The sequence below is a fragment of the Vanrija pseudolonga genome, chromosome 5 (genome assembly GCF_020906515.1).
Source record: "Vanrija pseudolonga chromosome 5, complete sequence".
Lineage (NCBI taxonomy): Eukaryota > Fungi > Basidiomycota > Tremellomycetes > Trichosporonales > Trichosporonaceae > Vanrija > Vanrija pseudolonga.
In genome coordinates this window covers 87-412,665 of record NC_085853.1, presented here as the reverse complement: position 1 = coordinate 412,665, position 412,579 = coordinate 87, and the positions used below count along the sequence as shown (strand labels likewise).

General features: G+C 62.8%; 161 protein-coding genes and 13 non-coding genes across 179 annotated transcripts; 83 read left to right on the top strand and 91 right to left on the bottom strand.

Annotated features, from left to right (window-relative positions):
- Window positions 1-2,660: 2,660 nt before the first annotated feature.
- malA (NADP-dependent malic enzyme) lies at window positions 2,661-5,644 on the top strand. Its single transcript, XM_062773369.1, has 9 exons — window positions 2,661-2,944; window positions 3,071-3,178; window positions 3,241-3,421; window positions 3,502-3,601; window positions 3,683-3,882; window positions 3,942-4,097; window positions 4,290-4,364; window positions 4,421-4,540; window positions 4,626-5,644. The coding sequence occupies exons 1-9, from the start codon at window positions 2,830-2,832 to the stop codon at window positions 5,413-5,415; spliced, it is 1,845 nt and encodes a 614-aa protein (XP_062629353.1). The 5' UTR covers window positions 2,661-2,829; the 3' UTR covers window positions 5,416-5,644.
- A 185-nt stretch (window positions 5,645-5,829) lies between these two features.
- On the top strand, window positions 5,830-7,143 carry nhm1 (m7GpppX diphosphatase). Its single transcript, XM_062773368.1, has 5 exons — window positions 5,830-5,962; window positions 6,015-6,166; window positions 6,214-6,709; window positions 6,749-6,843; window positions 6,880-7,143. Exons 1-5 carry the CDS (start codon window positions 5,881-5,883, stop codon window positions 6,997-6,999), a joined length of 945 nt encoding a protein of 314 aa, XP_062629352.1. The 5' UTR covers window positions 5,830-5,880; the 3' UTR covers window positions 7,000-7,143.
- A 4,272-nt stretch (window positions 7,144-11,415) lies between these two features.
- LOC62_05G006853 (uncharacterized protein) lies at window positions 11,416-14,151 on the top strand. Its single transcript, XM_062773367.1, has 2 exons — window positions 11,416-12,370; window positions 12,433-14,151. The coding sequence occupies exons 1-2, from the start codon at window positions 12,139-12,141 to the stop codon at window positions 13,923-13,925; spliced, it is 1,725 nt and encodes a 574-aa protein (XP_062629351.1). The 5' UTR covers window positions 11,416-12,138; the 3' UTR covers window positions 13,926-14,151.
- A 1,271-nt stretch (window positions 14,152-15,422) lies between these two features.
- LOC62_05G006852 (uncharacterized protein) lies at window positions 15,423-17,199 on the bottom strand (the record flags this gene model as incomplete). Its single annotated transcript, XM_062773366.1, has 5 exons — window positions 15,423-16,561; window positions 16,611-16,754; window positions 16,812-16,950; window positions 16,991-17,129; window positions 17,180-17,199. 5 exons carry the CDS (start codon window positions 17,197-17,199, stop codon window positions 15,423-15,425), a joined length of 1,581 nt encoding a protein of 526 aa, XP_062629350.1.
- Window positions 17,200-18,506: 1,307 nt separating this feature from the next.
- spc19 (DASH complex subunit spc19) lies at window positions 18,507-19,245 on the top strand. Its single transcript, XM_062773365.1, has 3 exons — window positions 18,507-18,672; window positions 18,711-18,788; window positions 18,840-19,245. Exons 1-3 carry the CDS (start codon window positions 18,514-18,516, stop codon window positions 19,212-19,214), a joined length of 612 nt encoding a protein of 203 aa, XP_062629349.1. The 5' UTR covers window positions 18,507-18,513; the 3' UTR covers window positions 19,215-19,245.
- A 99-nt stretch (window positions 19,246-19,344) lies between these two features.
- CPS1_2 (Carboxypeptidase S) lies at window positions 19,345-21,346 on the bottom strand (the record flags this gene model as incomplete). The annotated part of the gene is made up of 4 exons (XM_062773364.1): window positions 20,947-21,346; window positions 20,363-20,905; window positions 19,986-20,323; window positions 19,345-19,947 (listed from the first exon to the last, which is right to left on the bottom strand). The coding sequence occupies exons 1-4, from the start codon at window positions 21,332-21,334 to the stop codon at window positions 19,345-19,347; spliced, it is 1,872 nt and encodes a 623-aa protein (XP_062629348.1). The 5' UTR covers window positions 21,335-21,346.
- A 1,858-nt stretch (window positions 21,347-23,204) lies between these two features.
- SPCC553.12c (putative protein) lies at window positions 23,205-27,089 on the bottom strand. The gene is made up of 12 exons (XM_062773362.1): window positions 26,886-27,089; window positions 26,543-26,814; window positions 26,250-26,497; window positions 26,145-26,212; window positions 25,949-26,107; window positions 25,692-25,913; window positions 25,576-25,653; window positions 25,420-25,541; window positions 25,165-25,384; window positions 24,839-24,960; window positions 24,680-24,800; window positions 23,205-24,630 (listed from the first exon to the last, which is right to left on the bottom strand). The coding sequence occupies exons 1-12, from the start codon at window positions 26,935-26,937 to the stop codon at window positions 24,566-24,568; spliced, it is 1,749 nt and encodes a 582-aa protein (XP_062629346.1). The 5' UTR covers window positions 26,938-27,089; the 3' UTR covers window positions 23,205-24,565.
- LOC62_05G006849 (uncharacterized protein) lies at window positions 23,779-24,267 on the top strand (the record flags this gene model as incomplete). The annotated part of the gene is made up of 1 exon (XM_062773363.1): window positions 23,779-24,267. The coding sequence occupies one exon, from the start codon at window positions 23,779-23,781 to the stop codon at window positions 24,265-24,267; it is 489 nt and encodes a 162-aa protein (XP_062629347.1).
- A 653-nt stretch (window positions 27,090-27,742) lies between the features above and the next one.
- Window positions 27,743-28,745, top strand: LOC62_05G006847 (uncharacterized protein; the record flags this gene model as incomplete). The annotated part of the gene is made up of 3 exons (XM_062773361.1): window positions 27,743-27,923; window positions 28,154-28,425; window positions 28,491-28,745. 3 exons carry the CDS (start codon window positions 27,743-27,745, stop codon window positions 28,743-28,745), a joined length of 708 nt encoding a protein of 235 aa, XP_062629345.1.
- A 758-nt stretch (window positions 28,746-29,503) lies between these two features.
- On the top strand, window positions 29,504-33,199 carry galE_1 (UDP-glucose 4-epimerase). Its single transcript, XM_062773360.1, has 7 exons — window positions 29,504-29,666; window positions 29,709-29,877; window positions 29,945-30,270; window positions 30,312-30,599; window positions 30,640-32,205; window positions 32,241-32,821; window positions 32,872-33,199. Exons 1-7 carry the CDS (start codon window positions 29,574-29,576, stop codon window positions 33,170-33,172), a joined length of 3,324 nt encoding a protein of 1,107 aa, XP_062629344.1. The 5' UTR covers window positions 29,504-29,573; the 3' UTR covers window positions 33,173-33,199.
- Window positions 33,200-33,669: 470 nt separating this feature from the next.
- On the top strand, window positions 33,670-34,149 carry LOC62_05G006845 (uncharacterized protein; the record flags this gene model as incomplete). Its single annotated transcript, XM_062773359.1, has 1 exon — window positions 33,670-34,149. The coding sequence occupies one exon, from the start codon at window positions 33,670-33,672 to the stop codon at window positions 34,147-34,149; it is 480 nt and encodes a 159-aa protein (XP_062629343.1).
- Window positions 34,150-34,199: 50 nt separating this feature from the next.
- On the bottom strand, window positions 34,200-36,272 carry pnbA_2 (Para-nitrobenzyl esterase; the record flags this gene model as incomplete). The annotated part of the gene is made up of 9 exons (XM_062773358.1): window positions 34,200-34,204; window positions 34,371-34,596; window positions 34,637-34,696; window positions 34,741-35,201; window positions 35,250-35,442; window positions 35,476-35,540; window positions 35,574-35,854; window positions 35,896-36,054; window positions 36,100-36,272. 9 exons carry the CDS (start codon window positions 36,270-36,272, stop codon window positions 34,200-34,202), a joined length of 1,623 nt encoding a protein of 540 aa, XP_062629342.1.
- Window positions 36,273-36,726: 454 nt separating this feature from the next.
- On the bottom strand, window positions 36,727-38,555 carry plcA_1 (1-phosphatidylinositol phosphodiesterase). Its single transcript, XM_062773357.1, has 3 exons — window positions 38,105-38,555; window positions 37,719-37,820; window positions 36,727-37,584 (listed from the first exon to the last, which is right to left on the bottom strand). The coding sequence occupies exons 1-3, from the start codon at window positions 38,475-38,477 to the stop codon at window positions 36,785-36,787; spliced, it is 1,275 nt and encodes a 424-aa protein (XP_062629341.1). The 5' UTR covers window positions 38,478-38,555; the 3' UTR covers window positions 36,727-36,784.
- A 1,113-nt stretch (window positions 38,556-39,668) lies between these two features.
- On the bottom strand, window positions 39,669-40,584 carry PIG8 (putative NADP-dependent mannitol dehydrogenase; the record flags this gene model as incomplete). Its single annotated transcript, XM_062773356.1, has 2 exons — window positions 39,669-39,929; window positions 39,991-40,584. 2 exons carry the CDS (start codon window positions 40,582-40,584, stop codon window positions 39,669-39,671), a joined length of 855 nt encoding a protein of 284 aa, XP_062629340.1.
- Window positions 40,585-40,751: 167 nt separating this feature from the next.
- On the top strand, window positions 40,752-43,342 carry GAL4_2 (Regulatory protein GAL4). Its single transcript, XM_062773355.1, has 6 exons — window positions 40,752-40,896; window positions 40,939-41,024; window positions 41,075-41,712; window positions 41,761-42,359; window positions 42,409-42,956; window positions 42,990-43,342. Exons 1-6 carry the CDS (start codon window positions 40,789-40,791, stop codon window positions 43,315-43,317), a joined length of 2,307 nt encoding a protein of 768 aa, XP_062629339.1. The 5' UTR covers window positions 40,752-40,788; the 3' UTR covers window positions 43,318-43,342.
- A 44-nt stretch (window positions 43,343-43,386) lies between these two features.
- On the bottom strand, window positions 43,387-43,954 carry LOC62_05G006840 (uncharacterized protein). The gene is made up of 2 exons (XM_062773354.1): window positions 43,722-43,954; window positions 43,387-43,684 (listed from the first exon to the last, which is right to left on the bottom strand). The coding sequence occupies exons 1-2, from the start codon at window positions 43,868-43,870 to the stop codon at window positions 43,432-43,434; spliced, it is 402 nt and encodes a 133-aa protein (XP_062629338.1). The 5' UTR covers window positions 43,871-43,954; the 3' UTR covers window positions 43,387-43,431.
- Window positions 43,955-44,107: 153 nt separating this feature from the next.
- Window positions 44,108-44,670, top strand: LOC62_05G006839 (uncharacterized protein; the record flags this gene model as incomplete). The annotated part of the gene is made up of 5 exons (XM_062773353.1): window positions 44,108-44,117; window positions 44,157-44,307; window positions 44,367-44,377; window positions 44,411-44,534; window positions 44,571-44,670. The coding sequence occupies 5 exons, from the start codon at window positions 44,108-44,110 to the stop codon at window positions 44,668-44,670; spliced, it is 396 nt and encodes a 131-aa protein (XP_062629337.1).
- A 175-nt stretch (window positions 44,671-44,845) lies between these two features.
- On the top strand, window positions 44,846-45,530 carry LOC62_05G006838 (uncharacterized protein). Of its 2 annotated transcripts, XM_062773351.1 has the most exons (5): window positions 44,846-44,865; window positions 44,903-45,053; window positions 45,092-45,129; window positions 45,184-45,313; window positions 45,372-45,530. In XM_062773351.1, exons 1-5 carry the CDS (start codon window positions 44,856-44,858, stop codon window positions 45,475-45,477), a joined length of 435 nt encoding a protein of 144 aa, XP_062629335.1. In that variant the 5' UTR covers window positions 44,846-44,855; the 3' UTR covers window positions 45,478-45,530. The 2 variants fall into 2 exon arrangements, with proteins under 2 accessions (XP_062629335.1, XP_062629336.1); XM_062773352.1 differs by having other exon boundaries at window positions 45,092-45,313.
- Window positions 45,531-45,802: 272 nt separating this feature from the next.
- On the top strand, window positions 45,803-46,369 carry LOC62_05G006837 (uncharacterized protein; the record flags this gene model as incomplete). The annotated part of the gene is made up of 4 exons (XM_062773350.1): window positions 45,803-45,960; window positions 45,999-46,036; window positions 46,075-46,204; window positions 46,266-46,369. 4 exons carry the CDS (start codon window positions 45,803-45,805, stop codon window positions 46,360-46,362), a joined length of 423 nt encoding a protein of 140 aa, XP_062629334.1. The 3' UTR covers window positions 46,363-46,369.
- Window positions 46,370-46,745: 376 nt separating this feature from the next.
- LOC62_05G006836 (uncharacterized protein) lies at window positions 46,746-47,296 on the top strand (the record flags this gene model as incomplete). Its single annotated transcript, XM_062773349.1, has 4 exons — window positions 46,746-46,903; window positions 46,938-46,975; window positions 47,023-47,152; window positions 47,200-47,296. 4 exons carry the CDS (start codon window positions 46,746-46,748, stop codon window positions 47,294-47,296), a joined length of 423 nt encoding a protein of 140 aa, XP_062629333.1.
- Window positions 47,297-48,072: 776 nt separating this feature from the next.
- On the top strand, window positions 48,073-48,848 carry LOC62_05G006835 (uncharacterized protein; the record flags this gene model as incomplete). The annotated part of the gene is made up of 5 exons (XM_062773348.1): window positions 48,073-48,082; window positions 48,182-48,332; window positions 48,407-48,450; window positions 48,509-48,632; window positions 48,713-48,848. 5 exons carry the CDS (start codon window positions 48,073-48,075, stop codon window positions 48,846-48,848), a joined length of 465 nt encoding a protein of 154 aa, XP_062629332.1.
- Window positions 48,849-49,464: 616 nt separating this feature from the next.
- Window positions 49,465-50,989, top strand: B0272.3 (putative 3-hydroxyacyl-CoA dehydrogenase). The gene is made up of 7 exons (XM_062773347.1): window positions 49,465-49,726; window positions 49,801-49,917; window positions 50,046-50,254; window positions 50,361-50,522; window positions 50,558-50,646; window positions 50,687-50,863; window positions 50,923-50,989. The coding sequence occupies exons 1-7, from the start codon at window positions 49,506-49,508 to the stop codon at window positions 50,941-50,943; spliced, it is 996 nt and encodes a 331-aa protein (XP_062629331.1). The 5' UTR covers window positions 49,465-49,505; the 3' UTR covers window positions 50,944-50,989.
- Window positions 50,990-53,767: 2,778 nt separating this feature from the next.
- On the top strand, window positions 53,768-55,782 carry LOC62_05G006833 (uncharacterized protein). Its single transcript, XM_062773346.1, has 6 exons — window positions 53,768-54,145; window positions 54,344-54,378; window positions 54,740-54,829; window positions 55,099-55,217; window positions 55,272-55,402; window positions 55,501-55,782. Exons 1-6 carry the CDS (start codon window positions 54,052-54,054, stop codon window positions 55,665-55,667), a joined length of 636 nt encoding a protein of 211 aa, XP_062629330.1. The 5' UTR covers window positions 53,768-54,051; the 3' UTR covers window positions 55,668-55,782.
- Window positions 55,727-56,558, bottom strand: LOC62_05G006832 (uncharacterized protein; the record flags this gene model as incomplete). The annotated part of the gene is made up of 2 exons (XM_062773345.1): window positions 55,727-56,446; window positions 56,502-56,558. 2 exons carry the CDS (start codon window positions 56,556-56,558, stop codon window positions 55,727-55,729), a joined length of 777 nt encoding a protein of 258 aa, XP_062629329.1.
- Window positions 56,559-57,057: 499 nt separating this feature from the next.
- On the bottom strand, window positions 57,058-59,332 carry sidI (Acyl-CoA ligase sidI; the record flags this gene model as incomplete). The annotated part of the gene is made up of 9 exons (XM_062773344.1): window positions 59,288-59,332; window positions 58,944-59,246; window positions 58,820-58,885; window positions 58,480-58,773; window positions 58,371-58,444; window positions 58,081-58,318; window positions 57,827-57,967; window positions 57,573-57,787; window positions 57,058-57,518 (listed from the first exon to the last, which is right to left on the bottom strand). The coding sequence occupies exons 1-9, from the start codon at window positions 59,314-59,316 to the stop codon at window positions 57,058-57,060; spliced, it is 1,821 nt and encodes a 606-aa protein (XP_062629328.1). The 5' UTR covers window positions 59,317-59,332.
- A 647-nt stretch (window positions 59,333-59,979) lies between these two features.
- Window positions 59,980-60,672, top strand: PET18 (the record flags this gene model as incomplete). The annotated part of the gene is made up of 1 exon (XM_062773343.1): window positions 59,980-60,672. The coding sequence occupies one exon, from the start codon at window positions 59,980-59,982 to the stop codon at window positions 60,670-60,672; it is 693 nt and encodes a 230-aa protein (XP_062629327.1).
- Window positions 60,673-60,772: 100 nt separating this feature from the next.
- LOC62_05G006829 (uncharacterized protein) lies at window positions 60,773-61,498 on the bottom strand (the record flags this gene model as incomplete). The annotated part of the gene is made up of 1 exon (XM_062773342.1): window positions 60,773-61,498. The coding sequence occupies one exon, from the start codon at window positions 61,496-61,498 to the stop codon at window positions 60,773-60,775; it is 726 nt and encodes a 241-aa protein (XP_062629326.1).
- A 793-nt stretch (window positions 61,499-62,291) lies between these two features.
- On the top strand, window positions 62,292-64,193 carry FUM15_5 (Cytochrome P450 monooxygenase FUM15; the record flags this gene model as incomplete). Its single annotated transcript, XM_062773341.1, has 6 exons — window positions 62,292-63,035; window positions 63,089-63,316; window positions 63,363-63,490; window positions 63,546-63,736; window positions 63,792-63,939; window positions 64,001-64,193. The coding sequence occupies 6 exons, from the start codon at window positions 62,292-62,294 to the stop codon at window positions 64,191-64,193; spliced, it is 1,632 nt and encodes a 543-aa protein (XP_062629325.1).
- Window positions 64,194-64,399: 206 nt separating this feature from the next.
- On the bottom strand, window positions 64,400-65,994 carry STL1_4 (Sugar transporter STL1; the record flags this gene model as incomplete). Its single annotated transcript, XM_062773340.1, has 4 exons — window positions 64,400-64,699; window positions 64,752-65,531; window positions 65,567-65,904; window positions 65,943-65,994. The coding sequence occupies 4 exons, from the start codon at window positions 65,992-65,994 to the stop codon at window positions 64,400-64,402; spliced, it is 1,470 nt and encodes a 489-aa protein (XP_062629324.1).
- A 697-nt stretch (window positions 65,995-66,691) lies between these two features.
- On the bottom strand, window positions 66,692-67,693 carry LOC62_05G006826 (uncharacterized protein; the record flags this gene model as incomplete). Its single annotated transcript, XM_062773339.1, has 1 exon — window positions 66,692-67,693. One exon carries the CDS (start codon window positions 67,691-67,693, stop codon window positions 66,692-66,694), a length of 1,002 nt encoding a protein of 333 aa, XP_062629323.1.
- A 345-nt stretch (window positions 67,694-68,038) lies between these two features.
- On the bottom strand, window positions 68,039-68,895 carry LOC62_05G006825 (uncharacterized protein; the record flags this gene model as incomplete). Its single annotated transcript, XM_062773338.1, has 2 exons — window positions 68,039-68,657; window positions 68,729-68,895. 2 exons carry the CDS (start codon window positions 68,893-68,895, stop codon window positions 68,039-68,041), a joined length of 786 nt encoding a protein of 261 aa, XP_062629322.1.
- Window positions 68,896-69,183: 288 nt separating this feature from the next.
- On the bottom strand, window positions 69,184-70,207 carry LOC62_05G006824 (uncharacterized protein; the record flags this gene model as incomplete). The annotated part of the gene is made up of 1 exon (XM_062773337.1): window positions 69,184-70,207. Exon 1 carries the CDS (start codon window positions 70,198-70,200, stop codon window positions 69,184-69,186), a length of 1,017 nt encoding a protein of 338 aa, XP_062629321.1. The 5' UTR covers window positions 70,201-70,207.
- A 196-nt stretch (window positions 70,208-70,403) lies between these two features.
- On the bottom strand, window positions 70,404-71,324 carry LOC62_05G006823 (uncharacterized protein; the record flags this gene model as incomplete). Its single annotated transcript, XM_062773336.1, has 1 exon — window positions 70,404-71,324. The coding sequence occupies one exon, from the start codon at window positions 71,322-71,324 to the stop codon at window positions 70,404-70,406; it is 921 nt and encodes a 306-aa protein (XP_062629320.1).
- A 607-nt stretch (window positions 71,325-71,931) lies between these two features.
- LOC62_05G006822 (uncharacterized protein) lies at window positions 71,932-72,911 on the bottom strand (the record flags this gene model as incomplete). The annotated part of the gene is given in 2 exon segments (XM_062773335.1): window positions 71,932-72,535; window positions 72,547-72,911. The coding sequence occupies 2 exon segments, from the start codon at window positions 72,909-72,911 to the stop codon at window positions 71,932-71,934; spliced, it is 969 nt and encodes a 322-aa protein (XP_062629319.1).
- A 349-nt stretch (window positions 72,912-73,260) lies between these two features.
- LOC62_05G006821 lies at window positions 73,261-73,345 on the bottom strand. The gene is given in 2 exon segments: window positions 73,261-73,298; window positions 73,309-73,345. It is a non-coding gene; the product is annotated as a tRNA-Lys (tRNA).
- Window positions 73,346-73,352: 7 nt separating this feature from the next.
- LOC62_05G006820 lies at window positions 73,353-73,439 on the bottom strand. Its single transcript is given in 2 exon segments — window positions 73,353-73,387; window positions 73,403-73,439. It is a non-coding gene; the product is annotated as a tRNA-Glu (tRNA).
- Window positions 73,440-73,453: 14 nt separating this feature from the next.
- On the bottom strand, window positions 73,454-73,539 carry LOC62_05G006819. Its single transcript is given in 2 exon segments — window positions 73,454-73,489; window positions 73,502-73,539. It is a non-coding gene; the product is annotated as a tRNA-Val (tRNA).
- Window positions 73,540-73,879: 340 nt separating this feature from the next.
- On the bottom strand, window positions 73,880-74,954 carry LOC62_05G006818 (uncharacterized protein; the record flags this gene model as incomplete). The annotated part of the gene is made up of 2 exons (XM_062773334.1): window positions 73,880-74,668; window positions 74,721-74,954. 2 exons carry the CDS (start codon window positions 74,952-74,954, stop codon window positions 73,880-73,882), a joined length of 1,023 nt encoding a protein of 340 aa, XP_062629318.1.
- A 1,071-nt stretch (window positions 74,955-76,025) lies between these two features.
- On the bottom strand, window positions 76,026-77,471 carry LOC62_05G006817 (uncharacterized protein; the record flags this gene model as incomplete). The annotated part of the gene is made up of 1 exon (XM_062773333.1): window positions 76,026-77,471. The coding sequence occupies one exon, from the start codon at window positions 77,469-77,471 to the stop codon at window positions 76,026-76,028; it is 1,446 nt and encodes a 481-aa protein (XP_062629317.1).
- A 1,720-nt stretch (window positions 77,472-79,191) lies between these two features.
- On the bottom strand, window positions 79,192-80,451 carry LOC62_05G006816 (uncharacterized protein; the record flags this gene model as incomplete). Its single annotated transcript, XM_062773332.1, has 1 exon — window positions 79,192-80,451. One exon carries the CDS (start codon window positions 80,449-80,451, stop codon window positions 79,192-79,194), a length of 1,260 nt encoding a protein of 419 aa, XP_062629316.1.
- A 1,083-nt stretch (window positions 80,452-81,534) lies between these two features.
- azaE_4 (Ketoreductase azaE) lies at window positions 81,535-82,632 on the bottom strand (the record flags this gene model as incomplete). The annotated part of the gene is made up of 2 exons (XM_062773331.1): window positions 81,535-82,525; window positions 82,574-82,632. The coding sequence occupies 2 exons, from the start codon at window positions 82,630-82,632 to the stop codon at window positions 81,535-81,537; spliced, it is 1,050 nt and encodes a 349-aa protein (XP_062629315.1).
- Window positions 82,633-83,727: 1,095 nt separating this feature from the next.
- Window positions 83,728-86,523, top strand: AGP3_3 (General amino acid permease AGP3). Of its 2 annotated transcripts, XM_062773329.1 has the most exons (8): window positions 83,728-84,170; window positions 84,214-84,809; window positions 84,857-85,411; window positions 85,452-85,558; window positions 85,594-85,722; window positions 85,772-86,022; window positions 86,075-86,232; window positions 86,280-86,523. In XM_062773329.1, the coding sequence occupies exons 2-8, from the start codon at window positions 84,542-84,544 to the stop codon at window positions 86,486-86,488; spliced, it is 1,677 nt and encodes a 558-aa protein (XP_062629313.1). In that variant the 5' UTR covers window positions 83,728-84,170; window positions 84,214-84,541; the 3' UTR covers window positions 86,489-86,523. The 2 variants fall into 2 exon arrangements, with proteins under 2 accessions (XP_062629313.1, XP_062629314.1); XM_062773330.1 differs by having other exon boundaries at window positions 83,728-84,809.
- On the bottom strand, window positions 86,523-87,934 carry LOC62_05G006813 (uncharacterized protein; the record flags this gene model as incomplete). Its single annotated transcript, XM_062773328.1, has 2 exons — window positions 86,523-87,783; window positions 87,825-87,934. 2 exons carry the CDS (start codon window positions 87,932-87,934, stop codon window positions 86,523-86,525), a joined length of 1,371 nt encoding a protein of 456 aa, XP_062629312.1.
- A 454-nt stretch (window positions 87,935-88,388) lies between these two features.
- LOC62_05G006812 (uncharacterized protein) lies at window positions 88,389-91,927 on the bottom strand (the record flags this gene model as incomplete). The annotated part of the gene is made up of 3 exons (XM_062773327.1): window positions 91,255-91,927; window positions 91,087-91,218; window positions 88,389-91,046 (listed from the first exon to the last, which is right to left on the bottom strand). The coding sequence occupies exons 1-3, from the start codon at window positions 91,903-91,905 to the stop codon at window positions 88,389-88,391; spliced, it is 3,441 nt and encodes a 1,146-aa protein (XP_062629311.1). The 5' UTR covers window positions 91,906-91,927.
- An 894-nt stretch (window positions 91,928-92,821) lies between these two features.
- On the bottom strand, window positions 92,822-95,206 carry prtT_1 (Transcriptional activator of proteases prtT; the record flags this gene model as incomplete). The annotated part of the gene is made up of 9 exons (XM_062773326.1): window positions 92,822-93,147; window positions 93,195-93,314; window positions 93,352-93,388; window positions 93,448-93,614; window positions 93,663-93,824; window positions 93,863-94,022; window positions 94,082-94,841; window positions 94,885-95,021; window positions 95,093-95,206. 9 exons carry the CDS (start codon window positions 95,204-95,206, stop codon window positions 92,822-92,824), a joined length of 1,983 nt encoding a protein of 660 aa, XP_062629310.1.
- Window positions 95,207-95,390: 184 nt separating this feature from the next.
- SPCC970.08 (putative inositol polyphosphate kinase) lies at window positions 95,391-99,514 on the bottom strand. Its single transcript, XM_062773325.1, has 3 exons — window positions 99,093-99,514; window positions 96,353-99,020; window positions 95,391-96,311 (listed from the first exon to the last, which is right to left on the bottom strand). The coding sequence occupies exons 2-3, from the start codon at window positions 98,966-98,968 to the stop codon at window positions 95,523-95,525; spliced, it is 3,405 nt and encodes a 1,134-aa protein (XP_062629309.1). The 5' UTR covers window positions 98,969-99,020; window positions 99,093-99,514; the 3' UTR covers window positions 95,391-95,522.
- A 693-nt stretch (window positions 99,515-100,207) lies between these two features.
- Window positions 100,208-102,451, top strand: bsd1 (putative metal homeostasis protein bsd1). The gene is made up of 3 exons (XM_062773324.1): window positions 100,208-100,356; window positions 100,641-100,945; window positions 101,061-102,451. The coding sequence occupies exons 2-3, from the start codon at window positions 100,703-100,705 to the stop codon at window positions 102,396-102,398; spliced, it is 1,581 nt and encodes a 526-aa protein (XP_062629308.1). The 5' UTR covers window positions 100,208-100,356; window positions 100,641-100,702; the 3' UTR covers window positions 102,399-102,451.
- Window positions 102,452-102,895: 444 nt separating this feature from the next.
- dak2 (Dihydroxyacetone kinase 2) lies at window positions 102,896-105,238 on the top strand. The gene is made up of 4 exons (XM_062773323.1): window positions 102,896-103,031; window positions 103,108-103,182; window positions 103,276-103,390; window positions 103,723-105,238. Exons 1-4 carry the CDS (start codon window positions 102,929-102,931, stop codon window positions 105,137-105,139), a joined length of 1,710 nt encoding a protein of 569 aa, XP_062629307.1. The 5' UTR covers window positions 102,896-102,928; the 3' UTR covers window positions 105,140-105,238.
- A 451-nt stretch (window positions 105,239-105,689) lies between these two features.
- On the top strand, window positions 105,690-106,791 carry gar1_0 (D-galacturonate reductase; the record flags this gene model as incomplete). The annotated part of the gene is made up of 3 exons (XM_062773322.1): window positions 105,690-105,765; window positions 105,861-106,111; window positions 106,153-106,791. The coding sequence occupies 3 exons, from the start codon at window positions 105,690-105,692 to the stop codon at window positions 106,789-106,791; spliced, it is 966 nt and encodes a 321-aa protein (XP_062629306.1).
- A 261-nt stretch (window positions 106,792-107,052) lies between these two features.
- Window positions 107,053-108,841, bottom strand: AGP3_1 (General amino acid permease AGP3; the record flags this gene model as incomplete). Its single annotated transcript, XM_062773321.1, has 5 exons — window positions 107,053-107,138; window positions 107,184-107,309; window positions 107,346-107,885; window positions 107,935-108,471; window positions 108,508-108,841. The coding sequence occupies 5 exons, from the start codon at window positions 108,839-108,841 to the stop codon at window positions 107,053-107,055; spliced, it is 1,623 nt and encodes a 540-aa protein (XP_062629305.1).
- A 3,175-nt stretch (window positions 108,842-112,016) lies between these two features.
- Window positions 112,017-113,600, top strand: prlL_7 (MFS transporter prlL; the record flags this gene model as incomplete). Its single annotated transcript, XM_062773320.1, has 2 exons — window positions 112,017-112,406; window positions 112,458-113,600. 2 exons carry the CDS (start codon window positions 112,017-112,019, stop codon window positions 113,598-113,600), a joined length of 1,533 nt encoding a protein of 510 aa, XP_062629304.1.
- Window positions 113,601-114,018: 418 nt separating this feature from the next.
- On the top strand, window positions 114,019-116,374 carry dotC_1 (Efflux pump dotC). The gene is made up of 6 exons (XM_062773319.1): window positions 114,019-114,323; window positions 114,361-114,369; window positions 114,674-115,044; window positions 115,095-115,677; window positions 115,715-115,887; window positions 115,935-116,374. The coding sequence occupies exons 1-6, from the start codon at window positions 114,127-114,129 to the stop codon at window positions 116,321-116,323; spliced, it is 1,722 nt and encodes a 573-aa protein (XP_062629303.1). The 5' UTR covers window positions 114,019-114,126; the 3' UTR covers window positions 116,324-116,374.
- A 406-nt stretch (window positions 116,375-116,780) lies between these two features.
- On the bottom strand, window positions 116,781-117,501 carry LOC62_05G006803 (uncharacterized protein). Its single transcript, XM_062773318.1, has 3 exons — window positions 117,182-117,501; window positions 117,016-117,122; window positions 116,781-116,962 (listed from the first exon to the last, which is right to left on the bottom strand). Exons 1-3 carry the CDS (start codon window positions 117,329-117,331, stop codon window positions 116,836-116,838), a joined length of 384 nt encoding a protein of 127 aa, XP_062629302.1. The 5' UTR covers window positions 117,332-117,501; the 3' UTR covers window positions 116,781-116,835.
- A 692-nt stretch (window positions 117,502-118,193) lies between these two features.
- hcs1 (Hydroxymethylglutaryl-CoA synthase) lies at window positions 118,194-120,386 on the top strand. Its single transcript, XM_062773317.1, has 4 exons — window positions 118,194-118,489; window positions 118,807-119,192; window positions 119,282-119,346; window positions 119,513-120,386. Exons 1-4 carry the CDS (start codon window positions 118,314-118,316, stop codon window positions 120,293-120,295), a joined length of 1,410 nt encoding a protein of 469 aa, XP_062629301.1. The 5' UTR covers window positions 118,194-118,313; the 3' UTR covers window positions 120,296-120,386.
- A 271-nt stretch (window positions 120,387-120,657) lies between these two features.
- LOC62_05G006801 (uncharacterized protein) lies at window positions 120,658-121,557 on the bottom strand (the record flags this gene model as incomplete). Its single annotated transcript, XM_062773316.1, has 2 exons — window positions 121,168-121,557; window positions 120,658-121,112 (listed from the first exon to the last, which is right to left on the bottom strand). The coding sequence occupies exons 1-2, from the start codon at window positions 121,550-121,552 to the stop codon at window positions 120,658-120,660; spliced, it is 840 nt and encodes a 279-aa protein (XP_062629300.1). The 5' UTR covers window positions 121,553-121,557.
- A 160-nt stretch (window positions 121,558-121,717) lies between these two features.
- On the top strand, window positions 121,718-122,953 carry CWC21 (Pre-mRNA-splicing factor CWC21). The gene is made up of 3 exons (XM_062773315.1): window positions 121,718-121,782; window positions 121,818-122,039; window positions 122,114-122,953. The coding sequence occupies exons 1-3, from the start codon at window positions 121,742-121,744 to the stop codon at window positions 122,871-122,873; spliced, it is 1,023 nt and encodes a 340-aa protein (XP_062629299.1). The 5' UTR covers window positions 121,718-121,741; the 3' UTR covers window positions 122,874-122,953.
- A 113-nt stretch (window positions 122,954-123,066) lies between these two features.
- LOC62_05G006799 (uncharacterized protein) lies at window positions 123,067-123,897 on the bottom strand (the record flags this gene model as incomplete). The annotated part of the gene is made up of 1 exon (XM_062773314.1): window positions 123,067-123,897. The coding sequence occupies one exon, from the start codon at window positions 123,895-123,897 to the stop codon at window positions 123,067-123,069; it is 831 nt and encodes a 276-aa protein (XP_062629298.1).
- A 2,943-nt stretch (window positions 123,898-126,840) lies between these two features.
- Window positions 126,841-128,478, top strand: YOR378W_0 (Drug resistance protein; the record flags this gene model as incomplete). The annotated part of the gene is made up of 1 exon (XM_062773313.1): window positions 126,841-128,478. The coding sequence occupies one exon, from the start codon at window positions 126,841-126,843 to the stop codon at window positions 128,476-128,478; it is 1,638 nt and encodes a 545-aa protein (XP_062629297.1).
- A 77-nt stretch (window positions 128,479-128,555) lies between these two features.
- Window positions 128,556-130,392, bottom strand: mtr_21 (N amino acid transport system protein). Its single transcript, XM_062773312.1, has 5 exons — window positions 130,203-130,392; window positions 130,002-130,140; window positions 129,463-129,901; window positions 128,956-129,401; window positions 128,556-128,899 (listed from the first exon to the last, which is right to left on the bottom strand). Exons 1-5 carry the CDS (start codon window positions 130,365-130,367, stop codon window positions 128,667-128,669), a joined length of 1,422 nt encoding a protein of 473 aa, XP_062629296.1. The 5' UTR covers window positions 130,368-130,392; the 3' UTR covers window positions 128,556-128,666.
- Window positions 130,393-131,618: 1,226 nt separating this feature from the next.
- LOC62_05G006796 (uncharacterized protein) lies at window positions 131,619-133,127 on the bottom strand (the record flags this gene model as incomplete). The annotated part of the gene is made up of 3 exons (XM_062773311.1): window positions 131,619-132,464; window positions 132,513-132,744; window positions 132,850-133,127. 3 exons carry the CDS (start codon window positions 133,125-133,127, stop codon window positions 131,619-131,621), a joined length of 1,356 nt encoding a protein of 451 aa, XP_062629295.1.
- Window positions 133,128-135,455: 2,328 nt separating this feature from the next.
- Window positions 135,456-136,958, top strand: LOC62_05G006795 (uncharacterized protein; the record flags this gene model as incomplete). The annotated part of the gene is made up of 3 exons (XM_062773310.1): window positions 135,456-135,986; window positions 136,020-136,234; window positions 136,577-136,958. The coding sequence occupies 3 exons, from the start codon at window positions 135,456-135,458 to the stop codon at window positions 136,956-136,958; spliced, it is 1,128 nt and encodes a 375-aa protein (XP_062629294.1).
- Window positions 136,959-137,629: 671 nt separating this feature from the next.
- Window positions 137,630-140,387, top strand: LOC62_05G006794 (uncharacterized protein; the record flags this gene model as incomplete). The annotated part of the gene is made up of 4 exons (XM_062773309.1): window positions 137,630-137,757; window positions 137,818-138,016; window positions 138,198-138,327; window positions 139,876-140,387. The coding sequence occupies 4 exons, from the start codon at window positions 137,630-137,632 to the stop codon at window positions 140,385-140,387; spliced, it is 969 nt and encodes a 322-aa protein (XP_062629293.1).
- A 422-nt stretch (window positions 140,388-140,809) lies between these two features.
- ybfG lies at window positions 140,810-141,448 on the top strand (the record flags this gene model as incomplete). Its single annotated transcript, XM_062773308.1, has 1 exon — window positions 140,810-141,448. One exon carries the CDS (start codon window positions 140,810-140,812, stop codon window positions 141,446-141,448), a length of 639 nt encoding a protein of 212 aa, XP_062629292.1.
- A 288-nt stretch (window positions 141,449-141,736) lies between these two features.
- LOC62_05G006792 (uncharacterized protein) lies at window positions 141,737-145,098 on the top strand (the record flags this gene model as incomplete). Its single annotated transcript, XM_062773307.1, has 5 exons — window positions 141,737-141,891; window positions 141,946-142,180; window positions 142,222-142,704; window positions 144,035-144,506; window positions 144,590-145,098. The coding sequence occupies 5 exons, from the start codon at window positions 141,737-141,739 to the stop codon at window positions 145,096-145,098; spliced, it is 1,854 nt and encodes a 617-aa protein (XP_062629291.1).
- A 541-nt stretch (window positions 145,099-145,639) lies between these two features.
- On the top strand, window positions 145,640-151,649 carry LOC62_05G006791 (uncharacterized protein; the record flags this gene model as incomplete). The annotated part of the gene is made up of 12 exons (XM_062773306.1): window positions 145,640-145,836; window positions 145,877-146,123; window positions 146,164-146,570; window positions 146,610-147,031; window positions 147,369-147,564; window positions 147,602-147,621; window positions 147,658-147,836; window positions 147,870-148,080; window positions 148,410-149,292; window positions 149,665-150,508; window positions 150,591-150,596; window positions 150,894-151,649. The coding sequence occupies 12 exons, from the start codon at window positions 145,640-145,642 to the stop codon at window positions 151,647-151,649; spliced, it is 4,368 nt and encodes a 1,455-aa protein (XP_062629290.1).
- Window positions 151,650-152,189: 540 nt separating this feature from the next.
- LOC62_05G006790 (uncharacterized protein) lies at window positions 152,190-154,877 on the top strand (the record flags this gene model as incomplete). The annotated part of the gene is made up of 6 exons (XM_062773305.1): window positions 152,190-152,359; window positions 152,436-152,667; window positions 152,735-153,453; window positions 154,005-154,242; window positions 154,297-154,362; window positions 154,482-154,877. 6 exons carry the CDS (start codon window positions 152,190-152,192, stop codon window positions 154,875-154,877), a joined length of 1,821 nt encoding a protein of 606 aa, XP_062629289.1.
- A 524-nt stretch (window positions 154,878-155,401) lies between these two features.
- LOC62_05G006789 (uncharacterized protein) lies at window positions 155,402-156,660 on the top strand (the record flags this gene model as incomplete). Its single annotated transcript, XM_062773304.1, has 3 exons — window positions 155,402-155,547; window positions 155,750-155,834; window positions 155,878-156,660. The coding sequence occupies 3 exons, from the start codon at window positions 155,402-155,404 to the stop codon at window positions 156,658-156,660; spliced, it is 1,014 nt and encodes a 337-aa protein (XP_062629288.1).
- A 487-nt stretch (window positions 156,661-157,147) lies between these two features.
- Window positions 157,148-158,303, top strand: LOC62_05G006788 (uncharacterized protein; the record flags this gene model as incomplete). Its single annotated transcript, XM_062773303.1, has 3 exons — window positions 157,148-157,350; window positions 157,401-157,638; window positions 157,686-158,303. 3 exons carry the CDS (start codon window positions 157,148-157,150, stop codon window positions 158,301-158,303), a joined length of 1,059 nt encoding a protein of 352 aa, XP_062629287.1.
- A 191-nt stretch (window positions 158,304-158,494) lies between these two features.
- Dnajc9 (DnaJ subfamily C member 9) lies at window positions 158,495-159,577 on the bottom strand (the record flags this gene model as incomplete). The annotated part of the gene is made up of 3 exons (XM_062773302.1): window positions 159,301-159,577; window positions 159,119-159,252; window positions 158,495-159,081 (listed from the first exon to the last, which is right to left on the bottom strand). Exons 1-3 carry the CDS (start codon window positions 159,555-159,557, stop codon window positions 158,495-158,497), a joined length of 978 nt encoding a protein of 325 aa, XP_062629286.1. The 5' UTR covers window positions 159,558-159,577.
- Window positions 159,578-159,794: 217 nt separating this feature from the next.
- CPR2 (Peptidyl-prolyl cis-trans isomerase B) lies at window positions 159,795-160,691 on the top strand (the record flags this gene model as incomplete). Its single annotated transcript, XM_062773301.1, has 6 exons — window positions 159,795-159,913; window positions 159,957-160,021; window positions 160,066-160,298; window positions 160,349-160,395; window positions 160,434-160,592; window positions 160,629-160,691. The coding sequence occupies exons 1-6, from the start codon at window positions 159,806-159,808 to the stop codon at window positions 160,689-160,691; spliced, it is 675 nt and encodes a 224-aa protein (XP_062629285.1). The 5' UTR covers window positions 159,795-159,805.
- Window positions 160,692-160,721: 30 nt separating this feature from the next.
- Window positions 160,722-161,093, top strand: LOC62_05G006785 (uncharacterized protein; the record flags this gene model as incomplete). Its single annotated transcript, XM_062773300.1, has 1 exon — window positions 160,722-161,093. One exon carries the CDS (start codon window positions 160,722-160,724, stop codon window positions 161,091-161,093), a length of 372 nt encoding a protein of 123 aa, XP_062629284.1.
- A 250-nt stretch (window positions 161,094-161,343) lies between these two features.
- On the bottom strand, window positions 161,344-162,270 carry LOC62_05G006784 (uncharacterized protein; the record flags this gene model as incomplete). Its single annotated transcript, XM_062773299.1, has 2 exons — window positions 161,344-162,050; window positions 162,132-162,270. 2 exons carry the CDS (start codon window positions 162,268-162,270, stop codon window positions 161,344-161,346), a joined length of 846 nt encoding a protein of 281 aa, XP_062629283.1.
- Window positions 162,271-163,958: 1,688 nt separating this feature from the next.
- SPBC18A7.01 (putative peptidase) lies at window positions 163,959-169,274 on the bottom strand. Its single transcript, XM_062773298.1, has 14 exons — window positions 169,219-169,274; window positions 169,053-169,177; window positions 168,195-168,853; window positions 167,880-168,125; window positions 167,709-167,837; window positions 167,536-167,673; window positions 167,209-167,500; window positions 166,782-167,080; window positions 166,574-166,657; window positions 166,397-166,538; window positions 165,718-165,965; window positions 164,753-165,677; window positions 164,604-164,716; window positions 163,959-164,545 (listed from the first exon to the last, which is right to left on the bottom strand). The coding sequence occupies exons 2-14, from the start codon at window positions 169,114-169,116 to the stop codon at window positions 164,066-164,068; spliced, it is 3,819 nt and encodes a 1,272-aa protein (XP_062629282.1). The 5' UTR covers window positions 169,117-169,177; window positions 169,219-169,274; the 3' UTR covers window positions 163,959-164,065.
- A 357-nt stretch (window positions 169,275-169,631) lies between these two features.
- Window positions 169,632-171,142, top strand: DAO1_2 (D-amino-acid oxidase; the record flags this gene model as incomplete). Its single annotated transcript, XM_062773297.1, has 7 exons — window positions 169,632-169,701; window positions 169,840-169,952; window positions 170,003-170,064; window positions 170,161-170,275; window positions 170,315-170,519; window positions 170,567-170,760; window positions 170,816-171,142. 7 exons carry the CDS (start codon window positions 169,632-169,634, stop codon window positions 171,140-171,142), a joined length of 1,086 nt encoding a protein of 361 aa, XP_062629281.1.
- A 309-nt stretch (window positions 171,143-171,451) lies between these two features.
- On the top strand, window positions 171,452-171,539 carry LOC62_05G006780. The gene is given in 2 exon segments: window positions 171,452-171,488; window positions 171,504-171,539. It is a non-coding gene; the product is annotated as a tRNA-Tyr (tRNA).
- A 73-nt stretch (window positions 171,540-171,612) lies between these two features.
- LOC62_05G006779 lies at window positions 171,613-171,698 on the top strand. The gene is given in 2 exon segments: window positions 171,613-171,649; window positions 171,663-171,698. It is a non-coding gene; the product is annotated as a tRNA-Tyr (tRNA).
- Window positions 171,699-174,216: 2,518 nt separating this feature from the next.
- LOC62_05G006778 (uncharacterized protein) lies at window positions 174,217-176,644 on the top strand. Its single transcript, XM_062773296.1, has 3 exons — window positions 174,217-174,543; window positions 174,670-174,931; window positions 174,981-176,644. The coding sequence occupies exons 1-3, from the start codon at window positions 174,258-174,260 to the stop codon at window positions 176,290-176,292; spliced, it is 1,860 nt and encodes a 619-aa protein (XP_062629280.1). The 5' UTR covers window positions 174,217-174,257; the 3' UTR covers window positions 176,293-176,644.
- Window positions 176,645-177,405: 761 nt separating this feature from the next.
- LOC62_05G006777 lies at window positions 177,406-177,493 on the top strand. Its single transcript is given in 2 exon segments — window positions 177,406-177,442; window positions 177,458-177,493. It is a non-coding gene; the product is annotated as a tRNA-Tyr (tRNA).
- A 999-nt stretch (window positions 177,494-178,492) lies between these two features.
- Prdx2 (Peroxiredoxin-2) lies at window positions 178,493-180,255 on the top strand. Its single transcript, XM_062773295.1, has 3 exons — window positions 178,493-178,538; window positions 178,650-178,756; window positions 179,291-180,255. Exons 1-3 carry the CDS (start codon window positions 178,510-178,512, stop codon window positions 179,734-179,736), a joined length of 582 nt encoding a protein of 193 aa, XP_062629279.1. The 5' UTR covers window positions 178,493-178,509; the 3' UTR covers window positions 179,737-180,255.
- A 28-nt stretch (window positions 180,256-180,283) lies between these two features.
- Window positions 180,284-181,210, bottom strand: GET1. Its single transcript, XM_062773294.1, has 4 exons — window positions 180,885-181,210; window positions 180,615-180,800; window positions 180,481-180,570; window positions 180,284-180,436 (listed from the first exon to the last, which is right to left on the bottom strand). Exons 1-4 carry the CDS (start codon window positions 181,156-181,158, stop codon window positions 180,345-180,347), a joined length of 642 nt encoding a protein of 213 aa, XP_062629278.1. The 5' UTR covers window positions 181,159-181,210; the 3' UTR covers window positions 180,284-180,344.
- Window positions 181,211-181,676: 466 nt separating this feature from the next.
- On the top strand, window positions 181,677-186,316 carry mis13 (Kinetochore protein mis13; the record flags this gene model as incomplete). The annotated part of the gene is made up of 9 exons (XM_062773293.1): window positions 181,677-181,751; window positions 181,799-181,805; window positions 182,022-182,393; window positions 182,772-183,123; window positions 183,172-183,403; window positions 183,443-183,665; window positions 184,228-184,389; window positions 184,448-184,692; window positions 184,736-186,316. 9 exons carry the CDS (start codon window positions 181,677-181,679, stop codon window positions 186,314-186,316), a joined length of 3,249 nt encoding a protein of 1,082 aa, XP_062629277.1.
- Window positions 186,317-186,369: 53 nt separating this feature from the next.
- LOC62_05G006773 (uncharacterized protein) lies at window positions 186,370-186,971 on the bottom strand (the record flags this gene model as incomplete). Its single annotated transcript, XM_062773292.1, has 3 exons — window positions 186,370-186,568; window positions 186,607-186,730; window positions 186,884-186,971. 3 exons carry the CDS (start codon window positions 186,969-186,971, stop codon window positions 186,370-186,372), a joined length of 411 nt encoding a protein of 136 aa, XP_062629276.1.
- Window positions 186,972-187,127: 156 nt separating this feature from the next.
- On the bottom strand, window positions 187,128-189,040 carry LOC62_05G006772 (uncharacterized protein). Its single transcript, XM_062773291.1, has 2 exons — window positions 188,360-189,040; window positions 187,128-188,308 (listed from the first exon to the last, which is right to left on the bottom strand). Exons 1-2 carry the CDS (start codon window positions 188,688-188,690, stop codon window positions 187,275-187,277), a joined length of 1,365 nt encoding a protein of 454 aa, XP_062629275.1. The 5' UTR covers window positions 188,691-189,040; the 3' UTR covers window positions 187,128-187,274.
- Window positions 189,041-189,240: 200 nt separating this feature from the next.
- TPO3 (Polyamine transporter 3) lies at window positions 189,241-191,793 on the bottom strand. The gene is made up of 3 exons (XM_062773290.1): window positions 190,896-191,793; window positions 190,146-190,785; window positions 189,241-190,093 (listed from the first exon to the last, which is right to left on the bottom strand). The coding sequence occupies exons 1-3, from the start codon at window positions 191,319-191,321 to the stop codon at window positions 189,378-189,380; spliced, it is 1,782 nt and encodes a 593-aa protein (XP_062629274.1). The 5' UTR covers window positions 191,322-191,793; the 3' UTR covers window positions 189,241-189,377.
- Window positions 191,794-192,764: 971 nt separating this feature from the next.
- LOC62_05G006770 (uncharacterized protein) lies at window positions 192,765-194,464 on the bottom strand (the record flags this gene model as incomplete). Its single annotated transcript, XM_062773289.1, has 4 exons — window positions 192,765-193,088; window positions 193,148-193,310; window positions 193,352-193,798; window positions 193,836-194,464. The coding sequence occupies 4 exons, from the start codon at window positions 194,462-194,464 to the stop codon at window positions 192,765-192,767; spliced, it is 1,563 nt and encodes a 520-aa protein (XP_062629273.1).
- A 1,005-nt stretch (window positions 194,465-195,469) lies between these two features.
- LOC62_05G006769 (uncharacterized protein) lies at window positions 195,470-197,388 on the bottom strand. The gene is made up of 2 exons (XM_062773288.1): window positions 197,182-197,388; window positions 195,470-197,134 (listed from the first exon to the last, which is right to left on the bottom strand). The coding sequence occupies exons 1-2, from the start codon at window positions 197,313-197,315 to the stop codon at window positions 195,595-195,597; spliced, it is 1,674 nt and encodes a 557-aa protein (XP_062629272.1). The 5' UTR covers window positions 197,316-197,388; the 3' UTR covers window positions 195,470-195,594.
- Window positions 197,389-198,805: 1,417 nt separating this feature from the next.
- Window positions 198,806-199,839, bottom strand: CFIS2 (Pre-mRNA cleavage factor Im subunit 2; the record flags this gene model as incomplete). Its single annotated transcript, XM_062773287.1, has 7 exons — window positions 198,806-198,957; window positions 199,003-199,117; window positions 199,155-199,230; window positions 199,271-199,433; window positions 199,475-199,530; window positions 199,571-199,688; window positions 199,775-199,839. The coding sequence occupies 7 exons, from the start codon at window positions 199,837-199,839 to the stop codon at window positions 198,933-198,935; spliced, it is 618 nt and encodes a 205-aa protein (XP_062629271.1). The 3' UTR covers window positions 198,806-198,932.
- A 422-nt stretch (window positions 199,840-200,261) lies between these two features.
- On the top strand, window positions 200,262-202,919 carry AMPP_2 (putative Xaa-Pro aminopeptidase P). Of its 2 annotated transcripts, XM_062773285.1 has the most exons (12): window positions 200,262-200,502; window positions 200,546-200,620; window positions 200,666-200,864; window positions 200,903-200,954; window positions 200,996-201,537; window positions 201,577-201,797; window positions 201,840-201,883; window positions 201,925-201,991; window positions 202,030-202,224; window positions 202,266-202,330; window positions 202,370-202,497; window positions 202,538-202,919. In XM_062773285.1, the coding sequence occupies exons 1-12, from the start codon at window positions 200,315-200,317 to the stop codon at window positions 202,772-202,774; spliced, it is 2,013 nt and encodes a 670-aa protein (XP_062629269.1). In that variant the 5' UTR covers window positions 200,262-200,314; the 3' UTR covers window positions 202,775-202,919. The 2 variants fall into 2 exon arrangements, with proteins under 2 accessions (XP_062629269.1, XP_062629270.1); XM_062773286.1 differs by having other exon boundaries at window positions 200,996-201,797.
- Window positions 202,920-203,326: 407 nt separating this feature from the next.
- LOC62_05G006766 (uncharacterized protein) lies at window positions 203,327-204,385 on the bottom strand (the record flags this gene model as incomplete). Its single annotated transcript, XM_062773284.1, has 1 exon — window positions 203,327-204,385. The coding sequence occupies one exon, from the start codon at window positions 204,383-204,385 to the stop codon at window positions 203,327-203,329; it is 1,059 nt and encodes a 352-aa protein (XP_062629268.1).
- A 1,783-nt stretch (window positions 204,386-206,168) lies between these two features.
- LOC62_05G006765 lies at window positions 206,169-206,240 on the bottom strand. The gene has a single exon. It is a non-coding gene; the product is annotated as a tRNA-Asp (tRNA).
- Window positions 206,241-206,339: 99 nt separating this feature from the next.
- Window positions 206,340-207,491, bottom strand: lipB (Octanoyltransferase). Its single transcript, XM_062773283.1, has 3 exons — window positions 207,194-207,491; window positions 206,820-207,136; window positions 206,340-206,771 (listed from the first exon to the last, which is right to left on the bottom strand). Exons 1-3 carry the CDS (start codon window positions 207,459-207,461, stop codon window positions 206,394-206,396), a joined length of 963 nt encoding a protein of 320 aa, XP_062629267.1. The 5' UTR covers window positions 207,462-207,491; the 3' UTR covers window positions 206,340-206,393.
- Window positions 207,492-207,754: 263 nt separating this feature from the next.
- AP2A2 (AP-2 complex subunit alpha-2) lies at window positions 207,755-211,351 on the top strand. The gene is made up of 6 exons (XM_062773282.1): window positions 207,755-207,989; window positions 208,113-208,343; window positions 208,381-208,806; window positions 208,843-209,022; window positions 209,058-211,087; window positions 211,131-211,351. Exons 1-6 carry the CDS (start codon window positions 207,960-207,962, stop codon window positions 211,270-211,272), a joined length of 3,039 nt encoding a protein of 1,012 aa, XP_062629266.1. The 5' UTR covers window positions 207,755-207,959; the 3' UTR covers window positions 211,273-211,351.
- Window positions 211,352-211,476: 125 nt separating this feature from the next.
- fic1 (Ingression protein fic1) lies at window positions 211,477-215,011 on the bottom strand (the record flags this gene model as incomplete). Its single annotated transcript, XM_062773281.1, has 5 exons — window positions 214,576-215,011; window positions 214,444-214,538; window positions 214,014-214,345; window positions 213,900-213,970; window positions 211,477-213,861 (listed from the first exon to the last, which is right to left on the bottom strand). The coding sequence occupies exons 1-5, from the start codon at window positions 214,624-214,626 to the stop codon at window positions 211,477-211,479; spliced, it is 2,934 nt and encodes a 977-aa protein (XP_062629265.1). The 5' UTR covers window positions 214,627-215,011.
- Window positions 215,012-215,334: 323 nt separating this feature from the next.
- xpo1 (Exportin-1) lies at window positions 215,335-219,357 on the bottom strand. Its single transcript, XM_062773280.1, has 6 exons — window positions 219,220-219,357; window positions 219,061-219,130; window positions 218,927-218,961; window positions 218,661-218,874; window positions 218,421-218,600; window positions 215,335-218,376 (listed from the first exon to the last, which is right to left on the bottom strand). The coding sequence occupies exons 2-6, from the start codon at window positions 219,064-219,066 to the stop codon at window positions 215,506-215,508; spliced, it is 3,306 nt and encodes a 1,101-aa protein (XP_062629264.1). The 5' UTR covers window positions 219,067-219,130; window positions 219,220-219,357; the 3' UTR covers window positions 215,335-215,505.
- Window positions 219,358-219,584: 227 nt separating this feature from the next.
- Window positions 219,585-221,683, top strand: RH35 (DEAD-box ATP-dependent RNA helicase 35; the record flags this gene model as incomplete). Its single annotated transcript, XM_062773279.1, has 5 exons — window positions 219,585-219,876; window positions 219,916-220,172; window positions 220,219-220,310; window positions 220,350-221,381; window positions 221,424-221,683. 5 exons carry the CDS (start codon window positions 219,585-219,587, stop codon window positions 221,596-221,598), a joined length of 1,848 nt encoding a protein of 615 aa, XP_062629263.1. The 3' UTR covers window positions 221,599-221,683.
- Window positions 221,684-221,846: 163 nt separating this feature from the next.
- Window positions 221,847-224,676, top strand: SPAC17A2.14_1 (Putative metal ion transporter). Its single transcript, XM_062773278.1, has 2 exons — window positions 221,847-222,353; window positions 222,412-224,676. Exons 1-2 carry the CDS (start codon window positions 222,137-222,139, stop codon window positions 224,559-224,561), a joined length of 2,367 nt encoding a protein of 788 aa, XP_062629262.1. The 5' UTR covers window positions 221,847-222,136; the 3' UTR covers window positions 224,562-224,676.
- Window positions 224,677-225,060: 384 nt separating this feature from the next.
- On the top strand, window positions 225,061-226,524 carry imqG (O-methyltransferase imqG). The gene is made up of 4 exons (XM_062773277.1): window positions 225,061-225,428; window positions 225,530-225,740; window positions 225,902-226,231; window positions 226,310-226,524. The coding sequence occupies exons 1-4, from the start codon at window positions 225,176-225,178 to the stop codon at window positions 226,470-226,472; spliced, it is 957 nt and encodes a 318-aa protein (XP_062629261.1). The 5' UTR covers window positions 225,061-225,175; the 3' UTR covers window positions 226,473-226,524.
- Window positions 226,525-226,596: 72 nt separating this feature from the next.
- On the bottom strand, window positions 226,597-227,439 carry LOC62_05G006757 (uncharacterized protein; the record flags this gene model as incomplete). Its single annotated transcript, XM_062773276.1, has 1 exon — window positions 226,597-227,439. One exon carries the CDS (start codon window positions 227,437-227,439, stop codon window positions 226,597-226,599), a length of 843 nt encoding a protein of 280 aa, XP_062629260.1.
- A 1,473-nt stretch (window positions 227,440-228,912) lies between these two features.
- CHS2 (Chitin synthase 2) lies at window positions 228,913-232,221 on the top strand (the record flags this gene model as incomplete). The annotated part of the gene is made up of 6 exons (XM_062773275.1): window positions 228,913-230,010; window positions 230,048-230,442; window positions 230,480-231,512; window positions 231,550-231,917; window positions 231,956-232,085; window positions 232,132-232,221. 6 exons carry the CDS (start codon window positions 228,913-228,915, stop codon window positions 232,219-232,221), a joined length of 3,114 nt encoding a protein of 1,037 aa, XP_062629259.1.
- A 214-nt stretch (window positions 232,222-232,435) lies between these two features.
- On the bottom strand, window positions 232,436-234,277 carry chiB (Endochitinase B). Its single transcript, XM_062773274.1, has 8 exons — window positions 233,932-234,277; window positions 233,664-233,893; window positions 233,572-233,617; window positions 233,449-233,534; window positions 233,404-233,410; window positions 233,132-233,353; window positions 232,789-233,093; window positions 232,436-232,748 (listed from the first exon to the last, which is right to left on the bottom strand). The coding sequence occupies exons 1-8, from the start codon at window positions 234,268-234,270 to the stop codon at window positions 232,508-232,510; spliced, it is 1,476 nt and encodes a 491-aa protein (XP_062629258.1). The 5' UTR covers window positions 234,271-234,277; the 3' UTR covers window positions 232,436-232,507.
- A 519-nt stretch (window positions 234,278-234,796) lies between these two features.
- LOC62_05G006754 lies at window positions 234,797-234,881 on the bottom strand. The gene is given in 2 exon segments: window positions 234,797-234,832; window positions 234,845-234,881. It is a non-coding gene; the product is annotated as a tRNA-Ala (tRNA).
- A 665-nt stretch (window positions 234,882-235,546) lies between these two features.
- LOC62_05G006753 (uncharacterized protein) lies at window positions 235,547-241,332 on the top strand (the record flags this gene model as incomplete). The annotated part of the gene is made up of 5 exons (XM_062773273.1): window positions 235,547-236,749; window positions 236,795-237,198; window positions 237,233-240,453; window positions 240,492-241,054; window positions 241,091-241,332. 5 exons carry the CDS (start codon window positions 235,547-235,549, stop codon window positions 241,265-241,267), a joined length of 5,568 nt encoding a protein of 1,855 aa, XP_062629257.1. The 3' UTR covers window positions 241,268-241,332.
- A 38-nt stretch (window positions 241,333-241,370) lies between these two features.
- Window positions 241,371-244,733, bottom strand: dma1_1 (putative E3 ubiquitin-protein ligase dma1). Of its 2 annotated transcripts, XM_062773271.1 has the most exons (6): window positions 244,362-244,733; window positions 242,741-243,812; window positions 242,484-242,698; window positions 242,278-242,442; window positions 242,159-242,240; window positions 241,371-242,114 (listed from the first exon to the last, which is right to left on the bottom strand). In XM_062773271.1, exons 2-6 carry the CDS (start codon window positions 243,581-243,583, stop codon window positions 241,437-241,439), a joined length of 1,983 nt encoding a protein of 660 aa, XP_062629255.1. In that variant the 5' UTR covers window positions 243,584-243,812; window positions 244,362-244,733; the 3' UTR covers window positions 241,371-241,436. The 2 variants fall into 2 exon arrangements, with proteins under 2 accessions (XP_062629255.1, XP_062629256.1); XM_062773272.1 differs by lacking the exon at window positions 244,362-244,733 and having other exon boundaries at window positions 242,741-243,862.
- Window positions 244,734-245,628: 895 nt separating this feature from the next.
- Window positions 245,629-246,521, bottom strand: LOC62_05G006751 (uncharacterized protein; the record flags this gene model as incomplete). The annotated part of the gene is made up of 3 exons (XM_062773270.1): window positions 245,629-245,904; window positions 245,957-246,197; window positions 246,247-246,521. The coding sequence occupies 3 exons, from the start codon at window positions 246,519-246,521 to the stop codon at window positions 245,647-245,649; spliced, it is 774 nt and encodes a 257-aa protein (XP_062629254.1). The 3' UTR covers window positions 245,629-245,646.
- Window positions 246,522-246,775: 254 nt separating this feature from the next.
- bet3 (Transport protein particle subunit bet3) lies at window positions 246,776-247,624 on the top strand. The gene is made up of 5 exons (XM_062773269.1): window positions 246,776-246,820; window positions 246,855-246,938; window positions 246,972-247,015; window positions 247,063-247,369; window positions 247,423-247,624. Exons 1-5 carry the CDS (start codon window positions 246,788-246,790, stop codon window positions 247,540-247,542), a joined length of 588 nt encoding a protein of 195 aa, XP_062629253.1. The 5' UTR covers window positions 246,776-246,787; the 3' UTR covers window positions 247,543-247,624.
- A 362-nt stretch (window positions 247,625-247,986) lies between these two features.
- bit61 (Target of rapamycin complex 2 subunit bit61) lies at window positions 247,987-250,036 on the bottom strand (the record flags this gene model as incomplete). Its single annotated transcript, XM_062773268.1, has 4 exons — window positions 247,987-249,009; window positions 249,065-249,266; window positions 249,325-249,689; window positions 249,743-250,036. 4 exons carry the CDS (start codon window positions 250,034-250,036, stop codon window positions 247,987-247,989), a joined length of 1,884 nt encoding a protein of 627 aa, XP_062629252.1.
- A 160-nt stretch (window positions 250,037-250,196) lies between these two features.
- TTN (Titin) lies at window positions 250,197-251,910 on the top strand (the record flags this gene model as incomplete). The annotated part of the gene is made up of 2 exons (XM_062773267.1): window positions 250,197-250,309; window positions 250,348-251,910. Exons 1-2 carry the CDS (start codon window positions 250,217-250,219, stop codon window positions 251,908-251,910), a joined length of 1,656 nt encoding a protein of 551 aa, XP_062629251.1. The 5' UTR covers window positions 250,197-250,216.
- Window positions 251,911-251,946: 36 nt separating this feature from the next.
- On the bottom strand, window positions 251,947-253,976 carry paf-2 (Platelet-activating factor acetylhydrolase 2). Its single transcript, XM_062773266.1, has 5 exons — window positions 253,301-253,976; window positions 253,219-253,253; window positions 252,928-253,172; window positions 252,394-252,890; window positions 251,947-252,356 (listed from the first exon to the last, which is right to left on the bottom strand). Exons 1-5 carry the CDS (start codon window positions 253,602-253,604, stop codon window positions 252,043-252,045), a joined length of 1,395 nt encoding a protein of 464 aa, XP_062629250.1. The 5' UTR covers window positions 253,605-253,976; the 3' UTR covers window positions 251,947-252,042.
- Window positions 253,977-254,731: 755 nt separating this feature from the next.
- Window positions 254,732-257,043, top strand: NDB1 (External alternative NAD(P)H-ubiquinone oxidoreductase B1, mitochondrial; the record flags this gene model as incomplete). The annotated part of the gene is made up of 6 exons (XM_062773265.1): window positions 254,732-255,307; window positions 255,373-255,906; window positions 255,947-256,199; window positions 256,237-256,373; window positions 256,412-256,999; window positions 257,038-257,043. 6 exons carry the CDS (start codon window positions 254,732-254,734, stop codon window positions 257,041-257,043), a joined length of 2,094 nt encoding a protein of 697 aa, XP_062629249.1.
- Window positions 257,044-257,188: 145 nt separating this feature from the next.
- Window positions 257,189-258,331, bottom strand: LOC62_05G006745 (uncharacterized protein; the record flags this gene model as incomplete). The annotated part of the gene is made up of 3 exons (XM_062773264.1): window positions 257,189-257,562; window positions 257,650-257,962; window positions 258,014-258,331. 3 exons carry the CDS (start codon window positions 258,329-258,331, stop codon window positions 257,189-257,191), a joined length of 1,005 nt encoding a protein of 334 aa, XP_062629248.1.
- A 257-nt stretch (window positions 258,332-258,588) lies between these two features.
- On the top strand, window positions 258,589-261,977 carry BRO1 (Vacuolar protein-sorting protein BRO1). Its single transcript, XM_062773263.1, has 3 exons — window positions 258,589-258,793; window positions 258,844-258,925; window positions 258,986-261,977. Exons 1-3 carry the CDS (start codon window positions 258,607-258,609, stop codon window positions 261,873-261,875), a joined length of 3,159 nt encoding a protein of 1,052 aa, XP_062629247.1. The 5' UTR covers window positions 258,589-258,606; the 3' UTR covers window positions 261,876-261,977.
- A 176-nt stretch (window positions 261,978-262,153) lies between these two features.
- LOC62_05G006743 (uncharacterized protein) lies at window positions 262,154-263,047 on the bottom strand (the record flags this gene model as incomplete). Its single annotated transcript, XM_062773262.1, has 1 exon — window positions 262,154-263,047. One exon carries the CDS (start codon window positions 263,045-263,047, stop codon window positions 262,154-262,156), a length of 894 nt encoding a protein of 297 aa, XP_062629246.1.
- A 4,214-nt stretch (window positions 263,048-267,261) lies between these two features.
- On the top strand, window positions 267,262-271,876 carry LOC62_05G006742 (uncharacterized protein; the record flags this gene model as incomplete). The annotated part of the gene is made up of 2 exons (XM_062773261.1): window positions 267,262-269,260; window positions 269,306-271,876. Exons 1-2 carry the CDS (start codon window positions 268,271-268,273, stop codon window positions 271,874-271,876), a joined length of 3,561 nt encoding a protein of 1,186 aa, XP_062629245.1. The 5' UTR covers window positions 267,262-268,270.
- Window positions 271,877-272,273: 397 nt separating this feature from the next.
- SCSa (Succinate--CoA ligase [ADP-forming] subunit alpha) lies at window positions 272,274-273,814 on the bottom strand. Its single transcript, XM_062773260.1, has 5 exons — window positions 273,704-273,814; window positions 273,551-273,622; window positions 273,452-273,495; window positions 272,860-273,221; window positions 272,274-272,807 (listed from the first exon to the last, which is right to left on the bottom strand). The coding sequence occupies exons 1-5, from the start codon at window positions 273,732-273,734 to the stop codon at window positions 272,399-272,401; spliced, it is 918 nt and encodes a 305-aa protein (XP_062629244.1). The 5' UTR covers window positions 273,735-273,814; the 3' UTR covers window positions 272,274-272,398.
- Window positions 273,815-274,381: 567 nt separating this feature from the next.
- Window positions 274,382-275,032, top strand: PSF1 (DNA replication complex GINS protein PSF1; the record flags this gene model as incomplete). The annotated part of the gene is made up of 1 exon (XM_062773259.1): window positions 274,382-275,032. The coding sequence occupies one exon, from the start codon at window positions 274,382-274,384 to the stop codon at window positions 275,030-275,032; it is 651 nt and encodes a 216-aa protein (XP_062629243.1).
- Window positions 275,033-275,211: 179 nt separating this feature from the next.
- Window positions 275,212-275,759, bottom strand: LOC62_05G006739 (uncharacterized protein). Its single transcript, XM_062773258.1, has 4 exons — window positions 275,669-275,759; window positions 275,608-275,635; window positions 275,427-275,563; window positions 275,212-275,377 (listed from the first exon to the last, which is right to left on the bottom strand). Exons 1-4 carry the CDS (start codon window positions 275,714-275,716, stop codon window positions 275,273-275,275), a joined length of 318 nt encoding a protein of 105 aa, XP_062629242.1. The 5' UTR covers window positions 275,717-275,759; the 3' UTR covers window positions 275,212-275,272.
- A 442-nt stretch (window positions 275,760-276,201) lies between these two features.
- Window positions 276,202-279,208, top strand: SPCC1223.01 (E3 ubiquitin-protein ligase hel2). The gene is made up of 5 exons (XM_062773257.1): window positions 276,202-276,684; window positions 276,734-276,766; window positions 276,817-277,075; window positions 277,118-277,554; window positions 277,592-279,208. The coding sequence occupies exons 1-5, from the start codon at window positions 276,413-276,415 to the stop codon at window positions 279,069-279,071; spliced, it is 2,481 nt and encodes an 826-aa protein (XP_062629241.1). The 5' UTR covers window positions 276,202-276,412; the 3' UTR covers window positions 279,072-279,208.
- An 84-nt stretch (window positions 279,209-279,292) lies between these two features.
- On the bottom strand, window positions 279,293-280,243 carry YNL010W (putative phosphatase). The gene is made up of 3 exons (XM_062773256.1): window positions 280,102-280,243; window positions 279,929-280,044; window positions 279,293-279,876 (listed from the first exon to the last, which is right to left on the bottom strand). Exons 1-3 carry the CDS (start codon window positions 280,233-280,235, stop codon window positions 279,341-279,343), a joined length of 786 nt encoding a protein of 261 aa, XP_062629240.1. The 5' UTR covers window positions 280,236-280,243; the 3' UTR covers window positions 279,293-279,340.
- Window positions 280,244-280,673: 430 nt separating this feature from the next.
- LOC62_05G006736 (uncharacterized protein) lies at window positions 280,674-281,519 on the top strand (the record flags this gene model as incomplete). The annotated part of the gene is made up of 3 exons (XM_062773255.1): window positions 280,674-280,850; window positions 280,919-281,442; window positions 281,480-281,519. 3 exons carry the CDS (start codon window positions 280,674-280,676, stop codon window positions 281,517-281,519), a joined length of 741 nt encoding a protein of 246 aa, XP_062629239.1.
- A 127-nt stretch (window positions 281,520-281,646) lies between these two features.
- GPI18 (GPI mannosyltransferase 2) lies at window positions 281,647-283,048 on the bottom strand (the record flags this gene model as incomplete). The annotated part of the gene is made up of 3 exons (XM_062773254.1): window positions 281,647-282,207; window positions 282,259-282,550; window positions 282,588-283,048. The coding sequence occupies 3 exons, from the start codon at window positions 283,046-283,048 to the stop codon at window positions 281,647-281,649; spliced, it is 1,314 nt and encodes a 437-aa protein (XP_062629238.1).
- Window positions 283,049-283,283: 235 nt separating this feature from the next.
- Window positions 283,284-288,730, top strand: YBT1_3 (ATP-dependent bile acid permease). The gene is made up of 15 exons (XM_062773253.1): window positions 283,284-283,702; window positions 283,741-284,217; window positions 284,256-284,454; window positions 284,495-284,902; window positions 284,941-285,054; window positions 285,094-285,176; window positions 285,215-285,443; window positions 285,482-285,762; window positions 285,802-287,059; window positions 287,100-287,161; window positions 287,203-287,258; window positions 287,299-287,403; window positions 287,446-288,230; window positions 288,268-288,379; window positions 288,423-288,730. Exons 1-15 carry the CDS (start codon window positions 283,421-283,423, stop codon window positions 288,673-288,675), a joined length of 4,704 nt encoding a protein of 1,567 aa, XP_062629237.1. The 5' UTR covers window positions 283,284-283,420; the 3' UTR covers window positions 288,676-288,730.
- A 176-nt stretch (window positions 288,731-288,906) lies between these two features.
- LOC62_05G006733 (uncharacterized protein) lies at window positions 288,907-290,948 on the bottom strand (the record flags this gene model as incomplete). The annotated part of the gene is made up of 8 exons (XM_062773252.1): window positions 290,697-290,948; window positions 290,320-290,635; window positions 290,208-290,267; window positions 289,969-290,111; window positions 289,833-289,921; window positions 289,695-289,795; window positions 289,190-289,612; window positions 288,907-289,107 (listed from the first exon to the last, which is right to left on the bottom strand). Exons 2-8 carry the CDS (start codon window positions 290,578-290,580, stop codon window positions 288,907-288,909), a joined length of 1,278 nt encoding a protein of 425 aa, XP_062629236.1. The 5' UTR covers window positions 290,581-290,635; window positions 290,697-290,948.
- A 245-nt stretch (window positions 290,949-291,193) lies between these two features.
- LOC62_05G006732 (uncharacterized protein) lies at window positions 291,194-293,051 on the bottom strand (the record flags this gene model as incomplete). Its single annotated transcript, XM_062773251.1, has 3 exons — window positions 292,842-293,051; window positions 291,454-292,800; window positions 291,194-291,270 (listed from the first exon to the last, which is right to left on the bottom strand). Exons 1-3 carry the CDS (start codon window positions 292,894-292,896, stop codon window positions 291,194-291,196), a joined length of 1,479 nt encoding a protein of 492 aa, XP_062629235.1. The 5' UTR covers window positions 292,897-293,051.
- Window positions 293,052-293,707: 656 nt separating this feature from the next.
- On the top strand, window positions 293,708-295,139 carry PDX1_1 (Pyruvate dehydrogenase complex protein X component, mitochondrial). The gene is made up of 6 exons (XM_062773250.1): window positions 293,708-293,812; window positions 293,866-294,000; window positions 294,025-294,367; window positions 294,409-294,586; window positions 294,634-294,775; window positions 294,834-295,139. Exons 1-6 carry the CDS (start codon window positions 293,752-293,754, stop codon window positions 294,986-294,988), a joined length of 1,014 nt encoding a protein of 337 aa, XP_062629234.1. The 5' UTR covers window positions 293,708-293,751; the 3' UTR covers window positions 294,989-295,139.
- On the bottom strand, window positions 295,112-296,154 carry yipf5. Its single transcript, XM_062773249.1, has 3 exons — window positions 295,835-296,154; window positions 295,588-295,733; window positions 295,112-295,550 (listed from the first exon to the last, which is right to left on the bottom strand). Exons 1-3 carry the CDS (start codon window positions 296,109-296,111, stop codon window positions 295,191-295,193), a joined length of 783 nt encoding a protein of 260 aa, XP_062629233.1. The 5' UTR covers window positions 296,112-296,154; the 3' UTR covers window positions 295,112-295,190.
- A 243-nt stretch (window positions 296,155-296,397) lies between these two features.
- Window positions 296,398-298,633, top strand: mppB (Mitochondrial-processing peptidase subunit beta). Its single transcript, XM_062773248.1, has 5 exons — window positions 296,398-296,532; window positions 296,666-296,857; window positions 297,211-298,275; window positions 298,325-298,385; window positions 298,421-298,633. Exons 1-5 carry the CDS (start codon window positions 296,473-296,475, stop codon window positions 298,462-298,464), a joined length of 1,422 nt encoding a protein of 473 aa, XP_062629232.1. The 5' UTR covers window positions 296,398-296,472; the 3' UTR covers window positions 298,465-298,633.
- Window positions 298,634-299,645: 1,012 nt separating this feature from the next.
- LOC62_05G006728 (uncharacterized protein) lies at window positions 299,646-301,198 on the top strand (the record flags this gene model as incomplete). Its single annotated transcript, XM_062773247.1, has 8 exons — window positions 299,646-299,788; window positions 299,886-300,113; window positions 300,156-300,179; window positions 300,242-300,377; window positions 300,437-300,613; window positions 300,654-300,715; window positions 300,793-300,958; window positions 300,998-301,198. The coding sequence occupies 8 exons, from the start codon at window positions 299,646-299,648 to the stop codon at window positions 301,196-301,198; spliced, it is 1,137 nt and encodes a 378-aa protein (XP_062629231.1).
- An 839-nt stretch (window positions 301,199-302,037) lies between these two features.
- LOC62_05G006727 (uncharacterized protein) lies at window positions 302,038-302,970 on the bottom strand (the record flags this gene model as incomplete). The annotated part of the gene is made up of 2 exons (XM_062773246.1): window positions 302,038-302,681; window positions 302,949-302,970. 2 exons carry the CDS (start codon window positions 302,968-302,970, stop codon window positions 302,038-302,040), a joined length of 666 nt encoding a protein of 221 aa, XP_062629230.1.
- A 37-nt stretch (window positions 302,971-303,007) lies between these two features.
- freB_0 (Ferric/cupric reductase transmembrane component B) lies at window positions 303,008-305,398 on the bottom strand (the record flags this gene model as incomplete). The annotated part of the gene is made up of 3 exons (XM_062773245.1): window positions 304,944-305,398; window positions 304,354-304,864; window positions 303,008-304,317 (listed from the first exon to the last, which is right to left on the bottom strand). Exons 1-3 carry the CDS (start codon window positions 305,388-305,390, stop codon window positions 303,008-303,010), a joined length of 2,268 nt encoding a protein of 755 aa, XP_062629229.1. The 5' UTR covers window positions 305,391-305,398.
- Window positions 305,399-306,770: 1,372 nt separating this feature from the next.
- On the bottom strand, window positions 306,771-308,570 carry SPCC18.02_0 (putative MFS-type transporter2; the record flags this gene model as incomplete). Its single annotated transcript, XM_062773244.1, has 4 exons — window positions 306,771-307,120; window positions 307,175-307,924; window positions 307,963-308,245; window positions 308,283-308,570. The coding sequence occupies 4 exons, from the start codon at window positions 308,568-308,570 to the stop codon at window positions 306,771-306,773; spliced, it is 1,671 nt and encodes a 556-aa protein (XP_062629228.1).
- Window positions 308,571-309,400: 830 nt separating this feature from the next.
- On the top strand, window positions 309,401-310,750 carry SPAC19G12.09_2 (NAD/NADP-dependent indole-3-acetaldehyde reductase). The gene is made up of 4 exons (XM_062773243.1): window positions 309,401-309,661; window positions 309,933-310,208; window positions 310,257-310,606; window positions 310,663-310,750. Exons 1-4 carry the CDS (start codon window positions 309,427-309,429, stop codon window positions 310,714-310,716), a joined length of 915 nt encoding a protein of 304 aa, XP_062629227.1. The 5' UTR covers window positions 309,401-309,426; the 3' UTR covers window positions 310,717-310,750.
- A 148-nt stretch (window positions 310,751-310,898) lies between these two features.
- Window positions 310,899-312,749, bottom strand: LOC62_05G006723 (uncharacterized protein; the record flags this gene model as incomplete). Its single annotated transcript, XM_062773242.1, has 1 exon — window positions 310,899-312,749. The coding sequence occupies one exon, from the start codon at window positions 312,747-312,749 to the stop codon at window positions 310,899-310,901; it is 1,851 nt and encodes a 616-aa protein (XP_062629226.1).
- A 1,149-nt stretch (window positions 312,750-313,898) lies between these two features.
- Window positions 313,899-315,536, top strand: vdh_1 (Vanillin dehydrogenase; the record flags this gene model as incomplete). The annotated part of the gene is made up of 3 exons (XM_062773241.1): window positions 313,899-314,295; window positions 314,333-314,609; window positions 314,678-315,536. The coding sequence occupies 3 exons, from the start codon at window positions 313,899-313,901 to the stop codon at window positions 315,495-315,497; spliced, it is 1,494 nt and encodes a 497-aa protein (XP_062629225.1). The 3' UTR covers window positions 315,498-315,536.
- Window positions 315,537-315,883: 347 nt separating this feature from the next.
- LOC62_05G006721 (uncharacterized protein) lies at window positions 315,884-316,830 on the top strand. The gene is made up of 2 exons (XM_062773240.1): window positions 315,884-316,275; window positions 316,455-316,830. Exons 1-2 carry the CDS (start codon window positions 315,928-315,930, stop codon window positions 316,779-316,781), a joined length of 675 nt encoding a protein of 224 aa, XP_062629224.1. The 5' UTR covers window positions 315,884-315,927; the 3' UTR covers window positions 316,782-316,830.
- Window positions 316,831-316,895: 65 nt separating this feature from the next.
- LOC62_05G006720 (uncharacterized protein) lies at window positions 316,896-317,729 on the bottom strand (the record flags this gene model as incomplete). The annotated part of the gene is made up of 1 exon (XM_062773239.1): window positions 316,896-317,729. One exon carries the CDS (start codon window positions 317,727-317,729, stop codon window positions 316,896-316,898), a length of 834 nt encoding a protein of 277 aa, XP_062629223.1.
- Window positions 317,730-317,751: 22 nt separating this feature from the next.
- ARO80_2 (Transcriptional activator ARO80) lies at window positions 317,752-320,912 on the bottom strand. The gene is made up of 4 exons (XM_062773238.1): window positions 320,749-320,912; window positions 319,925-320,682; window positions 319,352-319,863; window positions 317,752-319,304 (listed from the first exon to the last, which is right to left on the bottom strand). Exons 1-4 carry the CDS (start codon window positions 320,818-320,820, stop codon window positions 317,992-317,994), a joined length of 2,655 nt encoding a protein of 884 aa, XP_062629222.1. The 5' UTR covers window positions 320,821-320,912; the 3' UTR covers window positions 317,752-317,991.
- Window positions 320,913-321,368: 456 nt separating this feature from the next.
- Window positions 321,369-322,883, bottom strand: mtr_20 (N amino acid transport system protein; the record flags this gene model as incomplete). The annotated part of the gene is made up of 3 exons (XM_062773237.1): window positions 321,369-322,483; window positions 322,530-322,668; window positions 322,719-322,883. 3 exons carry the CDS (start codon window positions 322,881-322,883, stop codon window positions 321,369-321,371), a joined length of 1,419 nt encoding a protein of 472 aa, XP_062629221.1.
- A 1,328-nt stretch (window positions 322,884-324,211) lies between these two features.
- On the bottom strand, window positions 324,212-328,753 carry radE_1 (Efflux pump radE; the record flags this gene model as incomplete). Its single annotated transcript, XM_062773236.1, has 14 exons — window positions 324,212-324,696; window positions 324,743-324,969; window positions 325,019-325,515; window positions 325,567-325,680; window positions 325,728-326,144; window positions 326,723-326,827; window positions 326,880-326,969; window positions 327,062-327,363; window positions 327,403-327,717; window positions 327,765-327,990; window positions 328,027-328,155; window positions 328,206-328,235; window positions 328,273-328,538; window positions 328,586-328,753. The coding sequence occupies 14 exons, from the start codon at window positions 328,751-328,753 to the stop codon at window positions 324,310-324,312; spliced, it is 3,273 nt and encodes a 1,090-aa protein (XP_062629220.1). The 3' UTR covers window positions 324,212-324,309.
- A 471-nt stretch (window positions 328,754-329,224) lies between these two features.
- On the bottom strand, window positions 329,225-330,266 carry novR (Decarboxylase NovR; the record flags this gene model as incomplete). The annotated part of the gene is made up of 3 exons (XM_062773235.1): window positions 329,225-329,426; window positions 329,486-329,948; window positions 329,996-330,266. 3 exons carry the CDS (start codon window positions 330,264-330,266, stop codon window positions 329,225-329,227), a joined length of 936 nt encoding a protein of 311 aa, XP_062629219.1.
- A 448-nt stretch (window positions 330,267-330,714) lies between these two features.
- ygeX (Diaminopropionate ammonia-lyase) lies at window positions 330,715-331,858 on the top strand (the record flags this gene model as incomplete). Its single annotated transcript, XM_062773234.1, has 3 exons — window positions 330,715-331,018; window positions 331,067-331,305; window positions 331,343-331,858. The coding sequence occupies 3 exons, from the start codon at window positions 330,715-330,717 to the stop codon at window positions 331,856-331,858; spliced, it is 1,059 nt and encodes a 352-aa protein (XP_062629218.1).
- A 64-nt stretch (window positions 331,859-331,922) lies between these two features.
- RTL1 (Retrotransposon-like protein 1) lies at window positions 331,923-332,904 on the bottom strand (the record flags this gene model as incomplete). The annotated part of the gene is made up of 2 exons (XM_062773233.1): window positions 331,923-332,286; window positions 332,315-332,904. The coding sequence occupies 2 exons, from the start codon at window positions 332,902-332,904 to the stop codon at window positions 331,923-331,925; spliced, it is 954 nt and encodes a 317-aa protein (XP_062629217.1).
- Window positions 332,905-333,718: 814 nt separating this feature from the next.
- sidH_1 (Mevalonyl-coenzyme A hydratase sidH) lies at window positions 333,719-334,695 on the bottom strand (the record flags this gene model as incomplete). Its single annotated transcript, XM_062773232.1, has 4 exons — window positions 333,719-333,879; window positions 333,957-334,303; window positions 334,345-334,409; window positions 334,462-334,695. The coding sequence occupies 4 exons, from the start codon at window positions 334,693-334,695 to the stop codon at window positions 333,719-333,721; spliced, it is 807 nt and encodes a 268-aa protein (XP_062629216.1).
- A 255-nt stretch (window positions 334,696-334,950) lies between these two features.
- araC_0 (L-arabonate dehydratase) lies at window positions 334,951-337,564 on the bottom strand. Its single transcript, XM_062773231.1, has 2 exons — window positions 337,247-337,564; window positions 334,951-336,797 (listed from the first exon to the last, which is right to left on the bottom strand). Exons 1-2 carry the CDS (start codon window positions 337,560-337,562, stop codon window positions 335,068-335,070), a joined length of 2,046 nt encoding a protein of 681 aa, XP_062629215.1. The 5' UTR covers window positions 337,563-337,564; the 3' UTR covers window positions 334,951-335,067.
- Window positions 337,565-338,740: 1,176 nt separating this feature from the next.
- cysD (Homocysteine synthase) lies at window positions 338,741-341,484 on the bottom strand. Its single transcript, XM_062773230.1, has 5 exons — window positions 341,000-341,484; window positions 340,363-340,936; window positions 340,245-340,299; window positions 340,003-340,086; window positions 338,741-339,955 (listed from the first exon to the last, which is right to left on the bottom strand). Exons 2-5 carry the CDS (start codon window positions 340,404-340,406, stop codon window positions 338,840-338,842), a joined length of 1,299 nt encoding a protein of 432 aa, XP_062629214.1. The 5' UTR covers window positions 340,407-340,936; window positions 341,000-341,484; the 3' UTR covers window positions 338,741-338,839.
- Window positions 341,485-343,213: 1,729 nt separating this feature from the next.
- LOC62_05G006710 (uncharacterized protein) lies at window positions 343,214-344,966 on the top strand. The gene is made up of 6 exons (XM_062773229.1): window positions 343,214-343,265; window positions 343,349-343,482; window positions 343,524-343,627; window positions 343,666-343,852; window positions 343,892-343,998; window positions 344,040-344,966. The coding sequence occupies exons 1-6, from the start codon at window positions 343,222-343,224 to the stop codon at window positions 344,676-344,678; spliced, it is 1,215 nt and encodes a 404-aa protein (XP_062629213.1). The 5' UTR covers window positions 343,214-343,221; the 3' UTR covers window positions 344,679-344,966.
- LOC62_05G006709 lies at window positions 344,648-344,747 on the bottom strand. The gene is made up of 2 exons: window positions 344,710-344,747; window positions 344,648-344,682 (listed from the first exon to the last, which is right to left on the bottom strand). It is a non-coding gene; the product is annotated as a tRNA-Met (tRNA).
- A 66-nt stretch (window positions 344,967-345,032) lies between the features above and the next one.
- On the bottom strand, window positions 345,033-346,789 carry prlL_5 (MFS transporter prlL; the record flags this gene model as incomplete). The annotated part of the gene is made up of 4 exons (XM_062773228.1): window positions 346,494-346,789; window positions 345,746-346,445; window positions 345,408-345,690; window positions 345,033-345,349 (listed from the first exon to the last, which is right to left on the bottom strand). The coding sequence occupies exons 1-4, from the start codon at window positions 346,769-346,771 to the stop codon at window positions 345,033-345,035; spliced, it is 1,578 nt and encodes a 525-aa protein (XP_062629212.1). The 5' UTR covers window positions 346,772-346,789.
- A 1,756-nt stretch (window positions 346,790-348,545) lies between these two features.
- On the top strand, window positions 348,546-349,339 carry PEG10 (Retrotransposon-derived protein PEG10). The gene is made up of 2 exons (XM_062773227.1): window positions 348,546-349,158; window positions 349,199-349,339. Exon 1 carries the CDS (start codon window positions 348,616-348,618, stop codon window positions 349,156-349,158), a length of 543 nt encoding a protein of 180 aa, XP_062629211.1. The 5' UTR covers window positions 348,546-348,615; the 3' UTR covers window positions 349,199-349,339.
- An 815-nt stretch (window positions 349,340-350,154) lies between these two features.
- Window positions 350,155-352,846, top strand: amdR_1 (Acetamidase regulatory protein; the record flags this gene model as incomplete). Its single annotated transcript, XM_062773226.1, has 8 exons — window positions 350,155-350,543; window positions 350,598-350,899; window positions 350,939-351,213; window positions 351,258-351,696; window positions 351,733-351,893; window positions 351,942-352,126; window positions 352,174-352,348; window positions 352,386-352,846. Exons 1-8 carry the CDS (start codon window positions 350,271-350,273, stop codon window positions 352,844-352,846), a joined length of 2,271 nt encoding a protein of 756 aa, XP_062629210.1. The 5' UTR covers window positions 350,155-350,270.
- Window positions 352,847-353,071: 225 nt separating this feature from the next.
- ITP1_2 (Itaconate transport protein) lies at window positions 353,072-354,921 on the top strand (the record flags this gene model as incomplete). Its single annotated transcript, XM_062773225.1, has 8 exons — window positions 353,072-353,281; window positions 353,313-353,368; window positions 353,404-353,692; window positions 353,731-353,818; window positions 353,851-353,885; window positions 353,923-354,363; window positions 354,403-354,669; window positions 354,710-354,921. The coding sequence occupies 8 exons, from the start codon at window positions 353,072-353,074 to the stop codon at window positions 354,830-354,832; spliced, it is 1,509 nt and encodes a 502-aa protein (XP_062629209.1). The 3' UTR covers window positions 354,833-354,921.
- Window positions 354,922-355,159: 238 nt separating this feature from the next.
- priA_11 (Protein priA) lies at window positions 355,160-357,055 on the bottom strand (the record flags this gene model as incomplete). The annotated part of the gene is made up of 1 exon (XM_062773224.1): window positions 355,160-357,055. One exon carries the CDS (start codon window positions 357,053-357,055, stop codon window positions 355,160-355,162), a length of 1,896 nt encoding a protein of 631 aa, XP_062629208.1.
- Window positions 357,056-359,100: 2,045 nt separating this feature from the next.
- Window positions 359,101-359,187, top strand: LOC62_05G006703. Its single transcript is given in 2 exon segments — window positions 359,101-359,136; window positions 359,151-359,187. It is a non-coding gene; the product is annotated as a tRNA-Arg (tRNA).
- Window positions 359,188-359,209: 22 nt separating this feature from the next.
- LOC62_05G006702 lies at window positions 359,210-359,311 on the top strand. The gene is made up of 2 exons: window positions 359,210-359,246; window positions 359,276-359,311. It is a non-coding gene; the product is annotated as a tRNA-Ala (tRNA).
- Window positions 359,312-360,448: 1,137 nt separating this feature from the next.
- LOC62_05G006701 (uncharacterized protein) lies at window positions 360,449-361,640 on the top strand. The gene is made up of 2 exons (XM_062773223.1): window positions 360,449-360,811; window positions 360,859-361,640. Exons 1-2 carry the CDS (start codon window positions 360,601-360,603, stop codon window positions 361,530-361,532), a joined length of 885 nt encoding a protein of 294 aa, XP_062629207.1. The 5' UTR covers window positions 360,449-360,600; the 3' UTR covers window positions 361,533-361,640.
- An 852-nt stretch (window positions 361,641-362,492) lies between these two features.
- Window positions 362,493-367,136, top strand: SPAC32A11.02c_0 (putative protein; the record flags this gene model as incomplete). The annotated part of the gene is made up of 5 exons (XM_062773222.1): window positions 362,493-362,533; window positions 362,572-362,594; window positions 362,740-362,872; window positions 362,911-366,268; window positions 366,305-367,136. The coding sequence occupies 4 exons, from the start codon at window positions 362,493-362,495 to the stop codon at window positions 365,435-365,437; spliced, it is 2,724 nt and encodes a 907-aa protein (XP_062629206.1). The 3' UTR covers window positions 365,438-366,268; window positions 366,305-367,136.
- apdF_4 (Aspyridones efflux protein apdF) lies at window positions 365,655-367,116 on the bottom strand (the record flags this gene model as incomplete). The annotated part of the gene is made up of 2 exons (XM_062773221.1): window positions 365,655-366,264; window positions 366,302-367,116. 2 exons carry the CDS (start codon window positions 367,114-367,116, stop codon window positions 365,655-365,657), a joined length of 1,425 nt encoding a protein of 474 aa, XP_062629205.1.
- Window positions 367,137-367,484: 348 nt separating the features above from the next.
- Window positions 367,485-368,748, bottom strand: DIC1_2 (Mitochondrial dicarboxylate transporter). The gene is made up of 5 exons (XM_062773220.1): window positions 368,570-368,748; window positions 368,203-368,517; window positions 367,983-368,163; window positions 367,766-367,928; window positions 367,485-367,714 (listed from the first exon to the last, which is right to left on the bottom strand). The coding sequence occupies exons 1-5, from the start codon at window positions 368,622-368,624 to the stop codon at window positions 367,571-367,573; spliced, it is 858 nt and encodes a 285-aa protein (XP_062629204.1). The 5' UTR covers window positions 368,625-368,748; the 3' UTR covers window positions 367,485-367,570.
- A 190-nt stretch (window positions 368,749-368,938) lies between these two features.
- On the bottom strand, window positions 368,939-371,323 carry nahA_1 (Beta-hexosaminidase; the record flags this gene model as incomplete). The annotated part of the gene is made up of 2 exons (XM_062773219.1): window positions 368,939-371,008; window positions 371,042-371,323. 2 exons carry the CDS (start codon window positions 371,321-371,323, stop codon window positions 368,945-368,947), a joined length of 2,346 nt encoding a protein of 781 aa, XP_062629203.1. The 3' UTR covers window positions 368,939-368,944.
- Window positions 371,324-371,744: 421 nt separating this feature from the next.
- On the bottom strand, window positions 371,745-371,847 carry LOC62_05G006696. The gene is made up of 2 exons: window positions 371,811-371,847; window positions 371,745-371,780 (listed from the first exon to the last, which is right to left on the bottom strand). It is a non-coding gene; the product is annotated as a tRNA-Ala (tRNA).
- A 42-nt stretch (window positions 371,848-371,889) lies between these two features.
- LOC62_05G006695 lies at window positions 371,890-371,978 on the bottom strand. Its single transcript is given in 2 exon segments — window positions 371,890-371,926; window positions 371,943-371,978. It is a non-coding gene; the product is annotated as a tRNA-Arg (tRNA).
- Window positions 371,979-372,161: 183 nt separating this feature from the next.
- Window positions 372,162-374,922, bottom strand: MIMI_R665 (putative protein; the record flags this gene model as incomplete). Its single annotated transcript, XM_062773218.1, has 2 exons — window positions 372,162-373,446; window positions 374,027-374,922. 2 exons carry the CDS (start codon window positions 374,920-374,922, stop codon window positions 372,162-372,164), a joined length of 2,181 nt encoding a protein of 726 aa, XP_062629202.1.
- A 1,203-nt stretch (window positions 374,923-376,125) lies between these two features.
- On the top strand, window positions 376,126-377,579 carry pepB_1 (Penicillopepsin-3; the record flags this gene model as incomplete). Its single annotated transcript, XM_062773217.1, has 3 exons — window positions 376,126-376,527; window positions 376,563-377,414; window positions 377,454-377,579. The coding sequence occupies 3 exons, from the start codon at window positions 376,126-376,128 to the stop codon at window positions 377,577-377,579; spliced, it is 1,380 nt and encodes a 459-aa protein (XP_062629201.1).
- Window positions 377,580-378,505: 926 nt separating this feature from the next.
- On the top strand, window positions 378,506-386,505 carry ywrD_1 (Glutathione hydrolase-like YwrD proenzyme; the record flags this gene model as incomplete). The annotated part of the gene is made up of 18 exons (XM_062773216.1): window positions 378,506-378,594; window positions 378,714-378,860; window positions 378,941-379,059; window positions 379,107-379,797; window positions 379,836-380,074; window positions 380,114-380,651; window positions 380,695-380,870; window positions 380,911-381,030; window positions 381,069-381,428; window positions 381,495-381,620; window positions 384,238-384,398; window positions 384,443-384,757; window positions 384,793-385,320; window positions 385,362-385,494; window positions 385,533-385,682; window positions 385,722-385,812; window positions 385,852-386,151; window positions 386,496-386,505. The coding sequence occupies 18 exons, from the start codon at window positions 378,506-378,508 to the stop codon at window positions 386,503-386,505; spliced, it is 4,293 nt and encodes a 1,430-aa protein (XP_062629199.1).
- Window positions 381,669-383,010, bottom strand: SPAC513.07_2 (Putative uncharacterized oxidoreductase). The gene is made up of 2 exons (XM_062773215.1): window positions 382,770-383,010; window positions 381,669-382,724 (listed from the first exon to the last, which is right to left on the bottom strand). Exons 1-2 carry the CDS (start codon window positions 382,826-382,828, stop codon window positions 381,731-381,733), a joined length of 1,053 nt encoding a protein of 350 aa, XP_062629200.1. The 5' UTR covers window positions 382,829-383,010; the 3' UTR covers window positions 381,669-381,730.
- Window positions 386,506-386,698: 193 nt separating the features above from the next.
- priB_10 (Protein priB) lies at window positions 386,699-390,240 on the top strand (the record flags this gene model as incomplete). Its single annotated transcript, XM_062773214.1, has 20 exons — window positions 386,699-386,788; window positions 386,888-387,036; window positions 387,079-387,768; window positions 387,803-387,865; window positions 387,905-388,026; window positions 388,065-388,118; window positions 388,168-388,209; window positions 388,251-388,269; window positions 388,310-388,433; window positions 388,472-388,491; window positions 388,527-388,672; window positions 388,712-388,831; window positions 388,870-388,911; window positions 388,959-388,983; window positions 389,033-389,193; window positions 389,232-389,252; window positions 389,297-389,416; window positions 389,462-389,721; window positions 389,775-389,802; window positions 389,849-390,240. 20 exons carry the CDS (start codon window positions 386,699-386,701, stop codon window positions 389,947-389,949), a joined length of 2,397 nt encoding a protein of 798 aa, XP_062629198.1. The 3' UTR covers window positions 389,950-390,240.
- Window positions 390,241-390,529: 289 nt separating this feature from the next.
- Window positions 390,530-391,898, top strand: ARI1_1 (the record flags this gene model as incomplete). Of its 2 annotated transcripts, none has more annotated exons than XM_062773212.1 (7): window positions 390,530-390,741; window positions 390,777-391,127; window positions 391,173-391,261; window positions 391,309-391,366; window positions 391,407-391,490; window positions 391,527-391,624; window positions 391,663-391,898. In XM_062773212.1, the coding sequence occupies exons 1-2, from the start codon at window positions 390,544-390,546 to the stop codon at window positions 391,035-391,037; spliced, it is 459 nt and encodes a 152-aa protein (XP_062629197.1). In that variant the 5' UTR covers window positions 390,530-390,543. The 2 variants fall into 2 exon arrangements, with proteins under 2 accessions (XP_062629197.1, XP_062629196.1); XM_062773213.1 differs by having other exon boundaries at window positions 391,527-391,602; window positions 391,686-391,842.
- A 778-nt stretch (window positions 391,899-392,676) lies between these two features.
- LOC62_05G006688 (uncharacterized protein) lies at window positions 392,677-393,100 on the top strand (the record flags this gene model as incomplete). The annotated part of the gene is made up of 2 exons (XM_062773211.1): window positions 392,677-392,829; window positions 392,870-393,100. 2 exons carry the CDS (start codon window positions 392,677-392,679, stop codon window positions 393,098-393,100), a joined length of 384 nt encoding a protein of 127 aa, XP_062629195.1.
- Window positions 393,101-394,314: 1,214 nt separating this feature from the next.
- glpK_0 (Glycerol kinase) lies at window positions 394,315-396,099 on the bottom strand (the record flags this gene model as incomplete). The annotated part of the gene is made up of 4 exons (XM_062773210.1): window positions 394,315-394,646; window positions 394,750-395,618; window positions 395,657-395,750; window positions 395,790-396,099. The coding sequence occupies 4 exons, from the start codon at window positions 396,097-396,099 to the stop codon at window positions 394,315-394,317; spliced, it is 1,605 nt and encodes a 534-aa protein (XP_062629194.1).
- Window positions 396,100-397,964: 1,865 nt separating this feature from the next.
- On the top strand, window positions 397,965-399,240 carry YFL054C (uncharacterized protein; the record flags this gene model as incomplete). Its single annotated transcript, XM_062773209.1, has 3 exons — window positions 397,965-398,142; window positions 398,197-398,512; window positions 398,550-399,240. The coding sequence occupies 3 exons, from the start codon at window positions 397,965-397,967 to the stop codon at window positions 399,238-399,240; spliced, it is 1,185 nt and encodes a 394-aa protein (XP_062629193.1).
- A 976-nt stretch (window positions 399,241-400,216) lies between these two features.
- Window positions 400,217-402,016, top strand: prlL_6 (MFS transporter prlL; the record flags this gene model as incomplete). Its single annotated transcript, XM_062773208.1, has 6 exons — window positions 400,217-400,443; window positions 400,474-400,673; window positions 400,718-400,956; window positions 400,998-401,193; window positions 401,232-401,507; window positions 401,547-402,016. 6 exons carry the CDS (start codon window positions 400,217-400,219, stop codon window positions 402,014-402,016), a joined length of 1,608 nt encoding a protein of 535 aa, XP_062629192.1.
- Window positions 402,017-402,990: 974 nt separating this feature from the next.
- Hsd17b10 (3-hydroxyacyl-CoA dehydrogenase type-2) lies at window positions 402,991-404,181 on the bottom strand. Its single transcript, XM_062773207.1, has 3 exons — window positions 403,931-404,181; window positions 403,271-403,896; window positions 402,991-403,233 (listed from the first exon to the last, which is right to left on the bottom strand). The coding sequence occupies exons 1-3, from the start codon at window positions 403,947-403,949 to the stop codon at window positions 403,030-403,032; spliced, it is 849 nt and encodes a 282-aa protein (XP_062629191.1). The 5' UTR covers window positions 403,950-404,181; the 3' UTR covers window positions 402,991-403,029.
- Window positions 404,182-404,423: 242 nt separating this feature from the next.
- On the top strand, window positions 404,424-406,440 carry YUC8_0 (putative indole-3-pyruvate monooxygenase YUCCA8; the record flags this gene model as incomplete). Its single annotated transcript, XM_062773206.1, has 2 exons — window positions 404,424-404,784; window positions 404,819-406,440. Exons 1-2 carry the CDS (start codon window positions 404,466-404,468, stop codon window positions 406,438-406,440), a joined length of 1,941 nt encoding a protein of 646 aa, XP_062629190.1. The 5' UTR covers window positions 404,424-404,465.
- A 202-nt stretch (window positions 406,441-406,642) lies between these two features.
- Window positions 406,643-409,291, bottom strand: OPT3 (Oligopeptide transporter 3; the record flags this gene model as incomplete). The annotated part of the gene is made up of 7 exons (XM_062773205.1): window positions 406,643-406,987; window positions 407,032-407,321; window positions 407,362-407,539; window positions 407,577-407,837; window positions 407,876-408,570; window positions 408,679-408,943; window positions 408,977-409,291. 7 exons carry the CDS (start codon window positions 409,289-409,291, stop codon window positions 406,643-406,645), a joined length of 2,349 nt encoding a protein of 782 aa, XP_062629189.1.
- A 1,317-nt stretch (window positions 409,292-410,608) lies between these two features.
- Window positions 410,609-411,498, bottom strand: hpcH_1 (4-hydroxy-2-oxo-heptane-1,7-dioate aldolase; the record flags this gene model as incomplete). The annotated part of the gene is made up of 3 exons (XM_062773204.1): window positions 410,609-411,073; window positions 411,123-411,251; window positions 411,292-411,498. The coding sequence occupies 3 exons, from the start codon at window positions 411,496-411,498 to the stop codon at window positions 410,609-410,611; spliced, it is 801 nt and encodes a 266-aa protein (XP_062629188.1).
- Window positions 411,499-412,579: the final 1,081 nt, after the last annotated feature.

Here is a 412,579-nt window from a genome sequence, read left to right as displayed (position 1 = left end):
ACACGCCCAATCGAGAAGTCAGCTGGCAGAGCAGAAGAAGCGCAAGCGTGACCTCCTCCACGACGCCGCGACGCCGCGAAGGCCGCGAAGCGCACCGCTGCGAGCGAGCCACAATACCCGGCGCCGTGTCATGCGGGCGCCGACGAGGCGGCGTCGCGGCGACGTTAGGTTGGGCAACCGGTTAGCGCGTAGCTCCCGGCGAGCTGTGTGAGCATGTCGACTGACCGACCGACCGGCGAGTGAGAGCGCGCCTCTCCTTCGGAGAAGAGTAGCCGCGAAGCTCGCCACGAGACGACGGGAGGGTAGGAGATGTGCCGGGGTTGGCGGCATTGCGGCGTCGTCGATGCCATTCCGCACTCGCTCGCGTTCGGGCCCGGATACGATACGCTGCATGCTTGCCGGTGACGCATAGCGTATCTGTTTGTTGGTTGTTGTTGACGTTTCCCACTCCACGACGACAGCGACGACGATGACGGCGCATTCGACGACCGACGGGCCAGAATCGACGACGATTGACGACACAGCCACGGGCGACTCACGACTCACGCACACACACACACACACACACACACACACACACACACACACACACACACACACACACACACACACACACACACACACACACACACACACACACACACACACACACACACACACACACACACACACACACACACTGACGCGCAGCGCAGTCGTCTCCCACGCCCGCCTGCCTGCTCACTCACCGCTCACCGCGCTCACCGCACACACAGCTCACCCACGCCCGTCGCTGACACTCAGCCCCACCGAGCGTGACCGTCGTCTCACCCCCACCCTCCCACCCCAGCAGCCCCAGCCCCAACGAACGCACCGTACGACACCACGCGCGTCGGAACAGCCCGCATACCGCTCCCCAGCAGCGCGACTAGCGCCGCACGAGCGCGACGCCAGAATTCGACACCGAGGCCGCGAATTCGACACGCAGCATTGTTGTTCGAAATGAGCCCTCCAGCCACCTGCGTCGCCGGCACGCCGCAGCGTGCGGGGGGCGGCTTGAAGACCGACACGCCGACGAAAAAGCAGCCGACCCCGCAAAAGCGGACGGCGTGTCCGCTTTCGCCGTCGCGAGTGAGCGAGCGTTTGTCGGCCTCCCCTCCGAACTGCAAACACCAGCGCGGTGATAGGGCGCACCTGCGCCGCCAGGCAGCTGTAGCTGCAGCCAGCCTGCATGCATGCTCCCGCTCGGGTTCTGGGCGGAGCGCGTTCGCCGCGGCGCGCGGCTTCAGCCCTGCGGGTTGCGGGGTTGACCGCGCTCGCTATCGGACTTCTCCTGCTGTTCGAAAATAATCTCGTCCGTCTGTGATATTATGCAACAGTCACCAGTGTCCCTATCGCGGGCGTGTCGCGCGAGCACTTCCCTGGGTCGCCTTGTGTCAGACGGCGTGAGATCGTTGACAACGCATGCGGCGGCTAGAGCGAGCAGGTGCATGAGCACGCGTAACGAGGTGCTGGTGCTGCAGCTGCAGCCCCACGGCCTTTGAGTAGTAGTTGTAGTGCATGCATGCATCGTCGTACCACAGTGAGGAGGCTGCAGGCTGCCGCGAGACGCGCGCATTCGGCAACCCATGGAAGGGGCGCGCGCCCCTTGCCTATCATGCTGATTGTTTGTGGGGTCAGTGGGGACGGACAAGTCCGGATAGGGCATCGTGGCGGTGGAGCAGTGACGCTGTGACTGTGTCTCTGGCTGTCTGTCTCTCTGCTTCTGCAGCCTCCACGTCTCGACCCTCGCCTCACTCCCTGTCCGCCCTGCCGCTGTCGCGCTGCTGCTGTACGCGCCAAGCGTTGCAAGCGTTCCTTTCGCTCACTCGCTCGTTGCAAGCGCCCGCTCGCCGCTCTCCGCCATCGCGCGATCTCGACGTGGTATCGAATACTCGGGAGAACACGGATGCGGCGCCTGGCCAATTTCGAATTTATCCTATCCTATCCTTTTGTTGCGATGTCATGTCACCGAGAGAGCCAGAGCGCCTGGGGCCTGGGACTGCAGGTGTGTGGGGATGCTGGTGCATACCGATGACAATCCTTTGCGAGACAGTCTGTCCGCTTGGGGGAGCCTGGGAGCGAGCGAGGTGCTGCTAGCGAGCGTCTAAAAAAAAGAGGCGAGGGATTTGCCCCTGCACAAGGAGAGCTTGATGGACATGGCCGTGCCAGTGATTGTGATGTGTCGCTCACATGATTGTATGCATCATCAGCCAGTCTGGCTGTCTGGACTTGACGGATTGTTTGTTGCGAGTCGATGCTCTAGTTTGCTCGGCTAGTTTCTCAGCCGTGACTGCTGCTGCCAAAAGATCGACCCCCGAGGTGCCGGGTGTAGGGTGGCTGATTGATCCGGCGTGCCAGTCGCCACCGCCAAATCCAACGACGCCCGGGCCAGAAATTGTAATGAGTGTCGTCTGCGCGTTCCTTCCCTCTGTCCTGACGCGCGCATCTGCATGGTTTGATTGGGGTAATGCGCGCCCCCCCGCCCCGCGCCCGCTGCCCTTCCCTCGCTCGCTCTAACCGCCCTGCCGCTGCGCTGCTCTGCTCTGCGCGGCATGACAGACTAAGGCCTCTGGTCGAGATATCGACTCGGCCCCAGGCGTGACACCTGCGTCGGCCACTCCCCCCCCCCTTCCCCTCCACCTCATTCAACTTTGGCACAGGTCCCAACATCTGCCGAGGCCCACCTTCCCCCACCGCCTAACCCACGACATCGCACAACACCTACTAGGCCCCAACCCGAGAGACCACCACCCAGCCCCCCTTTGTATATAACCCAGAGCACACTCCCCCCCAAGAGGTCTCGCACTAATGATCATTGCCAGAGCTCAGTCTGCTCGTACACTCCTGCGCACCCACACTTCTTGCCCCCTACCCACCACCACCACAGCCACGCTCATCGTATCCCGTCAATACCACTCACCAGGTTAGCTCTCCCTCCTCTCCACCTCACCACCACCACCACCCCTCCCCCGTCTCCTTCCCCACTCCCCGGCCATCGTGCCAACCTAAATCCCTCCCCAGCACTGCAGACAGCTAACCGTCTGCCCAGTCAAGACCACCGCCATGACGACCTCGCACAAGCTCTCCGCCCACCTCCCAAATGGTGCCAACGGCGCTGGACCCTCGCCTCCCCTCACCCCCAAGTCAAATTCCATTCGTGAGTTGCTGCTGCCCACACAGACAGAGACATTGCGAGCGCCAAACTGACGCAGAAATCAGCTCTTGGCCGCGGTGTCGCCCTCGCTCGCCCCAAGATCACCCGCGAGCAGTCGCTCCTCCGTCTCCAGCAGCAGCTCCGCGACACCCCATCTCCTCTTAACAAGCACGGTCTCCTCTCGCGTGTCCGCCAGCAGGACCCCGAGCTCTTCTTCTCCGCCATTCAGGCCGATCTCGTCAACCTGTGAGTAGTAAGATCAGTGCAGCCGGGTAACTACCGAGCCGATCGCTTCCTGAGAGAGCGCCACTAACGACCCCTCCTAGTGCCCCTATCGTCTACACCCCCACCGTTGGTGAGGCATGCCAGAAGTATTCTCATGTGTATGGTGGACCTGAGGGTCTCTATCTCTCTATCGAGGACCAGGTGAGTCTGAGCACTGCAGGTGGAGGCGGCTACTACCTCGCACCGGCCTGTTCACAAGGTCATTGCTGACATTGCCGCCAGAACCAACTCCCTACTATCCTCGCCGAGTACGCTGCCACCCTGAAGCACCAGCCTCAGATCATTGTTGTGACCGACGGCTCGCGCATTCTGGGTCTTGGCGACCTTGGTCTCGGCGGCATGGGCATCTCGGTCGGCAAGCTCAACCTCTACGTTGCCGGCGGTGGTCTTGACCCCGCCGGAACCCTCCCCGTCGTCCTCGAGTGAGTCACCCCTACGTCGTCGTGTGACCGAAGTGTGCTATTGGCTGACGCTTTGGCAGCATGGGCACCAACACCGAGTCCATCAGGAATGACCCCCTCTACCTTGGTCTCAAGAAGCCCCGTGTTGGCCTCGACGAGGCCTCGGTCTTCATGGAGAAGTTCATGGAGGCCGCCGCCAACGCCTTCCCCAACACTGTCATCCAGCACGAGGACTTGTGAGTTTGTGCCCCCCACCCCATCCTTTAGTAGCCCCTGCGCAATGGTCTCCCCAACGGCCCGCGATTGCCGCCGGTACCGCCGGCTCGGTTGCGAACAGGTGCCCCAGGCCCCAACGCTGCCGCACCCCTTCGCCCCCCACCCCACGAATTGCAGCAATCAAAGGAGGCCAGTGCTGACAACTGCCTTAGCTACTCTGAGGCCGCCTTTGCGTTCCTCGACAAGTACCAGAACACGCACCGCATGTTCAACGACGACATCCAGGGGTGAGTCCATGCCTCGACCCACGCAGCAATGACCCAATGCTGACGTAGGTCCTTAGTACGGGTTCGGTTATCCTCGGTGGCTTCATCAAGGCTGCCAGGCAGGCCTCCAAGGCCTCCGGTAGGCCCCTCACCGACCACAAGGTCGTGTTCCTGGGTGGTGGCTCTGCCGCCGTCGGGTGAGTGATTACTTACCGGCGGCTCGACGCTCGAGCCGCACGGCCAAGTCTCACGGCTGAGCAAGATAACTGACGCTCGCACCAGTGTCGCCAAGGAGATGATGAACTTCTTCAAGATGCAGGGTCTCTCCGAGGACGAGGCCCGTGACCGCTTCTGGCTCATCGACACCAAGGGTCTCATCACCTCGACCCGTTACGACGTTGTCGCTGGCAAGCTCGCTGCCCACAAGGAGTACTTCATCCGCAAGGACACTGAGGGCAAGGAGTACAAGACCCTCCAGGAGGTCGTCGACTACGTCCAGCCTACCGCCCTTGTTGGTCTCTCGACCACCTTTGGTGCCTTCGAGGAGCCCGTTGTCCGTCAGCTCGCTGCCACCAACGAGGCCCCCATCATCTTCCCCCTCTCCAACCCCACCTCCAAGTGCGAGCTTTCCTTCGAGGACGCCCTGAACTGGACCGACGGCCGTGTGCTCTTCGCCTCGGGCTCGCCATATGACCCCATCACCTACCACGGCCAGCTCCGTGAGCCTGGACAGGGCAACAACTTCCTCGTGTTCCCCGGCATTGGTCTTGGTGCTCTTGCTTCGGGTGCCAAGCACATCACCGACGAGATGATCACCGCCTCGGCCATCGCCCTCTCAGAAGCCCTCACCCCCGAGGAGACCGAGGCTGGCCTTCTGTACCCCCGCCTCAACCGTATCCGCGAGGTTTCGGCCAAGGTTGCCGCTGGTGTTGTCATCGCTGCCCAGAAGGCTGGCGAGGACACTGCTATCGAGCTCCGCGGCCTCACCGAGGAGCAGCTCATCGACGAGCTGAAGAAGAAGCAGTGGAGCCCATATGTCGACAACTCTCCCTCGACCACCCCCCGCCTCTAAGCGGGTGTGGGTTCCAACAAATCGCATTACCGCCTCATTGTCAAATGGCGCGCGTCGACCACGGCGCCGCGCACATATTCATCGTGTGAAAAAAGCGCCTGCGTGGCAGGCACAGACAGCATTGGACATTCATCGCGAAAGAGGAAGGAAGGAGAAGACGCACCAGTGTACGCTGTTCGGTGTATAGTTGCTTTATCAGTATCAGAATGTCATCAGAATTATCGCGTGACGTTACGGGAAGCAGATGAGGTAGATAAGTGACGTCGAAGTGGACCGGGTCAAAAGGGTCGAGGGTCACGAGGTGGTGTGCTGCCACATTGATAAGATTGGTGGATTTGGGTCCGTCGGTCGGTCAGCCAGCGGTCCATCGGTTCCGACGGTCATGCTGCGATAACTCTCAACGTTACACTTCTCGTCATTGGCGTTTGCTCAGCACCCCACCCCCACCACCACCACCGAGGCAAAATGAGCGACACCGACGCCGACCTCAAGCCATGCGACCTGGCCACGCTCGCAACGTTCGAGTTTGAGCGAGTGCTCATGGAGAGTGGGTGCTGATGGAGTCTGTGGGCCGAAGAACAGCACTCACGGCGCCGCAGGCACGACGACCGGCTCGGTCTACCTCCTCGGCAAGCTGCACGGCGAGCAGGCGATAATCCACGTGCAGCGCACGGCGATCGCGTCCGACTCGGCGCCGGTGCTCGTCAAGACGGGCTTGGAGAACGTCAACGTGTTCCTCGAGAACCGGCCTGTGCGTGGCGTGACTCCTCCGGTCATCGGCCGAGCTAACTCGCGCAGTACTTCTCCGCCAACGCGCTGCTCACACGCACGGCCGACTCGCTCCCCGACCTAGCGCTCAAGGTCATCTGGCCCGCGACCGAGGTACATGTGAAGAAGTACACTGCGCAGGCGCGGCGCGTGCTGCGCGAAACGCCGGCAGCGTACGCGTCCGTCGTCGCGCCGTACATTGCCAGCTTTCCGCCCGATAGGCTGGAATGGGTGTACGCCATCCTCGAGGGCCGCAAGGAGGCCGACCGCGTGCTCTTCCGCGACGAGGACGCCGCGACGGGATTCGTGCTCACGCCAGACTTGAAGTGGGACGGCGTGACGCTTAACGCATTGTACCTCACTGCACTGGTGCAGACGCGCGAGATCCGGAGTATTCGCGATCTTAAGCGCGAGCACATCCCGCTCCTCCAGCGCATCGAGACACAGGCGTACGCTACCGCTGCGGAGAAGTACGGCGTGGAAAGGGGCCAGCTCAGGCTGTTCGTGCACTACCAGCCAAGCTACTGTACGTGGTGTCGCAGCAACGTCGCTCACCACGCCCCAGACCACTTCCACGTCCACATCGTCCACGTCCAGCACGAGATCATGGCCGGCATGGCCGTCGGCCAGGCGCACATGCTCGCGGACGTCATCAACTGGGTGGGTGCGCGGTCCAGGGAATAGCTAACCCGCCAGCTCGAGCTCTCGCCGCCGTCGCCGGCGCCAAGCCTCCTCGCGCAGATGACGTTCAACTACGCCCTTGGGACAGAGCACGGGCTGTATGCCGGCCTCAGCGCGGTACAGGACGATGCGTAGGCGAGGGAAGAGCGCTCACTCGTCGAACCCAACCATCCTCAACCCTCGCTGGAGGGTTGCACGCCAAACTAACGCCACCTCGCGCCTCCGCGAGCGAGATCACATGGCATATAGCCATCTAGACATATCAGTGGAATATGCGCTGCGGGCTCGGTGCCTGCCTGGGGTACGCGCGTGTCGTGCCATGCACAGTGTACCCGCCCTGTCGGGGGTGCCATTGGCCGACGGCTGACGAGACATACGCCACTGACTGTGCTCGATGGTAACGGCCGGTTCTGGCACAGCGGCAACGACGGTCTCAACCTCGGCGGGGACGGCCGAGTCCCCGCCAATCAAGCTGAGACCGGCACAAGTGAATCTAACACGGGACCCCGCTACCCCGCTGCCTGAACCGCCCACTGTGTCGGGAGACTGATGTGCCGGCGCGCCGCGGCAAACGGGCAACTGAGCCTCGGTGTCGTCGGCGTCGAAGCGGACTCGACTCGATTGCTCGCTGGCCGCTGGTGTCAAGGATAGCAGCGGCCACGCTTGGAGATCGCTGGGCCTCGGCGAGCGGGAGAGGGACAATGTGAGGCGCCGTCAGTCGTCATTGACAAAAGGGTGTACATGAGACCTCACGGGCTTAGCCGATCGTGTTGATGCCCCAAATGGGTATGTTGGCAGCACTCTCAATTACTTCGTGTGGGTTCTGAACACTGAAGGAACCCGACGTGACGAGTGCCTTCTCATGGCCCATTCCGGGTGACACACAGCCACGAACCTTGGCCAACGAGTTGTCGATCCTGGCTCGGTGGCATGTCACGTCTCCTCTGCACCGCAACGTCATGGCTGACCGACAGGCTTGGGCTGCGGCTGCCGGCCGTGATGTGGCTGTGGTCGGTCGGCATGGCTGGCTGTTGGAGGACTCTGGATAGCAAGTTCCAAGCAAGGCCTTCCGCACACTCCGCTACATGCAAGTGCAAGCGCCAACGAGGTGTCGATCCTTGGCGGAATGTCACGCCCAACACACAGCGGCCCGGAACGAGCGTCATGCTGACACTGACAGACTCTGGGCGGCCGGAGAGAGACCGTGACGCCGGCTGCTCTATGGGAGCCGAGCCGGCGCACCAGCCCCTTGCTGGCGTGAGTGGCACTGTGGGGACCGCCTTCCAAACAAAGAGAGGCCAAGGCAAGCTTCCGAACAAGCGACCAGCTAGCTGCTGCAAGCTGCCTTTGAAGCTGCCGCACTTCGGAACCTCGCTGCGCGGTGCGGCGCGGCGCCCGTAATGGGGCAGGCATCCCTATTGTCGTGTCGTGGGGATGTGAACGCCGTGAGCGGGCCCGCTGGCAGGCAGCTCCTTTGTGCTCATCATTGTGGGGCGGGCTCGAGCCGAGTGCGGGGGGCGCCAAAGGGAGGCAGGCCGTCGCCTTGTCCTGTCCTTCCTTTCACTGCCGCCTCCTCGGTTGACGGCGACAGGCGGGCGACAACGGCCGCCAAGCCCAGATCCCAACCTTCCACCCGGCTGGGGCATGGAGAGTTGGCCCTGGGGGGTGGGCTGTGGGCGTTGCGTGGAAAGTACAGCGAGCGAGCGAGCGTTACTTGGCTGCTGCTGCTGCATATTGCGTCGCCGTGCAGTTGTGCACGGACTGCCGGCCGGCACGCACACGCCAGCAGGATCTCGACCGCGCGCCATGATGCCTAATAATGAGCAGCACACCGCTGCGTGACAGGCCCGGCCCCGCCTCGCGGCCCCTTAACCTTCATCAGAAATCACACCGGGTTAGAGTTTCTGGGTCGGTCGGTCGGGGTTGGGACACGAGGGGGGTGGGTGGATACATTACAATCAATCGAAATGAAGCTGCGCACGTCGTTGCGGGTGGGTGATCAGACGTACGGGGTGGGAACGAGCACTGGTGTGGCCTGGTCTGGAACGGAGTACTCTGGAACGCGAACCAACTACCGGGACGGACGTGCGGTTGCGTGCTTTGTATCTGGGAATAGCTTGTGCTTTGGTGGTTTGAGCGACGGTTGAGGGCGAGCCGGGCGGGCGTCATGGATCTTACTGGCACCTGGCTGCTGGCCGTGCATGCTCACTGACGGCCTGCACCGGCACCGGCCGAGGCCGTCAAAGCGAGCACGGGCATGGCAGACTCCGCCGCGGTAGAGTGAGTGCCCCCCCTTCCATGTTCCCGCCGTGCATGTTCCCCCGCCCTGCGCATCCACTTTAGTCATTACCGCGTACAGTACGCCGCGTTCGTACAGCACTGCGAGCACAACGCGACGCGAGGGGCCAACGAGGGGGCGAAGGGGGACGGACAGGGGGTCGCGTCGCGCCTCTGTCGGTCGGCGCTTCCGCTGGAGAACCGACATGAGATACCAGGGGCCGGCAGGCCGTGCGTCGTGCCGCTCCGAGAAGCAAGCAGCCTGGAAGAGGAAGGTGCGGGAGCGGGGGGTTGAGCGCGCGTCAGTCAGCAGGTCGGTGTGCTCTTCGCTGCTCCCTCTTGCTGCTGCATGCTGCGCAGTGCTCGGTGAACCCCTCGCTCTGCTCGCCCCCTCGCCCCAGTGTAGGTTCATTAGCCCCTCTATCGCCTCCTCGGAAAAAACGCCATGCCGGGTGCCACAGTGCCATCCGACGGCTCGTCGGCCAGCCTAACGGCATGACGCGCTCTGCGGCGTCCACGCGCGCAGCGTTGTCAGTAATCACCCAATGAACGGGGCCACGCGTTGCAACGACAGCTTTGTCAGGTGCATCGTTGCTCGGAACAACGGAGATAATGAGCAGCCCGCCTCGGGTCCCGGGCGTGCCTAGGTCGTGTCCTCGCCTAACAACTGCAATGTCTTGCGCTAAACCCCCAGCTGCCGCGCAGCGAGCCGCGGCTACCTACCCGGTGCTTGGTGCTTGGCCCTCGTCGCTACGTATGTACGTAGGGTGAGTAGCGAGTCTTAATGTGGTATGAGATCGTGCCGTGGCACGGGCTGCAGGCAACAAGCAACAACAGGTGCATGGGCCCCCGTTTTGGTCCCCGCCGGCAAGCAGGCAACGCCGCCTTGTTTGTATCTCGTCGTGCTATCGCGGTCGCCCGGACATTGGGCCTGCGCCATGGCCAGGCCGCCAGCCCTCGTCGTCATGTTGTCAACAGACAAGCGAAGCGAGGTCGACGCGTGTGTTTTGCGACTCGCGACTCTGCAACGTCGCGACACGTCGTCGCCACGTTGCAATTGCTGCTGCTGCTCCAAACAACAGCGATGCAACGTCGCACCGCACCGCCTCCCTCGCAACTCATGCTGCTGCGACCATCACTATCCCCACCCCACCCCCTTCCTCCGCCCTTTCAGGATCTCATGTTCGAGGGCTGTAACAGTACATGTAACGCTGCTTCAGTTCGTGACTCCTTTTTTGATTTTCTGAAAGATTGCGGAAGTGGTTGGCGTGTTGCGGGTCAGCTGTCTGGGCTGGCCTGAGCTGGGCTACCTTGCCTAGCTGCTATTGATAGTGTGGTCTAGCGGCGTCTCTACGTCTGGGTCGCCTCGATAGGATCTCTCTAGGGCCCAAGAAAGTCACAGTCAGGAACCTTTGAGCGTCCAAAAGGCAGAGGCAGAGGCGGCTGCAGGAAGCGACTGACTGGTCCGACAGGGTGTGGAGGCTGTGGAGAACCCCCAGTCATGGGCACACTGGACAGGGACGCGTCGTGGCCATCCCTTTGCGTCCACAATAGCCGGGAGCAAATAGAAGTGAGTTGTCGCTGCTCGTTGTCAATTGCTTCATCGACGACTCCGGCAACTGCATGTAAATGTATTCCGGTATGTGCCCAGAGCAGATGCCATGTCGCGTTGCATTTTGCATTGGATTGGGCCAGGTTGTAGTGCGACTGCGGGAGACGCCTCCTTTGCTATCGGGGACAGTTTTCTGATAGCGTGCGTGCGTAGTAGGGGCTTCGAGCCGCAGGCAGCGTAGGCGCTAGTCAAAAGAGACCCAACACAACCACCTTTGGGAGGGCGTACGACGCCTGGCAGAATAGCAGGGAATGAGGGACAAATTCCGGCCCTGAGAGGGTCTAACTAGTTCCCTGAAACTGGCTTGGGCTATTGTGCCCTGTCACCCTGAGCCATGCCGTACGACGCGTTTCAAGGGGAGCGCGGGGGGGGGCGCACTGGCGTAGGGGTCCACTCAGGGTTTAAAGAGCGCACTGGGTGGTTGTTTTCGGCACACTGCGCACGGACCCTGTTCCCAAGTTGCCAGGTGAGCGTGCTGGGTGCTGGGGGGGCATTAGAGCCACCAGAGCCGAGACACGGTCCCACCCAGCATGACTGACTGCTTGCAGCCAGGCGACGCCGCGACGCCTCGACGCCTCGTTTGACGCCTCGTCTCCCCTTCATGTACATGATCCTTGCTTGCTCTATTGCATCCATCCATCCAACCCCCCCTCTCCCCCCCTTGCTTCTTGTTGTTTATACTCACTCTCCCCCCATTCACGAGCATATACATCAACAAGGACAAGGTCCCACTCATCACCACCCCCCTCGCCCCCCCTTTCATTCATCTACCGCCCCCCATCATCCTTTGGTGTTGGTCGTCCGTCACCCATCACTCCACTTCACTCGGCGTCACCCATCACACACATTGCTCGCCCCACGCGTCTTGGATCTGCGCACCGACCTCGTCGCATCGACTTTGACTTTTCGCGCGCACTTGCTCGCCATCGTCATTGACGCCCCCCGCCCCGCCTGCCCCCAAACGCACACTCTTGCCTGTGCGCCCGCCCGTCCCGTCGCCAGCGCCGCCGCCGCCGCCTCCGCCGACGCCAATCCATCTGCCGCACCCACACCTACACCCCCACTCTTCTTCCTTCCCTCCCCTTCTCGATCTTCGGATCCTTCTTCTCCCCCAACAACCCACACACAAAAAGCCCACACACCACTCGAGTCATCCTAGATGCGCATCTAGAACGGCCATTCACTCATACACGGTCGACCCGGTCCTCTTCACTGTCATCTTTACTTTCATCCCCTCCCCCATCTTCTTGGACTACTCTACACTAGACACAACACCCTACTCGTAGCTTCTCTGGCAAGAGGCCACACTTGTGCCAAACCCAAACCAAAACACTCTTCGACTTGGCACGCGACTTGGCGGCGACAACCCATCACTCGCCCTCAAAATGCCCGCCTCGTACGTCTCTTCCGACCAACGCCTCACCGCGGCTACTCTGAAGGCTATCCCTCTCCAGCCTGCCGGGCCGGCTTGGCATGCCGCCGAGGCTTCTTCATCCATGGTCTTCTGCCCAAAGACGCCAATCAACCATGACGCGTCGACATATAGCCCTCCTCGCGCATACCAGTGCTACTGTGGTAAGCGCGTCGAGACTGGCAAGGGGATTTATTGTTCAATCGGTGAGTAAGGAGAAGAGTGATCGCGATCGCGCGGTGAGAAGCGTTTGCTGACCGCATATTAGACTGCGCTCGCGGCGATGCCTTCTCTTCTCTGACTCACACTCGGGGAGAGTCAATGTACTCGTCTGTAGCCGACACCGATACTGATCCCTCGCGCGCTCCCTCTGCTGCTTCCATTGCCAGCAATGGCGACGACTGGGACGCATCACACTACCGCCGCATGAACCGCGCCGACCAGCGCCGCGGTGAAAGACGCGCCCGCCGTCGCGCAGAGGACAGCGCATCCCCCATCTCGACCGACTCGAACCGCGCTCCATCAGTCGCGTCCGTCTTGTCGCCCTCTCGCGTTCCCGAGCTCGTCTCTTCCCACTCGCGCAACACGTCCAACGCGTCGTCCATCTTCTCGCTGTCGACTGCCAGCAGCCTGAGCCGCAACCCTTCTACTTCGAGCTCTAGGTACGGTGGCAACACGGCCAGCGTCGCGATCGATGATGCCATTCTCGAGGACGAGTGCGAAGAGCTCCACGCCAACGCGTTCGAGGCACCCTCGGCCCGCTCCACCCTCAAGGCTGGAGGTCGCCCACGGATGGTCCCCCGCTCCAGCGCCATGACCATCGGTCGCGACATGCACGACGTCCTCGACGAGATCCTGTCAATGGAGCAGTCGTTCCAGGTTGACGAGCTTGAGGAGAAGCGGCCTTCTACTCCCGTCAACGAGCCCTTCATCCCCGTCAACTCTCGCCCTGCTCGCACTCCCTCGCCCGTCCCTCGTGGGCGTGGCAGTGTCATTCCACCTGGAGCGCCCAACGCTCCCGACCGCCGCTCGTCGCTTGTCCAGGGCCGCCCACCCAACGTGTACGCCCACCAGTCTTCGCTCTCCGAGTCGCACACTGCATTGTACCTCGCCACTGCATCGCCCATGCCCGCCCCCAAGTCGGGTCGCCACCGTCGCTCGGCCTCGCCCAACCTTAGCCAGCGTCGCAGCATTTCGTTCACGCCTCAGAACGCCGGCCCTGCCCTTCCCAGGCCTCTTCGCAACCGCTTTGATTCACCTGGTGTCACGCCTGTTCGCCTCAAGCACCTCACTCCCAATGCACATCACCCTGCCATGGACGGCTGGCGCTTCCCGACGCATGCGATGGACGACGACACGCCAACCCGCCAGGGCTTTTCTTCTGGCGTGACGGTCGTCCCTGATCTCCCGCTGACGACGGAGCGTCGCATGCTGTGGGAGCATGGCGCTGATCTCGCACCTACGCTTGGCCCATCTTCATCGGCGCCAGGATCGCCGACGTTTGCACCTCGCTCTCGCAGAGCAGTGTACATTCCCGACGATTTCTCGCCCTCGCCTGCCCCTTCAGAGAGGGGCGGCGCGTTTTCACCCCCGGACTCTGCCCTTCGCCTCGGTGCGCTGCTTGGGTCTGGCGACGACAGTGACGACGAGTCTGGACTCATGGACGTTGACGGCAGCGAGCGCCGCTCGATTGGCGCGTCAACGATCCGCGAGTACGGCCTCGCCGCACCCGTGCCACCCTTTACGCAGCGCGGCTGGTAAACCCAGCTTTCTCTTGGTTTTCTTTTGTCTCCCCTCTTTGCTTAGCGAGAGAGCTGGTGCTCCTCGCGCGTTGTTTTGCGGTTCCGTTTGTATCAAAACTCCCCATCAGTGCATCACACACACTCATAGTCATGGAGGAGCGGGTGCGTCGAACGCGGCTCACTCCTTCGCCATCACGTCCAACCATGTCCCGCACGAATGTCACATCATAGTCAATCCAAAATGCACCGTGTAAACAGTACCAAAGCAGCAAAGCAGCCGCGTGCTCGTCAAGACCCCAAATAAACAACGCGGCGTACAAGTTTGCTTGCCGCGGTACCCCAGATAACATGGCGTCGTGTTCCGCGACGACGTATTGAATACAAACACGCCCAAAGCGTCTAGACGAGACAGTCTGACGTGCACAGGCGGTGCAGGGAAAGGATAGGAAAGCGCAGCTGCTGACGCCAGCAGCAAGGGACTGGGCTCGGTGTATCCGTGGCCAAGTTTCCTGTGGCGTGCGCCAAGGGGCAACGCGGCCCAGGCAGTGTTTGGGGGTGTTAACAGCCTGACATGACGTGGTGGTGGTGTGGCCCCGCGCGACCAAACACGCGTCGCATGGCTCGCAGAGCAGCGCAGATTCGCTTCGGCCGCGTCCCTGTGTTTATGTTTACCGCGTCTGGGCGTGCGTCGTGGCCCCCGCGGTGGGTTTCTGGGCCGAGCTACGTTAGGTGTTTGCGCGGCGTTTACGCGGGGTGCAGCAGGGGTGCGTCGCGTCCTTGTTGCGACGCGTCGACGAGGCGAGGCAGGTCGTCAAGCTGTAACCAGCTCGACTCGACTATCAATGCGGAGAGGGCAAGGCGACATACAGGACAGCGCCTGCCTCCCTGTCTGTCCCCACTGGCGCCCCCACCGAACGCACGTTCCGAGCCCAACATAAACCAGTCGCGCCCATGCCGTCCTGCTGAATTGATCCATCCAGCACACCTGATCCGGAACGCACCAGCTTGCTCGTTCCGCGCGCAGCATTCCAGCGCCACCGCTCTGGCAGGAAAGCTTGTTTCGCAGCGCGATCTTGCGCCTGGCGAGGCGCACACTATACCCAGTGCGGATAAGGCGTCGTCGGGGGCGACAATACAACAGAATACGTACGTACGCTGCCGTGATGGCTCGGTCGGCGTATTTGGTGTGTGTTTGTTTGGGCGCGCGTGTCGTAATGGATTTAGAAATTCTCCTGGATACCTGTATCCTGTTTACTCGTTCTGGACCCGCCGGATCTGGTAGAGGTTGTCGCGCTGTTTGATCGCCGAGGAGAGAAGGAGGACAGGGGTGTGGTCGCGCGCAAGGGTTGTCGCCGACGCGTCTGTCGCGTTGGTGACGCGTGGAGACGGCGACGAGGAGGGCCCCTCACGGCCCCTGGTCCCCCCAGGTATCACAACACAATGCATCTCCTGCTGCTCCAGGCAGCCCCATCTACACTTTTATCTCTGCTTCTACGCGCGCTCGGCGCGTCTGCCTCTACTCCCCCTCGGCGCTCTCGCTCAGCAGCCGCTTGGCGAGGTGCACGTCGCGCGCCCGCACGAGGATGTTGGCCGTGTGCGTCGTCGAGTTGTACAGCATGCGCACCTGGCCCGACTCGAGGACGTTTGAAAACTGCAACACGAGGCCGGAGCGGTCTATCGAGGCCGCGCAAAGGTCAGCGGCTGAGTGCAGCGACATGAGACACCTACCCATGTGGACCGAGCCTCCGGCGACGCCGCGCAGGTCGAGCTGGAGGCAGCGCTTGCGCTTGCCCACGCCGAGCTCGGACGAGAGGGACGCGCCCGAGTCTGATGGCGGGGGCCGGGGCAGCACGGCGTCCGTGTTGCGCCGCCGGCGCGCGTCGTCGGCGAGCCCGCCGCCGCCGGCCGCCGACACGCCCTCGCTGAGCGTGCGAGTGTGCTGCGGCATCGGCTGCATAGGTGTGAAGCCCTTCAGGGCGGGGTGGTCAAACTTGTATCGCGGTGTCGTTGTGCCACTTTCAGATGTCGGTGTCGTGGGCGACGTGGGCGAGTTGCGGAACGTGGCCCGCGTCGGCGTCGCAGCCGAGCTGCGGTCCGGCACGGCGCCCGCTGTAGAGGGAAAGAAGCCGAGGATCGGTGACGTTGGCTCGACTGCCAACGGCGCCCGCACGGGGCTACTGACGAAGACGTCCTCATCGAGCTCGTCCTCGCCGTCCGTCTCGCACTCGAGCTCGGACCGGAAGCCTGTCGCATCAAACGGGTCGTCCTTGTCGATCAGGAGCGCACGGAGAATGCGCACCTCGGAGATGATGCTCACGCCGTCGTCTTCTGTCCGCGTATAGCTGATGAAGGGGCGGTGGCGATGGGGCGATGGTTTGGAGCTGTACTCGACCCCCTCCGTCTCAATCTCGTCGATCACTCGCTCCGGCCACACCATTAGCGTGCGGAGCTTCTCAGCGATGCGCGAGTCGATCTCTTTGAGACCGACGCACGCTAATGCGGCGTTCAGGACGGTGATTTCATGTTCTGGAGACGGCGAGTCGGCTGCGTGTTCGGGAGCATCGAGGGAAAGGTTGAGCAATGGCTGTGAGAGGCGGTGCGACGACAGCCGGCGCGGTATTGGGGACGCCGTTGCCGTCTCTGCCGATACATGCCCTGGGAACGGTCAGCGACGGCCGCACAACGCCCCCCTCCTCCCACGCACATCCGCAGCGGTTAAAGATCGACGACGCGCGGTCAAAGTCGCTGTTCTTGACTAGCAGAAAGTCGCCCGTGTAGGTGCTCTGGTACAGGATAGAGATACCAGCCGCGGCGAGCGGAGCAGACACATGGCGAATGTTCGGAGAGTCTGGTGGTGTCGGCTGTCAGCTCCCGAAACACCGACACCGCCAAGCCGCTCGCTCACCATAGTTTGACGACGCTAGTAACTCTGTCTCTCCAGAGCCGAGGTGGAACACACGCCACTTGGAGTGAACGCGGACGGGGCCTGTTTCTGGGGACCCCCACTCGGACTCGATCAGGTCCACCGCGGCAAACACCGCAATCTGGGGGTTAGCTTGCCCGGCTGTCCGGCTGCGCACGCACCTCTATCCTGTTTGAGGTGAGGTTGAAAAAAGCTGCAGAGTCGACCGGGGCCCTATTGATGGTCCAGTAGAGCTGGGTCGCATACGCCTGCGCGACGTCGACGGGGATGTGGACGATGGACACGGGTTCGGCGATGGCGCTGGCGATCAGCTCGTGCGTTGCCGTTGTGTTGTTGTCACTGTCACCCACCTGATGCTGATTTGGGCCATTGCTGCTGCGATGGGCGAAAAGGGACTCGACAGCGGCAAAGGGCTATATTTGTAGTAGCCAGACCCCACCAGCCAGACGTGAGCAGGTTAGTGGGTCTGACTGTGGTCGTGTCGTCGAGGTGACAGTGTCCGTCGTCCGAGAGAGGGGATGAGTGTAGTATTGCAGAAGAATTCCGAGCATTGTGTCGCTGTGGAACCCCGGTCGACCCAGCAGCCGGGATGGATGGATGCTTCTGTCTGCTGTTGATTCCGTCATCCGTTAGCGTCAAAGCAACGCCAAGGGCGCAGTTTCAAGCAGCCCCTGCAGCGTACAGCGAGGCGAACGAGCGAGTGAGTGAGCAATGTGCGCACAGAGCGTCAAGGGGAGCAAGTAGCAATAAGACGGCCGGCACGACGGCACGCGGTAACGGCACATGGCAGCTTGACGTGATGTGACTCGCTGTTGGCACGAGAGTACGAGTTTCGCCTCTGCGCTCAAGCCGCCACGCGACGCCTCGCCTCGGTCGGCACGACGCTGTCCCTGGCCGCTGGTGGCCCGAGCGGAAGGGAGTGGAGGAAGGTCATCGGTCGTCGTCGGGAATGGCCACACGGCGTGCGGTTTGTGGCATGGATCCGCGGGGGGCGATCATGGCGAAGAGCGCTGAGCCGAACAGATGCAGATGAGCATGGTATGAGGCGGATTCCGCGCCACATTGGCACGAAGAATCAAGCGACCGCTTGATCGAGCCACGCTGCAGCAGCTCGAGGCAATAGGCTTTCGGTCGTCGTCGTCGCCGTCTTCGGGTTCGGGCGAGAGGGGAGGGCGCTGGCTGGTTACGACGACGAAGCCATCGCTCCAAACTACCAGCACACCATTGTTCAATCGCCGTGTGGCGACCCGTGGCGGCTGTCGTAACGTGCAGCGGGGTCGACTCACTGGGGAACTACATCCCCACCACGATGCTAGCCGCGTTCCGGCATGCCGTTAGCGGCGTGACGGCGCTGCGGCGAGGGTTAGTCGACTGGCTCGCTGGACTGGCTTGGGAAGCGGCGGTGCAGGGCGGTGCGACGCACGAGGCGGACTGAACCTTGTCCATGTCTTGGGGTCTTATCGTCGGAATGCGAGCGAGTGGGCGTGTCGTGGGATGTCGTTGGAGTGGGGTGGTGCTTGTTGACGACGTTTGGTGGCAAGTGATGGAGCTCTTGGCCCCCATGACTGATGTCACGATGCGGGGTAGAGTGCGGGGTAAAATGCCCCCGCGACAACAACAACGAAGTCGACCAGAACTAGCACAACGTCCGCCTCTCGACATTTCTCCACCCACCACCACCACCATGGCCGCACGGAGATCACAAGCAGCCTCGCTCGCCTCGCGCCAGTCGTACGCGCCCGCAGGTTTCCGCGCCCGCGACTCGCTCTACCCCGTCCCGCAGGGCGACTTTCTCAAAAGCCTCGAAGACTGCGTCGGTGCGACTGAGGCTTGTGTCGGCAGCGTGCGTCGTGCTTACCGTTCCTCACTGACACCCGCCAGATATCCAATGCCATCGACGCCCTCGCGCCTGGAGTGGAGGACCTGCCACGCCTGTCGGCCATCTACCGCAACATGCACGTGAGTGGCTCTCACTGAGGTACCCTGAGTTTCGCTAACACCCCCGCCTAGTACTACGTCGTCGTACCCGAGCCCAAACTCGACCAGCACAAGGCATCATACGCCGCCTCGCTTTCACCACAAATCGACCAGCTCATCGAGCGTGCCGAGCAGCTCGTCGCGGCGGAAGGTGCCGGCGTAGGCAGGCTAGAGGAGCGGCTGGCGATGCTCGAGACGGCGCGCCTCCCTGCCTTCCCCGCTGCCCCGGCCCGGCCGAGCGCGTTTGCCGACCTCGACGACAAGAACGAAGGGGATACTCGCTGCCGCCTGGACGGCGTGGACACCAAGGGCGCGTCCATGGCCCAGGCGCGCAAGATTGGCCTGTTGAAGAAGAAGCGCGAGAAGCTCGAGCTTGAGATGGCGCGGTTGCAGGAGCAGGGAGCGTGAGAGTATAGAGCCTTGTGTGTATAGTACGACTGGATTCATTCTTCATTTCTAGGTGCTGGATAGTCCACTAACATGGCTAACTAGTAGATGGTGGGTCGACGATTGCAGCTACGCTGGACATTTGGCCTTCTCAAATCTCGCGACTCTCGTCGACGTTGACGATAAAGTTGGCAAACCAGCGCACCTGCTCGACGAACCCGTTGGCGTCGTTCCACTCGTCGACGGTGTGGATGTTGTTGAGGCCGTTACCACCAATGAACATGTAGGCGAAGCGGTAGATGTTGCCCGTCAGGCCCCAGTAGTGCTTGGTGTCGGTGTTGCCGGTGGAGAGGAAGGGCGCGAACTGGAGCTCCTGGGCGGCCTCCTCGTCGGAGCGGTACGACTCGGGGCGGGTGGCGAACACGCCGCGCGACGTGCCGGCGAGGAGGCGCCAGGCCGACGACTCGACAGTGAAGGGCGAGAGGGGGGCGGGCTCGAGCGACGAGTTGAACGCCTCGCCAATGGTCAGCTTGCCGGCGTGCGGCGCGGGCTTCTTGCCCTTGTGGCCCTTGAAGCCGTGGCAGCCCTGCTCGTCGGCAAACACGCTCGTGTCGACGCCCTCGCCGAACGCCTCAAAGTCGAGGCCGTACTGCGCGGCGACGGGGCCAAGCGTGTGGATCAGGCGCTTCTGGAGCGCCTCGACCGACGACGAGATGTCGATGCGGTGGTTGACGAACGCAGTCACGACCTCGGGCTGCGGGTCAGCCACGCTCCAAGCTCGGTAGCACTGACCAGCGCGTTGACCTTGACACCGCCGTTGATAATGTCCACCGCCTGCGTGGTCGACACGAGCGCCTTGCCGACGCCAGGGGGGAGCACACCCTGCTCGGCCGAGCCGGAGACCCACCAGTCGCGGAGACGCTTGAGGATGTCCTTGTCGGGGTGGCCCTTCTCAATCGACTTGTTGAGCTTGTCGATGAGCTTGCGGAGGTCCGAGGGCGCAGAGGGAGCGTTGGCAGCGCACGACACGAGGGACACGAGCGGCGACTCGGCCTTGAGGACCGGCTTGTGCGGGTTACGCTCGATCTCGGCGAGCAGGAGCGAGATGAGGCCGATGCCGGTGTGTGCGGCTGGGGAGGTTAGTTGACGCAGCTGGGGACTCCACTCACGCGGGACCGACGAGTGACCGCCAAGCGTCTCGACCTTGACCTCGACATCGAGGTATCCCTTCTCGCCGACGGCGGGCAGGCCGAACCAGCCGCCGTACAGGGGCGAGATACCCGAGCCCTCGTCGACGATCATGGCCATCGAGTCGGGGCCGTACTTCTCGAGGATCCACTTGGCGAGGTTCTTGGCGCCGACCTTGCCGCCAGTCTCCTCGTCGCTGCCGAACGCGAGGATGAGGGTACGCGTGGGCTTGAACTGGCCGGATTTCAGCAACAGCTCGACCGAGGCCAGCGCGCCAATCGTGCCCGACTTGTCGTCGGTCGAGCCGCGCCCCCAGATCTTCTCGCCGTCAAACTCGCCGCCGAACGGGTCGTGCGTCCACAGCCCGCGCGTAGCCGGAAGCACTGGGACAACGTCCGAGTGGCCCATCAGCAGCAGCGGCTTGAGGGACGCGTCCGAGCCCGGCCACTCGAAGATGAGCGCGTGCTCCTGCACCCGCGTGCGGGTGAGGTGCTGGTGCACGAGCGGGAACGCCTTCTCGAGGTCTGCGCCGGTGTCAGCGCTACAGCAAGTAAAGCCAACGCACAGTCGGACCACTGGTAGAACACGTCCCAGCGCGGGTCCTCGCCCACAGGGCCCATGACGTCGAACATCTCAGTGGGGATCTTGACGGCGTCCGAGAGCCAAGCAACGATCTGGTCCTTCTCGCCGTTGATGACGGCCGACGCGTTGAACGCTTGCGGGAGGATGGCGTCCGCCTGCTCGCATGCCGCGGCCTTGAGCGCGGCGTCGATCTGCGTGCGCGTGAGGGTCGGCTTGGGGGCCGCCGAGAGCAGGCCAAAGTCGGGCCCGCCAGACAGCAGGAACGGGGCAGCGCCGAGCGCGAGCACGAGTGCGCCGAGCCGCGCCCAGCGGTTCGAGCGCGCCTTTGGCGGCGCAGTGGTCGTCGGCAGAGTCTCTGGAGCGGCACCCATCGTGAGTTGTGGTGAGGAGAAGGAGCAGTTAGTCAATCAATCAATCGCCGCGACTCGAGTGGTGCGCCGGCTCAAAGTGGTGCGCGGGATGATGTAACTGCGCAATTTCGGTGACCACATGAGGCTGTCGGCCATCTCCGGGGTGGGCCGGGGCGACCGGCCACCGGCCGAGGGTGAAGTAAGTTCGTTCACGGCGGCGTGGGTTGGGTTGGGCGAAGCAACGGCGCCAGGTGAGTGCATGGCAGCGTGCGTGGCAGGCTTCATGGCGATGTGGAAGGAAGTAGACATGGAGGACCTGCGAAGTGTCGAGGCAGCCTCGTTGTAAAGCTTTGTCACCCGGCTGAGGAAGTGCCGGCTCCCTTCCTCCCCAACCTCTGTCCCCAACTCTTGCATCGGCCACCCCGCGGCCCCACCGAGCACTGCCGCGGCATGGATGATCATGTACATGCAGGCATGGCGCTCGACGTTGCCCGGGCGAGGTTGCCGCTGCTGCCAGCTACAGCCACACACAGCCAGCTACATGTGAGGCGCTCGCGGCCGCTGGGGGACGCCAATCCGATACGACGACGATGCGACGCTGAGCCGATGCGGCACAAGCCGTCATGCCGTGCCGTGCCGGTCCGGCTCTACCAAACTAAACCAATCTGCTGCGTCCAAATACGAAGCCGCAGCATCGTTTCGCGCTACGCCCAGGCGGAGAAACACGACGACCAGCTTGCCCGCGGGCGTCCTTTTGTTCTGGAAGAAAGAGCAGCTAGCCACGCAGCAGCAGCGCAGCACGGAGCGCCTACAATTTGTCGAAAGAATTTGTCGTGTGAGTGTGTCTGTTGTTTCACCTATTCATTGAGCAGCCAGGGCACGAGCGCTGGTCGTTCAATGACGTGACGGCAAATGACGTCGACGGCAAAGTAAGCATTCACGCTTCCTCCAGGGAATGTGGGGTGGGGTTCAGGTCCTGACACAGCGCTAGTTGCCGCCGACACCGGCACGCGCTCTTGACCAACCAGCTCTGTCTGTCGTGGTCGCGCGTCTAGACTCGGGGCTGGAGACGCCTGGCAGCGCCACCCCCCTGCAGCCTGTTCGGTGCGCTTGCTGCTGGGGAAGTAGGAAGCAGACCGACGGCGACGTCGTGCTCGGATAGACGTTGGCCGGCTCGTGCTCGTGTCGGCTGGCCCTCAGCCTCAGCCTCAGCCTGCTCGGATGCATTGCTTGCTTCCTGGCCGCTCGCTTCTGCCCAAGCAAGCAAGCTTCACACACCTACCTCTGCCCCCACAACACCCAGCCAGCCAGCCGCCACGCACCTGGCGGTGCTTCCCGCACACGGGTGGCCGCATTACGCCCCCCCGCCGCCCAGATCTTCATGCAGAGGGAATAAGCGCTGCGCCAGAAGAGCCAGAACATGGCCACCAAATGTTCCCTTGCGTGGCGGCGACTGCTCGTCTGCAGGCTGCAGGCTGCTGCAGGGTGGCCAGCCAGCAGCTTAATGGCTCCTGAGGAAATGGCTTGAATTAATCTCCTGTCGCTGGGCACATTGCCCCGCCCGTTCGGTCGGTCAGTTCAACTGACCTCGCAGTCACCGCGCACGCATCGAGTCGCAGCGACGGCGCGCCAGGCAGGCGCCGCGTCACCGCCATAGGCACCGACGCCTCCCCAACGCCGGCGGGCGGGCAGGGAGGCGTCACCCCTTCTTCTCTTTGCGTGTGTGCTCGCGCGCCCAGTGCCAGTGTTGTGTGTGTGAGTCATGGTGCTGGGTGGGCGGTACCTTGCCCCGGAGCGTTGGGCCATTTGGCCCTTGAGCGTCCGTCCGCTTGGCACCTTACCCACATCAACGTCGTCTGACCCCGTAATAGTTTAATATCTCCTTCTCCTTCCTTCTCGTCACTTCTGCCTTTGCCGTCGTCGTCGTCGTCGCCGCTGTTGCCGCTGCTGCCTTCGTCGCCGCCCATCTCCTCCCCCAACACTGCGTGCGCGCTTCGCCCCGGCCGCAGCCTGCTCGTGCGCTCCGCTCCGCTCCCCGAACGCCGATCACACATCCTGCGTCATTGTGTCTGTATCTGTCGGCTTGCACGCGCACACACACACACTTCTCGCCGTTGCTTTGTGTGCCCCGATACAATAATAAAAAGCGATACACACCAAACCCACGTCTCGACCCACCGCCCCGCCCACGAGAAGCACCACCACCAACACCTGAAACTCTCCATTTGGCCGTGACCACCGACGTCACTGAACAGCTTCGTCAATCTTCGCACTCCAAATCCCCGTCGCGCTCCGTCAGACTCGACCGAACCACCCACAATCACCGACACAACAACGGTATACAAGAAGCTCGAAGGCATCGAGCAGCTGCTGCTACACCCCACCCACCCAAGCCACCTCGCGCCTCTCATCACGCACAACAACAGCTACCCACCACCACCCACCCAAACTCCCCGCCCATCACAATGCTCCACGCCACCTCGCCACCCGGCGCTCGCAACCTCTACCGCCCCATGCTCTCCACCCAAAAGTCGAGCTCGTCGACCGACATGCTGAGCAGCGCCGACCTCACGGCCCACTTTCGCGAGTACATCCGCGTGCTCAACACTGGCGGCTGGGCCTCGCTCAGATACTATGTCGCCCCGCGCCTCCTGCACAACCAGCGTCCGTTCACCCTCGCCGGTTTCGCAAAGTTGCTCAGGCCCGGCTCGACCTTCACCACCGACATGATTGTCGCCGACATTGGCAAGCGCACACTCGCGGCCCGCATGGAGATCGAGGTGCCGAACGGGGACGGCACGATCAACGTCTTCAAGGAGCACGTCTTCTACCACTTTGACACCAACTGGAAGATTGACGAGATCTGGAGCGTCTTCAACATGCCAGACGACCGGCGCGGCGGCAGCCGACCCTCCAAGGTCATCTCTCGCGAAGACGACCGTGCAGCGTTCTAAACAAAGCGTTGCAGCGACCAACACGGTCCCCTCATCGCCGTTGCGTCGGCACTGTCAAATCCGGGCCATCGCACTCCCACTCCCAAAGTCTCGGCCATTCGGCTCCACAACAACAACACACACACACACCAAGGACTCTTTCACCGCATTTGTCACCGTCATCGCCACCACCACATCCCTTGTTTCCATCTCCCTATACCCCCAGGTCACCCAGAGTAAAATAGCATGTATATCACTGCATAGACAACAAAGATTAGCCGCGTCACAACCATGTAGAACGCGAATGGATAGCATCTATTCAACGGAAGTTGAGCTTGATGAGGAACAGGAGAATGTTCATTGATACGTGAACAGACGCCCAGCCTGGAGCGTCAGTGGGATGGCCTCGGGCGGAGGAGGGGCGTTCGCTTACCACACGCTGGCACCAGCTCGGGGTATTCGCGCATCTCGTCGAGGCCAATCTGCGACACGTCGACCTTGAACGCCCGGAGCATGACCTGTCGTGCGGCAAACGAGCTGACAAGCTCCGATGCCTGCGGTGTGAGCGGGGCGTGGGGCTCCCAGGACTTACCCAAACAGCACACGAGGCGAAGAAGGTCATTGCAAAGGTATATGGGTCCTCGGCCGTCTGAGAGAACTTGAAGAATGGGTATATCTGTGAGTTGGGTCCGAAATGCAAGATGCTGAGCCAGCCTGGGTGTGTGAGCGACAAAGATCAGACCCATCACACCGTAGGATGGAAAGCTTCGGCGACAGTGACCAGTGCTGCGTCTCCCAGCCCGACTCGAGCTCATCCTCCTCCAGGTCGAGGGCTGAGATACTTTCGCGCTCGCCATCACAGGTCCTTCCGCCGGACCCCAGCACACCGTCACCAGTCCAGGCCCAAGCGCCACTCACCAAGGAATCCAACCATGGTGACGTTTTGTGCCAGACTGCGGCAGTAGAAGCTGACCGCCACATTCTCGGCATGGTCTGCCCAGCTATGCGGGTACCCGACGACGATCTGGAGCGTCCGGTGCCAGAGCTGGGTCATTTGCAAGGGGAAGAAGACGGCAACCGATATCGATGATAAGAGCTGGACCGTCGCGAACTGGGCCGGCGAGCGGAGGCGCGCGAACTGGCGTCAGGGCTTGCGGCCTGCTATACACTCACGAGGTTGCGGTAGAAGACGTGGTAGACGAGCTGGAAGAAGAGCTTGTAGAGGAACAGGAGCGCACGCGAGCGGACCTTGGACGAGATGATGTAGAATGAGATGAGCGCGAGGAGCTGGGTGGCTGGGTGTCAGCGGGGTCGACGCGCCTCACTTACTGATGATCCACGACCACACCCAGGTACCCGCGTCCAGCGACGTATGTGGCAGCGTCGACAGGAAGAGACTGGCATAGGCTGATGGGTTAGGCCAGAATGACATGCTCAGTACCCACCCTGGCCGGCAATGAGCGAGAACGAGGCGATGGCGAGGCAGGACATGAACCAGAGGAACCTCAGCCACGACGATGGGATGCGCCGCAATTCCTGGCCAAAGAACATGTACTGGACCACTGGCTGGGCATGCCTGTACACGTGCCGCTTGTCCCGCTTGAGCTTTGAGAAGCATGCCAGCGCGGGCATGTGCATTGCCGCGAATGACAGGACGACCCAGAATGCTGGATATTAGTCAAGGCTCTGGCACCCTACTCACTCTTCCGCTCCCAGTCAAAGCCATCCACGGGGTCTTTCTCTCGCCACCGCTTGTGCAGGTTGAACCAGTCCATCTGGTGCGCAACGAGTCCAACGGAGAGCGTGGCCACCCACATGATCGTGTAGGTGGTCTTGGCTCCGAGCGACGCTGGCCACCAGTCTGAAGCTGTCAGCAACACACCCACACCTCGACCCACTCAGCCGGTACAAGTTGAACAGCATGGTGATGAAGAAGAGCGCGACGGCGAGATACATCCCAAAATACCTGTCGTTGTCAGCTCTGGCCACACACGCGCACCCACCAGAACAGGAAGAAGTAAAAGTTGACGTCGAGCGGCAGGTCGTCCTCGTCGCCAGGCCCTTGGACGCTCCATATTCTAGGCCACTTGGGCCACGAGGGGATATCGGGGATCGGCGAGTCCTTGTATGGGTCGTTGACGGGGAAGGGCATCGCGACCCATACCCAGACCACGACGCACGGCAGGAGGGTGAGGACAAAGTGCCGCTTCCAGAAACTGCTGAGCCAGCCGTCGACCCTCTTGCGCGAGGGCTGGGCGCGTCAGCTACATAGCTCGCACGACCTCGCTCGACTCACTCGGAACAGCACCTGGCCCCATGACTGCGGGGCATCGTCCGCCGCCGCGTTGCTGACCGTCCGTCTCCGCGCTTGCGTGAGCACGGGGCTCGAGGGCGCCGACGAGACCGCCGCGATGCGCGCCGAGAACGGCGACGCGAACGGTCTGCTCGGCCCAGCAACACCGTTCAGCACGCCAGCGACGCTGCTGTTGACGCTGCGCGGCCCGCGGCCCGGAGTGATGACGCTCGGCCGCACACGTGCTTTGCGCGCAGAGGCCGTGCGGTCGCGGTCTGCGGGGGGGGGGGGAAGGGTGAGTAGTTGCCCCGGCCTCGAGGAAGGAGCAGCGAAAGAGAAGACATACCCCAGAGCTTGTCCTGCGCTCGCTCAGACCCGGCCGATAGCGGCGTGAACATGTTGCAGTGCGGCCGTTCACGAAGAGAGGTCGTCGGGGTGAGCGCGGTGGGTCGACTGCAAGCATGCGTCCTGGCCAGGACGAGCTCTGGTGCGTGCGAGCGTTTGTGTGTGTGTGCGTGTGCGTGCGTGGAGGAGTGCAAGTCTGTGTAAGTGGTCGTTTTAGTTTGCGCTTGAGGCTCTAGCTGTACGGCGCATTGTCCTCGCAGCAGCAGCCCTCGGTCCCTCCCCCTGTTGTTGCGGCCTTGGCTTGCAAGAACGAGGACAGTCACGGTCACGCTCTCGTTTGTGCCTAGATTCGCCGCTCAGCCCAGCCCAGCCGGCCAGCCTGTCACAACAAAAGCACGGTCAGGGTCGATTGGGTGTTGAAAAGACAGCCGCGGGGTCAAATCTCCTTAAGAGGCGATTACGGTTTGTAACGTGATTAGACCAACCCATTCCTAATAAAACATACGGCACGCCGAGTGGCGACCGAGACAATGGCCGGGCGGCCCGGTGGAGGTGGTCCACTGTCCGTTGGCAGCGACTGGTCATCCCGTCAGCCGCGTCTTCCTCGCCTTCCTCGTCTTCCCTTGTCTTCCTCGTCGCCCCCATTTGTCAACCTCAACATCCTTCTCATTCTCACCATCCTTCTCATCCTCATCAACTGCATCCTCACCATCCCTCGTCATCCCAATCACCGTCTCACGCACCTTGCCCCAATCATAAGCTCATCCTCCACCTCCATCCTCCTCTCACCTGCCCCATCGTCGTCATTGACTCACCTCCAACTCCCCAACCGTCACAGTCTACCACCTTCCCTTCCCCATGTGGAAACCCAGCCGTCCCCCCATGAGGCGCCAGCCCAGTCCTACCCCACCACCCCCCGGCCCCGATAGTGTCGAGAACAAGCATCCCCTGGCAGGTCCCGCTGGCTCAAGTTGGCTTGACAGCCGCAACGACAACAATCAGCTCGACACCTCGCCTAAGGCCCCGCCCCTTGCGGATAGTGAGGTAGTGGCTCCGAGTACCCCACTCACGAATGCCCGTCTCTCGTTAACTCCACGCCTGAGCATGAAGCGTCCGCGCAGCCCGTCTGTGAGTTTCGATAGCGAGGGTGAGCCAATCGTCGTCCCCATCACCGAGGGGAAGCGGGCTCGTACAGCTGAAGCGAGCCATCTCCTCCGCTTGATTCAGACCAGGCCCCTCGGCACCTCAGTTCCCGCCACCCGAACACAGCCCGCCGCTTCTCTGCACAAGGGTATACCTCGGACGACCGCCTCGACCTATACCTCGAGCAGATGTGGGAGGCATATGAGGAGGAAATGCTATCCGAGGAAGAGGCAAAGTATGAAGCACAGAGGCAGATGGAGGAAGAATTGGAATTTGGATTTGACGAGGAAGAGGATCCTGATCACTCCATGAGGTCTGATCTGGACGCGGACTCTGACAACCTCTCGGACCGGCTCGATGACGATACCAGCGACGATTCTTCGAGCAACGATTCCCCTGTATGTTGTCATCTTCCTCGCAGCATTGGCTGACGTCCAAGGCCCCTCCATCAGGCCGAACCCAGTCAAATCTACCTCCGATTGGCTTACAGCAGAAGCAAGAGGTTATCCAAGCCCTCAGCGGCCTCAAGTCCGGATACGGGTCGTTCAGGTCGTCGTTTACCCCCTCCGATCTCACCCGCGCCGTCGAAAGTCAATCATGGGAATACGTTGATCACGTCTCTGGTGGAGCACGTATCGGAGCCTTACTGGACCGTCTCAAGCAGAGCATCATCCTCGAGGACTCGGACACAGAGATCGAGCGGCTACATGACCCATGACCCAGGTCGATGTGTCCAGGGATATGGTAAGCCCCCCTGAGCCACCCAGGACAGCCATAAATGGGGGCTCTCGCCTAAACTCTACTCGAACGACGCGTCCAGCGTCGTAACTTACGCACTCGCGCCGTCGCTATTTGCAGTGCGGCGGCGATGCTGCATGAGATGACTGTGTGCTTGCTCGCTCACGTCGGCTCTCGGCGCTCGGACATGTCTCACTGCTGTCAGCCGTGCGTGCAGCGAGTGTCTCGGAGCCCTCGGCCGTGTTCCCGAGCTGGCTAGCTGCATGACAGTCTAACCGTGCACGCCCGCACCCACGCACGCACCGAGGCTGGACGCCGCCCAAGCCCACCGAGCGCCATCAAGCCCCATTCCAGGATCTGGACTTGCTGATTCCTGTAAGCAGCAGTGAGTTGTCAGTGAGCCGCGATGCCGTAAGTCAGAATAGGAATGAATGAAAGAGTGGCGTTTGTCAAAAATAATATCCTGATGGCGTCGAGGATCAAAAAAGCCACCAGCCAGCTCTGGACGTGCACATCGACAAGCAGCAAGCAGCAGCAAGGGATGCATGCTCGACGCCATGTCTCGGCGCGCTCTTCTCATTCAGGTGCTGCTGGACAGCGAGCAGCTTTGCGCGACGACACGCCCATGGAAGGGGGGCGGCGTCGGCGAGTGTTTTGCCCACACTGGCTGGCTGGCTGCTGGCGCCCGCCCTCGTCCTCGTCCTCGTCGTCCCTCCACCGACCGCACCACTTTGCTGATCTACATCGCGCAGTCGCCGTTGTCGTCGTTGCACACAATCTAGCCCCCATCACTACTATCACCCTCGCCATGCGCTTCGCGACCCCCAGGCCGCGACAATGGCGGTGGGCGGTCATCGGCGTCGTCGTCTTGTCGCTCGTCCTCGTCGCCCTACAGAACCAGGTGGGCTATCTCCCCCATCACCCAGCTAGCTAACGCGCGCAGGACCTTGTCACGACATCACGCGGCAGCTACGACGACAGCGACGCGAGCTACTCCGTCCACCATGACATCGAGCTCTCAGACTACGACACGCAGTTCATGGAGGACCACCGGCCCGTCCTCCCGAGCGCGCAGGGACGCGTTCTTATCACTGGCGGTGGGGGCATGATTGGTGAGTGGACTCGGTCGAGCTCGGGATACAGCTTGTAGCAACGCTGCTCTGCCGCTCACACCCCCAGGCAAGCAGGTCATCCGCCGTCTCCTCTCCGCCGGCACCCCAGTCACAGTCTACGACCTCATCTTCCACCCGGACGAGTTCAAGGCTATCCGACGCGACTTCCCCAAGGTGGACCTGCGGCACGTCAAGGGCGATATCCGCGACCGCACCAAGCTGCGCACGGCCATGACCAAGGACGTGGTCGGCGTGATCCACTTGGCAGCCGTCAGCCGTGTGCTCTGGTGTCTCGAGAACGAGCGCGACTGCACCGACGTCAATGTGCGGGGAACGCAGATCGTGCTCGAGGAGTTTACCGGTAGCTGGTTTATCCAGGCGAGCTCGCGCGAGGTGAGTGCGGCGCGGGGGTGCAGCATAGCTTACGCGTCTAGGTGTATGGCAAGGCGGACAACTACCCCGTGCCAGAGGACACGCCGCACCAGGCCGCCAACGTGTACGGCCAGTCCAAGGCCGACGCCGAGGTCACCATCACGCGCTTCCTCGCCGGCATTGCGGAGCGCTCGCCGACCCTCTCGCCCCAGAAGCCGCTCGACGTGATCATGCTCCGCCTGTCCAACGTCTACGGCAGCAACTTTGACCACCGTGAACGGCTCATCCCGGCCATCATGACGCAGGCGCTCGCGCACCGTACCATCCAGATTGTGGGCGGCGACCAGGACGTGGGTATGAGCTGTGGGAGGCAGCGCTGACTCTCTCCAGCTCGACATGGTCAACATCCAGGACGTCGTCAACGCGTTCGGCCTCGCAGTCAACCGCCTCGAGGAGCGTCGCAAGGCCAAGGACCACACAGCGTCTCAGGCCGAAGTGTTCAACATCGGCACCAACAACTCGACGTCGGCGATCAAGCTCATCCGCAAGATCCTGCACCTGACAAACTCGAGCTCCCCTATCCAGACGCTGCCCGGCGACAACCGCTTCCCGGACAAGTACGTGGGTAGCACTCTGCGCGCGCGAGAAGTGCTGGGCTACGAAGCCCAGGTGAGCATTGACCAGGGCCTGCACCGGCTCGCGATCGCCTACCTCACCGACACGACCGACTACCTGTACCACAAGATTGGGCGCGACTGCAAGCGCCCGCGGAGCTTCACGCTCAAGGACCTGATCAGCCTCAACGGGTGCACGGGCACCGTCGCGGGCGACTTTGGCGGCGAGCCGCGGTACGCCTTCCTCCGCGAGGCGAACCGCTTCGACCCCAACCAGCACGACAAGCTCGCCGACCCGCCCGCGTACGAGTGGGTCGACTCGGACATGCCCACAGCGTGGGAGTTTGAGATCAAGAAGTTTGGCAAGAAGCAGGCGAGCGTCATGCTCAAGGGGACCGCGAGGAACACCAACAAGGAGTGGTACTTTGAGGCGCCGGATGGGTACACCACCACGCGCGAGTTCCTCGCCGAAGTCGACGAGGAGACGGGGCATGTGTCGCTCACGACCGCCTCCGGCGCGCCAGTCATCACCCACGATAACGGGTTTGACCAGCGCCGGCGTAGCCTCGACCCCAAGTCGACCAACACCTTCCGGTTCACGCCGTTCTGCTGCCCGAACAGGGAGCCCGGATGGCCTGGGTTCAGGCAGGACCCGCTCGCGGCGGCAATTCTCGACGAGAGCACGTCGACCAAGCGCGCCTTCGACGCGTCCCAGCCCAAGCGCATGTGCCAGCGCCTGAGACAGGCGCAGGCGGTGGTCCGCTCGCGCCTCGACCTGCTCATGGCGTACCCCAAGCCGATCGACATTGCCGAGGCGCCCATGCCGGCCGGCGAGCCGCACGACTGGCGCATGCGCGGCCGCGACGTCTGCACCAACCTGTGCGACCACCCGACCGTGTGCTTGGACACGGGCGACTGCGCGTGCGGCCAGGCGTCGTGTGTGCCGCGGCTGCGCTTCCCGTTCGCGCCGTTTGCGAACACGCCGGATCTGAGCTACCAGCCCCACCTGACAGTCGACTGGGAGAAGATTGAGACCAAGAACCCCGGCGCACTGGTGGCGCAGGTCGAGCGCAGCTCGTGGCAGAATGTGCTTCGGCCCGGTGCCCGCCGCTGGCTCAGCCGTAACCCCGACTGGTGGCCCATCAACGTCACAAGACTCCCCGACGAGGCGCAGGAAGACCGCGACAACAACCCCGACCACTATGACCGCTTGCAGACCGAGTCGCATGGCTGCTACTCTGCCGACAGTGTCATGGAGCGGGGTGCCAAGGAGCTGAGCCAGCCCGTCGAGCTCGACGGCAGGACGCTCGTCTTCCTCCCCCACTGGGAGTACACACTTAGGGTGGGTTGAGAGTATCTTGCCTGACTAACCCACAGTTCCCTCCAGTCGTCGAGTGGGCACAAAACGCCCTCACACACAACATCCCCAAGCCGTTCGACACCTCGCGCATGATTGTGCCGTTCACGTTCGACTGGGGACGGTGCAACACGATCCTGCACCATCTCTACCACATCCGGCAGCACAGCTCGCCAAACGAGGCGCTCATTCGCGCGTCGTCGTGGCAGCCGATGGGCGACCTCAACAGCCCGTGCTACTTTATGGACCAGGACGTGGTGATCCCTGCAAGGACATGTCTGCAGGACAAGCTGCGCGAGCGGTTCGGCAAGATCTCGGACGTGACGCCGAGTCGTCTGCGGTCCATCCTGACGACGTTCAAGGGCTCGCCGAATGGCGCAGGCACGAGCGTGCGCCAGAAACTCCAGTGCGACCGGCCGTACCGGACAATCCGGGGCAACCTCGAGGGCGGCAACGACCTCGACGTGTTCTGGGGACGCATGAAGCTGTACCCTGATGGCGCCGAGGCCGACTACATGGACACGATTGGGGACACCGTGTTTTGTCCTCTGCCGAGGGGTACGACGGGGTGGGCGACGCGTACCATTGATGTTATCTACGCGTAAGTGGCGTGTGACGGTCGTCAAGTCTGGCCCAGCTAACCATGCCCAGCGGCTGCATCCCAGTGCTTATCGGCGACCAGACCCAGCACCCCTTCTGGGACATGCTCGACTGGGCCAAGTTCTCGATCCAGGTCAACGACATTGACATTGACCACTTTGAGACCATCCTGCTCTCCTACACGTGGGAGGACATTCAGCGGATGCAGGCCAACCTGATGCTGGTGCGCGACGCGTTCCTGTACCCGGCCGAGGGCAAGCTGCACGAGAACCTCGACCAGAACCTGCGCGGGCCGTTCTACTACGCCATGCACAACGCCGCGCTGCTGCAACAGACAAAGTATCCTGTATAGACGGGCGTGGGTAGGGGGGGGGGGGGGTCGTAAACTGTAACTCTAGGCAATGTATTGGGTGTCGTGTTGGCAAGTCGCCGAGGGAGAGGCCGAAGCCGTCGGCCATGGCGAGGCGATGGTGCTATCGCCGCGGGCAGAGCTTGGGCTCGGTTCAGATTGTTCGTCGAAACCTCATTCGCCAAAGACGGTCGTCGGAGTCAGTGGTCCGCGAGCCGCTCTTGAGCGCTGCCCAGCTGCCCGACGGCGCCGAGGATAAGGATCGCGCTGCGAGACCGACGGCGGAAGAGTGGCATGTGTATGACGTCAAGGGTTGGAGCTGCCGACGGGCAACCCGTGTGGGAGGGATCTTGGAATTCTGACGTCGTCGGCTCGCTTGCGGCGATGAATGGGCGAGTATAAAGAGGGCTGCGAGAGTGACAGCGAGCTGCACGACAACACAGCCGCCCCAAGAGCGACACGAGCAGCCCAGCCACCACCACAAGCCCCCACCCCACGCCATGGTCAACCGCACCCCGCGCACCCCCATCACCCCGCAAGAGACGGCCGACCGCCTCGCGATCCGCGAGTTGTTCGACGCGTACGCGCACTGCGCGGACCGGCGCGACGCCAAGGGGCAGCAGAGCCTCTTCACGACCAACACCAAGTTCTCAGTCTTCATGGCGGGACCGGGCAGCGAGCCGTCGTACGTGCTCACTGGGGCCGAGAGCCTCGCGCCTGTCTTTGCGGACTTGAACAAGTACGACGCGACGACGCACTTCAACGGGCAGCAGACGGTCACTTTTACGGCCGAGGGCAAGGCCACGGGCGAGAGCTATACCATCGCGCACCACCTGTACAAGGAGGGCGGGAAGCGCAAGATCATGGTCGCGAGCCTTAGGTATCTTGATGTCTTTGAGAAGGTTGGCGACCTGTGGTTCTTTGCCGAGCGGGAACTCGTGCTCGACTGGGCAGAGGTGCGCGACTGTGCCGCCGAGTAAGAGATGCATCGTTGCCCCGGAGTCATCATCACTCGTTCCGTCCGAGTCTATTAACCTTTACTATATAGTATGTATCCTGTCCACGTCCCTGCAGTCGGTCCTTCAGACAACGAGGAGGCACCCAACAGCCCACAAGGCCACCACCAGCGGCTCGACCCCCACCGCACCCAAAGCCGCGCCAGGCTTCTTCCCAGGCGTTGACGACGCCGACCCGTTCTTACCCCGCGCAGGGAGGATCCCCGTGTCGTTGCTGCTGTACATCTGGAAGTCGAACTTGACCTTACTCCCCCAAAAGTCGGCGGGGCACAGCGGCATGTCGGTCGCCTTGCCGAGGTTGGTCACCTCGCCGTCGGTCGAGTTGGGCGTCCACTGCGGCCAGGAATGAGAGTCTGCGCTCGGCGAGCCCGTCTTGATGAACGTGGACCAGTAGGTGCGGATTGTGGTTTCCTGCGCGTTGTGTTGGCACTGCCCCCGTGGGACCACTCACATATGTCGCGTTGTCTGCCGTCGGGTTGGGCTGGGACGAGAACACCGGGTAGATGTCGTCCTGGAGCTTTGTCAGTCATCCTCGCCTTGCGTCGCCCTACTCACACCATGGCACACCACCCCTGGCATGCGGCAGTAGTCATTGAACGCGTTGTAGAGGTAGATAAGCCCACGCGTAAACGTGCCCAGATACACGCGCCCCCCGGCGCCAGCCCAGCGGCGGAACATGGCGCGCGTGACGCAGTGCCACGCGCCGTCCGTGATGACATGGTCGATTGTCCCGCGGAGCCCGTCGAGCCCCTCTTGGAGGGGGTACAGCCCCGACGTGAGGATCACGTCGGCGCGCTCCGGGCCAACGACCTTGCGCAGCGTGAAGTTTGCGAGCTGTGCACTGGCCGGGATGGGCACGGGGATGAGCACGCCGACGAGATACCCCGCCTCGTTCTTCACCGTCGTCGCGAGCACGGGGATCGCGGGGTCAAGCGACAGGCGGGACGCGTTGCCGCTCCACAGCGCGTTCGTCGGGTCGTGGGGGATTGTCTGGGTGCCGTACTGCGGCCGGAAGACTGCGTCGTGCGTCAGCTAGCGGCCGCACGACTCGACCCGCGACTCACCGAGGCCAAACGCCACCCCGGGGATCATGAACGGCGCCGTGTTGTTCACGTACGCCTGCCACGCGATGAGCGTGTCGAGCGGCACCTTGGCGTAGCAGCCCATGTCGGCGCAGTGGGGGAACGAGCCGTTCGGGCTGTTGTAGAAGTAGTTTTGCATGTCTAGCTGGTTCTGGCGCGACTGGAGGCCGTAGTTCTGCCGTCAGCGCTGCGGCATCAGCCCACGCACGAGGGGGTCAGACTGGAGGACGACGCCGTGGAACAGGCCTTGGGCCGACGGCGTGCCGAACAGGCCTTGCGTCAGCGAGCTCTCTTGCGGCTACTCACTCCGTATCAGCGTCGCGCCGGCGCTCTGCCCGCCGACCGTCACGCGCCCCGGGTCCCCACCCGCCGCGCGGATATTGTCCCGCACCACGCGGAGCGCGAGCACGACGTCCATGACGGCCAGGTTGGGGTCGTTGCTGCTCTCCGCGATCGGGGGCGGGAGGAAGCCGAGCGCGCCGAGGCGGTACTGCACGAACACGGACACGATGCCGTCTGCCGCGAACGCCGCGCCGTTCATGCCCGCCGACGACGCCGAGCCCGAGACGAACGCGCCGCCGTGTGCCCTGCCGTCGTTAGCTGTGCGTGCGCTGGGCCGCGCACGTACCAGAAGAAAACGGGCAGCGACGACGTGCTCGTCGCGTTCGGCGGCGCCCAGACCACGAGCATAAGGCAGTCCTCCTGCCGCTTCTCCGAGAGGATCTGAACGTCGTCGCTGTCGGCCGCCTGGGGACAGATGGGCGGCCACGACCCCGCACTGAGCCCGCTACGACCGGTCAGCGGTGTGCGAGACGACGAGACGACGGCTTACTCCTGCGAGGTTGCTGCTTCGGGGGGCGCCCAGCGGCCAGCAGTGCCATAGCGCACCGAGTAGCGGCACGCGCCGGCCTCGAGCGTGCCTTGGAGCTCGGTGCCGTTCCATGTCGTCCTGCACTGCGCAAGGACCCCAGTGAGCGACGCGGCGAGCAGCAGCAACGCGCGCATTGTGGTGGTGGCGGTGGGTGGGCTGTGAGGTGAGTGGTGCTCGGGAGAAAGAAGCCAGCGAGCGTCCTGCACCTCCAGACTGTCTGTGCCTTATAGGTCCTATCAAATCATTGCGTGGCCGAGAATGTCGGGCAGTGAGTGAGAGCAGGTCAACTGACGCTGCTGCTGACTCTCTGTCTGGATGCCGCGCGATCAACTGACGAGATGATGACCTCGGAGGATTGTCGAAGGGCTTGGCATTCGTGGCGGCATTCGATGGCGCTGGCACTGGCGCCGGCGTGTGAACGACCGAACAACAGCGGGGACTGCACCGCGGCGGCCATGTACGACTGACTGGAGCAGCTGGGCGGCGCAGGACACGGCGAGGAATGTGCGCAGTATGCAGCGAAGGCCCAGCCCTCACGACCGCGGCAACTACTATAATCACGAATCGGGACATGGGCACAAGAAAGGTCCATACACAAAGTTTACTTCTTCAGATCTGCTATCACCACGCAACCACGTGTCTACTCCTACTCGTTCGTGTTGATGTAGTTGAGCGCGGCGATCAGCTCAGAGATACCGGCATCGCCGCCGCCCGTCTCGCGGTAAAAGTCGAGCATGATGGTCGCGCGGGGGCGCTTGCCCTCGGCCGCGCGCTGGAGGAGCCAGTACGCGAGGCGCGAGTTGACGCCGCCCTGGGGGCCGGCATTGCCGCCGCCGTTGTCACCACCACCGCCACCGCCGCCGCCGAACAGGCTGGTCAGGTTACCAAGCACCTTGCTCACGCCCATGCCCGAGCCCGAGCCGCTCGCCATCCACTGGGGCGGGCTCTGGGGGAACTTGGCGGCGGTCGCAAACGACAGCGTGAAGGGGTGGTTGTTGCCGAGGCCGTTGCCGCGGGGGTCGGTCGTCGACTCGATGTGGCGGATGAGAATGTTGGTCTTGGTGCCAATGTCGCCCGTGTCGTACACGTCCTGCGTGCGGAACGGCGTGCCGTTGCAGTCCCAGTCGAAGCCCTCATTGTTGTCGGGCCACGTGGTCGGGTGGATGCCCATGCCGTTCGGGTACTGGCTGTCCTCGTTCTTGTGGTAGCGCGAGAAGAGGATGGCCTTGCCGCGCGCCTCGCCGAGCGTGGGCAGGGTCTCGTCCCAGCGCGTCAGGCCGCCCTCCTTGAAGGCCTCCTCGACGAGGCGGCCAAAGTCCGGGTTGTCGTCGTTCTCCTGCTTGATCGAGACGAAGACGGCCTCGCGGTTGTGGCCGCGGAGGAAGTCGTTGACCCAGCCAATCTGCTCGCGGAGGTTCGAGTTCTGAGGCTGGATGCCGTGGTAGGCTGCAAGGGGGTGTCAGCGGGAACGCGATGCCGGCGGCAGGGGCCTGCCAGTTAGGGAGGCGGGGAAGAAAGGCAGGCGCGACCCAGCCCGTACCTCCCTCCCCCTCACACCTCCCCCTCCTCACCCCACTCACTCTGAAGCTCTCCGTTGACAACCTTGAGACGGATGTCGAGGAAGCGGATGCCCTGCTGGAGCTGGGTGCGGACGTCCTCGGTGTGGCAGATGGAGATGAAGCCTGGCGGGGTGTTAGTTTAGTCCGACGGAAGTGAGGCGGGGTGGGCAGGGCAGGGCAACAGTGCTGGTGGAGCAAGCAAACTCGGTAGCTCGCTTGCTCGTTCGCTCTCGGCGCTGCTCCGCTTGCTCGGCGTCGTCGTGGCCGTGTCGATGCTCGCTTGAGCATCCGCCAGCGCATCACACTGGCCGTCGCCACCACCGCCCCGCCACTGACGTCAAGCGGCGCATCTCGACGCCGCATCACACCCTACCCGCTCCTCCCCAATCAACTCATCGCACACTCACCACCGCTGAGCGACGCGCTCTCGTGGGTACCCGGGGTCGAGAGGTCGGCGAGGGCGCGGTCGTCGGGGAGGTGGCTCTGCCAGTTCTCGAGGTCAGGGCGGGGAAGCAGCACGACGTTGTCGTCGACGCGGTAGGCGATCACGCTGCCGTTGCCCTGCGTGTCGAGGCGGGCCCAGCCGCGCTGGCGCTCGGCGTCGGACGGCTGGAGGACGTCGAACTGGCCCTCGCCGCCGCGGTCGAAGCGGACAGTCACCGTCTGGCCCTGGTCGTCGACGACACGTGCGTTGCCGTCGTTCTGGAGCTGGGCGTCGCCGCCGTTGATGGACGCGCCGCGGACCTCGATGCCGCCGGTGGGGATGATGCGGATTGGCATGGTGCGTAGGGGTGTGTTTTGGGGTAGTAGTAGTCTAGTAGAGGCGTTGCGAGTGTGGATGCAGCTGCACAGGCAAGGTTGTGGGCGATGGACACCGAGATGGAGCTTGCTCTGGTCTATTTAAACGTGTCGTGACGCCGCTGGCAGCGATGGCCGCACCTTGCCCAGCTGCCCACTTGGTCTTGGCAGGATCATCACGACGAGCAGAGGGTGAGGGTGTCATGGGTGGGTGTCAGGTTCGATGGCTCCAGGGCCGGGCGGGGGCTGAGAGAGGTGAGTAGCACGGCCGGCCAGCACGGCGGCAGTAGCACCCCGAAACGGTAAACGCTGAAACAAGTGCGACTGTTAGTAAAGTAAAGTCAGAGTGCAGGCAAGGCAGGTGAGCAGAGGCTGTGGATGTTAATGGAATGGAATCGACCTGAAGCATGCCGGCATGAAATGACAATGACGAATGCACATTGTGACACTACCGGGCCCGCATGACGTTGAGAGCAACAGCGACAGCAATCCATGCCTCCCGGCAGGCTTCATCCTCAAACGAGGCAAGCAAGCATTCAGCAGCAGCATTCACTCAATCAGGATCAATGCAGCCAGCCTCGCTGCTTCATGCCTCGTCTAGAGATACACACTATGCACGCACCTCGGCGCCTCCCCTGATCATGGCGTGTTTCTCGGCCCGCGGCTGCCTTTGTCGGCGGGCGTCGGCAACCACCCAGGCGCTGATCTAACACCTACAGCTCGTGCTTTCAACCTCCATTGCAGCAGCAGTCATCGCGGTCAGAGGCACCCAGTGCGGTCAATCATCCTCGAGCACCGTACTGATGTCTGGGCCCTCCCTACTCACTGCCCGATCACTGAAACGTCGGGTTCCAAGAATGTGCCTGGCCTCGCTGACGTGTCAACAAGCACTTGGCAGCGCGCTCGCTCGCTTGTAAACTGACACCTCCTTCATTCCACTCGCAATGATCACAGCGCGTGGCATTGCCACCCCAAGACACCCAGTCATGAGGGCAACGCCGCCCGTGTGGCCGCCCCGCCGAGTTCCACGCGACGTAAAAAGAAATCACGCCCGAGGCGGCCGGCTACACGGCTGTACGGTGGCAGTGGCGGCAGGCTTGGCTTTCTCTCCCAGCTCACCGCACGAAGCGTGCTGGCACGCAACACCCGACGACCCAAACATACATCAACTAGTTAGTACGTAGTGTACCCCCCGTCCACGACGATATCATGCCCCGTCATGAAGCTCGACGCGCGCGCAGAGCCGAGGAGCACGACAAGGTCGCCGATCTCGCTGGGCTCGGCGAACCGGTCGACGGGGGTCATGTCGCGCCACTTCTTGACCCACGCCGCGCCGTCCCCGGGGGGCGGGTGCATCGTCATGTCCGTCTTGACGTATCCGGGGGAGATGGCGTTGATCGTGATGCCGTACTGGGCCCACTCGCCGGCGAGTGACTGGAGCAGAGTCAGCACCCCCCTCCGGCCACTCCACCCCCTCCTCCCCTGCCGTACCCACCTTGACGGCGCTCGTCACGCCCGCCTTGGACGCATTGTACGCCATCTGTACCTGCGGCGTCATGTTCACCAAGGCCGAGATGCTCGAGATGCACAGGATCTTCTTGTTGAGGTTCTGCTTTGCCGGCCGCTCGGCACGCACCGCCGGGTCGACAGCGGCAGGCAGGCCTAGCCAGTGCCGCGCGAACGCGCGCACGAGGTATATCGGGCCGAAGAGGTTGGTGTCCATGATCCAGCGCAGCTCATCGTCGCTCATGTCGATCGTGTCGCGCCACAGGCACACGCCAGCGTTGGCGACGACGAGGTCCACCTGCCCCACCTCGGCGGCGACGCGCTCGACCAGCGCGTCGACCTGCGCGCTGTCCTCCGCTGCGCAGCGGTACGCGTGCACTGCCGCCCCAGTATCCGCGGTGATCTGCTTCGCTTCCGCTGATGGGTCGCGCGACGTCCAGGTGATCACGACGGTCGCGCCGACGCTGGCCAGCGCGCGCGTGATGGCCAGCCCGATGCCGCGGCCGCCGCCGCTCACAAAGGCGATTTTACCCTTGTAGTCGAGCGAGGTGTCGCTGGCACGGGGTGAGGTATCGATGGCCATGCTGATTCGAACGGGGGCTATGCCTGCATGCATGCAGTCGTACGTACCCTCTTATACTTGTACAGAGCTGGCAGACGCCGAGCGGGCCGCCAGCCGCAACCGCCAACCAGTGCAAGCGGCCGCCCGCCCGCTCCCCTCCGCTCGAGTATCCATCATCTCGGTACCCCCGCCCGCTCTCAATCGCCCACTACACACACACAACAAATGCCAGCGACCCGCCGCCGCCGCGACGCGACGCCGGCGTCGACCCCGCGGAGCTCCAGCGGGCCACTGAAGCAGTCATGCGTCGAGTGCTACCGTCTCAAGCGCAAGGTGGGCTGAGCGGGGCGTGGGGCGCGGACTGACAACCGTAAGTGTGACCGCCGGCAGCCGTGCGGTATCTGCACGCGGTACGCCAAGGAGTGCACGTACTCGCTGCTGCCTGTGCGGCCGACCAAGGAGTGAGTTGAGCAGAGACGGGGCAAGGCTACGGCTGATGCGGCGGCGACAGGTTCGTCTCCGAGCTCCAGGCCCAGGTCGATACGCTTCGATACATGCTCAGTGTGCACGCACCGGGGGTGAACATCGACGCCGAAGCAGTGCAGATGAAGAGTGGCGAGCCGAGCTCGTCGCCGCCGTCCATGTCGCCTATGGTCGATGTCGCAGCCGAGCCCAAGGAGCTTCAGCCGCCTCCTCCTCGGGATGTGACACCACCAGGCGACAACGACATCAGCAGCATCCCAGATACCTTCCCGCTCGAGTTCACGCTCGAGCCCGTCGCGAGCATCAGTGCCGCCCCACCTCTGCTAACACCGCCGGTGACGGCGGACCGCCCGTCCCCCCTTGGACAGTTCACGGCCACCTCGTCGTCACCCCTGGCGACGGCCTCCAACGGCGGCTTGGCCGGCCCGCCGCGACTTGGAACTGCCCGCCGGGCGGTGGCATCCAGCAGCACAGGCCTGTCCCCGGGGTTCAGCCTCGCCGGCTCAGAACCCCACCTGCCGGTCGACAGCGTCGGGCCGTACGACGTGCTCGAGCGCAACCCCGTCGGAGCGCACGGGTACGAGTGGAACGAGCGGTACCAGCCCAGCCTGCAGATGGACGGGACGGCGTCGCTGAGCACCGATCCGGAGGGGGAGGGGTATCTCGGTGGGTGGTCGAGGATCAAGCATCCAGCTTCGCTGACACCGGCGGCAGGCTTCGCGTCGTCAGCGACACTGCTGCACATCCTGCGGATATGTGCTGGCGGCGTGCGCATCCCGCAAGGCGCGCGCGGCGACGGGCCAATCGAGGGATGGACCCCGGCTCCCCCGCAACTCGAGAGCTTCATCGATGCCTACTTTGCTCAGTACCACCAGCAGTACCCGATCGTGCACCAGGCGACGTTCCGCGCCCAGTGGAGCCAGCTGATCCCGCACCCGCCGCGCGCGCAGTGGCAGCTGCTGCTGAATGTCGTGCTGGCGCACGGCGCGCTGTGCGCCAGCCAGCCCGACAGCGTCATCCGGTACTTTATGGAGCATGCGCTGCGCGCCATGTCCGTCGAGCAGGTCGAGTCGGGCAGCTTGACCCTCGTGCAAGGGTTCACGCTCCTCGCCGCCCTTGCGCAGAGGCTCAACAAGCCAAACACGAGCTACGGATACCTCGGTCTCGCGGGCCGCATGGCCATCGGGCTTGGCCTGCACCGCGAGCTGCCGTTCTGGAACATCTCGCCGTTTGAGCGCGAGCAGCGCCGCCGCGTGTGGTGGATGCTGTGGGTCGTCGACGCGGGGACGAGCATCACGTACGGGCGGCCGGTTGTAAGCGCGCGCGAACGCATGGTTGACGGGCTGCTGACGCCACGCCCAGATGATGTCGGTCGCCGAAGCCGATGTCAACATGCTCAACAACGTCCACGACGCGAGCTTCCTCTCCAGCGCGACGGCCCCGCCAGCGCCAGTGGAAGAACCGACAATCTACACAAACCTGCGGCTGCAGTCCGACTTCCTCCTCGTCGGCACGCCAATCTACTCCAAGACGATCGCGTCCCCGCCGCCGACGCCGAACGAGGCGCTGTTTCTCGACTCGCAGCTCGAGCAGTGGTGGCAGGGGCTTGGGGACTGCATCAAGTTGTCGTCGAAGCCCGATACGACACCCCGCTTCTTCAACCTGGCGCGCCACAAGCTCTTCTGGCGCTACTCCAACCTCCGCATCATTATCCACCGGCGCGCCTTCCTGCAGCGCGCGCTGACGGCCAAGCCGCTCGCCACGCTCGCGGCCGCTGACGACAACGATAACCCAGCAGAGCTTCAGTCGGCGCAGCTGTGCCTCCAGAACGCACAGGACACGATCGGCAGCATACACGACTTCTTCGTGGCCGGCGACACTAGCTCTCGCTTCGAGAACTGGTACGCGATGTGAGTGTCGCGTCTGAACTGTTCTAACCCCAGGCACTACATCTTCCCCGCGTCATTCCTACCGCTGATAGCGCTCCACACGGACCCGACGAGCGCAGAGGCAGATACTTGGCGTGCAGCGGTGGCCAAGGCGCGCCAAGTCCTCGAGCGCATCCGCACCGCCGAGCCCCTTGCGGTGCGGTACCTCCAGATCGTGGACATTCTCCAGCCAGACGCGCACGTCGGCGCCCACTGGGCCGACTTGATCCACATCCCCACGTGGTCGGGCGAGGTGGACGCCGCGGGGATCACGCCGTCCATGCTGCCCATGGCTGATCTGGACACGCTCGCGATGATGTGGAATGGTGGGGGAGGGTTCTAGGGGAAGTAGGGTTGGCCAACGCGATGTAGCTTGTGAGAGAACACAATGTAGCAATGGGACTGAGCACGGCATAGACTGCATCATCAAACACATTCAACACATGACACCTCTGCACTACTGAAACTCGACCTCAAACGACATGGGAATCCCTTCAGTCTGCCCAAACGTAACCCGCGAGGACCCGCTCCCGCGAATACCAGCCAGCTCGCCCGTCCCGCTGCCCTCATAGATGACCATGTTGGTATCCACCACGCCGTCGACGATGACCCCGCGGGCGGTGGACGCGAAGGTGCCCTTACGGCCGAGGAGGACGCCGTCAAACACTTGGACGCCTTCGAAGAGGGATTTGTGCGTGTCCTGCGGGAGGCTGGCGTCAGTGGTGAAGCAAAAGAAAGGAAGCGTACAGCGTGAAGTGCGACACCCCATAGCCGTCCATGTCGCCTGAGAAGGTCTGCTCCATCTGTCCTGCAGCCAAGGCGGCTTGGCCGTGCGTGAGCTGTAGGGGGGTGTTGGTGAACCCGTGGGACTTGTATGTGGCTGTGACTTTGGGCATGGTGGGTTGCGGGGTGAGTCTACCGGGGTTGTGTCGGTGGTTATTTATGTCTGTGCCACGACGCTTGAGTTGACTGGACCACCCTCATCTATAATCTACACCGTAGACCACGTTGAGCTGCTAGTTCTGCACGTGCGACCTCCATATCTCGGTCTTGCGATCTTGCAGCTCTGCACTGACCGAGGAGTTGACGAAGAGCTGTCCCGTCTGATCCGATCTACTCTCCACTTCCTCGCAATGCCCCGCAGTGAGCGGCCTGCTCGAGGCCGGCCAACTCACGCCCCAGCCCTCCACGCCACCCTGGCCGTGCTCTACTCCGCCACGGCCGAAGTACACACGCCCCGCGCGACGCGCGGCAGTATCCCCGGCGCGTCGAGCGCCGAGTTCCAGCTTGCCGGCGACCAAGTGGCCGGGACATGTGTGAACCACTATGCGAAGTGTGTTCCTTCGGTCGCTGAGCTGACGGAAGCGCGTACCATGCCGACGGGAGCGGCAGCACGGAGTTTGGTGCGTCGGGCGTTAGGCCGGACTAACATCCAGCTGGCATAGGCGTTTTCAGCGGCGCGATCGCGGATCGCACCGGCGAGATCAGCTACGCCGTCACCGGCAACTGCGCGCACGACGTCGTGACGGCCGACTGGCGCTTCCTGCCGGCCACAGCGAGGTGGGTCTGGGCGGGCGAGCATGCTGACCCCAGCAGCGGCGGGCTGGTAGGCATGAACGGGTCGGCGCGGTATGTTGCCCGCTTGAAGGGCGGCACTGGGGGGATCACGCTCGTGCCTGATGTCGACGGTGTGTGAGAGTCGGCGGTCGACATCGGGGCCGAGAGGGCGGAATGTGGATCTGGGATTGTTGTTGTGCCACCACGCCGTGACGAGTGACGTCAACCTGATTCGATTCGATTCGGCTCGCCGAGCTCGCCGTTTCATCTATATAAACGCGTCGCGTCGACACTTGACCCACCAACAACCCTCACAACTCTACAATGCCCCGCAGTGAGCACCCCCACCCACTATGCCCCTAACGCACCAGCCATCAAGACCACCCTCAAGGCCCTGTCCGGCGTCGGCGTCGAGGTGTCAACGGACAAGCTCACCCCCGGCCCCGTCCCGTCCGCCGCGACGTCCGAGTTCGAGTTCATCGGCGACGAGTTTAACGGCACGGCCGTGGGCCACTTCACCAAGTAGGCCTGCCTCGTTGACTCATGCTGACCCACTGCAGCGCGATGCACGGCGATGGCTCGGGCGACCTCAGTTACGGTACGTTGGCCCGCGCGCTCCCTGGCTCGCTTCGCTTGCTCACGCTCCACGCAGAGGGCATCGCTATCTTCACCGGCGCGATCCTGGGCCACAAGGGAACCATCGCGTACGCCGCCCGCGGGACGTGTACCCACAAGGACATGCTCGTGAGCGCCAAGCTCGAGTTTATTACGTCGACGGGGACGTGAGTGGGGGCCGAGGCCGCCGCGAGATGGAACGAGGCTTGGCTGACCACACCGCAGCGGCGAGCTCAGCGCGATTGCCGGTACCGGCAGCTACAGCATGAAGATTGGCGCCGAGACCACCGAGGTTACGCTTGCGATTGGCTGCGCGGACGAGGGCAAGTAGGGTGTGGTTGTAGCGCGTAGCTGGTGGATGAATGTGGCAGCTGCCACGGCTGTGCTCGCTTCTGGGTGCGCTTTGCATTCCGCGTGACGCTGCTTCGCACTTCGCATTTTGGGGGAAGGGACGGCTCCGAGGCGTGGTGTGGGCGATGCAACGCCGAGGCCGAGGTGAGGTGTTGTTGAGATGGTTGACGGTGCAGGCGTCGCGTCGCGACGCCTGCACCGTCAACCACCGCCCGTCAATTGCACCAGCGTCCACAACGCCTACTCGACCTTGCCTCCTGCCATTCCTTTCTTCACTCTCCCAATACCAACACAACTCCGCGACCATGCCCAACGAGATAAAGACCACCGTCGACCTCGTGCGCATCGCGCAGCTCGAGCTCACGAGCGAGCACGACAACAAGGCGCTCCCCGGCGCGATCACCACCGAGGGGGGGTACAAGGGCGAGCAGATGTCGGGCAAGGCAGTCACGCACTTCACTACGTGCGTCTTCCTTCCCCCAGTCTCCCCACTGACGCCAGTTTCAATCACGGCGTCGACGACGCGGACCAGAGCTTCAGTGCGTGAGCACAAGAGGCAAGCTGACGCCACCCCCAGACGGCATCTCCGTGTTCACCGGCTCCATCCTCGGGCGTGCCGGCACCGTCGCGTTCACCATTGCCGGCGGGTACGACAAGGCGTCGGACGTCGTCGAGGCGGAGTATGTTATCCTGGGCGCGTCTGCGTCGTGAGTGTCGCAAAGGGGGCAGGGGGAGGGGTGAAGTGTGGTTGGTTGGCTGATGCGCCAGTGGCGAGCTCAAGGGGATCAAGGGCGCCGGCCACTCGGCGTGCTCGCCGGGCAAGAGTACTGGTATCCCCGCGACCTTCAACGTCGAGTTTGCGTAGAGCACGCGTGATAGTAGGGGAGTAAAGCGTACCATGGCCGGAACGAGAGGAAATGAGATTCGGTACCTGTGTCTGTTGTCGTTGAGGCCAGATGTCGCTCACACCTTGCCTCGGGTTTGCGTCGTGGATATCGTCGGCAGCAAGTTGCGTCGCCGAGGCCGAGCCACCGCCGTCCGTGCAGGTCGATCAACGCACACCGGCGGCCAGCTCGGCCTCCCCGCCGACGGCGAGCTGATCCCTCCAGTCAGGCCGCAGGCTGCATCCTAACACCGCCTTCGACGCAGGCTATAAAGGCCTCCTCTGGCCACTACCGTCTTCTTCGTTGTCCCTCACTCAGTCACTCACTTCTCACAACTCTCACAGCACCACCAACCCCTCACACCATGCCCACCCACATCACCACCACGTTCGACTTTGACCGTATCGCCTTCCACACCATCACGAGCGAGCACGGCAGCACGCGCCTCCCGGGCGCGATGACCACCGAGGCCGAGTTCAAGGGGGCCGAGATGGCGGGCAAGGCCGTCACGCACTTCGCGACGTATGTCCTCTTCACCGCTACCTGCTGACACTAGCATCGCATACGGCCCCGACGACGGCGACAAGGCCTTCCGTACGTTTCCTCCCCGTCGTCGAGCCCCGCGCTGACCCCACCCCTAGACGGCATCTCCGTCTTCACGGGCAGCATCCTCGGCAAGGCCGGCTCGGTGGCCTTCACGATCGCTGGGCAGGTGCCGAACGGCACTGAGCTCGTGGAGACTGACTACGTCCTCCTTCCCTCGTCGGCTTCGTGAGTCGGCGCAGCAGGCAGAGGACGGTGCCGCGCTGACGACACAGCGGCGAGCTCAAGGGTATCAAGGGGACCGGGCGCGCGGTCGGCGCGCCGGGCCAGCAGGAGGGCATTGTCGTTACGTTTGACGTCGAGTTTGCGTAGCTGCAGCAGTCGTTGGTTCAGAGCGAGGGAGATGCATTTCCTAGTCGCTCGCTCGTCGTGGTCGTCGCTTCCCTTGTCGCTCGCATGCTCGCAGAGGTATGACAGCATTCCGCCGCGGGGTGTCGGAGCCGACGCGCGGCGGCATGCCAGTCACGAAGACGTACAGCTTGCTCGCACGCTCCCACTCGGCGTCATCATCGCCGTCGCCACGTCGCCATCTAGCAAGCGTCAGTGTCGCACGTTGTCGCGAGGGCGTCGCAACGGCGCCGGGTGACGGTACCGCCTTGTCGCCTCGCCCGCCCGCCTCGGCGACTCGCGCCCGAACCAGCCAGCCACGGGATATCCGCCACACACAGATCTGTATCAGTTGTTTCACCCCCACATTCCTCCACTCAAAAGATGACGCGACCACACGTCAACCCCTCGGTTTGTGACTGATAATACAGCGCCAAGACCGAGAAGGCGTCGAGGGCGCACGGCGTCGGCGTGCCGAGGGGGTCGTTGGGCGTCGCTCGCACTCACCGTCACCGTCACCCTCGGCCATCCGGCCCCGGCCCCGGCCACGGCCACGACGACACGACGCGGCGTGCAGATCGCGCTGCTGTGCACCGTCTCTTCGCTCGCACCGTCTCGTCGTCGTCGTCGCGCTCGTCGTCGTCTACTTAAACCCCCCTTCTCTGTCGCTACTTGTCCATCTTCTCATCACCTCTCACGACTTCAACTTCTGCACTTTGCGCAACTCTACAACCACCAACCAAACAACAAGAACAACAACAATGACCGAGCGTGAGTCTCTTCCTCTGCCTCCACCCCCTCGTCCGCGCCGCCTTCCCCGCCTTCCTCGCCTTCCCTCCCCACTGTAGCCCCACTCACACACACCCCCAGACGTCAAGACCACCATCAAGGTCCTCGACTACGTCCACCTCGCCGTCGCGACGGGCAAGAAGACGCCCGGCCCCATCCCGCACTCGGCGCACACCGAGTCCGAGTATGCCGGCGGCGGTGTCGAGGGCACGGCCGTTAGCAGCTTCAGCATGTGAGTAGGAGCGGGCGGGCGAGCGCAGCGAGCCCAGCGAGTCGCGAGTGAGTAGTGTCACTGACAGGCCCCAGGGCGCAGCAGGCTGCCGGCGCCAAGCCCGAGGACGGCCACTTTGGTGAGTCGCGCCGTCGCGCCGCCCCATCCTCCCCCCCACGCCCCACTGACCCACGCAGCCGGCATCGCCCTCTTCGAGGGCACCATCCTCGGCAAGAAGGGCACGGTCGCCTGGACCGTCACGGGCACGTACATCGGCCACACTGTCGACGCCCACCTCCACCTTCTTTCCGACACCGCGACGTAAGTGGCCTTGGCTTGGGCTTGGGCTTGGACTTTGTGACACGCCACCGCACGGATGATGACACCACTCACACACCCAGCGGCGAGCTCAAGGGCATTCACGGCAAGGGCCACTACAAGCTCCCCCCTCCCCCCGAGGGCTGCGACGGTACCATCCCGACCGACAAGACCAAGATCCCCGCCCTCGAGGCGACGTTTGACGTCGGCTTCGCCTAAGCCCAACGGCTACCGAGGCGACACGGGATAACGCACCAAGTGAGGGAGGGGCCAAGGAAGATGGTATGTGGGCGTGATTGATGAGATGAATTCAGTGTGTATTCATGTTGCGGGCGTGCAGTCTGGTGGAGTCGGTGGCCCATGGCCAGGCAAAAACTGACCCAACTCAACATAGTCCATACCACGCTCGCCTCTGCCGAACACTTCGCATCTCGCGATTAGGTGACGAGGAGAGTGTCAACAGCGACCCCAACCACCCCGGGGAGCTACTCCACTGTACCCCGTTTTCATCGTTGCCGCTGTCGCGCTGTCCACCGTCGATCTTCTCGCCGCGGTCGAGGCGAGGTTATCCGCCGGCCATGATGTCACCGCAGTGACAAAGTGTCTCGCGGTCGTCAGCGCTGCAGCGGTGAGTTGTCGTCAGCGTCAGCATCGGCGTCAGTGAAGCTGTACGTGCATGCCTAATGCGCATAGCAGCGTCCGTGAAGAGAGAGAATGGACGAAAACAAGTGGACGGCTCGCTCACTTTGGCCACTGTACGACGTGGACTTTTGCTCCACCTGCCGGTAAAGTTAACCGGCCCACCCAACCACGCCAATAACCGCGCCCTCGTCACCACAACTCACACTCAACTTTCCTCTCCACCATCAATCGACAATGCCCTCCAACGCAGACATTACCGCTGCCTCCCGCCTCTCCACCGTGGCGGGGCACATCAGCGCGGCGCCCAGCGCCGGCGGCGGCGGCAGCAGCACGGCGCGGCAGATCAACCACATCACCGTGTTTGGCGCGGGGCTGATGGGCGGCGGGATCGCGCAGGTTGCCGCGCAGGCCGGGATCAAGGTCACGCTGACTGATGTGAACGAGGCGGCTCTGAAGTAGGTGCCACCGGTCGGGGGAAGAGGAAGAGGAGGTGGAGGAGTGGGAGATGTGCTGGTGCTGACACTCCCAGGCGCGGCCTCGACGCCATCGCCGCCTCCGTCGCGCGCGTCGGCAAGAAGAAGGCGCCGGACAACGTCGAGGGATTTGTACAGAAGGTCCTGGGGAACATTAACACGACGGTCGACCCGTGAGTGGCTTCGAGCGAGCGAGGCTGGAGGCCGAGCGAGCGTGTGGCTTGTCAGGCCGACCGGCGCTCGCGGGCCATCGATCAACCACGTTTCGCTGGCCCCCGCACGCCGCCGCTGACCAACTCAGCGCCGCCGCCGTCAAGGACGCCGACCTGGTCATCGAGGCCGTCATTGAGAACCTCAAGCTCAAGCAGGACCTGTTCGCCAAGCTCGACAAGGTGGCCAAGCCGTCGGCCATCTTCGCTACCAACACGTCGAGCCTGCTCGTCGGCGACGTGGGGGCTAGCTTGCCCGAGGCTAGGCAGAAGCTCTTTGCGGGGCTGCACTTCTTCTCGCGTGAGTGGGGCGCGGCGCGTCCGCGAGTGCAAGACATCGCAGCGCGTTGTGGTACCAGCCGATGATCGGCGCAATCCTCCCATGGTCGCAGCACTGACTCCCCCAGCCGTCCCCGTCATGAAGCTCGTCGAGGTCATCCGCGGCCCCAAGACGGAAGACTCGGTGATCGACGCGCTGCTTGCCCTCTCCAAGCGTATCGGCAAGGTGGCCGTCCGCGCGCCCGACAAGCCGGGATTCATCGTCAACCGCCTGCTTATCCCCTACAAGCGTGCGTGTGTCCTGCGCGTGCTCGCTGACCCCCAGTCGAGGCCGCGCGCATGCTCGAGCGCGGCGACGCCACCGTCGAGGACATTGACATTGCGATGAAGCTCGGCGCGGGCTACCCCATGGGCGTGGGTGTCACCGGGGCGAGAACAGCGCTGACCTTTGCAGCCCTTCGAGCTCTTCGATATGGTCGGCCTCGACATTACAAAGTTCGTGTCCGAGGGCTGGAGGGAGTACGCGGACCGCGGCCTCATCCCCAAGGACCTGGTCGCGCCGAGCCCGCTCATCGAAAAGATGGTCGCCGAGGGCAGGATCGGCCGCAAGGCCGGCAAGGGCTTCTACGATGTGAGTGGGGTGGGGTGTGGGGGGTATCTTCCGCGGGGCGATAAGCTGACGCGCCGCAGTACACCAAGGGAAAGAAGTAAGCGTTCAGCTCATCTCGCATGTCATGTATCGTCTTGTTGTCGGACCTGTGGGGCGGGGAAGGGAGCACTGCACTAGTGTCGCCACGGCGACGGGGGTGGCTCGGGGCCGTGCTGCTGCGATGCGACGGAAACGACGGCTGTCGCAGATCTGAGCTCGGTGCTGGACATGACCGACCGACGAGGGGAGCGGGATCACCTCGCAGCAGCGCGTCGACCAAAGACGACGCGTTGCGACGCATTGCCTGCGAATGACGCGTTGGGAGCAAACGCGCGCTAGTGAACTGGGTGGGCTGGGCGCTAGTGGCGCCGTGAGTGAATGTGGCATAGACCTCCCCGACGAGTGTCACAACATCGCCGAGCAGTTCTGTCCGACGGATAGCAAGTCGAGCGGCGCGAACTACACTGCGCGCCATCGCCGCTGGCGTCGGCGCCAGTGTGAGCGAGAAGCGCTGGTTCGCGCTGGCGCCGTCGTCGTCTGCACCAGCCTCGTCGCGACGACGTCGCCCGCCCAACCCACAGGCGTGCCAAGACACCAAGACACCAAGCGCACCAACATAACCACGGCGTCGAGGCCTCTGACATGATCACCGAGGCGTGCACAACTGACGGGCGGGGTGTGAGGTGCAGTGCGGCAATGTGGGAGGTGGGTGCAATGTGCACAACGCAGGCGAGGAGCAAGAGCCCACAGGCACGCAGGTGACACCCCCCCTCCTCGCGTGATGATGTGTGCTGTGGGGCCAAGACGAGCCCACCCACGTCAAAGCCGACGACGCCGCGGGGTCCCAACGACGATGCACAGACGTGGGCAACACAGAACGCAGGCGTCACCGGGCGCCGCGGCTTGCTTGCGCGCGCGATACCCCGCAGCAGCAGTGTGGAGGCTACTGCCGATGATGCCGACGGCGGGGCGAGCAGCCCAAGCCAAGCCAAGCCCACACGCCCACGCCCACGGCAGATCCATGCACATGCACATGGCCCATGCATGCACGCAGACGAAGATCAGCGCCGCCGCGGCATGCTCCGGGCGGGCGGCGTGGCGGAGGCGGCGGCGGCGCGGAGGCGGCGGCGCGGCGTGAATTGCGGCGTGAGAAGAACGATGATACCTGCCAAGACACTTCGGGATCGCGGAGCGGAGAGGGGGTCATTGATTGAGCGGCGGGCGGGTGCGGACGGCGATACCATCTCGCCTCGCCTCGTTGCCCGCCTGACTCGACGGAAGCGAACAACGATACAACAGTTTCGTGATCGTCGCAGCAGCAGATGAGGCCATGTTGATGACTTGAAGTCAAAGTGGACGCACATTTGGAGATGATGTGCAGCTTGCGGCGAGCAACCCCGCCAACCCCGTCACTCTTGCGGCAGACGTAGCCGGGGTGCGCGGGGCTGCGGGGCTCTCTGCCCACTGCCGCTTGTCACTTGTTAGCGAGCCAACCAACGGTGTCTGCTGTGATCTTGTTTCGCGGGCACACTGCGCCGGCGCCGCCGCGTCGCGATCGATCGGACGATGAGGGGAGCCCCCGGTTACTCGCTCCTCCAGAGCCCGGGGGAGGGATGTGGGCGGCTCCTCCCTCGAGCACAACCACCACCACTACCACCACCACCACCATGACTGACTGACTGTGCCAGTGAGCCAGATCCAGCTCACGCGTTGCTGTTTTCGTCGCGTGAAACGCGCGCTAGAGGCCTCATTGATTCTCACGCAGCAGCTATAGCATGTATGGCGCCGACGAGCGTGCTATTCGCTGCCTGCTGCTGCGATGTGATGGGTAGTGTGCCCGCTTAGCAAAGGCTAATAGTGCGTTGGCCGCGTTAGGACAGTGGCCAGTAGCCTGCCTCCCTGCAGCAGCCGGAATAGCGGCATGCAGCGCCGCCTCGGGGCCCAGTGCACCTCGCCGGCGGCCATAGGCCAAGACAATGTCCAGCGTGTAGCAAAGCAAGATCAGGCAGAGCTCGCTGACAGCCCAGGGCCCTGCCTGCTGCCCCGACTTATCCGGGGGTCCGGGGTGGCGTCTGGGGCTCACTGCTGCAGCAAGTGATCGCGCGGTGGTCAGGGTGACTTGTGCCTGTTTGCCTGCATGCCGGCCTTGGCCAATGTCGCGGCGTGCGTTGTTTGCATGCGATGCGAAGATTTTTTGGTCACCAGTGCTTGGCGAGAGGTGCAGACGAGGTCTGGTGGACGTCGTTGTGGGAGTGAGCGAGTGCATGGTGCTTGCTGGTGCTGGTGCGAGCTCGTTCTCGCTCTCCCACCAGTCCCCGCCCCAAAGAAAGCGACGCGCCAATGATGCACCAGTGCGCGCTGTCTGTTGCTACTGGCCGAAGTGTACATGTCGCATTGAGTGAGAGCGACTCGCGCTGGCTGGCTCGCGCTGGCCGAACAGGGCCTTGGTGAGGGAGGGGAAGCTACAGGGCACGAGGGGAGCGACATGGCGTCGTGTGTCTCAGCCGGCAGAGCTGCTGCTGCTTGCCCTCCTCGGCAGTTTCCCTTGCAGTCCACTGCATCCACCACCGACCGAGCCGCTGTGCAACCAACTAGGCTCACTCGCGTGCATCATGACGGCAAGGCACTAAATGGGTTAAGAGGCGAGTGGCGGAAGGGCCAAGGGAGGACACCAACTCATCCCTGGACACTGGCCGAGTGCCTACGTGACATGTGACGAGGACCACGCGGGAGGCAGGCAGGTAAGCAGGATCTCGACGAGGACAGCAAGCATGCATGCAGCAATGCTAGCAGCTGGTGGCCAGTGGCCAAGACGTCCCTCGGCGGTCCTGCTGATCGGGTACAGGTCAGGTCTTACCCGTAAAAAAGGCCTTTCCAGGAGCAGCAGAGCAGAGGAGCTGGACGTGCAGCACGCCGAGACACTGCGGCCCACCCGTCGAGCGAGCGACCCAGCCAGACCACGACAACAACCCGCTCCCTCCCAACCCCGACTGCTTAAGAGGCCCACGACGTCGCATCCCTCGCCCTCGTCTCTCTTGTTCTCGCTTGCTCTTGCTCCTGCTCCGTCGCATCGCCTGCCTGTCCTTGCCACCGACCACCGACCCATCACACACTCGGCGCACCAGCACATCACTCCTTCCTTCACTTCGACCAGCCACCCACACATCACCATGGGCTACCTCCGCAGCCTCCTCTTCGCGCGCACCCTCTTCATCCTCACGGCCGGCGCGCTCGCCGTCGCCGTCGCCGGCCTCTCCGGCTCGGGTGAGTAGTTGTCTGTGCGGTCGCGTGTGGGGTGGGTACAGTCTGTGCGTGGGTGTTGCTGCGGGGCATCTACTACGTCCCGAGTGTGCACCACCCACGCACAAGACATCATGGCATCACACGCTGCTGCCCGCTCCACACGCCGCCGCCGCCGACACCACATGTTGCCCCGCGGCCCATGCTGACCCCGTCTCTCAGCGCTCGTGCAGCTCCAGCAGAAGAGGAAGCTCGCTGTAAGTAATGCTTCTTTGCCGCTCCTTGTTGTCTTGGCCGCCGCCGCAAATTGCGCGGCGTTGGCTTGGCCCGCCTCGTTCGGGATGAGCAGCGGGTCGTGCCTCCCAGCCAGCGGGCAGAGGGCCACCATTGTTCTGCGTCCCCGTGACTGCTGCTGCATACCGTCTGCATGCGACCCGATGCCCTCGCGTCGCTGGATGATGCTCGTCTGGGCACACGCTACGGCGCGTGGGTGCACAACTCGGCCAGTGGCCATGCCAGGGCCGCTAGTTTGTCGGCCATGATGTGATGTTTGCCATGGCTCCACCACCTCCCTCCCTCCCTCGCCATTGCTGTACTCGTCGCTAACACCCCCCGCAGAAGAGCCTTTCGGCCAAGCTCGTCGCGACCGATGTCATCGGCGTCACTGGCACATTCGCCGGCGCCGCTGGCTTTGCCGTCCTTGTTGCCGTGAGTGTTTTTTGGAAGGCTGCTTCCCGCAAGCGTCCCGCCAGCCAGCCATCGTCCACCCAAAGCGTCACGTCAAACCATGTGTTGTGGCATTAACCACCACCACGGTGCATGCGTTGGTCGTCGACAGCATGGTCTGCCGCCACGCCTCCGCTTCCGGAAGGATCTCGGCGGGCCTGGCTGGCTGGCTGGCTACGGCTACATGACGCTCGCTGTTCCTCTCGTCCCTCTAGGCACACCGACACCGTCGCTGACCACCCCCCGCCCAGTTCTTCTCCGAGTTCATCCTCTGGCGCGAGAAGCGCAAGCGCCAGTCCAACGCCATTCGTTTCTTCAACGAGTTCCTCCTCGCCTTCTCGGCCCTCGCCCTCCTCGGCGGCTGCATTGCGTGAGTATTGCGCAGAGTCGAGCGTGCACCACCCCACCCGCTAACACACCACAGCGGCACCATCATCATTCTCCACCACCAGGGCAAGGTGACCATGGCCGGTATCCCCGAGTCGGTCGTCCAGGGCATTGTCAAGAACCTCGGCTACTCGCTTGCCTACAAGGACTACCGCTGCTTCCCTGCTCGTGAGTGTGGCTACTGGCTATGGAGGCGGCTGTCGTGTGCATGCCGCCGCGTCCCGTCCCTCGCCCGCCCACCTTGCTTTCACTAACCCCCACCCCAGTCATCTGCGCCTGGATCTGCTTCGGCTTCGTCTTTATCAACCTCATCCTCGTCATCCTCACCGGCCTCCACTACCGCAAGCTCGAGCGCCAGGGCGTGTTGGAGGGCGACGGCACCGACCGCGTCGTCACTGAGAAGCCTCAGAACGGCAACCACCTCGAGCACTAGGCGGTGTAGTGTAGTCTTTGGGTAGTATCCTACCACGTTGGCAGACAACGAGGCTCTGCTCATTCGTGTACGATAGCTATCGTAGTGTCATAATGCAGCCAGAATATGGTTTTGAGGGTGTGCGAGTGCGGAGCGCGGAGCGCGAGCACGAGCACGAGCACGAGCACGAGCACGAGCACGAGCACGAGCACGAGCACGAGCACGAGCACGAGCACGAGCACGAGCACGAGCACGAGCACGAGCACGAGCACGAGCACGAGCACGAGCACGAGCACGAGCACGAGCACGAGCACGAGCACGAGCACGAGCACGAGCACGAGCACGAGCACGAGCACGAGCACGAGCACGAGCACGAGCACGAGCACGAGCACGAGCACGAGCACGAGCACGAGCACGAGCACGAGCACGAGCACGAGCACGAGCACGAGCACGAGCACGAGCACGAGCACGAGCACGAGCACGAGCACGAGCACGAGCACGAGCACGAGCACGAGCACGAGCACGAGCACGAGCACGAGCACGAGCACGAGCACGAGCACGAGCACGAGCACGAGCACGAGCACGAGCACGAGCACGAGCACGAGCACGAGCACGAGCACGAGCACGAGCACGAGCACGAGCACGAGCACGAGCACGAGCACGAGCACGAGCACGAGCACAAGCAGCAGCACGAGCAGCAGCACATGAGCAATCTCGCAAGCGAACAAGCCCCGAACGAAAGCCGCCACGACGACGCCACCGACTCCTCGATAGCGATAATGATATGATAACCAGTCTGTCTGATCGCCGCCGCGGCGCGCCGGTGCCAAGCTACTCTGCTTCCCTGCAGATAACACTGCCGCCGGAGATCGTGCGGGGCGCGTAGGGAGCAGAGGAGCGCCTGGGGCCCATGGGGGGAGTGCGAAGACGGCGACGACGTCGACGAGCAGCGCAAGTGATGACGGACATGGGCGCCGGGGGTGCAGCTTACGTGTCGGCGCCCGCTAGCCAGGCAGAGATACTCCGCCACCCTTGTTCGCACGCAACTTTCGGGCCCGACGACGCGCGCGACGACGACGGCCACGACGCGTCTCGCCACACCGGTATGCTTACCTGCATGCATGCATGTGCGTCGCGCCCTTTCGAGATCTGCGGCCCGCGGCGTGGTTGTCAAAAGAGTGAGTTGCGCCACGCGGTGTCGAATCGCCGTGTGGCCGCGGGCGGGCGGGGCGAGGTCGCCGCGGCGTCGCGTCGGTGCCCCGGTGCTCCTGCCCCTCGCTGGCAGTGGGCGTCTTGGCGCAGACACAGAAGACACGGTCAGCCTCGTCAGCTCAGCCCAGTCATGCCCAGCCCAGCCCAGTCCCGCACACAAGACTTCTTCTTTCCATGCCACGCTGCCCACAGCCCCACACTACAACCTCGCCTTGGGGTCGACCATGGGCTTGCGGCCCTGGCGCTCCCACTGGTCAAGCACCATCTTCTTAACGTCGGCCTTGACGACCTTCTGGCTCGCGTTCCACGGCAGGTTGCCCTCAACCACCACCACGACGTCGGGGCGCGCGGGGTATCGCAGGCGCGGCCAAGCTGCCTCGGCGACGCTGAGCGGGGTGGCGCGTGCGCCGGGCGCCAAGGACACCGCGACGCCGATACGCTCGCCCAGCACGTCGTCCGGCACGGCGACGGCACACGCCTCGTGCACCCTGTCGTCGAGCGCCAGCGCACGTTCTACTTCAGCGGCAGGCACGTTCTCCCCGCCCCGGATGATGATGTCCTTTGCCCTGTCGGTGATGTGCAGGTCGCCAAAGGCGTCGACATAGGCTATGTCGCCCGTGTCGAGCCATCCGTCGGCGGTAAGCGCTTCAGCGGTCGCCTCTGGCGCGGGGTGTCAGCCAGTGGCTCTGGCCCCCACGGCCCACGCCAACTCACTCGCATTGTTCACATACTCCTTCATCACGTTCTGCCCCTTGGCGAGCAGCAGCCCCGCCGTGCCGACCGGCAGCTCGCGCTTGCTCTCCGGATCGACAATCTTGATCTCAGTCACCGGCATGACCTGCCCGCACGCGAGCGGCTTGTCAATGTACTCCTGGCCGACGAACGCGACGTGGCCAGAGTTGGTCTCGGTCATGCCCCAGCCGGTGGCCCTGGGGCGTTAGCAGCGTACCAATGGGGGGGTTACGCACGGGATCATGCCGGGGAAGCGGTTGGCCAGGTCGCGCGGGAGACGGGTGGGCGGCTGCGCGCCGCCGTACGACGTCGCGGTGAGCGTGAAGTCTTTCGGGAGGAGTGGCGACTGCAGGACGGCAGTGCAGATGGCAGGCACGCTGGTCAGGCGTGTCAGCGACGCTCGTGTCAAGAATGTTGGCAGCTTGGGGATCCAGCTTGGGAATACGCCTCGCACGCCGCACACCTTCGCTCCGCTCGGCTGCGTACTCACCCCCCAATCTTGGTCACCTTCTCCTGCACCATGATGCCAATGGCATACGCCACGCTCCAGCGGCGCAAGAAGACGAGCTTGGTGCCGGTATCGATCGCGCCGACGAGCCACGTCAGGCAGCCCTGCACGTGGAAGAGCGGGATGGAGAGGAGCGAGACCGTGTCGGGGCGCGGGGCGGTCGCCATCGCGATCGCCTCGTCGGCCGGCAGGCCGAGGCGGAGGGCCATGCGCGCGAGGGCTACGTGAGCTGTCAGATATGTAGTTCCAATTCCGGCTGCGCCAACACCCACGGTACACGCCTGACTGGATCACATGCAGCGCTTGGCGGTTGGTAACGAGCACGCCCTTTGGCATGGACGTCGTGCTGGACGTTAGCTGCCGTTCACGCTCGACGCCTACCCCGAGGTGAAGAAGATGATGCCGTCCGACTCGGGCCCGACGGCATCGAGCCCGATGTTGGTGCCAGCGCGTACGGCGGCAAGGTTGCCCTGCGACGGCGTGAAGGATGCGAGCTCGGGAACGGCGGCGCGCACCTCGGGGAGGTGGGCCAGAGTCCCCCACGCCCAGACGTTGCGCACGCCCTTGCTCGCGATCTCGGGGAGCACGGGGGCGAGCTGCGCGGCGACCTGGTCGTCGACGAGCGTGATGAGCGGTTGCGTGAGGGTAAGGCAGTGGATCTGGGCCGCGATGTGGCTTTGAGTGGGTTAGGACTGTGCTGCGTGGCGAGGACTCCACTCACAGCCCGTTGTTGAGCAGGACGGGCACGGCGCCGATGAGGTGCACCGCGACGAAGGCGACTACCCAACTGGTAGCGGCGGGGTCAGCTCCGCACTCTCTTGCGCTTAGGCGCAGCCTCAACCCACCCGGTACAGTTGGTCCCTCCGATAGCGACGCGCGAGCCCACGCCGGCCCCCTTGCCAACCAACACAGCGCCAAGGCGCACCGCCGCATCGTACACCTCGCGAAAGGTGAGCACCTCGCGCGCCTCGTACGGCTCGGGCGCCGCGATGGGCGAGGACACGAAGACGTTGTTCGCGTACGCGGCAAACTTGGCGCGCACGAACGCCGGGAACGACGACGGCGTGTGCTTCCATACCCGCAGGTCACGGCCGTCGATCGTCGCGTGGGTCGTCTCGAAGACGGAGCCGGGGCGCGTGAGCGCGTCGTCGCCCGGGTGGGTGGTTAGCGGGGCCGCGGCGGGGGGTACTCACATTCCTGTACGCTGAGAAGGGGCATCGTGGTAGGGTGAGTGGAGAGAGATCAGTGACTGAGATGGGGATGTTGGGTATAAGTGGGTGTCGGTCCTGGCCGTGTCGGTCGAGCCGGCTGGCCGGGCGCCGCGTGGAATAATAACCGGACCGGGCCGAACGATGCAAGTCAGCGAGCTTATCCCGCCCCACAAAGACTTGTTTATCAATGACAAGGGCCACGGAATAACGGGCGAGTGGGGGTGAGGAGGTGAGGGAGGGTCGAGGACAGAGGCATGGCGAGGCTAGCCACTCGTCATCAGCTCGGTCGAGCGGCATGATGGTGGAGACGCCGCGGCGGCTCGGGCTCGGACCAGCCGAGGTGGTGCGATGACATCCTCAGCTACTGTGAACATCTTAGTCGTCTCCGCCTGCTGCTGCTGCTGCCATCACCGCTGTTCTATTGCTGCTGACTCTGAGAGCTCTGACTGACTGCCCTCACCCCCCCCCCCCCGCCGTGGCGTCCCCGCGGGGCCATGCGGAGTGGTCATGGCATGACGCACGCCGGCACCGGCAACGGCGGCGGCGTCGGCTCTCCGTCATCCGCTAGCACGGCTTGGCTCGCAGCGGCGTCTCACACTGTCGCCCCAAAGCCATAAGCACGACGTCGCTCTCACTCTCTCTCTCACCCACGCACCAACTCCCACACGCAATGTCCTTCACAACCACCCTCCGCCAGCGCGCCGACGCCCCCTGGACCGCGGCCGTCAGCTCGCGCTTCGTGCGCGAGCTGTGGGCCGGCACCCTCCCAGACACCGTACTCGCAACCTACCTGGCCCAGGACTCGCTCTTTGTCGACACGTTCGTCGCGCTCATCGGGACGGCGATCGCGACTGCCGACCTGCCGCGGGTCCGTATCCGGCACGCGCGCCAGCTCGGGCTCGTCGCGAACGACGAGGACGGATACTTTGATCGCGCTTTGCGGCGCTTGCGCACGCGCGGCGCGGGCGGGCTAGGCGACGCAGCGGCCTCGGACGTTGATCCGTCGCCTTTGGCCCCGACGGAGGGCTTCCTGCGGCTCATGGCCGAGGCGCGCGATTCCCAGAGCTACGCGCTCGCCCTCACGGTGCTTCTCGTCGCCGAGTGGCTCTACCTCGACTGGGGCAACCTCGCCCTGCCGACCCCGCCAGACTGGCTTCACGCCGACTGGATCGACCTGCACCGCGGCCCTGGCTTTGAGACCTGGGTCCAGCTGCTCAAGGACGAGACCGACCGCGTTGCAGAACTTGTCGACGCGGGGACGCGCGCGCGCATGGAGGAGATGTTCGAGCGCGCTGTTGGGCTTGAGAGGGACTTCTTTGACGTCACGTATGCGGCGGGCGCGGGCGCGGCGAGCGTCGCATAGACAGATATGATGACATTGTGTTGGTCCTGTACATGCTACGGTTGTTGCTACTGCTCCTAATGCTGCTACTGTTACCCCTGCTGCTCCTGCTGCCGCCGTCCTACTCATACTGCTTGGTCGCCTCGAGTCCGCCGAGCAGCATCTTCCGCACGTTATGCTTGTCCCTGTCGGCGCGGTAGCTCTCCCCCTCGGTGCCCTCGAGCAGCTCTGCGCCAAACTCGCCCACAAAGTTGTCGTACGTCGTCGCCGGCTTGTCGCGGCACAGGCCACACATGACGCGGGGCAGCTCTTCGCGGAAGTCGAGGCGCGGGAACGCGCCCACGACCTCCTTGTACTCGGCGACGGTGAGCAGGCCGGACGGGTGGTGCGGGCCGGTAAAGTCGGCGAGGATGCCCATCGCGGTGGCCGCGACGACGGGCTGCTTGTGCAGTGCGATGCTGGGCGTGGTGTGGAGCGCGATCGCGTCCCACACCTCTTGCAAGCGCACCTCGTCATAGTCGCTGTGCGTGCGCGTAAACTCGCGCGCGAGGTCCGCGCCGTCGACCTCGAAGCGCTTGTCGCTCGACAGCAGCGCCTTGGAGTCGCCGATCGCCCAGCCCAGGTCGTGCAGGATGCAGCTGAGCACGATCGCCTCGGCGTCCGCCGCGGCGTACGGCGGGATCTTGGACGCGAAGATGAGCGCAAAGGCCGCGCTGCGCAGGCAGTGGTTCACCGTCGACGCCGAGGTGTGCTCGCGCGAGTAGGACAGCGCGGCGGTCGTGAGCGCCGTCGTGGGGATCGTGATTCCCGACACTGGTAGCTGCGGGAAGGGCGAGTCGGTGGGCATGGTGTGGTCTGTGGGGATGAGTTTGCTGCTTCGACGGAATGCGATCTTATATACTGTGCACTGCAATGTCTTACTTCTCGGCTGTATCGCCAGTGCGTCGATATCACCTGGATACATATCAGGCAACGCCGAGTCACAACCGCTGACATTGCCAAGAGCTCGCCGATGCCGCGCCGCCGCCGCCGCCGCCGCGACGCGCACCCATCTCGGCAGGTCGCCGATGCACGTCGATTGGCCTGAGCTTCGGAGCGGCGCGGCGCGGCGCCGCTGGTCAGACCGACTAGCCGACTAGCCGACCAGCCAGTCCGAGGCTACGAGACCGAGGGCCGAGGGACGGGCGCGGGGGGGCATGGGGGCCCCGAGGGCGAGTTGGCAGCGATGACGGCCTCGTCGAGGTGTCTGTTGAGGCGTTCGCACCGCCTCGCATGGGCGACATGAAGACACACCAAGCTGGTTGCTCTCGCACGGTGAGTACTGCCCGTCTACACGGCGGCGCTCAATGATATGCAACGTGTTGAACTACAGCACCATTGTTAGCTCGACGCGGTGTTCGGTATCCCGCGCCTGCAGCCAGTGGGCATTAGCATCTCGGCGAGGTCAATTGGCTCGGCACGACGAGGCATGTGACCTCGATCTTGTCTTGTTACGTCCATGCCGCTGATGTCAACAGCACACCCAAGCGCGCGCTATTCCACGGAGCAGCAGCATTGTCTCATGCTAACGGGCCAGATCTAAACTCTACTTAAGCAGCAGGTCCTCCCGGTTGCTTCTGCTTCTCCCACTCACCCACACCATGTTCACAACGCTGACCGCGCCCCTCCCAGCGCCCAGCACGGTGCTGTACGCCCTGCTCGGCGTGCTTGCCCTCGGGCTGGCCACCGTGCTCTACCTGTACCCCTACACCGCGCGCACCATCCCGTTCCGCAATCTGCCTGGCCCGGAGCCGGCGTCCGCGCTCTTCGGCTCGCTCCTCACGCAGCAGCGCGCCGAGCCGGGGACGACATACAGCAAGTGGGCGGCGGCGTACGGCCCGACCCTCCGCTTCCGCTCCATCCTCGGCTCGTGGCGTATCGTATCCACCGACCTGCGCGCCGCCGCATGGGTCCTCCAGCACACGGGCCAGTTCCACCGCCAGACAGGCTTCAACGCCATGCTCGACCGCATGTTCGGCCGCGGCGTGCTCATGGTCGAGGACGCCGCGCACCGCCGCCAGCGGCGCGTGCTCGCCCCTGCGTTCTCCGCTGTCAACGTGGCCAACATGATGCCCGTGTTCTGGGACAAGGCGTACGAGCTCGACAAGAAGCTCGCCCAGGTCGTCAGCGACGGCGAGAAGGGCGGCGCACAGGTCGACATCCACCTGTACTTTATGCGCACGGCGCTCGACATCATCGGGCTAGCGGGGTTCAACTATGACTTTGGTGCCGCGGACGAGGCGGACAACCCGCTCAGCAAGTCCATGTTCGCGGCGACCAACGGCATCCAGAAGCCGAGCATCGTGCGCGTGCTCCAGATCTTCTACCCGGCGTTGTTGCCCCTCGTACGTGCACATGTGCATTAGAGCCAGAGCTATGGGCTGACAGACGCGCCCAGCCGACCCGCTTCACCCGCACTCTCGACTCGAACCGCCGTATCCAGGACAAGGTGGCCCGCGAGATTGTCGCCGCGCGCAAGGCCGAGTTGCACGACGTCAAGGTCGAGAAGAAGGCGGATATCGGCAAGGACGCGATTTCGCTGCTCATCAAGGCGAACATGTCCCCGGATCTGGAGGAGAGGCAGCGGTTGACCGATGAGGAGGTGCTGGGGCAGATCGGGTCATTGGTGAGTGGCGAGCGGCCCCCCGAAGCATCTCCGCTGACCCCGCCAGGTCCTCGCCGGCAACGAAACCTCGGCCACGGCACTGGCCTGGACGTGCCTCCACCTCACACAGCACCCCGAAGTGCAGGTCCGCCTGCGCGACGAGCTCGACGGCGTGCCCGAGGACCGGCCGAGCATGTGCGTCTCTCTCTTCTCTCGCTGCACTCTGCTTTTGCGCTGACACCCGGCCCAGGGAGGAACTCCACGCGCTCAGCTACCTCGACAGCGTGGTACACGAGGTGCTCCGCTACGACCCGCCCCTGCCGCAGGTCGTGCGAATGTGCGTGCAGGACACGATCGTGCCGCTCTCGCAGCCCGTCAAGGGGGTGGACGGGAAGCTCATGAGCGAGATCGCCGTGAGCAAGGGGACCGAGTTTGTGATCCGTACGTTGTTGCGGCTCGGACCACACCGCTCCAACAACACTGACCGACGCCCCAGCAATCAACGAGATCAACAGGTCCAAGGAGGTCTGGGGTCCCGACGCGGACAAGTTCAACCCGGACCGCTTTGAGCGTGCGCCCGGCGCGACCGTGCCAGGCGTATGGGGAAACCTCGTGACCTTCAACGCCGGGCCGCACAACTGCATGTGAGTGTGGTAGGGGGTGGAGGGGGAGGGGGAGGAGGGAGGTGGCTGACGCCCACGGCAGGGGGTACCGCTTCGCGCTGGCCGAGATCAAGGTCATGCTCTTTGTCCTCCTGCGTAACTATACGCTCGAGGCGCTGCCGTCCAACCCGCGCATCGAGCGCCGCGGGCAGGGATTCGTTCAGCGCCCGTTTGTCGTGGGGGAGGAGGACAAGGGGATCCAGCTACCCGTCATCCTGCGCCGGCGTGAGGTGTAGGAGTGGGTCATGAGGTGTGGGAGCGTGTGAGCAGTCTGAAGAAATGAATCAAGTTGTACCCCGGTGTCTGGTGTCAATGGCAGAGTAAAGCGCACGGCCGACTCGGCACACCACACCACCAGCTTCACTCAGATTGCATCTTTGCTCAAGACTCTCTCCACTTCCTTGGCTTCTCCTCCTCGTCTTGACTCTGAGGCTCCTCACGTCTATTTGAATTCAGCGTGCACGACATAAGAGCCACTGTCTCCCTTCTTCTCCACATCGGGTTGAGGCGAGGTCGTGCTCACCACAGGCTCCGGGACACGCAGCTCCTCGGGCAGGTGCATGAGCACCTTGGGCCCAGTAAAGAGCAGATCGACGTTCTCGAGCGAGAGCTGCCGGGTCTCGGGATAGAAGAAGTAGATGAGCGGCACGAAGAGCGCGTTGAAGATGGCAAAGTAGATGTACGTCTTGTACCCGATCGAATGGAGCGAAATGGGCGTGATCTCGACCACGACAAAGTTCCACTGGAAAGAGATGTGATAAGCTAAGCACGACGCTGTGGGTCGGACGACTTACAATCCAGTTGGATGCCGAACCAAGCGCCGCAGAGCAGGTTCGGATAGGAAGCGGCGCAATCTCGGTCGGGTAGAGCCAGGGGACGGAGAGCAGGCCCGAGGCAAAGAAGAAGGAGAAGAAGAAGATGCCCGTCGTCGCCACGATGCCGGGGCCATGCGCGGTCCTGCTCGTCCCGCCCGCCATGAGGGCCATGCACACTGCCTGTCCCGCCACCGACCAGATCATGAGCTTGCGCCGTCCGATGCGGTCAATGATGAAGATGGGCGGGATCGACGCGAGATGGTTGACGATGCCGTTGCCGCCGGCCAGCAGCAGCGACGTGTTGCGCGCTAGCCCGACCGACTGCTCAAAGATGACGGCCGAGTAGTACGCGATCGCATTGATGCCGCACAGCTGCTGCATGAACTGCGAGCCCATGCCGAGCACCAGGCGGTGGAAGTACCGGTCCTTGCCGTTCGTGAAGCACGCGCGGAACTGCGAGATTGGCTTTCCGTCGCGCACGAGTGCTGCCTTCTCCTCGGCGATCCACTCGGTGATCTGCTTAAACTCGGCGTCGACCACTGCATCGCGGTACGCGAGTGGCTCGACCGACAGCTGCCTCAGCACCGCCTGCGCATCGGCATCCCGCCCGCGCGAGAGCAGCCATCGCGGCGACTCGGGACACCACTGGATCAGGACGAGCGTCACGATCGCAAAGGCCATCTGGAACCCGAGCGGCGCGCGGAACTGCGACTGGTTCTTGACGAACGAGAAGCCGTAGTCGATCCAGTAAGATGACATCTGCGGGTTAGCGCTAACGCGAGTAGGATACTCACCGTGCCGAACGTGTTGATGGCCAGCTCGGTCGCCACCGCCCTGCCGCGATTATGCGCGCGCGTCGTCTCGCTATGCCACAGAGGCACAGTGGACGTGTTGATACCGTTACCGATGCCTGCTACGATGCGGCCGACAATGAACTGTGGGATGCCGTACGCGGCAGTCTGGAGCGCAGCCCCAATGATGAGGATCACGCTGCCGAGCATGATCATTCGTCGCCGGCCGAGATAGTCGCCGATTGCGAACGCGATCAGCGAGCCGAAGAGACACCCAATCTCGTAGATGGCCACGACTGTACCCTGGAGCGAGGAAGACCCATTCGCGCCCTTGTTCGTGTCTGGTGTCATGTCAGTGGAGGCGACAGTGGAGACGTACTGATCTCGGGGAACTGCGCGACCCACGCGTCGCCAGTCAAGAGACCACCCATCACGCCCTGGTCGTACCCGAACAGTCTGGCGTCAGCCGGACTCGAAGACTTGCTGCCTTACAAGAAGGACGACCCGGCGCTGCGTGTCAACTCATGTCGCCCCGACCCCGGGGACTCACCAGGCCGTGATGAACCAGTTGGCCCATTTACCCTGGAGCTTGTCGGTGAACATGGCTGTGTGGCTTGTGGGGCCTCTCAACCCCAGATCGGAGCCCTCTAATAAGCATTGCGAGGTGTCAGTAGAGGAGGTGACGCGCGAGCATGAGATGCTTGGTGCTGCAATCACCGGCGGACAACAGCGCCGCGTTTGGGGGCGGCTGGAGTCCCCGCAAGCCAGCCCACTTGGGTGGTGAGCGGTTGGCCGGCCGCTCGCCCGCTTGTCGCGTTTGGCCGGGCACAACTCGATGGCCACAAAGCGGTGCTCGGCATGAAGAGGGAGCGATAATGGGCTCAGACGGCTGCCCAAGCCCGAGAGGTGCTTGGAGTCGTGCTCGTTGTTGGGGCCGCGGCGATATCTGGAGTTCACGCGGCCGGTGGCCCGCTGAGTTTCCACTGTAAGGCCACTTCCAACCATCTTCATCGCGCAACCATCCCTGTGTCGCCGTAGTCCCAACACAGTCAGCAATCAACTTCCAGATCAAGGTCGTCATCATCAGTCCAGCACACTTGAAAGGCGGTGCATGCCACGGTTGCCAGCCTACTTCCGCGTAATGTCCGTGTCGACCTTGAACTGCAGTGGCCCAACTTGCGCCTCGTACTCCTCGAGAGTGAGGAAGGTGATGAGCGAGTCCATGTGGCGCTTCTCGTCCTCGGAACAGACGACAGTCGAGAGGTCGTCGTGCTCGATGCCGTGGCAGATACGCTGCCGGACGCGGGTGAGGAGGTCGTCGTCAAACACCTCGTGCTCGAAGCCGAGCCAGCGCCAGTCGGCCGACTCCATCCCAACGACGGTAAACTTGCGCTCGAGGTTGGCGTTGCACCAGATGAGTGCGAGGACGAGTGTAAGTGCGGCCGTCGCGCCCGGCGGGACGGGGTCGGGGCGAGTTTCGCCGCTTGCGAGCGCCTTGAGGGCGATGACCACATTCCCCGCTTGGCCTGGGGAGAAACGGGGCACCATAGCACGGTTACGATTGTGGTCAAGGCAAGGGTCAAGGGCAGGGTCGTATGACACGTGGACCACCACAGTCTTTGTGGTCTCTCGGACGTTGAAGTTGAGCCAGAGACGGTAGATGTAACCCGTAGCCGTGAGGTTGCGAAAAAAGACCTCCTTGTGGGCTGAGAGTGGGGGCCACGACAAGGGCCAGTATCCCTTCGGGCTATGCCTAATACACCTCAGGGTTTGCATTGTGGGCCATTGGGCCAAGTGGAAGGCCGCCGATAGCGTGAGTGTCGGTTCGAGGAAGAACACGGTCGAGGTCTGAAGGAAAGATGTCTGGGCGGGAGTGATAGCTGCTCCTGACGAAGAAGCAGACTCGTGCGCCCACTGTGCGGTGATGCCCGGAGCACCGTGGACACTACTGACGTAGCAGTGAGTATCCGAGCCGGAGATCTTGACGTGGTAGAGAAGGTAAGGCGTGAGCGTGCCGTGCAGGCTCTTGCAGGTCGCCCGGAGGGCCATGAGTGTCGCGCGGTCGTTGGTCGCTTTGAGGTGGTCGGTTATCCCGTCAAGGATGTGCAGGAAGGAGAAGATGGTGATCATGGTTGTTGGGGGTTGCTTGAGAGTGGGATAGAGGGGTGTTGTGTGGCGAACAAAGTGGGTCGATGTGAGTTGAAGAGAAGAGAAAGAGATGTTGATCAAAGCCGTTGAATGGATCGGCGCATTTATATGGGCGGCGCTTGTCGACACACACACACCAATACGGGCCTGCACCCGCCGTCTTGACTGACAAGCGACTGAGCTGCATGCTACTTGGAATGCCCTCTCCTACATGTACATGGGCATATACACCAAGCGCCGCCTCGTCTCCGTCACCCCCGCGGCCTCACGCCACCGTGTTGATCCAAAACGCCTCCTCGCCCACCTCGTCCTCGTACTCCTCGAGCGTCATGAACTTGAGCAGCTCCTTGCCCTTGCGCTTCTCGTCGTCGGGCATCGCGTGTCCGTGACGTTCGAGGTACGCCCTGATCGCGACGCCCTGATCGCGACGCCCTCGATCTCGGCGGTGGTGCGGCTCAGCAGTGCGGCGGGGGATAGACCGTGCGAGTGGCCCATCCAGTTTGACGGGACCTTCTCGAGGCCGACGACCGTTATCTTGCGCCTGCCGTTCATATTGAGGCCGAGGAGCCTCGGGATGTGCTCAAACACGGTACTCGGCATGCCGAGAGTAGACATGGTCTGCAAACTGCGCTTGGGCTTCTCGCCACCCACGGCGGGACGGAAGACGACGGCCAGCTCCTGCACCGCGTCGTCGAGAATCGCGTTCTTCAGGTTCACGGCAGGACTGCGGGAGCCGAGACGACGGTCGTACGCGATCACAACTACGAGTGACGTCGTCCCTGGACGCGGTGGCCGGAGGCAGCCCCTCCTGATGGCCCTGCGCTTGACGAGGCGAAAGAACTGCACGTTTGTGGGAGCGAGAGGATCCAGGCAGACCGCTGGGGATCGGCCCATGGAGTAGAAGTCGCGAACTACCTTGAGAGGCGTTTGGCGGTTCGATTGAGCTCTTCAATGACCCAAGGCGGCGGCACGCCCTTAATGTCGACCACAGAGCTGATCTTCAGTGCGGAAACGAACGACGTATGGCGGGCCGCCGTCTCGGGGTCGCTGGTCGGCTCGACTGCGACCGAGTCGAGCGTAGTCGTGATGACGGGCGCGCCAATGTAAGATCGCACGGTCACCGATGTGGTCGACGTCGTGATGACCGCGTGATTGAACAGAGCGGTGTCGGCTAGGTACCGCATGCGGTTGCAGGTCACGCGGAGTGCAAGCAGCGTGTCGTGGTCACCCTCGAGGACGACGTACGAGACAATGTCGTCAAATATGTGCGGTTACCATGTGGGACTGAGCATGGCGAGTGGTGAGCGAGAGAGAGAGAGAAGTGAAGTAAGGGTGGCAAAAGAGTCAAACTTGTAAGCCATGTTGTTATGAGACAAACCTACCGCGTTTAGAAAACTCGAGTCCCATGTCTCATGTCTCTCAATCTCATGCACTCACACTACATAGGAAGTACAAGGCATCAAACGACCACCTCACTCGACACAGTTGATCCGAAACTCCTCGTCACCAACCTCCTCCCTGTACTCCTCGAGCGTGAGGGACCTAAGCAGCTCGCTGCTCCTCTGCAGCTCTGTAATAGGTTTTGGGCGTCCATGACGCTCAAAGTACGCCTTGATTGCCACACCGTGAATCTCGGCAGCCACTCGACTGCGGAGAGCAGCAGGCGCGAGCTTGGGACCGGGGATCATCCAGCGCGAGTCGAGGGTTTCGAGACCGACGACCGTGATACGGCGCGTGCTGGTCATGTTGAGTCCCAGCAGTCTCGGGATGTGCTCCAATGCAGGGCGGTCTTCATCCACTGACAGGGACGCCCGGAGCAAGAAGATTCTCGTCCGAAGGGTCTCAGTGTTGGCGACCTTGTTGAACACCATAACCAGCTCGTCCACCCCAGACTCGGGAAGCGGGGTGATGGGTGGCGGGGCTGGACTCGTCATCGGCTCGACTTGTGGGTGAAGTCCGATGTTAATGACGAGCGAGGTAGCACCAGGCCGGGCCGCGAGGTCAAGGCAGGCCGTCGCGCTGGCCAAGTTACTGACCCGGGCATGCTGGATGAAGCGGACGTTCTTGCGGGCACGCAAGGTCAAGGCCGGTGACGGCGGCACGGTGAGGTCTCGGACGGTGTCGAGCTGCCCGCCGCCCACCCCGCTCGCGTGGATCCAGCCCGGCAGGGCCGAGCCTTTGATGTCCAGTATCTGCCCGTGTCCGAGTGCCGACAGGAAGGCGGGGTGGTTCCCATCGGGAAGGATGCGGGATGTGTCCTGGTCCTCGATCCACTTGACCAGGATGGCTGGGGGACCGAGGTAGGGGCGCAGCGATGCTATGTTGGAGGTCGAGGTGAGGGCAGCGTGCTTGAACAGGACAGGGTCGACCAGTTCTTTCATGCCCTTGCAGGTCGCCCGGAGAGCGAGCAAGGTGTCATGGTCCCTCGCGGTGATCACATAGTGCACTATGCTTTCTGTGATATGGGGGAATGAAGTCGGTGTGAACATGTTTTCGTGGAAGAGAAGTTGCTGAACAAGACGGCGATTGCGATGCTGCTATTTATTGTTCAACCCCTAGATGGTGGCGGTGGCGGCGGTGGGGGGACCGAGAGCGAGCTCTGATCACCACAGAGACAATGCCCACTGACACTTTTTACATCGCGACAGTCATACCTTGCTTTGATACTGAAACAGAATGGACAGGAGCAAGGTCACCTCTCAGCTTTGGGCTCGGCGCCGCCTCGCTCGACAGTGGCCATTCGGAACATGATCTCGCCGACCTCTTGTCTGTACTCGGCGAGCGTCCGAAACCTGAGCAACTGCTCGACCTTCTCCTCCTTTAACGCTTGGTCTCCTTTAAGCTTGGACCAGGAATGCATGAGGATCTCGGCCATAAGATGGTGGCGAAGCGCCGTCTCGGGAAGTTGGCGGAGCCCGAACCAGTATGGGTCGATGTCGTCGACGCCGACCACCGTGATGCCGCGCACGCCGTCCATGCAGAGTCCGAGCCACCTTGCGATGCCGGCGAAGACTGTGCTTGGGGAGTCGGCTCCTCTGACACCCATGGACGTCATGTGAGACTGTAGAGCTTTGCTGGTCCGCCTGCTGGGGCGATTCTTGACCGCCTTGAAGACGACAACGAGCTCTGTCACGCTGCTGTCAAGGCGGACCCTGGCCCAAGGGATCGGATCAAGCAGCAGGTTGGTGATACCGTCATGTGAGAGGTTTACGACGAGTGTATTCGTCCCCGGACGAGGTCCACGGTCGAGGAAGCTAGTGCTGAGGCCCTTCTTCTCCAGCAGGCTGATGAACCACACATTCATGGGTGCGCGCAGATCCCGACCGACCGTGTGCGCGCCAGAGGTGGTCACGATGTCGCGGATGACGCGGAGCGGTTGGCGGTTCAGTTTGAACTGGTCGATGAACCACGACGGTGGGAGGCCTTTGATGTCCAGGGCATACACGTTACGCGGTGCCCTTGCGGGCAACGGCGCTATGAGTAGACGGCTGATGTCCGATCGGGGAAGGAGGGCAAGTAGGATCTTGTAGAGTATGCGATACTCGAGGTCAGGGAGGACATCGTCCTTCCCCCAGTTGACCACGACACCAGGGGAACCGTAGCGTGGCTTCATGGTTGTGGACTCGTCCTTTTCTACCACCACCGCATGCTGGAAAAGGACGTTGTCTGCCAGCTCTCTCATCCCTTTGCTGGTCCGCCGGAGAGCGAGCAACGTGCGCCTGTCTCTGGGGATCCTCAGCCAGTTGACGATGTTGTCGAAGATGTGGGGATACGCGCTCGGCGTGAGCATGGCGGTACTGTCAGTTTGGAGGGATGAGTTAGAGAGAAGAGTCGAAAGGAGGTCTGTCATGCGTCATGGCATTTATAGTCGTCGTTACCCAGATCTGGGGCAGCGCGATCATGGCGGCGTGGCGCAAACTGCCCCCAGTTTGACTGCGATCAGGCTATTCCTTGCAACGAAACACTCCATCACTACTCATGCGCTGTCACTCGTATCAACAGTATGGACACCTCACTCGACCGTGTGGAGCCCAAACTCGTCCTCGCCCACCTCTGCCCTGTACTCCTCAAGGCTTATAAGCCGCACGCGCCGCCACATTGCCAATGGCCACGGACCTCGGTCCGCGGCCCGGTATCGGTATCATTAGATAACGGTGAATCACGAAGTAGGACTACTGAAGACATGCGTGGCATGTGGGCTGCAGAGCCGGTGCTACCACTCAGGCAACAGTGTTGACAGCAAACTCGTCCTCACCAACGGCGGCGCGATACTCGTTCAGAGTCATGAACGTGAGAAGCGAGTTGAACTGAAAAGCTTCCATGGGCAACATGGGAAAGCCCTTCTCCTTTTCGAAGTAGTGGTTGGCGAGATTGTTGATGATCTTGCGGGCACTCTGGACGATCTCGGCGCTGTCGAGGGGGCTGGAGCTGCCAAGCCAGCGACAGTCGATGCTCTCCATGCCGACGATGGTGCTCTTGAGCGAGTGGTCGGTGTACTGCGCCACGAGGTGGTAGATGTTGAAGAAGGCGCCGTACTCGGTTGGCTTGGCGCGAGGAAAGGGGCAGCGGCGGCCCTGCGGCGCCAGCACGACGACAAGCTCATCGATGTCACCGAGGTTGGGGACTTCGCCGCCAGCGGCGAGCAGGATGCGGGGGTCGAGTTGCTGCTCGAATATGATGTTGACGACAAGCGTGCGCAGGCTGGGACCAAGCGCCATATGGAGCCATCGGGGGCGGACATCGTCCTGCGACGAGAGGTGACGGAAGACGACGAGCTTGCGACCGGTGTAGTGTGCCGTGTAGGGCTCCCAGAGGGAGCCGAAACTGCGCAGCACTGCCTCCTTGGGTTGATGGATGCAAACCAGTGGCGGAAAGCCGGCGGCATGTGGCCATAAACGTCGAGTATCTTCGTTGGGGCGAGGAGGGCGAGCACAGCTGCCGTGTCGGCATCGTCGTACGGGTCGGTCCAGTCCTCGTCGGACGCAATGCGGCACAGGGGTAGGCCAGCCCTGATGTAACGGGCACTGACGGCGAAGCCTTGGTCGGTAGGCGAACGGATCATGGCATGCTTGAACAGCTCACGGTCGACCACCCCGCGGATGCGGCGGCACGTCTGGCGCAGGGTGCGCTGCGTGTCTGGGTCGGCGTGCCCAGTGATGGTGTCGAGGATGAATGGGAACCAGGGGCCGTCGAGCCACATGTTGGTTGAGATGATTTGGCGGTGAAAAGGATGGCGAAGCAGGATTGGCTCGGTTTATGTATGTTTCGGGGGTGGGTGTTGGGCGCGAAGTGCGGCGGTGGGCGTGCCAATGCGTGGCGAGTGATGCAGACCTCCCAGTCAGCCAACCTCGCCATCTGTGCACCATGCGCCGTGCCGGGCAGCAAGGCAGAGTGTGGCGAGCACTACCCCGCCCTCGTGGACTGGGGGTGTGGAGCGCCACATCCCCCCGCCTCCACCAACGCCACCTAAAAATTTCACCCCTCGCACGTCCTCACCATCTCCCTCCTCCCTCATCAACCTCGACGTTCCTCGCCCGTATGCAAAAGAGTAAGCCTAGTATGGGGCTCGAACCCATGACATTTTGATGTCTTAGTAGTAAGAGTCAAACTATCTACCGACTGATATAACCAGGCTTCCACGTTCTCCGCCAGGGAGTCGAACCCTGCTCTACCGCGATCTTGTCTCTCGAGTGAGAGGCGGTTATACTAACCGATATACTAGCGAAGATGTACGTGTACGTGTGACCTCTGGCGGGATCGAACCGCCGACCTCATGCGTAACGCGTCAAGTGTTAAGCATGCGCTCTAACCAGCTGAGCTAAGTGGCCTTGGGTGCTGACTAGGGGTTCGAGCGGTGATGGGGCGAGGAGAGTGCGAGCGGTGGCGTCGGTGCGAAGTCAAGCAGTGGGGTTACCCTGGCGCTTCAATGAGTGAATACTCACTGACGGGTTCGATCCAGCCAGCGCTGACACTTGTCCCAGATGAGTGGTGGACGACGAAGGCAAGGCATAAGTAATGACGCTGACCTGCTACACTGCGCATCCGTCGCATAACATCCCCAAGGCTATTCGAATCGCCCACATTTGAGATACCTTGGCCGCTCTCAACTTGACAGTAACCTTCAATGCCCTCGCCGCTTGTGGCTGTAGAGTGAGCCTCTGTGCATCCCTACTTGACAGTTTCGAGGCTAAACACCTGGGTGCCGACCTCTGCCATGTATTCCTCGCCCGTGAGGAAGCGCACCACCCCATCCATGCGGCTCTGGAATTCGCCAGGCCAAAATGGAGTCTGCAAGTGATTGGTCGGAAACCCGAATCCCTTGAGGAGCATCGGCATCACATCATCCCCGAGCTGCATGAGGTCGCCGAGCATGCTGTCGGGATTGGCTTGCCACATCGCCTTGTGGAGGTCGACGAATGTGAAGAGGGGCGACTGGTTGGTGGAGTTACGAGAATGAGCGTCGATATAGGATCCGATCGATTCGAAGAGCTTGTTGAGAGCGAAGAGCAATGCCTTCGCTCGAGTGTCCGATACCTTGTGAAGAGGTGGAGCAACGTCGAAAACGACCACGATCTTCGCAAGGTCGTGTCCGGCGAAGGGCATTAAGATCCCACCGTGGAATGGAAGGTTGATATCGACGCGGATGTTGACGACAGCGGTAGTCGCGTCGCGGACAAGAGTGAGAGGCTTGAAGTTGGTGGCAATCAAAGCGAAGCGGGTATGGCTAAGGTTGACGAACGAGACAACCTTGGGATAGTCTCCGCCGACAAGGCGACGTGCAGAATTGTGGGGTGCAAGAATGCGAGCAGTGCGAGAGGGGGCGCCCGGGGTGAAGAGAAGTTCATGGAGGTCGCGAGTCTTGGTGGGGGAGTAGTCTTGGTTGTGGAAATCGACAGTCTCGATATTGCGGAGAATGCGCATGGTGGGTTCGTGGGTTTGAGCACGAGCGAGCTGATGCTGGGTAGGGTTCAGTGGATGTGTGGGCGGGGACAGCACTAGGCTGGCGTACCTCGTTGCGCGACTGGATGAGAACTGCCCCGCCGTCATGAGAGCGCAGCACGATGTGCGTGTCGGTCAGGCTGAAGACGACGTGGCGCTGCAGCAGAGGGTTGAGCGCGGCGGCCAGGTCCTTGCAAGTCCCGCGTAACGCGCGCATTGTGGCGAGGTCATTGGCAGTCGTCACGTGCTCGAGGATGCGGCTGAAGATGTGGGGGTAGGTGCGGTGGTCGATCTGGGCCGTCATACTGGATGCTTGGGTGGGCAGGTGTAGTGGAAGAAGCGAGAGAGAGAGAACAAGAGAGAGAGTGGAGAAAGAGGGCGAGGGCAGAGCGGTGTGTGGGTCGCGGGTCGAGTCGAGTGGGTGACAGGGACCGGCCGGCCCATCCCACTCCCCACAGATTGGGGCGGGGGTACCGGCGGCGCTGGACGAGTCGGCACACACAACCTCTGAGCACAGCCCTTTCTTGCTGCCTTTGGCTTGTGCAGACTTGCTGGCCAGATGCGGCGTCAGCGTGGTGCATGCCGGCTAGACCTCCCCGAACTGCCGACGTGGCACACAGAAACCGGGGCGGAGACGTGGAGCGGCAACACGGCACCGCCAGTGTGGTATTCCAAACCACATGTGAGTGGTGCTGTATGTGACGGCGTTGGTGTACAGCGGGTAGCAACAGCTGCGCGACTGGTGCTGACAAGGGGAGTGTCGTGGCGTGTCGCCCCTCCTTTGGGGTCATCACGCTATCGCCCTCCTGCAAAGCAGAACACAGCGCATGTTGTGACTGGTGCAAGTGGCGACGAGCAAGCAGACAAGGCAACACCACGTGACGTGCTTGGCGAGGGTGACGCGCCAGAAGGAGGGGGAAATAAATCAAAATAAATCAGCCAAGCGTCCAGAGCCTCGCCCGAGCGCCGCGCCTGATCGCGACGTGCCCGCCGAGCCACGCTTCAAGGTCAGTGGTGTTGTCCTTTTGGGTTATAGTGTATACATTCGTTACCACGACTACTAACTCATACTTCGAGACGTGCGACTATGTACAAAAAGAGCAAAAGGCACTATTGGTGAACGACGATCCTGCTCCCCATCATCTTTTCTCGCCTCGCCCCTCGTCGCACCCCTCCTTCTCCAGTCACATCTGCGCTCTCTTCTCTCTTGTTATGAATGGTGCTATGTATAACACAAGTGACTGATGGACTTACTCTCGACACGACTCGACACCACGGACACTCTCGACCGTGATCCCGCACCTTCGACACCTCCCTTAACCTTAGTGCACCTCCTCGTTCCCCTCCCTCGACCATCCTACCCTCGTCACCCACTTCAATCAAATCCTTGCTGGAGGTCAAGAAGAGTGCGCATGTTGGGCGTGATAGCGGCGACGAAGTCGTTGAACTCCACCGTCTGATAAGCGGAGACGACGTTGTTCACGCGCGCGTAAAGACGAGACTCGAACCAACCAGCTGGACCACCGAACTCGTGGAAGGCGTACATCCAAGTGCCGTTGGCCTCCTGGGGCGCAGTACCCGGGATGCGCTCCTGCTGAAGGAAGTTGAGAATCTCGTTCTGGTTGACGAGGTTGAGGAGCTCGCACGCAACGTTTGCAAAGACCGTGCAGAGACGCTCCACGCCGACAAAGGTGTAGCTCCCAACGTGGTTGTTGACGACTGTGTAGGTGGCGATGTTGTCCGACACCTGGAGCAGCGCCTCAATGAGCTGCGCGAGGTTGCCGAGGGTGGGGACAGTGGGGGTGACGATGTCGCCCTTGAGAATAATGGCGACGTTCTGAACGCCGTCTCCAAGGGGGTAGGCCGCGCCCATCTGGGAGTGGTTGTGGACAAAGAAGGGGGAGGACAGGTCGAGCACGATGGTGTAGTTGTCGGCGGTGGGCTGGGGGTGGCTCGCAATGAAGCACTCCTCGTTGGGCTCGACGTACGCAGGGCTGAGGACGATGCAGCGGTGGAGGCCAATCTCAGAGACGTTGACCAGGATGGCGCCGTCCTCGAGCTGATCCTCCTCCTCCTCACCGTCCTCGTGCTGGTCGTCCTCGTCCTCACCGTCCTCGTCCTCACCGTCCTCTTCCTGGTCGGCCTCGTCCTCGTCGAGGTCGATCATCTCGAAAGTCTTGGTGAGGCGGACAGTCGGCGCCCGGAAGCCGGCGCCGAGGATGAGGTCGTAGTGCTTCTGGGTGACGCCTCCGGCCAGGGAAACAACATCGGCATTCGCGGCGATCAGAACGAGGAAGGTGATGAGTGCCGTAAGGTAGGTGGTGCTGCGGGTGTGGGGTGACACGGTGGGCGGCGGGGGTGGAAGTGGGAAGAGAGCCAGGGCGAAGCGGAACTCGATGAACACCTCGTCAAGGCCCTTGCAGTCGAGAGTGACGTGGCCAAACGCCTTCTTCTTGTCGGCATCGCTCATCCCCTGGATGGCCTGCATGAAGCACCAGAAGCTGGAGGAGTGCACAGGGGGGACAACAAGGGGATTGCGGCCAGCATACTGAGCGACTTGGGGGAAATAGCGTGAGTTGATGTGCATGGGGATGAAGCCGTCGAGTGGAGCGGGAGCAATGTAAAGGGGATGGGCGGGGTTGGCGGTCTGGACCGAGACGGCGCCGGTGGCGGCGTCAGCGGTAGGGCTGACGACCTGAGCGTTGGGACTGGAAGCCTCAGCAGAGGGAGCGTTGTTGTTCTGGGTGGGGACGAGACCAGAGGTGTTCGAAACCGAGTCACGAACGGGGTGGTTGCCGTTGGGGGTGGAGACGCCGGCCATTGTGGAACACGAGCACGCGGATGGCGTAGTCTAAGGCGACATTGTCAGTGCTGAGGCATTGGGGTGCGCTCTTTGTTACTCACTTGGAGAGCGAAGAGCTGTAAGTGACTGAGGAGAGCCTGCTGCTGGCTGTGAGAGGGGATGACTTGACCGGCGGTGGCCAGTGGCGTCGTCTGAGGTGACAGTGTCAGCGTCGGCGTGTGGGGTGTGTGCTTCTTTGTGACTCACGTGGGGTGCGAAGAGCTTTGAGTGACTAGGCAGAGCTTGTCTTCACCACGAGCGCGCGGGTGGCGCGGTCTGAGGAGACATGGTCAGCGGGCGAGCTGGGGAGGTTTTGCGCGTGACGCGCTGTTGGTCACTCACTCGAGGTGCGAGTAGCTGTAAGTAACTTGAGAAGAGCTTGTTGTTTGGTGTGAAGCGAGAGGGGGTGAGTTTGGTGGGTGAAGGTGAAGAGTGAAAGGAGTTGGGGTGCAACAGACAATGCGAGCGCGCGCGCGCGTTAAATGGGGACAGTGTGTCCACCGCCCCGGCAGGCCATTCACGACTCGAGTCGTCCAGACACGCTCTGCAACCCACACCACGACGTCACTCGGCGTCACCCCATCCACCGCAGGCCAAGAGGAGGCTGTGTCAGCAGAGGGCGTCATTGCGCGCGCGCGCGGTCAGATCGGATCTGCGACCCTCCCCAACCAATCCGAGCGCGCGACGAGCTGCACGCACGCCCACACAACGACTCACACACCCGAAATAGGCAGGTGGCCAGGTGGTTGGGGCGGTGTTGAGTGTGGTGGGTGCGTTTATGCATACTGTGGCTTGGCGCGAGTCGGGTGGGGCGGGGGTGGTTTGAGCGAGCGCCCTCCTCGCCTTGCTCAGTTGTCAAACGCTCCTCGCCGTCGCATCCATCCTCAGCGAGCTTTCGAAACTACCATTCTATAGATGTGAGCTGTGGCATTCTATTGGTATTATTTGTGTTGACCGAGGAGGCTTGCTGCAAGAGTGGCGAGTGCATGACTGGTGGCTCGGGTGGGGACTGCCTGTGGGCTGTTTTGCCGCGCGTTACGCCCGGATCCGACATGGCCGAGGCCGAGGCCCTCTTAGATCTGTCAAAGATGGACGGTGTGGCCGCACACAACCAATCCCTCGTCAAAGAAGCATTGTGCGTGCGACAGACACGCACGACGCCCGCCGGCCGGCACTCGCCCCCATCCCCACAAGCTGCGCCGGCTTCGGGTGGTCTCGCCACCACACAATGCCCCCTTTCAACTTCTCTGCCCACTGAAAACACGCACCGCTATCCCATGTGCCTTGCGCCCGAGAAGATTGCGACTCGACGTGCAACGGCGCCCGGGATGACGCGACGCGAGAGTGGAGGGAGTGTGTGTGGCAAATCATTTTTGGCCATTTTTGGCTCCGTCACCAGTGCGAGTGGCTGAACAACCAAGCTGCCTGCACTATGCACAAGGTGACAAGGGGAGACGAGGGCAAGGATGAGGTAGACGCGCGTGATATCTTCACATTGTGCTGGTCAAGATCGGCGCTCTCCATGTGCCGCAGTTCGCGTCAGTGACATTGTAGCTCAGGCCACTGCGGAAAATCTGCATAATTATGTACAACAACTACCGCAGCAACGTCCTTGCTCTTCTGAAACTACTCATCTCCAGCACATCCACACTCTTGAACGAGGTCACTTCCCTTGGAGCAACCTCCAGCGGTGACCATCTTACTCGAGCGTAAGGAACTTGAAGGCCTTCTCGCCGATCTCCTTCTTCCACTCCTTCGCCGTGCCGAGCTGCCAAGCCTCCACGGCCTCGTAGAAAGGGAGCTGCTGGAGATAAAGGCGCGAAAGACGCTCCTCAGCCGTGAGGTTGGCGTTCTCACGGCCCTCACCGAAGAGAGTGGTGTGGCGCATGGCCGCCGTCGTCAGGCGCGAGTGGGTAGTCGGCAGAAAGTCGGTCACATGGGGACCTCCAGCCTGGTGGCCCGATTCCTTCTGCTTCCAGCGGTCTACCTTGACCAAGACCTCATCGAGCTTCTCGAGTCCGAGGATCCTAATCTGGCGAGTGAGGGACGTCTCGAGCTCGACAAGGCGGACAGTGTCGTCGCGCACCTTGTAAACGGCGCCAGGGGCATGCTCGCGCGGACGCGCCCTGTTCTTGAGCCTCAGGACGCGAATGTTGATCGTCACGAGTTCGGTCGAAGGGTGAAGAATAGTCGGAGCGCAGGCATGAATAGTGGCCTTCTCGTTGAAGAGCGCCCCACCAAAAGGGAGGTTGATGACGACGTGGCGTGCAGCAGGCATGGGACCTTGGTGCCAGCTGCGGCTGTGGTCCTTGGGGTCGTCCTTGGGGTTCTCAAAGCTGCGGTACGCACTGCTGAAGACGACGCAGGTGTCAGAGCCCATCTGCGAAGTCTCTAGGAGTGCCTTGAGGAGATGGTGGCTGTGGTTCATCCGGAACGAGGAGAGAAAGCGTACAGTCGGGGCGCGGATGCGCAGGTCACCAAGAACTTTGAGGTGCCAGGGCGTGAACTCGCCTCCGAGGTCGATAGCGTCGGAGATGGCGATGGCGCGGGCTTCGCGGGGGATGTGCTTGGGGTTGTAGGCGTCCTTTCTCAGAATGAACGTCTCGGCTCCGCCAAGGGTTCTGAGTTCAAGGGTGCATTCGTCGACAGCAATCGCCTTGCTGTGCTTGACGAGCTTGTCGACAGCTGTCTTCCCGACGGAACCCGTCTGGCGCAGCATCTGCAGGGTGCCAAAGTCACCAGCGGCGTGAACCCATGCAATGATGTTGTCGAAGATGTGGGGGAAAGACAGTGCATTGACGGCCATGTCGGCGAGGGCGGGGATTCCGACAAAGTTGACACCACCGTCGGCAGCGAGGGCGGAAACGAAGCCCAGGCAGCCAAGAACAGCAAGCAAGACGACAATGGCCCAAGGAGCACCGAGCATCGCCAGGGCAATGCAGGACTCAAGAATCGACATTTTGTGACCAACGTTGGGTGGGGACGGGGCCAATGGCTGTAAAAGCGGCGTCAGTCAGGATCATCGTCTCATTGAGCGGCAGGACGGGGCGACACATACCTTTGCCAGTGCTGGGCGACCCTGCTGAAGGGGCGAGGTGCGGAGGAGGTGCAAGAGCTGGAGGCTGTGAGGAAGAGTAGGGCTAGGTGAACAAAAAGGTTTTGCTGAAGACTTGACCACAGTGAGTGAGTAAGCGGGCAACAGGAGTCAAGTGGGTGAGTGTGGGGGCAGTGTCGAGCGAGCGAGTCGGCGCACCAGACACCGCGGTGGCGGATGGGTCGGCCACGTTGCCATACACACACGGCTTGGTACCTGGCAAGCTGCACCAATGGCACAAGTCTGTGCACGCCTCTGCCATTGTATGTAGTGTGATCTCTTCCAATACCACAGTGAGTGCTTTCTGCTCTAACGTTGACGTGTGCACCTGATCTCGGAAGGGGAGTTTGAAGATGTAGCGGGCGCGAAGTGAATGGGGCATGATGACGAGTGGTGAGTGTTCGTTTGTCAGAGTGCCGGCTGAACCGCGACTGATCAGTAATTACATAGGTGCAAGGTCCGTCTGCAGCACGAGCACATCAAGCCCTGCTCTTCATCTCGCGATCACCAGAGCTCACAACAAAGCAAGACACGTCAAGAAGCAGCGCGTGTCGTCGTTGCCGTTTTGTCCTTCCGCCACCTGCCGCACGCCGTGACGTCAGTGCGAGATCGATCGATCAGTCTGGCGCGAGCACTCGGTGCGCTCACGCCTCTCGCGCCCGTCTGTGAGGCATAAAGCTAACGAGGAGGAGGGTGAGGGAGGGGGCTGCAGACCCGCTAACGCACAGACAAGGCAAGGCTGATAAGCATCGAACAAAAGACGTCGGCACCGTATCTCGGAGGTCGGTGCCGACTCGGACATCGCCGGTCCGGTATTCAATCCCGACCTACCACCCAGTTTTCTCGCCTCCAGCGAGAACAAGCAGATCGAGCTCGCGCAATCACGGCACCATGAGCCATTTGCGCTGCATGATCATGTACATATGGTCATTCTTCTGTTCGACTGCCTCAGAGCGCACCTGCACGAGTCTTGCGGATCGCCTCGACAGCCTCGGCAATCGTCCTGTCCTTGGCGCGGTACTTGAAACCGAACGCCGCCTCAGCCTTGGAGCCGTCGTACACGATAGCCTTCGAGTCGAGCTCGGCACGGAACGCAGGGTCGGTGTTACCGCGGGTCAAGCCGGCAGTGTTGGCCTCCTTGTCGGCTGTCGCGCCAATCGCGAGGTCATTGTTGAACAGAGTATCCGCCGAGAGGATATAGCGCTCGCCCCCAGCCTCGGGCGTCGATAGCGCCTTGACCGACGCGTAGGCCACGTCCCGCACGTCGACGACGCCTGCAAACTCCTGCTTGAGAGTGTTGGCATCGGCACCCGGCTTGAGCCAGGGCACGACGATGCCGACGCTGGAGGGGATGCCCTGACCAAACGCGGTCGGCGGGCCAAAGTTGAACGAAGGGTTGATAGACACACCGTCAAAGGTCGGCTTGTGGTCGGCAAACCACTTCCAGAACGCGCGCTCAGCCTGAGCCTTGGACGCGGCGTACTTGACCCGTCCCGATGCTGCGGCCTCAAGTTGCAGCGCCTCGGCGACGCCCTCGTCGTTCCACTGGGCCTCGGTGTACACCCTCTTTCCGTCGAGTTGGGCCTCGTTGCGGACGACGGGTCCGATGGACGCAACCGACGATAGGATGACCACGCGCTTGACGGGGGCCAGAGCAAGCGCGTCGAGGAGGTTGACCACGCCGGCGACGGCCACAGCGATCATGTCAGACGCTGGGCCCTCGAAGCGCATGTCGACCGGAGAGGCGAGGTGGATCACCCCGTCAATGCCCTCCACAGCCTTGTCGTAGGCTCCCTTGACATCCATGTTTTCCACGATCGTGTACGAGATCGACTCGGCGTATTCCGGGAAGAGGGTCTTGACGTACTCGCCCTTGTCAGGCGTGCGGACCGCCACGCGGACGGTGTAGCCCGAGTCGAGGGCGGCCTTGACCGTGTGACTTGTTTCGTCAGTCTCGTGCTGTTTGGAGCTCGTCACCTCAACTTACGATCCAATGAATCCTGAGGCACCAGTAATGAGGATGAGACCAGAGTCGAGCGCAGGCATTGTGCAGTCTGGGTGTTTCGGGTGAAAGTGCTGGGTTGAAGACATGTCGAAGCCGTGCATCTCGTCGTCTTTTTATATGCTTCCTCGTCATGATGAGCATTCGCCACACATGGCCACCACTCCACCACGCCTGTCGACACTCCATAATTCGACATGGTGGGCGGAGTAAGTACAGTACAACCTCGGTGACTAAACGCCCTGGGAGTTCAAGGCTTCGTCAGCAGCATCTATTCGAAGCACTCGAGAGTGGACTTCGCGGTGAGCCACCTCCCTAGAGTGTGTCAGAAGCCAAGTGTCATCTCGATCTTGGTAACCGATAAGGCCAGCCGGTAGCTGGGACATGCCCAGTAATCACGGGATGATAGGCGGCCCAGGGGCGACTCGTAGAGGCGTCATGCGAGACCCAAGGTGGATGGCGTGCAGGTCGTTGAGGATTACAAAGCTCTCAATGCCACAGTGGGGTCATCTACGTTCTCGTGTGAACTGTGTGGACGGTGGACGCGGTAGGGTGAAAGGAATGGTCGGCGTGGTCGTTGCTAAGAGCTCAGCAGGAGTGCAAGTATTTGACGTGACAAGACGTCAGCTGTTGTCTTGTTAAGCAGATCCGTCTCGACTTGAGCCTCCAACTGACTGGATGACACTTAACAGCGGCGTGATCTGACCACGACCCCGACACACCAGCCAGGCTCGGGCCATTCGGTAACCAAAGCCCCCCGAGCCACACCCCACTTATCACTCCACGAACTAGTTGTTGTGGTAAATGGCCAGGCGCCTTCTTCAACAGCGCCAACGGCGTGTTCAACGGATTTGCCCTCGCTGTGATAGTCTATGCCGGCGCGGCCATGATCGGTGAGTGCGGCTGCGGGTCTTGCTGACGTCAGGCTTGACCTCCGGCTGGCGAGGCCAAGACCCGCGGCCGTGACATCCGCCGTCCTGTCCGCCTCGTCTTCATCCGCATCTATGTCGTCTACGTTCTTACATCGGGAGGGTCTTCTTCCATCATGGTGCGTGTGTGGCATCGCTCCACCAGCTTGAGTTAGGCTAACCCATCGCAGTCTGTCGTGATCGCATGGCATGTCCGGTCCGCCGGTCCGGTATTGGGCTCCGACCCTCGACCTTCTTGCGCCAGGGCGAAGCAGCACGCCGCGCGAACGCGAGCTTGCGCAACCAGCTCTCTTGCTTGCGAGACCACATCGCTGTCGCCGTCGCTGCGATATCGCCCCGCGCGGGCGGCAGACAGAAGGAGGCCCGGCCAGGACGGCAGCGACTTGTGGCCTGCCGCACCCGTCGGCTACCTCGCCTTTTGTTGCCCAACGGCGGTCTGACTGCTTGACCACTTCCTCCGTCATGACGACCGCATCTCCACATCTCCATCAACCCATCCTCCGAATAGATCACGACGAGATCGCGCGAGACGGCGACACGCGCTGGATATAGCTCTCGCCAAGGCGATACTGCAGCTGGCCACGCCCACGAGGTTGGAACCCCGGCTTGCCGGGCACTGCGAGACCCTCACAATCAGTCTACAAGCGACAGCCGTAAGCGCGCTCGTTGCAGCGATATGCTGAACGGCGCCCATAGCCGCCGTCGCCGGCCGGCGTATGGTGTCCGATGGCGCGATGCGGCGACCCCGATATGGTGCTCCCACTAGCGCGCCAAGGCAACGAGAGCAGCGATTGCATTCGCCGTTGTCGGCGGGTGGTCTAATTGTGGAGCGATGACACTCGATAACGAGTGCGCGGGGTGATGTGACGTCTTGATCGCGTTCGACGTCTTGATCGGGTTCGTCGTCTTGCTCTTGTTCCACAAGCACTGTGCTACCTACATCGCGCCAAGCAAAGTCGTCGGGCCGCGATAAAGGCAACTCCACACCGGCCATGACGGCCTCCGCCCAAGCTTGACGGCAGCCATGGCACCAGCGAACACGGACATCGAGTACACGCCGAGTCAGGTGTGGGGCGGCGGCGGCGGCCCGCCCGCCTCTGAGGACAACGACTACAAGGACAAGGAGGCCGACATCGCCGGCGCCGACGCCGACGCCGATGTCACTACCCCGCCGTCGTCGTACGCCGAGTCGCTGGCGGACGAGCGGACAGGCCTGCACCGCGCCCTCAAGGCGCGGCACCTGTCGATGATTGCTGTCGGGGGCGTCATCGGCCCGGGATGGTTCTACAGCAGTGAGTGGGTTGGGGCTGTACTCGGCGTGTTGCTCACACCGGCGCAGTCGGCACTGGCTTCACGTACGGCGGGCCCGGGGGCGTGATCATCGGCTTTGGCACCGTCGGCGTGCTCCTCTACCTGATCATGCAGAGCCTCGGTGAGCTGGCGGCGTTCATCAGCGTGACGGGCAGCTTTACCGACTACACTGCGCGGTTCCTCGACCCGGCGCTCGCGTTCGCCCTGGGCTGGGTGTACGTTGTACTGTGGGGCGGCTTCCTCATCAACGAGTACTACGTCCTCGGGCTGATCTGCACGTACTGGCAGTCCAAGCTGCCGTGGTGGGGCTTCGTGCTCGCCGGCTGGGTCTTCTTCTACTTGTTTGGGTGTATCGGCGTACGGGGGTACGGCGAGGCCGAGTTCTTCTTGACGTGGCTCAAGCTGCTCTTCATCATCAGCTTCTTCCTCTGCTCGGTGCTCATCACGACCGGCGCGATCGGCGACGGAGGCCACGTCGGGTTCAAGTACTGGCGCGACCCGGGCGGCTTCTCGGACGGCGTCAGGGGTGTCTTCAAGTGCTTTTCCCTCGCTGCCATCTTCTATGCCGGCGCCGAGATGATCGGTGGGTGTGGTGGGGTTGGCTTAAGCTGATTGTGTCGTAGGTTTGACCGCAGGCGAGGCCCAGAACCCAGGCCGCGACATCCCTCGTGCTGTCCGTCTCGTCTTCATCCGCATCTTTGTCGTGTACATTGGCAGCCTCTTCTTCCTGGTGGGTGGCGCCACCTGCACCGTGCTGATGCCCAGTCCCTCGTGATCGCATGGAACGACCCCAACCTGTTCAACGGCACGCAGACGCAGGCGACGTCGCCGTACATCCTGGCCTTCACCAACGTGGGGCTCATGCAGGCGGGCAACGTGCTCAACGCGTTCATCGTGAGTTGCCACCACCCCGGCTGAGCAGTCAACTGACCCTGCGGCCCAGCTTACGACCGTCTTCTCGGCGATCAACGGCGCGCTGTACGTCTCGTCGCGCTGCCTCGTGTCCATGTCGCGCGACGGGTATGCCCCCAAGATCTTTGGCGCGACCAATCGCTACGGCGCACCATATGTCGCCGTCGCGTTCTGCAATGCGTTCGGCCTGCTCGCGCTGTTGAATCTGAGTGACGGCGCGGTGGTGGTGTACAACTGGATGGTGAGCATTGGCGGCGTGTCAACGTTCATCACCTGGACTTCGTGAGTAGACCCGACTGGCTACAGTAAGCTCATGAGCTCACTCCGCCCCCAGCATCGTCGCATGCCACATCCGCTTCCGCAAGGCCCTCAAGCTGCAGGGCATCTCGGTCGACGAGCTGCCGTACCGCGCCGCCTTCTTCCCGTACGCCGCGTACGTGGCCTTTGCGGGCGGCTTCTTCCTCATCTTCTTCCAGGGCTGGACCGTGTTCCGTGAGTGACGCGCCTCGGGTTATGCCTGCCCTTGCTCACACACCCAGTCCCGCCGTTCGACGTGCAGACCTTCCTCATGAACTACATCATGATCCCGATCTTCGTCCTCCTCGCACTGGGGTACAAGCTGATCCGGAAGACCAAGTGGGTCGACCTGGCCACTGCCGACCTGGTCACGGGACGCAGGCCGTACCGCAACGCGTCGTACGAGAAGGAGGGCGTCGCGAAGCGGCTGTGGGCCAACACTTTCGGTTAGCAGACAGAGCATACTTAGCACACATGCATCCACACTACAACCGCTGGTCGAGCCACTGCGAGATGGCCGCGAGGTCAGAGTTTCTCCACGTAGGCGAGTAGACGGCCGGCAGCTCCGCGCTGCCCGGTACCGGCGGCGAGTCGGCCGCGACCGGCAGCGTCGTGGCGACACTGAGCGGCGACGCAGCGCTCACGCGCGACGTGAGGCTGCCCGGCGAGCCCGGCACCGCGGTGGGGCTAGCAGTGAGCGCCGCGGCAGGGTATCCGAACGCCGACGGCGCGGCGCGCGGGTTGGGCGCCGTCGCTGGCCGCCGTGCCCGCAGGGGCGGGGACGACGGCGGGAGCGGGAGAGGGCCAGTCGGCGGCGGAGAGGGCAGCGGGAGATCACGCGCCGGGGCGGTCGCTGGCCGGCGGGCAAGGCTACGATGTACCGGGCTGGCGGTACGCGTCGCGCCAGCCGCAACGAGGTGCTGTCGGCGCGCGAGCGGGCTCTCGGGCGTCGTCGCGCGCACGTGAGCCTCGTCCGAGACCGGCGCCGGCGCAGTAGGCGGCCACGTCGGCGCCGCGGCCGCCGCGCCAGGCGGGAGCGGGCTGCGTGCCCTCTCCTTGCTCGGACTCAGCGGGCGCGGCGGCGAGATGGGCAGGACGCGCGCGCCGAGCGGCGGCGGGCTAAAGTCGTCCGGAGACGGCGTGCGCGTCATCACTGGCCTGTGGTGGTGCTCGGCCTGGTGGCTGTGCCGCGGCATTGCGTCGTCGTAGCCCTTCATATACTCTTCCGCTTGCGCCTGGGGTTCGGGCGCAAGGCGCCGCTTGCGTACCGCGAGGAGGAGCAGGATCAGCGCGAGCGCGAGCGCGACCACCCCGCCCGCGACACCGCCCGCTAGCGCGCCGGCGTTGAGCGCCGAGCTGGCGGAATTGTCGGCCGCGACTGTCGTCGCTGGCGGTGGTCTCGCGACGGACGGGACGGGCTGCGGCGCCGGCGCAGCGACGGGGACTGTCACTGCTGTGATTGTGCCGCTGCCGCTGCCAGTGCCCGTGTTGAGCGGTGCCGCGGAGCTCGGGTGGATGTGCACTGTGAACTGCGCCGTGCTCGGCGCAACCGGTGCAGGCGTGCCGGCGTCCGTCACCGCCGACGGGGCTACACCATTGGTATTGGCGTTGGTGGCCGACGTGCCGCTCGTTGTCGTAACATCGCCCCCCGCGCTCGTCATGTTGCCCCCGCCATTGGCACTGCTGCTCCCCAAGTCGCCCGTGGAGCTGGAGCTCTCGGTGAGCGACGAGCTCGCGCCGTTATCGCTGCAGTGTCGTCAGTGCCGTCCGTCGCGCAGTGAACTCACGTCGTCGCGCTGCTCGAGCTGCGTCTGTGACCGCCCCTTGCCGCTGTCGAGTCTGTCGCTCCCGCACTAGTGTCGACCACCGTCGTGTCGCTCGCGCTGGTGCTCTCCATTCTGGCGGCGGAGTGTTGTGTAGTTTCGACAAGTCACAGACGGTCAACACCAACTACCGCACACACCCCGGTGCGAGCGAGAGCGCATAATGTTTGGCGCTTGCTTGCCTGGATGGGGGGGCTGTGCGCCGCGTCGCCGCCTCCTGCTCCCCTCGGGGTGCGGCTTGCGTGCGAGGGGCACGGCTTGTGCGCGTTTGCGATTGCGCGGGGTGATGGGGTGGCGTGTGCGTCGAGCGGAGTGGGGCTGCAAGCCAACTGGGGTGGTGTAGCCGCAGCCACATTGCAAGAACCTTCGTCAGTGCCGCAACCTTCCGTGCCACGCCAAGCGCCACCAGCAACGCCATCACCACCACCACGACGCCAGCGTCGTCAAGTATGCATAAGTGCCAGGTAACATGCAGCAGTGTACACAATGAGTAGAGAGAAACCGTCAGCAGTACAATACAAGCCCGCGCTACCACCAGCGGGGGAGGAAGCGTGACAGGAAGCCAACAGCCGATGACGACTGTGGCGTGTCGTCGAGCGCGTCGTAATCAATCGGCTCGTGGTCGCCGACGCCGTGGCGCGTTACTTCGTTGTTCGGGCGGTCGGCAACGTAGCGTCCGGGCACAAGCGGCATCGAAGGCCAAGCCGCGAGTGTCGAGGGGCCAGGTCCAGCCTCACCCACCTCGATGTCGACGGCGCGGCGGTCCGCGATCGCCATGGCGGCCGCGCTGGGTCCGGGACGGGGCGGAGTAGGTTCACGGGAGAGCATCGCCTCGGGGATAAACACCGGAGGCATGACGCACCCGCCGTCGACCTGCGCGTTGTACGGCGGAGGCGGGGGTGGCGAGTGCGTGCGGTAGAGGTCGCGGGCATACCTAGGAGGGTCGGAAGACGCACGCAGGCGAGCGGCCTCGCGGCGGGTGCGAAGGTGGGGGCCGCCGCGCACAGGGAAGATCGGGAGCTCGTATCGTGGCGGAGGTGAGAGCTGGAGAGCTGCCATCTGCTCAGGCGTGCGAGCAGCGGGAGCGGGGGTGAGAGGCACAGGGGCACGTACAGGGCTGCGTGCAGCGCTGAGGCGCGATGGGCCGGCGACAGGCTCGTCGTCGTCGCTGCCGATCTGGGTCGCAACCTCATCGGCATCGGTGATTGCCTCGAGCACCAACGGGCTACCGAGGCGCATATGGCGACGACTGGGCCCGGGCATGTCGTCCTCCTCGTCGCGAGAAGGCGCAGGGAGAGACACCGCACGCACGCGGCGGTCCTGCTCCACGGACGCAGAACGCGCCTGCTCCGCCTCCTGACGGCGGCGAGCGTTGGTAAAGCGCTGCTCCCGAATGCGTGCACGGAAGTCGGCCTCGTTGCCGGTGTTGTAGGGCTGCGGGCGGTGACGCGGGCGGTCGTCGCGAGCACGAGCCGTGCGGTTGAACTCGGCAGCGATGCGCTGGGCTTCGGCGGCTGCGGTGGCCTCGGCCTCCGCTACCCGCTCCGACTCGGCTTGCTGGCGCTCGGCTTGAATACAAAGCTCCTCGGCCGCAGCCACGGCCGCTGCCTCCTCTGCGCGGCTAATCGCCTCGGCGACGGCGGCGCGCTCTGCCTCGCGGCGCTGCTCGCGGTGGGTCTTGAGAGCCGCTAAGTACGGCATCTTGAAGGACAAGAAATGAGCCACCTCGGACCCGCGCAGGTCACGGCGACGCTGTTGGCGGTGGGCGGCTTCGACTGCTGCCGCCGATGCACGCTGACGCTTGCCGATAGTCGATGAAGGAAGGGCTGAGGCTGAGAACGCGAGGAGACCTAACGCCGCGTCGACCTGCTCCGAGTCGAACATCTCGACGTCCTCGCCAGGCGAGGCTAACATCTTCTCCACCTCCTCGTCCTCGTCCAGAGCCATGATGGCGGTTGAAGTCGCGCCCCAGGTCTCGTCGTTCTGTGCCCATGCCATGGTGGAGCCACGCTTGGAGCGGTATCTACGCAGAAGTGCAGAGCGCGCCTGCTGGGCGGTCTTGCTCTGCTTCATGGCCTCGACGTAACTGAGACCAGGAAGAACTGGACGAGCTTCCTCAACGTAGCGCCAAGTGTGAAGAGTGCGCCTCATGCCCTTGGGTTGGTGGAGGCGACCCTGCTCATCCATGAGTTTGATCTCGTCCGCCTCCTTGACACGGGCGAGGAAGCGGCGTGTCGTGCGCTGCGCATGGGCCAGAAGGATGCGCCTGACGTTTGAGCGCGAGCGGTGAGACTTCTCACGGGAGGGAAGGAGGGACGTGGGTGATGATCGCCGGAGATGCTGGGTGTCGTGGGCCACGGCTCGGGCCGGCGGGTCGCGATGGGCTGGGCGACGCGACTCGGCAACTGAGACGATCTGCGCCTCGCCATGTTGCTTGCGGGGGTCGCCGGGGACAGTCTTCTGGTAACGGATCCGCGCGGCGTTGCGAGGTGGGGTCTTGGGAGCCGGAACCAGAGTAGAGGAGATAGGAATCGGGGGACGAGCACTCGTGGAGGCAGTGCGCGATGAGGCGAACGCCAGCAACGTGCGGGCCGCCGCGCTGTCATGGGCACGAGCCCTCGGAGCAGGTGTGGGGGTGGGCGGCGCGGTGTTGAGCTCGAGGTCGGAGCTGGCAGCGACTGCGTCGTCGTCGTCGGCATCATCGTCCTCGGCGACATCTGACTCGGGTTCGAGGTCAGAGCTGATGAACCGAGCCGTGCCCGTCTCGTCCGCGTCGTCGTCCTCTTCGCCCGCGGCTTCGTCTTCCTCCTCATCAGGCGCCGCAAGCTCTAAGCGCGGCCGGGTCGGCGTCACGTCTGGCGACGTAAGGTGCGAGTTGGAGCGCTTCAGGCCACTGGCGCGCGGGACAGAGCTCGAGATAGGCACGAGCATGAACCCTGCCTGGGCGGCGAGCTCGGCCAGCTGGGACGGAGACGTCGCGAGCGGGGTGGGTAACTGCAACAGCGCCTCCACGCGACGGCGGCGGCTCTTGTGTGCAAGCGGCGAGCGCTCACCATCGGACTCTTCATCGGCGTCCGATCCCGACGAGTCGCGGCGGCGTAACGGCGTCTGGACGCGTGGCAGCGGCGACGGCGAGGGCTCAAGCACAGCGAGGACTTCCTGCGCGTCGCTCTCCTCGGACGTGGACTGCGGCCAGTTAGCTTGCCTCCTCGCGTGTGGTACTCACGAGATCAATCATGCCCCGCGTGAGGCGGTCAACGCTGCCGTTCGACACGACACGGCGCTTGACGAGGTGCGCGAGCGGGCGCGACCTTGCAGGGTTGGGGAGGGGCTGGTGGTGCGCGGCGGTGCGCGAGTCCTGGCGTCAGCGGCGGCGACGCGACACGCTACTCACCCTGCGGTGTGGGCGGGGGCGTGAGCTCACGCGCTTCTTGGTACGCGCGCGGCGGGACGTCGTGCCGCCCATCATGTCTATAGAGCGGGTGGATGCAAAAAGCGTAGAGGGAGAGATGGCGACGCCGCCGAATCCATACTCTCGCGGGTCGACGCCCTTGCCTTTGGCCCCTCCTTTGGGGGACAATGGGAAGGATGCGAGGCTCTGCTCGACCCAGTTGTCGTCGTCATTGTCCGACCCACGCTCCGTCTCAGTATCAGAGCCAACCATGTGCTCGATCTCGAGCGCGGACCCAAGCGTCGTGTCGCTGTCGGCGGCGGTGTCGTCGTGGTCCGTGGACGAAGCGGAGGGGGTACGGAACGCCAGGCGGGCGGGTAGCGCGCGGAGCGAGGAGGGGTGCAGCGGGGCTGTAGCGGCGCGTGACGGCGAGCGGCGCAGAAACGAGGGCACGCCGAGCCCAAGCGACGACTGTGCGAGCCCGAGAGACGAGCCCGAAGACAGGCTCCCACTACGCTTGCCGCCGCTGCCGAAGCGCGCGAACGCGTCATGGTCGTTACGCAGGCTGAGCTCCAGGCGCCGGGTGTAGCGATCACGCGCGGAATGGGGCGGGGGCGCTGGTGCTGGCGCTGCAGCGCCGGGGTCTGTAGACATTGTGTGTGTGTGTGTGTGTGTGCGCGTATACGTGAAGAAGAAGAAGAAGGAGAAGTGGAAGTGGAAGAAGAAGACGAAGACGAGTGACAATGGGAAATGTCAATCGTAGGGTTCAAAGCGCGGATGCTGGCCCTGATACCACAAGGCTGGGTCGACACAACGGCAACGGCAACGGCGACGGCGACGAGCAGCACACAGCGAGCGAGATAGCATGCATAGTGAGTACACCGCCGCCGTATGCATGCTCGCCACCACCACCACCGCCCCCGACACCACTGCCGCCGTCCACTGCCAGCGCTATCTACGCGCCAAAGTCACTCTGCCTGACTTTTGTCCAAAAGTGGAAATTGTGCCGCCGAAAGAAATGCTCCTGAGACATTCATGTGGTCAGTCCTGAACAGAGTGGTGGCAAGTGGCGAGATGCTGCCATGTCTAAAGGCCAGCGCGAGCATGGATGAAAGGATGCAGCGAGGAGGAGGAGGAGCAAGGAGGATGCAGAGGGAGGCCGAGTGATGATGCACAATGGAGGCGCATGCCGCGCGCGCGGTGCGTGCGCCGACGCCACCCACCGCTCGGTGCTTGTTGACAATGATGCCCAGAGGCATGACGCGTGCCTCTGCTCGACGCGGCTCGTTGTACTCTGCGATCAAATGACCTGGCCAAGCTCAGGCTCAAGCTGCCTGTGGCTACTGCACTCGCTGTACTCGAGAACCCATGCACAACAGCACTCCTCGTGTCTGTCAACAGCTCGACGTCGCGCGCGTCGCTCGCGTTACACCCCTCCCCTTCAGCCAGCCACGCCAAACGCCACAGCCACCACCACGCACCATCTGTGCATCTCGCCACCACCCTGCAGCTGACCCTGCCTCCTCACGCCGCGTCACGTCCGATCACCTCTCCCACGCTCGCCGTCATCCTACTCATCGAACGCGAGCAACTCGTCCAAGCTGGGCGGGAGGAAAAACTCCTCGAGGCCAACGAAGGGCACTGCGTCGGACGGCGCGGCGGACGTGCCGAGGTCGCCTGACAGAAAGAGGGGCAGCGGCGCGTCGGGCGCCACCCCGGCACTGTGCAGCGCTGCGGGGTCGACGTCGACCTGTAGGCTGGTCAGCCACGCCTCGACTGCCGAGCTCGGTAGTGGCGTCTCCGCGGCCCCGGTGGCACTCCGCTCCGGGAGGATGTGCTCGCGCCGGGCCTTGCGGAGCATGAGGCGGAGGGAGCGCGCGTAGCGGCCAGCGGGGACTGCGTGGCTATCAGCAGGCAGCGCCTACGCGACCATGTGTACCTACGTTTATCCAGCACAGCCGCCATCGACTCGACGTCCTCGGCCACCCGCTCCAGATCGAGCTCGTCGGGAAAGAAGCGTGCAATGCGGATCAAGAATGACGCAGCGAACGCCGCGCAGACGTCTGGGGGGTGAGCTCAACCCCAATTAACTTGACTCACGCGTGTAGTGTGTCCCGTGGGGCAGGTTGGCCGAGTACTGCGGCGGTGTGAGCTGAGCTGAGCGCGAGGTGGGCTGCGCTCGCGCCTGCCACTTACATGCCTCCCGCGCAACACAAAGTCCACACACCGCGTGGCGTTGTGCATTGCCCTCAGTGCTAACGCGCGCTTGTCGTCACTCATCGCCTCGACGTCGGACACGGAGTGCACCCCGCGCAGGAGCTGCGAGTTGATGAACAGCTCGGCGAGCTGGCGCTGCATCGACACTGGGGGTGGGTGAGCACTTGCCCAACCTAACCCAAGTCGCCACTCACGACTCTCGCGCACAAAGCCGCGGCTTTCCCCAGAACGTGCGAGGACGTCGGCCCAGTGCCGCTCCCACGCGTCGAACTGCTCGTTGGCCCACTGGAGCCGCGACAGCGTGTGCCCGTCGAGCGGGGTCTCGGGCGCGGTAGTGAGCTCGACGTGGAGCGGGGCTGGGCGTGGGTCAGCCTGCTTGTCGCTGCGAACCTACCCCGCAGCGCCAACAGCTCGACAGCGTAGATCAACCGCACGTCCGACGGCAGACTCAGCGGATGGTCGAGGAGGAGGCGCGAGTTGTGGATCGTCGCGTCTTCGCGCACGATCGCGGCCCGGCCAGAGCCATAGGACATTTGGTGTTCGAGGCGGTACACCTGCGCGAGTGAGCGAGCTAGCTCGCGGTGGCAGATACCCCCCCATCGGCGCAACTCACGCAGTACCACACCCTCGCGCGCTCCAACAGCCCGCGCTCAGCCTCCACCTCCTCCCTGCCCCTCCCAGCCCCCATACCGCCGCTCACGAGCTCCCCGAACGCCCGTCCCAGCCCCAGCTCGGTGGCGATCCGCACCGCGTGCCCGGCGAGCAACCACCCGTTGTTGTCGGTATACGCCGCGAGCAGAATCAGCGCCTTGACCGTCTCGACTGAGGCTGCGGGCGCAATCAGCGTACCCATGGCCATGCGTTCGGCCGTGGCGCGGCATATGCTCTGCGCCGCGCTGACGCTTGCGCCGTCGCGCGACACTGCGCCGACGAGCATCACGGCCGTCAGGGAGAACGCATCGCGCGCACGCAGAGCAGCGAACGTGTCGTATGCGCCGTCGTACGCGTTGATAAAGCCGCTTGCGCCGGCGTAGAACTGCTCCACGAGCGCGCGGCCCTCGGCCTCGGACACGAGCCCGGCGCTCACGGGGTCCAGCTCTGCGTGCCCCTGCCGCGGCGCAGCGCCAGCGAGGCTCGCCATCGCGCCGAGCGGGTTGGCCATCTCCTCCATGGCGAGCACGTCGGCTCGCGGGCTCGCAGAGCGCCGCCTCGGGCTCGCGGACCGCCGGCGCGCCTCAATGGACTCGGGATAACGGCGTCTATTGGGGCTGGGGTATGATCGTGGTGACTCGAGTTGGGGACAAACGGCGCGCACGACGTCGCCCAGCAGCCCGCGCACGGCAGCCATCTGCTCCTCGAGCGCGTGGACCCGCCTACATACATGGGTCAGCGGGACGCATACAACGATACACCTACTCGTCCACCCCTGCCCCCGCGTCGCCGTGCGCCGCGCGCGGCTTCTCGAGCACGCATTCCTGCTCGCTCAGCCTGCAGCGCTCGCATGGCGGCGTGGAGGCACCGATACAGCGGATCTTGGCCCGCCGACATGCGTTCTGCGGGTAGCGTCAGTCAGTATTGTACCCTTCGACGAGGACGGCGGCGGGCTCGTGGCTCGCCGACTCACACACGCGCGGTTCACCCGCGTGATCGTCCCCCGCCGCCTCTGTGGCGCCTCCTCGCTCCCCTCCCTTGCAGACACACGCTGCGCCGCGTGCCGCGCGTAGCTTGAGTAAGCCATCGATGCTGTGTGGTTGCATTAGTTGGATCGTGGTGGATGTTTGTGTTGGGTGACGATCGATCTGCGACATGCCTTCGGAAGTTCGGGCCGGGGCTGCGGGCCGTCACACGGAACAACGGTCCGGATAGCGACAACGGCGACCATCACGTCGCCGTCGACACTCGCACCACCCACGCCAATGTTACACGTATGCATCTGATCCGCTCGCCTACCGCCTACACACAGCGCACAGCAGCTCGGCTGCACGCCCAAGAATCATGCAAACAACACACCGCTCCCCCTTCGGCGCTCGCTGCGCTCGCGCCTCGCCCCGCGGCTAGGTCGACAAATACCCCATGTCAAACCCGGGCGGGAACAACTTGTCAAAGATATCCGCGTGGTCAAACTCGGGCAGCGTCGCAACTGACAGCCCTCTAGCCCGCCGCTGCTCCATCGCGCCCGCGTAAATCTCCTGGAGCGCGCCAACGACCGACCGGATGCCAAAGATGAAGCCGAGATCCGGCTCCTTGAAGTGCACCGGCGGGAAGCGGGCCAGCGCGAGCCCGCTAGCCTCGTCGAACAGGGGCAGATACCCCTTGCCCATGTCCGGCGGGTCCTTGACACCCTTCGGGTACGGAAACAGAATATCCTGCCCCGTGGTCGTATGCGCAAAGTCGACGATGCGCACAACAATCTCGCCGCGCACCTTGCGGTGATGGTGGTGGTGCTGTGCCTGTGCCTGCTGCTTGTCGTCGGGGACATCCGCACTCCGTGATCGCCGCGAGCCCGTCGTCATCGACATGCGCCGCTGTGGGAGGCCAGAGAATAACGACCCGGACCGCTCATGCGGCGCGCGGTGCACATGCTTGGCAAAGTGCTGCTGAATCTCCTTGTCGCCGTCGTAGATGAGCAGGAGCGAACAGCCGTAGAACCGGAAGCTGTTGAGCGTCGACAAGATGGCCGCCAGGTTGTACATCTTCTGCATGAGGAACGGGATGTGGTCGGCCAGCACGTCGTCGCCGTCACTCAAGAATTTGCCGAGGACACGGGGGAAATCCGCCGTCTTGAGCTCACGCCCGCGGTACTTGTTCTTGGACGTAAACTGCTGCGTCGCGTTGTTCCAGACCTGCAGAGTCAGCTTCTGTACCCCACACCCGAGCAACCCACCTGCATGCCACACATTCTCACGCCCAGAGTGCGGCTAGTAGTCGCGTCGCACTTTTTGCGCTGGCTGATCTGTTTAAGGGGCGTCGCGTCGTAGCCGTACTGCCGCGTGCCCATCTTGAGGTCAAGCACACACGGCTTCTTGAGTCTGCCCGTGAGATCTTCCATAAAGATGAACAGCTCCTGGCGGGTCACGTCGTCACCGCCGTTGGACGCTTGGAGGGATGGTGAGCGGGGAACGATGGAGCCGCGCGGCGACGTGATGGATGGGGCTGGCCGAGGCGGCGACGGAGCGGGGTGGCGTGAGTCCAGCGGGTCAATGTCTTCCACCAGCTGCGGGCGCACAGTCGGGACTCGCTTCGAGTGCATCGATAGCGGCTCGTCGTCGTCCATGGAGAATAAGCCGCGCTCCGTGCTGTCGTCGCGTCTCCGCCGGGCAAAGTCGTTACCGCCGGCAGCGACATTGCGGTCGCTCTGGGTCCGGCGCACGTCGCCAGTCGTATTGCCGTGGCGCATGGCAGGGCGACTACGACGTGGCGGCGCAGAGCCCTCACGGTCCTCCTCGTGCTCGTCATCCGCGTCATCGTCGTGATGCCGAGGGAAGTGCAGGCCGCGCTTCTTCAGCCGCTTCAGAATCGACGAAAAGACGTGGTCCTTGAGCTTGTTGTTGACAGTGGTGGAGCCAGTGCCGCCAAAGGCAGGATGGGGCGACATCATACCGCTGGATGTCGCTGTCGCGTCAAACATGCTGCTGTGCCTGTGAAACGCCGGCGTAGAGTTTGTGTGGTGCAGCTGCCGGCTGGAGGGTGACGGCTGTGGCGTTGCAGGCTCGTCACGCAGCTGCTGTTGGACGTGCACCAGCCTGGGCGATCCGGCCGACAGCACCGACGCCGCCACATCTCCGCCGCCGGCGCCAGCGCCACCACCACCACCTAGCGAGAGGCGGCTGAAAGAGCTGGACGGAGAAAACGAGCTGTGCTGGAGCGAGTTTTGATGCGGCGAGCGCAGGGACGACTGGGTGCCGTCATCCTCGTCTGCGCTCGGACGTCCTCGACCTCGCCCACGATCTTGCAAGGATGCCGTCGACCGAAATAGCCAGTCAGGCACAACGTGTCGGTTAAAGTCGAGCGAGACTTCTGGCACCTCGGCCACGTCGTCGATGAAGTCGGGCGATCGCAGCTGCATGTCGGCGCGGTGTGCCGGTGTCGGCGGATGCGAGTCGATCGGCGACAGCGTCAGGTCGCGTTCGGCAGCGGGGGTAGCCGATCCGTCGGTACCGGTGCGGACGTGGCGTCGGTAGTTGACGAGCATGACACCGAGATAGCGCGGGATGTACGGCAGCAGAGCCGGAGCGAGGCGCTCCACATCTTCGTAAAAGATATTTTCGCGGCTCATGAGCGGCTTGCAGATTGCTGCGCGTGTGAACTGGTAGATGCTGCTGTGACCGCCGACTGCATGGCCATAGGGCTGCAGGGGGACCGTCATGGCTTCTTCCTCAGTCTCGGTCTCGCTGCCGAATTGGTCAATCTCAGAGTCCTCTGACGGGCTCGTCGAGCTCCAGCCCGAGTCCTCCTCGTCAAGCGAACTCGCCGCCCGCTCGTCATGGGCGTACGACCGACGACGCGGAGATGACACGATGCGGACATCTGCTGTCTCGGTTGTCGTCGACTCGTCGGGCGGCACGTGCTGTTGGTGCTGGATATCCCGAGAGCTGCGCCTCGACGCCCGGCGGCTACTGCTCTCGCCCTTTGTCGGTGACGATACCAGTGGCGAGTGGCGCCCCGGTTCCACCTTGTCTTCCTCCGTGACGTCGTCGAGGTACGATCGGGACGGGTCGTCGCCGGCGCCGGTGCCGCTGCCGCCAGTCGGCTTGCGCTCGGGCTTGCGCGACTCCTTGAACAAGCCCATGCCAATGCTGCCCTTGCGGGTCTGCTTGGCCATGGCGCTGCGGTCCATGTCCTCTTTGGCCTCGTTGAGCACGCGCAATGCGGCTTTCGGCAGGGCAATTTCCCCGCCGTTGGCCCCACGGCGGATCGCGTCCCCGAGCGTCGAGTCGAGGTCGTCGCCACCCAGGCGGAGCGCCGGCGCGTCCGTGTCCCGCTGGAGCGAGAACTTTTGGTCTGTCGAGTAGTGGGGGAGGAAAAACTTGTTGCCGAGGCTGCTCGCGGGAGCGGCATGGCTCGGGAGGCGGAGCGAGTTTGCGCGTGCCCGGAAGCCATGGTACTGCTTTGAGCGGAGCGAGGGGGAGGTGGGGTGGCGAGACGACGACGCAACGGCATTGCCAGCCGCGTCGCCGGCATCCATGTCGAGGCTGCCGCTGCCGGCCTTGTTGGGGCGCAGTGAGATGGTGACGCTGCCAATCTCTCGATCGCGGTCACGATCGCCCCGGTGGTGCTCGCGGTCACGCCCGCTGTTTGCCCTCGACTTGCCCTTGTAGCTTCTTGAGCGCGGTGCCGAGTGTGGGGAGAGTGGCGATGGGATCGAGTCGATGGGGGAGGCGAGCGAGGAGAATGTCGGGTCGGGTGAGGGAGATGCCGAGTGAGTGGTGGTGGTGGTGGTTAAAGGCGCGTGTGCCTTGTCCAGCACACTCTCTGGCTGTCGAGGCCTCGGAGCGTGCATGGTGGTGGATGTGATGGGGGGGTGTAGGGGTGGGGTAGATGCGTGCTGGGTGCTGTGGAGCCAGAAAGATGAGGTCTCAGCGTCTGGGCGAGTGGAGGGGCTGGCTGGCTGGCTCAGTACTCACCTATGATGATGATTGAGGTAGTAGTGGCGAGGGTTGCGAGCACATGCCAGTCAATGCAGCAGCAGTAAGCAGCAGGTACCAACCAACGCTGTGGAGTCGATGTTGTGCCGGCGGTAGCAGCCTGCCTGCCCAGGACGAGATTATTTTGGTGGAGTCTGCGCGCGTGTTGGGCCTTGGGTCGACGAACGTGGGGGTCCCACGTTTCTATGTCGAGAGATAACAGGAGCGAGGGACAGGAAGGGGAGGGGGGCGGTGGGTCGGGGTCTTGTGTTGTGTCAAACAAACATGGAACAGCGGCGTCGTGTGTATAGCTGTAGCAGTGACAGTAATAGTAGCGAGTGTGTGGGAGTTGGAGTTCAAAGTGCCGTCGTCGTCGTCGAACACGTTTATGAAGTGCAGCAATGTCGAAAGTGGAATGCGACTTGTATGAAGGATGCAGTAAAGTGTCAAGTTGAAACGCGGCGCGGGCTTTGACTTGTCGCGGGGCGGGGCAGGCAGCGGCCAGCCAGCCAAGCACCCACCCGGCCACCACCACCCACCACCCAACACCCACCACCCGCTATCTTCCCTCTTTTGCATTCCGACCCCCTGACGGACATTACAGCACGGCACATCCCAGCTAGCAAGCAGCGAGCGAGCAGAGACGGAGCGAGACCCAAAGAGGTATAGACTGAGCCAGCAATGCGTGCATATCACCTCATGTTCATATAATAATCCCCGCAATGTCGCAACGAATCAATCATGACGGATACTGCCATCAGTGACGACCGACCGACGACGACGACAACGGAAGCCCCGTCGCCCTCGTCTCCTCGCTCGCTTTCTGCCTCGAGCATGCTCCCCCTCGTTTACGAGTCACGAATGGGAGTGAGAGAGAGGGAGGGGGATGCGATGGGAACAAGAGTGAGATATGAGGTATTAATGGCATAGGCAGGAAGGGGGGGGCTATGCATCAAGCGGACAAGCAACCGAATCAATAGGCGTGTTAAGTGACTTAGTGTGCCTATTTACAATGCCACGTGACCCGCGCGCCTATCACCTCGGCCTCCCTCCCCGCCCCCTCTTGCCTCGTTTCCACCTCGTTCCACCTCGCGGCTCGCGGCTTGTATTCAACAACATCCTCATCCTCCCCAACCCTCAACTCTCCATCACACTCATTCTAGTCGGCGTTTGACTGTTCTCCTCTTTGCCCCCTCCGGCTACTCTCTCGAAACTATTACAAGAGGCGGCCGCGCCGCCTCCCGACTTGCGCAATTTGTACAAGGTGAGTAAGTGCCAAGAACTACGCAGGCGGTGCGCCGTGCGATGGGTGCCAGACTCGGGGGAGGCGGAGCCCGGAGGAGGGGTGGGTGGTGGCATTCTTCTTCCTCGCACAGCGAGGATAGGGGTGGGCGGGCGGGCAATGTATCGCTCGCGACAGCAGGACATGCATGCGAGCCTGCTCGAGGACGGGTGGGCGGGCGACACCACCTTTGATGCGCCATGGCCGGTGGCCACGCAGGCGATTACGAACCCTGGCATTCAAGCAGTGCTGACACCCCACAACAGCCACAATCTACAACAACTACTAGCACTTTTGCAACGACACATCAAACACTACCACCAACACAATGTCATTGTCGCGCACAAATTCGCTGTTTGGACGCAGGTCGTCGTCGGGATCGACCGCTCGCCACTCCCGTCTGCGCAGCGAGATTCCTGATCCGGCAGAGATGGACGCCGCGTTTGACGGCCCACACGACGACGACGACCACGACGATGCCCAGGAGGACCATCATCTCCTCGCCAACAACTCGCGCTCGCAAGAGCACCGCGCCGTCATGCCTGGCGACTATGACTTTGACCGCGATTACGTGAGTGTTGGGCGTTGAAAGGCAAGCTCTTGGCAGTTCTCAGGTGCAAGCCGCCCAAGCCTCCGCCGAGCCGCCGAGCCCGCCACCCACAAACCCCTTACTGACGAAGCAACAGTTCCTCGGCCCACCACCGGGCTCACCACCACCGTTCGAGCCGTACTCTGCCACCAACCCCGCACCGGGCAACACGAACGGCGTCATCCCCGCCAGCAGCAGCGTGCAGCGGCCCGCGAGACGACACTTCCTCGGCGGAATCCTGCCTCTGTCGTTCCTTCCGACCCGAGCGCCAAGGCAAGGGCCCGCCGTGGGTGGTGGTCAGAGCGGCGTTTTTGCAAACCTGAGTGCACGACCTGAGAACAGGACCGTCCGCCAAGGCGGTGAAGACGGCCCCGAGTTTGCCAACGAGGACGAGATGAAGGACGCACCGCCGTCGTACCAGACCGCGCTGCGCGATGCGGTGCCGCCATACTGGGACACGACGGTCGTTCTGCCCGCGGCGTCGTCGCCATTCGGCCCCCTCCACAGCTCGGTTAATGGCGACGAGATTCTCATCGACGGGATGGCGGCTGGCAACTTTTTCGGATTCATCTGGAACCTCGTCGTGTCTGGCGCGTTCCAGTTTGTCGGTTTCCTCCTCACCTACGTTCTCCACACGACGCACGCTGCCAAGTACGGCTCGCGTGCTGGTCTCGGCGTCACACTCGTTCAGTTTGGATTCAAGCTGCGGTCCGAAGCCCTCAAGCTGCAAAAGGATGGCCACTTCAAGGGCGACCTGGATATTGTCGACGAGGCGACAGGCAAGACGCAGGCAGACTTGAATGCCGAGAACATTCTTGCGACGTATACGAATCTGCGATGGCCCCAGCCGGTCCCCATCCCCGCCGCATGGGGTGGCAACGGCAGCCAGACGCTCATGTTCAACAGCGTGCAGCACTTGGAAGACTATGCGCACGCACACAACGGTACCCTGCAGGACATTCTCCCCGGAATGAACCCCATCGACGTCGGCAAGGCCAACGAATGGTTCAGCTTGATGCTCATGACCATTGGCTTCTTCTTGCTCCTCGCAAGCATTGGCGGCTGGTGGCGTGTCAAGCGTTTCGAGAGCAAGCTCAAGGCTGCGCAGCGCGAGTCTGAGCGTGCGCAGGCCGAGGCGCGCGGCGACGTCGAACTCGACGGTGCCGATGTCGAGGAGATTGACACGCGCCGAGAGCCTGGACCGCGCGAGATGGCCTACTACACTGCGGCGTTCACGCAGGCGATGAACGGCATGCGGGAACTGCAGCGTGGCTTCCTCGGTGAGCGCGGACGACGAGACGGGCCTGAACGCGGCGACACATTGTTCAACGAGGATGATGCCGAGGCCGAGTTGTTGCAGGCGCAAGGGTATGGGTTGGAGCCCATGGCCAACAATGCGCCGTCGCACGGGCGAGGGCTGTGGGGGTCGCACTAGGGAGGTTTAGTCAATGGTTGTAATTTTTCTCTGTGACTGTATGCACTACAATCATTGTCGCGCGGCCGAGCGAGCGAGCGCAGCGAGTGAGTGAGGCAGGGCAGAGCCTGTCAGCCTGTCTGCTGCATCCAACGCCTGCCAAGGATGCAACGATGTGGGGGAGGTGGATGGTGGCTGGGGGTGGAGTCATCGCCGCCAGGGTGGCATCTCACCATCGGCAGACGGCGAGCCGCAGTGAGCCGCATTCACGGAAACCGGAAAGATATGGGCAACATTGCGCCGACGACGAGCACGGCGTGCCCTTGCACCCCCCACGCACGCAGCATGCATAGAGATGCTGTCTGTGGCCGAGTGAGTGAGTGGCTGAGTGTTTCCCGCCGTTGCCGCCATGTCCCCCCACTCGCCGGCCGGCAATTAGCGGCAACCGCGGGCCGAAGGTAGATTGCCTAGACCACGGGGGTGCATCACTCAACTCTGTGCCCATCACATCTTGCATCTCGACTTTGTCAATCACACCACACACACCCACAATGTCCTCCCACTTCTCCGACAACGCGTCCCTCCTCCCCCTCGACTATCTGCGTGGCTTGACGCACATCAACCCCGCGGTCGCGGTGGACGAGACGAGCAGGGGTGGGTGGGGGACGGCGACGGCGGCGCCGGCCGCTGTCGCCGTTGAGGGAGTTGACGACGTTGCTGACCCGAGCAGTGCTGCACGTCCGCGACCATGACAAGAGCAAGGTCGCGCTCATCTCGGGCGGTGGATCGGGGCATGAGCCTGCGCGTGAGTACAGCGAGCTGCGTGAAAACGAAGTGTGACGCAGTGACGCAATGCCGCCCGCTCCCCCACGCCGACAGAGCTAACACTCCACCACAGACGCCGGCTTCGTCGGCTCGGCCTCGCTCACCGCCGCGGTCGGCGGCAATATCTTCGCGTCGCCCAACACGTCGCAGGTGCGCCGTGCGCTCGAGCTGGTGAAGAACGACAAGGGGTGAGTTCGCTGGAGTGGTTGGGAGGGGGGGGGGGGGGGGGCGACGTGGGAGTGTGGTCATGTGCCTTGTCGTCGTCGGGAGGGGATAGCCGACGCCGGCGGTGGGGGGATGCGGTATCGTCATTCCGGCGGCTGGGTGGGGGCCTGCGGGTCTGGGCTTGGAAGTCAGACAGCTTGACTCGTTGTGATCGCTTCGGCATCGCTGCGGTGTCTGCTGCACGCGGGCTCTGTCAGACCAGTGTAGCGTAGCAAGCCTGGCTCTGCAACTGCTTGCTCCCCGGCGCATACTCGCTGCGCTCGCATGTGCCGCTCGCATGTGCTAACCTTCCCAGCACCCTCGTCATTGTCAAGCGCTACACCGGCGACGTCCTCCACTTCGGCCTCGCCGGCGAGAGCGCCGACGACAACGTCGCGTTCCTGATTGTCGGCGACGACGTCGCCGTCGGCAGGAAGCAGGGCGCGCTGGTCGGTCGCCGTGGCCTTGCCGGCACGACCCTCGTGTACAAGGTCGCTGGCTGGCTCGCGTCCGAGGGCGGCAGCCTCGCCGAGGTGCGCGACCTCGCGCAGCTGGTCGCGGACAATGTCGGCACGATCGGCTCGTCCTTCGACCACTGCCACGTCCCCGGCACGGCCAAGGCCGACGCCTACCTCAAGGACGGCGAGATGGAGGTCGGCACCGGCATCCACAACGAGCCGGGCCTGCACAAGATTGCGCAGCCCAAGAAGGCGCAGCTCATCGACGACATGGTCGAGCTGCTCACCTCGACTTCCGACCCGGACCGCTCGTTCGTGCCCTGGACGGGCAAGGACCGCGCCGTCGTCATGGTCAACAACCTCGGCGGGCTGAGCGAGCTCGAGCTCGTCGGCCTCGTGCCCGCCATCCTTGACAGCCTGACGCGCCGCGGCGTCGCCGTCGTGCGTATCTTTGTCGGCACGTTCATGTCGTCGCTCGACATGCCAGGCTTCAGCATCACCGCGCTCCGCCTCCCAGCCGACAAGGAGGAGCTCATCCTCAAGGGTGTGGACGCGGCGTCGTCCGCCCCCGGCTGGCGCCCCGCCACGGTGCCAGTGCTCAAACCCGAGCCGACGAAGCAGACTGCCGAGAAGGCGTCGTTCCCGGCCTCTGGCATCACCGCCCCTGCTGCCTTCACCGCCGGCATTACCGCGGCGTGCAACGCCGTCATCGCCGCCGAGAAGGACATTACGCGGTACGACGTGATTGCGGGCGACGGCGACTGCGGCCTGACGCTCAAGGCGGGCGGCGAGGCGATCCTCGCCGGCATCCAGCGCGGCGACATCAACCCCAACGACGTGGTCAATTCGGTGCGCGCCATCTCCGAGATCATCGAGGAGGACATGGGCGGCACCTCGGGCGCGCTGTACGCGATTTTCATCGCCGCGCTCGCCAAGGCGCTCGCGCAGGCGCCCAACGGCGAGGTGTCGCCCGCGACATGGGCCAAGGCGGCCGAGCACGCACTCAACGTGCTGTACGGGTACACTGCTGCGCGACCCCCGAGCCGCACGCTCATGGACCCGCTGGTCGCGTTTATTGCCGCGTTCCCTAGCCAGGGGCTCGCCGCCGCCGCCGCCGAGGCCAAGAAGGCCGCCGAGAACACGGCCAACCTCGTCGCGTCGGCCGGTCGTGCCGCCTACGTCGACCAGGACCAGCTCCAGAAGGAGCACGTGCCCGACCCGGGAGCTTGGGGTCTGGCGCTCATCTTTGAGGGGTTCGCGGGTGCGGCGAAGTAGCGGCCTGAGCGCGTAGCGCGAGGGCAGCGGGCTATATGGGCGAGCTGGGCTGTATTGGGCCTGGCCTTGTAGTCTTGGTCGGTAGTCTATGAATTGGTGTCTCTCAATGAAACGTCTACCTGTTCCAGTGGCTGGCCGTTATGCTAGCTAAAGTCAGCTCGTGCTCCGGCTTAGCGGCTGTCGGAGATGCCCAGCACCGCGCCAAGCGCAGCGGGCGGCTTGCTCGGGCGAGCGGTGAGTGGGGTGGCTGTTTCGACAACCCGCAGGACGGGGATATCCGCGTCGTATGTATGCACCGCGAGCTGCACGCGCTGCGCTGAGCGAAGCAAGCGCACTCGTAGATGCACTGGATACTGGCCGCGCTGGGTAGGCTGGAGCCGAGTCGTCGCAGTGGCCGCCGGCATAACGGCCTCGAGCCCATAGGAACCGGGATATCGGCCCGCCCTTGGCACATCGGCACGTCTCGATCCGAGGAACACTTCCGGCCAAGTCACTCATATATCATTTGCCACGCCCGCCGGTTTGACTGGCCCCACATGCACGACGCATCATGACCCTCGACAACGACGAGCTGCCAAAGACGTTTGTGCTGAATAACGGGGTACAGATCCCGACTGTCGGCCTGGGTGAGTTTCCGTCCTGTCCATCCCCTCCCCCCCCCCCCTCTCCTCCTTCTACTCCGCTCGGGCTCGCCGCTAACGCGGCTCGCGCTCGCTCAAAGGCACATGGCAAGCCCCGCTCAACGCAACCCGCGACGCCGTGTCCTTTGCCCTCCAACAAGGATACCGCCACTTGGACTGCGCATACATCTACCTCAACGAGCGGGAAGTCGGCGAGGGGATCCGCGCGTCTGGTGTTCCCCGCTCCGAGGTGTTCGTGACGAGCAAGGTGTGGAATCTGTTCCAGGACGACGTGGCGGGCAACTTGGAGAAGACGCTGGATAACCTCGGGCTCGACTATGTCGACTTGTATGTGAGTGGCGCTGGAGGGAACGTTGAGGCCGCACACGCCAGAACACCTCGCTGACGCTCGGTGTGCTACAGCTCGTCCACTGGCCCATCAAGTTCCTCCCCGCCGACGCAGGCGCGCCGAACCCTCTGCGCCCGCTCAACCCAGACGGGACGTACAAGGTCGACCGGACATGGGACCAGGGCGTCACCTGGGCGGGCATGGAGGCGGTGTACGCGGCCGGCAAGGCGCGCGCGATCGGCGTGTGTAACTGGTCCATCCCGTACCTCGAGGCGCTCGCGAAGAGCTGGAAGGTCGTGCCGGCAGTCAACCAGGTCGAGAACCACCCTTTCCTGCCACAGCATGCCTTGAAGGCCTGGTGCGACGCGCGCGGGATCTTGCTGGAAGCGTATTCCCCGCTCGGAGGGCCCGGCGCGCCGGTGCTCCAAGACGAAGACATCGTCGCTGTTGCGAAGCGCAACGGCGTGACCCCCGCCACCGTGCTCATCTCGTACCAGGTCAACCGCGGGATCGTGCCCCTGCCCAAGAGCGTCAGCCACGAGCGCCTGGTGCAGAACTTGCGCGTGGTGAGGTTGAGCGCCGAGGATATGGCGCTGCTTGATGGGTTGGCGGCAAAAGGCAAGGCGCAGCGGTTGAACAAGCCGCCGTTTTGCTGGGACCTTGGGTTCGATGATTGGGACTAGTGGGGGGAGTGGGGGTGGTCGAGAGAGGAGGGGAGGGGGAGGTTTGTAGCAGCCGCTGTGTGGGCAGATGCAGTCTTGGGCATTGGATCTGGGCGACGCGACTCCAGTTTGACTCACAGCTCGTCACAGCTGCCGTGGCACCCGGTCGAAGCAGATTCTCCCCCGCCAGTGGCACACCTTCTCGACCCAGTCCATACGTTCTGTTCCATTCCAACCCTACAATGCGATTACCTCTTGACCACTGTGCCCTCCTCCTCAATGCTAGCCAATGATAGACCCCAGAATCCGCTTCGGCCACGACACCTTCTCCCCCGCCGTCGGCCTCTGCCAGTCTCGGCGGCCCGATTCTGACCGTCAGCAACAGGTGCGCGCGCCCCCTACGCTCCACTCACGCAGATCCGCATGGCGCAGGTCGATCCATTTCGTCTTGTTGACGAGCTTGTAGCCCGCCGCCAGGACGATGAACACGGGGATGTTGAGGTAGTTCATAAAGAATGTCTCGACGGAGAACGGGGGCACTGGGGTCAGTGGCAGGCTCTGGCCGCGGCACTTACTAAACACGGTCCAGCCCTGGAAGAAGACGAAGAAGATGCACCCGACGAGCCCGAACCACGCGCCGAAGGGGTACAGCGGGGCCTGGAACGGCAGCTCGTCGAGCGACACGCCTTGCAGCTTGAGCGCCTGCCGGAAGCGGATATGCGACGCGCAGATAAGCGACCAGGTGATGAACACGCCCACGCCGGAGATGTTCACGAGCCAGGTGTACACGTGGCCCGCCGAGCTCGAGAGGTTGAGCAGGGCGAGCAGGCCGAGGAGGTTACCGATCAGCAACGCGACCCACGGCACGCCCCACTTCGTCGTCTTGCCCATCCATTTCGGCGCCTTGCCCTCGTGCGCCATGGCTGTGAGGTTTCGGCTGGACACGTACAGGCTCCCGTTGATCGCCGAGATGATCGTGATGACAATCACGGCGTTCACGACGTCGCCTCCGCGCGAAAGGCCGGCACGCATGAAGGCGATCACGAAGGGGGAGCGCGCGGTCTTGGAGCTGGCGGAGAGGTAGTTTGGGTCGTTCCACGGCACGCAGAGGGAGACTGGGCGTAGTGTTAGCTGTGGCCTGCGGCGTGGCTCGACTCGGCGTACTGAAGAAGATGCCCCCGATGAACACGATAATAATACGCCAGAACACCATCTTGATAGCCTTGGGCACGTCGCGCGCGGGGTTCTCGCTCTCGCCGGCCGTGAGGCCGATCATCTCGGACCCAGCGTACAGGTTGGCGGCGTACACGAAGACCTTGAACACGCCGACTACGCCGTTCGAGAACGGGCCCGGGTCCTTGTAGTACCTGAACCCGACGGGGCCCTGGTTGCCAATCGCGCCAGACGAGATGAGCACCGAGCACAGGAAGAAGGCGACGATGAACAGCAGCTTGACGGCCGTGATGGCAAACTCGACCTCGCCGAACGTGCCCACGCCCAGCATGACGAGACACATGAAGAAGACCCAGAAGACGATGATGAAGCCCCAGCCTGGCATGGCGCTCTTCCAGAACGTCAGCACGAGGCCGAGGTTGTTGTACTCTGTGGCGAGGATGCAGATCCACAGGAAGTAGTAGATCCAGCCGACTGCAAACGCCAGCGCGGGGTCCAGGAAGCGGCCGGTGTAGTTTGTGAAGGAGCCTTGCTTGGTTAGCACCGCCACGCCGCCACACTCACCCGTCATGGAGATGAAGGCGGCCATCTCGCCCAAGCTCTGCATGACGCACCACAACAGGAAACCGACAATCCCGAACCCAATAAGCAGGCCAGCCGGTCCGCCGTTAGTGAACCCGTTCCCCAGGCCCACGAAATACCCCGGCCCAATGATCCCGCCCAGCGCAATCATCTGCAGGTGCCGCCCCTTGAGGTTGCGCTTCAGCTCGATGCTGTCGTTGTTCGGGCCGACTTGCTCGGCATAGTTCTTCGTGTCGTCTTTGGAGAGGTAGGCGTCGTCGTGTTCGTGCTTGTCATCGTGGGGGGTGTCCTGGGGGGTGTCGTGGGGGGCCGACATGGTGGTTGAGGTGTGGGGTGGGGGCTGTTGTCTCGACGACTCGCATGTCTTATCTACATAGCCTCTCCCCGCAACGTCAGGAGGTTTGTTCCCTGCCCCGCGGGCCGCACACCGCGTCGGCCACTCGCCCGCCCCGCGTCAGGCCACCCCGCCGACCCGTGGGGCCTGGCGGGCAGTCGCGCAACCGTCGGCAAGGTGGCCTCGCTCGCCATATCACCCCCGGGGCGGACGGGGCGGGGTCGCCGACGCACCGTGCCAGCGAGATCTGACACGGCGCGCCAAGACAGGCAGGCTACACACAAGCGGTTGCCGATAAAGCGCTGCCCCGGCGCCGCAGATTAGGCGTCGCGAGCTATCACCGGCGCGGAGGTCGGCCAGCCCCGTTCGAAGCAGCATGCAGGTAGCATGCCGCGGGCCAGTCCCAGGAACTAACTGATGGACCTGGCCGTGTGGCGTCCATGTGTTTTTGTGGGTGTTTGTTCGAAATCAAAGTGGCCACAGTTACCCGACGCATAGATATCTCGAAGTTGGCGGACGTGGGGCGCCACGCCAGCCCGCCACGCCACGGCTCGCGGCTACCTCGGCGCCGACCACCCATCAGCGAAGCAGCGCTTACTTCGCGCTCTGGCCGCGCCGTTAATTGTGGATGCAAGCGATACCACACGGACACATGCGACGTTTGTATGGGAGAGATCCGTAGGGGTCTAGTTGCTCCGCCGAAGCCACGCCCGCCAACCTGTGCGCTCATCTCGCCAACGCCGCCAGGATTGCCCTCGCGTAGATCACGCTTGCTATTGATATCCCTTCGCCCATGGGCTACTGTACGGCGTGCCGATAGCTGAACGTGTGTGCGCTCGTTGGCGTCGGCTGGCGAAGGAATCAGAGATCGATGAGCCATAGTCAAGATCCAATCAGTCTACGACCTGTAGTGCGGGTGAAAGGACACGTCGAGCATGTAGGGTTGGGGTAGTGTTGGGGAAAGTACAGGTTCTCTGGCCGTTCATGGGTACTTGCAAGATGACCCACCTGCGGGGCACGCATCCGCCAATATCACCTGTGGAGGTGCGGCTCGCGCCGTCCGCCGCCACAAACATGTCACCAGCACTGACTCACCCGCGCCAATGAGAAACGCCTATGAACGACTGCCAAGACGCGACTATCTCGGTGACTGTCGACTCGTGACCTCGGGACGACGTACACGGCAGCTCGCAGCCGCGGACATGAGAGGCATGCAGGAGGTGTTGGATGGTCATGGTACCGTAGATGACGAACTTCCACTGGCGGCAGTGGCGCCTGACCGTGCTACGAAGCCACCCCGTGTCAAACCGACGAATTGGACAAAGGTTACCCGATGAAAGAGGCGTCAACAAGAGGCTTCTCGTCAGCACGCGCGGTGGTTTCGTGCCAGTCTTGCTTGCCGAAGCATCAAGGTTATCGCTGTTAGAGACAGTGAGTCAGGAACGCGCGCGGTGTGGAGCGCGATTCCGCGGCATGGATCGTGGTGGGGAATGAACGTGATGGGAGTCGGTCGGTCGGCTGAACTGCAATACGTAGGCTCTTGGTATGCGTCGAAGTTGGAACAGCGGCGCTGTGCATTGAACTGATGGTGAAGGAGGCGGCGTGGCTGTGGCTGTAGCGCGAGCTATCAACGATACGGCGCCTGTCTCCGCGACGTCTACTGCGCGGCTTTGCGCACAACGCCACGTCCCCCTCTGCTTGGCGTGGAGCAACGCGACGTCACTGACTGCCCCAGGCAGGGCAAAGCATTGTCCAAATCAAGGCCCTCTCGATCCGGCGCCAAGCGACTTCGTGGCGCCGTGGCGCCCTTCCCCACAACACAACCCCACGTCGCGAACCCCATTCAGGCGATCGCCAGCGCCCTCGACGGCGTCGCGTGCGTGCGTGGAGCCCAACCCACTCCCCGTCGCTTGCAGCAGCGAGCGCTGTGGCGGTACCTGTAAAACACACTACGTCCGGACGGGAGCCGAGAGTGTGTTTTGCTGCCCCCAACACTCCGGCGGAGACGACCCCCACGAAGGTGTCTCACCACATCGTTCTGGGTGCGTGCAACTCTCCGAGCTCCGAGTCCCGACCGCCGCGATTGTGGGGCGACATGTTGAGATACGCCTGCAAACCCGGGAAAATCTGATATCGATAGCAGGACGGCCGTCACCGGTGGTGGAGTAGTCACCGGGCGCGTGGGGTAAAGCCTCCCTGCCACAGAAACAGAGTTTACCAGATCCTTAGGCAGGCCACGCTAAACCTCTTGGCAGGCCTGTGTCGAGGCTACGACGCAGATGATAGGTCGCGTCGCGCACTCCGCGTCTCAACACCGCCGCCGCGCCGAACCCCGCGGTTCACCCACACGAGGGGCGAGGGGCGTGATCATGTGGGCCGGTCGACAGAGTGGGGCCCAGCGACGGCTGTGGATGGTAACTGTCGGCCCGAGTGTCGAGCCGATGTCGGTCGGTCCAGGCCACGGATTCGCGCACGATGGGGGGCCTGCTGCCAAGCCGTGCCGTGCTCCACATGACCTGGGCCGCGCGACGGCTTTCCCGGTGGATGTGGAGGAGGACGGACGGCACTGGGCCGCTGAACGAAGTATGGGTGTGCCAAGGCAGCGGTGGGTCAGCTGGTGTGGACGGCGGCGCTGTTGTGGACGGTGGACAGAGTCAGCTCGAGCATGTCAATCGCGCAGACGCTCGCAGATTTCATCGTTGGGGCGACGCCCGCCGCCGTACATTGTAGGTTTTACGACATGCTCACGGCCGCGGACTTGCGACTCGCTCGCCCGCCCGTATGTACGGGGTGGGTGCGTGTCGTCGTCGTCGTCGTCGTCGTCGTGTCGGCGCCGTATGACTCGGCTTACTCCATCATGGGAGCGGCAGTCGGTACGTGCCTGGATGTCAATGTCCCCTGAAGGAACTCGAGCGCCAAGACAATGTTGCTCCTCTCAACAAGCCAGCGAACAAACAGCAAGCAAGCAAGGTGTGGGAGCTGGGCCAGGGGAGCGAGCGATGTGTGCATCAGACGTGCGGGAGCCGCTGCTTGAAAGCAGGCAAGGGCGGCTGAGCGGGATTGTCGGTGTCAAACCGGCAAGGGTGGCGCCAATCGGCGACTACTACTTAAACCGCGCGCCGTGCCACGGTGGACGTTTCCCCCAACGACCTTCAACATGGCCTCAACCAACAACCACACCACGGGCGTCACCGCTGCAGTAGACGAGAAGGAGCAGTGGAACGCGGCGACGCGGGCCATCTCGCACGAGAGCGGCGACGAGCCGGCGCTCAAGGGCCAGCCGGCGCAGCTGCTCGGCCACGACATCGACAACGGGCTCGACCCGGCCGAGGTCAAGCGCATCACGCGCAAGATCGACTGGCACCTCATCCCGATGCTGATTGCCATGTACTCGATCTCGCTGATCGACCGGACCAACCTCGCCGTCGCGCGCTCGGCCAACAACAACCAGTTCGACAAGGACCTCGGCACCGGCCGCAAAGAGGGCATGGAGTACAACATCATCACGGTCGTGTTTTTCGTGCCGTACATTGTCTTTGAGCTTCCCGTGAGTCTACCCCGGAGCTCCGCAAGCATGCACCGCTCACACTCCACGCAGTCGCAGTTCGGCCTGCGCCGCTTCGGTGCCCGCTGGTGGCTCGGCTCGGCCGTCGTCGCCTGGGGATTTATCATGTTGGGTATGGGCTTCGCCAAGTCATGGCAGGCGCTCGCGGCGCTGCGCGCCGTCCTCGGCTTCTTCGAGTCGGCGCTGTTCCCCGGCGCGGCGTACCTCATTTCGTGCTGGTACCCGCGCCGCGACCTCGCCGTCCGCAACGTCGTGTTTTACATCACCTCGGCCGTCGCCGGCTCGTTCGCCAAGCTCCTCGGCTTCGGCTTCTCCCAGGCGCACGGCAAGGCAGGCCTGCATGGCTGGCAATGGATGTTCATCATCTACGGCATCATGACCATAGTCATCGGCTTGCTGGCGTACTTGTTCCTCGTCGACGTGCCGACAAAGGCCACGTTCCTCACTGAGGAGGAGCGCGAGATCGTCCAGCTCCGCCTCGAGCGCGACCGCGCCGACTCGGTCCCCGACGCGCTCACCTGGGCCAAGATGCTCAAGTACGCCATGGAGCCTCTGCCGTGGCTCTTCGCGCTCAGCTTCATGTCAGTCACGACGTCGGCCTACGCCCTGTCGTACTTCCTCCCCCGCATCCTCACCGTCATGGGCTTCAACAACGTCGAGTCGATGGTTCTCGGCACGCCGGCCTACTTCTGGGCCATTGTCCCCGCTCTCATCTGCGGCCGCATCGCCGACCGTATCCCCGGTACTCGTGGCGCGGCCGTCATCTTCAACTCGGTCTGCATCATCGCCGGCACAGCCATGTACTCGCGCCTGCCTTCGACCATGCGCGCTGCGCGCTTCGCAGGCATCTTCCTCGCCTGCGGCGGCGGCAACGCCAACGTCCCGCTCCTCATCTCGTGGCAGGCCGTTTCGATCCGCTCCCAGTCCAAGCGCGCCTTCTGCTCGGCCCTCACCATCGCCTTTGGCGGAATCGGCGGTATCCTCGGCTCGTCCCTCTTCTTCAACAGGGAGGCCGCGCAGGGCTACCCCACCGGCGTGTACACCATCATCGGCCTCAACTCGATGGCCTTGGTCTTTGCCGTCATCCTCATCGTCTGGTTCCGCATCAAGAACTCCAAGGCCGACCGCGGTCTCATCCTCATCGAGGGCATCGAGGGCTTCCGCCTGCAGTGGTAGACGAGGTGCCACGGCGCACACAAAAGTTGTAGTAACATGGCTAGTAAGCATGAACACTTGGAATGCATTGCATCGGATTACTTGGGGCTTGAGGGGGGTGAGAAGTAGGGGGAGGGCAAGTCATGGGACTGCGATCTGGAAGACAACCGCAATGCCAAGCTGCCAAGGTGTCGGCTCGGCTCAAGGTTCTTGTACTCGGTCTCGGTCGGAGCCGGTGCCGCGGGGTCCGAGTGGGTGGGTGGGGGGAGCGAGCAAGCAAGCAGGCTTCTTCACAGATCGTCTGTCGCCGGTAAGCAAGCAAGCACTCACAGTGAGTGTGCGCCACCACCAGCTTACCCGTCTCCAACAGTTGCCAGCAGCAGCAGCGCCGACGTCACCACCGCCAAACCAAGCCAACAACTTGGAGCCAAGTGCCACACTCCCCATCGCACGTCTTGGCGTGCCCGTCGGCCAAATCCGAGATTGATAATATCGCCATGAATCAGCCCACCCACTCACCATCGCACACTCCACCACCACCACCACAATGTCGGCACTGGTCATCGCGCAGGCCGGCGTGGACGAGCACGCGCGGTTGCTGAGGGATGGCGGTGGCGGCGGGGCACGCTACGGCGGCGCTGACGACGACACCTCGTCGACAGCGTCCGCTGACAGCGACCTCGACAACACGCCCCACGTGCCCCTCAAACATGGCATGTCGACGGCGCGGCTCGTCATTGTGTGGTAAGTGGGTGGTGTACGGGTGGTCGTGCGTGCCAAGGTACTCGGCGTGCGTACCTTTGCTCTCTCTCCGTGGAATCGTCGTCCTTGGGATTATTGTGCTTGTGCTGTTGATCGCCTCCGATCCGCGATACGGCCGTGCCCCGCTCCCCCACCCGCCGCTCACTGCTGCGCGGGGTCGGTCCGACGATGAGCCGGCGGTGGGGTGAGGGGCGCCTCGTCGCGTTCGTTGCACGACGACGGCATTGTACAAGCGAGGCTCAGGCGCGGCTGCCGGACTGGGCCGACAGGCAGGCAGCTCGCTGCCGTCCTCATCCACCTTGACCCGCTCGCTGTATGCTGACACCCCCCAGCCTAGGCATCTGGTCCTCAAACTTTGCCTTCGCAGTACAAGGCACCGCGATCCCAACGCTAGCCCCAACAATCTCCTCGCACTTCAACCATACCGAGCTGGCCGCGTACCTGGGCAGCGTGTTCGGGCTGGCCAACACGGCCGGCATACCAGTGTACGGCGTGCTCATCGACACGTTGGGACGGCGCTTCGCGATGCTCGTCGCGTGCGGCCTGTTCGGCGTGGGCACGGTCGCGTGTGCGCTCGCGCCGGGCATGTATGCGCTCATCGCGGCGCGCGGCGTTGCGGGGCTCGGCGGCGGGGGGCTGTTGGCGGTCAGCGCGGTGATATGTACCGACTTGGTCGAGCTGCGCGAGAGGGGCTTCTACCAGGGTGAGTGGGGTAGATGTTGGGTAGCACGCCGCTGACGCCCGCGCGCGCAGGCATCATGATGACCATCTTCGGCATCGGGTCGACGCTCGGCGGCCCGCTGTCGGGCTACCTGGCAGACCACTACGGCTGGCAGTGGTCCTTCTGGGTCCAAGTACCCATTATCCTATGGTGCGCGCTCATCGTCATCCTCTTCCTGCCGGAACCGCCGACGCCGCCGACGCACAAGAGCGCGGTCAAAGGGCTCCTGAGCCTCGACTGGGCCGGCACGGGGTTGCTCGTCGGCACCATCTCGGCGCTCATCCTCGGGCTGTCCCTCCACACGTCGTACTTCTACGCTTGGTCCGACGTGCGCGTTGCCGGCCTGCTCGCTGCCTCCATAGTCGGGCTACTCGCCTTCGTGCGCGTCGAAGACCGTGCCGCGCGACCCATCATCCCGCTCTCGCTGTTCCACTCGCGCCAGCTCGTCGCGCTGTGGATCTCGTCGGCGCTCATATCCTCCGTCAACTTGGGGTTCCAGTTCCAGATCCCCACGTTCTTCTCTGTGCTCGCCGACGCGCCGGCTGCCGAGGCTGGCCTCGTCGTGTCGATCTGCAGCGGTATCGGCCTGTCGACGGGCACGCTGCTCGCAGGATAGTACGTCGACGCGCTGTGCACTGCTGACTGACCCCAGCCATATTCGCCGCGGCGGAGGATACATCACGCTCGGGCGCGCCGCTGTCGTGATCATCATCATCGCGCCGCTCGTGGCTGCCAAGTGGCTGCCCAGCTGGCCGTGGTGGTCGTTCTACGCGACGGCGGCACCCGCGTCGTGGGGGTACGCGACGTTTCTCTGCGTCTCGCTCAGTACGTCGCCTCCAAGCCCCCGCCAACCAATCCTAACTCCCACGCAGTCGCGCTCATCTCCAGCGTCGACAGACACACAATGCCCAAAGCGACCGCATTGCTATACACCGTGCGCTCGCTCGGCGCGACGCTCGGCGTGTCCCTCGGCGGGAGCGTGCAGGTCGGCGTGCTCGTCTCGGGGCTCGAGAAGCGCTTCAGGGGCCCGCCCAACGCCGAGGGCATCATCAACGCCATCGTGCACTCGAAAGAGGCGATCAAGGACCTGCCTGCCAGCCAGCGCGCGCTCGCGCTCGATGCGTACGCGGTCAGCATTAGCGTCGTGTGGGTTGCTTGTGCTGGCGTCGGCTTCTTGACCCTGCTCGCGGCGCTGTTTATCCGCCAGAATGATATCCACGAAAGGACGAAGCCTGTGGAGGGGGAGGACGAGGAGAGATAAGACGAACAGAAGAGGTTAGAGCGTGCCGCGTACCATTAGAATGTAGAGCTGGTTAATGCTGCATCAGTGCTGTAGCTGCGTCGCCGCCGCATAGTCACCGCAACGACGCCGCGGGTCGTGTGACCAGCCGACGGGCCGCCGTCCTCGGAGCACGTCGCGACGTCGCGTTGCCACGTCGGCCACATCGCACCACCGCAGCCTCACGGACCATCTGGTGTCTTCCAAAGCCCGGCTCCGACGTCACTGCTCAGCACCGACCGACTCGGCGCAGAACCCTGAGACCCACCCCGCAAGTCAGGGCCGCGAGGCTCGGCGCCAGCCGCTGGGGAGCGGCCAATCGTAATGGCAGCGCACGCACCGCTCGCCATCTCGACGTCATCGAGTCGACTGGGTAGCCGGGGCCGGGGCATGTATGTTGTCAGTGTCTCCGCGCGTAGTGTCCTCGGTTCCGCTGCCGCCGTCGTGACGTCCATTCATGTCATTTGTACTGCTTCTTCTCCTGCTCTTCTCGCCTATCGGCCGGTGTAGCCGCCAGTGTTGACGTCGCCGTGGCCGCGGGTCGCGTTCTTGACGGCGCCCTCGACCTGGAACTTTGTCTGCTGGGCCTTGCCGTTGTCGAGGATGAGGGTGATGGCGGCTCTGGGGCAGTGTCAGCGCGCCGTTGTGTCCCAACCCGCTCCGACGCTACTCACTCAACCGACTTGTCCTTGATCTTCTTGTCGTCGCCGAAGAAGGCCGTCTCGAGCTCCTGCTTGCTGATGGGCTTGAGGATGCCCGTGTGGCCGGTACCGGAGGAGTACTGGGGCGCCGTCAGCATCCAGCCTCGCCTCGCCATCGCCATCGCCGCTCCCCACTCACAATGTTGAAGTTTCCAATAAACCTGGCAAGCGCAATGTCCTTGCTGCCCGACTTCCAGGCCTTGTACTCTGCCTCGTCGTCAATGAGGACAACGTACTCGTCGGCGTGCTCGTGTGGGCGCCAGATGACGGCAAGGGTGTCGGCGGTCATTGTGTGTGGGGGTGGTGGGGGTGGGGGCTTGTGTGTGTGATGGGAGCAACTCTCTAAGAATGAGAGTCTGGATGCGTCTAGGTTGAATGATGAAGAAGGAAGAGAGACTGATGAGCCCAAGGATGGGTTATAAAGGCGTGCCCGGGGCGGCTGGCGGCTGCCTGGCCGGGTGGGGCGGGGGCGGCGACGAGTCGTGGCCATTGGACCATTGTAGAAGCAAGGCGATTCTGACGTCACATGATGTCAACGACCAAGAAGCGGGAGTATATGGACAGCCCTGCTAGTCCGCCCACGTGGCGAGGGCACGTGTTTCGCACGCCTAAACCCCGCATGCCTAACGAGCGGACTCACCCGAGCCCCTGTCGTAGGCCCGCAGTGCCTAGGCGCGAAAAAATCCAACATGGGCCGATCGTCCTTGTCGCCACTGGCACGTCGCGTTCAGGTCACAACTCGCCTCGCCTCTCTTTGGGGGGTGGGTCGTACGAGAGACGCAACCCTCTTTCCGACAAACCGACACTGGGCCTCTGCTCCAATGCCCTGGCCACCAGCCATGTGCCCAGCTGCCTGACCTTACTTAGCCTGTCACGTCGTCTCCTCCGCCTCCGCCTCCGCGGCGCCGTGCCGCCGCCTCTGCACGCGCCTGGTGCTAGAGCAAAAGAAATCGGCCCATCGCGGTTTTCAGGCGCGTCGCGCGTGCTGGCTGGCTCACTTCGCGCTGCCTGCTGCCTGCTCGCTTCGTCCCGTGCGTGCGTGCGTGCCGCCCAAGGCCAGGCCAGACCGCGCACCCAGGCCTGCCTGCCTCAACCCTCCTACCCCCAAAAGTCCATCGTATCATTGTTGAATGCATTGTCGTGACTGCTGCGACTTGTCTCTTGTGCAACATCTTGCATTGTTCTCTATCAGTTCAACTTCATTGTCCATCTCGCTCGCTGTACATCCCCATCACATCTCATACCCCCACCCCCACACGCACATCATCACAATGGTCGCCCCCTTTGACATCCCCGCGCGCCCCGCCAACGTCGGCATCAAGGCGATTGAGATGTACTTCCCCAAGAGGTGTATCTCCGAGGACGACCTCGAGGAGTTTGACGGTGTCAGCAAGGGCAAGTACACCATCGGGCTCGGCCAGAAGTTTATGGCCTTCACCGACGACACGTAAGTCAAAGAGGGGGGAAGGAGCAGGTGGAGGGGTGGGTGCCAGACTGGGGGGAGGCGGAGCCCGGAGGAGGGGTGGGTGGTGGCATTCATTTCTTGATCGCGCAGCGATCATAGGGGTGGGTGGGCGGGCAACCCTCCCTTCCCTTTCGAGCGGAGCGAGAATGGCACTGGCCGGAGGAAGGCGAGGAAGGAGAGGAAGGTGGTGACGACGAAGGGTGACGAGGCGACGAGGTGACGAGGCGAGCAAGGTGCCGGCGACGCACAAGGAAGGCGCAATGCCCAACACCGCAACGTATACTAACCCCCCGCCCCAGCGAGGACATCAACTCGGTCGCCCTCTCGGTCGTCTCGTCCCTCCTCGACAAGTACAACATTGACCCCAAGTCGATTGGCCGCCTCGACGTTGGCACCGAGACCTTGATTGACAAGTCCAAGTCGACCAAGACTGTCCTCATGGACCTGTTCGCCAAGCACGGCAACCACGACATTGAGGGCATCGACTCGAAGAACGCGTGCTACGGCTCGACGGCCGCCCTGTTCAACTGCGTCAACTGGATCCAGTCCGAGTCGTGGGACGGCCGCGACGCCATCGTCATGTGCGGCGACATTGCCATCTACAAGGAGGGCTCGGCCCGCCCCGTCGGCGGCATGGGTGCCTGCGCTCTCCTCATTGGCCCCAACGCCCCTCTTGTCGTTGAGCGTGAGTAGTAGCTGCAGCAGCTGCAGCATCGTGCCATGGCTGGCGTTGCGCTTGCCGGTTGTAGCAGAATCACTAACCCCCCCGCCCAGCCGTCCACGGCACGTACATTGCCAACACGTACGACTTTTACAAGCCCGACCTTTCGGCTGAATACGTGAGTTGATTGCCGTGGCGCAAATGTCGTCGCATCGTTTGATCGCCCGTGCGGCGCGAGCCGCTGTCTGCCGGCCGAGATCTCTCGAAAAAAACAATAACGAGGCCTTTGCGCCGCGCGGGCGGCACCTTTGTGATGTGATGGGCTTCAGCTGACCCCGCCACAGCCCACCGTCGACGGCCCCTGGACCATTGCCGCCTACCTCGGCGCCCTCGACAACGCCTACAACACGTACCTCGACAAGGCTGCCGCCTCGCGCGCCCGCGCCGCCAAGAAGGGCCTGACCAACGGTGTCGCCAACGGCGTTGACGCCGAGGACCTCACCCAGTTCGACTACGTCTGCCTCCACTCGCCCTACGGCAAGCTCGTCCAGAAGGGCCACGCCCGTCTCTTCTACAACGACTACCTCCGCAACCCCACCGACGCCAAGTTTGCCAACATCCCCGAGAACATCAAGGACCTCGACAAGACCAAGACGTACACCGACAAGGCCGTCGAGAAGACCTTCATCGCCCACGCCGACGCCCACTACAAGTCGGCCGTCGTCCCCGGCTCGGACTGCGTCAAGCGCTGCGGTAACATGTACACTGCTTCGCTGTACGGTGCTTTTGCCGCCCTTGTCGCCAACACCCCCTCGGACGTTCTTGCCGGCAAGCGTGTCGGCCTCTACGCGTTCGGCTCGGGCTGCGCCGCGTCGTTCTACGCCATCCGCGCCGTCGGCTCGACCGAGGAGATCCGCGAGAAGCTCAACCTCCAGAAGCGTCTTGCTGCTATGGACGTTGTCCACCCCACCGTCTACGTCGACGCCCTCAAGACGCGCGAGGACAACCACAACGCCGTCAAGTACACCCCCCAGGGCTCGATCGACAACATCTGGCCCGGCGCCTACTACCTCGTCGGTGTTGACGACCTCTACCGCCGCACCTACGCCCAGAAGCCCTTGGCTTAAGGGTCGAGGTGTGCGCATTGTATTACTTTAGACGGCATCTACATTGTCAATCGATACCCTAGGAGCAGCATTATGCATGGATGATGCGATGCGCGAGCCCACGAGTGGCCACGAGCGGAGCGAGTGGGGGAGGGCGTGTACGGGTGCACGAGCGGAGCGAGTGTGAGTGTAGGGCCGGGGGCGGTGATGGTAAACGTCGGGTGTCCATCTGCCTGATCTGCCTTGATGATCACGACGAGCGGATGTACGTCGGTCCCAATCGCCAGCTTCAAGCACAAGAAGAGCACCACGACGTGCCCTCGCCAGTACCCAGCAATGAAATGCAATGCCATATGCCATAGTGTACAACAACAGTCTGACACCTACCCGCCCCAGCCATAGGCGTACCCAGCACTCTTCCCCCCAAGCCCAGGCGGAGGCCGCCAAAGGGCAGGCAACGGCCGTTCACGGGGGACTTTCACCCGTCTCCGCTTACGCCGCAGTGCCGCCGCCGCCTCCTCCTCCTCCTCCTCTGCGCCGACCAGAGACAGCTGCAGCACCGGCACGGCGAGCGCAGCGCTCTTCTCGCTCCCGCGCGCGACGAACACGGCCGGCAGCGACGCAGTGGCAGCGGCGACGTACTCGTCCTCTGGCGGCCCGCTCGACGCCGGCGGCGGCGCGGGCGCGTGCAGCGCCGCCTCTGCCGCCAAGCGCGCGATGCGTTCCCTCACTTCCCGGGTGAGGGGGGCGAGCCGCGGGTTCGGCGTGGGCAGAACGACCTCTTTCGTGGACAGCGAGATTGGGCGCGGGGCGGCGTCGGTCGAGAAGAGGCGGAAGGCTGCGGTCGTCAGCGGGCTGGTCTGAGCTGATATCGCGCACGCCGACCGACTCACACACTGGCTTGTCCTCGTCTGTCGGGGGCGGCGGGCGGACTTCGCCCGCGGCAGCGGCAGCGAGCTCGCGCAGCTGCCGCTCGCGCTCTTTCCTGCGCTTCTTCTTCGCGTTCTGCTTCTCCGCTTTCGTGAGCGGACGGCCGAGCGCAGCCTCCGCAGCGGCGTTGTCGTCGTCGCCGTCACCGTCTGCTTCTGGTGTCGCTTGTGCTTGCCCAGCCGTCGGCGGAGGAGGAAGGTCGGCCGCGTCGAGGCGCGAGGCCATGAGCTGCTCGTACGCTGTCACCACGTCGGGTGATGGCTCGAAGCCCTCGTCCTCGGGGTCGGCAGGGGAAGGGGACACATCGCGCGGGGCCTCTGCCGGCGGGGACGCCGAGCTCGGTGACATGATGCTTGCTGGTCGTTGTTGTGATGTCGAGGTCGAGTGATGCTTCTTGTCCCACCTCCACTCGACTTGCCACGGGAGAAAATTACCGGCAAACGCCGTGTCGTCGTCCGCCACTCACCAGCAACCACCACTACTTGGTTGTTGTTTGTCCACCACCACCTTCTCCAACACCACCACCACCCTACCACAATGTCGTACAACAACGTCGGTCTCTCGACCGCGCGCGGAAGGTACGTACCCCCCCAAGAGCCGAGCTCACGACCAGCGGCACAAATGGCTACATTGTGCGCAACACCGGCAGCGTCAAGGTGCGCGACGGCCCCCCGGGGGCCGGCTTCGCCGGACACCAGCGGTACGAGGACTACTTGAACGAGATTGCCAAGCCGATGGTGCATCGTGCGCCGGACGCTGGGATTCTCGAGCATGAAAGGAAGCGGCAGGTCGAGATCAAGTGCTTGGAGCTGCGGGACGAGATGGAGGATGCGGGGTGGGTTGCGCGTGCGCGTGGCCGGCCGCAGGCCGCGCGCGGCACTGCGTCGTGTCCCAAGCTAACCTTTGCAGCGCCGACGAAGACGACATCGAGGACGCCGTGGCCGCGCTCCGCGAACGCCTGTCGAAGGAGACCATCGTGCCGGCGAAACGCGCGACCGACTCGCACTCGGTCGCAGCAGCAAAGCAGGTCGAGATGTCGCGTCTCGGGCGGGCGCTGCAGATCGGCCCGGACCACGTGGAGGGGAAAGCCTTCCAGCGCGAGACGGACGAGGAGAAGGCCGCGCGTCTGGCGGAGCGCGAGGAACGCGACCGCCAGCGCGTCGAGGCGGCGCTGAAGCGCGAGAAAGAGGACGAGGAGCGCAAGCGCGCGTGGGAGGAGAAGGAGAAGCTCCGCCGCCGGGAAGAGTACTATCGCAAGCAGGGCCGCGATGCGCGCGGCAGGAGGGAGGACTCGCGCAGCCCCGCGCCGCCGAGGAGGCGCGACTCGCGCGACGACAGCCCGCCCCGGCGCGGGCGGGACGACAGCCGTTCGAGGTCGCCTGCCCCCCGCCGCCGTGACGACTCGCGGGACGACTCGCGTTCGCCCGCTCCTGCACGCCGGCGCGACGACAGCCGCTCGCGGTCACCCGCTCCCCGGCGCCGCGACTCGCGCGACGACAGCCGCTCGCCACCGCGGCGTGGACGCGACGACTCGACCCCGCCCCGCCGCGGCGGCGCTCGCGACGACTCGCGCTCACCCAGCCGCTCGCCGTCCCGCTCGCCTTCCCCGCGCCGTGGCAGGGACGACTCGACCCCGCCGCGCAAGCGGCGTTACTCTGATTCCGACTAGGGGGTGGCGGTGTGTGGTTGGCGGTGTGGCCGCGTTGGCATTGTGGCAGGTCTGTAGTAGCATGTATGCGTTGAGCCATGCGGGGATGTGGCCGCTGACGTGGACTCACACGCGAGCTGCCGATACTCAGGCGCAGACGTCGCACCTTGTGCCCCACCCACTCATCGTCTTAACCATTCATGCGACTCCTACTCTACTTGTACAAAGCCAGCGCAGAGAGCCACACAGCATTCGGGTTGATGTGGTCGGGGAACTTGGCCCTCAGCGCGGCGTAGTAACTCGCCGCGTCCTTCTCCGTCTCGCGCAGCGCGATCGCGGCCTGCAGGTACTCGCGCGTGGCGCCGATAACCCGCGCCGCGTCGTCGTCGGTGCCAGCGACCTTGTGCCCCGCGATAATGACACGCGGGTTATAGCTTTCCGCAATGTCGAGCGCCTTGAGCCACTCGTGCAGCCCGTTGCCGGTCCCTTCGCCGAGGTACTGGTGCGCGCCGTTATACACGATGTCGCCGGCGACCAGCAACCCAAGGCTGGGCACATGGAGCATGGTGCTCGCGTCCGTGTCGCTGTGCCCCGCCTCGATGATGCGCAGTGTCTCGCCCTCGAGCTCGATGGAGGTCGCCGCTTTCGCGGTGAGTGGCGTTTCCGGGGGAATCTGGCCGGGGAAGAGACGTTCCCAGAGCACGGGCTTCAAGGCGACGCTCTTGGCCATCTCGCCGATCGTGCCCTGCGAGGCCACGACCTCGCCCCCGAACTGCGCGATGAGCGCCGGCGCGCCGAACCAGTGGTCGCCGTGCCCGTGCGTCACGAAGATGTGCGTCAGGCGCTTGTTCTTGCTCGCGAACCACTGCGCGACGGCGGCGGTTTCGTTGACGGTGAACGGCGGGTCGACGAGCACGGCGTCGCGGTCGCCGCTGATGAGGGTCGTCGACAGCGGCTGCCACTGCGGCGTCTCGCCCGTCGGGATGGGCACCGTCGGCGCTTGGTCGATCTGGGGCGTGATGAAGATTTCGTAGCTGAGGGGCATTGTGCGCGTTGGGCTTGGGGTTGGTGCTTGCTTGTGAGGGAGGAGATCGCCAGGCGCTCCTCGCGGGTTATATAGTGGAGCTGAGCTGGGGGCGCTGAGCCAAACTCTGTCGCTCAGTCACGACAACGCGACGACATGACATCACCGAGAGGGCCACCGAGCTGCGACTCAGCAACGAGCCAAGGCCTCGGCGATAAGTAATTCAGTGGGGTGGGTGGGTGTAAGCGACGGAATCCGGGTGGATATCGCCCCGGGTGTGCGTGCTTGCAGCTTGCGCGTGTCCGGCATGAGCGTTGGCAAGTGCTCAAGACGCGCTGATGCAGATTGCAGCTCCGGCCCAACCTATGTGTCAGGACCGATGACTCTGCCACCCCGCGTTCGTTTGAGTTTCGTCGCCTCGCTTCGAGGCTCGGCTTGCCATGCCACCATGCGACTGCACCACCGAGCAGGCGTCAGTCAGCGCCGAGGCACTCCGAGGATCTAGTCGCCGCTGACGCCGCTGGCTGGTGGGGTCGGACATGCGCGAGGCAGGAGGTGTCGCGGATATGTATCTTCAAGGGCGATGAGGTGAAAGTGAAAAGTCGCCCAATGCTCATCTGCTCGACCTTGACTCACTACCACCGCCGCTGCCGCTCGCTCAACCGACCTCAAGCACGGGGTGGTACCAAGGACCAAGATAGCGACCAGCACGAATGGACGAGGAGAGGGGGAGGAGATGGGGAAGGTAAGAGCCTACCCACACATTCTGACAGTCGCTCGCTGTGTTGAGTCCAACTTTGACACGCAGACAGGCGACAACAACGAGCTCCTCGGCCTCTCCGCGCACACCACACGCCGGCGGCGATGAACAAGCAGCCAGCCAGCGAGCCGCGCCGCGCCAAGCCTGCCTATACTCGCCTGGCCTCGCGTAGCCGCTCGATACCGCCAGCCCAGCAAGATCGTGGACAGCGCCCGCACGACGTTGGTCCAGGCCGGCGTCGTGCCGAGCGAGCAACCTGGCCGTCGCGCGGCGCGGCGCGGGCCAGCATCCTCCTCCGGCGAATGGAGGGACGGAGCAGTGCAGTGCGTTGTCGGCCTGCCGACGGTAGCATACCCCGACGCACGCACGCTCGACACACCCTGCCTCCTCGGCAATATACTTCTCGCCCCACGCTGGATGGGCGTAATGTGCGCGCCCCCTCGGCGACCGATAGGCAACGGTCGTGGGTCGCGACGCAGGCACCGGTGCCGGCGCCCCACGACGGCCACTGCCCTCCACCGCCAGACGTCCGTCCACCCCGGCGTGGAGGGCCGTCGGCGACTGTCTCGGCTTCATGTGGAGGAGGCTCGGGTCCGCGGTAACGGTGCGGCTGGTGCTGGTGCTGCTGCTGCGATATGCTGTGCGAGTCACGGGCATTGAGTTGGGCTGTGTGGCGATGCGTGGGTTCGGCGTTGGATGTGGCGAGGCATACGGGGGAATGAGGGAACGCACACAGTCGAGGTCGACTGGGACGACAGTTTGCACTACTGCGCCCCGGACACGGCTGCTGCTCAAGGTTAATCAATCGTCAGATGACGCGATCGGCACATGCATCGGCGGTTGACGCGACGACGACGACGACGACGGCACGCGCGCCGCCGCGCCGACATGGCCCGGAGGCACGCCGACATGAGCCGCGAGGTGACTGGACTGCTCGGCTCGCTGGCTACTGCGCAAGCGATCCGTCGGCCCGCCGAGCGCCATCATGATTCCGAGTGACCGGATCGCATGACACGGCGCGGATCAAACAATGCATGCGACGAGGACGCAGACGCACACACGCCACCCCGCGCCCCGCCCGGGGGTGTGTCACAGGCTCGGTGCCGTGACGCCGCGCGACTGCCACCACTGCCACCACTGAGCCTCGGCGACCGATACATAGCGCACCACAAAAGTCGCATTGTTCTACTTCTACGTCGTCGGTGCCGACTATGCCTGCTTCTGCAATCGACGTCAATGCGCGACACCGCCGCCGCCGCCACCGTCCACCCCGGCGATGGAGCGCACTGGCCGTCGGCGACAGTCAGGCAGTCGCCTGCTGCATGCGAGAACGTGTGAAGCAGGGCAGGGCGATAGACCGAGCCAGCATGGTCGCCCCTGACGCAATTGCCCTGTGGAGGAGGAGGCTCGGCTCCGAATGTCCCACCCACCCAAAGTGACGTGCTAATTGCCCCACCCTGCCTTGTAATGGGCTCAATGGCCGACGGGCATACAAATCAAATGGGTCCATTAGGAAGGAAGGTCGCTGACTGATGCCCCCACGTGTTCAGGGCCCTCGGCGCCGTGCCGCGAGCGAGATTCTATCCTCGGGCACTCGGCGACGCTGGCAAAAATTATCGCATCGTGCTCTCGCCGTGCCCGATTGCGCCTGCGCCCATTGTTGATTCTGGGCTCCGGGCAACACTCCTGCGTGCGCGTCATGGGCAGCAACGGGCAGGCCAGCTCGCTTGCCGAGCCCTCCTTCGCTCCCCCACTCGCACGCACGCACTGCGTGGTGGGGACGGCAGCACCAGGGGAGTACCCTTGCAATGCCGCCGCTCGCCGAGCCTCTGCTCGTCTGCCTGGCGATAACATCGCTGACTGGATCTTACTCATTCCAATCTGCATGCCCGCTGGCCTGAGGAAGCAACACGACGCGACACGCACACACACACGGCCCACCGGGACCGATGGTGTGTCACTGCCCCTGCCCCTGTTGCCGAGGCCGAGCCCGCCGAGTCGGTTGTCGCCCTCGACGACGGACAGCAAGCACTCACGCCCACTGATATAAAGCCTGACGAAGTTTTCTTGACATCAGCACCAATATCCCGCTGATAACGGCTCGCCTCGCCACTGCGCAGCAGCACAACTAGTCTAGTCCAGCCTACATTGAGGCACCACTTGAGCCAAAGCCACACCACCACCACTCCGACACCCCCGCCACAATGTCCAACAACACCCTCTCCCCTCCCGCCATCACCCCCAATGCGACCCTCACCGACCTGCAGGCCGCCGCGGCCGAGCGCAAGTCTCTCGACGAGCGCACCGTGTCTGCTGCCGACGGCGTGATCAAGGCCAAGACCGAGAGCGAGGCCGACGACCTCCCCGCCGACAACGCCAACGCCGAGCCCAACGCCCTCGCGTCCCTCGGTCCCGGGCGCAAAAACTACCTCATGCTCGTGTTCTGTATCTCCATGTTCATTGACGCCGCCGGCGTGTCGGCCACCTTCCTCATGACGGCGCCCATCGGCGAGGACCTGCACATCAAGCTCGCGAACCAGGCGTGGATCCTCGGCTCGTACTCGCTCGCATTTGCGTCTACCCTCCTCTTCGCCGGCCGCCTCGCCGACCTGTTCCCCCCAAACATCATCTACACGATCGGCTTCTTCGGCCTCGGCGTCTTCTACCTCATCATCTCGTTCATGACCAACGACTACGCCTTCTACGTCCTCCGCGCGCTGTCGGGCCTGCTTGCCGTCCTCACGGTCCCCTCGTCCATCAACATGATCATCCAGATGTACCCCGAGCCCGAGGAGCAGGCCAAGAAGCTCGGCCTGTTCGGCATGTCGGGCGCCCTCGCCAACACGATCGCGCTCGTGCTCGCCGGCGCGTTCGTCACCGCCAGCTGGCGCTGGTACTTCCGCTTCATCGCCATCCTCGTCATCCCCTTCTCGGTCGGCGCCTGGTTCCTCATGCCCCGCACCAAGGCTGTCGCCGAGGACATCAAGGGCTCGGAGAAGTGGAAGCGCATGGACCTCGTCGGTGTGTTTATCATGATCGCCATGCTTGTCTGCTTCATCCTCGCCTTCACCCAGGCCCCGCTCGAGGGCTGGAACAAGCCCATCTTCATTGCCCCAATCGTCATCTCGGCCGTCCTCCTCCCCGTCTTCCTCATCTGGGAGCACCGCATGCCCCACGGCTACAGCCTCCTGCCCCACAACATCTGGAGCCTGCCCAACATCTTCCCCCTCATCATCCAGGCCTCGGCCCCCTTCCTCTGGTTCGCCACTTACCAGCTCCGCATGGCCTCGTACTTCCAGGACGCGCTCCACAACTCGGCCATCATGTCGGCCGTCAAGCTTCTGCCCATGGGCGTTACCGCGCTGATTGTCGGCGTCCTTACCCAGGTCTTCCCCCACCTCATCACCCGCCCCCACTACGTCCAGCCCATCGCCTCGCTCTTCGCCTTTGCCGGCACCATGATCCTCGCCTACTCGAACGGCGGCCACGGCCACGACTACTGGCGCTGGATCTTCCCCTCTGAGATCATCGGCACAATGGGCGCCATGATCGTCTTCATCGGCATGAACACGACCCTCATCCAGGCCTTCCCGCTCGAGTTCGCCGGTGTCGGTGGCTCGTTCGCCAACGTCATCTTCCAGATCGGTGGTATCATCGGCATTGCCGTCCAGACCGCCCTCATCTCCACTGGTGACGGCCAGATCGACGACTGGAAGGGAACCCAGAACGGCTACTTCTTCTCGTCGGGCTGGATCCTCGCCACTGGTATCATCTTTGGTCTCTGGTACAGGCAGAGCAAGATGCCCCAGCACGCTCAGGGTGGCGCCGCTGCCGTCGTCTAAGCAGCGACGACCCGTTCTCCAACACATCACATCATAGACCACTCCTAGACTCATGTACAGATACATAATAAAACCAATGCTGTAACAATGCAAACCTCTCTAATGCTCGGGGGCGGTCTATGTGTGGTGACTTGTGCTGTGACTTGTACGCTGAAATGCAGGTCGTGTTCTGTCCTCGTGCACTGTGCTTACGCCGAGCCCGTGTTGTCCGCGCACGACCAAGGCCCCGCACTCGAGCTCGAGTCGATGAGGTCCTTGACGGCGCCATACGTGCCCGCAACAGTCATGAACAGCGCGACGAAAAACAACGCGACGTTGAGCGCAAGCGTGAGGCGGAGGCGGGTGCTGCCGCGCTCCTCGCCCGACTTGTACCGCCAGTTGTCGTGCCACCACATGAAAGTGTACGGGATGATGCAGTCGTCTAGGGGTGTCGTGTCAGCTGCTGCTGCCCCGGCCCCCACCCGAACGCGAACTCACTAGGCGAGATCAACGAGCCGAGCAGCGAGATGATGTTCCCAAAGTTGGGAATCGCGCTCGCGATGACATACGCCACGGCCGACGTTGCAGCCATACAGCCGAGCCACGTGGCCCAGTGCGTGAGCGTGTTGCTCGTGAGGTGGCGCGAGCCGGCCAAGATGCGCACGAACAAGGGCTTGCCGCTCATGTGCGCGTAGATGACCAGGCTGGCCACGAGCGCGGGGATCGCGATGCCAAAGCATACCTTGCTCATCAACGGCCCGGCCGACGCGAGCGCGGGCGTGGCGACGTACTGCCCGCAGAAACAGTACACGAGGATCCCGATGATGAGATAGAGGACCGTGAGCAGCGACGTGCTGAGGTACAGGTACTTCTCGTACTCCCTCGGGTCGGCCATCTCGGACACGATGTTGAAGTAGCACGGCGTGGCGGAGTAGGAGAAGAGGCTGGGCGGGGGGTCAGCCTCGTTACATATGTATTCCGGTTGCTGGGGCTTGGGCCACTTACACCGAGTTGACCGCGCTCATAGCCTTGGCGAACGAGGGGTTCCCGAACGCGCGCACCTCCTTGTGCCAGTCGACCGGCGCCGCCGCCGGCCCAGACACGCCCACAGCGACGGTGAGCGTGATCACGCTGGCCAGCAACGAGACCACGCCAAGCCACGACAGCGCGGTGATCTTCTCGAGCGTGCGGATCGAGCCGAGGCCAAAGCCGACGACGCTCGCGATGGCGATGAAGACGGCCGTGCAGGCCGCATGCGCGCTCACGCCGTTCAGCGCCGCGCTCAGGCTGACCACGGCGCTCGACACGGTCGTCACCATGTCCACTAGGAAGAAGAGGTACAGGTACTCGTGGACCCAGCGGGCGCCGAACACGCGCCCCGCGTCGGGGAGGCCATAGGTTGATGGGTGGTTGCGCTTGAATGTGCCGATTGAGCGCGCGCAGTCTAGCGAGCCGCGTCAGCGGCGAGCTCGGCGGCGGGGGGGGGGGCGCGGCGTGCGTTCAAGTGTCGACATGACCAGCACGACGAACGCGACGCAACTCACAGCACACGATCGTCTGGACGACGAGGAGGACCAACACGCCCGGGACGAGCCCGAGCGTCTGGAACACGAACGGGAGGGAGAGGATGCCCAGCCCGATATTAGACTTGAACATGAGCACGAAGGCGCCGAGGCCCGAGACCTGCGGGCGAGCGAGCGTCAGCGAGCGCGAGCGCGCAAGTCGTCGACGACGGCACGACTCACGCCCCGATAGTTTGGCCCGTCGGCCGTGATCTGCCCAAACACTGCGTCGTCGAGCCCAACGGCCACTGTCGCCTGCGCCTCGTCGGCCTCTTTCTTCATGGTCGCCGAGGGGGTCGAGTGCGTCGACGACGGCGCGGGTGATGGTGTTCTTGGTGTCGTGGCCATGGTATCTGAGTGATGATGAGTAACACCAACAGTGCAGCGACGAGCACTCATGCACCCTCTACCCCTGCTTGCCTTCTTGACGCGCGCGGCGAAAAGTCTCGCCTCATCGGCTGAGTCGCATCGGCCCCCGTCGTCCGACAACCCAACAACTTTTGCAGGCTTGGCTTCTTGATGACCGATGCGCGCTCAGGGTCCACCTAATCTCCCTTCACATGTCCGGCGTCGCGGGCGAGCTGCGGGGTTGGGCTAAGGGACAGTTGCTCGCACCAGGGTATGCAAGCAAGCAAGCAACTTTGCAAGCGAGCAGCATACGCTCAGCTCACGCTCACGCGCGCATGCACGCCAGAGCTTGGGTGGTGGCGAGCGTGCCGACCCCGCGGCTGCAGTCCGACTGCACGGACGACTCGGATGGGTGCACTGCTGGAATCCGCGGGGCCGGACGATAAGGCGTTATCTGGATCTCAACTGTTGTGTTGCGACTTCATCAGGTGCTGGAAGGTGCACAGCGCTAGCCTGCACGTGCAATGCAGGACGCACGTATCGAGCCAGAGCAGCGTGCACGACGCACCAGCACCAATGTCAGCGCCAAGGCCGCCGCCCCCTGTCCCGTCGTCTCTATTGTTCTTCGCCAGTTTTATCGTCCCTTTGTCGTCAGCCATCAAAGGCACTGCTGTTGTACCGACTCACCATTGCCGTGACTTCTAAGCCTCGCCGTTGTTATGACTTCTTGGCGGTCAAAAACATAGCGGACGACAATAGGTAATGGGGTTGGTCGTTACTTCACCCGCCGAGGAAGGCGAGGCGTACACGGCTTCCCTCTCGCTCCTGTCGCCTCCTGACCTGTGACTTGTAATGCCCACAGTAGAGTGGTGTCATTTCCCCCCTCACCAGAGCTTGCTGTGCTCGGTCGCTGCCCAAGTCGGAGTTTAGTATTGTCAGGCCGTCAGTACGTACACAATACATTCTCGACCAGCATTCCTTGCTGGTGTATCTCGCGCTCTCTGACTTAGCCCGCCCTCGTTGTTGGAACCAATGATGATGCTCACATGGATACGGCAATGCTAACAAGAGTGCAAGAGGTCGCACTATGGGGATGTTGTATGGAGACAATGTTGTTACAGGTTCGTGATGCCGCCTCGTCTCCGTCTACTGGCGCAATGTCCTTCTCGCTGCTGTACGTCTCGACTGGGCTTCGTCAGTGACGCCCCGGTCTTGAAACTCACCGCCTGCAACCCCTCTACCCGACACGCTCTACTCGCCCTCCTCCTCGCTCTCGTCCTCGATCTCCGACCCGTTCGGCGCCGGGTGCAGCTCCTTCGACAGCTCGTTGACGCGCTGCGAGAGCTTCTGGCTGGTCACCTCGGCGACCTGAAGACGCTTGATAAGCGTGTGGTTGGCCTCATCCGCACGCGTAAGCCGCATGCGGAGGTCGTGGTTCTCGGCACGCAGCGAGACATCGTAAATGCCCCACTTGCGCTCCGCGGCCTTCCACGTCTCCTTCTGTGCTCGGAGAGCAGCGAGCTCGAGGAGGGGGTCGTCGTACTCGACGGATGGCTCACGGCTGGCGATGATGCCGTTCAGCTGGGCGACACTGATGACCGTGGAGTGGTCGTCAGTTCCGGCTACCGAGGGAGAGCTGCGGCCTTCGTGGTCGTGGCCCTCGGCGTCATAGCCGTCTCGGTCGAACCCGGCCTTGTCGAAGCCGTCTTCGTTGTACCCGTCCTTGTCGAGCCCGTCGCGGTCGAAGCCGTACTCGTCGTACCCGTCCGAGCCGTACGGGTCCTCCTCGGCATGAACGAGGCTCGGGTCGCCGTCGTAGTAGTACACGATGCGACCTCCCTCCATCACGCCGTCATCGTCTTCCTCAGTCAACTCGCTGAGGGCAGAGCCTTCGCCCTCTGAGCCGTCCTTGGCAGCCGCTGGGTCCATGGCCCAGTCCTCCGACTCCAGGTCCCAGTCGGCAACTTCTGCCTTCTCCTTGCCCTTTCCCTTCTTGGCGGACGTGGAGGGCGCAGGGGACTTGGCGCGCGAGAGGGGAGCAGCTGGCGGCTCGCCAAACTGAGTGATGTGGATGCGTCCGCGCTCGTCGACGTGTTGCTGCACCAGTTAGCGTCACTCGACTCCCCGCCACTTCTATGTACTCACGCTGCGGTACACTTCGAGGCTGTTGCGGTGGACGAACAGCATGGTGGTCGCGTCTGGGAACACCAACAAAAAGTGCTTGTTGTTTGTGCCCGTCTCGCAGGCACCATTCTGCGAGCAGTAGTGGCAGGTCCCATTGCGCATGCGACCGCCTTCAACTGCAACCTCGAGTGCCTCGACCCAACAGGGGCCGGGGCGCATTCGGCACCGCTTGCATAGAGCATGCGGTGGTGCGCTGTGGGGCATGCATGATCAGCGGCTGACTCGAGGGTTGGTGCGAGAGGGAAGGAAAGGGTGCGGTGTGTGTGTTGGTGTGTGAGTGCGAGGGAAGTTGACTCACGTGTACTTGACGACACGGCGGGTGTCGCCTACCTTGCCCTTCTTGGTGTAGCGTTCCTCGGGCGGGCCGTATCCGAGAAGTGCCATGTCGTCGGGGGTGAGGTGATAGCCAACGGGGTAGTTGGCAAACATGTACGGCGTGTGCACAGGTTTGGCGGGTGCTGCCGGGAGAGGGGGGGAAGGTGGGGTGGTCGAAGGGCCGGCGGTCGAGGGATCCGCCGATGAGGAAGCGCTCGCCTTGCCCTTGCCCTTGGACGGCGGCGCCGGCTTGGGGGGCATGGGTGACTTGGCCACACGTGAGCGCAATGACCTGGTGGCTGGCATGTTGCGCTAAGGGTGTGAGCAGGGGGTGGTGTTAGAGACTCAAGCCACTCACCTGCGTCGCTGGGCTGTATGAAGAGAAGTTGTGAGAGAGAAGAAGAGAGGCGAGAAGGACACGAGCAAAGGAAGGTTGAAATGTCTGCCGAGGGGTGCGCTTCTGGCGGCGGCGGGGTGGGTGACGCACCTCCACCAACTGACCATCGTCGAGGGAGGGAAGCGGAGGCAGATTGATTGCAGCAACGACCATCCTCGCCCCGACCAACCCTCCTCGCCGAGTCGCATCAGCCCATTTTGCCCCCGCAGCAGGCAACAGCGTGCATAGAAAGAGAGGCGGTGGAGCGAGAAAGAAGCATGCGTGCAGTGGGTGCGAGCGTGTGCGACAGCTGCAAGGCAGGTGAGCGGAATGCTCCGACAACGGGCTACCCTCGCCGGCAGACAATGAGGCTGCTCGCGTCGTAATCGACGTTTGCCTGCTTTAGAATGCAGAATAAGTGCCAGAGGACCGACATCGACATCAGCGCGGTGCACGTGGGTGCGAGGGCGGGAAACCACGCAGACAAAGGCCAAACATTTGGCAGCGGGTTGTCTGACAAGGTTTTGACAAGGTTGCATGAACGCGACATGATGGACATTACAATGGCGACCGGGCAATCTCCGGTGCTAGTATTCCCCGCGAATTTGAGTGATTAGCAAAAGTCGAGCAAGCTGAGGCGGCATGATGAGTTTGTCGGCCAAGGCAGCTCAGGTGACACTGGGGGAAGGGGTCTGGCAGAAAAGCTGGAGCGGCTGGTGGACAGCCTTGTCGCGGTGGTGTCGGCTGTGCTCTTGCAAGCGCACGAAATAGGCGAATCAGCACATATGTATAAGCAAAAGCGAAAGACGACATGTGGTGGACAAGTTGTCGGCGACGACCGTCGGCAGCGCAGGTGGTCGTGCAGCACCCCGCCGCTGAATAACGCTCAGCGACCATACAGCGACACCGTCACTGCACTCCCCCGCCAGTATCCATTCCACCCCACAACCAAACACAAAGTAAGCGACGCCAAGGGACCACCCAAACGTTGGATCAGCTGAGCGAGGGCGGCGCGTTTACAAGTCAACACTCAGCGAGCGCTCGGACGACCCACACAAGAGCGGGGCCCACTCCTGTTCTTACTTTACTTCACCAACCACTACCAGTCACCGAACGCACTGGGGGTGAGTTTACCTCATGTTCTCTTCTGCCTGCTGTTCTTGCAGGCAACATGGCTCGTGACACAGGTGCTTTAAGTGGTTCTACCTCTGCCCGTCGCAGTGCTCCCATGCGCTTGTCCCAACGGCTCCCTTGCTCCGCACACAACCCTTCATCGCCCCTCCGTGGGACCCAGTGTCGCGACCCCAGGTAGCGCTCTTGCGTCGATGCACCGACTCTCAAAGATAGAGGCAACATCTCGCACAACTTCCGTCTCAGGCAGGGTGTGTCCTCCAGCCGTGAACTGGGGAGGCGACCCCCTGGCCTGCATTATCTTTCCAGCCCCCAGGAATGAGCAGCAACGAGCGTCTCCGTTGTACCTTGCCTGTTGGGCAGAGAATAGGAGAGGACAGCCGACACTCTCTGGGCCCTCGGCGTCACCCTGTTGCCCAAATGTAGTGGCGCGCACGTCGGCGTCAACAGCTCCGATTCGGCATTGCCGCCATCACCCCGCTCAACCCGGAAGAGAGTAGTCTTCCCACTCATTAACTACCAGAGGATGGGAGAGCCGTGCGCAAGGCTCGACACATCCAGCATGACGTCAACAACGTCGGCCAAGCCCACTGGGACAACCACAGCGAAATCCCTCCACTCGCCACGCAACCTGAGCAATTTTTCTGCTCGCTCAGAGTCAGCACAATGCATGAAACCATTTTCTTCAGCTATGATATGCATGGTAAAGAGGTTCAATTGGTGCATACGAAGCGCGGTGGCCTGGTAGCATCAGGAAAAATCACCCCCAGCGGTGGTGAGGTGGTGGGTGCTGACACCGAGCGCCACGCCGTCCACACACGTCCGGTGCCGCGCCGCACCACCCCCCTCCCCCTCTGCCTCAGGCAGCCCAAGGGGGTAAGCAGGACAATTATTCTCTCTCATTGACCCTCGTGCGTGTTTGTATGGGGACGCTCGAATCGTCACGCCCCCCGTCGCCCCAACCACTGACTCAACTCGCTCCATCCTGCCTCCTCTTCACAACCCACCTACCCTCAACATTTTGATTGTCACTAGTCGACCCATTGTTAGTCGAGCATTTGGACGAAGCTAACTGCAGCACCATGGCTCCTTCACCAAACCCTGGCAGCGCACGAAACCCGTCGTCCAACCCCCCACCACCCAAGCGCGTCAAGACTCAACGGCGTGTCGAGCGAGCAACCGGTGGCCCGAGCCAGGCGGTGGCCGCCAACCCTCTCACCAAGGTTCAGACCGGCGCCAGGTTCAGTACCAAGAACTGGACCACCATTAAGGCCCCCAACCTCGGTCCCAATGCGACGGCCCGGACGGAAGAGCCAGTGGAAAAGCAACAAAACCTCTCGCCGCCCCCGGAGACGACAAACGCCCTGGGCCTAGTTCTGTCTCCCGGTGAGCTTCCTCATCCGCTCCAGACACAATGTTACAACTATCCGCAGACCCCTCCAGCAAGCAAGTCTCTTCCATCGAGAAGAGAACAAGCGGACAGCATACCAGAACAGATCCACTCACGTACCGGGGCTGGCCAGGAGTTGCGGCTGTCACCGCTCGATATCAGCTCGGCACCCCGGGCACCCTCCACCACAGCTTCACCCACGCTGTCTTTGGAGCCGCTGCAGGTGAGTTTCTGTTGTGATCAATCCTGACACCAGCCCTCACCCGTACCGGAGGAGGAAGACGCCGACGCCGACCCCGATGACGACGCTCAAGAGATATCGGAGGTCCAACAGCGCCTGAACAACATGCAGGCCAAGATCGACCAGCTGTTGACTGGGAAGGAGTCCCTGTTGGCCGCTGAGGCTGCGTGGAAGGAGAAGGAGGCTGAATGGAAGAAGAAGGAGGCTGAATGGAAGGAGAAGAAAGAGGGGTGGGACCGCGAGCGGAATTGGTTCCAGCACGTGCTGCATCAGCTTTGCGAGTTTAAGCGACAGGCCCTTGCGAAGGAGGAGGCAGGGGGTTCGGGTAGTTCAGCATAGGCCGTAATGAAGCTTAGGCATCTTTCTTAGGAGGTAGAGTTTCCGCAGGACGTCCTAAGGGGGACAGAGGAGGAGGTGTACAAGGCGTTCGCGGCTCCCCTCGAGCTCAGGGGGCCCACATCACTCCAGGCAGCAACTGCAGACGAAGAAATGGCCTCCCAAATCCTACGGTGGTGAGACCAGCTTCGCATTGAACGCATCGAGAACGCCACGAAACGTGCTACGCAGCGTAGCGCCCATGAAGCCGAACTCGACCACCTCAAGACTCAGTACGAGAGGAAGCTCTCTGACTTGCGGCAGGTGACGTCCAACGAGAGGCAGAAGTTGGAGGCGCGCATCAAAGCACTCGAAGCCCAGTTGGCGGGGGTGGGCACGGGACGCGTCCTCGCTGAGGAGCGCGCCGTTCGCGCTGGGCCGGGTGGGAGCGACCAGGACGTGGCGGGCGCGATCCAACGCGCCATTTACGGGCTGCGCGGCGCTTCGGATAACCCCACCCCCCAAGTGCAGTCCATCGAGGCCGTGATGTTCCAGCTCAAGGCGAACCGCATCGAACTCGATCTACTCGCTTCCCGCCAGCAGCGGGAGGAGGCTCACCCAGCGCACCGGCCATGCTAGAGGACGTGCCTACCTAGGCCCCGAGGTGTGTCGCTTTGTTGGCGAAGCGAGCCGCCACCGGGCGGCCAGCGAAGGTGTATTCAAGGCTATACTTGATCGTGATGGGGCGTAGTGAAGTGGGGCTTGTTGATCGGTTGTCAGTCGGTGGCAGTGAGTGGGGCTTGTTCGCCAGCAAGACTGACATGCCGGCTGTCTATTGTTGGGACGGGGTGAGCAGAATAATATACACAGACAGACGTTACTCCTGTGTTGTACATTATAATCGCCTTGTTGATGTATTGAGACTTGGACGTGAGCATTAGGGATGGTATGCATCGTTCCAAGTCGTCGTTGTCCAAAGGGGCACGAGGGCACGAGGGATTGCGACGATAATCCCGCCAATCTCCACGCCCCGACCACCATTCACACACAAGCTCTCAACTGCTCATTCACCCACACATTCAGTACAATAAGTCCCTTCCACTAGGACGAGTACAGTACCACTAGACGGTATGCCGGCACAGAGGCACTCGCCCACCGGTGCGCGCCGCTCCCCGCGCCTATCGCCACCCATCACCAGCTCTGCAGCGCGCGCCCCCTCTCCGACACCCTCGTCCCCGCTGTCCTCCCTCCCCGGCGAGGACGACCAACGCGACGACGACGGCCCCAACCCCTCCTCCTCTACTGCCTACATGTTCCCCGATCTGCCCGTAGGTTACCGCCTCACCGCCCCCGAAATGGCGCAGGCAGGCTTCGGCGCCCCCAGCTGGAGGAAGGTGTCGCGCAAGCACGGCTCCTACCGCCTGGTCCAGATGTACCAGTGAGTCGGCTTTCCTCGCCTCCAGCTGAGCCCCAGTGTGCCATCATCCCTCGCCTGCAGGGCGTGCCGTGGTGACCAGTGCTGGATCGAAGCGCCGGTCGTGGCCGCCGCGGGCGGCCTCTTCAACCTCACCGCGTGCCAGCGCTGCACCAAGGTCGGCGGGTGCGAGGTCAGCACCGTTACCAAGGGGCTGTACGTCGCGTTCACTGGGCCCAACACCGCGGTTTTTTTGAACAGCTCCACACTCGAGCCGGTACAGGTAGGTCTTATGGGCGACGTGTCTGACACCAGCGCGAGCCCGTTCCAGAGGAGGAAGACGCCGACGATGGGGCGGACGAGACGACCGCCGCGCTCCAACAGCGCCTGGCCGACATGCAGGCCCAGATAGAGCAGCTTACCGCTGAGAAGGAGGCTCATTGGCCGCCGAGGCTGCTTGGAAGGAGAAGGAGGCACAGTGGGAGAAGGACGCCGACGCTTGGGGCCGCGAGCGCAACTGGTTCCAGCACGTGCTGCACGAGCTCGCCGAGTTCAAGCGGCGCGTCATCAATGGCGAGCCCACGGTGGCCACGGGTGGGTCTAGGTCGTGAAAATGCCAAGTAGAATGCATACAATATACGCTCACCACTTCTCTCGCTGTGCTGGCAGAACGGCATAGTAATGCGGCCTGACGTGGGCGAGCAGAAATGACACGACATGTCGGACAGCAGGCGAATTGTTGCGCCGTCGGCAGAGCAGGAAAGAGGCCACATCTACAGGGCAATCCACACAAGCTTAATTGGGGTGTCTAGTAGCTGGTGCCAGGCGAGGGAGGTTGACAGAGGGGGAGGGCGCCTGGTGCGAGAGTGGATGGCCAACACGCACACACTCACACATCGAGCGCCCTTTCCAATGTTGTGCGCCGACAACACTCATCCTGACATCCTGACATTCAACTCTCTTCCACTCACCATCACCTGTTTGTTGTCTTGACCTACAGTACTGTACCTGCGTGAGTCACCGCTCACCGTAGCATACTGACAACAGCTCCACACCAGTCATCAGCTCGAACAGTATGACTCCCTCGCGCCCTCTGGTTCCGTACACCCCCTCCCCGTCCCCACCGCCAGCGCTGGTTCCCTCCAGAACCTCTCCCTCCCTGGGTCCTCCCACGTCGCCCCCTACATCTCCATTGCCCCCCGTACCTCCCTCCGATGACGGTGAGGGCATGGACGTTTGGGGTGACTCCCACGACGGCACCAGCAACGACACAGCCACAGCCACCTTCGAGGACGACAGTGACAGCGAGGAAGAGAGCGACAGCAACATTACCACCGAGGACGACGCAGACACGCCCCTGGACCAATCCCCATCCCCCAACCAAGTCGGCAGCGGTGCCCAAGGAAGCACCAGCAACATTACCGACTTAGGGCTCAGGGCAGTAAGGCTGCAACCCCACACTTAATTCGAGCCCAAATTCAGGTACAACGACGCCGCCGATCCTAACTGGGTGGACAACGGCGAGAACGTCGGCGAGGAGGAGGGAACAATCGTCTCTGACGATTCCGGGAGCGACGGCGACGATGATGCTGAGATGGAGGACTCCGGGAGCGACCACAGCAACTCTCCTATCCCCTCTCCAGCTCAGCAGAGGCACTCAACTTCGCCGCCCCCCTCACCCCTGGAACCCGGTTACCTGTTTGCAACAACTGAGGTCGGCGAAAGCCTATCTCACGACCAGATGCTGGAGCTCGGGTGCCGCGGACCGGAGATGAAGGGCGTTCTCCTTGACGACGGGACGTGTATGGAGGTGGAGATGTATCTGTAAGTCCGCAAATCCGTGGGTCAAATCGTGTCTGACCCGTACAGCCTGCCTAGACACTTCGCATGCCCTGAATGCCGCAGTTCGAATCAAGAGTGCTGGGTCGAGGTATACAAAGTCGCGGAGAAAGGGGGCTATATGGATGATGAGCCGTGTCTCTCTCGCTGCCAAAAGTACGGAGAGCACCATTGGGGTCTCGAGACGGACTGTTATGTGGCCTTTACCTCCCTTCGCCATGCTTTGCGGGTTGATCGGACAACCCTCCAGCCTTGCGGAACGGTGAGATAGACATGAGGAAGCAAGCTGACATGTCCAGCCAGTCTCGGATATGGACAACGAGGCCGATGATTCACTCCCAATCCAGCCTACTGAGCTGGTCCCGATGCCGTCCTTCAGCGGTACCCGCACCAAGAAGAAGAAGAAGAAGTCCTCGCAGAGAACCACCACCACCCTCGCCCTCAAGCACGAGTTGCTAAGGTTCGCCGCAATGAAGAGAAAGAAGAAGGTCCTCCTGGCTTTCCATAGGAACGCAATGGAGACAGAGAAGGTGGCTCGACGCAGGACTGAGGAGGCGCTGGAGAGGGAGCGCGCTGCTCGGATCTCCAAGGAGGCCGAGTTGGCTGCAACAGCGGAGAAGTTGGCCGCCAAGGAATCGGAGCTTGTCCAGGCTACGGACCAGCTTGTGGCACGGGAGGCCGAGTGGAAGCAGAGGGAGGAAGAGTACACAGCCACCATCGCGAGCCGTGACAGGGAGCTACAGGAGACAAACGGGCATCTGGCGGCCTTCGTCGCCTGGTCCCAGGCAGCCCCCGCAGGCCCGCAGCAACGCTAAAGAACGGATCCTGCGAGTGCAGGTTCGATGTACACATAAGACATGTAAGTGGTGTCACTTGTGGACGACACTGACAGTCACAGATATGTATCTAGGCATACCCAGTTGCTGCGTTTTGTTTTGGGCAACAGCACGATGATGAAGTAACAATTTAAACGCCGCTGCCAGTCATGTGCCACTGCCACAGCCTGGTGCCACAAACAGTGAGGACGTCACGTGATGGCTGACACCTCTGACGTCAAGGCAGGCACCCCGCAGTATGAAACGCTCGATCGTGATCCGCGACCTCCTGTCGACGCGCTGCACCTTTGACTGCAATGCTGTCCGACACGGATCGCAAGCTGGCCCCTCGGAGGTCCCCTCGACGCGTCCACTACCCCGCGGCAACCTAAAGCCCAGCTCCGTCCCACCCACCACCTCTCATGCGCCCCCTCGCCGAGCTGCTAAGCGACGACCCCGCGCTCCCCGAGCTACATGAGTGGATCGCGGCGTCACCAAGCGCCGTCACCCTCCTCCCTGCGCCCGACTACGCCGGCACCACCCTCCAACAGCTGGGATTCACGACGGGCTCGTTCCTCGGCACGCTGGCGTACTCCACTGGCGGGATGATCGTGGACTACTGGCTGCGGATCTATGGCGGCGGCAGTGCGGAGCTACCGCGCAAGTTGGTGCCGCCGGGCACGTCGTTCACTATCCCCGCTTCGGACGCCACGGCGGCAGGCATGATCCTCGTCGGCGACGATGTCGTCGGCGGGTTCTTCGCGCTCGACGGCGGCGTGCTCGGTAACCCGGGCAAGATCCACTACCTCGCCCCTGACGCGCTGGAGTGGGAGAACCTCGAGCTCGGGCACGGCGCGTGGGTCGCGTCGATGCTCAGCGGCGCGGTAAACCAGTTTTACGCCAGCCTCCGCTGGCCTACGTGGAAGGGCGACATGAAGAACGCCACGGCGGACAAGAGCTTCAGCTTCTACCCCCCGCTCTGGACCAAGGAGGGGAGCGTGGCCACGAGCGATAGGCGGCTGGTGCCCGTCACTGAGGTGTTAGGGCTCAAGAGGGTGTAGGTTATGCAGCTTGGGCATGGCGCGCTGGGCGGCAGCTGTGACGACTCACAAACGCTGACCTTGTGGGTTTCAACAACGTCTCACACTCCTCACCCTTGTCACCTCGCGCCGGGTCGAGGCTCACAACACAGCATCTCCTTCCTCTGGCGCGTGCTCGCGTTGGTGTTGCCTCGCACCAGGGTGCCCACCTCGAGCTGTCCCGTGTCTATAAAGGCAGCCCTGCTGGCTCTCCACTCGTCACTCTACAGTCCCCTCAAGCAGCATATTAACCACTCACCCAAGCCAGCCATGGACATCGGCTCCACCGAAGCCCCCACGTACATGTTCCGTGACCTTCCCAAGGGTACCATTCTCAATGCAGAACAGATGGCCGCAATCGGTTACGGGTCGCCAGAGCTCAAAGTGGCATACAAAAAGCAAAAGGAACCCAAGAACTTCTACCCGTACGTCCTCGCGGCCTTGGGAAGCGGGAGAGACGTAGCTGACACTGCGGTCAGCGCCCCGCCACATGTGTACTGCGCTGGATGCCTCGATAAGCAACGCGTGTGCTGGATGACCGGGCTCAAGGTTGCCGAGCGCGGCGGTTTCTTTAACACGACGAGCTGCCACGGCTACACATCCAAGGGCGAGAGGTGCGAGGGCGATATTCGAAACAAGCTTGTTTATCTCGCCTTTGTTGATGAGAACACTGCGGTGACGGTCACCAGGGGGAACAGTCAGATTGTTGTTACGGTGAGTTGGTGTGAAGCGGTGGGGCGCTGACTGCGCCCAAGTTCTCGAACCAGTCGGACGCCGCGAGCGCAAGCAACCAGCCTCAGCAGCCCCAGGTCGAGCTGAGCGCCGAGAGGACGGCAGCGGATCCTCAGGAGACCACCCAGGCCTCCGCCGTCTCTGATGCCGGTCTCGACGTCCGCGCCGACAGCCCGGCGGGCGACATCACCATGCTCAGCGCCGCTGAGGGCGACGAACACGCCGCCGAGCGTGCCGCTTGGCAGGCGAGGGAGGCAGAGCTGGTACAGCAGTGCCACGAGCTCACCCGCCGCATGGCAGCGGTGGGATCTGCCCTAGTGGCCAAGGACCGCGAGCTCGCCACGGCGCGGGCTGAGCTCGATGACGAACGCCAGCGGTACGCCGAGGAGAAGGACGCTTGGGAGGCCGACGCGCTGCTCGACAACAAGGTAGAGGACCGCGCCGCGCTCCTCGAGCTCATGGCCTCCATGCGCCGGAACCTGGGGGCGATGCGCGCTGCTGTCGGGGTGGGGCGGGCGTGATACGTGGTGGGAGTGGCTTGGGCCAGGTTTGTAGATGAGGTTGGTGCAGTGAGTTTGTAGTGCCAGGACGGAGGCGGTGGCCGTGACTGGGTGGGACAATGCCCGTCGTCATCGAGCGGCACATGCGTGCAGATCGCGACATCTCGACGCGAGGGACTGATCGTGTTTCACGCTAACAAGGGTGTACCGTTGTGCCGGAGTGCGCAAGGACGGCACGACGCCTCGAGGCTCGAGGGGGCAATGGCATAGTGGCGGATCAGCGTGGCGGTCAAACAGGTGCCACGACGGTTGTCCTGCCCACCGCGCACGACGGCAGGGCGGCTCCATCCCCTGCTGATCTCGACTGAGAAGCATCAGACGGTCTCGAAAGGGATAGATTGCGATGGATGGCACACACTGATCCACGGCGCCCTCGCCTCGCGGTAACACCATGAGAGGCGCGGGGACGGGCGCGGGGGCGTGGTGCCCCCTCTGGAGGCACACACAACACGAGTCTTCTCAACCCGACGACAACACGGCTCGTCATCCTCCTCTCTTCATCCCACCATCCTCCTCCAACACTCCCCCAACTCCCTATCGCCTTAACACTATCCCTGCGACTCACCGGGACCTTCCCAGCACCACAAGACATGCCGCCGACCAAGGACTCCCGCCGCGGCGCGCGTATAGCGATACCGCCGCCACGGGCGGAGCAGGCCCTCCCGCCAAATCCTTTGTCGCCCCAGCCGGCCCCGGCACGGTCCAGCGTGCTTAGGTACCTCTTCACCGAGCTGCCGGTGGGCAGGGAGCTCAACGCGGAGGGGCTGGCGGCGATAGGGTTGAACGTAGACGCGGGTAGCGGCTCCTCGGTGGCAGGCAAGGTGCGGTACGTCCGTCGGTGTTAACTGGGCTGACGCGAGCAGAGCGCCGGAACACTTACGCTGCGAGAAGTGTCGTCAGCGCCAGCGGGACTGCTGGGTGACCCCGTTCAAGGTCGCTGCCCCGGGTGGCCTGTTCCACCTCACGGCATGCTACCCCTGCTGGTCGAAGTGCCCGAACAGTACGCGCCGGAACGAGCAGTACCTTGCCTTCGTGGACGGCAGTACTGCCGTGTTTGTCGACAAGGTCACTCGGCGGGTGGTTCGGACTGTAGGTTTGTGGGCCAGCCCGGCCGCTGACGGCACAGTCGAGGGCAACGGACGAATCTCTGGACGGCGTCGGTCCCTCGCGGCGTCACTCGTCCAGGTACACCACCGCCGATGTGACGATCCCCTCGCCCCCGACTCCGATCAAGTGTGAAGGCATCCGCCATCCCGATCCCAGCGCCCCGGTCCAGCTGTCGAACGCCGCCAATGAACCCGCCTGGCGCCAGACAGACGGCCAGATCCGCTTCAACACCCAGACGCACCGCGACAGGATGCACGAGCTTGAGCGCGAAAAGTGGCAAGCCGAGCGCTCGCAGCACTTCGCCAACGCTGTTACGTGGGCCACTGAGCGCGCGCAGCTCAAGGTCACCATTGGCGACTTGAGGAAGGAGCAGGAGCTGCACAACCAGGACAAGGTCGCCTGGCGCGCTGAGCGGAAGAGGTACGCGGCCAGCGAGGCTGCGTGGAACGCCGAGCGGCAGCAGCTCCACGACGAGGGGCACGCCGAGCACCAGCGCTACGCCTCCAACGAGGCTGCGTGGAGCGCCGAACGACAACGGTTCGCGGAGGACAAGGCTTCCTGGGACGCCGAGCGGCGGACGCACGCGAATGACAAGGCGTCGTGGGTTGCCGAACGGCAGAGCACGCCCAGCAGAGGATCCAGTGGGCTTTCGAGCAACTCCAGCACAACCAACAACGCGGCGCCGACAAAGCTGCGCTGGAAAGCCAGCACAAGCTGAACGCAGAGACATCCGCCACGCTCAGCGCGGAGGTCGAACGGCACGCCACCACCGCCGCCGAGCTCGACGACAAGAAGAAGCAGCTCGCCGAGCTATCCGCCACGCTGGATGACGAGCGCGCCCAGCACGCAAGCGAAGAGGCGGCATGGAGCGCCGAGCGCGTTCAGCACAGTGTGGTCGAGGCCTCCTGGGAGGCTGAGCGGGAGAAGCACGTCCAGGAGCGCGCCACGTGGGTGACCGAGCGGGCTCAACACGCCAAGAAGGAGGCTGCGTGGACCGCGGAACGAGGCAATATGACCGCGAAGTGGAACGACGCCGTCCAAAAGGAGCACGCCAATGTCGCGATGTGGCTTGCCGAGCGGGCGGGATACCAGCGCCGCATCGCCGAGCTGGAGGCCTGCGGGGCGGTACAGGACAACGAGACGCTCTTGGGCTTGCTCGACGTCGCGGACCGCGCGCTGGTCGGCGTACGTGCTGCTGTTGGCCCGGCGGCGGCGACCCCACGTCCCCTGTAAAAAAAAAACAGTGTTTACATACAACTCGCTCAAGCGTGTTACCCATACCTCAGCGTCAGCGTTCAAGTGAAGCCAGACAAGAAGACTAGGGTGGGACGCACTTGCTTGCGTTTGTCCATGCACTGTGTGAACTGTGTGTCTAGCCGTCTTCGCCATGCCTCGGGGCGTGTGTGCTGTTGCTCTGCGTGGCTTGCCTCTGGCCTGTGTGCCGCCTCGGCGTCGACGTTGAACGACACCATCAAGACACACACACACGCGGTCGTCACGCCGCCGCCACGCCCGACACGAGGCGCCGACGATCTGTCCATCTGTCTGTCCGTCGTCCATCGATCCTCCCCTCGTCGCCGTTACAGAAGAGGGAGCTGGCGCCGCCATGCATCCCCCGCATCAGTGTGCATGTGTGTGTCGCGTCAACCTTCGCCACCCAACGACTGGCGAGGGCGCACATGTTTTGCTTAAGACGACTCGACGTTATCAAGAATATTCTTCACCTTGATCACCTCTCTCTCTCAACCTCAACCCAAACACTCACCGCCCGTTCATGGCAATCGAGGATTCAAACCCCCACGACGCGCCTGTCGGCATAGCCGCAGAGGCTGCCGGCAGCTCAAGAACCACGTACATGTTCAGCGACCTCCCCGTCGGCACCGAGCTCGACGCCGAGCAGATGATGGCGATAGGCTGCGGGCCGCCGACGTACAAGACGGGTCCGGTAGCCTACACCGGGGACAAGTACCTGTGAGTCTGCTCTCATGTGCACCAGCTGACCTCATCTCAGAGCGCCAGAGCATCTCGCCTGCGTGCGGTGCCGCGAGGCGCCGGAGACGAAGGACGGTGGTGGCTGGTGCTGGATCATGGCGCTCAAGGTTGCCGAGGAGGGCGGGCTGTTCGACCTCCGCGCCTGCCACGACTGCGTGCCGCGCAAGTGCTCCGCCAGCACCCGCTCCTACAACCACCTCATCGCCCTGACCGACCCCTACACTGTGGTGGTGCTCGACAGGAAGGGCAAGGCACTCGTGCGCATTGTACGTTGCCCGACCGGCGGGTTCAGTGCTGACGCGCAAGGCGAAGGGGAGGCCTCAGCCGGTTGCTCCACCGCCCCCCGAGGTTGAGCACGACGGCAACTCCAACCCCGACGACGCCGAGGAGACTATCGTCCCCGTGACTCCCTCAGGCTTCGGCGAGAAGGAGACCCCCGCGTCCCCGGTGGCCCCGGCGGCCCCGGTGGTGCAGGCCACGCTCTCCCCAATCACCGTCAAGCTGCCCGCCTGGTCCCAAGTCGACGGCAAGATCGTCTTCAACAACAGCCCAACGGCGAGCACCAGCACCAGCAACAAGACGCACGAACACGAGCTCGAGCGAGCCGCTTGGGAGGCTCAGCGTACCCAGCACCTCGCCAACGAGGCGGCGTGGGCTGCCCAGGAGCAGGAGTACGAGTCGACCATTGCCGCGCTCAGGCACGACCTCGAGCAGTAAGTGCGCACGCAGGCAGCGTGGGCGACGCACCAGAGGCAGTACGAGTCGACCATTGCGGGCCTCAAGCACGAGGTGCAGCAGCACGCGCGCAAGGAGGCAGCGTGGACGGGCGAGAGGGTACAGTACGCCGTCAACGAGGCGCGCCTGGCGCACGAGCGCGAGGTGCACGCGCAGGCCGTCGCCGGGTGGCAGGCGGAGCGCGCGCAGTTCGCGACCAATGAGACACGGTGGGCCGCCGAGCGCAACCACCTCGTGGGCGAGTGGCAGAAGGTGGCCAAGGACAGCCAGAGCAGCGTGGCCGCATGGCGCGTCCAGCAGGAGTCGTACGAGCGGCACATTACCATGCTTGAGGCCAACGCCGTCAAGGACCGCGCGGCTATGTTCGACCGCCTCGCGGACGCGGAGAGGGCGCTTGTCGGCTTGAGGGCCGCACTGGGGATGTCGAGGGCCCGCGGGGGTTAGTATGCTTGGTTGGTGGTGGTAGCTTGGATACTTGGTGATGCATGGCCTTGTATGTAGCTTGAATGTTCAAAGGCCTGCGCGACGGGGGTGCGTGGTCTGACGGAGAACGAAGAGAAGCCATTGTCATGAGTGCGAGTGTGCATGCGTAGGGTTGGAGTGCGAGCCGTCTGGATGAGCGGCGGGCACACACGACAATCAACTCGAACAACGCCCTCATATAAGTTGAGACTTCACCGTCACTCTCCTCACCACCAAATAACGGCAGTGATCAAACAGTAAGCAAAGCCCAGCCTGCCCACGGCCTACATACCCAGCCCCAGCTAACGCAGCAGCCATGTCGTGGGACCGCACGCCGCGCGCAACGCGAACGGCATCTGGGCCAGTCCCAGCCCCGACGGTCAGCGCTGCGACTCCGACCTACCTCTTCGCCAACAGACGCAGCGAGCACCTGACTGAGGGTGAAATGACCCGCCTGTGCGGCGAGGGGACCATGACGAACGCCCGCGGCCAGTCGGAAGTCTACTACCCGTGCGTGTGCCGCACCGCACCTCAGCGCTGACAGCAGCGCGCCGCCGAAGCTCGTGTGTGAGAAGTGCTGCGAGTCGAGCCACAGTTGCGAAGTCAAGCACTTCAGGGCCGTCGGCGGTGGGGTGCTAGAGGTCGTGGCATGCTTTGAGTGTTTCCGTTTAGGCTCAAAGTGCTCGAGCAGCTCGCGCCGTACTGGCGTGTACGTCGCGTTCACGGACTGGGGCGCGGAGCACGCCGTGCTCGTCGACAGGGAGGGCGACCCGATTCACCGCGTGAGTCGCGCTTCGGGCCGTGCTGATCTCCAGGTCACGAGCGAGGACGACACCGACATCGAGCTGGCGAGCGACCTCATCGCCCGCACGCCGAGCACAGGGGCGAGCAGCTCGCCCGAGGAAGTCGCGCACCGCGCCACCGCGCGCGCCGCACTGGACCGTGATCTTGCAGCCGCAAAAGTGCGGTATGATGCCGTTATGGCGGGGGTCGATCGTGCCGTGCGCGAGTATGTCGAGACCGTGCGTGAGCAGCGACGGGTCGATGCGGAGCGGGAGGAGCGGGAAGGTGGTGAGGCGGCTGGCGGGGCGAGTGGTGGCGAGGGGAGTGGTGCTGGTGGCGAGCTTGCTTGAGCTGGGTTTGGTGGACGGTGCGATATTTGTCATTTGCATTATTGGGTTTGACGCGTCCGTGGAGTGGACTGGGTCCGCGTTGCGTTGCGGTGAAAACGGTCCCGACTACCGCCTTCCTCACCGTCCCGCCTCAACTGACCATCTGACCCTCTGCCCACTGCCCACCGCGACCACAACTCACAATGCCCGCACCACGTCGCAGCTCACGTACTCGTCGAGCAGTGTCGCGCTTCAACCCCCTCAAGCCGCCCGCCCAGGCGGCTGCCGCCCCGGCGGCGGCGTCGTCAGCAGCAACACTACCTACCCCGCCTTCATCGGGCTCGGCAAGCTCCCCTCCCCCGCGGCGTAGCCAGGGCCGCCGCCTCAACAACAAGCCTATCACTTATGGCTCGCGACGTCCTTCGAAGACTCGTCCATCGTCGACCGAGCTGCTGCTGCACCTCTTCCTCAGCGACGAGGAGGACGAGCCCACCACCAAGACCAATGGTGCTTCCACAACCCGCCGTCGTATCAGCCACACCTCCCGCTCGCCTTCCCCCGAGGTGACGCCGGATTACGCCCTCGGAGTCGACGCCGACCGTGGTCCTCGTCTTCAAGGCCGCTTCATGGCCCACGCCAAGGACTACGAGGACAGTCTCGACGAGTCAGACGAGGAAGACGAGTTGCAGAGCCAAAGCGAGTCGTCGGACGAGGCGGTGTCGAGCGGGGCGGAGGAAGACAGCGCCGAGGAAGACTACGACGCGCGCGATGTCGACCCCGACCCGAACGCGCCGTCGAACCTGGGCGCCAACTATCGTACCCGCGGTGAAAGGCACGTCCCGACCTCGCCATCCAACCGCACATCCCGATCCAAGGCCACGGTGAACCGCACCGCCGCCACCGCTTCCACCTCCGCCGAGCCCGAGTTCCTCCCCTCCCTCCTCGACTTCATCGCCACCCACAAGGACTGCCATGGCGCCGTTGAGGCCGAGCGGAGGAAGCATGCGGAGGAGAAGGCTGCGTGGGACGCTGATCGGGCGCGGCTGGAGGCTAGGGTTGCCGAGCTGGAGGCGTACCGGGCCAACGCGAGGCAGGCTGCCAGGGAGCTCGTGGCGTTGAATGACGAGTGAGGTCGAGGCGGGAGGGTGCCCACTGGTGTACATATGCAGATGATGCAAGCTTACAATGCGCTCCGTCAACACCGTGTAGAGTACACCTAAGCCGTCCGACCACGTTTCCTCCCAGCACCGTGTACTTACTTCCACCTCCACAGCGGTTATTTTCCTCCTACATATTCCGCGTCGTGACATTCTCTCTCTCACTTACCCACCACACCACCTACCATGCCCCCAATACGCACCAGCACTCCTGCGCGCCACCCCATGTCACCTCTCACCGCCTCCCAGCCGAAACCCGAGCCCCCGACCGCCGTGCGGTCGTCCTCACGCAAACGCCGCCCCGTGAACACCTACGCTGATCTCGAACACCTCACCGACAGTGAAGACGAGACTTGGCCCAACGATGAGGTGGAGAACGGCCCGTTCTGGATGAACGATGACGGGAAGGACGACGCCGCGATTGACTTCCCTCACGATCATGAGGCCGACGACGAGAACGACAGCGAGGTTGATGCGCCGACCGACGTCGGGGAAGGCAACGGCTTCCCAGTGCTCGCTGAAGCGGCAAGCCTGACGTCACCTTCCCCCTTGTCTTCCCTCTCAAGCGCAACGAGCACCCCACCGCAAAACCCGTCGGACCCCGACCTCGCCGAGGAGGATGCCGGCCCAACACCATCGATGCCCATCCTAGTCCTTCCCCCGGGCACGCCTAAAGACCTGTCGTCCATCCTCCGCCGGTTCACAAGCGACATCGGGCGCTGGTCGGTCGACCGTGAGCGCGCAGCAGCCGACAATTCAGCTGTAATGGACGCACGTGAGCGGCGCCTGGCTGCCGATATGGAGGTGGTGGAGAAGGAGAAGCTGCACCTCGCCGAGTGGTCCGCGGCGGTGGAGGCTAGGGAGAAGCTCCTTGCCACGAAGGCTGCAGAGGTGGAGGCTGAGAAAGCGGCGCTCGAGACGAGGGGACAGCAACTCCACGAAAAGGAGATGTTGGTGGATACCAGGGATGAGAACATGGATGCCTGGATGAGGCACCACGAGGAGACACTCCGTCGGCGAACCATCGAACGAGACAAAGAACGCGCGCTCCGCACGACCGCCGACGCCAACCTTGCGCGCGAGACGGCACTCCGCGCCTCCGAGGCGCGACAGGCCAAGGCCGAGTTGAACGCACGCGAGGCGTACTGGAAAACGATTGTTGAGGAGTTGGAGAGAGAGCAGAGGGTGGGGCAGGAGGTTGTGAGTGGTGTGCAGGCCAACAATCAGATGTGAGTGGCAGCGTGTGCTGCTGAGGCTGACTGTGCAGGTGAGGGTGAGGCCCATTGTCTATGCATTACGACTGTCTAGCATGCATGTGAATCGTTTCATAAGTGGTGTCCCAGTTGCTCGAAGAAGTTGCGTGGACGGTGTTCGTTGGTCCGGGACGAGTCCAATGCTGAATCGCGCCGATCAGACGCGACTGTCTTCCTCGTCTTGCCTGTCTTCCTCATCTTCAAACCTCACACCTCACACCTCACACACTCTCCATCACCCAGGACATTGAGCTCAACTCACCATGCCCGCAACGCGGAGCAGCACGCGCCGCCGCGGCGCGGCGCATCCATACCAGCCTTCCGAGCACGCCAAGTCGGCCACGGCCTCGCGAGGCACCCGCCGCACCGCGGATGACGACAGCGACGACGACGATGACTCGTTGCCTGAGCGCGAAGACGAGGCCGAGTCCACAGACGCCGACTACTCTGACGAGGAGATGGATTTCGACGCCATGGACGGCGACGAGGAAGACGCTCCGGTCCATTGGCACAGCGAGGAAGACGACCATGCGGGGCACCGTCCGATCGCCCGCGTCCTGGTCAACGTCGATCGGCGACGGCGCGAGCTCTCAACCTCATCCTCCCTCACAAGCCTCAGCAGTAACCGCAGTGCTCACAGCACCGACAAGACTCCCACCACACCACCCTCAGCACCAGCCACCCCGGCCACTGTCCCTCCACCACCAGCACAGGCACCACCACCACCACCTGCACCACCCGCCGAGCTCGTCTTCCCCACGAATCTCAGATACACGGTCCACCTCATCGTCCGCCTGGGCTGGCACGCCTGGAACCTTGTCAAAGGCGGCGATGACGACGCTGTGCGCGAACTCCGCGCCGAGCTGGCAGCGTCTGAAGAAGAGAGGCGGCGGCTCGCGGAGGCCTTGCAGGCAGCCAACAACCAGGCGGAGCGCGACGCGGCCGACAAGGCCGAGATGGAGATCGAGAACCGCCGCATTGCCGACAACGAGGCGGCGTACAAGAGGGCAAACAAGCGCTTGGCGCTCGAACGCGACTTGCTCCGCCACAACCTCGAGCGCACGAATCGATGATCGGCCCGATCGAGTCGACGGGAGATCGCACCTCGGTGAGGTCGAGGGGCAGCAGGCGAGAAGTCATTGCGGCCGTAATGGCCGGCGACGAGTGGCGAGTACACAATCAGCGTCGTCGAGGCGCGCTGATATCAGCAGGCAAACATAGCGGACACATGGAACAGCTGAGGGCCTTCTAATTCGGACATTCTTCATACTGTATACATACACACTCATGGATCATGTGCATCACTTCAGAGCATCTTGCACCCCACCGCCTGTGCCCCGCCCACGCGCCTAGGGCTCAGCGACGGCGGTAACAGTACGGCGGGGCCACCGCCAAAGCCAGTCAGTCGCGTCAGCCGCATTTCGCGTATTCTCCACCAGGCCACCTTCCTCCAAACACCCAACTTCCTTTTCTTCTTCTTCTCATTCTAGCGCGACACATTGTCAACACGAGTCAGACATCGCACTGTAAGCACCGCACCGAGGACCGCAGACAGGTACCTCGGCTCACGCCATACTGTTCAGCACCGCGACGCTGCGACGACGCTCACGACGATGCCGCCCCCACCCAACCCTAGGCGAATCGCCCCGAGGCCAGTATACCTCTTCGCCAATCTTCCCGTCGACAGTGCCCTCCAGTCCGCTGAGATGATGTTGATCGGGTGTACTGCGACGGCCGAGAAGCCTACACGGCGGGGCAACAAGAGGCCCGTGGACAAGTTTCGGTGAGTCGGCGATCTGCTGTTGAGGACGCCCGCCCAGGTGCCTTCCCTCCCTCGACCCCTCTGACACCACACCCAGCACGCCAGTCCACTTCTCCTGCAAGATCTGCTTCGACCGCCCTCGCGACACGGGGTGCTGGGTCGAGGCACTTGTCGTCGCCCGCGTCGGTGGGTACTTCGAGCCACCCGGCAACTGCCACTACTGCGGCACGTGCGGGTGCGAGTGCTCTCACAAAGCGTACTACCTGGCTTTCATCGACTCGTATACCGTCGTGTTTGTCAACAAGGCGACGCTGACGGTGATCCAAACGGTGAGTCGCTCGCGGCGCCACCGACCGTGCACCTTCCCTGACCACCACCCTGACACAACCCACCCAGCAAAGCACCGATGCCGCCGGCGAGCTGAGTATCAAGCTCCCCCCGCGCAGCATGCGCGACAAGCGCAAGCGCGTCAAGCCGACCGCAGCACAGATCGCCGAGGCGGCCCGGAACTTCGTCAAGGACGAGCCCGACAGCGAGGACGACACGCCGCGCCGGTCAAGACGCCGCACCATGGCTCAGGGCGATCGCAGCCCCAGTCCACCTCGGTACTCGCGCGCTCTCCGTCGGCTGAAGGGCGAGCCGAGCCCCGAGCCGAGTGCGACTCCGCCACCCAGGCGCCCGCTGATGCACGAGCACCTCCGCGCGATCCAGGACGAGCTCGACGCCCATGCAGAAGAGAAGAAGCGCTGGGTAGCCGAACGCGCGCGCCTCGGGCCCGACTCAGCCGCAGTGCAGGCCGACCAGAGGAGGTACGCTGCCGACCGGAAGGAGTGGGACCGCGATCGTGAGGCGTTCGAGGAGAAGGAAGCCGAGTGGGAGGACGAGCGGGAGGCGTTCGCGACGCGCGAGGCGGACTGGAAGCGTAAGAGCACGTCGTTCGCCACCCGTGAAGCGGAGTGGGGGCGCGAGCGGGCGTCACTGCTCGCGCAGCAGAAGGCTTGGGAGCGGGAGAAGACGGGGCACGTGGCGGCTGCGGCAGAATCCAAGGCGGAGATGGCCAAGATGCAAGCCGATTTGGACAAGTTCGCGGCCGTGAAGCGTTTGATGGACTCGTAGTAGGTGGTAGATAGTGGCAGATGTCTGTAGCGTATGTACAGTAAGTGAGGACATTGCCGTGTCTCAATGTTCCCCTCACTCTGTATGCCCTCTCCGGGGCACCGATCTGCTGATCCAGACGCGTCGCGCGCCGCGTGTTGTCGCGTCGTGTCGCCGTCGCGGCCCGGGCGCAATTTCGCCTCGAGACGAGTCGCCACCCACTGACCGTGGCCCTCCTTTGGCATGCAAATTGGCGCGAACGGCTTCTCTCGTCTCTCTCACATTCTCTCCTTCTCTCACTCCTTCCTTCCTCACAACTTGCAGTGAGTCAGCGCACTTTGCCACCGACACACCTTCTTCACACACCTTCTTCCCCGGCCACGCCGGCCTTACTGAGGCAACGCGAAAGCCGAGCCGGCGGTGTACCTCTCCGCTGACCTGCCTGTCGGACACCAACTCGATGAGGTGACGATGCAGCGTCTCACTGGGAGTGTGGGGAAGCCTCGAGAGCCATATGATTGCTACACGTATGTTGGGCTCCAGTGCTGGAGAATTTACTGATGATACGTAGCCTACCTGCCCACCTCAAGTGTCCGTCGTGCCGCGTGAACAAGCTTGCTTCATGCGACGTCGAGGCCTTCAAGGTCGCCCAGGCCGGTGGCTACTTCCACCGCCAGCGGTGTCACAACTGTTACTGCGGTCATATCCGGTGCATGGGGAGCACCCGCAATGCCGGCGTCTTCATCGCCTTTCGTGATTTTGACACCGTGGTCCTTGTTGACCAGAAGACCAAGGAGATTGTGAAGATGGTAAGTGCAGTGGAGTGGACTTGCCGGCTTCCTTGGGCTCACCATGCTCCGCAGGACGAGGGCGAGGACGACGACCACGACCACGACGCAGGCGACCACCACGGCCTTCCTCTCCGAGCGGTGGGCGACCACCACGACGCCGACCCCGACGCCGACACCAACGACACCCTTCCCACCAAGAGGAGGCGGCTCGTGTACGAACCCACCTCCAGCCCTTCAGCCCTGACCGGCAGCCTCAGTCCTCCACCCCCCCGCCGCAGCCCCACCCCACCGACGACCCGCCGCGACATCACCCCGCCACCTCGGACATCAAGGGCGAGACTGAGCTGGCAAAAGACGACCCCTTCGCTTCTGGCCTGCGCATGATCCAGCAGGGCATCAACCAGCACACGGCAGACAAGGCGGAGTGGACCGCCGAGCATGAGCGCCTCCTGTCGCTCATTGCCGAGATGGATCGCAACCACCAGGCGGAGCGTGTGGTTTGGGAGGGCGAGCGTGCCGGTATGGCGGCCCAGAAGGAAGAGCTTGCTGCTCTAAAGGTTGAGAACCAGCAGCTCAAGGCACAGGCAGAGCAGGTCAACCAGGTGCGAGGTGCTTGGATCACACTGCAGGGCGCGTTTGGTCGCGAGGGATGAGATGCACATTGGTACTGTTGCATGCACAAGAGTCAGAGCACACGTGTGGCCCCGAGGCCAAGTTCGAACAATGAGAAGCTAGAGCATCCAATGATGATTTATCGTGGGCGGGCGTGGCGGAGCATTGCTGTGGCATCACCCACAATTGGCTCGGACGAAACCCGGTTGGGACAAAATTCTGGTCAACGGGACAAAAGTGGCAGCGCCTACTTCGTGCCCGGCGACAGCAATTGTGCCCACTACTGCCGTATTCTTTATGCTAACTAGACACCCATTTGATGCAGTGGATAACGAGCAAAATGTCAATATCAGTGATCGTTGAGCATTTTAGCGATAAAGAAAGGGAGGCGAATGGTGACTTGGTGATCGAGTCTGTCGAGCAGCCCTCACCAACCCGTCCAACCCGTCCAACAGCCCTATATACTCCCACTCGCGTCCCAGTCTCTCCTTCTCTCTCCACACATCCTCATTATTTTCATTCCAATTTCTCACCAAGCACCAACTACGCGACTGACACGACGGCCATGTCTGCTAGCCGCGACCCACGCCTCCGAACCTACCTCTTCTCTCTCAACCCGGTCAAGTTCCCTCTTCCGTACGATGCTATGGTGCGCTTTACAGGTAGCCAAGGGAGCAAGCTCGTCGAAAATGACGCAACGGTATGGTTTCGGTCAGTACAAAGAGTCGAGAGCCAGCAGTACAGCACTGACGAGATAACACAGCACCCCCAAACACCTCGAGTGCGCAACCTGCACTCTCAAAAACATCACCTGTCGCATCAGGGCCCTCCAGGTGGCAGAGCGGGGCGGCTTCTTCCGCTTAGCTGCTTGTTCCTGGTGCTATTATAAGTCGGAGGCATGTCCTGGCTGCAGTACCGCCACGAGCACGTTTCTCGTGTTCTGTGACAAGGATACGGTCCTGATTGTCGATGAACATACCAAGAAGGAGGTGTCGAGGGTAAGCACCACACATGTCGTTTGTGACAGCGCTCATCGCATAGCACAAGCTTGAGACTCCGATCTCCAACACCACCACTGGACCTACCTCAGACGACCGCTCCGGGACGCCCACCCAGAGCACCGGTACCCCCAGCGGCGCTCCCACGCGCGTCAACAGCCCTGCCCCCGGTAGCAGCGGTAGCAACGCTGTCCGCCGCAGTGGGTGGGGTGGGTACCAGGGGCCAGATGCCGCCCAGCCCCCAGCCAAGCGCCCACGCATCAATGCCGAAGACACCACTCAGCCCACCTCGCCAGTCCCCGGAGCCGTCTACCTGTCGGACCTTGCCGCTCCTGGAGCCACCCAAGTACCCAACGACGTCCTCCCTATCATCCGGAGGCTCAACGAGCACACACAGTGGGCGGAGGAGCGTGCCAGTGTTTTGGCCGAACGTGACAGCATCGCCTCCGAACGCGAAAGCATCACCGCCGAACGTAACACGATTGCCGCTGAGAAGGAGGGAATTGACCATGAACGGAAGCAGCACACGGATACACGCGCTGCATGGGGTCAGGAGAAGGACCGCCTCATCGCCGACCACACCTCTAAGGAGACTGCGTGGGCGTCCGAGAAGACGGAGCTGGAGGGCAAGCTTAGCCTTGAAAAGAATGCTCGGGGTTTGGAGAATAAAAAGTTTAAGACCGACTTGGAGAACTGCCAGCGTGAGAAGGAGAAGCTTGCCACGGACCTCAAGGAGGAGAAGGCGGCCCACGCCGAAACGAAGCAGGCCCTCGAGAACGAGAAGGAAGTCAAGGAGCGGATGCGTAGGGCCCTCGATGGCCTTTAGAGCCCCGGGAGCGATTGAGAGACCATCATATAGGTCCATAGCTTGGGTCAGAAAGTAGTTATATGTTGTGATTACCCACCCGGGAAGGCGACGGTAGACGGCACCATGCAGCAGGCGAGTGTCTACGGATAAGGCTTTACGTTGTGAATGGGGTGCTGGAATAGTGGGTCGCCCCGATGACTGCCACATGCCACAGATGCTTTGGGCTGCCACATTAGGTCGCACAGCGACAGGAAGCAATTACCAGGCCGTGGTACAAGGAGGTGGTGTCATGCACATCCGCACCCCCGTTGCTAGTTCATGCCATCAGCCATGCCTCGTGTCAACCAGAGCCACAGTGAGGTCGACGAGGGCGCAACCGCGGGCGCACCCCAACACAATCACCACACCCCAACCCAACTTTTTTCACTCCTTCCACTCCATCCACCGTTCCGTTTTTCGCTCGGTACCTCAGCAGCCTATCCTATACCCCACTCACACACAGACCATGGCGACTAGAGCCTCGTCACGGCTGCGCATACCCGCGCCCGGCACAACGTCGACATCCGCGTCGACGCCGCCGACGACGCCATTCCTCTTCGCCGACCTGCCAGTGGGCGAGCCCCTCTCCTATGCCGACATGGAGCACATCACCGGCGACCCGGGCACGATGCGCAAGATTGGCAATCGCAAACACGAGCTGTGGTACCAGTATGTTCTGTCTTCCGTCTCAACCGGCGGCGCTCGCTCACACCGAGAAGAACCCCCGCCATGCTCAAGTGCCCCCTGTGCCGCAAGCACCCCCACCGCTCGTCGCTCATCAACCGTCTCAAGGTCGCCGAAGCGGGTGGCTTCTTCCACCTCCAGGCCTGTAGTGCGTGCCAGTACTCTTCGGTGAGGTGCATGGGGAGCACGCGCATAAGTGGGTCCTACGTCGCGTTTGTCGACTGGGACACCGTGGTCTTCGTCGACCAGAAGACGAAGGAGGTGGTGGTGTCGGTGAGTGTCTCGGCCGGGTGGGTTGGTTGGGCTCACCACGTTCACAGGGCGACCAGGACGATACTGGCGACAACAATGCCTCCAGTGGGAGCAATGTCACCCTCGAGGAAGGCGACCACGAGACTGGCCTTGCGGAGGAAAACGAGAGGGCGCACACCGATGCCGTGGGGGACGAGCACAGTCCAGACCACGTTATGGACACCCACCCCGGCGATGACGCCCACGATGACCATCACCGCCCAAGCAAGCGTGCTCGCGTCAAGACACAAGTTAGCCCCAGCCCTGCGCCCCTTCCCCGTACACCCAGTCCGCAACCTCCTGGGGCGATCACGAGCACCGGGCCACTCTCTGCGGACATCGCGGGCCTCCTCAAGCCCATCGCGGACCGCCTCAAGGGCCACGACGAGGAGAAGGCCCAGTGGGCCATTGAGCAGGCGCAGTGGAGCGACGAGCGTGCTCGCCTTCACTCGCAGCTGACCGCCTCTCAGTCCGACATGGACGTCTTGCGCGCCGAGTTTGCGGCCCGCGAGGCCGTGTGTGCGCAGAGGGAGGAGGCGTGGGCCCTCGAGAAGGTCCAGCATGCCGCTGCAGAGGCTTCGTGGAGGGCCGAGAAGGAGGAGTTCGAGGTGTGGCGCCAGGACTGCCTGCGCTTCCTTCAGCGCTGAGGTGCCGTCGCCAGCGGAAGACTTTGTACATCACATACTGCGGAGTATACAGGACCGAGAGCACTGAAAATGTGAACCAAGGCAGTAGCCCTCTCAGAAATACTGCACCCGCTCTCCTAACAGGGAACTCGCTTCACATGCCGTGGTCTAATGCTACAACAAAGCACACGCGTGCCTCTCCCCATCCCCTCTCACTTCGTCTTGCGCTTCTTGTCCCCCTTGCCGGCGGCGCCCTTGGCCTTGTCGCCAAACATCTTGGCCTGGAGGGCGGCGAACGCCTCGTCGTCGAGGTCGGGCGGGTCCTCGACCGCCTTGCCCTTGCGCTTCTTGCTGCGGGCCTTGGCGTCCTCCTCGATCTGGCGGTACTTGGCCTCGAGGGACTGGATGCCGACCGTGCGCGAGCCCTGGCGGGCACGGATGAGCGCCGCGAGGCCGGTCTCGGCGGGCTGCTCCTTCTTCTTCTCGCCATTACGCTTGCCCTTCTTCCCCGAGCCGTAAAACTCGTCGTGCACGCCCAGCTCCTTTGCGCGCTTTTCTGCCGCCTTGGCGCTCTTCTCCTCGCTCTTCCGCCGCGCCTCGGACGCGCGCTCGTCCGTGCTCGTCGCAGTCCACTTGGCCGTGCGTTCCAGGTTGCCGGCCTTGATCTCCGCCTCGATGGCCACGACGAAACGCGCCTCGTCCGCCCATGCAGAGTGCGGGATGTGCGACATGATCGTCACAAAGTTGCCCTTGCCCTTGATGTATGCGTCGCGGAGGTCCTCGAGCTCGTCCTCGGAGCCTGCGGCGTTAGGTTTGCCAAGTGCAGCACGACCTACCCTGGTACTTCTCCTTGTCGTCATCGAGCATCTTGCGGTCGACACGCTCGAACAGGTCGTCAAAGTACGCGTCCCAGCCGGCCTCCTCGGCGTCGCCGAACTGGAGCTCGTCGGTCTTGCCAGTCGCATCGTAGCTGGGGCGTGAGCGAGCCGGCGAAGGGCGCTCATACAGCTAAACTCACCGCTTGCGACGCTTGTCATCTGATAGTACAGCCCATGAGAAGCCGACGCGCTGAAACTTGACTGACGCGGCGGCGCGCTCCTCCTCACTCTTGTGCGAGTGTTTGTCCGGGTGGCAAAGGAGTGCGGCTTTGCGGTACGCCTTGCGGATCTCGTCTGCTGGAGACTCGCGCTTGACGCCGAGGGTAGTGTAGAGGATGTCGTCGATTGCTGCCTCTGCCTCTGAGAAGAATGTGAGGATGGGGTCGGTGTCCTCCATGATTGTTGATGATGTTGTGCTGTCGTCGAGACACAAAAGTCAAACAATCATGACGAACATTGAAATCGGCGGCGCGACGCGTCTCGGTCAGGGTACGCTGGGCGTGGTGGCCAATTTTGGTTCCGCCCTCCCACGCGACTTTCCCTGACAGGCTAGGCCCATTGGCGCGACACCTCACCGAACACGTTGACATCACAATCGAGCTCGTCCTTTCCTTCTTTCCTTCTCTTTCCATCTCGACAAGCACAATGTCCCGCATCGCCCTCCTCCCCCTCCTCGCGGCTCTCCTTGTGGCCATCATCGCCTTCCTCGCCTCGCCCGCCGAGGCGGCCAAGGGCCCCATCATCACCAACAAGGTGGGTGGGCGCGTCCGGTGCGCGACACCCGCTGACTCCACAGGTGTACTTTGACATCGAGCACGGAGGCAAGCCCCTCGGCCGTGTCGTCATGGGTCTGTACGGCAAGTGAGTGGCTGCGGAGTCGATGGTTTCAGCCGCTGACATCCCAGGACTGTCCCCAAGACTGTCGAGAACTTCCGCGCTCTCTGCACCGGCAAGGACGCCGAGGGCAAGGAGCTCGGCTTTGGCTACCAGGGCTCCAACTTCCACCGTGTCATCAAGGACTTTATGATCCAGGGCGGTGACTTCACCTCGGGCGACGGCCGTGGCGGCAAGTCGATCTACGGCGCCCGCTTCCCCGACGAGAACTTCAAGCTCAAGCACACTGGCCCCGGCGTTCTCTGTGGGTCCACAACTCACACAGGTGGAGTGTCTGGGTGGGCGCTAACGCAGGTGATATAGCCATGGCCAACGCGGGCAAGGACACGAACGGCTCGCAGGTGGGTCTTGCTGATCGTCGCTTCTGTTAACCCACCAGTTCTTCATCTGCACTGTCAAGACTGCTTGGCTCGACAACAGGCACGTCGTCTTCGGCAACGTTATCGAGGGCATGGACATTGTCCACCAGATCGAGAACGTTGCCAAGGGCGGCTCTGACAAGCCCAAGGAGGACGTCAAAATTGTTGCTTCGGGCGAGGTGGGTGATGTTTCCATGCACACGCTGACCCGCCAGCTTGAGATTGAGGAGGAGGTGGACGCCGAGGGCAACAAGGTACCCCTCCGCATCGAGCTCTAAGTGCAGAACAGTTCTGAAGCCATCTCCCATATGATTTTCCGAACCGACTCACGAACCTCGAACCGACACTCCCCAACAACAACACTCTCCAACAACAAAAACAAAACACGCCGCCATGGCACACTCGACACATTCCCAAACCTAACAATTCATTCCACTATACAGGCCGACGACGAGGACGAGGAGGAGAAGGAGAAGGAGACGACCCCTCCTGCTACCGACTCCAAGACCGACTCTGAGGAGTACTCGACCCTTTCTTCGCCCCTCAAGTACTTTGCCTTCCTTGCCATCTTTGTCGTGGCCCCCGTTGGTGCTTACCTCTACTTCTACCGCGGCGGCCGCCAGCGTGTCAAGGCTTGGCTCAACAGTAAGGACTATGAGAAGCTTGAGTCGAAGGCTTGAGTGGTTTATGCATTGTGTGGTGTGGCGTGGGGCAGGGGTTTGGTGGTGAAGCAGCGAGCACCAAGGCAGCAGTCGCGTTCCTGTCAACAACATCCGCACTTGCACTTCGCGCGGCCCAGGCCAGCCGTCGCGCCGTCACGCGCCTCACGTCTAATGCAGATGCATCGCGCGCAATATGTATGTACAAACGAGCCATGCCGGCCATCCTTGCGTCCCTTCAAATCATGCAATCAGCGCTCTTCCTCCACGCCTAAAAGTTCTCGCTGCTTGCCCACTCGGCAACGTCGAACCCGTCCTCCTCCTGCTCCTCCTGCGCAGCAGCCCCCTCGGGCGCGAAGCCGGCGGGCGCGAAGCCGGCGGGCGCGAAGCCGGCGGGCGCGCCAACAACAAACGGCATGTCAACGTCCATGCCTGAGAACGTGCCGAGCCGGCCGACGGGCGCCGAAACCGTCTTGGAGAACCCGCGGCGAGGCAGGCTGCGGGTCGCGCGCCCCGGCAGCGGCGGCGGCGCCATGGTGCCTGGCGGGGGGCGGAACAGCTCGGGCTGCGAGATGACTGGCGACGTGAAGACGGCGGGGAAGTCGTCCGCGCCAGCGGTGGCAGCAGTAATCGGCGTGCTAGGCGCAGGGAGCACAACGTCGTCATCGACATCCGTCCCGCTCCCCTCCTCGTCGTCGTCGCGCCGCTTCAGGCCACGCACCTGCGCCTCTCCATCAGGCGTGAAGCTCAGGCTCCGCTCGCGGCGGGGCGACAGCCCGAGGTTGTTGACTGCCGCCGATTGGGCGGGCGAGCCAAACGCCATGGGCTGCAGCTCGTGCTGCCGGCTCGCCTCCTTGTCGATGATCGACTGGGCGTGCGCGTACGTCTGGTGCGCGGTCATGAAGCTGCCGGGGAGGGCGGGGAGGGACTGCGTGGGTTGGAGGGAGCGGCCGGCGCCTGGCGCGCCCATTGCCACGGCTGGGTCGTTAGCGAAAGAGCAGGGAGGAAGGACACGGCGCGGGGCGGGCATTGCGTGCCCACGCCTACACACCGACTCACCCTGGCGACTCCGCCAGCCGACGTTCTGCAGTGCAGCCTGCACGTCGTCTGGGATCCCATGGCGCCGGCCGTACGTCTCTGCCGTCGACTCGACGGACGCGGTCGCGCGCAGCTGGCGCTTGGGGTCAGGGGAGGGCATTATTGCGAGGGGGGTTGAAGGGGTCGAGGACGCGGCGCGACGCGTCGAGACTGAGATCGGGGTGGGTGGCTACTGGACGTGGGTCCTCGGCGCGAGTTGTGAGATGTCACTGTGCTGGGTGTAGTCGTCGTGCTGCAAGTTTGAGTGTTGAGGCGCGTGAAGACGAGTGACAACCGGATGGTCACGTCTCGACGCAAATCAGACGCGTCGAGACTCGTCGACCGACGCACAGTGGCAACAACAGGGCAAGTCGAGCGGGGGTATCGCCACGTGCACCACGTGAACCACGTGGCAAACCTCGATCGCCCCTGACGCCCACTACATCATCGGAGGCGCCCTCCATGACCGCCGTCGTCAGCGCGGGGGGGTTCACATCGACACCTCTCTCTCTTGTCACATCTCTCATCGTCAGCAACAACCACAACAACAGTGACCACACGCACTCGAGGACAGTAGAGGGAGCAGCGTTCCCTAGTCAAGCGAGCTGCTTTCCTCGTCCTAGCGCACCCCGACCTCGCACTCACCCACCTCTTATCATTCACCCGCCCACACCACCACCTCCCAGCTCCACCCCGCCACCCACCCACCCACCCCCGTTAGCCTCCGCGACTCTCACCCCTTGAGCTGAGTGAGCATCACACCATCGTACTCGCCGCCACCTCACCTTGTCGCGCAACACACCAACTCACCTACCTGCCTGATGCCCCCGCCGCCCCCAATACCCCCCGCGCTCAGCTCGAGCGGCACCACCACCCCGGGGATCACGGTCCCCGCGACCCCCGCCGAGGCGGTGTGCGGGCCCGAACACGCGCTGTATGCGTTCGACGTGCTCGCCGCGCACTTTGAAGGCCGGGCGCCGGTCGCCCCGCCGTTCGCCAACGCAAAGGAGAGATAGTAAGTGGGGTTGGCACTGCGCGTGGCTGCCACTGCGCGTGGCTGCCACTGCGCGTGGCTGGCACTACGCTCGCTGCTTCCCCTCGCTCCCTGGCTCACGCCCACCCCCAGCGCCCTCTTCGTGACGTGGAACACGCTGCGTGGGAGCCGCAAGCCGTCGCTCCGCGGCTGCATAGGCAACTTCACGCCCATGCGCCTCGATAAAGGCCTGGCGGAGTACGCGCTCGTCGCCGCGCTCGAGGACCACCGGTTCGCGCCTATCCGGTCTGCCGAGCTGCCCTCGCTTTCCGTCGGCGTGTCCCTCCTGACGCCGTTCACGCCGGTCGCTACGCCGCTGAGCTGGACGCCGGGCGTGCACGGCATCCACATCACGTTCCCGCACCCCTCGACGGGGCGCTCGCTGAACGCGACGTACTTGCCTGATGTTATCCCCGAGCAGGGCTGGACGCGCGAAGAGGCAGTCAAGAGCCTTATCGCAAAGGCAGGCTACCGCGGCTCCGTGGCCGTCGGCGACGCAGTGTGGCAGTCCATCAAGATGAAGGTCTACGAGGGCGTCAAGGCCAAAGCCAGCTACGAAGAGTACACCGCCTGGGCGAAGGGCGTCGAGGGCCCGCTCGCCGCCGCCGCCGCTACTGTGGACAAGGACCACACGGCGACGACCCCGTGGTCGTAGGTATAACTTGCTGCAGCACACCGCTCACATCAGGGTGCTGTCGCGGCTCATCGGCCGCGACTAGGCCTGCCTATCTGTCTCTCTGTCTGTCACATTCATCAATTCCGTTGTACTTCATTTTAGCATGTATACATTTGTTGGCTGCTGCGTGGGACTGTTGCATTGCTACTAGACTAGACTATAGATAAGACTCGTGCACTCGTGTACTCGTGTCGCCCGCCGCCACACCTACACGTCGCCCCACCCGCTCACGGGGCCCGTCAACCACTCGCCCGTCAACTTGCCGTCCACCTCCTGCACGACAAACACGTCCTCGAGGCGCACGCCGAGGCCCAGCACGGAGCTGTCCCCAAACGCCGCATCAGCGGGGACATACACGCCGGGCTCGAGCGTGAACACGTTGCCGGCGGTGACGACCTCCTCCCCAAGAGGGCCCTGGACAACATACGGCGCCTCGTGCCCCTCGAGCCCGATACCGTGTCCGAGGCGGTGCGTGAAGACGGTATAATCCGGCGCGGGGGCGGGGCCGACACCGTGCTTGCGCATCCCGTGCGAGATGAGCGCGCGCGCCTGGTGGTCCAGCTGGCGGAAGTGCAGCTGGCCGCTCGCGCGCTCGAGCAGCGCCGCGGGGGCAAGCTGCGCGTGCCGCACGAGCTCCCAGACGCGCTTGTGCGCCTGCGGGATGTCCGAGTCGGGCAATGCGAAGGTCTGGGCGAGCGTGAGCGGCGCAACAACTATCAAGCCAGTGAGTGACACAACAACTCACCCGCGTAATGTCCGCCACGTAGCCGCCCCACTTGCCCCCCGCGTCGATGAGCACGAGGTCGCTCTTGCCGAGCTTGCGGTCCGTCCCCGAGCCGTGGGGGAGCGCGGCGTTTTCTTCACGGCGTCAGCCAGACCCCACGCGCCACTCACCGCCAAAGAGGATCAACGCGCCGTTGTCCTTGAGCCCCAGGTCGCCCATCTCCTCGTACAACACGGCGCGCGTCTCGCTCTCCGAGATGCCGAAATGCAGCCGCGCGCGCGTCCGCCGGATAGCGTGCAGCGTGAACGCGTTGGCGCAGCGCATGAGGGCCACCTCGTGCGTGTCTTTCACTTGGCGGATCCGCTTCACGCGCTCGGCGGCAGCCACGGCGGCGAGCGAGTCGGGCGCGCCGCCGCCGAAGCCGAGGGCGGCGGCACGCAGGCCCTCGGCGACGAACTCGCGCACCTGCGCGTCAAGCACCACGCCGTCGACGCCGAGGTGGGAAAGCAGCGTGGCATAGGGACTCGCGCTCTCGGCCCAGGGCACAAAACTGACAATGGCCGCCACTTCCTCTGGCAGGCTGATAAGCCGCGCGCGGCCCTCCTCGAACGCAGGCGTGAGCAGCGTCACCTTGGCGCCGGCGGGCGACGGCGTAACGGCGACCAGGAACGGGCGCTCGCTCGCCTTCCACTGCGACGCGGCGAACGCGCCGAGGTAGTATGCGGCCGATGAGCCCGGCTCGGCGACGTACGCGAGGCGCGGGGCGGCCGCGGCGCCAGCAGCGTCGGTGACGTCCCCGCCCGGCGCCAACTCGAGGGCAGCCACGAGCCGCTCGAGGCGGCGCGTGTGTGTCCCCTCCGGCGGCGTGAGCAGGCTGTGGCAATCACGCACGAACCCGTCGTCGAGCGGCGGGACGGCGAGCCCGTCGCCCACTCGCGTCGGCGGCGCAGCCTCGTCGGCGTCGACGACGCCAGCGGGGCCGAAGAGCAGGCTCTTGAGCTCGCTCGCGTCGAACGCGTTGCTCCAGTCCCAGATACGCGCGAGGACGAGATAGACGAGGAGGATCTTGACCCATATCCAGAGCGACGACTTGCGCTGGCCATCAGCCTGATTGATCAACCACACCGCGACCCACCTCGCGCCCATCGCGCCGCTCGCGCTCGCGCGGCTCGACGCCCTCGCGCTCCTTGTCGCCCATACTAGCCCACACCTGTTCCGCGGTCGGCACGCTAACCGCCGTGAAGCTTTTCGAGGTCGAGTTGCGGCGCTGCGCCGCCGCCCCGGACGCGGCAGGCCCTGCCGGCGGCGCAGCTGGGGCGTACGGCTCGTCGCCTAGTGCCGAGGGGAGACGCTTGACTGCCGTCCTGGGCGAGGTGGCTGCGCCTGTGGTCGTCGTCGTTGACATTATGCGGTGCTCGTCCAAGTACGCGGCGCGGTGCGGGAACACTGCGTCGTGGTGGTGATGCGGGATGCAGCTGACCACGATGGGCGGCGGCGGCGGCATGTCTTAATGAATGGAATGAGTATGCGGGTGGGTGAGATATGGACAATCAAGTTTGCGGCTGACGCAATGACGAGATGGATTGCTGCGATTGCCGCGTCATCGGCAATGACCGATAACTGCAAAGTACAACCCCCGATACATCAAACATCCAGTAACAAAGCGATACAATAAAGTGTTCTCTGACAATGTCTTGCTCCGTGTTTTGATTAGGCCGAGGCCGGGACTATGGGACAACGTTGCGGTCGACGAGGAGGCAGGCGGCCTTGACTGGGGCGTGTTAGCTGTGGCAACCCATTGGACAACTACCCACCCATCAGCTCCTTGCGCGTAGACAGCAGCAGCACGACCTGGGTGCTCAGCGCGCGCATGAGCATAGCCGACGGCTCGCGCGCCTCGGGGTCTTCCCCGCGCACCCAGTTTTCCAGCTCGTAGCAGAACTGCAGGGCGTCGTCCTGTCGGGTCAGCACTGGCTGGATCAGCTACCCACCTTGGTGGTCTGACCGTCCACCTGCTGCATGTGTGGTGGGTTGGACCCGACGCGCCGGAGAACGTAGTAGGCCCAGCAGACGAGCTGATTGTCAGCGGCATCTAGCGCTTATCACTCACACAGGCCATGTAGATGGCCCAAGCGTGATTGAGCGTGTGGGCTTGGCCCGTCTGGGCGTGAGTTGGACGTTACCGCCGACACAACTCACATCAATCGCGCGCATCAAGAACTGCGTGGATAGCATGACCGCCTCGCGGCTCGATGCCGACGCCGCCCAGTTTCTCATGCTCTTGTTCGCGTCGATCTGGTCGGTCGGCCGCACGGGCTGCAGGATACCGACCTCGGGCACGCCGGCAAACACCTGCAGATACAACGTGCTGAGGTGCAGGTCGAGTGCAGCCAGGAAGGCCACGTCCTGAATCGAGCCTTGGAGACAGCTGCGCTTCGAGTTGCGACCTAGATCTTCGGGGTCCTGCATGGCCGCGTGGGATAGGATTCTGATAAGAACTGGGATGGTGTGAGGGCTGCGGTCTACATGGAATCGGCAGCACTTACAAACTGTCAATGTTTGCGGATTCGACTTGGACACCTCGGACGCTGCTGGGTCAGCCCTATGGAAAGTCCTGACCACCCACCGATCAGATCTCGGTTGTTGGCGTCCCAGCCCAGCGCGCTCAGACAGTACGTCAAGTTGAGCTGCTTGAACAGCTCGTCGCCCTTGCCAAACGCAAGCGTCGGGCCGGCCGGACCGCTGATCAGAATTCGCTTCAGATTCGCAGCGAGCGTCTCGCCCGGCGTGAACGCGTGCGACCATGCCTCGGGCGTCGGCGCGTCCCAGCACGACTCGTGGCACGGGAGGGGGCACGGCGTCCGGAAGGGCGAGTACGCTCTCGTCGGCAGCTGCTGGAAGAAACTGCAGTATTCGATCTGACATCAGCGCAACTCCACCACCCCCCGCTCACATCTCTGAACATGATGACCCAGCACGCGCGCTGTGTCGACTCCTCGATGATCCACTGGCTCCACTGCGCCTGCAGATCCGACTGGCTGATGGCGGGGCGCCGCGGGCGATCCTGGTACATGTTTGCCCTTCGCGCAAGCTGACGTCAGTTGTGATGTTTAGATGCATGCTCACCGTCAGCGCCATGCTCATGATGCCGTGGGCGTGGTCCTGCTCGTCTGCGCCCATGCCGTGTCCTACGAGACTCAGCATGACCATGGACTGGAGGGCGTGCATCCTGTCTGTCGGATTCCCCATGTTGCACTAGGTATGCGTTAGCAGTCTACACAAAAATCAGCCACGCACCGTCATGGCCATGACGCGTGCTTGTGGGAGCACGGCGCCGGCCCAGGCCCAATCATCGTCGCTGCCCGCCACAGTGGCGCCGAGGATGACCATACTAAGCAGCACTAGCGGGGAGCACTCGACCGACGAAAAGGTAGGCCGGTGCACTATAGGAATCTGCGGATCGATCGTGGCCCAGTAGGCGGCAAGGCATCGGGTCATCCGATCGGTGGTGATTTCGATCGGCATCTGGGAGGCGTTCTTGTCCTGTTAATGTCAGCGACGACGCTAAGCCACAGCGAGCGAGCAAGCAAGCAAGCAAGCAAGGCAGCTCACCATCAGCCAGTTTCTCAGGCGGCTGCATGCGCCCGCATCCTGTGCTGACGGGCTCTCGACCGCGCCGCGCTGGTCCCAGAGGAAGGCCGTCGCCGGGAGCTCTGGCGGCGGCGCAGGCAGGTCGAACGTCGGGAACGTGGACTGCTCCGTGAGGATCTGGTTGATCCAGCTCTCAAGCGAGGCCCCGCCCGAGGGGTAGTAGACGCTGGTGGGGACAATGTCGGCGAACGCCTGCGGCTCGGGGGTCTGCTGCGTCGCGGCGACGGCCGGCAGGCCCCAGTGCTGCTGGAGAGGCTGGATGTTCTGCGGCACGGCATCCAAGCCGCCGCCCAGCGCTGACGGCCCGGCCAATGGTAGCACCGACTCGGCGCGCGAGTGCGAGCGCTCGTCGCTTATCCGCGGCGTCAGGGTTGGCTCGAGGCGCGATGCGCGGCGGAGAGACGATAACGGCTCGGGCGTGCCCTCGCCGTCGTCGTTGTACTTGTCCTCGTACTTTTCGTACTTGATAGCCTGTGCACCGGGGGACGATGATTCGCCGCCGGTACCGACCGGTTTGATGCGCGGCCGGACGGACTGAGGCGTGACGTGCAGCGCCTCGTGTCGTTTCCAGACTTCTCGGCGAACAAAGCTGGGGTGGGTTAGTGGGTCGTCCCGAGTCGCTATCGAGTCGGTATCGCTGCGCAGTCCGGCGCCAACCGGCCCACTCCCCACTCGTACGCACCTCTGCCCGCAATGCTTGCATGTAAACGCCCTATCGTTGCGGTGGTTGCGCGCATGCCGCCGCAGATGGCCTGGATGGATGGGTGAGATGGAGCAGCGTGGGGTAGCAAGCAAGCAGCACTAGGGCCAGGCACGTACTGGACGAGGAGAAGGCCTTTCCACAACCCGGCTCGGGGCAGGGATGGCGCGTGTCCGGGGGCATTGGTGTACGCGACGGGCGAGTTTTGTTTGTGTTTGTGCTTGTATGTGTGTGTGTGCGTGCACTGTGCGTCAGTCGCCTAGTGTTGCTCTCAGAGTCGGTTACCGGGTGGTGGTGGTGGTCGAGAGTGGGGCAGTCAAGAGGGGCGAAGTGGGAGGAGTGGGACGAAGGGGATGGGGTGAGTGGGTGGGTGAGTGTGGGGAAGTGGGTACAGGTGGCAACGAGGCGACCGCCAACAGGCGAGGGCAGGCAGCCTGCTAGTGGCACTTGGCACACTTTTGCCCCCGCGCAGCCGCGCTCAATGTGGCTGCCCACCCTTTGGCAGCCCTCCCTCCCCCGCACCCACTCTCCGTGCAATGACGCCGAGCGACAAATAACCCACTTTTCATCCGGGCAGGTCAGCCGACTCTCGAGCCGCACGCTGCGTTATAAACGACAAAAGCAACGCGGAACCCAACCGTCATCCTTTGCCGCTCGCTCGCTCGCTCATCATGTCCCTCCCTCCAGCACATCTCGACATGACCACCCCAGCAGGCACCACTACTGGCCCTCTGGCTCAGGACGAAATCGTCGTCGTCGGCGCAGGAGGTGAGTCGTTTGGCCCTGTGGGGCCCTGGGCAGGCGACAGAAGCAAACAACCTGCAGTCGCCGCGGCAACCCGCGCCGGCCGCGCCGACCCGCCGCAACGCGCCACGCCACCCGCAGCTTGACTGACCCCCACCCCAGTCATCGGCCTCACGACCGCGCTCATCCTCGCGCGCCGCGGATACAGGGTGCACGTCGTGGCCAAGAACCTGCCCGAGGACGAGCTCGACCAGGACTGGTCGTCGCCATGGGCGGTGAGTTTTGTTATCGGTGGCGCGCGGCCCGAGCTCATGATGATGACCAGGGGGCGAACTGGTGCCCGTTCAGTGCCGAGGAGCGTGTGTGTCGCTGGGAGACTGAGTCGCTGTGAGTGGGCGTCGGTGTGGGCGGTGTCGGTGCTGTTGGCAGCGTGGACACCACCCGAGACGCAAACACTCCTTTGGGCACGACTAACCCCCAAAGCGCCCGGTTACGCGAGCTCATCCCAATGGGGCTGGCGATGCCACTCCCCGTGCTGCGGTACGCGGCGACCGACTCGGGCCTCCACAACCACTGGTACAAGGACGTTGCGAAGAACGTGAGCCGCCCCCAAAGGAGGTCCACCAGCTGACGTCAGTACCGCCGCCTGAGGCCCGACGAGTGCCCGAACGGCGGCGTCGGCGTGTCGTTCGAGTCGCTGTCGGTCAACGCGCCAGTGTACCTCAAGTGGATCGAGGCGCAGTGCCGCGCGCTCGGCGTGACCATTGTGCGCGGGGACGTTGCGGCGCTTTCGGACGTGGTCAAGCCGATGACGCGGGTGGTCGTGAACGCGACGGGTCTGGGTAAGTGCTGCGTCACTGCTCTCACGTTTCCCCAGCTTACGCCCCAGGCTCCCTCACCCTCACCGACGTGCTCGACACGGCCGTCGAGCCGATCCGCGGGCAGATTGTGCTGGTCCGCGCGCCAAAGGTCAAGCGCTGCGTCATGGACTCGTCGCGCTCCGACGTCGACCCAACGCGCAGCACGTACATTATCCCGCGGCCCAACTCTGGCGGCGTGACCATCTGCGGCGGGTGCTACGAGGTGGGTCGCAACACCGTCGCCCTACCAGCCTGCATGCAACTAACCCCGCGCCCAGGTCGGATCATGGGAGCGCAAGGCCGACTCCAAGCTCTCGCGCAAGATCCTCGAAGAGTGTCTCGTGCACGTGCCCGAGCTGTCCTCGGACGGCACAGTCGAAGGCATGGACGTGATCCGCGAGTGTGTTGGATTCCGGCCGAGCCGCGCCGGTGGCCCGCGTCTGGAGCGCGAGGACCGCGCCGTTCGCGGGCGGCGCGTGGCCATCGTGCACGCGTACGGGATTGGCCCGGCCGGCTTCCAGGCCAGCTGGGGCATGGCGAAGGAGGCGGCCGACCTCGTTTCCGACGCCGTGCTTGAGTCGGCCGCGCTCAAGGCGAGGTTGTAGGCCGTGGGGCCCTGGCTATTAACTGGCGTCGACGGCCAGCTCCTTTTCGTGTACATCATCATTATCCTTTCCATGTGTTAGATCAAAGTGAACATAGACATAATCATGCAGCATTGAGGAACTGTGGGCTGGGGCTGGGACAGGGGAGGGGGGTGAAGGCGAGGGCACAGCAAGCGGTGCGCCTGTCATTGACAGGCGAAGACAAGCGCGACGACAATCCGCCCCCTCACCGAAGCCCCCGGGCCCACGGATGACGCACCGATCCGCTCGAAAGCCCCCGCCCTCGCCACAAGACACCACCTCGCAACCCTCTCGATAGCTCAGTTGGTAGAGCGTCGGACTGTAACTGTTATCCTACTCAATCCGCAGGTCCTGTGTTCGAATCACAGTCGGGAGAGCGAGCGGTGCGTGAGCGCCGAACGGCGAGGCGAGCGCGGCGGGCAGCTGTCGCGCTTCGCACCCCCACAACCCTCTTGATAGCTCAGTTGGTAGAGCGTCGGACTGTAATCTGTTCCCTTCAATCCGCAGGTCCTGTGTTCGAATCACAGTCAGGAGAGCGCGTCGATGCGACGCTCGCATCGCATCGTTTTTGCTGACGCCGAGTAGAGAGAGACAGGGGGCAAGGAAGCCAAGCCCTCGCACCTCGCACCCGCACCACCGCACCGGTGCCACTTGATTGGCGGGTGCCACACACGCCTATCGCCCCATCAACGCCACTACGACCCCGCACTAGTACTTCCGCGCCGCGGCTGTTGATCACGAGGCGATCTAAGTGGGCCGAGTGAGATCCAGCTGGAATGTAGTGGACCAGTGGGGGGTCGTGGTGGTTAATTTCAATTTCGTGTGTTGCCTGCGCTGCGCTTCCAGTGCGGGTGGTGCTGCTGACCGGCCGGCCGGCTGGGTCTCGCTCGCCGTAATGAAGCGAGCAAACGAGCAAGTGAGACAGCACTTGACTTCCGAGGGAGTAATGTCGATCATACCGTGGGCAGGGGTGCCCGCGGCGACTCTTCTGCCTAGACACCCACGTGGCGGCGTGACACTTGCGTATACTGCTCGCACAGAGTTTGTTTAGCTGTTCCTGCGTCCCGACTGTCGCTGAACGTGCGTGCGTCTCTGCCCAGTCCAGGCCGTCTGGCGGCGGTCACATGATGCGGATGAGGGTGTCCTCGGGTGGAATTTGCCGATCCGGCGTGGTTGAGCGCTTGGCTTGGTCATGTCCACTGAGAGGTAGGTGGCCGCTGCTAGCTGGGGCAGACCAGGGCAGGGCAGGGAGGCCAGGGGGGAATGCGGCCAGTACATAGTACCACCAGCGTGCGTCTATCCCTGGCCATGTCATGCGTGGTGACCCTCCATGGCGTAGTGGCTTGGGGGCTGCCATGCATCGCGAGCTCGTATCTGTCGTCGCTGGCTACCAGCCCACTGCTAGTAGTCAGCCCAAGCTTGCTTGCTCGTCGCTGCTCACTCACTCATTCACTCCGCGTACCTGATCACCGCTCGGCAGAGCTTACCGAAACCAGCAGCAGTACCGGGTACCCACCACTGGATTCCACCGACGACCTCGACCGGCTAGCCTACTCCCGTCGCCAACTTTTTTTGGGGGAGAATGAGGGGAGATGGCGATTCTGCGGGCCGACCGACTGTCGCTCGGCACACATGTCGTGCTGTCTGTCTGGACCTGCCTGCCTGCCTGCCTGTCTGCCGGCGTCGTCGCGGCGTGCCGTGCCGTGCGGGGTCGACCCCTGGACCCGGGGGCCCAGTGGCGGCCGAGGGGCCGAGGGGGCAGGGCTGGTCGCATGGGAGTCAAAGGTGAGTCGTCCCTGCTCGGTGTCCCTGCTCGGCCGTTCCTCGCTGCAATGCTTGCCTGGGCAGTGTCGTTATTTGCCATGTGGCGACAGGGTGACAAGTACAGCTATGCAGCTAATAGCGGCAATAGTGGGGGAAGGTGCAGCAAAGTAGTATTCAGCCCAGGCGGTGCTGGCGGTGCTCACCTTGAATAACGGGCGGGCTCAAACAAGGCCACGGCCCTGGCGACTGCCTGCCTGCGTGCCAAGGCACAGCCGCCTGCCCACGCGTAATCACGACAGCGGCAGCGCGGCGGCGGCGGCGGCGGTTTCAAACTGGCTTGCCATGCCCCCTGTTTGTGTGAATAATACGTGCGTGTGTCGAAATACCAACAGGGAGAGTAGACACGGCCGGCCGGGTAGATGCGACGCGGCGGCGACGACAGCGGTGGCATACCGGCAGTGACTCGACTAACACACCTCCGCCGCCGCCGCTGCCGCCTGCATGCCTCGCCTTGGCCTGGCTGCCTTGGCCCTGCCCCCCACCTTCCTCGCCTTCCCTCGCCTCCCCCTTCCCTTCCCCCCTTGTCCCGCCCGCCCAGACGACCACTCACCCACCCATACCATACCACCACCATACCACCGCTGTCCACCACACGGACCAATCCAACATTTCCAGCCCGTCCCCATTCCAACATTGTCCCATCTCACCCAACCTACTCTCATCACACATCTCACCACTCTTCCTCGGCTCGACTCAACTCGACAACACAAGCACCACTCACCAGCTCCTCTTCCCCTCCTCGTCACCTCCTCCTCCCCCCACCCCCACCCCCCCCCCACTACGGCCGAAATCACCCAGGGCACACCGCACCCGCACATCGCCGACAGCCCGCAGCACCTACCTAGACGCGCCTGATTCAGCCGCCGTACCGTCAACTCCGCCCGCCCCGCTCCGTACACCATGGCCTCTGCAGCAGCGGCCGCCTTTACTCAATGGCGCTCGCCTCCTCCGGCGTCGACACCATCTCTGGCGGTGAGTTGAATCAGCATTAGTGGACGACTGGCCGCAATGTGCTGGGTCTATTAGGCCCGTGGCCCAAAAAAAGTCTAGGCTAGTGTAGTGTGTGTTACCCGAAAGTGTAACACCACCATACTGCACGCACACCGCCCCCCAGCCAGTGACCAGCAACAATACAGCGATGTGCATCCCCCCCCCCATGGCATCGCTGCGTCTTTTTTTCTGTTGTTCGCGCGCACGAGGACTGTGCTGACACGCTCCTCTCTTGCTCTCTCGCAACTCTCGACACGTTGAACATTATACAACTACCACAATGCTCCCAATCCCACCCCACGCGTCGTCGCCCTCGGCCTCGTCGCACACCTACCACCACCCTACCACCTCCCATCGGCGCACAATGTCGACTCCGGTCTGGCAACAATATTACTGGCCACCATCTTACTATCACAACCACTACCCACCACTACCACCACCACAGCCTGCCGAGCTCCCGGTACAGTCCTCGCCCGCTGCCAACCCCAAGGCCAGCCTCTTACATCCGAGCTTCCTCCCCCCGTGCGAGCACGGCAAGGAAGGCGAGATGCACGCACATGCCTTTGGTGAGTCTTCCACGGACGCTCCCTCGCTTCTTGGGGGATCCGCGATCGGGCTGTGACCGGGCTACTAGTCTACCCATTTGCCACCCCCCCAACTATAAACCTCGTCACGCTGACACCAACCCCCAGACCTCCTCTCTCTCGCTGGCGGCCCCAACTCGTCGCCGCCCAAGACACCCAATGGCGCCGAGGTCGCCGGCTCTGTCCCGGCGACATCATATCTGTCTACCACTCGTCCGGTTAATGGCACGGCGGCGACCAACGGAAGCGCCGCGTCTGCGGCTGCTACTGCATCGCCGGCTGCCAAGCCGCGTCGCATGAGCTCGTCCACCACCGGCGTCCTCGGCCGCGGCAAGCTCGGCCTCATGGGCGACTCTGGGCTGGAAAAGTCGTAAGTTTAGTTCGACCAGTTCCGAGCTGCTCGATCTGACACTGTGGAGGCTCGCCCGTCCTACCCTGTCGTCGTCGTACTCGACCGGCGCCACTCCCATCCCCGGCAGGAGGCTCTCGAGCGCCACGGGCGGCGGAGGCTCGCCACAATTGTTCGACTTTGCCAAAACGGACCGACGCCCAACGGCGGTCCGTGCCAACTCTCGTACCACGATTGCCGCCTCACTTCCTTCTCGGGGAATTGCAGGGGGCACTGCACGTGTGCAGGCCCCACCCACGGTCCAGACCGACGACATGGAGCTTGACATGGAGTTTGACGGCGACGACGACGATGACGACCGCTCGGGCGGCCGCAGTGGCAGTGCCGAGCTCGACATGGACATGGAGGACGATGCCGAGCCCACCGACGAGCTCAAGCCAGAGTGGGAGAAGCTCGCCCTCGGCACTGGCTCGGGCGGCATCAAGGGCAGGAGAAAGGGCATGGTCTTCAAGTGCGAGAGCTGCTCAAAAGAGTACCGCCACCCCTCGTGTCTCGTCAAGCACCGTTGGGAGCACAGTCCCCATTGGCGCGAGCCCACTCAGATAAGCATGAGCAAGCACCAGCAGGTCCAGATGCTCGAGGCGGCCGCCATTCTTGCGCACATGGACCCCACCAACGCCCAGGGCAGGTCGCTCCCTACCGACAAGTCGCTCTGGCCTGCCATTCTCTCGCCCCGCGGCGACAATGCGTTGCTCAAGTCGGCGCGCTCGGCCGCCCGCGACCTTCCCAAGGTTTCGCACTCGCCTGCTGGCTCGACCGTGCCTCCTCTCACGCCTTCATCATTGCGTGACTCGGCCACGTTTGGCAGTGTCAAGGACAGGAAATCAAGCCCTGGCTCTGACTCGACGTCTTCCGACTCTTTCACCCAGAACGGCCTGTCGCCCGCGCCGAGCTCGCTCGGCCTCAAGGCGGCCAATGGCCACTCCAAGCCCGTTGGTATCAACGGCAGCGACGGTCGCCGCTCGTCCGTGTCGTCGGCTCCTGGCCCCGGCACCCCCCACTCGGCTGGCTCGCTCCCCGACATGGCTGGTCTCCACTTTTACACTGGTACCACGCCTGTTGGCACGAGCCCGCTCCCCAACCGCGGCCTCCCACTATCACTCACTGCCAGGGCTGGCATGATTGGTGGTGGCATGTTTGGCCGCAACGCGACCAACTTCAAGGTTCCCGACTCGGGCCTTCGCGGCGGTGTCGCCGAGGACGACGAGGACGACGACCTGTCGTTTGGTCTTGGAGGCCGTGCCAAGTCGTCATCCGAAGAGGCCGACGAGAGGAGGCGCGAGGACGACTCTGGCTTTGAGATTGAGAACATGGATCTCTAGTGGAGAGTCGGTCTTGGAGATTTCACAAATCTCGGGTCGACTCGGTTCTCGAGCTCACACACACGCGGATCTCTGGTGTCTTGTCGCCATCGCAAATCAATCCTGTTGTCACCATCCTCGATATCCGTTTGGACCGCCACCCCTTGGGCATTTTCGTTGTTTCCCTCGACTGAAGGTATAAACATCTGTTTGATCAAACTCGCATAGCAAGTTGTACAACACTATGGCCTGGGGCCGCGTCGTCGCGCCGTGAGCGGGACGAGGCGGCCAGAGGCTGTACGGAGGGGAGGTCGGAGGAGTGGACCCTCATTGGAAGAAGAAGCAAGCAAGCATGCATGACGTAGAATAAGTAGGTTGGGAGTGGGGCGGGGGAGCATGGCGAGGGCGTGGGCGTAGGCGTGGATTCGCGTTGGCCGGCGGCAGAAGCAGAAGCAGAAGGAGAAGCAAGTGCCACCCGGGTAGGCGTGTTGGCGTGTGGCCACCACCCGCGGGTGGCAGCGAGCGTCAAGCCGTGTGTGTGTGCGCGGTTGCGAGACATGACGCCAGGTGGCACAAGCGCGCAAGTGCGCGTGTTGGTGAGTCGATGGCTCCATTGCAGTAGCACATGGCGACAGCATATGTAGGGTGGCGGCGAGTGGAGGGTGGCGCGTGGCGCTGGGCGGAATGTGGCGGCAGGGAGTGGACAGGGGAGTGGACAGGGGAGGGGGTGGTGTGGCGCGCCGCAGTCACCTGGGCTGGGCGGGGCGGGGGCGAATGAGCGCGTGGGTGGGGCCGGGTGGGGTGGGAGTAGAGGCGTGTCATTGGGTGGGAGTGCTGGGCTCTGCCGTCGCCGAGAGGAGCGATATCGGCGGCTGGCTGATACGAGGCCGACGCCTGAGCAAGCGAGCCGGCGCTTGGTGTGGTGGGCTCTGCCTGTTGACTGGGCGGCCTGGTGCTGTCCACCCCGACCGGGTGAGCACATCTGATCACGCAGCAGCACGCCCAGCACACAGCACATCCCAGCACGGCGGCGGCCCGATCTCAGCCCGCGCCGTCGTCCACCATCGGCACGCAGCGGCGCGAGGGGCCTACGCCCGATCCACTCTTAGACCACCCGCAGCCCGAATCGACAGCCTCTTGATAGCTCAGTTGGTAGAGCGTCGGACTGTAATAGGTTACAACTTCAATCCGCAGGTCCTGTGTTCGAATCACAGTCAGGAGACAAACGGAGTCGAGCGATCGACTCTTTTGCTTTTGGGGGACACCAACCCTGGACGATGTGGCATTTTTGCCCCCGCTCGCCGGTGGGCATTTCCGTTGTCGTCGGAGGATGTCCACGCCAAGGATACAAGGACAGAGTCGGCACACGTGTCACTTGCATAGAAATTGCGCTGAACAGGAGGAAGCCAGCTGCTATGTGTGTGTAGGCATCGCAAGACGTGCATGCGGTGGAGCTGCTCGCCCCTTATCGCTCCAGATGCAGTCGCATTGGCCACGATAAGAAGCTTCGGGGGGTGTGTGCGCCGTGTCGTGTCGAGCAAAGGGCTAGGTTTACCCGTCAGGCATTTCTTGCCGGCGAAGGCAAGAAAATAAACAGCGCGCGCAGTGTCCAGACCCAGCGTCGCGGAGAATGCCCGTACGCGCGCCACGCAACGCCGCATGGAAGAACGGACCGACGCCCGCCGTCGGGCAAGGATCTGACACCTGGGCACGCTGAGTCAAGTTCATGTTGTTGGCGCGTCTGCGCGTCAGTGGGGCGGGGCATGGCGTGCGTGGTGGGGGCGTCTGGTGTCTGGCGCGTAGCTTCTGTTCTGTCGTGTCTTAGCTTCTGGAACATGCTTCGGCGGTGGTCGGCGGCTCGTCGGTCGGCCAAGCACGACGCCGCGAGCGAGCTATGCATGCCGCGCCCACATGCATGGAACAGCAATGGGCTGTGGGCTGTGGTGGGCTCTCGCCGCGTCTCTCTCGGCTTCTTGAGCTATTTGGGCGTGTGTGCTTGCGTTATCATTCGGCCGGTGTCGGGTCTAACATGCCAGTCGACTCAGCTATGGTGTAATCGGTCGCGAGGGCAGGGAGGACGCGCCAGTCATGCATCAGCACGCCACCCTGGCAGGCAGGCGTCGCCCACGTCCGATCGGACCACTCCGCGGCGCGCGGCGCGCAGCGGCGGCGGTATATAACCTCTGGCAGGCGTTCCAGCAAAACCGATTTTTTCCCTCCCGTCCAAAAAACACCACCATGTCCGCCCGCATCCAGAAGCCTGCTCCGTGAGTAAAGCGTTGTGTGGGAAGCTGGCAGCGTGCAGTGTACAGCCGCACAGTACATGCATGCGCCCCGGCTGCCTGCGCCCGCCACCACTGCCACTAACACCCACACAGCGAGTTCACCGGCACCCTCGTCAAGAACGGCGAGTTCTCCGAGGTCTCGCTCAAGGACTACCTCGGCAAGTGGGTCGTCCTCTTCTTCTACCCCCTCGACTTCACCTGTGAGTAATAGAGCGTTCTGAGGTTCTGGGAGGGCCGAGGAGGAGGGCTGGAAGGCAGGAGGGAGGCGAGGAGGAGGGGTGGGGCGAAAGTGCCACTTTCGCGCCAACCACCTCTCCCACTGCATGCGCAGGCGTCTAGAAACGTTCCGCTGCGTCTTCTTGATCGTTTAAGCACGTTCCGAGAGTCTGGGAGACGGTTGATGGGAAGAACGGTTGGAAGAAAGAGCCGAGGGAGGGTGGTTGGTAGGCGGTGGCACCTCCACCCCCGCAACTGGCCCCACCGCCCGTGCATGCTTCCCAAAATCCCCATGGCCCCAGCCCACCACTCTTACAGTTATCCTCGACTCGAGTCGCTGGGAGTGTTGTGGAGTAGTTGTTGGCCTGTGGACCCAAAGGAGGGTTGCCGGGAGCACGCGTGGCGCGTCAACCCCAGCCAGCCCCGCCTTGGCCAAATCTGAAAAAATCGCCCACGCACGTCACGTCGTCGGCGCGTCGGCCGAACTGCGAACAATGTGCTAACCACCTCCCCCACAGTCGTCTGCCCCACCGAGATCCTGGCCTTCAACAATGCCCTCGAGCAGTTCGCCGCCATCGGCGCTGAGGTGATCGGCGTGTCCACCGACTCGGAGTACACCCACCTCGCGTGGGCGCAGACCCCGCGCAAGGAGGGCGGCCTCGGCCCCGACCTCAAGCTCGGCCTCTTCGCCGACCGCAACCACGCCGTGTCCAAGGCGTACGGCGTCCTCCTCGAGGACGAGGGCATCGCGCTCCGCGGCACCTTCTTCATCGACCCCAAGGGCACCCTCCGCGCCTCGCACATCCACGACCTCCCCGTCGGCCGCTCGGTCGAGGAGACGATCCGTGTCGTCAAGGCCTTCCAGTTCACCGACGAGCACGGCGAGGTCTGCCCCGCCGGCTGGGAGGAGGGCAAGGACACGATCGACACGGCCGACGCGTCCAAGTACTTCATCAAGCAGTAAGCGTCGCGCCAGCGCAACCACCCCACCAACCCAAACCCCAACCCCCCACCCCTAGAGCTAGAGCGATATAGAGCGGGAGGAGGGAAGAGAGCAGAGAGAGCGAGAGAGGAAGATAGGCATGCCTTCATGGATCTCTGCCAGTGATAAGAGTGTGCGAGCGGCCCCAAGCGTGGCCAAGGCGCTTCGGCGCAGCAGTGTAGCTTTCTCCATGAGTCATCCCTGTCGTGCTCGTCCCATTCCCCGCGCGCTATCTACGTTGGCCCCCTACCACGCTCCCTAGCCCCCCCACGTCCGTCCAACCTGACCACGTGCGCAGAGCCGACGAGTCCAACAAGCGCAAGGAGCCCGGTTCGGCCGAGAAGCCCAGCAAGCGGGCCAAGGCTGAGGCTTAAGTAGCAAAATCAATGTGAGCGAGCGGTCAGTCGCCGCCCGGGCCGAGGCTGCCGAGCGCGCACATCCGCCGCAGCAAGTTGTAGCAGTACATATAGGAGCCATTATGTGTGTCGGTGTCTATGCGCGTCTGATGCAACTGGTGTTGTGATACAGGGGCGGGGGCGGGGGCGGGGGCGGGCGTCGATCCTGGCTTGCCTTGTCGATCATGGGTGCTTCTAGTCGAGCTTCTCGTGCTCAATCTCCTCAATCTTGGCGCTGGGCGGAGGCTGCGAAGCGACGGGCACAGCGACGGGTTCGGGCGCGACGGCTGATAACGCATATCAGTACTCGGTTCCACAACACAGCACATACCGGCAGGCGCAAGGTAGCCCTTGACCAGCTCCTCGCCAGTGACGAGCACGCGCTTGCACACGGTGCTCCATGCGCCGGCAGAGATCGAGCCTGGCGGGTCAGCGTCTTTGTCACGGTGATGTCATGCGACCCACCCCGAGGCGCGCTCGGGAAGCGCAGCAGCCATCCCACTGGTCCTGGGACCCAGCCTTCAGGCAGCCAGAAGACGGGCTGCGCGCGGTACCACCACATGAGGGCGAACTGGGCGCCGGTGGTGCTCAGCCAGATGAGCGTCGAGAAGCGGGATGTGAAGGTTGAGCGGGCGGCGGCGAGCTTGGCGTCTGAGAGGGGATGGGTTAGTGGATTCAGACAGCGTTATGATCGGATCGGCGCCCGCTCGCCGGCAACGCTGGCTCACTACTCACTCGACTTCTCCAAATCGGCCAGTCCCTTGTCCACCTTCCTGCGCAGCTTGGCCCACTTTGCAAACTCGTCCTGGGAGCTCGTGCGCCCGAGCTCGGCCTTGTCGTCGAGCACCTGCTTGCGGAGCTTGCGCTGCTCCTTGGCCACGTTGCCGAGGAAGGCGCGCGTGTACGCCGCCGACGCGACGTCCTGGAGGACGCTCTTGCCGATCCAGGCGACCACTTGCGTGAGCAGCACGAGGAGGAAGATGAGCACGGCGAGGTTGGGGTCTGCCATTGTGCCGTGTGCGTGTGAGTAGTCAGTTGCTTGCTTGATGGGCGGTCGTGGGATCGTGAAATGCATCAACGACGTCGACGACTGGAAACACATCGAATACGCGCGCTGAGGTCATTGGTGGTAGCTGATGGGATAAATTCCAAAAGAATAAATCCCAAAATATTCCACGATCCAGCCACGCGCGCCAAAAAAAGGTTCCGTGCACGCACAACCCAGACGGCGACACAAACAATCACTATGGCAACTCGTCACTCACTGGCAACTCAACTCACATATCACACCCCAACAACACTCATTTGCATCGTGCGCGCGCGCCCGCATCGAGGCGCACACGACTCCGACGACCAGGACGCGCCGAAGCCGACGCCGCCGCCGACGACGACGACCCTCCAGGCCACATACAGCTGGCACCTCGTTCGGACATGTCCGCACGGCAGGGCGCGCGGACCCCATCTCGTCGTGCCGCCGCTCCTGCCACCACCACCACTGAGGCCGTCGCATCTAGCAGCAAGGCAGGGATGGCAAATGGTGGATTGTCCGCCAAGCGGGCGGCCAAGCCCGCCGAGGCCGAGCCTGCCAAGCGGCCACGGACGGTGAGTAGCGTGTGTGCTTCGCTGAGCAGTGACTGACGTCGTCGCAGAAGAAGGGTGCGTCGAGTTTGGACCAGCTGATACGGGAGGGTACTGACGTACGGCGAGGCTTCAACCCCCAGCCGATCGCAGAGACATTAGACGAGGTCGACGAGGCCATCCCCCCACCACCGCCATCAACGCGCAAGATTGCGCGGAGACGAGAGTCCACACGAGCAAGGCTAGCAAGAGAACCCTCGCCGGTGCCTTCCCGGCCGGGGCCGGCGCCGCTAGTCGAGGACGACGCAGCGGCGACATTAGACGACAGCCTGCCGTCCAGCGGCGCGCAGAGCATCTTCAACCCCAAGCCGCTGGCGCCGGTCCCGCACCTCTCGTTCAAGCGCGCCGCGCGCCCACGGCCGTCGGCTGCCCCGCCGCCCTCGCCGCCTGGGAGCCCGCCAGCCTCGCGGGCCATGGGTCCGCCGACCAGCGCACGGCGACCACGCAGGTCGACGCGCCCCCTCGGCGACATGGTCGTGCCCCTCCCCATTGCCGACACACCCATCATCTCGCGGAATCGGGACATGCGCAACGAGATGGACCGCAGGAGCTCGTTGACGATGCGCGGGAAACGTGCCAGCTCGAGCTTTGGCCGCGGCGAACCAAGTGAGTCGGCGTGTGGTGTGGGGTTGTGGCGGTGTGGTCGTGTGGTTGTGGTCGTGGTCGTGTGGTTGTGGTCGTGTGGTTGTGGTCGTGGTTGTGGTCGTGGTTGTGGTCGTGTGGTTGTGGTCGTGGTCGTGTGGTTGTGGTCGTGTGGTTGTGGTCGTGTGGTTGTGGTTGTGGTTGTGGTTGTGGTTGTGGTCGTGTGGTTGTGGTTGTGTGGTTGTGGTTGTGGTTGTGGTTGTGGTCGTGTGGTCGTGTGGTGGTGCCACCGAGTCAGTCGTGTGGTCGTACCGTCGAGCTCGTGGTCGTGTGGTCGTGTGGTCGTGTGGTCGTGTAGTGCTGTGGTCGCCCTTGAGAGGCGAGAGTGTGCTGACTCCTCAGGCTACCCCCATTCCTCCGTCCCTTCGGACCAGTTCTATCGACACATCGACACTGGCATCCCAGAGCCCATCAAAGCCCGATGGCTCATCTCGTGGTGCGCCAAGCGGGCCATGGACGAGCACACGGCCGAAAACAAGGGGAAGCGACGAGCAGCAGACGCCGACGAGATCGACAAGCTCGTCGGCGACGTGTTTGACGAGTTCGTTTCCAACGTGGCCAAAGGCAACGTCGACACCAACGTCTTTGGCGATTCCAGCACGGCCGCGTCGGCCTCGGCACTCAACATTCGACCACATCCCCGGAATGTCGAGAACCGCAAGACGCAGGAGAAAGAGAACGCCGTCATCAAGCGGTGAGTGGGGCGTGGCATCATGGTAGGCATCTCGCTGACACACGCCAGGATGAAGACTGAAGATCGCGACTGGACACGGATTGGCGCGCGAGCAAACGAAATGCAAGCCAAGGTGATCAGCACTTTGAATGCCTCGGCACGACAACACGCCGTGCCAGATGTGTCTGGTGCCGCCGAGTTCTTCCAGCGCGCTCTCAGCGTGTCGGACGAAGTCATGGCGGCGGGCGATGGGGACGGTGCGGCTGCGTCTGCGAGCAACTTTGCAGACGTGGAATTGGAGGTGAGTTGAGTGCTTTTTGACGTTGAATTCACACCCCAGGTCGATATGCTTCACCAGGCCACACACCAAGCACGGCAGTACTCACTGCAAGCCACGCGGTTCCTCGACGGCATCTTCTCGTCGCTTGCCGCCGACTTGCGATCACAAGACGACACGGGCAAGCTGCCGTCGACAGATTCGGACGGTCCTGACGCCGTGGCGCTGCTCTCGGCCGCTGGATCCGCCCAGCCGTCATCACGCGCCGACCCAATGCACATGCTTCGTGCGCTTGCTGCGGCCGACGCGAGCCAGCAGACGCCAGAAACGCTGGCCAAAGCGGCCTCCGTGGCGCCGGTCACTGCCACACCACGACGGCCGTCAGCAAACGTTGGTGGCACCGCGCGGAAAGCGGGCGGCGTTGGCACCACACCGCGCCGAGCCGGAGTGTACGGGCGAGGGACGCCAGGGCCAGCGCGGTAGGCTGCGCGAGGCGCGAGATAGTCGTTTCATAATCGCTAGTTTACATTCGGATTTTTGCTCTTTATTTTGCTCAATGTTGTGTCGTTTCACAAGGGAGATGTACGCGAGGGGGGTCATGCTTTGCAAGGGCAACGAGGCGTCGAGGGACTGGAGTGGGGTGTAGTTTTTAGCACTCGCCGAGGCAAGGTCTCAACGCCACAGAGATTTGCTCCCGTCGCAGCCCGTTGTTGGTGCTGCTGCAATGAACCCACGCATGTTGCCGCTCGAACAGGCCCTCAATCTCCATCTCGCTTTGTTATCCACCCACAACTTCAGCGCCAGCGCCGACACCGAGCCCTCCAGACGACCCCCGACACCACCGCGAGGCGCCCGCCGCCGCCACCACGCCGCAATGTCCGAGGGCATCGTCCTCGCCGACGACCCGTACCTGCAGTACCAGCCGGCGTTCAGCTACTCGCTCCCGATCCAGCTGCTCGTGAGCGGCATCACGCTGACGCTCCTGGTGGTGCTGTTGATCCACCTGCTGTGTGCGTGCCCGCCCTTCTTGCTTGCCAGTATTGGGTCACTCACTAACACATTGCCCAGTCACGACCCAATACCACTACCCCCTCGCACCGCTCAACTATGGCCTCCAGCTCGCCTCCATCATATCCGTGCTGATCGGCGTCGCGACCCGCATCGGCGTCATCCTGCGGCACGCATCCACGCAGGCAGACCACTGGCCGTACATGCTCGACTATGTCAGCGTCAGCATACCGGGCGATAGCTGGACCACGGCGGAAAACGCCGCATGGTACCTCCTCCAAGCGCTGAGCAACGGTCTTGCGAATGTACGCAAGCGACGCGGAGGAAACGCAACGCTGACAATCCCAGCTCACCCACATCCAGTTCTTGACGCTGCTGTATCCTTCGCGTACAGAGGCGCGGCTCATCTTCCTCGCGCTGGGCCCGCTGGCCATTGCGTCCTCCGGCCTCTTCTTCTGCACAATGTCGAGCAACCGGACCGTTGTCGACCTTGGCGACGCCATCCGCAACGTCTTCTCCTCGACGCTCCTGCTCATCTTCACTCTGTCCCTCTGTATCTGGGGCTTCTTGGTGAACAGGAAGCGCGCTTGGCGCCTGGACGGCGGCACGGGCGTGTTTGGCGGTGGCGCGCTCGGCCTCGCGTTCGTCACCACCGCGTCATCATTCGTCGCGGTCAAGGAAGAAGGCATCGACTGGCTTCAACACCTCATCTGGGCCGCTGTGCTCTGGCAGACGTGGCTCGGGTGGTGGTGGTGGGTCGGCGCCGGCATGGGCATCGGCGAAGTCGAGGATATTATGGAGCGCGCCATCCGGAAGAAGAAGCGTGCGGCCCGACGAGCACACCGCGACGGGGTCATCAGTGCCCAGACACCCGGCGCAAACACGCCACACGGCACGCAGACCCCCGCCAACCGGCGCATGGGCGCGACGATCCGCACAGCATCCACGTCGGTCATGGGTATGGCTACTGGCATCGCCAACTTTGTGCAGCACCCCAACGGCGGGAGCAACTCTGGCTCCAACGAGTCGGGCACGCGCCGGCGCGGCGCGGGCCGGCGCTCAGCCACAGCGCCGCCCGCCCCGCCGAGCCGCGATGTCGAGGAGGGCATCCACGACGTCGTCGTCGACGACGTTCGCCTTTCCGTCCATGACGTCGCCCACGACGGCATCCACGAGGACATTGAGCTCGGGTCGCTCCGCCTCCGCGAGCCTCACCACGAGCGCGAGCGCGACCGCGCCGAGGATGGCTCGGGCGGACACCCGCAGAGCTCCAACTCGGAGACGTCGTCGACGTCGCGCACACCGTCACTCCACCCGCCGCAGACAGCACGAGAAGTGTTCGCGTACCCGCTCACCTGGTTCCAGGTGTACCTCCGTCGCCTGCGACGCGCACACGAGGAGGCGACGCGGCGCAGCGCGGTCGAGCAGGCCGAGCGCCGCTCGCGCGTGCCGACAATAGCTGGGACGTCGGTGCAGCCTCCAGAAGGCTGGGACCTGGGCGCGTACGGTGTGCGCGAGCACCACGAGAGCACGCGCAGGCTGCACGAGGCGCAGCGGCAGCTGAGGGCGAACCAGCTCTTGGCCGAGGAGTCTGGCGACGACGGGCGGTCGTCTACGCGCCGGAGCCGCCGTGCAAGGATATCTTCCGCGAGCGTGATCAACATCCCCATGACTCACGAGCCCGAGGAGCTCGAGCATCACGAGACGCACGAGGGCAATTGGGAGGACGTTGACTCGACCACGGGCGACGAGGAGGACGAGGACGACCCGCACCAGAGCGACAAGGACTCGGACGCCGACGAGCACACGGCCAGACCGGGCGGCAGCGGGGCCGCAACGCCGCGCGGCGAGGCTGGCGCCGGCAGCTCGAGCTGGAGCTGGTGGGGCCCGCTCAAGGAGTGGCGACTCGCGGACCGGTCCAAGTTCTAGGGGGGTGTGGGTAGTGTGCAGTGTTGTATATTATGCATGTGGTACTGGTATGGCTACAGGTGGAGGCCGGCGGCGGCGGCGTCATCGTCGTCGGCGGCAGTGTCATCAACGACCATGGCGCGCGCCGACGCGGCCGCTGTTGTCGTCGTCGTCTCGTCGGCCGGCGCGATGCCATAATGCCCCAGACTCTCGCGGCCAACCTTGCCTTCAAGCACATGGCGGAGCATGGCGACGCGTTCCTCCTGGCTCGCGCTGGCGGCGTCAGCATCACCTTGAACAAGCTAACCCACATGACGCCGGCGTTCTCATCGTACGCGGCGCGCAGGTCGGGGTCGTCGTCCTCAGCCAAGAAGGAGGCTAGTTCCGCCTGCGAGGTCGCGAGGTGGGCTAGCGAGTTTTGGAGGCGGGTGATTTCTGTGGTGTGAGCGGCGGGCGGGAGTGGGTTGCTTGCTTGGTTGCTTGCTTGGTTGGACACGGAGAGAGAGCGACGCGGGGAAGGAGAAGGAAGGAGGAAGCAATCAAGCAAGCAAGGCTGGCTGGCTGGCTGGCTGCCCGCGCCGCACTCACCCGCCACGATCACGCCCACGTCCAGCTGCTGCGCCTCGGCCAGCGTGAATGGCTGCGGATGGGTCGTTTGGAACGATGATGATGCCATTGTGGTGGTGGTGGAGTGAGATCGTCGAGTGGGTAGTTGAGAGTCGAGTTGGCTGACCCACCTCCACCTTTGAAATCGCCGCGACGACGGACGCTGACGACAGTGAGTGACTTGCCACTCAAGCTGGGGACGACCACCACCACACCACCACACCATCTCCTGCCACGCCTATGCATGGTGCTCTTACTTATTTACAGAGGGCGCTGCTTGCGCGACTCGGTCTACTACTACACAACATGGTGGTGGACAACTAACTCTACAGCGGGACACTGGCCGCTGGGTAAACTCTACTCCACTCCCCTTCTACACGTAAATCTGGATGGCGCCGACGCCCTGCTTCTGCGTCCACTGCCCGTCGACGAGCTGCGCGACGTGGACACGCTTGCAGTCGGCGACGGGGCACAGCCACGAATGCTCGGCTGGCGGGGGCGGGCGCGCCGCCGTCTTGCGCTTCGACTTCCTTGGCGAATGGCGCTGGCGCTTGGCTGCAGGCTCGTCAGACGCGGCGGCGTCACCGTTACCCTCGGCGGCGGCAGCGCAGAGCTCGTGGAGGCACTGCTGGTCGATGAGGTGGCCACAGCGGAGCGCCCAGACGTGGTCCTTTGGGTCGCGCTGAGCCGAGGACACGCGCAGGGCGTTGACGCAGTGTGCGCAGGAGAGGTACGGCTTGCGGTTCTTCTTCGGCGTTGGTGGGATGACGCGACCGTGGTCGTCGACGCGGATGGCCTTGTCGGTCGGGTCGGCGTCAATCTCCTCGGCCTCCCATGTTCTCGAGAATCCCTTGCGCGCCTCGGGGACTGTGTCGGCGACCACCTTGGCAAGAATGGTGGGCACGTCGTTGTCGCGGGGTGCGCGGCCCATGAGGCCACCGCCGAGAGGGTACTGGAAGAAGTCGCCTAGCATAACTGGAGCGGGGCGAGGGCGCTGGAGTCGCTGGTAAAGGCGGTCGAGATCTCCGACAGCGGCGGCAGCAGCGGCCATCTCATCACCATCGGCCTCGTCGGGCTCGTAGTCGGGGTCGACGAGACGGTGGAGTTGGCGGAGGCGGCGCCCCGTGCTGCGCGTCGCCATATGAGCGTCGTCGGCCGGAGGGTTGGGGGGCGCAGCGACGCCGTCCGCAGGGTTGATGTGGAACTGGCGAGTCGCGCCATTGGGATTGAAGCGCAGCTCGCGGTTGCCGCGGCGGAAGACGGCCCCGCCAAAGCCGATACCTCTTGGGGGGTTGACTGCCGGTGGTGGGTCGTTACGAATGCCGAAGGCGGCGCCTAAGCGCTCCATCGCGGGTGCGGCTCTGGCGAGGGCCGCGTCGATCTCTGCAAGATCGTCTTCATCAGCTTCTGAACAAGGCGGTAAGCACCGCAAATTGGTTACACTGCCATCAGACTTACCCGCCATGTTGTTGCGGAAGCGCTCTGCCTCGAGGTGTGGGTGACGGGGGCGCGCGGGGCCAGCCTCGGCGTTGTGGACGAAGCGAGCGAGGGGCTGGATATCGTCGTCGTCCTCGAGGCTCAGGTCGATGACCTCGGCGGCTGGGCGCAGCTGAGAAGGCCCTGCAGCGGGGGCGGGGGCGCCTCGGCGGACGGGGGAAGGCACAGTGGTCGAGCGGCGCGAGGGCGACGGGCGGAACGACGAGTCGCGGCTGCGGCCGACGCTGGGGGAAGGAGGCAGACTGAGAGGGTCGGGCGTGGGCGAGCGCAGGTCAATGACGCCTTGCGACATGGTGACCTTGGGTGGAGTTGCCACTGGGTGGGTGAAGTGTGAGGAAGGTGTAGTAATGGGTGGGTGGTGGAGGAGGTTGTGTTTGCAACGTTTGGTGGTGGTGGGTGGGTGATTAGACTGTGGACATTGGGTGGGTGGAGGTGGTGGTGGTGGTGGTGGGAGTGGTAGTGCGGATTGGTTCCGCTTTGTGGGTGTTGTGTGAGGGTATCGTCGTCGTCGCTTGGTCGTTTGTCGTTGCGATGAGCCCTAGAGTGGGGAGTGGGGAGGGGGGTATTGTTCTATGTGTTAAGAAGAGTAAAAAGAGAGACAGAGAGAGATAGAGACGACGATGAATAAGAAGGACATCAACAATGTTGGTCGTCGACGGACGATTGCAATCCACTTGCATCCAGGCAGGTGAGCGCGGCGGGCGACTCATCCTACCCCACGGGGAACTGTTGGTGGCAAAAAAATCTGCTCCCGTCCAGCACGAGGGACTTTGAACCCAAGTGGCACCTGCACCTGCACCCACTCACAACCCGCCCATTTCCGCAACGATGATGCATATCATCCTCACTATTAGCTACACTCTCCCCAGCCAGATCAATGCCATGTCTATGTAGTGTGTTTCTTGTTATAAGTTTTCGATGCGAGAGTGCAATGTACAGTGGAGGGAGGTTGGGCGCCGAGGCCCACACCCACGCCCGCTTAGAACTTGGGCGTGAACTTGGACTTGGCGCGGAGGATAGGGCCATACTTGTAGAAAATGAATGGCACGGGCGCAAGGAGCAGCGCAATGAAGCCGAGGAGCGACGAGGCCCAGTGAGTGCCGAGCTTGTTGTACATCTGTGTGGCGAACAGCGGGAAGCCGGCACCAAAGGCGGAACGGACGACAGTCGAGGCCGCGAGGGCCGAGGCGGCCGACCAGAGGTAGACGTCGATGATGTAGTTGAACAGCGAGACGAACAGGCCGAAGACGGCGATGCCCATGAGGCCGCCGGCCAGAACGGGCGACATCCAGTGGATGTGGGGGTACGCGGTCCAGGCAAACCAGAACATGGAGATGACGAGCAGCCAAGCGCAGCCCATGCAAAGCTCGAGGCGCTTCTCGGGGGCGGGGGGATTGGGGGCGACGCTGGCAAGGTACTTGCGGTACCTCGAGTCAATGACGGTGACGTAGAACAGGGTGCAGATGGTACCGCCAGTGAAGAAACCGAGGAAGGCAAGGCCGTTCTCGCCCGCGTTGAAGTGGTGGATCTTGACAAAGACGAAGGGGAAGGCCTCGAACAGAAGGTAGACGACGCCGTAGACGAAAGCCATGTAGATGGTGATAGCGAGAAGGATGGGCTCCTGGGCAAGCATGATGAAGGGCTTGAAAAGGATGTCGTTGATACGCTCCTTGAACGTAACCTCCTGGCGCTCAACTGAGGCAGTGTTAGCGGGTGCGGCGCAAGCCCACCATCGCAATGTACTTACTCGGCGCGTAGTAGCGGTCGTCACCCGTCTCCTTGCGCAGACGAGCGGCCTTCTTGGCCAGAATGATCGGCGCATACGTCTCGGGCAGGGTGAAGAGGACGAAGATAAAGCAAACACCGGCGAAGATGGTGAGGATCCAGTAGATCCAGCGCCAGTTGGTGTTTGTGACCTCGATGAAGCCGCTAATAATGGGGCCGAGGGACGGGCCAGCGAACGGTGCGAGACCAAAGAGCGCCATGGCACGGCCACGGAGGTCTCCGTCCCAGATGTCGGCGAGCAGTGCGCCCGAGTTGGTGAGCGGTGCAGCGGCGAACGTGCCGCCGATGAAACGGAACGCGAGCAGCGCGCCGACGTTGGGCGCGAGCGCGCATCCGACCTGCATGCAGACGTAGACGACAAAGGCGACGAGGAAGACGGGCCGGCGACCGTAGATCTCTGAGGCGGGGCCCCAGACCAAGGGACCGAGACAGTAACCAGCCACAAAGAGCGAGATGCAGAGAATAGCCACCTCCTCGCTAATGCGGAAGTGGATCATGATGGGGACGGTGACGCCCGACGGGGCCGAGGACGAGAAGGTCGAGTTCAGGACGAGGATACCGCCAAGAGAAGTGAGGTACCACCTGTACGCGATGGACCAGTTCTGTTGTGGCGTCAGCGGGCGCTCGTAAGGAGTCCGGCGGTTGGCTCCAGAGCCGGGGCCTCTTTGGTTCAAGCCCGGCGGGCAGCGAGGGCGCCCTTCGCATCACTCACCTTGGGGTTGATCTTCTCTCCAGGCTCAAACTTGACAGCATACGGGTCGAACCCTTTGGCCTCACGCTCGAGCTCACGCTCGACTTCCTCCTCGCGCGAGCGGGCGGGCGCGAGACCCTCCTCTGCGTCCTGGCCAGTGGGCGAGACACCACCGAACAGGCCGACGGCGGGCGGGGTCGAGAGGGCGCGCGTCAAGCTGCGCATGGGGATGGTGCCGTCGCCGCCGGTGTAAGTCGGCGGCTGGTGAGGCTTGGTCGACGCCTTCTCATGGTGGGGATGGTGCTTTTCCTCGTGAGTGGCAGTGTGCTGGTGGTCGGCTGCCGTCTTCTCGACGTCGGCCCACTGTCCCTTTGTCTCGTCGGCCGTGTTGGTCACCGTGTTGACCTGTGTCGGGGTCGACTCTACCGTGTGCAGCGACTCTGGCATGTTGTGTGGTTGGGAGGGAGGATGGAAGCCAAAGGGTGAAGATTATCAGGCGGCCAGGGGGCTTGGAGTTGCTGCTACTGCTCGCCTGGTGACTGGCAGCTCTGCGATGTCTGTGTGTAATGTAGGGTAGGGTGTCTGTCTTGCCGCCGTCTTGCCGAGAATGTGATGCAAAGAAGTTGGATGACGTGGGTCGCGCAAACGACGCTAGTCAAAAGCGAGGGGGGGAGGGGCCAAAGGCAACAAAAGAGACAAACAAGCGTGTAGAGCAAGCCCCGTGTCAATCAATCGTGCTGGGTTGGTGATTGCGGCGTCTAGACCACCGTGGAGATTATGATAATGCCACAGTGAGACAGCACGCTGGGCAGTAGTAGTAGGGAATGGGGATAAGAGAGTCGAGAGAGATGCTAGCTAACCAAATGCCAGTGAAGAGAAGACCAGCACGATGCAATGCAAAGGAAGGAAGGGGGTGAGTTGTGGGTCATCTCCTCCCCGCCTCCGCTCGCCTGAGAAACGAGAGTTTTATACCACATGATCATGATGACGCTGTTGGTTTGGTTTGCCGTTTCGAGGCACGCCGTCAGAGGGGCAACAGAGCAAATGGCACTAGTCGAAAGAGTAGAGTGAACCGCAAATAAACATTGTCAGGGTTCATTGCATCCTTGTCCTGCCTGTCCTGCGCGCGTCCTGCCCGAGCAGCGCGGAGTGACAGGCAAAGGAAAGGACACGAGTCAGCTTGCACCTTGCAGTTGCTGCGGACACTAAAGACGCATCACCGCCGGAAGCCTGGACCTGGACGGGTGAGTGGGGCTGGTTATCGCTCACTTTGGCGCTAGGCGGGGCCGCAAGGCCGGCCGGCACGCTCGCGGCACGGCTCTAGGCGGGTAATCGACCCACCAGCCAATAACAAGGAAAAGATATCGGCGCCTACGGCCGAGAGCGAGTCAAGCATAACGAAGTCGCGCAGAGGTGACGCACGACGAGCACCGACCCCGGCGAGCACGTTCGACTCGATGGCCGACGCGCATCGCATCGCACGCCCGCGCACACACCCGCTACCTCGGGGCCACCTCGGGTCCGCAGCTCGCCGGCGGCCGCTGGCGCCCACCCTAGCTCGGCCTGGTGACGACGCCTGGACTGGGGCTACATATACGTCGTCGCCGGGGGGAGGCCCCGCAGCCGTCCACTGTTGCTGTTGCTACGATTGCTGACGGAGCACGGGGTTGTACATCACTAATCAACACTGTCCAGCTCATCTCTCGCCCGGCGGCGGTGCTGCTCTGCCCGCCTGTCGCTCGCAGCAGGCCGGGATACGTGGGGCTACAATACCCGTCGCCTATGGCGCGCCCGTCTCGCCCCGTCTCGACGCGACGCTTCCAAGCTCGCAGCAGTCGCGACTGAGCCTCGCGTCTCGCTCCAGTCCAGCCAGTCTCCCCACACGCCCCCTCACTCGCGATACGGCGGCAGCATCGTCCCGCGCGTCATCGCTGTGCGCACCGACGGCGGTCGGGGAGGCGCAGCAGGCGCCGCAGCCCCCGGCACCGGGCCCGACACGAACGACGGCGGCGGACCATCAGTCGCGACGGGCACGTAGCCCTTGTCGGCCGGGTATGGGGCCACGCGGTGCTCGTCGGCGTACTGCGCCGCCGCCGTGTCGGTGTGCATGTCGACATAGCGGCTCGTGCGCTCCGCCAGCTCGCGCCGGAAGTGCCGCCGACCGAGGAAGAACATGGCTGCTGCGATGAGGGCGACGCCGACGACTGCGCCGACCTGGGCGGGGGGTTAGGAGGTATGATGGAGGAAGGCCTGCGAGACGTCACGTCACTCACTGCTATTCCTGCGATCGCGCCGGCTGACAGCTTGTTGTGCGACTCGGGCTTGCCGCCTGCCCCTGCACCGGTGCCCCCCGTCCCCGCACCGGCACCTCCAACTCCGGCGCCAGGTGTGTTGGTCGGACGGCTGGGGTCGCCGACCGTCCCGGTACCATTCAAGCTGTGATGGTCAGCTTACCTCCCAACGCGCGCGGCACCCACGAGGCCGAGTAAAACACAGCACTGTCCAGCCCGAGCATGTTGCCAGGCTTGATGGTGAGCGTGTACGTCTTGCGCGGGTCCAGCGTCTGCATGTGCATGATCGCCCCGGGGTACACGTAGGAGCTGTTCATGTAGGGGCTCACGCTACCGCCGCGCACGGCGGCGTACGGCGGGTCGGGCGTCCACACAAAGTCTGGCGGGCCGGCGCGCGGGAAGCGCACGCCCGTGACGTACATGAACGCCGTGTTGGGCGGCACTGGCACCGTGACAGTCGCCAAGCCTTGCCCGATCGTGTGGTTGAGGAACGGGTACGGCGTGTACGCCTGCCCCCCGACGCCGCCGATGCCGTTCACCACGACCCACTGGTCCGAGTAGTTGAAGTACGGGTTCGCGCGGCCGTCCTGCACGAAGGGGACCGTCGAGACCTTGACGTCGTTGATGGTCGTGCTGCCGCCGTCAGCAAGGTCCCTAGACACATACCCACGCCTCGGCCTCCATCATGCACGTCACTGTCACCCCCGAGATGGTGAGCCGGCCGCCCCCAGAGGCATAGTTGACCGTCAAGCGGCCTTGGTGCGCGCCGACGCGGGACGGATTCAACGGATCCGCAGCGATAGACGCGACGAGGGACGCGTTGCCCGCCGAGCTGAGGGCGTTGGGGTTCCCGTTCGGCATCACGAGCGAGTCGGCGAGCAGGGACATGCCGTCGGGGCCAGGCTGGAGGACCGGCATCCCGTCGTGCGTGTTGAGCGTCGACAAGCCGTTCCACCACACGCTGAGCGGCTTATTGCTGAGCGTGTTCCAGTTCTCCCACCACCCATACACATAAAACTCGGTGCCAGTGTACGCGATCGACACGGACGGTCTGTTGCTCCCCCAGTTACTCGAGTTGGAGTACAGCCGCACCGGCCCCGTGCCGACCATCCCCTCCTGGTACGGCGTGTTGACGAGGTCGAGGAAGGTCGGCTGCAGCGCGTCGAGGGAGAACACGACGGGGTCCATCACCGACAAGCTCATGTTGAACAGGAGCGTGTTGAGGTCCGCCGCCGCGGCGGCGGTGGCGAGGGTCGCGAGCCCGCTGGCGGCGAGGAGGGGTATTCTGGCCAGCAGCATGGTGTGAGTGGTGATGCAGAGATGTCAAGAGCTGCAGCAGCTGCATTGCCTTCATTCATAGTGCGCACCCCACCCCACTGCAATAAGTGCTTGCTCGCTCGCTCGTGAACATGGCAAACGCCAAGGACGGGGTGGGTGTGCCTCGGTGATGCCCGCCCGCCCGCGTCACAACAATCCAGGCACACGACCTGCGGCGGGCGCGTGACGGGACAGCCAAGCAAGACACAAAGCCCACTTTTCCAGGCAACAAGAAACGTGCGTGAGCTTGTGCTCTGCTGTCGAGTCGGAGAGCTGCCATCCGCAGCGAGTGGCCGCTTTGCGGCGGTGTACGTACAGCTGCGAGGCTTGGCATGTCGGGCCGACGCCGGGGGACTTTGCTGTGCATGGTGTCTGGCGATCAATCAGTGGCAGGCATTCACCGGTTATCTATCTATCTACCTGACCAGGGCGGGCGATGGCTTCCCAGCTTACTGTGGCAGTCATCTCATCTGAGTAGCACTGCGTCGTCTCGTCTCCTGCATCAACTCGAGATCGCCAGTCTTAGCGGTGTCTCGTCATGAGCTGGATGGGGAACTTGAGGTCTCTGCGGTGCGGGTGTTGCGTCTGGCCTCCTCGGCCCGGCACACATCCTCAGAGATGCAGGGCAACTCGACCTCGCTCTCCCGCTCACCCGCTCACCCGCTCACCCGCCAGCTACAGTAGCGACGCGTATCTCACCTTGACACCCTAGCACGCGAGGCCTGCTCGTCCTCTCTGGGGCTGGCCAGACCAGGCCAGCACAGATACATTCGCCGCGCATACATCAAGGAGGGGGACAATCCGTCGGAAGGGATATGTGGCGCCTTGTGTGGCGACGACGCGACGACCGACGGACGACAACTACGCGGTCGACTCCACTGACGTCGCGTTTGTCGCGTCGCCGCCAGCGACAACAACGTAGCTTGTGCCCCGGCCCGGTCCCCCACTCCTCCCCTCCCCTCCCCTCCCAACCCCAACCCCGCCACATCTGCGAGTACACGATTCATCAATTATATGTATGTAGGGGACATTATGTAACAACCCCAAGTGGGTGGGGTAAGGTGCTGGGAGCTTTTGCTGCGCACCAGCGAAAGCGTTCATGTATGCCCCGTCTAGAAGAAGTTGTTGCGCCTGCGGCCAGCGATGCCGACGGGCGAGGCCGAGGCGGAGGCGGAAGCCGAGACCGAGACGGCAGGGACGGTGGTGACCGCGGCCGACTCGGAGGCAGCGGTGGCCGAGGGGCTGACCGAGGGGATCACTGACACGGAGACGGTGGCAGTGGCGGACTCGGAGGCCGAGGCCGAGGACACCGACGACGAGACGACAGGAAGGGGCGAGGTGACGTTGGTGCCGTTGCCGCCGCCGACGGGGGTCGTGCCGTTGAGGGTGGTGTTGCCGCCGCCGACGGTGGTGTTGCCGCCAACGGTGCCGTTGGTGCCGGTGGTTCCGTTAGTGCCGACAGTGCCGTTGGTGCCGACGGTGCCGTTGGTAGGGAGGGTGCCGTTGGTGGGGAGAGTGCCGTTGGTGCCGGTCGTGCCGTTGGTGCCGACAGTGCCGTTGCCGCCCTCGACAGTGGTGCCGTTGGTGGCGGGGGGAGGGGGAGGAGTGAACAGAACAGTGCCGTTGGCGGCGACGATCTGGTGGGTGTAGGTCGAGTCCTTGGCGCCGAGGCTGATCGAGTCGGGGATGGTGCCGTTCGAGGTGAGCGTGTAGCCGCAGTAGCCCTGGAGGAGGGCGATGATGGGCGAGGGGGTGCCGGTGGAGTTGGCGTCGGTGCCGTTAGCGACGGCCGAGGCGTTGGTCGCAGTGGCGTTGTTGCCCTCGACGGTGGCGTTGGTGGCGACGGTCGCGTTCGTGTCGACAGTGGTGCCGTTCACGACCGAGCCGTTGGTGGCAGCCACAGCGTCGGGGGTGAACGTCACGTTGGGGTCGGGGTGGACGATGAACCAGTCGGGCACGGACTGGTACACGAGGTCGAGGGTGGCGTAGACGCAGTCGCTGCAGATGACGTTCTTGGGGATCTTGGCGACGAGGGCCGACGCCGACGTCTGGTTGAGGGACGCGAGCTGGATGAGCGACTTGACGTCGAAGGGGTGGCCGAGGGCGGCCTCGAGCTCGGCGGCGATGCCGACGAGGCAGTACTCTGGGCCGGTCTCCGCAGACGCGTTCGTGGCCGCGGCGGTGCCGTTGGCGACGGTGGCGTTGCCGCCAATAGGCACGGGGAGGACGCCGACGGCGGAGCCGTTGGTCGCGGCCGTGCCGTTGGTGTCGACCGTCGTGCCGTTCGTGGCGGTTGCGTTGTTGGCGCCCTCAGCGCCGGGGTAGTACGGGAACTTGGTCTCGGTCTGGAGACACGAGATCTCGCGCGCGAGCGGGTACAGGCTGACAATCTCGTGCGCCCACTTGCGGGGCACGCTCAGGCCCGACTCCTGGTCGTTACAGTTGTCGGCGATGAAGTCGGCCGCCTTGGACAGCAGCGCCGCCGAGCACGGCGCGTCGGTGCACGTCGCCTGCACCCACTTGTCGAGGTAGGGCACGAGGGACGCGTTCTGGTTCAGGCCGGCCCAGACGAGGGACGTGTGGAGACACTGGCCGACGGGGCCGTCGGACTTGACGACCTCCTTGAGCGCGGCGCGGCACTGCTTCGAGAAGCTGGCGGGGCGTGAGCTCGTGCAGGGGAAGGGAGCCGGAGAACTTACGGAAGGAGAGCAGCGTTGGTGAGCTCAGCCGTCGTGAGGGACGCCTCGGCGGGCGTAGCGGTGCCGTTGAGGCCGTCAGTGGCGGCGCCGCCGGCGGCGATACCGGCGAGGATCTGGCGAGCGTTGACCTTCATTGCGGTGTTGTGAGGTGGGTCTGGTGTGGTGTGCTAGCCTGCTGTGGCGAGTGGAGTGGGCGGAGAGGAGAGGATACAGCAAGCGTTGCGTGATGAGCAGGAAGAGGGGGACGAGGTCTCGCTTTCTTATACCTCTCGCGACAAGAGGCGGCGCGCTGACGAGCGCCCGCGGTCGGAGAGGGAGCACAGTCGGCGCTGTCCTGCGCTGCCTGCGCTGCGCCGTGCCCAGCCCCCAGCCTGCCGCCCAGGCAACATGCAACATGTCATCAAAGAAAGCACAGTGTTCCGCAGGCGTGGTTGTTGGAGTTCCTCGCCAGTCGGCCGGCCGCGTAAACGCCTCACTCGCTGCCACCGACGGACGGCGGACGACGCAAATTACAACACCAGGGACACGACGTCATCGGTGATTATCCTTCGTCACTGCTGTCAGTGCCGCCACTGCTGCGGTCTCTTGATCCACCGCCTGCGCGTCGCTCGCTCGCTGCCTGAACTGCGCGTACACCCCTACCACCACCTCGACAGATTATTATGCTTCGTCGCTTCCGGTGGGAAAAAAGGTACCCCCCGAACACACCCAGAACTTGTGCTCAAGACCACATGTTCGTGCAAGTGGGAACGGGCCGGCGGTAGCGGTGGGCAGTGAGAGAGCGAGTGCGTGAGTGAGTGAGGGAGTGAGTTAGAGTGGTGCCAGCTCGAGGTTGTGGGCCTGCTACGCATGTACCGTGCACTGCTCCACCTCTTGCTTGCTTGGCTTGACGCATGCATCGCCCACCGCAGCAGCCCCGCAGACCGAGGCATGCGCGGCGCCGCTGGCTGTCTGGCTGCCTGCCTCCCTGGCTGCTTGGCCTTCGGCTTTATCCCTCGTCGTGCCGTGCCGCCGGTGGCAGCTACATACGCAAAACCACGTGCCCAGGGAACAGCTAGTAGATCTACCTATGTATGCATTAACATGTCCCGACACTTACATCCGACAGACTGTTGCATGGGGTGGTGCGTGGGGAGCCGCGTCGCTTGTCCGACCGATGATGGCGACGACGACGTTGGTGGTTATCGGCGACTTCGCTTTGTTCAGGGTGCCTGGGCCTAGACTTCGGTGATGTTGTTGTTATTGTTATCCACTTGCCCTTGACTTGACCCTTGACAGCTGCTGCAACAACGTCGCCGGCAGGTGTACGAGTGTCGAGGTAGGTGACTGCTTGCTGGCGGTGACAGCGGCAGCGGCAGCCGAGTCGTCCATGACGAGTGGGAGCGTTGCATGGTCGTCCTTCTGCCGGATTTACATCATGCCGGTGGATCTGAGAGCTCGCATCAGCCTACGCCTACGCCGCGTACTTACTTGAGACTGGTCTGGCCACAAGGGTGTTCTGAGACCGAGTGAAGTTTGCGCATCATGAGAAGCGAGAGCTGTTTCAACCTGAGACCGACGGGCGGCGACGTCGAAACGGCTGCGACTTCCTTCTCGGTCACTCAACTTCTCGAAGACGCAATGGTATACATGTCCGTGGCTATTCGTGAACGTGCTACGTAGTGGGACGCGGTAGGTAGGCTCCGGGTAGAATGAATGTGTTAAAGGCCGAGGTACGTGGGTATGGGTGGGGAGGGAGCGGCTGAGGTGGCCTAGTCCTTGGCAGAGAAAGTCAGGCTGTTGAGAGTCAGTGACGAGCTGAGTGCAGTGGTGTCAGCTCACCGGCTGAGAAGGTGGGGGATGGCACTGAGCTGCGGCCCGTAGCGCTGCGTGTTGTCGTAAAACTCGTGGATCGGGATAGCGAGGAGCTTCATGTTGAGCGGGACACCGATGCTGACTGGTGGGTGAGTTAGCCCCCCACGCCCAACACCCACTCTTGGGCGGCACGGTGACCAGGAAGATCTTCTTGCGCTCCTTGGGAATGGTGATGTGCGCGGGCTTGTACGGGTACTGGTGGGTGAGCAAGGGGCAACAGGTGAATGTGACCCACGAAGAAGCCGTCAAAGTTGGGGCGCCACCAGATGGAGAGAAGGTCGCGCACCTCCCACTGGGGCTGCTCGGTCGCCGGTTTGCCAGCCGTGTTGAGGAGGTCGCGCAGGTGGCGAACCATGCCGGTCTCGTCGTCCTCCGAGGGGTCGAGGTAGCCTCCAGGGCTGGCAGGTGTCAGTGGCATCCTTCCAGCCCTCCCACCTACAGCTTGAAGAAGTCGTTGGCAACTTGGAGGGTGAGGATGCAGGGGAAGCCGTGGTCCTGGGGAGGTTAGAAGCGGAGGGCTGCTGTGAAACCTCACATGGCACACGATCACCGCGTCGACCGAGCGGCGCATACCAGTCTCCTCGTACTGGTCCTGGAGACGGTGCATGCGATCAGCCACAGACGAGTCCTCCTCGGGCTGTATCGAGGTGCTCCTGGCGGAGGGTGTCAGTGGGTGGTGAGTTGGCGAATGAGGAGCAGGAGGAGGAAGGCAAGTGAGGGAAGGGAAGGGTGAGCGCACTGTATCTGGTAGTTGTCAACGGGGAAGATGTCAATGGGCTCGGGGTCCTTGATCACGACGGTCATTGTGTTAGGCGAGTGGGTGAGCGGGTAAGATGAGGAGGGGGGAGGTGGAGAGGGGAAGGATGGGTTGGCGGGGTGGTGAGGAAAGAGGAGGATGAGAGATGTGAGTTGGGTTGCGCCGGTTCTTATACACTGCGGCGTAGCAGCGGAGTGGTCAGAATACGAGCACGACGAGAGAAGGCGAGGAAGACGAGGAAGACGAGGAAGACAAGGAAGGAAGGCAAGGAAGGAAGGCGAGGAAGGTGGTTGCTGGATTGATTTCGGAGCGAGAAGTGGTGACTACGGTGACGGTGCCGCCGTTTGCCGAATCTGCCTGCCTGCAAGCTACGGTCATGGCCGAATGACGCACCACGCGCCGTCACTCACGCCACCCAAACCATAACCCGGCCTGCTCGCCCCACAACCCCTGCATCTCATCTTCCTTCCTCTTCCTCCTCATCCTTGCCACTCACAACAACAAACGCCCCACATCCCCATCATGTACTGCCTAACGCGAGACAAGCCCATCAGACTGTCCGAGAAGGACGACGACACCCTCCTCGACGAGGTGTATGCCGTCGACGAGAAGCCACTCCTTCCCTTCCCCACTCGCCCCGGCGAGGACGAGATGCAGGAGCGTCTCAAGGAGCTGCGCGCACAGATTGCCGAGGCCAAGCTTGACTGGTAGTAGGTATCAATTGGGGTCAGAAACCTATGCTCACACAATCAGCATCGTCCCTAGCGAGGACGAGCACCAGTCCGAGGAGGTCGCTGTCTCTGAGCGCCGCCGCGAGTACATCACCAAGTGAGTGGGGAGCTTGTGGACGAGGTGACAAAGCTCACACTGCAGCTTCAACGGATCGGCGGGAACGGCCATCGTCCCCTCGGCTTCGATCAACGCCAAGGCCCTCCTGTTCGTCGACTCGCGCTACTGGGCCCTCGCCGAGGACGCCGTGCCCAAGGCCAACTGGGAGGTCCGCCGTGTCGGCTCGACAGGTGGTAGCGGGCGTGACAGTGTCGTTGGCGGCTGGGCCGAGTTTGTCGTGAACGTGGGTCTGAAAGCCTCTGCGCGTGCTGACGTCACTAGGAGCTCGAGGACGGTACCCGCGTCGGTATCGACCCCAAGCTAATCTCGGATGGTGAGCTCACGAGTTTCTTCTCATTCCAGCTGACACCGCAGGCGTCGCCAGGTCACTTGTCAGCCGCCTGTCTCCCACGGCGACCGAGCTGGTCCCCGTGAAGGAGAACCTGGTTGACCGCACCCGTGTCCCACCTGCTCGCTCGCTCGGCCCCCTCAAGACGTACCCCGTCGAGCTGTCGGGCGAGTCGACCAAGTCCAAGATCACTCGCCTTCGCACCATTCTCACCAGCTACGCTCGGGCAAACAACTGGGTCTACCTTATCCCCACTCTCCCGACCATCACCTGGCTGTACAACTACCGTGCCACCGCCGACGTCCCATTCCTGCCAGTCGCGTTCGCCTACGCCGCGCTCACGCCCACCGAGGCCGTCATCTTTGTCGACGAGCGCAAGGTCACCGACCAGGCTCTCCTCGCCGACTGGAAGGCTGCGGGCGTCACTGTTCGTCCTTATGGCGTGGACGAGGTCGAGGCGTTCGTGAAGCAGACCGTCGCCAGTGTCCCCGCCGATGACAAGGAGGCCAAGTACAGGATCTTTGCCTCCAACGCCAGCAGCTGGGCTCTCATCAAGGCTGCCGAGCCTGTAGGTGTCCGGTCGTTTTTCTCACTGACAAGTACTCAGAACCCCGTCAACCTCATCACTTGCCCCGTTGACGCCGCCAAGGTCATCAAGAACGATGTCGAGATTCAGAACTACCGCAACGCGTACCTCCGCGACGGTCGCGCCATGGTCCGCTGGTTTGCCTGGCTTGATGAGAGGCTCGTCAAGGAAGAGAAGAAGATTGGCGAGTGGGCGGCCGGCGAGGTTCTCACCCGTTTCCGTAGGCAGGAGGACAAGTTTGCGTGAGTGCAGCGCCCAGTGACGACCAGCCTAACCGTTGTCAGTGGCCTTGCCTACCCAAACATCTCGGCAACCGGACCTAATGCTGGTGAGTATGACAGGCGTCATCGGAGAAAGCTAACTCGACAGCCAATGCCCACTATGCCCCATCACGCGGCAACGAGTCCACTATCGACCTCGAGACGCCTTATGTTATGTGGGTGAGATGCGTTCTCCTCACGCTTACCCATGCAGTGACGCCGGACCTCAGTACCTCGACGCTACCATTGACACCACCCGCACCTGGTTCTTCGGCAAGACGCCGTCGGACGACATTAAGCGTGCGTACACGCGCGTCCTCCAAGGCCACATTGCGGTGGCTACACAGACCTTCCCTCGCAATGCAGATGCCGGTGGACTGGGGCTCTACTCGAAGAAGTTCCTCTGGGAGTGAGTTGGCACGCCTCGCGCGGTCACGACTGACACAGCAGGGATGGCCTCGACTATGGACATGGCCTCGGTCACGGTGTCGGCAACTACGGCGAGGTTCACGAGGGTGAGTGGGGGTCCCAGCTTACCGCGGTCTAACCCTCAGGCCCTGTGGCATTTGCGCGCGGCTTCTCCTTCCTCCCCGGTCACGTTACGACGATCGAGCCCGGCTTCTACCTCGAGGGCCAGTGGGGTATGCGTGTTGAGAGCGTGTACCTTGTCAAGGAGGTTGAGGTGGGTTATTTACACGTGCGTACAAGTGCTAACCCATCAGACAAAGTACGACTTTGGCGGCCTGCCGTACCTCGGCTTCGAGGGCCTCACGCAGGTGCCTATTGACACACGCATGATCGACTGGAGCCTCACGACGAAGCCCGAGATCAAGTGGATCAACGAGTACAACACGTCGGTTGAGAAGGCTCTCACGCCTCTTCTCGAGGACGAGCTTGATCGCGAGGCACGGGACTGGCTTAAGCGTGTCTGCAAGCCCAAGTTCATCTTCCCCTGGTAGTGATGTCATTGCGGCTGCGTAACGGCGGTTTCGGCGGTTTAGGAGTTGAACGTAGAAGAAGGCACGGTACCGCGCAGTCTATTGTTTCTCCGCGGACGGATAGCATATTCATACAGGCAGGAGTTGATGAAGTGATTGATCATGGCGACCTGCACAGGGTTGATTTGCCAAGTAACGCCAGACCGCTAGAAGGGGCCACGCCACCACCCCAGCGCCACCGCCGCAGTTGAGCCGCCGTTCAGGACGACGACGCGTCTCCGCCACATCCCAGCCACGGCACACTACCCTGTGTGGCGGCAGCGCTTGCTCTAAGGCAAGCACTCTCCACCCACACGACACCCCTTGAGTGGTTTCTGCAGCCGCGACACAATTGAGACATCGAATGTCCTGCATTCTCTACTACTAAGTACAGGCAGGATACATGTAAAAAAGAAGAAGAAGAGGCCATGGCCGTGCCACCAGGGCTAGGGAGCCATCCTCGTCAAACCCAGAACTAGAGTGGCTGGCGGCGCGCGGCGCCGAGCACAAGCCAATTAGGAACCGGCCACGCACTTAGTGGTGGAACGAGGAGAGGCGGCGCTTCTTGTGGCCACGCGCGCACTTCTTCTTGCCGCTCTTGGCGGACGAGGAAGGCGCGGCGGGAGCCGGGGCAGCTGCAGGCGGGGGCGAGCCAGCGCCAGCGAGGGGGACGTCGCTGCCCGACGAGGGGGCAGGGGCCGCAGCGGGCGAGTCGGAGGGCGAGTCGGTGGGCTGGGGCTGGACGTTGAGGTTGTGGGCCGAGGTGGGGCCGGCGGCACCAGGCGAGGCAGCGGCACCGTCAGCGCCGGCGGCGGGGGGAGCGGCAGCCGAGGGGGCAGCGGGGGCAGGCGGGGCAGCGGCGGCGGGAGGAGCGGCGGGAGCAGCGTCGCCGTTGGCCGGGGCGGCACCGGGGCCACCCTCGCACGAGCCGACGGGGGGCGCGACGTTGTTCGAGTTGACGACGACCTCGGGGCCGGGGTTGGGGATGTTGAGGTCCTTGCCCTCGGTGGTGGAGCAGCCGTTGCCGACGTTGGCGACAAAGTTGGCAGGGCGCGAGCCCCACGACGCGCCACGCTTGCTGGAACCGCCGCTGCCGCCAGTGATGGTGACCGAGGCGCAGTTCATGTACATCTCGCGGTTGCCGAGGTTGTTGAACCAGGTCCAGGCGAAGACGGCGTTGCCGGCGGGCGCGTCCGAAGGGACGTCAAAGTCAAAGTTGCCGCTGCCGGCAATGGGGCAGTTGCCGATGATCGTGTTGAGGACCTTGAAGCTCTTGCCGCCGTCATACGAGAGGAGGGCCTGGCACGAGCCACCGCCGTGGACGGCGGTGCCCTGGACAGTAAAGTTGTACTTGCCGCCCTGGGCAAAGCTGGCGACCGAGGCGCCGCCAGGGCCCGAAAGGTCGCCGAGGTAGCCCTTGCACGGGTAGTTGGCGCCGCTGGCCTCGAGGGGCGAGGTGTACGAGTAGTCGAGCGTCGCGACGTCGTGGTACGGGTTGTACTTTGAGCGCAGGGGCGGGGGGTACGTGAGCTCCATGTGAGCGAGGGCTGGAGCCGCGGCCAGGAGGGCGACGACAGTCTTGGTGAAGAACATTTTGGGTTGGTTGGAGTTGTTGATCAGGTTGGAAAGAACAGAGAAGAGGAGGAGGCTATATACGCGCTGCTCGTGAATGTGTGTCTTGTTGGCTGGTGGTGATCAAGTGAGTGTGTTGGGGGCGGAGTACAAAGAGTCCTGCTCTAGTAGACCTGTGTGTGGTGCAGTGATGTGCGAGGAGGTGGTGGCGAGAGGGGGCGAGTCTGCCAGAGACGGAGGGGGTTAAAAGGAGTTTGAGAGAGAAGAGAGTGATGACAAGAAGAGAGGAGAAAAGAGGATGGGCAAGTGATGTTGGGTGACGGACGGGCGGGCGGGGCGGTGGGCTGTGCGGTCGCGCGCGTTACGACCAAGTGGTGGTGGTCCAAAGGGAGGGTGCCAGTGCATCATGCATGCAGGGGAAGGGTGCATCACGTACATTGAGGCCTATTGTTCCCTCTTGTCTCCTGCCTCTCTGCCTGCACCAGCTGGCCCCAGAACAAGGGCCCTGCCCTCCCGTTCTTGGCACGAAACGCACAATCCGGGACGCGGCAGTGCGGGTTGAATGTACGCACGCGACTTAGCGCGGGAGGACGCGTTTCAGACAAAGCGAGTGGATGTCACTGGACAAGTCGCGTGCGTGCGTGCCATTGTGCAATGCTCGCGACGTCCTTGTCCGAGCTCGCTGCTTCGAATAATGCATACAGCAGCACCAGTATAATGCATTGCGCAGCGAGCATCCACACGACTCGGACATGACAAAAAAAGGATGCACCACCACGGATCGGCGCACACGACGAGAGCAAGAAATGTCGCATTGTACGCGTCGCGGGATGCGCAAGGGAGTTTGGTCGGGACACAGGTGTAGGTACACAGGGACGACGAGTGGGCACAGAGTCCTGCAGGGCGGGCTGGAAGGGAAGGGGGGGGGACAACCCTAAACTGGTACAGTGGCATTTGGCGCCTTCCCCCTGGGCCACGCGACTTGGCCCTCTGACCCAGAAGCCAAATGTCCCTACCACCCTCTTTTGCCATCTGCCCTAGGCCAACAACCCCCTTGTCCCACTGGCCTGGACCAGCAGCACCGAGCACCAGCACCACCTTGTCCTCCACCACGTAACCATACCCATCTTCTCTGCTCCGATCCTTGGATCCACTCGCCACGAGGCAGTGCCTCCACCTTTATCAGTACGGCATGCATTGCTTCCTCCGCCACGATCTGGCCCAGAAGCCAAGACGACGACAGAAGAATGGGGTGACGAGCTAACAACAAAGGTCTGACGTGTTGTCTTGGCCTTACAGGTCTGACGGCGAGGCGGTGGCGCCGAGCTTGATCATGTATCTCGCCGAGATGAGTCACGAACCCCGCCCCCCCCCTCTCTTCGGTGCCCCCGGGCCTGGCCGGCGAATCTCCGCACCACGTCAACAAGGCGAGAATGTCGGAGGCGAGGCGATGTACTGACGAGGAGCCATACACCACACCGCATGGGTTGGACGCCGACGACGACGCACTCCACGCCTCTCCACGCCGCCGCTCCACGCGGCGCCGTACCATCGTCGTCTCGACCGAGCCAGCGGCGTCATGATCAATCGACCGAGCACCTCGAAAACTTCTTCGCAGCGCCGAAGTCGCCGCAGCGTGGAGCGGGCCGCGCCGAGGCAAGGGGGGAGATTGTCGGCGCGGCGTCGCCGCGCCACACAGAGGCCACACTCAGACCTGGGTCTGGAAATCAGACCTGGGTCCGAGGTCGAGCGGGGGTATAAAACTTCGATTTGCGCACCAGGCGCAAAACAAAAGAATTATTTCCTTCCCGTCGGAGAATCGAACTCCGATCTCCCGCGTGACAAGCGAGCATACTAGCCGTTATACGAACGGGAATTGGTTAGATATGGTTAAATTGGGTTATATTTAAGCGTCGCAGCCTACCTCCATGGACGAGTACATCGTCCTTGTCTTTACACCTGCTGAGGCCCAGAGCTCCTTGACACATGCAGATGCTACTACAGACCACTAGCCCTACGTCGCTAGCCCCTACGCCACCTGCCGGCTGACATCAGGCTTGCTCAACCATCCCCCAGCCTTGGCGTTAATCTCCCTCGCCTCATCCTCCGTCTCCTTGACGATCTGCTGGATCCCGCGCACCTCGTCGTCGCCTTCCAGGGCCAGCGGGAGGAATTCGCGCTGGTACGTCGCCGCGAAGCGCGGCACGAGCGCCTCGGCGACCCCGCGCACGCTAAGGTCGGCCGGCTTGCCGGCGCGCGCGAGCAGCTCGGTCAGCCCGACCGCGTGCACGTCGTCCAGCCCGCACGCGGTCACGAGGTCGAACCATGCCTTCGGCTCGGTGGTCACGTTCATCGAGAAGCCGTGCGACGTGATCCTGTGGCGGAGGTGGATGCCGATGGACGCGACCTGGGCGTGGGTGTGAGCTGGTGGTCCTCAGGAGAGTATGCAACTCACCTTCTCTGTCGTCGACGAGAATACGCCGACATGGCCGTCCGGATGCGGCGCATGCACCTCGAGCCCGAGGCTGGTAGCGTACTCGCCCAACAAAGCCTGCAGGTACTCGACGTAGCAGCGCGTCGGCGTCTCCATCGCGTTGAGGTCGAGGAGGGGGTAGCCCACGAGCTGCCCGGGGCCGTGGTACGTCACCTGTCCGCCACGCTTGGTGATGAAGAACTCGGCACCGACGTTCTGGACCTTTTTCTCCTCGGGGTGTAGTTCTTCGGGGTTGGGCGTGTTGTCCCGCCTGCCGGTGGTGTAGGTCGGGGTGTGTTCTGCGCGAGCCGTCGTCAGCTACCTCCCTCGCTCCCTACCAAGCCTGGGGCACGCACCAAGGAGGAACAACACGTCCTGCTTCCCCGCCTTCGGGTCGTCCTTGCGCGCCGCCAACCGCGCATCGATAACGCGCTGCTGCAGGCGCAGGCCGACTGGGTATGGCAGCGGTTCGTCGAAGATATGGTACCGGACCGGCGCGAGCGCCGCGTTTCCAGGACCGACCGGCGCGCCGGAGCATGCCGCGCCCGACGGCGGGGTGGGCGCGCCGAGGGAAACGCGCGCGCAGCGGGTCGCTTTCAAAAGGCGGGGTATTGAGCTGCGCATTGTGTGCGTGGTGGTGGCGATGAGGTTGAGGTTGAGGTGGGTGCCGGTTTATCAGCTTGTCGCGGCGGATCTTTGGGGTGGAGGTTTGGAAATTACGGGGTGCCGTGGTGGGTGCCTTGGAATCTTGCTTATGTAATCAAGATTCCACCCACGCGTTTCATATGACGTTGTGCATGAGCCGCCAGGTGCCGCCTCTGCGGGATCAAAATAGCTCCCCGCAGCAGGCGACCTGGGTGCGCGTGCACTCACTCAACCGCCGTCGGACAACGTCAGCAGCGTCCAGTTGGCGCATCGGCATCTCGAGACGACCCACCTCGACGACGACGAGCAAGCATCGACGCGTACAACAACTAGACTCCTCGACGACAAACGACAGCATCAGCCCACGACTGACACGACCAAATACACCCCACGGCAACCTACATCTGCACTTAGGGCATCCTTCGGCAGGTTGTCGCTCCCTCTCCTGCCCACTCCCATCACATCCACCTGCCCACAATGGCCACGTCCATGCGCGGGTTGACCCAGGTGAGTTGGATCTCGAGGCGAGATGCATCAGCATCGAGCGGGAGTGTACCGGCGAGCCAGCGTGTAATGCAGGCTCGCAACTCGGCCACGCTCCGTTCCACCGCACAGCACTGACACCGCCAGTACATCTCGGACCTGCGAGCATGCCGAGTCCGTGAGCTCGAGGAGAAGCGGGTCAACCGTGAGATGGCCCACATCCGACAAAAGTTCAAGGATGGAAACCTCGACGGATACCAGAAGAAGAAGTACCTGTCCAAGGTCGTCTTCACCTACATCCTGGGCTACAACGTCGACGTCGGCCACATGGAGGCCGTCAACCTCGTCAGCAGCAACAAGTACAGCGAGAAGCAGATTGTGAGTGGCTGTGGGTTGTGCGAACTGACACACCCAGGGATACCTCGCCATCACGCTGTTGATGCACGAGAACTCGGACCTGGTACGACTGGTCATCAACTCGATCCGCAAGGACCTCGAGGACAACAACGAGGTGTTTAACTGTCTCGCGCTGCACGCCGTCGCCAACCTCGGCGGCAAGGAGATGGCCGAGTCATTAGTCGACAGCGTGTTCCGCTGCATGATCAGCGCGACGTCGACAACGTTTGTGAGGAAAAAGGCGGCCTTGACCCTCCTCCGTCTGTACCGCAAGCACCCTAGCGTCATCCCCGTCGACGAGTGGGCGGAGCGCGTGATCCCGCTCATCATGGAGCGCGACCAGGCCGTCGCGATGACTGTCACGAGCTTGATCACGGCTATGGCGCAGGACAACCTCGAGCTGTTCGCCCCGGCGTACCAGAAGGCTGTTGACCGGTTGGACAGGGTGGGTGCCTTGGCTGCAACGACGCTGACCCATCAGATTGTGTTCGACGCCGAAACACCAGCAACATATGTCTACTACAAGGTCCCCAACCCATGGCTCCAGATCAAGCTCCTCCGCCTCCTGCAGTACTACCCGCCACCAGATAACCCAGAGGTCATCGAGATGGTCAACGGTGTCCTCCAGGCCATCATTGACATGTCGCAAGAAACACCAAAAGTGAGCCCGCCGCCTTATTCCCTGCTAACGTTCAGAACGTTCAGCACAACAATGCCCAAAACTCGGTTCTCTTCGAGGCTATCAACCTTGCCATTCACATCGACCCCGAGTCGACCGTCGTATCGAACGCTGGCAAGCTCCTCGGCAAGTTCATCATGGCGCGCGAGACAAACGTGCGCTACCTCGGTCTCGACGCCATGGCCCACTTGGCTGCCTGCTCGACGTCCCTGGAGCCCGTCAAGCGCCACCAGCAGACCATTGTGCTGAGTCTCAAGGACCGCGATATCTCGGTCCGCCGCCGTGCCCTCGACCTCCTGTACTCAATGTGCGACACTAGCAACGCCAAGGAGATTGTCGGAGAGCTGGTCAGATACCTCCAGGTTGCCGACTACAACCTCCGTGAGGAGATGGTTCTCAAGATTGCCATCTTGACGGAGCGCTTTGCGACCGAGTACGAGTGGTACATCGACACCATCCTTCAGCTTATCTCGGCCGCCGGTGATCACGTCGGTGCCGAGGTCTGGTACCGCGTGGTCCAGCTCGTGACCAACAACGAAGACGTCCAACCGTATGCCTCGGCCGCGGTGTTCCACCACCTCCAGCAGCCGCAGTGCCACGAGGTCATGGTCAAGGTCGGAGGCTACATCCTAGGCGAGTATGGCCACTTGATCGCCAACGAGAACGGCTGCAGCCCTATCGAGCAGTTCCACGCTCTGCACTCCAAGATCAACATCTGCACGGCCCCAACTCGTGCCCTTCTCCTCACGACATACATCAAATGGGTCAACCTCTTCCCCGAGATCAAGGAGCACTTGGTCAACATCTTCCAGCGCTACACCCACGTTCTCGACGCCGAACTTCAGCAGCGCGCCTGCGAGTACCTTGCGCTTGCTACGCGTGACGACGATGACGAGCTCTTGCAAGCCGTTTGCGACGAGATGCCCATCTTCCCCGAGCGTGAATCGGCTCTCGTGAACCGTCTCCACAGTCGTGGAGAAAAAGCTTCGGACAAGCGTACCTGGGTCATTGGTGGTCAAGGAGAGAACAACAAGAGAACACTGGAGAGGTTTAAGAGCTTCCGCAAGGGCACTGTCGACTCGAACGACGACACGCCAGCGCCACCACCCAAGCCATACGTGCAACCAGCGCAGCCCGAGCCGCAGGCCACACTGCCTCCCGAGAGGCAAGCGACATTGACCGACGAGCCGCTCATGGGTGCTGTTTCGCCATCAGCTCAGCTCTCCGACGACATTCTCAACTCGTTGGCAGGACTGGACATGTCAGGGCAGACCGAGGGACAGGAGCGGCTGTTGGGCGGCAACGGCCCGGTTTCGGAGGAGCCCGACGCTATGACGCCAATCTCCCCAACCAGCCCCAACCCGCTCACTTTCCAGCACACTGCTACGCTCGGCGGCGTCGCTCCTGCCCTCCTTCAGCCGCTCACCGTGGCGCCCAACATTGACAAGTGGCTCGAGCGGCTCAGCTTCTCCAACGAAGGCGTGCTGTACGAGGACAAGCAGATCCAGATTGGCGTCAAGTCCGAGTACCATGGTTCGCGGGGCCGCATTGCGCTCTTTATCGGCAACAAGCTGTCTACCCCCTTCTCGTCCATCTCGGCACGCATCGAGAACCCCTCCGCCGAAGGCCTGGACATCAAGTTCCACGAGAACATTGTGTCGGAGATCAAGGGTGCCGCACAGATCCAGGAGATGATCCACGTCGAGTGCAAGGGCCCGTTCACCGAGCTCCCAGTCCTCCGCTTCACGTACCTCGCGGGTGGCTTCACGACACTCGTTCTCCACCTGCCCATCTTCCTCACGCGCTTCATCGAGGGCGTCAACCTCGACGCGGCGGCGTTCTTCGAGCGCTGGAAGATTATCGGCGGCCCGCCCCGCGAGGCGCAGCAGATCTTCCCCATCAAGCTGACCTCCGCTGGGGAGGTCGACCTCGAGCGCAACCGCCGTGTGCTGTCCGGCCAGCGGCTCACGCTGCTGCAGAATGTCGACCCCAACCCGTCCAACAATGTGCTCGCTGGTGTTCTCCACACCACCGGCGCAGGCAAGGTGTAAGTCGGCTTACCACTTGAGATTCGTCAGCTGACCCCGCAGTGGTATCCTCGGCCGTGTCGAGCCAAACAAGGACGCCAAGCTCTGTCGCCTCACCATCAGGAGTACCAACGAGGCCGTGTCCGCCGAGGTGCTCCGTCTCCTCTCCAAGCCGCTCAACGGCGAGCACTCTGCGTCGTTGTAGAGCAATACCCGCCCGACTGATCTAGCCAGCTCTATGCAGCAACTGTATACATGATACCCGGATGAACTGCATGACTCCCCCATCCTCGAATGCAATGCATAGTTGACCTGGGTCGAGTCTGTTCTACGTCTAAGATGCGGCCAGCGTGTGTGTATCAGCCGGCAGCGCGTCCCCCGCGCCGCTACTCTAAGAACAACAAGCTCCCTATCGCCACTGCTGCTGGTGCGGCGGCGGTGTGCCATATCCGCCCGGGGGCAAGATGCTCGACGGGACCGACGGAGGCGGAGGCGTGTACCAGTCTCCCGAGCCGTTGGTCGTCTGTCTCGTCGGCGTGCCCTGCTGGCTCGGTGGCTGAGGGAGCGGAGGTAGGCCAGACGCGCGCTTGGGAGGAAGCGGGGCTGGCGGCGTGTTCTCGACGCTCGGGGGCTGCGGTAGCGGGCTCGGCGTTCCTTGGCTGCCAATCGAGTGGAGGTAGGTCCGCCAGTCGCGGTTCGTCGTCTGGCCACCAACCGGCGGAAGGGGCGACGGCGCGCGCTGCCCACCGTTGATGCTGTTCCATCCGTCCGGTGCGGTAGTCGTTGGGCGGAAGTCGCTGCTCTGCTGTCCGTAGTACGGCGTGGGCGTGGCAGATGGGTTACCATAGTAAGGCTGTTGCGGCTGCTGCTGCTGCAGAGTGCTCCACGGCGCCTCGGAACTCGGAGCAGGCGGATTCGGCGCCGGGGGGTTCGGAGCGGGCGGATTGGGGCCCGGCGCTGGCGGGTTGTAGCTCAAGGGGGCCGCAGACACTGGCCGGGGAGGAGCCGCCGGCGGGTACGAGGCTTGTCTTGGCGGCGACTGTGGCCCTGCTGGCGGGTATGACGACTGGTGCACGGGGGCTGGCGGCTGCTGGTATCCCCCCTGGTATTGCTGGGGTGCAGGTGTCGGCTGCGGCGGTGGCCGCTGCTGGGCATACAGCTCGTCGGACGGATAGTATCCCACACCGGTGCGCGGAGGCGGCGGCGGCGCGCCAGACAGGGACGACTGGTGGGCATGATGCGGGGCCGGAGTCTGGGCCTGCTGAAGCGGCGGCGACTGCACGGGAGGCTGTTGCTGCTGCTGGGTCTGCATGTACCATGGGACATATGCTCCAGTTGTTGTGCTGGCGGTGGGAGCCGGGGGTGTGGAGTGCGCTTCTGACTGCGCCGCAAACGACTGCGGAGGCGGCTGGTGGGTCGCAGGGGGCGAATATGGCACATGTGCAGGCGGCGACTGTGAGCCAAACGAGTCTCTGTGTGGCGGCGGCTGCGGTGTTGGGGGATGCGGCGGCGGGTATGGGGGGTATTGCGACGGTGTCGTGGGCCGAGGGGCTTGGGGTGGCATGTGCGACGGGTACGTTCCAGGAGATGCTGCCAGAGGCGGGGGTGGGCCCTGCTGCTGCTGAAGCTGCTGAGCCGGTGGCGGCACTGGTGGGTAGTCCTGCCCAGGCTGCTGGTGCTGGCCGTACGCTGGCTGCTGCGGAGGGGGATACGATGACTGCGGTACAGGCTGCGGAGCAGGTGGAGTCTGGTACTGCCCGTACGACGAGTGTCTATTGTTCTGTGGCGGGGTGTACGGCGCCTGAGGTTGCTGGGCCGGTACGGTGCCATATGACGACAGGCGCTGCTGTGCTGGCGGCGGGTTGCTGTACGCTGGCTGCTGAGGTTGCGGGGGCTGTTGGGGAGCGTAGCCCTGCTGCTGCTGCTGTTGCTGCTGCTGATGGTAGTATGACTGGGGGCTGGTTGGTCTAGGAGCCTCCGACTGGCCAGTGTACTGCGACACGTGCTGCTGGCCGTACGAGTCGGTTCTCTGCGGAGCGACAGGCGGGGCCTGGGCGTACGAGCCAGGGACAGTTAAGCTGTTGGCATGTGGCCTGTGGTGCTGCAGCGGAGGCGACTGCACTGGCGGCGGACCGACGGCGGACAACGGCCTCGTAGGCATCGGCACAGCCGTGTTGGGTCGGTTGTCGACTGTGGGCCAGGCGCCACCGACGTCGCCAGCGCTGACGGGTCGCTGGACCGGGGCGTGGCCCTGCGGCTGATTGTTCTGGGGTAACATTGAAGACCACGGCGCCTGGGTTACGGCACCAGTGGCCACCGAGTGGCGGTGGTGGTGGCCTGCGCCGACGGTCGCCGGGGCGGGAGGGCCGCCAGGATGATTTTGGTACGAGTGGCCAAGCGACTGCCCAAGGTTCATGGACCCCATCTGGCCGGCGAGGAAGTCGTCCTGCGGCGCGTTCTGAAGCCGGCCAGGGGGGTAGTCTGGCTGACCTGCGATCGGGCCGCCGGTGGTTTGTCTCGGCGGGAGTCCCAGGTCGTGGAACGTGTTCGAGTGCGGGATGCCCCCGGCGTGGTGTTGAGTAATTGGGATGGGGCCGCTGGCGGAGTGGGGGATGCCCCCCGGCGCCGGCGATCCCGTTCGTCCTGGCTGCTGGCTGTAAGGTGGGATGTACAGGTTATAGCCTGACACGCTGGTCGTCATGCCCGGGCGGGGAGGTGTCGCGAGCGCCGCACCTGGCCCCGTGGCGGGCAGAATTCCCGGTCGCTGGACGTTGCGCTTGACGGGCGGAGCCTTCTGCAAAGTGTCAGTGTGGAGCCGTTGGTGAAACGCACATTGGAGTAGAACGTGAGCTCGAGATACAGCTCGCCGGCGTACTTGTCCTTGTACTTGAGCTCGTACCAGTCTGTTGCGTCAGTGGCTGCTGCACGGTACAGCTGCCAACTCACCATCGACTTCGCCCGATTTGAGCACATCGTCAATGGGGACGATACACTCGCCGACGAGTTCTGGTTCCTTTGGCGCGTCGGCGTAGCACTGGACCTTCATGGACCGGACGCCGCCGGCCTTCTTTGCGCCGGCGCGGCTCTTCTGTGCCATTGATTGAGGGGTGACCACGCCCTCTTCGGCCGGGAGGGGCGGCAGCGCCGCGTCCTTGCCTGCCAGCGACCCGTTCCTGCCCTTTACAGAGCCCGGATCAACACTGGCGGCGAGCAGGTCCTCGACGTCCTGCGAGATGACGAACCGCAGCTCCTCATCCCACTCGGGGTGTTGGCCACCGCTGCGGCCGTCAGCGAGATCCCCCGGGCTCAACCAGCCAGCGAGCCAGCCGCACGCGCCGCGCCCGCTTCTTCCAAATCTCGCCACAGCTTTACTCACCGCTTGATGGGCTTGGTCCGCCGTTTCTCCTCGCCCAGCGTGAGCGCGCAGTACGGGTCCTGCTTGCCGAAGCGCGACTTGTTGGGAAGGTTGCGCTGGGAGAGTCAGCTAAGCACATGCAAGCCAGCTTACCGCCCGCGCAACGACCACGATGAGCGTGCCCAGCACCTGCGGTTCGATCATGGCCGCCGCTTGGTTGCGATGGGCGTGGGCGAAAGGAGGCGGCTGGACGCTGCGTGAGTGTTGTTGTTGTGCGCGAGCGCGACGACGCTGCTAGAGACAAGCAGCTACAGGCGGCAGCAGCAGCTGATACAGCGGGTCCCCGGCGGCGTGACTGGGGTCAGAGGTGTTGTCGCTATCGCTAGTGCGAAATGTCGATCTACGAGGAGGTGTCGGAGTTGGTTTGGTGCGAAGGGGTCAAGTCAAGTGTGTGGGCAGGGAAGGGACAGCAGCGGCTCCTCTGGTGTTGGGACGCGCCGTGCGGTATGGGGTGGGGCCTGCTGTGTGGAGTGTGCGTGGTGGCTCGAGGTAGAAGAAGTACAAAGGGTGTGAGGGTGTGAGGGCTGTGGTGGCTGCAATGCGATGTCGTCGGAGGAGGCGAGTTGCGAGTGCGTGCTGTGCTGCTCCTGTCGTCGTCGTAGTTGATTGTGGTGTGTGACGCGTTCGTGGTGCTGCGGCTGCTGCTTGCTTGCTTTGAATTGGAGTCAGCTCGGCCTTGTTGGGGTTTGAAACGTCGATCCCTTTAACCAGCCAGCCACTTTTGACCCCGCAAAACTAAACAAGACCCCGGAATCGTGATAATACAAACTATTAGGGTGCGATTACAAACTAGCCCCTAATAGCATAGTCAGTCAATTCACGTCATTGTCCCCTCCCACGTTTCTCGACTGGGAAGACATAACGGGTATACATGTAACTCTCTCTCAGGACCCTATGATGCAGACACGTCAACAGCTCTCACACCCACCAGAGAGCATTATGCAAATTGATCAACACAGCGCGCGCGCCCCCCGACACTGACACTTCTGTAGTAGTGTGTGTACCGTATGTGGTGGCCGCGTTTTACAGCTCGGCATCGTCGTCGATCTGCGAAGGCTTGAGCATACCAGGCACACGAATGGCAGCCTGGCGCTCCTCGACAGCCTTGCGCTCGGCCTCGGCCTCCTTCTCGTCAATGTAGAGCTCGGCATTGTCACCAGAGAACTCCTTGAGCGAGATGAGGAAGTCGCGAAGAGTAAACTTGAACTTGACGGGGTCTGAAGAGTGGTCAAACATGAGGTTGACAAAGGCGTTGATCTGCGAGGGCTGCACGTGCGAGAACGCGTTCGACAGCAGGTTGGCAATGTACTGCTTGAGGAACACGGCGTTGGACGTGTTGGGGTCCGACACCTGCGACGAGTCGTACAATGGTGCCTGGACCTGGTTGGTCTCGACCAGAGAGATGAGACGGGCCAGCAGGATCGTCTGCATCTTGAAGCCGCTCTTGTGGTCGGCATCGGTGAGGACGTAGAAGACGTCGCCGAGGAGGCTGAGGAGGTACTGCTGATAGAACTGACCAGAGATCTCGGCTGAAGACGAAGCAAAGTTGTTAACAATCTCAAAGGCAATGCTTAAGCCCATGTCGGCAATGTCACGCATCGTGTGCTTGAAGGCCCAGACGACCGAGTCCATGACGAGCTTGAACTGCGCAGGCGGCAAGTCGAGCAGGGCAGGGAAGCAGGTAAGGTTGATCGCGCGGAGAAGCTTGAAGAAACCAACACGGTGCTCGGGGTACTCGGAGAAGTCCTTGTTGATCATGTCGAGCGTTGGCTCGAACACGGCGTCAAGAATGGGCGAGATCTGAGGGATAAGGAGCGAGCCGAGCTTGGACACAATGGTGGCCATGACGTTGAGCACCTCGGCGTCGCGGGCAGCAGGCACGTTGCGGTTGTAGTCGCCGAGAATGGCGTCAAGGAGACCGGGGATGAGGTTCTGGTTGACACCCTCGAGGTCCTCGGCCTTCTTGACGTACGTCTCGACAAGCTTGAGGATCTCCTTCTTGATTGTCCTCAATGAGCGGACCTTGGGGGTCTTGGTGGCAATGAGACCCTGGGTGGCGACCTGCTCGCTGATGATGCCGCTGACAGCCTTGTAGAGGCCAAGCATGTCGAGCCAGATGCGGCCCAGCTGGGGAAGGAAGAAGGAGCCAATCGACGTACATGCCGAGACGTTGGTCTTGAGAATGTTGGACATGATCTTGACGTTCTCAGTGTTGCTCAGGACGTCGACGTTGCTGGCGGCCTGCTGCATGAGGTTGTCCCACGCGTTGTTGGGCAGCTCCATGAGCTTCTCAATCAGCCTCTCCTGGGTCGGCTTGTTGGGCTGAGCCGAGATCATGTAGCCAACGGCCTCGTAGAAGGTGTGGACCTGCTGGGGCTGGAGGTCGACGGTGATGCGGTGGAGCGTGCGGAGGATCTCGTCAATGAACGGCTCGTGCTCGCCAGCCTGCTGTAAGACAAAGTGGCGACGGCACTTTTGGGCAATCTTGATGAACGTGTCGCAGGCCATGTCCTGCACACCCTCGTGGGTCTCGTGCATGAACTCGAAGAGCTTGTTGACGACCGTCTTGAGGAACTTCCAGTGCGCCTTGAGGAAACGAGGGTACTGGCCGACAATGTACATGATGTCCGAGGCACAGACAGCCTTGTTGTCCTTGCCGCGCTTCATCTCCGTAAGGCCAAGGAGGTCCTTGATGACGGTGACGAGGAAACGCTTCTCCGTTTCCTCGTTCATAGCACCGGATATTGAGCCAATAGCCCAGCACAAGGTGTTGAGGTTGTTCCACGACCACTCGGAACCGTCAATCTGCTTGGCGAGCTTGTCGGTCATGATCTGCTCCGTGTCGGCAACGTCCAAGTGGGTGAGGTAGACAAGAACCTCGCGCATGCTCTTGTAGAGCACAATGGTGTCGCTCTCCTTCATGAACTCGCGGACAATCTCTCCCTCGTCGTTCTCCACGATCAAGACCTCCTCGGGCTTGACCATCTTCTCGATCATGACGAGTCGCAGGTTGGACAGAATCTCGGCGTAGGCGTTCTTCCGCAATGGGACGCCACTCAAGGCGAGGCTCTGGGGGCCGTTGAGGCCGCCACCAAGGCCGCCGAGGTTGAGGTTCATGAGGGGGTTGATGTCGCCCATGGGGAGCTGCTGGATCTCCTCGTAGAGCTCGGCGACAAGCTTGGCCCAGTACTCGAGACAGATTTTGAAGACCTCACGGTCATCGACCGTGGAGATCTTGATGAGGTAGAGGTGGGCGTTGATGAGAAGCTCGTTGGATTCGGGCGTCTCGATCAGGCTGAGATGGGAGTGGAGGAAGTTGGTAAGGAAGAGGGCGAGGTTCTTGATGAGCTGCTGGTCCTCGTCATCTGATGAGGCGTACGCGGCCGCAAGATCGGTGCTGGGGGGAACCATGCGGTTGATGCTGGTCATGACAAGCTGGAAGAGGATGACAAACTTGGAGTTGTACTCTGGGCCGACGTTGAGACCACCAATCTCCGAGAGACACTTGAGGGTGACGTTGCGGAACTCGGGGACCTCCAAGAAGCGGGTGACAAGGAAGTCGATGATCTGCGTCTCGAAGATGTAGCCGAGCGGGATCCAGTTGAGGAAGCGGAGTAGTGTTTCCAGCGTGGCCTTGATCAGGCTGGGCTTGTTGGCCTTTTCGAGGACCTCGTTACACAAGGTGAAGATGTCGCCAAACTCGCCGCACATCGTCTGCTTGAGGGCCTTCGTCTTGGCCTGGGTCATCTGCTCGGCGGAGAAGTCGAAGATCTCTTCTGACAACAGCTTAAGGATGACCATGTTGTTCTCACACAGGGAGAGGTTGGTGCGCGACGACGCCGTGATCTCGGGGATGAACGAGGGCCAGTCCTTGGGCCAGGCCTGCTTCAGGATCTGATGGATGTTAGCGGGATCGGGGCACCTCGTAGGTCTCATACCTGGACGAGGACGAGGTTGAGCTTGTTGAGATAGCTCTTCTCCCTGCGCATACGCGTCTCATCACTGGACGTGTCGACAGTGACCTGGACGATAAAGTTGCGGATGCCCTGCTGCTGCTCGGCAGGCAGAGCCTTCCAGCGCGTCTGAATGAGCTTCTCGAGGATCTGAAGACCGATGTACTGTGGAGCCGGAGATCAGCGGGATTCAAGCTTCGCACGGGGCGCCTTCCCCGCACCCACCTTGGTGTTCAGGTTGCTCGAGGTCTCGAGGATGGCAGGAACGCGCTGCCATGCATCTGGGTTCTCCTGGAACTGGGTGAGGACCTGCTGGGCCTGCTGTTGCTGAACACGGGTATCAGTGTCTGGATGACGAAGGCACGTGGCGTCCTTGAAACGGGTGCTCACCTGCGCGCCGACGCCAGTGTAGAAGGTCTGCACAACCTGATCAAGCAGGCTGAAGAGTCATGTTAGTCACCACTAAGGACACGCCGCCAGCACAAACTCACTTGACGTCGACATCCTTGGAGAAGTCGAGGACAGCCTGGGCGCGCGACATGTCAGCATTCTAGCCACCTAGCAGCACTAGCCACGAGCCACTCGGCAATGGCGCCGGTTGGCCGAGTGATCGCGTGCAACTCACGTCCATCGTTCCAATAGGGTAGTCTTGTAGTGCTCTTGCGATTGTTGTGGAATGGAGCTAGGCCAACGCACTGAGTGGCGTAAATGAAGGTGGTCAGCGAGTGTGTGGGACGGCGCACGAGGCGACGTTGATTGAGCTCGGCGCGGGACCGCTACTCACAGTTTAAACAGAGATTGCGCTGTCAAGAGTGTACAGTTGACGCCGCTGAATGTGCCAGTCAAGTGTACCAGAGTGAGAGCTTTAGGAAGGTTGGTTGATGCGAGTGTGTAATGTTGTTGTGTAGCGAGTGGGTTGGTGGTGATGTAGCGTGTGTGTCAGTCAGTCATCGAGGACCACACAGGCACTGACTGCAGCTGCCAGGCGGCCCGCCACCCAGCCGTCCTTTCGGCGTTTGCGGTCATAGCCACGTGGCGCCCTCTTTGCCACCCAGTGTTATCAACCATCTCGATCACTGTGGAGATTTCAGACATTTCGTCACTCGACCTCTTCGTTCAACTCGCATCTCGCATCTCGGCGTCCCAACCATGGCAGCCGAATCAAACAGCCAGACGCCATCAGCATCAGAAGACTTTTACGATGTCCCGGCAGACTACAAGCCCTATGTGCCCGTCGCAAAACGGAGGGCACAAATGCTCGAAAAGCTTGGATCAACACGCCAGTCCAAGAAGATCAAGACGGCAGAAGAGGAGGAGCGAGAGAAGAAGGACGCACAAAAGGAGTTAGAGGATGCGGAAGAGAAGAGGAAGGAGACGGCCAGGCGGGAACGCACCTTGTTGCAAGAGGCCCAGGAGGTCAAGCGACAAAAGGAGCTCGAAGGTAGGTGACTGTCGAAGGTAGCACCTGACTAACATACAGATGCCGGCAAGAATGCTGCTGAGAAGGAGGCTGAGAAGGAGGCAGAGCTTCTGGCACAGATGGAGCGCGCTCAGAAGAAGCTCGCCGGTGCACAGGAGCTCGCCTCCGGGACCGTCTACACTGAGAGCATGAAGACGTCGTGGCGTCCACCGTCGTACATCCGCAACCTGTCCAGAGAGGAACAGCAGGAGATCAGGGATAAGCACGCTATTATTATTGAAGGGGATGACCTTCCTCCAGCTATTGGGCACTTTGCGGTGAGTTAGAGGGTTAGCGATCTTGAGGTGGTGCTGACAGTCAAAGGACATGAAGCTGCCGAAGCCGCTTCTCAACTATCTGAAGGCCAAGGGTATCAAGCAGCCAACGCCTATCCAGATCCAAGGCATCCCTACTGCGTGAGTACAGGTGTTTTGTCTCCATACTGACTTGGGCAGGTTCTCCGGACGAGACATGATTGGCATCGCGTTCACTGGATCCGGCAAGACCCTCACCTTTACCCTTCCGGCAATCATGCAGTCGCTGGAGATGGAGGCCAGGGTTCCCTTCGTCCGAGGAGAGGGGCCTGTCGGCCTCATCATCTGTCCGTCGCGTGAGCTCGCACGGCAGACGTACGAAGGATGCGTCGCCATGTGCAACGCGCTGAAAGAGGGCGGCGAGTACCCCGAGGTCCGCTCTCTGCTCTGCATTGGCGGCATCAACATGGCAGAACAAGCAGACGTCCTCAACCGCGGCGTCCACATTGTTGTCGCAACACCTGGCCGACTCATCGACATGCTCGAGAAGGGCAGGTTGAATGCCGACAACTGCAAGTACCTGTGCATGGACGAGGCCGACCGCATGATCGACATGGGATTCGAGGAGGACGTGCGTAGTATTATGTCGCACTTTAAGCACCAGCGCCAGACGCTGCTGTTTTCGGCTACGATGCCCCGCAAGATCCAGGACTTTGCGCAGCAGTCACTCATCAACCCCATCCTTGTCAATGTTGGTCGAGCTGGTGCCGCCAACATGGACGTCATTCAAGAGGTCGAATACGTCAAGCAGGAGGCCAAGATGGTGTATCTCCTCGAGTGTCTCCAGAAAACGCCTCCCCCGGTCATCATTTTCAGCGATAACAAGAACGAGGTGGACGACATTCAAGAGTATCTTCTGCTCAAGGGTGTCGAAGCGGTTGCTATCCATGGCAGCAAGAGTCAGGATGAGCGTGAGTATGCGATCCGCTCTTTCAAGACTGGCGCCAAGGACGTCATGGTGGCGTCTGGCGTTGCGTCCAAGGGACTCGACTTCAACGAGATCCAACACGTCATCGTTTACTCCATGCCCAAGGAGATTGAAGACTATGTGCACGAGATTGGTCGTACCGGTCGCTCGGGCAAGACGGGTATCGCGACAACCTTTGTCAACATGAACACGCAAGAGCAGACGCTTTTGGATCTCAAGTATTTGCTCATGGAGGCGAAGCAGAAGTGAGTTGAGCCGCTTGTGGAAACATACTGACAAATTCTCAGGATCCCAGAGTTTCTGCTTTCGATTGATGACCCACGCGCTGCTCAAGGCGGTGTGCTGAAGGGCTGTCCTATCTGTGGCGGTCTGGGTCACGGCCTGTCGGACTGTCCCAAGCTCGAGGAGGAGACTCGTCGTCGGCAGGCTGCCAACAATCGCTACGACGATGGAGGATACTAGAGGGAATAGAGGGAATCGTGTGCATAGGCGCCACGAAGTTGTTGTATCAACTGTTGTAAACCCAACCAAGCATGGCATTGATTGCATTCGCATTCGGGGGGCGAGTGAGAGTCTAAATGTAGCACATTGAGGTGTCGGGCCTCGACCAATGCGGCTTCGGGAATAGATGCAGAGTGGTTGCACGTGCCGGGCTGACTGCCATTAAATTCAGGCAGCAAGGTGCATTCCGCGATCCGCAAATCCTCCAGCCTCGAAGCGAGCGAGCGAGCACTCGGCGACGACCACTTGCCACCACTGGACAGGTCTCTTCACTCCATCTACACAATCTCTCTCATTCGATAGAATCGTCACAATATCATAATCATAGCATATCGCATATCGCCTCATTCACATCCACAGCGACGACCCTAGAGCTCTTCTTACACTCGATGGACCTGGCCGCTGCGTGAACCAACTCCCAGCGCCAATTCTTGTGGTCCCTCCCACTCCACACCACCTTCTACGGCCCATATCCCCTTAACCCATCTCACCGTATAAAATGTCACCAACGCAGCAACCCACCTCGCCGCGCCAGATCCAGGTCGACGTCGGCTCGCCGACCCACCCGCGCGCCATGTCGAACACCTCGTCGTCCCGCTCGCCGGTCAACGCGCTTGGCGGTTCCGCACACCGCGGAAGCAGCGGCACGAGCTACCGCGACAACATTGACGTGCAGCGGCAGATGCAGCAGGACATTGACTCGGCCATGAGCATGTGTAGGTAGCTTGGTGGCTTGTTGGTCGTGTGACATGTGTGGCTCACACACACCTATAGCAAGGGTACGCTCTGGATCCGTAGTCGAGGGTTCGCCGGCAATCATGCGCGCCGCCCGAGGCGGGTACTCTACCTCCCCGATCGAGGAGACGCCATTCGGCATGCTCAGCGACGCGGAGGAGCGCGAGATGGACCGCGCCCGCCACCAGGACCACGAAGGCAGCGACGACGGCCACTTTGGGGGGCACTACGGGCGCGAGCATGGCGGTGTGCCTCCGCTCGACTCAGCCGACAGCGTGAGCACATATCAGTCGAAGCGGGGGCGCGATACCGACTCGGACCGTGAGAGGCGATACCCCGACCATCCGGACCACCACTTTGCCGCATCGCCCGGAGGCATCCGCAGCCACTTTGACTTTGCGCCCATGGAGGAGTTTGCCGACACGGAGCGGGCGGCGATTGCCGCTGAGGACGGTGACGGGGGCGCTACGACGGGGCTCACACGCCGCCGGAGCACGGCGGTTGTGAGGCAGTCGTCTCATGGAGACCGACACGACTCGTCAGGCTCGGCGAGCAGCACGGCACACCGCGACGGTAGCACCGAGAACGTGTTACCCAAGCCGCACGAGCTCGAGCGCACAATGACGGCGAGCGCATTTGGCGACGACACGGACCCGGATGCGGGCGCCTTTTCTCCCAAGGAGGACGCCGAGTCGCCTGCGCAGACCAACTTCCACCGCCGTCGCGCACGCAAGGCGTCGTCGCAGAACCAGGCAGCCCGTCGTGGCGGCAAGCTCGCGCTGTTCGAAAGCTTTGGCGGTGGTGGCGAGGACGACGCCGTGGGCGGCGTGCTCAAGGCGCCGAGACAGGGCAAGCAGCCCCCCGCGGAGCAGCCGCCACCCTTTGTGTCGTACTCTGACGCACCGCCGGGTCATGACCGCCCGTACCGCTTCTCGTTCTACTCGAACGCGCTACCCGTTACGATCCACGCGCGCACGCTCGCCGAGCTGCCGGCTGATGGCCAGTCGTTTGAGGACCTGTTCAAGGGGCGGAATGGGGCGGCCGGCGCTCCCATGTCGCGCAACGACACAAACCAGACTGCGCCCAAGTCTGCCGCTGGCACGCCGACAAACGAGCCGAGCCTGCTGAGCTTGCATGCGCCAAAGAACCCCCCAAACATCCACAGCTTGGCCCTCGCCAATGCCAACAAGGGTGCCGCGCCGCCGTACCCTGGTGGACCTGGGGGCCCGGCTGTCACCGCCGAGGAGGACCCCGAGGCGTTCACCTGGTGGCTGGACGTGCTGTCGCCCACCGACGACGAGATGCGCATGTTGTCAAAAGTCTTCGGCATCCACCCCCTCACAACTGAAGACATTCTGCTCGAGGAAACGCGCGAAAAGATTGAACTGTTCCGCAACTACTACCTCGTGTGTTTCCGCTCGTTCGACCAGGACCCGTACTCGCAGACCTACCTCGAGCCGCTCAACATGTACATCATCGTGTTCCGCGAGGGCACGCTGTCGTTCCACTTCCGCGCCACGCCACACCCGCAGAACGTGCGCCGCCGCATCAAGCACCTCAAGGACTACATCTCTGTCACGTCCGACTGGATCTCGTACGCGCTCATCGACGACATTACCGACGCGTTCGGCCCGCTCATCCAGTCGATCGAGTACGAGGTCGACTCTATCGACGAGCTCGTGCTCATCCTCAAGGAGGCCGAGCAGACGGACATGCTGCGGCGCATCGGCACGTGCCGCAAAAAGGTCATGGGCCTGCTTCGTCTCATGGGCTCCAAGGCCGATGTCGTCAAGGGACTCGCCAAGCGATGCAACGAGAACTGGCTCGTCGCGCCCAAATCCGATATTGGCCTGTATCTCTCCGATATCCAGGACCACTTGATCACCATGACGTCCAACTTGAACCACTACGAGAAGATTCTCTCGCGCTCGCACTCAAACTACCTCGCGCAGATCTCGATCGAGATGACCGACGCCAACAACCAGATCAACGACGTGCTGTCCAAGCTCACGGCGCTGGGTACCGTGCTCATCCCGATGAACCTGGTCACGGGTCTGTGGGGTATGAACGTCCACGTCCCTGGACAGGACATTGAGGAGGGGTACGTGTGGTTTGGGTCCATCCTGGGCTGTCTGGCATTGTTTGCCATCCTCGGCGCGTGGGGCACGTACAAGTGCTTTGTGCGGTAATAGATGTGTGAGTGAGCGAGCCGCGGAGCGGCGAGCGAGCGAGGAGAGTGGGCACGAACGGCGCAGCTGCGAGATAGATGTGTGTATTTGTATGGTGCATGTGTGTCGAACGAGCGGCGCGGCGAAGCGGCGGAGCCGCGAGGCGCGAGTGAGCAAGGTTGGAGAGCACGAGCGGCGGAGCCGCGAGGGGAGTGCGGGTGCGGACGCACGAGCGGCGCAGCGGCGAGTGGAACATGGGGCTGTGAGGGGAGTACTGGTGCAGTAGGCGCCGAGCTGGCTTGGCCTCGGCTGCGACGTGCTGCGACGTGCCTACAACAGCTGTAGCCACAGCTCGTCGGCCGACGAGACATCAAAACAACAACGTGCCGTCGTCACTTTGGCTCGGAAAAGCCCGACCGACCGCAGCCGCCCATCGGCTCGGCCGGCACCCGGCGAGGTCGCCGCCGCCGGACGTCATCGTCACTGCGAGCGACTCATCAGCACGTCAGAGTCTCACCAACGACGATACTGCTACTGCGGCGGACACTGCAAGCGCGAGGCAGTACATAAGGCAAGGCAAGCCCACCCCGCCGACGACGACGACACCAATAACCCAACCCTTACGACTTACGACGATGACAGCCCCTCGCGCAGTGTCCGCCGCTGGTAGGTCCCTCCTCCTCCTACGCCCCCCTTTGCGCGTCGCCCGCGCACACCATCACCCCCAGCAGCGCGCTTTCGCCACGTCGCTCACCCGCCGCTCTGATACCCCAGACCCGCGCGGAGTGACCCAGTACACGCTCAACGCGGACGGCAGCGTGCAGCACCGGCAGATCGGCACGCGGCTGGACGTGCCGCTGAGCAAGGAGCAAGCGGGAGACGAGCCGCGTGAGTGCGGCGAGCGCGAGCGAGCAGAGGGCACGGCACGCAGTGCTCGCCGCGCGGCGCTCAGCCCAGGCCGAGCAGCGCAAGCTGACACCCGCCCGCAGACCTCACAGCCGCCGGCGTCGACGCGTACCTCACCTCCAAGCTAGCACACCCCGACTACGCGTCCGACCCTGCCCTCCTCCGTGGCCTTGCGCGCGCCGACGAGGCCGGGCTGCCCAAGATTGCTGTCACGCCGCAGCTGGGCCAGTTTCTCGCCGTGTTGACTAAGGCTGTCAAGGCTGAGCGCGTGCTGGAGATTGGGACGTTGGGGGGGTGAGTCTGCTCGAGGGCACGAGCGCAGCGAGTGCGCGAGAACGCGAGGGTGGAACTGGCTGTCGATTGCAGCCGTCTCGACGACGCTCGCTCTCTCTCTCGCTCACTCGCGACTGACAAGGCATGCTGGCTCGCTCGCTGACGCTCGCTCGCGCTCGCAGCTACTCGACCGCCTTCTTCGCCAAAGCCCTCCCGCGCACCGGCCAGATCGACACGATCGAGTACTCGCCCCAACACGCAAAGGTCGCCCAGGCCAACTTCCTCGACCTCGACCTGTTCCCCTTCCCGACGGTGCATGTCGGGCCGGCGCTCGACATCCTCCGCGACCCCGCGGGGCCGTTTGCCGCGCCCCCTGGGGAAATCGACCCGGGGTACGACGTCGTGTTTGTCGACGCGGACAAGGAGGCGTACTTTGATTACTTTGTCGAGGCGCTTCGGCTGACCAAGAGCGGCGGGGTTATTGTCTTTGACAATGCGATCCGGGGCGGGCGGTGAGTGGCGTGGTCGTGATGGTGTCTTTGACGACCGCGTCGACGCCGACATCGATAGGACGCCGCTGACTCCCCCAGCATCGCCGTGCCGGACGGCGCTGAAGTCCCCTCCGACGCCACTGGCCTCCGCAAGATCTTCGACTGGATCCAAGCCGACGCCGGCAAGACGGTGCTGTCGGCCGCCATCCAGACCGTCGGCGACAAGAACTGGGACGGCTTTGCGATCGTGTACAAGAACTAGCGCGGCGTCAAAGGAAGGAAGTACATACAACATGAAGTGGTGTCTATGTGGAGCGAGGCCGCTGCGCGCGGCCGTCTGTGCCACTTGGCCGCCACGCAGCGGCCTCTTCTGGCTGACGACGAGACTACTCGCCGGCCTCTTCTGTCTCTTCTGCCTCTTCTGTCTTCTCTTCGGCCTCGGTCTCGGCCTCGCTCTCCTCTGCCGCCTCAGTCGCCTTGCCCTTGCCTTTCCCCTTTCCTTTCTTCCCCCCTCCCCCTCCCCCTCCCCCTCCCCCGCCTCCCCCACCACCCCCTCCTTTCTCACCGCCAGAAGCCGATCCGGACGTGGTCGACGTGCTCGCCTGGCCGGGGCCGTACCCCGTCCAACCGGCGTCGTTGAGCTTGCTCGTGTCGATGCCGCCCTTCGCCGCGTCCCACTTGAACCCGATCTTCTCGTACTCCTCCGCCGCCGGGAGCAGCGGATAATGCACCGCCGTGAGGTGGCCCGCCCACTCGGCGTGCCGCTTCGCCATCAGCTCGGCATGCGGCGGCTGCCACACGAGCGGGCGGAGCCACGGCGCGGCATAGACGTCGGGCTCGGGCGGCGGCGCGTGCTTGCCCGTCAGGATGGTCGTGTACTCTGGGTAGTAGGACTCGGCTGGCGGCGGCGTAGGCGGTGTGGGCTTCAGTGCCGGCGGAGGAGGTGGAGGCTTCGCCGCGGCCTTGCGTTTGAGGAGTCTCTTGAGCGCGCTTGGCTTGGGCGGCGGGGGCACGGGTGGTGGCGCTGCCTCGTCAATCTCGGAGAAGCGCACCTTTCGCAGCCGGCCAGCGTCGGCCGGCACGGGGAGGGTCTTGGTCCGCCGCTTGCCCCAGGATATGTTGAAGCAGCCTGCCGAGGGGGGAGGCGCGGGGGACGGCGATCGCCGGTAGTTGATGTCGAGGTCGAGCGTAGGGCTAGGGCTGCTGCCGCCTCTGCCTCGTATCGCCATGTTGGAGGCGCGCAAGGCGTCGTACGTACTCGAGGGTTTGGGGTCGCGCGGGACTTGAAACGCGGGGTGTTGGGAGGTGGGCTTGGAGCAGTGGGTGAGTGAGTTGATCAGTTGGGGTGGTGGAGATTGTGGAGACAATGTTTGTGTCGTTGCAGGGAACGAGCGTGGGCGGGGGTGCGTGGATGCGTGCATGCGTGTCAGCGTGTCAGTGCTCGACGTGGTTGATGGCCTCGCCGTCGTTCACGAGGTGGTCTGTGCTGACTGACACGACGCGCTCCATTGTACAGCCCCAGCACGGGCCACCCCCTGGCAGAACTGCTATCATTGCCTGCCCATCACATCGCCCACCAATATCACTTCCCCCCCCCCCCTTCCCCTGCCCGAAGTCTTCTTTCCAGTCCAGCCCGGTCCAGCCATGTACGTACGTAGGCATAGTACGCATACGCATAATGCGCGCATCAATAAAAATGTTACGTAGTGGTGCCGCGGAGACAGCAGCAGCAACTCCTGGATGGGAAGCCTGCCGCGCCGCCGCGCCGGGCCAGTCGCGTCGACGACGCGTTTCAGTGCCGCGCCAACGACGGCGTCTGGTGGTGCGTCTGCGCCTGAAACGTGACGATGGCTCGTTCCTGCGCGATATTGCTCGCCCAGGACAAGCGTCAGGACGGCCCAGGACCCGGGCATAACTTTCCCCGCCATGCTACCGCCGCGGGCACATTGACGCCTGGCGGGAACAGCGGCTGCGGGTTCCACATATCCACATTCCACCCGCCCGCCGAGCCGCCCTTTGTTGCTTTCTTGCTCCCCTCCCCCCCCCCCTTGTGTTCCGGCCCGCGACGCCTCTTGTCCTGCCTGCCTGCCCTAGCCCACTCGAACGACTATACCTCCTGCCCATCCTTCTTCGTCGTACTCTCTCTTCGACAAGCTCACCCCTCGCCGTCGACGCCGCCGCAGGCCGGTGACTGACTCGCGGTCATGCTACTGCGCGATGGAGCACAAATATCTCTCGACCACCTCGAGACAAAGCTGCCCATGCTCACTCGCTTTCCACTGACTTTTTTGTCCTTGACTTTGACGCCACGATGGTCAGTGCCAAGTGCTAATTGACGCTCCCGAACGCAACAGTGTCGACACGCCACGGGCTCGACCAGCTTGACACCTGCAACGCCAAGCGACGCCCCCGACGACGCACAAGCCACTACTCGCAACAACGCGCGACACGATCTCAATCACAATACCCGTCGCAGCCAGCCAGCGCGCACGGGGCAGTAACATTGTTGCACTTGCCTCGCTGGGCTCTGGCTCAGGTCGCCTGCTCTCTCTCCGCTCAGGTGCATGCACAGTAGTGGCCTAGCGCCGCGCCTCAGACGCCGACTGCCTGCCTACTGCGGCCAAGCTCGTCGCAGCCACCCTTGACACCACACGACCACACGCTGGCCACCCACCGCGCCCGCCGCCGCCGCCGCCGCCGCCATGAGCTACGACCTCTTCTCAGTCTATGACCCTCCGGTCCAGATTGTCCCTGTACACGACTACGACGGTACGGCACAGCATCAGCCTCAGCAAGCTGCTCGGCGCGACAGTGTGCGCTCGACCCACTCGGACGTCTATTCCAACGCTCCTTCCTCACCCTCGTTTACCTTGACCCAGCGTACAAACTGGTCGGCACCCCATCTCGCACTGGCCCCCTATCAGCACCAGCATCAGCAGCACCCTTCACCCTCCCATCCTGGTCCATCTGGCCCATCTGGCCCATCCCCCTCTTACACATCTCCACACCTCGACCGCAGCGCAGAGCGCAGCACACCACACTACGGCACTCGAGCCGATACCTACAATCGTTCACATCTGTCAACCGTCAACCACCACTACGAGCCACCATCACCATCACACCCACAACCAGTCATGTCCCAGATCTACCCACCACAAGGACGGTCACCAGTGTCCCAGCCACAGCTCCAGGCGTCCCCGAGCTACCACTCCCACGACCCCCACTACGACCAAGGGTACGACAACCACGGAGGAGGTCGGTCCGCCAACACGTATCCGAACACGCCGCCTGACGAGCCCGATTACACAGACTACACCGCAGGGTACCATGGCAACGACTTTGCAGACGACTACAAGTCCTACGACTCGCACACCCACCTCCCGGGCGCCGCGGCCAAGGAGTATGATGTCGGCGCCATCGTTCCTTCGCAAGGCTACAACAACACCCCTGCCCCCACGGGCAGCCTGTACGGTGTCAACACGTACCCTCCATCGCCAATGATGGGCGGAGGCCAGCTGCCGGCCAGCCCGGGATTCTCCGGCTCATCTCACTGGCACGCTGCCCGCGAGAACCTCCTGGCCCGCCGTGTTGTCAAGCAGATCCCCCTGTTCAATGGCAACCTTGTCATGGACGTGCCCGTGCCCCGGCCCGTTATCCCAACCAGCACTGGTGCGGTTGGCGCCGAGCCGGGCGAGATGGAGAAGATGCGCTACTCTGCGGCCACATGTGACCCGGACGACTTTCTCAGACGCAAGTTCAACCTCAGGCCGTACCTGTATGGTCGACGCACTGAGCTCTTTGTAGGTGCCTGGAGTATGTGTTGCCTAACTTTCGCAGGTTGTCATGACAATGTACAACGAAGACGGTCACCTATTCCTCAGAACCCTCAACGCCGTCATCAAAAACATCAATCATCTCAACTCGCGTACGCGTTCCAAGACCTGGGGCGTCGGTGCCTGGAAGAAGGTTGTCGTGTGTATTGTGGCGGACGGTCGCAAGGTCTGTGACACGCGTGTCCTCAAGATCCTGCAGCTCATGGGTGTTTACGCCGAGGGTGTCGCCAAGGACACTGTTGCAGGCAAAGAGGTGCAGGCGCACATCTTCGAGTACACGTCGCAGATCATCGTCTCAGACACTGGCGAGGTCGGATTCGGCGGTACCCCGGTCCAGTACATCTTCTGTCTCAAGGAGGCCAACAAGAAGAAGCTCAACAGTCACCGTTGGTTCTTCAAGTGAGTGTGGCAGTCGTTGATTTTCACTGACCCTCAGCGCCTTTGGCCCCCAGATCAAACCCAACGTCTGTATTCTGCTCGACGTGGGTACCAAGCCCAGTGGAACCAGTCTCTACGACCTGTACAAGGTCTTTGAGAAGCACAAGAACGTTGGCGGCGCCTGTGGCGAGATCTACGCCGATACTGGGAAATGGGGCAGATACCTTCTCAACCCTCTCGTCGCCGGCCAAAACTTTGAGTACAAAATGTCCAACACTCTCGACAAGCCCTTTGAGTCGGTGTTTGGTCTCATTTCAGTGTTGCCCGGTGCCTTCTCTGCGTACCGCTACGCGGCCGTGTGCAACCACCCCGACGGTACCGGCCCCCTCGCCTCGTACTTCCACGGAGAGCTCATGAACCTGCCCGGCGCTCCCCCAGCGTCCATCTTCGACAGGAACAAGTTCTTGGCAGAGGATCGTATCCTCGCCTTTGAGATTGTCACCAAGAAGAACGCCAAGTGGCGCCTGCAATACGTCAAGTCGGCCAAGGCGTCCACCGACGTGCCTGCACGCGTACCAGAGTTCATCTCGCAGCGTCGTCGTTGGCTCAACGGTTCCATCTTTGCCTCCTTCTACGCCCTGTACTCGTTCTGGCGCATCTGGACGTCGGGACACAACATTATCCGCAAACTGGTTCTCCAATTCCTCACAATCTACAACCTCATCAACCTCATCTTCAACTGGCTCTCCGTCTCCTCATTCTACCTCGCATTCTACTTCCTCATCGACTCGTCCATCTCGGGTGCCAAGGATCCCTTCGGCGGCGCCGGAAGCGAGATCTTCCAAATCTTCAACAAGGTCTACATTGGTATCATCTTCGTCGTCCTCATTTGTTCCCTCGGAAACCGTCCTCAAGGTGCAAACTTCATGTACACGTTGTGTATCCTACTGTTTGCCGCCTGTCAAGGTATCCTGCTATACTGTGCCGGTTGGACAGTATACCAGACAGTCCCTCACACGGCCGACGGATGGCGTGACTGGAGAGGACTCTTCTCGAACCGAACTTTCCTCTCCCTCGCAATGTCTCTTATGGTGGGTTCCTTCCTCGAGGTCCTTTCTAACCCACCAGGCAACGTACGGCCTCTACATCATCTCATCCCTCATGTACCTCGACCCATGGCACATGCTCACCTCGTTCATCCAGTACCTGTTCCTTCTCCCCTCCTACGTCAACATCCTGTTGATTTACGCCTTCTGCAACCTGCACGACGTGTCATGGGGTACCAAGGGTGATAACGGTAACAGCAAGGATCTTGGCCAGGCCAAGACGGTCAAGAAGAACGGCGAGGAGATGGCCGAGGTCGCCCTCCCTACACGCCAGGAGGATGTCGAGGCGCTCTGGCAGCAGGCTCGCTCCGAGATGCGTATCCCGCCCAAGGAGGTCAAGGAGAAGCGAAGCGCCGAGACCAAGCGCAGTGACTCGGACAGGAACTTCCGGTGGGTTCGAGATCCGTGGTCTTCAACTAACCCGCCAGTACAAACGTCGTGCTTCTCTTCCTCGGAAGCAATATGCTTGTTATCATGCTCTTCACCTCGAGCGCGTTCACCGACTGGCTCGGCAAGCACTTTGTCTCTGCCACAGAGTCGACGTTCAACCCTTATCTTGTGAGTTGGCTTCTGGTTCTCGCTTCTCAGCCACTGACACCCCCAGACTGCAATCTTCTACTCTGTGCTCTTCCTCTCAGTCATGCGCTTCATCGGCTGCCTGCTCTACCTCATCTTCCGCTTCTTCGGATTCTAAGCGGCCACCCACAACGTGTTACTACAGCGCTTGTGCAAGGACAAGCATATAATGTGTGCCCCGCTACACCCCCTACCCACGCCTCTCAGCATGATGACCATAGATAGATACCCATAGCCACAGCCCTGGACAATCCCACGAGTCGGAGTCGAACCACATACAATGGATGCCACAGCATAGCCATCCCCGCCGGTGCTGGTAACTGGCTGGGCGGCAACGCTACATGAATCGCATTTGAGCACTGTATAACTCGTGTGTATAAAATCTATTTACAGGCGGCGGCAGTCTAGATGGTGCCGTTGCGGAGATTGTCATACTTGGAGCCGGGGTAGCCCAGCTCGTTCTCGCGCCACTCGAGCTGGCCGAGCTGCTCACGGACAGTACGCACAAGCGCGCGGCCCGAGGCCTCGGATGCGTCGGCGTCGAGCTCCCACCACATGGCGCCGCCGAGGCCGTTCTGGTGGATATAGTGGACCTTTTGGGTGGCGATGGCCTGCGTGTCGTACGAGATCATGAGGCGCTTGGCACTGCGCGGTGTCAGCTGGTCTCTGCTGCTGCCCCACTCACGGGTCGTAGCTGTACGACAGGCCGAGGCGGTGGTCGTTGATCTCCTGCGCGCCAGGCTGCGGGAGCACCTTGTAGTCCCACATGCCGGCCTCCCACGAGCCCTCCCCGACGCCATTGTACGGCGCGCCGGGGCCGTCAGTGTTGGCGAACGCACGCCCGTAGAGCGGCATGCCGATCACGAGCTTGTTCGGGTGGACGCCGGCGGCGAGGTACGCCTTGACTGCGCGGTCGACCGAGTTGGCGTTCGGGTCGTCGGCGTACAGGTTGGCCTGGTGGCCCGCCTTCTGGTCCCACGAGCCGGCGAACTGGCGTCAGTTGGGTACATAGAGGAGGGGTAACCCACGTCGTACGCCATCAGGTTCCAGAAGTCGAGCACCTGGTCCATGGCCTGGATCTGGAGCACCTGGACGTTCTCGGACCCGCACGGCGCGGCCACGGTCAGCTGGTACTGCCCCTGCCTGCGGCCCTTGGACTGGGCGAGCTGCTCGAGCGCACCGCGAAGCTCGTGCAGAAGCGCGACGTACGCCTGCGCGTCGGACGGCGTCTTGGGGTACTCGTAGTCGATCTGCGGGGGGTTAGGGGTGTAGGTGGGTCTTGGGCGCAGCAAATACCTACGTCGAGGCTGTGCGGGTTAGCGACGTGTGTGGTGCATGAACCCACCCATCCAGTCCCACGTCCTCGACGAGTTTGACCGACGACTCGACAAACTTGGCGCGCCACTGGGGGTTGGCGATGTTGGCAAAGTTCTGGGCGGGTTAGACACGGCGAACACGCATTACCCACCGGTGAGTACGACCATCCGCCAATGGAGAGTAGCACCTTGAGGTTACTGCCGCTGTCAGCCCAGGCTCCCACGCCACCACACCACGACCCACCGGTTCGCCTTCTTCTGCAGGTAAATGGCCTTCAGACAACCGTAGAGGTTGGTACCCGCGTCGTTCCAGCTGTCGCCCTCGTAGTGGATCTCGACGTCAGCCCACGAGTCGGAGAGGACGACCTCGCCCGAGTCCTTGTTGACGTTGCCGAACGCGTAGTTGATGTGCGTGAGGTGCTGGTTGGGAATCTCCTGGGGCGGGAACTTGCGGCCGTAGATGCCCCAGTTGACCTTGGTGTGTCAGCGGTGCCATCGGGCCAACGACGTACAAAGTATCCGACGTGCTTCTTGCCCGACATGTTGTCTGGAGGTGGTGGTGGCGGGTAGCTTTGCTGCAGAGTGACCTGTTCGTCGTTGTACGGGATGACTGTCGCGCGGTGCGGCGGGAAGATCCAGTTGCGCGCTAGGAAGAGTGAGATGAGGAGGACGAGGACGCAGCCTGCGAGGATGTAGTACCAGAATACAATGTGCGAAGTCTGCGGGTCTGGCTCTGTACGGCGGACGACGCGCGGCGGCTTTGGTGGGTGGTGCTCGTCGACGTGTGGGTCTTTGGGGGGATGAGAAGGAGAAGGGGAGGGAGGAGGTGTAGTCCTCTTACCTCGGAGCATGTGCTGTGCAAGGAGGTTGTGTTTGAACATTGTTGCAACGGCAGCGCTCGCTTGCGGCGGTGACGCGGGCGGCGGAGGGAGGGGGCAGGGAGAGGGCAGGGACGCCGAGGGAGGCAGTGAAGCAGCCAGCCAGCCAGCCCGACGCGGCGCGCGCTGCAGCAGTGACGACGCGTTGGTCGATCCGATTCCTTAATTAGCGCGGGGCTCCAGGGCCATACACGTGGTGGGAGTGAGCGACTTTTTGTGGTTTCGAGGTCCTTTCGACGAGGCGACGACAGAGAATGAACAATGACAATGAGAGAGAGAAACGACATGGATGCAGAACAGCGTCGACGTCAGAAGATGGACAAGCCGCAGTGCCAGAAGCACAGCCGGGGCGATCAGTGCGCGAGCGAGGCGGTGGCAGAACACGCACGCACGCTGGTGGTGCCACCGCCGCCAAGCTGCCCCTCCCTCGTCCTCCTCCCTCACCCACCCCTCCTCCAATCGCGTCCCTCTACGCCTCGCGCAACCCAAAAACGAATGCTGGACGAGTTAGGAATCGAACCAAAGACCTTGTCAACTAGGTAGAAGATGCTAATGACACGCTCTACCAACTGAGCTACACGCCCCAGAATTAGATGTTTTCTGAGTTTGTCGGTGGGTTATCTGCATGGTGGTGTTGGGAGCAATACGGTCTAGCATAGAGCAGCGAGGACCATAGCGTACGGGTGCTGTAGGTGCCTCCCTCCTCACCTGTCGCCAGACTTTTCGCTCTTTCTCGACCAAGGAAGGTGGCCGGAAAGAGTGAAAAATGTCGACCTTCCTCCCTTACATAAGCAATGTATGCCACTTTGCCCTGTTACATAATCGCCCATCCGCGCCTGTTTTCTTTCCCCTCCGCCATTTCCGTCCCTGAGATTCTAGTCAAGTGGCTGGCCCGATATCCCCCAACCAGAGGGCAGCGAGCAAGCTGGCTGAGGTTAGCCAGTGGGCTTGGCTGGCCCGTCACGTGGCAAACCCCGGCGTGCAAGGGCTGCACACCACCGCCCGCAAGGAATGACACCAACATTGCCCGTTGCCTACAGCTGTTCCGCATCGTCTCCTCATCCTGTGCATAGTAGTAGTGTGTTTCGTCGGCGACTAGCGACTTTGCCTCCTCGACGGCTGCCGACGACCGACATCGACTTGACGAGGAATTCCCCTATCCCCTACAGATCCCTACCCGCTCCCGCTACCGCTGACCGACTACGACTGGAACGACGACCGACGCAAACAAACATTGCGTCCCGGCACCATGGTTCCCCCCCACTCGCCCGCTCGCCACTCGCACATCACGGTCTCGTCGGCGACCGTGTCCGACTACTTTTCTGACCAGACGGCCGACTCGCGCTCCACTGCGCCGACATCTCCGTCGTTAACCCACTCCGTCAAGGGGGGCTACGAGGCGCACACGGTCGACAACCACCTCGCCGTCCCGACACCGACGAGCCGCCGCCGGTCGCACGAGTTCGACACCGCCTCCAGCGACGACGCTTACGGCGGCCTCAGCGCCGACGAGGGCGACGACGACGAGGATAACAGTAACCAAAACTACGGCGGTCCACCATCGCCATCGCCTGTGCGACGGGCACTCCCCCGTTCCCCGGCATCCACGAGGCAAGAGCTCGCCTACACCCCCACCCGCATCCGCCGTGTACCTGTCCCCGAGCGCACCGAGAGCATGTACTCTGACGAATCGCCAGACTATCGACGGCTCTCGACCGCCCCAGGCTCGGCGAGGCAGGTCATCGAGCAGTGGGAGAATGCCTTGTCACCTGACAGCAGGGGGCCATCCCCGGGGGCGCTGTTCACCACCGACCGCCCCTTGCCAGCCGCAGGCCCCATCCCAATCCCTCAGCCGTACCAGCCGCTTAGCCCGTCGCAGAACATGCGCGCGCAGCAGTTGCCACAGGCCGTTCGCTCCCCTCGAGGCGGTATCGCTCTCCCCCAACCTCTAAGCAGCCCGGGCAGGAGTCATGGCTACCGCGACCCTTACCTCTCAGCGCCTGGCATAGCGTCAGCAACTCCGCACACGCCCCCTCGAGCAGCTTACGCCTACCAGCCTGGCTCGCGCGGATCTGAAGACTCACCGCGCAGCAAGAGGTCGCCCTTCGCCGCCTTCCGCAAGCGCGACTCGAGCATCTCACCCCAGGCCGGACCGTCGATCGATCGCTCACCTGTCTCGCCCATCAAGTCACCTATGAAGAAATCGCCGTTCAAGGAAATCGGCAAAGTGTTCAACGGATTCCGACACAAACACAAGGAGAAGGACAAGGGTCACACCGGCTGGGGAACAGGCGCGGTAGGCCTGCATGCCGACCAGCCAAACGGCTACTCTTCTCTCGAGGAGGACGGCCAGTTCTTCTCCCCACCACCTCGCGTAGGCTCCGAGATGCAGGGCGGCATCGTCCTCCGCGACCGGCGGGGCAGCGCACCGCGTGCCCCAATGGACCCGAATGTGAGTGGCACTGCCATGTGGCTGATGACAACTAACAACGCACAGGCCATCAGGTCCACGCCGATCCTGTACATGGAGGCGTCGCGCACCACGGCCGCACACCCATGGGGCTCGTGGGTCAATGCGTGGGGCACCCTGTCGTCACGTACCCTCGCTGTGGCATTCGCACCGACCACCGGCCCCATATCAGGCGTGATGAGCGGCTTGCCAACGCCGTTCTCCGCCATCGAGCCGCCGCCGGCTGGCACGCCGCCAGACGTCAAGCTGTCCATGGTGGACTGTGCCTCGATCCACTCCCTTCGCAGGGACGAGGCGGGCAGCCGTGGCCTGCCGTCCGTTCCAGAGGGAATTGGAGCAGAGGTGCTCGAAATGGTGTTCGTCGACGGCTCGAAAAAGCACATTTGCGTTGACGGCGTCGATGGACGTTTGGGATGGGTTGGCGCAATCTGGTGAGTGTGGCGAATGTGCACCACTGACGTCCAGGGATACGCTACTGGCGAACAAGGACGGCAGAGGCAAGGAGCCCGAGCTGCCAGTCCTCACGCCGCGCGATGCCACATTCCCGAAGCTTAGCGACCCTCTTCCAATCATGGGAGGCGAGGCCGACCTCCCAGACCAGCCTGTGCAGAAGCTCGGCGACCTGTGGATCAGGTGTGGAGACCTCGATATGGCCAACTCGACGCTGCGTCGGGGATCCATCACTGCCGCTGCACCGAGGTTAAACCGCGCGCTGCCCGACGTGCCCCGTGACACTCCGCCGCCAGCATCAGACCCTGGTGCAGCTGACCTCGGCGTTCCCGAGCTCCCGCCCGCCAGCCCCTACTCTGGCCGCAGCAGCCCTCTTCCCCCACTGCCAGACGAGTTTGGCGGCGGTCCAGTCAACGCTGAAGTGTTATCCTTGACCAATGTCCGTCCGGGTGAGGTGGTCCAGGAAGTCTTGAGCGCCAGCCGATCCGGCACGCCCGTGTCGAGTAGCTCAAACCAGAGCTCGTTCCAGACGACGTACCACAGCCTGCCTCAGTCGCATAACGGCCCGTACCTCCTGGCGTCCAACCACCTCGGCGCGAGCAGTCTCAGCCTCTCGCACGTTCCGCCACGCTCGCCATCGCCACCGTCATCGGCTGCCTACGACGGCGCCACCGTCGAGGACGAGGATGCCGAGTCTGTCAAGCTGGCGTACGATGGCGCTGGCGATGATTCGGTCGAGATCCTTGCGTACGACCGCGAACGAACGGTCGAGGCGCCGTCTCCAGCCAAGGGTGGACTGGACGCACCGCCGCCCCTCCCGCCCAAGAGTCCCCCTCGCAAGCAGCGACCACTCAGCGTCGTCCAGTCCCGCGTGCAGGCCTTGCACGGGCCCAGGACACCCGAGGGCAAAGCAACTCCGCTCCCGCGCAGCGAGCCACCGGCTGCCCGGCGCGAGCCTCTACGCGAGTCGGTGGTGCAAATGTTCGAAGCCGCCCCTCCCGTCGACGAGCCGCAGAAGCGTACCCATCGCTCATCGGCCATGGCGGAGCGGATCCGCGCGTGGCAGCCCAACCCCCGCGAGGCTTCTCCCCCACTCACGCGTGTCGACTCGCCACACATCAGCGACAGCGTGCTCAGCTTTGACCCGAACGACCTCAACCCCTCCCGCTCTGCAAGCCAAGTGCGTCGCGGGGACTCGCTCGTTGCGGACGAGGACGAGCCGCTCGGTGCTTTGGGTATTGTCACGCGCCGCGTGGCGGCCGTCGAGGCCGAAGTTGAGCCGGCAGCCCCTGCTGCTCTGGCCGTGCCGTCGCCTGTTGCCGGACCTCGCCGACCAAGGGATTTAAGACAGGTTGTCGAGGCCAACCTCGGCGGACCGAGGAAGACAGCCAGCCTGGACTTGGACAAGTCTGCCAACAGGGAGCTCACCAAGCCTGTACTCTCAGAACCAGTCTTGAAGCCAGCGCCAGAGCTTGTTTCGGAGCCACTCACCCAGTCCCCCGACCTTTCTGAGCCAGCTACCAGCTCGCCCAACCTATCCGACGCTCCAAACGTCACCAGGCCGCTCTCGTTTGTCAAAGCAAAGGCTGTCGATACCGACGCCAAGCCCGCCCCAATCAAAACCAAGTCGGTCGACACACTCAACATCCCGGTCACTACACCGGTTAGCGAGTCGATCTTCCTCCGGCGTGAGCGGGAGGCCGCGGAGGCCGCCGCCGCCACTGAGCCACTCAAGCTCCGCGACGGGCTGCGACCTATTACACCCAAACCCAAGGTCGAGAAGACCAAGTCGGTGGACAGCCTCGTCGCTGCCCGTGCCGCCTTGTTGCCCGTCTCGCCGGCTGGCACCGCGCCGCTGAACATTCGCTCCCGGTCCCCTGTGCCGCCTCGTTCGCCAGACACACGTTCAAACGTCAGCTCCACGACGCCGAGAACAATGGGCGCCAGAGCGCTCGCCGCTGCCGCCATCTTTGAGCCGGGAATCGTCGACCGCGTGACCTCGCCTTCTGTCGCATCATCTGCAGTGCTCGCGACGCCGCTTACTGTCCCGTCTCCTCGACCAGAGTCACCTATTGTGGTCGCTGAGCCAGCTCCGATTGTGTCGCGCGCGATTGTTGCCTCGGAGCCCAAGTCGACGCCGCTTGCCAAGAGCACCGTGCCCGCCGCCGATTCGCCGTCTACACCGTCCACGCCGTCGCGCCGCAAGCCCGTACCGGCCCTCATCGCCGCGTTCGAGACCAGTGAGCCAGCGCCACCGACGCCGGCCAAGTCCACCACCCCGTCTGTTCGCAGCTTCCGGCCCGACATGCCTGGCGGCCTGTGGGGTGCGAGCCCCGCCTCACGTCCGCGCAGCATTCGCCCGGAGTCTGGTGTCGAGTCTTGGGAAACGACCGACGGGCACACCGCCACGCGCCGGGGCTCGATCATGTCCACCGAGACGGTCAACCCCAACGCGCCAGTCATGGACTCGGTTTTGGCAGGCATTCTTACTCCGACTGTCGAGAACCACGACCTTCGCACGGTCGACGACCACCTGCCTGTCCCGGAGGTCGAGCGCCAGGCCCCCATGGTGGTGGGCACCGATCCAAAGCTTCTTGCGCATCTAGACGGCCAGACGGCCGAGCACGCCGAGTTGGCCCACCAGCTCGAGAGCGTGCACATTGACGTCACGAGGGTGGCTGAAGGCGTTGCCATGCTGCCGCCTGACCTCGCCCAACGAATGGACTTGATCAACACAGACGTCAAGGGTGTTCAGGCGGCCGTTGAGAGCTCCCGTGCCGAGATCACCGCGTTGCTCGCGGCCAAGGCCAGCACGGACAAGGACCTGCCTCCGCCACCACCTACCGAGGCCGTCGAGCCCCAGCTGCCCGAGGTCAACGCCAAGCTTGACGCGATCGCCCACCTGATCCAGGAGGTGCTGAGCCGACAGGCGGACCTGGCAAAGGAGACGACGGCACTCACGGCGGCCGCCGCTGCTGGCGGAGCCGTTGCCGGTGGCGCGGTGTCCAGGGCTGTTTCTGATGACGCCGCGAAGAGCAAGCCGGCCGAACCAGAGGCGGGCATCCCGTCCCACGCCAAGCCGGCGGTCGAGAAGATGACCGACTCGACAATCCCCAAGCCCGACGAGCCAGCCGACAAGGATGGTGCCGCCTCGGACGTCGGCGTCTCTGACGCTGTCAAGGAGTTACAGGAACACACGGAAAAGCAGACGGAGCAGACTGCGGATATCGCAAGATGTAAGTGGCGCCGCCGTGACCTCTGGCTGATCATTCAGACCTGCACGAGTTAAACACCTGGTTGGAGACGTTTGTTTCCAAATCCAGCACCAACCTCGAGTCCATGTCCAAGCGGCTGAACGGACTGCTCACCGAGGCGACGCCCGACGGCGTGGGCGCCGGGGGTCTCATCCCCGAGATGCACGACATGCTCGCCGACCAAGCCCAGCGGGGCACCCAGATCGACGAGCAGACTGCGCGCCTCGAGTCGCTAGTTGGCATGATGACTGCCGAGCGGGAACGTGCCGCGGCCAACCAGGGCATTGTCGAGTCTGTTGTCGCCGTCGTGGAGAAGCAGCGTGCCGACAACGAGATGCTCCTCCGCGCACTGGCGACCGACCTCACGACCGAGATCCGCGGCGAGCGGCTGCACTTTATCGAGGCGATGCAGCAGGCCACAACGATGAACATGCAGATCCACGTCGACGAGTTCAAGCGCGCCCTGTCGGGCGAGGTGACAAAGTCGATGCACGAGCTCGGCAAGATGCGCGAGCAGCGCAAGGCGCTCGAACACCAGATTGCCGACCTGTTCGCCCTCAAGGCCAAGCACAACGGCGACACGGTGGGTGGAGCAACTGGGCACAGCTGACGACAGTAGGAGCCGTCCACCCCCGCACCTTCGACGCCTGTCGCCCCCCAGGTCACGACATATGCCAACTATCCCTCGCTTCCCTCGCCGTCGCCTGGGCGGTCGCCCGGGCGCAGCCTCCCGCGTGCGCCATCGCCTGGCGGCCCCATCCCCATGCAGCCCCGCTACTTGCTTGGCGGCAATTAGAAGACTTTATCATATTCAATTCTTACACGGACTCTTGTACTTGTTAGCTCGAATGCACATCAGAGGGTTAATGATTGACGTATGTTAGCCACAACAAAAGTGCGCACTACATGCCAAGAATAAGAAAAGATGTATGCTATCGGGGGAAAATAATGAAATTACGTCGTTATTATGGGTCCATTTGCATGCCGTCCGAGTCGGACGAGTTGGCGTCGGCGGCTTCGGCGGCGGCCTCGGCAGCGGGCTCCTCTTCGAGCACTTCGTGGCTGCGTCGGCTGCCGGGACCAGAGCTCGCGTCGTCGCGCGAAGGCGTGGCCAGGCCGGAATGGTTGTTGGCTAAGCTGGAAAGGAAGTAGTCGTTCATCGGAGTCTGGGTGAGGGATTGGATGTTGGGCGTGGTCGCGTTGCGCAACGAGCTCGTCGCCGACCCGGCAATGGGTAAGGCGGCCGACGTCGAGTGCAGCTCGGAGCTGTGCTCGGTGATGATGTCGGGTGTCGCGACGCCGTTGGGGATGGTCGTGATGGTCGTGTCGCCCACGGCTGTGGTCTGGCGCAGCAGCACCGGACGTGTGTCGCCGTCCTCGGCGGCGGGCGTCGCCCCGTCCTGGCTTGGCCGTCCGCTGGACCCAGCAAGTAACTCGTCGATGCTGGCAGAACCCTCGCCAAAGCCCACGCCGGTGCTCGGCTCGCCCTCACTCGTAGGAGGATGAGGCGCGGCACCGTCTGGCGCAGGTGGTAGCCTAATCGAGTGGTTCGAGTTGCGGCGGGAGATGACGGACGCTCGTCTGGAGGCAATCTCCCACGCGTCCTCGGTCTCGACGTCTTCCTCGAGGTTGGCAAACGTGCGCTGTGTTGTCAGTTGGTGCTCCTAACGGCGAAGTCTCAACTCACGCAAAGGGGACACGAGAACCCGGGGTAGTGCTGGTTGAGGAGCGGGCGAATGCACTTGTAGTGGAAGACGTGAGAGCATGGTCTATGCGTCAGCTGCAGCCTACACACACTGCACTCACGCAATGAAGAGCGACTGGCACACGGTGACCGAGAACAAACAAATACAACAGTCGGTCACGCTTGCCTTCTTCTTGGTGGACGAGCCGGCCGTCGCCGACTTGTCGGCCTTGTCGGCCTTGTCCTCACCACCGCCAAGCGCCTTGAGCTGCTTCAAGGCGTTGGTGCTGGGGCGGGTCAACAAAACAATCTCACACGCACCACTCACTTAAACTCGTTGGCTCCACGCTGCCATTCACGCCCAATCTCCACACGCATCTTGACGCAGCGGTACATCTCCTCGGCGCCACCCTGGTAGTCGACGCCGAGCTGCACCACATCGCCGTCCTTGAGGAGCTGGGGGCGTGACTGCACGTTTGGGCTCGACAAGCGAATGTGGTTGAGGAACGTGCCTGAAGAACTGGCAGTGTCACGAATATAGAACTAAGGCGGGGGATCAGCGCCGGCGCTCCAACTGCCACAAACCTTTCCTCCAGGCTCGCACCAAATCTCTGCGTGAGCTCGGCTGACGACCTTGCTCTTGAAGGCAGCGCGTGAGGATAGCAAGTCGCCACCGCCGCCGCCGGCCGACGCGGCGGGCGTGGGTGCCGCCGGGGCGGCGGTACTGGCGGTGGCGCCAGGGGCAGCTCCTGCACCGTTGGCTCCTGCGCTAGCCGTCGTCGCAGGGCCGCCTGGGGTCGTCGTGTCTGCTGCCGCTGCAGCAGAAGCAGGAGAAGGAGAAGGAGCAGGAGCAGGAGCAGGAGCGGAAACAGGGGCAGAAGAGCCCGCGCCACGGTCGGTGAATCGCCCAATCTTGATGATCAGAGGTGGGGGCCGGCCGTTGACAGTTGGTCCCACATCGGTCACGCTTGCGGCCGCGATAGAGGGCAGGATGCCAGGGGGGACGTGCATAACACCCAGCTCGCGAACGACGGGGGCGAACGAGAACGACCTGTTGCTCTCGAGGACTGGAACGAGACGCACGCGATGGGTTCGGCGCAGGGCCGGGTCGACGGGCGGGATGTTGACGGGCGCTGCGGGCTCTGCTGCTGGTGTGCTCACACTGCGGGTGACATCATTGTTGCCCAGGGGGTTGGGTTGTTCCGTGGTAGGAGAGCCGACCCGCCCTCTGACGGCACCTGCGACGGCGTTGGTGACACTGGCAGCACGGCTTCTCGTGCGCATAAAGCTGCCTAAAAAGGTCGATCTCGGCGACGTCGGCGAGGCGAACGGCTGGTTTGCCGCTCCCACCGCGAGATGATGGTTTGCTCGGCCCGACGGGGAGCCGGGAGGCGAGCTTTGATGCCTCGCGGTTGCCGGTCGCGACATGTCGATGGGGCTCGTGGAGAGTTCGTGCTCCTCGCGGTTTTGCTCTGCGCGACCACGAGGGACGTCCACTGGCGGGGCAGGAACTGGCGGCGGACTGAAACTGCCGCGCTGGACGTAGAATCCAGTCGAGATGTAGTGACTAAAAGTGTTTGAGAGGGGCGAGATGGACAACGGAGACGACGCTGCTGCCTCGGTCTCTGTGCTGTGAGATCTGGACGGCGGGTGTGATCTGTGGGCGTTGGCGTCGTCGCGGGGCGGTGGGGGATGGGAATGGTGACGTCGAGCGAAGAGCTCTGTCAGCATTATGGCTGCGAGATGAGGGGGGCAAGGCAGGGGGGAGGGAACAATGCCAGGGGCGAGGGCGAGCTCGTCGGCGGTGGTGGCAAGGAGCGGCGGTGGGTGGGTGCGGGGTGGTGCGGGCACGACCCAGGCTGACGGAAGCGTGCAAGCGGCGGCGGCGCGGCGCGCGTCGAGAAGAGTGGAGCTGCTGGTCTCGAGCAGCGCAGCAAATTGAGTTCCTGCTGCTTGTTGGATGCAGCCGTCGCACCAGCCAGCAGCCAGCAGCTCCCGTCACGCACGTACCCGCCCACCCACGACGGCGAATCGTGGACGCACGGCTCGACGGCAAGCGGCGGGCAGAGCGCAACAAAAGGCAACCAAGGGTGGAGGATATCCCATCACTGCGACGATTGCGGGGGTCTGTCTGCCTTCCCTGAGAGGAAGAGGGCATACTTGGCGCGACGACGGAATGCTCGAGCACGACGACACTGGTACTCACCTGGCTTGTATGTTTGGCTTTGGTCGTCGCGATGGACAATGATGCGAGCAGGTAGCACCTCGCTATAGTACAACTCTTGTCCTTTGTCACGGTCTCGGGGCGGGGGGTTTTCACAAGCGGCGGCGGAGGAGGAGGCGACGGCGGCGGCACTGACGACGCGGGGCCATTTAAGTGGGTGGAGCGGGATGGGGGCCGGTAAAGAGAGACAGGCGGTGTGATGGTGCGGCGGCGCGGCGTAAGCGGGCAGCAGTCGGCGTCGAGATGCGGCGGCGGTGATGGCTGCTGCAGTGACTTGAGTGATGCAAAAGAGTCGACGACAGTGCAGTATCACTTGGCAACAATGGGGGTGGGTGTGGTTGCGTGCGACGACTGCGGGGGGTGAGAGATGAGAGAGGGGGAACTGACTGCAGGGCCCCGGGGTATATCGTTAGAACAGCTCAAGTGGCCATAAAGTGGGCCAGGTGTCGTCAGGGAGACCGCAAATGTCAGTCAGGTGGGCCTTGAGGCGACAAGGCTCTTGCCGCATCTCAACGTCTTGCTTTGCTTTGTCCAGCTGGACACGCAGCGCAGCGCACTGCAGTGCAGTCGATGCAGGCAGAGCCAATGCCGATGCCCCCCGCGACGCCATGGCACCCAAGTTCTCGGCGCCGCCAGGGCAGGCAGGTTCATCAACGACGACGACGACGGCAGCGTGCGAGGGCCGGCCAGAGCTGCAAGGGGGGCCAGGACCAGACAGGACAGGACGTGTCCAGGTACTTTCCAGTTGCAGCAGGCAAGCGAGAGCGCCGCATCGCAGCAGCAGCACATCCGCAGCCGGGCCGAAGGAGCCGTGCCGTACCATGCAGCAGGCAGGTCGTTCATTGATCCATAACCACGCCGAGGCTGCTGCACACATCACATTCCACCATGCGGCGACCTCGCCGCCATGCGGGGCTCGCTGGCTCGCAGTTCATCGCCGCAATCAACACGCCGACAGCAGCAGCAGTGCTTACTCGCGACCGAGGCACGCGTCCTGCTGATGCATGCGTGGCAAGGCTTGGCATCGGCCAGTGCCGCCCACATGGGCCTCGTATGCCTTGCTGCCCCTTGGCTGGCTCCGGCCCACACGGGCGCCGGGGGCTCGGCGTGGGTCGGGCACTCGATGGCCACGCGATACGCGTAATCTACAATAGTATGCATTGATGCCATGTGGTGTGACTCTCCTCGTCGATTGTATGTGGCTCTCGATGCCATGGTGACGGCTCTGCTCTCCTCTCCTCAATGCCATGGTGACCGCCCCCCCCCCCTACACATAGTTCATCGCCTCCTCCTCGTTGTCGACGGCCATCTGCGCGCCAGCAGCAGCCGCCGCCTCGGCCTCGCGCCGCTGCGCGACGATGCGGCGCTGGCGGAGCTTGGCGTTCGGGCGCGCCTTGGTGCCGGGCTTCTGCTCCTTGTACCGCCTGTCCGGGGCCGAGGGCTCGACGATGCCGTCGGCGTACCCGCCGAGAATGGGCACGGACTTGGTCTTGGCCGCGATGTGGATCGTGATGTGGACTGCGGGCTGGGGGGGTTAGCTCGCCCAGCCCAGCGATCTCGGCAGCGTTCCTTCCCACCTTTGTCCGCGTCGACAGCGTGATCGGCGCCGCTTCGAGCGCCCCAAGACCCGCAAACTCGTCCTCCTCGTCATCGGCTTCCGCCTGCACCTCGTCCGTACACTCTACCGTCGTCGTCGTCAGCTCGTACCACATCCCCTTCGGGCCGACTGGGTACGGCAGGATGTCGAGCACGGCGTGGAGGAGGAGGAAGGCTTGTGGGATTGCTGCGCCGAGGGCGTAGAGCGTGAGCTGGGTGTAGCTGGGGCGAGCGTCAGTCCTTGTCCTGCCCAACCCTGGCGCCTACTCACCCCTCGTCGTTCACGAGACTGCTAGCCCGCCGAATCAGCCCCCCGAGCGGAACGTTGCGCGTGACGAAGATCGTGTCCCGGCCAAAACCAGGCCGTGTGCTGTCCGTCCTGCGCGTGCCGGCGCCTTGGAGCACCTTGGTCGGCAGCGTGCGGCCCGCGCGCGCGGGGACGGTGGGGCGTGGACGGGGCGGCGGCGGCGGGGCGAGCTTGCGCCGGACGACGCTGGGGCCGGCGGCAGTGCTGGGCCCGGCTTCGGGTGGTGGTGGTGGTGGCATTGTTGGTTGGGAGGAGTTGAGTGGACGAGCGATTGTTGTTGCGCTCACAAAATCTCGAGCGGCGACACAGATGAAATTGTAATCGTGCCTGAAGCATTAGAACCTTACTAATACACACAAAAGTGGAGGCGACAGGGAATTACAAACCCAATCCTAATCGCCACGTGACGCGCGTGTGCGAGCCGATCACCGACGTCGCGACGTCGTGTCGCCGTCATAACCGTCGTCTCTTGTCTTGTCGTTACTCTCCCTCCACGCACACCACCATGTCAACAGGGAAGCAGTACAAGGCCATCGGAGTAAGTTGGATCTTTGGCACCACTAACGACCCAGGAAGACGTCTGGAAGCGCACCGACAAGGTCAACGCCGAGCTCTTCACCCTCACGTACGGCGCGCTGGTGGTGCAGCTCATCAAGGTGGGCTCCGGGCCGTGCGCGAGCTGACAGCAGGACTACGAGGACTATGGCGAGGTGAACAAGCAGCTCGAGAAGATGTAAGCCCTTCCCCAGTCTTTCACTACGCGCGGCTAACCGCGCCCAGGGGCTACAACATCGGCACCCGCCTCATCGAGGACTTCCTCGCGCGCACCGGCCTGCAGCGGTGCCAGACCTTCTCGGAAACCGCCGAAGTGGTGTCCAAGGTGGCATTCAAGACGTTCCTCAACATCACGCCGAGCGTGTCGTTCCCGCCTGCCCAAGCGGCCTCTCCGGCAAGCAGCACAGAATTCGTGCTCACGTTCGACGAGAACCCGCTCGACGAGTTCGCCGAGCTGCCGCCCGACGCGCGCGAGGGCGGGCTGTGGTTCTCGAATGTGTATGCCGGCGTCATCCGGGGTGCGTTGGAGATGGTACGTCGCGTGCGGGGGAAGGGGACATGGCGGTAGCTGACACCCACTCGCAGATCCAGATGCAGGTCGAGACGCGCTTCCTTGCCGACACGCTGCGCGGCGACGACGCGACAGAGCTGTACGTCCGCCTCGTGCGTATCCTCGACGAGGAGCAGCCCGAGAACGACGAGTAGGCAGGCGCAGGCAGGCGTTAGATGCAACATATACCCAGCAGCCGTCGTCGCTACACGCGATGCATACAACAACATATCTAGCGCCCAAACTTGCACACTGCCAGCAGCGCGCGGTAGAAGCTGAGCGAGGGGACGGGGAAGATGTGGCGCGGGGCGATGGCGACGGCGTCGGCGTCGGTGTCGGCATCTGAGCGCGAGTGGTGGCTTGCGGCCGGCGAGGTGTTGGCGGTTGATACGACGGAAGTGAAGCCCGAGTCGTTGGCACTGACGTTGGGGGAGGTTGGGCAGTGTGTGTTGGAGTTGGCGCTGACATTGCACCTGGCGTTGGCACCAGTCGAACTCGGATTGAACGCGTTGGCGGTCTCGCTCTCGACATTGACATTGTCGGGGCCCTTGCCATCTTCCGCCTCACCTCTACCTTCACCCCTGCAGCCTTCTCTGCAATCATCTCCTACTACCGCGGTCAAACCCCGCCGCGCTCATCGCGCTCGTCAGATCGCTCTCACCGCTCGAGTCTCGCCTGTACACCCGGGTCCGCCGGTAATCATGTTGCGCCGGCGTGCGGTCGGTAAACGTGAAACTCTCGCCGCCGCGGATGGTCGACGCGCCGACCGTGCTCGGCGCAATCGAGGTCACGCCTGAGATGCCGCTAGCAAACGTCATCCCCTGGTGGTGCAGCCTACCTCCTCCGCCGCCGGCGGTTGCTGCTGCGTCGGCGTCTTCGTCTTCGTCCTCATCGATACGCGGCCGGCCCCAGTGCGGCTGCGGCTGAGGCTGATGTGCTTGCTGCTCGGCAGCGCTGGGCGGGCCCGGCTCGAGCTGGCTTATTGACCCGCGGATCGCGCGGCGCCGCAACCTTCCTGCTTGCGAGAAGGAGGGCCCGCGCTGTAGCCCTGGCCGCTGGACCACTCTGTCGACTGACGGCGCGCGCGCGTGCCGTGGTCGCCCGCCCGGAGTAGCGACTGGTGGGCTGGGCGTGAGGCCGTTGTCATCCGCAAGCGGGCTCTCGGTGAGCGTTTCTGCTTGCTCTTGCTCTTCTTCTGCCTTCTCGACCGAGATGGTGCCGTTGACGACGGCCATGCTCCACCGCACCGCGCGGCCGAGGTCCTCGACCGCTTCTCGGCTCTCCTCGTCGCGCTGCTGCGCTTCGGCCGCATCTCTCACGCCCATGAATGACGAGTATCTCGCCTGTGTGGACAGCACGAGGCTCATCTGGAGCAAGCGCGGGAGGTCCGTCGCGCCCGGACCAGCGCGCGGCCCCTGCTCGGACGCAGGCCGCAGCTGGCCAACGAGGTGGACGAGGCGCTGGAGGAGCGGCAGGAGAATGTGCGTCAGGAATCCAGAGAGCACGAGGTGGCGCACGCCAATGGGCGGCTGCGAGACGATTGGCGCGGCGAGGGCTCTCGACGTCGACGACGCAGGCACGTCGCGGATCTGCGAGAAGGGGAGGAAGATGCCCTCGACGTACTTGGCGCGGTCATCAGCACGGCCCCGATGCAGGCAGGCACCACACAGCACTCACAGGCAGGATTTGGCCCCAGAAAAAGTTCCACACCTCAGCAGCGCGCGAGACGACCTTGGCCTCTTCGAGCGTCTCAAACTTGGCCTTGAGGGTCAGCATGCCCGAGGCGATAAAGTCGCGCAGGTCGGACGTGAGGACGGTGATGAGGCGGGACGTCGGGGTGCGCTGGGACGCAGCGACGATGTGGGCGTTGGCCAGCTGGCTGCGGTGTGTCAGCGGTGTGAGCCTCGCACGCCCTCCTTTGTGCCCCCACCACGCACTTGAGATCCTCGATGGCCGTCTTGAGCGGGCTCCCGGCAAACACGGGCAGCACATGCACGGTCAATAACGACCAAGGCGAGTTGGGGCTCGAGTGCAGGATCGTCTGCAGCATGTTGGGGTGGTTGGCCTGTTCTGGCCGGCCGCCGTCCGCGCCAGTAGGCAACGACGTGCCGTCCGGCAGCACGATCACGCCGCCGGCACTGACGGACTGTGTGCGTTGGGGCGTGAGCGCGCTGGCGAACGGCGCGCCGAGCGCCGCAGGCGTAGACGCCGAGCTGAACGCCGAGATGTTGGAGCCTGTCGAGCTCATGCCGGACGGCGACAGCGGCGGCAGGGGAGGCAGTTGCGAGAGCGTGGATGATACCTGTCGTATGTGTTAGGGGCTTGCGCGCGATCGTCGCCAGCTCAACGACATACCAGCTTGTTATCGTACGCTCCCAGCGCCCATCCCTTCCGGCCGACAGGCGACAGCCCAGGGAACGACGGCAGGCTCGCTATGGACGGGATAGACGGCAGGCGCTTCGAGCCCGTGCTCGTGCTTTCCGCGACGGAGCGCGCGTCCCACCGCCTCTGCTCCGTGTCGAGCGTGAGCCGCGGGCGCGACGGCGCTGTCGGGCTTGGGCCGGGCGACGCGTGCGGCTGGTGGTGTGACCGCGCTGGGCTGGGCGCGGGCGAGGGCGGCGCGAGGGCTGCGCTCGGCGGCGGCGGCATGGTGGCGAGGCGAGGTGATGGACAACTACTAGAGAGCGAGGTGCGGGATACAAAGGGACGTGGTGTATTGTGTTGCTGGTAAAGCGGGGCACCGCGCGGTCAACATTTCGTTGACGACGCGCTCCTCGCATCTCACACCTCGACATTGTCCCCATTCGCCAAGCATCCCCAGCACGCACAATGCCCACACCCAACGTCCCAGCACTCAAAGTCGCAGAGCTCAAGGCCGAGCTGTCCGCCCGCGGGCTCGACACAAAGGGATTAAAGAAGGACGTGAGTGCCGCGGCGTGTGGACAAAGTGCTGATACCAGCTCGCGGACAGGTTACAGGCGTTTCTTGATGCCGAGGCGGCGGCGAGTGTAGCGAGCGCAGGCGCAGGCGCAGATCAGGCGGAGGTGCACGAGGTGCAGGTGGATCCCGCGCACGTCGATGGCGGCGCCACGAGGGACATCGAGGTGCACGACGAGGTGCAGCACGAGGCCAAAGCGCAACCTGCCCAACTCGCCCCTGTGCCAGACGTGGAGGTACAACAACCTCAACCTCCACTCGACTCGTCTTCTCCTCCTCCTGCTCACACAATGCCGCCAAAACGACCCGCAACACCCCCGCTCGCAACGCCGCAGGTGAAGCAGAGGCCAAGTACCCCTCCACTACCGCCAGCTCCGGCCCCAGCGTCGGCGCGACCCGCGACCCCGCCACCGCCTGTGCCGGCGCCAGCTCGCGCTCGTCCGCCGACCCCGCCGCCGGCGCAACCTCACCGCCCGCCCACGCCGCCGCCAGCACCCCGCGCCGCGCGCCCGTCGACCCCTCCCCTTCCGCGCGCGCGTCCGGCCACTCCTCCCCCGGCTGCGACTCAACCCTCAGCACCCGCCGCGAAGGCGCCGTCGCCGTCGCCGTCGCCGCCCAAGCCCTCCTCGCCCACCAAAGCGGCGCCGCCCAAGCCCTCACCCCCCAATACCACCTCCATGCCCCCCGCCTCTTCCCTTCCCCCGTCCCTCGCGCACCTAGTCCACCCGCCCACGACAGTCCTCTACATCTCGAACCTGCGCCGCCCGCTGCAGTTATCCGCGCTGCACGCGCACCTCGGCCCCTCGGGCTCCGCGCTGCCCGAGTCGCGCGCGCCGTTCGGCTCGCCGCTGACGCCGGGGCTGTGGCTGTCAGGCGTAAAGGACCACGCGTACGCGAGCTACGCGAGCGTCGGCGCCGCCCTGTCGGCTGCTGAGCGTATCCACGGCGCCGTGTGGCCCAAGGACACGGGCATGGCCCTCGACGTGCAGTTCGTCGACGCGGCTGCTGTTGCCAGCCTCCTCCAGCGCGAGGAGGCCGCGTGGAATACCGGTAGAAATAAGCTCTCGCTCGTCGTGTCCCGCGTCGGCGACGCGTTCGAGTTCGACCTCGTTGCCGCTGGCGCGGGGGGCCCGATCCGCGGCGGGCGCGCGGCGGGGCTCGCGAACCCGCTCGCCGCGGCGACGGCAGCCGCGGCTCGCCCGGCAGCAGGGCTGGCGTCGCGCCTCTCTGCCGCGCCGGCCGGCTTCTCTGTGCTCGGAGCTGCAGGCCGTACTGCCGCCACGGCGGGCGCGCCAGCCACCCCCGCTGGCCCGTCGATGACGGCCCCACCCCCTGCCCGCGCCGGCGCGCCGTCGAGCCTCGGCGCACGTCTCGGCGCGGCACCGTACGCCCGCCCCCCGGCAGGCAACGGCCCCGCGCCGGTGCTGCCGCCTGTCGCGCCGTGGGACCGCCGCGGCGACAACGACCGCCCCCCACCCACCCGCCGCGAGGAGCGCGCTGCGCTCGGCCCAGTCCGTCGGACGCGTGTCCGCCCCGTGCTGGCGTGGCGTGAGGGCCCGCGGGCTGGGCGCGCTTCTACGCGTTAGTAGTGAAAGGTAGACGTTATGTAGTAGCCGGCGCAGTTCGTGTAAAAGTCCAGTGTCGCATGTGGTACAAACTAGAACAGGGAGAAAGGGAAGGAGTGACGGTGACAATGTGGCACTTGTGAATTGTGGCACTTACGCCGACACCTTGACACCCGCCACCGTCGTCGTCGTCGTCACGGCCTCTGGCGGCGTCACGACCTTGCCATTCGCCGTCGGCGTCAAGCTTTCGCCAAGACGCAGATGCACAAGCACCTCGCCGTACTTGCCGCCGGCTTTGCCGCCGGGGTACCCGGTCAAAACGCCTCCGTCGGGCTTGCCCGCCATCAGGGGGCTCTCGTTCAACTTGTCTTCGAACAGCGCGATCGTGAGGTCGTGCATCGTCTTGTAGTTTGCCGCTGCCGTCGACGGCATAGACGAAACGATCGGGAAGTCTGAGTACCCCTGGTCTGCGTTGCTCAGTTGAGATCACCCTCACGGACTTACGGCCCACGCCCACCATCGAGACGAGCGCACCTCCCATCCGCTTGCTCGAGTCGACGAGCAGACTGAACATCGGCTCCTTGTTCGTAAATTCGTCCGAGTTGATCGACAGCGTCGGCGGGTACTTCTTGTCAGGGATCTGGAACCCGGTGCGCTTCTGCATCTGGCCATACGGCTCGGTCCATGGGTCGAGCGCGACGCAGTACGTGACGTTGAGGGGCGCGTACGACCCCGGCGGGGGCGTCTGGAGGAGGTGCATCGCGGTGCCGCCGCCAAACGAGTGGCCCGCGACGCGGACGTCGTTCCAGTTGACTCTGTTTGCAAACGACGACACGAACGCCGCGCGCTTTTCCTCTGCCAGCTTCTCGACTATCACGCCCGCGTCGCCAGCCACCAGCCGCTTGAAGGTCCCGTACGCCTCGTACAGCTCGCGCACGCGGAACTCGAGCTGGAGGTATCGCAGGTCGAGCATCTCGGGGTCTTCCAGGCTGGGGTCGAAGCTGGCGTTAGAGCGCTCTCTCCACGCGCGCGACTCACTCGCACTCGGCAAACTTGGTGAACAGCACCTGGCGGGGCTCGGGGTGCTCCTCGTCCGCGGGGAAGATGACGCACGGGCCCGAGTGGTCGCGGTGCTCGACTGACAGCACAATGTATCCCTCTGACGCGAGCGCGGTGCAGTACTGGCTGTAGGTTGTGCGTGTGCCCACCATGCCGTGCGAGAAGAGCACGATGGGGAGCGGCTTGTCGCTCTTGACGAGGGGTGCGTTGCGCTCCACTGCCATCTGGGGGTGTCAGAGGCCCGTGCCACGAACGTGTGCCGCGACATACCTTGAACCGACCCGCGACGAACCGCAAAGCGCCGACTACCAGAGGTCAGCACTACCCACCACCGCCGACATGGCCGACTCACACAGCCACGCGGCAGGACCGCCGCCACCGCCGGCGCTCATGAACTTCTCGTAGCCCGCCAACACGCCCCCGACGGGGTCAACGACCCACGGCACGCCGATGGGCCCTCCGCCCACTTCGGAGGGGTAGAACACCGAAAACGCCGACTCCTTGAGCTCGAGGACGCGCGAGCCGTCGACCTTGAGCGTCGGCTTGGGCGCAGTGTACCGCTCGAGCGCCGGCGCGCGGACGTACGCGTACCCGCTTGCCTTGTGCTCTCCGGGCGTGTTCGCCGGCCACACGGAGGACAGGACGGGGATATACATTGTCGACGAGGAGGGGGAGGTGGAGAGAGGTCGACGAGATGCCAAGGCTCTTAAAAGGTGAGCTTGGAGCCGGTGTGATCCGAGCACGTTTCGGGTAGGTAGGTCGAAGGGTTTGTGCCTTGAGGGCTAGGTGCTGCCTGGGGGCTTATATGTGCTCGGCGTGCGTCGCAGGCGTGTGACGCTGCGTCAGTGTGAGTCTAGTCGTGACAAGGACGAGGCAAGAGATGACCGCGGCGTGCGGTGGTGTGATGGCCGGCCGGCTGCTTTGACGGTCACAGTGGCCGATAACGGGTGGCGCGTAAGCGTAATCGCGGATCTGATAACCAGGGGGATGGCTTAAGGCCCTCGGGCCCCGGAAGCCGAAGCCTTGATTGCCTCGGCGATGGTGAGTGACCTCGAGCTGCTGCTGCATGGCTGCATTGATACAGGTTGTCAAGCGAGCAAGGAGGGAGTCACGAGACGACACGGAGAGTCTAGCGCGTTAAAGGCACACTAGGCGCGTAGAGGCGAGCGGCCAGCGGCGAGCTGCGAGCTGCGACGCAAGGCCTACGAGTGCTCACAGGCGGCGAGTTGGCTGGGCCATGAAGGTCTACCTACGCTCTCCCACTTATGCCCCAGAGTGCTCAATTCACTCGGCTTGATACTCTTTGGGCGTAGTGTCTCGGTTTGCCTGTCTGCGGCACCGAACGCCGAGGCATCATCGAGGCAGAGCAGCAGCGGATGAGCGGGCGGACATGGGGGTCCGCAACTCAAGCCTCCCGCCACGAGTTGCCGCTCACAGCCGCCGCACCGCGCACTGATGATTTGGATCGACGCGGCCGAGCGGGCAGGGCATGTCAAGGGGCGACAAGGCGGCCGGAGTGGTCTGCCCATGCTGCCCCCAGTGCCGCCGGTGCGCGCGCCGTGCTGGATGCGCGATGCGCGACGTGTGCCCTAATGGTCCGACACTTTTTTTTCCTTAATTGCCCTGTGTATTTTTGTATTCCGATGACGTATTTTGGCTGGGCTGGCTGGGTGGGGGATGCCGTGGCCACGACGGACAGCCGCGTAGCCCAGCCCACCACGACGATAACTTCTCACAGGCCATCACATCTCGCATCTACACCATTCACCAACACACACCGATCATGCTGCTCAGACAGCCGCTCGGCGCACTCCGCCTCGCGCGGCACGCAGCAGCCCCATTAACTGCCCCGCTCGCGCTGGCACGCGCCTCGCCCGCCCCCATCACACGCGTCGTCACGAGCAGCACCGGGCTCGGCCTCGGCGCAGCACGTTTCTTGTCCTCGTCGTTCGGGGGTGCCTCATCGCGCCAGCGCCCTCGTGCCGGCCCTCGTCCTCAGCCACACCCCACCTCGCCCATCCTCCAGCAGGCCCGCGCCAAGTGGTCGTTCGCAAAGTATGGCTTCCTCGAGTCCAAGTTTGCCGACCGCCACCCTTACATCGCAATGATCATCCGCCTCGTCGGCTCGGTCATCTTTGGCGGCCTCCTCATCGTCGGCTGTATTTTGCTCCACGACATGTTCACCTACTCTGACCGCCATGTCGACCGCGTGCCCTCCAACCCGCTCTCGCTGCACCCCCGCCGCGGCGGGCCAAAGAACCTGCCCATCATCGAGGTCAACCTCGACGACGAGGAGGACGAGACCAAGATCGCGATCGGCAAGAAGCCCCGCCTCGTCGTCATCGGCGGCGGCTTTGGCGTACGTGTACCATTGTGGACTTACTTGGCTGAGAGCACCCCACCCGCTGACTATCCCCACCACAGGCCGTCGCCCTCATCCAGTCGCTGCCCCATGACGCGTACAACGTGACGGTCGTGTGCCCTACCACCTACTTCAACTTTACCCCGCTGCTTCCCTCTGCCTGCGTCGGCACTGTCGAGGTCCGCTCGCTTGTCGAGCCGCTTCGTAAGATTATCGCCCGCGTGCACGGCCACTATGTCTGTGGTGAGGCTGTCGACGTCGCACTCGGCGAGCGCCTCCTCGAGGTCGAGCTCCCCGGCGACGGTGGACCGACCCGCGCCTACCTCCCGTATGACAAGCTTGTTGTTGCTGTTGGGTCCAGGTCGAACGACCACGGTGTCAAGGGCCTCGAGAACTGCTACCAGCTCAAGACGATCCCCGATGCCCAGGCTGTGCGCCGCAGGATTATGGACAACCTCGAGACGGCGTCACTGCCTACCACTACCCCCGAGGAGCGCAAGCGTCTGCTCTCGTTCATCGTGTGCGGTGGTGGACCCACTGGTGTTGAATTCGCTGCCGAGCTCGCCGACATGCTCAACGAGGATGTTGCGCAATACGTGGGTTAGAACGCGGTGAAGCAACCCACTGACGCCCCAGTTCCCCCGTATCCTCAAGGACGACATCAAGGTTTCCATCATCCAGAGCCGTGACCACATTTTGAACACTTACTCGGAGAAGATTTCAGAATTTGCCGAGAAGCACTTCTCGCGCACCAATGTCGAGGTTATCGCGAACGCTCGTGTCCAGGAGGTGACCCCAGACCGGGTTATCCTCACACAGAAGGATGCCGACGGCACCAATGTGCTTAAGGAGATCGAGGCCGGCTTCGTGCTCTGGAGCACGGGAATTGGTGGGTTCGACGTTTCTGGTATCCGCTAACCCACCAGCTATGCAGCCCTTCACCAAGCGCATGGTCGAGCAGCTGCCCAACCAGTTCCACTCCAAGGCTGTCCAGGTTGACGCGTACCTCCGTGTCGAGGGCGCGCCAAAGGGAACCGTCTACTGCATTGGCGACGCCTCTACTGTAAGCTGTTCTCCCTATCTTTCCTCAGCTGACTCCAGATCCACCTCGACATGCTCAACGACCTCCTCAAGCTCTGGGAGAAGTTTGACATCAACAAGGACAACAAGCTCGACGTCAACGAGTGGCACGCCATGGCCAAGTACATCAAGAAGAAGTACCCCCTCACCTCGGTCAACCTGCAAAAGGTCCACGACATCTTTGTCGAGTATGACAAGGACCACGATGACGCCCTCACACTCAACGAGGTCGCCGAAATGTTCCAGGCGCTCGGACGCAAAGTCACGACTCTCCCCGCCACTGCCCAGGTTGCAAGCCAGCAGGGCAAGTACATTGGCAAGATGCTGTCCAAGCTCGCCAAGGCGGCGCCTACGCTCAAGGCCAACGACATTTGCGACCTCGACGACGAGGCCTACTTCCACCCCTTCTCGTACGCCCACCTCGGCAGCTTGGCGTACGTTGGCAACTCGGCCGTCTTCGACTACTACGGTTACTCGGCCGCCGGCGGCATTGTGGCCATGTACGCGTGGCGCAGTGTGTACTGGGGCGAGCAGTCGTCGATGCGCACGCGCTTCCTTCTCATGCTCGACTGGATCAAGCGCGGTATCTTTGGTCGCGACCTTTCCAGGGTGAGTGTAATGCATACAACAAGGGCTGACTTGTCTAGTTCTAAGTGTCAGCGGGGCCGAGTGGGGTGCGTCTTGAATGTTTATAGAGTAAATAGTGGACCTCGCGGGGGATGTATGCTCGCGTATTGTGTGGCGGGGGGGGTGTGGTTGTGGCGACTCAAGTCGGCGTCGGATTTGTTGCAGTCCGGTCTACTTCTTCGGCAGGGACAGTGCACCCCGCCTCAGCAGAGGCGGCTTGGCCCTGAGCATAATCTTGCCCGAGCCGGTGGTCGTCGGTGCAGGCTTGGTGGTCTTCGGCGCTGGCCTGGTGGTCGTCGGCGCGGGCCGGGTGGTTGTCGGTGCAGGCCTGGTCGTCGTCGGCGCAGCCCTGGTGGTCGTCGACCGGGCCTGTATCTCCTCGTACCGCTGTATCGGCCTGCGTTCAAAGACGTTGGGTTTGTCGGCCTCGACAGCAGCGTCCTTATCCTCGCCACACCGAGTAAACGCGCTCTCGATCGCCGCGCAGAGCTCGGCAAACGGCGCGTTATAAGTACGCTCATTCAGGACGACAGTGTATGCCCAGCCTATCGGGCGTCAGCCCTCCCTCCCCTCCCTCCCCTCCCTCCCCTCCCTCCCCTCCCTCCCCTCCCTCCCCTCCCTCCGCCACCTACCAGAGACGACGGGCAGTCGCCCGCCAGTGTGGTTAAGCACGATATTCGCCGCCTTCAAGAACCGCCCGCGCGCATGCTTCCTCTCCACGGCGAGCTTGGACACCCCGGTCTTGGTAGCGATGGGCAACATGCTGATCTTGATCGCGCCCCCGTCGGCCGCAGACTGCGCGAGCCTGCGCGCCGCGTCGCTCCGGAGCGAGGGCACCGCGCGGAGATGGAAGAAGGGGGACACGACCGTGCTGATCGGCTTGCGCGGGCCGTGGGTCGCGACGTTGTGGCCTGGGTCGTCGGCTTCAGAGTGGACGAGCTTGACCTGGGCGGGGGTCAGTGGGCCGTCCTCCCCTCCAACGGTGGTGCAACGTACCTTCCGCACGATGCGCGGAGGGTGCGCGAGGTCGACGATATCCCGCCAACTCGGCCCCGCGGGCCACTTGCGCTCGTCCGCCGAGCCCGGCTGGCCCTTGCCCTTGTCCCAGTCTGTCGTGCTGACCCGGCGCGCCTCCCAGCTGTCAATGCTGCGGAGCTGCGCCGCGAGCGAGCCGCGCCGCAGGCCTAGCTTTGGGGGAGGGAGGTGGCCTCCCCTCGGGGGCGTGTTGCGCGCGCTTGCGTGCCGCGAGGGGAGGGTTATTGGTGGTCTTGGAGAGTGGGGGAGGCGTATTCTTGTCGCTTGGCGCAGCGACATGGCGTGCGTGTGGGGGTGAGTGAGACGCTGAAGGGAGACGGAGAGAGTGCGATGGACCAGGTCTTGTGCAACTTCTGCGCTCGACTGCCGGTGGAGGCCGGAAGCTGCGTGGTTCCCACGTGGAATTACTCCCGCCGCACACCCAGCGTCGGTCGTTGCGTCACCGCCACTGGAAGCATGTCGGCCGTCGACGTCGAGCCAGCCAGCCCCAAGGACAAGGCAACTCATCTCACTTCACCACCCTCACCCGACCCAACCCCACCCCCCCACACACAATGGCGCACCAGTCGCCGTTGATCGCGATCCCGCGCAAGTCGACAACCGACACGGACTGGGCCGGCCCAATCCGGTCCACCATCGCGCACTCGTACGGCGAGAGCCCCGACAACTATGCCGACGAGATTGGCGTGCTCTCGCGGTGCCGGCAGGACGCTGTGCGCGGCGCGGGGTCGGACACGACGGGTGCGTTGTTGCTGGGCTTGTGGTGCTGGCACTGACGCTGACGCACGCAGCCCGCGACCTGCTGTACAAGTACTTTGGCCAGCTCGAGCTGCTGGAGCTGCGCTTCGCCGAGGTCAAGGTGTCGTTTGGATGGTGCGTGCGGCCGTCGTCGGTTGTTTGGCGCTTCGCGCTTCGCTTGCTGATGGACTGCAGGAACGACGCCTTTACAAATAAGCTCACGACACAGACGTCGCTTGCGTTTGAGAAGGCGTCCATTATCCAGCTTCTCGCGGCCGTGCTCTCGTCCCTCGCGGCGTCCCAGTCCCGCGCCGACCCCGAGGGGCTGAAGCGCGCCTACTTCAACTCGCGGGCGACGGCGGGTATGCTGACGTATATCAACGAGAACTTTTTGCATGCGCCAAGCACGGATCTGAGCCGCGACGTCGTCCACCTGCTCATCAACCTCGCGCTCGCGCAGGCGACAGAGGTGTTCACGGAGAAGCTGGTCGACGAGAAGAAGGCCGCGACGCTCGTCGCGCGCTCGGCCAACCAGCTCGCCACGATGTACGGCGGGCTCGTGGACGAGATGCGCGAGTTCCAGGGCAAGGGTGTGTTCGACCGCCACTGGATGACGGTGCTCCAGATCAAGGCAAAGTACTTTGCGTCCGTGGCGCAGTTCCAGCGCGCCAAGGCCGACGACGCTGCCGGCAAGCACGGCGCCGCGCTCGTGCGGTACACGACTGCCGACGCGGCGGCCAAGGAGGCGGAACGGCTCGCGAGCAACTTCAACTACTCGTTCGTGGCGTCTGCGTCGCCGACGCTGCCGCACGACGCCGGCAGCAGCCTGGCCGAGATTACCAAGGCTCACGCGACCCTCACGTCTGAGGCCAAGACCCAGGGCGTCAAGAACAACGACTTGATTTACCATGATATCCTGCCGGCCGAGGCGGCTCTTCCAGCTATCGACAAGCTCCCCCCCGCCACGTCGGTGACCATCCAAGATGTGTACGGCAGCCCCGAGGTGTCCAAGCTCATCGGCCCGGATATCTTCATCCGGTTGGTGCCCCTCGCTGTGCACGAGTCGGCATCGGTGTACTCGGAAGAGAAGGCCAAGGTCGTTCGCGCAGAGGTCGAGCGGGTCGAGCTGAGCGAGGGCGAGAGCCGCGCTTCGCTCGAGCACCTCGGCTTGCCAGGGATCGTGGCATCGTGGCGCCGGATCGCCGACGGCGAGGATGGTAGCGGCGACGACGTTGATGTCAGCTCGGGCATCATCCGGCTCGCAGAGGAAGTGTCCCAGGACGCATCGTCGACCAACAGCCGCGTCCTCCAGCTGGAGGGCGAGCGTGCAAGGGTCGAGCGCGAGCTGCAGGAGCTCACGGCCCAGCTCGACGAGGAGAGCCGCGAGTGCGAGCGCGCACGCGCAAAGTACAACCCCAACTTTACGCAGTCGCCTTCCGGCCCGCAGACGGGCCACATTCGCTCTACGATCAGCTCCAACCTCACGTCGCTGCAGTCGGCCGGGTCGTCGGACTCGCAGATCATTAGCCTGTGGAAGAGCATCCAGCCCGACATTGCCGTGCTCGCCTCTGGGCCTGAGGGTGTGCGCTCGCGTGCGCGCGAGGTGGCCGCGGGCAAGGACAAGCCCGCGCCCGAGGTGCCAGCTGGCATGAGCCTGCTCGACCTGCAGGACGACGATGCGTCGACGCCGCAGATGGGCGAGGCGGAGCGTGAGGAGCTGCGCAAGCTCGCCAACGAGGTGTCTGAGAAGCTCGAGCGGCTGCACAAGATCCGGCACGAGCGCGACACGGTGCTCAAGGACCTCAAGGAGAAGGTCCAGAACGACGACGTGTCCAACTTGCTGCTTCTGAACCGGCGATCGCAGAACGTCGAGCCGCAGCTGTTCGCCACCGAACTGGAAAAGTTCCGCCCGTACCAGAACCGCGTGGCGGCTGCAATCGCGGCTTCCAAGGGCATCACGACCGAGCTCGAGGCGCTTGTGGGCAAGATTGAGCGCAGCAAGGGGGTCAAGGAGCGCCAGCGTGGCGCCAAGGAGCGAAACAAGCGCGTGCGCGACTGGGAGCGCCGGCTCGACCGTGCTGGGGTGTCCAATGCTGAGGTCGTCGACGGGCTTAACAAGGCGCTCGGGTTCTACGGCAGCATCGACGGTGTGATCGGGGACATCAAGCGCGAGGTCGGCAGCTTTGTGTCGTCGCGCAACGCCGAGCGGAACCGCCTTGTTTCTGACCTGGAGACACGTAGCCGCATCTCTGGCGGCGGGACCACACCCACTGCCCCACCAGCGCCGGCACGCACCCTCGAGTCGCAGTTCGGCGGCCTGAATGTCGGCGGTGCTCCTCCGGCCCCTGCACGCCCTTACACCTCGCCTTCGCCCCCCGCTTCGTCGTCGCCGTACCCCGCCCCTCCGGCACCGCCAAAGCCCACCTCGCCCGTGTCCCCAGCGGCCGCGCACAACCCGTACGACTTTGGCAGCCTATCGAGCCTGCCGTCGGCGTTTTCGACCGGTGCGCCGGCGCCACCCCGCCAGCCGTCGTACCCCTCCTTCCCATCGGCGCCGAGCGCTCCGCCGCAGCCCGCATACCCTGCGCCGCCAACCCAACCGTCATACCCGGCGCGCACGAGCTCGTACCCCGCCCCCCCGACCCCAGGCGGCGGCGCGTACCCGCCTCCACCACCGGCTCCCGGGTCGAGCGCGTACCCACCGCCTCCGCCGTCTCGCCCAGCCTACGGGTCTCCTCCGCCCCCTGCGCCTGCGCAACCGGCGTACCCTGCCCCGCCTCAGCATCAGCAGTACGGCGGCTACCCCCAGCAGCAGCAGCCGGGCTACCCCTCGGCCCCGCCACCCCAGACTGGAGCGTACCCCTCGCCGCCTCGCCAGCCGTCCTACCCCGCCCCGCCGCAGCAGTACGGCGGTTACGGTGCGCCGCCAGCCCCGCCAGCTGGCCAGCATCCCCCGGCCGGCAACTACCCACCTTATCCCCCACCGACGGGCTACCCTGCGCCTCCTCCGCAGCAGCCGCAACAGCCTCCGTACGGCGGATACCAGGCCCCTCCTGGCGGGTATGGCGGATACCCGCGGCAGTAGTGCAGTAGTAATCTTGTGATTGGCAGTTGCATCGGGTTGTATGTGGCAAGGGGGGTTGAGTACCTGACATGTCCGTCCGTTCCCCACTATTATTACCCCAGCCATGCATTCTATGTCTAGTGTACAATTAAGGCGCGCGTGTGTGTGCCAGGTGTGTGCTGCTGAGTGTGCGTGTGTGTGATTATAGGTGTGGTGGCAGTGTCGTGTGATGATAGGGCATGGTCGTAAGCCCGAGTTTGGTCGCAGAGTCCTTAGTCTTCGAGTCGTCGGTGCAGTCGCTACGCCTTGCGGCGCTTCCTCGCGCCGCCCTCGTTGTCGTCCTCTTCGCGCTTAGGCTTCCCCTTGCCGCCGCTCGGCGCGACGCCAGCGCTGAGCTCGTCGCCGTCCGCGACGGTAAAGTTGACGAACGTGAAGCCGCCGGCGGCAGGCGCAGGCGCCCGGCGGGCCTTGGGCGTGCGGCGCTTCGCGGGGGTGGGGGCAGGCGAGCTGCCCGTGGCAGTGGTCGGGGTGTGTGCTGACGCCGACGTGGCCGAGGACGTGGACGAGCTCGCGGACGCAGAGGACGAGGGGAGCGCGATGGCGTTACGCAGTGGCGAGGGCTGCTTCGCGGCGGTGCGGCGGCGAGAAGGCGTCACGGGCGTGCGGGGAGGGGGGACGACCGCGCCCGCGTAGTATGCCGGCGCGCCGACGAGCGCGAGGGGCGTGATTGTCGCCATCACCGGGGAAAGGTCGAAGAGGAGCGGAGTCTCGGGGGTGGAGAGCTCGGCCGCGATGTCGTCCAGGATGGCCTGCACCTGTTCCTCTGGCGTGGGTTCGCGGGTGGGCGCGGGCGCGGCGGGCGTCGGGCTGGGGGGGTAGACGAGCGCCTGTGGGTCGGGGAAGGCGTGGGCGTGGGACGGGGTCGGCGAGCTCGCCAAGTTGTCACTAAGCCACGCGTCGACGTCGGCGTGGGTGAGCGAGAAGATGTCCAAGCTGGTCGTGGGCGCGCTGTGCGAGCGCGGGGGCAGGGGCGCGCCTTCGAGCGGGTGGGTGGGCGAGGTCGGCGCGCTGCGGTGCCCCGTGTGGATGGTGCTCGCTGTCGTGGGGCGCGATTGGGGGGCTGGGACGACGGGGGAGGAGGGGTGCGGTGGGGACGCCGCGAGGAGGGTTGGGAAGTCGAGTGGCGCGGACATTGTGGCGACGAGGTGTGAGTGGCAAGAAGTGAGGTAAGCGTGGCAGTGGCAGTGGGGGTGGTGATAGCAACGAGGTGCGAGATGAGATGAGATGACGACTCGACGACGATGCAGAACGGCGCAGTCTTATACCTTCTTGCTGGCAGCACAAGCTGCTGCATCGCTCGCAAAAAAATAACAAGTCGAGAGGTGGTAGAAAGGGTCTCGACGCAAGTAATCGCTCGACGCAACAACAACCTTCCACTACCGTCAGCCAGAAATGCCAGTGTACTTGCAGGTGCCACATTCGTGCCTGCGAAGATGTATAAGCGCAGTGCGGGGATCGCAGGGCGCGATGCGTGCAATGTGTCCGTATCCGGCGATTAGATAGAGCACCCCCACACCCACACCCACCCGGCGCAGCCCAGCGACTCGGCCAGCTCGCTCGGCACATGTCCCTCCTGTCTTGAACTTTCTTTGACCGGGCATGAGGGGAACAGAGAATTGTAGGCCATATGGACGACTGCCGAGTTGCGCGGTCACCCACAGACACACTGCATGCTCCAGCCAGCCAAGAGGCCGACTCCAGAGTCTCTCGTCCGCCGTGCCGCCGGCCCGCTGCCGCCGGGCCCACCGCCCACTCAGCCCCCACTTTTCCACCATAGAGCCATGGGATAACCCATACGAGGCATATCTGCGATTATGGTGCAGGCAACTAACTGGCTTGCGAACGCGCGACCCGGACTGACTGGTGGCAGGTGACGAGGCGTCCCCCGCCGTGCCTGCGATACTCCACCAGGCGTCACTGCCAACACGTATGCACGCATGCGTCTCGACGCATATTCAGATCGAGAACAGCTCATCGGGCCGCCATAAACCCGTGGAGTCATGATGACGCGGATGACGGACGAGTCATGTCATCCGCCAACGAAAGAAACCGACGACGACGACCGCATCCGGATGCGGACGCGGATGTCTCACCCAGTGCCACACCGGCGCCACATCGCCAACCCGACTTGCGTCCATCCACTCGGACGGCCGCTTGCGGACTGTGCTTGTGAGACATGCGGTATGCATTCACACCGTGCGGTTGGGCGGAAGTGCGTGCATGTGCATGGGATTGGGGGTTGGCGGCGTGGCTGCTGACTTGCCTCGCCTCAGCAGCCTGGGGGGTGCTGACATCAAGGCGTCGCAGTGGCAGCCGTTGTAGTGGGAGTTACAGTGGCCTCGCGAGTTTGCCACGGCCATGTCGCATCGGTACACACCCCGTGAGGCGAGCTCTGCGCAAGCCGAGGCTGACGACGAGGAGCTGCCAAAAAGGACAAAGTGTCAGATCCGTCTTACAATCCCCAATCGAAGCAGCATCGCTCTCACCCGCCCGACGGTTGACCACCTGCCAGCCTGCCCGCCTCGGATCAATCAGCGCCGATGCATGCCCACCGACCCAACCTGCTGATGCGACGAAACCGACGCGAGCACCACGACTAACCCAGCAACAAGCCGAGGCGCCGAGGCTCTGGGACGAGAGCGTGACTACCCCGCTCATCGCACGCACATCGCAGCCTAGCTCTGGGGATGTCGTTTGCCCAGCCGCGCACACAGTGGCGTGCTACGCCGCGGCAGTCGCTGCCTACCCACAGATCTGTCTGCTGCGCTCGCTTCACTCGCGAAGCGCTGTACACATGCCACGACGCGCGCACCGCACGCATCACCGGCAGATATCCCGGCTCGCTGGCCGCCTCATTCCTGCTGCCGCCGGCCATTGTGTCTCCGCCTCGGCCAACCGACAGGCTGACACGACGCCAACGACAGCCATGCCGCGGCGATCACGGCGACGGCCGTTGGAACTGGCTGCGTGGGGCGCGTGGGCGCGTGGGGACGCGACGCGCCGCCCAAACATTCATTTAGCCATCTCACCACCCGGCGATAAGCGTGTCGGTCGTCAGGCAGCCCACTCGATAAACAGCGACGAGGCCAGAGCCACCCACGGCAGCAGCGAGGCCACTAACCTAACCTTACGCTGCGTGGGCGTGTCGCATCCGACAGACAGGACGGTGCCGGCAGCGAGGGTACCAGCGGGCGGCGCGCAGGCGCGTACATGCAAACAGTGGGCAGGGAGGGAGTGTGCAGCGTGGTGCGTGCCAGTCAAGAAGCCGGGCGGGCAGCAAGCACAACGCGGGGTGTGGTCGCCGCGCCGGGCGGCCTTTGACGCGTGCTGCTCCTGCTGCTTGCTTCCTGCTGCAGACGCGACGTGGTGTAACGAGCTAATAATGCAGGAGCAAGCGACAAGGGTTAGGGGGTGAGATTACGGGCCGCGAACTCGCGTTTCCTGGATGCACGATGCGCGCGCGCGCGCGACGCGTCGGGACGGCGGTCGACTGCGTGAACTGCACGCCTAGATGCAGGCCTATGGGCGTCACTGCCCGCTGTTTAGCTGTTTGTGTGAGATGCGACCCTTAGTGTGCGGCGGCGCGTTGAGCGAAGTGCTTGCAGCCGTGGTTGTTGCACCTGGCACCTTGAAGCAGCAGCAGTCACTCCCGCGGCGCGCAAGCCAAAGGGTCCACATTTCAGTCGGGTCAGCCAAGGAGGCAAGGGTCAGACAGGCCAGGCCCGGGTCAGTCAGTCAGTCGAGAGCTGCAGCTGCTATGCACTACTGGTTCAGTTCCAGCGCAGCGAGCAGCAGTAACCAGCCAGCAGCACCAAACTCAAAGTCTCGTTTCTGTTGACTTTAAGCCTACACCTTCAGCAGCATCGCGACGACGACCACTGCCGTCGGTCTGAGAAAAACAAGGACGCCGGTACCTGGGAGTGTGAGCAGCAACACTGTCCTCCCCCCACCCGCGCGCTCCCCGACGACACGACACGACGCTACCCACCTTTTGCCTTGACTAGGGGCTGAAACACGGCGACCCCGACTCGACTAGAGTGACGAGAGGGAGAGGGAACAGAGAGAAGTGCAAGCAAGACAACACACTCTCTTGCCTGCTTGCTCGCTCCTGCCTGTGCGTTGGACCAAATCGAATCACATCGACAATCTGGCCCCTCCATCGTCCCCTGGCAGAGTGCTCGCTCTGTGCACGCATCATCGCTTGCTAGCTAGAGCACAGCAGCCGGTCAAAGGCCAAAGTGTACGTTAGGGTTGTTGGGTCACTCTCTCGCCTCGCTGTTCTCCGTCGCATCTCACCCACGGCCCTCCCCTCCCCTCCCCTTCCACGCCCTCGACCCGTCCCCCCCTCCCCCCCCTCTCGTCTCACCAACCTACTTGCATCCCCACCAGCGCACACACACACACGCACGTACGCACAAACCTCGACACGAGATCCACATACGCGCCTGCGCCCACGCCCGCCCACGCCCACGGCTCACCTCACGCCCCCCCCCTTCACTGTCGTCCCCATCGCACTGGCTCGCTCGCTCGCTCGCTCGGTCGTTGGCCTCTCTCCCCCCTGGATTTCGTCCGACATGTCAACAGCGGCCGATCCTGGGCTGAGCGCGGCCCAGATTGGTCCCAGCGTTGTTGCAGGTGCCGCTTCCCGTGCTAGTTCGAGTACGGCATCGGTACTCGCTCTAGGTGCTGCGTACACAGGCACGCTCCCAAACCCTTTACAAGCAGAAACAGGAGCTGTAGCAGCAGCAGAAACAGCAGCAGACACGCTGGAGCAGCACAGCCAGCAGCACCAGCACCAGCAGCGCGACCCACACGACGGCAGCAGCAGTACCAGCGGCGGCTCATTGCCAGATGCGACGAGGATTCCACTACTACACGACAACTCGACGTCCATGCCATTGCCATTGTCGATACAAAGTCACTCAAACGACATTCCATCAGCATCACCAGTCTCGACCGCGCAGATCTCGGCATCGACCACGACGCCGACGACACCTGCAGCACCGCAGCAGCTGGCACACGCCGCCGCCGCCCCCGCCCCATTGCTGTCGCTCTCACCCCCTTTGATGGCTGAAACGGACCTGGCATTACGAGCATCGCCCGAGTCTGTGCAGCCAGCTGGCGTCGAAGTGCTCGCTGCACCATCCCCCGCAGCAGCCACCGCAGAGGCCTCTTCGCACCCTCTGATGCACAAGGAGGACAAAGACACGACACTTGCCGTCGATTCCGCCGCCGCCGCCGTCGCGCCGCCCCCTGTGACCGCCGCCGCCTCCGCCTCCGCCGCAGAAGCAGCAGCATCAACCGCAGCAACCCCCGCCGCCGCCGTTGTCGTCTCGCCTACTCTTCCCGTACCATCACCACAGCCGTCGTCTAGTGCACGGGCGGACCAGTCGCCGGTGCAAAGTGTGCTCGCTGGTGCAGAAGAGATCGGTAACTCGTGGCCAATCTCGAGCACCAGTGCGACAACAGCCTCGAGCGAACAGCAGCATCAGCAGCAGCCCTCGCAGCACCCGTCGTCGTCCATCACAGGGCGTCTGCCAGGCCGGGCCTCGTCTCTGTTCGCCCCTGCCACTTCCTCATCACCCAACAACCTCGAATCACTACCCATTCTATCTCCAATATCGCCCCTCTCCGCATCGTCGCTCGGAAACTTTGCATACACATTAAACGACGCGTCGCCGCCGACAGTCGACGACGACAAGCCCACCACCGACCCGAGCGGCGACAGCCAGAAGACTACAAGCCGCGCCCCGCCGCCTGCACCCCTGGCACCGTTCGCATCGGCCGCTTCTCGAGCAGGATCAGGAGACCGGCCTGCTAGCATTGTACGCGGTGCAATCTCGTCCTTGTCGGTCCACAGCGCGTCACCCTTGACCCCCACCGACAAGATCAGCTTTGGTGAACTCGGTTCTCCAAGACTGCGCGAGTCCCCCAGCGTTCCCCGTCGCAGGACGATCATCGAGGCCCACCCAGTGTCACTCCAGGCGTCACCTGTGCGCGCAGCAGCAGAGGTTTCCATTTCACCACAGGTCGAAGACGGGGCCCTCTCTGCAAACCACGCTTCGTCCCCAGTCTCACCGTCGCCAGTCAAGAAGGCTCTTGCCCCGCAGGAGTTGATCTCGCCGACCAAAGAGCGATCGCAGACACCAGACGTCGCCGTTGCCGCCGCCGCCGCGACCACCTCTGGCGCCAGGTCACCTTCGCCCCTCGTACCCCTTGCGTTCCCACAAGCCAGAGTCGCCTCGGACTGCACGTCGGCAAGCGAAACGCGCAAGGTTGTCAGTCCAACCGGCGAATCACCGCAAAAGAAACGCTCCTTACCTCGCCCCCCTCCCTCTCAGCAAGAATCGCAACGCATGTCGACTGCAGAGCCCATCCCAATGGCCATCGCCATGCCTATACCCACAGTCGCGCGCTCTCCACCGATTCAACATCAATCTTTGACCTCTGCACAGCCTCCAAGGTCACCACCACAACAAGCCCCCATGCTCGGACTAGGGCTCACCGCCGAGCCTAGGGGTATCCCTGTCGCGCGCTCACCACAACATCAGCACCAGCAGCAGCAGCAGTCGCAGCAGCTCTCCCCCACGATTCAGCGCTTGCCGTTAGAAAAGTCGCAGTCGTATGGATCCCCGCCCACAGTGACCGTCAACAACATTACGACCCTCAAGTCGCAGTCGATGCCAACGCCCGTCTTCAACCCAGGCCACCAGCCAACAAACTCGGCGTCGAACTTGCCAGCTATTGCAGGCCTTGCTGACGCTGGACCGTATCCGACGGCTCCCAAGGCTGCTACCCGGACCTCGGGCGGTCTTGCACTCCCTGGCGACGGCGTGGGCATGGGCCGACCGGCCACCAACCGACCGGCTCAGGGCCTCAAGCCACCAGAAGAGGTCTGTCTCGAGTGCATGATGCGCGACAGAGACCTTGCCGACGTGGACGTCACGGGCGAGGGCGTCTGGGACCGCGCCAGTAACGTTGCCTGGGACGAACTCAAGCAGCGCGAGGCCGACCTCCTCGGCGCCATGTCTCTCGACCACTCCGTCTCTGGCCTATCCCTCGAGGACTCTTCCAGCGACGATGCTTCGGAGCCCTCCATCTCCAGTCCGCGGTCGCAAGGCAGCGGGCTGTCGTCTGAAGAAGCACGCCGTCGCGCAGTCCAAAAGAAGCAGATGCGTGAGGCACGTCGGGCCAAGCGAGATGAGCGCGACGCACAGATTGCTCGCCTCGGCTGGCGTGGATTCAAATGGGAGGAAGGCCAGGCGGGCGAAGGATTCCCTCGCGGCTTCCGCGGAACCCGTCCTGGTGCGCTCACCGAGAAGGGTATCAAGAATGTCATGACAATGGTGAGGGACATTGAACCAGAGCAGGAGCAAGCCTAACCAGCACAGTACCCCTCGTCATCCACCCTCAGGTACCAGATCCTTCAAGGCTACCTTCGTGGGCAGTACCGTCTGATTCTGGAAATTCGGTCCGAGGCACAGCGTCAAGGACGCTACCCAGAGCCCGAGGAGCCATACTTCCCAACATCGCCCACGCAGTCGAGCCATGAGAGCCTGACGCTCAACTCGGTGTCAAGAAGAGCCAAGGCTAGAATGAGCGTTGATCATGTCGGCGGTGCCCTCAACGCCCCTCGCTCCTTGCCCAGCGCAGGCTTGCACCCCGCGACGCTTAGACAGAGCCCTTCGACACCTGCCGCCCTTGGACAGCAGCCAGTGCCTCAGCTCACTAGACCCAAGTCGCAATACTTCCCCGATCGCGAGCCATCACCATACCAGCAGGGTCGTCCTTCGCTCAACGTCAACACTGCCCCTCAGCTGCGCCCTTCGCACCTCAAGGGTCCTAGCAGTTCGAGCGTCCCCAAGCAGCAGCGTGACTCTCGCTTCGAGGACTGGTCGGACACTGAGGACCTCTGGCCCCCGGCCTCGCCGTCGTCTGGCCAGAACCTGCGCCCATTCTCGTTTGCAGTGCGCGCTGGTGCGGCTGGTCGCGAGGGCAGCGATGGCGGCCACAGCAGAAGGAGCTTCCTCGGCAAGTGGGGCGGCAGCGTCACGAGCTTGTTCACCGGCGGCACTCACGGCGGCAGCGGAAGCATGATGGACATGCACCTCGGCTTAGAGATGGACCGTCGCAACAGGACGTCGTCTGTCCAAGACTTCCAGACCCGTGCCGTCTCCGTCCACCAGATGGCATCACCCAACAGCCGACCGCCCACATACATGAGCAGGCAGTCGGTCAGTTCGTCGGTGTACCTGACGGGAGGAGCGCCTGAGAAGCACCTGTCGCCTTCGGTGCACTCGGTCCAGCCTGAACACCGTCTGAGGGAGCCACCTCTTCCCCGACCTCGGTCTGCTAGCGCTACTCGCCTCACCCAGATCTCACTCAACGACTCGGAGCTGAGCCACACGAAGAAGAAGGGCTTCAAAGGCCTTTTGTCAAAGATGAAGCCCAAGGGCAAGAAGGAGCGCCGTATGTCGCAGCACTCGCCCTCGCCCAGGCTGGATGAGGATGCCGGCTCGTCGGACCTCGCCCCGCCGCCGCCCATGCCTTTCCTCGTCAAGAGCAGGGAGACCAACCGCAGACGTTCGACATCGTCATTGTCGCAGCAGTTCATGGACAGCCAAGCGTCATTGAGTCCTCCCGGCCCTCCTCCTGGCGCCATTCCCGTCCAGGGTACCCGCTCCGTCTCGGCTCCCCTCGCCGCGTCGTCTGGCAGTGGCAGCATCAGCCCCACGAGCTCGCGCTTTGAGCGTGGACCCCCGAATGACCTTATGGCGAACCGCCGGCGTACGGACCCGCCTCCCGAGTTACCTCCGGGAGCCGAGCTGTTCGATCCTCGTCGCGGTTCGGAAGGCTACGACCCCCGCAATGACCCTCGCCGAGGCTCGACGATGGAGATGCTCACTGCGAGCAGCAATGGCAGCGCGCCAAGGCCGATCATTTCAGCTGAAGCGCCGGTGTATGACGAGCCGTTACCGTTAAACCGCGACAGCGTCATTCCCAATGGCGCGGCAGCCCCGGCGGCCCAGCTCACCGGATTCGTCCCAGCCTCTGCCCAGTTCCGCAGAAGCAAGCAGCCGTCACTGTCGTCCCGGTACTCGACGTCATCCGCCACTGTCCCGAACATTGAGACCCCCGACCCGGCCTCTAGCCCTTCGTACCTCACGTCCAACGGACTCCCTCCTCACCTCGCTGGCGTTCAAACGCCAATGGCGTCTCCTGGTATCACCCCGACTGCTGGCTCAGCGCCGGGCCAAGTCGTCAACATGCCAGCACAGGGCTCGCCGCCGGGTAGCCTGTCGCCGAACCGGTACAAGAACCTCCCTCCTCTGCCTCCAGGAATGGCCATTTCCCCTGGTGCAGATGTGTACCCGGACCTCGACCAGCAGTCCATCTCGACGCGTGCAAGCTTCCCGGACGCCAAGCGGCTTTCGACCTACAGCGCCAACCCCAGATCGTCTGTCATCTCCGAGGCGCCTACGATGCACAGGGCCGCACTCCCGCCGTCGGCAGAGTACTTCCCGACTGCTTCGCCCAGATACCACCAGCAGGCTGGCCAACTCGCTCCCGGGCCTGGGATGATGTACATGCCCAACCCCATGACGGACAGCCCTAGCAGTGGTGGCCACAATGGCGTCCTCCCCAACCAGCTTGGACACCCCAATGGCCCGCCCAACCCTCCTTGGCAGCGGCAAATCCAGCCCCGCCCGAGCTTTGACAGCGCTCACACGCGGTACTCGGCCGTCAACCCCGGCATGCCCTTCCCCATGGACCCATCGGCTATGCCTGGTGGCCGTCCCACTCACAGCATGTACATCAACAACCAGGCTTCTGCGTCGACCGGAAGCTTTGGCCGCTTCCTCTCTCGCGAGCGCCACATTGTCGCCAACAGTGCCCCGCAGACCGAGGACAAGAAGGAGCGCCGACGTGGGATCAAGTCCATCTTCTCAAAGGCTCGATGATGACTTGCCGCTACCCCCCTCGACTCCGCCCATTGTTTTGCAACCATGACCCATCCGGAGACTCTCTGCACGAATGACCCTCATTATCACCAACAAACCCCCCTATACTCGCACCCACAATCCCCCCTTTACTAGCAAACCCCTCAGCACCCACCATCCCACCATGATGATTCACCACGGGCAGAATTGATGACGGGGAACAAGACAACCTAATAGGTGAACCCCAGGACACTGTTTGTAGCACTACCCGCATCACCTGCATCGTGCACGAGCCTGACGCCAATTGCCATACCTGTCGTGTCCATGCAAGCTTCACCGTTTGACCGAGTTGGGGCTGAAGCCAATGTTGCAACTAATTAGTAGAAGTCCCGCATTGACCCTCCTCTCGTCCCCCCGGGCTATCAAAATGCTTCATCTAGCGACGGCGTACGCCCGCCGTGCTATGCTACAGAGAGATATCACTAGCACAAAGTAATGTTGTCTCGGGTGCACACCCACTTTTTCTCGAGGGTGAGGATTCGCTTAGGCGCGGCCAGCAGCCTGCATGGCCTTGAGCATGAGGGGGCCGATCTGGCCGGGGGACTCGGCGACAATGGCGCCAGCCTTCTGGAGGGCAGCGACCTTGTCCGAGGCGGCACCCTTGCCGCCGGCGATGATGGCACCGGCGTGGCCCATGCGACGGCCGGGGGGAGCGGTACGGCCGGCGATGAACGAGACAACAGGCTTGGCGTTGGGGCCCGAGTTGTGCTCGGCGAGGTAGGCGGCGGCGTCCTCCTCCATCGAGCCACCGATCTCACCGATGAGGACAATGCCCTCGGTCTTGGGGTCCGAGAGGAGGACCTTGACGACGTCAATGTGCTGGGTGCCGGGGAAGGGGTCGCCGCCGATGCCGACGGTGAGCGACTGGCCGAGGCCGGCGAGGGTAGTCTGGCTGCGGGGGTGTGAGTGGGCGTGTCGCCTCGAGTTCTCGCACGCAGACTCACTTGACAGCCTCGTAGGTCAGGGTGCCCGAGCGCGAGACGATGCCAATCTTGCCCTTGGAGAAGACCTGGCCGGGCATGATGCCGAGCTTGCAGGTGTCGGCGAGAAGTCCGGGGCAGTTGCCGCCGACCATGCGCGACTTGGACTGCGAAAGGAGGGCCTGGTGGATCTTGAGCTGGTCGCGCTGGGGGATACCCTCGGTGATGGTGACGATGAGGGGGATCTCGGCCTCGATGGCCTCGAGGATGGCGTCGGCGGCGCCGGCGGGAGGAACGTAGATGACGGTCGCCTCGGGCTGCTCGGCGCGGACGGCGTCGGCAACCGAGCCGAAGACGGGGAGGCCGAGGTGGGTCTGGCCCGCCTTCTGTGGAGGCGTGAGCGGCATTCATGGGACGACGACGACGACGCGCGCTGCTACTTGCCTTGGGGTTGGTGCCGCCAATGACCTTGGTGCCAAACTCGATCGCCTGCTGGGCGTGGAAGGTGCCCTAGATAGCGAACAATGTCAGTGCATGCCCCGTGGGATCCCCCGAAAGATGCCATCACGCCGGGTTGCTGGCTGGCGCTCGAACACCTCGGGGAAACAATACGCACCGTCTTGCCGGTGAAGCCCTGGATGAGGACCTTGGTGTCCTTGTCTTAGATACGGCGTCAGCGCTTGTCGTTATCGCTATCTCTGCTGCTGCTACTCACTGACGTAGATGTTCTTGATCGTGTCGGCGTAGGACGAGCGCGACGCCGAGGTGGAGAAGGCGCGCGACGAGCCTGTGAAGGGAGCAAGGTGTTAGCGGGGGGGTCAGATTCGCACGGTGTTGAGCTGCCGCGCTGAGATGGTGAAATACGCACGGGCGACGGAGGCGACAGACGTGCGGAGCATGGTGGTGAGGGTGGGGTTGGGAAGGGGGGAGGAGAGAGGAGTGGTGTTTTTAGAGAAAGGAGAGACAAGGAGTGTGTCGAGGATGTCGATGAGGTCGAGCAAGCAAGCGAGCCAGTGTAAAGCTGTAGCAGCAGGTAGCACAGTGTGCCGCGTGCCGTGGCTGACGGCGCCGTGGTCCGTCACAGCCGATGCGCCCCCAGCGAGCCTGGCTGCTAGCAAGTGACGACTATGCCGCCCGCCCCCCCGTGTCTGCATGCCGCCCGCTGCCCCGCCCGTATGCCGCCCGCCAGCCAGCCGCGCTACCTGCAAAACCACACGCTTAACCGGGGGGCGCGGCGAGCCGCGCCAATGCAAAATGGCCGAGCAATGCCGACTGGCCGAAGCGCGCACGTGGCGGGGCCCAACATCGACGACGGGAGCAAACGCGTCGAGCGGGCGAAGCCACTGTATGATGGCTGCTTGCATTGCGCGCGACGCGTCACTGATATTTGTTGACATCGAGAAGCCGGCACACGACACACGACGACTGCAAGGCGACAACGACATCGAGGCAGGCAGCGACGAGCACGCCGAGTGACTAGACTTTCCACCCGAGCCTCTTCCCCGCCCAACCCACCCACGGCTCTGCTGCCCCCTTACTGCTCGCCATGTACGGCGACCTCGCGCTCCAGCTTGTGACGGCCGCGCACCGCTCGACGCTGGCAACGACGCCGCAGCTCCCGCTACCCAAGTACGCGCTCCCGCTCATCCTTTCCATCTGCCTCGAGACGCGCCAGCTGGGCACGGCAATCACCGAGGCGGCGGCATCGCAGCGCGCAGAGCTGTCCCAGGACCGCGGGCTCGTCTGCGCGCTGACGATCCAGCACCTCGCCGCGCGACGCAACAAGCGCTGTCTTCTAGCGTACCTGTCCACGCGGGTGGGCGGGATAAAAGAACGCTGGTGGGACGCTGGCGGCGCGCTCGCGTACCTGCTGTCCCCGGCAGCCAGCTCCGGCTCGAGCGCGGACGACGCGCCGGACCTGCGGTCCGCGCTCTCGACACAAGAGCTCGACTTCATGCGCGGGTACAATTCGCTCGTGCTCGACTACAAGAGCGACTTTCTCGACGTGCTGGATATTGCGGCGGGGATTGATCGCCCGCCCGGCGAGCTCATGGTCGACGTCCGCGTGCTCAAGGACGCGGGGGATGTGGTTCTGGATACGGGCGAGCGCGTCGAGTTCCGCAAGGGCGAGAGGTTTAGGTTGGAGAGGTCGCAGGTCGAGCGGTTGATCGTGCAAGGGTTCTTGGAGGAGGTTTAGGGGGGAGTCGAGGGAGAAGAAAGGAGGGAGGGATGGGAGACGGAAAGGGGAGACGACCAACACAAACCCACAACCCGGCCACCTCGCAACACTTGCCACTCGTCACCGCACGCCACGCCGAACCCGCGCACACCGCACACCGCGCACCAATAGACACGCGCAACCGTCATACAGTGTATAATGCATGTAGTGTACCATAGCCTAGCCGTTCAGCCTCAGCGAGCCAGCCGCGTGACGAGCCTACTGCCGAGGCGCAGACAGCCGGACAAGGACCTTGACGACGTCGCCCTTGTCGGCACGCAGGGCGTTCTCCGCCTCCTCCTTGCTCACGCCGAGCTCCTTGACCTAGCCACGGGTATGAGCGCTGCCTCGCTTCCGGGGCCGAGACACTCACGATCAACGTAACGTCCTCCGCCTTGACGGCAGCAGGCGCCTTCACCTCCAACGCCTCGAGCGCACGCGCAGCCTTGGCCGCCTCGTCGAGCGTGATGCGTCGTCGCTCGAGCTCGACGACCGAGTGCTCGAGCTTGCCTGGGGGGTGTTAGCGGGTTGACACAACGAGAAGGATAACCCACTCTTTATGTACTGTCCTCCGTCGGCGAACTGGGGTCAGCGTGGAAAGAAGGGGCGGCTCACGTCCATGACCACCTCGCCTTGCGGCACACGTCCTTGGGAACTTGTCATTGTGGTGTGGGTGGTGGTGTGTTGTTGTTGTTGTGGAGGAGAGTCATCTCGCTGTTGTTGGACCGAAGTCGTGTGGCTGCCGACATGGTCGTAATTTTGATCCCGTTCATCTGAAAGGTTGGGTGTCTAAAGGTCTCCGACGCTGAGCTGCCACGGCCACAGTATACAGCATGCATGCATGTACTTGCTTGAGGGACAAGCTACGAGGGCGACCCCGTTGCATGTTCCATCGCTGTATGCCGTCTCAGCGGCGGCCAGGCGCCATCCATCAGCCAACAATACAGGTGATATCCAACGACGGCGGTTGGCGCTGGACAACGTCATATGAAACGCGGGGGTGGTGGAAACTTGCTTACCTAAGCAATATTGATCAAGGCACCACACACCACTGTGCTCGCAGTAGTCACCGAACCGAAACTTGGTTGCAGTCACTTTCGGATCCGCGGCGAGCTCAAGTCGAAGCACAAGTCACGTTTGATCAACCACGAGATCATCGACGCAACTCGTCCTTTATACAATCACAAAGCCACTTCCCTTCACTCTCTCCCTCTCACTTTCGACTCTAACACCAACAAGTAATAACAGGTCGCGCAAAGTCAGCCTCAACACCCGCATTCAAAGACCCCCCCTTCGACAACCTTCTCCCCAATTCCCTTCCTCCCCTCCCTCACCTCATCATCCAACTTGAACCAAACCATGTCTCGCCGCAAAGCTTTCGACACCTCGCTCTCTGGCGGCAAGGCCAAGTCAGCGCCGCAGCCCAAGACCAACACCGGTCTCGTTGCCCGTGCCGTGGCCGAAGCTGCGCCCACAGTTGCGGTCGCCGAGACCCCAAAGGCCTCCACCGCTGTTGCAGGCACGTCGGGCACGGCTACCCCTGCCGAGCTTGACGACGCCGAGACCTGCTTCATCTGCGCCGAGCCAATCAAGTACTATGCCGTTGGCCAGTGTGGCCACCGCATGTGCCAGTGAGTCGAATGTGCCAAGTGTAGGCATAAGCTGACTAGTGCCCCTCAGTGTCTGTGCTATCCGCCTCCGCGTGTTTTACAAGTGAGCGTTGTTGCGTCATGGATCGGCGACTTGAGGCTGACAACTACCAGGAGGATAGAGTGCACCTTCTGCAAGACGCTCCTCCCCTCGCTCCAGTTCTCCAGATCGCCCGACGCTACTCTCCCCGATGGCCCGTGGAAGAAGCCCACCTCGGCCGCAGCACTGGAAAAGGCCGAGGCCGATGCCCAGAAGCCAGAGAACAAGGGCAAGAGATGGTACCAGGGACTCGTGTTGCCTGGAACGTTGGACGTCACGGACTTTGCGTTCGCCGACGAGAAGCTCAGCGTCGTGTTTGAAGACGACGATATGGTGAGTGTGGGTTCGCGGCGGTGATGACTAACGAGAAATCAGATGGAAGAGTGCTTGCTCCTTCTTCGCTTCAACTGTCCCTACACCAGCTGTTCACACATGTCCAACGGCTGGCCCGGGTTGGAGAAACACACTGTGGCTGAGCACGGATTGGTGCTTTGCAAGATCTGCACGAGGCAGCTGTCCCGCTTCTCCCACGAGCAGGTTCTCTATCCGCCCCATCTCCTCGGTCTCCACGACCCTTCGAGGTTACAGAGAGGCCAGAAGGCTCCCAGGCCGAGGACCGACGAGGAGAGGGAGATGGTCGCTTCGTGGGATGCGCCACACCCCATGTGCGAGTTCTGTCACGAGGGCTTCTTCGGCCCCGACGAGTTATTCAAGCATATGCGCGACAAGCACGAGGAGTGCTTTGTGTGCAGGCAGCTTGGCGACAGAGACGTCTACTTCCAGAATTACGCCAAGTTGGAGACCCACTTCAAGTAAGTGCAACGCCGTCGCTTCCTACTAACATCCCAGCCGCGACCACTTCCCTTGCCCCAACCCTGTGTGTATTGAAAAGAAGTTCCAGGTGTTTGGCAGCGAAGTCGACCTCCGCGCACACCAGATTGAGGAGCATGGCGAGGCCATGTCCCAGAAGGACCGCGCCCAGGCTAGGCAGCTTCACATCGACTTCTCGGCTCGCCCCGACTCGGGCCCCAGCCGCAACGGTGGCCGCGGAGGAGGACGTGGCTTCTCTCTTGCCAACACGAACAACGGCCGTGATGGCCCTCACACTCAGCAGATCGCCCCACCTCCTATGAACGCTGCTCAGGCCGAGCAGCAGCGCCGCCAGATTCAGACGGACCGCCAGGAGGAGGGACGCCGCCGCAAGGCGTTCAACACGGGCCTGACGGGAAGCAACGGACCGACGCCGTCGGGGTCGGCTGGACCTTCGGGTCGCCAGACCCCTGTGGAGCCTGCCAGCGGTACCGTCACGCCCCGCGAAGATGTGGATGAGGCTACCCAGTCGAGACATGCGGCTCTTCTGACTCGCGTGTCGATGCTAGTAAACGACTCGCAGACAAAGATGGCCTCGTTCAGGTCAGCCATTCGACAGTTCAAGAACAACGAGTCTGGCGTCAAGGACATGCTCGATACAGTGTACCACGTGCTGGACGAGGACGCCGATTCGACCGCAGGTGTTCTACGTGAAGTCGCCAATCTATTCAACGGCGACGGGGAAAAGGAGAAGCAAACCGCCATCCTTGAGGCCGTGAATGCCTTCCGCGCGCAGCAGGCCGAGCAGTTCCCGCAGCTCGGTGGAGGCAGCTCTACGGGCTCGGCCAACTGGGGTGCTTCCTCTGGACGTATCCTGTCCGCCAAGCGTGCTACGCACACTGGGTTCGGGCGCGGCAACTCGCGTGCTGTCTGGGACCGCGTTGCAGCTGCCGCAACTGAAGCCGAGTCGGCCAACCGCCCACGCGCCACAGCTGGCGTGAACGGCCGCTTCGTCCCCGGTGCGGGCGGTCGTCCCCAGTCGCCGTCGTCGTTCCCTGCCCTCGGAGGAGCAGCAAGCTCTTCTCGTCCCGTTCACTCGACGCCATGGGCGTCTGGTGGTGGTGGTGGCTCGTCATCTCGCAAACCCACGGCGCTTGTGCCTCAAGTTCGCTCGACAAACTTCCCCACGGCCGCCACGGCGAACCGGCCCAAGGGCCTCGGCAAGGATGGCTTCCCTGGCCTCCCGTCGTCGAGCGCGGCCAAGAGTGCCGCGGCAGAGAGAGCCGCTCTGTTCAACAAGCCGACTCCGCGCGACGAGTCGATTGCGAGAATCAGAGGCACCCCCGTGGCTCGTCCCACGACGCCCAACAGCTGGGGCGGAGGCAGCACGAGTGATGCGGCCGACGGCGTGGCTGAACTCAGTGTTAGCGACGAGGCACCGACGGGCGGCGGCGGCAAGAAGAAGGGCAAGGGCAAGCAGAAGCAGCTGCTGTTCAGCGTGAGCACGCGGCCGGCGTAAGCGGCGACAGCTACCTACCACACACACGCATGCTGTTGTAATCAGCCATAGACTTGTGATTCAACCTGAGAGCTTGCGCGTACGCGGCCATGCTCACAACCTCTGTAGAGGACCCACAGCACTGTGTTTGTACAGTCTCTCATTATGCATTACATAGAGTCAATTGGGTGGTGGTGCGGGAATAGGATCGCAGAATCACACCCCCAGCCCCCTCGCAAACGCCACAGCATACATAACTCATGATACACTCTACGTCTCCCGACGTCTAGTTAGTTCTTGGCCTCCTCCTTCTCAGCGGCAGCAATAATCTCCTGCGTGGTAGCCTGGCCCTCGACGACCTTCTTGACGTCGGCAAGAATCTCCTTGAAGGTAGCGAAGCGCACGTGGGGGATACCCTCGCGCTTGCAGTACTTGAGGAGGTCCGAGTCGACGCCGGGCGCGACCTTGGTGAAGAGGAGGTCGGCGTGGCGCGCGGCGGACAGGTCAGACACGCCGTCGCCCGCGAAGAAGATGGTCGGGCGCGACTGCAGCTCGCGGTAGGGGATGATGCTCTGCGACTTGTCGTGTCCGAACCCGCTCTCGGGGTGGCGCCAGACAATCTCCCACTCGTCTCCCTTCTGCTGCGGGTCGGTGAAGCGCACGTCGTTGGCGATGATCTCAATCTGCGACGCCTCCTCCTCGCCCATGAGGTGCGAGAGCACCGCGCGGATGTTGGGCGCCATGCCGCTCGACACGATGATGACGGGCACGCCGTGCGCCTTGCACCAGTAGTAGAACTCTTCGAAGCCTGGGTCGAGGCGGATGTCTACGTGACGTGTCAGCTATGCACAGCCGCAGTGCGCGCAGGCTCGGCTCACTCTGCCTCAATGTCTCGGTGCACTGCGCAAACGGCACCTTGATGCTGCCGAGCATGGCGGAGAACGCGTCCCGGAAGTTGCCTTCGCCCGTCACGACCTTTGCGTTGAGTGCGCGGCTGGGCGTGGGGTCAGGTCAGCGAGACGAGAGAAACGCAGAGATAAGCGCGGCGCACCGGTTATCAGGCCCCATGCCCAGCGTGTCGATCAACAAGTCGTTCGAGTCGCGGTCCGTGATCGTTCCGTCCCAGTCGGACAGGAAGACGAACTTTGCGTCCTTGTGCAGCTCGGGGCGGGGGAGGCCGGACATGGTGTGGGGGGTGGGGGGGTGGGGGTGGGAGGAGGATGAGTACAAGTGCGTTGAGCGGGGTGTATGCCGCGGCGGAGTAGAGAGGAGTGATATATGTCAGAGCGACACCGTCGACACCGTCGCGATCGATCGAGCTGGAAACCTGGAAAACACGTCCGTGGCGGTCGAATCGGCCCGGCGGCAAGCACCGAGAGCGGGGCGGGACAGCCGCTCCGCGTGGAGGTGTACGGGTGGGGTGGAGGTACTGCCACGTGGCCCACGTGGCGACAATGTCTGAACGCGCACCACCCAGGCGGACGCGACGCGCCTTGACTTTCGGACGAGCACCGATTGTGCGGCGGCGAGACGTTGACATTGACAACAACAGCTGACCTTTTGACCCGGCTCTGTTCGACTCGATTCGACCCACTCCTCCGCCCGTCCACTCCGCTACACAGCATGCGCATCCACCTCCCCCTCCACCCGCACCACTTTGCGCCTGCGCCTGCGGGCGCAGCTGGCGGCCCGCTCGCGCGTATCGGCGGCGAGCTGGTCGTTGTCGAGCTGCAGGGCGAGCTCGCTTGGGAGGGCGAGCGGGCGGGAGGTGTCGTCGGTGTGCTGGGGTTCGACCGGCCGGTGAGTGACTGAGGGCCCGGGGGTTGGCCGGGCTCGTGTGGCGTCCAGCTCACACCACACGCACGCAGGACCACCCCACGCTGCATGTCGGCGCGCACCACCTGCTCCACGGCAAGATTGCGACCCTGCCCAAGCCGTACGCCGTCATCCGGCGCGTCGTGGGCACCTCGACGGGCGGCGCAGCGATCGAGGGCGACGCGGCGGACGAAGAGTCGGACGAGGAGCGCGAGGCACGACGGAAGGAGACGCCGAAGAAGGCCAAGCTTGATGGCGAAGAGGACGAGGACGAGCCCCCGCTCTTCGCTGACGCGTTCACGACGCCGTCGAAGGCGCCCATGGCCCTGCCCTCGTCGTCGCCGTTCGTGCCGTCGTCCGCGCCGCGCGACTACTCGTCTGACCTCAGCTCGCCCGTCACGGCGCGCGACGCGTGGGGGTTCCCTATCACGCCTGGCGATGACGACGACGACGAAGACGAGGAGGAGGAGCAGCTGCGCGCTGAGAGGAGACGGAAGCGCAGGAGGGAGAGTAAGGAGCGGACCCGCCACTACGAGGTCGTTGGCGTCGTCCGCAAGAAGGTCGTGTTTGCGTTACGGTGGGTTCGAGGTTGTGGATCGTGCTGATGCTTCAAGGCCTGAGCCGCTGGTCGCGGCGACGCAGTTGCCTGAGTAGGCGCGATGTTGAGCACTTTCTGTCAAGACGTACACAACCAGCGCGCACTCGTCTCACCCCGCACTCCACACCCCCACATACATTGTACAATACATGCAACGCATCTATAGTCTATGGCGCTGGCTGGCTACGCCGGCGGGTAGTGCCCGGACCAGAGGACGAGCGACACCGCACCCCAGATACACACCCACCAGAGCCACACCTTGGCCGTCTTGCCGAGATCACCCTTGTTCCCCAAAGCCGACGCCGCGACGGTCCACCACACGACGGGGTCGGTGGCCGCGAGGCGGAGCGCGATCTGGGTGTGCGACGACACGATGAGCAGCGCCATCATGAGCAGCTGGTGGAGGTATATGCCCGTGTCGAGGTGTGCGATGCGGCTCAGCGACGACGAGGCAATCGATCCGAGGTGCGTGAAGAGGCCCTTGAGCGTGATGTACAGCACTGGCCCCGCCATGGCAAAGTTGGGCAGCTGCGACAGCGTCCAGTACCGGAACGGCCCGACGTTCCAGTACTCGCGCTGCACGAAGCTGTACGCGAATGGCAGGGTCGCAGAGCACCAGGGCCGCGTGGGCGTGGGCACGCAGAACGAGAGGTACGAGTAGGCCTGGAAGGCGAGGAACGGCGCGACGATGATGGCGTAGAGCGCGGCGGCGTACACGAGGCGGGCAAGGGCCTTGGGCACGATCTGGGCGGGCGTCAGCGGATCGGCAGGCAATGTACATGCAATCCGACTCACGCCCCCACCGTCGCGCCGCAGCGCCGCGAACAGGTCCAAGTCGACCACGACGACCTGCCACGCGAGCACAAGGCCAGCGAACACGCCCGTCGCGCGCACGCTCGTCATCCCAGCGAACAGGAGCGCGGCGACGACATACCGCCGGCAAGCAGTCGCATACAGGCCGGAGAAGAAGAACGCGGCGTACACCGACTCGGTGTACGGCGCGCACAGGGTCGCTGGGGCGGGCGGGAGCGCGTACAGCAGCGACGTGGTGAGTGCTGCGCGCCGGCCGAAGAGGGTGCGGGTGAGACTGGGGCTTAGCTACATCCCTCGGAAAGACAGCTCACTGGTACAGCGCGAGGTTGGCCACGACGCGCGCGAGCAGGCTGAGAAGTAGTGCTCCGGCGAGCACGTCGTCGGTGGTGACAGTGGCCACGCCCCGTCCGCGCACGCTCGCGACCGCCGAGCCGAAGAGCCGCAGCAGCCCGTGCCAGCCAGGCTGGAAGGCGAGCTGCTGCTCGTGCACATACCCGCCCGTCGCGACGCCGACGAAGTGGATCGCGTCCCAGCGCAGGCCGGGGCGCTTGCCGCTGCCGGCTCCGACGAGGTGGCTCGAGTCGAACGGCGCCACGACGTGGTCGAGAGCATACAGCGCGACGAGGGAGAGTGCCCAGCTGCCGGCCGTCGACGCGACGACGAGCGCGGTGTCGTATCGCTGCTGTAAATTTTTAAGAGGCGCCGCCCCCGTCGGCTTGACTATCGTCGACCCTCCCTTGTCTGTCCGATGTCGGTGCGATGGCGGCGGCATGGCCGAGTCGAGTCGAGGAGAAACGTGCAGATGTCAAGGGTGTCGATGGCGATTTCTCGGTGTCACGGCCCGGTGCAGTGTCGTCCGCGGGGGGGGGCTAGTGACGCCACGCTCCCCATTCTTTACCCCGCAGTCGCCTTTTTCCCCGCATGACGAATGTCCTGACAACGACGGCGTTGCTATATCTTCCTGTACCCAGCCTCCCACGACATCTCGCTCTTCGCATCGCCCATCCCACAACGACAACAACAACGGGATAGGGCAGGATCGACTCGCGGCGACACCACCTACCAGACACACCTCTCATCAACGACTGACTGACATCAGCGACCACCAGCGACTGCGCGTCCCACCCCTCTCCACCCGGCGACAATGTCGCACCTCGCCTCGGACAGCGAGATCCTCATCCGCCATGACCCGGTGCTGGACGAGAAGAACCCCAACATTGACAGACCGGTGCACCTGCGTGCCTTTAGGAAGAATGTGCGCCGCTGCAAGATTGCGCTCGCGCCGGGCCTGATCGCGGCGTTTCTTGTCGGCTGCGCGCATGCGACGCTGCTGCCTTCGCCGACGACATGGTCGATCCACGCGCCGGCCGACGAGCTCGTCGTGACTGCCCGCTGGGTCGGCGACATTGCCATCCTCGTCCTTACAGTAAGTTTTCGGTGTGGCTCCCCTGACACCCAATCTAGGCCGCGAGCATCATCCTCCTCGGCGTCACGCTTCACCTCCGCCCCTTTCCCGCCCGCCTGCGGCCAGCCGACCTCGGACACCCGGAGAACATGGGCCTGCACCGCTTCGCGTGTGTTGCCATCTTCCTCCAGTGTCTGCTGGGTATCATCGTCCACCTCGCCCCTGGGGTAGTGTATGTCGTGGTCACACACAAGGCCGCCCCGCACGGTGGACCGGCCGACATCGTCACCAGCTACGCCCACCTCCTCGGCCTGTTCTACTCGCTCATCGCGGTCGGGTGCATGCGCCGCGGGCCCAAGCTGCAGACGTATGAGCCGCCCATTGGGTCCGCGTTCGGCGCGCGCAAGACGCGCCTGGACGACGACAACGGCAAGATCAGGCTGCCTGATGACGCCGACCTCGGCACGACGGGCTACGAGCCCCAGGTGGCCGACTATGCGAGCTGCTCCATGTTGACATTCCTGACCCTCGGCTACGTGAGTTGCACTGATGGGCGGCAGTTCTGATACGCCAGACTCTCGCCCTCGCCAAGCGCTCCGTCCAGGTCGAACAGCTGTCCCTCGCCGATATCCCCATGATGGAGGAGTGGGTCCGAAACAGCGGCGACGAGTACCTCCGCAACGTTGGCCCCAGAGGGCACGACTTCACGGCGTACTCGAGCATCGGTCTGATTAAGGCTCTCTGGATCGGCCGCGAGTGGCCCATCATCATCAGTGAGTTGGCAATACGTTTGTGCGCTCGGCTAACTCTCAGCCTTCTTCCTTGAGACCCTCAACACGGTCATCTCGTTCGTCCAAGTTGCCGCTCTCCGCGAGGTCATCGGATGGTTCGGCACTGGCCAGGATACGAGCTACGCCTACGTCATGTGCTGGGGCCTGTTCCTCGGCCAGGCGCTCGAGGTCATGCTCAGCGGCTACCTCTGGGTACGCGAGAACTACATCCTCCACAACCCCGTCCGCATGACCCTCCTCGCCATCATCTACTCCAAGATTCTGCGTGCGACAGACGCCAAGGCCATGGAGGCGCAGCACCTGACCTCGGAGGAGGACCGCAAGGCCAACAAGGGCCGAAGCCAGGTCATGAACCTGCTTACCATTGACACGGGCACCGTTTCGTCCATGGCCTCGTACATCTGGAGTATTTCCAACGGCCTGTTCAGGCGTAAGTGTCACATCACGAGGTGTAGCTGACTTCGACAGTGGCGATCGGCTTGTACCTTCTCTTCTCTATGGTCGGCGTCAGTGCCGTTGTGGGTCTCTCGATCATCCCCTTGATCACCCCTCTGTCTGTCTGGATCGCCAAGAAGATCTATCGTAAGTGTGCGAGGGTGTGGTCCCTCTGACAATGACCAGAATGTGACCGATCGTGGGCACGGGCTCGCGACGCCCGAACTGGCGCGCTCAAGGAGTTCCTGATGGGTATCAAGGTCATCAAGGTTAGCTTCGCGCAGTTGCTAATCGAGCTAACTCGCAGCTCAACGGATTCGAAGAGTACGAGCTGCGGAGAATCGGCGGCCTGCGAGACATCGAGACGTCTTGGCAGCGATGGCGATACACCCTGGGCACGTTGTTCAACATCGTTGCCGACCAGGTCCCTCACTTGGCCGTCCTCATCATGTTCGTGTTCTACACCAAGGTTCTGGGCAATCCCCTGGACCCAGCTACCGCCTTTGTTGCCATGACCGTGTATTTCCGTGTCAAGTGTGAGTTTACTCCTCTACGCGGTCGTTAACTCCGTCAGCCGGCCTCGACGCCTTCACCAGCGCCATCGACATCTTCCTGTCAACCAAGATTGCGCTTGATCGTATCACCAACTACCTCAACCAGCCCGAGGTCATCATCGACGAGCGCAATGTCTCGGACACTCAGATCTCGCTTGACCGTGCTTCGTTCACCTGGCCCCGCGCGCACGACGTCGCTGAAGGCGAGGTTGTCTTCCACATGAACAACCTCAACCTGTCTCTCCCTCAGGGCAAGCTGACGCTCGTTTGCGGACCTCTTGGAGCGGGCAAGACACTCTTCGTGGGTATATAATCTCTGGAACGAGCTCACACCCAACAGCTTCGGGCGCTTCTCGGCGAGGCCAAGGTCACCGGAGGCAGGATCATTTCGCCACGCTCCGCTTCCGACCTTGTCCCAATCGACTCGTCCCTCATCAAGATCCGCTGGAACGAAGACCTCTGGCTCGAGAACTCGGTCGCCTACGCACCCCAGATGAGCTACATTCGCCACGGGACGGTGCGCGACAACATCCTGTTTGGCCAGCCGTTCTGGGAGGAGCGATACAACGAGGTGCTCCGCCAGTGCTCCCTCACCACCGACCTGGACATTCTTGTCGACGGCGACCTGACCGAGGTTGGCGAGGGTGGTGTCAATCTCAGTGGTGGGCAGAAGGCAAGGATCAACCTCGCGCGCTGTGTCTACTCTCGTGCGCGCACCATCTACCTCGACGACATTCTCTCCGCCGTCGACGCGCACACGGCCCAGTTCCTCGTCGAGGAATGCTTCAAGGGCAGTCTTCTCCGCAACCGAACTGTGGTGCTTGTCAGCCACCACGTTGACCTCGTCGTCAAGGCCGCTGGCTTTGTCGTTGCGCTGACTGAGGGCCGCGTCGACCAAGTCGGTCCCCCCAGCGACGTCCGAGTGGCCAGCCTTATCGCCATGGCTTCGCCAGTCCAGAGCAAGGGCCGCGACCTTCCCCAATTAGCACCAGAGCAGGAAGTTCCACCTCCACCTGATGTCACAGAGGTGCTCGACACTTTCCTCGAGCTCAACGAGGCTTCGTCGCCGCTCACCCCGCATTTCGACCTCCCAACACATCTGGACGAGGACCTCGAGGACGAAGAGGTGGCTCTGCGGAACGACCCGCGCGTTCTTTACCAGGACGAGCACCAGGAGTCTGGCCATGTCCGCACCAGCCAGTACTGGATGGTGTTCAAGGCGACCGGCGGTGTCTTCTATTGGATCGTCTTCGTCTTGCTGTACGTCGGCTCCCGTGCTGGCTGGGTGTTTGTGAACAAGGTGCTCGAGTGGTGGTCTGGCGACCCCAACCCGGCTCACCTGGACCACTACGTCCTACTCTACGTCTCGGTCAACCTCCTGTCCATCTACTTTGGTGGCGTGCGCTGGGTTTGGCTGTACGGTATCGGCAACGTGGGTTTCTACTCGGCGGGTACTAAGAAGATTCATCGCCGTCTTCTGGCTTCGATCGGAAACGCGCCACTCTCGTTCTTCGAGACCACGCCCGCGGGTCGCATCTTGAACGTCTTTGGCCAGGACACGCAGCGACTGGACTCTCACACGGCTGATGACGTTGGACGTGAGTTGGCGTTAGCGACTCCGCGACTAACTCTGTCCAGGTACCGCGGATGCTATAATCCGTGTGGCCTTCTCCATGGCTGTTGTGGCTCTCGAGGCTCCGGTGGGTGTAGCCCTTGTTGGTATTACCCGCTAACCCGCCAGATTATGATGCTGTTCTTCGTCTTGTTCGGCATCCCGGTGCTCTTTGTCTCGAACGGGTGAGTTGACCTCTTCATTCGCCTCAGCTCACAATTCCAGGCTGGGCAAGCTTCGAACCAATCTCCGCCGCTTATCCATCATGTCATACTCGCCGCTCATCAGTCTGTTCAACGACTCGATCGACGGTGTGGTCATGCTGCGCGCGTAAGTGCTCGGCGAATGTCTGCGGCGATTGCTAATGGACAGATTCGGCATGCCGAACGTGATGGCCCAGTCGATGAAGACAATTCTGAACCGCGCACGGTCTGCCGAGACCTGGAACTGGATCACGTACAACTTCATCCGAGCGGTTGTCCTCACCCTGTCGAGCGTCTTCCTGACTGCGACTGGTTTCGTCCTCGTTGGACGCGACATCTCCGCCGCCAAGGCTGGTTTCATCCTCAACTTTGCCGCCCAGATGTCCGGCGACTGCTTTGACTTGCTGGAGAAGTTCATTCAGCTCGAGCAGACGTTTGTGAGCGCCGAGCGCATCAACCACTACATCGAGGACACGCCACAGGAGAGTGACGACGGCATTGTTCCGGAGCCATCATGGCCTGCCAAGGGTGCTATCACCATCCGCAACCTCAGTTTCCGGTACGCGCCAGACCTCCCAGACGTACTCCACGATATCTCGCTCGACATCCTCCCCGGTCAGCGAGTCGGCTTGGTCGGCGCGACAGGATCAGGCAAGTCTACGCTCGCGCTAAGCCTGTTCCGAGCTGTCGACCCCCGCAAGGGTTACATTGCAATCGACGGGCTCGACATTGCGGACGTCGATCTGAGAGCATTGCGCACTAGGATCAACATGGTTGCTCAGGACGGCAGCCTACCCTCTGGCACGTTGCGCAACGCCCTAGACATATCGGGCGAGCGCGACGACTACCAGATCTATGACGCTCTGAGGCGTGTCCACCTTCTTCCCGAGACCATCACCGAGGAGGAGGCCAAGACGAACCCGTTCGCCAATCTTGACACCTGGGTCGCAGTTGGTGAGCTGAGTCTTTATCAGGGAAGCTGACAATCCAGAGGGCTCCAACTTCAGTCACGGTCAGCGCCAGCTTCTCTGTCTCGCTCGTGCCCTGCTCAAGCACTCGAGAATCCTTGTCATGGACGAGGCTACCTCGTCTGTGGACTTTGAGTGGGTCCAGCTAACGATTTACGGGCGGTAGCTGACCAGGCAGGACCGACGCCAAGATCACCGCGACCATCAAGGAGGCGTTCGCCGACACGACCATGCTCGTGATCGCGCACCGCCTCGCCACGATTGTAGCCTACGACCGCGTGCTCGTCCTCGGACGCGGCAGGGTGCTCGAGTACGACCGCCCCCTAACACTCATGAAGGACCCGAACACGGCGTTCTACGCCCTGTGCAAGGCGCAGGGCGACGAGGAGTACCGCCGTCTCCTCAAGCTCGCCAAGGCCTCGGCCGCTTAATAGAAACAAACATTCATCCATTATTCGTTGCATGCATGAGGACATTGACCCAGCAGGCCACCCAAGTGGTGTGGTGGAGGTTGTCCACAAAAGTGGGGCCCCGTTGTACCCCCCCGATGCTTTACTCATACATCGCTGCCATTACTTGCTTTGCTATTTCCACGACCTTACCATGACCCCAGACCCCAAATACACAAAGCCACTTGGCTCAATTATACGATCATACGCTCATCACATGTACCTCGGCGCCTGCGGGTACGCGTACCCGTATCCCATCGGGAGGGCACTCCCATACGCGCCGGGCGCAACTGGAGCCTGGGCATAGCCCATAGCCCCGGCGTAAGGCGCCTGCTGGTAGTACTGGTACTGCGGGTACATTTGCTGCTGGTACTGGTATGGGTATGGCGCCGGGTACCCGTACTGGTTTTGGTACTGTTGCGGTGGTATCGAATCGATCGATAGAGCGAGCGAGACCGCGTCAGCTCGAGGAATCATCTCCCAGGTCGTCAAACACAAAGGGCTCATCCTCATCCGTCTCCTCGAAGAGCGGGAGAGAAATGTGTGACAGGGTTGAAGGGGACGCCGAGGGCGTATATGTTGGGGAGAGGGTGCTGTGGGAGGACGTGGAGGCGGGGCTCACCGGAATTGCAGAGGCCGGATCCACATACGGCACGCCGACGGGCTGGACGAGCGGCGGGGCGAGAGGGAGGAGTGGCTGAGGGACGTACTGCGGCACGCCGATGGGCTGTGGATACGCTCCAGAGACGGGCTGCATGGGCTGGGCCATGTACGGTTGCTGCTGCTGCTGAGCACCGGGGTAGTGCCAGTCGCGGCCGTACGTGTTGCGCTGTCGCTCGTTGTCAGCGTCGTCGTCCTCTTCACGGAAGCTTCCGTGACGAGGCGGGTGGGCACGGCGGATGCTCTGGGGGTTGTAGCGCTGGGCATAGAAGGAGCCGTCAGCCTTGGCTGTGCTCGCAAGGGCGCCTAGCGCTGGGAGACACGGGCAAACGCACACTTACCCGATTAAAGATGTGCATGGCTGTGGCGATCGCGATCTCCTTGGCGTCGTCAAAGGTGGCATGTGAGCCCCGTGGCTGGACCCGGTCCCATACATTGCACACTGAGGGTCAGGGATTGGGGGAATCAGATGTGCTCACGCTCTCCGACAGTAACGCCCTGCAGCCGGCGGCGCTGCTCGTTGATGTCGAGAGCCTGGTAGAACTTTGAGTGATCGCGCTCCCACATCCTGCGCGTGGTCAGCAGGAGGTAAGTGACGATCAGAGGTGATCTCACAAATACGCCTCATAGGCGACGGCTCCGCCAATGATCTTGTAGTTCTGGTCGGGACCTGTCCCATCGTAATACACCTTGCGATGGGCCTCGAGCGCCTTCTCCTGGGAGAGGTGGCGGTGAGTAAACTTGCTGACCGTCCTCAGCTGGTTTTGGCGTCCCTTGTCAGCGGTCATTGGAGAGGCTTTGGCCGGGGGGGGGGGGGGGGGAGAGTGGCGGTCAAATGGAGGGGAACAACATACCAGCTCGTCGAAGATGCTCCGCTCTAACGGGATGGAGGAACCCTGGTACTGTGCATTGGCCTGAGTAGTTGTCAGTGCCGTGTTGCAGTCTCCGGCTATCGCCGCGACCCACCAACGCCCATGCGTCCATCGAAGGATCGACAGAGTAGCTGAGCGCAGGAAGCTTGTAGTCGTACCCCAGTGCAGTCGGCAACCACGGCGCCTGGTACTGAAAGTACGCAGGGACGTAGGGCTGGGCATTGTAGAGACCTTGCTGGGCACCGGGGTAGAGCCCAGGTTGCACACCTACCCCGGGCTGGTAGACGGGCTGGGCACCGACCGCACCGGGTTGGACGAAGCGCGGATCATAGCCGGGCTGGGGGTACGGTTGCATGACGAGAGGGTTCGTGACGGCGGGAAGAAGCACGAAGGGGACAGGAGCCGCCAGGCTGTGGAGTCAGTGAATATAGGTGACAGCGGTGCAGGAAGGACCAGAGCAAGCAAGCGTACCCAGGGATGTTGAGCTGATAGACGAACAATGCTGCAGCGTAGCAAATGGGTAGAATGTATTAGGTAGTGCGGTAGTGGGCACTTTTGTATCACTCGAGTGATGGGGCAGAAGGTCGCTATATAAGAAGCAGAGTGATACAACGTTTGTGGCCGAGGTGGGATGGGTGGGTGAGTGTGGAAAAGAATGTAGATGGGACAAAGGGATGTGGGTGTGTTTACGGAGTTATGGCCGAACGAGAAATGGGAGAACCGTGCGCCGACGATGATGACAGAAAGGAAGAGAGGCAAGAGTGGAGCATTGTCCGTGGGGGGAGTGGCGGGCGGCGGGTATGCGAGAGAGGGAAAAAGGTGGCGAGAATCACGCGCTGGGGCCTTCAAGACGAGCGGTCGGTGCTTCGGTGCACAGTAGCGAGCAGCGCATGGCGCGCATGGGCAATCACATGTGCGCTTGTTCAAGCCACTATCACCGCATCGCCCCCACGTTTCGGCATCACTGTTTACAGCACAATGGGCCGCGCGTGTAGCCACGGGCCACGACGCTCAGCCACAGTGCTGTCGCTGCTGGCAGTGTAGTCTTGCGACGCCGGTCGTATTGTTACCGGAAGCGACGACGATCTGTGGGGATGAGGGAGGGTCGTCGTCTGCACCACCCCCATCGAGGGCAGTGGTGGTGGCGTTTCTCGTCCAAACACCTTTGGCGCTTCACGACGTGCAGATAGCGCACGGGTGACTGTGGCACCCGCTATGCTCGTCGTACTATAGTGGCTCTTGTAGCTCTTGTAGCTCATTTCGCTGTCTCGCCTATCGTGACGCGCAAACGGCAGGTTGGGCGCTGCCAGACCACGGTCGAAGAACGAATCTGGTCGAGACGAGCGCTCTGCGTTGTCGTCATGGTCGCCGACACTTCCATCGGGCAGCTGCGCCCATCCTCCAGAAGACGCGGGGCGGCCGCCAGAGGCTGGGAAGGGTACATGGCTTGTCGCTGCCGGCTTGCGGACTGTTGGCATGTGGATCGAGCCACGGAAGTGTGACGCCACGGCAGGAACAGGCGGCGGCAGGGCAGGCTCAAAGGTATTACCCGGAAAAGTGAGAGAGTAGCGGCTCTGGTTCTGGCCCACGCGCTTCATCGAGGCACGGGAGGCTGATGATCGCTTGCTGTTGCGAGTCGGCGTGTCAGGGATGGAGAAGGAGACGGAGATGGGTCGGGAGTTTGGGCTATCGGAAAGGGACTTTCTCGAGTTTCTCGCCGGCGACTTGGACGGCGGAGGCGAGAGCTCAACGGCGTAGGGCGCCTCTTCCGGCTGCTCTGCCGTGATGATGATTGAGGTTTCTGGGTTCTCGGCCGACGCCTTGGCGATGGAGATGGTGAGACTGCTCCTTTTGCTGTTTCGCTTCGAGCTGGTGCTCGACGTGCTGCGTCGGTGGGTAAACCCGGTGGTGGCGCCAGGCACCGAGTTCGAAGGAATGGGCCGAGGCTCGTGGTCCTCAATGGACGGCTGGATGGCCGTAGCAGCGAAAGAGCTCATCGACTCTCCAGATGTTGAGAAATGCCGGAGATTTGATGCTTCGCGCGCGCGTGGGAGCGAGCCTATTGAGCCTCGGTCTCGCAGTGGGGACGCAGGCACGCCCTTCTCCAGCGCCGGGAGGGAGAAGCGGTCCTTGTTGGGTTTTGCCACCATGGTCGAGGTGGTCGAGAAGGAGCTCCACGAGCCGTGGGGGTCCATCCGAATCGGAGGTGGTGGGAATGGACGCTCCCAGTGTCCACTTTCCGCGGCCTTGGTGGGGGTAGTCGGCGTTGACGGCTCCTTGCCCCACGCGCGTGTCGGGGTGGAGGGCTCCTTGCGCAGAATGGGAGGAGTCGGCGGCATCGGCTCCTTGCGCCTCGGCATGACAATGTTATCGGGGAGCCGACCGTCGACCCTCCACTTGGACGGAGAGATGGCAGGCGGGAGATGTCGGTGGCCTCCGTTCCTGCCCTTTTCGAGGTCGGTCGACTTGCGTGATGATTTCCGCCAGGGAGTGAGGTAGCGAGGGTTGACCCAAAGAAAGTAGAGACATATGATTGTGATTAACGAGAGCGACGTGATAAGGAATGCGGCGAGGACTGGACGCGGTGAGCTACGGGTGTACCGGAGGAGGACCCACCTGAATGACTATCCAGCCAATCGTCCGGAGGAGGACTTGAACCGTTGGTAGCCATTTAGCAGAACATCAGGATGGCCCTTGACCCGACCCGGTGAGGAGAATAATAAGCGTAAGGTGAGGTGAGATTGTGATAGAAGGAGGAGAGGGAAGACGTGAGAGACGCGGCACGAGGCCTTGAAGACGACAACGAGGACCTGCACTTGTAAGAAGGTCATTGCGCGAATTCCTTCCTTTGACGGCCCGTGGGGCGTGGTGGGCGGCGTGGTGGGCGATGGTCAGTGCAGAGGCGTACATATATATGGACCAAGTGTGAGTATTGCTGGGTGGGGGGCGGGGGGCCTATCCCTTTCGGCGCCGGAAGTGATCTTGACGAGGCTGCCGCTCAGGACGGGCGAGCGAGGCGGAGGCGATGAAGATCGGAGTGGGGGGTGGGGGGGAAGGCAGCAAGTGTGGGGTGCGCACCACGGCCGTGAGGGGCTTGTGGCTGATGTGTGCATGTGCAAGTGGGGGGGCGTTGTGGTGCTTCCTGCGTCGTGCATGCATTGCACTGTAATAAGTAGTCGTAGGTACGTAGGTGTAAACGGGGAGTGGGCAGAGAGGTAAGTTGTTGTTGCCGCGACGATCGTCACCAAGGCCAGAGTGTGCATGCTGCTGCTGCCAGGCACCGGCCACCCACCCCCACTGCCGCTTGTCGCCGCACGCCGCCCCGCTCACAAGGTGCGGCATCCGCACTTTTGCCTCCGCTCCGTCCCTCCGTCTCTGCCGCCTTCCCCAATCTCGCATCGACACCGAGGGCAGGGGGGAGGGAAGGCAACTGCCGCACGCAGGCAGGCAGGCTGCTGCAACAATAATTGACATCGGCGACTCTGACATCTCGTTGACATCAAGGCATCAGCAACAATCAACCATCATGCGGGCAGCATACTCCATCGCCCGAGTCTCGAGGGCTGCTCTGACCCGTCCTCGCTTTGGTGAGTGCAGCGCTGCATCCATCTTACGTCGGCTCCAGCTCACACACACCCAGCGTCGGCGCGCTTCGCGAGCACCCTCTTCAAGATGCCGGCCATGTCGCCGACCATGACCGAGGGCGGCATCGCCGACTGGAAGAAGGCCGAGGGCGAGGCCTTTGCTGCCGGCGACGTGCTGCTCGAGATTGTACGTGGGCCGGGGGGCTAGCCGCCAGAGACTAACGGCCTGCAGGAGACGGACAAGGCGACCATCGACGTCGAGGCCCAGGACGAGGGTGTCCTCGGCAAGATCCTCTCGCCGGCCGGCACCAAGAACATCCCCGTGGGCCAGGTGATCGCCATCCTCGCCGAGGAGGGCGACGACCTCTCCAAGATCGAGGTGCCCTCCGACCTGTCGGCCCACGCGCCCGAGATTCCCAAGGAGGATGCCGCGCCGGCGGCGGCCGCGCCCAAGGCTGCCGAGCCTGCGCCTGCTGCTCCTGCTTCGACCGAGGCCGCCAAGCCTATCCACAAGGAGCTCCACAGCGCGCTCCCCCTGTTCCCCTCTGTTGCCAGATTGTGGGTTGCATAACCACCTGCAAGTCAACCTAACGCCCCAGACTGGCCGAGTCCAACTTGACACCCGAGCAGATCGACGCCATCAAGGGCAGCGGTCTCCACGGCCGTATCACTAAGGGCGACGTCCTCGCCGCCGAGGGCGTCGTCAAGAGCCCCTTCGGCTCGGCTCAGAAGCTCCTCACTGACACTGTCGGCCCCAGCGGCTTGAAGGCGAGCGAGGTGGGTTGCGCTGTACTCCTCCGCGCACGACAGCTGACACCGTCCAGCCCAAGCGTGTCTTTGGCGCTGGTTCTGGTGCCGCTGCCGCCGCTCCGGCCAAGGCTGAGCCTCCTCTCGACGGCCCGGCCCTCCGCCGCCTCATCGTCCAGGGCCTTAACAAGGCCACTGCTCACGTCGCTCCGGCTGCTGGTACGTGGTGATACGGCTGCGAAGTCTTCGTCGTTGAGCCTGCTAACCCACGACACAGCCCCCACCAGCGCGCGCGTCACCGACGCCGACTACGACGACATCTTTGCCGACTACGGCTCCTTGCTCCCCACTCCCGCGGCACCAGCACCTGCCGCTGCCAACGCCGCCGCCGCTCCTGCTCCTGCCAAGCACGAGTACGACGGGCTTTTCTAGACACTCATGATATCATAGGCGAGAGAGAGACGGAGACGGTTAAAACTTGCAGCTGGCGTCAGTATAGGACGCTGCTGTTAAGCCGGACACATTGCTATGCACATTTGGCCCTGCGCGGCGGCGTTAGCCATGCGTAAATGCGATCCATGCTACTGTGTCTACGGCTGCTGAGTCTCTGTGTCTACGGCGCTGCGTCGCCCGTCTACTTCTTCGCCACCTGGAAAATGCTGAGGAGCGCAAAGCAGCCGTACAGCAGGCCGACGGGGTAGGCGACAAGCAGACGCTGGTGGTCCATCCGGAGGACGGCGACGAAGATCGAGCTGGCCGAGTAGGTGCACCACACGACGGAGATGATCGACAGGGCGTAGACGATAATGTGGTCGCTGCGCACCGCGATGCCGAGCCCGCCGAGCCCGACCATGGGCAGGAGGCAGTAGCCGAGCACCGAGGCGGTGCGATATGCGTCGACGCCGGTTTCCGACATGAGGTTGAGCAGCGTGTAGATTGCGATCGTGCCCAGCAGGCCCACGCCGTAGATGTACGAGAACTGTGGCCGTCCGGACTGACGCGTTAGCGGAGAGCCTTACGCCGCGGCTCACCAGCAGCAGCATGAAGGCAAAGGCGAAGCAGAAGACGAACGGCCCTGCGAGGTCGGCGTCGTCCATAATGTTGGCGTCGACCTTGCGCAGGGGGTTGAGGACGGTGAGCGACTTTTGGAGGATATGGGAGGGGTTGATGCCGAGTTCTGGGACGTTAGCAAGGCGGCGCTTCCTTCTGTCGATCCAGCAGCGACGTGCGCTTGCTCGCTCGCTGGCTTCGCCAGCTCGCAGCGACCGCGCCACTCACCCTCCATCAATCCCGGCTCGCCCTCGAGCCCGCCGCTGCCAAACGCCTCCCACCACTTGCCCTCGCCCGCAAGCATGCCGCCTATCCGCCCCGAGCCCGACATCTGGCCCGTCGCGTACCCCCCGCCGCCGAGGTTGCCTTCGACGCCTGACCGGCCCTGGCTGCCGTGGCCGTAGTAGCTCGAGCTGGAGGAAGCCGACGGCCCGCCCTGGAAGAAGGCGAGGGGCTCGGTCTGCGCGCCGTACGGCGAGCTCTGGTACGCGTTTTGGTTGAACATAGCGGAGGGTGGGGGGAGTGTGCCCCGGAGTTGTCGTGCTGTCGATGCAATGTATGAGTTGTCGCTGTCACTTGAATGCATCCCACCGGTGACGTGTTGATTCCACGCGTCGAAGGCAATGTCCCAAGTGCCACATGTGGCTAAATCCCGCCCTCACCGTACGGGATTAAAAGCTCCTGGCCCGATCCTGTCCGGCAGCAGAGCGAGTTGGCCAGCGTACGGATGCTCTGGATGTCTCTGCTGCTCCCTGGGCATCGCCAGCCAGCCAGCCAGCCGTGGGCACGCAGTCCGCGCCTCCATCTCACTCTTCGACACAATCTAGATCATCCTCTAGACACCCCTCCCCCCCCCCTCTCCCGCCATGTCCGCCGCCCGCCTCCTCTCCCGGGCCGTCCGCCCCGCGGTCCAGCTCCGCCAGCCGGTGCGTCAAAGCAACCGCAACTCCGACAGCGACGTCGTCGGCATGGAGCACAATGGCCCAGCTCTCATTGGCCAGGCTCCGGAGCCCGACTCGTCGTCGGAGGACATGAACACTGCTGACATGCATGCCGCAGACGCTTGCCCGCGCCCTCGCGACGCCCGTCAAGACCGCCGACCCCGTCACCAAGACGTCGGTGCTCTCGAATGGTCTCTCGATCTCGACCGAGACCATTCCCGGCGCCTCGACCTCGACTGTTGGTCTTTGGATCGACGCCGGCTCGCGCGCCGACGCCGGCAACGCCAGCGGCACCGCCCACTTCCTCGAGGTGGGTATTGGGTTTATGCAGGGGTTGAGAGGGAGCCCGGAGGCGTGGAGGATGAGCGGAGAGAGATCCGGAGGGTGGATTCGAGGTTTCGGATGTCGGGTGTTGGGGTCGGGTCAGCCGTGACGTGGGCCGGGTGTGCAGGCTGCTGCTGCTGTCAGCATGCTCTGGTCTGGCTCATGATCGCCGAGCTTTGCATGGCAGCTCCGGCGTGTGGCAGGTGCTTGTCACGCTGCCGCCACTGTCGACCCCGACGCTGTCATCAACGGCCTGTGACTGGTCGACGATGCCTCGACGCCACGGGAGTTTTAGGAGAGGCCGCTCGACCTCCGAACTATCACTGACAACCTCCCCAGCACCTTGCCTTCAAGGGCACCAAGTCGCGCTCGCAGATGCAGCTCGAGCTCGAGGTCGAGAACCTTGGCGCTCACCTGAACGCCTACACCTCGCGCGAGCAGACCGTCTACTACGCCAAGGCGTTTGACAAGGACGTCCCCGCCGCCGTCAACATTCTTTCCGACATTCTCCAGAACTCGAAGCTCGACGAGTCGGCCATTGAGCGCGAGCGCGACGTCATCCTCCGCGAGCAGGAGGAGGTTGACAAGCAGCTCGAGGAGGTCGTCTTTGACCACCTCCACGCCGTTGCCTTCCAGGGCCAGGCCCTCGGCAACACCATCCTTGGCCCCAAGGACCACATCAACTCGATCAACAAGGGTGACCTCACCTCGTACATCCAGAAGAACTACACCGCCGACCGCATTGTCCTCGTCGGTGCCGGTTCGATCGAGCACGACGCCCTCGTCAAGCTCGCCGAGGAGAACTTTGCCAACCTCCCCGTCTCGGCCAACCCCATCCCCCTCGGCCAGTCGAGCCACGAGCCCACCAAGTTCACCGGTTCCGAGGTCCGCATCCGTGACGACACCATGAACACTGTCAACATTGCCATTGCCGTCGAGGGTGTCGGATGGAAGTCGCCCGACTACTGGCCCATGCTCGTTCTCCAGTCCATCTTTGGCAACTGGGACCGCTCGCTCGGTGCCTCGTCGCTCCTCAGCTCGCGCCTCAGCCACATCATCTCCTCCAACAACCTCGCCAACTCGTTCATGTCCTTCTCCACCTCGTACTCGGACACTGGTCTCTGGGGTATCTACCTCGTCTCGGAGAACCTCATGAACCTTGACGACCTCATCCACTTCACCTTCAAGGAGTGGACCCGCATGTCCATCGGCCCCCAGACCGCCGAGGTTGAGCGCGCCAAGCAGCAGCTCAAGGCCTCGCTCCTCCTTGGCCTCGACGGCTCGACCGCCATCGCCGAGGACATTGGCCGTCAGATCATCACCACCGGCAAGCGCTACACCCCCAAGGAGATTGAGCGCTACGTCAACGCCGTTACCGAGGAGGACATTAAGCGTGTCGCCCAGGTACGTCATCGCGGAAGCAACTGTTCAAGTTTGGCTGACATCCACACAGAAGTACCTCTGGGACCAGGACTTCGCTCTTGCCGCCGTCGGCCGTGTCGAGGGCATCCTTGGTGAGTCATGCATAGCTGAATCGCGCTTACGTAAGACTACTCTAGGCTCAGGGCCGATTTGAGTTCTCTCACTTTTTAAGCACGCCTCTGGGAACTTAGAAAGGCAGCTGGATGCACCGTAAAATCGATGTAGAGATCGAGAAGGAGAGGAGACTCTGTCGGTTGGATTGTGGTGCCACAGTGCCACTTGTGGCGTCATTTTCAATTTGCTTCCGCTAATCCTCGACCCTGACCTCTATTACCCTGACCTCCACTTTTGAATTCACTCCTTGTTGGATTTGTTTTGACGAAACCCACTCATGCTTTTCGGCCAGACCCATCGCCCACGATAGACGAGCATACAAGCGTAGAACGCATCCCCTCACTCTCCTTTCCGTCTGACACGATGACTACCCACTCGTCCACACCCCTTCCTTAAGCAGCAAGCTTATCTCTCGTTACTACCCGACTACCAGCCCCAAGCCAACCAGTCGGTTCAAGGTTGCCACGTATCACTGGGCTGCCTGCCTTGGTTCCTACCCTACCTCGCTCAGCCACATCACCCCAGGTCCGTCGTCTTCCTCCCACCGTGCTTCTCGCCTATACCCTTCCAACAGTCAATCAGTCGACCTCCTTCACCTAGCCCTCGCCACACGGACACACTCATCAACGCCTGCCATGACGTTCACCCCTCGGCCCAAGAGTTTACAATGTGGTGAGTAGTAGTGGAGTGCTGCGGCTCATGTACGCCGGCGTGCCGGCGTGTGACGCTGGGCCAGGATGAGCGCTGGGGTGTCGCTGGGCGTTGACATTCTATGCGCCCTACGCCCTCTGCCGGTCCGTGCGCCCTTCTGTCGGCCTCACTGATGCTCGTTACATGCTTAACTACCCAACCCGCTCCCCATATTTTCGTCTTCGTCCTCCTTCCCTTCCCTCATTCATCCAACACCCCTCGCCAAACTGAATCCAACGCACCTTGCCGTACTCCACGTACCCTCAGCAAGCATCGATCATCACGGATGAGAGGTGGAACTTAACCCCTCACTTGGGAACGGGCCACTTTCTTGTCGCCCGAAGTAGGTGACACGGGGCCAGTGGCCACCACAATCTCGTGGAAGATGAGCAGGGGGACCTTGCTTGCAGGGTTATCGCCTATGAACGCACACGTGGGAACGACGACTCGCTCAAGGTCAAAGGGCCCTGGCGTGACCTAGTCGTAGGCCTGAGTTCTCTGTGCAATGTATGGGTTGCTCACAGATCTTATGCCGACTACGGGGAGTCATGGCCTCGGCTCCGTTCCCACACCGTCGGTACCTGGACCGCACACTGCCGGCGTTACGCCCCGCCCTCGACGAGCACGTCGAGGAATACGTTCTCGGTGGCATCGACCACAACTTGAGGACAAAGGAGGAGCGCGAGGAAGGGTTGGACTTGAAGGAGGTGAGGCTACCCTCAAAATACCAACTGACCCTCAGGTTATGCGTGCGGTGGAGGGTTCCATGAGGTTGTCGTTGGCTGCAGTCTTGAGGCTCTCATCCCCGAGATCAAGGCCACGAAGGACAGCCAGATCGACGCGTCGCTGAGGACTGAGCGCCAAACGATCAGCAAGAGGCAGATGGAGCAGCGCTTCGAGTGGGCCGGCATCGTTGATGCTTCCTCTACTGGGACGCCTCTTCGAGAGCTGCAATCCAACCACGCTTTATGCCATGGGAAGGAGGACGAGGACTCTGACGTTAACGAGGAGCCAGCGTATGTTCAACCTGTACCGATGTGGGTTTGCTAACTTGACAGGTACAAACGCCGTATGAAGGCAGAGTGAGTAAAACGGTCGTAGGTAGCCCACCACGTCGGCCCGAGGGAGCTGACCATACACACAGGTTCACCCCAAACGAGGACGACTTTGCAGTTAGGTTGATTGCGGCGTTGGGGCCACACGACACCAAGTTGCAAGGTGCCCGAGCGACCAAGACTACTTGGGCCCCCTGGCAACTCGAGTCTTGGGAGAGGATTATGGTGAGATACCGAGGAACATGTTACAGGAGACAATACAGGTTACTCACCACCCACCTCAGGCGTCAAACACCCTCATGGGGCCCCTGCTCGAAAACTACACCGCCTCTTCTTGGGCTAAGCGGTACGAGCGGGGCGGCGAGACTTGGGCTTCGCTGGTGGACAGCTGCGTCCAGGAGGGGATAAACACTCGGCTGCAGACCGAGGCCGAGGCTGCCGACGGGACAGACATGGGCAAGGTAAGTCCCCTTGCATACTCCTAGCTAAACACACCCACAGAAGTTTGGAGCGACCTCGTTGGCCGTGGTGAAGCCGCTCGCCAAGAGCGGCACCGTAGCACCGTGAGTTGATATTATTACCCAGGACCAAAAAGCTGATTGATATATAGAACACAGCAGCCGCTGCGTCGCAATACCAGCTCCAACCAGCGCGCATGGTCGTCGCCCGAGATCGACCTCTTCTGCCGCATTATTGCAGCAAATCGTCGCCTCTCGCAGATTGGGCTGGGACCCAAGACGCGTTGCAGCGGGCAAGACCGCAAAACCCCGACACCAGACAAAGACTCATTTTGGGCCAATGCCAGGGTGAGGACAGATGTGGCGAGTGGCACTAATGCACCGCAGGCTGAACATGGCTCGCGGCACCGGCTTTGGAGCTGGTCGGATTGGCAGCTGCGCGAGTACTACCATAAGCACCGTGTCCCGATTGAGGACAATGTCGAAGAGTACATCAAGGCCGGTATCCAGGCCAATCTCAAGACGCGCTACGAGCCGGTCAACTTGAAGGGGGATTGGCACGCCGGCAGTCGAACTCTGGACATTTGATTAGTCACATGTTGTACATTTACCGGACCCCACACCACACGTAGTCTGCGCCGCGGGAATGTCATGACATTACAAAGGACACTTGTATGGACCAAGGACAAGTGTGGCGAGGGCATGGCAGGTATGGAGCCCGAGAAGGGCACCAGGCGCACATACCACACGGCTCTGCATTGTCATGGCCACTGCACGCCGCAAAGAAAAACCACGTGCCTCAGGGCAAGATCGCGACTGACTTGTCTCATACGTCGTCAGCCGTCATAACCTCTCCCCCGCGCCCACCCAGCACCTCGTTCCTCTGACTCGAGCACTCGCCAAACGGGCAACACACCGCGATCTTAGCTTAGCACGCTAATTTCCCGGTGGGCGGTGTTCGAGCCCAGGTGTCGCCAAAACTCATCGACCTGACCGTCAGACATGGTTGCACCCGCACGGCGCGGGTGGCCGCCCAGGAGGATAACCCTCTGGGCGCTTGACGGCGGGAGTTGTGGCGATGCTTGGTAGCCCCCTACACTCTATGCAAGAGAGCGGGGGCTGGGGGAACGGGGGCCACTCTTTTGCATGCTGATTTGACCAGATACTGGAGTCTTGTGAGAGAGTTGTCGGTCATTGAAGTTGCTGCAGTGTGTCGGTTGGGTCAACCCCGCGGTCCATCTTGCCCTCCAGGTTAGGTGCTCCGCGATCAACAGAACTGGCAGTTCTTTCCCCGTGCCCCCATGACCTGAAGTTTCAACGTGCTTGTATTGAACACGAGCTGCATTGTTTCATCATTGTCACTAATCACTGTATGTACTGTGCAACTCATTGGGGGTGGCTTCACCATTTCTGGCACACGGCAGGCATTACGAGGAGGGAAGGATGCGGTGGTCCAGTAGGCGATAAGGGGCAGTGTGCCCTGTGAGGAGCTCCTCAGCAGACACGATGTACGAGGCGTCGTCGAGGAGTAGAGCCTTGACATTGCCCAGAGTGGCAAGCTCGTAATCGAGCCTTCCCTGCGGATCGATGTAGCACGCCAACAGTCGAGCTGGCATAAAGTCCTTGCCGACGATCGGGTCGTGCTCCATTGATTGAATAAGAACCCCAACCTTCCACAGGGGGTCGTACCGGTCGATACCTTGGCGAATGATCTGGAGTGTCGCTTTAACAAAGCGCCGGAGGGCGTCCACTGTCTGACCGATGGTGCTGTCGTCCGAAAATGGGTTGCCCTGCCACCTTGGGGCTGAAAAGAGACGGATCGAGTTGATAAGGCGGCGGAGCCACTCCATACGGGGGCTTTGGGCGATGTACGTCGGTAGGAGGCAGACAGTGGGAGCATCCATCCCCGCGTACGCCTTGGTTCGAAGCCGTTCACGGGTTGGAAGGGAAATCGTTTCGAGCGCGACACGGCCGGGGAAAACGAGGAGGCCCTGACCTTGGATGGTGCCGGAGGAGTCTGTAATGCAGACGATGATGCTGGTCAGAAGCTTCTTGACGACATGGAGGTCAGCTGGCGTTGTGTAAGTGGCGGTTGAAGCTGAACGAGAACGGCACTCACACTGGAATATGCCGTGGAGTACTTGGAACAAACCGCGGCCGCCGCCGCTTCCTTCCAGGTGCACGCGCTGTCACTCAACTCTAACGCGGCATGCGGTGCGCAGGGACACGACGAGGGCGAGGCACACTACATGACGCAGAGTCACACAACAACAACAACAACAGCATCGATAACAACCAAGCCGCGGCCGTCCACCATCTCGTCCACTGGCCACCTCACCTCGTCTCATACAGCATGCCATGATTACTCATATCTATGTACCAACTACAGTACTGATTTTACCACATGAACGCCTCCTCAAAGTACTCGATTGTCGACCCGCTGACCTGGCCCTCGCCGGAGCCGTACCGCGTCGACACTGCGCGGCGCAGGTCGTCCATCATACCGGCCGGTCCACAGCCGAGCACGGCGAGGCGCTCAGCACCGATAAGCTGCGAGACGGAGCGGCCGACAAGCGTGTCCATCACTGGCCGTCCGGAGCGGATACGCAAGTGTCCCTCGCCGTCGCTGTCGCTGTCGCGCTCCTTGCCGCCCTCGGGCTTCTCGTGCACCGGGCTCTCCTGCGGGCTGGAGCTGCTGCCGTCGTCGCTCTCCACCTCGGCGGCGACATCGGTCGGCAGCTCGTCAATCACGTCGGACGCCGTGGCGCCCTCTTCGCGAGAAACATGGACCTGGATATCGATGCCATGCGTGTGCTTTGGTGCGAGCTCGCGCGCGAGCACGTCGGCAGCGTAGTGCGCGTTGCGGACCACCCACACAACCGTGACGTGGCGGGCATGGCGTGGGCCAGACTCGTTCTGCAGCGCAAACACGTACGGCAGGATCGCGGTGATGCCCGAGCCGCCGGCGATGAGGAGAATGTTCTCGTAAGACGTGACCGGGTGGTCGTGCCCGTAGGGTCCTTCAAGAAGCACGCGCATGGAGGTGGAGGGGGCCACGCCGTCGCTGACCTTGGCGATACGTTTCTGGATGCTGCGCGTCCAGCCGGCCTGGGGCGCGAAGAGGAAGTGCAGCGTCGTGCCGGCCTCGGTCTGCTCCCACGAGCCGAGGGTGAACGGGTGGTTCTCCCACGGCTTGATCGAGCGCGGCGAGTAGAGGAAGTAGTAGCTGCCAGGCTTGGGGTGCAGCCGCACCGACGAGTTGACGCTCATGCGGACGAGGCCCTCGGGCCCACCCGTCATCGTTGCAACAGTGTTCTGCTGGCCGAGGGTGCGGAAGGAGAGCACGGCGATGCGGCCGACACGGAGGAGGCGGTCGAACGCCCACACGCCGATACACGCGTACAGCCAGGGGTTGTACGACCCGTCAAAGATCTTGACGTGGTACCACAGCATGACGAGCACGACAACTGCGAGGCAGATGTGCAGGATGAGGAAGACCTCGTACACCTTGTCCCGGATCGGCTTGAGCGACAGCGGGAGGAGGACGCACATGGCGACCGTCGCGATGACGCCGGTGCGCCAGTACTCCTGCGCCCAGAGCTCCGAGTACGGGTCGTCGCGCTCGAGCCAGGTGTACGCTGCCGAGTGGATGATGGACTGGACGACGGCGACGCGGGCGGCCCACCGGTGGAAGATGTTGCAGGATTCTGGGGGTTAGTTGTTGTCGTCGCCGGGCCACTCACGGTAAGTCCAGCCCGTGAGCCAGATCAGGAAGTCGTTGCGGCCGGCCAGCATCCACAGCAGAGGCAGGTTGTAGAACGCCATGATGCCCGTGCGGTCGGCGACGTAGCGCCACAGCTGGAAGCTGGTCGGGTACTCGGAGTAGTACATGTTCTCCGGGAAGACATGGTACCCGACGAGCGTGAAGATGAGGTTGAGGATGACGTAGAATGCAATCGCGATCGCCTGGAGGCGGGTAGGGATGGACACCCACCCCCACGGCTGGAGGTGGCGGTACCCGAGCAGCGCGGGCGTGGACACGTTGCCGCGGTACCAAGTGTACGCGCGGGTCAGGCCTGTGGCCTTGGAGCTTGACGCGCCGGCGGACTCCGCGTCGACGCTGTTGCGGTGCTTGTGTGCCACGTACGCTGTGAGGAGACGGTTCGCGACTCCGACAATGACCATCAGGCCTAGGAGGAGCCACAGGGCCCAGCCGAAAGCATGGTGCATGATCATTTCGTCATCCCATGTCCACTGGGCGTGTCAGCGGTGGATTTACATTGGCGAGGAGAGGGTGGACGAGTGCCACTTGCCCGCGCCACGCCATACTCACCTCGGTGTCCCTCCCATGGTCAAAGTTGACCTGGTTGGGCAGCACGGGAGCCGCGTACATGTTCGACGTGTTGTGCATGACGACTTCGGTGTCGATGACCTCCATGCTCGACAGGGGCGGGAGGAGCTTGAGCAGCGAGGTGTAGGCTGGCGCCTCGACGCCCTGCTCCTTGGCATAGTTGAGCACGTAGTCCCAGCCCACGAGCGCATGGTCCTTGCAGTACGTCTCCATGCAGCCGACGACGGACGCGATGTACAGCGGAGATGCGAGCTTGGACTGGTAGTAGCCTAGCGAGTCGTTCTTGTCCGTGAAGTGAATGGGGGAGAGGGTGTCGTCGCACGCGCTGAAGCACCATGTCGGGCGGTGCTTGGTGTCGACTACCTTCTCCCCGGCGAGGGCTAGAGGCAGCGTGGCGAGCGCGCCGAGCGCGAGTGTTGAGAGCCTCATGCTGTTTGTCAGTCTTGGGAAAGGCCTCATGTAGTCGAAACGGCCGCCTATATACCCCAGATTGTTCGACTGCAGCGAGCACCACCGCCCGCCGGCCGGCCGACATGCACACGTCGTCGGCGACACCGAAAAAAATAACTGTCGCAGTGTGTCGTGCACGCAGGCAGGATCACTGGTCCAGGATACATAGAGTTACATGACGCCCAACATTACTCGGAACAGAGTTAGAGTGCAGCACTAACTATGCACCTCGGCCGACGCTCCGAGTGCCAAGGTTGGGGGTTGTGCCTCTCGAGAATTATTTTCGTTGGCCGCGGCGGGTGCTGAGCGGCTCGAGACGTCGAAGCGGGCATGGGGGGGGTGTTATCAGATACCCTCGACACACGCAGGATGACACCATCCGGCCCGCAACGTGGCCGCGGGGCCGGAAACATCCTCCATCGCGAGGGCTGTGACTCGCCAACAGTGGCCGCCTCGGCCGATCACGATGCGGCTTGACGCCAACGGCCAGCATGCCCAGCCGACAAGTGGGCCAAACGAGACGAATACAGAATGCCAAGCCGGGGGTGGGTGGGTGGGTCTGGACTTTTGAGGGCTTTGCGACGAGATCCACGGCTGCGAGATCCCGTCGTTGGAGGTGGCTTGTAGTGGAGGGAGCCGGTCGTGAGTGTTGGAACAAAACAACTCGTGCTTGGTCGAGGTATTCTCGTCAGTGCTCCACTTGGCACCAGGCTGGCTGCCGCTTTTGCCTAGCAAGACGGAGCAAGCCGGTGCGGTGTCAGCGACATGCACGCGACTCCGCGGCCACCTCAACCCCACCACTTGGCCGCTCTCAGCTCCCAGCCAACGGCCAGACACCGCGTCCACCCCCAACTGCATGCGTCCACCCCCGTATCCACACCCCCGCCTCATCACGCCACGGCCATGCACCCCGCCAAGGCCTCCACAGCCAGATCCGACTCGTTTAGCCAGCCAAGCCAGGCTAGGCCGAGAACACAAGGCGGGTAATCTGATACGATACGGTGAGGCGGGATCGGCGAGCGGCAGGGTGTCGTCGGCCGACCGCCGCCCGGGGAGGCTCAGTCGCCGGGGGCTGCGGATGGGATAGGATATTGGCGCACCAGCGCAGTCGGAACTCGGAACAGGCGTCGGGTGTCGCTAACGGCCAACCCAACGTGCGTCGCGTGATTGGTGACAAGTGATGCATGAGGGGTGCGAGCGAGCAAGGGTGCGTGCCTGCGTGCGTGCGAGTGGTGCTACTGGTGTTGTACAATTGCGTTCTACGGGACTCTATGCTGCCAGTGGAGCCGACGGGTGCGTTCGGCTCGGCTCGGCGTCGGGCCTACTTCTGCCCGACGACGACGACGACGCCGTCGCCTACTACTTCTCGGCGACCGTCGGTGCCGGCGCTGCGCCAGCCTCGGCAGCCTCGTCGACCTCGGCGTGCTTCCTTCGCCACCGGCGCCCGAGCGGCCGGTCGCCGGCCCAGAAGAGCGGCGGGACGACAAGCAACAGACTCCCGCCAAAGCTCATCCAGCAAATCACGTCCCAGCCCTTCGGGACGACATGATCATAAATCTGCCCGCCGATGACTGAGCCCACGGCGAGGGAGACGCTGAAGGCGAGGTTGAGGGCCGCGAACTGGTGGATGCTGCCTATGCCCTCGCGCATTTTCGACACATACGCCAGCTCGATCGACGCGCCGATGTTGATTGCGTTTTCGGTGAAGCCTGGGGGTGTCAGTGGGGGACTTGGCGGCCGGATGGTAGTTGGCGCCGACTCACCGGTACACGCAAACACGATGAAGAAGCCCACGATGCTCTTGCGCAACGTGAGCAGCGGGAGCCACGGCAGGTTGATGAGAATAGCAGGCAGGATGAGCCACTCTGGCCCAAACTTGTCCGCCACCCACCCCGCCACGGGGCCGATGAAGAACTCGGGCGCGCCGCGCGCGAGGAACATGAAGCCGACCGTCTCAGAGTCCTTGCCCCACGTATCGTTGACGTGCAGCGCCAGACTCGCGTCCATTGCGCCGTACATCAGGCCAAAGATGAAGGCGATCGTCAGGGCCGCCATGCCGCGCGGGATGGAGAGGAGGGCGACGATGACGCCGAAGGGCGAGAGCTGTTTCTCTTCCTTTGGCTCGGCGGGCGTGGCGGGGTTCGTGGTCGGGACGACGGCGGTCTCGGTCGTGGAGGCCGCGATGGAACTGTCGCCGGGGGCAGTGGCCACTGCGCCGTCGGCCGTCTGGGCGGCGGTCGCCTCGGCGCACGCGAGAACCTCCAGCCGTGCCTTCTCCGTCGGGTGCCAGTTGTGCATGAGCCGCTTCTCCAGCACCAGCAGTCGCACGAGCAGATCGACCGCGTTGATGACGATGCAGAAGATGAACGGCGAGTTCCACCCGAGGCGCTTGTACAGTGCGCCTCCGACGGGCGGGCCGATGGTCGTGCCGAGCGTGAAGCCCGTGAGGGCGATACCGATGTGCTTGCCGAGGTTCTTCTCGTCGATGTTTTCCGTGATCAGCGCCATGCCGACTGGGCGTCAGCGCTGCGTCCACACTGACTTCACTCACCCGTCCAAACTACACAGGAACACGCGCCCTGCAGAATCCTCCCCATGATCATCGCGACGTAGTGGTTGCCCAGCATGAACATTATGAAGCTCGCCTCCATCACAAACACGGCGATGATGAGCGGGCCCCGGCGCCACCTGTAGCGGTGGAAGAAGTAGGCCACCGGGAAGGTCGCAATGAGGATGCCGCCAGAATACGCGAAGAGAAGGTAGCCGGTGCGCGAGGACAGGTTGTCGTACCCTAGTTTCTCGAGGTGGAACGGGATGACGGGGACGATGATTGCCTTGGCGTCAGCCCATGCCACACACGCGCGCACTCACATAGCTGATGTTGTCGCTCGCAATGCTCCACGCCACGACAGCAGTGATGAACCAGTCGGCCGAGCGCCATCGCCACCCCCAAGGCCCCTTGTCGGCGGCTGGCGGGGCGACGGCGATGGGCTCGAGGTCGGGCTTGGGCTCCTTCGTGTTGTTGTTGGGGGAGAGCGTTCTGGACAGGGTGCGCGAGAGGGTTTGTTCGAGGTTGTACGTGTAGTCTGGGACGACTGGGCCGACTTCCGGCGCCGGCGTGCTGTCGCATTTGCCTGGGCCAGCTGATGCGCTGGTCATGGTGGGTGGTGGTGTCAGGAGTGTGAGAGTCAGTGGGGAGGCGACTTGAGATGGGGGCAACAAAAGCTTTAGTACACCCTCCGGCGTGCAGCGCGGGCCACGCGCCGGATCCGGCCCTCGGGGACGGGTCGCGGAGATGACAGCACGCAGCGACGGACATGAAGCGACTCGACCTGACTGATATGCGCGGAGATGGAACAACTCTGAGCAGATAGGAGCAACTTTGTCGTGGCAAAAGTCGAGTGGGGTGGAGCCACAACGTTGTCTTGGCGGCGCGGAGACGGAGATGGTTCTCCATGTCCGTTTTAGGCAAAACTGATTTCGGGACGACTCTGGTCCGCGGCGAGTTGGTTGCAGCTAAGCAAAATGCATGCACTGACGAGAGTGCTTCGGCATGCCTGCCGCGGTGATGCATGCGCGACGCGACGCGACGAGGCAGCACATGGTTGTCTCTCCGAGCGAGTCGTGCCGAGCGACAACGATGGCGACGACCGCGGCGGCGGTGACGACCCGACGTCGGCGCGCTGAGTTAATCACGTTGTGGTGACTGCCCGCCGACGCGCCAAACGACGCGCTGGGCGGCGGGATATGAGGCAATCAAGCTCGGAGTCTATGGCGGCGATATAAAGGTCGTGTGGCCATCTGCTCGGTATCTCTGCTTGCGCTTGCTGTCGAGCACGCTGTCCTCGATGCCGTCGTGCCGCTGCGTCGAGCGGGTTTGGTATGCTGACTGATTGCGCCGAAGGAGTCGAGGGAGGTTTTGAAATGCCAACCTGCCACCATGACGCCATCAACAACGGAACCCTTGACCCATCTCACTTCCTCGCTGTCACTCACTGCCTCTCCCCCAACGACAATGCCCCGCACAATCACCCTCTCAGACGGCAAAAAGGTCCCCGCGATCGGATGGGGTAACGGCACGGGCGGCCTCGCTGCGTCCGGCACCAAGGCCATTGACGCCGGCGCGATCGCCCTCGCCGACGGCATCCTGCACATCGACACGGCGCAGCTGTACCAGACCGAGGCCGAGACGGCGGCTAGTATTAAGAAGGCGGGGGTGAAGAGGGAGGAGGTGTGGATTACGACCAAGTGTAAGTTGGGGGAGGCGGCAGCCGGGTGGAGGGGTGGGTGGTGGCATACTTCTTGATCGCGCAGGATCATAGGGGTGGGTGGGCGGGCAAAGTATCGCTCGCGCTAGCAGGGTGGGTGGGTGGGCGAGATGAGTAGCGAGCGACAGCTCGGCGGGCGGGTGGGTGGGCGAGATGACTTAGGGCTGTTTGATAGAGGGGTGAGGGTATGAGGGTGGGGAGGGAGGGGGAGTCGTGCTCAACGCCGCACGGATCGCTGACGCTCGCCGTTCAGTGTCGGACAACACCATCGCCGCCAAGGCCACCACCGCGGCCAACGTCCGCGCGTCCATCCTCGAGTCCATCGCCAAGCTCGAGACCATCCCGGACCTGGTGCTCATCCACAACCCGTACGTGCCGGAGAAGGGCAAGATTGGCGAGTTCTGGACGTACCTCGAGGACCTGGTGTTGGACGGCACGCTCAAGGGCGCGTCGCTTGGCTTTTCAAACTTCCGCCCGCAGGACATTGACGACGTGCTCGCCGTGGCGCGGATCAAGCCGGTCGTGAACCGTGAGTGGCGCTGTCGCCTTGGACAGACAGGCCTGACACGCCGCGCAGAGCTCGAGTACCACCCCTTCCTCCTCACCCAGCTCGAGCCGCTGCTCGCCAAGCAGGCGGCGCTGGGCATCGTGACGCAGTCGTACGGCCCCCTGTCGCCGCTCCTCCGCCACCCCTCGGGCGGCGGCTCGCTCAAGGTCGTGCTGGAGCGCATCGCTTCCGAGCGCGGCGTGGACCCCGCATCGATCCTCCTGCTGTGGACGGTCCAGAAGGGCGTCGTGGCCGTCACGACGTCCACCAACGCCGAGCGCATCCAGAAGCTCGCCGACGTCGACGCGCTCGAGGACCTCACTGCCGAGCAGATCGCGGAGATTGACGCCGCAGGCAAGAAGGCGCACTACCGCTTCTACGTGAGTGGCTGGGCGGATTTCGGATTCGTGGGGTGCACGCCGCTGACACATTGCAGAAGGAGCACATGTTCGAGGACTTTCCCGTGCCCGACCTCCCCGAGGACGCTTAAGCGCGTATAGATGATAGATGAGGGCTGCGGCGTGGGCGCAACGGCATGGCATGTGTTGCCTGATGAGTCGATGAGGGTCGGAGCCAAGGGGTACTGGGCACTGGCTCTCGCCCCGCTCACTGGCGTGCACTAATGACATGAAAACGGACTAAACATACAGCTCCTCTAACCCCACCAGGCCCCTAATGCTCGCAGAAGCTCCAGTTGCCCAACCTGAGCTGGTCGTCGGCCGCTGCGTCGAGCGCGCGCCGCTCGTCCATGAGCTCCTCGCGGAACTTGACCGCCTCGTCCCAGCCATACGGGCACCCTACGTCCTTGTAGATCTGCTGCGTGAGCTCGGGCGGGAGGTCGCCGAGGCCGGCGTCGCGCCAGTGGAGCTGCTGCGGGGGCACGTTGGCGGTGGACACGACGGGCGTGGCGGGGTCGACTAGGAACAGGGCGACGATCTTGCGATGCCCGGGCTTGGTCTTGTCGGCGAGCTCGAACGAGCCCACGCGGTGCTGGTACACGTTTGGGAAGACGAGCAGGCGTCCCTCGCGCGTGACGACGTCGCCCAGCTCGATGAGCTTGCCGTTCAGCTGGTCTTTCTCGACAAAGTCGTCCGGGTTCACGTCGTAGTGCTGCTTGAAGCCCTCAAACTCGCCCTGGTCGTACTGGTAGTTTGCGCACATCTCCTCCCTGTCGCAGACGGCGCGGAACGCCAGCCGCGACGTCGTCACGTTCTCGCAGTCGTAGTAGTACAACGCGGTCGCGGCGATGCGCTCGTTCATCTGCCCCTCAGAGTGCCACGTCCCGCCGGGGTACGAGGGGTTCTCGGGCGTGAGGTGGATGTTGGCGAGCTTGACAATGACCTGCAGCCGGCCGGGCATCTTGTTGTTCGCGTGCGCATGCAGCGGCGGCTCGGGCTTGAGGTCGTCGGCGGTCAACCCGAGATAGCTGTACTCCTTGGGCTCGGGCTGCGCGTAGCTGTGCGTGCTGGCGAACCACTCCTGGTCGAGCGTCCACCCGTTCTCGTCGTTATCGGTGCGGTTGGGGCGGTTGTACCCCGAGCAGTAGTTCCCGCAGATGTCGGGCACGGTGCAACTGCGGTCCGACGCGAGCGCGGGGACGCGGGTACGCGCCATCTCGTCGGCGTCGGCCACCTCGTCCCAGCCCATGACGCGGTTGTATGCCGCGCCCCAGAGGGGCACGGCGGCGTCGACGAGCTTCTCGAGCACGCCGTACAGCGGCTTGTTCTGCTCCGGGTGTAGGTTGTTGATGTAGCTCGCGAAGCGCGCACTCCCGGTGCCAAAGTCCACCTCGGCAGGCAGCCACTGGTACTTGTAGCTGATGAGCCGGTTGAGCGTCCACGGCGTGTACTTTTTCGGCTCGGGTGCGGGCTCCTGTCCCTCCGGCACGGGGACGACGTCTCCCGCCCCGACGAGGGCGAGGGCGTCGGCGAGGGTCACCTCGCAGTCGAGCACGCGCGTGCGGCCGTAGACTAGCGGGAAGAGGGACGGGTGGACGAGGTCGAGCACCTGGCCGTTGCTGCCTGGGTGCCAGTCCTTCTCGGCCTCGGGCACATCCTCGAGCGGCTTGACAGCGGCGATGAGCTGGGCGCGCAGCTCCTCGCTCACCGCCGTGTCCGACTTGATCGCCGTCCCCGCGCAGTCGATGACGCTGACTGCGCCGGCCGACTCAAACACTTTGGCCTTGTCACGCAGCTCGGCGAGCGCGTAGTCGAACATGGCGTCCGAGAAGCCGCGGTTCAGCGGCACCGCGTCCTTGCCCTGCTCGACGAAGCCGGCGAGCTCGGCCTTCCACTTGGCCACAATGGCGTCGTCGTGCACCTTGGTGTGCCAGTCGGGCTTGTCGGTGATCTCGGAGATGAACCACAGCATCGCGCGTTCCCGCGTCGGCACAGAGTTGCTCTTCCACTGCTCTTCTTCTTGATCATCCGCGACCGCGGGCGGGAACTGGCCCTGGGCTGCCGTCGCGTGGATGTACGCACTGAGAGGGAGCCCGAGGCCCGGGCGCTGGATCGTCGATGCCATGGCTCGGAGTAGCGGTGCGGTTATCGTAGGTATCTTGGTGGCCTGGGCTGGGGTCAGCGGTGCCGGTGCGGCGTCGGCGTGCTCACTGCCAGTGTGATCGCGGTGCTCGCGGTTGTGTGAGTGAGGAGATGTTGTTAGTGACGACTAGTTGTGCAAAGGAGCGAGACAGAGGTTTGAGCTGAAGGTGACGCGACTGCATCCAACCTTGCTGCCAGCTGCCGGATCTGGGTGGCGCCAAGAGAAACGCGGTCATTGACGCGACGACCGCCGTCTACTTGCCGTCATTCATATCGACGACCCCTTGCTAGGGAAGGCAGGCAGCTCCCTGTTCCGCGCGCGGGCATGTCGCGTGGCCGTCACCCTGACGGGGACTGGGGTAAGTACAAGCCAGCTGCACGCCGAAAGGATGAGTCGGAGCAAGTACGTTTATAGCTGGAGTAGATGGGACGGTGCTCGAGTGAGCGAGGACTTCTGGGAGAGGAGTTGGAGACGTCGAGGTGGCCGGGGTGGTTCCTTGGGATACGGGGAGCTCGGGGACCAGCGTGCTGTCAACCGACCCACCCCGCCCGGCCCGCCAGTCCGCCAGCCACGCCGACACGCTTCGCTAAGCATTCTCTTTAGCTAGCACACACAACCCGGCAAGGTCAGCAGAGCACTGTCCCCGGCGAATGCATGTCGGTGGAGTAGTGTGGAGGCAGTGGAGGCCAGTGGAGGCCTGTGGAGGGACAAGGCAGGTCAAGTCGGCCCACAAAGGTGCGGCACGCACAATCAAGTCTTGGAAACGCCGACTCGCGCTCTGTTGCCCCGCACAACAACCGGGCTGGTTGACCTCGTCGCCAGCATCAAGACGGTTGCGAGCCGAGGCATGCACGAGCTTGCAGTCAGGTCGACCGGCGTTAAGCCCCCCGCAACGCCGTATCTCTTGCTCTGTCGCCGTCCCGGGCCGCCAAGCCGGACCCCGACTGGAACTTAGGAGGCTGTTGATACTGCACCGCGGGGTACATCCGCCGGCGCAGGTTGCTTGCTTGCTTGCGAAGCGCGAAGCGGCGTGCATGTGCAAGTGCTGTGTACATCAGGTGAGCAGCGCGACGTCGACTTTATAAGCGTCGTGAGGAGCACACCGAGCCAGCAAGCACCCCCACCCCCGCCATGTCCTCCAAAGTCATTCCCAACCTCATCGGCAGCACACCGGCCAAAGTGACCGCGACCTTCGACGTCGTGCACCCCACCGAGGGGGTAGTGCACTCTGTGCAGCGCTCGACGTCGGCCGACATCGAAGCAGCCATCGCGACGGCGCATGCTGCGCTGCCTTCGTGGCGCGACACCCCGCTTGCCGAGCGCAAGGCGATCGTCCTCCGTGCCGCCGACCTGCTCACCGACCCGAACGAGACGTGGGCCCAGCGCCTGATTGACGCCAACGTCGCCGAGACGAGCTCCAGCGTCGGCTGGGCCCAGGGGCTCACGGGCAACACGCACAACTTTATGCGCGCGCTCGTCGAGGTCGCCGACGAGGCGCTCGCGCCGTTCGAGATCAAGACGAACGACTGTGGGTTGGCCGGCCGGACATTACTGACCCTGCGCAGCGCTGTGCATCCTCACCCGCGAGCCCTACGGCGTCTGCCTCGCCATGGCGGCATGGAATGCCGTCCAGATCCTCACGATGCGCTCGACCATCACCCCGCTCCTGGCCGGCAACACGGTCGTGTTCAAGACGTCCGAGACGACGCCGTACGTCCAGCAGATCTGGGCAGAGCTGCTGTACGCCGCCGGCCTGCCGCGCGACGCGCTGACCGTGGTCCATGTGGCTACGGAGGACGCGCCGGCGCTCACGGAGCAGCTGGTTTCTGACAAGCGGATTCGGTGAGTCTGACTGGGGCAGCATCGTTGCCTACACAACACCGTTGCTGCTCGCTGACGCTCGCTTCCAGCCATGTCAACTTCACCGGCTCGACCCGCGTCGGCTCCATCATCGCCGGGCTCGCGGGCCAGAACCTCAAGCCGGTGGTCATGGAGCTGGGCGGCAAGTCTGGCCTCCTGCTGCTCCCCGACGCCGACATTGAGATCGCCGCGAGCCACATCATCGCCGGCGCGTTCCTCAACGCCGGGCAGATCTGCATGTCGACGGAGCGCGTGTTTGTGACCGCGTCGCGGTACGACGAGCTCGTTGCCGCTCTGCGCAAGGATTGGGCGGGTTACGAGAAGAAGCAGGCGCACGCGCTGTTCACGGCCCGCTCGGCGGAGCGCGTCAAGGACCTCGTGGCGGACGCGTACGCGCACGGCGCGGCCGACCTCATCGCCGAGGAGCGCACGGCGAACGGGCGCGGCGGCAACTCGCTCTACCCCACTATCCTGTCGCCGATCGACAAGAGCATGCGCCTGTACACCGAGGAGTCGTTCGGCCCGACGCTCGCGATTGTCGTCATCCCGGACGAGGGCCGCTCCGAGGCCGAAGTGCTCGACGACATGGTCGCGCAGGCCAACGACACCGAGTACGGACTGTCCTCGTCCGTGTGGGGCCGGGACACGGCGCGCGCGGCACAGGTCGCCGGGCGCATCGAGTGCGGCGCGATCCACATCAACGGCAAGACGCCCGCCGACCCGCCCCCCGTGCCGCACGGCGGCTGGAAGAACTCTGGCTGGGGGCGGTTCAACGGCGTCGAGGGCCTGAGGCACTTTACTCACACGCGCACGATTGAGATCCCGGACGAGCACCCCGGCCCGCTCAACCTCAACGGCATGGACTTGTAGCCCGCCAGCGCGAGCACAATGCAGTCGCAGAGAGAAGTGTATGCATCAGTAGAGATCAGATGTGGGGGGTGGCCGATATCGGACCGCCGGTTAACATCGGTTAGAGTTGCCCCGGAGCGGGCCGGAGCGGAGCATCGACGCGGGGGCGGCCCAAGGGGCTCATCGGGGCAAGTGACGCGGGGTGGGTCGGAGGCGACGAGGCGACGTCGGCGAGCATGTGCCGGCGGCGGCAGCGGCGAGGCGACGACGACGAGGAGCAGAGCATACCTTGGCAGGAACATGTGTCGGCTTGGAACGGTCGTGGTCATCGGCATGCCACACCCGATGCTCGCTGCAGAGAACCCACCACGACGCCTGCTCGACGACCCACTTATAACCACCCACCTCCCACCACCACCTCCTTCCCACCTCTTCCCACTAACCATCCAACATGTCGCTCCCCAAGTTCGACAGCCAGATCCACACGGTACTCAAGCGCGTCGCCGCGCACGCGAAGAACCGCCCGCCGTTCGTGCTCGCCGACCATCTGGCGGTCGGGCGCTTCGGCCCCGAAACCCTCGCAATGGTCAAGGACCGCAAGGTGACCTATGTCGACAACCCCGCGACGGGGTGGGTGCTCGACAGCTTCAAGGTGCTCGCGCCGAGCACTGACGACGCGGACAAGCGCGCCAAGCGCGCGAGCAAGGTCCTCGAGGAGCTGCGCAAGGCGGCCGCGGGGGCCGAGGTGCCGCATGAGCTTGAGGAGCAGAGAGGCAAGATTGCCGAGCGGATAGACAAGGTGAGTGCGGTGGCGAGCGGCGCGGCGAGCAGCCGAGCTGCGAGCAAGCGAGTGAGGGGACGAGGGGGCGTGAGAGGTGGAGCGCGGTACTTCGTGCTCGCCTCATGCTTCTCGCCCGTGCCCAGCCCGCCGCCCTCGCCACCCACCACTCCGCAACGACGCCCGCTAACCCCATCCAGCGCCGAGCCTCCGGCCTGAACCCGGACCAAGCCACCTGGTTTGAGCACTTCCGCTCCGAGTGGGCGAACAAGCAGCTGATCGACGCCGAGGCGAATGTCGACTTTGACGGGTATCCCGACAGCCCGGCGTCCCCCTCGCCAAAGCGCTACCTCAACTCGTTCTTGTCGCTCATCGACGCGCTGCCCGACGGCGCAGAGGTGGTCCTGCTCTCCGGCTCGCCGAGCGTGCTTAACCACGTGTTCAAGTTCACCGAGAACGAGGGGCACGTGCATACTGTGCTTGTGGACAAGGACGCGGGCGTGGTCGAGTACGAGGCGGATGCGTAGGCGTAGGGCTGGTCGGTCATGTTCGTTGTATGAAGTTGTCTGTCTGTCTCGGGCGGGGGCGTCGGCTCGACTGACCTGCTCACCACGTAACTACATCTAACTCGCTGCGCCTACCTACTCGCCCGTCTCGAGCGCAAACACCTCGTCGCGGACACCCGCGGCGTACTCCCCCCTTGACACAAACTCGACCGCCGCGTCCGCCCCCTCCTCCCCAAGCGCAGCCGCAATAACCGCCCTCGCCCGCGCCTCGGCACCGCCTGCGCCGCCTACAAACCCGGCATATGGCGCCGGCACGTCGTCAATGCCCACAACGACGAGCCGTCTTCCCTCCCCGGCGCTCTTGGCTAGCAGGAGGAGGAAGATGGTGAAGAGGTACATGCCGTCGGTGTCGCCGCCGCGGGGTCGTCGCTCCTGCCGCTCTGCCTCGTCCGGCGGTGGCATCGTGCTCGTGAACACGACGACGACCTCGCGCGCGCCAAAGCCCATATCCCACGCCATGCGTACCCCCTCGACATCGAGCCCGTCGAGCCAAAAGTCCAGTGCGGGGTCAAAGGCGACATTGACGACGACCTTGCTCGCCAGCGCACACCCGGCCAAGCTCGCCGCGAACGCGTCGTCGACGTCGTCGATCGCCTGTTGTGCCGTGAAGTACAGGAACAGCACCGTCGTCCCCGCGACGCCGGAGGGCACGAGCGCGTTGTTGGCGAACACGCGGAGTGTGTGCGCTGTTTGTGGGACGGCCCACAGCGCGTTCGCCGCGGGCGGGAAGACGCCGCGCAGGTCGATGATGGCGGCCGACCGGAGCGCGGGGAAGATTGGCGCGAGGGTGAGGGTTGGGTCGGCGTCGGCGCTCGTTGGCCACGCGCCCGAGACCGCAGAGTGCTGCCGCTGTACTAGGTACGTGTGCGGCGTGCTCTCGATCACTATGTGTGTTGAGCCATTGGGCATGGTGGGGTCGTGGGGTGGTGGAGCTGGGTCGAGGGGCGCGAGTCTGTCTGCTGCGAGAGATGAGTGCTGTGAGTTGAGTTGAGCAATGGCGAGAACACTGGTGAGGCGACCGTCAAGTCACGTCAACACGCAGCGCAGGCCTGAGCAGAGGCGCGCACTCGCCCTCAGCCTCTGGCCACCACCACCACTACGCCACTCGCCGCACGGCCTCTACATGCGGCATTATCCTGTAATCGTGTAATCGTGTATTGTGTATATACAACTATGCCCCCTCCTGGTCCATGGGAATAAGGACGTCGCCCAGCAACGTCGCGTACAGATTCGCCGTGGTCGTGTTCGAGTCCTGTTGCGTGTGGTCCCAGATGCTCTGGAAGAGCAAGTCCTGCTCGCTCGCCGCCGCGGGCATCTGGGACGTGGGGTTGAAGTTCCAGTTGAAGTCTTCTGGCGGGTGCGTGACAATGTTGTCGGTGTTGAACGCCAGTGCGCCGGCACCGCCGCCCGACGCGAGGTCTCCAGGCCCAGATGCCGCCGCTGACGGCTGGAGGATGTCAAAGTGGAACTGGGGGAGACCCGCAATGCTGGGATCAATGTCCCGGCTGTTGATCATGTGCGCGAGCGACGGCAGGATCGAGTCGGGCCGCTGTGCCGGCGGGTTGGGCGCGTTGCTGGCCGGCACGCGCTCCTCGGGCGCGACGTGCTGTTCGGGCGACGCGCCCATCGGGCCTGGTTGCTCTGGCGGGTGGAGCGACGCCGGGCCGCGGTTGAGGATCGACGGCGAGTTGGCGCTCGCAGACTGCCAGTGCTTGCCGAGTCTCTTGAGCAGGCTCGCGAACCCGCGCAGGAAGTGTGCCTCGTCAATCGCGGCGCTGTTGAGAGCCGACACCACCTTGTCCAGCGTCACAGCCATGCTCTGCTCGCCGTACTCGACCATGCCTGACGCCAAGGCCTTGTAAAGGAACGTGGTCGCGAACAGGATGTACTGGAAGATCCTGGACGGGCAGTAGCGCAGAATCTGCCGGTGCTCGAGCACGTTGAGCGTCACGTCGATGATGGACCGCGCGGCCGTGAGCGCCTCCATGATCCACGGGCCCTCGACCATGTTGAGCAGCGACGGGTTGGAGTAGTGCACGTCGTTGACCTGGCGTCGGCGGCGCAGCTTGCCCTGAAGTGCGCGCAGGGCGATCGCATTGGCGTACAGCACGACATAGTCGAGCTCGATTTGCAGCAGTGCCGAGTCGATGCTGCCGTCGCGCAACTTGTACTGCACAGAGCGTTTCGAGTACCGAATCTCGAGGCGGAAGCTGCGCAGGAAGGGCTCCCACGCCCCGGTGCGGAGCAACGCCCGCGTCACCTCCTTGTTGGGGTACAGGTGGTCCTGGATCGTGCCCATCAGCTGGGCGATACAGCTGAGGATGAAGACGTCGGAGGTGTGCACGTCGCTGCTGCCTCTTGGGCCGCGGTTGTCGTGTCCGACCAGGTCCGAGACAGACTCCCACCACTGCGTCGTCATGGCCTCCTGCAGCACCGTGTTGCGACCTTGACGCACGGCAATGTGTCTCTCCGCATTGTAGCAGTCTGTAACGTCAGGAACGTGCACCACCATCTCTGCCCCTGCTACTCACAAACCCAGGTCTTGAGCATTCGGTGCTGCTTCCACGACTTGCCCACGGTCCCCATCATGCGCTGGAGGTGCACCGCGTCGTGGATGCCGAGCTCTTGCGCCAGACGGACGGCCCAACCAATGTTGGTCCACGCGTAGGCGTCGTAACGCAGGCTTGGCCGCAAGAGCACCGCCTCGTCCAGCGCGTTATCGTCGCCAAAGTGAGTGTCCTCGGGCTTGGACATGGGCACCATGGGCCACTCGCTCAGCAGCAGAAGCGCTTCGACCGTGCTGATCGACCGCAGGGCCGGGTCGCCATCCATGACGCCGAGGAGCTGGAACCGCACCCATTGCGACAGCCGCTCGTGAACGTGCGCGCCACGATCATTAGCAAGGACATTCGAGTAGCGCGCCGCGATAACCAGTATGCTTCCGAGCAGAATCGACTCCTGCTTGACCAGCGTCTCGAGGTAACTCGCCTCGAACAGCATGGGGTGGATGATCGGGTACAGCGGTGCCATTGAGAGCTCAAAGCTGGACACTGTCAGCCCGGCCCGGCCCGGCCTGTGCGCGCGCGCGCGTCGCGTCGACTTACAAAGAAAACAGAGCACGGGCATCCTGGACCGTCAGACACCCTTGCTCAATCGGCGCCCATGAAAGCCACGTCGCGGCATTGTTGCCTCGCTTAGCCTGCTGCTGCTGCGCGGCAGTCTTCTGCTGCTGCTCCTTGAGGCGGCTGGCCGACGCCTCCCTGAGGCTCTGGTACTGCAGGCTGCTGGCGCTCGCGAGGAGCTTGAGCGCGTCGCTCGGGTTCTGGAGGTTGGAGCTGACGAGCGCATTGTCGCCGGCGTCGTCGTCCTCTTCCTCGTCGCTCGAGTGCGCGCCCTTGTCGTCACGCAGCACCGGCGGGTCGGCCTCGAGCTCGCCGCCGCGCAGGCTCCCGACACTGCCCCGCCCGCTCCCGCTCGCACCGTTGGCCCGGCTCCCGCTCCCCTCAGCCACGTCTGGCGTGACGTCCGGATCGGAGAACGAACCGGCGTGAGGTCGCGGTCCGTAGCGACCGTGCTGCATCTGGTGGAGTTGGCCCATAGACGGCCGGCTCAGCTGCCCAGGAGGTCCGGGAAACATGAGGCTTCCGCCGCTCGGTGGGACCGACCGTCTCTGGTCGACGACTGCGGCGATGCCCGTGCTCGATGTGAACACTGTCCCCTCGGCTAGGTCGGACTTGCGCGGCACTGCGTCCTTGACAAACGTCGCCTTTGCACGCAGGCATTCTCGCTGCTCACGCAAGCACCGCTCGCATGGGCCGTCCCACGGCATATTCGGGTCACCAAAGCTGCACTTGAGCTTGCGCTGGGGGGGTGTCAGACGACTTATTTTTCCTTGTTGTTGTCGTTGATTGTCAGTTCCGAAGCTTACCGAGCGGCATGGGTAGCAGGCGCGATAAGTGCGCTTTGGCTTTTTAGCGGGTCGCGAGTCGTCACCGGACATTGGGGCGGTTGGTATGGGTCGTGGGTGTTCTGGGCTCGTCTCTGAAGTCTCTGAGATGTCTCTGTGACCTTGTAGAGCGTGAAGAATGGAAAGATGAGGAGATGTAGAGATGTGCGATGAGATGAACGACGATGTCATAGTTCGGGGTGGCGGCGGCGATGAGCGACGGAAGCAAATCTCGGATGTGCCAGGTGAGGTCAGTGGCGGCAGAGGGGGGAGGGGAGGCTGCCATTCCGACCCGCGGGCCATTCAGGCAGCATTCAGGCAGTCTCCCTTGCTATGCAGTGCATGTGCTCTTGCTTGGCACGGTTGTGAACGGTTATCGCTTCACGGTTCATGATCACGAACATGCTATGCATGGCGACAATGTATGTGGTGGTGGCGCTCTTTCTATCATGTACAACTGTTTTTCTCTGTCGGCCCCTCCCCTCCCTTGCCCTCGCGAGGGTGGTGGTGTGGACCGCTTAACTAACTCTTACACAACAGATCAAACGCGCTATTTCCCACCGTGAATTAATGTCGCACGAACCCTAGAGTGAACACTTGTTTTAAACCGAGTGCGAGTTGTCGGCGCACGACCAAGGCTTGTTGCGCGACTTGTCGTGGACAATGGTCTGGACGGCGGCGTACGTGCCGGCAATGGTGACAAAGACACCAATGACGAGCAGGATACCGTTGACGGCGGCCATGACGACGTTGCGCTGGCTCGACTCCTTGAAGCGCCAGTTGTCGTGCCACCACATGAGGTTGTAGGGGATGATGCAGACCGAGGGGCCGATAAGGGCGCCGATGAGGGAGATGAGGTTGCCAAAGATGGGGATGGCCGACGCGATAAGGTAGGCAATGGCGACAGTGGCGAAGGTTGAGCCAAGCCAGATGGTCCAGTGGCGGCGGGTGGGCTTGGTGAGGTCCTCCGAGCCGGCGAGGATACGAACAAAGAAGTACTTGGCGGCAAGGTGGGCGTAGATGGTGAGGGTGACGAGGAGGGCAGGGATGGCGACGCCGTAGCAGACCTTCTTCATGAGCTTACCCGCCGAGCCGAGGGCAGGGGACGAGACATACTGGCCGCAGAAGTGGTAGACGACGACACCAATGACAAGGTAGAGGATGAGGACAAAGCCCATGGACCAGACCATGGCCTTCTTGTACTGGCGGGGGTCGCGCATCTCGGAGATGATACCAAAGTAGGCGGGGGTGGCGGCAAAGGCGAAGACGACGTCGTTGACCGAGCTCATGGCGTCGGAGAAGGTGGCGGCGACGAAGATGTGGATGTTCTTCTCCCACGGGCCGGTCTTGGGGGCGGCGAAGGGGCGGTCCTGGACACCAACAGCGATGGTGAGGATGAGGATGGCAAGCAGGATCGACACGAGACCGATCCAGCCAAGCCAGGCAACCTTGCCGAGCGTGCGGACCGAGGCGCACGCCCAGCCGGCAATGGCGGCAACGAAGATGAAGATGGCAGTGCACGCGCCGTGGGTCGACACGGCGTTGAGCGCGGTCGAGACACCGACCATGCCAGCACCGGCGACGAAGATCATGAAGAGGAGAAAGGCAATGCCAAAGTACTCGCGGCCGACCTTGCCGCCGATGATGAAGCCGGCGTCGGCGATGGCGTACATCTCGGGGTGGTTCTGCTTGAAGTCGCCGATGACGAGGGCGCAGTCTGGGCACGTCAGCCGGGTGGTGGCAGAAAATGCCACGCCACTTACACATGATGATCATGTTCATGATGATCAGGAGAATGATACCGGGGACCATGCCAACCGACATGAAAACGAATGGAATGGAGAGGACTCCGAGGCCGACGTTGGCCTTGGTCATGAGGACAAAGGCGCCGAGCATGCCCAGCTGGGGGTGTGTGAGCAGGCGGCTGATTGATGCAAGGCAACTCGACTTACCGAACGGTAGTTTGGTCCGCCCTCGCTCATGTCGCTGAACACGGCGTCGTGCTGGACGACACCGCCGGCGGGTGCGACCTCAACGGCATAGTTCTGGTCTTTGCCGCTGCTGTAAGGAGTGTTTTCTTGCTTTTCGGGATCGTAGTTGTCGTGGGTCGTCGACATGTTGCTGACGTTGACTGTAGGCGATGGCTGATGGGGAGCAATCAGTCGTGTGCCGCTGTCTGCGATATATATAACACCTGCCAAGGCAAGGGGCGAGGCAGTGTGGCCCCACTGGCGCACCTTCAACCCACTCCCCGCTTTGCGTCTCCTCGCCGGGCACCCTTGACCCGACACATTTTTTTTCTGTTGTAAAACTGCACAAGCCGCCGTGTAAGCGAGGTATGGAGAGACAGTAACAGGGGACATGCAGGGCAATCAGCGGCAACAAGGCGGACAGGAGGTGCACGGGCCGTGTCTGGCGCAGAGTCGTGGCGTCGGCCATCCGGGGCAGCGACGTGCGATTGGTACAGGCGTCTCTTTCCCCGCTTGACCCGATAGCTCGTCGCAGAATGGTTGGAGGATGGCGTGGGTAGGAGAGGAGGTGTTGGCGCGAATCGAATCAATCAGTCGTAGAGGCAGATGCAGACGGAGACCAAATCCGCCAGACGCGAGGCACCCCCTGGCTGGTCGCCGACCACCTTCCTGCTCGCTATGGCCCAACCGACCGATCCACAGCCACAAGGTCTGGGCGAGTGCCTTGCGATCTGAACGCGGGCCGGATCGGCGGATCGAGCCACCACCACAGTGGGGCGGTCGGTCGGTCGGCGGTCAACTTGACCTCAGCCGTCGTCAGCCATCATCAGCCATCATTATCGCCACAAGCGACAGCGGCCCCACTGTGGCGCCTGGCTCCAGGTGTTGCCCTCCAGGGCCAGCGGGGCAGCTGGGGCGCCAAGAGCCACCTTGTTGTTGTCGTTTACATCGACACTAGCGGCCTCGACGCGCCGGCAAAGCTGTTGTAGCTGGAAAGGTTGCGAAAATTGCCGAGGGATGCCGCTTGCTCCGGCCGTGATCACCATCAGGACACGACGCAAAGTGGCGCTCCGTGCGTGTCTCGGTCAGCTGTTTCGCCCCAAACACGCGCTCCGAGGGCCCGAAACGTTCCCAAACGAGCAGCCACACCCCGTGCGCCAGGGCAATCACCTCGGTCTCCTCGGTCTGATTTGTCGGTCAGTGTCTGAAACGGCCACAAGTTGGCGACGGTAGTGGGTGCGTGCGCCTCATCGTGCCAGGTGAGACTGGCGGGCTCCGCCCGACGCCCTAATGCGCGGCGAGGCCTGCCTCACCCTCGTTTCAGCGCACACTTGTCGTCTTCGGAATCCCCTGATGCATGGCTGGAACCTGGCTGGAACCCACTGCCCACGACGTGGCCTTCATGGGGCTGACGGGGGCGCGCCGCTGTTGGCCGCCTCCAATGCGCCATGCGACGAGTGGGCAACGACACATAGTCTCTCCGTCGGCGTATTGTGATATCTCGGGCTATGCGCCGCTTGCCAGACGCTGCCAAACCCGCCACGCACAGATCGCCATGCATGTAGGTTAGGTTCTATCCTTTAAATTTGAAGCGCTCGCGCAGGCGCGCGCCGTACTTGAACATGATGGTGGGCAGGGGGATGCCCGTCGCCGCGACGAGCGCGAGGAACGTCCCACCCCAGCCCCAGCCCATGACTGTGAACATCTGCGGCGCGAAGACGGAGATGATACACGCGAGCACGGAGCGCACAAACACGGCACCGGCAACCGCTGCCGCCGAGTACGGGAAGAAGGCGTCGACAATAAAGGCCTGCAGCGTGTTGAACGCCAGCATGGTGCCGTACGACAGGATGAACTGGCCGATCATCGGAGCGATCCAGTGCACCTCGGCGTGGGCCGTCCACCCAAAGATGAGCAGGCCGATAGGCATGAGCGTGATGCCGATCTGGGTGAGGAGAAGCTGGTAGGTGTGAGCTGGAGTGTAGCCGCAGAGATGCTCAACTCACGCGATACTCTGGCCTACCCTGGTCGCCGTTCCGTTTCGACAGGTACTTGTAGATCTTGTCCTGGAACGCGGCGGCAGTAAACGCCGCGCTGAAGAAGCCTGTCGCCATGCCCGTGTACGACAGGCCGACGGTTGCCTGCGGCCAGCCATAGCTGAACAGCTTGGGGTCGGCGTACGGCGCGCGGCCAAACAGCTTGTTGAGGGCCACCACGAAGAGGTAGAGAATGGCTAGGCGCGGTGTGAGTGGCACGAACACTACTTCCGGTACTGGACTTACAAAAGATGTACGCGTAGTAAACGCTCGAAATCGACGCCACGGGGTTCCCGAACAGCAGGCGCGGGGGGCGGCTGAACGCGCTCGAGAAGGCGGCCTTGGCCTGGTCGGCAGACACCATGGCGCTCATCCAGCGGAAGTCGGTGAGCCAGCGGCGCACCGCGCCGGCGTTCTCGTCGGGCGGGTGGCGCACGCGGTAGGTAAACTTCTTCTGGATGGCCGGCGCGAAGGTCTCGCGCGCGAAGAAGACCAGCAGCACCCAGTTGACGCCGCCGAGGATCGTGATCGCCCAGTGCAGCCAGCGCCAGCCGCCAAACACGATCCAGTAGCCGAACATTGACCCTAACGGGGGGCCAGCCATGGGGCCGATAGCGTACAGCGACACGGGGCGCCCGCGCTCCTGCGGGATGAACATGTCGGCGCAGGTCGCGACGCCGAGTGTCGGCCCAACCGAGCCGAAGCACCCGCAGAGGAAACGGAGGATGATCAGGCCCGGCATGCTGGTGTGGGTGTTAGCGGGGACTCGGAGGGGAGAGGCCAGCGCGACTCACTTTGGCGCCAGCGCCGCCGCCATGCAGAAGATGACGAAGAGCGTCTGCGAGAGCATGTACGCCGGCTGGCGGCCATACAGCTCGGACAGGGGCGCGAAGAGGAACGGCCCGGTGCTGGCGACGTCGTCAGCACTGCGCAAGCGGCGCCACGAGCGACTTACCCCATGCCGAGGACGTAACAGCCGGCAATCAATATCCCGACCTTCTCGTTCTTCTCGCCGAAGTCGCGCATGGCGTACGGAATGCCGGGCACGGCCATCGTGCTCCCGCATGTGCTCACAAAGGCCGTCAAGGCGACCGTGATCACCGTGCTCCACTTTGTGCGGTTCGACCAGTTGCGCGCGTTCTCGGGCGCGTTGTCAAAGTCCTCTAGGGCGCGGAGGGCTTCCGCGACCGAGCGGGTCGTGCGGGTCGTGACTGTCTGCCGGAGGGTGTTGTGCTCGCCGTCGAGCTCGGACGAGGGCGTCGCCTCATGGATGGTGGTGCGTTTCTCGGACGCCGAGGTGGTCGTCACGGCCACTGTCGACGCCGTCTGGCTCGCGCCGTCGTTTTCATTGTTACTGGTGTTGCTGGTGTTGCTGGTGGTTGTAAGCGCCTGACCCTTTTCAACATCTATGGCGGCAATGGTCATAGTCGTCGAAGGGCCATGGCGAGGAATTGTGCTTGTGGGCCTTTGCCAGTGGATAAGAGGTACAGCACAGCGGAGACGAGGTGGACGGCGAGGGAAGGAGTGAAAAGTGCGACGAAGAGAATGGTGTGCTCGCCATGTTGCTTTCGACGGCAGACCCTGTTTACATATTCTAAACGCGGCGGCTACGAGTCGGCCATGTCCGTTGAGCACGTCGGTCCTAGTCTCGGTCTCGGAGCCGCCAAGGTGGGGGAGTGGAGCACTTGACTCGCTCAAGCTCGCTCGGGCTAGCCCATGTGACTTGTGGCAGGCGAGTGATGCGATACGGCCGAGATACGGAGAATTCCGTCCACTTGGTAGGGAGATGCGGTTCACTCCTCTTAAGACAAGACCTGAGTATCTCCCACTCTTCCGCTGTCATTATACATGCACGGCCTACAACAACATACGTCGTCTCGAGTAGCAGCAGCCGCGGCTCTGCTCTGCTCTCATCCCGCAAACAGGCTCCGGTGGAGCTGCCCATCCGACACCTGCCAGTGCGTGAGCGAGTTCCCGCCTCCGCCGGCGTCCTGCTGCCGCCAGTACTCCTTCAGCAGGTGGATGCCTGCGCGTGAATCGAAGCACATGTGGGGCCTGAGGCGGGGTTAGTGTCACTGACTGACGTGGGCCGGCGGGCCAAACTCACCCCGGGTGCTCGAGGAGCTGGAGGAGAGGCTCGCGGGCCTCCAGGTCACGGCCGATATGGAAACCCGCAAGGAGGAGAGGCCACATGAGCCTGCGGGATGTCAGGGGCCAAAAGGACGATGACGAGACTGATCTGCAGCCGGCTACGCGTGTACTGCCGATCACTGCCTTCACCCCACTCACCAGTTCAGCGGCCCGTACTCTGCGTCCAGCTCTCTCGCGAGCTCGATAATGGCCCGCGCGCTCGACACGACCTTCTCGTCGTCCTGGTCCAACCCCAGCACATCGCGCAGCAGTGCAATCCTCATCGCGTGCCGGAAGCAGTGGTTACCGTACTGCGTGCGGCTGTGGTATGGGGAGAAGTTGAAGCCGTGGTCCCATACCTGGAGTTCGGCAAGCAGGCCGCTCGCAGAGTCTTGCAGCTCGCGCGGCGGGCGTCCGCCGAGCGTCGTCGACTCGCGCGCGATCCCGATCAGCGAGCATGCCTGAGCGGGGTCAGTGGGAACGACAGCGGCCCGACTCACTCGTGCCATCACGTCGACCATGCCCCGCGTCACGCCAAACATGCGCTCCACGCTCTCCCACTCGACGTCGGTGCCTGACCACTGCTCAATCTCAAAGAACCACGGCTCGAACGGCTGCCGGATCAAGCTGGGCCGCCGCCCAAGCGTCATGCACGCGATCACGTCGCGGATCGCAAGCTGCTCGAGCACGAACCGCGTGACGCTGTAGTGCGAGCGCGGGGTCGACGAGAGGATCTTTTGCGCCCCGCCTAGCCGGTCGATGAGTTTGAGGACGGTCGTCAAGAGGTCGTCCCATCCGTTATCTGCCGACAGGCTCTGCTCGTGTCAGCTCAGTCCAACACGTATACCCCAGCTCGACGCACACTCGACACGGTGATGCTCAACAACGCAGCAAACGCCGTCTCCACCTCGTCCTCGTACTTTTCCGGGTCGGCGAGAACGTGAGCCAGCAGCCCGAGCACGCGCTTCCGCGCCTCAGCAGTGACGCGGCACGCGGCGGCCTGGTTGGTCGGGTCGTCGATGAAGCGCAGCCGCACAGCGCCGACAGCGAGCATGGCGGTACGCAGCGCGTCGGTCGTGTCGCATGTCCTAGGGGTGTCAGCGAGGTTAAGAGGAAGCACTTACCCAGGCGAGTAGCGGAAAGCAAGAGGCGCGTGAATCGTGACCCAGGGGTTGAACGGGCTGCGCTGCGAGTTGAATGCGATGAGGTCCTCCGCGTTGCCAATGTAATGCCGGAACGTGAGCATCTCGTCGCTGCGGCGCGGGGTGAGCTGCAGCCATGACGGCTTTGGTGGATCACGTACACTCGTGGAAAGAAGGCGTTGAGGAATGATCTGCATGTCAGCCGGGATCACACCCCCGCAGACCCACGGATCCATCATGAGCTTCTTGCGCGAGTTGGCCGAGATCCAGTCCACGGGCGGCAGGTCAGGTGCGGTAGCTGGCGCGGGCTTGGTGCTGCTGCTGGGTACGTGGGAGGACGAGCTCGAGCCAGCGCGGGACGGCGCAGCGGGCTCGGGGGAGGCGCCGTTCGGCGGCCTCGAAGCCGTGCGTGCCGGGCCGTCGGCTGTCGTCGTCGTCGGGGGCTTGCGCTTGCGTTTACGCGGGTTGGGCGCCTTCTCGGGCCCCCAGCCGCACTGCGGTGTGAGCTCTTGCAACGGCGTGGACCTGCGACGTGACTCACATCCCGCCCGCCCGCCTTGCACCGCCCGCACTGGGGCTTGATCTCGTCGCACTTGACCCTTCTGGCGCGGCACGTCAAGCACCCGTTTCGCGACCGCTGCAGCTGGTACTCGTCGTCCGTAGGTGCTGCTGCTGCTGCTGCTGCTGGCGCTGGGATCGGCGTCGACATTGCGGCGAAGATGGGCCGTGTTTTAGGGTATGATAATGTTCGCTTTGGGGAGATGTCAATGTGGAGTCGAGGGAGGTGGTGGAGTGGCCGATTCATTTTGCAGCAAATCCGAGTCGAGGCAAGGCAGGTCTCTGTTTTGATTTCGGTTATCGCCCTTTTTACATCGTCTGGTATCCGCAGCTCGTGGCCCTCTTGCCCCGCTGAAGTACCGCTTCATAAGAGGCAGGTGACTAGGCCAGCGGCATCTCCTCCGCCGTGCAGGAGGGCGTTCAGGCTGATGCATAGCCTTTGTAGCGAGTGGACGGGCCACAATCGTTGTTGGCCGTGGTTATCGCTCGCCGTAATCGAGTCCCCGGCGCCTCGTAACGAGCCAGTTACAACGATTCATGCCGCCCTTGTTCCGCTACCTTTCACTCGTGACTACAAACTCCTGTCCCCACAAACTACTACAACTAGCCCATGCACGCACGCCTACAGCTTGTGCTCCCCCTGCGAGTAGTACTCCTCGTCCTCGATGTACTGCGCCAGCGAGAACCAGCCCATCTCAGGCGTGCCCATCTCGGCCTTGGTGGACGCAATCTCTTCTGGGCCGGCCTCGACAATGGGGTCGGTCGGGCGGCGGGCCGCGTCAGCGAGCAGCTGCGCCTGGCAGCACATCTCAAAGTTGATCTGCCTGGCGTGTGTGTCAGCGAGAAGGGGCGATACTGCAGCCTGCTGCGCTGCGCTACTCACCACCACGCCGCCTCGTCGATCGACAGCTTGCCCATGGCGACGATGCCGTGGTTCTGGAGGATGGCAATGCGCTTGCTGCCTGCAATGCTCGCAATGCGCTCGCCCTCAGTGTTGTCAAACACGGCGCCGCCGAAGGGCACGAGCACCATCTCGTCATGGTACGCGCAGGCGTCCTGCGAGATCATGTCGAGCACGCGCCCGAGCGAGCTGAACGCCTTGGTGTTGGGCCCGTGGACATGCACGATCGCCTCGATGCCTGCGGGTCCCTCACGCCCGCGCACGCGGTAGATCTGCGAGTGAATCGACGAGGCGCTTGCGTCGGTCGGCGCGATGCCCTCGACCATGACGCCGTCGGCGATGCGGCAGCGGACCAGGTCCGACTGCTTCATGCGCGCAAACGACTTGCCCTGCGGGTTCACCCAGAACGTGTCGGGCTCGACGGGGTCGCGGACGCTGCAGTGGCCTGGGAGTGTCAGTGGGAAGATAACAACAAGGCGGGGCGGGACTCACCCGCAATCCCCTCGGCGAGCTTGAACCGGTGCATGATGCGGAAGACGAGAGCCAGGTGCTCCTTGCGGTACTTGCGCTCCTCCTCGGGGCTGGCAAACACGGGGAGCATGGTCCGCGTGTGGCCCGTCTGCACATCCTTGAACGGGGACGCGTCGAAGTCTGAAGTGATAGGGAACCCGGGGGTCGCGGGAGAGGCCTGGACGGACGCCTGGCCCCGAAGGCGGAGAGTCGGCGAGGTGGTCGTCGCCGTTGTGGTTGAGGGGGATGCCATGGTGGTCGAGTCTGGATTCTCGGCGAGTCGGTCGGTCCGTCGGTCGAGTAAGTCAGTCGCTGTCCGAGTCGGGAAGTGTACGTTCGGCTGTAGCGGGGATAGCGAGAAGCACGAGTCACGGAGCGCCTATTATATGGATGCGTACGGCGACAAGGAGAGCGGCAAAGTTGAGATGGAGCTGCGCCAAGGAGTGTGGGGAGGCAGGAGGAGGTCGGCTGCGTGCCGAAGCGCTGTGGAGAGCCGCCCGTGGCGCGCCTCGTTTCGAGGCAGCATCCATTGTGGGGTGGCATCACGAGCCGATGACTTTCCGATATCCCGTGCAGCCGCGCGCTCGTAACGAGCAGCAGCAGCCGCCGGCATCTTGGACATGCACTTGGTGTCCAGTTTCCAATATAATATCTCCTCTTTGACCTCTGTCGCCATGACCACCTCACGAACAACGAATACAATGACCACCAGCAGCGCAGCCTCCACGTCCAACCCGGTACAGCGCGTGCACAGCGCGCTTTTTCCAACGGCCGCCCCGACAACGCTGCACGCGCTGCCAAGCCTCGCGGCCGAGCTGGGCGTGAAAGCCTTGTACGTCAAGGACGAGTCGGCTCGTTACGGCCTGCCGGCGTTCAAGATCCTCGGGGCGAGCTATGCGCTCGCGAGCGTGCTCGGGCGTCGGTGGGGCGTGGAGCCGTGGGACGTCGCTGCGCTGCGGGAGCGTGCGGCGAAAGACCAGGTCACGGTGTTCGCCGCGACGGATGGTGAGTTGCCTTGTGCTGGGGCCGGAAAGGCGAGCTGACTCCCACCAGGTAACCATGGCCGCGCGACCGCGCACACTGCCCGCCTGCTGGGCCTCCCGGCACACATCTACGTCCCGCGCACGGTGGAGCCGTGGTCCGTCAAGGCGATCGAGAGCGAGGGATGCCCCGTGACGCAGGTCGACGCGGACTACGACGGCGCGGTGCGCGCTGCCGCCGACGCCGCTGAGGCCGCGCACGGGCTGTTGATCCAGGACATGTCATGGGAGGACTATGTCGATATCCCAGAGGTGAGGCCTCGTTGCCGATGTCCTCGCTGACGCCTAGCTCATTACACAAGGATACATGACCATCCTGTCCGAGGCGGACGCGCAGCTGCCACCGGGGGTACAGGCTACGGCCGTCATCGTGCCCGTCGGTGTGGGCTCGCTCGCGCACGCAGTGGTGCAGTGGTACCACGGCGGCGTGTCCGGCCCCGCCCTGAGCACCTCACCCAACGTGCGCATCCTGTCCGCCGAACCCGAGGCCGCGCCGTGTCTTCACACGTCGCTGGCGAACGGCGCCCCGACGCCAGTGGAGACAAGCTTCACCATCATGCCGGGGCTCAACTGCGGCACGGTGAACCCCGAGGCATGGCCCGACCTCCAGCGGGTCATCCGCCCGGCGGACGCGCTGGTGGTGACCGACGACGAGGCGCGCGCCGAGGTCGCAGCGCTCGGCGGGCTCGGCGTGCCCGCCGGCCCGTGTGGTGCTGCGAGTCTGGCCGCGGCCCGCAAGGCGAGCCTTGGCAAGGAGGACGTGCTCGTGCTTATCTGCACAGAGGGGGTCGCGGGGAGCGCATAGTGTGGCATGTATACATTGGGAACACGGCGACAAGGGAAGCTCTATACAATAACGGGCGGCGCGACTAGATCCTCGCCTCCTCTAACGACTTGCGCGCATACGCCTCAGGTACCTGCTTGCGCGTATAACTCCTGCGCGTCGCGTCCTCCGACTTGCGGGTAGCGCTGAAGATGGCCTTTGGCTGGGTAGTGTATGCCTTGGGCGTGTCGTCTGACTGCGTGCGGGAGGGCTGTTTGGCCATGGGCTTGGTGGCGAGCGCTGCCGAGCCGTTGGGCACGCCGTTCGTGTGGGTTGTCGGCTTGGTGACGCCGTTGCCTACGGGCTTGGAGGCATCGGCGAGGGCCTTGGCCTGCGTCGTGAGGTCGAGTTGGGTGGCTTGTTCGGTCCACGCCCAGGTCGGCGGCACTGCGTCCCATGTCAATACAAGCCTCAGCTTGGCCCGTGGCACACTCACACCTCGACGCGCGCATCATCCAGCGCATCGACGGCGCCTGCACGTCGGCTTTTCCGCCCTGTCCGGCAGCGCGGGACAGCATCCCCTCGTCGACCTGGACGACCTGGCGGCCAAACTCATCAAAGGTCGTGGGCCACACGAGGCCCTGTATGCTCTCTTTCAGCGGCGCCTTGAGGCCGTGGTGGAAGCTCATGATCTTGGTCTGGTCGTTCCAGCCGAGCTTGTCGGCCTCGATGCTGAAGTCGATGAAGAACTGGTGCGCGGTAGTGCGCTGCGTCATGCCCATCAACCGCGTGCTCGCGACGTCGATCGGCTCGGGCTTGCTGAAGAGGTTGCGCAGCTCGCGGAGGAACAGGTCAAAGTCGTCGGATAGGCCCTTGTTGGTCCGTCTGCGCCCAGCGAACCACTTGAGCGCCTGCCCCCGGAGGTGCGCGGCTGCGAAGAGGACTTTCGTGCGCTCGTCCGGGAACTGGGCGGGGTGCAGCTCGATGTTGAGGTCGACCTGCGTCAGGAAGTTCTCTAGCAGCTCGCAGGCGCCAGAGAACGGGTCGGGCCGGGGGCACATCCAGCCAGCGGGTGTGTCGAGCATCATGGTGAGGGTGGCGGTGGTGGTGAGTGAGGAGGTAAGCAGGTCAACAGCGCAGACATGTTCAGTTTCGCTTTGTTGTGCTGGCCCTTGCCAGGCTGGGGACGACTGTCGTCCCCAACGCCCACCCGAGAAACGAGCAAAGCAGAGCAAAGAGCTCGCTCGTTGCCAGGTACACATAGGAACGAGTGAGCCGGTAGAGGCTGGCTACAGGCTCGTCGGTCTGACACGAGAGACATGACCCGGCGTGCCTGGGGATCACTGTACGGCATCGGCCATGTGGCCAGGCTGCGGTTGGTGGGAGGCTGCGAGCGGGGTGCAGCGGATGCCGAGAGGCGGCGACGAGTTAGGGGGAGTGAGGGGGGCGGAGAGGCAAAACGTGTGGGGGAGGCAACAGCGGCGGCGGCATAGCGGCGACTTGGTACTGCTCTATCCGCGCCGAGGTGCGTGCTCGGACAGTCGACGACTGGCGGTGGCAGTGGGGTTGTGCTTACTCAGTAGGCGGCGCTCGCGTTCAAGCTCGACATGGACGAGGTGAAGGCAGCCTCGCCCTCAACTCGACACTGCAGGGCGGTCGCACAGAGTACAACAAACAAGGTTTGCCAACGACCCGTCTCTCTGACTCATGGCCGTTTCAACCACCTCGGGCGACACTGGGCCACGTCGGGCGGATACAAGTTCCCAGGAACTCGAGGTACAGGGGGTTTACGTCAGGCTGTAGACGACCAACGACGGGGCAGAGTGCACAGACGCAAGCATGCATGCATACAACTGAGGAGGCCGAGGGTAAGGCAGGCAGGCAGCAAACACCACCACGCCGCTACAACTTGGACGGCCGCCACACCGGCGCACGCTTCTCCTGGAACGCCTTGATGCCCTCCTTGATGTTCTCGCCGTGGTTGACGGCGCGCATGCCTGCCGAGTCGGCAAAGAGGACTCCGGCCTGCGTGACGGATGCGACTTCGTTCGTGAGGCGAATACCTAGGCTGGTCAGCTCACCTCCCACCCGAGGCCTCTCCTCCCCCTCATCCTCCACCACCCTCCTCCACGCCACTCACCATACAACCCGCACTGCACCGAGTCGGGCGAGTTCCCCGCAATCTCCACGGCCAAAGCCAACGCCCGCGCCTCGACCTCGTCGTCGGCAACGACAAAGTTGACCAGCTTGAGTTCGAGCGCCTCGGCCGCGGGGATATCGCGGCCCGTAAGCACCAGCTCGGCGGCCTTGTAGTGCCCCACGACGCGTACGAGCTTGTGCACGCCGCCCGCCATGACGGTCGTGCCGCGCTTCGCTTCGGGGAAGCCGAGCGTCGCGGTCTCGCCGACGACGAGCAGGTCGGCGCCGAGGGCTAGTTCGGCCCCGGCGCCGACTGCGAAGCCGTTTATCGCGGCGATCACTGGCTTCCTGAGCGCGGCGTCAGCTTGTCCGCGTGCATGGGGACTTACTTCGTGATGCGCTTGCTGAGTCCTGCGACGCCATCGCGCGGCATAGTGAACGACTTTTCTGGCGACTACGGTAGGAGTCAGCGACCGAGCCCGGCCCGGCGCCGCAGCGCCACTTACCCACTCGCCCAGGTCGGCGCCGACGCACCACGCCCGCCGGGACGTGCTGCCAAACACCGCGACCCGCAGCTCTGGCTCGGCCTCGAACCAGTCGAAGATGGCCGCGAGGGTATGGCTCATCGAGTTGGTTATCGCGTTGAGCCGCTTCGGGCGGTTCATCGCGATGTGGAGCACGTGCGGCGCGGGGTACGACAGGACCGCTACGTCGTCGGGGATCGGGGGCGGGGGCGTCATGGTTGCTGTGTGTGGGGTTGGGTCAGTGTGAGCTGTGGACGTTGTCAGTGGTGCAGCGGTCTACATATATGTATAGTAAGCAAGATGCCGACCCCACCTCGTCCCCCACCTCCCTCGCGTATGAGATACCCGCGGGGCCGCAACACCGAGGGCTGACCGAGCGTCAACGACTCTGCGTATCTCGTCATCATACGGCGGGCACTCCGTCCCGCTATGCCGAGGACGCACGCTCTGCATCTTGTTCGGGCCGACTGGGCCGCACGTTGGGATAGTTTGATAGCATCATAGCAGTTGTTACAGAAATGTACAGTCATGTTTGGTGACGCAAGGCAACATGTGGCACCCGCGCCCCGCCACGCCCCCACGACCCGCCTAGTGGTTCTGCCTGGGAATGGGCATGGTCTGCGCGATGCGCTGGAACTCGACGGCGTCCTTGAGCACCATGCCGTCAGCGAGCTGGGCAACGTTCTCGCGGAACATCTTCTGCCACGGCGTCTGGCTCTTGGGGCCCTTGTACGTCGGCATGGCCTTCTTGCGCTCGGCAATCTCCTCGGGGGTGAGGCGCGCGTTGGCCGAGCGCTTGAGCAGGTCGACGCGCACGACGTCGCCGTCCTTGAGGTATCCGAGCAGGCCGCCGTCCGCTGCCTCCGGGCTAGCGTTGAGGATGGCCGGCGTGCCGCACGTGCCGGACTGGCGGCCGTCGCCGATACACGGCAGCTCGATGCCCTGCTGGATGAGCTCGGCAGGCGGGAGCATGTTGACGACCTCGGCCGCGCCGGGGTATCCCTGCGGCCCGGCGCCGCGCATGATGAGGATGGATTTCTCGGTGATGCCCGGCGTCGAGTCGATGCGCTTGTGGTAGTCCTCTGGACCGTCGAAAATGACTACGGGCCCCTCGAACGCCATCGGGTCCTCGGGGTTCGACAGCCAGCGCTCGCGGAACGCAGGCTTGATCACGCTCGTCTTCATGATTGCGCTGTCGAACAGGTTGCCCTTGAGGTTGATGAAGCCGCCGTTCTTGGTCAGCGGCTTGTCAAAGTCGAGGATGACGCGCTTGTCGCGCGACACGTCGCCCTTGACGTTGTCGGACACGCTGTGGCCAGAGACAGTCACGGCGGAGGGGTGCGGCAGCTTGTTGTTACGCAGCAGCTCCGCCTGCACGGCGGGGAGACCACCAGCGCGGTAGTACTCCTCGCAGAGGAACTGGCCGGCAGGCTTGATGTTGACGAGCACGGGCAGCTCGTAGCCGACGCGGTCCCAGTCGTCGCAGTCGAGCTCGACGCCAATGTGCTTGGCGACAGCGTTGAGGTGGATGGGCGCGTTCGTGCTCCCGCCAATAGCCGTACAACACGCGATGGCGTTCTCGAACGCGTCCTTGGTGAGGATGTCGGACGGCTTGAGGTCCTCGCGCACCATGTCGACGATGCGGCGGCCGGTAGCGTACGCGCTTGCCCCGCGCTCGCGGTACGCGGCCGGGATGGCCGAGGAGCCGGGCAGCGCCATGCCGAGCGCCTCGGCGAGCGCGTTCATCGTGCTCGCCGTGCCCATTGTGTTGCAGTGGCCGATTGACGGCGCACTGGTCGCCATGCCCTGCACGAACTCCTGTGCGTTGATCTGCCCCGTGGCATACAGCGCGCGGTTGTCCCACGCGACCGACCCAGAGCCCATCAGGCGCGTGTTGTCGCTGCTGTACCCGTTGAGCATGGGGCCGACGTTCAGGCAGATCGCCGGGATGTTGACCGTCGCCGCGGCCATGAGCAGCGCGGGCGTCGTCTTGTCGCAGCCAGTGAGGAGCACGATGCCGTCCAAGGGGTAGCCGTACAGCACCTCGACGAGCGACAGGTAGCTGAGGTTCCGGTCCAGCATCGCAGTCGGCCGCTTGCCCGTCTCCTGGATCGGGTGGCAGGGGAACTCCATCGGCGTGCCCCCCGCTGCGAGGATGCCGTCGCGTACCCGCTTGGCGAGCTGCAGGTGGTGCCGGTTGCACGGGGCGAGGTCGGAGCCAGTCTGCGCAATGCCGATTATGGGCTTGTTGTCGCCTGCGAGCTCGGCGAGCGTCACGCCGTCGTTGAGGTATCGTTCCAGGTAGATGCCAGTCATGCCTGGGTGGGGTGTCAGCTGTGGTCCGCGTGGTGCCTCGCTTCCAGCGCCGTCAGCTGACGCTGCCGGGGTCCATCCCGGCGGCGGCGCGGTAGCCGCGGCGGCTTTGCATCGCCGATGAGAACGGCGCGGTGTCGGGCGCTGGTGTGCACTCGGAGCACTCCAGCGCGAGTACCAGCTTGCCACGCCGCGCCGTGCCAACGCCGTGCCAACCCGGCCCGCCGAGGCGGCCCCACCCGCCCGCCCACCCTCGAGCTGTCGCTCAGAGATGACTGGCCCACCCACCCGCCCTGCTCAGCGCGGGCGAGACGATGCCCGCCCACCCACCCCTATGATCGCTGCGCGATCAAGAAATGAATGCCACCACCCACCCCTCCTCCGGGCTCCGCCTCCCCCAAGTCTGGCACCCACCCCTCCACCTGCTCCGCTGCCCCCCCTTACTCGCACTCACCGGGATCCTCCTCGTCGTTAAACCACTTCTTCGAGCGCAGCGGGACGGCCGCCTCGATCCCCTCGGCCGCCGTGGGCTGGAAGAAGGTCGTGCGCGCGTCGGTGGGGGCCGTGAACGACCTAGGAAGGGGGACGGACGCGCCGCCAGAGGTCGAGGGGGGCGCGAGCAGGCTCACTGGCTCTGCCGCCGTCGGCGGGGCGTTGCCGTTCGCGCGGCCGCAGGTGCAGCCTTCACAAGCTCCGGACATGTTGTGGTGGGTGCAAGTAGGCTCTGGTAGCAGCGATGTCTGCGCTGCTGCTGGGGATGATGGGTGCATACATGCGCTCCGCGACCCCGCATGCGTCTGTCTTATAAAGACGTCTCAGCAGTGGGGGTCTCCGCCGCTTCGGTCCGTGAGATGCCGGGTATACTGTGACGCTAAATGTGCGGCTTCCTACTGGGCATCGCGCAGGTCGAGGCAGGTCACAGGGCAGTCCCTGCTCTCTCTCTTGGCTGCCGTACGCATCCTACGACACCTCTGCTCTGATGCACCTGAGTGAGACCTCCTGACCCTCCTCTGCCCTGCCTCCCGCCGGCCTCCTTCGCAGCACGGCCAAAGCCGAATGACGGGTGTCGTGTGCGGGGCAGATATCCAGTGGGCCGCAAGCTTGGGGGCAAGACAAGACGCCGTCCACTGCCGCCGCCGCCGCTGGAATGCGCTACTAGCCGCAACTGCAGAGTAGCAGGAGACATCCTAACCTGCACCAGGCAGGCAGGCAACAGGACGACCGACATCCTCGGTGGAGACAGACTGACGGATGGACGGCGCAAAGACGCATTCGCCCAGCCAGCAACAGCAACAGCAGCAGCAGCAACAGCAAACACCCCTCGGCCCGCAATCTCGGCGAGGGCCCATCCCCCCTTGCCTCCCTAACATGACTCCGGCTCGGAGGGATCCCACCCCCGCTGTGGAACGGCATCTCGCTTCGGCGGTCGAAACCGTGTCGTCGCCGTATGGACGCAGACACCGCAACAACTGACACGGCTCTCGGTCCGTCATTGTCCCGAGTGTGCAAGGAAGGCGACTCGTGACCTGGCCGCTGCTGCTGCCCATGCAACCGTGACCGAGAGCTTCGAATGCGTAATCCGAAATCCGCGTCCTCACTGGCCAGTGGCCGGTGGACGCCTCCTCGCCTCGTCCCTTCGGCTGAGGGTGAACCGCGTCGTCGACGAGGCGCACCGATAGATCGGGCCGGGGACTGGGCTGTTGTTGTTCTGGTTGCTCGAGTGAGCCGTGTATATCAATCACCAGGGCCGGGGACCCGCTTCATTGTCATCACGACCTGCGTGCCCTCTGCTCGAGCTTCTCCAGCTCCGGTCATGATTCTCACTCGGGGGCCTCACTCCGGGCCGCTCTCACCGTCGGGCTGCTACCCCTCCTCATACACTCTGTCTACAACCCCTCGGCATGTCAGCACTCGCGCGCCTCGTGCTCTCGCTGCTCGCTGCGCTCGCTGCTCGTTACAATCAATACATCCAGTAGTCGTAGAACACATCACGGGACAAGTGTACCACTGGGCCCTAATAATTCCCTTCTAAAACTCTTCTATCAACTTACGCCTTGAGGCCAGCGGCCTCGAACGCCTGGACAAAGTCGGCAATGATGTCGTCAATGTGCTCAGTGCCGACCGAGACACGGATCAGGTCGGCAGTGACGCCCGACGCGGCCTTCTCCTCGTCCGAGAGCTGCTCGTGGGTGGTGGTCCAGGGGTGGATGGCGAGCGACTTGGAGTCACCGACGTTGGCGAGGTTGGAGATGAGCTTGAAGCTGTCGACGACCTTGGAGCCCGACTCGGAGTCGCCCTTGACACCGAACGAGAGCACTCCGCCAAAGCCGCGCTTGAGGTACTTCTTGGCGACCTCGTGCGAGGGGTGCGAGGGCAGACCGGGGTACGACACCCACGCGACGGCGGGGTTGGCCTCGAGCCACTCGGCGAGCTTCTGCGTGTTCTGCGCGTGGCGCTCGGCACGGAGCGAGAGGGTCTCGGTACCAAGAATAAGCTCGTGCGCAGCGAAGGGGTTGAGCGCGGCACCGAGGTCGCGGAGGATCTCGACACGAGCGCGGATGATGAACGAGATGGGGCCGAACGTTTCCCAGAACTTGAGGCCGTGGTAGCCCTCGGAGGGCTCAATGAACTGGGGGAAGCGGGCGCCGTTGGCTCCCCAGTCAAACTTGCCCGAGTCGACAATCACGCCGCCAATGGTGGTGCCGTGGCCGCCGATCCACTTGGTGGCCGAGTGGACGACAATGTCGGCGCCGTGCTCGATGGGACGGACAAAGTAGCCGCCGGCACCGAAGGTGTTGTCAACGACGAGGGGCACGCCCTTGTCGTGCGCGACCTTGGCGATCGCCTCGAGGTCGGGCACGTTGAAGCGCGGGTTGCCGATCGACTCGATGTACACGGCCTTGGTCTTGTCGTCGATGGCCGCGGCGAGCTCGGCAGGGTCGTCGCCCTTGACAAACTTGGTGGTGATGCCGAGGCGGGGGAGGAGCACCTTGAGCTGGTTGTAGGTGCCGCCGTAGAGGTTGGTCGTGGCGACAATGTTGTCGCCGGCGTGGGCGAGCGCAGTGAGCGCGATGAACTGGGCAGCCTGGCCCGACGAGGTGGCGAGGGCAGCGACACCACCCTCGAGGGCGGCGATACGCTTCTCAAAGACGTCGACGGTGGGCTGGCGGCATTAGCTCTGGGCCTTCCAGATCGCCAGCGTTCACTCACGTTCATGATGCGCGAGTAAATGTTGCCAAACTCCTTGAGGGCGAAGAGGCGGGCGCCGTGGGCCGAGTCATCGAACACGTACGACTGGGCGGGGGTCAGCGGGCACGTCGAGGGGCGTGGGGAGGGTCTGGGCTCGCTGCCGAGCTCGACGACGACGACGACGAACGACGGGGTAGACGCCCACATCGCGCCGCCGCCGCCTCCAGCATCGCGGCTCAGCCAGCCATCCGCACTCGACTCACCGAGGTAGCGTAGATGGGGACGGCGCGCGACTTGGTAGTCGGGTCGACATCCTGGCTGCGGGCGGTGTCAGCGGTCTATCCAGCTCGTCCACGGCACCGTCGCCCGCTGCCCACTCACCCGGCGTGGAGCTGGAGAGTCTCGAAGTTTGTGCTCTGCGACATTGTAGTGAGGTTTTAGGTGTGATGGGGAACAAGCAAGGTCAGGATCGATGCATGGCCACTGATATAGCCGGGGACAGCAGGGCCAGCGGGGGCGAAGACGAGCCGTTCCGCCAAGCAAGTGACAATCGGCGTACGTATCACGCAACGAGGACGAGGAGGGCAGCGTCGAGCTGCCTTGCCTCGCTCGAAGATGGCGTGATCACTCTTTGCTCTTGGTCGACTTTTGGCGCGCGGCCACTTTGCGCGCTGGGCGGGCGGGGCGGCTGGTCCGGCTGTGTCGCCAGAGGTCGGCAGTGACCCAGGGCAGCATGCATGGACCTAGCAGCAGCCTTGCCTTGTCAGAGCTGCTGCAGAGATCCCAGGCCGGCTGCAGTGACAGATTCGGCATGCCTGAACCGATTGCGCCATTCGAATCGGCACACTCGCCAAGAGGGGCATTGCCGCGGACAGTGACCACAGCGACGAGTCTTGCCACGACGCGTGCTGCACAACAACGCAAGCATGACCGCGACGCGACGACGTGATGCTGCCTCGGGACTGTCAGCTACGTGACGACACTGCAGCCGTGCATGCGAGGTTAAGAGGCGACTCACTCACTGTCGAGTCCATCACACCTCCTCTCCCCCGGCCGACTCCTCCGGCCTCCGGTGTGCGTCCCGAAGTCGTCTCCAGGGCGATACGGAAGCCTTCGGAATATATCCCTGGCTGGTCGGTGTTGCGTCGTACATCCTACCGCTGTCTTGCCAGTTCTCGTTCCACCGCTGCTGGCATGATTGATGGGCATTGCTGCTGATCTCGCTCGTCGTCGTCGTGGTATGTCGTGACCGGGTCCGTGGGCGTGCACTGTGTGTGTGCGTGCGTGCGGTGCGCGAGCTGGCCGCCGTCGTCGTCCTATGCGGTCGGTGGTCGCCGGCTACATCCAGCACCCAGCCAGTACGCGCTGGCCAATCGCAATCCCGATGTGGGGTGCGGGGTAGATGCCCCGCGCCTCGCGCCGAGCACGCAACTCGGCGAGCCGTGCAGCGACGACCGAGGCCGCGGCCAGCGGTGATGCTGCCCCGCTGCCGCTGGGCGGTGCGGATCGGATCGATCTACAGCTGCGCCGAACCCACCCAGATCGATCCAGATCAGCGGGTACCGTCGTGTCCGCTGTCGTCGGAGCCATCACGAAGCCGAGCGGGTCCTCCTGCGTCACGGCGCGCGACAAGCTCTAGCTCTCTAGGTCGGCTCGACGTTGGCAATGTGCGCAGGCTAGCGGCTGTCGTGTCGCCTGTGCTGCGAGCAGCAGCCGCGCTTTAGCCTCCAATGTCGTGCTTTGGGTCGGGCGAAACGGCGCGCATTGTTCCTATGTGTGTTTGCGATGTGGAGAGGGCTGCGGATGTGATGGACGGGGCCGCGGGCTGCCCACGAGATATGTAAATATATGAGTGCATCGCATCGTCCCAGCAGATCGGCCGTTGACGAGGCAGCAACCCGAAGAACTCGAGGCTGTGACTGCGTCGCGTCCACCTGGTGCGACGGCCACCGGGTCCAACCTCCACTGGCGTTGTGTGCAGCGGCCAGCGATGGGCGCGCCGTCCACTGTCAGACCTAGGCCTCGGGTCCAAGCATATCTATCTATCAGGTAGAGCTGTAGAGCGACCTACGCCACGTGCTCGAGCTCAGCATGGCCGGGCGGATGGCAGTTGGGAACGGTGAAGGTACACCCGACTCTCTGGCCCGTCGGGTGCTCGTTTGCCCGCAGCCTCGGGTCTACGCGCCACGTCGGGGCATGTCTCCACCATGTCCAAGTGCAAAGGGCTCGGTGTCGGATCTAACGAGGGACGAGGCCGGATCTATCGTATGTACTGAGCTCGCTACGAGGTGCGTCCACTCTGCCTTGGTGGCAGGCACGCCGAGGGCAGGCCACCGGCGCCGACGACCGACTGACTCGGTGCCCAACCTCCACGCTTCCCCGCACTCGTCGGGGTATCGCCGTCGCTGTTTCCTTGGCCCCTCCCTGCCTCACGTGGGGTGCTCGTCTCGAGTCTCGAGGTGGACGAGGGAGGCGGCATCACGCCATCGGCTGCGTCGTGAGTTACTGCCCCGCTCTCACCGGGCTCCGGACGCCGGAAGGAACTACAAACGCTCGCACCCACGTGCACTGTGCATGTAAGTACCCAGTTTCCGAATGTGCGTGCGCGCTGTAAACAATGCGCGGTCTGTGGCTCCGTATCCGTGGAAATCGGCGTTCACAGTCGCGCCATGACCTCGGTCTCGCCGTCGTCGACCGCAGTCGTGTAGGGCGGGCGGGAGCACGAATCGGACTCGCCGCATGACTGCCACCCACTTGTGCACCTGTGCCACGTCTCGACGTCATGTCATGCCAACTGGCACGTCGATCCCGACCGCACATGTGCCCGCATGTACCTGCCTGTGACAGCAACAGCTGGCCACATGACCATAGCGTCCTCCGCAATCAGCCACGGCCGAAGCTGCCGCCGATGCGATAAGCCAAATCACAGATTCGATAACAGCGTCGTCGTGTCGTTGCTCTCCGCAACAAGACATTTTGCTATCCTCCATCGTCTAGCTAGCCGGAGTGGGTCGAGTCGGGGGCCCCCGTGGCCAGGTGGGCCCAGGTGCGCGGGGCAGGGGGCAGGGCGAGTGTGTTAGCTACAGTCATGGGACTCACCGGGACCGGTGGGCCGGTGGCTCGTCAAAGCAGATTCAAGAGGCGAGCGAGGGCAAGTGGACGGATTCCACGCCCATAGCCTTGCTGCAGCAGCCGAGCGTACACGTAGCATACACAACAACAATAACAACCACGACGACGATGAGCACACGAAGTATACTGGTGACCGGCGTGACGGGGTACATGTACGTGACGACGGAGACAGGCCGTTGACACGCAGCGGGGGCAGCTTCCTAGCAGCACTCGCCACCGACCTCCGCCGCACCAGGCGCCAAATGATGGTCTACTGCCTCGTCCGCGAGTCGCGCTGGTCGCCCGACGTGATCAAGGCGGGCGGCGTGCCCATCTTGGGCAGTCTGGAGGAGGCTGGGCCGTTGGCCAAGGTGATCGTCGAGCGTAACAGTGTGTTTCCTGCGACTTTGCTCCCCTGACACCGACAACAGTCACGACGATTGTCCACCTCGCGCGTGGCGAATGGTCAGACCACCGTATGCTCCTCTCTGCGCTTGCGCGCGTCGAATCTGCGCAGGAAAAACATTACATCTGTGTAAGTTGTCGAGAAGGATGCGCGGCTCACGCGTCCAGCTCGGCCGTGGCGAGTCCTTTTCCAGCGCCACAGGCTGGCCCCACGCGTCGGTATCGGACAACGACGACGTCGAGGCATTGCAGCGCGACGCGACGCGCTGTCCGTCGCGCGACGTGGAGTTGAGCGTGCTCGAGACCGCTAGGGCGTGCGGCATCGTGCCGCACGTCGTCGTGGCGCCGCTCGTCCGTGAGTGCTTGTCGTTGGGGTGTGCTGAGCGGTTGCTAGACGGCCTGGGGCGCGGATGCGGAAACCGTGCATCAAACCATGTCGGGCGCCTGGTCCAGGCCGCGCTCAAGAGCGGGGCGGCGATGTATGTGCTGCCGGGAGACGAGGTAGGGCGCTCGCTTGTGATGAGGTGGAGCTGACGAGGCAGGGCTGGGCGACGGTCCATGTCGACGTCCTCGCAGAGTACATTCTTGCTGTTCTCACGATGTCGACCTCTGCATTGTACTCTTCTTCATCTCGCTCCTCTGTACCGCGCTCGTCGACATCTCCAGCGTCTCCATCGCGCTCCCCCCCATCGCGGTCTGCGCGGTTTGCACCATACCCCTCCCCATCCGCCTCATCCACGCGCGCCATCTCCCCGTCTTCGCCATATCCCACTCTATCACACCTAGCCCCCTCCGTCTCTGGACCACAACGCACCTCTTCACCTCCCTCCTCCACCCCCCTCGCACCATACCCATCACCTCCCCTCACCGACACGGGCACCACCACCGGGGGGTACTACTTCGCGGCAACATCCCACGTCACATGGCACGACCTCGCCTCGGTCCTCGGCTCATGCCTGCACGCCCGCGGCCTCGTGCCCAGCGCAGATCCGACGCCCTTCCCAAGCATATCAGCTGCCGCCCGCGCCCTCTGTGTGCAGCGTGAAGCCGTCCTTCGCCAGTTCTCCGGCACCGTCTCGTTGTCGTCAAACCGTCTCAAGCTCGTTCGCCAAAACGATAGCAGCACCAGCTCGCACTGGCAAAAGCTTGTTGCCCCCACTGAGACTCGAACTCAGGTCTAGGGATTTCACGTCTATTGACGCTCATAACGAATATGAGACCCTCGCGTTAACCACCTGCGCCATGGGGGCATGGCCTTGAACGGCGACGAAAATTGCACATCCCGGTCGTTTTTGAGGGTTCAGGGAGCTCAACTCGCCCACGGTAGTCGACGTTCGACTTGCTGGCCCTTTCTTGGCCCTGAGCGAGCTGTTGCTCCCTCCGCGTCCCTCTGGACCGTCCTTATCCCCTCCCGTAACTCTGTACTGCGTCTGTACTGCGTCCGAACGATTCTCACGCGCGATGACAACAAATACATCTGTTTGCTCATATCCTGACGATACATCTGACCAATTTTGACCCCAGGAAGTAGTAGCTCACACAACGTAGCGGAATCCAGTGGCAAGGTCGTGCTCCTCGAGCACGTTGAGAGGAGTACCCTTGGGAGGGCGGCCGCCCTCGACGCGGTCGCGGCGCTTGTTCTCCCAGCGGTAGTAGAGGGTCATGCTGAGCGCAATGACGAGGCCTGCGCTCTGGAAGGCGAGGTTGACGATGCAGCCCTTGCGGAACTGGGGTCCCTCCTTGGACGGGAAGAGGAAGGCGGCCGCGAGCGAGAGGCACTGGCCGAGCGAGTTGAGCATGCCGAGCGAAGTGGCACGCTGGGACTGGTTACCAGTGTTGCCCGACTGCCAAGCTGCGCGGGGCGTTAGCTCGTGGAACAATGATCCGGCGGGGCGCGGTGCCACACTTACCCATGATGAGCGGGATGTTGGTGTAGCCGGCGGTGACGATGCAGATGCAGGCAAAGTAGCGGCCGGAGAACTCGGCGTGCGTGGCGTGGAGCACGGGCACAGCGAGGAGGACAGCCCAGCCGACAATGCCGAGCGTGAACGGCACCATGACGGGGATACCGCGCGACTGGACCTTGTCCGAGTAGGTCGTCAACAGGAGCATGAAGACGAGGGCGACGGCGTAAGGGGGCACGGTCATGAGCTGGGCGCGGGCGTTCGAGTATCCAAAGCCCTTGATGATGGTCTGAGTGGGGGTTAGATGCTTCTTCGGGTACGAGGAGGCATGGTGCACAACTCACCGGAAGGAAACCACCGACCGAGCCAAGCGTGAGGTTCATGCACGAGTACATGATGCTGACGACGTACGTCTTCCAGTCGGTGAGACAGCGGCGGACGCCGCGCCAGTCGATGCCCATTGAGCCGTCCTGGAGGTTCTCGCGGTTGAGACGGGTGAGGCAGAGGGTGCGCTCGTCCTCGGAGAGGTAGCGCGAGATCTCGGGGCGGGAAGGCATGAAGAGGAAGACGCAGATGGCGAGGAGCACACTGGGGCAGCCCTCGATGAGGAAGAGGATACGCCAGTTGGCGATCGGGGCGTGCTTGATGGACGTGACGCCAAACGAGATGAGACCGCCGAACGCGCCAGACAGCGAGCCGGCCGAGATGAAAAGACCAATACGCTTGGCCAGGTCCTCCTTGGTGTACCAGTACGAGAGGTGGAGGGCCATGGCCTGTCCGAACATGGCCTCGCCGATACCGACGAACAGACGGCAGACGAACAGGCCGGCGGGGTTCATAACGGCCGCCTGGCACGTGGCGGCAATCGACCAGATCATGGCGCCGGCCGAGATCGACCACGACGGGTTGATCTGCTTGGCGAGCAGGGTGCCGGGGATAGAGAAGACGATGTATGTGATGAAGAAACACGAAAGCGCGATCGAGTAGTTGGTGTCCTTGTTGTCGAGCACGCCCTTTTCGAGGCCAGCAAGGCGGGCGTTGGCCCTAGGGAGGTGTCAGCAAACTCGTTCGTTCCCCAGCCACGCCACTCACAGGTTGCCACGGTCGAGGTAGGCCGAGAGGTAGAGCAGCACGGCGAACGGCAGGATGCCAAGGTCGAGCTTGAGCAGCAGGCGGCGCTCGGCGCGCGCCAGGCCCTCGCGGTACGCCTGTCCCTCGGCGCCGTGCGAGTGCACGCTGCCCTTCTCGGGGTCGGTGGCGCGGGTGGTCGCCTCGGCGAGAGAGTGGTCATCGTGCACCGCCGCGTGGTCAATGTGCGCGACCACCTGCTTTTCGAGCGCTTCGCTCAGCTGTACCTGCTTTGGTGCCATTGTGCGAGTCTGTGTGGGTGAGAGGCAGCGTGTGTCTCAGTCCCCCCATCTCGGCTTTATACCGCTGCTGCTCCAGCACAACGACCTGAGTCATTCGAGTTTACTGCCCCGCATTCGACATGTCGCACCGTTTTTTTGTCAATCGGTGGGGCACGCGGGGCTCGCTCCGTCCACTGCGGCTCTGGCTCGCTGGTCTGGTCCGTCAACAGCCCAAGCCCATTGGAGGGAGCAGCTGACTGTCTGCAGAGCTAGCGCCGTCGTCGTCGAGCGAGCAACTCGAGCCGCTGCCACCTTGGGTAAGCCGCAGCTGCCAGCTGCCAGTTTGCTGACCGTTACCGCGCTGCGCGCTGACGGTTAATTCGAATAACACCTGAGCATGTGGGGTGCGTGTCCTGAGACAGTTGCTCAAAATAAACACGTCTGCTCGTCGTGAGTGGCTAGTTGGCATCTGCGTTCCTGGGGTAACCGCAGCTCTCGGCGTCCCCCAGGCTCGTTTAGCTGCCCTCCCCGCCTCTGGCGCAGCTTGGCTGGGGGCCATTGCCGCACACGAGCAGAGGGAGCAGGTCGTCGGATCTATCGGTTCCCAAGGGTCGGCGACTACTTTCCTACGGGATTGGCTGCGCAAAGGAGCACCGGCGCAGAAAGACATGACACATGGGTTCGATAAACGACTGTGAATCGAAAACAAAAACGCACCGGGGAAAGCAAGTTACAAACATATTGGGCCGCGGCTCGCATGCTAGTAGATCTTTTGTGCGCGCTATAGTCGGACCAACGGCCCAAGTTTCGGCTGTAGAGGCGACAGCGCTGCGCTAGAAGAGGGCCCCGCGAGCCAACGCCGACATAGGCTCCAACGTTCGGCCTTCTCGGTCTGGCCAGCTCGCTAGACGGAGGCGGTGACTGGCTCTGACAACTGGTGGGGATATTGGTGTCATAGCACCCTCGCCATTGGGTCTTGACGCCGCAATCGTGCGACGGTGTAGGGCGGCATTGTCGGCTGTATGCTGTCGCCCTGAGCAGAGCGGCGAGGCCACTCCGCCGACTCGGTTCGGCGCCGGTGGGCAATGTTCGCCGCCGCCGAGGATCAACTTCGGCGCGTGGCGCTTGGTGCGAGCAGACAGGGCGTTTGACGGCGGTTACGTGACTAAAGCCAGGAGAGGGGTCTGAGTGGGGGAGGGGGGATACGTGGGGGGCGGAGGCGGTGGAGGCGGCAGAGGTGCGGGCGTGCGGGGTGGCAGTGCGGCAGTCGGCGGCTCGGAGTCGGCTCCGCTGCTGCGGTGAGCGAGGCTAGGGTGCGGCGACCGTCGACACGAACGGTATGCAGCCAACGAGCATACGTGGGTTGTTCGCAAAGTATTTCGAACGGCGTGAGGAACGGCCCGCTGATGACGACAGGCTCGGCGAGCTAGCGGCGCAGTTGTCTGTCTCAGCACCCCACGGAGCCCTCGTGGCGGCGGCGGCATCGGCATCCAACTCGACAACTACAGACCATACGGCCGTACGCCGTCCTGGCAGCGGAGATCGCATTCAGCGTCCATAACTCGTGAATCCTCAACAATACGGCACCTCGCTCTCCCGTTGACCCATTGTCTCTGTTCAATCAAAAGGCCTCGTTGTCAGTCATGTGATGGGAGGGCCGTTTAGGTGGTCTTGGACGACGTCACGAGATCACGAGACCGTGTCCGCCACCTCCGCAACCGGTTCCACCCACCCAATGGCGAGATGCAGCCCAGCAAGGCCGCCCAGCCCACTCATTGTCTGCTGCACACGAGCACAGCTGAGCATTGCCAGTAACACTGCATCACCTCCTCACAATCCCACAGAGCATCCATAACTCTAGCATCATGTCAGACAGCGACAGCGACTTTGACTCGGTCCCCAAGACGTTTGGCGGGCAGAAGAAGAAGATTGGCCCGTTCCTCGCCGAGCTGGAGCGCACCTTCAAGCACCAGCCCGAGACGTTCCCGTCCGACCGTGCAAAGGTCATCTTCGCGACGTCGCACCTGCGGGGCGGGGCGCTCGAGTGGGCGATGCACCGCGAGGACCACAGCGACAGCTACGAGCAGTTCGTCGAGGACCTGCGGGCCAAGTACGGCGACCCGGACCCGTGTGCGACCGCGTTCCAGCAGCTCAAGAAGCTCAAGCAGAACAGCACGGCGCTGCACTACCGCACCCGGTTCGAGAACTATGCGCGCGAGGTCGACTGGAACGACGACAAGGAGCCCGGCAAGAAGAACAAGTGGTTCTACCGCGGCCTCAACAGCGACATCAAGGACGCGCTCGTCCAGATCGACTGGGACTGGAACGACGACTACGACAAGTTTGCCGACCAGGTCTGCCGCCTCGACTCGCGCATGAGGGCCAGGCGTCTCAGCAGGTCTGGCTAAGGTATGTGGGCGCGGGACGCGGGACGGGCGCTGACGGAAGGCGCTGCTGCTAGAGAGCACATACAACGGAAATGGAACAAGGATCGCCGAGTCGTCACACGAAAGGGAGAGAACAATACACAGAAGGAGAGAACAACAAGCGTCAGAAGTGTCAATGCAAATCCAGGTAGTTAGATGCTGGCCATGTGGCGTACAGACGTGTCAATGGCTCGTCGCTGCTCAGGATCCAGCCAGGCTCAGCTGCAGGCTCAGCTGGATCTTTCCGGATCATCCTGACCCAACTGCCTCTCTTGCCAAGTCCGACGAGCCCTGGTACGACCCTCGACACAGTCAGTAACACAGTCACGGGAATACGTGGGATCTCCACAACCAAGCCCGAGGCAACTGATCGTGATTGGGGGAATCACGGCCGAGATGCGACGCGAGTGGTGGAGACAGTCCGTCGGCCCCTTAGTCAGCGAGTTGTTCTTTGGCTGAAAGGAGAGCTTGAAGTGGAGGCAGAAGGCCGAGAATTGTGCAACAGCTCGACGTCTGGCGTCAGACACCGATACAGCGTCGGTTAGCCGGTGTCGAGCGTAGATCCAGCCTCTAAGAAACGTGGTCCGGCCGCAGAGAAAGCACGATATCAGCTCGTTGTCGTCGTCGCGGACGAGAGGGGTGGACGGGATTCCGGCGCCGGTATGGACCGGACTCGCGAGGCCTTGGGTCTCACAATGGATTCAAGAACAGAGCATCGATCTGCCACTGCCGGTCACATGCACACGCGATTGCGTGCTTTGTAAGCCGTTGCCGCTGCTCTTTTCTTTCGTCCTTGTCAGACGAGAGCAAGAGGAGCAGCAGGGCCACAGCAGCAGCATCAATCGTCGCGGCGATGTGCGATAGTGCTGCGGGGGTAAAAAGTAGCCGGAAGCCGCGATGCCGCGATGCCGCTGCCTGCCTCGACTGTTGCTCCACCCCCCTCGCCTACTCTGCTCGCTCCAACTTATATCGTTGCTACACGTTTACGAAACAAACATTTGAGCGTGGATATCCGTCGCCACGTCGTCGCCACTGGCATATCTTATCCCTAAGAACGCACAGTTCATCGTGAAGAAAGCAATCCCCGACGCACAATGCCATCGGCGAACCGTTCAGACAGCGGGAGCGACGACAATGGGCCAGGGAGCCTCGGCACCTCGGGACGGCACGACGCAGACCACTACGGCGGCAGCGGCAGCAGTGGACGGCCGCTCAAGCGCCTCCGAACGCGCAAGGCATGCACACACTGCAAGCAGCGCAAGATTCGGTGCGATTTTGACTCTGCGGCAGTCGGGCACCCATGCAAGCGGTGCGCGAGCTACGGCCTGCCGTGCGATGTCAACGGTGGCGCGGACAGAGAGAAGCTCGTAAGCCGCAGCGTGCCGCCCAGTCGCGGATCAGCACCGCTGACACCTCCCCAGCCGATCCCCCGATCGCCGCGCCAGAGAGGCAGTAGCACGTCGCCCCGCCGACGATCGCCAGGCGGTGCCGACCCATTCGGCGAGATTGACATCTCGCCGCACGAGGAGGAGGGCGAGGCGTTCGTGCCCGACGGGACGTCGCGCGAGTTTGTCGTCCACTCGCGCTACCACACGCACGTGAGGAAGAGTAGGGAGAGGCGGAGTAGCTCGACGCCCCCGCCGAGCACCGTCTTTGCGCCCATCGCCAAGATCTCGGACGAGCAGCTGGCCGCGCCGCCCGAGTCGGGGCTGTCCGCCACATCGTGCGTGTTGCCGACCGTAGAGACAGAGCTGACACGCAGGGGTATCCGGCAAGTGCTAGAAGGGCGAGTGTACGGGAGCCACTTTGGACGCCCGGACCCGCGGTTACTAGGCGCTACGTCCATGTCGGCGCTGCTTACGCCCATCTCGCGAGACGGAAAGCACTCGTCGGCGCTGTTCAGCCACGATATGCGCTATGGCCTCCGGAGGCGCGAGACCATCCTCGAGGAGAGCACTGTGATTTGGAGCTTGAATGGAAGCAGTCCCGTGTGGCGCCTGCCTTCGCACCGGCTAACGCTGCCCGTCATTGAGAAGCGTGAGTGCATTGTGCCCTCGACCTGGCGCTTACTTGCCACCCAGTGCTCGACCACTACGCCAAGCACATCTCGCCAATCTTCCCCGCGATCATGTATTACGAGGCGACCAACCTCCGCACGCTGACAGCGTTCCAAATCCTCGCCATGTGTGCCATGGCGTCCCTGTCGCGTACAGTTCCACAACCGATAAGCGCGTCAGTCCGCTCGAGGCTGTACCACCTCCTTGAGGCGGTGCCCGGCGGCAGCATCTGGACGGCTAACCAGGCCAACCTGACGGCCCTGCTCGTCATGTCCATGAGCGGCGAGCTGCATGGCATCACGGCCAGTGCGGGAGGCAGCATCGCGTGGCTGCGTACCGGTGTCGCGATCCGCATGGCCCAGGATCTGGGATACCACCGCAAGATTACCGACTTTGGCGTATCCGCGTCCCAGAGGAGAGTGCGGAGTCGTATCTGGGCTCTGTGCATGATGACTGACGCATGGTGGGTTGAGAGAGTGGGCGCGATGCTGACACGCAGGTACGCGCTGTACTACGGCCAACCATTAATGGTCGACGCAACGGCCGTGGATGCCGAGGCTTTCATCCCTCTGCGCAGTGACGAGGAGGAGGGCGGGCCATGCACCAACCAAAAGACGGTCTACTACATGTCCCAGCTGACGACAATCCTGCGACGAGTTTGTGAGTGGAACAGTTGATTGCTTGGAGCCACTCCTTAACAACCCGCAGTGCGCACTGTCTACGACGTCTCTCACGCACCATTGGCCATGGCGACAGATGACACGCTGCTCGACATCTGTCGCGACATTGACAGCTATCATGTCAACCTGCCCGATCCCATCACCCTGCGGCCAGACACAGACCCCATCCGAACAGGAGCCGCGCTCGTGGCACTATCATGCGAGACAATCGAGGTGGGTCGGGTTGACGCCGACCGAGGACTTGCTGACACCCCGTCCAGTACATCTTCTATCGCCCATTCAAGTACCGCCACGCGCTGCCCAAGCACATCGAGTTCCAGGTCAGCCCGGAGCGGTGGAGCCACCTCATCGAGCGGTCGCACCGTACTGTCGAGTGGATCGCCAAGAACGGCGCCAACCTGCTCGACTCATGGTTCGTCACGACGTACGCTCTTGGTAAGTACCCGACCCCAGTCTCCCTCTGACCTCGCAGCCACAGTGGCCCAGATGCACTTCTACAACTATGTCGACTCGCGCGACGCGGCGTCGCTGCAGACAATCCAGACAATCACCGAGATCCTCGACTCGTGGTCCTCGAGCCAAGGGTTCACGCACGAGGCCACCTCGCTGCGCTACCGCATCGGCGAGATTGTCAACCAGCTGTACACGGCCGCCGTGGACGGATGCACCGAGACGCGCGTGCACGCCATGCAGAGCAGCATGAGCACAGTCATCCCCGGCCTGCAGGACCCGCACGGCGCACAGCAGCAGATCCCGGGGCTCGAGTTCAACCCCGCCGACCCGCTCAACGAGCTGTACCTCCTCACGGGCACCGACCCCAACCTGATCCACCCGGCCGCGACGATGAACGACGACTGGTCGACCCTGCTCAACTTTATGGGCGTCGCGGCAAATGCGGCGAATGTAGACTTTTCCACAGAGTGTAACATGTAGTTAGAGTGTTTTTGTATGGAATGAATAGGATGGAGTACAATGTGGTGCTTGACCCGTTGCCGTGGACAGCCGTCCACCCGCTCGCTCTCGTCCGGCATACGGCCGTCAACAATGCCGCGATGCCGTTGGAGTTGCCGCGGGAGATGCCGCACAACCACCAAGGCCATAAAGTGCCTCCAATGCCAGTCTTCACGCCGAGCACACGACGTCTCTCACTCACGTCCGATGCTCGGCGCACCCCTCGCTCGCCTCGACAACAAGCCCCTCGTCGCCCGCGTGGACAGCGCCAGCGCCGGCGATGTAGGGGGCAAGCGTCCGCCGGCGGCCCCACCGGGAACCCCGACGGGGGCTCCAGTGCCGCCAAACGCGCTTGGGGGCAAGACTGACCCATACGCGTGGTCGAGCATGCGCAAGGCAAGTGCGGCGTGCACTGGTGTAGGCAGGCCTCGCTGACCGGCCCGTGCAGAACATCGTGCTCTTCGTCGTCGCCGCCGCGTCGTTCATGGTGCCCATTTCGTCGAGGTGCGGGCTCGACCGAACGAGCTGACCACGCCCAGCGCCTACTCGCCCATCTTTCCGTCCATCCAGCGCCAGTTCGACGCCTCGCAAGGCGAAATCGCACTCACCGTCTCGGTCTTCGTGCTCGGCGTGGGCGTGTTCCCCATCTTCTGGGCCGTGGTCGGCGAGCTCGGGGGACGGCGGTACCCCTACCTCGTCTGCATGCTAATCTACGCCGGCGCGTCGTTTGCCGGCGCGCGCGCACATAACGTCAAGAGCTTGATCGGTATCCGCATCGTCCAGGCGTTTGGCGCGAGCGTGCAGGCCCTCGGGGCGGGCACACTGGCCGTGGGTCGGCAGCGGGCGGAGGGCGCTGACGAGCCAAGGACATGTACCGCCCCAGCGAGCGCGGAACAAAGATGGGCATATACACCACCTCGCCTCTGCTCGGGTCGTCGATCGGGGCCATCATCGGTGCGTGCGTCGCGGTGCATAGCTGACATCAGGCGGTGGCTTCGCGCAATCACTCGGATGGCCGAGTGTAAGTTCCCCGCTGGCTGCGCCCACGCTCACACCAGGTCTTCTACTTCTTCGGTATCGCCGGCGCGGTCATCGCAGCCTGTTTGGCCCTCATTCCCGACAGCTACCGCCCCTCGCGCAGCCTGACGCGGCAGCGCAAAGCGGCGATCACGCGCCTTGGACTTCCCTGGCGGAAGCGGTACGCGCGCATGTTCCTCGAGCTGAGCCCTATCGGGTCGATGTGGCCAATCGTCAAGAATCCGGCCAACCTCATGATGCTGGCCTACTCTGGCGTCATCTTTGCCGTGCTCTTCTCGCTCATGTACACGGCCTCGATCCACCTGTTGCAGCCTCCGTACGCGCTCACCGAGCTCAAGCTGGGCGCTGTCCTCTTGTCCCTTGGCGCCGGCAACGTCCTCGGCTCGGCGCTTGGCGGGCGATACTGCGACCGCGTGCTTGAGCAGCAGCGGAAAGAGGACAGTGACACGTTCAATCCTTCGGTGGGTCGCTGCTGGGGTGGTAGTGAGCTAACCACCCAGGGCCAGTTGAAGGCCACCTTCTGCATGCTGCCGCTGGTGGCGCCATCCGTACTGGCGTACGGGTGGATGATGGACAAGTCGGTCCATCTCGCCGGCCCGACCATGATGATGTTCCTGTTCGGCCTGTCCTCGTCGTGGGTGTACGCTGGCTGTCTCACATTCCTCGTCAACAACAACCCTGGACGAGCGTCTGCGGCAGCCGCGTGCAACTCGTTCTTCCGCGCCGCGTTCTCATTCGCATCGAGTGAGATGGCCAGTCCAGTCGATGTGAGTGAGCCTACTTGGACATCATTGCTGATTGGCCCAGAATGCAATCGGGCAAGGCTGGCTGTACACCATCTGGGCGGTCGCGCTGCTCCTCGGCTCGTCAACTGTAGTCATTGCCTACTCGTCGAAGCGTTTCCATAGCAGCATCTCGCACGGACTGTAATGTAGAGCATCCTCGCTGTCACTGTACCCTCCACCATGTAACCCCTCTGCAACAGTTCCGGTAATGCTCATATCATGATGCATTATGTACAGATGTCTATGGGGTGATTGTTCGTGTAGAGGAGGAAGAAAAGTTCGCCAAGCTCAAGCTCTAGGAGCGATCCTGTGTCGGTTCGAGCTCTGTATCAACGAGCGAGCGAGGGGGGAGCGCTTGGTAGCGATGCGCCGGGTGTTGCTACAATGATATTATAATCGCGTTATACTGTGAAGAACCAATGTCCGCTGCCTGCAGTCGGTTGAGGGTGACCCTCTATGGAGATGGGAGGGCTTAGACACCCCAGACCTTTTGCTGGAACTTGCCGCCGTTGGTGGATGGCACACAGCGGCCCTCGGCCGACAGCTCCCAACCACGCTGGCATGTCGAGATGACACACTTGGACTTGACGCAGGCGACATCCGAGGCACCCTCGATGGCCGTGCAGTCCTGGCCCTGGCCCTCGGCGATACAGCCGCCGCACGACTCGATGTTGGAGGTGATGTCGATGCACTCGAAGCGGCCGTTGAAGCCCTGCTCCTCGCCGTCGACGCGGCAGGCCTTCATGGTGGTGGGGCAGAGGCTCTTGACCCACTCGGCGTCACGGCGCTTGACGGCGGACGAGGGAACGACACACTTGCAGTTCGAGTCGAGCTTGCCGCCCTTGGCGTGGCATGCCCACTGGTCGGTGCAGCCACACGAGATGCAGGTGCAGTCGGGGTTGACACCACGGCCGGTAAGAGCGCACCACTTGATCAGGATAGCGTCCTTGCACTGGCCGACCTGGGTGGGCGTGGCGGTAGGAGTGGCAGTGACAGTAGTCGAGGGGGTGATGGTGGTCGAGGGGCCAGTGCAGACGCACTTGGAGCTGCAGCCCCAGCCCTTGCGCCAACACTCGCCAACAATGGCGGGGTCACCACAGCCGTTGTTGCCGGGAGTCACAGGAGTACCGCCGACACAGTTGCAGGCACCGTCGACCTTCTGGCCCTTCTGAGCACAAGAAGCGATCTTGAACCAGTCCCAGCAGATGCCGGGGACAACAGTGGGGGCGGGAGTCGTGGTGGTAGGGGCAACAGTCTTGGTGGTGGTCGTGGGGGCCGGGGTGGTGGTAGGAACAGCCGAGGAGGGGCCAGTGCAGACACACTTGGAGGAGCAGCCCCAGCCCTTCTTGTAGCAGGTGCCGACAATGGCCGGGTCACCACAGCCGGCGTTTCCTGGGGTGACAGGGGTACCGGTGATGCACTTGCAGTTGCCGTCCGTCTTCTTGCCAAAGAGCTCACAGGTGGCAATGGCGACCCAGTCGTTGCAGACACCAGGAGAGACCGTAGTGGTGGGGGCGGGGGTGGTCGTCGGCGCGGGGGTGGTGGGCTTCACCGAGGTGGTGGTAGGCGCCGGGGTCGTGGAGGAGAGGGGGGTGCAGACACACTTGGACGAGCATCCCCAGCCCTGCTTGTAGCAGTTGCCAACGATGTTGGGGTCACCACAGCCGTTGTTTCCGGGCGTGACGGGGGTGCCACCGATACAGTTGCAGTTGCCGTCGGTCCTCAGGCCGCGAAGTTCGCAGGTGGCGATGGCGACCCAGTTCTGGCAAGCACCGGGGGTAACAGTCGTGGTGGGGGCCTTGGAAGTTGTAACAGGGTTGGGCGTGCACACACACTTGGACGAGCATCCGTACTTCTGCTTGTAACAGTTACCGACGATGGCGGGGTCACCACAGCCAGCATTGCCTGGAGTGACCGGGGTGCCGCCAACACACTGACAGTTGCCGTCCGTCTTCTTGCCGAGCATCTCACAGATGGAGATCTGGACCCAGTTGTTACACGTGCCGGAGGTGGGAGGAGTAGTCACAGGAGTACCGATACAGTTACCGAAGGGGCCACAGCCCTGGCCGTTACTCCAACACTTGGAGAGGACGACGGGGTCGCGGTAGGTCGTGTAGCTACCACAGGCGGGAGTGGGCAGCTGGAAGAAGGGAGGGGACACACAGTTACAGTTGCTGTCCATGTTCTTGCCGGCGACGAAACAGTTGGCGGCCTGGAACATGTCACATCGGCCGCTGGCGATGAAGGTGCGCGCCTCGAGCTGGCGGGCCTCGATCACGTGCGGCTCTGGCTCGCTGCGGTGCTCGATGGAGTTGGCGAGCGCCGCTGGGAGGGCAAAGGCAGCCACGATAAGGGCTGAGAGCTTCATTTTGAAGGGAGGAAGTGAAGAAGGATGTCAAGGAGAGTGGGGTGTGTCGTGGACAGTAAGGGGGTTGGGTGAAGGGGCCTGTTGTGAGGCTAGTCGAAACGCAAGAGAGTCTCGGTGAGGAGCCACGAATGAAGGAGGAGCCGGGAGGAGGAGCCGGAGAGGATGAGGAGGGGAGGCATACTCCAGTCAGCCGTCAGTCTTATACATCTCGATTCCATGGGCGACGAGGTGGAGAAAACAGTGTTCCCGGCTCGGCCTAGGGACGGGTCGTCAATCTCAGGTCGACCATCAGCCAAATGATGCATCCCGGGCCGTGCGTAGTCGTGCCAGTGCGCCGCCGCAGTTGGTGCTCTCGCCGCTGTTCGGCGTGTGATCGTGGGGCGATAACCGACTCGTCTTCGGCGCAACATGGATTCCTCGTGCTCCTCTGTCCGGGACGCGGCCCTGGCACATGTCTCCCTCGGGGTCGAGGAACGACTCCCAGAGGTGTGGGCGGGCCGCACGGGGGTGCGTGGGCTCCCGTACATAGGTGTGAGTGGTAGCTGTCCCTTTGATCGCCAGGTGCCTGCAAGATAAGGTCGTGTGCGTGACGGCATCCTCGGGCCGCCGCGGCAGGGAGTTAATCCGTTGGGCAATGTGGGCGGTGATGAGGCCCAAGGCGCCTGCGGGCGGAGTGAGGGGGTGTGGGTTGTCGAGTGCAGGTTTTCTGCCCTCCCCCCTCCTCCCGGCGGGCTACGATGCACGGTGGCGCTCATAGTCGAGGACCGACGAGCGCGTATGTGTTGTGGATGGTGGAAAGGTGGAAGCAATGCAGGAGTTCGGGAGCGCCATTAACGCCTCCGGGATCACACAGAATTGTGTTGGGCGGTATGTCTCGGCTGCCGCCTCGACACCCACCCCTGACATGTGCTCCAGCTTTTTTGTGCTTTCCGTCATATGTCATACTTCTGCATCGGTTCTGCCGTCAGGTAAACATGCACGTTGTCGCAGCTCGCGTACTTTATCGCGGTAGAGATCTGCCCAACCCACAGGCAAGGAGGGGCCTTGCAGGGACCGGCTGCAAGTTTCCAGATGTGTGGTTTGCACGAGGGACGGCATCTGCCGAGAAGGATTCACTTCTTGACGAAGATGACAGGTTGCAGCTCTCCCCACCGACGCAGACCTGGATCGCGACGAAACTGACCCAGCTAGACCTCGTGTGAAACTGAGAATGGCCTCCGACGACAGAGGAGCCCACCAATGCTTGGTGCTAGTCATCAGCCACGACTCCGTGAAACAATTCGAAAAGAGTTGTTGGGTCGCGTCGCGGCGCAACCAAATCGCCCGAGCTCACGAGCGACAAACGCCACTCCGGCCCGCGTCGGGATGGAGCAACATGCGTGGACTGCTCACTGTGCGCTGCACAGCGGGAGCGAACCTCTCACCGAGGTGCGTTTGACCACGCGCCAGAACGACGGTCGAGGAACTTGGCGGCGCCATGAATAGACACGGGTGGGCCGGGCAGGCTAGGCGAAGGTGGATGCCGTTACGGATCCGCGCTGTAATGTCCTGACGTCAGGACCAGTGCGCCGCCGTTGCATACCGCAGCGGCTCAGCGTGTGGCGTCGCGGATAGACGGTCCTGCGGAAATCGGTCTCCAGCGGATGGCAGGCGGCATGTGTCTGAGTCTGCCGCTTGAAATGTCCCGACAGCTCGGTGTTGAGTGCACGGCATGGGCCGGACAATGGGGAGAGGTCGCACCCTTGGTCCAAACACGAATCGGCTGACGTTGCCGTTGAACTGGTTTGGGGGAGCTGGAGGCCGCAGAGCCGAGAGGATGAGTGAAACCACAGAGCCGACAGGGAGTGAAACCACCGAACCGAGACGCGAACAAGCGTGCTTGTTGCATAAACAAGCTGCACGGCTGCTGCTTGGGGGTTAGAGAGCTCTCATTAGCGGAAGGCTGCATGCGTGCATTGCTAGCGGACACCCAGGGTCAGCCACACCCGCTCGCACCCGCTCGCACCTCACACCGCTTAAAATCTTCCAACCCACCTCTTCGACATGGTCGCGTGGCCCAATGGCAAGGCGTATGACTACGACTCGTAGAGCAGTAATCATGAGATTGCGGGTTCGATCCCCGTCGTGGCCTAGATGCGTAGCATCGACTTCTCCGGGCGTGTAGCTCAGTTGGTAGAGCGTGTCATTAGCACGGGACATCTGCGTATGTCAACTACCTACTTGACAAGGTCTTTGGTTCGATTCCTAACTCGTCCAGCTTTTGTCAGGGCTACGATTCCTGTCAGCGTTTTGCGGCTGGAGAGTGTGGACGTTGGTTGTAGACATGCGCTCTGAAGGAATGCTATGCCTCGAGACATTGAGGAAAAGACGACAGAAGACAGCGCTGACTTGCGAAAGGGTTCGGAACGGTGGCCGCCGCACTTCCTGACCGCCACTGACTCACCCCAAGTTCCCCATCTGCTTGGCTTTCTCCCGGCCGACAAGTATGAGCATGTGCGGGAGGTGCCACACTGGATCGATGGAGGTCAAAGGAGGGTGCCAACCTCGGCGGCTGTTCGCGGAGCCAATCCCACCTCGGCACATTGCATCCCTCTGCGCTATTGCGGATCGCGTTTCCTCCCAACAAGCATAACAACCTCGGTACTGCGACAAGCGCAGCCGTGTCACCACATGCATGCGTACACCCGCACCCTCACCGACCTCCGAACCCGCTCGGAGCGCTTGCTGGTGACTCGGCGTCGTGCTGCGCGTCATGTCCTTGGCCTCCTTGTTTCGGCCGTGCCATGTCGGTGCAAATCCGCCCCCCATTTTATCTGATAAGCTGCCGTGCTCGGCCGATAACGTTTGTGCCAAGACTATCAGTCAAGTCGTCGTTTCTTTCTCTTCAGCAAGCATGCCAGGACCACTGCAGTCTGAAGGTATGCATGTGGAGCATCTATGCATCGGGTCTCCGTGCATTCGAGGGTCGGGGCGAGGACCACAGCTCGCAGGGTGTGATCCCTCACCCCGCGCGAGCGCACCGTGCGGCTCCGAGATTGATGTCCTCCGCACCGCGATGGTTGGCGGCCGAAAGCGTCACCGAGTCAAGCACTCACCCCGCTTGGCTTCAGCAGCCGTCGACGTCAGCCATTTGATCGCGTGCTGCTGCTGCTGCTGCTGCGCCAGGTTGCGGATGGCCCTCTGCACGTCCGCAGCTCCCATCTCGGCGTTTTCTCGTCACCGGCAATGCCAAGCCTCGAGATGCGTCTTCTCAATGACTGTATCCCCCCGCGTCGGCAGGCGACCGATGCGACGCACCCGCTCACCTCGGCGAGGTGGACCTCGCCACAAAGCCTTCCGCAGCCAGCCATTCACTTGGCTCGGGCGGTCGGAATTCCTCTGCTAGGTCCTGTTGCCAGTCGACATTGGCTTGGCATCTGCTCACGGCCGTGGTCGGCTCGCCTGGGCAGCTGTCTTTGCGCCCATAAAGAGGGGAGACATATGCAGTACCTCTCACTCTACCCCTCTCGTCTCGTCTGCCCGCCGATACCTGCCTCCTCACCGCCATGCTCTTCCAGACTCTTGCCACCCTCGCTGCCGGCGCCTCGGTCGCTTCCGCTGTTGCCATCGAGCCCCGTGCCTCCATCATGGACTTTGACGGCAAGGGATCGCCTGTCAGCTTTGCTTTCCCCGCCTCGCGTGGCTTCATTGCCTCGAAGGCCAAGGAGGCTCCTTGCGGTGGTGTCCCCGTTGGCAAGCGTACCCCCTTCCCTCTGAGTAAGTGGCATCGGCAGTGTTGGATGATGCCTCGCTCACACACTCAGGCGGCGGTGACGTTGCCCTCTCGCAGAAGACCAACATTGACAACCTCAACATCCTCTACACCAAGGACTCGGACCCCACTCGCTTCCACGCCTTCTCGTCCTACACCCAGACCATCACCAACATTGGTGCCGGCCACTTCTGCACCAAGGGCCCCGACTTTGGCCAGATGGGCTTCAAGGCGGGAGACGACGCCACCCTGCTTCTCATCTACCAGCTGGACGGCGAGAAGGGCTACAACTACCACTGTGCCGATGTGTCGCTTGTCGAGACGGCCGGCTTCAAGGCCCAGTCCGAGTACGTCTGCGGCAACTACACGTCGACCCTCAATGTCGCCTCCTCGGACGACAGCATGAAGCTCAACGCGTTCGAGGTCGGCACCCAGGGCACCAACCCCCACAAGGATGACCCCAACATCAACACCTCGTCCAACGTCAACGGTGGCTCGTCTTCGGGCGGCGCCTCGGCGTCGTCTTCTTCCACCAGCAAGGATGGCCTCTCCGCTGCCGCTGGCGGTGGTATCGGCGCCGGTGTCACTCTTGCCGCCGTTGCCGCTGTCCTCGCCGCCCTCTACGCTGTTGGCCGTGTTCACTTTGGCAAGCGCGACCCCCTTGCTCTTCGCAACACCCAGTCGCAGACTTCCTCCACTCAGGACCTCAAGGAGGTTCGTGTCTAGGCACGACCTCGGGGTGTGAGGCTCACTTAATAATCACGAAACGGATCGATCCATAGACGTCCACCGGGCTCAATAGCACCAGAAATGAATGAGAGATGTCAGTCAAGAGGCAGTCAGCCAGTGGTAGGGGAGGGTGTGGACTCCTTGTACCATGCTGCAGGAGGTTGTCCTTGTGGACCACCGGCCATCGGCGCTTGATCTGAATGCCCGACCGTCTGGCTCCAACTCACCATTCGAAGCCGTGACAAGGTGGCTTCAGAGTCAAAGGTTGCTGTCAGCTTTAAGGATGGCCCCCTTGTAGCCCCGGGTAATCCGGACCACGCGGAGCAGCACTACGTAGGGCAGCCACGCCGCGGCCGAAGGATGCTAGCCCATGGTCCACACTAAGTATCCAACGCGTCATCGCCGGTGCACCACCTCATGGTCCGACGATACGTCACCACGCCGAAGCTTCACTGCGGCTGAGCGGGGCCATGGCTCGGCATGTCTTCGGCAAGCACCGAGCACGCAGCGGTGTGTCGGAGTGCCAAGGCGTGGAGCGGCTGACCGGGATCGAAATGACCTTGGTACTGCCTTGGGTGCTGCCCACTGTGGAGCGGGTCACTTGTGCGCAGTCGAGGCACAAGGTGTCCTCTGATCCTCTGCTGGTCCACCTTAGTGGTCAAGGAATGTCCAGGGATGATGAGCGAGGGAGGCGTGCTTTGGTTCAGACTTGTTGTGTACGTTGGGCAGCTCGAGAGAGGGAGGGGTTGCCGGAGGGGTTTGTACGAGTTTCATGACGTCGCTTGCAAGGTTGCCAGGAATGACATCATGGACGACTCCAGCAAACACCTCTGCTCCCACACGTTGCGTATCGCCAGCTTGGCTCTGTTCTACACTGTACGCACTCTCGAGCACGACGCATAGCGACAGCTGCAACAGTCCCCACGGGTCGGCGGTCACACCCCCGCTGGATTTAAGATGCTCGCTTCGTCGTACCTTCATCCCCAACAACCGCTTTTGTCCATATTGCTCAGAGACACACTTCTGAGGGACGTAGTGAAACTGATAGGAAACACACAAGTGAGTGTGTGGCGGAGAGGAGGGCATTCACTCGGCGCTGGTGGTGGGGGTGCCCGGGGCGTCTCCTGCCACAGCGAGAGTCTGGCTACCTCTTTGCACCGTCCCTCCCAGTCCCCAGTTGGGAATGAACTGACAGCCCGTTCAGTGCAAACACACAGCGAGATCAGCGCACACCCGACGTCCGGGTCCGTGAATGTCCGCACGGACAAACGCGAACTCGAGGCAGACATTAACCGCAAAGTCGACTTCTTTGGCGTCATCGAAGCCTTCCGCGATGGGTGAGCACCAGCTACGAGTTGAGAGCTAACGGGCGCAGCAAGCTTCCCGACAACAAGCAGATCGAGTCGGCACTGCAGTATGCCAAGGGCCACTCGTTTGTCGACGTCAACAAGCTGTCAGAAGACGGCCAGGAGCTCATCTCGGATGTTCGCGACATCATCGGCACAATGCTGGAGATGGTGAAGCGCAACAACTCGGACGAGCTGGTCCAGGAGGCGATCTGGGAGTCGGAGGACCTCGGCAACCTTGACCTGCACCCCGACACAAAGGGTGCTGCCAAGCGCAAGGCCGAGAAGAAGGAGCTCAAGTCGGATGCCGACGAGGCAGGCAAGCACCTCCGTGTTCTCTTCACTCTCTTTGCGACCAACGGCGAGGTGCGCAAGCTCCTCAAGGACCTTGGCCTGCTCGGCCGTGACCTCTTCGCCAACGCCGCCACCAAGGCCGCGGATGCCGCCCGCCCATCAAAGGACGAGATGGCCAACGTCGACAAGGCGGCGGAGAAGAACACATGGATCGCCCCAGATGGCACCAAGACGGGTCTGAACGAGACACCGCACCTCGATGTCAACCTCCCCGATGGCGGCAAGGTCAGCTACAACCCCAAGGACCACCTCCGGGACGCACACGTCCGCGATGGTGAAGGCCATACGTCGTCTGCCGGCCAGGTCGCCGACGCCTACCGCCAGGAGAAGGCCAAGGTCGAGGATGCGGCGCAGCAGTATGCCCAGGGTGGTCCCACGCAAGCAGGCTACACCGGCTCGGGTACACAGGGCGTGAAGGACAGCAGCGTGCCGTACCACAAGAGCTTGCCGTCGTCTGGCGAGCTCGCCGATGGAGCGCGCCAGGTCGAGGGTCAGGCGCGCGCGGCCGCCAACGAGGCCGACACCCGGGTGCGCCGCGACGGCGCCGCGAATGCCGCCGACGACGCGGTCAACAGCCGCGGTGGGCTCAAGGACAAGTTCAACAACGCCGTGCCTGCCGAGGAGCGCGAGAAGGCTCAGCGTCAGTTCGAACACTTTAAGAGCGACGCCAAGGACATTATCGACGACGAGTTCCCCGAGGAGCGCAAAGAGCAGTTCATTTACCGCCTCAAGAAGGTGCTCTACGAGGTGCAGCAGCACCAGGACTACAACGATGCCATGTCGTGGCTGCTCGAGGCGGGGCACAAGTACGAGGCACGTGCCGAGCGCGACATCAAGAACGAGGTCCAGCACTCTGACGCGACGGGCGCGCCGGTTAAGAGCGTGTTCAGCAAGTTTGCCACGGTTCTCGAGCGCTTCGCGAACGGCAACAGCATCGAGCCTACGCGCAAGGCCATCGACAACCTCTACGTCGACGCCAAGAACGACCCTGAGCTCAAGAAGTTCTGGCAGGACGTCGACCAGTACGTCAACAACGTGCTGCTCGAGCCCGGCTACGTGATGGAAGACGAAGCAGCCGAGGAGGGCCGCCAGCTCGAGAAGCGCGCCCGCGCATTCTTCGAGACGGGCAAGTACAAGGACAACTGGGACCAACTGTGGAACAGCATTGTCACTTTCACCAAGGGCTTCCACGAGGACCCGCTCAACCGCCAGTTTGCCGACGACTGGAAGCGCCTCACCAAGGACATTGCTTACGACAAGGACGGCAAGCTCGCTCTCAAGCCGCACCTGTGGAACGACATTCGTCACCAGATCCTGCCTGCCATCATCAGCCACGTTGGATACTTCCCCATCCCGCGTGCCGAGTACACTGACGAGAAGATCGACCTCGTTATCGAGAACCTCGTCCTCTCTGGCCCCAACCTGTTCCCCAACATTGTCACGATCGAGAACCACAACTACTTTAGCTTCTCGCCATTCAACTCGATCAAGGACAAGTCGCACCACCGCTTCCGCATCGGCCTCTCCCAGATCCAGGCGGATATCCGCAACCTCCGGTTTGCGTTCCGCAAGAAGAAGGGCTTCCCGAGGATGAGCGACAGCGGTATCGCCGACGTGGTCCTTGCCCGCAACGGTATCTCGGTGGACATTGAGATCGAGACGATCGAGAACAGGAAGGACACGGTGTTCAAGGTCCGCTCGGTCAAGACGTCGATCGACGAGCTGAGCTTCAAGATCCGCGACGCCAAGCACGACCTGCTGTACAAGTTTATCAAGGTCGTGGCCACCGGCGCGATCAAGAAGGCCATCGCGAAGGGCATCGAGGCGGGTATTCGCTCGGGTCTGGAGTACGTCGACGAGGAGCTGGTGCAGATCCGCGCCGCGCTCGACGAGAGCAAGAACGACGACGATGTGACGCGCACCGAGGCTATCAAGAAGCTGTACCAGCGCAAGAAGGCCGAGGCCGAGAAGGCTGCCGATGCAGTCGACGTCAAGGCCAACGCGGCCGGCGTGCATGCCAACGTCAACGACGGCGCTGCAGCTGGTGGTGGCTTCCACCTGGTTGCTAAGAAGGAGGAGTCGGTCCTGCCCGATCTCGTACAGGACCCCAAGCACTCGCTTGTCGAGAAGATTGACGTCGCGGAGAAGAAGGCGCATTCGGGACAGGCATGGCGCTCGCCCGCGTTCTCCATCACTCCCTAAGTCTCTGGGCAGGGTGATGACGCATACCGTCGTACAGCCGACGGTAGCGTCGCGCCGAAGAAGGCCCCTGTCGCCTAAGGAGTGGCGCCCCATCTAAGTCTACGTACATGTAGTTAACAGTTAGTCGAGAGAAGCTAGTCGAGTTCGATTCGAACATGAATGGAGCCTGTAAGAAGATATGCCTATGCACGAGTATGCCTATCAACTATACCTACGACTACATGTTGATCATCAAGTGAGGACTCTTACGCCAGCGCAGGAAGGCGACGAGGAGCGCGGCACCCGCAGCCATCCCTCCAGCCCAGAACACGGCTGGGCGGTACGCCGCAATGCCTCGCGCTTCGCCGCCATACGCAGCGAGCAAGTATCCGGCAATTGGCGCACCCATGAGGTACCCTCCGCCCCAGCCCGTGACGATCATGCCGAAGGCAACAGTCATGCGCTGCGAGCCCATGACGTTGTTGACGACGGTGGGCATGATGGCGAAGAAGCCGCCGCTGCTTGCGCCGTTGACGAGCACAAAGATGATAAGTGGGGCGAGGGACACTGAGCTAGGCCATAGGACCAGCAGTGAGAGGCAGGTGACGAAGAGCACGGCGAAGAGCGTGTTGAGCGGTCCGAGCAGCCGGTCAGACAGGAAGCCTGTGAGGATGCGCCCGATGGCAGACGAGAAGTTGAACACGCATACCAAGGCCGCGCCAGTGGTACCGCTCAGGTGCATCGACTGGGCGTACAGCGGAAGGAAGAAGGGGGGCACGAAGAGCGGGAAGGTGGCGAGTGCGCCAGAGGCGAAGAGTACGAGGAAGTCGAGGTTGCGGAAAAGGGACCTGGGTGTGAGCACAGTGCGGCGACAAGAGTGCTTACCAGTCCACAAACTCCTTGCGCACGACCGTGGTACGCTCCTTGACATACCATGCCGCCGGGAGGCAGGTAACGAGGATGAGCAGGCCCACAAGGCGGAACGTCCACTCGAGGCCGATGTTGCGGACGCCTGCCTCGAGCGCGAGCGAGATGACCGCGCCGCCGAGCCCACCGGCCGCGTACACGATCCCCACGGCCGTCCCGCGCTTGGTGGTAAAGTACTGCGCGGGCGTGATGCTGATCACCATGAAGCAGAAGCCCACGCCGAGCCCCATCATCACGCCGGCGGTGACGAACAGGCCTCCGACGTTCCGTGTCGTGAAGCTCGCAAAGATCTGCGAGAAGGACATGAAGAACGTGCCGATGATGGCCATCTTGCGCGCGCCCAGCGACGTGAGGATACGCGAGTTGAGGATGGCCATGAAGCTGAGCATTGAGACGGCGATGGAGCCGACAAACGCCAGCGTCGACGCCGGCGCGAGGTGCCGCTCCACCAACGTCGTCTGCAACACGCCCCAGCTGTAGGTCACACCGACGAACCAGAACCCGAGCATCGAGCAGCAGCCGACCATGGCCCACGCGTGCAGCCCGCCATCTGGCGCTGAGGCGTCGAGCGCGCGCGACGCCTCGTGCGGGTCGGTGGTCTCGGGTGCGGTATCGCCAGCGCCAGCGCCAGCTCCACCGGGGTTGTTCAGCCTGGCGGTTGAGGCCGTCGGTGTACGGTTCAGCGTGTTCAGCTCGATGTCTGCGTCGGCCGCCGCCTTCGGCATGTCGAGCGGGGCCTTGGTCGCGTCCACTGGGGGGTTGCTGCTGGCCATGGTGTGTGGGTAGGAGTGAGTGTCGCCGACATTTTTCTTCTCGCTTGGATACCTAGAAGCCTCGTGAAGCCCCCGACAAGGCCGAAGTACCCACCCGCGACGTCATTTTTGAGTCGACAACAGTTGAGACCCGGCCCGGCACGTGATGAGTAAGCTGCGAGGCTGGCTCGTGCGTTTGAGACAGTGTCCTTGTGGATCGCGGCGTTCTTGGCGATGCGTGTCGCACATTATCGACCGGGGCGGCGCCGGGTGGCCGGGGCGCGTGGCTCGTTGTACCCTGCAGTCGACGCCGCGGTGGACATGAGCGGGGGAGTAGGCCCTGATGTTTACAGGTCACGACGGCCATTGTCCGCAACGCGCCTGCCTCCTTTGCTGTCATGCTGCATGCTAGTCTAGTCGACAAATATACAAGTGTACTGGTGGTGTCTAAGATGCTCTCGAGCTGGCTTTGGGTCTAAAACACCCGCTTCAGCTGCTCGAAGAAGACGAAGGTCAGGCAGGTGTTGGGCACCATCCTCAACCACGCGGGCAGCCAACCGCGGAACAGGACGCGCAGGCCCTCGTGCCGAATCGACGACGTGAGGATGGACATGGCGGTCTGGGCAACTTGTCAGCAATGCACGGCGCTAACGAACGACGCCAGACCTACCGTCCGGGGATTGGTCGAGCTCTGCAGGCGCGACTTGACCATGTCGACCGGCGCGCAGATCGTGATGCTGATCGTCCCGCCGAGTGTCGCCGTGAGCAGGTGGAGTGGAATGCTGTCGGTGAAGTACGGCGTGCGGAGGAGACGCGCCTTGATCACGTCGTAGCTGGGAGGCGGGCTGTCAGGCAAAGTCGGCGTCTCTTGCTCGGCCTCGACTCACCAAGTCAGTTGGCTCGCATTCAGCAGTACGCTCCGCAGAGACGCCATGCCCCACCCGCGGAAGATGTGCGTGAAACCCTCGTTGCGGGCAATCTTGTACAGCCCGTCGATCGCGTTGCGGTAGTGTAATCTCTTGGCCTCGGGCTTGATGCCGTCCGACGACAGACGGACCATGACGAGTTCTGCGGGGGTGTCAGCGCTTGCCCATTGCACCCACTCACCAGCTGGCGCGCCAATCACGCCGGCGACAGCGCCAGCAGCAGCGCCATTGAGCACCATCTGCTCCGCTGAGAGCCGCTCTCCTCGTGCCAACGCGCGATCCTTGAGCCAGTTGTACAGCCCGAACCGCGCGGCGCCGTACGTCCCCTGCCGGAGGAGGGACCCGCTCAAGCCAGCCCACAGCCCCAGCACGCCGCTCGACGCGACCGTGTTGCGTGCGGTCGCAACCATCGTCTGGCGGGGGTACTGTACTTGTGATCGGATCTTGGTCTGGTCGATCGGATGCGTGAAGACCGCCGCCATCATGGCTGCAGCGCCTGGCGGTGAGGTTAGCACAAGGTCACGCGAGCACAACAGTGTCATCCGTACCTCCCAACCATGGTGGACTTGCCCTTGGCCGCTGGGTCGGCGGGCGGTCCCCCATGGAGTGTGTGTATGTGCGTGTGTGTTCGTGGTGGGCGTTGTAAACAAGCAACAGGAGGGGGTGTTGTTGTCTTTGCGTAGGTCGTCGTCCTTGATGCTTCTTTGTGACTCGGACAACAAGCGAGTGTGCCAGTTTGCAAAGCCCTGGTCGGCGGCCGACTTTGCCGATAAGAGCGAGCGGGGGATATCCCGCCGCGGCAGTCGATCCATCGTCGTCGTCCTCCATGAAAACATGGCAGCGATCATGCCGATCAATGCCACAAACATACATGTGTACGATATGCGTGCCTATGCGACCAGAATGCATGCTATTGACCCATGTCACTCCCGCTCAACCAGCTCCCTCACCATCTCCTCCACCGCCTTGATTCTAAACTCCTTGGTCCGAGGGGCACCAGGGACACCAGGCTTGCGCTGCTCCGGCGTGGGCCCGTCCAGCGGCCTAAACTTGACTCCCCAGGCCTGCAGGCGCCTCAAATGAGTCTCCAGTCGGCTCTCAAAGTCGGCATAGTCGCGCGGCTCGCCGCCGGCCCACAGCCGCTCAGCGATGGCACTCAGGCGCGGGAACATGGCAAAGTCGACCTGGTCACGCGTACGCAGGTGTTCGGTCCACACGTTGGCCTGTCCGCCCACACACCCAGCGGGCACCTTGAACCCGTACGTCTCTTGCAGTGTGAGTGGGGGCCCGACGGGAACGGGCTCCTCGAGGCTCTCGCTCTGCCTGTAGTCGAGGTACACCTCCATGTCGGGGCACGCGACGCACTGCAACCCGCGTTCGAGCGCGACGCGGGAGGCGACCGGCCCACGCCACGCTGCGATCACCATGTCTGATGGCACGGGGCCGGCGAGGACCTCGTCCCACGCGTACGGTTTCCGTCCCCGCGACGTGACGTGCGCGCAGAGCTGAGCTGTGATCCACGGCTGGATTTGCTTGGGGCTGGCGATGCCGAGCTCAGCCATGCGAGCCAGGGCACGGGGCGAGGCCGCCCACTCGACAGACGGGACTTCGTCGCCGCCGATACCGATGAGCTGGGAGGGGAAGATGTCGACGAGGGTGTCGATGGCCGTGCGGCAGAAGTCTAGCGTCGACTCTTCCAGGTTGATGGTGTGCGGGTTGAGCCCGAAGCGGGGCCATGGCTCGGTGGGAGCACCGCCTGGCACGTCGCTGTTGGCGAGGGAAGGGTACGCGGCGAGCGCAGCCTGCACGTGGCCCGGGAACTCGACCTCGGGGACGACGGTCACGAAGCGCGCGGCGGCGTGCGCGACAATGGTCTTTAGGTCCGCGGTGGTGTACCAGCCCTCGTGGAGCCCAGGCTCGACGGTCGACTGTGGCCCGTGGCCGAGCTGCGTGCTCGACCTTGTGCCGCCGACAGTCGTGAGCAACGGCCACCCGGGCACTTCGTACCGCCATCCCTGGTCGTCTGTCAGGTGCAGGTGCAGTGTGTTTAGGCCATGCCGCACCATGAGGTCGATGTAGCGGCACACGTCGTCCACCGGGCGGAAATGCCGCGCAACGTCGAGCATGAGCCCGCGCCACTTGTGTGCCGGGGACGAGGACCACGTGCCGTATGGCACTGGGAGGGAGGGGTTATGCGGGTCACGTATTTGGTCGAGGACCATCAGGCCGCGGAAGAGGCCCTCGTCCGAACCGCCGACGATCGTGACGCCTGAGCCGTCGATGGTAAGCTTGAAGCCTTCGGTCGGGAGCGCGCCTTCGACGATGGTGCGAACGACAACGCCGTCGGTACGTGACTCTCCAAGGATCTCCTGTGCGCCGCCCACTGCTGCGTCGTCGACCCGGAGGCCGTCAAGCCTGACACTGCCGGACGCGTCGATCTCAAAGTTGACAGCCGGAACGACGGCGCGGTGTGCCGGCGGCGCAAGGCGGAGCTGGCTGCCAGCACAAGACACAGCCCCGGCTACGAGCACCTCGACGACATTGTCGCCGTCGAAGAGGATGAGGTCGGCGATCGCTCCGGGACGGATGACGCCGCGAGGTTCAGAAGCCACGTCGAGGCCGAGGAGGCGTGCCGCGGCGCTTGTTTGCTCTGGGGAGATGCCCTGCCAGACGTGGACGCGTACCCCGCGCTCTCTTGCCGCGTCCGCCTGTGTCGAGATGTCAGGGGTGGAGTTGAGGAGGAGGAGAGCACATCCCGTCTGTTCGGCGAGCTTGATCAACGATGCGGCTGTTGGCTCGTCGACGTCGGCAGAGAGGTACCCCCTGCGTTCGGCGATGATACGGGCCAGCGGATCAATGGCAGCTGCGTCGTCGCCTTGTGCGATATGGACACCGTACACACCCCAGTCGAGCGCCTTCTCCAGCGCTTCGGCTGTCAGTTCGGCCACTGAGACGAGAGTCGCGACGTTGCCCTTCGCTGTGCGTTCCTTCCGTCAGCTCCTTCCCGCGTCGCAACCCACCTTGAGCTCAGACGCTGGGACGACCTCGACGGTCGTGGTCACTCCGCGCGCCACTCCGTCTTCAGACGCAGGTACCAAGTCGATGAGTCCCGGGGCAAGCACTTTGCCCTTGGCCTCGACCCAGACGGCGCCTTCCGGCGCGTGCTGGGGATCAAACTGCTCGTTGACGGCGACGATGCGGCGCCCTTCGACGGCAACGTCGACTACGCGCCCGTCGACCGACGCGCCGCGGTAGAAGCGCACGCGGCCTGCTGCGGCGTGTTGGGCGCTGAGGCTGGGCATGGTGAGTTGGTTGTGAGTAGCCAAGAGTGCAAGCACCATGTAGATGTAGAGCCCGGAAGTGGAGTCGCGCCGCCGGGTGGGGGAGCTGGGTGGGGGACAGAGTGGGGGAGCAGGTTTCTTCGGGCCATGGGCCGGTGCGCTCGCCGGTTTCTGCGTGCCAAGACGGCTGATAAGCTGGATACCAGTCGATGCGCGCCTCGAAGCGCGTGGGGAGGGGCGGCATAGCCCGGTAAAGTGGTGGACTACGGCACAGCGGTCGGCGAAGAGGGTCGGGGGGCGTTCAGTGCGTCGGGGCCTTGGCTGTGGTGTCAGCAACCGTGGCCGCCGGCCCACCACACCGCGACGACCACCAAGGAGGCAACGGAGAGGCTGAGCGGTCGTAGCCAAAAGGTTGCTCGCCGGCGCTGGCACCTGCAAAAGCTGGACGAGTTAGGAATCGAACCAAAGACCTTGTCAAGTAGGTAGGGTAGTAGTACCGCAGTACTCGTGCTAATGACACGCTCTACCAACTGAGCTACACGCCCGGGAATGTGTACTCCGACTCCGAGTATGTCTCGGCGTCGGCGTAGGCCACGACGGGGATCGAACCCGCAATCTCATGATATACTCCTCTTCGAGGTCGTAGTCATACGCCTTGCCATTGGGCCACGCGACCTTGGTGTTTGTCGAGGGTGGGGTTGGGGCTTGAGGGTGCGAGCGGGCGCCACCTCGCACCGGCTGCCCATCAGCGGTGCGTCAAGGGCCGTGAGGCTGGTCTAACTGTCGATGCACAAGGGTACCTGATCTCGTTGCATATCTCTGAGTGGATGGGCTCTGCTATACACACTCTCGTGGCGATTTACCACTCGACCACGCGGTAGTCCTTCAGCAAGACACCGTACACGTCCTCCCCCTCCTCGCCCCTAACGATGGGGTCATAGATCCGGGCAGCCCCGTCCACCAGATCCAGAGGGCAACGGAATCCCTGCCCCCACGCCTCCAGCTTGGCATCCCACGGCCGCTCGTCGGTGACCCACCCCGTGTCGACCGACGTCATGAGGATCCCGTCGGTTGCGAACATCTCGTCTGCGGCGGTCCGGGTGATCATGTTCAGGCCCGCCTTCTGCATGTTGGTGTGCGCGTGGCCCGGCGTCTTGTAGTGAGCAAACTGCCCCTCGGCAGCCGACACATTGACAATGTACGTCCGGGCGTGGGGGCTTGCCGCGAGTGCCGGGCGGAGCGCGTTGATCAGAAGCATCGGCGCAGTCGCGTTGCACAGCGACACCTCGAGGATCTCGAGCGCTGGGATGGACCCGACGGTGTTGGACCACGTGTTCGTGTGCCCGAGGTCGGGGAGGAGGCCGCCAGCATCGATCCGAGCGGTGTTGGAGGGATTCGAGTTGGGCGTGAGCGCCTGAGAGATGTTGCGGTCGGCGATGGTAGCGAGGGCTGAGGAAGCAGTGGACTCGGCTCGCACTGCGACGTCGGCCACGGTGAGGTGCTCGGCTGCCTGGGGCAGAGGCAGCGCACGAGTTCCGCACGGCACCGGCGCACTGAATCGCTCAAGGATGTGTACCTTCGGTTGGTTCTCGCCAGCCGGGAGTCCCTCCGCCTCAGCGCGCAGCAGCGGGGCGTACGCCTCCGCGGACCGCCGGATCGTCTGCGCGGCATTGTTGATCAGAATGTCGAGTCCAGCAGCGGCGACACGCTCAGCGAGACGCAGTACCTGGCGCGGGTCGCGCAGGTCGATCCCCACAATCTCGAGGCGGTCGGTCCACCCGGTCGCGTCGTCAAAGGTCGCGAAGCGGCGCACCGCGTCGGCCGGGAAGCGCGTGGTGAGCGTCACATGGGCGCCGTTGCGCAGAAGCCAGAGCACGACGTACATGCCGATCTTGGCGCGGCCGCCGGTCACCAGCGCGCGGCGACCACGCAGGTCGGTGACAGGGTTGCGCTTGGCGTAGTTGAGCTCTGCGCACTCCGGGCACAGGGCGTAGTAGAAGAAGTGCACCGACTTGTAGCGGGCTTTGCAGACGTAGCACTTGCGCGCACGGTGCAGTGTTCCCGCTTGACCAGTAAGGCCCGCCGTCTCGTCGTCGAGACGCGAGCCGGTAACGGTGGCGTCGATTGTCGCTTGGTCCTCGGCACTCTTCAAGTCAGACGAAGGACACGGCGGTGTGTCGGCGCGAGGGGCAGCTGTCTTGACATCGGCAGTTGCCGCCGAGACGGTGCTCGTCGCGGTCGTCGCGGTCGTCGCGCTGGACGCCGCTGACGTTGCGCTGTCCCGGCGAGCCCGCTTCCTCGCCCTCGCGCTGGACTTGGGCGGCTTGAGCAACCGTCCACACGCCGCGCGGAGGGCCTTTGCGTGAGGGTGGTCGTGCGGGAGCGTCGCCGCCTTGAGCAGAACGTCCAGGCATGTGTTGACATCGGTGGTGTTGAGGGCGGTCGAGTCCGACGACGGCATTGCCTCATCGTCGCCGGACTGCAGGTGCTAGTACTCGTGGTTCATGATGCTTTGATGTCCTTGATGGTGATGAGTTGAAGAGACAAAAGAGACGAGGTGGCTCGAGTTGCTTTAAGAAGTGTTGTGCGTGCAGCGTCCCGCTTCCGACCCGCCAAGAATCCGAGTCAATCTCGACTCGTCCCGCGGTCATCGGATGGGCAATGCGCGGCAATGAGCACCGCCGGCACCCTCATTGCAATGCATGCATAGCCACCTCCCCCTACCGTGACGAGTAGTTCTTGGATCCGACTCCAAACTCTACTCTGAACGCAGTGAGCGTCTCCTGGCTCTTGCTATTGTCGTACACGGCGAACACGATGCGCTCAAACACGCCGTAAAAGTCGCCGCCGATATTGACGAGGTCGGCGAACGCCCTCGCCGTGTCCTCCGGCCGGTTCTGAAACACGCCACAGCCCCACGCGCCAAGGACGAGGGTGCGCACGCCATGTGCAGCAGCGACGGCGAGTACGCGCGCCGCGCGCTCCCTCAGCAGGCCGGGCACCGTCGCGAACATGGCCGGGTCCCGCCGGACCGCCCCAGCGTTGGGCGCGGGCGATGTGAGGAAGCTCACGGCGTACGGAGCTGCCAGGAGCGCGCCGGTGCAGTCGCGATACACTGGCACGTCTGGGCTCCAGATGACGCGGTGCGAGTAGCGCCTGTCGCTGCTCTTGTTGTGGCACGCGTAGTAGTCTGCCGCGGCTGGCGTCGTGAGCGTCGTGTACAGCGCCGAGTGGCGACAGATGTCTTCTTCTTGAGCGCGCGCACCGCCGAGATACCCGCCGCCTGGGTTACGCGCCGAGGCAAAGTTGAGGACGGCGATGGAAGGAGCGTTTTCTTGGAGCGCGAGGCGCTCGTGTGCCTCGGTCGACGTCTCGGGGGTCACCTCGATGAGCGTCTTGAATGGGCGCGCGGCTTGCGCAGCATCGCGGAGGAGCCTCGCGGTGGCCGTGGGGTCGTAGCTCACTACGCCGTCGCAGGCCGCCTTGACTGCAGAGGCGAGGTCGACGCGCCCAGCGACTGGGTGGGTGTAACCCCCTCTGACGATGATGGCCTCGTTTTCGGTCGACACCTCTTGGTTGCGCGAGCGTTGCGAGTTGGCAGTGGCAGCTGGTCTGGGCATTGGGTTGTCGTTGTCTTGCTTGAGGTTGGTTAGAGTCTAGACTGTCGGATGTGAGCACGGTTAGCCTGTGAGTCTTGTAGACATCGGTGACATAGGTTGATAACTCGAGATTGCAGGGGCCGGAGCCGACCTCGAGTCGTGTGGTCGATCCACCACAGGTATGACGAGTTGCAGTTTGTGCTCTGAACAGGTAGCCATCCCAGACTCGCAAGCGCGTTACTCGCTGTCCCGGTTGGTGAGTATAGCAGACATTGCATCGAGGGCGATGCAGTGGCCGCCAAGATGTGTTGGGGTACAAGTAGTCGAGTCATCCACCATCAAACACCCGCCCTCGGCATGACCTCCTATATACTCGTCGCGTTCGAAGACTTACGACCACAGCAGGCCCTGATTCCCACGGCAACGGCACGGTGCCCACTTCGCGTCGTGGGGGTGTATCGTCGTGCGCTCGCAGTGCGGGTCTGAGCCTGGAATCGTTGGGAAGAGAGTCTGAATGGCTGGCCGCTGTGTCGAGGTGAGGCCGTCCTTCCGACCCGCGCGACTGACTTGACTCCCACGATGATCCCTACGACTCCCCCCCCCAAGGGCACGCACAACCTTGGACGTTCCATTCGGCGCTGCCGCCTTCCAGCCGGCGTTCCAGCTGCGCTTCCATTTCGAGTCCGACGGAGGTGCGACGAGGAGGACTGGGCTGCATACAAGTCGGCTGCGCCGTCTAGTCACTGCGAGCTACCTCGTGCCATTCTGCCATAAATACCACCCGATCCGCACTAGGAACAAGCTTAGAGTTCAATGACACCTCTGACGGGCGCGCGCAGCTCGGTTGGAAGCGTCCGGCTCTGTACCAGACCAGCCTGAAGAGGTCCCAACCCTCCCGTTTCATTGACGAGCGACACCTCTACGGATCGCACGGCAGCTCACGGGCCGAGAGCCTACCTCCGCGTTCGAGCACAATGACGCAACCCGCTCTAACTCTAGCTTCAGTTGCCTAGTCACACACACGTCGCAACTGACACCACCGACACGAGCACCACGAGGACGCACAGCACGTGTGTAGTCATCATCTCTAGCGAGGCGTGATCGTTGGGGGAGGGAGAGAAGGCGGTGGCCGGAGGCTGCGGCAACTATAAGAGGTGGTGGCGACGTGTTGACCCCTCGTCATATCGTCGTACCTCACTGCCACCATCTCCATTCACACTCACCATGTCCGAGCAAGCCTTCTTCGCCACCCAGACGCAGATCAAGGAGAGCCTTGGTCTCAAGAAGCTCCCCCTCATCCGCAACAAGCACTACAAGAAGGACGGTCGCAAGTCGTACCTCCACGTGCTGCGCCGCTTTGGCTTTGAGCCGACCCAGCCGGGCCCTTACGGCTTCGAGGAGCTCAAGCACCTCGAGCAGCGCGGCCTTGCCGGCGGCGCAGTGCGCATCGGCGGGCGCGCTCGCCTCGCTGAGACGCACAGTCTCGTCAAGAAGACGCCGACGGGCAACGTCCCTGTGGCTGCCGAGGATATCCAGAACGACTCGATGTATCTTGTCAACGTTCCCATCGGTACGCCTAGCCAGACGCTCTCCCTGGACTTTGACACTGGCTCGTATGACCTCTGGGTAAGTAGCCTCTTGCGACCACCGCTTACGCCCAGGTGTTTTCCACCGAGCTCCCGGCCGCCACGCAGAAGAGCCACAACAACTTCGACACCACCAAGTCGTCCACGTGGCAGGCTTTGAGCGGTTACACCTGGTCGATCACGTACGGCGACAAGTCGAGCGCCTCGGGCAACGTCGGCACGGACGTGGTCAACCTCGGTGGTCTGCAGGTCAAGAACCAGGCAATCGAGCTGGCGCAGAAGCTCTCCGCTCAGTTCGCGTCTGGGTCTGGCGACGGCTTGCTTGGCCTCGCTTGGCCGAGCATCAACACCGTCAAGCCCAAGCAGCAGCTCACGCCTGTGGCCAACCTCATCTCACAGGGCGCCCTCCCGGCCAACGCCCAGCTCTTCACGTCGGCCTTCTACAGCGACCGCGACGCCGGCGCCCAGAGCTTTTACACATTTGGCTGGGTCGATCAGTCCCTTGTGACCGCGTCCGCCAAGGCGATCGCCTGGACGCCGATTGACAACACCGGCGGCTTCTGGCAGTTCCCGTCCACGTCGGCCGTCATCAACGGCAAGAGCATCCCTCTGTCGGGCAACACTGCCATCGCCGACACCGGCACCACCCTCGCCCTCCTGTCCGACACGGTCGTCAAGGCGCTCTACGCACAGATCCCGGGTGCCAAGTACGACGCCAACCAGCAGGGATACCTCATCCCGACCACTGTCGCGGCGCAGCAGCTGCCCACGTTCAGTGTCGCTGTTGGCGACAACCAGTTTGTCATCCAGCCCGAGGACCTCGTGTTCGCGCTCGCCGACAGCACGCACTGGTACGGCGCCATCCAGTCGCGCGGCAGCAACCCGTTCGACATTCTTGGCGACGCGTTCCTCAAGTCGGTCTACGCGGTGAGTTTAGGCGTTAGAGGCAACATGCTGACGCGTCAGATTTGGGACCAGGGCAACGTCCGCTTCGGCCTCGTGCCCAAGATCCAGCCGACGCAGAACCTGACGCCGGCGCCGGGCGACACTGGCTCGTCGAACGTTGCAGGCAGCACTGTGGTCCGTGACTAGGGGAGTGAGTAAACAAGCAAAGACGTTAGAGGCTAGTACAGCAGTAAACAAGCAAGGATTAAGAATGAATGAAGTGAAGTGAAGTAGGCGGAGCAATGTGGCCGAGCAGGCTGGATGTTGGGGCCAGCCGGCGCCGTAGTTCCGAGACCCGCTCTTCCGCCGCATACTAGGTGGAGGAGTCCACCCCCCACCGGCGTCGCGCCGACTCAGCGGGACTGTTGTAAAGTGGAGGTAGACCGTCGTACAGCCGCGTTAAGCGAGTTCGGAGGCAGACATCCCTGATGGACTCTGTCTGCATACATAACAAAGTCATGCCAGCCTCGTCACCGACGTGCACTGATGAAGGCCGAGAACGACATTTTATCGTCGTGTGAGGTGCACCGCGCGTTCGGGTGTCTCAAAAACCTACCGAAGCCGAGGCGAGGTCGCTGCAAACGTGGACGGCGGAGGGTTGAGCTGTTGACAGAGAGGGTGAGGCACGTTGCTATGTGCCATTGCCGCTACCCCACATTTTGTTGTGTTTTTCCTGCCGACGACCCGACGACTGGCAAATTTGAAGCCTCTGTCAACAAGTCGTTGCTCCTGCGGAGTCGCCGTGCTCATGGGCGTTGCGCGGGCACACTGAGCAGGCAGATTGTCGTGGATGCATGCGTATCTGGATATTGGCACGCCCAGGTTTGGGGGTGGCAGCAATAGGATTGCCGGTCAAGGCCGTCAAAACTGCCCCTCCCTCCCTTCGCCAAGCACCCACCTGACCTCGACCGACCTGACTGTCTCCCCTGGCCGACTGACCGGCCCGTCTCCACTCCATTACAGCCCTCGCTTACACTATCTATACATCTCCCATCTCATCAAGTTGTCCTCGTCGAACACGATAGACTATAGACTAGAGCGAATCATTATCGCGGCCTCGGCGCACCGGCGTAATGCTCCCCAATAACAAGCCGCTCAACCGGAGCGACAGCTACGACGACCAGGTCGTTTACGACTTTGTCACCGCCGAAGATGGATCGCGGTTGGAACCGCCTTCTCGTGGGTGTCACTGTGTTGCATGTCCGGGTCAATGCTAATGGTGTCCAGGTGCTTGCGTGCGTGCCCCCTTCGGCTTGGTGTAAAGCAGCCAGCTAACCTCAGACAGGATGCCTGTCGCAAGATGAAGATCCGCTGTATCGACAAGGAGAACCCCCCATGCAAAAGGTGTCGGCACATGAAGCTTCAGTGTCGGTTCGCCGTGCCCCCCGTCCCGAGGGCAGTGTACGAGGAGAACGAGGCGACCAAGCAGTGCGTGTCTAGGGCCACGGGCCGAACCAAGACTGGCGCGGGATGCCCGTCGGCGTCGGGACCTGCTGACGTCGGTACAGCCGCCTCGAGTCTCTTGAAGGGCACGTCTCCGGCATCTACAGCAAGCTGGAGGACATTTCGTCTGCGCTGCTGCGTCTGGCGCCGCAGACGCCATCCGACACGGCGTCGCCTTCACTGGGTAAGTTGCTGCGACCTTGTCCCACCGGCGTCTGCTCACAACCCCAGCACGGCACCACCAGCATGGCTCGGCGTCGTCGTCTACCGCCCACCATCCCTTGCGACCGCCGCTTCCTCGTGGACAGTCGCTGTCACAAACCAACACGCCAGGCACCCACGACTCACATTACACTCGCTGGCAGGGGGATGGGCTCGCCGAGCCGGTGCCGTCTGCCGCCGCGAGGCCGGGCATGGCGAACCAGTCGCAGAGCATGGACAACATGCCTCTCCCTCGGCCCAACTCGACTGGTGATGCACGCGGCCCGGGCACATCGAGCCCTCATCCGTCGATGCAGAGGGGGGCGTCGGCACCTGCAGTCCCCCGTACATCGTCTCCCACGTACGAGGATCACGATGACCCACTCCAGAGCGCAATGGTCAACGAGCCATTCCGCGAGATCACGAGAAGGGAGGAGGAACTATGTCTTATTGCCGAGCAGCACGACCCCGCGACCATCCCTCGTCGTGCCAGGCGGCCGAGCCACAGCATTGTGCGCGATGTGAGCCGTAACAGGCTCGCCAAGCGGCGCCGAGTCGACGGCGAGGCGCATGTCGACGAAGAGGACGACGTCGACGGTGAGGGGGCCGAGGACTGGGCTCCGCTGCCTATCCGTGAGAAGGGCGATCCTCTACGCCACGACTTTGACCCGGTACGAATGGGCCTCTGCACCGAAGAGGAGGGCAAGGCGCTGTTCCATGAGTGAGACGACGGTGCCCGGGTGCGTGCTGACACTCTAGGTTCTTCAAGTACGCCCACCCGTTCATGCCCATCTTCGACCCCCGTGAGGACACATGGGAGCACGTCCGCCGCCGCTCGCCATTCTGCATCACCGTCATCATCATGGTTGCTCTCCGCGCGCGTGAGAGTGCTGGCCCTCCCTCCGAGCTCTCCAACAAGTGCAGGGAGGAAGCTGAGAAGATGGCCAAGGCGACATTGTTCGAGCCCATCGCCACGCTTGAGACGCTGCAGGGATTGAGTAGGTCACATCCGCACCGGCCCTTGCTAACATGCCCAGTCCTCATGATTGCATGGGGCCAGCATGCATGGCGTATCTGTTGCCATGCCATGGCTCTCGCCGTCGACATGCGCCTATACCGCTGCCTGCCGTACCTGCACAAGATCCGCACCGACAGCCAGAACCCCAACCACATGCTAGAGCGTCAGCGCCCACTCGTGGTTGGAGCACGACTGTGGCTTGCGCTGGTCAAGCAGACCTATGAGATGTCGTACAACCACGCGCTCCCCATTCTGTTCCCATCGCCTCACCGCCGGCGAACGGCGTACTCTCGTGGACTGCTCGACCACCCCCTCTCGACCATCTACGACTCGCGCCTTGTCATCTCGGTCGAGATCCACGAAGTCCGCGAAGGCGCGTTCAGGCCATACGAGTCGATTGCCACCCTCGACCAGGCCGAGATGGACGATATGCTGCGCAGCGCCAACCAGGGCATCAACGATCTGTACGACTACTGGATCGAGTATTACCACCGCATGGGGCTCTCGGCCGACCATTTCTTGATGATGGAGCTTACGAACCAGCGGGCTTATGCCATGTAAGTGACGCAAGCGCCGGTAGGGCATCGCTCACCCCTCCAGTATGTTTACCAATGCCCCGGCCTGGTACGGAGTGCACAAGCAGCCCGATGTCCATCTCCTCTCGCACGAGCGTCAGCAGTGGATTGCCGCCGCTGTTCGCTCTGGCGCCTATCTCATCTCTACAGTGTCAAACAAGCAGCTCGAGAAGGACTCGGAATTTGGAAACCACAACTTCCGTGAGTCGTCGTACGTCGACGCGTCGCTGACATTCCACAGATGTCGGCATTGTTGCAACGGCACGGTACCTCATCCGAATGGTTGAGCTCCTGCCAGGCGTCGTCGATCTGTACCAGGTCAGCCTGGATATCGACCGCCTGCTTATTAAGCTGCCATATTGTGAGCTACAGACTGAATGGCAGATACTGATAATCCAGACCCGGTTCAGCCCTTTGCCGACGGCCTCCGCCGCACGCTCATCAAGGCGCGTGAACAAGGCATCCTGCCTCACACGACATTGACCGAGGAGGCGGCCCGGCAGCCTACAGATCTTGCCCCACCACCCAAGCCTCGCCCTGGTACCCCGGGTTCAGGAATTTCCGAGTTCCCCGGCTTCAACCCGTTCCCATGGAACGACCCGATCCAGCCTGGCAACCCGATGGCGACGGCCTCGCTTTCCATGACCCGCGCGTCCATCGACGCGACCGACGCCGGCCGCGCTGCCACTGTCATCCCCGAGAACGTGCCGTGGCCCGAAGTGGATTTCAACCTCTCAGACTGGTTCCCTGCACCAGATGGTGAGAATCGAGCTGTTTGGGATCGAGGTAGAGTTGAGGCATCGCGAATAGTCGCTGACATTGCAGACCCTCTCGGAATGCTTCCTGTGGATACGAGTGCGCTTGACGGCGACATGTCCAACTGGTTCCCGGCAGCGCCTCAAGTGTGGATGGACGACCCAGCGGCGGATCTCATATCTCGCTACAACACCGGTCAGTAGGCGTAAGTGTAGAGTCTAGATTGTACTTGTAACGTTACTGCTGCATGGTCATGTATGGACATTATTCTGTTCGGCTACCTCAGAGCGCGCGGGCACACTCCATTAGAGGGGAGCACCGGCACGGTTCTTGTGGATGGTCTTGACGGTCTCGGCGATCGTCTCGTCCTTGCCACGGTACTTGAAGCCGAACGCCTTCTCAGCCTTGGAGCCGTCGTAAATGATGGCCTTCGAGTCGAGCTCGGCACGGAAAGCAGGGTCCGTGTTGCCGCGGGTGAGACCAGCAGCGTTTGCCTCGTCGGAGGTCGCGCCAATGGCGAGGTCGTTGTTGAACAGAGTGTGAGCCGAGAGAATGTAGCGCTCACCGCCCGCCTCGGGGGTCGAGAGGGCCTTGACGGTAGCGTAAGCGACATCGCGGACGTCGACCATGCCGGCAAACTCAAAGTTGAGCGTCGAGGCATCGGCGCCAGGCTTGAGCCACGGGGTGATGATGCTGACGCTCTCGGGGATGCCGAGGCCGTACTGGGTGGGCGGGCCAAAGTTGAACGCCGGGAGGATGGCCACACCGTCAAAGGCAGGGTGGTTCGCCTTGATCCACTTCCAGAACTCGCGCTCGGCCTCGTTCTTGGACGCAGCGTACTTGATGTGGCCAGGGGCGGCGGCCTCGAGCTTGAGCGCCTCGGCGACGTTGGCGTCGTTCCACTGGGCCTCGGTGTACACGACCTTCTTGGTGCCCTGCTCCTCCACGGGGCGCATGGCGGGACCGACCGAGACGACAGACGAGAGAAGGACGACACGCTTGGTCGAGGTGGAAGCAAGCGCCTTGAGGAGATTGTCAACGCCAGTGACGGCCTCGGCGATCATGTCGGAGGCGAGGCCTGCGAAGCCGAGGTCGACGGGCGAGGCGAGGTGGATGACGCCGTCGATGCCGGCCACAGCCTCGTCGTATGCGCCCTTGGCGTCCATGTCCTTGACGATGGTGTAGGAGACGAGGTCCTTGTACTCCGCGAAGCGCGTCTTGAGGTACTCGCCCTTGTCGGCAGAGCGGACGGCGAGGCGAACGGCATAGCCGGCCTTGAGGGCGACCTCGACGGTGTAGCTGGGTGGGTCAGTTTTGTTCCTTTGGTTCTCGCCGGCGACTCACGTGCCGATGTAGCCAGATGCACCGGTGATGAGGATGAGGCCAGAGTTGAGGGCGGGCATTGTGCTTGGGAGGACTTGTTGTAGTGAGGGAGGTTGAGGAGATGGGATGGAGACGAGAGGGCGATGATGTGGCCGCCTTTTATCTCTTCGAGGGCGCCTGCATGATGTTGTGCAGTGCCAGCACCAGCAGCATTGATGCCTGCGCCCACCATGATCAGTAACGACTTCCCACGCCCTTCTTGTGTTCGTGTTGATCAGCAACAACAACTCGAAGCACGTCGAAAGACTCGAGTGGAGGTGGAATGTGGAGGCGGCCAAAGACCATGACGCTCTACTGCCCACGCTCTAGCTCGGATCTTGGTCATGGTCTTGGTCTTGGTCATGGTGAGACACGGCAGTGAGCTCCAACTCCCAACCAGTGGCTCGTCATACCTGGAATGTTTTTGCCTATCGTGTCGCGCACCGTACCGCACCGTAAGTGAGATGCCACAAAATGGATCAGCGTTGATGGTTTCAGATTTGCAAACAGCCAGCCGTCGTAGTTAGGATTCGAGTGGACGGAGGGGCGACTACCAATGACCACCCAATGCCTGACGCGCACTTGCGGCTTGGTCGATGTGTGAGAGGGCAATTAGGTGCGGCCACTTGCCGAGCGCCCTCGCATTGAGATGAGAATTTGAGAAGTCGTAAAGTCAGGTCGGCATTTCACAGCGCAAGAGTGCGGCTTGCCGAAGGGCGAGCAGGGCTGTGGCCCTGGCTGGAGTGAGTCACAGCTCGGTGTTAGCTGGTATCTTTGTAATCGCCAAGGAGAAACAGAAGAGTTATCACAGGCTCGCTCCTACATCCTCCAGGGACCGCGGCCGCGCACCGACGATCCCGAGGAGTGGAGGACGCCTCTGCCGACTCGGCTTACTCAGCGTACAGTGGGATCACTGGATCGCTGGTAGGTACCTTTAGCCACGCGCACCCGTGTTTGATCTTCAAGTGGCCAGTGGACGGGTGGAGGAACAGAGACGCGCAATCGCTGACATGCTGACCACGAGCTAGATACGGATCCGAGAATCGCCAGGTCTTGTGGATATCGTCGACTTGTGTCGCAATGGAAAAAGACATGGATCTCGCTGATGACGGATGGCATGATCCGGTCGCGGCGGCGCCAGCTTACTGTAGGTCAGACAATACAGAATGCTGCAATGCTCGGCAATTCGGTAACCAAGCACGCACCCCACTGGCCAGTCGACCTACTGTAGTCGAGCTGGTCAGTGACCCGGTTATTGGTGCCAAGGTTGTGAGCGGTCTTGGCCGGCTTTAGCATCTCACCCGTGTCACTGAGCCTCGACTCGACACGAACGAGCACGCACACACGCCAAGTGATGCAGATGCACCTGTCTCAACCCACTGCTCGTCCTAACTCCTCACCTGGCATACACAGGCCTGCTCACAAATGCCCCCCGTCACCGACTACACAGCATACGAGACGGGCTCCCGCCGGTCTACCGTCTTCAGCACCAAAGGCGTCGTCTGCAGCTCGCAGGTCTTGGCGTCGGAAGCGGGTCTGTCGATCCTCCGACAGGGCGGCAACGCTGCGGACGCGGCCGTCGCGACTGCGGCGGCTCTGAACGTCGTCGAGGTATGTCCGACGGCAGCTCGGCAGCGCATGCTGATGATGCCCAGCCATGCAACACTGGCATTGGCGGCGACGCTTTCGCCCTCTTCTGGGATGCCAAGCAGAAGCGCGTGCGTGCCGTCAACGGCTCGGGTCGCAGCCCCGCAGCGCTCAACCTCGAGGTCGTGCGCGGCGCAGGGATCACAGGCGACCTGATCCCCTACACTAGCGCGCATGCGGCCACCGTGCCCGGCGCAGCGGCGGCGCTGGTCGACATCCACGCGACATTTGGCAGCGGCAAGCTGACCCTCGCCGAGGTGCTGGCCCCGGCTATTCAGCTCGCCGAGGATGGATTCGGTGTGCACCAGATGGCTAGCTACGAGGTGGGTTTGGGTGTTAGGCACGCGCTGACCCCCAGTGGAACCTGTTCGAGGACTGGCTCCAGAAGGTCGCGGAAAAGTATGGCCCCGGCTACCCGTTCCTCATTGACGGCAAGGCCCCCAAGCCGGGGCAGTACTTTTCCAACCCCGACCTCGGGCGCACGCTGCGCGAGCTCGGTGCAAAGGGCAAGGACGCGTTCTACAAGGGTCGCATTGCCGAGGCCATCGTGGAGGCCGTCAACTCGAACGGCGGCGTCATGACACTCGAGGACCTTGCCAACCACGCGACCGACTTTGTCGAGCCCATCTCGTACACCTACTCGACAGAAAAGCTGCGCGTGTACGAGTGCCCGCCCAACGGCCAGGGCCTCGCCGCGCTGATCGCGCTCGGCATCCTCGATGTGCTGCGTGAGGATGGCGTGATCGACCTTGAGACGGTCAAGGAGGGCGGCGCGGAGTGGTTCCACGCGGAGATCGAGGCCATCAGGCTTGCGCTCGCCGATGCTGGCGCCTACGTCGCCGACCCCAACTTTGTCGAGGTGCCAGTCGAGAAGCTGCTGTCAAAGGTGGGTGCCATGGCCAGAGTGGGTGGGCTGACACGTCTCAGGAGTACCTGCGCGAGAGGGCAAAGCTGTTCAACCCCAAGGTAGCGACCGCCAAGTACCACCAGGGCAAGCCACTGTCTACCAGCGACACTGTCTACCTCACCGCGGCTGACTCGGAGGGCAACGCGATCTCATGTGAGTTGCTTCCCCGTCTTTCGATGCTGACACTGCAGTCATTATGAGCAACTATCTCGGCTTCGGCACGGCCATCGTCCCCAAGGGCTGCGGCTTTACCCTCCAGTCTCGCGGCTCGGCGTTCAGCCTCGACCCCAACTCGCCAAACGTGATCGAGGGCGGCAAGCGTCCCTTCCACACCATTATCCGTGAGTGCTTACCCGTGGGTCGAAGCTTATCTCTCCCAGCTGCCATGGTGACCAAGGACAACGAGCTCTTCATGTCGTACGGAGTAATGGGCGGCCCGATGCAGCCTCAAGGTCACGTCCAAGTCCTGACGTAAGTAGCCGACGACAACCGCGGCTAATAAGCCCTTAGTACGTTGCTACACCGCGGTCGCGACCCGCAACTTTCGTTGGATGCCAAGCGCTTCTGTGTGGGCGGAACCGGGCTCTGGGGACAAAACGCTAAGGAAGCGCTCCACAATCGCTCAGTGGCCATTGAGCACGGCGTCGACCCAGAAGTCATCGCGCAGCTCCGTGCGCTTGGTCACGATCTCGAGCTTGTCAAGGGTCCAGAGCAGCAGTTCTTTGGCAAGGGCCAGGTGATCCTCCGGACGGTGGACAAGCGCACGGGCAAGGTTGTGTGGGCGGCTGGCTCGGACTTTAGGGGTGATGGGTGTGCTTTGCCCCAGATCTAAATTGTAGAAAAGACCTCATGTGAAGCCGAGGGTCGAGGGTTTCCTAGGATCTCTCTGGGTATCCCTGGTCCCACTCGTGTCCCACTTCTCCACGCGAAAGTCATGTGACCCGTGGTCCCCCGTGGTTTGCTTGCTCCTGGCCACTGCCCCCTGCCCCACTCCACACTCCCGCAGCAGCATCATAACCGCCTCTTTCGGTTGGACACCTCCGAAGAGACTCCGAGATCTGGCCGCTTCTTTCTCGACAGTTAGCACACGCACACACATTTACAGTCTGCCCACTGGTAGCTTGTGTTCTAGACATTGTTCAATCAGGTGGCAGATCGCATTGACTCGCTCTTCGCCACCACTCTGCCGATCACTCTTGGGCAGTCACCACAGGCGCCGGCGTCTCTCCGGCTACAACCGCCCTTCGCCCTCCCTCCCAGCTGACGTCGCTGTCGGCCGTAGCTCTGCTCTCGGAGACTCGGACAATCACACTCTGAGCCGCCATGTCGGTGCATCATCGTCCCCAGGGGGACCGGCATGTCTCGCCCCCAAGTCGCAGCGAGGGCCATGGTCACACTCCGCCCGACATGGGCAATGCCGATAACAAGGATGTCAATCGTGAGTGTCGTCGGCTAATGGCGGTCCGCGCAGTTGCTGACGGCTCTCCCCAGGTGCATGTGTGAGTTGGCTGATCTATTAACCTCTGCTCCACGCCAACACCAACAGGATGCTTGCCGCAAGATGAAGATTCGATGTATCGACAAGGAGAACCCACCGTGTAAGCGGTGCCGGAATATGAAGCTCGAGTGCAAGTTTGCTCCAGTGGTTGTGCGGATGCGACTCCCTGGCGAGGACATTGGGGACACGAGCAAGTCGTGCGTATGCGAAGTTTCAAGCAGGACACTGACACGCTGCAGCCGCCTTGATCTTCTCGAGGGACAGGTATCCAACATGAACCGCAAGCTGGATGACATCTCGACGTTTCTTCTGCGGATGCCTATGGCGCAGTCCACCAGCGCGCCAGCCGCGCCTGCACCTGCACCTGCACCTGCACCCACCGGTCCACGGAGCCAAAGTGCAGATGGCAGCTCTCCCCGGTACGACCAGCGGCAGTCCGCAGAGCGCTCGCCGTCCAACTCGAACCTCATTGCCCGGCAGTCAAGTTGGGCAACGTCGACGCACCATCTCAAGTCGACGCCCTCAGTTGTCTATGCCAACTCGACGCCCTCCGACACCATGGGGGCGCCTAGCGACCACTATCGCACAGCTCCGACCCGCTCGCCGCTGTCCCGTGCCCCGAGGTCGAATTCCGAGGAAGACGACCCCCTCGAGTCCGCTGTGCGCATGGAGGCGTTCCGAGGTCTGACCGACCGCGAGGAGGAAGTTCGGCTGCGTGATGAGGGTGGCGGGGCCATCGATGAGAGCGAAGGCCTGCACTACCGCCCCACGCTCCATCCCAACTCGAGTTTGAGAAGCACCAAGCGCCGTCGTGCGCTCGACGACGACGGATGGAGTCAACACAGCCCCAAAGATAAGATGCGGCAAGGAACTGACCCCATCGAGCTGGGTCTTTGCTCGGAATCAGAGGGCAAGGAGCTGTTTGACAGGTGGGTGTATGTGCCGGGCTCGGCTAACGTCCAGATTCTTTGCCTTTTCGCATCAGTTTGTGCCCATCTTGGATCCGAGAGAGGACACATGGGACGAGTGAGTACGAGATGTGTAGCGCTGCTGACACCTGCCCAGACTGCGTCGTCGCTCGCCATTCCTCCTAACTGTCCTTCTCCTGGCTGCCGCAAGGGCTAGGGAAGGGGCGGGGCCTCCCTCGCCGCTCTCCAAGCGCTTCAAGGAGCATTGCGAGCATCTAGGTAAGTCGCTATGGTTTTGGCAGATCTGACGATCGCAGCTAGACTTACCTTGTTCTCCCCTGTATCGGCACTCGAGACAGTGCAGGCTTTGAGTGAGTCCCATGGCTGCGTTGGTCACACACCCCGCTCACCAATCCGTAGCACTGCTCACCTGTTGGGGTGACTCGACGTGGCGTCTGTGTTGTAAGTCAAACCAGTGTCGACGGTGACGCTGACAGTTGTAGGCCATGCCACTACGATTGCGTGAGTGCTACGTCGATGAGCTAAAACTTACCACCCCCAGCGTGGATATGGGTCTCTTCAAGTGCATCCCCTATCTACTGAGGATGCGGGACAGCTGGAACAAGTCCCCCGAGTTCCTAGAGCGTCAACGGCCCCTGATCATCGGTGCTCGTATTTGGCTGGCCGTGAGTTGCTTGCAATAACTGTCGCTGACTCGCATCAGCTCGTCAAGCTCACATACGAGTGCGTCTCGTCGAGGTGGATCATGCTGATGACAGAATGTCGCTAAACTACCATCTCCCCCTCCCGTTCCCCGCTCCAACCCATTTCAAGGCCGAGCAGACCAGAGCTATCCTCGACCATCCATTGGCCACGACCCTGGATGCTCGATTCATGGTGTCTGTCGAGCTGCTTCAAGTTCGAGGTGAGTGGCCGCCAGCTGGGTATGGCATTGACACTGCAGAGCCGCTCCTGAGGCCATATGATGCCGACGCGGTACGCGACCCAGCCGAAGTGGACCATCAGCTGCGCGAGATCAACCACCAGATCAGGACTATCTACGAGCACTGGTGCGACCATTATCGTGAGTCAGCCTTGGATGACTGAGCTGACCGGCAACAGACCGTATCGGCGTCCCAGACGACCACTTCCTGGTAGAAGAACGTGAGCATCCGGGCTTGAGACGGATGGGGATGAGCTGACAACATCAGTGGGCCGACACAGGGCATATGCGACGTGGGTAGCTGCCGGATCGGGCTTGCTACGAGACTGACACTGGAAACAGGATCTACGCCAACTCAGTTGCGCTCGTTGGCGTCCGCGAGCCATCCGAAGTGTCATCGCTGTCCCTCGAGCGACGCCAGTGGCTTGGTTCGGCCGTACGCGCTGCTGCCTACCTCGTTGCGTCGATTGGCAGCGACCATCCCGAAAGGGCGGCAGAGTTTGGTGAGTCACACCTGGAACCTCCAGGCTAACCTCTGCAGTCACTGGTAACCACTTCTTCTGTGAGTAGGCTCGGCATGAGTTGGGCATAAGCTAACTCGTGCAGACGTCGGCGTCGTTGCCATGGCCCGCTACCTGATCCGCATGGTCAGCCTCTTCCCCGAGGTGTGCGATCTACACCAAGTAAGCTTCGACATTGACAAGCTCCTCCGCAAAATGCCGGAATGTGAGTGCACCTTGCTTGTCAACCTCGTGCTGATGCACATGCCAGTCTCGTTCGTAGAGATGCTACGGGCGACGCTGGCGCGATCGCGGCGCCAAGGCATCTTGCCGTACACACCCCTCAGCCACCCAAGTCCAGAGGACCCAGCGCCGCCCCGTCCGGTGCAAGAACCGCAAAACGGGGAGGAGCAGCAGCCGCCTCTCAACTTTGTGCCCATGCAATTCCCGTGGGGCGGCTTGGAGCAAGGCGAGCAGCTCGGACAGATGGGAGGCGTCAACGAGATGACCGACGACGTCCTTGGCATGGCCGTGAGTTGTTGCGGCATACGGAACGTCAAAGTCCCCTGCTGACACGTACGTAGGATCTGGCGGCGTGGTTCCCGCTGGGCGGTGAGTGCGGTGGTCCTTTACCGCGGCAGTGTCTAACGATACCCAGATGCCCAAACTCCCCTCGATCTCGACGGCATCTCCAAAATGGATGCCCAGCTGGAGTCGTGGATCTCTGGCGCCTGGTACCCAGGCGCGGGGCAAGCTTGATGAACCACAACGGCGTCGTGGTAGCTGCACAGTCGACCCTCACGCATACACATTCACGCGTTTGCCGTATGGGGGTTGTGGTGATGTTGTTGTTGCTTAGTTCCCTCGTGCACACGGCCGCCCCATCAGATGTATCTAGAAGCAGTAACATGCATGGGCGGAGACGGGATACGTCGCAACCTTATGCACCAGCCGCTCAGTTGTCGCTTACGGCAGCGATGACAGAGGCAGCCGGAGGTATCGAGCGGCGGGTGTCGGAGCGGGACAGGTCCGTCTGCCGCCTGGGAACAGCCTCCCTCGTGTTTGGCGGCTGCGGCTGGCTCGCCGCAGTCACAACAATCAGCGATGCAACGATTTGACCGACGGCCATGGACAGCTTTTAGATAAACATTGCTGGCAATGTCGCCGAAGCTGACTGGAATCACCCATTCAACAACGAGCACGCACCCAATGTCACCAACGTGCACATGCATGCTGCGTAATGTTGCCCGCTTTGCCCGCATCGTCAGACCGCGCTCGATGCAACGGCAGTGATGTTAAAGAGGGAGCCATGGGAAGCCAGACAGGCAGCCCACATTGTCGATTCCCATCACCATGCCTGTAGTCGACCCAGGATCCTTGGTTCTCGTCACCGGTGCCTCTGGGCACCTTGGCACTCACCTCGTCAAGGCCCTCCTTGACTCCAACTTTCGCGTTCGTGGGACCGTCCGCTCGGCGGCAAAGGGAGAGTACCTGCTGTCATTGTTCCCCGGCCAGCCCCTGGAATTCACGATAGTGGAGGACATGTCAAAGGTGATCACTGCGCTTGACCGTCACTGACCCAACAGGACGGGGCCTATGATGCTGCAGTCCAAAGCGTTGCTGCCGTAGTGCACAACGCGTCGCCTGTCAACCTTGAATACCCCGGAGATCCCGCCGACATCATCGGCCCTGCCGTGCAAGGCGTGACTGGGCTCCTCGCGTCTCTCCACACCCACAACCCCGCCGTCCGTCGCGTCGTGCAGATCTCGTCCATTGCGGCTATTGGAGTTCCCGTCAGTGGCGGCCCGCTCAACTTGACGGAGGAATGCAAGTCTCCAACACCTTAACCTTGCTGATGCCGACAGTATGGAACACGGAGGACGTGGACGCTTGTGAGCGGGACGGAGCGGCTGCTTCAGGATTTGCCAAGTACCATGGTGATTACCTCTATCAGTTGCCAAGCCGAGGCTGACGGTTGCTAGCTAGCAAGACGTTGGCTGAAAAGGCATTCTGGGACTACTTCCAGTCTGACCCTCGGGCCTTTGATGGCGTCACGATTTTGCCCACCGTTGTGAGTCCCGAAGCAGAAGGCTGCTGCGGGTCTGACTCGTACCCTAGATCATGGGCCCATTCCAGCAGTACACACCCGAGGGTGCCGATCCTTCAGGCTCAGCAGGTTGGTGGTGCCTTCATTTTGAGCAGGCTGACGCGCCAAGGCTTCCTCAAGTGGCTGCTGTCACCGGGCCTCCCACCAGCCACCAACTCGCAGTCGGTGTACAACCTTGTCGACCCCCGGGACGGTGCGTGCAGTTGATGTGTCATGAGCTGACAGTCAGTCGCCCATGGTATGGTGCTGGCCCTCACAAAGGAGAAGGCCACAGGCAATCGCTACGTCCTTTCGGCCGGGCCTCAGTGGCTCAACGACTATGCACAGGCAGGTCGAGCAGAGGGGCCAAGCTAACGTCCACACAGGTTGCCGTTACCGACTTCCCCAGCAAGTACCCCGACGCCAAGCCCAACACAACGCCCGAGTTCTTGCAGAGCCTGCAGAGCACGGCCATCGTTTACGATGGGTCCAAGATCACGAGGGAGCTTGGGCTCCGCTACAGGCCCAAGCTGGAGACAATCAGGGACACGATGGCGGCGTTCTGAATCAGAGATGTGCTGGAGCCCGCAGGTCCGTGTCAGATCGATAGTGAGAATAGACTGTTTCAAACATGGACACTGGTGCGACGAGGGGGAGTCACCTGGTGACGCGTTTAATTGGGCCAAGAGTGATCCCCTGCACGACAATGGCTCTGGTTCTCTGTTGTGGGAAGTGCCTGTGCGATACCTGTCCACGGCAATGTAGATGGTGGCCCATCCGACTGTTATCGAGCCCACATCCAGAGTGCTGAATCTCCGTTTCGCCGGACGCGCCATCAGGATCCGTAACTTTATTGTACGTGTTGCTGACGTTGCGACCCCAGGTACAAACGTGGTGGGCAACTCGAAGGCGTGACACGAAACGGGATGGCAGTCCTCGACTACTGTTTTCAGACAATGTATGGCCGTCCCAATGCATCTCGGGTTGATGGGAACGTCATGGAGGTCGGAGGTATGTGGATCCAACCCAGGTGTTCTGTCGAGAGAGCTGAGTTTGATTCCAGCGTTACATGTGGTGTTGGCTTGGCATCAGGTACTCGCGAATTGACGGACTGGCAGCAGCCTCCTGCCACATCTGCCTCACAAGGCAAGGAATTTGGCCGGGAGGATCCCAAAGCACACAATGGTGGCAGTCTCAACCGCCCCCGTAACTGGAAGTCATTGGTTGCCCACATCCGGGACGCTGGTCAGGACTCCATAGCGTAACGATGCTGCGCAGAAGGCAACTCTTGGCGTCGATCCCTTTGTGGCAGTCGCAACTGGAGTCGGGAAAATGTATAAGAAGGTAGGCCTTTTCGCACCTGTCAGTCCATACCAACTCCACTCATTTCCCTCACCATCATGAAGCTCTCCATCGTTGCCCTCATCTCCGTCCTCGCCGCCTCGGCTTCGGCGCAGTCGTTCTACGACGTTCAGCACAACTCCACCTGCTCGGTTGGCAAGGACAACCTCGTGACCTGCACTCCTGGAGAGCTGGGCAAGGAGCTCCCTACTGTGAGTAGTGTCGCAGCAGGACAAATGTTGACAATTACAGGTCAGCATGGCCAACGAGGAGCCTGCCACTCAGGAGGTCGAGGTCGACATCCCCAAGGACATTGCCTCGCGTACCCTCAAGTTCTGGCTCGGCCCCCGCCCGGTCGACTTCTGTATCGCCACATGCTACAACCACGGTTACTGCAAGGTCAAGGTCACCAAGCACGGCAAGTGCAAGTGCCTCAAGCGTACTTGGTCGCGCTACCCCTGCATTCCATGCCTCAAGTGGTAAACGTGGGATTAGTAGACGGACAGTTGCAAGGACAATGGATTTGTACTCGGTGGTACTTTTGTGATGCTTACAGGTGTTTACCATTAGCTATGAATGGGTTCTCCGAGCTGACGGTCCACTGTTGTTGGGGACTTGCTCACGCTCACTATTCGAGTGATTCTTCGGGCCGCCCAGGTCTCACGACTGAAGCGTCCTCCCCGGTTAGCAGGTATGGTTTCGTGTAACGGGACTGGCGAAAATGAGAAAGATTGACTGAGTGGATGACAGGGACTGAGCTTGGCGGCTACTTGCTTTGGCCAGGCCGGAGCCAGGCCGCGATTGAGAACCAAGGAGAATGCCACACCTTCCACGGAGGAAGAAGACATGGGCATCTTTTCTCCATCCACCTGCCCCCGCCACTCGAGGGTCCCTACTGAAGCACGAGATTGGCCTATCCAGTCGCCAACCTGTCGATATTCCCAACCGCCAGATTCCCAACCTGTAAATTCCCAACCTTGACGAGAGATGCGGTGGCGAAATCATTCGCGAGTGTTCAAACCGAGTCTAGCGCTCGCACCTTGGATCTGAACTCGGTCGCCGTCAACAAACAAGTGGCGTCCAAGCTGCTCTGCCTTGCGATTGTACACATCTGCCGGTTTGCCGACGAAGCCCGTGTTCACTTCGAGGCAGGACGGCGGGAGTCGCGCCCACTCGGCATCTGGCCTGCGTTATGGACATACCCCGTGGACATCCGGGAAGGTTGGCGCTTTACCCGAGTAGATCAGCCTTTTCAAAAGCAACAGATCGAGAGGTAGCCGACGCCAATACACGAGGTGGCGTCGTTGTCGGAGGCGGTTTGTACGCGTCGGTCGGAGGCCTGGCACCACTGGCTGTTCATCGGTCGGAGGTCTGTCACTCAGTCGCAGACACCGGTAGGGTTGGAAGGGTGCCCCAGATATAACATTTCACTTGCCCTGGTGCATACACCGGCAGCGCTTCATTTTTGCTCACGTGAGATTATCCCGCGGGTAGTAACGACGCGCCGCACAACGCCAATCACTATTTTGGAGTAGCGATGCTCGATCACACAGGCACCTGATGTCTGCGACCGTTACGAAGCCACCATGACTGATACGAGTGCGCGATTGCTCTTCGTGGTCCAGGCCTCAAGGTACTACCATTACATCCGGAGGATGACTACTACAAGCTGAAAAGCTGTGTACTTTCTTTACCGCCTAATTGCCGTTGACAACGACCTCATCCGCCTCGAAGGCGCCCTCGACGCGGGGAGGAGGGAGAGTGTCGTCCTTCCATCCGCGCGAACGCTGCACGGCCTTCTCCCATCCACGCACTCTCCAAGCGCGGTCGGCCTCGTTGTTCTGTGCCGAAAAGGTGGTCTTGCCAGCAATGTTGACATTCTTGAGCGTCTCAGGCTTGGACAAGTCCCAGCCGAAAAGGCCAAGGGCGACGGCGGCGCAGACAGCCGATCCCAGCGCAGTCGACTCGCGCATGACCGGACGCTCGACATCGATACCGAGAATATCGGCTTGGATCTGCATGGCGATGTCTGCAAGCCAGGGTCAGCGCGGTTCTTTTCACCCTGAGTGCAGCCTGAGAGACATCCCTGAAATGGATCCCATTTTCCACAGCTGCGCGGCAAGCACACGTACCCGAGTTGGTCATACCACCGTCGACGCGAAGCACTGAAAGCTCCTTTTTCGAGTCCTTGGCCATGGCCTCGAGAATGGCACGGGTCTGGAAGCAGGTAGCCTCGATGGTGGCCCGGCAAATGTGCGCCTTGTTGGTGTAGGCGGACATGCCGACAATGGTACCAGCGGCAGTGTCGTCCCAGTACGGGGCGAAGAGGCCCGAGAATGCAGGCACAAAGTAGACGCCACCAGTGTCCTTGACCTTGGCGGCGAGCTGGTCGACCTCGGGGGCGCTTTTGACGAGCTCGAGCTGGTCGCGTAGCCACTTGATGGACGAACCGGCGACAGCGATGGATCCCTCAAGCGCGTAGATGGGCTTGGCGTTGGGACCGGCCTGGAAGCCCACAGTGGTGAGGAGGCCGTAGTTGGAGGGGACAACCTCCTCACCCGTGTTGAAGAGCATGAACGCACCGGTTCCATACGTGTTCTTGGCGGACCCAACCTCGATGCACTTGTTACCGACAAGAGCTGCCTGCTGGTCACCAATGATGCCGGCAATGGGCAAACCAGCCAAAGCACCGCGGTTGACCTTGCCGTAAACCTCTGCGTTGGACACAATCTTGGGGAGTGCGCTAGCGTCGATGCCAAAGAATTCGAGGCAGTCCTTGTCCCACTGCGTAGTACGAAGGTTCATGAGCATGGTGCGAGAAGCGTTGGTGACGTCAGTGAGATGGACACCGCCGTTGATGCCGCCGGTAAGATTCCAGAGAACCCAGGTTTCGACAGTACCGAAGAGGAGGTCGCCGGAATCGTGTGCCGCCTTGACTTCGGGGACATTGTCGAGCATCCAACGCAGCTTGGTACCAGAAAAGTAGGTAGATAGGGGGAGGCTGGGGGCGTTAGCTTCCCGCCGGTTTCGCTGCCTCACCCAGTCTTGTCCTTGACGGCGTCAACACCATTCTCCGACTTGAGAGCGAGCTGCTTGACGGTGATGGTGTTGCGGGTGTCGGGCCAGGCAATGGCTATAACCATTCAGCAGGAGGCTCACTAGGTATACTCACCATTGTAAAGGGGCTTGCCAGTCGACTTGGACCAAACGCAGGTCGTCTCGCGCTGGTTGGTGATGCCGAGGGCGGGGATCTGGTCCAGTTTGATTCCCTTGGAGACGATAGCCGCGGCCACGCCGTCGAGGCATGTGTAAACGGTACCAATCAGGTCCTCGAGACGCTGCTCATGCCAGCCAGGGTGGGGGTAGATCTGGTCGTACTCGATCTGGTGAGTGGCGACGGCGTCGGCAGCTTCATTGAAGACGATGGCACGCGTCGAGGTGGTGCCAATATCCACTGACAGGAGGTACTGGGTCTTGGTCATGGCGAGGGAAGAGCGATGGGCGTGAGTATGCCTTCAGTCTACCTCTCTTGAAAGTTATGTATCCCGGGGCTCAACGCCGGTCCTCACGGACAAGTCCATGCCTGCTCATCGTCCGAGGATACCGAACATGGCCCTGGATATGCAGCCGTGCTGCGACCAAGACATTCATTCCCCAGCCCCCGTTGGCAACGGCGACACACTCTCTCGGCAGGGGAGGCAGATGAGTGGAGGAGCGGGGTGACGCGCTCAAAGAGTGGAGACGCCGCCCCGCACACGAGGCTGGGGCCAAGGCCCTCGATTGTCGGACGAGGACAGTCGTCGGTCATGTGAGACGTGGGCTGCCTCGCTCCTCGCTTGCCAGTATCAGGGGACACGTCTCTAGACGACGAGAGGGTGACCAAATCGGCAAGCTCCCCGCCGAGAATGGGTTCGGACTTCCACGGAAAACGCCACGCCTGGGTGAGGACCCATGTGGTGTCAAATGCCTTGGCCGCATGTACGGTCTCCAAGTTGGGAATGTTGCTCGTGCGAGACGCCAGCTTGACAGCCACCCCGGTTGCATCGGCGGCCGGTACGTCCGTAAGCCTCGCAGACGACACAAAGACCACCGTTAGGGGCTTCAGGTGGACGATGACTTGTCGACAGGGACCGAGGGGCATGTGGGGCCCGGTTGCCGTCTTGCCGCCGGGAGCCTGCCCTGGTGCCTGTTATCGAAGGGGCCGCAAGGGTATCTCCGCTGAGCTTCTAGACCAACTTTGCATGTTGCGCAGATACAACATACGTCGGCGCTAAGCAGCGGTGAGGGAGGACATGCAAGTGACTGGTCGCGGCTCCGGGTGCGCGTTGGGGCGTGCCTCTTATGCCGATCCTGATTACATACGTGAGACTGCTGACCGTGGCGCCGGTTTTGAAGTTTACCGATATCGTGTTGCCGTGGGTCCCCCTCCTGCAATCGCTTAGCACCAGGCACGCCCCGTGGTCCATCTCTGGGAATGTGCAACGTCTGCCTGCCGCGGCTGTCGTGATACTGCGGCACTGGTTGCCACGGGCTGCATGCAAGACGCCGCCGCAGGCCCTGTAGGCCCTGATTGGTTTAAGCGAGCGCCCACGACGCGACCTTGGCGTTTGGCGTTTGAGGGTAAGCTAGTGTGGCATTATCACACACACTGCGGCATGTGCTCCTCTTGGATGACACCACTCGGGACCGTGCTTTATATCATCTGTTCAACTCTTTCAAAGATAGAAACAAGGCGCAGAGCATGTGCAAATATTCTTGGATTGGGAAGTGCCTGTGGTCGTCGAGGCAAAGAAGGGGGCAGCGGCGGGGCGAGCACCCGGATAAGCGAGAGTAAGAAGTGCAATCGACTGTCGTCCGCGGAAACAGGAGGGCGACGCGTCAAATGCAGGCGGCCGAACCTCGGCGACTCTGCTCATGGTGGCCGGCCCCGAAGGCACAGGAGTGCCCCACATTGTGTTTGATCTCGGCGCTAGGGAGCTGTGCTCATCTCCCTGGCTGGAGCTCATTACCAAGAGAATTGTGACGGTAGCGGCGTTGGTCCTTGGCGACAGAGTGCACAGGGATTTGATTTCGGCAGCGGAGTCTGGATGCCCCGCGGCAACGGAGTCCGGACCCCCCCGCAGTGACGACCTGCGATCCCCGTCAACGTGTGCTGAAAGGAGGGGAGGGTGAGGGTGGGGTGGCAGGTTTTCTGCGCCAGTCATTTCGGCGTACGAGTTGGAGCCTACATAAACTGCGTGGGCTTGTCTGACTATGTATGCCCCCGCCTCGTACCAAGCTGGGACAGTAGATAGGCCCCCCCACAGAAACGCAAAGTTCTCTCGCGCATCAACAATAGTGCATCACCATGTCCACCACCGTCCATGATATCCTCCATGGCGAGATTCATCACTCCGACCACCACCACCCTGACGGGGGTGTCGAAGAATCCGAGCACGAGCTTGTAGGCCCCGGTGCTCGTCAGCACGACAATGTGCGGTATGTTCTCGTCACATCGGACATGCTTGCCCAGCTCAATGGCAAAGGTAAGAGTGTCCGAGCCCGACGGAGAACACGGTCGTACTGACTCTGGTTTTCAGAAGTCGTTTCGGGCCAGCTTCCCCCCGGCAGTTACCCACCATCCTCTCCCGACTCGAGCATTATCATCAACCCCAAGTCGGAGGTCAAGCACGTTGAGAGGGCTCAGAGCCCCAGTGCACTGGCTGTTTCGGAGCCGACCTACCTGCCAAACCCACTTGCACGATTCCGGTTCTTCTTCCGCGAGTACTTTGGCGAGTTTATCGGCACGATGATCCTCCTCATCTTTGGTAACGGCGTAAACTGTCAGGCTGTCCTCAGCAACTGGACTCAGGGTAGCTACCTTTCGATTTCTTTCGGTTGGGGAATTGGTGTCATGTGAGTTGAGCAGCAAGGTCGCCACTGACATCAACAGGTTTGGTATCCACGCTTGTGGCGGCATTTCTGGCGGTCACCTCAACCCCGCTGTCACCATTTCCATGGCTATCTTCCGAAAGTTCCCTTGGCGCAAGGTACCCGGCTATGCTCTTGCCCAAATCCTCGGCGCGTGTGTCGGCTCGTGCCTTGTCCAAGGCAACTACCACGCTCTCCTCAACCAGTTTGAGGGCGGTTACAACAGGCGTACCTATGGCCTTGAGACCTCCACTGCCACACTCTTCTTCACCGATGCCAAGCCCTATATGTCCAACGTCGGTTCCTTCTTCTCCGAGTTTTTCGCCACTGCTGTCCTCCTCGGCATGATCTGCGCCGTCACCGACTCCAACAACAACCCCGCCCCACCTGGAATGAACGGTGTCATCGTCATGTTCCTCATCATTGGTATTGGTGCCGCTCTTGGCACCGAGACCGCCTATTGCCTGAACCCTGCACGTGACCTCGGCCCTCGCATCGCTTGCGCCATCTTTGGCTACCCTTCCAAGATCTGGACCTACCGCAAGGCCTACTGGGTCTACGTCCCCATCATTGCTCCCATCTTTGGTGGCATGCTCGGCTGCCTTGTTTACGACTTTTTCATCTACTCGGGTCGTGACAGCCCGCTCAACTGGGCGTGGGGTAGGAAGAAGGCCACCACTGAGGAGTCTCCTCGTCAGTTGGAAAATGCTTAAGCCGAATCCTTTGGCGTGGTGCCGAGGGAGCAGAATGACGATGGTAGAATAAGCCAGAGTATATAGTAAGTGCCGATCCCACCCGAAACGTACATGCATGGGGTTAGTACCCCCGATCACTCGGGTTCTTGCGCTGCACGACAGAATCATTCTCAGGTCAATCCCCGGAAGCCATTGCTTGGTACAGAGGTGCCCCAGTGGGCCGCCGGGTGGAGTCGACTGCAACTTCAATGGTGTGGAATGGTGCGGGGGGCCAAATGCACCACGTGTTTGGCGTCGCAGGTAGTACAAAGCCGCATGCATATGCCGCTTCCCGGACTGCCCCGCAGGAATACGCTGGCGACATTGAGGTATCAAGGGTGGCCGGGTTCCTTGCACTCCGTAGGATACCCACATGCCGAGACTCCTGAGCGGGGTTAACCCGGATCAACTGTTTATCGACCCCGCGGAACCACCCCGCTGCGTTGTCAACACCCTGCAACTGCGGACTGATGCGCACTCTACCCCTGTAGTGGGGCAGATAATGATCCTGAACGGCATACTGAGCCAAAATGTCTGTTTGACGAACCACACTGACGGCTCGACGGTGGCGCCAAGAGGAATGCAGGGTCGGTCGAGCAGTGAGCCCCACTCCAACCCCACTCTAGCCACACCCCGCGCACCGTCCTCCTTGGAACCCCGCCGTTCCAAGCCCCAACAGCGTGCTCACCCGCTGCCCAACGGGAATGAGATACGGGCCAAGCCACCCCCGCGTCGCAGCATCGGTCCGATCCCTGCTGCCATGGTGCTGGTTGGCCGGGGCACACTGCTAGGGGATGATTTCTGGAGAGGGCTTGGCTTCGGCTACTGGTGAAGATGTAGCAGCCACCGAGACCCGAAAGATCGGCCCGTGACCGAATTGGGATGAGCTCCAAGCGACGCATATAAGAAGTAGGAGTCTGTGATGGCACCAGCGGTCCACTCGATACAGAACACCATGGCTGGCATCGAGAATCCGCAGACAGCCTCTCAATCGGCAGCCCAGGAGGGCCAAGACAAGGTTCCCCATCCACTCAACCTCGCGGAAACTGTGTCGCATGACAATGGTTTGACCAAGGGCGATGGCCTCGCCGATGAGGAGTACATTGTCGATCCGATTCTTGAAGCCAAGCTGGTCCGGAAGATTGACATCCGCATGCTTCCCATGCTGTGGATCTGTTACATGTAAGTCGGCTTGGAAGGTGAACAGCACAGGGTGAAGAGAAGTTTGGCGGTCTCGAGATCGGCGGAACGCAGGCGCCACCAGTCATCCAGGAGGGCGGAGTCGGGCCGAGAGGCCTGCTTCGGCTCGGCCACCCATCCATCAATCTACACTGCCCCCAGCCAGACTCCGAACCTGGCGCTGATCCCCAGCCTCAACTACCTCGACCGTACCAACATTGGCAATGCGTATCGTGAGTTTCGACCTGGTTCCAATGCACTTGACTTACATTGCTAGCGGGTGGCATGGGCGAGGACCTGCACCTCACCTCTTCTGACTACTCGCTGGTCCTGTCCATCTTCTTTGTGGGCTACCTGCTTTGGGAGGTGCCCTCCAACATGATGCTGGCACGGTCCACACCTCGTGTATTCCTCCCCACCATCATGTTTGTTTGGGGGGCTATGTCGCTTGGGGCCAAGGGAATCAACAGTCTGGGAGGCATGGTGGCCTTCCGCTTCGTCCTCGGCCTCGTTGAGGTGAGTCTGAGATGACAACGCACCAACTGACTATGCGCCAGGCAGGGTTCTTCCCCGGAGTTATGCTCCTGATGTCATGTTGGTACAAACCCGCCGAGCTTTCGAAGAGAGTCGCCATCTTTTGGACAGCCGCTCTGACGTCGGGGGCCTTCGGAGGTATCCTCGCTGGCCTGATTATCCAGAGTCTGGAAGGCAAAGCGGGAACCCGAGGATGGAAGTGGCTCTTCATTGTCGAGGGTGAGTAAAGGTTAAAGAGTGCGTGCTGAAGACTACAGGCCTCATCACCGTCTTCTTTGCCACCATGGCCTTCTTCGTACTGCCCAACTACCCTGCCAACACCAAATGGCTCACGGAGGAGGAGCGTGAACTCGCCATTCGGCGCCTCCAGTCTGGCTCCAACGTGGAGGAAGATCATGTCGGCCATCTTGAGGCGTTCAAGGCTGCCTGTCGTGACCCTAAGACCTGGGTGTTCGTCCTCACCTACAACTTTATCAACTGTGCCGGTACAATCTCGTACTTCTTTCCAACCCTCATGAAGACTCTGGGGTATTGTGAGTGAGAGCGTCCGGCATTTATCTGATTCCTCCCAGCCGGCCGGATGATTCAGTTCATGACGGTTCCAATTTACGCTGTATCGCTTGTCGTCGCTGTCGTCGGCGGTATCATCGCCGACAAGACCCGCCAAAAGGCATTCGTGGTTCTCGGCGCAGCCATCCTGTCAACAATCTCATTCATCATCATCACAACTGTCAAGAACTCCAATGTCCGCTACGCCTTCCTCTGCTTCGGAGCGGCCGGCATCTGGGTGGCGGTCCCGGTCTTCCTCTCTTGGGTGGTAACCGAGTTTGACGGCCGCGAGAAGAGGGCTGTTTCAATCGCCCTCGTGAATGGCATCGGTAATCTGTCCTCGGTGTATGGTGCGTTCCTCTGGGACAAGAAGTACGCTCCAAGCTACATTCCAGGGTTCGCCACCACCACTGTGCTTTGTGGTTGCATTGCCATTGTCGTTGTCTTTGCTCGGCTCAAGTGGGGCGACAAGGGTGTTGCGAAGACATCGTAATGGGTGGATGCGCTGGGGGTAGTAGGGAAGCTGTGCCATAGGCGGCCAAACATTGATGCATTCATGTATCGCAGTGCATGGACAGTGTGGCAAGCGCCGATCAAGATTTGGGCACTGAGTACCGTCTCACTGCAGTCCGTTGGCTAGAAGTCTTCAACACAACGTGACCGTGATGGTGGTGATGACTGCCGACTCCTCACAAGTGGAGCAGAAATGTCCGCCAGCGGGGCTCACATCTCCGCTGACTGGCGAAAAGCCACCCCGCCCAGGTGTTTCTCCGACTACGGCGTTTTCATGGGCTTGGCAAGTTGCCAGGGAACTCGTCTTCATCTACACGACAACATCCTGACCCGCCTTACGGCCATTGTCTTGAGCCCTGTATACCCTCACCTCCGCTGGGCGGAGGTCTTTGCAGCCATCGGCGACTTGGCATGGCGATCTGGAGTGCGGGGCCGACATTGCCCCCACACCCGCACTGCCCCACCCTAAGAAAGGTCGACCCCTCGGTCCCATCTAACCATACATAAGTAGTCCTAGACTTCGGTGTTGAGACATGTAGACGATGGATAAGCCGGATAAGCCTTCAGGGGTAGATAACGCTAGCTTGCACAAGTCAGCACACCATCGCCATCCCAGTCACGACCACGCAATGTCAAACTCTGGCACGACATCAGATGTGCGTCGAGGATGGTGGACGGGTGTTGTTGTTCCAGTTGAAGCAATTATCTCCGCGATCGGAGATATATTACAACCGAGTAACCGAGTTGGACCGACTGTAACCGTGCTGCCAAGAGCCCTGTCCACTATGTACACCCATGAGGATTATCCGAGGCTGGGGCAAACGACTCGTCGTGAGGGTGGGAGCTGCGACTTGGGTGCAGGCGATCGTGGGCACCGAGTTCCGTTTGCAAACATGGCGTCTATGCCCTTGCAACGGCCCTCCTCTCCGGCCAATGTCAACGGATGCATATCACCATGAATCTACCTCAGATGCATACCGAGCTACAATTGACCTACTCCAAAGACAGGGCATTCGCGCGCGGGTCTTTAGGACCAGCCCAGTTGGACGAGTTCCTCCATCCGCCGTCAACACGCAGCTCGAAATCATTCATCATTGAGTTTTCAATGAGGAAGACGATGCCCTGCCCAACCTCGGCTGGGTCCGACTGACGGCGCGGGAAGATGGTGGCGGCGTCGAGCTCGGTTTCAAAGTAGGGCTAGGACAGTCAGCTTGGGCTGTGGCCATGCACATACGATGCGGTCAGGACTCATCATTGCCGAGGCGACCACCGCCGGAGACACGGTGCAGCAGCGAATACCGAAAGGCCCGAGGAAGTCGGCCATGCCGGCCGAGATGCCTAACACGGCCGTCTTGGATGGTCCGTACGTGATGCAGCGAGCGGGAACGGGGCGAGCAACCACTGAAGCAATGTTGATGATGATGCCTCGTTCCTCGGTGGTTCGCGGAGCAAATGGTCCGTCGTCGGGGTACTGTGAGTTGATGGCATCGGCGATACAGGCGTCGACCACAAAGGTACCGTAGACATTGACTTGGAGGACCTTGGCGAACCTCGGAACCGAGTCCTTGAGGTGGTGGCTCCAGTCGGCACCAGGAGCAATGGCTGCGCAGTGGACTCCGCCGGCGAGCGACCCCTTTGGAATGGCCGCGAGTGCCGCCGTCGTTGCCGCAGACACGCTGTCGTAGTCGGAGATGTCGGTCTTGAAGTAGAGGGCCCTCTCGGGGTGAGGATAGGTTTTGACCTTGGCAGTTCCAGCAGCCTCGTCGAGGACGTCAAAGACGACCGCGTAGCCGCCCCTCTCGAGGATCATGCGAGCGGTTGTACCGCCGATCGAGCCGCAGCCGCCCGTGATGATGAACGCTGGGGTCAGTGGGGCGCAGGTTGATGGACTCACCCTTGCCTTCGATCTTCATGGTGTCTGAGGGTATGGTAGAGTTGTCAGACGTGGCTGCTGGTAGTTGACCAGGCGACTATATACTGGCATCATCTTAGGGCTGGTCATCGCGATGAAGAGAGGAGGCGGTGTCCTGGTCCGATGAGCGGGGATGTGGTGTCGGGCGGATACCACAGTGCGAGCTCCGTCGCCCGGGGACGGCCAAGGGGGACGTGGAGGACGTACCGCCGCGCATCGGGGCTGTGTCGCTGTGATGTGTAAGTTATGAGTGATAGATACAAGTTTGCAGATGGCAGATGGTTCATTCGGTCATGTCCGCGTCACGGAGTTCGATCAATCTCCGCGCATGCACAAACACCGCTCGACGGAGATGCGACGTGAGCAAACGACGACTCACCTCGACCTCGCCTTGTTCTTGCACCTATCTCATCATCATTTGCATCAACGTCATGGACTTGGAGCATAGTTATAACCCCACCCCCCACAGCCAGCCCGCAATGCCTCTCCGTCATCACCTCCTTGACACTTCCGCATCATGTCCCCTACCGCCCTGGTTGAACGCGACGGCGCCGTAGACTCGATTGCCCAGCTCAAGGCCCTGGTCGCCAATGGCCATGCAACCCACCCGAACGGGGCACCGAAGAGCACTCTTGTGCGCGACGGGCCCATGCGCCAGCCAGTCAAGAATGACTTTATGTACGAGTTCAAGCACGACGTCGAGCTACCAACAATTCAGCGCAATGGCGACTTTGCCCTGGATGTCGACGCCGTCGCGGTCGCGGACCAGGTCATCGCCCAGCTTGCCGCGGCATTTAACAAGCCGTCGATGTTCGCGGACCTGTTCATCGAAGATGGTGGGTAATCCCATTTTCAGTTGGCTGACTGCAGGCGTCTGGAAGGACAAGGTTGTCGTCTCCTGGGACTATCGCTCATTCAACGGCGCAGCAAAGATTGCATCGGCCGCAGAGGACATCTTGGTGCCGGTGTCCAATGTCAGGCGCCTCGCTCCCACCCCCAAAGTCGATCGCCCGTACCCCGACCTTGCCTGGATCAAGGTGCACTTCTCATTCGACACCAACGTTGCCGGGGCTTCGGGCGTTGCCAACATTGTCAACACCCCCGCCGGTCCAAAGATCTGGACGCTGCACACAGTGATCGAGTCGCTCCACCAGTTCCCAGAGCTGCCCAACCGCGATGGGCACATGATCGCTCCAGTCTCGTGGGCCACGCAGCGCGCAACGGACACCAATTTCGATGACAGGCAGCCCGACGTCGTCATTGTCGGTGGTGGCCACAACGGCCTCATGATGGCGGCACGTCTCAAGGCTTTGGGCGTCGATGCACTCATCATCGAGCGCAACGCGCGCATCGGCGACAACTGGAGGTCTCGATACGAGGCCCTGTCCCTCCATTTTCCGCACTGGGCCGACCACTTCTCCTACATGCCCTACCCCGAGCACTGGCCCGTGTACACTCCGGCGGCCAAGCTCGGCGACTGGCTAGAGTGGTATGCGTCGGCGCAGGAGCTGTACGCGTGGACGTCGTCGTCCGTCGAGGACGTCACCCAGGAGGCCGATGGCTCATGGGTCATTGGCCTCGATCGCAACGGCGTCAAGCGCACTCTCACGCCCAAGCACTTGGTCATGGCCGCATCTCTTGCTGGCGTCCCAATGTCGCCGGTGGTGCCTGGCCAAGACTCTTTCACCGGCACTATTCGCCACTCCACGGAGCATGACTCGAGCCGCGAGTGGGTCGGCAAGCGGGTCTTGGTGGTTGGCACCTCGAGCTCGGGATTCGACACGGCCTACGACTTTGCGCGCCGTGGCATCGACGTTACCATCCTCCAGCGCTCTCCGACGTATATCATGAGTTTGACCCACTCGGTGCCACGGATCATCGGTCTGTACGACCCCAAGGATGGGCGGCCGAACCTCGACGAGTGCGACCGTGCTGCCTACTCGATGCCCGTTGGCCCCGGTGAACCCCTTGGCCGTCGCCTGGCCGAGGACCTCGAGGTGCTGGACCACGACCTGCTTGAGGCAATGGAGAAGCGCGGGTTCAAGACGTGGCGCGGTCAGCGCGGAACTGGAACACAGACGCTGGGCTACACCAAGAACGGTGGCTTTTACTTTGACGCCGGTGCTTGTAAGCGGATTGTCAACGGCGACATCAAGGTTGAACAGGGGTTCGTTGAGCGGTTTGCTTGCGACACGGTCGTGTTGTCCGGGGGTCGCGAGCACCACTACGACTTGGTCATCAATGCGACTGGGTTTAGCAACACGATCGACTCGGTTCGAGCGACCCTTGGCTCGGCTGTGGCGGACCGCTGCGACAAGATCTGGGGTATGGATGCCGAGGGCGAGCTGAACGGGGCGTGGAAGCACTGCGGGGTGGACAATCTCTGGATCATGGTGGGGACCCTGCAGCATGGCCGATATCATTCAAAGCGGGTTTCGCTGCGTATCAAGGCGATGCTGGAGGGTATCGCCGGGGTGAGGTATGTCAAGTAGGCAAGACAAGTAGCCAAACGCCGTGTCCAGTAGACATTCCATTGTGTCAATGGATTGCCGCGTACTCGAAGACAGTCCGCGCCAAATGTGTTGCATACACAGAGTGCGAATACTAACCAGTTTTGAAAAGATTCTACGCAGCTACACCCGTAGCCGCTGATTTTAAACAAGCCAAGCGTGGTGAATGGACGCCGCGCTGCGCCTACGACGTGATCTGAGGACAGTGGTCGAGGTACTTTGGCCACTCGAGGTTGCCCCACCACTCGGGGAAGTAGACAGGCTGGCTGTTGCCGGCACCAAAGACGGCAAACGAGAGGATGAACAGCACGACAAGAGAGCCACCGTCGAAAGCAGCGGTGACGAGATACGAGTACTTGGAGAAGATTTTGGGCTTGTAGTTGCGGAGGTAGAACTGGGTGTAGAATCCGACGATAAGACGGGAGAGGAGGATACAGCCCTGGCTGACACCGGCAAGCGAGCCAGAGTATGAGAGAAGCTGAGGGAGGTTGATGTCGTTGACGTTGATCGGCCCAATCTTCTTGACCCACTGTTGATGTCAGTGGGTGTCACTGTGCGGCGGAAAGGACTTACGACGTAGATGAGGCGGTGAATACAGACGGCCAGGAAGCCAAACCCAATGGCGGCGGGGACCTGGACGTAGCGGCCCCCGGAAGCATACAAGTACTTGGCAAGCGCCCAGGTCGTGGCGTTGGCGTTGATGGCCTGGTAGTTGGCACCGCTCCATGTGCTAGAACCGTTCGTGTCGGCGAGGAGGTCGCCGTAGCGGTTGGTGATGCTAACCATGACGACGTAGTTGATGAATGCGCCGAACACTGTTCCCCAAATCTGCGTCGTGAACATGACACGGGGAGGAATCTTGACTGGGAAGGGATCAGCCAGAGTGGCGAGGTCCGTGCTTACGGTATTCGCCCATCTTGAGCTCGCTCGAGAGGCTTTCTGCCTGCTCGACGATAGCGTACGACCAAGCGCCAAAGTAGAGGTTGCCGATAGGGCGGCCGGGAATAGCCAAACCAGCGATCATCTTCATGACGATACGGGTGGAGATGTCATCGCCAAAACGGGAGTACAGGATGGTGTTCTGGCCATGAGTGACTGGATGTGATGGGCTGACTTACCAGCGGGGCAATCAGCGAGCCCATGGCGAGAGCCAGAATGTAGCCCCAGATGGGAAGACCGACGTCGCGCTTGGCCACGACAACGATGCCGAAAACAAACGAGAGGACGAGGAGGGAGACATACCAGTACCACTCGACCTCCTTGTACTTTTTCATGGCGTTGTGGTGACGGTCTGGGAAGAATCCTTTGCGAGCGTTCTTGATCGACTTGATGATACCTCCGCTCCAGAAGAAGAGGGCATGGGCGAGAAGGGCTCCAAGCTGGGGAGTGAGCAGGCGGTCGAGGCGGTGCCACTTACCGCCGAGTTGACGATCATGAGCGAGTAGGCAAAGCTGCCAGAGAGGTAGGGGAGACCGTACTCGGCGAGCTTGGCCTCGTCGAGGCGGCCATTGATAAACACCTGGGTAGGGACGTAGCGGCCGCCATCGGCGCGGCGCAGAGTGTTGCTCATGAAGGGGAACGACTTGGCGTCCCACCTGTTGGTGTAGTAGACACCCAAGTATGCGCAGTAACAAATTATGAGGCCCAGGAGGAAGTTTACCTGCATCTTAAGCGGCAAAGACGTCGAATAGGAAGTGATGTATTGCCAGTCGAATGACACCGAGAACAGCCCCAGACCTTGGTTGTTGAGTGATCCACCGAAAATATTGTTGAGAATCTTCCCCGTGTTGCCTTTGGCGTGCATCGCGGCCAGACAGGGGATCGACACGGAATTCAGATAGGGCATGACGTAGGCCGGGAAGACCTGCCACACGGCCATGCCGCTGAAGCAGTACCAGAAGACGCGGAGAGGCTTCGAGGTCTTGAGGCCATCCCAGTGCAGCGCCTGGAGGGTTTTGACGACCGGAATGTTGGTCCAGAAGACTGCCTCGACGTCCCAGACTGTAACGGGGCGGAGTAGGCCTGTGAGACCGTAGCCGAAGAGGCCGGTGGAGAGGATGGTGAGGATGACAGTGAGTGCGTCGGGGTGCGAGTCGTAGAAGAGTTTCTGGACTGGAGGGGGTCAGTGCGGGTGCGGGTGGGAAGTGGGGTGTCTTTTGTCGACGCACGGGCCGCTTGTCGACGCCAGCGTCCCCCCGACACTACACTCTTCCTACTTACCAGTGAACACGTTAATCGAAGCCGTGGCATTTGACGCCGAGGTAGCGCACAACGCCGCGACGGCGTGCTCCTTGAGACCAAACTCGCCGGGGTTGAGGAGAAGGGCCAACGTCAGCCACAAGGGCTTGCTGCCGCTTCCGCCCTTTTCAACCCAGCGCTTGTGAAGGCGGTCGCCGCGGGGCAGAGCATATGCCCAGAAACGGCCGATGAAGAAGATGATGAGGACGATGAAGGAGCCGGAGATGGTGACGGACGTGGGTTTGAACTAAGGTCAGCGTTGTGGGGCGAAATCACCCACGCTGTAGATCTGGTTCATGGTGGCCTGGAAGGCGGCGACACCTGTTCCAAGGAACAGGCTTCGGAAGGTGAGGGCCGGGTCGCCGTCGTCGCGGATCGGCAGGAGAAAGTTGGCGGCATCCTCGCCAGTGACAATGATCGCTTCGTGGGTTTCATCGTCAATGAGCTTGGCATTGTCGAGAACTGGGACGTCGTCGTACGACTCCTTGTCGTTGGGCTCGGTTGGGTGGAGTCCTTCCTTGACTTTTGGCTCCTCCATCGGCTGGGCGACGGAGAAGGGAGGGACTCGGTCCTCGGCAGTGCGGCCTAGCTCCATGATGGGGTGGGTTGATGAGCACTAGTCGGCTATGCGCCGTTGGGCTTTTGAACTCTGCGCATCAGAGTTTCACGACGCGCTCGCGGCTGCGTAGACCTCCATGTTGGTGATGGCATCACCGTTCGCCTTGATATTGTTTCCAAAGTTCCTCAGCATTTGGCAGCGCACGCGGGATAGCGCAGTGATCACGCGCTGCGCGTGGTCTTGGGCTCTGCGTGGCCTTGGGCTCTGCGTGGCCTTGGGCTCTGCGTGGCCTTGGGCTCTGCGTGGCCTTGGGCTCTGTGTCGTCCTTCGGCGGCCTGGCATCAATGGGTAGAAACTTTAGTGACTGTCAGCGATATGACAGATAGGGGCGTCAGTGTACGCGGGTTGCCGCGCAGCAGCCGGCCTGCTGTTGCAGGTGGCAATGACTTCCTGGCTCGACCACCTACGCGGGCCGCCACCGGCCCCTTGGATTGCCTCTTATTGATCCTGTATTGTGTGATGCTGTTGGTGATATGTGAGCGTGTAGACAGTGGTGTCAAAAGTGTTGTTGGTGCCAAGACGAGAGTCTCGGCGGCACGTTATTGGGTAAATTGCCATCGCGACGCACAAACCTCGTCTGACTCCCGAAAGATGACATTGCTTCAGGGTGGGCAGGTGGGGTTGGCGTGATGCTTGCTGCTAATCGCGGCACCCAAGTCTTCTTTGCCGTCCACTATGCAGCTGATATTGCACATAAGCAGTTGCCGAGCGTCCATGTACCCGAAAATGTCGGCGACGCGGCGGCGCGACGGCGAGGGGACATCACGTGGCCCAACATGTCGAGCAACACACCGCCGGTGTCAGGTCCACTCGACAGCTCATCGTTGGAGCCGACAAGGCCGACTGTGCCTTGTGTGTACGGAAGGTTGGCGAGTACCCTGGGCCTGTAGATCCGGCGCGGAGCTAGGTACGGCTAACCACTGCGATGGCGACAGGGCCAAGCCAGCACGTTGGTTAGGTCGCAGGTCGGTCAGGTCGTCTGTGTCATGGTGGTATGTGCAGCGATGCGGAGTGGCAGTGGTGACGTGCAGGTTGGCACCGGACAGTGCATCTGGAGCTGTGACAACGGGCTCAAAGAACAGGAGCTGGGTCACAACTCGCGAAGGTCCTTGTCCCATCACGTCGACACCAGCAAGTTGCTGCGAGAGCGGGTGATGGCTCTGCCGTTTACGCTGCGTCTGGGCCTCCCGTCACATCTCCCCCATCGACGATTCGTATCTAGCCTACCATACAATGCACTCTGCCAACAGCTCCCACCCCACCATCCCCTTGCCCCGTGAACCACCTTCTCACCTACTCGGTCCCCTGGACAGCGGCGATCTGGCGAGAGAACTCGGCGATGATAGAGTCGGTGTCGGTAGCAATCGAGACCATGTCAAAGCCCTGCTGGAGGCGCTTCTTGGCCTGCGCACCGGTCATGCAGAAGATGGCTGCCTTCTTCCCAGCGGCGTGCGTCGCGGCAAGCACCTTGGCAATCCCAGCCTCGTGCTCTTCGGACCCAAACTTGATGTTCATCGACTTGGCGAGGTCAAATGGGCCCACGAACAGGATGTCGACACCGGGCACCTCGGCAATTTCCTTGACGTTGAGCAGGCCTTGCGATGACTCGATCTGGACGATGACAAGGAGGTTGTCGTCGCAAGTGACTTCGTACTCGCCTTCGGCGATACCAAAGATCTGGTGCGTGAAGGGGGAACCGCAGCCGCGAGTGCCGACCGGAGCAAACTTGCTGGTCGAAACAACGCGCCTGGCGATGTCCTGCAGGGGTGTCAGCATGGTGCCACATCGTACAGTGTTGGTGACTCACGGCATTGTGGCACATGGGGGTCATCAGACCTTGGGCACCAGAATCAAGCGCGCGCTTGATCATCCAAGGCTCGTCGCCGGGGATGCGGATGATTGGGCTGATCTGCTCTGCAGTGAGGTGCTGGCAAAGCTGTACAAGATGTCAGCGGGTGTACCGACTGTTTACCCACGTCGTAGTAGTGCGAGTCGACAATTTGGCCGTGCTCCGCGTCAATGAGGATCCAGTTGAAGCCGGGAATGGTGGCGACAGTCTTTGCCAGGGCGGAGCCGGGAAGGGTGAGCCACATACCGACTCCAGCCTCGCCCTTGTTGAGGGCGTTGCGGAGGTAGGTCCGCTTGGCCATGGCAGCGGGAGTGGAGTTGTTGGTCACGGTCATGGTGGGAGGTGGTCGTGTGGGAGGTGCTGGTGGGGTGGTGGGTGTGCGTGTGAAGTGCTGGAATGACGGTACGTTGCGAGAGCGAGGATGGAGGACCGATGTGCACGACAGCATCCCGGGCACACTTATGAGCTCTCTCACCAGTGCTCATTCACGGCTCATCGTCGATGCCAAAGCAAGCGCGGAGGCCCCACTTGCCGGCGGCTTATCGGAGGCGGCGGGCGCGGCGCCTCCGTCACTTAAATTGGCCGGGGTACCGAGTTCGGTGCCTCCGCACGTAGAATTTGGATCCCTCAGTGGCAGCATGGTAGGGATGTGTTCTGTATTGCCTCTTGAGCGGGAATGCATTTGCACGCGCAGCGGCCTTGGTGGGCAGCAACCGTTCTGGAACGTATGGCAACTCCCGCGCCAAAGAATCGCACCTTTGTGGAGACCCGTCCGTCCCGTATCCACGCCCAGGGATCAATCACAGAGTCCATGTCATGCGACAACACCGAGTCTGCTCGCGAATCATCGTCCGGCCCCACATTGAGCAGTTGAGCAACTCGACATACGCCATCATTAGTAGTGATCCCAATTCCGACTCGGTGTTCGTCTCCATGTTTTGCATAGCCTTTACATTGCATCCAACCCGCAAAACCTGGCCTCGCAGTTCTTTAGAGCTTGATTGGCCACTCAAAGTCATCTTAGAGCTTGATTGGCCACTCAAAGTCATCTTAGGGGGTTAGGGGGTTAGGGGGTTAGGGGGTTAGGGGGTTAGGGGGTTAGGGGGTTAGGGGGTTAGGGGGTTAGGGGGTTAGGGGGTTAGGGGGTTAGGGGGTTAGGGGGTTAGGGGGTTAGGGGGTTAGGGGGTTAGGGGGTTAGGGGGTTAGGGGGTTAGGGGGTTAGGGGGTTAGGGGGTTAGGGGGTTAGGGGGTTAGGGGGTTAGGGGGTTAGGGGGTTAGGGGGTTAGGGGGTTAGGGGGTTAGGGGGTTAGGGGGTTAGGGGGTTAGGGGGTTAGGGGGTTAGGGGGTTAGGGGGTTAGGGGGTTAGGGGGTTAGGGGGTTAGGGGGTTAGGGGGTTAGGGGGTTAGGGGGTTAGG

What these genes read in the sequence shown, in the direction of transcription:
- SPBC18A7.01 (XM_062773298.1), bottom strand. Translation starts at nt 169,116, where the DNA reads ATGCCCCCGGACACGCGCCATCCCTGCCCCGAGCCGGGTTGTGGAAAG. An exon ending in TCATGAGCATGGCGCTGACG is followed by an intron (nt 167,674 to 167,708) that starts GTGAGCATGCAT and finishes AACTGACGTCAG; the next exon opens with CTTGCGCGAAGGGCAAACAT. An exon ending in TACGCGCAAGGAGCTGATGG is followed by an intron (nt 165,966 to 166,396) that starts GTGGGTAGTTGT and finishes CGACGACCACAG; the next exon opens with GCGCAGCCACCTCGCCCAGG.
- B0272.3 (XM_062773347.1), top strand. Translation starts at nt 49,506, where the DNA reads ATGCCCTCCAACGCAGACATTACCGCTGCCTCCCGCCTCTCCACCGTG. An exon ending in ATTAACACGACGGTCGACCC is followed by an intron (nt 49,918 to 50,045) that starts GTGAGTGGCTTC and finishes TGACCAACTCAG; the next exon opens with CGCCGCCGCCGTCAAGGACG. An exon ending in GCGCGGGCTACCCCATGGGC is followed by an intron (nt 50,647 to 50,686) that starts GTGGGTGTCACC and finishes TGACCTTTGCAG; the next exon opens with CCCTTCGAGCTCTTCGATAT.
- dak2 (XM_062773323.1), top strand. Translation starts at nt 102,929, where the DNA reads ATGTCCTCCCACTTCTCCGACAACGCGTCCCTCCTCCCCCTCGACTAT. An exon ending in GGTGGACGAGACGAGCAGGG is followed by an intron (nt 103,032 to 103,107) that starts GTGGGTGGGGGA and finishes TGACCCGAGCAG; the next exon opens with TGCTGCACGTCCGCGACCAT. An exon ending in ATCGGGGCATGAGCCTGCGC is followed by an intron (nt 103,183 to 103,275) that starts GTGAGTACAGCG and finishes ACTCCACCACAG; the next exon opens with ACGCCGGCTTCGTCGGCTCG.
- ARO80_2 (XM_062773238.1), bottom strand. Translation starts at nt 320,820, where the DNA reads ATGTCCGGTGACGACTCGCGACCCGCTAAAAAGCCAAAGCGCACTTAT. An exon ending in GCCCGTGCTCTGTTTTCTTT is followed by an intron (nt 319,864 to 319,924) that starts GTAAGTCGACGC and finishes GACAGTGTCCAG; the next exon opens with CTTTGAGCTCTCAATGGCAC. An exon ending in AATGCTCAAGACCTGGGTTT is followed by an intron (nt 319,305 to 319,351) that starts GTGAGTAGCAGG and finishes CTGACGTTACAG; the next exon opens with ACTGCTACAATGCGGAGAGA.
- SPCC970.08 (XM_062773325.1), bottom strand. Translation starts at nt 98,968, where the DNA reads ATGCACGCTCCGAGGCCTCGACAGCCAGAGAGTGTGCTGGACAAGGCA. An exon ending in TGAGAATGTGTGGCATGCAG is followed by an intron (nt 96,312 to 96,352) that starts GTGGGTTGCTCG and finishes CTGACTCTGCAG; the next exon opens with GTCTGGAACAACGCGACGCA.
- paf-2 (XM_062773266.1), bottom strand. Translation starts at nt 253,604, where the DNA reads ATGTATATCCCCGTCCTGTCCTCCGTGTGGCCGGCGAACACGCCCGGA. An exon ending in CGGTCCTGCCGCGTGGCTGT is followed by an intron (nt 253,254 to 253,300) that starts GTGAGTCGGCCA and finishes GACCTCTGGTAG; the next exon opens with TCGGCGCTTTGCGGTTCGTC. An exon ending in CTCGATGGTGGGCGTGGGCC is followed by an intron (nt 252,357 to 252,393) that starts GTAAGTCCGTGA and finishes TGAGCAACGCAG; the next exon opens with ACCAGGGGTACTCAGACTTC.
- SPAC513.07_2 (XM_062773215.1), bottom strand. Translation starts at nt 382,828, where the DNA reads ATGCCCGCCCTCAACTCTGGCCTCATCCTCATCACCGGTGCATCTGGC. An exon ending in GCATCTGGCTACATCGGCAC is followed by an intron (nt 382,725 to 382,769) that starts GTGAGTCGCCGG and finishes TGACCCACCCAG; the next exon opens with CTACACCGTCGAGGTCGCCC.
- mtr_21 (XM_062773312.1), bottom strand. Translation starts at nt 130,367, where the DNA reads ATGGCCACGACACCAAGAACACCATCACCCGCGCCGTCGTCGACGCAC. An exon ending in CGTCCAGACGATCGTGTGCT is followed by an intron (nt 129,902 to 130,001) that starts GTGAGTTGCGTC and finishes GCGGCTCGCTAG; the next exon opens with ACTGCGCGCGCTCAATCGGC. An exon ending in ATGAGCGCGGTCAACTCGGT is followed by an intron (nt 129,402 to 129,462) that starts GTAAGTGGCCCA and finishes CCCCCCGCCCAG; the next exon opens with CCTCTTCTCCTACTCCGCCA.
- PEG10 (XM_062773227.1), top strand. Translation starts at nt 348,616, where the DNA reads ATGTCAGACAGCGACAGCGACTTTGACTCGGTCCCCAAGACGTTTGGC.
- SPAC17A2.14_1 (XM_062773278.1), top strand. Translation starts at nt 222,137, where the DNA reads ATGTCACCAACGCAGCAACCCACCTCGCCGCGCCAGATCCAGGTCGAC. An exon ending in TGACTCGGCCATGAGCATGT is followed by an intron (nt 222,354 to 222,411) that starts GTAGGTAGCTTG and finishes ACACACCTATAG; the next exon opens with CAAGGGTACGCTCTGGATCC.
- YNL010W (XM_062773256.1), bottom strand. Translation starts at nt 280,235, where the DNA reads ATGTCCGGCCTCCCCCGCCCCGAGCTGCACAAGGACGCAAAGTTCGTC. An exon ending in GGCATGGGGCCTGATAACCG is followed by an intron (nt 280,045 to 280,101) that starts GTGCGCCGCGCT and finishes CCCCACGCCCAG; the next exon opens with CCGCGCACTCAACGCAAAGG. An exon ending in CACCGAGACATTGAGGCAGA is followed by an intron (nt 279,877 to 279,928) that starts GTGAGCCGAGCC and finishes CACGTCACGTAG; the next exon opens with ACATCCGCCTCGACCCAGGC.
- nhm1 (XM_062773368.1), top strand. Translation starts at nt 5,881, where the DNA reads ATGAGCGACACCGACGCCGACCTCAAGCCATGCGACCTGGCCACGCTC. An exon ending in TGAGCGAGTGCTCATGGAGA is followed by an intron (nt 5,963 to 6,014) that starts GTGGGTGCTGAT and finishes ACGGCGCCGCAG; the next exon opens with GCACGACGACCGGCTCGGTC. An exon ending in TCGCGGACGTCATCAACTGG is followed by an intron (nt 6,844 to 6,879) that starts GTGGGTGCGCGG and finishes CTAACCCGCCAG; the next exon opens with CTCGAGCTCTCGCCGCCGTC.
- dotC_1 (XM_062773319.1), top strand. Translation starts at nt 114,127, where the DNA reads ATGTCGGCACTGGTCATCGCGCAGGCCGGCGTGGACGAGCACGCGCGG. An exon ending in CGAGAGGGGCTTCTACCAGG is followed by an intron (nt 115,045 to 115,094) that starts GTGAGTGGGGTA and finishes CCGCGCGCGCAG; the next exon opens with GCATCATGATGACCATCTTC. An exon ending in GGCACGCTGCTCGCAGGATA is followed by an intron (nt 115,678 to 115,714) that starts GTACGTCGACGC and finishes GACTGACCCCAG; the next exon opens with CCATATTCGCCGCGGCGGAG.
- SPCC553.12c (XM_062773362.1), bottom strand. Translation starts at nt 26,937, where the DNA reads ATGTTCACGCCGCTATCGGCCGGGTCTGAGCGAGCGCAGGACAAGCTC. An exon ending in GGTGTGGTCGTGGATCATCA is followed by an intron (nt 25,542 to 25,575) that starts GTAAGTGAGGCG and finishes GCTGACACCCAG; the next exon opens with CCACCCAGCTCCTCGCGCTC. An exon ending in ACGTCTTCTACCGCAACCTC is followed by an intron (nt 25,385 to 25,419) that starts GTGAGTGTATAG and finishes CCCTGACGCCAG; the next exon opens with TTCGCGCGCCTCCGCTCGCC.
- AP2A2 (XM_062773282.1), top strand. Translation starts at nt 207,960, where the DNA reads ATGGCCACGTCCATGCGCGGGTTGACCCAG. An exon ending in AGTACAGCGAGAAGCAGATT is followed by an intron (nt 208,344 to 208,380) that starts GTGAGTGGCTGT and finishes TGACACACCCAG; the next exon opens with GGATACCTCGCCATCACGCT. An exon ending in TGTCGCAAGAAACACCAAAA is followed by an intron (nt 209,023 to 209,057) that starts GTGAGCCCGCCG and finishes GCTAACGTTCAG; the next exon opens with AACGTTCAGCACAACAATGC.
- AGP3_3 (XM_062773329.1), top strand. Translation starts at nt 84,542, where the DNA reads ATGGCACCAGCGAACACGGACATCGAGTACACGCCGAGTCAGGTGTGG. An exon ending in CCCGGGATGGTTCTACAGCA is followed by an intron (nt 84,810 to 84,856) that starts GTGAGTGGGTTG and finishes ACACCGGCGCAG; the next exon opens with TCGGCACTGGCTTCACGTAC. An exon ending in ACGTGCTCAACGCGTTCATC is followed by an intron (nt 85,723 to 85,771) that starts GTGAGTTGCCAC and finishes CCTGCGGCCCAG; the next exon opens with CTTACGACCGTCTTCTCGGC.
- LOC62_05G006840 (XM_062773354.1), bottom strand. Translation starts at nt 43,870, where the DNA reads ATGCCCAAAGTCACAGCCACATACAAGTCCCACGGGTTCACCAACACC. An exon ending in GGGGTGTCGCACTTCACGCT is followed by an intron (nt 43,685 to 43,721) that starts GTACGCTTCCTT and finishes CACTGACGCCAG; the next exon opens with CCTCCCGCAGGACACGCACA.
- bsd1 (XM_062773324.1), top strand. Translation starts at nt 100,703, where the DNA reads ATGTCATTGTCGCGCACAAATTCGCTGTTTGGACGCAGGTCGTCGTCG. An exon ending in ATGACTTTGACCGCGATTAC is followed by an intron (nt 100,946 to 101,060) that starts GTGAGTGTTGGG and finishes ACGAAGCAACAG; the next exon opens with TTCCTCGGCCCACCACCGGG.
- xpo1 (XM_062773280.1), bottom strand. An exon ending in TCCAAGGATGTCGACGTCAA is followed by an intron (nt 218,875 to 218,926) that starts GTGAGTTTGTGC and finishes ATGACTCTTCAG; the next exon opens with CCTGCTTGATCAGGTTGTGC. An exon ending in TCAACCTCGTCCTCGTCCAG is followed by an intron (nt 218,377 to 218,420) that starts GTATGAGACCTA and finishes AACATCCATCAG; the next exon opens with ATCCTGAAGCAGGCCTGGCC.
- SPAC19G12.09_2 (XM_062773243.1), top strand. Translation starts at nt 309,427, where the DNA reads ATGCCCCGCACAATCACCCTCTCAGACGGCAAAAAGGTCCCCGCGATC. An exon ending in GGTGTGGATTACGACCAAGT is followed by an intron (nt 309,662 to 309,932) that starts GTAAGTTGGGGG and finishes CTCGCCGTTCAG; the next exon opens with TGTCGGACAACACCATCGCC. An exon ending in AGGCGCACTACCGCTTCTAC is followed by an intron (nt 310,607 to 310,662) that starts GTGAGTGGCTGG and finishes GACACATTGCAG; the next exon opens with AAGGAGCACATGTTCGAGGA.
- LOC62_05G006772 (XM_062773291.1), bottom strand. Translation starts at nt 188,690, where the DNA reads ATGTCGCAAGGCGTCATTGACCTGCGCTCGCCCACGCCCGACCCTCTC. An exon ending in CTTCCGCAACAACATGGCGG is followed by an intron (nt 188,309 to 188,359) that starts GTAAGTCTGATG and finishes CGCCTTGTTCAG; the next exon opens with AAGCTGATGAAGACGATCTT.
- dma1_1 (XM_062773271.1), bottom strand. Translation starts at nt 243,583, where the DNA reads ATGTCGCGACCGGCAACCGCGAGGCATCAAAGCTCGCCTCCCGGCTCC. An exon ending in GGTGCGAGCCTGGAGGAAAG is followed by an intron (nt 242,699 to 242,740) that starts GTTTGTGGCAGT and finishes CCCCCGCCTTAG; the next exon opens with TTCTATATTCGTGACACTGC. An exon ending in CGTGGAGCCAACGAGTTTAA is followed by an intron (nt 242,443 to 242,483) that starts GTGAGTGGTGCG and finishes GACCCGCCCCAG; the next exon opens with CACCAACGCCTTGAAGCAGC.
- LOC62_05G006721 (XM_062773240.1), top strand. Translation starts at nt 315,928, where the DNA reads ATGTCGCTCCCCAAGTTCGACAGCCAGATCCACACGGTACTCAAGCGC. An exon ending in TTGCCGAGCGGATAGACAAG is followed by an intron (nt 316,276 to 316,454) that starts GTGAGTGCGGTG and finishes AACCCCATCCAG; the next exon opens with CGCCGAGCCTCCGGCCTGAA.
- LOC62_05G006803 (XM_062773318.1), bottom strand. Translation starts at nt 117,331, where the DNA reads ATGACCGCCGACACCCTTGCCGTCATCTGGCGCCCACACGAGCACGCC. An exon ending in TTATTGGAAACTTCAACATT is followed by an intron (nt 117,123 to 117,181) that starts GTGAGTGGGGAG and finishes ACGGCGCCCCAG; the next exon opens with TACTCCTCCGGTACCGGCCA. An exon ending in ATCAAGGACAAGTCGGTTGA is followed by an intron (nt 116,963 to 117,015) that starts GTGAGTAGCGTC and finishes ACACTGCCCCAG; the next exon opens with AGCCGCCATCACCCTCATCC.
- yipf5 (XM_062773249.1), bottom strand. Translation starts at nt 296,111, where the DNA reads ATGTTCAACCAAAACGCGTACCAGAGCTCGCCGTACGGCGCGCAGACC. An exon ending in CGAGCCGGGATTGATGGAGG is followed by an intron (nt 295,734 to 295,834) that starts GTGAGTGGCGCG and finishes CTAACGTCCCAG; the next exon opens with AACTCGGCATCAACCCCTCC. An exon ending in TTGCCTTCATGCTGCTGCTG is followed by an intron (nt 295,551 to 295,587) that starts GTGAGCCGCGGC and finishes CTAACGCGTCAG; the next exon opens with TCCGGACGGCCACAGTTCTC.
- LOC62_05G006833 (XM_062773346.1), top strand. Translation starts at nt 54,052, where the DNA reads ATGGGCTACCTCCGCAGCCTCCTCTTCGCGCGCACCCTCTTCATCCTC. An exon ending in GCTTTGCCGTCCTTGTTGCC is followed by an intron (nt 54,830 to 55,098) that starts GTGAGTGTTTTT and finishes CCCCCCGCCCAG; the next exon opens with TTCTTCTCCGAGTTCATCCT. An exon ending in CTCCTCGGCGGCTGCATTGC is followed by an intron (nt 55,218 to 55,271) that starts GTGAGTATTGCG and finishes AACACACCACAG; the next exon opens with CGGCACCATCATCATTCTCC.
- LOC62_05G006853 (XM_062773367.1), top strand. Translation starts at nt 12,139, where the DNA reads ATGCCCGCCTCGTACGTCTCTTCCGACCAACGCCTCACCGCGGCTACT. An exon ending in GGGGATTTATTGTTCAATCG is followed by an intron (nt 12,371 to 12,432) that starts GTGAGTAAGGAG and finishes ACCGCATATTAG; the next exon opens with ACTGCGCTCGCGGCGATGCC.
- TPO3 (XM_062773290.1), bottom strand. Translation starts at nt 191,321, where the DNA reads ATGCCAGAGTCGCTGCACACGGTAGAGTCGACCCCGACACAGGTCAAC. An exon ending in GAGAGAAGATCAACCCCAAG is followed by an intron (nt 190,786 to 190,895) that starts GTGAGTGATGCG and finishes ACGCCACAACAG; the next exon opens with AACTGGTCCATCGCGTACAG. An exon ending in CGACCGCTACTACGCGCCGA is followed by an intron (nt 190,094 to 190,145) that starts GTAAGTACATTG and finishes ACACTGCCTCAG; the next exon opens with TTGAGCGCCAGGAGGTTACG.
- CWC21 (XM_062773315.1), top strand. Translation starts at nt 121,742, where the DNA reads ATGTCGTACAACAACGTCGGTCTCTCGACCGCGCGCGGAAG. An exon ending in CTCTCGACCGCGCGCGGAAG is followed by an intron (nt 121,783 to 121,817) that starts GTACGTACCCCC and finishes GCTCACGACCAG; the next exon opens with CGGCACAAATGGCTACATTG. An exon ending in GACGAGATGGAGGATGCGGG is followed by an intron (nt 122,040 to 122,113) that starts GTGGGTTGCGCG and finishes TAACCTTTGCAG; the next exon opens with CGCCGACGAAGACGACATCG.
- GET1 (XM_062773294.1), bottom strand. Translation starts at nt 181,158, where the DNA reads ATGGCAGACCCCAACCTCGCCGTGCTCATCTTCCTCCTCGTGCTGCTC. An exon ending in GGCCGATTTGGAGAAGTCGA is followed by an intron (nt 180,801 to 180,884) that starts GTGAGTAGTGAG and finishes ATCCCCTCTCAG; the next exon opens with ACGCCAAGCTCGCCGCCGCC. An exon ending in GGGCTACCTTGCGCCTGCCG is followed by an intron (nt 180,437 to 180,480) that starts GTATGTGCTGTG and finishes ATGCGTTATCAG; the next exon opens with CCGTCGCGCCCGAACCCGTC.
- mppB (XM_062773248.1), top strand. Translation starts at nt 296,473, where the DNA reads ATGTCCGCCGCCCGCCTCCTCTCCCGGGCCGTCCGCCCCGCGGTCCAG. An exon ending in GCACCGCCCACTTCCTCGAG is followed by an intron (nt 296,858 to 297,210) that starts GTGGGTATTGGG and finishes CAACCTCCCCAG; the next exon opens with CACCTTGCCTTCAAGGGCAC. An exon ending in ACATTAAGCGTGTCGCCCAG is followed by an intron (nt 298,276 to 298,324) that starts GTACGTCATCGC and finishes ACATCCACACAG; the next exon opens with AAGTACCTCTGGGACCAGGA.
- malA (XM_062773369.1), top strand. Translation starts at nt 2,830, where the DNA reads ATGATCATTGCCAGAGCTCAGTCTGCTCGTACACTCCTGCGCACCCAC. An exon ending in CCGTCAATACCACTCACCAG is followed by an intron (nt 2,945 to 3,070) that starts GTTAGCTCTCCC and finishes CCGTCTGCCCAG; the next exon opens with TCAAGACCACCGCCATGACG. An exon ending in ATCTCTCTATCGAGGACCAG is followed by an intron (nt 3,602 to 3,682) that starts GTGAGTCTGAGC and finishes CATTGCCGCCAG; the next exon opens with AACCAACTCCCTACTATCCT.
- LOC62_05G006710 (XM_062773229.1), top strand. Translation starts at nt 343,222, where the DNA reads ATGAGCACACGAAGTATACTGGTGACCGGCGTGACGGGGTACAT. An exon ending in GGTGATCGTCGAGCGTAACA is followed by an intron (nt 343,483 to 343,523) that starts GTGTGTTTCCTG and finishes CACCGACAACAG; the next exon opens with TCACGACGATTGTCCACCTC. An exon ending in ATGTGCTGCCGGGAGACGAG is followed by an intron (nt 343,999 to 344,039) that starts GTAGGGCGCTCG and finishes CTGACGAGGCAG; the next exon opens with GGCTGGGCGACGGTCCATGT.
- LOC62_05G006739 (XM_062773258.1), bottom strand. Translation starts at nt 275,716, where the DNA reads ATGACAAGTTCCCAAGGACGTGTGCCGCAAGGCGAGGTGGTCATGGAC. An exon ending in AAGGCGAGGTGGTCATGGAC is followed by an intron (nt 275,636 to 275,668) that starts GTGAGCCGCCCC and finishes CGCTGACCCCAG; the next exon opens with TTCGCCGACGGAGGACAGTA. An exon ending in CGGAGGACGTTACGTTGATC is followed by an intron (nt 275,378 to 275,426) that starts GTGAGTGTCTCG and finishes ACCCGTGGCTAG; the next exon opens with GTCAAGGAGCTCGGCGTGAG.
- lipB (XM_062773283.1), bottom strand. Translation starts at nt 207,461, where the DNA reads ATGCGCAGCTCAATACCCCGCCTTTTGAAAGCGACCCGCTGCGCGCGC. An exon ending in GGACGTGTTGTTCCTCCTTG is followed by an intron (nt 207,137 to 207,193) that starts GTGCGTGCCCCA and finishes CGGCTCGCGCAG; the next exon opens with AACACACCCCGACCTACACC. An exon ending in TCTCGTCGACGACAGAGAAG is followed by an intron (nt 206,772 to 206,819) that starts GTGAGTTGCATA and finishes ACCCACGCCCAG; the next exon opens with GTCGCGTCCATCGGCATCCA.
- imqG (XM_062773277.1), top strand. Translation starts at nt 225,176, where the DNA reads ATGACAGCCCCTCGCGCAGTGTCCGCCGCTGGTAGGTCCCTCCTCCTC. An exon ending in GAGATTGGGACGTTGGGGGG is followed by an intron (nt 225,741 to 225,901) that starts GTGAGTCTGCTC and finishes TCGCGCTCGCAG; the next exon opens with CTACTCGACCGCCTTCTTCG. An exon ending in AATGCGATCCGGGGCGGGCG is followed by an intron (nt 226,232 to 226,309) that starts GTGAGTGGCGTG and finishes TGACTCCCCCAG; the next exon opens with CATCGCCGTGCCGGACGGCG.
- LOC62_05G006769 (XM_062773288.1), bottom strand. Translation starts at nt 197,315, where the DNA reads ATGAAGGTCAACGCTCGCCAGATCCTCGCCGGTATCGCCGCCGGCGGC. An exon ending in ACCAACGCTGCTCTCCTTCC is followed by an intron (nt 197,135 to 197,181) that starts GTAAGTTCTCCG and finishes ACGCCCCGCCAG; the next exon opens with CTTCTCGAAGCAGTGCCGCG.
- YBT1_3 (XM_062773253.1), top strand. Translation starts at nt 283,421, where the DNA reads ATGTCGCACCTCGCCTCGGACAGCGAGATCCTCATCCGCCATGACCCG. An exon ending in GGTGTGGTCATGCTGCGCGC is followed by an intron (nt 287,404 to 287,445) that starts GTAAGTGCTCGG and finishes GCTAATGGACAG; the next exon opens with ATTCGGCATGCCGAACGTGA. An exon ending in TGACACCTGGGTCGCAGTTG is followed by an intron (nt 288,231 to 288,267) that starts GTGAGCTGAGTC and finishes CTGACAATCCAG; the next exon opens with AGGGCTCCAACTTCAGTCAC.
- BRO1 (XM_062773263.1), top strand. Translation starts at nt 258,607, where the DNA reads ATGGCGCACCAGTCGCCGTTGATCGCGATCCCGCGCAAGTCGACAACC. An exon ending in CGCGGGGTCGGACACGACGG is followed by an intron (nt 258,794 to 258,843) that starts GTGCGTTGTTGC and finishes TGACGCACGCAG; the next exon opens with CCCGCGACCTGCTGTACAAG. An exon ending in GTCAAGGTGTCGTTTGGATG is followed by an intron (nt 258,926 to 258,985) that starts GTGCGTGCGGCC and finishes GATGGACTGCAG; the next exon opens with GAACGACGCCTTTACAAATA.
- DIC1_2 (XM_062773220.1), bottom strand. Translation starts at nt 368,624, where the DNA reads ATGGGGGACCGCCCGCCGACCCAGCGGCCAAGGGCAAGTCCACCATGG. An exon ending in AATGCGAGCCAACTGACTTG is followed by an intron (nt 367,929 to 367,982) that starts GTGAGTCGAGGC and finishes CCCGCCTCCCAG; the next exon opens with CTACGACGTGATCAAGGCGC. An exon ending in GCTCGACCAATCCCCGGACG is followed by an intron (nt 367,715 to 367,765) that starts GTAGGTCTGGCG and finishes CAAGTTGCCCAG; the next exon opens with ACCGCCATGTCCATCCTCAC.
- cysD (XM_062773230.1), bottom strand. Translation starts at nt 340,406, where the DNA reads ATGTCGCAGAGCACAAACTTCGAGACTCTCCAGCTCCACGCCGG. An exon ending in TCCCCATCTACGCTACCTCG is followed by an intron (nt 340,087 to 340,244) that starts GTGAGTCGAGTG and finishes ACCCCCGCCCAG; the next exon opens with TCGTACGTGTTCGATGACTC. An exon ending in TTTACTCGCGCATCATGAAC is followed by an intron (nt 339,956 to 340,002) that starts GTGAGTGAACGC and finishes TAATGCCGCCAG; the next exon opens with CCCACCGTCGACGTCTTTGA.
- PDX1_1 (XM_062773250.1), top strand. Translation starts at nt 293,752, where the DNA reads ATGCGGGCAGCATACTCCATCGCCCGAGTCTCGAGGGCTGCTCTGACC. An exon ending in CGTGCTGCTCGAGATTGTAC is followed by an intron (nt 294,001 to 294,024) that starts GTGGGCCGGGGG and finishes GCTAGCCGCCAG; the next exon opens with AGACTAACGGCCTGCAGGAG. An exon ending in GCGGCTTGAAGGCGAGCGAG is followed by an intron (nt 294,587 to 294,633) that starts GTGGGTTGCGCT and finishes GACACCGTCCAG; the next exon opens with CCCAAGCGTGTCTTTGGCGC.
- SPCC1223.01 (XM_062773257.1), top strand. Translation starts at nt 276,413, where the DNA reads ATGTCTCGCCGCAAAGCTTTCGACACCTCGCTCTCTGGCGGCAAGGCC. An exon ending in TGTGGCCACCGCATGTGCCA is followed by an intron (nt 276,685 to 276,733) that starts GTGAGTCGAATG and finishes AGTGCCCCTCAG; the next exon opens with TGTCTGTGCTATCCGCCTCC. An exon ending in CGCCTCCGCGTGTTTTACAA is followed by an intron (nt 276,767 to 276,816) that starts GTGAGCGTTGTT and finishes GACAACTACCAG; the next exon opens with GAGGATAGAGTGCACCTTCT.
- hcs1 (XM_062773317.1), top strand. Translation starts at nt 118,314, where the DNA reads ATGGTCGCCCCCTTTGACATCCCCGCGCGCCCCGCCAACGTCGGCATC. An exon ending in CGCCCCTCTTGTCGTTGAGC is followed by an intron (nt 119,193 to 119,281) that starts GTGAGTAGTAGC and finishes CCCCCCGCCCAG; the next exon opens with CCGTCCACGGCACGTACATT. An exon ending in CCGACCTTTCGGCTGAATAC is followed by an intron (nt 119,347 to 119,512) that starts GTGAGTTGATTG and finishes ACCCCGCCACAG; the next exon opens with CCCACCGTCGACGGCCCCTG.
- Prdx2 (XM_062773295.1), top strand. Translation starts at nt 178,510, where the DNA reads ATGTCCGCCCGCATCCAGAAGCCTGCTCC. An exon ending in CGCATCCAGAAGCCTGCTCC is followed by an intron (nt 178,539 to 178,649) that starts GTGAGTAAAGCG and finishes ACACCCACACAG; the next exon opens with CGAGTTCACCGGCACCCTCG. An exon ending in CTACCCCCTCGACTTCACCT is followed by an intron (nt 178,757 to 179,290) that starts GTGAGTAATAGA and finishes CCTCCCCCACAG; the next exon opens with TCGTCTGCCCCACCGAGATC.
- GAL4_2 (XM_062773355.1), top strand. Translation starts at nt 40,789, where the DNA reads ATGCCAGCGACCCGCCGCCGCCGCGACGCGACGCCGGCGTCGACCCCG. An exon ending in CCTGTGCGGCCGACCAAGGA is followed by an intron (nt 41,025 to 41,074) that starts GTGAGTTGAGCA and finishes CGGCGGCGACAG; the next exon opens with GTTCGTCTCCGAGCTCCAGG. An exon ending in TTCGAGAACTGGTACGCGAT is followed by an intron (nt 42,957 to 42,989) that starts GTGAGTGTCGCG and finishes TTCTAACCCCAG; the next exon opens with GCACTACATCTTCCCCGCGT.
- araC_0 (XM_062773231.1), bottom strand. Translation starts at nt 337,562, where the DNA reads ATGCACCCATCATCCCCAGCAGCAGCGCAGACATCGCTGCTACCAGAG. An exon ending in TAACGACGAGGAGGATCCCG is followed by an intron (nt 336,798 to 337,246) that starts GTGAGTGCGAGT and finishes CACCCCACCCAG; the next exon opens with GCATGACTGGCATCTACCTG.
- chiB (XM_062773274.1), bottom strand. Translation starts at nt 234,270, where the DNA reads ATGCTCCGAGGTAAGAGGACTACACCTCCTCCCTCCCCTTCTCCTTCT. An exon ending in AGAAGCACGTCGGATACTTT is followed by an intron (nt 233,894 to 233,931) that starts GTACGTCGTTGG and finishes TGACACACCAAG; the next exon opens with GTCAACTGGGGCATCTACGG. An exon ending in GCGGATGGTCGTACTCACCG is followed by an intron (nt 233,535 to 233,571) that starts GTGGGTAATGCG and finishes TAACCCGCCCAG; the next exon opens with AACTTTGCCAACATCGCCAA.
- LOC62_05G006701 (XM_062773223.1), top strand. Translation starts at nt 360,601, where the DNA reads ATGCTCTTCCAGACTCTTGCCACCCTCGCTGCCGGCGCCTCGGTCGCT. An exon ending in GCGTACCCCCTTCCCTCTGA is followed by an intron (nt 360,812 to 360,858) that starts GTAAGTGGCATC and finishes TCACACACTCAG; the next exon opens with GCGGCGGTGACGTTGCCCTC.
- LOC62_05G006838 (XM_062773352.1), top strand. An exon ending in GCCGTGGGCCACTTCACCAA is followed by an intron (nt 45,054 to 45,091) that starts GTAGGCCTGCCT and finishes GACCCACTGCAG; the next exon opens with CGCGATGCACGGCGATGGCT. An exon ending in TTTATTACGTCGACGGGGAC is followed by an intron (nt 45,314 to 45,371) that starts GTGAGTGGGGGC and finishes ACCACACCGCAG; the next exon opens with CGGCGAGCTCAGCGCGATTG.
- bet3 (XM_062773269.1), top strand. Translation starts at nt 246,788, where the DNA reads ATGTCAACAGGGAAGCAGTACAAGGCCATCGGA. An exon ending in TGGTGGTGCAGCTCATCAAG is followed by an intron (nt 246,939 to 246,971) that starts GTGGGCTCCGGG and finishes AGCTGACAGCAG; the next exon opens with GACTACGAGGACTATGGCGA. An exon ending in AACAAGCAGCTCGAGAAGAT is followed by an intron (nt 247,016 to 247,062) that starts GTAAGCCCTTCC and finishes AACCGCGCCCAG; the next exon opens with GGGCTACAACATCGGCACCC.
- Hsd17b10 (XM_062773207.1), bottom strand. An exon ending in TGATGAGTCCTGACCGCATC is followed by an intron (nt 403,234 to 403,270) that starts GTATGTGCATGG and finishes TGACTGTCCTAG; the next exon opens with CCCTACTTTGAAACCGAGCT.
- SCSa (XM_062773260.1), bottom strand. Translation starts at nt 273,734, where the DNA reads ATGCTCCGCACGTCTGTCGCCTCCGTCGCCC. An exon ending in GATCAAGAACATCTACGTCA is followed by an intron (nt 273,496 to 273,550) that starts GTGAGTAGCAGC and finishes GCCGTATCTAAG; the next exon opens with ACAAGGACACCAAGGTCCTC. An exon ending in CTGACCTACGAGGCTGTCAA is followed by an intron (nt 272,808 to 272,859) that starts GTGAGTCTGCGT and finishes ACACCCCCGCAG; the next exon opens with CCAGACTACCCTCGCCGGCC.
- plcA_1 (XM_062773357.1), bottom strand. Translation starts at nt 38,477, where the DNA reads ATGCCAATCCGCATCATCCCCACCGGCGGCATCGAGGTCCGCGGCGCG. An exon ending in GAGCGCGTCGCTCAGCGGTG is followed by an intron (nt 37,821 to 38,104) that starts GTGAGTGTGCGA and finishes ACACCCCGCCAG; the next exon opens with GCTTCATCTCCATCTGCCAC. An exon ending in TGTCAACGGAGAGCTTCAGA is followed by an intron (nt 37,585 to 37,718) that starts GTGAGTGGGGTG and finishes ACCCCCTTGCAG; the next exon opens with CCTACCACGGCATCCAGCCT.
- galE_1 (XM_062773360.1), top strand. Translation starts at nt 29,574, where the DNA reads ATGCGCTTCGCGACCCCCAGGCCGCGACAATGGCGGTGGGCGGTCATC. An exon ending in TGGCGGTGGGGGCATGATTG is followed by an intron (nt 29,878 to 29,944) that starts GTGAGTGGACTC and finishes TCACACCCCCAG; the next exon opens with GCAAGCAGGTCATCCGCCGT. An exon ending in TTGTGGGCGGCGACCAGGAC is followed by an intron (nt 30,600 to 30,639) that starts GTGGGTATGAGC and finishes GACTCTCTCCAG; the next exon opens with CTCGACATGGTCAACATCCA.
- spc19 (XM_062773365.1), top strand. Translation starts at nt 18,514, where the DNA reads ATGGCCGCACGGAGATCACAAGCAGCCTCGCTCGCCTCGCGCCAGTCG. An exon ending in CTGAGGCTTGTGTCGGCAGC is followed by an intron (nt 18,673 to 18,710) that starts GTGCGTCGTGCT and finishes GACACCCGCCAG; the next exon opens with ATATCCAATGCCATCGACGC. An exon ending in CCATCTACCGCAACATGCAC is followed by an intron (nt 18,789 to 18,839) that starts GTGAGTGGCTCT and finishes ACCCCCGCCTAG; the next exon opens with TACTACGTCGTCGTACCCGA.
- LOC62_05G006778 (XM_062773296.1), top strand. Translation starts at nt 174,258, where the DNA reads ATGCTCCCAATCCCACCCCACGCGTCGTCGCCCTCGGCCTCGTCGCAC. An exon ending in GATGCACGCACATGCCTTTG is followed by an intron (nt 174,544 to 174,669) that starts GTGAGTCTTCCA and finishes ACCAACCCCCAG; the next exon opens with ACCTCCTCTCTCTCGCTGGC. An exon ending in GACTCTGGGCTGGAAAAGTC is followed by an intron (nt 174,932 to 174,980) that starts GTAAGTTTAGTT and finishes GACACTGTGGAG; the next exon opens with GCTCGCCCGTCCTACCCTGT.
- AMPP_2 (XM_062773286.1), top strand. Translation starts at nt 200,315, where the DNA reads ATGTACTGCCTAACGCGAGACAAGCCCATCAGACTGTCCGAGAAGGAC. An exon ending in GGGCCGAGTTTGTCGTGAAC is followed by an intron (nt 200,865 to 200,902) that starts GTGGGTCTGAAA and finishes TGACGTCACTAG; the next exon opens with GAGCTCGAGGACGGTACCCG. An exon ending in ACCTTGTCAAGGAGGTTGAG is followed by an intron (nt 202,498 to 202,537) that starts GTGGGTTATTTA and finishes CTAACCCATCAG; the next exon opens with ACAAAGTACGACTTTGGCGG.